The sequence below is a fragment of the Carettochelys insculpta genome, chromosome 1 (assembly GCF_033958435.1).
Source record: "Carettochelys insculpta isolate YL-2023 chromosome 1, ASM3395843v1, whole genome shotgun sequence".
Classification (NCBI taxonomy): Eukaryota; Metazoa; Chordata; order Testudines; family Carettochelyidae; genus Carettochelys; species Carettochelys insculpta.
Window position 1 is genome coordinate 275,951,976 of NC_134137.1, and position 544,288 is coordinate 276,496,263.

The following is a 544,288-nucleotide window of genomic DNA, read 5'->3' on the forward strand; positions in this document are numbered from 1 at the left end:
CCTGTTTTGCTATTAGGCAGGATCAAAGTACCCGAAAGACATATGGGCCAATTCTAAGGCAGCGTTCCTGGCATACTTGAGGAATACTTGTCACTGAGCTTTGTACTGCAGCCACGGGGAACTCCAGCCATGTTTTCTCTCAGAACTGCAGTAATTAGGAACCAGGTCAGATGCCCATTTTGAGATGCAGTTCTCTTGGAGGCAGGGGGAGGGGTAGATTTTGGCAGTTCTCAATAGATATGTTGCTATATAACAGATATAGTAGGTGGCACTGGTGGTGCTGCTTATTAAAGTTGCCCAGTATTTATTATTCTAGGACACTGTTTTCAATTGCTTATAATTTTGCTGCACCCCAAACCTTTTGAGTTAAAATGTTCCATGCTAAGTCTCTGCCTCAGGCTAAACTGTGTTTGTTTCAAACCTGCTTTTTCTACAGCTTTTATACCAGTAGATGGTGCACTAAGCGTTGAATTACTATGTTTTCCTGAGTATCACTGCATAGCTGCCACATAATGGCTAAAAGCATTTGCAAGCAAAATAGGGAAAAGAGATTCACCAAATGCATCATCTTACAAACATAGCGTTCCATTCTCATGCGCCAGCTCATTGTGAGACTGATAGACAACACTATCCTATCTGTAGGGAGAGATTGTATTCACTGCAAATAGCCACTGAAAAGAGCATGCAAAATGCTACCTCCGTCTGTAATGGAAATTAAGTATAAGATTGCCATTGAGTGAAACCTTTATTTATGAGAACAATGACTCACAGGCCATCAGGATCCCTTGCTCAGAGTTGGGAGAAAGAATGGGCATGGAAAAAAATCTGGTTATGCACTACAATCTCAAAAACAGATATTGTGCATTTTAAAATCAGCCTTCCACTGTTGGTCCCGTCACATTCTGAGGGAGTTACCCTGAAGCCAACAACCTGTGACAGTCAGGTCCATTGTCCTTGCAACTGACACAGGCAAAAGGTTTTCTATCATTGAGGCAAAAAATGACCAATGAAACCCTGCAAAAGGGTCAATTAGAATGTTTCATGTTGATGACATATGTAAAACTGGTACCTAAAACATTCAAACATTGTGAAAAACAGCTAATGCCGTCCTCCTCACCCAGCAGTTGAAAAGTCTGAACATAGATAATTGTGCTGGCCAGGAAATGGTGACAATAAGGTTGAGGACCATACATTTTTGTTCTCATGCCATCTCAATGGATTACTCCAGCGAGGGCTACCCATTACACTTTCACCCTGTTCCCAGTGGGCATTGTAGGGCTGCTGGGTGATTAATAAGTGATTTAACATGATTCCTTGCCAGCTATATCTTCACAATGTATGGTCCCTCCATCACTAAAGCCAATGGTGCAGCTGCAGATAATTTCTGCTAACAACTATAATCAAGTCCTTAATGAAATTCTGTGAAGGGATGTCTTCATGATTCTGGGTGACTTTAATGTGCAGGTGGGAAAAGATAATGACAACAGAGCACGTACTCTCAGGAAGGTTGGTATGGGGCAGAAAAATAGGAACAGGCAGCAGTGGCTGGAATTTGCAGCTGACAGTGACACAGTGATCACTGATTCTTCTTCGAGTGTTCCCCGTGGGTGCTCCACAATAGGTGTCGGGCTCGCCCGGCACCGCAGATCGGAAATCTTCCAGCAGTTTCTCCTGGATTGCGCATGCGCTGGCGCGCGCCGCCCCACCATGCACCCCCGGCCCTGTGCGCGATCCGGTCCCCACCAGTTCCTTCTCAACCGCCATCGGCTGCAGACGGAATCCACTCAGGCTAAGGCCAGAGTCAGATTACTTAGTGTTTTTTTTCCACGTGTAATTTGTTGTTTCGGTTATGAAACAAAAAAAAGAGAGAGAAAGCAAAGACAAAGAATATCAGCAAAAAAAAAAGGAAAAAGAGAGGAGCGGAGAAGAGAAGAGCAGACGTGAAGGCCATTTAGGCCACCCGCTGCCCCGCAGGCCGGTGATCACTATTTGGGGTGGAAAGGCACAAATTAAGTGCTAAGTACCCTATTAACAATAAAGGACTCACCGCAATGGCCTCTTCAGGTTTTAAAAAGCGGGAGTCATGCCATGAAGCTATGCTGGCCTCCGTGGGGCATAGCGAAGGCATCCGACACCTGGGGGAATTACGGCTACCCAGACGCGTTCTCACTGTGTTAAGCTCACAGCCAGGGCCAGGAAGGACAGAGCGATGAGGCGTAAAATGCTCTTGTTGATAAGGCTCTCCAGCCGGACTTGCCGGAGAAGCCTCACCCAGAAGGGCCCTCTGGGTTGCATAAGAGGAGGGTAGTTTTTCTCTCTCACCCCCTCAGCGCAGAAACAAAGGAGGAAACTCTCCCTGGCTTGATCCTTGCCATGCGTTTGCAGCGAGCAGGACGAGCAGAGCACACAGCCACCAGCCGCATACTCAGGCAAGCGGCAGCACACATGGCAGAGGCTGAGCCTCCGATTATTCAACAGCCGGCACGCGCAGCGCCTAGAGCGTGAGCCAAGCAAGCGCCGGAACCGGTGGCACAGACCCCCGCAGCACCAGCGGTTCAGGGCTGCCAGGCACGGAGCCTGCAGGCACCGGAGGGGGATACCCACACGGCACCGACAGCGGGGCCAAGATCCCCGGCACGGAAGGGGGCGGTGCCGGCCCCACCGCGGAGGGGCAAGGCAACATCAAAAACCCAGCACCTCAGTCCATCTCTGGACAGGGCTGTGCTGCTGTTAGCACCAAGCCCTCCCCCTGTGATACACACGCCGCACCGAAGGCCTGTGTCTCCACCGGCCCACCCGAAAAAAAAAAAACAAAAAACTCCTCCTCCGTTCCTCCAACCATGTCACCATGGCTTGGGCCACCTTTACCATTTCTGGGATTGGATCCCCTGGCGTACTATCACAAGCCAGTTTCATGTCTATCTGTGTCGTCGCGGAGGTCTCGCTCTCCCAGACATCAGGGGTACACACCCCGCGAGTGGTCTAGGTCTCCATCCCCGGACCCTTGCCTGTGCTGCCATGGTCGTCCTTATCAGGCTGGACACAGACAAACCACAGGCGTACACCCAGGGGCAGGTCCCCCCCCCAGCCGCTCAATACCCCCGTGGGCACTCCCGATCGGAGACGGAAACACAGTTGTCTAAAGGGGAGTTAATTTTAGAACCCCGAGACTTTCCTTCACAATCCTCCAGCGAGCAAGTGTATCATCGACCGCAGGAACCCGAGGGTTCAAGGGAGGTTTACCTTAGTGGTTCCTCCTCATCCTCCCCAGATGAGGCCGTGGCCCCCGGGGATGTCTCTCCCCTGGATGACTTTAAACAGTTTCAGGAGCTATTTAGAAGGGTGGCTTTCACGCAAGACATTCAAACGGCAGAGGTGCAGGAGAAAGATCACAAACTCCTGAAAAATTTGAGACCCCCGGCTTCATCCAAAATTGCTATTCCGCTGGACGAAGCCATTCTGGAGTCAGCCACTTACTACATGGCAGACTCCGGCCTCTGTTCTGCCTGCGAACAAGAGAGCAGATAAGAAATACTTCGTCCCGGCAAAGGGCATGGAGTTCCTCTTCAGTCACCCACAACCAAATTCTTTGGTGGTCGGGTCGTCCCAGCAGAGGTCAAAGGCTTCTCAGTACAAATCGGGGGATCGGACAAAGATGCTAAGAAGCTAGAGCTGTTTGGCAAGAAGGTATATTCCTCTCCTATTCTGCTATTGAGAATGGCAAATTATGGGCACACCTAGCAAACCATAATTTTGATAATTACTCCGGGCTTACTCCCCTCATGGATTCACTTCCGGAACATAAAAAGCCGGTGTTAAAGGTGATGGTTCAAGAGGGCTACGCAGCATCGTGGACGGGAGTCCAGATTGCCTTGGACGTGGCGGACACGGCGGCACGTTCAACGGCTACAGCAGCGGTCATGCGTAGAGAATCCTGGCCCCAGATGTCGGGTATCTCGAGGGACCTACAGGCAAAGATCATGGACCTTCCCTTTGATACACAAAAGCTGTTTGCGGACTCAACCGACTCGGTCCCTCACCCCAGTAAGGAGTCGAGAGCTACACTTAGAACCTCGGGCATTTATACTCCCCCATACAGGAGGGAAAACTTTTACCCTCAGCAAAGATGCTATGCTTACAACCACAGCATGCTCAATATCAATGGAGCTACGACCAAGGGCGCTATCAATAGCGGCAACAGTATAGAACTCCTAGGCGACGTTCTTAACAAAGCCGTACACCCTCGGGTCTGGCCTAAAGGCAACAAGTTTGATGGGTAGGTCGGGGACTGCACTATCAATACCCTCGCTCAATGCCACTCTCATTTCATGTTCCATCATTGCCTCAGACCGTTCCACTCCCAATGGCAAAAGATCACCACAGACATATGGGTGCTGGAGATCATAGCCATGGGTTACACGATCCCCTCCCAGTCGCTTCCACCGACGAAGCCTCCCACCAGGCCTCACCTCAGGGATGCTGCCACGAGGCGAGGCTCAAGCAGAAGGTGACTCACCTTATGTTCATAAGGGCGGTGGAAAGAGTGCCGGAATAATTCCAGGGGAAGATTTTTATTCACACTACTTCCTACCAGAGAACAAAACAGGACACTGGAGGCCATCTTAGATCTTCGGGGCCTCAACAGTTACTTGCGTAAGCAACAGTTTCGGATGACCACAGTTGCCTTGATACTCACGGCACTGGACGATGGAGACTGGGTTGCAGCACTCGACTTACGAGATGCTTACTTTCATATAACAATCCACCCGGCACACAGACACTTCCTCCGCTTCATGGTCGGCCAGGAGCACTTCCAGCACAGGGTTCTTCCGTTTGGCCTCTCCTCAGCCCCCAGAGTCTTTACCAAAACCCTGGCAGTGGTGTCAGCCTACCTGCACAGACAGGGGGTGTTTATTTTTCCCATATCTGGGCGACTGCCTGCTAAAAGGGACCTCGAGGGCAGAGGTCTCACGCATGATACGCGTCACAGCGGACACGTTTCTTCGCTGGGCCTAGTCATCAACCTCGCAAAGTCAAAGTCCGAACCCACACAACATATAGAGTTCATAGGGGCACGCATAAACTCTATCACAGCAAGGGTGTACCTACCCGACGCCCGCTTCCACGCAATCAGTTCGTTGGTGCAAGTCATTACATACAGCCCCACGGTGCCGGTCTTAACGTGCCTACAGCTGCTGGGCCAAACGGGGGCAGCGACATTTGTGGTACAGAATGCCAGGTTGCACATGTCAAGCCTGTAGCATTGGCTGGTGAGCGTTTACAAACCGGCATCCCACACTGTCCACAGGGTGGTGTCGCCCACAACAGAGGTGCGCAGATCCCTGGCGTGGTGGGAAAACCCCGAGAATCTGCTAGTGGGGGTGCCTTTTCACCAACCACAAATTTCTATTTTTTTCTTACTACCGACGCCTCCCACATAGGATGGGGAGCACACATCGGCAACAAGGTAATGCAAGGGCTATGGTCCCCTGCAGAACAGACACTGCACATAACTATGCCTGAGCTCAGAGCAGTGTTCAACGCCTGCAAACATTTTCCAGATTACCTACGTGGCAAAGTAGTCGGGATTCAATACCGACAATACCTCCACTATGTTTTACATCAATCGACAAGGAGGAGCACGATCCCGTGCCCTATGTGTGGAAGCAGTCCTGTTGTAGAATTGGTGCATCGCCAACAACATAACGTTGAAAGCCTCGTACTTGCCGGGCGCTCACACCGTGAAAGCAGATCAGCTGAGCAGGCGCTTTGCAATCACGCATGAATGGCAGATCCGCTCCGATCTGCTACGGCGCATTTTTCATACATGGGGGTTTCCCCAGATCGATCTGTTTGCCACAAGGTCTTGCACAAAGCCAGAAGGGAGAGAGCTCGCATGATACTCATAGTCCCGCTTGGGATCAGCAGCAATGGCTTCCCTTGCTTTTGCGCATGTCGGACCGCCCACCGCTCCCTCTACCGGTGGCACCGGACTTACTCACACAGGCTCGGGGATCCTTAGTGCACCCGCACCCTCAGGGTCTGCACCTACAAGCATGGCTTATCCCTGGCTCAGCTCTTTAAAGAGCACGTGTACGGAGGGAGTACAACAAGTCCTGGAATGTAGCCGAAGGACCTCCACCAGGAGGACTTACAAGCAGAAATGGACTCGATTCACAGCCTGGTGTTCTGCCAAGCAGTTAGCTCCCCTTGACATTCCTATACCTGTAATACTAGAATACTTATTGGACCTCAAGAGAGGCGTGTTTTCTCTATCCTCGCTAAAGGTCCACCTCGCCGCTATATCAGCCTTTCGGCATACAGAGGAAGGGCCCATGGTATTCGCCCATCCTGTTGTTACCAGGTTCTAGAAGGGGCTGGTAAACCTGTACCCCCCTCGGAAACCACTTCCACCATCGTGGAATTTGGACTTGGTGCTCAGCACGCTATCGGGTCCACCTTTTGAACCATTAGCCACAGTTCCTATATGTCTCCTTATGGAAAAAAAAAAACCAACAACCTTCCTCCTTGCTACTATGTCAGCCCGCAGGGTGAGTGAGCTCGCGGCAGTGATGGCAACGCCGCACTGCACAGTATTCTCGAAGGAGGCGGTAACCTTAAGGCTGCACCCAGCCTTTGTTCCAAAAGTCTCTCCAGAGTCCAATCTTAACGAGCCAATAGTTTTACCCTCGTTTTACCCGAAGCCTCACAGCTCTGGCATGGAGGCACGCCTACATCTCCTGGATGTGAGGAGGGCGTTGGCCTTCTACATAGACAGAACTAAGTCCTTCCGGAAAACAGACAGGCTCCTAGTCTCTCTCTCTCTCCCAGGTCAAAAGGAGAAGGTCTCTCTTCACACAGAATCTCTAAGCACATTGTGTCCTGTATAAAAATGTGTTACGAGCTTCAAACTGCTCCTTTGCTGGCCCCGCCCAGGGCTCACTCCACCAGGGCAGTGGCGGCGTCAACAGCCTTCTTCAAGGACATCGCGTTGAAAGACATCTGTAGAGCAGCGAACTGGTCTTCCTACGACACCTTCGCCGAGCATTATGCCCTGCCTCGGGTATTCAAAGAGGATGCCCGTCTGACAGCAGTCCTCTCGGGGGCAAGCTGCACATCAACCGATTACCCACCTCCTTACTTGGGTTACTGCTGGGTAGTCACCTATTGTGGAGCACCCACGGGGACCACTCGAAAAAGAAAGAGAAGTTACTCACCTGTAGGAACGATGGTTCTTTGAGACGTGTCCCCGTGGGTGCTCCACCACCCGCCCACCCTCCCCGTTTCGGATCTCTGTCTAGTGTTTTTCAGGAGCATCCGAGGCGGTTGGTCAAGGAACTGGCGGGGACCGGATTGCGCGCATGGCTGGGGGTGTGCAGGGGGGGCGGCGCGCGCCAGCGCATGCGCGATCCAGGAGAAACTGCTGGAAGATTTCCAATCTGCGGCGCCGGGCGAGCCCGACACCTATTGTGGAGCACCCACAGCGACACATCTCGAAGAACCATTGTTACTACAGGTGAGTAACTTCTCTTTCTGCTGTCATCCAAAGATTCACAAGCAGACCTGGTCCACCCCAGATGATTGCACAGAGACTTACAGATCATGCCCTTTTTAACAGTCATTGGGGATCAACCGTTAGGGATGTTAGTGTACAGGGATGCTAATCTTGCCATTGGTCATATGCTTCTGCTGTCAAAAGTGTGTGTCTGACTTGGAAGACAGCCAGTTAATGGGCCAAAATTAATGTGATTCAACCACAGGTGGTTCTTATTACAACAGGTGAATTTCTGTTCTGAACTGCTTCAGGCCGTCAAAGCATAGAGATTAAAGTCACTCCCTGTATCATCTGCTGAAGAATAGTGGTATTTCAAGTTAATGGGGCTGACAGTTGCCCGCTCAGTGTTCAGGCCTCACCCCTTCAAATGTCATCCATGATTCAGTGAAGAGGTGTTCACAACAGTGGGATCTAACAAAAATCAGCCTACAATTAGCGTCTTCAAAGACACATTTGTCCAGAGCAAAAGCAAAGGCTGAATGGGTTTGACTTCAGAATTTCATCGTCATTGTGTAAATAAGACAAGAAATTCTGGTGGCCAACATAGGCAGCTAATTTACACTTAGTTTCCACCCATCATAATCTCCTGCCCTTTATTCAGATTGGCTGTGTTTGTAGGGGCAAGTGGTTGTGTCAATGGGAATATAATTTTAAGGCACTTCTGAATTGTCTCTTGCCTGCTGTTGTTCTTCCATTTGAAAGTGTTGATTGGTAAGTGGAAAAGCTCAAGGCACCAGCTCTTGATGATCAGCTGAACTCCATTCTGCTTCAAGATCTTGAATAGGCCAAAGGTATTGTCTCAGTTGAGTGAATAGCTGCAGGCAGTGGCTGATCTGGTTAGGCAAGAAGTTGTGCACCTTGGTCTGTGTATTAGTGTGGCTAAAATTATGTCCTTGGCCACTGCCTTAAAGCAGGTTCCAGTTCCAGATTCCAGCACACTCGGTATTAACCTGTCTGGATGGAACATTGAGCAGCTGGCAGCTGTCAAATATTTGGGCAGCAACATAGACAGTGCAGGAAGATGCTAGAAAGATATATTTCTTCTTCAAGTGGTCCCCGTGGGTGCTCCACAGTAGGTGTCAGGCTCGCCCTGGCGCCGCAGATCGGAAAATTTTTAGCAGTCTCCATTGGGTCACACATGCGCCGATGGGCGCCGGTCCTTCGCACGCCTTCGGTCACATGTGCGATCTGGTCCCCGCCAGTTCCTTCTCAACCGCCAATGGCTGCGGACAGATTCCACTCCGGCTCCAACGCCTGAGAAAGACAAAACTATCTTTTATTTTGTTAATCTTGTGAATAGTTATTAGTTTAATAGCTTAGTTAGAATTGTTAAAGCTGTTCCATTAAATGTAAATATAGTTTAAAAAAAAAAAAAAAAAGGAGAGAGAGAAGAATGGAGGCGGCCACCTGAAGCGGTCTGCTATCCTAAAAGCTGCGAACGTTACCTTTTTTCCAGAACTGATTAGCTGTTAAGTGCCCTATTAACATTCAAAGACTTAAATGCCTGGGCCGAGATGTCCTCGCCGGGGTTTAAGAAATGTGCGTCATGCCGCGAGGCCATGCCTGCCTCAGATGGGCGTAGCGAGTGCATTCGTTGCCTTGGGGAGACCCACGTTCCACAAAAGTGTCCTCACTGCTCCAAGCTCACGGCCAGAGCCAGAAAGGACAGGGAGATGAGGCTGAAAATGATTTTATTTGATAAGGCCCTCCAACCTGAACCATCGGAGAAGCCCCATAAAGAGGGGCCCTCAGGGTCGCACCAGAGGAAGGCGGCTTCCCTAACCTCCTCTGTACAAAAGAAAAGGAAGCTTTCTCTGGCTTGATCCTTGCCGGTAACACCTGCGAGCAGGACAAGTGGAGCACAGGCCTCTGACCCGCGGGCTGCTCAAAGAGGGATTACTGTAGCGCACACAGCTGCGCTGGGGCCTCCGACCATTAAGCAGTTGGCACCAGGGGCGCCACAGGCGCTGGAATCGGCGTCACTGACTCCCACGGCACCGAGCCCTGTGGCACTGACGGCACCGGAGCAGGGGTACCCGGCACGGGGCCCAATGGTGCTGGAGGAAGCTACCCGCACGGCGCCGTGCACAGGGGCACCAAGCGCGGCACCCACAACGGCGCCGAGGTCCCTGGCACAGGAGGGGGCGGTGACTGTTTCGCAGGGACGGGGAAAAGTAAAAGCCAAAACCCAGCACTGCAGCCCATCCCCGGAGGCCACCACGTTGCTGTTATTGCCTAGCTCTCCCCCAGAAATATATCGGGCAGCAACTCCAATGGCCTGATTCAGGCCTCCATCCCTGTTCCTTCAACCACCACCCCCCTGGCTCAGACAACCTTCACCAATCTCCAGTAGGGACCCCGATGAATACTATCACAGAGCATCTCCACCACTCTCAGCGTCATCACAGAGGTCACGCTCGTCTAGACCCCATGCGTACGTTTTCCGATCGTGGTCCAGATCCCCATCACCGGGCCCTTGCCCCTGCTGTTATGGCCATCCCTACCATACTGAACACCGGCACAGGGGGTCCAGGTCCAGGGGTAGATCCCCACCCCCACCTCGCCAACACCCCTTCACACAGTCTCACTCGTGAGAAAAACACAGCCTTCCCAGGCGGACGTTGGTTCACAGACCCTGGACCTCCCCTCTGAATCCTCAAAAGGGCAAGCATATGAACAAATCCAGGAATCAGAGGAATTAGGGGAGGTGTATCATAGTGATGCCTCTTCGTCCTCCCCAGATGAGGGGATTGTCTCCAGGGATATTTCCCCCCCCCTCCCCCGGACGACCTTAGGCAATTCCAAGAACTATTCAAGAGAGTAGCACAAACACAGGACATTCACATAGCGGAGGTGCAGGAGAAACATCATAAACTCCTGAAAAATTTAAGACCCCCGGCTTCATCTAACATTGCTGTCCCACTAGATGAAGCGATTATGGAATCAGCCACCAACATATGGCAGACCCCAGCCTCCACTCCTCCCACAAATAAGAGGACGGATAAGAAATACTTTGTTCCAGCTAAGGGCATGGAATTCCTGTTTAGCCACCCCCAACCAAATTCCCTGGTAGTCAAATCATCACAGAAGAGATCCAAGACACCTCAATATAAATCAGGAGGGTCAGAAAAAGACGTGAGGAAATTAGACATATTCAGTAGGAAGGTCCATTCCTCCTCTACCTTACTACTCAGAATGGCAAACTATGCAGCACACCTGTCAAACCACAACTTCGACAATTATTCCAGACTTACTTCCCTCATGGAGTTCCTCCCAGAGGATAAGAAACCGGTGCTGAAAGCGATTGTCCAAGAGGGCTACGTGGCCTCACGAACAGGAGTCCAGATTGCCCTGGACGTGGCAGACACGGCAGCACGCTCCACAGCCACAGCAGTGGTAATGCATAGGGAATCGTGGCTCCAGACGTCTGGCATTCCCAGAGATCTGCAAACAAAAATCATAGACCTTCCATTTGATAAACAGAAGTTATTCGCAGATTCGACTGACTCAGTCCTACACTCCAGCAAGGACTCAAGAACCATGCTTAGGACCTTGGGCATATATACCCCTCCGTACAGGAGGAAGAAGTTTTACCCCCAGCAAAGGTGCTACGCTTATCAACCTCAGCGTACGCAATACCAACAGAGCTATGACCAAGGGCACCACCACCAGCAGCAACAGTATAGGGCCCCCAGACGGCGCCCCCAGCAGGGTCGCGCACCCTTGGGGCAAGCCCTGAGACAGCAAGTTTGACGGGTATGTCGAGGACTGCAATATCAACACCATCCCTCCATGCCAATCCCAGCACATGTTCCATCATCGGCTCAAACCGTTTTACTGTCAATGGCAAAACATTGCCACAGACAAATGGGTACTGGAGATTATAGCCACGGGATACACGATCCCCTTCCAATCACTACCTCCACCGAAACCGCCCACCCAGCCCTTCTTCAAGGACCCCTGCCACGAGACAAGGTTAAAACAGGAGGTAGACCATCTCATGTTCATAGGGGCAGTGGAGAGAGTTCCGGAACAATTCCAAGGGAAAGGGTTCTACTCACGGTACTTCCTAACAGAGAAGAAGACAGGAGGCTGGAGGCCAATCCTTGACCTACAGGCCCTCAACCAGCATCTGCGCAAACAGCGTTTCAGGATGATTACAATTGCCTCTATACTTACGGCATTGGACAATGGAGACTGGTTTGCAGCCCTCGACTTGCAGGACGCGTATTTTCATATAACCATTCACCCAGCACACAGACGTTTCCTCCGCTTCACAGTAGCCAGGGAGCACTTCCAATACAGAGTTCTTCTGTTCAGCCTCTCTTCGGCGCCCAGAGTGTTCACCAAAACACTGGCGGTAGTATCAGCTTACCTACACAGACAGGGTGTGTTCATTTTTCCATACCTGGACGACTGCCTACTGAAAGGGGCCTCAAAGGCAGAGGTCCTACGCTTGATGCACATCACTATGAACACATTCGATTCGTTGGGCCTAGTTATCAACCTCTCGAAATCAAAGACCGAGCCTACGCAGAATATAGAGTTCATAGGGGCACGCATAGACTCTACTACATTAAGAGTATACTTGCCCGAGGCCTGTTTCTGCACTATCAGATCCCTGGTACAAGTGATGACGTACAGCCCCACAGTGCCAATCCTAACATGTCTACAACTGTTGGGGCACATGGTGACCACCACGTTCATGGTACAGAATGCCAGGCTGCATATGCGGGGCCTGCAGCATTGGCTGGCGAGCATTTACAAACCAATAGTCCATACCATCCACAGGGCAGTATCGCCCACAGCGGAGGTGCGCAGGTCACTGGCATGGTGGGCAGATCCCAAGAACTTACTAGTGGGGGTACCTTTCCACCAACCACAAATCGCAATTTTTCTTATGACAGACGCATCCCACATAGGATGGGGAGCACACATTGGCAACAAAGTAACTCAGGGGCTATGGTCCCCCGTGGAAAAGACATTGCACGTAAACATACTAGAACTCAGAGCAGTGTTCAATGCGTGCAGATGTTTTCGGAAATACCTGCACGGCAAAGTAGTCGGGATGAATACCGACAACACCACCACCATGTTTTATATCAACCGGCGAGGAGGGGTTAGATCCCGTGCCCTATGCGCGGAGGCAGTCTGGTTGTGGAACTGGTGCACTGTCAACAAAATAATGCTGAAAGCCTCATACCTACCCGGTGTCCACAACGTGAAGGCGGACCAGCTAAGCAGGCGATTTGTGCTCATGCACGAGTGGCAGATCCATGCCGATCTGCTCCGACAAGTTTTTCACGAATGGGGGGTTCCCCAAATCGATCTGTTTGCCACTTACAACAACAAACAGTGCCCTCAGTACTGCTCCAGAGCAGGCATAGGACAGGGATCCTTGGGGGATGCCTTCACGGTGCCATGGAAGGGCCCTCTACTCTATGCGTTCCTTCCCAGGACACTCATTCACAAGGTTCTAGAGAAAGCCAGAAGGGAGAGAGCATGCATAATACTGATAGTCCCAACCTGGGACCGACAGCAATGGTTTCCTCTGCTTCTGCGCATGTCACGCCGCCCGCCACTCCCCCTATCGGTAGTGCCAGACCTTCTCACGCAGGCTCAGGGGTCCATAGGGCACCCACACCCTCAAAGACTCTGCCTACAGGTGTGGCTAAGCCATGGCTCAGCGCCTTAGAGAGCACATGTTCAGAGGGAGTGAAACACGTCTTGGAGTCCAGTCGAAGGACTTCCACCTGAAGGACTTACATGCAGAAATGGAAACAATTCATCTCCTGGTGCTCTTCCAAGCAGTTGGCCCCCCAGGGCGTCCCTATAACTGCAATTCTAGACTACCTGCTGCAGCTAAAACAAGACGGACTCTCCCTATCCTCTCTAAAGGTCCATCTTGCAGCTATATCAGCGTTTCAACATAAAGAGGAAGGGCCAACCATATTCGCCCATCCTATGGTCACACGGTTCTTAAAGGGTCTGGTAAACCTGTACCCCCCTCGGAAACCGCTATCGCCGTCATAGAGTTTGGACTTGGTCCTCCACACGCTGTTGGAACCACCCTTTGAACCATTGGGCACGGTACCCCTCCGGCTACTTACCCTGAAAACAACCTTTCTTCTCGCCTTCACGTCAGCCCGCAGGGTGAGCGAACTCACAGCAATAATGGCAATGCCACCCTGCACAGTATTCTCAAAAGAAGCGGTGATCTTACGATTACACCTGGCTTTCCTTCCAAAGATTAACTCAGAGTTCCACATGAACAAACCAATAGTATTACCCTCATTTTATCCTAAGTCTCACAACTCTAGCAAAGAGGCGTGGCTGCACCTGCTAGACGTAAGGAGGGCGTTGGCCTTTTACATAGACAGAACTAAGCCCTTCCGGAAGACGGACAGACTCCTGGTGTCTCTCGCACCCAGGTCGAAAGGGGAAGGCCTATCCTCACAAAGAATTTCAAATCACATCATATCCTGCATAAGACTGTGTTATGAGCTGAGTAAGACCCCTCTGCTAGTTCTGGCCAGGGCTCACTCCACCAGAGCGATGGCAGCGTCGACGACCTTCTTCAAAGGCATCGCATTAAAAGACATCACAGAACGGCGACTTGGTCATCTTACGACACCTTTGCCAAGCATTATGCCATGCACCGGGTGTTCGATGAGGATACACGCCTGTCAACAGCAGTCCTATCAAGGGCAAGCTGCACATAAGCGGACACCCACCTCCTTAATTGGGGTCACTGCTGGGTAGTCACCTACTGCGGAGCACCCACGGGGACCACTCGAAGAAGAAAGAGAAGTTACTCACCTGTGTAGTAACGATGGTTCTTCGAGATGTGTCCCTGTGGGTGCTCCACTACCCGCCCATCCTCCCCGCTTTGGAGCTCTGTTTTTTGTGTTTTTCTGAAGCATCTGGGGCGGTTGGTCAAGGAACTGGTGGGGACCGGATCGCGCATGTGACCGAAGGCACACAAAGGGCCGGCACACAAAGGGCCGGCGCACATCGGCGCATGCACGACTCGATGGAGACTGCTAAAAATTTTCCAATCTGCGGCGCCAGGGCGAACCCGACTCCTACTGTGGAGCACCCATGGGGACACATCTCGAAGAACCATCGTTATTACACAGGTGAGTAACTTCTCTTTACAGGAATACCAATAGCTGCTGCCATGTTTCAGGCCCTTCAGCAGCCTCCGTGAGGGTGGTATGATATCAAGCTTGCTCCTAAAATGTGGCTCTAGAGAACCACAGTTAAACCAACTATCATATGGCAGTGAGGTGGGGAATGCTGAGGAACACTAGACTGACATTTTCAGTTCTTGCCATCTTTGCCAGCTGCTTCATGTGAAATGACTGGACGAGACCAGAAATGAGGCTGTTTTGAAGCTACTGGTAGGATCTCTGTGGGGTGCAGCCTGGGACTGTGGGATTCCTGTGCCTCCTGAATTCTCTCTAGCCTGGGCTGTCTTTCACAATTCCTTGCTAGTGACCAGCAGCAACCCTCTGGGTGCTATCATCACACAGCCCAACCATATATGGAGACCCTACACCCAGCTAAAAATGCTCTCAGAGCCTCTCGTGGTCCCCCGTGCTTACTGGCAGGAGGTGGAATGATGCCACAGGGGTTGGGGGGCACCACTTCCCATAGTCACTGCTGGTGAGTGGGGGGGGTAGGGGTGACCCCTGCTGCCAGTGCCAATGTCTCAGTAGTACTCCAGGCCATGTTGCTTGGGAAAGATGACTTGGAGTCAGAGCAGGGGCAGGTCATGATTGTGGGCAGGAAGAGCTGGGGGGACCTGAGCTGGAGGCGGGTTTGTCCTGCCCCAGCAGGCCTAGGGGAGGCATGAGGAGGAGTCATGTGGCTCATGTTTCCCCTCCACGTCCCTTCTGAGCAGTCGCCCCTGTTCATAGTGCGCAGATTTCACCCTCATTTGGAATCTTCAGTCCTGTCAGTGCCCTGGTCGCTTGCAGTGGTAGGTAGGGGTAGGAGAAAGACCAAACCGGGTTCCTTGTGTTTGGATTTTACAGTCTTAGCCCATATGCTTAGAGAACATAAGTCCAGGTGTATCTGGTGAGCATTGCTGGGTCCTCAGGCAAGGCTGAACAACTCCCCTGATGAAGCCTCATGCAAGTGCGTTATGGCATTGTGGCTCCATTGCTGGACAATAGCTGGTGGCGTTTGCTCAACAGCACCCACGCAGATGTTGCACAGCTCCCATCTTTAACTTTGTAGAGCTAGTATCTGGGCAGCTCTTCCCTGACACCTCACATGGCATGCTTTATATGTAGTACCACAATTGTATACAGATAAGGAATATGGGAGTTACAGAGCGCTGCCCTGAGGGATAGAGGTGTCACAAAGCTCCATTGGCACTCACTCAATTTCTGTGATCTTCTCATGGAGGATGTACTAACCAACTGGAAGGCCGATGGATTCCAAAACATGTTTCTCAAGGAATAACTCCACATAGCTGGTGATCAGGTAGACGTTAAAAGCTTCGGTGATGCTACAAGATTACCAGGTTTGGATGTAAACTCTTTTTATTCCAGCTGAAACAAAATTAATTTTTTAGTAATTTCTACATTTTTAATTTCAGCTAGTTTGCAAAATAAATATTTTTAAAAATACCCCAGTGAGTATTTTTGGAGAAAGTTTTCAGCTCAATCAAAAAAGCATTTTCTGTTGGAAAAAATGTTGATCACCTCTATAAATTAGTTAATGTCCATGAAAATGATCTAAATGCAGTCATTCTAGATATATTTTTATATGGAATTTCCTATTTTTGAAAAAAATGTGGAAAAGAAAACTGTCCAGGACTTTCATGCTTTCTCACCCTTGGTCAGTCTTGTCTGTTTAGGCTGTAAGCTGTTTGAGGCAGGAACTCTCTCTTTCTGGCTATGTCTATACTAGGCAAAGTAAGTCAGCTGCAGATATGCAATTCTAGCTATGGCAATTACATAGCTAAAATCGACATATCTGCACTCAGCTTGCTGGCTGTCCTTATTGATGAAGGTCAACAGGAGAGTTTCTCCAGTCAATTTCCCTTAGTGGAGTACAAGGATTGACCACAACCCCTGAGAGGTCGATTTCAGGTGTCCCTACCAGATGCACAAAATTGAACCCTGGAAGATGGACCCTGAGCGGGTCGATCTTCTGGGCTCATGTGGACATAGCCTGTGTGTGACCATTTGTATATGTCTGTGCCTTCCTCAGTGCACTCTGAGTTTGGTTTTTGCTTCTAGTACTGCTTTACTACAAAATTAATAACAATGACATGTGCTGAACTTCCTCTGGCATGCATCCTATCACAGAATCCTGGCTGCAAGCTGAAAAGCTCTTCAGAACAGAGGGATGCCTTGTATTTGTGTTGCATGTGGTGTCAAACAGATTGGTGCTAAACATGGAGTAATAACACTTGATTTTAGATACTAACCAAATATTTACCATATTTTACATATTAAAGTTTAAAAATAAGCGTAGGCCTTTGTTTTACAGGTTGGAGTTCTGTTTAAATATGTAGGAAATAATCTCACAGTTTAGGCAGAGAAATTACCTATGTATTTATTTCTTCAAAGATATTGTCTCAAAGATTTATTACAGCTTTGTTTCCATGCTATAAAGCAGTGTCTAAAGTAATTAAACCCGTAGATAGAATTTTTTTATTGAAGCATTATCTTTATTGCCTTATATCATTTATATTATGAGAAGTTTTGTGGTGTGCAATCAGTCCTTGGCAAGTATGTATTTTTACATTCAGATAAGACAATACATCTTTCTTAAATAGGCCAGTAGTACCTCTCAATGATCACTTATTTTAGGCTCAAATTTCCGTCTTCTTCTGGAAAATGACTGATTCATTTTCTCCTGGAAAACTACATGTAACTCCCTTTCAATATCAGTAGATGTTAAGAGCATCTATGGAGTCATAAATCAGAAGCTACCCTATTTTTAACCCTCTCTTATTAACATATGTGAAAATTCATGAGAATGGAGCAGTAGAAAATGTTAAATATCATAAAGCAGGGGCTCTGAGCCAGGGGTCTCTATACACATGGGGGATACTCAGAGGTCTTCCAGGGAGCACATCAACTCATCTAGATATTTGCCTAGTTTTGTAACAGGCTACATGAAAAGCTCTAGCCAAGTCAGTACATACTAAAATTTCATATAGACAATGACTTGTGTATGTTTCTCTATATACTATGCACTGAAATGTAAGTACTATATTTCTATGCCAATTGATTTTATAACTATATGGTAAAACTGAGAAAGTGAGCAATTCTTCAGTGATAGCGTGCTGTGGCACTTCTGTATTCTTATGTTTGATTTTGTAAGCAAGTTGTACTTAAGTGAAGTGTAACTTCTGGGCATGCAAGACAAATCGGACACCTGTGAGGCATATAGGCATCGAGAAAGCTTGAGAGCCACTGTGCTGAAGAATATGGGATGGGTCTACTGGCCAAGCTTTTCAAAACTGGGTGCCTAATCACAGTCTCTGAATCCATATTTAGGTATCTAAACAAGTGGATTGATTTTCAAAAGTGCTGAGTATTCCAAAGCTCTCAATGGCGTCAGCAGGAACAGTTGGAGGGACGGTACATTTGCAGGTCACAGTAAGCAGATGTCCTCACCAGCAGTTGAAACGTCATACACAGACATGAATTCTGTCTCCAGACCACTCTCTGGGCTCCCACCACTGTACAGCTTTCCCTTATCTGGGTCTCAGCCACCATCCTTCTAGACAATAATTTATTCTTGTATGCCCTAAATCAACTCCCCCAGCCAAGCAAACAGGACTTGGATTCTTTCCATTTGCTTGAATAGACATTAGATACGGCCTGTACAAGAGCGTCTCGAAGTTGCTGTTGGATATTTTTGTTTGAATTACGTGGACCTTAGGGCAGGGGTCAGCAACCTTTCTGCAGTGGAGCACTGATATTTGACCTTTTGACCTCTCTATACAGTCCAAGTGCCCGTGATATTTTAAAGTCACTAACCGTCCTACTTACAACAGCTTTATTAATAAATAAATGAAGATGCAGAGCTTTACTGTTTATGGGGGGGTTGGTAGCATTAGCTGGTCTTTTGTTAATCCAGAGGTGGCCTGGCTCTGAGCAAGCTCCTGGCTGCATGGGGGAGGAGGGGTAGGACTGAGCTCCCACCTTGCATGCTGATGAAAATCGGTTCATGTGCCACTCCTGGCACCCATGCTGGGGGGTTGCTGATCCCTGCCCAAGGGATTTTGATAGAACTAGTTAATACACAGAGGTCAAATCATGAAGTCCTTACTTAGGGCCACTTTGTGCCATGGACTTTTGAGCACAAGGAGAAGTTCCACTTAAAAAACAATATATTGAGCCTCAGATTTTACCATGTCATTTCTTAGCTGAAACTCACTAACTTCAACAGGAATTTTGCCTGAGTAAGGACTTGGAGGCTGGTTTTGCTTCCACTGATAACCACAGCAAAACTCTTTGGCCGTTTCTACACAGGCCACTTTGTGGCCTGGTAATACACGGCCCGAAATATGCTAATGAGGTGTGGATGCAAATTCCCCGTGCCTCATTAACATACGGTCACGTGGTTTGGAGTCTGGAAGACTGTTCTTCCGGACTCCAAAAAGCCGTGTAGAAGCGTGGCCCCCGGGAGAGCTTCCGGCAGGAAGTCCTTCTTCCGGAGGCCCCTTCTTCCCGAAAATTTTTGGGAAGAAGGGGCCTCCAGAAGAAGGACTTCCTTTTGGAAGACCCCCCCGGGGGCTGCGCTTCTACACAGCGTTTTGGAGTCTGGAAGAACGGTCTTCCATACTCCAAATCATGTGACCGTATGCTAATGAGGCATGGGGAATTTGCATCCATGCCTCATTAGCATATTTTGGTCCATGTATTACCATGTATTACCAAAGTATTACTTTTGAAGAAAGTGGCCTGTGTAGAAACGGGCTTTGACTTCAGCAGAAGTATAATCAGGCCCCAATTATAGGTTTCTTCCCATTTACCTGAGTTTGCCAGCTTTACACCCATGGGCTGTGTCTATACTAGCAATGAACTTCAAAGTTTATTTCTGAGTGTGGAACATCTACACGTTTTGTGTTACTTCTAAGTTAACTTGAAAGAAGGGGGCCCAACTTCGAAGTCCTTACTCCATTCTCAGAAATGGAGTAGCACCCTATTTTGAAGTTAAACTTCGAAATAGGATGTGTGTGGGTGCCCCAAAACCGCTATTTTGAAATAATGGGTCCGCCAGGGTGGTGGCCTCACAGGATTCTGGAGATGCTCTGGCTAGTTCAGGCTGGGCTCTGTGGTCACTGCTGGCTTCATGTCAGGAAGCTGAGAGCATAGCAGAAGCAAGGGGACAACGAGCTCCCTGCTGCTATGGCCCCCTCTCACTGCTGGAGCTGTGCCACACACACCCCAAGCTGGCAATAACATCCAGCCAGGAGCCCCATGACCCCCCAGAACCCACCAGTGAGTTTAGCGAGGGCTCCCAGCAGCTGGGCAAGCAACAGCAAAGGAGAGAGACCCTCCCACCCCCCGACTGAGGCCAAACTGCAGAACCTCCTTGGTCTGTGGGGGGACAAGGTGGTCCTGCTTCAGACAGGGGTATGGCGCCGTAATGCAGAGGTGTTTGAGTGGCTGACCAAGGGGCTCACCATCTAGGGTCACCCTGTCCAGACTGTGGAGAGCATCTGCACAAAAGAAAAACTGCAGCAGGCATACAGGTGAGCGAGGGACACTGCAGCCACTCAGGAGCACGGCCCACCCCTGGCCCCCATTATGAGGAGCTGCATCGCCTCCCGGGGCCGAAGAGGTCCCCCTGCCACATTAGCTTGCAGACACAAAGGAGGAGCTGGGTCTGTCGGGTGCCACCAGCCCCCCACCAAGGAATCAGGGCATCAAGACCGAGGGCCATGATGAGGGGTCCAGTGATGGGCCCCTCATCATTGCCCTCCCCTCTGGGACAGCCAGCTGGACCTCCTTGAGCCCTGTGTCACCTGAAGTCCTGGAAGCAGCAGCCAGTAGATGCGGGGTGTTTGGGATGCCACAGGGCCTGGGGATGGGGACTTCCCCACCGGAATAGCCTCACAGTCCACATGCCCAGGGTAGGAGTGGGGGACACCGAACCCGGCCCAACCCTCACTAGGCAGGAACACCCTTGCACCTGGGATTCCAAGGGGCCATTGGACAGCAGGGAAGATGGGTGGGGGCCAGCACAGCGGGGACCTTAGCCCCCATATTGGGACACAGGACTCATGGGCCATCCCACTGTTGCCTTCTGTCTCCACAGGTCCGCGATCCAGGAGCCACTCCAGCCCTGTCTGGGACCAGCCCACAGCTGTGGAGGACCAGGGGTCTGCCTCCCCATCCCAGTCCACATCCCCACGGGGCTGCCGCCGGGCTGGATGCCGCTGATGATGGAGGGACAAAGAGGTGGCCGCCAACCAGGCAGTCAAGTGGGAGATAACTGCTGTGCTCTAGGGCTCTGCTGATGGAGCTGGAGGTGTGGGTGCGGGTAGCTGACAGCCTCAAAACCCTGACCCAGGCTGTGGCCACCCACCTCACCCAATCTCCTGCTCACCAGCCTGCCCTGCATCAAGCTGGCCCAGTGGCTCATGGCCACTGCAGGCACCCCAGCAGTGGCCCCTGCAGTCCTCCCACTGCACACCCTGGAGAGGCCGAGCCTGCAGTGCCCCCACCTCACCCCTAACCCCCTGGGGTCCTGGCCCTGTCACAGCCCAGCAGTGGGCCCCAATACTGGGGCAATAGAATCACCCATGCCTGCCACGGCTCCCGGCCCACCACCCCAGTGGATGAATGAGTCCTTACCTGCCCCAGCCCCCTCCTCCAAGTTTGATTCCCCCCCCGGCCCCATGCATCCCTCCTGTACATAGCGTCCTCCTTGTAAATAGGTTTAGGTATTGTTTAGTTGTTTTGAAAAAACATGTTTATTATGATAAACCCCAGTAAAAGTTAATGGTCCAACCCTAATCCCAAGTCCCTAGTGTGTGGTGGGGAGGGGGAGTTGTGAGGGGTGGGGGAATTGGGGGGGGTATGATAGGGAGGGTGGCTGGGAGAGTCACTGTGGGCCCTGAGCAGAGGCCTCATGCGGGGCCTCCCGGCCCCTCATCCCATCCCTTCAGGCCTGGCGGCACAGGGCAGCAAGCAGCTGCTCATACCTGGCCCCCGGATCTGCAGCCCAGGCCTGCATAAAGGACTCCTGTCTGCTGTCCACCATATTGAGAGCACAGCAGGCAGCAACCACCATGGGCATGTTTGGGAGGCTCACTTCCAGCCTCCTGAGGAGGCAGCGAAACCACCCCTTTAACTTCCCAAACGACCACTCAACATTGCCTCTGGCGTGGTTGAGGTGGCTGTTATAAAGCTCGTGGGATGGGGTGGTGCATCCCATGTAAGGCCACATGAACCATGGGTGCAGCGGGTATGTGGCATCAGCCACGATACGGGGGGGCATCCTGATGTCCCCCAGTGGGAGCTCCTGCGGGGGGGACATAGGTGCGCTCTTCTCTTGGTGTCCCAGCAATGAGTTGCGAAACACCCAGGTGTCATGGGCCTTGCCCGACCACCCCACACACGCATCCATAAAGTGGCCCCTTGCATTGACCAGGGTCTGGAGAACCACAGAGTGGTACACCTGCCTGTTCACATAGGTGTCCACGCTGTGGTCCAGGGCCCAGATCGCAATGTGTGTTCCGTCCATCATGCCAAAACAGTTTGGGAACCCCAGCTCCACAAACCTAGTGGTGTTGCTGACGCGGTGAAGGAGCACGTTATTTATTGCTCAGACAACCTACGTGGGGTGGAAGAAAGACACATCCACGAATGCTGGGCTGGGTGGTTCCCTCCCACCACCCGTGGCAGGGCCCCCTACCCTGCCCTGCCCGCCCCCTTGCCCAGCAGCCCTCTCCCCGTGGTGGTTCTGTGGTCTAAGCCAGGCTTACCTCAAGCAGGACTGCCCCGATGGTGGCCTTGTCCACCCCAAACTGATGACTGCCAGCCCAGTGGCTGTCTGGGGTGGCCAGCTTCCACAGTGCTATTGCCACCCTCTTCTGCACAGGGAGCGCAGGCCATGTTCCTGTGTTGTGGTGCTGGAGGACTGGAGCAAGCCAGTGGCAGAGCTCCTTGAAAGTCCGCCAGATCATGCGGAAGTTTCTCAGCCACCGCTCATCATGCCAGTCCCCCAGCACTAGCCGGTCCCACCATTCAGTGCTGGTAGGGAAGGCCCATTGGCTCCAGATTGCTGGGGGCAATGCAGCAGGGGCCAGCCCAAAGCCTGCAGGATGGGGGCTGATGTGACGGGCCCTTCTGTGCTTCTGGAGCACAACAGCAAGCACCGGCGGAGAGAAGATCCCCCTAGGGGAGCAACTGGCAAGCCATCTAGTTCTGCTCCCTAGTACATGGACTGCCCTGCTGTGTGCAGTCTGTCAGCCCTGAGCATGTGCAGGGTGGGGATGTTGAGAGGGGCCCTTTAAGGGAGCGTCTGGCTGTGAGCCTGGAAGGCCTTGTTGGCCATGCAACCTCTGTCCGTGTCATTTCCTGGCCTCTTATTTCAAAACAGGGGCTATTGGTGTGTAAATGCTTCCTTTCGAAGTACCAGGATGCTATTCTGAAATAAGGGCTGGAGGGCTTTGTGTGTGTAGACGTGCAACTTCAGAGTCTGTTATTTCAAAGTTGGACTTTGAACTAAGCAACTTTGAAGTTACTGTGTAGTGTAGACAAGGCCATGGAGTAATGCCTTATTTTTCATAAGGCTCATTGATAACAAGATCCCAGCCCATTTTGCATTTGGGAACTTGTTCTTTGGGAAAATTTAGACAGAGCCAAAGTTTAATAGAAGCTCCAGTCAAGCTGTAGCTTTCTGCTTATATGAACTTGCTTATTTAATAATAATGTCACAAAAGGAGTGAAAGTGATAGTGTGGGTTATATGGAGTAGGTGAAATGCCTGCCTGGAGTAATTACATCTAGAGTATTGTGAAGTGCTCATACCCTTTAGATTAGATTGCAAGATCTTTGAGTCAGTGACTGTGTCCTGTTTATGTGTCGTGAACTGTGGTGCATCTGTGACACAATGATGCTAACTGCCTGAGGCTTCACTGTTCTTTACAAACTTTTGTCTCAGACCCAACAAATTCACTACACATAGCTCACCACTTTCATTCCACCTAACATGCCATATATCCATAAAAAGTGGCTTGTGAGATCTCTATCGAAAGCTTGTAACTTACTGATAATCATAACTATATTTAAGTGTGTGTGTTTGGGTAATATTTAAGGAATAACTGTGGAAAATTGTGCCCTCATGGTCAGCCTTGGAATACAAAGTGAGTTACTAGGGAAGCCTAGAGCTCTGTGATGTTGCTTTCATGCAGGAGGGTGTTGTCACCCCTTTCTGGTGAGCCAGTCTCTGGCTAGTGATGATGTATTGATCAGTTGTGTATCTTTACACTAATTCAGAAAAATTAAAGGCAAGCACATCAAACTGTAAACATGAAAGCCACTTGAAAGTGAAAAGGATGACAGGACAGCTAAACAATTGCCCTGCCTGTGAACAAAGACAACTGACTCACGTTATCTGTGTGGTCAAAGACACTTTGTGTCCATGATGAGTGATGTGCTTCGTGGACAAATTGGATCCTAGCTTGTTGGGGCCAGCAAGCACCACCAAAGACTGAACTTCTGGTTGGGAATCTACTTTACTAAATGGGAAGAGTAACAATAAGTGTAGGCCCTAGTTTGTGATTTATTTGTAATTGTTCATGTCCACGACTCACGCTTGTTTCTATTTGAATATTTGTTGTAAAATACATTTCCTCTTGTTTCACAGTAACAGAACTCAAGTGCTGTATGTGACATGGGAGTCACGGATTAAGCAGTCCTCTTTTGGGACTGGATGATCGGGGATTCAAAGGGTATTCAGAGATCAGGGGCTGGATACAACAGGAGGCTATTTTTAAAGGCACTTAGAAGACTGGGGTTCAACTACTGTCAACCTGCAAGACAAAAGCCCAAGGAAAGTTTTTGGGGAGTTGTGTAAAGGAGTAACCCCCTGCTGACACAGACAAGGCACCCTCACACTGGAGTCACAGTGACAGGTGGGTCACAGCCCTGGGTATCTCTAGAAGCATCAGCACATCTCTCATGCTTTGGGGTGCTGTTCCAAGATGTTGAACACCTACACCTCTGAGTAAAGGCAGGGTTGCTCAATGCCTTTGAACAGTCAGCTAATAATAATGTTGATGCTTTTGTTTTGAAGGAAACAATTTCACTTATGTGGCAGACAAATATCATGATTCACTAGATTGTTTTGATATTGTGTTTGCTAACACAACATCTGACAGTGATGTGTGTTGCCAAAATATGCCCAGCTCCTCACTACAGAGCATTTCATCGTGTAAGATATACTTTTATTAGCTAAAACAGCAGCTTAGTAAACAGACAAGGAGAAAGCCTGATCAGACAGAACCAGTGTGGTAAACTGGAACCCAAGGACACAGAAGTAATCACAGAATCACAGAATCCTAGGGCTCGAAGGGACCTCAGGAGGTCATCTAGTCCAGCCCCCTGCTTCAAGCAGGATCAACCCCTACTAAGTCATCCCAGCCAGGGCCTTGTCCAGCCGGGACTTAAAAACCTCAAGGGATGAAGAATCCACCACCTCTCTAGGCAATGCATTCCAATGCTTCACCACTCACCTGGTGAAGAAGTTTTTCCTAATATCTAACCTACACCTTTTCCTCTTCAACTTCTGACCATTGCTCCTTGTTCTGCCATCTGACACCACTGAGAACAGTTTCTCACCCTCCTCTTTAGAGCTCCCCTTCAGGAAGCTGAAGGCTGCTATTAAATCACCTCTAAGTCTTCTCTTCTGTAAACTCAACAAGCCCAAATCCCTCCACCTCTCCTCATAGGTCTTGTGCTCCAGTGCCTTAATCATTTTTGTTGCCCTTAGCTGAACCTGCTCTAGCAAATCCACATCCTTTTTATACTGGGGGGCCCAAAACTGGACACAATATTCCAGATGTGGCTTCACCAGTGCCGAATAAAGAGGAATAACTACTTCCCTAGAGCTGCTCGAAATGCTCCTCCTAATGCACCCCAGTATGCTGTTAGCTTTCTTGGCTACAAGGGCACACTGTTTACTCATATCCAGCCTTTCATCCACCATAACCCCTAGGTCCTTTTCCGTTGTAATGAGATCAATATTAATTCAAATGACTATTGGAATAGTAATCATTGGACTTGGTGCTGTACAGAGCATGATAAAAAGTACAGGTACTCCAGGGACTTTATAATGGACTGACCTGGTCCAAAGAAGCCAATGGGAATCGTTCTACTCATTTAAATGGCATTTGAATCTCCAGGCTCCCATTTCTCCACACTTGCACACACACTTAACTTTATGCCCATGGCCATGTCTACACTAGCCCCAAAGTTCGAAATGGCTGTGCAAATGGCCATTTCGAAGTTTACTAATGAAGTGTTGAAATACATATTCAGCACTTCATTAGCATGCGAGCAGCCGCGGCACTTCGAAATTGACGTGGCTCATGCAGACGGGGCTCCTTTTCGAAAGGACCCCGCCTACTTCCAAGTCCCCTTATTCCCATCTGCTCTTCGGAATAAGGGGACTTGGAAGTAGGTGGGGTCCTTTCGAAAAGGAGCCCCGTTGGGACGAGCTGCGCGGCAGAGAGCCACGTCAATTTCGAAGTGCCGCAGCCGCCCGCATGCTAATAAGGCGCTGAATAAGTATTTCAGCACTTCATTAGTAAACTTCGAAATGACCATTTGCATGGCACTCTCGACGTTTGAGGCTAGTGTAGACACAGCCCATGAGTGGTTGCAGAGGCACAGCCCTCATGCATGATGTTAGGCACATGCATAAATGTTTCGGGCTTGGGGTCGAAGGGAGAGGATCAAAGAACCTGATTTTACACCACTAAAGTCAAGGGGCATATACCATTGAGTTCTATGGGTGCAGAATATGGCCCAAATTTACAAGCTTATTACATGGTTCAGTGGATGCTATTTTTAGTTGGCATAATTTATGTTTAGCACTCCTGTAAAGAATGGCATTATCCCGTGAAGTCCACTTAAAATCGAAAGAAATCTCCTCAAGTTTCAGGGAGGTGGTGATATATTCCATCCATTATTAACTTACTTTAGTGAATGAGGGATTATAGCACATTTTACATCTATGGTAGGTTTGTGCTTTTGCAGCCATCATGATGTGATGCTTTTATCTGGCAACGGGTAGGGTCCTTAACGTGACTCTTCATTTCAGCCTACTGCTTCTGATAATCTTTACAAGTACGATCCTTAAGTTTCTTTCATCCTACAGTGTCCAGACAGCAAAACCAAAATGATTTTTTTATTTTTAAATAAAAATCTTATTTATATGCAATAAGACTAGCTTCCAACATGCACTCTTATTACATGACCAAAGGATATGCGAGACCCTTTTTCTCTACGATTGTGGCAGCACTTTAGCAGTTGTGGTGGCTTTATTAGTTACCAAATGTTGGGAAGTAGCGGGTAACTATTTTTCCATTGGAATTCCTTCCAAACTGGAATGCCTGTTGTGATGTGAACAGTTTGGCCTCTGCTCCCCCATCATCTGTTTTAATTTCTATTTGTAGTTCTTGTCCCAGTGTATGCATAATATAGAGCAGTGTTTCTTAAACTTTTTGAGACCACAGAATACCAAACAATAATATTTTTATATGGAACACCTATGAAAAATTTTCTTCAAAAAACATTGTCAGACCATACAGCAACACATACAGCAAAAACAAAATAACAGAAAATATAGACCAGCAGTGTACAGTATCAAAAAAGTGTCAGATACTTGCGGCACACTTGTAAGGTGTTCGTGGAACACCAGTGTTCCATGGAACGTAGTTTAAGAAACACTGCTCTAGAGTGTGCTTTGCTTTTTCTAATTAAGAATAAAGCTTTGGGATATTTCTTGTATTCTTGACTTTTTTGTACCCTTAGAAAACATCCTACAGATTTAGAGGGAGCTGTCTTGGGGTCTTCAACTGTTTGTGCAAAAATAGGCAATGTACAGTTTGCAAATATTTATAAAATTCTGGTCTTGGCAATTGAAACTGCTGATAATTGCTCATGATTTCAGTCCAGGCAGCTGGTTTGTTTTTCTGCAGAGTTCCCACAGGTTGGGAGGTTTTACTCAGTGCCTCAAACCCCAACGGACTTGCTGTTTTGCATTGCTTATTGTGTATATGCCACATTTCTAAAAATCCTTGACTGAGTAATGAAGGAGGCCGTGGTTTGTTCCTTGTGTTAGAAAGGGGAGCAGCAGGTATCTGAAGTATCCTAAGTCTTTGACTTTGAGAATTTACCAGAGGATGTCGGCATGGGGCATTGCATGGAGCTTGAATAAGAAAAGGAAGGAAGCAGGTGGACCTGCATGAGCTCAGTCTTATGCTAAGTAACCTGGAAGTTGTAACCCGAAGGGTGAATGTTATGAAGAATCTTCAACAGTGATCGGTGTTTAACTGAATTTCAAATTACAATTAGTCCAAGTCTCAAAATGACAAACCATGTTACATTGTTGCAAAGCAAATTTTGGCAAATGGAAATGTGTGGGATGGACACAGAAAGGGAAAAGACAGGGAATCGGGCAAAAATTCCTCCTAGGATAAAAATCATAGAAGAGAAAAAGAATGAGTGTGGGCAATCAGGAAAATTACAAGGATCTACCATCTTGAAGGAGAGAGCATATTGGATCGGTATCAATCAACAGGGGAATCTAAAGGAGTTATAGGCATGTAAGATGTGAAGGAAAACAGCAAAGGTCAAACAAAAAAGATTCTATAGAAACATTAAAAGGAGACGGGAGGTCAGTAAGAAATTATGGGGCCCTTGAGGTGGCTTTAATGACAATTTGATAAGGCAAATGCTGCTGAGAACAAACTGATTAATTAAGGAGCATGAAGGAAAAAGTAAGTTTCTTGAGAAGAGAAAAAGCAAAAGCAATTAAAACCAGTGGTGATGCTGGAACAGGTAAGGAGAAATTCAGTGTCTAAAATCATGACCTTCAGCTGGGCATACAAAAGTTCTGGTGAGTGGAGGGCCTCTGTAGAGTAGACCAGTAACTCTGTCCTAAGAACATGGAACAAGGTCCTCATCTGGTCATCACTGAAGTCATTGGAGCAACTCTGATTTGTACCAGCTGATGATCTGGCCTGTGAGCTATAACTAGCCTAGAGGGAAGCAAATATGTGACACTCATATTTAACGTGAAGAACTTGGAAACTATTGATCTAGTCATCTAACGTCCATACTGCAGTTTCACTTCTGATCCCCAACCCATGGTCAAGTGTTGTTGGCCAGGGCGGGGGAGCAGAACAGCAGTTGGTCAGTTTCAGATGGAAAAATTCCTTATGAATTTAAGTGGAAGGTCACCATAGCTAATTGACTGGATTGAGCTGTCTGAGACTCTCTGAAACCCAAGTAAACAGCTCATTCCTGTTCTGTCAATGACAGTGAATAGGGCTGAAGCAGTTTATCTGGGTTTAAAGTTGACTTTTGATGCAATACCATAAATGATGAAAGCATAAGCTTATCCTCACTTAGCTAAACAGGTGCCAGTGAAAAAGAAGCTGGCTGATTGGTGGGTACTAAATAGCTACAGAACAAACAGAAGGAAGATGGTCTACGGCAGGGATTAGCAATGGGCACACTCTTGCTCACTCTAAATATGAATGACAAAAGGCAAAACCATTGGAGCCTATTGAAATACAACTGAAGTCAAGGAAAAGGCTCCCATTGACTTTAATGGGCTTTGGAGCAGGGCCTGAATATGCAATCATTCAGATGACACCAAGACCCCAATATAGCAAGATTCTAAAGCACATGCCTAACTTTATGCATATTATAGAATCATAGACTCATAGGGCTGGAAGGGACCTCAGGAGTTCATCTAGTCCAGCCCCCTGCTTCAAGCAGGATCAACCCCATCTAAGTTATCCAAGCCAGGGCCTTGTCGAGCCGTGACTTAAAAACCTCTAGGGATGGAGATCCACCACCTCTAATTTAAGTAATCTCATTGGTGGCAGTTGACTACTGGATTTTTAATTAGACATGCATCTAAGTACCTAATGAGAGAGGGAAGTCAACATCAAAAGATGAGGGAGACTATAGCTAGAGAGACCTGGAAAAAACAAGGACATTGGCATATAAATGGCTTATTCTATTTATTGGAAACAAGTAGAAAATAATGAAAGAGGAATAAAAAGTCAGCCTCCCTTCCTTTTGATAGCAGGGGTAAAAACAGATTATTCAGATCATTTATATCACAGTAGGGTCTCAAGATTCGCAAAGTTAATGTTTGCGAATTCAATTATTCGCAAGTGGCCACTTCCCCCAGGGCCCCGGGCAGGGACTGCTGACAGCTGCCACTTCCCGGGGCTCTGTGGGAGGCTGCTGCTGTACCAGCAAAAGTCAACATTCCTGAGGGTTTTCAACACGGAACCCTCACGAATGTTGAGACCCTACTGCAATATCCACCTATGTTATTTTATATTTAATATGCTCAAAAATACGAGATGTTTTAGTTTAATTTTAAGAACAGCTGTGCACATCTATTGCAGCAGTCTCCAGTTATTTTAACATATTTATTTGTGCAGATTAATTTTATAGCCAGCTACTCTATTAATGTCTGTAGGGTGAGGGAGGACAGAACTCAGGGAAAAGAGGAAAATACATCGTCAGTTGTATATCTGTCATTTAATTGACTATCCCCAATCCCTACATTATCTTAAATTGTAAATGCTAGTGACTGCACATCCAGAGAAAATATCCAAGGAAACAGCGTGACCCTGATAGCCCCCTCCAGCCAAAATTAAACTCTTTGCAAGATCTCCATTAATTAAAATCTTTACAAATGGATTTCCTTAATTGTAGGAAAGGAACACAATCCTTGTAATTAACTCTTCAGTCAAAGGCTTTTTTCTTGCAACTACAGAGTGAGGAAGCCATTGTTTGGCATCTAACTGCACTCGTGGATGATGTTGCCACTTACTCTGGAGGGAATTCGGTACCAAAACATAAAAAACTTCGCACACAACATTTAAAAATTTTGCAAAATTCTGCAAATTTTATTGGTTGATAAATTTGGAGCCCCAGCGTGGCCATGGAGAGCAGAAGTCACTGACTGCAGAGAAGAGACCACCCTGCTCATCCCCCTTTTGCCTGCCCTGGCCCTGGACATGGGCTCAGTGGTAAAGCTGCATCCTGATGCAGTACTAGAACCAGGTTGGAGATCAGTGCGGTGGAGGGGGTTCCAGTTGTGGAGTGCTCAGTGGGGGCGGGGGTACGAAGGTGTCCAGGTGCTGGCTTGGTAGGGCATAGGTCTGAGCATTGGCTTGGTGGGCTGTGGATCTGTGTGTGGGGGGCTGGTCAGGTTGCTGCAGGAAATGGTGGGATGGAGTTCATTGGGCTCAAATGCAGGGAGTGGTCCAAGTGCAGGGGTGGGGTCCAGATGCAGGGAAGTGGGGCTTGGCAGGCAGGTCTGAGTGCAGGGGCCATGAGATGCAGAGAGTGAGGCTTGTTAGAGTGTGGGGCTTGGGTTCCAGGAGGCTGGTGGGAAAGGGTTCTCCCAGAGCCACGCGTGACCAATCTTGCCACTTCCCTGACAGAAAGTCATTGCAGGAGAGCATTGCCAAAGAGGTCTTCCCCCAGCCAGAGTTTGCCCTTGGGGTCACTAGGCTGCTCCAAGGCATCTAAATATTTCTATTTACCTTCCTTTAATGAACTGGAAAAAGACTTTCCCTCATCTGTTCACTTTGGTTCTTTTTCAGAAAACACCCACCAAACCGAAGGGGCTGGTTCCGTCCTGCTGCTGCTGTGTATGATCAGTTACTGGTTACTCTGTTGTGTCGCTGCATCACAGAGAAACCCCTCAGAGGAAAATGTCAGGAGGAGAGCATATGACAGCCAGGTAGGTTGTAAAATATATAGTCAAAAACTATCGAGAGGTCGTGTGAAAGAGCTTGCTTATGGTCTGCATCACACCACAGATCTTGCCAGCCAACTTGCTTGCCGCTACCACCAATGCACAAGGGGATTTTCTTGTGTGTGGAAGTGGATTGAATCAGTGGGAACCCAAGCAATAACATGGCAGCTCTGTAATGAAGACACATTATTAAAGTGAAAGCTCATTCACACTGTACCTGCAGGTCTTTGCCATTAGTGTCACACCGCTCTTAAATGTTTCACAAATATGTTATGCTGCTGGAATCGGAGTTAACAGTGAGATTCTGAAACAGCGCCATTGCTGCTCCAGTAGGTATCAGTGACCTCTGTATGCACCTGTGAGTAAACTTAACTCTTTTGGTCCCCTATGAGGAGCTAGTTGGAGGTTTCCTGGATGTCAGCATGGTGACAGTAACTTGCTCTGCATATCCGTTACTACAAATCAGTACCATAGATGTTCCTGGAGCTTTGCCTCACGTGAAAAGGAATTCTGGGGACACTGCCTGGAGAGAGCTCTCCTCTATGGATAGCTTCTCTGGCACTGAGGGCCAGGAGGTAGTGTGGGTGCCCAGGGCCTTTGCACAGATGACGACATTAATACCTAGCTCTTATGGGCTTGGTCCGCTCAGACCAAGGTGGCCTTTACCTTAAGGGAGCCACAGCTTTTGAAGAGCAAACTCTGTTCATTGCACCAAGGAACAACTACCCCTCTCCATGAGGGATGGATCCTTTGGAAAGTCCGTGTTTTGCTCCACCATGTAATAAACAAAGATTCAGACTTCTGGTCCTACCTGTCCCCTGGGGACCACTAGCACTGCAGAGTGCATGGACTTCAAATGTCCCTGACCTCCATCTGGGGGCTTATGCAGGGGAGACCATGTACATCTCCAGCGAGGTCAGTCCCAGTCTAGCCATGCTGTGTGTGTAGATATGCTAATTTCTCTCATATCCATTCCTTCCCCAACAAACCCTGTTGCACTCATGTACATAATTAATGGAATGAACTCCCTGGAACGTGGACCTGGTGAGTGGATGAGCTTCAAAAACAGCCCATTCAGAGAGAGAAATATATGCAGAGATTAGGAGACAATTAAAAATTCTTCATCTTTCTCTCACTATTGTTCTGCATTTATTTTACTGAAGAATGTGATTATTGAGAACATATAAATGATGGTTTTTTGCTTCTCACATGAGGTGCTGCAACCACGTTGTGCCGTGTAACAACGACATGTAACAGCATGGGCCTTTTCTACACACATTGGGAAATGCAGCCAACAGATACCATAATAATTGTGTATTGCTCATATCCTTCTCTCCTTGTTCAGTGAGGGCACTTTTAGGATTTCCTGTTTATAGCACTTGTTTTTTTAACTAACATTGGGGCAGTTTGTAGGCAAATTTATAGGAGTTGCAAGATTATTTTTAGTGTTTTTAAGAATAGTTTCTCTGAATTATAGCCACTGTGGTTCCTTTTGAAGTCCTTGGTTCCCAGGAAGGAACACCCAGCTATTGTGAAAAATGTCTTGGGTCCACTATCCATTCTGCAACAATTTTCAGCACCATAAGAATTGCAAATGTTGGGGATTGTAATTAAGCCTGGTGCCCCTGAGGCTACATGATGTTCTTTGGCTCTGATATGGTGCCTCATGGAGTCACTCAGTCAGGCTTGCTGTCCCCGCACTGGTCTCTGGAAAGAAGGCCCAGTGGTTAGCACATTAGCCTATGACTCAGGAAACCTGGATGCAGTTTTTGCTTGGGCCAAGTCGCTTAGGGTAAAATTTTCAAAGGCACAAGAATTCAAACACTTACTGGTGGGCCTCAGCCTCCTCCAAAGTGAGAGTTCACTTTTCCTGTCTCTTGGGAACCCGATACAGTAGCTGGCAAATTCAGCATAAGCCACCACATTGAATTTCAGGGATCTTAAATAAAAGCACTGTTTATTTGGCAGAGGGCAGAAAATAAAACACATAGAAAGGAATGTGAAGCAGAATTTAGGTCCCCATTCACCAAAGCTCTTGAGCACATGGTTTGCTGAATTGGGATGGATTTAAGTAAATGCTTCGCTGAATCAGTGCCATAAGCATCTAGAGAAATCCCAAACATAAGATCAGATAAACAAGCTGTAGCCTTAATTGCGCAGAATCTTGTATAAACAAGATTAAAACCTTTCAGATTAGAATGTCCTTGTTCTGACTCACAGCACCATGCTGTCGGTCAGCTCAGTTTTCCTGCTTCTCCTCAGATAGTTTGTCACTCAAGGTATGGCATGTCCCAGTATTTTCCACATCCATCTTGTTTTTGATCTGAAAATGAAGGGTTTACCCACCTTAACACCTTATATGTAAGAAGCCCAGTTCTCCTTTGAATCCCAGCTCAGCAAGGACCTGATCCTTCAGGCTGTAGAACATTTGTGCCCTGATCTAACAAAGGATTTAAACATTGACTTCACTGGTTCACTGGCATGTGCTTTAAACATGTGCTGGATCAGGAGCCAAACGTTCAACACCTGGCAAGGGTGAGCCCCACTGCTCTGTGTGTGTGCGCCAGGTCCCAAGTGCAGTGGGTATTTTTATACAAAATGCAAGAGTTTCTCTCATTTTTTATATTAGATTTTTGTTTCTTCTCCTGGGTCTATGTTTATAAAAATAATAATTTAAAATCCCAGAAAAGTTTTCCTCTGACAAACACGCATATGTTAGCCAAAGATATTTGATCTAAATGAGTACAACCAGCAGGTGTCTTTTGTCAGTAAATTCTCATTAACCTCATTTTGAGAGGATGTTTATAACAATATCAATTTGCATGAAACATCCCAAATGGCAACTTATTTTACACTAAAATTTTCTATAGCTCTCTCTCTCTCTCTGTATACTCATATATACACGAGTTTTATACAAGCCTTTTCTAAGTATTTTTTATTTCAAAAGCCTTTTACTGCAGTTATTTCAGTCTAAAATGTGAAACACTACTTATTTTGTCTGAGGATATGTGACATTCCCCTGGGTGTAATCTGAACTGATGAACTGCTGTGTTCCCTTAGCTCTCCAGCTTGGGATGCCTTTTACATGGCTTTGCAAACCCCTCCAGGCTCTGGTCATGCACAGCCAGCCCCCAGCATGCAAAGTCACTCTCAGCTAAATACATGAATGCTATTCCCAACCATCCATGAATTATATACAGGGTGACACCAACATATCCCTCAGAAAGCATATCCCTCAGAAAGCATGCCTTATACCATTCAGTAGACTACTGGACTGTATGAACTCCTAAGTAGTCTGTCATTCTAACAACAGGTAATGAATATGCACCAGCCCTGTTTGCCTGAGTAGGGATTCCCAAACACTTCAACTAAACACACTGGTTTAGATTAAGCAAAAAAAAAAAAGAAAAAAGAAGAAAAGCAAGAGCTAGGGGAAGCTCTTAAGTGATTATACATAAAAGGCATAAAAGTCAGAACGGGTTACAAAAGAAATAAAAAAGAAAGCCACAAGCTAATTTCTGTACTGTTTCAAGATAGAAAAGATTTGAAGCAAGCATCATTCTCATCACACCAGATGCTGCAGGCAATTCTCAGTTCATATTTCTTGGTTCACACTCTGGCTTTCCATTCAGCCTGGAACCACTGTGCTTAGTTCAGTGCTCTTCAGGTCTATATTCATGTTATGAACAGAGAGAGAAAATTTGGAGGGGAGAGGATTCTCTCCTATTTTCATCAGTCTTTTCTTTTTAAGTCCACTTCCTCTGTTTGAGGATTACCTCCCTACCAGGGTGTAGATTAACAGTTCCCTGTGCACATGAAACTCGTACTGTATCTTGGAGAATATGTAAATTTCTTGTTTATATCTCCTCATTGCCGGAGAATTTTAGTTTAAGTAACTGCTAGCCCATCTGGCTTTGCTGATACCTGTCTTGAACATGTTTCAGTAACTATCATATACCAAAATCTCATAATTTTACATGCAGTGATGTTACACACATCTTAATAGAACAATGATATTCAGCAGATTATGGGTTATCAAATGATACCTCACAAGGGCTGTGTCTACACGTGCCCCAAACTTCGAAATGGCCATGCAAATGGCCATTTCGAAGTTTACTAATGAAGCGCTGAAATGCATATTCAGCGCTTCATTAGCATGCGGGCGGCAGCGGCGCTTCGAAATTGACGAGCCTTGCCGCCGCGAGGCGCGTCCAGACGGGGCTCCTTTTCGAAAGGGCCCCGCCTACTTCGAAGTCCCCTTATTCCCATGAGCTCATGGGAATAAGGGGACTTCGAAGAAGGTGGCGTCCTTTCAAAAAGGAGCCCCGTCTGGACGCGCCGCGCGGTGGCAAGGCTCGTCAATTTCGAAGCGCCGCTGCCGCCCGCATGCTAATGAAGCGCTGAATATGCATTTCAGCGCTTCATTAGTAAACTTCGAAATGGACATTTGCATGGCCATTTCGAAGTTTGGGGCACGTGTAGACACAGCCAAGGTGTGCATTGTACCAAATATCGTGACCATAAGAGAGTGATGAGTATGGGGTATAAGGTGTCACAGGCTAGAGAATTTTTTGTTATGCATCTTAAAATACAATACACATACATATATGTTTGTTTATTTAATTATACAAGCAGTTATAAGGCAATAGTTTGCAATAGTGTTTAACAACAACAGTAAAGTCCTATTTTTCCATTAAGCATAATGGTTATTCTGTTCCCACCTTGGCCAATCCTTTCTTCATATTATTTTAGTTGATAGTGAGTTTGCCACGGATTTCAATGAAGTGGACTTCTGCCATTTACCCTTAATCTCCCAGAGACAGACCACCTATTATGAGCAGTTTGATGACTTTGAGTTTGACCCTGTTCCCTTTAAAATCAGTGACAAAACACTGATGGACTTCAGTTGGAGTACAGTTGACCACAATGGACCAATTATTGTTCCAATTATTGAAAGTCACCAGATGGCTTCTTAGAAGTAGTCTTACAAGTTCTGTTTAACTGAATATATAGGACATTCAATCTTGGAGAAATGCTTTTTGTTAGGTGTGATGCAGTTCCTTCTAAGAGCTAAGCGTAACACAAATAACCATGATTTTCACAGCTAAGTGTCTTTAACTAGAGTAATCTTGTAGGTGTAGCACAATGGGATTAAAAAAACTCCAGAATAAATGCCTGGTGTCAAAATATTCCAAATGTTAGACACCTAATTTCTTTTTACCTTTTGTAGTATTTGTGCTCTTTTAGCTGTTTGCTCAGCTTGAACAGGGAAAAGAGCCTTACTGTTTATATGCATAGCAGTGGGCCATGGAGGCTGCATCCCTATTTTAGTAGCTCCTCTGTAAACACATAACTATAAAAAAGATCCTTTTCAAAGAGGATCTAACTAGTCTGTTCTACCTGGCCATGTCTACACTACAGAGTTTTGTTGACAAAACTGGGCTTTTGCTGACAAAACAGAGGACTTTCTCCGACAGTGTTATCCCTTTCCACATTGAGGAATAATGCTTCTGTTGACAGAGTTGTGTCAACAAAAGTGCAGTGTGGACACTCTGGGACCCTTTTGTCAATAGACAGGGCTTCCGGTTCACCAGGCAGCCCTGTTTGCAGAGCTGCCAATCAGCCATTATGTTGAGGGAGGGCCGGGCAGTCTGGCTGCTCTCTGTCAACAGAGTGGATTGCTCTTTCAATTTGCTTTTATGTGTAGGTGCAACCTGTAACAGAAAGTTTGCTGGTAGATCTCTTCTGTCAGTGATTTTTGTTGACAGATTGCTGTAGTGGAGATGTAGCCCTTGTGTTTCTAGTTAGCCTCCAGCCAGTTAGATGTTTAGTTCCTATATTCTGTTCAGGTTATTGTATTGTGCATATCACCATAGGATCTCAGCACTGTTCAGTAATGTAGTGTAAAGCGTAGCTAGCGTTTGTCACGAGTCTTTCTATTTCATTTATCCTCACCCCAAGAGAAGACTAGTGTGTGCAGTGTTACATTTTTTTAGCTAGTGATTTGTTTTGAGTAATTTTTAAAAAATGTACGTAAATTCCATGCCCTAGTAGAATGCTATAATGTTACAAATACTAAAGGAAATTAATATTGTTTAAAAATTGTTTCCAATGGAATTTGTGATGTTTAAGAAACAGACACTATTTCTATTGGTCTTAGACTTAGTAAAAACTTATATTTAAAAACCTGGCATTGTGGGCCAAATGAGACTTGTCTATCTCTTTAATTGTAACGGAAACAGTGCTGTGTTGGAAGGGCATAGTCCCACAGTTAATGATAGATTGGGCCTTAGTTTATGGACCTGCCTGTCCCTTGACTTCCATAATCAAATCTGAATTGCAGAAAACCCTCCTGTGTCCTTACTGCATAATTATTTCCACTTCCCATTAGGTCATAGATATCTCCTGAAGCCCAAACGCAACAAACTATTGACCCTATGTGTCTTACTCGGGCAAAACTCTCACTGACTTCATTGACTTTGGGGTACGCCAGATTGAAGTAGGCAAAATCCTGCAACTCACTGTCTGCAGCTCCTCAGTTGCATCTGCATAGAGCCAGCTCCGCTTCAGTCCACCACCATTTTCTCACACAGTGAACTGCAGGATCAGGGCCTGAGCAAGGAAACTGATGAAACAAAGGGGACAATCCTACACTAGTGTAAACTGGAGCAATGGCAATTTACAGTTCCAAGTTCCTTACAGCTTTTTTTGGTTAAATGTCAACATAATATCTCTGCTTCTAGTGTGTTGACCACAATGCTGTATTCCACAAGAACATAAATATTCTCAAGATGTCCAGTTACAAGTGTTCTCTGGCTGTTTGTCCCCCATTCAGTTTTAAACAGTAATGGGAACAATACATTACACTCTCTGTTATTCTGAGCTTACATTCTCCCCTTTGCGTGAAACAGGCTGAACCCAATGTTGCAGCAGCCGTGTCTGTAGTTAACAACTGGAGGCAAAAGCCTTTCTGTTTCATTTACTTGAGACCCTCAGATAAATAGAAGGAGCCTTCTCTCTTTTTGACTTGCCTATGCAAAATTGTCATCAATTTTTAATCAAAGTAGACTAGATTTCATTGAAGATATGACTTCCTGCAGCAAGATGCAATCTCCTTAAATGTGAGTTTAAAGGTGCATCCTTTCTTAACATGCAGCATGTTAAAAATAGTTCTTATTAGCAGATTGAAACTGAGTTGTAAAATTGAGATTAATTTAATTGGAAAAAATGTGGTGTGTGAGTATTTTGCAGAAATATATTTAATTGCATATAGTAAGTATGCAGAACAATGTACTGCAGAAATACTGTGCAGAGACCTCTGTAGCATGCAGCAGATCCTATCTAGCTTTAGCAATTCTGTGTGGATGAAATTCTCTGCTGTGCAAAAGGCCAGTGTCACTGAAATCCAACATGAATCCTATCTGGAACCTGTCAAGGCAGTACCCCACTCTGGCACTCGAAGGCAGAAAATGAGGGCCTGTGAGAGGCTTTAAAAATACCTTGCCACTAAAAGCTTGTGTTAAAATTCCACAAGGTCACAGATCCCCTGGCCTTGGATTAGTAATGCTGCCACCACCCAAATGCAAAAACCCCTTTGAGAACCTAACAAGGGGCACTTGGGAATTCCTTCCTGTGGGGTCTCCTACACTCCCTCTTTAATCTTCTCTCCAGAAAGAATTTGAAAACTGTATTTTCTCTTACTCGTTTGGCTTTGCAGTCTTAGGCATGTGCACACAGAAACGCCTGCCTTCCAGGACACGGGAATCACATACTGCTTGTAAAAAGATCATTTTTATTTAAAACGCATTTGGTGAAACTTTACTTAGTTCCTAGGTGTTGCAGAGCAACCTGAAAAAAGGATTAAAACACAGAGAATTGCTTCTTTGGGATTGAGTTTAGAAATTACAGTGGAAGAGGAGGGGGTGTTATATGTGCTCAGCACAGAGAAGTCCAAACTCCAAAACAAAAGAAAATACAGATAGTCCCCAACTTATGAACGGGTTACCTCCGAACACCTGCTTGTAACTTGATTTAGTTGTAAGTTGGAAATACCCTTGAGGTACGTGAGGGCTGTGTTCCATGCAACCCTCACATACCTTGAATTTTGTGTAAGTTGGAGAGGGCTTGGGTTGGGGCCCTGGGACGGGGCAGGAGGGTTAAGCTTGGGGTGGGTTAGGGCTGCAGGGTTGGTGGGAGGGTGCAGTTGATCTGGGGCTTGCAGGGGATTGGGGTGAGGTTGAGCCTGGCCAGGGGGCTGGATCTGGGGCTGTGGGGGTGGTGGGTAGGGGGGTTGGAGTGGGAGCCCCACATGCTCTTGTGCTGGGGTTGGGAGCCCTGGGCACGGGTTGAAGCCGGAGCCCTGTGTGCCGGGGAGTGTGAGCTGGGGCTGTCGGGGGGGTTGGGGAGGTTGAACGGGATGAACCAGGGCAGGGGCGTTAGCTGGGCAGCAGTAGACCCTCATGCGCCTGCAGTGACAGACAGCTGGAGCCCCACATGCACTGGTGGCTGACAGCCCAGGACGTGCCTGGAAATGGGGGTTCAGCTGGAGTCGGGAAGGGTGAGCCAGGTGGAGGGGGGATTGAACGGGGGTGAATGGGGTAGGGGTGGGGTTGAGCTGGCAGGGGGGATAAAGCCCCTGCGCACACTGCCGCCGGCTGACAGCCAGAGCCCCAAGTGCAGGGGTTGGTGAGCTGGGGACGGGGGGGAAGGGTTGAGCTGAGCTGTGGGGGTTCTACCGGGGGGGCGCACTGGGGGGGGTGGTTGAGTGGAGGGGGTTGGAGCCATGCAGGGGGCTGGAGCCCCAGGCACAGGTTAAAGTTGGAGCCCCATGCATTGGGGCGGGGTGAGCTGGAGCTGCAGGGGGGTTGAGCCAGGAGGGGGTGGGGGTTGAATGGATGTGCACTAGGGTGGGGTGCTTGACCGGGGGGCAGGTTGGAGCCCCGCATGTGCTGAGCGATCTGGGTCCACAGTGTCTGGTGGGGTGGGGCCAGGTCCATGGGGGTTGGGGCCAGGTGTAGGGGGGTTGGGGCAGGGTCCTCAGGGGTTGGAGGGGAGCCCCAGGCATGTGGCTGGAGCCCCCTGCTGGGGGAGGTGAGCTGAAGGTTGGTCATAAGTGCGAATGGTCATAAGTCAATGTGTTTGCAAGTCAGGGACCGCCTGTAACCTGATTGCATTTGAGTAAACATTCCTTTTTCTACTCACGTCCCTATTGTTTCAAGATTTAGTCCTTCCTTGAGCATAGAGGTCACTGGATTCTCCATGCCAGGTTCCCTGACTTCTTTTTATGTCCATCCAAATCTGATCTGGTCACACACTAACAAGAAAAAAAAGGTCACTGCTTCCAATTAAAAAGCCCACATTCTTTTTCCATTGGCTCTCCTGGCCTCCTGCCAACTTACTTCCTGCTTCCCTAGCATTCCTGGGGAATCTCTAGGACCCCCTGTCTATGGTTTTAAACTGCACAGACAAGACAATTGGAATTAGGTCTCAAGAATGAACCACTGTGAAAACGTGTTAGTCAACTGAATGGCTGGAATGTCCAGAAAAGTGTATTACCCCTTCCATTCATCACAGAACCAGAACACTACGGAGTGTAGGGATCCTGTTGGGTCAACATTATAGAAGAGACATGAAGTTTCTTCCAAGCAGATAGCCCTGTCCTCCTATGGATCCCCCAGGATTTGCCTGGATCCACTGGGAATCCTCAGGATTTCTGGGGAGGTGCTACACAACCATCCCCTAGTGACACAGGTTCAATGAGGAATTTTGCTTGAACCAGGACTAGGCCCTATATTTACAAAAAGCATTTTCAGTAGTTATCCTACAGCTCCATTTGCTTGGTTTAAATGCATGTAAACATGTACAGTATGTTGTCTTTTGTTCTGTTCTGTCATGAACCCTGTCCTTCAAATACATTTTAATGCAATACAGCTAGCTAAAGTGTCTTGAAGATCAATTTAGATGGACAGTGAGGGCCCTGTCAGAAATGCTCGCCATGAAACACTTAGATCATTTTTTCAGCTTTGCTTTTTGAATGTGTACAGAGAATGAATAGGAAGTGAAATGCTAGACAATTATGACCTATTTAAATTATATATTGGTAGCCCAGCACACAGTGGAAAGCCAGTAAATAAATCATCATAAGAAAAACAAGTCAAAATGATCCTTTTTTATTTTTTTATTATTTGCTATACACGGTAAGGGATGGAGGTCTTTCCTGGGGAAAGAAAAAATCTATATGTAATGAATGATACATGCGAAACAATAGAATATATCATGTATCTAATGAGAGTGACATTTTAAAGCACAAGATTAAATGAATTCCCATTATGTTTCAGGAGGGGAACACTGTAGTTTTTCTTCCTTGTGTTAGGTTTTCACTTTGTGTAATTTGTGGGTTTATTTTTAGGAAAATATAGCATCAGGTTTTTAGGGAAAAAAAAATCTGTTTCTAGACAACTGCTGTCCTTGAAGTCAATTGAAATTTGACCGTTCTGAAGTCAAGGGTTCTGAGGATCAGCTCCCGGCCAGAGCTCAATCTTGTTTCCACTGAATACAAGGGCAAAATGACAATTAATTTGAATGGGAGTAGCCGTGGTCCCAGCTCTCACAATTGTATCAAGAGACACACATTTTCCTAACGCTCCAGCTCTGGGAGTCAGAGGATTATGTGAGAAATTTCAGTTTCAATTTGTGAAAGAAGTAAGTTTCTACCCTTAATGGAAGCAAGAGAGAAGCTCGAAAACGGGAACCCTAAAGTGAAAAACAAAAACCTGAAGGCAAAGGGAAGAACCCAAGGGAGACAATTTTTTCAAAATTCTCATGATTTTTAAGACAATCTGATTGTTTGTTGTAGACCTGACTAGTGATTTTTGAAAGCCTTAGGGTTGGCAACACTGGAGGTGCTGTTGGTCTCATGCAGCAAAGCATTTATGCCTGTGGCTTCAGGAGAATTAAGCATATGCTTAAAATTAAACATATGCTCAAGTGTTTTGATAAAATGAGACCTAAATTACTAGCATCTTGAGTCCCTAATTCTGTTTAGGAGCTGCTTGATAAAGCCTGCATGAATCCCAGTGCAGGATCAAGACCTGAATTATTAAAATCTACAGAACTGTAAAGACCCTAATTTGCTTTTCATTGATTAGACTATTTATTTAATTTACCTTTTTCTCAGCAGGGGCAATGAGAATAGACTAAATAATCTTCACTTTGTCTTGCAGTCAGCTTCTAGTTCAGTTTCATGGTATCATGCAATAGTGCAATATTGCCATAGCTGGGTTATGTACGAGGCATGGGAATGTTTATTTGTTTTTTAAAATCTTTAAATTTAAAAAAATAAAAAGTTTCCCACCAGCGCTCAGCTTTACAAAGGTTTGCTTTAATAAACAGGACATTTTGGGATATTTTGGGTCCCTGAATTTTTTGTGTGTTAGTTCACAATTGCAGCATTGGGTTAGTTTTTTGCATATAATTTATACTAGGCCTAATCCTGAAAAATAAGAACCCTAGTTTTTAGGGTCTGATCATTCTGCCCCTGAAATCAGTGGGTACAGGATCCAGGCCTTATCCAGAAATGTATCTTTCTCAAGAAAATAAATTTTTTAACACAAAAATTAAAGAAATGTGCTACATTTCAATATCACAAAAAATCATGGGTCAGCTTCTCGGCTGGTAAAAACAAGCCATTTACATTAACTGAGGCGCTCATCCCTGCTGAAAACCAGCAGCAAACCATCAGAATCAGTCGCTCATATATTAACACTTCATAAAAAAGAACAAACTGTTTCTCAGAAAGGAGAAAAATTGCACATCTTTGTATGAGCGAGTAATGTGTCCATTACCTATATAGAATTCCACTAGGAAGAAGATTCTAAGGGTAAAAAAGACACTAAGAAAATAAAGCCTTAAAAACTCCACCATCAGTAATAAAGGTTGAACCTTTCTAATGCAAAACTCTCTCATCCAGCAACATCTGTAATCCGGCATGATTTTTGTTAGCCAGGCGACCAGTTGTTATGGGTGGGGCCACATTTCCCGTGGTTCCATAAAGTTAGTTTACAGCCACCAGTCCTGCCTCTCAGTGTTCTGTGCTGTTATTTAGCTCTAATTTACCCCTACATGTCTCCTCAAAGCCCAGTAAGCAATGGAAGTGTTGGTAATGTGCTAGACAATATTGACCTCCCATAGGCCAGCAAATTCTCTCATCTGACACCAGTCATGTTCTGAGGGTGCCAGATGAGAGAGGTTCAGCCTATACTAGCAGTGCAGACGGTGTGTCTGAATATACTCCTACACGTAAACTTGTGGTTTTTAATGTTTCATTGAATATTGCTGCTTTGATTAGCTCAAAGAGTTGTTTACATTAGAAAATTAAATCAGCTGTTTATATAAAGGCTAATTACCTCTGCCCCCTCCAGGAATTAGTTTTGCATTGGGATGACGACTAGCTGTGATGGGGGAAAGCTTCTCTGCCACGACAGTTGTTCAGCAAGGTGACAAAAACCTTCTTATTAAAAGAATTGCACCAACTGTGCCAGAGAATGAATGTGGAGCGTCTGAAGTTTAATTGGTGCTGAAGGTCCTTTTCATCATAAGTGAGCAACACCCTCACATAGTTTTGTCAGTGCCTGAGAGAGGTTCAGATGTGGATGAAAAGTAGCTCTCTCTTTCTCAAGCTGAACTCACGTAAGATGAAGCTGATGTTAGTAGCAAGGGAGAAAACCAGTTTAATAACAACACTTATCCTCCATACAGTGCCCTTCAGCTGTGGATCTCAAAGGGCTTTGCACAGAAGGGGAAGTATTATTACTCCCATTTCCTGATGGCAAAACCAAGACATAAGGAAGTTAAATGACTTGTCCATGGTCACGGAGAATCAGTAGCAGCTGAGGCAATACAAAGGTCTCCTCATTCTCAGTTCAGTGCTCTGTCTACTGGATCCCACTGTCTTGCGGAACTATTTAGGTACTGAGTGAATGCTCGGTCAACACCCACCTCCCTCCAGTTGTTAAAGTAGCGCACAGTGTTTATTCTCAAAGTTCAGCTGGACACATCATTGCTTCCAGATACGCACAGAACAAAAGCGATATGAAATGCCTCTTCCCAGCTTTGATTTGCCAAGACACTGTGCCCATTTTTCAGACAGGGACCTAGTCACTGTAGTCCAGTCCTTTGTTGTCTCTAAGTTGGCCAGCTGTAATAGGCTGAAGGTAGAGAAACCTACCCAGGAACTCCAGGTTGTATGACAATAAAAAAGAAGTCAGCTTCCATGGCAGACCTATAAAACCTCAGCCTCGGCTACACAACAGGTCCACGGACAGCAGCTTATGTTGACCTAACCGTGTAAGTGTCTGCACTAAAATGTAGCTCCTGTTGATGTAACTTGCCTGCTACACGGTCTTCACAGTGCTTAGCTGACATAATTAGGTCGATTCAGTGCCAGCGTAAGCCTTGCTTTGCTTACATCAACTGTTGTTGCCTTTCAGAGGCCATCTCACAATGCCCCACACTGACAGTCAAATCAGTGCAACTGGACATACACCACTGACACGAGGAGAGTAGTGTGGACGTTAGGCCTGCTTTGGGTGAGGGGCACAAAAGGCAGGATGAGGTGATTTTAAAGGCCTGGGGACTCCTGGCTGCTGCTGCCAGCAGCGCAGCAGGACTCAGGTAAGTTTTCTGCCCACCCTTGCTGTGTGCTGCTCCCAGAAGTAGCAACCTAACCCTGAAGCCCAGGGGAGAAAAGGGGAGTTTCCAGGTGCTGCCAGAGCTGCTCCAATGGGAGCTGCAGGGGTGGTGCCTGTGGGTAGTGGCATACACAACTCCCCCCAGTTCTCCACCTAGAAGCTGCTGCCAGAGGAGTGTGCTGGTCACTTTTGGGAGACTCTTCCTGCACCCCAATGCTCTGCCCCAGTCTAGAGCCTGCACCCAAACTCCCTCCCATGGCCCACTCTCTGCACCCCTGCAGTACCCAAACCCCTCCCAGGGCTTGCACCAGCCCCAAATAGGCTGTAAAGGGAGACAAACCAGCCCCTCAGGAAATGTCTCCACCTCAGCAGAGCTATAGGCACGGTACTTCACAGTGCTGTCTGGCAGCCCTGGGCATTGGGGTGTTCTGTTGGTGGCAGCTGGTGTTAACAAGAGCAGCCCACGGGTCTTCTTGAACTTGTACCAAGAGCCACATCACCCTGTGGGACAGCCCAGCAGCTGGCACTGAAGTCACGTGTCCCGCTCCCTCTACGCTGCCAGGCTTCTCAGAGGCGCAGCATAGGCTTTGACCTTGTCTTTCAGTCCCAATACCGTGGGACTGCCTCATTCAATATGCACACTGCAGCAGATGGAGCCCAGAGCAAAATGAGACGGCATGCTTCCAGGGAAAGGCCACTGAATGTGGACCTCCCATTGGGAAGGAATCAGATGACTGTTCAGAGCAGGATGCAACTCGTATCTGTTTAGAGAAGACTTCCGGGAATAAAAGACTGAACCGATGGAAGGGGGAAAATACCTGAGGTAATGCTGCCTCAACATGGGCATGAGTTCAGCAGGGTCTTCTGTGCATACATCGAATGTGGCTCATAATTTCTGTATCTCGCACCTGGATACCATCTGGGTGGATCTATTTGAAATGAGGGAATGGGACATCTGAGGAAACTGCTGCCCTGAGACCCAGCCATCTTGCTCAGCTAGTCCTCTGAGTGTGTTGGAGTCGCTGACTGTAATCAAATGGGTCACTGTGTACTAGCATTGTGACCCCAATTCTGGGAGAAAGGAGGTCGAGCCCTGTCTCCTTACTGGTTCCAATTCCATAGCTGGGTATGTGTGGGCTTGTGAAGGTGTGTGCACATGAGGGGGAGGTGGACTGATTGCTGGATGTGCTTAGAGTCTCCTTGAGTACTAGAGGGGACATCCTGGCCCTGTTGAAGTCCATGGGCTTTTTCTCAGGATTTCACTCCAGATATTGAGGCACAAACCAGTTTGGTCCCATCTTACTTAAACTAAAGCAGGCTTGCACCATCAGTCAGTCACAGGCCCAAGGCAAGGGGGCACATGGGCCTGGCTTTGTGCCTCAGAAGGGGCAGGGCCAGGGGCAGTAAGCTCTCTGCATTGCCCAGACAGTGACACTGGGCCCACGCCGACTCCCTCACAGCCTCGTACAGCCGGAGCAGTGCAGCTGCAGCACTTCAAAGGGGCTTGGAATTCTGGCCGCCACCACTGCCAAAGTGGCTGCAGCAGCAGCAGCAGGAGCTCTGGGCCCCTTTGAAACGCCAGCCCCCAGGGCAACGTCCCTTTTGCCCCCCACACCCCTCCATTGGTGGGCCTGCTTATTCCCTAACTCACTCCAAATTGAATTTGGAGGTTGGCGCTTGCACAGCAAGTACAGCAGTGTGCTAAAACCGGAACCCTAGTCTGCAACCTTTGTAAAAACAGAAGTCCCCCTGAAATCAATAGGAGATGGAGCCCATAGACCTCTCAGGTTTTTTTAATGTTATCCATTAATTGGGTACATTTCACTGTTCACTTCCTATTAACTCTGGATTTTAGTCCTCTTAATGGCTAGAATGCATCTTCATTGCTTGCTTTCAAGTCCTTTTCCTATCTTTCATATTTAAAGTTAATCACATCTTATGTCCTGAGAATTTTGTGCTGCTGTGGGAGGAAAAGGGAGATGGAGAAGGCAAAGGTTCTTTAACAGTACTGGAGACCTTATAAAAATGTCTAGAAGCAAGCAAATGCCACTTTAAACAATAAAGGCGAGGGGGAAATTCATCTTTCTGAATGAGGCCTGTTCCAGATTCTGAGGATGAAATAGTTAAAATGTGCACATGCATAATTGTGTTTAGTCTTTACACTCACAAAAATTTCTGTTGTATCACCTTTATGTTACTGACTGGTTTCCATCCCTCCTCTGAGTACCTTTGAAGAGGAGAAGGAGCAGAACTGAGGCCAACGTTACTCCCGGAGAGCCATGGCATGTGAGAGTTTCTGATGTGCAAAGTGCAGAGCATGCGATTTCCCCAAGTAGGGACTATCTCCAGTCTACTACCCTGTTAAACTAGCAGTTGCTTCCTTGGATTTTGTCTCCAGTCATCAGTCTCTGTAGCTGATGTGACCATTCCTAGTTTGTCTTTGCTCTGATGGGGGAAAAAAAAATGCAGTAAATAGTCAGGTGACTCTGAGGCCTCCCATATATTTGGAGTATCTGAATTCACTAAATCAAGCAATGCCCATGGTCTCTTTTTGTTCTAATAATCAGCTGAACTCACTTAACATGGGGCTGTTGAGGTTCTCCAGAATTTAGTAGGGTGGGAGGGTAAACACAATTGTTCTACATTTTCTGAGTGCTTGTAGCTCTTACTGGACTCTCTGTTTTTGCAAACAGTGCCTTAAATCTATTTGTCACCCTGTTTTTTTCTATTATTTCTTGTGCACAGATATTTATTTTTCACTCAAGATGATCCAGTCTTTCCACGAAGATATGAGAGGAACCATCCAATATGACGGCACATTATCGGATGTTTTCAGCATCAGGAGTGGCGTCGAACAAGGATGCGTCCTTGCTCCAACATTGTTTGGGATCTTCTTCGCACTCCTCCTGAAGCATGCCTTTGGATCTTCAACAGAGGGCATCTTTTTGCACACAAGATCTGATGGGAAACTGTTTAATCTTGCAAGGCTGAAAGCTAAGTCTAAGGTGTGGGAAGTCCTCACTAGAGATATGCTGTTCACAGATGATGCTGCTGTAGTGTCACACACAGAAGACCAGCTTCAGAAACTGCTGGATCAGTTCTCCAAAGTATGCAAGGATTTCGGGCTTTCCATCAGCCTAAAGAAGACAAACGTACTTGGTCAGGATGGTGCTGAACCTCCATCAATCAGCATTGAGAACTATTCGTTAGAGGTCATCCACGAGTTCGTTTACCTTGGTTCCACCATCACTGACACCCTGTCATTGGAGACTGAGCTAAATAGGAGGATCGGAAAAGCAGCCACAACTCTGTCCAGACTCAGCAAGAGAGTGTGGAATAACATCAAGTTGTACACCCACACCAAAATGCAAGTCTACAGAGCCTGCATCCTCAGCACCCTCCTTTATGGCAGTGAGACTTGGATCCTGTACACCCGCCAGAAAAAGAGGCTGAACGTCTTCCACTTGCGCTGCCTCAGGCGCATCCTTGGAATATTGTGGAAGGACAGAGTGCCCAACACTGCCATCCTTGAGCAAGCTGGAATCCCAGCTATGCACACCCTCCTCAGGCAGTGGCAGCTCTGCTGGCTTGGCCAGGTCCACAGGATGAATGATGGAAGGATCCCAAAAGACATCCTGTATGGCGAGCTAGCCTCTGGCAAAAGACCTCCCGGATGCCCCCAGTTGCACGACAAAGATGTTTGCAAGAGGGACCTCAGGGAGGTAGACATCGAGCCGGACAGCTGGGAGGAGCTGGCAGACGATCGCAGCAGATGGAGGTTGGAGCTACCCAAGGGCCTTCAGAAGGGTGAGATGAGGATCAGACAGCTAGCAGAGGAGAAGCGAGCCCACAGAAAGCACAGTAAGGACCTGCCAGACACCCACTACACATGCAACAGATGCAGCAAGGACTGTCACTCTCATGTGGGCCTTCACAGTCATAGTCGATGCTGCAAATGATGATCCCAAATGGAACTACAAAGGGCGCGATCCATAGCCTACGTAGACTGAAGGATGCCTACTACTACAGACATTTAAGTAACAAATATTTTACTAGGTATGGACCAAATGCTTACTCAGTCAAACTCACACTTAATGGATCCTCTTGTTATGGGGAGGCTCTCTGTCCTGATCTGTGGTAGAGGCTGTGGGGGCAGGAATCATGGGTGGGAGCTGCTGTTGAGTGCATTTGGGGGTCTATGTCTTCTCCTTTTTCCACGTGCTTTGTGCCAACTTTCTTCAGTGAGTTGGCTCCCTGCTTATCTTCCAGTACATCTATCTCCATAATAACAGCAGCAAGCAAGAGAAAAGGGGAAAATATATGGGCAGAGGAAGGGATGCTAGGCCTGGAGTCCACCTTCAACCACTGCCTCCTTCTTGGGTTAATGAGGGAAGGGAAAGGTGAGGGGAACTTGAAGGGACAGCACCTCAGGTATGGGGAGGAAGCAGGATGTATCTCAGCAGGGACTCGATGGAGTGGCCCAATGAGGAGCACAGGAGGAAACAGTGGTGCTGAGAGTAGGGTGATGAAGACACTGTGGAAACTAGAGAAGGGCAAAGGAGAGGAGGGAAAGAGCAGTCAAAGACAACATAATAGGAGGGATAACAAGGATGAGCATAAGCAACTTGGAAGAGGGACCATATTTTCCCTTGTGTAGCATCAGTCTCACCGTCAGTCCTTAATAAATAATGACAACGAAGCACTGAGGTCAAGGCTACAGGAGCCAAAGGGAGAAGGGGAAGGAGATGTTTTCAAAGAGAATTCCCAACAAGAGGAGATGTAGGGAGAGAGAATAATAATGAGACCAGATGCAGCACATGGATATGAAAAAAAGAACCGAAATGGAGGTGATAGAGTAAGTCAGAGACAGGAGGAGAGAAAAAACAGGCTAAAGAAATGAAAGGTGGAATAATCTAGGTGATATTACTAAATCTGATTTAGTGAATGAGTTTATGCTTCTGTATTTGCTGCTTTTCATTCTAAGGTAGTCTGTACCAGTGTGAGCTCAGAGGGGTATAGCTATTCTGAGTACATGTGATATTAATATTGCTGCCCATGTTGGATTCTATAATTAAGTAGCAGGAGAACAAGTCAGGGAAAATAAGCTAAACTGCACCAGATTATACTCAAAACATGCTGGAATTTGGGAGACTAGCAGCTATTCAGGCCCTGGCTCACTGGGGAATGATGTCTGAAAATCCTTTCCAGAGGTTGGCAGCTATGTGCCCTGCTTCTAATGCCAGCAGATGCAATGCAATTCTCCTACCACAGAGGAGGCTTGGAGCAGCCCAAGGAGTCTCCCAGGTCTTATTAAAAGGAATCTTTTAATTTGGAGGGACACAAAAGAATTGCAGCACCCAAAGGCATCCCCTCAAAATTCCGACGCTGGCTGTGGATATCCCATGGTGCAGTGTGATGGGTCCCCCGCAGCTTGATCTGCAAAGGATAAGAGCTTGCTTCTGCTCCCATGGCTAATATTAGTCCTCATGGCTTTAGCAGCGGCTGATGGCCTGAGCTCTGTGAGCTTGTGGTTCAATTGCCGACAATGATAGGCCTCACAGAAACTCGTGCCCTCCACTCTGGAGGACCCAGGTTCAAATGCTAGTGCCAACCAAGTATACCATCTTTACGTGGGCAGTTTGGTAGTCATTAAGGACACGAGTGCACATGGATGAATAGATACAGAGGGAGAAAATCTATGCTTCTGTCCTGTAAAGCTGGCTGCATGTTAAGAAAATGGTTTGATCATGAAGGGTAAAAAATTACTAGTTAATCTCTCTCCTTTTGTTTTCTCTGGAGGAAGCGGCTATTTGTATGCCCTCATCAGGGAGGCTAGGCACAGGTGTGTACCATCTGGAGCACATCTAATTAAATTAGGCAAATACAAAATGGGCATAGAGGTTCTAAGAGAACATGAGAGTGACAGAGGAAAGGAGGTGTTACTGGGATTCATGTTTCAGTGAAGTGGTCTGCTTTGATATCATTCACTTAGAGCCAGGTGCTTAAACAGAATGCAAAGCACAGCTAAAAGGGCTTTGTGCTCAGAGGCAGGTACATGAGGTTGAGAAACACACTTTTCAGCCCCGGCGTGCAGTAGCTGGCACAGAGATGCTCCTCATTTGGCATAGCAGGCTGTGGAGAGAGGAAGTTGAGGGAGGCCACTGTTTTTCCTGTTGCTTCTCTGGCATGGGGTTTTGTGGCCAGGAACTCTGTATTTCACATAGACTTCCTGCAAACATCTCCCCCCAGTCCCTGCTTACACACATTTTCTCTCTCTTTCTCATTCACACACACACACACACACACACACACACACACTTACTTACATATGCACTGAGTCGTCTTCTTCTGAATGAAGGGTCACTGTGTGTCTGAGGCCAGGCCTTAAAGTTGATTGCAGATATGCATTTCCAGCTACAGTAATTGTGCAGCTGGAATCGACTGATCTATAGTCAACTTACCTGGCTGTTTTCACTGAGGGAGGTCAATGGGAGAGTTTCTCCCATCGACCTTCCTTACTCCTTGCTAGACTGAGGAGTACAGAGGTCAACTGCTGACCCCTGATAGTTGGATTTTGTGTGTCTGTACCAGGCACACGAAATCAAACCGTGGCAGATTGATTCTGACCAAATTGTTCTTCCAGGTAGTCAAAGAGTACACATTGCTCTCTTACAAAATCTCTTTGCTACCTTGACTGCTACCCTCCTGCCCCCTGCAACAGAAACAGACTATTTCAGTCCAGGTCTTTGTGAGTGGTCAGAGAATGAGGGGCAGTGCAGAGGGGTGGCTGGAAAAGTTCAGAGCCAGCAGACTTCTTTTTTTTTTTTTTTTGGCAAGTGGTGTGTATCTGCGCGAGAGGGATGGAAAAGAGGCCATGAAAGATTTTTTGCTACCACATCTCCTGTTACATAAATGAAAAATAATTGGGAGTGTGAGAAGGTCCCAGCTGGAGCTCTGGGCTTCTATCCACGTGAACAAGACTGCAAGTGAGCAGCAGGTTATCATGAGAGAGTCTCCCAGAGACCGAGGGAGAAGAAGATGGACATTTCGCCTTCTATGGTGTATAAAATACGCACTCACTGCTAGGATTTTCAGTGAACTTACTGAGGAGGAATGTTGTAGCTTAATTTCTAAGTCGTCACTATGGGACTGATCCTATGATGATGGGTGGTCCGTATATCTCCCATCTGCCTTCAGTAGGAGCCATAGATTCTCAGCTCTACACCAGTCCTGAACAAAGGCTTTTTGAAAACTAGCCCTAGGTTCTACCATCTCTTACCTAACATATTTTCTGTGTAAATATGTGCACTCCGAGTATTTTTTGTTTGAAAACAGCACAAGCACATATTCTCCATCCGTCAGAAACTTATCATAAGAAATACAGAAAGGCAGATATAAAACTTGCTCTGCCCCACAATTTAGTGGAGAAGACACACAATCACCCCCTGTCCACAAATCGTGTTCACAGTGTGAGCAATGGACTGTGGCTATCTGTCATTAGGTGTTGTGAGACCACAAAACAGAACATGGGGCATGTCGGGACCATGAAAAATGTCCCATCAGGCATTGCTTCATTCAGTGACTTTTGGCGTCTTTTTCAGCCTTTTTTCCAAAGCCATTTTCTGCTGTACACGCTGGTGTCTCCAGTGAGAAAGAGTGACTCCCACACTTTTGTCACATCCTCTATTAAATGTCATGAGGGCCTCATGCACAGCAGCAGAGATCAGACTGCTGACCAGAGTGGCTGACTGGGAATTGTCAATTGTGGGCCACTTCCTGGAGGCCAGACTCAGTGAAAAAAGATATGTCACACTGGTGTCACACTGCATGTTTGTAAGCAACAATGGGACGGGAAAAGAAAAAAGTCCCTCATGGAGCAGAAAGCGTTTGTTGACAAAAATGGCCATTTTTCCCAACAAAAGTCACTTTGCCATATGAACGACTAATGCCGTTTTGTCACCAAAAAGCACTTTTCCTTGACAAAACTTGACAGTGTGGACAAAGCCTGAGAAACCTTAGTGAGCAAATCATGACAACGGACTCCCTTCTCCCTCCCCACAAGGCCAGAATGGTCTTCAATTTTTACACATACAATATTTATAAATTTCACCAGACCATGAAGTTTGCCGTCTTTCCACTCTGCTTAACTCTCAGTTGTGTTCCTGGAGTGTCTGGGAGCTTAGCCATCAGTCTGAGAATTTACTGCGTTGACTTTTACAATGCATCATTTTATAGCCTCGAGATTCCAAAGGTACTTTTTTTTTTTTAAGAAGGTACTGAACCTCTTTTGAAGTACCAAGACAATAATGCAATGTTTTCAAATGCTGCTACCTCAGCAGCCCAGGCATGGGGTTTCACAACGGCGGAGAATGGTTGTAAGAGGAAGTGTCTGTGCAACAGCCCTATGATGGACATCTAGGTGGAGCGAAAAAGCAGCTGCAATACCCAAAGAGGAAGGATTCCTAGCAACCTTGTGTGGGCCAAACAAATTCTACCTATTTTAATAGGAGTTTGGCTGACAGGAGGAGCCTGGCTGCGCAGGCCCATGAATCCAAGCCTGCTGCCCTAGTCTGACGCTATGTTTTTTTAAAATTTTTAAAAAATTATGAAAATATAGAGTACAGACATAGAAGTATTTGGTATATGCCAGCAATACAAATCGCAATTCCAGGCCCATATTCAGAGGGTGCGAATGGAGCAAATGCTCCCCACCCATGTCTGGTGTCATAGAATCCTAGGGCTGGAAGGGACCTCAGGAGGTCATCTAGTCCAGCCCCCTGCTTCAAGCAGGAACAACCCCAACTAAGTCATCCCAGCCAGGACCTTGTCAAACCGGGACTTAAAAACCTCTAGGGATGGAGAATCCATCACCTGTCTAGGCAACACATTCCAGTGCTTCACCACCCTCCTGGTGAAGTAGTTTTTCCTTATATCCAACCTGCTCCTCTCCTTCTGTAACTTCAGACCATTGCTCCTTGTTCTGCCATCTGACACCACTGAGAACAGTCTCTCTCCATCCTCTTTAGAGCTCCCCTTCAGGAAGTTGAAGGCTGCTATTAAATCACCCCTCAGTCTTCTCTTCTGCAACCTAAACAAACCCATATCCCTCAGTCTCTCCTCATAGATCATGTGCTCCATTCCTCTCTGTTGTACTATGCAGGGAAGCGTGCAGAGCATGAAGGGAGAACCCAATGCACCCTGGGAGCTGTAGTTCCTTGGCCAGCTGCCTGCTGAGAGATCTGCCCCCTAGTAGGGTGACCATATCTCCGTGTCCCAAATAAGGGACATGAGGGGAGCGGTGGCTCCTCCTGCCTCCGCCAAGCCCTGGGGAGCCAGGAAGGAGGCAGCAGCCGCCAGCCCTCACCAAGCCCTGGGGAAACGGCAGCCTCTGGCACTCTCCAGGGAAGCGGTGGCTGCTGGCACACCACGAGCCCTGGGGAAGCGGCAGGGACATGGCTTCTGTCCATGCTTCCTTGAGGCTTGGGGAAGTGACTCCTGCCAGAAAAGGTCAGCAGGGGAGGGCCCAAATATGGGACAATTAGTCCCTTAAAAATAAATAAGTTGGGACGCCTTTTTGGCATCCCAAATATGGGACTGTCCCGCTTAATACAGGACAGATGTTCACCCTAACCCCCAGAGAAGGGAAGGGACTATATTTCCCAGCATGCCCTTGTCCACCAGCAACAGGAAAGGGAGGGGGATGAGGGAATATTGTTTTTCACTTAGGATATTACAGCAAGATCCCAGAAGGTAATTTCTATAAAACCTTTATTACTCTATAAATTTTTAGTATATTATATAACAAAATCATTTTACCAATCACTGTTTCCACTCATATTTTTCATTAACCTCTCTTATGCACACTTATTGCACGACTCTTTTGAACTCCTTTGTATTTAAAGAAATTGCTGTTCACACTGACAAAAACGTACCCCCCTCCAGAAATTCCTGAGTACACGCCTAAATCCCATACATTTTATTTTATTATAAAGATTCATGCACTGGTAGTTTTCAAATCTTAAAAACTGTAAATATAAGAACAACACATTGTGTTCAACTGATAGCTGTACATATATCGTGTGGCTGAGAAAACTCAAGTTCAGCGTTTCATTTTAATCATGGAAAAATGTGGATTTTTGTTTTTTATCGGAGTTTATTTTTGGGTGGTGTTGGAAATTAGGATCTCTGCTTCTATACTTGCATGGTCTGCCTTCTTAGCTGGCAAGGAGATGTACTGTAAGCATGTGAACGGGGGGCAGATTTTTAACCAGAAGAGCATTATTTGTTGGAGGAGGGAGTTGGATGCCTGAGATGAGGGCAGGGAGCAGTTTGGTCATGTGGCCATTATACCAGTTGTATGCTAGGCACGTAAGAAATCAGAATGCAAATCAATGAGTTCCTTTTTTGGAATACATTCTTTCTGGGAGCTGGTGTTTTGAAAAACATTTGGGCCTGATCCAGCAATGAGCCTCACGTCATCGACTCTTTCTGCCGCCTATCGGAACAGAGGGGCACAGCGCATCTGGTAACAGTGTCTTAGTCTGTTCCCTTGCTCCCAGCAGGCAGCCGTTGCCTCCAGAGGAAGGGAAGTTAAAAAGAAGCTCTGACCCGTCTGTGTCAAACACAACAAAAGATTCTATATGGTGAAATTACTTCAGCTTCTTCAACTTTTTCACAGCTACCTTGCCATTTACAAATAAAACAAAAAACATATTTTCACAGCTAAATTCTGTTAACCCTTAATGGAGCTTAGATCATCCTTCAATGTTTGAAGTACCTCCAGGGGCATCATAAAGGCCTCGGTAGAGATGTAGGGGAACTAAGCAGCAACAGAAAAACAAAGGGCCATTTCTGGAAACTAAAAAAGTAATGAAGTTTGGATTGAAGATAGCAGGGAGGGGGCTGTTGTTTGCCCCTTGAAGGTCATCAGTATTTGGAATTCCCTGTTCTTGGAAGTTCTGGACGGCAAGTGAGGAGAATATGGGCATTTGCTTGACTGCCAATGGTATCTCCAGTTATAAGTGAGATAAATGGAGTTTAACAGATGGCCATATTTGGGTTTGGAATGCCTTGCCTCCCTTGACGTACTGACAAGAACCTAGGAACATTTGTCCTGCTCTAGAGCAAAAAATTATTTTGTCCCAAACAGGCTTATCCTACGTTATTTGATTGTTGATGGATGTGGGATGTTCCCCATTTCTCTTTTTGCTGCAGGTTTTCTAGTCTTTCATGTGCAAGAAATGGGCTGGTTAACTCTCTGCCTTGCAATGATAAGTCAAAGTGCCTTCAAACCCTTAGTAACCAGAGGTTTGAAGGGGAAGGAAAGGAGCATGCTGCTGACCTGATTAGAGCTTCATTCTCTGTGCTCACTAGAAACTAAACCCTGGCGAGGCAGAATTTAAAGGTGCTCAGATGACCAGGGGATGCACACTCAGAGGACACATGGCAATAGGACAACATGTAGAAAGGACAGAAGGAGAGCAGCACTTCACTGATTTGCCTTCTTGACCAAGGGTTGGCTTGGGAAAGGGACTTAGATGTTAATGCCTCAGAATCAGTGCCCATCCTCTAGGAGCATGGAAAATCATGAGCACCACTGCGAGCTTCCAACCCTAAGTTAGGCACCCAGGCTCCATATGCAATCAATGGGGAGAGTCAGGTGTTTTAGAGTATGATCCACAAAAGCCAGAGTGCTAGGCAGGGAGGCATCCAAGCTGGCCAATGAGAGAAGCTGACTACAGGGTGGGCTATGCCCAGGTTGCAGGGAGGCATCTGTCTCTGCGAGTAGTCCATGGGTGGGAACCCACTGCCTGGAGTCAGACGCCTGAGATGCCTAAAGTGTTGCTTGCAAGACTGAGTTAGGTGCTTACATCTCTTCACACAAAAGGATTGGAAGAGGATCCATTGCCCCCTGCCCCCGCATTTAACTTTTATCTCTGTGGGTGAAGCATGGAAGACCCAGGATCAGTTTCCCACTTTCCTCCTGACAGCAGGAGAGGAGACTTAAACATGCGGTCGCCCACCTCTCAGAAGAGTCTTTAACCACTGAGCTATGGTATAGTTGGATGGGAGCGGGGCGGTATGTCTCCCTCAATCTCTTTTGTTGAAGCTGAAGAGCTGGGGCCAGCCAAGACATGGGACCAGAAATTGGCCAAGGCCTCAAACTTTACCACTCCTGGCCAGGAGCCAACAGGTGCCAGAAGCTCAGATAGAAGGGTAATTGAAGATCACTGGGAAAGTGGCCAGGTAGAGTTTTGTTAGTTATGCTTCTTTTGGATTTTGATATTCTGAACTTCCTCATATGGAGAGCTAAGTTACCACAGCACAGGACCATGCTGGAGGTGGCTGTTGACCACTGCTGGCTGAAGGGGAATCTGAGGGATAATGAGTTGTGAGCCTCAGAGAGACACTGAGCAGCCAACCCTACCATATTGCCATAAAGAAAAGTATAGAGGTCTGGAACCTAAGAAGGTGAATCTGAAACAATAGCTTTAATAGAACTGCAAATGTCCCTATTCTCGAGAAGGGAATGTCAATTGTGATACCTAATAAGTATGGTGTATTCTTAACTGTTTCCCAGTTGTTCATTTGGGAGAGTTTTCCTAGGGTACCACTCCATTACTTTTTCTCCATGTCCTAATGTTGTCTCAGGGCCATTGGCCATTTTTTAGTCTCTTTTCATAATTCATGGGCCAATTCTTTTTAGCCTCACTTATACAAAGTGAGGCTAGCATGAGTAATAGTAGGATAGGATGGCAGGTATGCAGATTAGTGAAGTGCTCATTAGTGAGTTTCAGCTATATTGCTTCCCCTGGGGAGTCCCTTATAAAGATTAAAATATTCTTTGAAAGGTATCAAATCAGGATGAATTCTGTCCCATTTAGTCCAAGTGTAAACTATGAAGTTTAGTGGGCATAGCTGGAATAGTTATGCGTGTTTTGATTGTTTAAGTCGCTAACCATTATAGGTACATTGACCAAAAAGAAAAATCCTGTATAGATGCAGTTTTACTAGCAAAATAGTTGGTATAACCTGCACCTCTCCTAGGCAGCTTTGCTGGCATAGCCATACCAGCAAAAACCTTTCCTGTGTACACTAAACTTTAGCTATGTTTTTGCCCGCATCTTGCTCCCAATCCAGTCAACAGCAAAAGTCCCTTGGGGCAGGAATTTGCACCCTGACTTAATAACACATGAACCTACCCAAGGAGAACAAAATGCAATCCCAGACAGCAACAGTAAGTTACACAAAGGGTGTGTGTCAGGGTGTGTGGGACGTAAGCAATAAATACTGTGTTAAATTCCTGTTTTTAATGCTCTTTGACAAGAGAGAGTAAAACACAGTACAAACCACCCCATAATGCCATTGATTTTAACAGAGTGAAACCAGAAATAATGCATGTAAAAGTCCACCCACAGTAGTCCCATGTCTTGATTTCTTGTTGAATTCCCCCTCACCACCTTTGCCCTTGGCTTTGAGGAAATCAACTTGGAAAAAGGGAAAGTGGCAGCCCAATATACACTCTCTGGGAAAGGTCACCTCCCACCATAGCGCTCCAAAGGAACAGACATGAACTGGCAGGTACAAGGCTAAGAACAGGTTTCTGAGGGCTTTTTAAAAACAGCTTCCAGACAAGTCTGATTCTATGGTGCACATCTCCCAATTTGGGGTTATGCCACTGGGGGTACAAAGTCAGACAAAAATAGAAAAAAAAAATCCCATCTTGTTTTTTTTCCAAGGCCAGATAGAACTTTCCTGATATGCTGCATATTGGCACCATTCTGCAGTCAGTTTCCAGGACAAGTATAATGCCCCATGAATGGGTCTGGCTACCAGGGGCTATAAAAAGCTGGGCAGAAGGCAGGTGGTTACAATATGTGCTGCATGTCCGTCCTATCTCTGTTTGTCAGAGTGAAGTCTGGGTCACTTTGGAGGGCACCATTCGCATGCAAATATATCTGGTGTAGATCTTGCCCTAGGGCTTCTGTCTCCCTACCTCCCCGGGCCACAGGCAGAGTGTAGCATCTTTGGAAACATCCAAATTTGAAGCTGCAGAGTCCTGCGTTCCCATGGAATCAAACTCTGGGTATGAGTGGCGCTCCCTGGCTAACAAGAATGAGCAAGTTCTGCCTGAGTCATTCTCATCAATGAAACATGCCCTACTGCCCAGTGATGTGAAGAATCAACATTGAGCATTCTCCTGAAACAATATAAACAGTGACAGAAGGGAACAGACTTGCACTGTGATTAACTGAGGGGGTATTTGCATCTGGGAAATCATAAAGAAGTGTTTACCTAAGCTTTGAGATGGGGATCTACTGACTGGGAGGGGAGCATCCCTGCTAATCCAATATTGAAATCTTAGACTGCAAAGAGAAGACATGTCTAGCGCAGGCTTTTCAGGAAAAGTTCCCATTGTCTAGTGTTTATGATCTATACCTCTTTTCCTGAACTGACAGTCACCAGACATTACAGCATCCTGTCGTACTTACTCATTCTGTACACATTCAAACTCCCTTTGACTTCAAAGGGAGCCAGAGAGAATAAATACAGAGAATAAACTGAGTTGAAACCTTAGTATTCTATGCTCTGTTATTGTGAATTTGTATCAGTGTAACTCCTTTGATTGCATAGAATATAGGGTCTGATCCAAGTCTCGCTTCAGGGGAGTCTGTGGGGCTCTTTCCCTTGACATCAGTGAGAGCTGGATCCAGCCCATAACAAACTGAATTCTGCCTTTTTTTTCCCCCTTGAGCAAAACTCGCAGTGAAATCAAGAGGGAATTTAGCTTGCATCAGAACCACAGAACTTGACACAGTGAATAACAAGCAGACTTGCATCACCTGAGAGACTAACAAATGTATTAGGTCATGAGCTTTCATGGGCAAAACCAACTTCCTCAGATGAAAAATGACCCAGTAAAGTTACTCTGTCATTGCACCAGAGCAATTGTGAACAGCATGTGGCCCACCTCCTACATCTCTGTCTCTCCAAAGACTGAGGCTTGATGCATTACATCTAGATGAAATATTTTTGGTTTTCTGCTGTTATTTATACATAGAGTAACACATGTACATTAATCATCATCAAACTGTGATGATAAAGTGCATTGTGCAGAAGAATCCCAGAGCACAGTACAATGAAACACCATAACAATACTGATAATGAAGAGCAATTAAAAGTAGCAGCTAACCTAAATTTCTTTAGCCTACTTTCGTGCAGCAACATAAACCCAGGATTTGCAAATAGTAGTTGGAAATGCATTGCACTTTCCAGGGGCATAATTACAGAAAGCTTTAGCTCCCTTCATCATATGGTTCTAATTAGCAGGACAGATTAAATAACCACTTGATACAGCTTTTAATGAATCATTCATAAGCTTATGGCTAAGATAATTACATGCAACTGGTCACACAAACTCATCCCCATAGGCCCATGCATATGCCAAACAAGTGAAATTAGCATATCTTCTCCACGTCAAACTAGGGTGAAATGTGGGGAATCGTAAGGTTGGAAGAGCCCTCAGGCGGTCAGCAAGTCCAACCCCCAGCTCAAAGCAAGACCAATCCCAGACTTCCTTGTAGACTAAATAACACACATCCAGAACCAGTGACCTAGCCCAATGAAATGGTTCATCCCTGCATGATGGTCAGGCAGGTGGGATTAACAATGAGCCCAAACAGCTGGAACAGAGGTCCAGTCTGAGAAGACAGGTGTCCCTGCCTCTGGTCACAGTGGCTGTCTTGTTTAATTTTGTAAACAAAGACAGAAGTCCTGATCCTGCTGCTTCAACATTGCTCAGGACTGGAGCAAACCCAGTTATGGATTCAAGGGCTAGCTAGGACCTTCCAGCTGCAGTAACTTACAGTCGGTCATCAACAACCCCAGGAAGCCGTTCTGGGGCTACGAATAGTCAGAGCACAGACACAGTCTAGTCATTGCCCCTTCCTCCAGCCATATGTCCTAACACAGGATGGAGGGTGGAGAGGGGTTGGAACAGAGCAACTATGCCAGCTTTATGCCAGCTGGGCATTCCTCATAGGGAGACTTCCCAGTTAGTCAGTTAAACCAGCTCACCAGCTTCTTTGGGCTCCAGAGCAGTGCGAATGAGTCAAGTTGGAAAACTTCTCTAGAGCTGCTATTTCTTAGAGCCAGCATCCCCCAAAATCTAGGCCTCTGTTTTCAGCAGCTCCCTCCTTAGCACCACTGAAGTGTATGTTTTTTTCAGCTGCCTGAGCAGAGCAGTCTAGGGTTCCAGCTGGTTGTAGTGGTACAGCTGTCCACACATATTCTTCTGTAAATCATGCATACCTAGTGTGCCTCCATCCAAGTAAACAAATATGACATAGATAACAGGGTAATAAGCACTGTGTTATTCCCTTTGCCTAGCAGTTACATCTAGCTGGCTTCTGCTCACTGCCTGATCCTTGGAAACAGGACAGTCTCAGTCCAGTCTCCTCTTTGCGGAGTCTCTCCTGGAGGAGGTCAGCCAAGGTGTACGGGTTGCCTGCTTTCAGGTCACAAGCCCGGTGCCACTTATTCCAACTGACTTAACTTTGCCCATTGTCTTGAGCCTTTCCCCAGCTATGTCTTTTATATTTACAACCCCATTTTCCTCCTTAGACACTTCATATTAAATGGAAACAGACCTCTCTTTATCTTAGGGAGCAGGGGAGCTCTGTGATTTGCCTGTGTGTCAAATCCTCTGGTTCTAGATCGGGTTACCTTGTATTTGAGCTAGCAGGGTCTTAGGTGTGGCTTTTTCACTAAGCGCTTTTGTACCCGTCATGCATTGTATTAGACACAAATAAAACAGCATCTTCTGGCAGCATGTGGGGAGGGCGGATGGACAGGGGAAGGATGTTTTTAGTCTCACAGAAAATTACTAGCTTGGCCTCATCAGGTCGTGAAACTTATAGGAGCACTGTACAAAGTTTGTATGATCATAGACAAGCAGCTTGTGACAAACAAATTGCTACAGAAGGGCTGAATAGCAAAATATCACCAAGTTACACAATGCTGTAGTCAAAGGTCTCTTAGAAACAGGGTCAAAGAACTTTCTCAGTGAGCTGGGGAGTCTGCCATTAGCAGATCTTCAGGCACCAGGCAGGCTTTCTAATATCAGACAAGTTCTGCTGATCTTGACTCAATCCTTTGCAGTGAGGACTTCTAATTTTCTTAAAATAGTCTGGCTATGTCTGTGCTACAGAACTCTTTCAAAAGAAGCCCTTCAGGGAGATCTCTTCTGAAAGAGCTCCTTTCGAAAGAGTGCATCCACATGTAAGGAATGTGCCAGCTAGAATTCAATGCTGCTGAAGGCTGGGAGGAATGCATCTCCCAGAAATCATTTGCATGAGAATGCAAAGGTGTGCGTATGTGATACCTTGCAAACAAAGCCTGATGGGTAGCAAGGAAGCAATGAGGTTTTGTGTATTGTAAACACATGGTTGTAAAATCACAGTTTATGCTAACACGCAGGATAAGAATTGTGAAATCTCACCAATGCTCCAAATCGTTGTGGGGGACAGGGCAGTCATCATAACTGCATAAGACATGGATTACACAGGGCTCCCCTGGTTTAAAGCATTGTAAAATAGAAGGGGAGGGGTATGGATTGAGTTAGCTAGTGGAGTGCCTTGGTCTAATAGCAGTAAGCCTGGTTTGACTAGTTCTCCCTACCTGCTAAAAGGTAGAGTTGGGTGCTAGTGTTTGTATCTTGTATGAAACTCTACTTTGGCAGATGCTGTGAGCTGAAATCACAGAGTTTTGCCTCAGGCCAAACTGGCAGTGGATGGTGTGGCCAGCTAGTAGGAGAAGCAGTGGATGGGTGATGTGACTGATAGATGGCTGGTGTGGCAGCTGGCAAGGAGCAAGCAGAATGTTGGACCAGCCCAAAGGTGGCATTGTCTTAGGTTCCACAGGGGAATGCATTAGTGTGAGGTGTCAGGGCCCTCATGGACTGGACCACGTTATAAGCTGGGCATTTGAATTGGGGGTACAGAGAAAGTTGAGAGTGTGGATTGGCTGTTTACAGTATTGGACTGGTGAGCCTGAGAGGACAACGACATTGCTCAAAGCATTTGAGCTGGGACAGTTACTTAGGGATTGGTTATGAACTTTAGGGCCATGTCTACACTAGCCAAAAACTTCAAAATGGCCATGCAAATGGCCGTTTTGAAGTTTACTAATGAAGCGCTGAAATACATATTCAGCACCTCATTAGCATGTGGGCACCCGCAGCACTTCGAACTTGACATGGCTCGCTGCCATGCGGCTCATCCAGATGGGGCTCCTTTTCGAAAGGACCCCACCTACTTCGAAATCCCCTTATTCCTATGAGCAGATGGGAATAAGGGGACTTGGAAGTAGGCGGGGTCCTTTCGAAAAGGACCCCCTTCTGGATGAGCCACGCGGCGGCGAGCCGCGTCAATTTTGAAGTGCCGTGGCCACCCGCATGCTAATGAGGTGCTGAATATGTATTTCAGCGCTTCATTAGTAAACTTCGAAATGGCCATTTGCGTGGGGCTAGTGTACACACGGCCTAGGGGTGCGTCTACACTTGCATTCCTCTTTTGAAAGAGGTATGCAAATGAGGTAAATCAAAAATGCAAATGAAGTATAAATTTGCATAGTTGATACCTCATTTGCATATTCTTATTTCAAAAGAGGTTCTTTCGAAAGAAGAAAGCCAGAGTAGACGCTGCTCCTTCGAAAGTAAACCCATCTTTGAAAGAATCCTTGTTCCCTTTATTTATTTATTTATTTCAAAAGAGGAATGCAAGTGTAGACGCACCCTAGGACCGTTTCTGCACATGCCACTTTCGAAAGTGGCATGCTCGTAAATGGTCCAAAATATGCTAATGACGTGTGGATGCAAATTCCCCACACCCCATTAGCATAAGGTCACATGATTTGGAGTCTGGAAGACATTCTTCAGGACTCCAAAATGCCATTTAGAAGCACGGCCCCTGAGGGGGTCTTCCGGAAGGAAGTCCTTCTTCGGGAGGCCCCCTTCTTCCCGAAAATTTTCAGGAAGAAGGGGCCTCCATGGTGCGACACTTCAAACTCTGGTGCAAGACATAAGCTCTCAGAGCCCAGTGAGTGAGTCCCATTTTCCACCAGGTTGGCCTTGGGAATAGTTTTCCTTGACTTCTTTCCTCTTCACTCCTTCAGAGCTCTGCCTGAAAAATGGGGTTGACGTGGGTAATCCCTGTCCCTAGGTATGGTCTATATCTAGTCCAGGCCATTCTGGCATTGCTAGAATACAGCTGGATGACTGACTCCACACCCGAAGGGGCCTAGGTAGATTGGATGCCCTCCTCCCTAAGTTATGTGGTACATTAGGCAGGACAGACTATTGGATATGTGTCAGAATGCTGCAGGATGGTAGCCAGATTATGGTCTATACTCTGTTTGGCTACAATACTCTGGTGGGTTCTTCATTACCACAGAATCTGTCTGCGCAACTCACAAGCTTTAAAGTAGCTGTCCTCATAACTCCCCTGTGAGGTAGGGAAGGGCTATTACCACCATCTTAGAAAGGAGCGACAAGTCCAGATCCAAAAAGATACTTATGCATTGCAACAGCAGCCCTTTGGAGTCTGTGGCCCTGAGTGAGGCATCCAGGCTCCCAATACAGTGCACTTAAGACAGGGATGCTGAGACTCCAGCAATCTGAGCATGGAGTCACCTAAGCTAGCAGGAGCGTAATGCTAAGGAGAGAGTCAGGAAAGGGGCTTAGCAGAGCAGTCCAGCTGAGCTGCTTAGGCACCTGACAGGCTGAGATTAGTGTCTTCCTCTGCTCCTGGCTGAGGATCTCTGCTGGCAGTTAGGTACCTAAACCAGGTCAGCTGCTTAGGTGGCAGCCAAAACCATCCATGTCTCTGGATATGTCCACACTGCAAAGGAAAAAACAAACCTTACGCCCTGCAGCAATGTCTGAGAGCCTATGTCTATGGACGCAGGTTTGTTGGCCTCATGCTGTGGTACTAAAACTAGCCAAGGGGAGGCTTATGAGGCGAGGCTGAGGGATTTGGACTTAGTTTGCAGAAGAGAAGCGTGAGATGTGATTTGATAGCAGCCTTCAACTTCCTGAGGTTGGGGGGGTGCGAAAGAGGATGGAGAGAGACTGTTCTCAACAGTGACCGATGACAGAACAATGAGCAATGGTCTCAAGTTGTAGTGGGGGAGGTCTAGGTGGATATTAGGAAAAACTACTTCACCAGGCAGGTGGTGAAGCTCTGGAATGTGTTGCCTAGAGAGGTGGTGGATTCTCCATCTCTTGAGGTTTTTAAGTCCCGGTTTGACAAGGTCCTAGCTGGGATGATTTAGTTGGGGTTGATCCTGCTTTGGGCAGGGGGCTGGACTAGATGACCTCCTGAGGTCCCTTCCAGCCATAGGATTCTATAAGTCTGTGATTCTAGGACTCGCTTGGCTCTCACCTGAGGCTCAGGCCCTGCAGCTTAGGGAAGGGGCTTGGGCTTCAGAGGCTGAGTGGGAACCTCTGCACAGCTACTGGTAGCATTGTAGGATGAGCTCAAGTCTGAAGACAAAGGTTCTGAGACTTGCTGAGTGCATATGTGTGTGTTGGCTGGTCATGCTTGAGACCTTTCTCACACTGGTCCTGTGTCTCTGGCTGTCTCTTGTGCAGGTGCTGTGTTGTGCTGCCCCTATGTGGTCTGCAGCTAGTCCTCCTGGCTGACATCTATTGGGTGACAGCTGAAGGGCCTCAGCCATTCTCAGAGGATACGCACATGCTTAAGCCCCACTCTCTGGTTGGAGCCTCCCAGTCCTTGAATTGAGCAAGAACTCTGAGCTGTTTACTTGTTATGGGCCATCAGGGCTTAGGTGGCTGGCTTTGCAAATATCTAATGCAAGAAAATTAGACCAAGGCAACGTCTGAGCAGCCACTGTACAGCTGTAGTGGTGCCTCAATGGTGGACTTGGGCACCTAGGCCCTGTCATCAAAGGCACTTAAATGGCATGCCCAAGGCCACGTAGGAAGTCTGTGGCAGTGCAGGAAAATTAAATGATATCTCCCAAGATCCAGCTTAATGTCCAAACCACTGGATCATCCTTCTCCATAACAGTGGTTACATTCAGGGAAGAAGCTCGGAAAGTGTCTATTCAGCTAGGAAGGAGCTAGGGATGGGGTACAATACCACCTGATGTTGGAAACGGGCTCTTTGAATTCTCAACCAGTTTACTCCTTTGGGCCAGAGTGTATACTCTTGTGATGACAAAATTGCTGCAGCGCCATGATCTCAGTGGAACACGTTTTTTTTTGTCCTGAAGAATTTCTTGTTCTACTTTCAACATTGTTTGGGCACAGATCCTTGTTTACTCAAGCTATGCAGCCAAAAATATGGTGATCTCTGGATCCTGTGAGCGTGTGGTTATACTAAATGCGTCATCACAAGTCACCAACTATACAAAATACCAAGCAATGGCAGGGATATCAGGCTATATGGCACAGAAATGAACAGAATAACAGTATTTGAAGCCAGAAACTTTTTTAGAACAATATCTTCTTTTTAAAATTCACTGGCTCAGAATGGCACTTTCTAAATTGAACCATTCCTTTCACACAGAACTGTGTTTTGATTTCTGATCTGTGTCAGGGATACATTTTCTGAGAGAAAATGGAAAGAATTACGGCAGAGACTCACAAAGCAGGTCCGGGGCCTTCACCACAAATCTTCTGTTAATTATCTCTTAGCTGCATTGGCTCTGTTGCGATAACAAACGTAGCATGTCATGGTCTTTTCTTGCTGGCACATCTTCCCCCTGTGTTATCAGCCAGCATGATATCTACTGTACAAGAAGGCCCTGTTTTAACAGTCACTTTTTGGAACGGAACTGCACTTCTGCATTGGGTTGGCTAAGTTAAACCCTGCCCATCCCTTCCCAGATATCATGAACAAGGGATGATCAAGGCCTTCTGTATACACACCTTGTTCCTGCTATTATTTGCTAATCAACAGAGCCTGCTTCAGCCATGAAGAGCTGAGAATGGATGATGTTAGTTGCGTAGCAGCTCAGCTGTATATATTTGGAATGCAGGTAATTAATGCCGATACCATCTTAATGGAAAATATTGCTTGCTTTATTGAAGTGTACATTAGACTGGGCTTCACAGCCCTCCCCCCAAAATCTTCAGTATGAAATGATGCAACTAAGGCTTGATCTATACGAGGCAGGTAAGTGGATTGCATATATGCAATTCTAGCTACAGCAATTGCATAGATAGAATCGACTTTTCTGCAGTCGGCTTACTTGGCCATCCACACAGAAGAAGATGGACAGGAGAATTTATTCTGTAGACCTCCCTTACTCCTCGCAATATTGAGGCATACAGGGGTCTTCTGTCAACCCCAGATAGTTTGATTTTGCATAAGTTTACCAGACGCGCAAAATGGAACTCCAGAAGGTCGACCCTGAACAGGTCAATCGTCCCTATACTATAGACCGGTGTTTCTCAACCTTTTTTTTTTTTTATAAATTACACCATTTTCAAAAAAAATTGTAAGTGCCCATAGACTTCTCTCATTGCACCCCAAAGGGTTTGCCTACCACTGGTTGAGAAACATGGTCTTAAAATAATCTGAGGTCTTGAAACAAGTGCCCTTCAACCTTTCCAGATCACCTTTCCAGGAGTGAGATTTGCTTTGCATACCACCAAGTTACACCTCACTTAAAAACAACTTACCTATAAAAACATGCAAAAATATCACAGAAGACTACTACTGAAAACTTGCTGCCTTTCGACCATTTTATCAAATAAATGAATTGAAATAGAAATATTGTACTTACATTTCAGTGTAAGGCACATGAAGCAGTAGAAACAAGTCACTGTGTGAATGAACTTTCAGATTGTACTGACTTTACTAGTGGTTTTATTTTTTAATATGTAGCCTGCTGTAAAACTAGGCAAATATTTAGGTGAGTTGATGTAACCCCTGGAAGATGTTGGTGTACCCCCAGGGGTACATGGATCCCCTGGTTGAGAAACACTGGTATAGACAAGGCCTAAGCTTTGTTTACACAGTGAAGCTTTTAGTGACATGGCTGTATGGACACAGCCTTGGGAGGTTGTGGAATCGCCATAACTGGAGATATTTAGGAGCAGGTTAGACAACCGCCTGTCAGGGATGATGTAGGGTGTCCCTAGCCTCTGTTTTTCAGAAGCTGGGAAGTGGTGATGGGATGGATCACTTGATTACCTGTTCTGTTGATTCCTCTGGGGCATTGGGCATTGGCCGCTGTCGGAAGACAGGATACTGGGCTAGATGGACCTCTGCTATGATCCAGTATGGCTGTTTTTATGTTCTTAGATGGTGTTTGGTCCTGCCATGAGTGCAGGGGACTGGACTCGGTGACCTTTCAAGGTCCCTTCCAGTTCTAGTGTTCTATGATTCCATGTCACTAAATGTCAGGCCGTGTGGCTGCTATTTGCCGGCACTTTTGCTGACAAAATACTTCCACCCTCCCATGAGCGGTGTTCACATTACTGGCAGGAGTGTTCTTCACACTGCCACTTGTCACAGGAAAACTTTTAGCACCCCCTCACCACCAAAATGGTGTTTTCTATTTATTTAATAATTGGAGATACACATCTCCTAGAACTGGAAGGGGCCTTGGGAGGTCATCTAGTCCAGTCACCTGCCCCCTCAGCAGGATCAAGCACCATCCCTGACATCTATTTGCCCCAATCCCTAAATAGCCTCCTCAAGGATCAAACTCACAACCCTGGGTTTAGCAGGCCAATGTTCAAACCACATGTTGTTCAATTCCCGGAGTAAACACAACAAACCAGCAGGCCTGTAGCACTTTACAGACTAACAAAATGATTTATTAGGTGATGAAGTTTCATGGGACAGACCCACTTCTTCAGATCTGATCACCTAATAAATCATTTTGTTAGTCTTTAAATTGCTGCAGGATTGCTGGTTTGTTTTGTTAGAATACAGACTACCATGGCTACCTCTCTGTTAGTATTCAGTGTAGACATAGTCTGATCTCCTAAAACTCAGTCTCGCTAGCAAATACAGAGCCCTACTATTAAAGCAGGAGGGGGAGGTAATGTTTTCTGGATAGGGCAGGGACCTAAAAGATGAGGGTATGGTTCTTGGCTCTGACACTCCTCTGCTTTACAAGCTTGGGTGGGTCTCTTCACCTCTACATCCTTCTCCGTCCCACGGTTTGTCTTGTTTGTTTAGACCATTAACTCGTTGGAAGGCAGGGACTGTCTCTGGGGGCTTGTTTGTTGCCTAGCACCGTAAATAAAGGGTGTCTGGGTATTACAGTAATTCACATAACAAATAAGAATGAGGAAGCCCCACAATCCTGCATGTGCAAGGATGGGCTTGTCATCAGGGAAAGAATGAGAAAAAAGAGGATTGGGTAGCTATGGTCCCTACCTGGGCATTGACCTCTCTTCATTTTTTTTTTTAATCCAGCCTGGTCCATAGACTCACCCAGTCCCTCCCACTGACAGCAAGTGTTGCCAGTCAGAGGAACTGCACTTTAAATGAGTAGCTGGCTGCACAGGGTGTGTGAATATAGCAGCTGTGGAGGAACAAGGAAGAGGTGAGGGGAGCCAATTGGAACAGAGGCTTCCAGTAGAAACGTACAATGTAAAAAAACACCCCCCACTCCATTGTTTAAAAGGTATCTCAACTACTCTGAAAGGTAACAGACACAGACGTGATGGTGTGGAAAATATGGAGCACTTCCCATGCCTTGGAAATCATCTTTCTGCTAAAGTCCACATTGATGCAGAAATGCATCATCGTCTGAGCAGTGCAAGCTCAGCTTTCACCTGCCTGAGATACAGCATCTTCAAGAACCAGGACATTTATCCCAAGAAAAAGCTCCTTGTATACTGTGCAGTGGTTGTTCCAATGCTACTGTACACATGTGAAACCTGGACAACATAAAAGCGTCATTTGAAGGCACTTGAACAATATCATCAATGCTGCCTCAGAAGAATCCTAAATATCTCTTGGGAGGATAGGTGCATGAACACCAGAGTCCTGGAAGAGTTGAACATGACCAGCATTGAAGCCATTAGTGTCCATCAACAACTTTGTTGGACTGGTCATGTGGTTCGGATGTCTGATCAGCACCTCCCAAAACAGATTCTGTTTTCCGAGTTGGAGGAAGGACAGAGGAGAGTTGGGGACCAGCAGAAGCAATATAAGCACATGCTGGAGGCACACATGAAAAAGTGCAGCATAGTGGTGACACTTGGGAGAACCTTGCCAAGACTGTCCCCTGTGGGGAGTGGAAATCCATGAGGGGGGCAGCACAATTTGAGAAGTCCCACCACAGTGCAGATGAGAAGAAGCTGAGAAGAAGAAAAGAGCATCAAAGATTGTCCCAAACCCCTCCAATAGCTACCAACAGTTGCCCCTACTGTGATAAGATCTGCAACTCCAGATTCACATTGATCAGCTATTAACGGACTCACAAATAGGAGGGTGACATGACATCGAGTGACCACCAAGCAGAACAAGAAGAAGGTGTGAAGCTGACACTGATAGCCTATAGCTCTCCACCGGCTGTGCTGAAGTCACTACTGGGCTACATCTACATGACAGCAATCTGTCAACTGAAGTTACTGTCGGAAGAGATCTTCCTGCAAAACTCTCTCAACAGAGCATGTCCACACACAAGCGGATTGAAAGAGCAATCCACTCTATTGACAGAATGGCCAGCCAGAAGCTCAGCAAACAGGGCTGTCCAGTGAACTGGAAGCCCTGTCTGTTGACAGAGACTCCCGGAGCACCTCCAGGCTTTTTTTGTCACAGATGCTGTTGACAATGGGGTATTCCTCATTGCAGAGAAGCACAGAATCACAGGGCTGGAAGGGACCTCAGGAGGTCATCTAGTCCAGCCCCCTGCTTCAAGCAGGATCAACCCCTACTAAGTCATCCCAGCCAGGACCTTGTCCAGCCGGGACTTAAAAACCTCAAGGGATGGAGAATCCACCACCTCTCTAGGCAACACATTCCAATGCTTCACCACCTGCCTGGTGAAGTAGTTTTTCCTAATATCTAACCTACACCTCTCCCTCTTCAACTTCAGACCATTACTCCTTGTTCTGCCATCTGACACCACTAAGAACAGTTTCTCACCCGCCTTTTGCTCCCCTTCAGGAAGTTGAAGGCTGCTATTAAATCACCTCTAAGTCTTCTCTTCTGTAAACTAAACAAGCCCATATCCCTCAGCCTATCCTCATAGGTCTTGTGCTCCAGACCCTTAATCATTTTTGTTGCCCTTCGCTGAACCTGCTCCTGCAAATCCACATCCTTTTTATACTGGGGGGCCCAAAACTGGACACAATATTCCAGATGTGGCCTCACCAGTGCGGAATAAAGAGGAACAACTACTTCTCTAGATCTGCTTGAAATGCTCCTCCTAATGCACCCTAGTATGCCGTTAGCCTTCTTGGCTACAAGGGCACACTGTTTACTCATATCCAGCCTTTCATCCACCATAACCCCTAGGTCCCTGGCCATCATACTGCTGCTGAGCCAGTCAGTCCCCAGCCTGTAACAATGCTTGGGATTCTTCCGCCCCAGGTGCAGGACTCTACACCTCTCCTTATTGAACCACATCAGATTTCTTTTGGTCCAGTCCTCCAATTTATCCAGGTCCCTCTGGATTCTCTCTCTACCCTCTAATGTATCTACCTCTTCCCCTAGTTTTGTGTCATCCGCAAACTTGCTGAGGGTGCAACCCAGTCCTTCATCCAGGTAATTAATAAAGATGTTGAATAACACCGGCCCCAGAACCGAGCCTTGTGGTATGCCGCTTGAAACAGACCACTGTCCAGATATTGAACCATTGACCACTACCCGTTGGGCCTGACCATCAAGCCAGCTTTCTATCCATCTTATAGTCCAAGATCCAATCCATATTTCCTTAACTTATGGACAAGAATGTTGTGGGAGACCATATCAAAAGCCTTGCTGAAGTCGAGGTATATCACATCCACTGACTTCCTCATGTCCACAGAGATTGTTACCTCGTCATAGAAGCTAATCAGATTGGTCAGGCAGGACTTGCCCCTGGTGAATCCATTTTGGCTACTTTTGATCACTTTCCCCTCTTCCAAGTGCTTCAAAACAGATTCCTTGAGGATTCCCTCCATTATTTTCCCAGTGATTGAGGTAAGACTGACGGGTCTATAGTTCCCTGGATTGTCCTTCTTTCCTTTTTTAAAGATGGGCACTACGTTTGCCTTCTTCCAGTCATCTGGTATCTCCCCCAGTCTCCAAGAGTCTTCAAGGATAATGACCAAAGGTTCAGCAATGACCTCTGCCAATTCCCTCAGTACACTGGGGTGCATTAAATCCAGATCCATGGACTTGTGCACATCTAGTTTTTCTAGATAGCTCAGAACTTGTTCCTTCCCCACAGATGTCTGCCCTCCACCTTCCCATACTTGTTTGTTGTCTAGGACTGTCATGTGAAAGTTGATTTTGTCTGTGTAGACTGAGGCAAAAAAAGCATTGAGTACTTCAGCTTTTTCTTCGTCATCTGTCACTAGGTTACCTCCCTCATCCAGTAATGGCTCCACACCTTCTCTGATAACCTGTTTATTGTTCACATGCCTGTAGAAACCCTTATTGTTACTCTTCACATCTGGCTACCATCCTGTAGCATTCTGACACGTATCCAATAGTCTGTCCTGCCTAATGTACCACATAACTTAGGGAGGAGGGTGTCCAGTCTATCTAGGCCCCTTCGTGTGTGGAGTCAGTCAGCCAGTTGTATTATAGCAATGCCAGAATGGCCTGGACTAGATGTAGACCACACCTAGGGACAGGGATTACCCTCTTCAGCCCCATTTTTCAGGAAGAGCTCTGAAGGTGCAAAGGGGAAAGAAGTCAAGGAAAACTATTCTGAAGGCAACCTGGTGGAAAATGGGACTCACTCACTGGGCTCTGAGAGCTTATATCTTGCACCAGAGTTTGAAGTGTCTCACCATGGGTCCATTTTCCCTTTCCTGATGGACAAAAAAATGGTGCGAAGACACTGATACGCTCCACCAGTCACTAAGCCCTGAGTCACATGTCCGTACATGCCGCAGATATCTTCACTGACAGAATGTGCTGGCCTGCTGACCCAACCCCACATTCTGCCTTAGGGATATGCCTGGAAACTAGTACACCAAGTCTGAGTCTACACTAGCAAGTTCTTTCAAAATATTTTTCCAAAGAGGTCTGTCTTTCGAAATATCCAGCACAGCATCCAGACACGAAAGGTGTGCTTTCGAAACTAAATCAAAAGAACGTGGCGCTTCTTTCAAAAGTGCTCCTCCACTCCTGTTTCAGGAGGAGCGCCCACTTTCAAAAGAAATCGTGTGTAGATGCTCCATGGTTTTCTTTTTTTTTAAAAGAGCAGTCCACATGGCACCTGATTTTTCGATCCCTGGCCCAATCTTTCAAAAGAGTGGGGCTGTGTGGACGCTCTCTTTCGAAAGAGCAGATCACTCTTTTGATCCGCTTTTTTCTGTGTGTGTCACCCTTCTGCCGGAAGGAGTTGGCAGCAACCCAGGCCGGGTTCAACATCTAGGGGTTCCTTTTCATCCATCTCACACAGAACCGGCTCTAGCCCCCACCCAGTAGGCTGGGAACATCACACACCCCGGGCACCTCAGAGAGGCCGTGCTTCCCCACTCGCAAGCACAGAGTCTGAGTGTAGAAAACTTTTAATAAAAGCGGCAGAAAGGTCAATTAGCATAAGCTTGCGAAAATACATTTGTCCCATTTGCGTGCGTTGACTTGATCGGATGACAAGAGCAAATGGGACAGATGCCCAATTTTGTCAGCAGTGGGACTGTGGGGTGGAGGAATGGCGGGGTGGGCGGCGGGAGGTGCGGCCACTCACTTCCCCTTCGGCAGCAGGGGAGGCAGAGCTGAGGAGGGGAGACGGCTTTCCAGCATGTGGGCAGGGCCACAGACCCCAGCGCTGCAAGGGTCTCAGCAACAGGCAACAGCCTTGTGAGGGGTGGGGAGGGTGGAGCAAAGTCCCAGTGTCTCTTTGGGAAATATGGTCACCCTACCTATACTCTTGGGATGCTAGGCTTGGGGGTAAAACCATCCTTCCTGCTGACCAAAGTAGCCTAGGCCGGAGTTCCCAAACTGTGGTACATGAGTCATCTTGGAGCGTGCGGGCAGTGGACAGTGTATTTTATTTGTTTCATTTTCATAATAGGCTGCTCAGCTGATGCTTTAAAACTCTGGGAATTTGTTATATCCAATGCAGTAGTTAATTTACTTCAAGATGTACCAGTGAGAACAGAGACACTGAGGTACAGAGCCTTTACCTCCGGACACTGCACAGCACAGGGTCAGTTACCCAGCAACTGTCCAATCACTGATCTAGCTTAGAACATGGGGTTTCTTCGTTGTGTATGTTGCACCGTAACTGATCTGTACAGAACAGTGAAATGTGGGCGGTTGGCTAAAACCAGGCAGTGTTAAAAACAACACACAAAAGTGTCAGTGATGGTAGGGCAGCTGGTAGACCTGGGAATTAGGAAAGTTTGGTAACCTCTGGCCAGTGGGGCTGACAGCCGCTGTGAGGCCTGGGACAAGGTAGTAGGGGGTTCAGCTTCACATGTCTGGAAGGGGCAGAACCGAAGGCAGAAGGGGGAGCCAAGGGGAGATAGGACTTAACTGAGTCCCCCTCCCCCTGCCCGGCACATTCCTTCAGAGCTGCACGGGATGGCACAGCGTCACTGCTGCAGCATTTCTAAAGGGCCTGGAGCCTGAGCTGCCACTGCTGCCCAAGCAGCAGCCGGAGTTCAGGGCCCCTTTGAAATGCTGGGCCCTGGGGCAACTGTCCCCTTTCCCTGGCCCACGTCAGCAGGCCTGCCTCTGGCCTAGCCATGGGAAATCTCAAGGTGTCTCCAACAAAGGGGTTTTAAAAACCACACAAAAAATGGTTCCAGAAAAGTGCGGCTTGTGGGCTCTTCCACCCACACCTCCTTCAAATACAGGTCGTTTTGAGAATCTTGGTGGTGCGCAGCAGAAACAACACACATGTCCTGCTCTGCAGATCTATCACTACCCATTTGCTGGGACTCGGCGTGGACCTTGTAGGCATCAGCAAGCTTAAGAAATATTTAAGTGACAAAAAATTGAAAGAGTGTATTTCTTAAAGTACATGAAATTCCCTTGCATCACCAGTTGAATCAAATGGACTGTAAGTGTAGGTTGACCAACCGTCCCGTACGAGGGATGCCGAAAAGGCATCCTGACTTATTTTTAAAAGGGACTAATTGTCCCGTATTTGGGCCCTCCACCCATGCTGTGACCTTTTCCACCAGCAGCTGCTGGTCAGAGAGCACTAGGTCACTTCTGCAAGCCTTGGGGAAGCCAGGTGGAGCATGGACGGTTGCTGCGTCCCTGCCACTTCTCTGGGCTCCCAGGGAGTGCTGGCAGCTGCCACTGCTCTGGGGTTTGGGGATGGCAAGCAGTTGCTGCTTCCCCAGAGTTCAGGGAGGGCCGGCGGCTGCCACCTCCTTCCCGGCTCTGTGGGACTTGGTGGAGCTGGGAGGAGCTGCCCCTCCCACCATATTGCCCTGTTCCATATTTGGGACAGGGAGATATGGTCGCCCTATGTAAATAGTTTGTCTACTAGTGATGGGGAGAGGATGGAGAGGGAAGAGAGGAATTTGGGAGGGTATATCAATTAAGAGGACAGCTCCCTCATAAATATCTCAGGACCAGTGTTTCCTGTTGGCTGAATGCTTTGGCATCCACCCAGCTCATTATCAGAGTGCCCACAGCACCCTCAGCTGGCGGCATTTATTGCTACCGGTGGTGCACATCTGCACATGCGTCAGTGCACACAACAAAATTTATTCTGCACATGTCAGGAGAAAATTAGTGGGCACATTGCTGAGGTCCCACTTATACATTGTCCCTTTACTGATCATCCACATGTGAGCTTGTGCAGCTAACTAACTAGCTCCTGGAAATACCTCTGGCTAACAGAAGCACAAACCCACAGCAGGGTTGCACCAAAGTTTTCTTCCTCTGAAGTGGGGTCTGCCCCTTGTCATGTGCTGTCTGTCCATCTTTGGAGTTTACAAAGCTGAACTTGAGATCCCAGGGATTAGTCTCCTATATGGAGAGCCGTGACACACTACTGCCTCACTTCTATGCATTCACTACCACTCTGGCTCATTAACCAACAAGCTACCTGTTCTGAATCAGTCTATTCAGACCCCAGCAGGTGTGCTGGAACAAGTTCCACAGCTGTGAGGAAGAACTGCAGTTCCTCCAGGGCTTGCTTTGTCGCCCTAAGAAGTGAATGGCTACGAATCCTGGCCAAGCGGAATTTTGATTCTGGAGACAGTCAGATCAAGGGTCTTGCTCCTTTGCCATCTCCCTGCTGGACCCAAAGCTGCAGTACACCTTTACCGATGATGGTATCTGTTCTGATGTAGCACTTCCCATCACTCAGCTGTCCAGCCCCTCTGCTAGATCACTGGGGATTTGGCCATACTGAGCTGCAAGGTGTAATTTCCAGCTCACAGGGACACACCACACTAAAAATGAAAGTACAGCTGCAGCAGTGTGAGCCCCAGAGGGACTAGCTGCTCAGAGTATGTACCTGTCTAAACCTCTGGGAATCTACTTAGGGCAGCTCACCCCTGCAGTAATTCATGTCACTGTGGCTACATTTCCAATTTTTAGTGTAGCTATCTTAATTAAAGCTCATACAGGAGAGTCTCCTGGAGCTGGGAATTGTACCTTTCAGCCTTAGACATAGAGCTGATATCTCAGGGTCTCTCCAGCAGAGGTGCATGGAAAACAGCATGACATGGTGTGATGGATGGGAGGCTCCTACCCTTTTCTAGACATCTCAGCAGTCAGTTAATTAATTGCGTGTAAAGGGTTAAACCCAAAAATTGTGGGTCTCCAGAAAGCATTAATGAGGAGCCAGGTGAACCAAGGGCAGGTGTCTCCAACCTGTGGCTCCAGAGCCACATGCAGCTTTTTATGGTCGTCTTTGTGGCTCCCAACTCTATAACTGCAAAGTAAAAAGAAAAAAACCCTCCTGATTATTTTTGATAAACGGTGAACATCTAAAAGTCCAACAATGAACGACTCATATCAAAATAGCAAATGATATGTGGTGTGTGATAACTCTCCTTTAATATGTATATTGTGGGATATGAGCCTGTATCTGTTTTGATCATGTTGCTAATAAATGATGCTGCAGCTCTTGAACTATTGAGGTTTTTTTTTAACCAAATTGGAAAAAAAAATCTCTTCTTGCTGTTTTGATTGTCAACCCCTGGTCAAGGGGAAGAGTGTGATTTTTAAACTGAAGCAGTGATTTGCCAGCTTCAGTCTTTTGTGTGAGCAAAGGTGAGTTGGGAGAGGTGGATTAAGCCATGAACCAAGCATAGAATTCCCATTCATAAACTTGGACAACAAATAAGTGACTGGGCAGTGGGGGGTTGTGGGGGGGGGATGTTTAGTTAGATGTGATCAGGTTTGTTTCTTTTTTTTTAAATTCTGGTTTAGTTTTTGGGACTTCTCTGGCTGATTGTTGTACCCTCTTGTACACTGTAACTTTTAAACTGAATCCCTTGAGCACAATCTCTGTTTTAATCTACCTTTCTCTGTTGCTCTGTAACACCTAGTAGCTAGGTATACTTATCAAGTATGTTGTCTTCATTTTATTAATGAAATTGCCTTTTTAAAACTATAACCGGACTCCTGTGTTCTAGAAGGCAGATGGTTCTCTGTGCATGTGCCTGTGACTGAAAGGTCAACTGTTAAGAAATTGCAGTTTGTTTTCAAGCTCTCTCCTGACAGAAGATAAAAATCTCATGGTTACCCCACAGGGATACATGCCTTGTGCCTCTTCCTGGGTTCTCCAGAGGGGTTTTTGCACATGGGTGAGGGCAGCATATCTCCTAAGGCCAGCAAATCTGTGACCTTGTGGAGGTTTTTTTCACACAGAAGCCTTTAGTGGCAACATCCTAAAAAGTTCTTGCAACCCCCCCCACCTTCTGCATAAGATCAGCCTTGACACAGGGATTTGCCATTGATGCTCAACTACATTCACTGGTCTCACTCTTGGGTTAAAAAAAAAAGAATTCTGCATGAGAACTACCTATTCTCCTATACACAGCTGTTCACTGTCATTAGTATTTCAGATGGCCTAGGCTGAGGGCCCTATGTACCTTTCTAATGTATCTGTCTCTGCAAAGGACAGTACTGAACCTATAGGTAAGTTTCCAGGGGATACTTCTAATTATTTTTCAGTCTGTTTTAGATTTATTTGCAATAATTTCAGACTGACATTTTGCTCAATAGAATAGAATGAACAGAATGTGATAATGCTCAGACTTGAGTTTTAATCAGCATTTAAGTTAGTGGCATCATCCTTGGCATAGCTGGGAGAGGGTGATGGAGGAAAAAAATACTTTATTCTTTAAATCTTGCTTTGGAACATATACGTTGATTTTTTAACAAAAAGTCTAATGAATAGAGCAAATAAAACAATAGACAGTCATTTACATTAAACTAAATTATTTGGAGTGCTTGTTTTAATGCTTCCTTCAAAAAAAGATTGCCTGTGTCAAGTCCTTTATCTGTATGTTGTTTATAAGTGCGTGCAACTGGTAAAAGCAGAATTGGCATGGAAAAAACCCTTTACTGTTTAAATAAAAAGTTAATAATTTCCCCTGCCCACTGTCCTGTGCGAATTCAGCAACACCAATAGCACGGCCTTACAGCTGTGCCAGAGGTCAGTAACCCCTCAAGACTCTCTTTTGACTGCTGACCCAAGCATAATTTAGTGAAGTGCCAAGTACTATGTGCTTGTACAAGGTGCTATACAGGAGACAAAGGGAGTAGGGCTAGAGATAGCTGAGGTCAAAACCAAATGACACAGGCACCTACTCAGTGTGTCAGAGATGGTGGCAGGAAAGGGAAGGATCATGGAAAAACGATCTTCCATTTAGATGACAATTCACTTCCCCCACCTCCCGATATACAAGTATCTTTAATGGGGAGATTTTCCAAAATCTTTTGGAAATCAGCCCCGTATGGATAGCTTGTTTTAATGGTAAGGACACAAGCAAGTGCGGCGTATGAGGGGATTTTGCAGGGGGATTTTGAGTGCATCTTCCTTTTAAAATTCTTTTTCTTAAAAATGCTCTGTCCACATCTGAAGGAGGTCCAGCTTATTTCCACCTCCGAAGTGGGAGATGTAGCCTGTCCTGCTTGCAGCAAGCTCCCTCGGGGCACCTGTCAGCCCTGGTGCTGGCCTCTGTCTGCTAATGATGCATGCTCCCCCCTGCCCCTTTCCTGAGGCCAGCATTCTGCATATGGAAAATTCCCTTTGTTCCTAAGCTGGGCCTTGGGGAGAGCAAACTATTCCAGTTTGAACGGAGCCTTATGAGCTGTTTTCCAGTTACCAGATTTTCCATTGTTTTCTCCAGGACTCTTTGTTTGACCTTGCCCATCAGATTCCTGTAATAGCTCCCTTTGATTTACCTTTTGGCTGTCAGAAAGGTTGCTATCAAAAAGGTAACCAGAGGGGCATGTGTGGGGGGCAGTGGTATATTTGTAGTGATGGTGGTAGATTTGCTTTGTTAAAAACAAAACAAAATATCCATCATTCCTTCATTTTTTTACAGACAGCAACACCCATTGCCCGGCAAGCTGCCTTTCTGGCCATTCTTGCGAGCAGTGTTCCTCAACCTTTTTTATGGCGCACCCCTTTTCCAAAAAACATGAGTGCCCCCAGACTTAGCTCACATGCCCTTACGTGTGAAAAATACGGTCCAAAGGTAATCTGAGGTCATGAAACAAGTGCCATTCAAGTACCCTTTCCAGGAGTCAGATTTGTTTTGCGTACCACCAAGTTACATCTTTCTTAAAAACTACTTACTTAAAAAGAAAATGCAAAAATATCACAAAAGACTACCACTGAAAATGTGCTGACTTTCTACCATTTTATTATCAAATAATTGAATTGGAATGGAAATACTGTACTTACATATCATTGTAAGGCATATGAAGCAGTAGAAACAAGTTATTGTCTGAATGAACTTTTAGCTTGTACTGACTTTACTAGAACTTTTTATGCAGCGTGTTGTAAAACTAGGCAAATATCTAGATGAGCTGATGTACTCCCTAGAAGACCTCAGTGTACTCCCCTTCTCCCCCCAAAGGTTCTCATATCACTGATTGAGAAACACCGCTTTATAGGTCTTCAAATCTAGTATAAATCTCATATAGGAGTGACAAGTACTACACACTTATGGTTGCACCATCAAAATGTGAGCCTCTAGCCACAGAAAACATTTTTGCCCAGAACTACATTTATTTCAGAAAACAAGAAAAATCTCCTCCTGAGGGCGCATACAGCAAGCGTGTCTCTGGCCATCTCCACTGATAGCTGAAAACAAAACAACTGCTGAACTCTGCGCATGTCATAGAAAACACAAAATAACAAGAAGTCCTGGGGCACCTTATAGACTAACAGATTTTTTTGGAGCATAAGCTTTCGTGGGCAAAGACCCACATCGTCAGATGAAGAGGGTCTTTGCCCACGAAAGCTTATGCTCCAAAATATCTGTTAGTCTATAAGGTGCCACAAGACTTCTTGTTTTTTTTGAAGATACAGACTAACTCGACTACCTGTCTGATACAAAACACAAGATATTTAATCTAAATGGCTACATAACAGCACATGCACTAACAGCCAGAAATATTACAAGAATTTACAGGATGGGTGGGGCATTCTAGGATAACTTCATTGAAATACAAAGCAACAGGAGGTTATTGCAGGGGACCACTGGGGAAAAGTGATTATTCTAAAAATGATAGAGCGCATTAAAATCCCAGTGCTTAACGTCCTTTCTAAGAAAAGGGAAGAGGGGCACCCTGCTCGTCAGTCTGTATTGTACTTCAGTTTGTATTTGGCTTGTTCTTCATCTTTACATAGTCTTCTCCTAAACAGGCCTTTACTGAGGTTTGGCTTTGTTTTAGGTGGGGTAGGGGAGCGTCCATTGACCAAACTTTCTTGCTTCCATAATGCCCCTCAGCATGAGCTGCTGTCCCAGCTCCCATAGTCCTGAGCAAAACAGAGCATTTGTGATATACTTTCAAGGCAAACTAGCAATGCCATGCTTTTCTTTTTTTTCACCAGGCCACCAGCATCACTACCCTCCTCCTGTAGGAGCTTGAGCCTATTAGGATCTGAGTAGTGGGTGGGCGCAAGCCCACCCACAGCTAAAAGATCCCCTCTATGGGGGGAAGGAGGGTGGAGATCCACTGGGTTCAAGTTGTCGTGCTTTATAGGTGGCAGGTTCACAGAAAAAGTCGACTCCTGTGTGGCACTGGAATCCCACAGGTCCTGCAGAACCTCCTGCCATAAAATGGGAGTTGGATTAAAAAAATTAAGTGTAGGGCTGTACAAGCAAGCTGTCGCCAGGTGCTAGATAGAGGAGGGCAAGCTCATCCAATCCCGATCCCAATCTCCATTAAAATCAATGGACTACTTCACTGAGCTTTGAATCAGGCCTTGGATAAGACCCAGGCGCAGTATTCTGGTGTAGTTTGGGGGTCTTTCTCCCTGCCTAACAAGCAATTTCCTTACATGATTCATCTCCTACACCTGCTGGTGTAGTTGTGCCAGGAAGCAGTCAGCTATCAGCTTTTGCTCCCCTGAACAGTGAAATGACAGCCAGTAGCCCTGCAGGGTGAAGTGCTAACTGTGATGTGAGCGCTGTTTTCCTTCCTTGCTTGGAATCACTATAGCAGAAATTTCAAATGTTGCCACAAATCAAGGCTGCTGTGCCAGGAACACTGGGCCATTGTATGTTTTGTGCATAATTTTAGAGGTAGGAAAGTGGCACTATTTGCTTGTACATATATCTTTCATGAGCGGCGAATGAGAGGTTACCTGTGTGACTTTACCGACAATAAGAACGGCTACTGATCACCTATGTCCTCCTCTGCTACTGCCAGGGCAAGATAGCATTTTAGGACTTTTCAGGGCTGCATTTGATCTGCAGACTGGATGATAGGCACCCTGGCATTCAGAGTGCACAACTGTCAGTTTCTAGGCTAAATCCTTTCCCCAGAAAGTACTAGGGCAACTCTCAAGCCATTTGCTAGCCACATGTTACTTTTCTACAGTGCATTACATGATTGTTAGCATGAACAGATTTAGGTTCAGGAGCAAGCTGGTCTATCTGCAAACAGTTCAGGGGTGTCAGGGAACCTATTGCCTAACTGGTTTTGAATCATATTAGCTACGTCTACACTGGGACGCTACATCGAAATAGCTTATTTCAATGTAGCGAAATCGAAATAAGCTATTTCGATGAATAGCGTCTACACATCCTCCAAGGCTGGTGCCGTCGACGTTGGGCAGCACCATATCGAAGTAGGCACTGCAGGGGAGCGTCTACACACCAAAGCGGCCCAAATCGAAATAAGGGTGCCAGGAACAGCTGCAGACAGGGTCATAGGGTGGACTAGCACTTCCGGGGCAACAGCCAGCCGCTCCCTTAAAGGGCCCCTCCCAGACACACTCAGCCTGCACAGCACGCGGTCTGCAGAGCCACAAGCACGCACACCCCGTGGAAGCAGCATGGACCCCCAGCAGCAGCAGCAGCAGCAGCAGCCAGAGGCCTCCACACCCCGCCCTGCAGGACAAGTGGCTGCCCTGCTCAGTGCTATGCAGGAGGCAGCTGACCATCTTTTATTTGTGGAAGAGGCACTGCCCCCAGGGGATGAGGAAGCAGCCCCAGACCTTGCTGCCCTCCCAGCCCCGCCCCTGCTGCACACGCCGCCAGCTGTGGAGATACCCCACGAGCACGGACTGGTGGGAGCAGCTGGTGCTCAGCGAGTGGGACGACGACCGCTGGCTCCGGAACTTCAGGATGAGCCGACAGACATTCCTGGAGCTCTGCCAGTGGCTCACCCCCACACTGAGGCACCAGAACACCCCCATGCGACATGCCCTGACAGTAGAGAAACGGGTCGGCATCGCTGTCTGGAAGCTGGCCACTCCAGACAGCTACCGATCTGTAGGGCAGCAGTTCGGCGTGGGGAAGGCCACCGTCAGAGCTGTCCTCATGGAGGTAAGAGGATGCGGGGGGGGGAGCCCTGTGGAGATGGGGGGAGACCTGTGGGGACGAGGGGAGCCCTGTGGGGAGGGCCAGACATACCCTGCACACCCCTCACTGGTGCTCTCTCATGTCCTTCCCCTGCAGGTCGTCCACGCAATCAATGCCCTGCTCCTCCACAGGCTCGTGCGGCTTGGGGACCCGGATGCCGCCATCGCGGGGTTTGCCAGCCTGGGATTCCCAAATTGCTTTGGGGCTCTGGATGGGACCCATATCCCCATCCGTGCCCCGGAGCACAGCGGAGGACGCCTCCTCAATAGGAAGGGATACCATTCCATGGTCCTGCAGGCCTTGGTGGACAGCTGGGGCTGCCTCTTGGACATTTAAGTCGGCTGGCCTGGCAGCACCCACGATGCCAGGTGTTCAGAAATTCGGGCCTGTGCCGCCGGCTGGAGGCAGGGACCTACATCCCCCAGTGGGAGATCCCTCTGGGGGACACACCATGCCCCTCTGCGTCATCACAGATGCAGCGTACCCCCTCCGGCCCTGGCTCATGCACCCTTACACGGGCCACGTCACAGCCAGCCAGGAGCAGTTCAACATGTGCTTGAACCATGCATGCCAGGTGGTCGAGCGGACTTTCGGCCGCCTCAAAGGGCACTGGAAGTGTCTCCTCAGCTGCCTGGATGCAGGGCTCACCAACATCCCCCCAGGTTGTGGGGGTGTGCAGCGCACTCCACAACCTGGTGGAGAGCAAGGGAGAGGCCTTCTTCCAGGGCTGGGCTGTGGAGGCCGGCAGGGCCGACGTTCAGCCACCTGCTGCCCCCAGTCACCAGGTCGACCCTGAGGGGATCCGGGTCCGGGAGGCCCTGCGGGCCCATTTTGACCAGGCTGCGGGGTGAACGCTGGCAGGGCCAGCTGCTGGTGAGCCACCCACTGCACCCTCCCATCCTCCACAACACTCCCTGCCCCCATGCCCACACCACAGAGCACCTGAGAGCACCCACCCTCCCACTTTTCTTTCAAATAAATGGAAATGTTGTTTGAAACAAAACAGTGCAACGTTATTATTAACAGAAGGAAGGGGGGAACTATGTACATGGGGGGGGGCAGAACAAAAACTATTTACAAACATGGGAGGAATATGTACAAGGGGGTGGGGGGGCAACGTCCTCGGCCCTGCACCCTATTGTCCAGCACCTGGTGTTGGAGGGGGCACAACCCACGTCTCGGCCGGAGCCCTGGTCGAGGCTGGGTGGGGGCCGGGAAAACCGGCAAATAGGTCTGTCCGGTGTCCGCAGGCCCATGGGCCCCGTTGGCGGCAGGCCCCAGGGTGACAGACGGTGGAGGGACGGAAGGTGGAGCGGTGGGTGGAGTGGCGGGAGAGCGGCAGGGGGGGCCAGGTGCTGTGCAATCTGGTGGAATGTGCGCATGAAGGCCCCCCAAGACTCCTGGCGCCAGGCCAGCGCTCGCTCCTGGAGCTCTAGCCGCTGCTCCTCCACCTGCCGGCACCGCTCCGACACCTCCAGCTGACAGCGGAGGGTCGCGAGCAGCTGGGGGTCCGTGGCCATCCGCGGGTGGCTCCTCCTCTGTCGGCTTCGTCCTGGGGCTGGTCTGTGCTCCACTGAGGGGCTGACCTGCTGGGATGGCCCCGGTGGGCTCTCCGGGACCACTGACACCTCGCCGGCTCTCTCCGGGCCCTGCGATGGTGCAGCTGCGGAAAACGGGGGGAAGAAGAGTGGAGACAGCCGTTAGTGTGGGCCCTGACCCGTGGCCCTTGTCCCCCCACCCCTCTGCTGCTGGTTCCCCATCCCCATCCCCTGGAGATGCTGCTGCTGCTGCTGGGTGTCCCCTCTGCCCCACGGGGGAACCCTAGGTTCCGTTCCCCACATCCTCAGGGATGGGGCATGGCGCTGTCCTGCTGGGGGGCAGGGGCTGATGCACTCTTCTGAGGGACTTGCCACTGCCGTCCTTGGGGCCATGGTCATCTGGGCGTGTGGAGGGCCCTGGTCATGTCTCTTGTCCCTGCCCCTTAACTCTGGGGGTGTGCACTGGTGGGGTACATACCTGACGGTCCGCTCCCACATTCGGGGGATGCCCATTGGGCGGACGCCCTGCTGGAGCTGTGGGACAGGAGGGTGATGCAGAGCCCCCCATCGCTGGAGGAGGATTCCCCCCTCCTCTTCCTCTGGCGTCCCGGGGTGGGCTCCTGGGGGGGCCCCTGGGGTGCAGGGCTTGCCTCTGGGGCAGACTCCGTCTCCGGGGCCTGCTGGGGCTCATTGGCCAAGGTGTCAAGAGTGGCCGGGGGGAGGAGGTGTGCCGGGGGCCCAGGATGGACCTGAGCTCCCTGTAAAAGGGGCAAGTGGTGGGGGTGGCCCCAGATCGGCTGGCCGCATCCTGGGCCCGGGTGTAACCCTGCCGCAGCTCCTTCACCTTACTCCTGACGTGGTCAGGAGTGCAGGCAGGCCAGGCCCTCGGCCAGCCGAGCGAACGCATCCGTGTGCCACCTCTTGCTCCCCATTACCTGGAGCATCTCCTCCTTGCCCCAGAGCCCCAGCAGGTCCCAGATCTCGGCCTCCATCCAGGAGGGGCCCCGCTGCCTCTTCCCCCTCTGGCTGGCAGTCTGGGAGCCCTGGATCCCCTTGGGGGGATTGCCCTGTGGGCGCTTGAGGGGCTGGCTGGATGCCATGAGGTGCAGGGTGCTGGATTGGGGCTGCTGAGGTCCATGCAGGCTGTGCACGTGGCAGTGCTGCTGCCTGCACGAGCTCTCAGCTTCCTGTACACGAAATAAGGGGGCGGGGAGCTTTAAGGGGCTGCTGCACGCAGCGACCATAGAGCTGAGGGGCTGGAGTGAGTGTCTCTCAACCCCTCAGCTGATAGCCGCCATGGAGGACCCCGCTATTTCGATGTTGTGGGACGTGGATCGTCTACACATGCCCTACTTCGACGTTCAATGTGGAAGTAGGGCGCTATTCCCATCTCCTGTTGTGGATAGCGACTTCGACGTCTCACTGCCTTACGTCGATTTCAACTTCAAAATAGCGCTCGGCACGTGTAGATGCGGCAGGCGCTATTTCGAAGTTGGCACGGCTACTTCGAAATAGCCGGCTAGTGTAGACACGGCTATTATGGTATATCCACTGATGTAAATTGGCACTACTTACCAATCATTGTGTGTGTCAGTTTCACTTACTCTCTTTCATAGATCAGACTTCACTAATCAGCAGCTGCTGATCAGTAATCAGCAGCTCCTTGGGGTTACTGTCATCTGAGGATACCCTATCAAGAAATTCCTGTATGAATGCTAAGCATTGTAAGAACGACTCTGATGTATATGTCTCTAAGCCAATGATGGGTTTTTGTTGTCTGGCATCCATGACTGTTTTCTTTGATCTTTTTTCATTAAGCCAATTAACGGTACCCTCTAAGGCTGTAGCTTGCAAGGTTGAGTATATATTGTTGTCACTCAAGGGATGATGCAATTTGGCATTTTGGTTTGGGTCTGATTGTTTCTGAAGCTCCCAGTTGTGGCATATAGGTACTCCACCTTGGCACAGGTTTTATTCTTCCAAATTGATCTGGTCTCCCTCTCCTTCCAAGGAAATCTGTCTGTCTGTACTTTTGTCTAGTCACACTTGCTCAGATAAAACCTGTAGCCCTTTTAGTTGTTCATGGTGTTTTCTCTGGTCCATACGCTAGCAGATCATTCATTATGTGGCAGCAAAGACACCCTATTCTTGGAGAGCATCCCTGGGGCACTAAAAGATCACAGATGCTCTTTGAAGTCTACATTACAGTGCTTTGAATTAATCAAATTAGGAGACTTCTAAAATTTGCTATGGGAATTGTACTGTGGTCACAGAGTCCATAGGGCCACACAATTTGTGCAAAATTGGGCCTTAGAATCTGGCTTTCGTGGCAAATGTAAAGCTAGAATTATAATTTTGAAAGGAAAACTCTTCAAAGGAAAACTCTTCAAATGTGAACTGTCTCTAAACCAATAGTATGGCATGTTTGAGTCTGCAGAGAGCCTGAAACAATAGTTCTGAGATATGAACTGCCCCATGTTTATTAACTCTGTAGTCTAAAGATGATTGTATTAATGTCAATATCTACTATTTTACTTCTGATCATTGTGGCATGAACTTCCAGTTAGTTTATTTAGTCCACGCTATCTCCAATGCCTTCTCGGGGTCAAAGAGCAGTTGAGTACCCAGCTTTCGTGACCTATAGTTTGCCCCGATAATGCCTAAGGGCAGTCATGTGCTGTCAATGCAAAATATTGCAGCTCTCCGAAAATTTAGGGGCAGAGTAGAACAAATTGAATCTGTTTAAAAAGAGCTCCCAAAATACTGTGCACTGTCTATGGTCATTCTTATATTGAATTCTCCCATGGAGATTTTTATTGTGTTAAAATGAAGCTGAATAAAGAATTTCTAATCTGTTTCGTTGAAGTACTGCAGACATGCAGGAGGACACCAGTATAGAATGTATGGCGTGTTTTCACTGTAGAGTTATCTAAGGTTCCTATCTGAGTTTTAGCCCAAACTTCCTGCTATCCACACAGAGAAAAACTCTGACCCACGTCTTGAGGTGTTTTAAGAGCAGGATTTCTGACCTCACTGAGGGTAAAGCCGAAATTTTAAGCTCTGCTTTAACTTGACCAGGAATGTACCCACTTCACGCTGTCAATGCCATCAAATCCAGTCAAGTGCTGATCATCCTCCAGTGCCCATCCTCCAAACCTCTCAAAAATCAGACAAGTTCTCCACAATTAACAGAGATGACAAGAAATGAATCCTGAAGTGTCTCAAGAGTAAAGACCTGTGGGTTTATGCCCAGGGTGACCACATCTCCCCCAGCCAAATATGGGACATGGGGGAATGAAGCTGTCCTGGCCAAAACAGGACGGATGGTCACTCTACTGGGATTCAGGTGGGGGATGCCCTTTGGGGCTGCCACATCACTGGTGGGTGTGGGGGGGTAGCTGAAGCTCATGGCTGCCTCATGACTTGGGGCACCAGGAACTAGGCTGCTGCCCTGCCAGCAAGGCTCCCAACTCTCGCCAGCTGGAGGAAGTGGAGCAGCAGTCGTCCTGCCACATGAATCCAGGTCCTGGCTCCCCTCCAGCCAGAGGAAGTTGGGTGGCAGTCATGCCACCAAGCGGGTCCGCCTCCCAGCTTGCCCCAGCTGGGGGGAGTCGGGCAGCAGCCATGCTGTTGTATGGGTCTGGCTCCCGGCTTCCCCCAGCTGGGAGAAGTTAGGCGGCAGCTGCGCTGCCGTACGGGTCTGGCTCCCGGCTCCCTGCAGCCAGGGGAAGTTGGGTGACAGCCACCCGCACTAGTAAAAAAGTGGAATACGGGGCAATTAGCTCCTTTGGCAAAATAAATGGGGATGCCCGGATGGCAGCTGAAATATGGGGCTGTCCCCCAGATGTCCATGAGAAGGTGCAGAAACAGTGACTTAGATGGGGCTTTGCTGTGTGGGGACATACACACCCAGGCGAGGGTGACCCAGTACTCAGACCTGGGAGCCCATCACTTGGGATAACTGTGCAATGAAGACATACACACAGATTTACCACACTGTGTGCAGACCCTTAACATTAATGTCCCTTCCTTTTTGCATGCCACAGTCTGAGGACTAACCCAGAGACTGCAGAGTGGCTTTAACCTTATCACAGAATCCTAGAACTGTAGGGTTAGAAGGGAGAACACGGGTTATTTGCCTGACCCCTGCCAAGAAGTAGGATTTCTGGTGTCTAAACCATTCAATATAGATGGCTATGCAGCTCATGAGGGCCGACTCCATCCAGGGCTGGAGCACCCATCGAAAAGACTTGCTAGGTGCCCAGCACTTACTGGAAGCCAGCTCCCCAACCCCACCACAATCAGCTGTTTCACAGTGTGCAGGAGGCTCTGGGAGGAAGGGAAAGGCGGAGGGTGGGGCACACTAAGGGGAGGGTTTGGGGGAAGAGGTGGAATGGAGGCAGGGCCTGAGGCTGAGTAGGGTGTCTAGCTTCCCCACCCAGGCCTGGAGGAAGCTGGCTTGTTACCCAGCCTCTTTCAGAAAACCTTCAACAAAGGAGCTTCTACAATTTTCTAAGGCAGCTTGTTCCATTGTCCTACTGTTCTTAGAGTTAGGAAGCTTTTCTTGAGACTGAACGTAAATCCACTCTGATGTTATGTGAACCCATTGCCTCCTGCCCTGCCCTCTGTGGCAACGGAGCAACTTTTCATCCTTTTAATGGCAGCCTTTCAAGTTTTTGAAGACCACCATTATGTCCCCCCTCAGTCTCCTCTTTTCCAAACTAAACCTGCCTCACTCCTTCAACCTGTGATCATATAGCTTCATTCCATCCTGTGGACCATCTTTGTGACTTGCCTCTGGATTCTTTCCAGTTTCCCTATATCCTTTCTACACATTGTGACTGAAATTGGACACGAGATGCCTCTTGAGGCCTAACCAACACTGTGTACAACCAGAGCCATGCTGTCTACAGGACAGTTCCAGGCAACTGCCCTGGACCCCATGTTCTGGGGAGCCCCTGCATGACCCAGGGTGTCCCAGAAGGAATAGCAGGGGGGCTGGTGACAACAGCAGGGGTTGAGCCTGCCCCCACGCTCACCAGCAGGAGCAGGAAGCAGCGTGACCCAGTCCCAGCCCATTTTGGTTCCACCTAGTCCAAGCCACATCATGTGGGGGAGGAGCCTTGGGAGAAAGGGTGGAGCCACCCTCTATACTCGCCAGCAGTAGTGGGAAGCAGAGTGAGGAGGCAGCTGGGAGCCAGAGGAGTACAGCGAACTGAGACCAGGCTGCTCTGCTTCCCACTGCTGCTGGTGGGCATGGGGGCCCCACGAATGCCCTGGGCTGTGTTGCTTGGGGGAGGATGCTCAGGAAAAGGGGTGGAATGGAGGCAGGAAGGGGCAAAGCCTGAACCCTCCAGGGAAGTCTCTGTATACTGTACACCAATATTATCACCTCCCGCAACTTGCACACTATGCCTCTGATAATGCAACACAATTGCATTTGCTTTTGTCCCCCAGTAGGATTGCATTGCTGGCTCAAGTTGAGGTCGTGATCCACCACAACTCCCAGATCCTTTTCAGCTGAGTTACTGCCAAGCTAGTTTTCCCCCATTCTGTATTTGTGCATTTGATTTTTCATCCTGCCAAGGCTGACTGGTCTATAGTTCCCCTGCTCCTCCTTTCCCCGCTTTTCCCCCTAAGTACAGTGCCTCACATTTGTCTTTGCTGAATTTCATTTTGGTGACTACAGCCCAGTTCTCCAATTTGTCAAGATCCCTTTGAATTTTAACTCCATCCACCCATGGGTTTGCAGTCCTCCCTAGCTGTGTGTCATCTGCATATCTGCTATGACTACACCCTGGTCATTAAAGAAGAGGTAGAATAACACCAGACCCAAAACAGTTCCCTGTGGAGACCCACCTGAGCTTCCTTCCACTCTGACATCATTCCGTTTATATAGGGGCACCACATTTCTCTATGGTGAATATGGAACATGCGGTAAAATTGCCCAAATTCAAGCAAGTTCAATGACAATCAATCAGAAGTATGTGCCCCCCCCACAACGGCATGTTCTATAAAAAGTACAGGGGCGAGTGGGGGAAAAAGGGGCATGGGGTTTGGCCTGAGAGGGCCTCAGGTATAGGAGTAGCATGACTTGTTTTGGGGGCAGGAGCCAGCAGTCTCAAGCTAAGTGCTTATGGCAGGACCAGGGAGGCAGTGCCACCTCCACCCTGTTTCACCCCAGCAGGCCACCCAGCCTGTGTGTGGCCGGGGAGTAGCTCAGGGTGCAGGGAAGGGGTAGTCAGAGTCTCAGTGTGGCCAGGTGGTAAGTAGAAGCTGTGTGTGGCTAGCGGGAGACCTCAGGGTGCATTGATGTAGTAATTAAGGGGGTAGCCCAGGGCTCAGGGAGTGGGGTAACTAGAGGCTTTGTGCCAGGAGGGGTCCACTGTTGTCCCTGTTCTCTGTGGGCTCTGCCAGCCATGGAGCTGGGTCCCCCACCCCTGCAGCCGTTGGCGGGTATGTGAGCAAAGCTGTTGGCAGGTATGTGGGCTGGGTGCGGAGGAACAGCTCAAACCTGTGCACCAGCAGTAGATGTGGGAGCATCACCCTGTCTGCGCAATGCCATGAGCCAGAGGATCAGCTGCCCCGTGGCACGGGCTTCTGCCTCTGACCTGGCTGGGGGCAGGGAGAAAAAGAACTGAGGAGCTTTCTAACGGGTTGCTGTGGCTGCGTTGACCATGACTGACCAATGGGGGCAGCGCCAAAGAAAAAAATCCAGGACAATTTGCCTGTTTTTTTTTTTTAAAGTTGGGACACCAGAAAGAGGGGCTTAAGTTAGGGACTGTTCCATTAAAAATGGGATGGATGGTCACCTTCCATTTATACGTACTCTTTGTTTTCAGTTGTTCAACCAGTTATGTACCTATTTAGTGATGGTTCTACTGAACCTGCATTTCTCCAGCTTGTTCATGAGACTGTCATGTGGTACTGTGTCAAAAGCCTTGCTAAAGTGCAGGTATATTATGTCCACCACGTTATGCCTATGCACGAAGCAAGTTACCCTGTCAAAGAAGGAAGTCTGGTTTGGCATGATTTGTTCTGAGTAAATACATGCTGGTTCTTAATGAACCTCCCTCAATCCTCCAGGCATTGGGAAATGAAAAGTTTTGTATGTTAGTCATTTCCCAGGTATTACAATCAGGTTGCCTGGTTGATAGTTTCCTTGCCCCTCCTTTTCCTGCTTTTTAAAGATGGGTATTGTGTTAGCCCTTCCTCTCTTCAGCATGGCAGTCACTCTAATCCAGAGCTCTCCCTTCTTATTCATTATAGCTACTATATCAATTCTGTGGCTCTTACGATGCCTTTTGAAGAACTATTCTGCCTGACATTTCCTGTTTCAAAGTTGAAAATGCTGTCTCTAGGTTATCTTCCTGTATGTTTCTTCAGTCACAATGTAAACCTTTATGGCGTTTTTAGGGATGTCATATTTACCCCAATCATCTCCTTTCATGCCTTTCCTTTAGGAAGTTTATTTTGAAGGTCTGCCAGGTTTTTGCTCCCTTGAGAGGGTAAATCTCTTACCTGACTGGCCTTGTCTGCTGAAGAATTTTGGCTGACTACACTGGCAGAAAGAAATGTCTGCTAGCTATTTATACTTAAAGGGATAGATGTCAGCTGGCATATTACGATTAAAGCAATATTTCTGCAGACGTATATGCTTAAGAGTATATTCTCAGTCTGTTGCATGGGCCCTTTGCCATGCAACTCCCATTGGCAATAACACTCAGCACATGAAGATTAATATATATTTTGTTAGGCAAAAGTAGTTCATGCACTGTGCAGGAATTTTTAGCTGTGTATGTGAAACTCTCATCCATATTAATAGGGGCCTCATTTTCAAATCCTGCCTCGTGCTTTGGGGGTTAAATTTAAGAATTTCCAAATAGTTCAAAGCCTTTTATGGTGATGAGTGCCAGAGAGGTAGCCATGTTATTCTGTATCTTCAAAAACAACCAGAAGTCCCGTGGCTCCTTGTAGACTAACAGATATTTTGGAGCATAAGCTTTTGTGGGCAAAGACCTGCTTCATTAGATCTAATAAAGCAGGTCTAATAAAGCAGGTCTTTGCCCACGGTAGCTTATGCTCCAAAATATCAGTTAGTCTTTAAGGTGCCACGGGACTTCTGGTTGTTTTCAAATAGTTCAGAGTACTTCTTTTAATTATTTGGAGATTGTTTTGTCCAGATTGAAAGTATGTTTGCTACGACTACATAGCACTTTGTTTTGTTCTAAATCAAGTTCTAGTTCTTGTGCCCAGTGGCTTTATTTTGGTTTTGCAAAATTCAGCAAAGCCACTGGCATAAAAAGAATGTGAGAGAAACAAAGGCTAGAGAATCCATTAATCTGTTTGGGGTATAATGCTAACAGGTTTAAGAGAAACTTGCTTTATACGTCCTCATGGCTACTTTTTTACCTTCAAAACACAGCATACTTGACTGATCCAAAAGACTCATGCTTACTTTAAAGTATGTGAGTAATCCTAATAGAACTACTCATGTCCTTAAAGTTAGGCAGCTGGGTTTAAAAGCTTTGTGGGACTGTGGTCTAAAACCGTTTCTTAATTTTGCAATATGCACGGTCCCTGCCCTTTGCAGAAGACCAGACAGATTCTGGACGGTTTCTAGTTGACCAGTGCTTTCTCATCTATTTAGTAACTGTACCAGACTAGGACTTAGGTTTATGTCAGCCCAACCCTGGATTTTTGACATGAATTGTGGGCTATAGGAGACCTTCTCAGAACTGCCTTCAGAATCTTAGGGTTCTTGGTATCGCCTCCACCATGGATGCTGACATTGCATGCAAGTAAGGCACAAGCCTAAGAGTGATGTTGACTAAAACTAAGAATAGAGAGGGGCATCCTGCTTGGATGGGGGCCAAACAGAATAGTCCCCATACTCAGCACTTGTCCAGATTAATTTAACTTTAAATTCCTTAATCTTAAAGAAAAAAAATGTTCTGTTGTTTTTTTTTCTTTTTAAGGATACAGGGAAAAACTTGTATGGGGCTTCTGTGATCAGCTCAGAGGAAAGTCTGAAGCTTTGTAATTTCCCACGGTAGTCAGGTATGTCTATCTCTCTGTCTCACACACAGGTACCACCCCATAATCAACTGTACAGGCTCTAACCTGTAATGCTGCTTGTGGCTCCATGTGTAATTAAATGGGAGGGAGGCAGCTCTCTGGCATAGGTGAAGCCACAAAAACCAGAAGTATCTGTGCTGGTATGCGCCCCGGTGGCAAGGAACCACTGGAGCAGAGTGTACTCTTACAAGAATTTGGTGCTGCTGGAGTTGTTTTAGGCTGGTTTCTAATTTCTACTACCTGCTGAGGACACCAGCCTGGATTTTAGGCTATTCTTAACCACACAAACCAGTGCCCCTTCCTGGAGCTTTCTCTCCTCTGTTTTGGAGAATCTACACGTACCCTGTGAGTTCTTTTGCAACAGCAAAGTTCAGCAAAAACAAATCACCCGAGAGACAGACTAAAAAAAGACACCCCTCCCCCCACCCCTTGGTAACAGGCCCAGCGCTATGAGGGCTGCCTTGGGTCTTAGGGTCTTGATTCCCCATGAATTCCACAGAGTGACTCCCCCACTTCCTGCCGCGGGGTGGGGGGGAAGGGGGCGGAGGGGGAAGAAAAGGAAAAAAGGTGGAGCTAAAATTAGCATATTGCACAGGCTATTGGCTCGTGCCCGAGCTGTTTTACATAGCACCGCCTCCCCCAACCCCTCCCCCGCACTCCCTTCCTCGCCTGGCTGGCTGGGTTTGCGCTATAGGCTCGCCTGCCGCCGCCAGTGCAGTGCGGGGAGCGGCGGGCTGGGCTGGCAGCGGCGCTGAGACGGGACCATTGAAACACTTGGATTCTTCCGGCGTCCTTCCGCCGCTCGGCCGGGAGTGCGGCTGCCAAGCCGAGGCGAGGCGGCGTGTGCCCGGGCCAGGGGCTGTGGCAGGCACCGCCAGGTAGCGGGTGGGCTCCGGCTCGGCTTCCCGTTCCCCCTCCGGTCCCCCGCGGGTGCAGCATGCAGTGCAACTATGGCAAGGCGCGGTAAGACCGTGGTGAGGACGCTGGAAGATTTAACCCTGGATTCTGGTTATGGTGGCGCGGCGGACTCCGTCCGGTCCTCCAGCTTGTCCCTGTGCTGCTCGGATTCCCACCCGGCGTACCCCTATGGAGGAAACGGCTGGCCGCGTCTAACGGGCTCCATGCACAGTAGGCACAACAGCTTTGACACTGTCAACACGGTCCTGGTGGAAGACTCCGAGGTGCTGGACTGCTCGGGGCAGCAGTGCTCCCGGCTGCTGCCTGACCTTGAGGAGGTCCCCTGGAGTCCGGAGGAGGTGGAGGCGCTGCTCCTGCCGCGGCCCCGGGAGCCCCGCGGGCCGGCGGCCGCCTCCGGCAGCCCGGCCCGAGATGCCCTGGCCAAGCTCTCCGCCTTGGTCAGCCGGGCGCTGGTGAGGCTCGCCCGGGAGGCTCAGCGGCTGAGCCTGCGCTTCGCCAAATGCACCAAGTACGAGATCCAGAGCGCCATGGAGATCGTGCTGGACTGGCCGCTGGCCGCCAGCTGCACGGCGGCCGCCCTGGGCGCCCTCTCCCTCTACAACATGAGCAGCAGCGGCGGGGACCGCTTCAGCCGGGGCAAGTCGGCCCGCTGCGGGCTCACCTTCTCGGTGGGCAAGTTCTACCGCTGGATGGTGGACAGCCGCGTGGCCGTGCGGATCCACGAGCACGCCGCCATCTACCTCACCGCCTGCCTGGAGACCCTCTTCCGAGACATCTACGGCCGGGTGCTGGCGGGGGGCAGCGCCGCGGGGCCCCATCCCCCGCCCCCGCCCCCGCCTCGGGGCTCGGGCTCGGGCTCCGCCGCGGAGAAGGACAAGGAAGGCAGCGGCGGCGCCGAGGCGCCCAAGTTCACGGTGGAGTCTCTGGAGCAGACGGTCAACAGCGACGCGGAGCTGTGGGGTTTGCTGCAGCCCTACCAGCACCTCGTCTGCGGCAAGAACGCCAGCGGTGAGTGCGCGGCCGGCCCGGGGCTCTCCTCGGGGGGGTCCCCTGCCGGTGTCCCCCGCTGGGGGGCGGCTCCTCCTGCCCGGGCGGACCCTTGGGGTGTGCGGCCTCCCCCGGTGCCCACCGGTGGGGAGGGGAGGGGAGGGGGCCGCCCCTTGTGCCCGCCCGGCGGGGGAGGGGGACCTGCTCCTCTCCGCCCCGCGTGCGGCTCGGCGAGCTGGGCTTGGGGCGGGCTGTGCTCCGCAGCCTTCCCCGGGGGCCCGCCCGCCCGCGAGGCGAAGGGGCTCTAGCCCGTGACCCCGAGGCGGGCCAGCGCGGCGGGGCGCTCCCCCCCTCCCCCGCTCGTCGCGGTGCCCCGTCCAGGCGTGGCGCGCGCTGGCCCTGCAGGGTGAAGTGCCGCCTGTCACCTCGGGCGTCCTGGCGCGCCCCCAGCCCCAGCCTGTGGCCCCGGCCTGGCGCGGTGCTCCCGGGGGGCTGCAGCTGCTCGGCCTCCCCCGGGGCTGGCTCAGGACAGGGCTGAGAATCGCCCCGCTCCACCCCGCCAGGCGCGTACAGGGGCGCGGAGTGCGGCCCGGTCTGTGCCCAGCCCCACCTGCAGCCCTGCGGGGCTCAGCGCCCCCGCCCCCACCCCGGAGCCGGCTGCGCCCTCGCGGGGTGGCAGCTGGCCCTGGTGCCGCCGGCTGCTGCCCCGTCCTCCTGCTGCAGGCGGGGCTGGAGGTGGTTCCCCCTCCGTTGCGGCCGATCCTCTCCTCAGGCACACGCGGGGTCCGGCCGGTTCGACCTTGAATCCGGAGTTGGAGGGGGACTGGAGCAGACGGTGCGCTGGGGCGAGAAAGCCTTTTGCTGCGCCCCAATTCCGGGCTCTCAGCTCCCCCTCCATCGGTACGGCGTACCAGCCCCACCCCCATTCTGCACGACGTACCAGCCCCCCCAGTCGGTACGGAGTACCGCGCTGCAAGTATCTGCGGCGGGCGTGAGTCCTCCAGGGCCGGCGGGAGAGGGGGTGTGGGTGGCAGAGGCACAGGTTCTTCTGCAGCACGGTGCTGGGGGGGGCGGGGAGGGGGAGCTGCCAGCCCGCCCCGCGCTGCTCTCGCGGGGGCTCAGCGCTACGGCGCTGGATGTGCGCGTCTCGGCCGCAGCGTGCCGCCCGCACAATGGAGAGGCGGCTGCGGGTGGGCAGAGCCTCTTGCGGGCATCTTTGGACGTTTTTTACCGGGAGAGCCGTCATGAACTTCCGAGAGAGAGAGAGAGAGTGGGGGTGTGTGTGTGTGGGGGGTGGGGGGGTGTTAGGGGCTTCTCAAAAGGGTTGGGGTTTCAGCCACCAAACACTTCAAAGCTGCCGTTTTCCCCAGGCAATGGCACCCGCGTAAGGGAAGCCGAGAAAACGAAATAAAACTTTATTTCATATGCAGCGGTTTGGCCAGAGGCTGCGTGGTTGGGGCTCAGATGCAGTCTTGCTGGGCAGATTTCATTCATGCTGCTGCTTGTTTACCGAAAGCTTGACACAGATGCAACAGAACGATGCATCAACTTCGTGGGGATTTTTTTTTCCAGGAGGTGTCCAACAGTTTTAATGGTTTAGCTCTCATTTAATAAACCCGTGGTCCGGGGAATGGAGATTTCTTCTTTTGTCCGCTAACCTAGATTCATAGCTGTAGTGAAAATGTAACAAACCTCCAGGTTTTTGTGGCCTCAAACAGAAATTGTTTTCTCTCTCTCTCTCTCTCTCTCTCTCTCTCTCTCTCTCTCTCTCTCTCTCTCTCTCTCACACACACACACACACACACACACACACACACACACACACACACACACACACACACACACACACACACACACACACACACACACACACACCTCTTATTAACCTCCAGCAACTGAGTTCAGCTTCTGTAATGTCTATGATTTAACTCTCTTGACTTACTATTTAGCCCAGCCACTGCTTTATCCAGGATAACCTGTTTTCAGACAGCCTTTCTCCCAGAAAAGGTCCAGAGGGATGCAATAAAGAGGCAAAACAAGGGGATAGATTCCCAGCTGGTGTAAATTACCATAGCTTCATCTGTGTCAGATTTCCGTTATGGAGCTCTGACCACCTCTGCCAGCTGATCTGCACCCAGAGCTTTAGTCTTACCTCAAAATCTTTGCTGCTAATGGGTTGCATCTCCTGATGATTATGCTTTCTTTTAACACAGTTTGTGCGTGCATGCATGTGTGCTCTTGAATGGTGTTACTGCTGTGTTTTTTCCCCTTTTGTCACAGTATTGTGTCTGTATGTTTCAGGTGGCACCATTTTTCATTTCTGACGTTGCAGTGCTGTCCCTACAGGCCTGTAGTGAGTCTTGCATTTTGTAACTCCAGCCCCCTTGTAGCAGCTCTGTGGATTTAAATTAACTTCGTTTTAACCCTCATTCATCTCCTTTTCAGAGACTTAATTTGTTTTTCATCTCCATTTTGTTTGTGGCTTTATCTAGCATTACCTCATGTGTGGCTGGGTCTTGAGTCCAGCAAAATTCTCTGCCGTCAGTTGGAATCTTGCTGGAGTAAAGATGCTAGGATCAGACCTTAACTAGTTAATCTTGCTTTTTCTCTTTTTCCAGAGTTCTTTATAGTCTTATTATGCCAAATTGTAAATTATATTGTATACTTAGTGGACATTTTGAATGTACAAGGAATGCAGAATCAGGCTCCATGGCACTACAAGATATCTTTTATTTTCAGAGAATCACAGAAATGTGGGGCTGGAAGAAATCTCATGGGAACTAGTCTGGTCCCCTTTGCTCAGATAGGACCAAGTAAGCTTAGACCATACATCGTGTTTGTCTGACCTGTTCTTAAATACTTTCAGTACTGGTGTTTCCATAAGCTTCCTTGGAAACGTGTTCTAGAACTTAACTATCTTTTGAGTTACCAAGTTTTTCCTAATATCTAACCTATGTCTTCCTTGCTCCATTTTAGGCCAATTATGCGTTCTGTATTCAGTGGACAGGGAGGAAGACTAATCACTGTCCTCATTATAACAGCTCTTAATGTATTTAAAGATCGTTATTAGGTCCATACTTAGTCGTCTTTTTTTCAAAAAAGCTGGGTGTGTTTAGTCTTAACCTTTCCTCAGAGGTCTGGTTTTTTAAACCTTTTATCATTTTTATGGCTCTCCCCTGGACTCTTTCCAGCTTATCCACATCTTTCCTAGTGTGGTACCCAGAAATGTACACAGGACTGTAGCTAAGGCCTCACCAGTGCCAAACAGAGCTGAGACTATAACCTCCTGTATATTGCGTACAACACTCATGTTAATACACCCCAGAATATCAGCCTTTTCCACAACTGTATCACATTAGTGACTCATATTCAATTTGTGATCCACTATAACCCCCAGAGCCTTTTCACTTGTATTAGAACCTCATTATTTATTCCCTATTTGTAGCAAAGCATATCATTTTTCCTAAGTACACAGTACTTCATTAAATTTAATCTTGCTTATTTCAGATTAATTTTCTAATTTGTCATGTCATTTTGAATTCTAATCTGTCCTCCAAGTGCTTTCAGCTCTACCAGTTTGAAAATAAGGGCAACTTTTGTAAACATACTCCTTACTCCCTTATTCACTCATTAATTAAAACATTGACTAGTACTGGATTTGATATTGGCCCTGTGGGACTCCACTAGATATACCCTCCCAGTTAGATGGTGAACCACTGGTATATACTCAGTGAGCACAGTCTTTCAGCTAGCTTTGCACCACCTTATAGTAATTTGATGCAGACCACATTTCGCTAGTTTGCTTATGAGAATGTCCTGTTGAACTGTGTCAAATGCCTTGCTAAAATAAAAATATGTCATGTCTGCTGCCTCCCCCTACCCTGTGGGCCAAGAACCCTGTCAAAGGCTATGTCTACACTAGGTAAAGTAAGTTGGCTGCAGATAAGCAATTCTAGCTACAGCAATTGCATAGCTAGAATTGATGTATCTGCGCTTGGCTTATTGACCATACTTACTGAAGAAGGTCAATGGGAGAGCTTCTCTCATTGACCTCCCTTACTCCTCGCATCTTGCCAGGAGTACAGGGGTTGACTGTGAGGTAGATTTCATGTGTCCCTACCAGACCGGTGAAATCAAAGCCCGGAAGATTGACTCTGAGCGGGTTGATCTTCCGGGCTAGACATATCCAAAGAAAGATATTAAGTTAGTTTGCATGATTTGCTTTTGACAAATCCATGATGGCTATGCCTTATAATCCTGTTATCTTTCAAATGCTTACAAATTCATTGCTCACTGATTGTTCCAGTACCCTTCCAGATATCGAAGTTAGTCTGAAGTTAGTCCTGTTTGTTCCCCCACTTTAAAGATAAATACTATGTTTGCTCTTGTCTAATCCTCTGGAACTTCACCCATCCTCCATGACTTCCCAAAGGTACTTGCTAATGGTTTTCAGATGGTTTCAGCTAATTCCTTAGATTCCCAGGCTGAATTTCATCAGGCCCTGCTGACATGAATATCTCTACCTTATCTAAATATTCTTACCCTCTTTTCTCTATTTTGGCTTGTGTTCCCTTCCTCCTCGCTGTTAATGGTAATTAACTTCTGTGGTGAGGACTGAAGCAAAATAGTTATTAATCCAGTTATTAGCCCTCATTCCTTGCTAAATATAGAACCTACGCTTTTCTACATCTTTCTTTTGCTTCTAATTCATTTAAATAATAGCTTCATCTTGCTTTGTAGCTCCTTTACTAGGTGTAACTCATTTTATGTCTTAGCTTTTCCGATTTTCTTGCTTTATGCTTATTCCATTCCTTTGTAATCATAATGATTTATTTCAAGTGCTCACTATTTGCTCTGAGCATTTTTACAGGTATTAAAGCAGATAAAAGTGATATAATAATTAAATTCTCCTCCCCCTCTGCTTCTAAAATGTTTTAGTTTATTTACTGGTAGAGCCCCATCACCATAATATCTAAGTCTGTCACAGTCATTTATGAATTTATTCTCACAACACTTCTACAAGGGAGGAAAATACGATCTCTGTTTCACAGATGTGGAGCTGAGGCACAGAGAGATTCACAGTCATTTGTCCAATGCTGTAAAGCAAGTTCATGGTTGGAGTCAAAAACTTCTGCAGCCACGTCCCTTGGACACTGTTCCGTAGCATCACCAGCAGACTGTCCTTCCTTTGTAGTCGCCACTTGAGTTACAATCAGGACGACGTTTGGATATCTCAGATGATTCTCCCCCGCCTTCCAATCTACCCACTCCAAATGCCCAGGAGATAAAGTAGCGTATATTAGGTGTTTGGATGGTTCATAAATTGGGGCTCCAATTATACTCTCAGTGGCATGTGAACAACAGATACACACCCATTGATCTGGGTGGGAGTAACAAATGCATAGAATGATTCAGCAGACCCTAATTCCAGACTGAAAGACACCTTGTAGAGAACACCTTGCCAGTAGACCAAAAATATGTGGAGTGGGGGACTTCAGACTTAGTGCCTTTGCTGATTGCAACTACAGCAGTATCACTCAAGCAAGGAAGAAGTCTCTTTGGGAGGCAGGTCTCAAATCACTTAGGGTTTACAGGTTAAAGTCAACACCTTACTTTCCCCTGGAAACTACAAAGACCAGTGGAGATCACTGAACACCAATGCTGCTTCTTGCAAGAGGCTTTTTTGGCTAGCAAAATCTGCATCTGAATATGAATCTGGTTACAAGCTGTGAGGCTGTTCTGAACTATAAGGAGAATGAAAGTGGTGGGGAATCGGCATCAGGATTGGATGCACAAAAATGACTGTCTCCTGGCATTTCCCAGTCTGTGGTGCCCAGTGTTTACTTGTCACATCTGAGGATCCAGCCCAGTATTTTGAGCCATAGTTAGGACCTGCTGGAGCTGCTGAGACTCTAACAAGGTCTGTGTTACAAAATAGCCTTGTACTAATGGTGGTCACACCCACTGAGTCAGGGTGGTTGATATGGCTCCTGCCAGTTCTACTTGCTTCTGTCAGTCGTTTCCTCCAATCTACTCATCTTATCTGGACTGAGCTCAGCCAAGTACCTTCACTCAAGCCCCGATTTTATACATTGGGTCCTTCATTGAAGTACACAGCTGGGTGAGAAATAATGGAGAGGTATGTGAAACTGTAGCCTCCTCCCTGAGCACCTAGCCACACACCTCACCTCCTCCTTGCGTCAGCACCTTTCCAATTCCTTCCACTTACACCATCACCAATACCAAGTCATATTCTCACATGCAGTCGAAGCACCACACTGAACCCAGAGCCTCACCACCAGTGCATTTCTCCACACATCGCTTTGCAGCACATCTGTGCATGCAGAAGATTGTAACCAAGTACAGAATATTAGGAAAACAATCAAAGGCAGAATTTTTTCCTTGTTTCTTTTTTTCTATTTTGTTTCTGGACAAGAGAGATTAATTTTGCCTACATGTGTAATGATCTATAAATATAACTACCATGCACCCAATAAATATTTCAAGATATTTTTAAAAAGTATAGCTGCAGTCAAATGTAAACTCAATACAGTCTGCACAGTTATCTACCTGTACTATTACTTCACCCATGATGTTCAACTGAACCATCTGAAAAAGTGTACATTCCACAGAAGTACATCAGGTGCAGCATCAAAAACTGTTTCAGTGTTGGTCTTTCATGTATTCTTTAGATGAAATATTCTTTAGCAGTGGGACATGCGTGCTTGGTTTTTGTTTCTTTTGATTTTCCATGAAAATTCACACCCCACCCCTGCAAAAAAAAAAATGGAGATCTGTCTGTGTTGTGGGCTCAGAAAAACATAATCTGGTATGTGAAACTCATATTAGAAGTAGGACATAATTGACCAAATGTATGAATCAATGAGCAGCTTGGTTTATTTTCACATGGGTAGAATAAGATGAGGTATGTGTTATTACAGCAGTTTGGAAACAAGGAGCCATTATGCATATACATCAGTTTAGCAGAATGGATATAATAACAAACACATACTGTAGTAGCTTGCTGAGGTGCTGGAGGCTTGCTTTTGGTTTATTTTAATAAACATTTCACTTTGAATTGATATGGTGTTTAATTATGTTTGAAAGTGTGTATGCACTTGGACTGAAATCCTTGAATTCTTTAGAGCAGGGAGCGGGGGGCTGTCTAGTTTTCCTTACCACAATGGCTTCTGGGTTATGACCAAGGTATGTAACATGGTCCACATTTGGTTTGTTGTTAGCATGTTTAAAGATGCTTCCTAATTCTAGCAACATCCATTTAAAGACCACTGGGGCATATTCCCTTACTCCGATCTAGTTCAGGGGGCGTAAGGGAATGTTGAAGTGGGGCGCTTATTTCAAAGCTGCCCCCATCTTCACTGTCAATCTGCAATTTGAAGTCTGTTCACGCGGCTGCCATTGTGCTAATGAAGTGCTGAATATGCACTTTAGCGCCTCATTAGCCTGCTTCAAATTGCCTCATTACCAGGGCTCCTCCGATGGGAGAATGGTAGTGTAGCAGTAGCCTCAGACATGCACATGTGGCACCCAGGGATTTCTGAAGCAGGTATAGGTGCATGTTCAAGTCCAGAATTTAAATTTCACAAATCACAGAGATGGGACTTCTCGTCACGGTCGCTAGAGTGGCATCAGTCCTGCTGCTCTTGCCAATCTTTTGAGTTTATTTTGATTCATGCACTCACTCCATACTCAGCAGCACCCTTCCGTTGCTTGAGTAGCTCCTGGACACATTGTGAAAAGTTATAATCTGGTAACACCTTCTTCGATTGATAACAAGCCTACGTTATAACCTAGCAGTTGCAAACATGCTTTAAGATCCTTACAATCTCCCACCAGAGTTCTCCCAGAACCTGGCAGCTGAGGGAAAAGAAATGAGCCTTTGCAGTATGATTTGAAAACGTATCTTTCTTTTAAAAAAGATGGGGAGGAGGCAATTTGAGATGGGAATTAGGATAAGAGCAAGTTCCAAGGCTGAGGGGCCCACAGAGAGTGCAGCTACCGCCTCCACTATCGCCGAATGGTAAAGTGCATCTTTCCGATGAGCAGGTCCTGGGATATTTAGGGCCAGGTAAGTATTACTGTGTTCATCTCATTTTAACTGAAGTGAGTTAAATCATTTTAATCTCAAGACTACCTGTTTGTTAAGCAGCCTGGGCCATTTTGGTAACACTGGTGTAAATCCATAATGACACATTGGAGCAAAATTTTGTCATTCTTAATGGACTTCAGTGGAAGTGTTATTCAATTAAGGACTGTATAATTTGACTCTGATTTCACTGGCAATAGTCCAGACTTTCCTGGATATAACTGAATTTGGAATTTTCTCTGCTCACCGATGAGTCAAGATATTTGCATTTTTTTTAAATCCTAAAATATGGAGGCAGAAGAAACAAACACTTTGACTAATTAGTGGATGAAAGCAAAATTCTGATGCAGGGTCTGTGGTGCAAGTTTTGTTTGAAGTGGAAGGGTCGGCTAGAAGCTAGTGAGTGTAACTAAGCCAGAAAGGAATGGGAATAGCTTGAGGCTGGCAATTTAGGGTCTGATCCTTTATTTGTTTAAGCATTGCCATTGGTTTTACTGGATTTATTTCTATAATAGTAAGAGGACTGGGGCCTAAGGCTGTGTCTACACAGCAGCGTTATTTTGAAATAAGCCATTCCAGAATAGCTATTCCAAAACAGCTTATTTTGAAATAACACAGCTACGCACAAGAATGCCTTTCAAAATAGCACATCCGGACACATATTGCCTATTTAGAAATAGTGCCATTAGACACCATTAGGGCTTATTTTGAAATAGTGCTATTCCGTGCCTTAACAGCGCCTATTTTGAAATAGCTGTTTTAAAATAGGTGCTATTCCTTCTGCATTGAGGTTTATGTCATTCAAAATAACGCACCTGCTATTTCAAATTTATTTCAAAATAGCATGTGCGTAGTGTAGATGTTTGCAAAGTTATTTCAAAATAGCAGATGTTATCTCAAAATAACTTTGCTGTGTGGCTGTAGCCTAAAGCTACATCTACACTACAGTCCCCTTTCGAAAGGGGAATGCAAATGAGGCTAATCAGATATGCAAATGAAGCACCGATTTACATATCTTGCACTTCATTTGCATAATCACATTTTCAAAAGAGAGTCTTCTGAAAGAAGAACAGCAGTGTAGATGGGGTTCTTTTGAAATAAAACCCTGTTTTTGAAAGCACCCTTCTTGAAAAAAATTAGGAAGAAGAATGCTTTCGAAAATGGTTTTATTTTGAAAGAACCCCATCTACATCGCTGCTTTTTTTCCTGAAAGGTTCTCCTTTGAAAATGTGATTATGCAAATGAAGTGTGAGATATGTAAATTGGCACTTCATTTGCGTTTCTGATTTGCCTCATTTGCACTCCCCTTTCAAAAGGAGACTGAAGTGTAGATGCAGCCTTAGTGAGCAGGGAAAAGGGAATTCCAGAAGAAACCAAAGAAGGGGGTTACTGGCCCCTTCCAGGGGGACAGAGAATCTGAATAAATGTCCATGAACAGAGGGGAAAGAGGCAAATAACCTTGGGATAATGTCTGAATATGCTTTTAAATGTCATTACTGTAAAATCTTGCTTACCCAGCTGTGACCGGGAAGGTGGGTTAGGTGGGATACCAGCAAGGCCTACAGGGAATAAACGTGAATGGTCACAAAGAATCCTCCAATTATTAATTCAGCAGATCTTTTCCTGGATAGCAGGGAGTGCTGGATAATCAGGCTTGAAATACGACACTTTTGATGTATTGTATTTGACCATGCTGGAGTGTGTATAGACTGTGGAACGAAGGGCCATGGACATAACTACGCCAAGGCTTGCATATAGGAACCAAGCACGGGAGTGAAGTGGAGAGATAATGAACAGGGGAGAGACCTGTTGGAAAGGAAGCAGGGACACAAAATATTGCTAGTTCTCCAGCACCTGGAAACCGAAAAGCTGGTAACAGTGAGAGTAGACTGAGCCCCTGACTGAGCAGGTATTTGCAAGTTGCTGAGAGGCTGTGTACAGCTTACAAATTCTTCAGCTAGAGGGCAATGAAACGTTCACCAAGAGAATGAAGGAGGATTAGAAGTAACTGCAATAAGCAGTTCAGAGGAAGGGAAGGTTTTACAGCATTGTATGCAACATAGTTTCCAATGTATCACAGAAATGACTAACTTTACTGAAGCATAGACTGTACATCCACCCATAGGAATTATTTTGCATCAAACCTCAAAAGAATGAACAAAAATAGTAAAAGCTAGATTTTGTTCTCAGAAAAGCAATAATTTCAATTGATGTCTATAAATTAACTGTTATGTACATCAATATTTGTTAAAAATTTCTTCAGCCTGTTGGTTTTTTCACTTCTCTAAAGTAAGATTTCCACTAAAGCTGCACATATGCTATATTCTAAATGCACTGTATATCAACTCTGTTCTCTAGTCTTACTGAGATATTTCCATTGACTTCAACGGAAATGTTGACTGTGTAAGGACAGCAGGATTTAGCACCAATTTTTGGATAATATAGTGTATAGTGGCTACATCTACACTAGCACACTATGTCGAAGTAGTCTATTTTCAAATAAGGACACCGAAATAGGCTACTTTGACGCATATTGTCTACACATCCTCCAGGGCTGGTGCCGTCGATGTTCAACGTCGAAGTAGTGATGGGGGACGTTGAAAGGAGCCGCCTTGGAAAGAAACGCGGAGCGTCCACACACAAGCGCTCCCCGTCGAAATAAGGGGCCAGGAAAGCCTGCGGACGGGGGTCACAGGCTGAACTAGCCCTTCTGGGTCAACAGCAAGCAGCTCCTTTAAAGGGCCCCTCCCAGACACACCCGGCCTGCACTGCATGAGGTCTGCAGAGCGCTAGCTACACTCTCGCAGACCGACAAACAGCAGCTATGGACTCCCAGCAGCAGCAGCAGCAGCAGCAGCAGCAGCAGCTGGAAGCCCTCCACGTAGTCACCCAGGGAGTAAGCGCCCTGCTAGGTGCTGCACAGGAGGCCGCCCAGCAGCTCTTGGCAGAGGAGCCCTCCCAGGGGGCAGACGGTGACGCCCCTGACCACTGGGCTCCCCTGTTCCTCCCCCACTGGGTGCTCTGCTGCCTCTGGAGCTACCCCACCAGCTCCGAGTGGTGGGAGCAGCTGGTCATGGGGGACTGGGATGACGACCAGTGGCTGCGGAACTTCCACATGCGCTGGCAGACCTTCCTGGAGCTCTGTCAGTGGCTCACCCCCGCACTGAGGCACCAGGACACCCGGATGCAGCGCACCCTCCCCGTCAAGAGGAGGGTCGCAATAGCCGTCTGGAACTGGCTGCTCCAGGCAGCTACCGCTCCGTGGGACACCAGTTTGGCGCAGGAAAGGCCACAGTCGAGGCCGTCATCATGGAGGTAAGGAGGCCTGGCCATGCACCCACTGGGCGGGGGTGGGGGTCTGGGTCTGGGGGCCTGGGTGTGGGGCTACGGAGGAAGGGGTGCTGGGGAGGGAGGGATGTCAGGGAGGGAGGGGCTGGGCAGGGGGGTACCTGGGGAGGTACCCAGGAGGGGGACCTCAGGGGGAGTGGCCTGGGGCACCCTGCGCACCCTCATGGGCGCTGGTGTTCCCTCCCCACAGGTGGTCTGTGCACTCGATGCCATGCTGCTCCAGAAGGTCATCCGACTTGGGGACCTGGACACAGCCGTCACCGGATTTGCCATCGGGGGTTCCCGAATTGCTTCGGGGCCCTGGATGGGACCCACATCCCCATCCGCTCCCTGGACCACAGCGGGGGAAGATACATCAACCGCAGGGGCTACCACTCCGTGGTCCTGCAGGCCATGGTGGACAGCCAGGGCCACTTCCAGGATGTCTACGTGGGCTGGACCAGCTACACACACGATGCCCGCATCTTCTGGAACTCGGGCTTGTGCCGCTGGCTGGACGAGGGGACCTACATCCCCCAGAGGGAGATCCCTCTGGGGGACACCACTGTGCCCCTCTGCTTTGTGGCAGATGTGGTCTACCCCCTCCAGTCCCGGCTCATGCACCTGTACACCAGCCACCTCAATGCCAGCCGGGAGTGGTTCAACGCCCACCTGAACCGTGCCCACCAGGTGGCGGAGAGGACCTTCGGCCGTCTGAAGGGCCGCTGGTGGTGCCTCCTTGCCCGCCTGGACATTGGCCTCCAGATCATCCCCCAGGTTGTGGGCGCGTGCTGCATGCTCCACAACATTGTCGAGAGCAAGGGGGAGGTCTTTGTCCAGGGGCGGGCAGTCGACTCCAGCATGGGCTTCCCTCAGCCGGCCACCGCACCCAGTCACCAAGCCTGCCATGAGTGGGTACGGGTTCGCGAGGCCCTGTGGGCCCATTTTGATCAGGGAGACTCCTGAGCGCCTTCCCCAGAGGCCCCCCCCACACCGCCCGCACTGCCCACACATCGCCCCCACCGCCTGCACACCATCCCCCCAACAAGCTCACGTGTCAGGTTCTTTGGACAATAAAACTGTGAATTATTGAAAACTGGTAACTGTGTTATGTGCACAACCAAAACTGCAACCTATATACAAAGGAGGACAACTATATACAAGGGGAACAACTATACACAAGGGGGACAACTATATACAAATGGGGGCCCAGCAGATGGCTTGGCTGTCAGCCCATCAGTCGGGGTGGGTATAGAGGGGCATGACCCCCAGCTGGGTATAAGTCATGACCCCCCCACTTGTCTGCGGTCCCAGCACGGCCAGGATGCCTCCACCAGCCGGTCTTTAGCCCTAGTGGGCTCCGGTCCTGGGAGGGCTGGCAGGTGGCATGGCAGGTGGGGTGCCAGGCAGCAAGGCAGGCAGCGCAGTAGGTGGGGCGGCAGGCGGCAAGGCAGGTGGGGTAGCAGGGGTGCCATTGGCTGGAGTGGCAGGGAGGGTGGCATGGGGGATGTGGGGCGGGAGCCGGGAGACAGCCTCATAGATCGACCTGGCTACCTCCCGGAACATCCCCATGAAATCCTCCCACACCGCCCACCGCCAGGTGGACTCTTCCCGGTCGAACCAGAATCTCTTCTCGGCCACCTTCATCTGCTGCCAGAGAGCCGCCAGGAGCTGGGGGTGCATAGGGGCCATCCCCTGGGTCCGGCGGTGGCATGACCATCCTGCTGGCCTTGGCGATGTCCCCGGGCACTGGCGGTGGCTGACCTCTGGCGGGCTGTCGGGGATGACAGAGGGTGCCTGGCTGCCTGGGGCCTCGGATGGTGCAGCTGCAGAGAGGGAGAGAGGGAGGGGAAGGCTGTTAGTACTGTGCCCTGGCCCATGGCCTGTCCCCCCGGCTCCCTCTTGAGTGCTGGGTCTCTGTCCCCATTGGTGGGTGTGATGTCCCTGTTGGGTGTCCCTGTTGCATGGCCCCCCACCCCCACTTGGGTGCTGGGTCTCCATCCCTGTCAGTGAGTGTGATGTCCCTGTTGAGTGTCCACATTGCATGGCCCCCCCTGCCCCTGGGGTTTGGGCACAGAGCTGTCCATGGGTGTGGGTGCTGACGGGCACTGATGGCCATGCCGCCATGCTGGGACTGTGCTGTGGCTGGGCAGTTGCGGGTCAGGGTCTGCTGGGAGTGTCTGAGGCTCCTGGTCGTGTCTGGGGCCCCCGCTTCATTGCCCAGGGGTGTGTGCCCTGTGGGGTACGTACCTGACCATCCATTGGCATGGTCGGGGGAACCCCTGTTGGCAGACACCCAGCTGGTGCTCCAGGAGGGGGGAGTCTATGAGGAGCCCCCCACCCCCCGCTTCTGGACCCCTCCTTTGCCATCCTGAGATAGGGGAGTCTTCGGGCGGTCCCTAGGGTGCGGGACTGGCCTCTGGGCCAAACTCTGGCTCCGAGGCCTGCTGGGGCTCGTTGGCTGTGGTGTGAAGGGTGGCCGGATGGGGAGGAGGTGTCCGGGGGGCCCAGGATGGCCCTGAGCTCCCTGTAATAGGAGCGGCCCCAGACCGGCTGGCTGAGTCCCGGGCCTGGTCATAACCCTGCCGCAACTCCTTCACCTTGCTCCAGACGTGATCCGAAGTGCAGGCAGGGTGACCCTGGGTAGCCAGGCCCTCAGCCAGTCGGGTGAATGTTCCTGCATTCCACCGCTTGCTCCCATCACATAGAGCACCTCCTCCTCACCCTCGAGCCCCAGCAGGTCTCAGAGCTTGGCCTCTGACCAGGAGGGGCCCTGTCTCTTTTTGGCCCCCCGTTTGGCTGCCAGGGGTGCCAGGGTCCCCTTGGGGGGAGACCTGGGGGTGCTCTGCGGGCTGGCTGGATGCCATGAGTGGTGGTTCGGGGCCTCTGGAGGGCGTGTAGAGCTAGCACGTGCATGTGCTGCTGCCTGCATGTTCTCAGCCTCCTGTCACAGGAAATCTGGGTTTGTGGTACTTTAAGGACTGCTGCACGTGGGGATCATAGAGCCCCGCAGGGGCTGGAAAGAGCGTCTCAACCCCTCAGCTGATAGCCGCCATGGAGGACCCCGCTATTTTGAAGTAGCGGGACGCGGATTGTCTACACAAACCCTACTTTGACGTTGAATGACGAAGTAGGGTGCTTTTCCCACCTTCGGATAGGAATAGCGATTTCGATGTCTCGCCGCTTAATGTCGATTTCAACATTGAAATAGCGCATGGAGTGTGTAGACGTGACTCGTGCTACTTCGACATTGTGCCAGATATTTTGAAATAGCCGGCTAGTGTAGATGCACCCAGTGAGTCGAATTTTAACCCCAAATTTAGATTTTGTAAAAACAAACTTTTATAAAACCAGAGATCAGTTAGAACAATGTGGACATGAACTTTTTTTTTTAGTTCCAACAAACAAGGTTCTTTTGCTGATCCCAAGGTTGTGCTAAAAACTGTGATGTGAAACTGACTAGAAATGGGATGCAAAGCATACTGAAACTGCCTTACCTACTTTCACTGTCCAATTTAGGAGCCATTAATGATAATCAGCACACATTTGGGGAAGTAAATTAGATTTTAGAAATTAAAGTTCTGTTTTAGTGTTCTGTCATGTTCTTAGTAAGAACAAAAGATTTTTTTAAAAATTTTGCAAGCTGGTAAGCATAGAAACAGGCTCTAATAATGTGCAGAATATTTGTATTGCTTGCAGTACCTAATCTAGATAATATTCATAGAATCATAACTATGCAGGACTGGTATGGACTCAACAGGTCATGTTGTCCAGAACCCTGTAATGATGCAGGACTATGTATTATCTAGAACAGGAGTGGCCAAACTTGCAGACCCTCTGAGCTGCATATGCCAGTCCTCAGAAGTTCAAGAGCTGGGGCACACCCTACTTAGACTTGGGGCTTCATTCTTGTGGGAGGCCACCTGATGGGACTAAGAGCTTCAGCCCCACTTCTGTAGTGCACTACAGGGCTGATGTCCTGAAACTCCTCTCCTCAATGGGTGGCAGCTCCTACCCCATCACCCAGCTGCAAGACAAGGGTTGTGAGCTTCTCCCCACCCCATCTGGTAGGTTGAAATTTTTGTGGGGAGAGAAGTGGGAGTTCCATAAGCTGCATTTTAACAATAAAAGAGCATAAGATGCAGTTTGCCCACCCGTGATCTAGACCATCCCCGATGACATGTGTTTGTCTATATTCTTAAAAATCTTGAGTGCTTAACTATCCTGACTGGAAGCTTTTCCTAATAGCTAACCTACCTCTCCCCTGCTGCAGTTTAAAGCTATTACTTCTTGTCCTTTCCTCAGTGGATAATCAGAACAGTTTATCAGTCTCCTGTTTAAAACAAACTTTTTGATCCCTGAGACTGTTATGTGCTCCCTCAGTCTTCTCTTCCCCAGACTAAAACATTCTAATTTTGTCAATCATTTTCTCATAGATAATATTTTCTATATTTCAAATTATTTTTATTGCTTTCCTCTACACTTTCTGCAGTCTTTGCTTTTATCCCAAAGTGTAATGCCCAGAACTGGACACATTATTCTAGTTGAAGCCCTCTCACTGTTGAGCAGATTAGAATGAATTTTTGCGTCTGACTTACAACACACTTGCTATTACCTCTCAGACTGATGTTTGCTCTTTTTGCAATGGTATTATATAGCTGAATTATGTTTAGTTTGTGATCCACTATAACCCCCAGATTCTCTTCTGCAGTACTACTTCCTTGTCAGTCATTTTCCATTTTGTATTTGTGCAAAGTGTAGAACTTTGCGTTTGTCCTCACTGACTGTAACCCCATTTATTTCAGGTCATTTGTCCAGTCTGTTAAAAATCATGTCTGAATTCTAATCCTGTCCTTCAAAATGCTTTAAACTACTCTCAGGTTGGTATCATCTGCAGACTTTGTCAGTGTACTCTGCGTCATTTTCCCAATCATTATTGAACAGAACTGGCCCCAGGAGAGATCCTGTAAAATCACACTCCATGTGCTCTTTCAGATGGATTATGAACGCTGATAACTTCTCCCTGGATATAGTTTTGCACCCACTTTATAGTAAGTTTGTCCAGCATATATTTCCCTTATTTGCCTAGGAGAGATGAGATGCCTCAGTCATTGCCAGCCAGACTGGTGTAATGCAGTGCATAACTACTTAAGAGTAAAGGACTAACCGGCTGAAGCCGTATCCAGAAGAAGTTTAGTTGACGGGCGGAAGAGACCGGATTACCAGGGTTAGAAGGATTTTATTGTCACCTTTCGGGTGGGAGTCCATTGGCTGCATTCATCATTGCTGCACATACTGGGTTGCTCCTGGACTTCTAGGCAGTTGCCATGTCCCAGAGCACTTTTCTTTCAACAGTGGTAGGCACGAAGGGTGGAGCCTTTTCCTTTGGGTATTGGCCTTGCCACAATTATCCACACCTTTTGTTATCTCACTATTAGGTTACTCCAATTCATTCTACCTTAGACTGTGTATAGACCGTTTGAGAACTGAATTAGAATGCAACTCCCTACTTATTAGCTGTGTGTCAGGCAGATAACAGTTTGCTCCACAGCCCCACAATCTGCACTAGCTACCAACTAGTGTCTGGCTAGAGTACAAGGTGTTGGTTTTAACCTACACAGCTGAAAGAGTATGTACATTCTGTAGTTGTGATTACATGAAGGGCTTGCACTGGAGCTGCCTCAGTTTGATTGAGTGGGGACATTACCACCTGCTCCTTCCTTTGGTCTTCTAGGCCGCATCTACGCTAGAAAGTTTCTTCGGAAAACCAGGCCCTTTTTTGAAAGAGCACACGGAACATCCACACAAAATGCTCTCTTTCCATTTGAAATCAAAAGAATGTGGCTCTTCTTCTGGAAGCCCCCCTCCACTCCCATGGCAGAAAGAGTGCTTCTGTTCAAAAGCTTCTTTCAAAAAAATAAAAAAAAAAAAGCCTGTGTAGATGTTCCGTGGGCTCTTCTTTCAAAAGACCAGTCCTCCTGGCACTGGATTTTTTTGGTCCCTGGCCTGTTCTTTTGAAAGAGTCAGAGCTGTGTGGATGCTTTCTGTCAAAAGAGCGGATCAATCTTTTGATCTGCTTTTTTGTGTGTGTGGGCACGCTCTTTCAAGAGATCTCCTGGAAGACCACCATCTGAAAGATCACTGGAGTCTTGACGTGGCCGTAGAATCTGGATTTGTGGAGCCTCTGAGAATACCGTAAACTATCTATATGTGTGGAGGGGAGGGGGCTTGCTTGGTTGAGGATATGATGGATTTGTTACTGCTGCTGGGTGGATGATCTGGCAAGGGAATTCTCTTTGGATGGTCTGATGTTGTTGACCTGAAAGGAATGTGAATATTGTTGGTTTTAAATTTAGCTATGGTTGCCGACTCTTGAGATCGCTATAAGACATCAAACCAAATAGACATATCTGGTTTGGGCATGAGAGAGGTAAGCATGATTTAGCCCCTACTGAAAAGGTACCCACAGGGTGAGTTGATATATGTGTTATGTTTTGCTTACCTTACCTTCAGGAAGGTATTTCCTGGTAGACAATGAGTAGGGCAATGAAAATATTTAGAGGTGTGATGGGGTTATTTTATATGTGATGGCAAACAACAGACTCAGTTGTATGATCTGGAAAGAAGGGTAAGAAGGGAGTTAGTTGAGTCATGCAAAGAAATGGAGGGCAAAATGGAAGCTGATCAGACACTTCCTCTCTTTGCCCAGTGTCACTAGGTGAGATCATGAAATTTAAATGGAAATGTGGTACAGCTGAGACAAACGGCAGGAGCCTCTTCTTTATGTCACATGTTGGCACGTTGTGGGTTACAGTGCTGCAAGAAGTCACTAGACAGATAGCTCAGCAGGGTTATATTGGGGGCAGGATAAGGGCATGACAACAATATTAAGATTTGCTGTATGTGAAGCAACTCATCTCCTATTCTAAGGTGCAAGCTTTATCCTCCCCAGACCTCCTAAGCACTTCACAGTATGCACGGTGGCTTCTGACCCTCTGCTGAAGCACTGCTTGGTGAGCAGTATGGGATGAGAGGGCAGTCCATTCCTGGAACCCTTAGTCACATGCATTAATCCAATTAACTTCAGTAGACCTGCTTGAATAAAGGTTGCAGGATTGAGTGATCTGTGGATCAGACCTGCTCAGGGAAGACTATTGCATAGGGCTGATTCTGCAGCTCTGATTCTGAAGAAACCAATGGAAGTGTTGCTGTGTTAAGGATTCTAACTGGGGACCCTGTGTTTTCAGCAAATCATCCAGATGTAGGTGTTTTTGCTATAAATCAGAGGTTCAATGTTTGCTAAAGGAAGTCTCTAACTTATTGCATTCTTACTTAGGCTTTCTAAAATGTTTCTTTACCTCATCTGGGCTATTTTATTTAAACAAAAATACTGACTGTAGCCAGAAGTAACATATCTAGAAGTAATGTTCAAATTACAAGATATTTGAAAAAGAAACTCCCACCATTTGCATTTGATTAGGGACAGGTGTTTAACTTTCACACAGCTGGTTTTTGTATCGTTGCTGGAATTTTTAGCCAACTAGAATAAAAGCCTCTCTAAATCTGGCATCCTTACTGTAGCATTGTAAACCTGATGTTCACAAGGGAGAAGAACGTGCAATACTGCTTCATTACTGTGGAACATTACATCAATATTGTAGTAATGTAATGGGAGGTATAATGAGTCCTAATGGTGTAACGAGTATGTTTACTGGTACTGTACTACAATTAATGGTGGCTTTCATAGAATTAAGTGATATTGAACAACTTCTATTGAAACTTAAACTTAACCTCCCCAGTGCAAAGACTTCAGTAGCCCTAGCTCATCCTCTCACAAAGGCACCAAATGTGTGATCAGTTAAGTGAGAACGATGGGTAGCTGATTGCTCTTTTGTCAGTCATGTAATCATGTGGGATGAACTGTTTAATTTAGGATGTGTTGTCTATTCTTTGATGATGCTGGGGGTGGGGAGTGGAGTTGGAAATGTCCAGAAAATATTACAAGTTGAAACCCAATTCTTTGCTGGTATAAATGTGAAAAATGCTACTCACATCTATGAAGCTGCAACAGTTTATAGTGGCAGAGACTTTGGCCCATTGCCTGGAACACTCCACCCTGCTAGGAGGTTTTGATCTTGCTGGGAAAGGCTAAATGGCTGCTGCTGACTCACTGAGGCAGGTAGCTTGTTACACCCCACCCCAATGTAGAGGAGACAGGAATAGCTCGAGAGAGAGAGTGCCTGCGTGTGTGTGTGTGTGTGTGTGTGTGTGTGTACCTAGCAGTCCTGAGGCAGCATCCTTCAGGGCAGCAAGCCTGGGTAGAAGGCACGAGCTGAACTTTATTAACAACTGCAAACAATAAAATAAAAAAGCTAAATCCCAGGGAGTTTTGAGTCTGGACTCTACACAGCACATGCATTTTGGTTTAGAGTAGATTGGAAAAGGCACAAGTCATGTTGTCAGGTGTGGCTTGTGACTGGGAATCCCTACCTCAGGACTGTCAAAAGCAGGGCAGACACCCCAAACAGGTGGTATGTTTTATAATTAGTTTATAATTAGTTCTCACCAACCCAGAACCAAATGTGAACTCCCAAAGTATGACAATAACCTTAGAATAGAGTTATGGACGGTCCCCTCAGACACTCCCGTCTGTCTTGCCACCTGGACAAACTGGCCGTCTGACAAAGTGGGTCTTTGCCCACAAAAGCTTATGTTCTAATAAATCTTTTAGTCTATCCGGTGCCACAGGACTTCTTGTTGTTTTTGCAGATACAGACTAACACAGCTACTCCTCTGATATGTGATAAATGTCACTCACAATAAATCACAAAGATTCCAGGTCACTTCCCATCCCAAGAGACAGTCACTCACCCAAGTTGTGTTGCATCCTAGGTCTTACACCAAAGACCATATTGGTAGCCCATTCTATAGTAAATGAATGAAAGGTGTCTTAGCTAAGAAAAAGAAATGAGAGCAACTGAGAGGTTAAACACACAGACAGGTGAGTCAGTCTTTAATTCCAAATGGTAGCAGAGGTGTTGTAACCTGCCAGTTTCCCAACAATCTCTCTGGGTTACTTGGAATTCTGGGAATCTTTGTCATCTTGTTCAGTTATTCTGCTCTGTTAGAATCCAAACTGTCCAGCGATGAAGGTGCTTTCCTCAAGTCCGTACTTAGGAACTTCACCTCCCAGAAACCAAGTGTACAGGGTCACCATCCACCAAGGCTTTTCCTTTGATTGTCAGAGAGAAGTGCATCTAGTCTCTGGACTCTGATCATCACACAGAGACCATTTGTCTTCAGATGTACAATAATCAGGCCTTCCATATTAATGTTCTTCATTTGCTTCTTTCTCGCTGATGGGCTATTTAGTTACAGGGGTGTATCATAGAATACTAGGACTGGAAGGGACCTTGAGAGGTCATCAAGTCCAGCCCCCTGCCCTTATGGCAGGACCAAGTATTGTCTAGACCATCCCTGATAGATATCTGTCTAACCTGTTCTTAAATATCTCCAGTGATGGAGATTCCACAACCTCCCTAGGCAATGTAAATGTCCCTTTATAACAGGGAACTGGTAAGTGAAAATGATGCAGGTAACATCCTAGTAGTTTTCATGAAGTTTAAACTTTCGTGTATATGTAACAATCACTTTGATCTGTACAAGCACACAAGGGAATTGGCCTGCCTCCCGGCTATGCATCTGTAAGTGTTCAGTGAGGCATGGGGCTCTGGCATGAGCTGGCATCTGGTCTGCCAGCATCGCAGCATGGTCTTCCTTGTGTTTGTCTGGCATGGAAAGGGGACTGTGCCCATGTCAGGCTGGATACACAGCACAGCCTTCAAGTAGCAAGGAACCAGAGGGTCTGTGGTAAAACCATCCATGTCCACTGATTCTGGAGCTGCTGTAGGATAGGCAGCCCCTCCTTGCTGATGATTAAGGTCCTCACCCCTCCGTAGCATGGCTCAGGCAGGAGCTGCATTGGCTGGTTTCCCCTATGGCTGGGCTTCACTTTGAGGCTACATCTACACTTAGGGGAAGATCAGCCTGCTGATCTTCCAGGGTTCAATTCAGTGTGCCCAGCGGGTTGCACTAAATTGAACTGTCATGGTGCTGCCGTTGACCCTGGTGCTCCTGGCAGTTGGGAGGTGTGAGAGGAGTTGATGGGCAAGTTTCTCCCTTCAAACTCCTGCTGTGTGGATGGTATCAAAAATCGATTTTTAGCTATGTCGACTCCAGTGACGCAATTCTCGTAGCTGGATTTACGTATCTAAAATTGATTTTACCTCCTAGCGTAGGCCTGGCTTGGGTGGGGAAGAAGCATAACGGGGAGAGATAACCCTGCTGGTATCAGCATTTACTTTCATGAAAAGCTTTTCCTTGGAAGTCCAGTGAGTCTGGAGGGGAGTGTTCTAGGTGGATTTCCTGCTTTCATGAGACCTGCAGAGCCCCACCATTTGCAGGGGAGCATCCCAGGCTTGGGCAGAGTTTGCAACACAAAGTTAATTCTGCTTGTGAACCCCATGTGCTTAAGGTACCTTGTAAACTTGTATGTGTGTCCCTCCACACCATGCCATGCAGAGAACATAGGGCCCTCACCTCTGAAAGAACCCGGCGTGGATGGGAGAAAGGAAGGGTTAGGTACTTCTGCTGAGTTACAATGGAATTGATGAATTGGCACATCTGACAACAAATGCTACCATTTTCCCTGGGATTTTGGAATACATGGTATTTCCTTAAATATTTCTTGGGAGCTACTTCAATTGTTTTACCTCTGTCAATATTTTGAGTGTGGTAAATAGACTTCATAGGATTCTCACAGCTAAGTCCCTAAGCATTATGGTTAAATTTACCCCTAAGGATCCAATCCTGTATTCCTTTGACAGATAAAGCTCCCACTGATTTTTATATCAATGGGACCTAAGATGTCTCTCTGATCCTTTGTTATGATCAAGCGTGGGCATACAGACAGAATAGTGGGGAATTTATTTTTAAAATGTTACTTTATAATGGACCTTTGTCCCTTCTTTGAAACTGATCTGTCAGTTTCTGAACAGGATTTAGGTGGCAGATGTCTGTTAAAGGGGTAACTTCTTCTTTTAAAAATATGAAAGGCCAGCTTGGTTTTATCTTTTAATTTGTTTCAGAAGAACTGGGCAACACATTTAGCCATTTTATGGGACAGACATTTTCTGGTATTATATTTATCATTTTTTTGCAGTGATGGGTATCTAGTTTATTGGAAACAAACATTTTCTGAGGGATGACTCTTTTTTTTGTCTACTTATGTTTACATTGTTTCAAAAGGGGCTGAGTGTACAGTATACATTTAAAAATGGGTCATTTGCTTTTTCTTTCTTTTTTTTTCCCCCCATGTGCCAGACAGGAGCATGCTGTGGTATAAAGCTGCGACCAGATCCTGCACCCAGGAAAGTCACTGGGAGATTTGCCACTGATTTAATGGGGACAGAATCTGTTCCTTCCTTACTAATGGTACTCTTTAGAATTTTGCTTTGCCCTTTCTTGTAAACTAATATTTCCCCTTATCACTTGAAGATCCTTATATTAACATATTCTATATGCCAGATCACCATTAGCCAGAAGCACAAATAACTAATGCTATAAGCTGCCTTCTTCTCTCCTGGGACCAGGGTAGTCTCTTGTCTTGTTATGGGACCATGGGGCTTTTGTTGTTCTTTCTTAAATTTTCCAAGTGAATTAGCTGCCAACTTTCTTCTCAAGAATTTATAATCACATGTAGTTTATTTGTAGAGCACTGTGAAGCCCAGTAGTGTCAGTTTTCAGGAAAATATGAAAATATTTGTGGGCTTCTTTCCCTAATCTTGCCTTTGCAATTTTTTTCTCCTGGGCTTGGATGCAAAACTCCAAATTTTATGGGGAGTTTGTAGGGAAACCCAAACCTGGTTTCATGCCTTCAAGTTTTGTTATGAGTATTTCACACACTCCTACTTACTAATCTCACCTTGGATCTTGCATTCTGTTTTTCATTGTTGCAGGCCCATCCAGTTACATGTAGGTCGCACATTATGGGCCAAATCCTCGGCTGGTGTAGGTTGGCAAAGCTCCATGAGAATTCAAGGGCACTATGCTGGTGTGCTTTGGCTGAGCGTCTGATTCTGTATCTTCGCATATTATTAAGGGTTGATCTAATAATCTTACACATGTCCTTCTGTTAATTACAGCAATTTACTGCTGGGTTTTGTGACTTCTACAGGATATTGTGAAAAGTATGTCCTGTGTCTGAGCTCTCATTCTATGCTACGCTTTTAAGCCCATTCTTAGTGACATTCTTTATGTTTTGAGTGCCACTGTGGATGGAAGCCATCCTTGGAATATGTGCATTTGACCTACCACAAAGTGAATGACTGACATCAGACATAAGTGCTTGTTATGTCAAAGCTTTGGTATGTCATTCATGTGTAATGACAATCAAACGGATGCGGTCCAAACATAGTAGATATGCCACTTTCTTTGTGAGAAATAATAGCCTGTTGCCATCAGATTGCCTGGTGCTGCTGTCAGTTGATTACTGGCAAGATATCTCTGCAAGTAGACACTGGAGAGAGTCTGAGTGCCTTAGCATACCGTAAAGGCCGCCAGTCAGTCAGGTGTATATTTTACATGCGTAACTGTGCTGGGAAAATCAGCTAACCCTGAAGACACAGGAATGAATCCCACAGTTTTGTACTGGTTGGGATCTCAAAACCCAGCCACCTTTTAGACCAAATTTTCCAATCGTTTAAGAGGACACGTCGACTTAAACGGAGAGGCACCCATATACACCATGTGAATTTGTCCCCTACGAGTTACCCAAGCATTTAACTCAGTAACTTGATTTCCCTGTTTGTGACTTTTTGTGAAGCACTTGGGGTTGAAATCTACTTACTAATCTGAGATCAATGGAATTTGTGTCACGGGGGTGTCCTAAACTGGAATCAAGTGCAGATTCCAGAAGTTAGATGTGAGAATTTCTCACCTTTATATTGCCTTTGCAAATACCTTGTGATCATAACCTCCCCAGCCTGGTGTGGTATACATCATCAATTCTTCTTTGTCTGTCAGTCAAGTCACCAAGATTGGCATTGTGCTAGGTGCTCTGCTCCAGTCCAGGGTTCCCTGCCAGGTGGAGACATATTAGGGATGTAAAACCCTGTTTAACTGGTTAAATGGTAGGTTTAACCAGTTAACCAATTAAGGGGAGAGGCAGCTGGGGAAGCTATTCCACTCCAGCCAGGTTGGAGTGGCCTCCTCAGGCCCTCCCCCCTGGTGTCCAGTCATCCCAACCCAGCCTGTGGCATACCAGGACTGGGGCTGCTCCAGCCTAGCTGGAGCTTCCCTGCCGGCGGCATCCCCTTAGGACTGGAGCAGCTCCCTGCTGCAGCTGCTCCTACCGGTTCAGTGTAGCTCGTAGAACGGTTAAACATTAACGTTCTTAAGGCAGATACAAAAATAAAGCATAAATGGTGCTTGTCTAACCCAGTCTTAGGCAGAGAAGTCCTTGGTCTCGCTCCAATTGTGAACCTAAAGGGAAAAATAGCTAAGGCAAATGAGAATTCTGCCTTCCAGATATTCTGCTTGATTGTAATTACTATTTGCAGGGAGAAGATGAAGCAATCATGTCTTCTTTCTCTGATTGAGTCAGAGGGAGGCCAGATTTCAATGCCTTAGAGGAGAGTGGATCATGGAAGCCAAGCAGAAATCTAGCTGTAAGTGCTTCAGCCATTTCAGCCTGCCTCAGACGAAAATCACAGAGTCAAAGAGCTCCCTCCATTCATGCCCAGTCTGTGCATTGTCTTCCATCTGGACAGGCCTTAGGAGCTGAAGCCAGAGCAGAGGATCACTAGAAGCCCTTCTGCGCAAGGATAGTCCTCTTCTGTAGTGCTGGTTCCCACCTGTTCGGGGAGCTGAAGTAAGACAGAAGGACCTAAAACTCCAGCTCATACATAAAGTCAGCAGACCAATAATTTCTTCAGTGACTTCTCCATGGTTAATTTTGTTCTGTTTTTTTGTTCAGCATCTAGCACAATGGGCTTCCTAGGCACTATGATAATACATATAATTTCATTATAATCTTAGTGAGGCAGCTAATCACATCCAGAAAAGAAAGTAGGAATCCCAGCTACGGGCAAGTCCCAGAGAAGGAACACTTGTCTTGATTGCACAACAATTAAACAATCAAAATTTTATGACCTGAATAAAGGATCTAAACTTGGTGGAAATCTGATACATTCTGCCAGTCACAGCCCACCTGCACTATTCTTGGAGACATTCCAAGGTTTAGGAAAACTGGCAAAGAAGATGGCATGCAGGCAAATGCTCAAAGTCTCTAAAGATTTCCAGAATGCATGTAGCATCCTGGCAGACAACAAAGAGCTTTGGATCATGGCTTCCCTCATGGACATTGGTAGTTGTGGTGGGCAGGGGGAAGTTACTTTTTTGATCATATAGTCTTGGAGGTCAGAGAGTTACTAAAATTGTTTCTTCTTCTTCTTCTTCTTCTTCTTCTTCTTCTTCTTCTTCAGGAAAAGATGAGATTCTTCTTTCTTGAAAAGAGCCTGTTTAGGAGCTGCTGGAGAAACTATACTTATATACTCCTACATTTACATACATATTGGCTGAGATATGAATGCCCAAATTTCAGTCTCTTTTTGCTTGAGTTTTATATTGAGGCAAAAGAGCTGGGAAAGAGCGTGTGTGAGAGAGAGAAACAGAAAGTGAATGCCAAGCTTGGGATAATTTGGAGAGTAAGAGGACAGGTTGAGCTTTTAACTAAATTTTGTTTTTGTTTTGCTTTTGGTTGCTCAGTGAAACAAAAGAGAAACAAGTGTATTACAGGAAACAAACGTTATCGCGTAAATTTTCAGTGTGCCTAGCAGAAGTATAGCACTGAAATGTGTGCAGTGGTTAAGTGGACAGGTTTGCCAGGTGCAGTTGAGCCACCTATATTTGAAAAACCTGGCTTTTTGTTGGCTAATGCAATTTGGAAAGTGTCATTCATCTGTGAGGCCAAATCTTACAATGTTGAATTCAGGTCACGTTTTGCTTTATATGTCTTTGTGTGCAGGATCAGGCCTATGTTGAGTATAATTGAAGCCAACTTAGGTGTAAATGGGCACAGCACATAATTAATCCAGTATAACTGTATAATTACGGTATCACATGGGGATGCAATTAAATGTTCTATTAGTAATCATAAATCTTAAATGGTTGTCAGATGTGTAGTCTATAAGAATCTCGTTCCCCATCCATTTTAAAGGGTATCCTTTCAGAAAAAGGGAATGAGTGGGAGTAAAGAATATTACTATGACAAGACAGAGGCTGACTGTGTACATGATACTGATTAAAATTAAATCCAAGTGATAATAAAGATTTATGTTCCCTATTTGAAAACAAGCAGGGTGATGTACCTGTTTTGAATGAGGATGATGCCATAATTTCCAGTCCATTAGTAACTAAGGAGGCTATTAAATAGCATCTAGAGAATAAACATTTTGAGATTAAGCCGGTTCAGAGAAGTGGCATCCAAGAGTCCCAAAAGACTTGGCTGAGGAACTCTCTGGCCCTCTGATATTCACCTTTAATGAATCGTGGAATGTTGGAGAAATTCCAGAAGACTGAAAGAGTGCTAATATTGCACCAGTGTTCAAAAAAGCAAGCAGAATGATCTGGTTATCCTGTTATCTGTCCTGGGGCAAAACAGTGGAAAAGCTGATGTGGGATTCATCTGATATGTGGTTCAGTAGTTAAAGAATTATAGGAGAGGAATGTAATTAATACCAGTCAATATAGTTTTATAGCAAATAGGTCTCTGTACTAATAAGTAATTCTTTGAGATTACAGAGTTGATTGATAAAGGTAGTAACATAGATGGAACAGACTTCTGAAATACATGATTTAGCACTACCTGACATTCTGATTAAAAACTGCACACATTAAATTGATTACGAACTGGCTAACTGGAACCTCAAAAACATGGAGACTTATCATTGAAGAGGGTCAGAGAGATAGCCGTGTTAGTCTATAGCGTCAAGAACAACAAAAAGTCTTGTGGCACCTTATAGACTAACAGATATTTTGGAGCATAAGCTTTCGTAGGCAAAGACCTGCTTCATCAGATGCATGAAGAGGGGTGTATCTAGTGGGGCTCTGTGGGGATTGACACAAGGTCCAAGGCTCAACATTTTCGTCAATGATCTGAAAGTAAATATAAAATGGCTCGGTCACTTGTAAAATTTTATCAGCAAAACTTGGAGATGTAAATGATGAAGTCAGGGAACTCATTCAGGGTGATCTGGATAGCTTGGTTAAACTGGGCCCACTCAGTCAAAATGAGTTTTAGTATCATCAAATGCAGAGTTACACATCTGGTATAAGGAGTGGAGTCCATACTTGCAGCATGGGAAGCTGTAGGCTGGAAAGAAGTACTGTGGAAAAGTAGGAGTCAGAGGAGAAGCAACTGAACAAGATCTCCCCATGTGCCATTGTGGCTTAAAGGGCTCAGGTGATTCTTGGGAGTAGCGAGTAGGAGTGATTGTTGCCTGGGTACATGGAACTGATGATACCTTCGCTGTGTTGGAGTACTGAGTGCAAATCTGGCATCAATATTTTTATATGGGTTTTGGAGAAAATGAAGAAGATGCAGAGGAGTCACAAAAATGTTTTGAGAGCTGGTGAAAATATCTTACAGTGAGAGGCTGAAAGAGCTCCAGTGAAATTTAATGGACTGTGATATATAGAAGATTAGACTAGATGATCTGATGGCCTTGAACTCTGTGAATTAAAAAATAATACAGTACAGTGTTAATAGTTTATCTCTCAATCAAACATCTGTGTGATTGGGATTTTACTTTTGTTTTTGCTTTGTTTTTTTTTTTTTTTTTGTTTTCTTGGTTTTTTTCAGTCTTGATTTCTATTGAGCATTTGTTTCTGCCTCTAGTTGCTTTTACAAGATTAAAATATAGATGGCAAAAGATAACTTGCACCATATATATTTAACAAACTACCTGAACAATAGTATACTTGCCCATAGCAAAATAAACTAATCCATTTTACAGTGCTCACACCACTCTTTTCATAAATGCATGGAGGAAGAAGGATGGCTTTTTTAAGGTGCCCAGAAAGGTTAACAAATTCATCCAAGTAACTTTACCAGCTATTGGGAACAGCTTGCCTGTTTCCCATGAATCTAGAGTACAAAAATAAACAATTGTTAGCGATAGCATTTTAAACACAATTTTCAAAGATGGAATTAACCTGCCTAACCAATATTTTTACTTTCCATGACATCAAAATAATGGAGGTGAAACTGACATGTGAAGGTGGCCTCTGAAAGAGGATAGGTGAAATTGCGACATAACGTGCTCAGGCCCAAGTTATCATAATGGGTAAATGTCGTAAAAGTTTCTGACTCAAAATAAGATACGTGGTGTCTTTCCTGAGGCACCCTGGCTGTGTCAAAGCGCTCCTCTTCCACGATATCATCTATCTGAAAAATCTTCTGTATTCTCCGTAATATTACATACATTTGAACTGAATTTCCTTAAACCATGGAACAGTCAGTGTTTTAAGCTCATTGGTACATTCTCCTAGACTGCCAGTGAGTGATTTCACCTAAGACTTTTTTTCATGTTAGGTTTTTATCTTAAATTTGAATCGTGAAGTTTGACTTAAATGCAGCAGCTGGAGGCAATGTTTGGGTTTAGTTATTTGGCTAATACACCATCCAGGTCAGCCTGTCTTATGATTGTTTGACCTTTTCCCCGAACCATCTTTTTAATAATCTGTTTAAATGAAAACCCCATGTTGTTTCAGAAAGTCTAACCCCACTCCCAGTTTTACTGTCAGGGAGTTTGCCAAACTTAGTGTCACATACCACACATTATGCAGCCTGTTACTAATTATTGCACATAGACACAAGCGACCCCATTCCATACATTCTCGTTTCCCATTTGTTATGAATTAGGAGTCTTGCTGTTGGTAGACTCTGGCGTTCTCTGCATATCACCCACAGGACAGGCGCCTGACAGAAAGAGCCATTTGCTTTGAGTTAGATCTAGGTAGCATATTTTTTCTGCTCCCCTTTCCCCCACCACAAAAATCCAGCCACAAAACAAAACCACTTCAGACTTGTGCCACTTAGACCAATTTGAAAAATTCACAAGCACCGATATGGAAAAATACTGATAGCTGCGGTCGATGTGTTTCATAACCTGATACCAAGGAAACTTGGGAACCCCAGAGTGCAAGGTACAGTCCTAGCATAGATTAAAGGATGGCTCAGAAATAGAAAGCAAGCATGGAAATAAATGGCACATTCTTAAAGCTGACCTGCAAAGTCGTTTGAAAATTGAGTTACCCTCTAGCCAATGGGGTGATTACCCCCAGATAGTGGGGTATTCAGCACATACATTTTTGAGATATACTTTTTTTTCCTTCCTTTTGATGTTTCCCAAAATTGCACCAGCAGGTACCTACAGTACTGCGATGCCCTAGAATGCTTCGTTGTGTGATGTCTCTGATACCAGGAAATCTCATGGGGCTATTGATCTACCCTAGAGAATCAACAGAGTGGCGATTTTTATACTATTTGACAGAATTTAGAAGAGACTCATCACATTTGATGTCCTTTGATATACACATTAATGAAAGTCTATAAAACTGCAGTTCTTTTGGATACAATGTCTTTGTCTCTCTTCCTGCAATCCCATTCCCTTCCTTCCACAAATAGACAAATGAGTCAGTGGGGATAATTGCTCTGGCCACATTGATAGACTACCTGGATGATGCACCAGTGTTTTGGCATTGCAGTTCCTGTGTCCCTATCAGCAATGCTTGGACAATTTGCTTTTTAAATGTTGCTGGCTCTGCAGCCTGTCCTCTGCAGTCATTAGCTCTATCTATAGTGCATTGAAACTTTTTGCTTTTGTCATTCAGGTTTTGATCACTCAGGTCATTGCCTAAGTTTCCTTCCCAGCTTTCCTGCCTTAAATTTCAACTGTGTTGAAACTTGGGTTTTGCAGAGATGATGAAAAGACCTGAGATCATTCTTACTAGTGCCCGGAAACTTGAGCTAAGTGGAGCTGTTGAGCAGCGATATTGTACAGGATGGGCTGGCTTTCACTATTTAAGGCATACAATAGTCTATTTGCTGGGGAAGCTAAAAGCGCAAAACAACACTAAAACTTCACTAAAGGTGGAATTGCAAAGCATCTAGAGTAGCTTTGTCTGTCTTTAATTGACTTTTGTGCTTCATATCCAGAGATCTGAACTTTACCATGTAATGTACTCCTTATATCTATATCTATTGCTGTGTACTTGTTTTAACATTGTGTGGTAAGCATATTTACATGCACGCACACACACACACACTGGCCACATATTGTCAAAACAAATAGTAATCCATATGGGTGCCTAATAGTGCTGCTAAAAGACAGAACCATACAACCATGAGGTTAAAATTACTAACCCCCTATTGTTAAAAATTATGTCAATGGACAAGGGAAGGGCAGCAGTAACCCTCACAGGAAAAGAAAAAAAAACAAAAAAACAAAAAGAACAACAGTAGCTAGTAAGGCTGCACAGGAATGGTGGGATCCAGGGTGCTTAGCGTCTCAGTCCCAGTTTTTGCTCCACTGCAATCCCCAAAACTCCTGTCAAATCCTGTTAGTAGGAACTAATTTGGGGCTTTAGTTTTTCAGAGCAAGAATTCTCTGAGTGCTTGTGTTTCTGCCTCTCGATGTGGAGAGTGGTGCCTTCCTCTTAGTGTTTGAATGCCTGTTTCCCACCTAAGCCCCAAAGAGATTCACAAACTGGAGAAGACAAGACATGTGGCTGCCTAGGTCATACGTGGAACCCCATCTGGCAGGCATCTAAGGAGTTACTTTCTAGATCCATTCCCTTTCGAAATCAGTGTGGCAGGGGGTGCTGCTGGTACTGCCCTGCTTCAAACCTTGCTGTTTCATAGTGGAGAAATAAACAGTCGGGACCAGAGAGACAGACTCTGTAGCATGGTAGCTAACATGGGTGGGTTACCCAGGGGCCTATCACTCTGCTCCTATCACTCTTTTACTATCTGCCCACAATGGAACAGCTTCAATAGGAGAGACTGAGTGAGCACTCACCTCAAAATATCCCATAGTTCAGTGGTCAGAGAGTCTGAGAGTGGGGCACCTATGTTCACACTCCCGCTCCTCCTCTAGCCGAGATGGGAAATTAAACTTGCTGCCTATTTTAACCACTGAGCCAAAAGTTTGAAGGTGGTCAGTGTTATCTGATGTGCCTGAGGGTACGTCTACACTACCCAGAAGATCAATCTGCTCAGGATCCATTTTCCAGAGTTTGATTTCAAAAGCCTGGTGGAGATGCATGGAATTGACCTCTCAGGAGTCAGCAGTTGACCCCTGTACTCCTCAATATCATAAGGAGTAAGGGAGATTGATGGGAGAAACTGTCCTGTCCACCTTCTTTAGTGAGGACGGCTAGGTAAGTCAATTGCAGATAAGTCGATTCTAGCTAGTGCAATTGCTGTAGTTAGAATTGTGTCTCTTCAGTCAACTTACCAGCCAAGTGTACACCAAGCCTGAGTTACCTGGCTGGAGGCAGCAAGTGCCTGTTGGTGGATTGCTAAACTAAGCTAGATGCCTCCCAGCAGCCTGGTCCTAGGTGCCTTTCTCAGAGGGGGTGGAGCTTAGCACCCTCCACTGTTCTGGGCATTTCCCATTGGCTGTCGTAGGCAGCTCACCACCCAGCATGCTGGCTTTTGCAGATCCCATGCTAAGGCTTCTATCTCTTCCCATTCATTGCCTAGGCCAAGCACCTGACTTGGCTCTGTGGTTCGCAGTGTTGTTCCTGCAACAATTTTTCCCCAGGCACCTGAAAGTGAGGCACCACAGTGCTCTGCATTACAAGGCCTTCGAGGATTCCACCTGGCTACAACATCTTCACTCGGAGTAATTCAAAAGCATCTGCCAGGCTGGAGTTGGGCTGTTCTTTTCCCTCGCTCAAAACTGGCTTTAGTGAGACCCCTGCATTCATTGCTGAAGCTGCTGAGAGATGGATGATGTGTTTAAAACTTCTGGAATACAAACCCATTAGTGTGCCCTAAAATAGCAGGTGTTTCTGATTTTCTTTTCAGTTATTGTGGGCTAAATAGAGCCAGATTCATCCAGTATAGTTTTTATATACTAATTAAATAAAATCATTTCAAGGATGCCTGAGTCTTTCTAAACTTGTTACGTGAACGTTGGTCACTGGGTGCTTCAAGGTGCATACCTGAAAACTAAGTGGCTATTGCTGGAAATCCTGACCTGTCAATTGGAAATTGCTGTTGGAGCACATATATTGTGACAATCAAAACAATTAACTTTGTTAACAAGCTACAATTTTGGCAAATCTGTGCTATTTTCTGTGGACCCTGAGCAGTGCAGGACTGTGGCTGTAGTATCACAATGATGGTTTTTTTCTTTTAGGGGCCAATCCCAGGCTCAGAACAGAAAAAAAAAAAAGATATATTCAGCTGCACTCACACGTATTACCATTTATCATTTGCCCATTTTAACACACACATCCACATGCATATACAGTACCTTTTTTGGAAAAAAAAAAAGGAGCTGGTACTCAGTCTGCTCCCTGAGATGGGACTGCTGGGGGCCCCCTGCCCCCTGGTCAGGGTTACCATGGCTGGGGCTGCTGGTGGGGCTCTGTGCCCCAGCTGGCACACAGCCATGGGGCCGGTGGGGTCCCTCTGCCACCCATCCAGGGATCCACAGTTGGGGCTGCTGAGGTGCTGGTACTGCATACTAGAACATACCAGCACAAAAAAAAGCATTATATTTATTTCTCAAATTCTTATTATAACAATATTCCCAAAAGTAAAGTCCTACAAATATTTATAGTTCATAGCACGAAATTTAAAGACATAATTCTACCAAAATCAGTTATGGCAAGTTGACCTGTAGTGGGATGCAAATCTTGTCATGTCTGTTAATTCCTTAATTTGAGGAAGGAGTAATAGACAATTTAGAAACATGGTCAGTAACGAATTTGAATCAGTGTTACCAGCAGTAGGTTTGAATATAGTACTTGCAAAAAATCCAATGGAGTTTTCATTTTTAAAAAAGTGTACAAAGAGGAAACAAAGTGTAGAAAGAGATTTAAAAGTTGATTTGTCTGTCATCATGACGTCACAGCTGCTTCCCAATCTGTATATTAGAATAATAAATCATTGTTACTTATTAATTGTTTATCAGTATACCTAGGAGCCTTAGTCACAGTCCAGGATCCCACTGGCTAAGTGCTGTGTAAACCCCAATAAGGCAAGAGATAGCATATGAATATAGGAAGCATAAGAAACAATGAGACTATGAAACAATACAGGACACCATAGGCAACACAGGTATAGCTATCTGGTTTAGCTCTGGGTTTCCATACAGAGCCTAGCCTGACAGAATCTAAGTGCCACAATATATTTAAAACCCTACAATCAGATTAAATCTTCTGTCAGAAATTAAAATATCTAAGGGAAGAGCAGGCGTGTGTGCTGCAGCAGGTAGAATCAGGTTCCTGGCTGCTTTCATCAAGTTCACATTCAAATCGAAGTACCATTGAAGGAACCTTTGTTTACACAAGGACAGTTCAGGTTGGGCAAACTGCAACCAATGAAACTTCTAAGGAATATTAGATTGTCCAGGAATTAATAAAATCTGGTAGTGAGCTGAATGATTGGATTTATTGCTGAATTGCTTCTGGACACTAGTGCTAACAGAAGAGGATCTGATTCCTCCCCAGATTTGGGAAGCAGAATCTCATTTGTCTATTGGAGAGGAACTAATCTGAAAATGTTCCTGAAGAAGATTATTTTGTAACTGTGCAATCAAAATTGAGGGTTCAAACGTGCAGAAAACCTGCTTTACTGTCACTGGGCATTTGAAAAGGACCAAACCAAAACACAAGCCTTCATCATAGTCAGCTCCATTCTCCCATGTGCGTCTCTGATGCAGAGCTTCTTCCTTCCCCCATGAAGAGTCTCCCTGATTATTTTTATCTCCTCAGCTGCAAAAAGCAGTTCAGCTCTTCCCTGCTGTAGAATTTGAGGATGGTCCTTAGCCTGTTTGGGCTAGGACTGTCTTTTTGTTCTGGTTTCATACAGTGCCTAGGCCTATGACTAAGGCTTTTAGGTGCCAGGCACATGTAACTATCCACAGGGGGACTCAAACCTGACACCTCTACAGCTTAATGCAGGCACCCAGCTTAGGCTGTAGAAGACACTTACTCTTTCTCTGTGATGTGGTGTAGGTACCCTTACATGGGATAGTTAACCACACATAGGTGTGTGGGCTACACACACACCAGCTCATAGTAACTGGTTCTCCTCTAAATTTCTTTACTTTAATTTCTAGAGACTCACTGTTTTTATGTAGTGTTTAAATTAGCAATTAGCCAATAGTTTTGTTTTCCTGAGAGAGGCTCTGCAGCAGAGCCCTCTTTCCCTGCAGCAAGCTCTGCTAGTGAGGCAAAGGTGGTGGCAAGTAAGCCTAAGTCCCTTGAAATCAGGGAGCAAATGGTGGGTATCTTGCAACAGGTCAGCCTTGAAGAACCTGGTTTGGAGGATACATGTGCGGGGGTCATTAAATCTGTGCAAAGAAGCCAGATAAAATGGTGGAAGGGAAGTTTTTAGGCAGAAACTTTGCAGTGAAATAGAGACTGAATTGCTTAAAGGATAAAAGTCTTCTGCCTTACTGTAATAAAGTTCCTCGTTCTGTGTTAAAAGGACAAGACTTTCAGTGAAACCCTTCACTGACCCATGACAGGGAGCTCTGCATATTTTGCTTGTAGAGACAGCAAGTCAGGAGCAGCCGAAAACATCCTTCTCCACTCTGACTCCAAGTCTATGGCTCCCTTTGTTAATAATGTGCAGGCTAGTTATCCCCCAGTACAGAGGACAGTCCCTGAGGAGCCCATTTGAACACAGTAGCAATGACCTACAAAGGGTTCTCTTTCACTCTCATGCGTCACCAGTCCTTCTAGGCTTGGGGCTGAGCAAGACTTCTCTTTAACACTGCTGTCACCTGCTGCATGTCAGGAACAGGCACTCTGAGGTTCTCTGCGTTAGAGTGAACAAATTTTTGACCAATAAGAACTTTTCATGCAGCTCAAAGGGCAGATTAATCTCCTCCTTTCAAAAATATCTGTGTGAAGCAAAACATGAAGAAAGCTGCATCTCACCTTTTAGGGACTTGATCTGGACAACGTTGCTCTAAGCTGTGGTGAATATTTTAGGACCCAGAAAGACTGCCCATGTTCCATCCCTGCCTTGACCAGGTGTGTTTGTGTGTGGCAGGGGTTAACATGACTGAAATTAAGATACTATTCCAAGGAACACAAATTACTGTGTTGGCTGGTCTTTGATATAGTGTTCTTGTATCAAGCCCTGCCTGACTTTTATATGATGTGACATACGCTGTAGGTGCTCAGAGCCCTGCAGAAGTAATTTCAAATGTCACGCTTTGGGGGTGCAATACACATTTCTGTTATCCATCACCTATGCTAAACATCCTGAAGATCTCCTGATATGGTAGTGGTACCCATAACATAATATATGGCGTAAGCTGTAAGAAGCAGGGGAACTGAACTCTGACTTTGCTTGGTGGCTAATCTATTTTCTCATTCCTAGTTGTGGTCCCTCTGGGATAGAGTAGAGAATATTGCACTGCAGTTTCCTGCTTTGTGGGCAAGTTGAGGATTCAATTTTCTGTGTCTGTCAATCCATCCCTCTTCCTAACCACTGCAACCCCCTAAGAGAGAAGAAGCAGGCAGAAGAAGAATCAGACACTGGCCCAGTTTCTGCTGTCACTTATGCTGGTGTAAATCCATTGTAGCCATTGAATTTATTCTATTTTTATACCAGTGTCACTGAGAACAGAATTTGTCCCACTTCTTTCCAGCATCTTTATCCTTACATCGGAAGTCATCCAAAGGAATATTTTTCTGTGGATGTCTGGACATGATATAAATAAGTAATATTAAAATGTAACTAAATTAAAGTGCCCTTTGTCCACCAAACATGCAGTTTTCTCGGGCTGAAGGTTTGTTTGTTCTAAGGTGTTTTGTGAACTTCTGCTACTCTTTGTGCTGTTCAAGATTTTTCATGTTTTATCTAATATAACATCTCACAACCCTTTCTTGTCTCTTGTGTGTGACCCCTTTTTTAATGTAATTCCTTTGTTATATGTGTTGGTTTTCCCGAAACCTCTGGTGCTTCATCAACTGTCCATGAATTCCAAGAATACTCTGATTTGGTTCTGTGGTTTCTTTAGGTCCTGTTTATGCATGTTATTCAGTCTTGTTGTGTTTTATAAATCTGGGGCTAAATTTGTAACTCCATTGATGTCAATAGAGTTTCACCAAGAAAGAATTTGGCTCACTAATTTTAAACAACTGTTCTTCACTTTTCCTTATTGATCACTTTGTCCAAACCATGAATCAGAGCTTCTTATTTTTCTATATGTTAACATATAGAAAAATAGCTGTTGAATTCTTCAGCTATTCTGGAGCCTTGTTATTTGGTCCTTTGCCTTGTATAACAATGGACCCATTCTCTCCACTGAATTTCTTTCCCTGGAAGTATTTATAAAATCTTTTTCATGTTTCCTTTTGGAGCTAAGAAGATTTAACTACTTTTCGCCTCTTTGAATTTATGTCTTATGATATTTTCCCTCCACTTTATGCTTTCACGATTTTATTATTTTGTAACTTCTCCATTTCCTGTATACTTTCTCTGCTCACTTCAACCCTAAAATGAGTTCCTGCTAAAAGCCAGCTCAGCCTTTCCTTGACCCTCTTGTTTCTCTTTATCAAAGACATTGCTTTTTCTCGTGTTACTTTTATGTAGTGCCTTTTGGGATATTCATTCATTTGTTCGTTTGTTCATTCTTTCTTTCTACAGCCAACCAGTTCTCCAAATTTTGTTTCAGTGAAGAGTTTGTTTTTCTGATTATTGATTGTGAAAGTCTTCCTTCATATTTAGTTCATGGGAAACTGGCTTAATGATCTCTCTTTCATTCCAGGTCCATAATAAACGCTTTTCTCTTGGTTGGCATCAGCTCCCATATTGCCCCACTTCTTGTTGCCTTCATGAATCTTTGAAACAAATTATTACCTGCTCAGATTCAAAAGTTCTTTAATAACCTATATTTTTCTGAATGGAATGTGATTCCCAACAGCTTCCTTGGCAATTAAAATTTCTTACTGGTGGCCAATGGTGTTGATAGGACAAGCATAGCGCTTACGTTTTTCAGAGCAATATAAAATTAACCTCAAAATACCTTTGTGAAGAAATTATTCCTCCTATTTTATATCTGGAAAAGCTAAGGCTAGCTCAGGGCCATGAAGCAAGTAGGTGTTGGCCATTGGGGTGAAGGGGTAGTATTGTGTCTTGTGACTGAGGTGTTATTGTCTGTGTCATGTTCCACTTGTTCAAGGAGGCTGCCTTCTGACACAAGATGTCTTTTGAAATCTTGCTAAATCATGTTTTAGTGCAGGTTGCACAACCTATATAGGGAAGTGGGGTGGTATTTTTTAATAAGCATGAACTTGGTCACTGTTTTAGTGCTCTCTTCTTTTTGTCATCTGTTTCTGTCTCTGCCCTTAAACCAGGTGTACAGGTTGAACCTCCCTTTTTTGGCAACCTCAAGACCTGATTGGTGCTGGCTGAGAGAATTTGCTGGATCACAGAAGGTCAATATTGTGTAGCAGCATTACCAACACTTCCACTGCTTACTGGGCTCTTAGAAGACACTTAGGGGTAAATTAGAGCTAAATAACAGCACAGAACACAGAGCCAGCACTGGTGGCTGTAAACAAACTTTATGGTACCACAGGAAACTTGGTCTCACACATGGTAAGTAGTCATCCAGCTAATTAAAATCATGCTGGATTATGGATGTTGCCAGACGAGAAAGTTTGAGATTAGAGAGGTTCAACCTGTACTCTGATTTGGCAGCTACGAATGTGTGGCTAGCTACACATGGCAAACAGGCAGATCACTCCAAAATAAGAGCAAACAGATCTGCTTTGTAGGAGCATCACAGTAATTCACCAGGCATTTATGAATGACTGTGATTTGCCCATGTTTTCTTTCAATTGACGAAGACAATGGAAGTTTAGAAGATATTGCATTATTCTCTGCCTCCATGTGCTGAAGAATAGAGATATAAGTGGTTGTGATTTTTAGTCTCAATGGCATATTCTAATTTCGAAAGAGCTTATTTCAAAAGAGCTTCTTTCGAAAGAAGAAAGCCAGTGTAGACTCTGGTCTTTCGAAAGTAAACCCATCTTCGAAAGAATCCTTCTTCCTTTTATTTAATGGGAAGAAGGATTCTTTCAAAGATGGGGTTTACTTTCGAAAGAGCAGCATCTACACTGGCTTTCTTCTTTCGAGAGAAGCACTTTTGAAATTAGAATATGCAAATAAGGTACCGAATATGCAAATTTACACCTCATTTGCATTTTCAATTTGCCTCATTTGCGTACCTCTTTCAAAAGAGGAATGCAAATGTAGATGCACTCTTAGTGACTTTGAAAAGTATCATTGGCACCTGGCCCATAAATAGATGTTACAAAGGTCAAATTTCGGCACTCTGACTCTGAAAGGTTGCTGACCCCTGGTATAGTGTATAGAGCAGCACCAACAAGTCATTGTATGACATTTTAGTTTGTACTGACTTCCATTTACATAGCCAGTTGTAAAACTAGGCAAATACCTAAATGAGTTGGTATAACCTCCTGGAAGACCTCTGTGTGTCACTCATTCCTTGGGGTACACCTAAGCCTGGTTAAAACCCCTGATCTAGACTGTGCTCAACTCACTTGACACTTGCACACTGTTTACCAGCTGTGCCTGTACATTCTTGTATGCGTTTGTTATACACTAATAGTCCTTTGAGGCTACATCTACATGGGCAGCCTCTGTCAACAGATGTCACTGTCGATAGAGAAGCCTCAGCAGTACCTGCGTCGGCAGATCGCTTCTACGCACCAAAGCAGATCAAAAGAGCAATCCGCTCTGTCGACAGAGAGCAGCCAAACTGCCTGGTCCTCTCTCGACAGAACGGCTGACCGGGAGCTCTGCAAACAGGGCTGCCTGGGGAACTGGAAGCCTTCTCTGTCGACAGAAATATCTACATGGGCACTCTGTCGACAAAATGCTGTCGACAGAGGTGCTATTCCTGATCAGGAACAGGGATGCTGCTGCTGACGGAACAGCTGAGCTTTGTTGACAAACTCTCAACAGAGTGCTTTAGCTGTGTAGACGCTTGGCAAATTTTGTCAACAAAAGGGGTGTTCTAGGTAGACGCAGCTGGGGTGTCATGGCTTTTAGGGCAGCCTTTTTGTATTCAGTGGCTTTTGAGATGTCAGTATATATGAGAGCATGTAATGCTTTGAATCAGCCATTAAGTACAGTGTTTGGTTTGTTTTCCCTGCACGCGAATGTTTTGAATTTAGGCTTTAGTTTTGGCCTTTGTAATAACAGAGCATGGAAAAGCCCAAATTGTTTCCATTGCATCTGTCTAACCTATTACACTTCTCATATCCTGCTTGTTGCTTCAGCGTTGAAGTGCTTTACAGAAACATTGCAGCATGTCCGCAAGCAGTATTATGCTTAGTTCTGTTATTGTAAATTGGTGTTCCCATTACAGCATAACTTCTGCTTTAAAGGGAATTGTTCAGAGGGGTTGAATTAAGGGATTTCTCTTGAAGATGCTTTAATGGCCAGAGCAATTTACCATGACTCATGAGGAGTATTGCATGTTGATTTTCAGAAATAAACAGTTTTCTTCATTCTGTACCTCCACTAGCATTTATAGGTACCTGAGATAAGATCTGTGAGAGCCTGACCTGAAGTCCTAGTTAGTCTTTATCCCAGAAGGCAGATGCTTTCTAAGAGACAGCAAAAGCCTTTAATGATGCAGAGTTCTCACTGCATTCTCTCATACTTCTCCCTGGCTGAAGAACTTTCCCAAAGAAAAGCTTGACAACTCTCCCAAATCAAAGAACGGCTCTGCCTAAATCTGTATGTGATAGTAGAGGGGTTGCAAATGGGAGCAGAACTGGTGTGTGACTGGTGTCTCTGTGGGGACGGGGTTTTAGCTATTTGCATTGACCTTGTCACTACAACAGTGTCTGAGAACTTTCTGAATGTTTATGGGTGTCTCCTCACAGAGCCCCGATGAGCTAGGGAAGTGTTATTATTCCCATTTTACAGATGGGGGAATTGAAGCACAGAAAGCTGCTGTGCAACTGTTGGTCACTTTAATCTGAGAGTTGGGATTCAAGTTGGACCCGCTCCCCTCTCAAGAGTTTTGCTAGATCCTGCACCTCACCCTTGCCTGTATCCCAGCCCCTGTTACCCTCTGGGCAACAGTGTGGCATCAGACTCTGGATTGGAGTTGTAGGAAGTATGGTACCTCTGCTCTGGCTAGCATGTGAGGGGAGGGCAAGTGGGTAAGTAAGGGAGCAGTGTTAGTACTGATTGTTGGTGAGCCTCACATATGAACTCAGAGCTGCAACACTTTGTCGTGAACGGGGTATTTCTGCCTCCACTTGAATTTGGAGCATGCTGTGATTCCTTCTCACTTGCCTGGTAGAACAGGCCTTGCTCCCGCCCCACTTCCCCTTTGCCGCTGTGAGTTTTGTTTGGTCTTAACCAACGGTTCCTGTTCTTGCGGGCAGGTTTTACCAAAACTACCCTTTTCCTCAGCAGGAGCCACATCCACTTACACAACCTTTTCTCAAGCATGCTGGTTTCTGGCAGTGTCAAAAGACAATGTCTGTAACATCCTGGAAGATATATGTATCTAATGTGTATAATGGGCCTTGCATGCTGTCTGGGCCTGCACCTGGAAATATCCATGTGGTGAGAGAACATTGGAGAAAAATTTATGCTGCAGAGTTTAAACTCTGACTTTAATATTTAAATTCTTCCTTTGAATTGGGAATTCTCACAGTTCTACTCACTATTAACATATAAATGTAAACCACTAATACAGCCTTGTGCAACAGTAAAAATCTGTAGCTGATGGTTAGAAACCTACATTAGTACTGTAGAGCTATGTTCATGAAAGGTTGTGAATTGAACATGCTCCTTCCTCAGGGATGGTGCTGGAATTTCGAGATGAGCCCTGGATGTGCCTCCTAGTAGTGGGGATTAGGAGGAAATCTGGAACGCCTTGTGACTGTGTTCAGCACCTCACTACAGAAGCTCTCCACTTTATTTCACTGTTTTCTTTCTTTCTCATTTACTGGCTTGTTATTTAATGAACCCCAAGATTGTTACAAGTACTTTCTTCATCTGTCTTGCTCTTGTGGTTTTTTAATGCATGTTCTGAGCACGAAAGAACTGAACGGTGCTGAAAAATGCTAGATCAGCTGATTATGCATAAGGCTATGTTTTAGTCACAGGCATTTTTAGTAAGAGTCTGGAAAGATCACAGGCATTAAACAAAAAAACCCCACACCCCATGATCTGCCCATGACTTGTACTATGTACCCTGCCTAATTCTTGGCAGCGTGGGTGGGGGAGGCTGCCTGGGATCCAGTGGTGCTGGTAGGCTCCTTATTCAGCACCTTGTGGCTCCCCAGAAGCAGTGATGTGTCCCTCCCTCAGCTTCTAGCTCTTGGTGCTGCCCCCCCCCCAAGCGTTGGCTCTGCAGCACCCACTGGCCAGGAACTGCAGGGGTGACACCTGAAGGCACAGGTAGTGTGTGGAGCTACCTAGAAGTGTGGGAGGGGACCTGTTGCCTTTCAGGGAACACTCCCAGGTAAGCACCATGCAGAGCCTTCACCCCTTCCTGTGCCCCAACTCCCAGGCCGGAGCTGTTTCCCACACACAAACTCCTGCTGAGGGTGGGGTAGCCCCAGATTGCCCCAACAGCAGCCAGTCTGGGGCTGTGCTAGCTGCTCAGACAGCTGCTTCAGCCCCTGTATCCATGGTCTCTGATACAAACATATGGTCTTAATTATGAGCCTTGAGACAACTTTGTCCAGCCCAATCAGCTGCTGGATAAGCCTCTCCTCAGCAGACTGGCCTGTGTGTGTGGGGGGGTGAGGGTCAGAATCAGTCTGGAGGCGTAGGAGGTGAAATTTACTTCAGAGTCTAGGTCAGCCAATCCTTGGCCTTGCTAGTGGTTCAGTTTCCATGCACACTCTGTCCTCCAGCTCATGACTTGTTTCCTCTTCTCACTGCAGGATGGCACAGCCTGCTGGTGATTCTGGGGATTAGTTTAGTCACACCTCTCCCTCCTACATTTCTCCTGGCCATGACCACCCCTCCTAGGAACAGCTGCTGTCCTTCCAGTGACCCAGCCTTCTGCTCATGTCACTATTGTGGTTTCCCCTGCCGGGATGGGGTAGAAGGAGGAGTGTATCTGAGCTGCATTTCCTGCTCTCCAGCAGGCTTCTGCTTCACTGCAATTTTCACAGTAGCCAGCAAGAACTCTGGCCCACCCTCTACTCCCAGTTCCTGCTCAGTGGACCATCTATCCAGCACCCAGATCTACTCTCATACCTTGCTGCCTTTCCCTGAGCCCCCTCCATTACCTCCTTGCCCTCCCTGGGGTTACCAGTCTCTTCATGCCCTTCTCCTAGGGAGTAACTGTAAGCAACTCACCTCTACAGCCTCTGAACGCTCCTTCTTTCACCTAAGGAGCTGCTGCAACCTTTCACAATAACCCTACCTGCCCACCCTCCTTCTGCTTTTCTTTTTTCCTTTCTCTTATGTAAGCCCTGCCTGTCCCTGCACAGGTGAACCTCTCTCTAATTAGCTGCCTCCAGGCTAAAGCTCTCCTGTCTCCTGCATCATGAGCTGATTGGGCCCCTGTGGTCTCAGTCAGTTCTTGTATGGCCAATTTAGGGAGCAGCACATGCCACCTCTCTGCAGAGACTGTCAGCAGGATTGTTGAGTTGTGTTGACTTTTGGGATGCAGCCCTCTGGAACCACTCACAAACTTTGCGAAAGCCACAGAACAACCATCCTGAGGAAGTGACTTCCAGTTGTGTCCGCTCCAGGATGTGTTTGAACTGTGGATGTAGAGGTGAGATTACATAGACCATAATTGGTCAGCTAATTCTCTAATGGAAGATTATGTAATAGGTTATTCAGCCATCCACTCTCTAGTAATACAGTAAGTAACCTTTAATATGGATTTCCTTTTTAAAGAAGCAACTACTTCCTTTTTATAAGAGCAACAACACATCCTCTTGAATAGATTGTTACAGGAAAGTGGCTTCAGTTGATGAGGGCTTTGTACACTTCTCTGCCGTAAAACTAAGGATCTGTGAAGCTGTAGAGTATTACTATATCCAGATACTAGAGCTAAACTAATGTGTTTGCCAGATACCAGAATCATGTAACCCAATTAGCTGAGCCTCCGTCTGAGACGCTGGGGTTGTGCATCCCCTGCTCTTTACCTCAGCTGACATGCCAATTCTTGTTATAGGAGCAGAAGTTTCATCTGCTGGGTCCTTAAATCCCTGCTTTTCATATTACTTCAGCACTTGCCCTGTCTAAATCTTTCCAGTGTGATTGACCATATGTGAGCCCAGTACCCAAGTGACAGTAATTTACAGCACATCACAACCAATGTATATGAAAAATCTGTGAAATGGTAAATGAGTTAAAATAAGGCCAGAAAAACTGCCTGACATTAGAAATGTCATTTCAGGTTTCTGTTTCTTTCTGGTTTATAAATAAGTATCCTAGGGGCTGAACTTGAGGCTAAGAAGAAGAAAGGGGTTATTCAGAGGTATGGCACACTTTCTTAAGTGTCAGTGAAAGTGCCATAGTCATATTTTTAAAATTATGTACTTGTTGCTGCTCAACTAATTTAGGAGCCTATATAATTTAAAAGAGGAATTTAGGCACTTAAGAGCCTAAATCCTACTGATAGTGAATGAGTTCTATGTACCAAGGGGTCTAAATCTCTTATGAGAATGAGTTTTAGAGGCTATTCAATCAAGTATTGCAACACTGAGCACAGCAACACTTGAACACTTTTTTAAAAATCTGGGCCTTGGCCTTCAAGGAACTATGATAGAATGAGGAAAGCAATATTACGGGCCAAAATCTTCCCTCAGATTTGCTTTCAGTACACCATCAAAGTCAGGGGCCACCTCTCAGACACATCCAAGGGCAGAACTTGGCCCTAGGAGACTATAGAGTGGCAGGTTGGTAGCATTTATTGTTGGTGCATAGACTGAGTTGTCAGGTAGTGAATATAATTTATTTGTACAGTTTAGTATTAAAATGCTTCAAGGAGTGGAAACAAGCCTTAAATCATAATCTGGGTAATAGTAGTAGGCATCCTTCGATCCCGAAGGATAATAGGTTTGCGCCCCAGTTGGACTGATTCGAGCAGCGTCTTCTGTGGCTGTGCAGTCCAATCTGGGAGTGGCACTCCTTTCCGCGCTGTGAGCAGCAGTAGGCAGATGTTGCTCTGGTATCATGGGCACGGATCTTCCTGAGGGGTGTCCTGTCTTCCTCTTCCTTCACCAAGGTAGTTTCATACATAACAAGAGCTTCCTTTACTCCCTGTTTCCAGGCATGCCTGTCTGAGGTGAGCGAATGCCAGGTGTTCACACTGATAGAGAGAGCGCTGAGGTCACGCTTGCATGTGTCCTTGTAGCGCAATTTAGGTCACCCTTTTGGCCTCTTTCCAGATGCCAGTTCGCCGAAGAGGAGGTCCTTCGGTATGCGGCCATCCGTCATGCGTGAGACATGGCCCAGCCAGCGCATACGCCTCTGTTTGAGAAGGGTGAACATGGAGATGGTGCCTGCCCTCTCAAGCACTGCGCTATTGGGGACCTTGTGCTGCCATGAGATACCAAGTATGCGCCTAAGGCAGCGCACGTGGAATGTGTTGAGCCGCTGCTCTTGTTTTGAGCGCAAAGTGCATGTTTCACTGGCGTACAGCAGTGTGCTCAAAACACAGGCTGTGAAGACCTGCACCTTGGTGTGTACAGTGAGCTTATTCTTAGCCCGTACTCTCTTCGTCAGCCTGGAGAACGTTGTGGCGGCTTTTCCAATGCGCTTGTTGATCTCGCTATCAAGTGACAAGTTGTCCAAGATCGTCGAGCCTAGGTACACGAACTCATGGATGATTTCCAGTTCGTAGTCTGGCATGTTGATAGATGGCTCATTACCCATGTTTTGGCCCATCACCTGAGTATTCTTTAAGCTGATTGTGAGGCCAAATTCCATACATGCATCCGCAAAGCGAGTTATGAGTGACTGCAGTTCCTGCTGAGTGTGAGCAGCAATAGCTACATCGTGAGCAAAAAGGAACTCCCTTAGACGCTTTGTAAGCACCCTGGTCTTCGCTCTAAGCCTCAACAGTTTGAAGAGGTTGCCGTCCATTCTCATGCGGAGAGAGATGCCCTCTGGGTAAACAACCCCACAAACACAAATTATGATTTTCTTTCATGCCAAGAATTCTATAAAACACATGATTAAATAAAATTCTCATCTAGCACTAAATGAGTTGGTTATGTAGTTTGAGCTGATATGTGCTTGAGACATGGTCCTATAGCACGAAATAACAATGAAGTTGTCTCTATGAAGTTGTCTATCCATTAACAAATGACTTGGAGGAAGTAGTAATAAATTGTGTATTAATCCAGTTGTCCGCTGAATTTAAAAAAAAAAAAAATCCAGGAGTGACTTCTGCATAGTGACAGCAGGATTGAGACTGCAGGAGGATTGTGGAAAGGGTTAAAAAGGCAAGTGATGTCGGAATTAATATATCATCATCATCATCATCAATAACCGTGGGCTCAGCATCCAGTGTTGTCTGATGCTTCTCTCACTGTTTCCTTCTGTGGAATTAATAGACACATGTAAATACCAATGTCTTTGGTATGAAGATACTATCAACCACAAACATGCAAAAAGGAAATCAGAGAGAACCCACAGATGTCAGCACATAACAGATCAAACAAGAGTGTGCAGTTTGATGCATTGCAAAACAAACAAATGCTGTTTTCCTTTCAAGACCCTGTAAGAAAATATGGCCAAGGGCAGCAGGGTCATTAACGTGTTCTTAAATGGCAGGCTGAGTATTCCTGTGAATCGAAGGTAAATAAGCTGGTTTATACAGAGGTGCACAATAGAGAATACCAAGATTCCCTTGGATTTTTGTATGGTGTTCCAAGGGTTATGCTCTCAGTCTGGAAATCACAGAGAAAATTCTTGTACATTCTTCTGTCACCTAAGCAGATGAACACTGAACCCTGGAAACTGCATGAAAAAGAGGGGGAAAAATTACAATTTTACCATTATGACTGACACTCTGAAAATGCAGCCATATGTTGACCTCCTGCTTCATGTTCATGCTAAGGCATTGCTCAGAGTGCTTGTGTGTACTTACTTTTCCTTCCAAGCCTGGACGGACAGCATGGGATATACTAGAGCTATGTCTACACTAGAGAGTTTTATTGACAAAACCTAAATTTTTTTGGGAAGAAGGGTGCTTTTGAAATAGAAGCACCCTTTTGGAAGGAACCCTAGCTCCATGGCTATTTTTAGTTTGAAATCAGCACTTTCAATGGGCCTGTGTGGCTGTTATGCAAATGGGGTGCTGAATATTCATATTGGTGCCTCAGTTGTATTTTCAAACAGCCATAATTTATGTGCCCCTTCCAACAGAGTGGGGTAGTGTAGCCATGGCCAGTGTCTCTGCTGCTGTATTTTGAAATAGGCTGTATAGTGTAGACTCTCTATTCTGGAATAAGGCTTGCTTATTCCAGGACTTCCCTGTAGTGTAGATGCATTATTCTGAAATAACAACTCTGCTGTATAAACATACTCTTTCAAACCAGCACCAGGTTCACCTCAGCTCACAGGTATGTTATATATATATAAAATATGTATGTGTGTGTGTGTGTGTGTATATATATACACACACACTTATCTTATACAACTGGAAGGGATCTTGAGAATTCATCAAGTCCAATCCCAGTACTCACAGCAGGACCTATCACCATCTTTGGTAGTATTTTTTTTGTTTTAAGTTGTTTGTCCCAGACCCCTAAATGGCCCCCTGAGGGCTTGACCTCACAATGCTGGGTTTAATCAGGCTAATACTCAAACCTCTGAGCTATCCTCAGATGAAGGTTTAGTCAACATCACTCCTTCACTCATCCCTGTGTGGCCACCTTTCTTAAGGCTCACATCTTGTGGTTTGTGTCCTTAAGGGAGGGTCCGTGAGAGTAACTAACTAGTGAGTCATTCTAGTCCAAGTTAAATAACTAGCTCTGGTTACTCAGTTACAGGTGTGCTGGCTCCTGTCTTAATTAATTCCAATATCACTTGCCTTTCTACCTTTTTTTTTTTTTTTTTTTTTTAAAAAAACCCTTTCACAATCTTCCTGCAGTTTCAATTCTGCTGCCACTATGCAGAAGTCACTCCTGGATTTTTTTTTTTAATTTCAGCAGACAACTGGATTAATATACAATTTACTACTACTTCCTCCAAGTCATTTGTTAATGGATAGACAGCTTGTACTGAAAATGATTTTTTTAGCAGAACCTGGCCCAACTTCTGAGAAGTGAACATTAATGCAGTATGACTTCTTGTTTTTCCTGTGTTGTTAAATGTTTTATGCATATGCCAATAATTAGGAATATTAGGAAAATTTATGTGCCAATCTTTTGTTGTGGGCACAACAATTTGTTTGGCAGCTCTCCTTATTGCTTTTGTGAAAGGGGGCCTAGAAGAGCAGAAAAGAGTCTTGACTCAACAATGTGTTAAAGACAAAAATAAAGTAGTAAGCGAACAATGGCCAATGCCTTTGGCCCTCTCCTCAACCCCTTCTTTGATGTCAGCACATCCATTCAAAATCATCTTCTAGCAAGCGAGCAACAAGGATGGCCACCTGAAAGGAAAACGCCCCCGCCATTACCAAGATTTAGCACTCCTGTTACCAATTATGGAGCTGAAAACAAATCCCATAAACACCTGTGTTCAAAAACAGTCCCTTCCTATGGGCCCTATGTACTCCTTCAAGAAAAGAAAGGAAGACTAAGAAAAAGCAGTTTTTAAACTTATGCTGTCCCCTGCATTCCAGAAACCTTTTAAAAGACACAGTTATCTCTACTTGCCAGGGGTGTATTGATACAAATGGTGGGTTATTGGTTTGGTTTGATCAGTGATTCCCAAACAGTGGTCCAAGGAACTCTTGCTGGCTGGCCTGCAGTGCTGATTCTGCTTGCTTCCAGCTGCTATGCCACATAAAATATATATAAACTGCCTGAGAGATTTGGACACCCTGGTAGAATTGTAGCTACCTGTTTTCCTGTTACAGTATTGTGTTGCTCTGCTGGCCACAGGGCGGCTGTTTGATCACTGCAGGAACAGGAGGTGTCTGTGCAATCATGACTAGAAGGGGAAGTGCATTGTGTGTTTGTGATTGGAATGGGAGGACAATTATTCCTCTAAGGTGACAGAGAGATAGTGGTGTTAGTCTGTATTCCATCAAAACAAAAAACTTGTCATGTAGCACTTCAACTTAGTTTGTTAGTCTTTATTAACTGATGAGGTTTTGTGGGACAGAAAGACCCACTTCTTCAGATCATAGCCTTAAGAACTGGGTCTGTCCCATGAAAGCTCATAGCTAATGAATTATTTTGTTAGTTCTTAAAGTGCTACATGACTGCTTTTTAAAAAAATTCTTCTAAGGTGTCTGCATTAGGGAAAAGTCCACCAAGCCCTGCTGCCCTGGCATAAATGCCCTGAAAGTTAACTCTCATCCCTCCTTTTGTACTACCTAGCAAGGTATGAGGGATGCATCATTGTTTTCTTTGCAACTTTTTTTAAAAGCCTTTTATTTTATGCTATGATTGTAAATACAAACTACAGCATAGACTTTTCTGCCAAGTAACTGGTTTTGTCCTAGCCTCAAAACACCAGGAAGCTGGCTTGAGACCTATGTCTGTACTTCTCAAAGCCGAATTTTCTGTCCCTGGTCTCAGCACCCTTTCATCCCACAGGCTGTAAACTGTGTTATGCCTTCTAGTTGCTCTGCATATTTCTGCAAGTCTTCATTGTTGCTAGTTCTTAGTGCAACCTGGCACACCCCAGCATGTACTACACCAGGCTACCTCCATGCTTATGGCTAATGTTTCCCCACAGTAACATCAGTTTTCTGGCAAATAGGCTGGGTCCATGGTGCAGGATTTGCTTTGGGGCAATGCTGGCACTAACACTGAGATGGGGTGGTGCATGTCCTGACAGAAAGGCATGGAACATGACAATCACGGAAAGGTAGTTTTTCTTGCAATCATGCCCCTAACAGTGTTTGTTTTTTCTTAAAACAGAATAATGGGATTATCCCTATATTTGGGGAGCTGGGTTTCCCCCCATTGATTTAAGCTGTGTAATCAGATGCTAGAGTGATGGAGGCCATCAAAATGTTATAGTGAATGAATAAATAATCATACACGTCCTTACAGGACATAAATACTATTTACCTACTTTGGGAAGGATTTGGACAGACCCCAGGAAGTTGGCTGGATCTCTTTTGAAAGGACCCACATTGTGTAATGCCATTTGCAGTCTATTCAGATTGCTGTGTCTCTGAACATGTTGGCTGTATCTTGATGTGCAGTTAGGATAGCTCCTTGCACATGGATCAGACTGTATCCCAGAAGGAAATCACTTTTCAAGGAATGAAGTTAGAGAGGTCTACTACATTGCTTTATATTCGGAAAGAATCATATTCTCTGCAGTTAGTGTAGTCTTCTAAGATGAGTCTGGGTTATAATTTACTTTGTCCCAGCAGTGTGGCAGATGTGTCTCCGACAGCTTATGTCTGTAATATTACACAGCACCATTTTATGATGCTATCAGATGGAATTTGATTGACAAATGCCAACTCTTTCAAAATAATAGAGAAGAACTTTATAATTTCCATACAGAGGAAAACCTTGTTTCTCTCTCTCTCTCTCTCTCTTTCTCAGCAAAGATTTACTAGGAGAACCTGTAGTGAGAGTAAGAATTCTTTATTTTTACAAAATATGCCACACGAAATTTGCCAGCACTTTGTCATAAATAATTGAAACTAAGCTGCTGGTGCCAAAATAAATAAAGCATATTTTTACAGTGCTTTGTTATTGTGTGTAACTCTTCTGCCAGATGGAGTCAGCTATAACAAGGGCCAGGTTCAATATTTGGGAATTTGGTATTTGGGAAAGTCTCAATGAATTAATTTTCCTTAAACACTTCACTCTCTTCCCAGTTCTTCTCTGCTGCTTTTGGCCACTGCTACCACCACTTCTCTGCTACCCCTAGCTGCTGCTGCTTCCACCATATAAGTTGAACCTCTCTAGTCTGGCACTCTCATCTGACAACATCTGTGGTCCTGCATGATTTTAGTTAGCCAGATGTTCACTTATCATGGCTTTGGCCAAGTTTCTCATAGTCCTATAGAGTTTGCTTACAGCCACCAGATGTGGCTCTCAGTGTTCTGTGCTGTAATTTACTCCTAAATGTCTTCTAAGAACCCAGTAAGCAGTGGGAGTGTTAGTAATGTGCTAGATGATATTGATCTTCTGTTGTCCAGCAAATTCTCTTGTTCGGCACCAGTCAGGTCCCCAGAGTTCTGGACTAGAGAGGTTCAACATGCACCATATTCTGAGGCTCTGTTACTTAACCCTGTGGTTTCAGCTGGCAGTGACCTCAGCAGGTAGTGGGCAAACTCCCAGTCAGTGCAGTCTCTGTGTTGCCTTTCGCTGTCCTCACACACAATCTAAAGCTTAGCACTTAGATCTGCTCAGTTGTGATGTCAGTGCTGGGAATCACCAACTGGAAACAAGAACTCTCAAGCAAGTCTACTCAACTCTGTCATTAAATGCAGGAGTGGGGCGGGTCAAGTGGTATCATGAACTCTTTGGGCAGGAGTTCACACCACCAAAGAGAAACATCTTTCCCCACCTTCTCTCCTCTTCGCTGAGGTTTGGCATCCCTATCCCCCTCTGTAAGGCATGCTGAGCGCAGTTCTGCTGCCCTTTATATACAATTAGGATAATAAAATTTAAGAGCCTCAGCTGCTTATTATACCCACTGCCCCTGGGTCCAGTAGTGCAAGATGCTGGAGTGCCTTTTACATACAGGGGAGAATGGGACCCAAAGTGCTTTATAAGCATTAATTCATTCAACCTGATGTCTAGATTCATGCAGCCCATACAGGCCTCTTGGTGGCAGGCAGGACTTTTGTCCCAGCAGAGGACTAAGGGCAGGGGAACATTCCTTCTGCCGTAGCAACAGGTTCATGAAAGCAAGGGAGGGTTAGTGTTTTTATGGCAGGTCTCATTCCCATTCTCCATACAAAGGCATGTGGTGGGGTGTTAACTTTACCTGAGTGTATCAGTGGCTGTGGCAGGAGCGGGGGGCATTTGCTTGCTGCTGCTGCTTTGGCGTGAGGATCAAAGTGATGCTTTTGCACTGCAGGATCTTATAGCAGTGGGAGATTGTTCTTGCACCATTCTGGGATTGGCCAGTCCCCTTTCTGGGATCTTGAGGGGACGTCAATTAGTGCTGTAAATCATTCCCTTCCCCTTTATTATGAGAACTAACAGCCCATACCCCTTCTCCTCCTCCCCCAGCTTAAAAATAGGGCTGCAAGAGAGGACAGTCCAGCAATAAGCTGAAGGAGGTTACTTAGGTGGGAGTCGGGGAGGAACCAGGAACAAGGTCTGAACACTTTAAAGCTGTGCACGCTGCATCAGCCCAAGCAGTGCAAACATTTGTTGAACTGAGCTAGTAGTGGGTGAGTCCAGCTAGACCCCAATGCACCATAATTCCGGATGGGTTCTTACTTCTCTTCTGATAAACCTATTCCCAAAACTCCTAATTACAAAGAAGTTACTAAGGGGGAGGGGGCAGAGAAGTAAGCTGAGAAACCCAGGGCTTGTCTACACTAGCCCCTCCTTTGAAGAGGGCATGTAAACGAACCTGAGCAGTGAATAGCAATGAGGTGCCGCTCTGCATATTCAGCACCTCATTAGCATAATTCTCACCATGGGAACTTTGAAGCACCAGCAAGCCGTGTAGCCCCGTGGACTTCGAAGTACTTGCGCAACTTCAAAGTGCCAGGAAGCTGTGTAGCATTTTGGGAGTAAGGGCACTTTGAAGTTCCCACAGCTAGAATTATGCTAACAAGGCACTGCATATGCAGTTCAGCACCTCATTGCTATTCGCCGCTTGGGCTCATTTACATGCCCCCTTTGAAAGGGGGCTAATATAGACAAGCCCCTACACTAAGTGAGTTGCTGATAGAATTCCTGAGTTCACTTACTGTGCACTCTGTCTTCAAGGTTAGTGCTCCAACCACTGGAGAATTCTTCCTTTCTACATAACTAAGTCCAGATGGTAAATTAGAAGTTACTGGAGCATTTCCAAAAGGCTCTCCTTTTGGGAGTGGAGCACAGGTCATCTACAAGTCTCCTCCACTTCACTCTGTCTCAAGACAAAACTTCTAGCTGACTCCAGGAGTACCCCAGTTGTTGTCCTTCAGTCTCAGGAGATCTTTTCCACATTGTCTGAGGTCTTCCTCTCTTGCATTTTCCTTGTGAATTCTATGTGAGAGCTTGACAGATTATGCTGGATGACGGTTTTCTGAGAGTGTGACCTAGGCATCCCCACTTTCTTCTCTTGATTTGAATGTCAGATGGTTCTTGTCCTGCTCTGTCCCAAAGCTCCTCATTTGTCACATTGTCTTGCTATTTGATGCAAAGTATGTACCTCATGCATCTGTTTATGAATGTCTTTAGCTTGTGATTTGAAAACCTTTTAGTACACCATATAAGAGCACACTTTTCACATTTGTATTGAAGATCCACTGTTTCTTCTTCAGATACAATTTGTGAACTCCATATTTCTACATAGAAACAAAAAAGCAGTAAAGTAGCACTTTAAAGACTAACAAAATAGTTTATTAGGTGAGCTTTTGTGGGACAGACCCACTTCTTCACACCATAGCCATACCAGAACAGACTCAATATTTAAGGCACAGAGAACCAAAAATAGTAATCAAGGTTGACAAATCAGAAAAAAATTATCAAGGTGAGCAAATCAGAGAGCAGAGGGGTTGGGGGGGAGGTCAAGAATTAGGTTAAGCCAAGTATGCAAAAGAGCCACTATAGTGTCCCAGAAAATTTGCATCCCGGTTCAAACCACGTGTTAATGTGTCGAATTTGAATATGAGAGTTCAGCAGTCTCTCCTTTCAAAGCAGAGTGTAAAGTCTTCTTCAATAACACGCAAACTCTTAATGCCACATGCTCTCTAAGAAACTGAGGAACCACTTGATCAAAATTCTTTATAATAAACAAAAGATGATTAAAATGAACTCTCTCTTTCTCTGTTACTATATTTCTACATAATTATATTTCAGGCATAGCATATGGATACAAACACATTCATGTATTATGCTTGAAATATAATTATGTAGAATGCTTGGTTCTGAAAGATGAGTATGTAACTATGTGATTTCCCCATCTTACCCACAGTAACATGGATTTTCATGTTACCATCTGAAGGGTAGGTAGTGGGGTAGAAGGAGTATTGTGAGAATTATTGCCATCCTGTGTAAGGCTGTGTCTACACTAGCCCCCCCGCCCCCCCCGAAAGGGGGATGCTGATGAGACACTGCACTGAATATGCAGTGCCTCGTTAGCATAAGGGAAGCCACGGCACTTCAAAAGTGCCACTTTCAATTGTGCATGGCTCATCTACACAGGGTCACGCTTCGAAATCCCCTTATTCCTTTTTGGTTATAGGAATAAGGGGATTTTGAAGTGTGCAGGGTCCTTTCGAAAGGGACCCTGTGTAGGCAAGCCACGGGTGATCGAAAGTGCCGCAGACACCATTATGCTAGTGAGGTGCTGCAATGAATATCCTGAAGTGTCTCATTAGCATGCCCCTTTCGGAAGGCGTGGGCTAGTGTAGACATAGCCTAAGTGTGGCAACAGTTGTAACTTAAAACAAAATGCTTCCTGAAGGAATAATTGCCCGTTTCCAATAGTTTATTTTGAACATGCAGGGTTATTTTAACAGACTACGCTGCATGCTCTTGAAACCCAAATCCAGTATTTACACACACTGCTCATGCTAGAAATGAGATAACCCTATTTCAAAGCAATTTAGTCATCACTGTCCGTCCTGGCACACAGAGATGGGAACATGCAAACACAAATCAAAAGAAGCTGGGCTCCAGTGAGATTTAAGATTTTTTACAGAGGCCCGGAAGGCACTGGCAGTCATCTTTAATGTGGAAAGCTTACACACAGACCATAAATATGCTGAGTGTTGTGCTTTGTGTGGCCCTAAGCAGAGCACATCAATTTTAGAAAAATGTAGCTATTTATGTATATTTGTGCAGCATTTGATATTATCATGACCTGTCTGCAGCTTTCTTTTGCCCCCATTCTGAGGCATAGATAGGAAATCTCTTCTCACCCCAGATTGCTGTGTCTTACTCTTGAATGCCACTGTATCACAGTACCAGAAAAATGGATACCTCAATTAAATGTTTGGGGTTATTTTTTTTTTGTTAGAAATACTATTATCATTCTGAAACTTGCAAGATTTATTCGGATAAACTTTCTTCCAGAAACATTGTTTCACCACCTACAGATCTCTTTCTGCTTTAGCTGGATCAGTATTGCTCAGTATTGATGGAAAATCATTACACCTCTCTGAAGTAATCGTAAATGATTCTTTGTTCTCCCCTGCTCTTGTCCAGCCAGGCACCCCCAAGACAAACTGCCCTATGTAGTTTTTGTATTCTAATCTTCTACTGTTTTCAGTTAGGTGGAATTGGAATTGCCCTGGTTTTCTTAAAGTTACTTTGTTCCTTATAGTTGTTACTATGCCCTCTAATTAACTAGTGCAGGGGTGCATGACAAGTAATCGGCCAGAATGTTTTCCCCAACATGTAATACCACAGAGTTTATAGTCCCCTTGGTGGCTAGGGCTTCTTTGTCTGTAGTTCAGTCATGGTCTCCTTGGGAAACAGCTTTTGACTCAGTTACAACAGGGGAAATTCCTCTCTGGCATCTCCTTGTGACACTGTGACCCTGCTCCCTACCTCTGAAGCAGGATGAAGAGTTTCTGGAAGTCAGGCTGGACCAAGACCAGTTCCTGGGTCAACCATTCTTAATGCCTGAAAGGCCACCTGGCACTCCCTAGACCACTGCAGTTTCCTTCTCAAGTCAGGTGACGAGACCACAAAAGTCATGCAATGTGGTACAAAATCGTGGTCCTATCTGGATAGGCAGAGGAATTGCTGCACCTTTCTCTTTGTTGTCAATATGAGCCAATCCTGCAGCACTTGTACTTTGACAACTAAGGGTCATAGCTCTCCGTTCCCAACAGTGTAACTGAGGTATGTTACTTCACTCTGCTGGAGATGACTTCTTGTTGTATTTGTGGGGTCTAGCTTCTCCTAGCACATGTACGACCTTAGAGAGTTGTTGAATGTGGGCTTTCTAGTCAGCGCTATGCACAATGTCATCAGTGGAAGTGTAGCATGCGGCACGGGGTTTTAGTATCCAATCCATGATTTGCAGGAAGGTGACCAGTGCCTCATGTATCTCAGATGACATGGTTACATATTGGCACAGGCCATAAGGGAAGGCAGTCTTTGAGTATGAAGTCATTTAGAGGGACTTGCCAATACCCCTTGGTGAGATCTAAAGTCAATAGGCACTAGCTCCCCCTAAACTCTTGAGGAGTTTGTTGACCCACAGCATCGGGTAGACATCCAACCTGAATATATCATTCACCTTTAAGTCAGTACAAAGCCATTTGATTTTGTAACTAGGACTATTGGGCTTTACCACTTACTGTAAGATTCTTCTATCATGCCCAAGCCCAGCATAAACTCCAGTTCCTTACACACTTCCACATATTGGGCATACTTTCCGTCCTGGTACAGTTGGCAGTTTGATGGCTTGTAACAGTTGTCTCATCTGGTAGGATTTCTGGAGTCTTTTGAAATTGCTCCCTCTGGCTCTGGTTGAGTCCTGTTCCTATCACCACTTGCCTGACCTCAAAGGGCTCGTCAGCCATGAATCCTAATTCTAGTTTTGGAGGTGTAACAGTAAAGTCTCCCTGCACCCCCAGGCATTTAAGTAAATTAACGTGATACATTCATGTCTCACTGTGCCAGCCTGGTAGCTAAACCTCATAATCCACTGGCCCAATCCACTGTGTGACTTCAAAGGGGCCTTGCCATTTAGCCAAGAATTTGGATTCAGTTGAGGTCAACAGGATTAGGATCTGGTCTGTGGGTTCAAAACTCCATAGTTTGGCTGCCTGATTATGTTCTTGTCTGTATCTGCTGTTCCCACCTTGGATTTTCTCTGGTAAAGGTCCCTAACACCTGGAGTCTCTCATAGTTGTAGCACACAATGAACAACCTCCCTTGCCTGTGTCTCTTGTCTTTCCCAACCTCCTTTAGAAGGTCAAGATGCCATAGGTTGTCTCCCATACAGGACCTTGAAAGGGGGGAACCCCACTTATGCTTGGGGTAATCTCCAGTATGGCAAATAAGGCTGGGAGCAGTGTATTCCAATGTCAGAGGTCCTCTTCCACAAATTTGCATCACATGCTCTTCAGGGTTGTGTTAGGACACTCCTCTAATCTGTCTGGGGATGGAATAGGGAAGTTCTGTGGTCTTGTTTTAGTTAAGAGATGGCAGAAGTCAGACATCAACTGGAAGGTCATACTTGTCCCTTTGTCCATTAAGATTTCTCCGTGCACCTGTTTGGTACTGTTTCTGGGTACTAGGACACTATAATCCACTCTCACGAGGATATGCCAATGTCTGTAGTTTCTATTTTCTAGATGGCTCACTGTAACAAGTCCTATCGAAACAAAAGAGCAGTCATGTAGCACTTTTAAAGACTAACAAATTATTTTGTTAGTCTTTAAAAGTGCTACATGACTGCTTTTTTGTTTTGATAGAATACAGACTAACACAGCTATCTCTGTCACATATCAAGCCCTGTTCGCTCAAAGGGGATCCCAGCCATGGGGAGGGAAGTGAGGAGTGCTTTCAGCACGCCATTCAGGCCTGTGCATTGGCATTCTGGGCATACAACACAATAATTCTTCACCTCCTGGTGGATACCTGGCCAGGAGAACGACCACACGACCCTTGGGAGAGTCGTTTCTCTTTCGAAGTGCGCTGCCCAAGGCACTGAATGAGCAAGGTGTGCCCCTCCAGCAGCTGATGGAGTAGTTGTGGAGTCTGTGGGTCTTCCATCAGTCAATAGAGGTGGTCCTGACATATATCAAAACATGGGTCTTAGTGTTTTGGGGGAACATCCCATCCCCCTTGATCTGTAGTAGTGGTCTGCTCCTAGGCGTGACCAGGTATAGGGTTCTTTCATTGTTCCTGGATAGTCGTCATTGCATTTGAGCTTTGGTGGATTCAGAGGACCCTTCTCCTGGGTCATCATTCTGGTCCTTCCCTAATAGTGTACTGGGGTGAACTCATGCAGCAGTTGTAAGAATCAGGGCCGTTTCCACCCCAGAATCACCAGATAGGCTAGCCAGGGGTCACACCAATGAGAGGGCCACAAGTCAGTGATATGTCTCCAGCCTCACCCATGAAATAGGGTGCATATAGGTCTCCATGGATGCATTGTCCATGGATGCATTTGTCTTGAGGTTTGCTATCAGCTCACTTTGGTTGAGGGTTTGGTATAGCCAGAGTCAGTCAGTTCCAAGGTAGGAATCCCTTCCATGTGCACTGGGACACCCAGCTTCTCTGGGTCCCTCATCTGAGCACAGGGGCTGGCTTCCCAGAGTTGCCCATAATCACAATCCACATAGAGGCAATCCCATGGGAAATGTCCCTCTTGAGCACATTCATAACAGCCTGGGCATATCTGCTATCTCTGGGTCTTCTGGTCTGGGCTGCCACTAGCACATCAGAACCCTGCAGGGCCTCTATGGGTAGCCCGATGACTGCCTGAGTTGCAGCATCTCTGGCTCCCATGGCCTTGGACTTAAGATGATCTTTGGCTGGAGCTGACAGCATGTATTCTTCCTCTCCAGCAGTCATCCCCAACTGAGCTGAGCTTCTCCCTTCTCTACTAGTGCATTTGGAGCATGCCCACTAGAGGTGAGAGATGTGACTTCCTCAGTCCACCAGGTAGGGTACACTCTTCCTTGCCTAGTGAGGGGCAAGTACACCCTGTCACACTCTCATATCTGGTTTTAACTCTTAACATTTGAGTGGCAGTCTTAGCTTTCTATACTTAGATGTGCTCTGAGACCCTAGTGCTTCTTAATTGTCCATTCTGAAAGCTTTCATTTAAGTCAGCCTGCTCCACCACCATACTTGATCATGAATATTTTTCGTGGTGCCACTCAGGCTATATAATGTCATGTCTGGCCAATGACTTTAAAACTTAAATATTTATTTAGCTTGGCCTTTAGTTAACAAAAGCGGATTTTGCTTTTTGTAAATAAAATTGAGGAGCCTGCACGTAAAGTTTAACCCCGTGGGCTAAATCTTGCCCTCTGTTACAGTCATGTTATCCCCATAAAGTTTGGGAAAGCACAGGCGTGACTGAGTGCAGAATTTGGTACTGAATTGGGTTTTCTTTGTAACTTTCATATTCTACTGCAGTCTGTTTAGGAAAACTATTCTTCCCTCTCATTTACCTTGGTGAGCTGCCACAACAGCAGCATGGGCCCACGCTGTTTAAAAAAAAATTTGCATTCATAAACCAAAAAAATTGTAGTGTGTTTAAAATACTAAGCAATTGTGCTATGCAAAGCTGTAATTCTACTAAGGGTTCTGGTGACCCCATAAACCACATGAGCAGAGTCAGAGTAGTTTGTTGCCGATCCTTATGATTACAAATCTATCTACACTGCAGGGTAAGCCTGGGCTCAGACTCAGGGTCAAACCTAATGCCCCTTTTATCCACACACAAGCCACCTTATCTCAGGGCTGGGACTGCAGATCCCAGACCTTCCTGGGTTGCAAGGTCTGGGTGCAGGTCAAGCTTTAACCCAGGGTTCCTGACCTATAGCTTTGCAGCCTCTCTTGACTCAGGTCCTGAGAGTCCTCCAAAATTGTCCCACAGTCCCATGGGCCAATTTCCTTTGTCTTGTTTAAGGGGCTGACTGATGGCTGTGGCACCTCCTGATGACCATTTTGGGAATTATCTCTTGATTCACCAGTGCCATCCTCATCTAGTGGCATCTTGCCCATCACCAGTCTTGTCTCTGCTTCTAGGACCTCCGTCATTCCTATAACCATGGCGTTTCCTTCTGGACACTGGCCTAGGACTGTGCCCCATTTGGTTGTCCCCTTTCCGGACGGCTCCACAGTCTTCAGTCCAGCCACTTGCCTTGGTGATAAACTGCAATCCATGCACTGGCCCCTCCTCTCAGTGGCAAGTGTGAGCAAGAGGGGCGAGGGAGGGAAGCTGAGCTTGCCTGCTACTCCGCATCCTATTCCTGGGATTCTATATTCCCCCATTCCTCCAACTCCACTGTGTCACTTCCCTGCAGGCCTAGCACCTCCTCTGTCCATCGGGGCCTCAGTCTGAAGTATCCTCAGACTCTACTGATCCTGCCCAGCTCTGCTCTGTCCATGGTACTCCAGCTTGCTATGCGGCCAATCCTCCTCCCTTGTGCTCCAGGGAGTGACTCCTTCTCTGCTCAGCAGCTCCAGCCTGGCCCTAATGGGCTCCTCCAATGAACCTTCCCCTAACTGGATGGTGCTGAAAGCCTTTTCCTTATTGGCTGCTTCCCCACAGTTGCTTTGGCCCTTAATATGCCAGTGGGGCGGCAGGGTGGCAGCTGTGCCTTCACATGTCTCTATCCTACGAATCTTTTAATCGACTTCTGAAAAAGGAAGCAACTGCCCTTGAGTACTACACCAACTCAGAGAGTCATTGTTAACTCTTCCATTGCCTTCTCACCACTGACCTGCAAACATGCCATCTGAGAGCCATCTGTGTTTGCAATGGGGACTGACCAGAAGAAGCCTTTTGCAACATGCAGACCATTCCAAGAGAGATCTTCTGTGGTGAATTTTTGGTTGAGGTTCTGGACAGGGCCAGTAAACGCTTCCTGTACCAAAGACTTATGGCTAGAGAGGAGGCATGCAGAGAGGCAAGAAGAAAGGCCCATGCTGGCTGCATAGTTTGAGGACAAGGCTTCAGAGCAGATGCAGGGACTTGATTTGCCATTCCTTTAACTGGATTATTAGCTAAGGGAAGAGAATGCAGTTCAACAGAAATAGCTGCTTGAGGGGCTTCTGCCACTACTGACTGCAAGTTTATTGGCTCCTGCTGCATTACCCACCCTTTGGCCTGAGTCTCCTGCATGCTCCTCTGTGCTACAGTTTAGGAGCAGCTTGGAAGATTGCATGGGTGTGTGTCACATGCAACTGGGCTCCATGAGTGACTGGACCAGGCAACCTTGCCCCATGCAGCTCTCCATATTGAGTTTCTCCCCTGTGGATGATGCTTCCTCCTCCCTCCTACAGCACCATGTGTATAGCAAACAGGGATGGAAGGCAAAAGGTATCAGGGGGCCATGGCAGATGGGTCCTATCTTTAACATAGTTTCTCTGTTCACACTTGATCCTGCACTTTGGGTTTTTTGGGGGTTTTGCCTGTAAGGCTCTGTGTTGGGCTTTTGGTTTGGTGATGGCAGCTGGTCTGCTTGGCAATAAGGTGAATGTTATACTCTTCTAATACATGTTTATAAATAAAGACTTATTTCATCAAGAAAGTTCATTTCTGTCACTGTTTCATACCATGTAAAATGCACATTCAAAACAGTAGTGGGGAACATATGATCAGAGATGATTAGGATTTAGTTTGCAAAGACGATCTCTCAGTATGGTTCTCTCTATCAAGTCATACTTCACTCAACTTCCTTACATCAAGCCATACTAGGGGTCCAAAAGGTATTGCAGGAGCTCTGTGTGTGAGGGGAAAGATAAATAAAAATGGTCATAGAAAATAAGTTTCAAAAGAATTGCAAAGTTTCAATCCATTATTTTTAATTTAAATCTCTTCCAATAATGTTATTAATTGCTGTCTGGAAATTTTTGTTGTGGTTTCCTTTTTCATTAAATGAGGTGCATGTAGGGGCTAAAATTTGCTTTGATGGGGGAGGGGTCTGTGAATAGTTTTTGTGGGGAGGTGATTGGAGGACCTTGTGACTGAAAAGGTTAGGAGTACTCCTGTGACTAACCACCCTCCCCACATGTCATAAGAGATCTGTCATTCATATGCACATTATATGGCACCAAAATTCCACACCCCTCCCCACAACCACTGGGCTGCCATACCGCCACTATCGCTCCCCCAAATATATTCCCTTTTTCCATGGGGCCATGCAACTCCAGTGGCAGGTGCATGTCTTGGCTGGGTATACTGATTCAGCAGCCCTTCGCTGTCATAGGCTCATCTCTGGCTTCAGGAACACACAACTATTATTTTAAATCTCCATTGTATGATGGGAAACGGTGACAGAAATAAACTTGATGAAATGAAAGCCAAGCAAGTCACAGTAATGAAGACTGCATTGATGACACTGGCATCCAGAAGGGTCTGTAGACGTCTCTGATGGGATTTCAATCTGCCAAAAGTGCATTCAGCAACCATTCTTCACTCACTGATAGTGTGATTAAAACACCTTTTGCTTGTGTCTCTGAAATCAGGGTATGCTTTCGTAAACCAAGGCACAAAGAGTTATGTAGGGTCCCCCAGAACAGCACAGGGGACAGCAACTTCATTTATGACCAGGTTATTGGATGGGAATAGCGTCCCAGTGTACTCATGGATGTAGGCACCTGGTTGGTGGAAACCCTGGCATCACGAACTTTTCCAGTGAAACTCATGCGGATGTTCATAAATTGCCTTCTGTGGTGCACAAGGGTCTGTGTAGCAACAGAGTTGTGCCCTTTATGGTCTGTGCTTCTGGGAAAGGCCGAACTATGAACACTTGAGTTCACTCAATGGCCTCTGGCCCCTTGAGCTAAACCACACAGCTTTGTCTCAGAAACCTTTTTACCCAGGGCTGACTTTTAAAGACCATATTGGTTTACAGTGGACCTGTAGCAGACTGGGGCAATCAGTTTTCTGATGGCCATAGTGGCCCATTTCTGGACTGGCAGGAGTGGCCTCGTGTGTGTCTTTACACTGGAAGCTCAGGACAAGCCGTTCTCATCACTCCAGAAATGTACTGTCTTCATGCAAAAGTTTTTGCCCCAGGGCTATGTGATCCCACCAGTCAGTACTTGTGGGCTTGCTTCAGAAATGTCAGTGTCCACAGGGGGTCTCTGAGGCTGTACTGAGAGGGAACAGCCTGTTTGTCTGCCATGCCTGGGTACTCCTTCTCTGCTGCCTTCCTCCTCCTGATACATCATAAACTGTGTCAGGTGCCCTTGGCAGCCCTGAAAATGCTACCAAAATATTCCACCAGAGATTCACAGAACTTCTGCCTATTTTTTGCCATAGCAGTGGAAGCACAAGTAAGAGGAGTTTTTTCAAAATGTGCTTCCTCTACGTTGCTGGCTCTGATAGTGGGGCGCACATGGATGAAAATGCCAGCTCAGCAGAATATGTCAGCAGGCTCTTCAAACTTCTTGTAATGTGCAGGCTGGACATTTAAATCTTCCCACAGTGCACCATGGTCAAATGGCTAGAGCAGCCCAGATTCAGGTGAGCATCAGGGGCTCTGGCGTATGATTGGCTTGCAAAGCTGAGTCAAATCAGAGTGTGGATGCCACAGCCCTAGGCTGTAGTTCAGGTCCGAACATTCTTAACCTCAGGTTACCTGTCGGTGTAGGTGCCCAAGCCCTGAGTACTCTAACACAGGGTCAGCTGGCTCGAATTCTGTTAGTCCTGGTCTGCCTTTGCAGTATAGATGCAGCTTACAGGTTTATGTTTAAAAACTAAACCAGTTGTATTTACCCCACTTCCAGCTCACCTTTCACATTCAGAGCAACTTTATTACTAAACAATTCTTTCATCCTTCCCTCTCCCCACCTACTTGTCTATTAACACTTCCAATATGTGTGGTGCTTTTAGAATCAGGATGCAAATTTGCAGGGTTTCAGTCCCTCACAGTTGCACTCCCTTGACTTCTATATCACCCACAGTGCTCACTCCTACTCTGGGGACATGATCCTGTCCTACTCCTGCTGGGGCTCTTGATCACATCTTCAGACCGCTCCTGCCTTCTTCCCATTAACAACAGTCTCCTCCTTCCCTTGCTGCCCTGAGCAGTTGCTCTTTTGTTTTGATTGAAGTCTGCCTTTGTGCACAGCCCTGTTAGGTAAGGGTGCCAGACATATGAGCAACGCCATGGACTTACTATTGATGCTTGTGGTACCGCTGACATGATGCCAGAGCCTGCAGAGAACAGAGTGAGCTGCAGTGAGAGGAGGAGTTGGGGCAGTGCTGTGAGTGGTTGCTGGATCCCTAAATCTCCTGAGCTCTGTTACGTGAGCTGCGCAAGCAGAAGTTGCTTATGTCTTTGCCTAGGTTCTGCCAAGAAGCTCCACTTAAAGAAGTCGGGAGGGTAGACTTGAAGAAAGACTGGAGAAGTCAGGATAAGACTCAGGTGTGAACTGTGCACAACCACTTGCAAAACCAAAGTAATCACTCCTTCCCCAGAAAGCAATAGATGGTTTCTATAGTGTTGTATGTCTGCACAGTATTTTACACCCACATTTCAAAACAAAAGCCGCCAGGGCCATACAACCTAAAAGCCAGATTTGGATCTCGGTTACCCTAGTACAAACCCAGAGCAATTTGTCTGACCAGAAAGGATTGATTCTGGGTTGTAATTGACAGAACCAACATCAGAATCTCATCCCAGATTAAGCTCTGAGCTGCATTCACTTGCAACCCACAAAAATCTGCCCTTTTGTGTGCTAAACACAGGCCCAGTGACTATTCTAAACTGATGGAGTCAGCGTCATCTGGTACAGGCTCTCGCCTGTTTTCCTACCAACCCCTAATCCTCCAGTGACTTCTTTGGCCCAGGCCTAGACAAGGGACCTATGGAATCCCATTCCTGAGCCAGTGCCACATCTTTGTAGCCTTAGACCTTATCTATCTACACAAAGTGCTCTGCTTTACCTGCACTTGTATAATTAAAGTGACACAGCACCCCATAGTGTGTAGGTAGTTATGTTGGTATAAAAATGTTTATAGCTACTCCGAGGCTTGATATACTTAAAATGTGTACCAGCTTAACTATGTAGATGAGGGCTGTGGGGAAAAAACCACCCCTGATTTTCACAGCTATGCCAACAAAGCCTCCTGTGTAGATACAGCTGTTGTGGTGGGAGAAGGCTTCTGTCAACATAGTGAATAGTGTTCTGGGAAGGGGAGTTTTTACACCAGCAGAAAAACTCCTATTACTGTAGGGTGAATGTACACCAAGCGCTGTGCAGGCATAGGTCCGTATGGGAAGGGGAATAAGCTATGCCTTTATAGTGATGTAACTGCATCTGCAGTAGGGTTTGTAGCGATATACATGGTGCTTTTTTTCTCTAGGAAAAATGGTGTCAGATATCAAGCCTGATGATTCCTCATAGGGGTTGGGGTGTTGAGTTTGAATGCTACAGTCCCCGTGCTGCTGTGGGACTGGTGGGGAGTCCTGCCACAGTCCCTGTGCTGCTGCAGAACCAGCAGTGAAAATTTTTCTGATGTTCGAGTGGGAAAAAAGGTGCTGGAACTCCGTTCCGGTGTGTTCCACCAGGGAAAAAAAAAACAACACAGGATATAAATATAGTGAAAACAAACAAACATAACTGAAATATGCGTGTACAAAATCTGGGTGTAGACCAGACCTTGGGAGTGGTGTGGAAGCAACCTCTGTGTAAATATACAGTTGCATAATATTCCTCTGATGTTAGGACATCAGTGACTCTCTGAGCCATGAACCTCAGAGTAATGTGCAGTGAGCTATGCCCCTGTGTTCCAAGGAGTAACCTGCTTTGTGTTCCTCTGTTTTGTTCTGAAGGCTAAGAGCTAAACTAGTGTTGTACTGCAGCCTTCCAACAAGACTGTGTATGAATATATCTACAGCTTTCCATTGTCATCAGTAGGTGGCGTGTGTAATTTCCATTGAGGTCAGTCCTTGCCACAAGCGTATGCAGAAATTCCGTTGAGGCCAATAGGGTGTTCGTGTATGTGTGTATGTGGGTGTGCAATTTCCACTGTGTGCAATAGATGGTGTGTGTGGAAAGTCCATCGAGGCCAAGAGGAGGTGTGTGCATATGACCTGGTCTGTACATAGAATTGCACTGGTTTAACTGAAAGTATGATGTCAGTCCAGGTTAATTGAATACGTGCAGCTTTGTGTGTGACCATTCTTAAACCCATGGAAGAATCATCACAATGGGGACTTCCACCAATTAACTATGCCCAATATAATTCAATTGGTGCACCTGGTAAGTGGAAGCCCTGTGATAGGGGAATTTTAGAACCTCGGTCTCTAGCCTGCCTTCCTAAGGCTTCTGTTGATATTATTGGAGCAGGCCCTTAGTGCGGTATTTACGGTACCTAACACTGCACTAGTTGTTCTTCCCTGGGCTGACCTATAGTGTGACTGTACACTAGTGGGATCGCTCACCAGTCCAGAAAGAATTCCACACCCACCCCAAGTCTCATTCAGGCTTTACCCTTAGGGTGCTGTTTATTCATTCAATACAGAAACTCACAATGTAAAACTATTTCCCAAACAACACAGCCTGTAAACACCCAGTGGCCTTTCCTTTTGTCCGTCCATCCATTCATCCATCTCTCTCTCTCTCTGCTTGGAGAAAAGGGACATACCTCTTCCTGTACAGCTTTGCTGAATCATGTGAGAGGCAGGCAGTGCTTAACCATTTCTGACTGTCCCATCCTGTCACAGCAACCCTATAAGGGGTACTGTAACTGTCTAGGGATGATATAAACAGCTTTGCACCATAGACACCACGTTAGAAGCATTTTGCCACATACTTTCTGCATTTTCCATTTGACACTTCACACACAGTTTGGATTGTTTCCAAGTCTCTTGACATTTTATTATGCTTTTGGGTATCCTTGTGGTTTGAAGGCATCTTCAGAAGAATAATGAATAACTTGCATCATACTAAAGTGATTATTGCATTGGACTTTGGAATGCTATTTAACTATACAGAAATATATGCCAAATACATACTGGGATGTACGCCAGATTCTCGTCATCCTACAGCCTGATGGTCAGGGAAAATCACTGGTAAGCAGATGCCTGCCATTCTTGACTACACCAGCTGTTTTGCAAGCTGACAGTTGGAGATACTTTTGTGTCTTTCACAGGGAGAATTGCACATTTAGGAAACAATTGATTATGTAAATAATTAATGTAAAGATGAAATAATTTAGTCTGAGGATCTCAATGTGCTTTTATAAACAAGTAGGTGCATATAATTATTGCTTTGTCATTTGGGTAAAATGAGGCTTGGTGAACTTGTAACAAGCCCAAGGCCCCCAAAATGAGCCAGTGGCAAAGTAGAAAGTAGCTCTCTGAAGTTCTGACACTCGGTATTCATCTGCTGTCACCGCTGGCTACCACTCCTGCAATGTACATGCAAGCAAAGGCTGAAAGAACTCTCTGCTGACAGGTAGTTGGGGACAGGGAGAGACTTCAGGAGCAGGCTGTATTTACATGAACACACCCACTCTGCCAAGATGTCCAGCAGCTAGAGCTGTGTTGCTCAAATCAGTGTTTCTTAAACTCTTTGAGACCACGCAAAACCAAACAGTGGTTTTTTTTATGTAGAACACCTATGAAAATTTTCTTAAAAAATTGTGAGGTCTTAAAAAAACAAATCAAAACACCATCTCTCCAAAAAAAAAACAACAAACAGTAACATGCATAGCAAAAACAAAATGAAGTAATATAATCAGGTATTAAAGCAATGAAGGAGTAATGTTATATCTGGTTTTAATAACAGAAAGTAGTAATATTTTCACTCCTAGCTTTTTAAAAAGGAAGTGTAACTTACTCTCTTTATTTCATATCGGTGGAAATAATAAAGTCAATAAGTCATCACATGACACACACGGATTGGCTGACATCAAGCAGCTGGCTGACAGGGTAGCTGCCACGCTGGCATGGTGCATACACCATACATTGTTGCTGGTTGCTACGCCGCTGTATAGATAGGAAAGGATGGTTACAGGAGAGGGGAAGCTAGCACAATGTTAGTCAGCCTTGCTGTTGCAAGGTGTAGGAATAGCATTGTTTCAGTATTTTCCATTATCGTTATCGTTGTAACATGGGTTGTTTGTTGTAGAAGTCTGAATTATTTTTTTAAACGCTCGCAGCATGCCTGCAAGTTGTTCACAGAACACCAGTGTTCTGCAGAACATAGTTTAAGAAACACTGCTCTAAGTGGTCAGCTTTGGCTGGTGTTGGTTTACAAATCACTTTAGTACTTAAACAACAAGAAGTCCTGTGGCACCTTATAGGCTAACAGATATGTTGGAGCATAAGCTTTCGTGGGCAAAGACCCACTTCGTCTTTGCCACCGGGCTTCTTATTGTTTTCGAAGATACAGACTAACACAGCTACCTCTCTGATACTTTAGTAGTGAACGCAGGGTAGCGAAACCTTGTTATCCATGTTTTTGTCTTTATGGTATGAATAAATGGGAGCAAATGTGCCCCAGATGAGGGGTTCACCCTCAGCTGAAAGGACCAAGGGCTCGAATGCCAGATGCCCTGTACAATTAAGATGGTTGGGGACAGGTGTCTCATGCAGGAGGTGGTGTTCTCCTAAGGTCTGTAGTAACTCGTTCCTCCCCATGGTTCAAAGATAGAGCTGAATAGGTTTCATTTGGACCCTGTTGTTGTTTCAAACGTTGAGCAGGGGCTTGAGCTGATTCTGTGTTGTACTGTGCAAAAGGAACCACTAGATATCGGATCTCTGGTTGCTGCTAGCTCTACCTGACAGACAGGTTACACATATGTTCCTACTTACTATAATTTCAGTTTTATTTATTTGTAGTACAGTAACCAACAAAAATCAGAGTTTGATTATGCCAGGCGTTATTCTACAAGAAGAATGTATATTATCTCAGCCACAAGTTATTTGTAATTGGAAGCCCTAGTCCAACAATTAGACAAGTGCCTAATTATATGAAGCTTCATAGTCCCATTGAGTTTAGTGGTAGTATTTCCTGGAGTAAAATTATGCTCAGACAGGCCATTGTGAGGAACTGAGGTACAGAGATTAAGTGATTTGCTTAAGATCACTCAGGAATTCTGTGGCAGAGCTGAGAATTGAGCCCATATCTCCAGTCCTTTTCCTTAACCACAAGGCCAAGGTTGCTTTGTGGACTCTGTGCGATAGTCATTGAAACTCAGGTGCTGTTATACATAATCTGGTAGTTTGTGACAAGTTGTCAGTTGTTAACTTGTGTGTAGAGCACCTGGTATATTTCATGAACAGAGCACTAATGAATAGTTGGATTTGCTGTCTGGGCAGAAGAGTTGAGATTCTAAACATTTTGTGCTGCTTTTTTTCCTTCCTTTTCACAGATGGATGCAGCTGACTGCTTTTGCCATTAATGAAAATGCTGCATCAGAGGACAGTATCTCTCTATTAACCCTTGCTTCATGAAAAAAGATAGTTGCTCTGTCCTTGACCAAAAGGTATAATTTAGCTATGAAATCAGATGTGACCCAAGAAAAGAACATTTTGTTGGGGGAGCCAGTCAGCAATGGCCTATAATACAGTTTGTCTGAGGCACTTGCTGAATGACGCAAAGCAACCAAATCCTCCCCTGAGGCCTCGTCTCAAACCAAGCAGTGATCCTCCCCAGTGTTACAGCGCCATAGAAGACCCAGGCAGCATACTAATGACAACAGAGACCTACATAAACTGAGCTCTCCTTCAATAAAACTGTGCACTGCCACCCTGAAATTGTTCCACAGAAGTTGACTTGGCAAAGTTAATAATTTACAGTTGTAGCTGATACCATCACATACAATAGCAATGTGTTCAAAAGCCCTTGGTTATCAAATATGCATAGGCTCACTGGGTGCAATTTCAGGATAATTAGCATGTGAAGGAAGGAACTGGTGCTATCTCTTATAGAATTATACCAAAAGACTGCAGTAGTTCCTATGTGTTCACATTTTAGAAGTTGGTAATTGTTCCACATCATCTAAATTTAACTATGTCAGTTTAAGGGGTGACTTCCTGTACTGTTTGCTGCATGAGGAGGCAGATGCTGTAAATTATTTAAAATGTCAGTGGGCAAAAGAGTCTGTGGAAACATTAAGCTACCATAATACAAGAAGGTACTTGTTGCAATTAATTTCCCACTATCATGTGAGTTGAATTCTTTTGTGATTGCAGCACTGATGGATGCTGCAGGATGGAGAGGTTAGACTGAACAAGAACATTTATCTGTGTAGCCTTTTTCCCTGTCTGGGCATTTATATCATGTTCAGCACAGCAGTTTCTGAACATGACGGGCAGAAGGTTAAGTGTTTCTAGAAGCACTGTAAACAGAAATAAAATAAAATAAATACTTGCCTATGCCGTGGCATGCGCTGTCAGAAGTAATGCCTATATCCTAGCATGATATCAGTCAGCAGAACTACTTTAATTTATAGACCCATGTACAAATATCTACACTTGATCTCGTATACGGCCAGATCCTCAGCTGGTGGGGAGTGATGCCTGTTGGCCCCAGTGGAAGCTCTGGCCCACAGTGTTTTACTGACCATTCAAAATTCTCTCTGCTTTGCATTGCTTTCTTATCTTTCTCCTCTTCCTCTTCTGGTTCCTTCCTCCCTCCTGCTGTGCTCCTCTGCTCCCCAGTTTGGCAGTTCCCTTGTGGCTTGTGGTTTCATTGCTTTGCTTTGCTTTGCCTTAAAAGTGACCTGCACCAGTAGTGTTTTATTTCATTATTTTAATAAATGCAAATTTTCTTGGACACTATAGGGGCTCTTTTTTGCATACTTGGCTTAATCTAATTCTTGACTCCCTTCCCCCCCACCCCTCTGCTCTCTGATTCGCTCACCTTGATAATTTTTTTCTGATTTTTCAACCTTGATTACTGTTTTTGGTTCTCTGTACCTTAAATATTGAGTCTGTTCTGGTCTGGCTATGGTCTGAAGAAGTGGGTCTGTCCCACAAAAACTCACCTAATAAATTATTTTGTTAGTCTTTAAAGTGCTACTTTACTGCTTTTTTGTTTTAATAAATGGGTCAGCTCAACAGGGGTGAAATGAAATGCTGCAAAGGGGTGTGAACGTTGTAGAGGGGACCTGCATAGTTCCAGGCCTGTAGTCCTCCACCTGGCTCTTCTCTTGGGTCGAGACACTCATCTCTCCCTTCTGAGTAGGGATGGTAACATTTAATTGTTTAATCACTTAAGGCCTGGTCCAAAGCCCACTGAAGTCAGTGGAAAGACTCCGGGGCATGGAGTACATACCAGCTATCGAAGAAGCTTATGACCTGAATGCAGTGTCTTACTCAGGCATGCTGACATTCCCGCAGTGCAGTCTGAAAGTGCTATTACCTTATACCAGGAAGAGGACACTCTCCCAACGCTCTGTAGTAGTTCCCCCTGCCGCCCCCAATTTACCCAAGCTCCAATGGACCATTTCCCCTCTACTGCAGGACTGAGTGATAGGTTTGACTTTGTGTGATGATGCCTAGCAGCAGAGTTGCTACTGGCCAGGACATGGTTATGTGCTATAACTTATTCCAAACCTGTATGTTTTTGTGTGGACTATTCTATTGCCTCTTGCTGTTTGGGACATTCAGCACATCACTGTAGGATTAACTTGTGGGTGATGGGGAGGGAATTTCAAGCATTCCAGATTAATTTCAAAAAGTGATGTCTGAAGTAATACTTATCAGAGAGGTAGCCGTGTTAGTCTATAGCTTCAAGAACAACAAAAAGTCTGTGGCACCTTATAGACAGATATTTTCGTCCCAGGTGTGTTTGGAATGCTTAGCAGAAGGAAGGAATCTGTTTTAAGATGGAGTGTTCAGTGCTCACAGTGCTGGCACTATTATACTGTTCAGGACCTAATTCAACAGCCCAGTGCCCCTTTATGTGTACACATCCTCTGTACACACGTGCATTTAGAGCCACTTTTGTAAGTGCTCAGCACCCCCAATTGGGCCCAAATTTTCAAGAGCTTAGCTCCCATTTAGGCACCTGAGTAAAGTCCACTTTTTTTCAGAAGTACTCAGCGCTGAGCTGCTCCTTTAACCTATGTCTACACTAGGCAAAGTAAGTCGACAGCAGATACACAATTTTAGCTACAGCAATTGCATAGCTAGAATCAACATAGCTGCACTCGGCTTACTTGGCTGTCCTTTGCTGAAGAAGGTCGGTGGGAGAGTTTCTCCCGGTGAGCTCCCTTCTTGCCAGAAGTACAGGGGTTGACTGCAACCCCTGAGAGGCCAATTTCACGTGTCCCTACCAGATGTGCAAAATTGAGCCCCAGAAGATTGACTCTAAGCAGGATGAGCTCTCTAGCTGGTATAGACATCGCCTTAGTCACCATGGGCAGTGGGTGAAGGCAAGCCCCAGCACCACTCCTTCCTACTTTTATGAACAATTGATTCAGCTGAAGAAAGTGGGTATGCTGTGGAATCATTTGTCTCATTGAAGTGTGCCATGTTACTCAAAAGGTTGGGTACTACTACCCCAGACTATTGCATCCCCCACAGCACTGGACAGCCACAGCCCTGCTTCTTTCCAGCTCCCAGAGAGGGGCAGCCCTAGATTTCCCTTGCCCCAGCCTAGTGACCCTGACCCTGGCATCAGCCCTGGGAGCAGCCAGGCAGCCTTGGCCCTCATCTCAGGAGCATCTGGAGAGCCATGTGGCCCTGACCCTGGAAACAGCTGGGCAGCTGCAGTACAGCCTCAGGCTTTACAGGTGGCCAGAGCAGTGATTGGTGAGGCAGTCAGCACTCTGGCCTTCCCAGCTGGCTGGAGTGTGGTGGGCAGGGCCCCCCAGGTCTTTTTGGAAGGCACTGTCTTCCCTTGCCTCTGTTATCCACCACCAATGTCGCACACAGGACCAGATTTTTAAAGAAGTCTAGCATCCAACTTGCTGAACCTGAAAATCTGGTCACTTACTTGGGAGCATAATTGGGAGTTGTGCTCTTTTGAAAATGTTTTCCCCATGTGTGGGTGTTGCGCTCTTTTAAAAATCTGGTTCAGAACGAGAGAGAATGTCATAGAATCATAGAACAATAGAGCTGGAAGAGATCTGAAAAAGCCATCAAGTTGAGCTCCCTCCCCTAGGCAGGACCAAACCCATCAGATCAGCCCAGCCAGGGCTTTGTCGAGGGGAGACTTAAACACCTCCACGGATGCAGACTCCACTACTTCCCTGGGCAGACCATTCCAGTGCTTCACCACCCTCCTAGTGAAGAAGTTTTTCCTAATGTTCAACCTGGACCTTCCCAACCTCAGCTTGAGACCATTGTTCCGTGTTCTGCCATCTGTTACCACTGTGAACAGCCTCTCTCCAGCCTTTCTGCAACCTCCCTTCAGTAAGTTGAAGGCTGTTATCAAGTCTCCCCTCAGTGTTCTCTTCTGCAGACTAAACAGTCCCAATTCTCTCAACCTGTCTGATTGCTCATGCATGCATACGCACGCACAGAATTTTAAATGGTTTTTCGACATATAGTGATTACTTAGGAGAATGAATCTGATGGATTGGATAACTTCAAATATAGTTCACTTGCTGCAGAATAAACTACTGGCCTTACTAACACCTAGCTCTAAAGGGAATAGTAGATATGATGGGGCTGTGTGGGAAGACTGGCTAAACAAATGTGGACGACAGAATGGATTAAGAGATTTATGGTTTATAGCAGTGGCTCCCAACCCGAGGTCCATGAGGGTATTACGGGGGGCCAATGGGGCAGGGGGAAGATAAATAAAAATGATCATAGAAAATGTTTGAAATAAATTGAAAAGTTACAATTTATTATTTTTAATAGAAATCTTTTCCAACAATGTTATTAATTACTGTCCAAAATCTATGCTGTGGTTTCCTTTTTTATTTAATGACGTGTATGTAGTGGTTAGAATTGACTTTGATGGGGGTCCACAAATGGTTTGGAGAGTGATTGGGGATCCACACTAGTGAAAAGGTTGGGAACCATGAGTTTATAGCATTTCACATTTGGTCTTGAGCCCCACAACATAACCACAGCATAGTAATACCCTAGCATAATGCATGCTACCTGCCTGTTTTACTGTACCAGTCACCATGATATACAGGTATAACCATCCACTTACTGTTAAATATCTACCAAAAAGAAGTTTCAGAATATTTCTTTTTTTCAATTCAAGACCCATTCCTAGAACTTTGAAAACAGTGTGGTAAAGTTAGTCTCAACAACATCAGCAGTTCCTCTTTCAGCAAAACTGACGTGATTTTTAGTGTGATGCTCTTGCGCTTGATTCTGAGCTGTCTCAAACACCAGATAAAGAAGTGCCTATATCTCTGCTCAGCATAAAGGCACCACAACACACAATGTACATACAGCATTTGGCCATTTTGGGTGTCCTGATCTGGCTGTAGCTGGAATTTCTGTATTCTTGCTTGTTGCTAAAATGTGGGCAGTTTGTAACGCACATCCACTTGTATGAGTACGTCTGGATTTCTACTTATATAGTTTTATAGATCATGTGCTTTATTGTGTTTATCGAGTCCAGACCAGACTTGCTAGCTATTTTTCCCTCCCAAGCATCAAGGAAACAAATGGTGAAGTAGTCTAAGTGCAAGACAGGTTGCCAGGAACTCCAGCATTATAAACCTCTTTATGACACTGACTCCTTTTTGCATCCTGGAGAAATTCACTAAAGCTGGGATTTTTCAAAAGAGCTGAGGGAGTTAAATACTCAGACTGCATGAAAGCCATGTGGGATTCAGGCATTTAACTGTCTGTAGCCACCTTGAGAAGCCACACCTTAAACACTCAAATCTCACTTTTACCATTGGTAAAACAAGGATGGTAACAGGTGCCTACATCTCAGAAGTGTTGTGAAGATTAATTAGTGAATGGTTGTGAAGTGCTTTGAAGATGAAAAGTTCTAAGTATTGTGGCTGCTATTAGCATAATAACTGTGATTAGCATTACAAGAAAAAGCTCATGCATCTGACAAAGCAGGTCTTTACCCATGAGAGCTTATGCTCCAAAATGTCTGTTAGTCTATAAGGTGCCACAAGACTTCTTGTTGTTCTCGAAGATACAGACTTACACGGCTACCTCTCTGATACTTGTCAGGAAAAAATAAACTCTCTTTGCCAGAAATTGGCTGATAATACAACAAGAGCAGTTCAAAAGAGGCCCAAGGAAGAAGGAAAGGAAGGGAAGGCATGATGAAGTGAGGAAGGAAAGCAAGTGGAATTTAAGAACCAAGAATCAAATACAGCATGGCTAGCTTATGGAATGAATAGTAACAGAGCGGTAGCCGTGTTACTGAAGAAGTGGGTCTGTCCCAGAAAAGCTCATCACTGAATAAATCATTGTTAGCCTTTAAAGTGCTACATTTCTGCTGCTTTGTTTTATAGAATGAATGTTCAATATAAATTTCAGGCTTGCTGGTTGTAGTCACTGACACTCAAATATGAGGTGGAGAGGCAGAGGTGAAGTCATGGCCTAACTAGAAGAAATAGGAGGAGGATTTGAAAGCCTGCTAGAGAAAAGGAGGCGTTTATTTATTTATTTATTTATTAAAAACCTTTCTCTCTCGTTAACATTCCTGAACTTTCTGTACTCATTTTAAAATAAACCTTATTCATAACCTCTATTTGTTAATTTTAAAAGACCCATTTGTGTTTGGTCAAGCTCTCTTTTCAGTATCTGGGTATGGATTGTCCAAATTCAAAAAATGGTAACCATGCATTTTAAAACCTGTCTGGTCCTGGCGGTTTGTCTTTTTGTTGCTATTGAAAGGATTTCCTATGCTTTATTGTTCCATGCTAGTAATGTGGAGGGAAAATCTGTCCTTCTCCAAAAATTAGTGTCACACATTTGCCTACTAGTCCTAATTTTGGATATGATGACTTAAGAGTTCTATACCTGTGGTTGGCCTATGTCAGCTGACTCAGGCTGAGGGGCTGTTAAATTGCAGAGTAGGTATACAGGCCAGGGCCAGGGCCTGAGTACAGCAACCCTGCTTCCACGCGGTACAGCCCTGCAGCCTGAGTCAGCTAACACGGGCCCGCTGTGGGTATTTACATGCTGTATAGACATACCCATGTTACTGAATTGAGAAGCAACTCACTGATCATCTTTACACTGTAACCTAACAGAATCACTGTGGGCTTTGTGAATAGCCTAACTTTTTTCCTAAGCATTCCTTTAGAACTTCCGCCAAAAGCTATTTTAAGGCATTCCTACATGTGTGCAAAAATGTTTGTTAAAATCAAGATGTCTTATATTAAGTAATGAGAATCTGATGAACACTGAATGGACAGAGCATCTAAAATTTAGTTGATTATTGCATAAAGCTCCTTTTTCATGTTCCTAGAGAGATTCACAAACTTGTACAGGTGAGAACTGGGACAAGCTGTTGAAACCTGGTGCCCAGAAGAGGGCAAGCAGTTAACTTTTGTGACATTATGCAGCTTTGAAGCAGAAACATGGAGCATGTGACTAGTACAAGTCCTTGCAACATTTGGGCTGGAAGATTAGTCATTAATGACAAAAGTGTCTGCTTAAAACGGAATGAGAATTCTCCAGCATGTTACTAAGAGTATTAATTATTGCACGTTAGAAAATTCTTTATAGAGGGTTATACCAAAACAGAATGAATGTGTGGTGAGGAATGGATGATTGCGTTAGACGCAAAGGTATATTAGTACTATGGTTTGCATAAACATCAGTAAAGAGAGAGAATTTTGCAATCCTGTTCTATACAGCTGTACATATTCAGCAGTGCTAAAATGAATGATGGATGCTGAATCGCATCTCTTCCAGGAATCTTCAGCAAAGGAAGTGTGCAAATCTATTTCCCACTTCATTTTAAGCCAAAGGGCTGTAGCGGATCTATGAATATGATGGCTTTCCCTTGTTTTAAGCAAGGTATCTATAATGTTTAAATGCTTTCCTAAAAAGGTTGCACAGTTTCCAGTGGTGAGCGTCCATCAGATTAGTACATAGGAGCTATTAATTTAGTAATATAGCTCCTAATTTAGTGTCCTCTTTTATAGTTGTGTAGAAGGGATTCCCCACACAGCCACCCGTTTTGTTGTTGTTGCTGCTAGAAGCTCAGCTGGGTCCCATTTTAATAATCAACAAATATTAGCTCTTCCTCCACCCAGAGCAGGGTGATTTTATCACTTAACTAAAGCTGTAAATCTGCATTCTCCTGGATAGTCTAAGGCTATGGTTACACTACAGCAATCTCTTGACAGAAGTCACTGTCAGAAGAGAGTTCCCAACAAAACTTCCAGCGATAGAGTGCAGCCGCACACAAAAGCCAATTGGAAGAGCCTGGCCGCTCTCTTGACAAAACAAGCACCTGGAAGCACAGCACACAGGGCTGCCCATTGTCCTGAGTGCCCTGTCTGTTGAGAGAAGGCCCCCCGCCAGAGTATCCACACAGCTTTTTTGTTGACAAATCCTGTAGACAAAAGGTACTCTTCTTCATCTTGGAGAGGCAGAAGGTTGTCAACAGAAGTGCCAACTTTTGTTGACATACTGTCAACAAACACATTTTGTGCGTGGACATTCCACCAGTTTTGTCAACACAAATGAGGGTTTGTCAGCAAAATTCACTAGTGTGGCCATGCCCTAAGTGTTTAGATTTACAAAATCTTGACTGCTTATTGCCATTTCCTTCCAAAGCCAAGGGATTGATTAACCAATGATCCTTGAAAAGGACTTTGAGATCTCTAAGTGAGACGATCATGACAACATATGTGGATGAATACAAACCTGTTCCGGTTTAAGTCAACAGAAGCAATATTTGGCATAGAACCAGTTTGCCATACAATGTAAATTAAAAGTCCAGCTGAGACACTTTAGATAGGGGGATTGAATCCTGCCTTCCTTTCGTGCTGGAGCCAGATATGACGTTGACAGGCAACTATTAGCATTGAACATTCAGCTATTCTCCTTTTTTGACATGCACTTCATAGCAGTGGAGATCAACATTAAGCTGTGGTTATGGATTTGAGTGATAAGCAAGTGGCTTACTGGATGTGAATAGGGTTTTATAGCTGTTCTGTCCTGCTATTCTTTGCGAAAACATTTTAAATTATATATAATAACTCTAGAAATGGACCTGAAACAAAACCCCAGATTCAAATTTCCAAGTAAACTGGGGAAGCTTGAGTCAGGTCTAAAACTATAACTAGCTCCTTTCTCTGTGAAGGACCAAACCCATGATTTGAACACCCTCAAACTCAACAATAGTTTCAATCCAGATCTAAACTTTATGGCCAAGAGTAGATACAGTTAACATCAATTTCCCTGTCTGCTGTACAAATCAAGCAACTGGCTGGACCACAGAAATGAATAGTTTCCTGCTGGTCCATTGTGCTTCTAACCAATGTAGGAATTGTATGCTGTATAGACATTGTATGCAATAGCATAGAGTATTGGGATTTGTGTTGACTGAATACATAATTTTGGGTCAACCTCTTGCTTTGTACAAACTTTCAAAAATCCTTTTGATCTGTGACACATGAAGGCCACATGCTGTTTTGCCTTTCACATACTGTAACACACACACTTCCAGATCACGTGCTCTATGATGGAGGGTTTGTTTTGTATTGTTTGCATCTTGTATAGCATAGTGTCCATCTATGAAACTGTAAACATAATAATTAAGAGAGACAGATCCCAGTTGAAAAGTTCAGCTCCAAACACCCAAATTTAAAGGGAGCTGGAAGTGGGGTTTTGATTTAGGTCTATCCATCACCCAGATTCAGACACCCTTACTCATTTGGAATAGTAAGCAGTGTTGCCAACTCTTGGAATTTCATTGCAAAGTTTTGTAATATTTGGTGTATTTTTAAGTCCCACCTTCTCTAATAAGACAAATTCAAGAGAATTTGAGCTTACTTTTTTTAAAAAAAGTAATTTTCTAGCCTTCATTAGAATTTCAGAAACCTGAAGCAAGTGCATCCTAAAGACAGGCACACACGCACGCACACGCAAAGGCCATGTCTACACTTACAAAAAACTTTGAAATGGCCATGCTAATGGCCAAATCAAAGAATACTAATGAGGCACTGAAATGATTATTCAGCGCCTCATTAGCACGCTGCTGGCCGCAGCACTTTGAAAGTGCCGCGGTTCACTCACCCATGACTCGTCTACACGGGGGTCCTTTTTGAAAGGACTCCGCCAACATAGAAATCCCCTTATTCCTATTGGCTGATAGGAATATGGGGATTTCCATGTTGGCGGGGTCCTTTTGAAAAAGACCCCCATGTAGACAAGCTGCAGGCGAGAGAACCGCAGCACTTTCGAAGTGCTGTGGCTGGTGGCATGCTAATGAGGCTCTGAATATTCATTTCAGTGCCTCATAAGTATTCTTCGATTTGGCCATTACCATGGCCATTTTGAAGTGTATTGTAAGTGTAGACACGGCCTGTGTTTCAAAACCTTGGCTAACATGTTCTTAAACACAATGTTACAGCTAGTGCAGAGACAGTTTAACCTTTAAAAAACCTATTAGCTGGTCATGATGAAGGCTGTGATTTAGTCATGGATGCTTTCAGTAAACAAAAGTTCATGGCCAGAGTTCCCTCTACTTCTTTATGTTCAGGTGCAGAATACATTTTCTTAGGTACACCAATATGGAGGAGATCTGTGACCATACTGGTGCACAGAATAAAATGTGTTCCATACATGACTGGTGTGTGGTGAGGGTGGTCTGAAGGGTTTGGTGTGTGGGAGGGGCTTAGGGCTCTGGCTGGGGTGTAGGCTCTGGGGTGGGGCTGAGACTAAGGGGTTTGAGGCTATGAGGGGAGGCTTAGGACTAGGGCAGAGGATTGGGCTACAGGGGAGTGAGGGCTCTGGCTGGGGGTGCGGGCTCTGGAGTCAGGCCAGGGATGAGGGGTTTTGGGTGTGAGAGAGGACTGCCCCCAGTCTTCTCTCACTGCAGCAGCTTGGGGCCAGGTGAGAGGCATCTCGCCATTGAGAGTGGCAGCTCTAGCAGGGCAAGGTCAAGGGAAGTGGCGCCTGTCCCCTGGATTTAGCGAGTCCAGGACAGGGCCATGCTGTGGCCGGCAGCGAGAGGCATTTCGACTTGGCACAGCAGCTCTGGGAATGGAGAGAGGCATCTCACCCTGCTGCCGCCCAGAGCCCCTGCATGGGCCTCAGTAGGCAGCTGCACAGCAGCTCAGAGGGAAGTCAGCCCTTGACCTGTCTACGACTTGTACTTTAAGTACCCCCGAGTAAATCGTAGCTGGGGAAACTGCTTGGGCCACCTTCTGCTGCTCCAGTACCATTGTCAGAGGTGGCTGAGCTGCTGCTCAGGCTGCCTGGGGTGAGACTGGCTGCAGGGCCAGCCAAACAGTGGCCTGCATGACTGTCTCTGCGGGTGCCTGGCTTGTGTTGGGGGTCAGCCACACTGGCTGCTGCAGAAGTCACAGCCATTGAGAAAAATCACAGCATCTCTGACAGACAGGCACGGAGCCATAGTCATGGTCAGCCTTAAGGCTGCACATCACAACATTACCATAGCAATTGGCATTAACAGGCAATCTAGGTCATGGACCGCACAAGCCGGGGTACAGAAAATCTTTACTCAGCCAAGTGGTCCTACAATGTTGAGGTATATTGACGCAAATGTCAGCATCCCACTACTCATACTGTAATTGTGCTTTAGATTTTAGGCCTGTGCCCATCCTGAAATAAATGGGAGCTTTTTCTATTGACTTAAATGGGTGAAGGATTAACTTCCATACAGAGGGCTTCTGTTTTCAGGGAACCTGAAGATATTGTATTTTCTGTAAGTACTAAATGCACTAGGGGTGAATTTTTTTGTCTTTGTGCAGAGGGCTAACATAAATCTTACATACCATTTAAGTCCCACTTAAATTCTCAAATTAGGGGTTATGTAGGTCTTTTACCTGGTGCATTAGGTGAATTTCACCATAGGAGGTCTTCATTCCTAAACACACAGAAATATGAAAGCAGTAATAACTACAGTCCAAAGGTTAAGTAATATCTGTATTATATAAAGACAGTGGCCTGCCCTTAAAACAAATTGAGGAATCATATATAGAGCTAGAAATACTGTACTATACATTAATGGAATATTTTAATGTCATGAGGACTGTACTTACAACAAATGAAACTATCATTCATAAAAAGGATGGAGTTGAGCTTATCAGATGTGTTAAATGTCTCCTATGTTGTGCTTTCCACAATAAAACCTTGAGTTGAATGCTAAAACAATGCGAGAAACTTTTATAGGAGAAAAGTATCTATGTAATAACGATTTTCCTGAAAATTGCTGTTTAACTGCAATGCATATTAAATTGAGAGGATTCAGGGAGTAATCTGGAAGATGTACACAATAAAAACACTTGAAACTTTTGGGCTGCAGTTCCTTTTAACTATCTTGCTTATTCATGGCAAATATTTACATTTTCCATTTGAAGGTTTAAGGATCATTATGGAATGGCTTTAGCATTCTGGACACAATATTTTGATGGTGTTTAGTGATGTCACCCCCCTTGTCTACAATGTTCAGATCAGACTGTTCTCCTTATTTTTATGTCTAAATGTAATTTCATAATGGCATTATGATGCTATTGGTAATAAGTGCTGATGCGTTAGAACTCCACCTGAAACACATTAGGGTTATCCAGTAAAAAATTTGCTTGTTGGGTGTTATTACTTAATTGAATGTTTCAGAACTTGGTCCATATTCATCCCACATAGATAGAAGGGCATTGCTTTGGGGAAAGAAACAACACCTTTAGTTTTCCTAACATGATTTTTTAGGTAAGACTTTTATGTCACTCGCGGTTGTGGAAAATTTTCTTAGCTAGTTATATTAAGCCTAGCTGTATACAGTGCTATGCTCACCAGAGGGCTTTTCCTGTCAACAGAGCTACTGCTTCTCTGAGAGAGATAGTAGTGTCTTCAATAAGTTCTCCAGCTGCTCTGCTGCAGTGTTGTAAACATAGAGAAACGTTGTGTGTAGTATCATAAAACAAGGGAGCCTATGTCTCATTATAGTGTGAGGGTGATCTCGAATACTGCTATGATCCCATATTGTGTGCAGCAGTGATTATACTCCTGACTGGAGCAACAGAAGTGTTCTATAAAATACGCAGCTTCTATAAAATCATATTTGGTGGAATAACCTTCAGCGTGCTTGCATGTTTTTTTTTTCTTTCTCAGCAAAGTAAAGTAAACATTCTCCAGAGATTAGTCTGCCATTCTGGAAATCTGTTTGTGATTCTTATCTTTTGCCTTTTGAGGATATCTGATTGGAAGAACTGAAAGATCAGCTAAGGGTATCCCTTCGCCTCATCATTAGACATTTTATTCATTAGTTTTACTGTGCTAGGTTTTGTCTATACAAGGAAATTTGGACATGTACAACTACTAAGTTTGCATCAGTGTAACTACTATAAATGTAGCTACCCTAGTGAAAAATCCAAACATAGATGCCATGCACTGGCACAAATTGACTGTTACACCAGCACAGATCAATCCAATAACATTAAAATAATTTGTACAGATTGAAAACTCTCTAATATGGAGCTCTGTTGTCTGGCAACAGCCATAATCTGCATGATTTTAGTTAGCTGACAGACCACTTATCATGGCCAAGCTTCCTGTGGTTCCAATAAGTTTGTTTACAGCCACCAGTCCTGGCTCTCAGTGTTCTGTGCTGTTATTCAGCTGTAATTGAGCCCTAAATGTCTTTTGAGAGCCCAGTAAGCAGTGGAAGTGTTGGTAATGTGCTAGAAAATAATGACCTCCTATCGTCCGGCAAATTCTCTCATCTGGCACCAGTCAGGTCCCAAGGGTCCCAGACAAGAAAGGTTCAATGTGTATTTACACTGATGTAGTGATGCTGGTGTATATTTACTGAAAGTAGACAGGGCTTTAGTAGCTTTTGGATTTACATTTGGGAGCTTTGTTAAGAAAGCAGAAGGTATCAATATTGAATCTATTTAACCTGGTGACTTTGGACTTCACATGCTGTACCTCAGATAAATCCATGAGCTACTGGAAGAATTCTTCAGTAGTAAGCGTCAAAGCTCATCTCATTGTGAATAATTCAGTCTACAAATTAGAAAATATACTGGAAAATCAGGAACACCACCCCCTCCATTAGAATAAGAAAGTGTTAAATGGGTTTGTCATGACTAAAATCAGAGTCTGGATACACACATAGAAGGTATGTTTGAAAATTCTTTCCAAGGCTGTGCTTCAGAACCCCATCTGTATTCAGCAGAGACCTTAAGTACAGACTAAACTTCAGGCACACATGTCCCTTGCTCCAAGGAGTAAAGGAATTTGAGTGTATACCAGACATACATCTACCACCTGAGTGATCTTGGCAAGATTATAAATAGGAAGGGAAAGATTGTGCTTCGGAAAGTGTCATAGGGGAAGGGTGTGTTCTATCTCCTCCCAGCAGGCTAATGGTAGAAGGATCTCCAAAGCTATGTCTACACTAGCCCTGGGTTTGATTTCATGCATCTGGTATGGACACATGAAATTGACCTCTCAGAGGTCACAATCAACCTCTGTCCTCGTGAGATGCGAGGAGTAAGGGAGGTCGATAGGAGAAACTCTCTTGTCAACCTTCTTTGCTAAGGATGGCCAAGTAAGCCGAGCTGAAATAGGTCAAGTCTAGCTACGCAATTGCTGTAGCTAGAATTACATGTCTACAGTCGACTTACTTTTCCTAGTTTAGACATAGCCTGATAGTTTTGACACAGTAGTTGGTGCTGGTTTGTTCTGGATTGGTTTTGGAAATAAAGCTAGTTCCAAGGAAAGAGATGTGATATGATCAGTAGTTGGGGCTTCTATTTTCCCTTCCACAGCCAATGCACAGTGCCTTGCAGCCATTGACCTCAACAGGAGTTACGCACGTGGTTGGACTAAGAATGTGTGCAAATGCATATTGAAATAAGTATTTTTATATGTGCTTAAATGCATACTTATTTTAATATGCATGTAAGCTCATATAAAATGCGTTACTGAATTGTGGCTTATAATTTATTTCTGGAGGTAGTTTTCTTCAGTGATGGGTTATGCCATTTAATTCAAGGACACTGGACTTTATTTTCTATTTTTCACAAAGTCCATGAGTTTGGTTATATGAAAATAAACATATGGTAACCTGGAATGTGTGTCTGATCCAACTCTAGAAGACTAAAATCCCATTCTTGATTTTTCTTTGGGACACATCAAAGTGCTGTATGTCTTTATAGTGAGTCAGGAGTATTCTGACAGTGCACGCTCTGTGAAATGTGTAACTCACAGTTGCACCATCAGTGCTGGAGGGTATTACACTACCAACATGGGTTTATAAGTTTAAAAAATATATATATTTTAAATTGAGTGATCTTCATAAGTTGGAGAAATGCCTCAAAACTAAGACATTGCAAATTAGTAAATATGAATATGTGATTCATGCAGAAAACAATAATTGAGAGCACAACTATGGAATAAGAGATTATTAAGTAGAAAATGAGCAGCACTGGGAAGGCTCTGAGGCCTAGAATGAATAAAATGCATGTTTCACACAAAAGGCAGACACCACATTGATCCTGAAAATTCTCTTACGAGTAGTCCATTTGCTGTTATGGGCCAGGATTTTTAAAAATCAGCTGTTGATTTTGGGTACCTCATCTGAGTGGAAGATAGTTTTCAGACTGCTAGTGCTTAGAAAATTTTGAAAATCAAGTCCTTGAAAGATGTCTCTGGTTTGTCACCTGGGATCACTCATCTTTGTTAAAAAGTAATAGGCTCTAGTAATAGGAATATTACAGGTAAAACACGTATCTTACTGGGCATTATTAGTGTTATTCTTTTGAAGCACCATGTTCACTGCTAGGTACTAGTGTTTATAGAAATGGGAGTATCAGAGAATGGATAGAAGAGCTCAGCATGGGGAATAAATGGTTTGAAAAAATAAGACTTATTGGGAAAGGTTAAGAAATAGCCACATTTAGAGAAAGGCGTGACTTAATGGAACATAAAAACATAATTGAACCCTGGCCTCTTATCATTTATTTGCAGTCAGTTAAGGCATTAATAATGACAGTATTAAACTGCAGCAAGAATAATCTAAGAGCTAATAAGGAAAGGGAGAAAAAAAAAACCAAGATGTTTTCAGGAAATGAACAAGCTGCCAAAGAAAGTCTTAGTATAACTTTGGTTGTATGATGTCTGGGGCAAAGACTATCTTTGCCACTCTGTTTGTACAGTGTCTAGCACAACAAGGCACTGATCCTGAGTGGTGGCTCCATAAACTCGCATAACACAAGAATAAATAATAATATGCAAGACTATACTGACACCTTTCTCTCCAGAAAGGCTTAGAAACAGTAAAGGAATTGATTCTGTGGTGACCCTTGGGTTAGGGACTGCGTGATCCACCAGAAATTACTTCCTGCCCAAGGCCCAGATTCAGGAAAACATTCTAAGCACATGCTTAGCTTTACATTTGTGCTTTGGTCTGATTTGCCTTCAGTGGGAATTAAACATGTTTTCCTCAATCAGCGTACATGTGACTATTTTTTTAAAGAAGATAATTATGCAGATTTTGCAAGATTCTGTTGTTCTACAATAAATAAAAAAAGGAATCCAAAGCACTGGAGGATCCCCTGGGGCACTAAGGGAATTTCTTCACAGCAGGCTGGAGACTATAGTACAAACATGATAAATTGACCACCAAGCACACTCCCATCGACTCCACTACTTCACCAGAATGAGAAGAATAAGCACAGTCAATGGGAGAGCATCAGCTGTTGACTTACCACAGTGAAGACAGTGCTGTAAGCAGACTGAAATATGTTAACTTCAACTACATTATTCATATTGCTGAAGTTGCATAATTCAGGTGATGTCTCACGGTGGTGTAGACAAGGCCTAAGGCTCTAGTGTCATCAAAAGCCAGTACTTGAGGTTAAGTTTCAGCCCCAGCATCTATGCCTTTGAAGATCCCATGGTAGGGGACCAACACTCAGCTGAGGGAAAAAAAATGAACTATTTTATAAATAGTTCCCAAATCCACCTATAGACTCCAAGAGAGCAGGGGACTGGAATTGATGACCTCCTGAGGTCCCTTCCAGTTCTGTCCGATTTGTAAAAGCATAAGAATACATATGTAAGTCCTACTGACTTCAGTGCATCTTAAAGATAAGCATACAGTAGAGTGAATTGATTTATCATAAAAACATAACTGGTCATGCTGGGTCAGATCAGTGGTCCATCTGGCTCAGAATCCTGTCTTCCAGCATTGGCTAGCGCCAAATGTTTCAGAGGCAATTAGCAAGAAAGCAGGACAATTAGTAAGTGCTCTATCCTCTGTTGTCCACTGCTAGCTTCTGGCAGTCAACGGTTTAGGGGCACCAGAGTATGAGGTTGTGTACCTGATTATCTTGGTTAATAGCTATTGAGGGACCTATCTTCCATGAACTTACTAATTCCATTTTGAACCCAGTTATTGTTTTGGCCTTCATATCTGGCAGTGAGTTCCACAAGGTGACTGTGAGTTGTGTGAAGATGTTCGTTCCTTATGTTTGTCTTAAAACTGCTACCTATTAATGTCATTCCATGACCCTGGGTTCTTGTGTTCTGTCCCTAGTCGTTTTCTGTGCACCATTAATGATTTTATAGACCTCTATAGTATTCCCACTTGTTTTGTTTTTTCTAAGATAAACAGTCTTTTTTAAACCTCTTTATACAGAAGTTGCTCTTTATCACTGATAATTTTTGTTGCCCTTCTGTGTACCTTTTTCAATTCTAATGTATCTTTCTTTGAGACCGGGTGACCAGAATGTGAAATATTCAAGGTGCAGGCATACCATGGGTGCCTGTAGTGACATTATGATATTTTCCCTTATCATATGCCTCCTTCCTAGTGGTTCCTAATATTATCTTTGACTCCTGCCGCTCATTGAACAGTTTTTCTTTTTCTGAGAACTATCCACAATGATGCCAAGATTTCTTTCTGCAGTGGTAACAAATAATTTAGATCCCAGCATTTTGTATGGATAGCTGGGATTATGATTTCCAATGTGCAATACTTTGCACTTATCAACATGGAATTTCATCTGCCATTTTGTTGCTCAGTTACCCGGTTTAGTGTGAGCCTGTTGCAACTTCACAGTCAGTTTTGGACTTCATAACCATCTTATGCAATTTTATATCCTATAATTATATGTTATATATAATTTTGCTATATCACTGTTCATTATTTATGAATATCATTTATCATCTATGATAATTTATGAATTACTGGTCCAATGCAGGTCTTTGGGGGACCTGCTATTTAACTCTCTCCATTCTAAAAACTGACCATTTATTCTTAGCTTTTGTATTTTCTATCTTTGAACCAGTCACTGTCCATGAGAGAGGACTGTCCATCTTATCCTAGATCTGCTTACTTTGCCTAAGAGCCTTTGGTATGATCTCTTATCAAAGGCTTTCCAAAACTTCAATACGTTGTATCAACTGGATCACCTTCTCCACATACTTGTTGAAACCTTCAAAGAATTTTAACGGATAGGTGAGGCATGATTTCTCTTTACAAAAGATGTGTTGACTCTCTCCTAAGAAACCATGTTCATTTATCTGTCTGATAAATTTGTTCTTTCCTATCATTTGAACCAGTTTGCCTGATACTGGAGTGGGACTTACTGCACCTATAACTGCCAGGTTAGCTTCTGGAGCCTTTTTTGTTAACAAAAATCACTATTTAATTAGCTGCCACCCAGTCATGTGGTGCAAAGTCTGTTTTAAGCAATAAGGTTATATTGCACAGGAAAACAAGAGAACACCACTGGCCATCGATACAGCCCACAGCTAAAGCCTCTCCAGTGCATCAGCTGTGATCTACAACCCATCCTGGGCAACAATCGTTCACTCTCACAGATGTTGGGAGGAGGCCTGTCCTCGCCTACAGACAGCCCGCCAACCTTAAACAAATTCTTACCAGCAACTATAAACCACAACACAATAGCTCTAAACCTGGAACCAATCCTTGCAACAAACCTTGCTGCCATCTCTGCTCGCACATCTACATCAGCGATATCATCACAGGACCTAACATCAATCACACCATCGGGGCTCTTTCACCTGCACATCACCTAATATATTATATGCCATCATGTGCCAGCAATGCCCCACTGCAATTTACATGGGCCAAACTGGACAGTCTCTACGTGAAAGAATAAATGGACATAAATCAGACATCAGGAATGGTAACATATAAAAACCTGTAGCAGAACACTTCAATCTCCCTGGACACTCAGTAACAGATTTAAAAGTAGCAGTCCTACAACAAAAACATTTCAAAAATAAACTGCAAAGAGAAATTTCAGAGCTGGAATAAATTTGCCAATTTGACTCCATCAACCAAGAATTGAACAGAGACCGGGAGCGGTTGGCCCATTGCAAAAGCAGTTTCTCCGCTCTTGATGTTCAAACCTCCACATTAGCATCTGATTATGGGCCACATCCCCTCTGACTGAACTGACTTGATTTCTCCTCTCTTGATGTTCACACCTCCACATTAACTGCCAATAATGGGCCACATCCACCCTGACTGAATAGACCTTGTCATCTCTGGCCCTCCCCTTGACTGAGACTCCCTGTTTAAATCCTCCTCTGAAACCACTCCACCCGTGCATCTGATGAAGGGGGTCTTTGCCCATGAAAGCTTATGCTTCAAAATGTCTGTTAATCTATATGGTGCCATAGGACTTCTTGTTGTTTTTGAAGATACAGACTAACTTGGCGACCTCTCTGAAAATTGCACAGTTAGTAGTTTTGCAATTTCATAATTGAGTTATTTCAGAATTCTGGGGTGACTACTATCTGGCTCTGGTCAAAGCTATTTTAATAATAGTGCAAATCAATAGCCAGGAAAACTTTATTTAGATCCTCTATTTTAGTTGTGTTTTGGATTTATACATTTTAGTTAATTTTAATTTCCTAAACAAAGGTTAATTCTGGTAGGTTGATAACCATTTGATTTGCAAGTAAATATAGCCTTTACACTAAAGTTCATACTTGTTTTTGCTACCCAGGAAGATGCTTAAATGTGTACTTAGTGTAAATATATCAAGTAACTTTTTTAATTTTCACATTTTGTATTATTTTCGGAAGTAGGGAAACACAGTTCTTAATTACTGGATTTTTTTTTATCTGAGATTTGTGTCAAGCTCATTTTCGATGGAAATTCAGATAAAATGCACAATATTAGCATTTTTATTAAATAAAGCTACCTTTATTGTTCTGGAAAAAGTAAAAAGTAAAACAGCTTATCAAAACGTATTTTTCATTTTAAATTGATTCATTAAATAAAAGTAGTTTAATTAGTGAGTTGAACTGAGTATTTCTGCTCACTGTGTGTGCTTCAAGATTTTAGAACTAATAGATGTCATTGTTTTTTTTCAGATAGTATTTATTCATAGATTAGAAGAGGAAAACAACCTTTCCTGCCATTTCAACTCCCAATTGGTTTCTCAGCTTAGAATGAACAAGTCATTGAACTGAACTAGCTAAATAAGCCAACATGAAGAAAATGTTCTCTTTGCACCTGCAGAATAGACTGTTGCTGTCAAAAGCTGGTTTAGCACTTTAACACGCTGTCTGGTTCCAGGTGGTTAGCCAGTGACTTCAATCAGTACTGTACTTCGACTTTCTTCAAAACTTGCTTGCATATATATACTATTTCATTTTATTCTCTATACTTAATTTAAATGACCGTAATAGTAAGTGTAGTCCTTAACATAGGTTGTCAATTTCAAATTTAATTCTAAATAGGGTTTTTTATTTTTAAAACAGTAAAACTGCACTTAATTTTAATTAAAAAATGTGATTTAAATAAAAAACTCACTCAAATATTTGAAAAAATTATTTATTTTGACGGACTTCAGTGTTTGTGTGCACATATACATTGGAAAACTTAGTCCTTGCCCCCAAAATATAAAGCCTAAGAAAATGTAAATTTTAACATTCAGACTAGATTATACTCTTTTGTTCTATATGTAGTCAATTTTTACTGAAATAGGGCAGATTTCAGCCCATAAAATATGCTTTTAGTTTTCTCTCTTTGTGAAATGATGTCAATTTTGAAATACTATCAGATGAAAATTAAGTATCCTTTTATTTATGGATTTTTATTTTGACACTTCTGGCTCTGAAGTCAGACATAGAATGATTTTCAGGAAGGTACAAATGTTGCGGGAGGCTTCCTGATTTAAGACCTCAATTTAGCAAAAAACTAAAAGTCTGTGCTACTTGCAGTGCTGAACTAAGGCCTGAAATAGAGAGCGGGTAGAAAAGCAGAAGAGGCTCAGACATCAAAAACAAAAAGGCTATGTCTACACTCGCCTCCCCTTTTGAAAGGGGGATGATAATGAGACACTTCAGGATATGCTAATGAGGCACTGCAATGAATATGCAGCACCTCATTAGCATAATGGCATCCATAACACTTTGAAAATGCTGCTTTTGATCGTGCGTGGCTTGTCTACTGAGGGGTCCTTTCGAAAAGGACCCCTCACACCTTGAAATCCCCTTATTCCTATAATACGAATTCCTATTATAGAAATAAGGGGATTTCAAGGTGTGAGGGGTCCTCTTGAAAAGGACCCCATGTAGATGAGCCACACCCGATCCACATGGCACTTTCAAAATGCCACGGCTGCCATTATGATAATGCGATGCTGCATATTAATTATAGCACCTCATTAGCATGTCCTAAAGTGTTGTATTAGCATCCCAGTTTCGAAAGGTGGAGGCTAGTGTAGACATAGCCACAGTATCTTCACAGTTGAAATGTTAAATAGTACGCTACTGAGAAAAACAAGTATAAAAGACATCTTAAAATGGACCATTTGGATTTGGAAATGAATTAAAATGACCAGGTGATTACACTTCTCAAAAGAAAATTGAAAATGAAATGATACTGTTACATTTGAGATCAAAACCAAAAATGGGGGTTCGTGACCTGCGCAGAACAGTGATTCCCAACATGCGGGGTGTGCCTGCCTAGAGGGATGCTGAGCAACATTTGGGGAGTTGGTGAGCGGGGCCTGGCTAGCCCCCCATGGAGGGTCAGAAGGGAATACCCCACAGCCGAGCTCTGGCCCTTGTCACATTTCCATTTCACCCCGAGCCCAGCCTTGCCCTTGTTACCTCTCCATCCCCAGGCTAGCTCTGCCTCTCACCACAGCTCCTCCCACAGGGAAAATTGACACCCTGTAGAAAAGGAATTCCCAGCCTGTGGGTTGGGACCCCAACATGGGTCACCATTAGATTTTTCTAAGGGTCACCGGCTGGGTGGCTCTGAGCCACAGGTGGCTCTTTAAGGAGCCATTTACTGCTCCCTCTGTTGCCGCTCGTTACTCTTCCGGCTCCCAGTCCCTGCCCTGCTGTGCTGAAATGGAACTCAATTTAATTGGTTTAACAGCTGGCAGGAGGGCTTCGGCCATTAAACCGATTAAACTGAGTCCCATTTCAGCGTGGCAGGGCAGGGAGCTGCTCGTGCTGCAGGTGGGGGAAGGGAGCAGGAGGGCTGAGGGAGCCATGTGGCAGTGGCAGCCCAGAAAAGGAGCAGCACTCAGATGGGGGGCGCATTTTGGGGCTGCAAGGGGTTTAAGCTGGGGGGAGGGAAGAGGAAGGGCAAATCAAGATTTATTAAAAAAAATACTCCCGGGGACAAATATGCCCCTCCCCCATTTTGAATTGTCTTAGGTCACAAAGTCTTACTGAATTGTCAAAATGGGTCACCATCTTGAAAAGGTGGGGAACCGCTGCTCTAGAACAAAAGACCATAATCTAGTCTGTGGAGGCTGAATAGGATGGGGCAGAGGGACAGCAGGAGCCCTGGGGAGCAAGTAGGAGAGGAACAAAGGAGGGGAGCCGGGGAGGGAGGAGGAGAGGGAGAGGTGCAGGAGCTGAGGTAGTAGGGGAGAGGTGGAACCAGGGAGGACAGGACAGTAGGAGCTGGTGGAGGGGACAGGCAGGAGCAGGGTAGATCGCTGAAGAGAGGGGACAGGGCAGATAGTGGACATAGGATATATTTTATCTTTGGTTTTTCTTTGGAGGTTCTTCACACCTGGAACAGTACATAGCCCCTATATCCTTCCTTTGTAACAGCTTGTTAGATGATTTTAACTCATGGTGTAGTGTGATACCGGTTTATATGGTGGGTTTTTGGTGACAAAACATGTTATACATGGATTCAGACTAGCAAACACTGTACTTCCACTCTTAGAGGTGTAAGGAACTAACCTACTTGAGATCCCATCATGGCGAGGGTTGCCACCTTTTTCCTTGATGGTAACTGGATCCCCAAGCCCTCTTCCAGCCCTGCCTCTTTCCCCAAGGCCCCACCCCTTCTCCCAGGCCACACCCCTTTGCTGGCTCTTTCTCCTCCTCTATTTCTTGCTGGATCATCTTCACCACCCCACCTCCACCTCAGCTGTACTCCCTTTGCTCCAGGGCTGGGACCGGATCTGCTGCAGCCTGACAAGGAGCCTGCCAGCAGCTAGGCAGCCCTGGCTGAGTGTGGACTGCTGCAGGATAACGACTTGGTGCCTCCCCTTGCCTCTCAGCAACCAAACTCTTGGTGTCTGCTCCATACATCTGACTGGGTACTGCCAGATCCCCTTACAACTGTACTTTCCTGTTGAAAATTGGGCACCTAGCAACAAGGGTGACTGGTGCAAAAGAACTTGGGGGGGGCACTGGACTGCCCCCTCACGTTACTCCTTCCTGTGCCACCTGGAGGAGGGCTGACCTGAGTCCTTGCCTCTTCCCCACCTCTTCCCTCAGGCCCCTTCCAGCAGCAGTGCAGCCCAGGGGAGAAGTAGGGGGTCTGGCGCCCCCAGCAGGGGTCTGTTCCTCCCTCCCCGCTGCCCTCACTAGGGCTGTGGCCACACTACCAAGTGATGTCAAAAGGGGTAATCCCGATCCGTCACTTTGAAGTGAGTCGAAATGAAGTGACTACACACAAAATGCCAATTGACCTTGTGATCCCCAACATTGAAGAGGACCCCCTGTCCTTTCGAAAGGGAGAGGCTACGTGGCCCAGAGCCCCCTTTTGAAATAACGGGTCAGGAAATTGCAAGGGAAGGGTCAAATGCTGGCAAGCTCTTCCTGGATTACGGCCCAGCTGCCCCCTTAAGGGGCCCATCCCAAACACCTCCCCTCAGTCCCGTGTACATGCTGAGGGCTCAGGCTGCTTGCAGCATGCAACCTCCAGCTCGGCACCGGCAGAGTCTTGCTCAGCCCCAACACCGCAGCCCAGCATGGACCTGCAGCGCTTAATGGATGGGAACATCCTGGACCTCATGGCCAGCCTGATGGCCATCCTGGCAGCATGTGGCTGGCCTCCTGCAGGCTCCCCCCACGGTACATCCGGAGCACCCCCTTCCCCGGGCTCACTGTCGCCTCTCGCAGTACCTCATCAGCGGGTAATGGTGGGATAACATTGTTCTGGAGGACTGAGACAACGAGCGGTGGCTCCACAATTTTTGGATGACCCAGGTCACCGTCATGGAGCTGAGCCAGTGGCTGGCACCGGCACTTCACCATCAGGATGCCCGCATGTGACCTGCGCTGCTCCTAGAGAAAAGGGTAGCCATCGCCTTGTGGAAGCTGGCCACTCCGGACAGCAACTGCTCAGCTGGCCACTAATTTGGAGTGGGGGAAGGCCACTGTTGGGGTTGTCCTTCTAGAGATAATGCAGATGGGTTCATGCAACCATGGCAGGGCCTGGGGAGGGGGTGCCAGGTAGGGGGTCCCCCTGCATGGCATGGGCATGGACAGGGGCCATGGGAAAGGCCATCTATGGAGTGGGCGGCTGGGCCAGGTGGTAGGCGATAGCCTGGGTTAGGGTGTCAAGGTACCCCCAAGACCCAGTTCCAGGTTGCCCGTTCCAGGGAGAGACATTCCTGCAGCAAGCAGTTTTGCTCCCACCACCCGGCCGTGTGGGCTGCTGCCAAGTCATCGGCCCAGCTGTGGTGGTGGGCCCACCTGGCACGGCGCCCGGTCCTGGGGGGGTGTCGCTCCTTTCCTCTTGCTGGCTGCTGCAGGGCTCCCTGGCATGTCAAGGGGGCTGGGGTGGCCCACAGACGTCGAGTCTGTGAAGACATAAGGGGAGAGGGTGGTGCCCTGTCAGTCATGCAACTGGGTACTGTGGGTCGGTGGCCATGTCCCTGTCCCTCCCTGCTCATGGTGGGGGTGGGTCCTGGGGCAGCCAGGCTACTGTGGGGTCCATCCACACTGGGCTGTTGGTGGGGCTGGTTTGGCCCCCACCTCCACCTTCCCCAGGCATGTGCCCCATGTGGCTGTCCATGGCCCCATGCGGGGACCCCTCCCTGACGGTGACCATGGCTGTCCCTGGGCTGATGCAGGGAGGGATCGCTCAGTGGTTTGAGCATTGGCCTGCTAAACCCAGGGTTGTGAGTTCAGTCCTTGAGGGGCCATGTAGGAGTCTGGGGCAAATAGAAGGGGTGGGGGAAGTGCTTGGTCCTGCTAAAAGGGCAGGGGATGGGACTTGCTCTCCATCTCTGGAGATATTTAAGAACAGGTTAGATAAATGTCTGTCAGGGATGGTTTAGACAGTACTTGGTCCTGCCATGAGGGCAGGGGGCAGGGGCTGGACTCGATGACCTCTCAAGGTCCCTTCCAGTCCTAGTATTCTATGATTCTATGCCTGGGGTGCCACACACCTGGTCCTACCTGAGAGGGGGCTGGGGGAGGGCTGGGCAGAGGTGGCCCAGCTCATGCCCTCTGATGGCACAGCAATGTACAGGGTCCCCTTGCTCCCACCATCGCTGTCCCCATTGTTGGCCGGTGGCTCTGGGCCTGGGGTCGGTGGTGCTGTGGAGGGTGACAGCGCTGGGTTCTCACCATGCCCCTCTGGCTTGGCTGTATCAAGGGTCTCCTCTGGCAGTCCAGCCTCCCTGGGGCTGAGGAGCTGGAGCAGGCCTTTGTAGTAGGGGCAGGTGGCAGGTGCTGCCCCCGCCTGCCTGGCTGAGTCCCTCACCTTTGTATACCCATGGCGCAGCTACTTGACTTTCAACCACACCTGGTTGGGAGTCGGGCGGGGTGGGGGTTGTCCCTTGCAGCCAGGGTCTCGGCCAGCTGGGCAAAGGCGGCTGCGTTCCACTTCTGCTCCTCCATCCTCAGCAGGACGCCCTCGTCCCCACAAATGGCCAGCAGGTCCTGGACCTCAGCCTCCAGCCACAGGGTGCCCCTCCTCTTCGGGGGCTTCCTGGGGTCCTGGGAGCCCTGCCTCCCGGTGTCTTGGGGTCCCTGGGGGTCCTTCCTGCCGCCCATGGCTCCAGCCGTCTGCGTTTTCACCATTCTGGCGGGTGCTGGAGAGTGCTCTGTGGGGAGCACGTGCTCCTGTGGCTGCCAGCATGTTCTCAGCTTCCTGCACAGGGTTTCTGTGTCCCTGCAGCTTTAAGGCAGCCAGAGCTGACAGCCATAGAGCCCTGGGTGCTGGCCAGGGCGTGTCTGTGATCTGGCGTGGGGCCGGCTCCATGGAGGACTTGTGATTTTGAAATGGCAGCCAGGGAGCAGCTACACACATTTCATTTAGAAATTGATGTCAAAATGAGGCATTGTTCCCCAGACGGGAGTGGAACAACGCCTTCGAAATGACCATCTTTTTATCCCGATGTTGATTTGGAAACAAGCTATTTGTGTGTAGTTGCTCCGCTGCTCGTTTCGAAATCAAAATCTCTTTTGAAATTACTTGCTAGTGTGGCCGCAGCCAAGGAGAGGTCGGGGGGAACTGGAGCTACATGGCTCCACTCGCCAGCTGCCAGCTGCTCTACTTCCCACCGGTGAGTGTGGGAGGCGGTCCTGTCCCTCCCTTGAGTGGTGCTGCCAGTTCCTGGCAATCCTAATCATGGCCTCAGCTTTGCTGAATCGTTTATTACATTCAGGAGAGGTTTTTGGTAAGCGTCTGCTGCTATTCATTCCATGGGCCTTGTCTCTTGTGCGGGTGTTCAGCAGAGCCTGTTCTGTGCATCCGTAGGCTTTCAACAGCTAAGCGATAGTTTGCATTTCCTCCGCAGTAAATTTAGTTTGCAATGTGCTGGCCTACTTACATAAGTGATCTGAATTCCTCTGCATCTCTCTTGTGGTTGCTTTATGTTTACTACTCCCTTCAGTTTTATGTCATCAGCATTTTAGCAATTTTACAGCTAGTTTCTCCACGTACGTTACAGAAATTACAGTGAGAAAGATACTAAAAATTTGGTGTGCAGCTCCCACTGGTCCAAAGTGAGCTGCTTCTACAGGGGAAAAAGGTAGCGCAGGGAAACAATGGCAAATGTCTCATGCAGGCAGTTTGGGCACTGATGACAGTGAGACAATCTGGGCACATAGATGTCCAACTTCCAAGTAGCAGATCCTAAAAACTATATTCCTACTTAGATATAAGCTGGTGTAGCCACATTAACAGCAGGCCGTGCTGTCAGAATCACCAAAAGGATGTCTGCAGTGAGACACAAGCTTAATTTCCTCCCCTGTGGGACTTTGGGTATTTCTTCAAGTGGCTCTGTTAAAGTAGAGGTGTATTTGGGGCAAGGACGCTAAGCTTGTCTCCCTCCAGAGAAATGAAGTCTGAGGGTAGATCCTGCACAGAGACTTTCTACTGGCTGGTAACTGGATGCTTGAGCCCTCTTCCAGCCCCACCTGTGTCAGCCCGGAGAGCTGAGGTGTGAAAAAAAGAAATGGACAGAGGTCCTTACAGAGCCCCTGAATTTGCCATACATCTCCGGGTTTGGCTACACTTGAAATGGTACAGCACTGCTGGTGCAGCAGAGCATCAGCATAGATAGTACGTACGCTGCCTGGAGGAGTTCTCCTGCTGGCAAAGGACGTCCACTTCCCCAACAGGCAGCTGTTGGGTCAATGGACGATTTTGCACCCCCACAATTTGTCATACCCTGAGCAGAGTAGTTAAACCAACTTCATTTTCAAACATCAACCGAGCCTCAGACATTCCCTCAGCAGCGATGCTTACAGGGAGCCACAGCTCAATAAACAGCGTTTGCTCTTTCATGTGATGGCCTGAGTGCTACCTAATGGCAAGGATAGGATTCGGAACGAGCTCCCCGAGCAATGGACATGTAGGTCTAGCTGCAGTCTCTTACAAGAGCTTTGTCTGGAGTTTGAGAAGACCACTGAGAGGAGGCCCTAGTGTCTATAACCCTTTTACTATTGAAACACCATGTGAGCATGGCCTAACCTCTCTGTGCCTCACTTTTTAATAAATGGGGTTTGTAAGGCTTGGTAATGTGCAGGTATTGTGAGTTATTTTGCGATGTGAGAGCCTCATCTGAAAGGTGCTATAGTTGTGTGAAGTATTCACTAAAACACTCTTATTCTGTATGGAAAATAAGTGACCCCCGCGGCCTGTTCAGAGCACACAAATAATCAAAGGAAATGTGGGGAGGGTGGGGGAAGAGGGAAGTGTTGTGATGTTTTTGGCTTCACTGTGATATTCAAAGAGATTCTCATTTACTTGTTGGGCTGCCGCTTACGTTTCACCTTAGAAATATCGAGCTTCGTTGTTTTTCGTTGGCGGAGTCTTTGTTGGCGTGAAGAATGGCAGCGGTATGGAACCTGACAGATGGTAGAGAGCTGAAGGCGGGGTTTGTCCAATCCGCAGTGGAATGGCGAAGGGAATGCTCACTCTTGCACAGTGGGAGGCTGATATTTCTAAGGGTTTGAAAGGTAAAATTCTTTTTAAAGAGTTCAGACTTTTTAATAAGGTAAGAATAAGAGAAAACAAAGGAAAGAAAATAAACATTTCTCCATTGCTGTAAGACAGTGGCTCCCTCATTTTTTATCTTATGCCCCCCCGCACTTCCCTCCCAGAGCTTGGGCTGGCATTAGGAAGTGCTAAGGTGGACAGGGATAGGGGACCAAGTCTGGGGCCACAGCTGAGGGCAGGCATGGGGCCAGTAGTCAGGGCTATGGGCATAGGGCTGGCAGCTAGGGCCAGCAGTTGGGGTTGGGAACAGAAGAAAAGCTGGGTGGTGCTCCCTTTCCACCACTGCCCATGAGGGCTGGGCATGGGAGTAACCAGGCCCCCTGAATGGTTCTCTGCGCCTCCCAGAGCGCACACCCCACAGATTAGGGGCCTCTGGTTGCATAGGACATGAATATAGACATTGTCATTTTGACAGTTATAAAAATACTGTCACCTTAACAACCTTACAAATAATACAAAAAAGCAAATATTAAGTGCACAGTTTCTTAAAACACATAAATGCCATTTCGAAGTTTGGGGCACGTGTAGACATGGATTAGCATATACAGTCCCCACCTCTCGTAGGTTTTTTTTTAGTATTACATGACTTCAGGGAAGCTGAAAGCAAACAGGGCAGACCTGCTATGGGTCAAAGGAACAAGCCAATCAAGAAGGCAAAATTTTCCCAGGAGGACATTGACTTGCTTGGTGGCTGGGATAATGAAAGTGCTAGGGAAAATGTCAGCTTAAATAGATGGGTACGTCTACACATGAAGCCTACATCGAAATAGCTTATTGCAATGTAGCAACATCGAAATAGGCTATTTCGATGAATAACGTCTACACGTCCTCCAGGGCTGTCAACGTCGATGTTCAACTTTGACGTTGCGCAGCACCACATCGAAATAGGCGCTGCGAGAGAATGTCTACACGCCAAAGTAGCACACATCGAAATAAGGGTGCCAGGCACAGCTGCAGACAGGGTCACAGGGCGGACTCAACAGCAAGCCGCTCCCTTAAAGGGCCCCTCCCAGACACAGTTGCACTAAACAACACAAGATCCACAGAGCTGACAACTGGCTGCAGACCCTGTGCCTGCAGCATGGATCCCCAGCTGCGGCAGCAGCAGCCAGAAGCCCTGGGCTAAGGGCTGCTGCCCACGGTGACCATAGAGCCCCGCAGGGGTTCGAGAGAGAGCATCTCTCAACCCACCAGCTGATGGCCACCATGGTGGACCCCGCTATTTCGAAGTTGCGGGACGCGCAATGACTACACGGTCCCTACTTCGACGTTGAACGTCGAAGTAGGGCGCTATCCCCATCTCCTGATGAGGATAGCGACTTCGACGTCTTGCCGCCTAACGTTGAAGTTAACTTCGAAATAGCGCCCGACGCATGTAGCCGTGACGGGTGCTATTTCGAAGTTAGTGCCGCTACTTTGAAGTAGCGTGCATGTGTAGACACGGCTGATACGTGCAACCAGCCAGCAATTGCAGAGCTACTGGTGGGCCGAGTTGTTCTTTCAGAACAACTTTTCACTATGCTTCTCAAAAGCAGTCTGTTTGCTAAAAAGGTTAATTGTTCTAACAGAGGCTACTTGGCAAAACACGTCATTGGAGGACAAAATTTACAGGCCTGTAACCATACAGGGATTCAGGGTTCATGAAGAGGAGGTAGGATTTGCCCAGAACAGAGGAACTGAGCAGCATAGATGAGGTACATGAGAAAATAGTTAATGGATGATCCTAGAGGCCCCTCACTGGAATCCACATATTTCTCTGCTGGGGGTGGGGGGTGAAGCGCAACTAGAGGCTTAACTTAAACAGCTCATTGTGGAGCGACTAAGTTAAACAGCATCATTTCTCTGCTGTCTCCTCAGTGGTGCTCTTAGCTCCTGAGTTTGGGTGCACATATTCATTATTTAGGGCTTTAAGCTCAGCCTGTCGCATGGAATGACATATGCTATACCAATACAGGAGAGGCAGTAGGAAGGGGATGTGCTTCCAGCAGGCACTGTTCTTCCTCTGACTCTCCACCTATGCTCCTGAGTAAGGGAGAGTAACTCCCACTCTTTCTAAGGGTGGAGCTTACTTCCCCCGTGGGCTTGGCCAGTTACTCCCGCAGGCAAGTGGTGAGGTTAGGGACAGAGTTAGGGTGCCCCCTCCTTTTTGCTCCCTCAGCATCAACGTGCTTGCAGGGGAGGGTCTGGTGAGGAGCTTTTCCTTCCTCTGCCAGAGCTGCAGTCTGAGTAGCCCTTGCTTAGCCAAGCGGAGGCATAAACTGGGATTTTAGTCCACTTTACCCTCCTGCAAGGCTGAGGAAGAGCTAGGGATAATACTAGATCTCAGTGGAAAGCTGTGCAAGTTGTCTGCTTACGGTAGCCACTCGGGCCGAGGGTGATTAAATGAAGAGAAATTTCAAAGAAGCATTCACGTACTTTCCACTATTAATTCTCCTCAGGGAAGAATTTTAAGATCTCAAGTCCAAGCTATACAGCTCCGGGCTCTTGCAAGGGTCTCTCAGCAATGAAGTTGTGGAGGTACAAGTAGAGCTTGTTGGAATATTTTTGATTGTGTGTATTTTCATCAAAATATGTATGTTGTTAATCAAAGCCAAAACATTTTGTGGAGATGTGTAGATTTAGATGAATTTTTCTAAAAGCTTGAGATCCACGTTGGGCTTGTTGGTCAAGGGGAGAGAGAGAGAGAGAGAGAGAGACAGAGAGAAACATGAATCAAACAGCTGACCTTTTAGATTCATTAGTTCTTTGTCAGTTGTCAAGTGTCTTTTTTAATAATTGTGTCAAGGAAACTGCTAACTGTGGGTGCATACAAAAATCCCAAGAAAATAGATTTCGTTTAATTCTCAGACATTCAAAGATGTGGGTGGGGGGGACCCCTAATCATCAGCAGTTGTCATTTAGTGTCTTGTCCTGGAGAAAAATGCAGCAGCCTGAATATCCAGGAAGTCAATGAAAATTTCCACTCTGTACCAGCTACATGAATGTCTTTTCCCATATTTGCCGATTGGTTCCCAGGATGGGAAGACCTGACATGCTAATATCCCACATTCATCTAAGAGACATCTATTTTGTAGAATGCAGCTTTCAACAAAATAACTTGGGACTTTGAGGGAGCTTTAGATAGATGTATTGCCAGATCTATAGAAACATCTATAACACGTAGTTAAAATAACAAATACCAGCTTTATGGGCGATCTAGTGATCTTAAAATACTGCTAGTCTTTTAAACTTGCAGCCTCTGAAGATTTAGAATGTGTGTTTTATAAAGCAAGACTTCAGAGGTTATCCAGTGAGAATAAAAACTGGGCTGCTCTCTGTCCTCGTGGGAGATCCTACATCTTCAGCTGAAAGATGACACAAGGGAATTTTGTTTCTTACGTCTGACCACCTGCCAAGGTGTTTGCCTGCCTCAGAGAAACTGGTGGCAGACTGAGGAATGTGTATGCTTCTGGGGACTTGGGTATTACATCCCAGTCTCTGGCATTTGGTATTGTGCTGCTGCATCTGGAAAGGCTATGGCATGATGCTGTCCTGTGCAGGAACTCAGAGTAAAATGTGTGTGCAACTGGTAACGCTCCCCGGACAGTTGGGAACTGGGCGTGGTTACAGAAGTTGCGCATTGTTTGCTGCTGGTTCTGTGTTCATATGAAAAATTTAAAATATTGGTTATTTATACTGTCCTGAAGGAATCTACAGTTTATGATGATCTGGTTAGTAGATCAGTGGCTAATGACTTGTAGGGGATCTGAAAAGCCCCAAAGCACAAGAAGTCAAAGGCTGCTGCTATCACATCTATTATATGCAAGGTGTCGTCTTCCCCTACCCCCTCACTCTGGCTATGACTGAGTATTTTGCTAAATGTTGGTAATGTGCCACAAGTCTTTGTAATGGGATATGTTTTATAGACTAAGACATTAAATTAAATGAATAAACTTCCCTTGTAAGAGCTTGCAGATATCAACAGCCTATTTACCAAATCTGCACCACTTCTCCATGGACCTTGAGGAAATGATGGTCTTGGGGTGTTATCGCTTTTTCCAGGCCCCCTGTTGCTTCCATCAGAGCCAGAATAGCACTGTGCTTCTTTTGGGGATCAGCAAACACATTAGTCACTGCTTGAGCATGGATTTCTAAAGGCAAGACAGCTGCTTAGTCATCCCTTTCAACTGAAAGTCCACTTGGAATTTTAGGATTAGCTACAGAGATTTTTTGCAGGGGTGGGGAGAGTTAATTTGATTTGAGTGACTACTTTATCAACATCCCCACTCCCTGATGTCTTTCATGCATGTTGGACTCGGACACAAAATGGAATGCAAGGAATTGTGGACTTAAACATTCTTCACTTGGCTAACATGCCATGTCCCTTGGAACAAGAATCTAGGTTTCTAAAACCTCCATCTTCTGGTGGTTAAATCCTGTGCAGCATTTCAGATATCTATGCTTAAGGCTTGAGATGTTATCCCAGGGTATGGTTCTGCTGAACTCCAGTCAGCTGGCTCTGTTGTTTTTTCTCAAGTGCTCTCATTTTTATATTTACACCAGTCAGTTCTCAGTCATTCCTCAGCTGGTGTCAACTGATGCTGCTTTTTAGAGTCAATGGATTTATTTTTATTAATTAGATGCTCTCATGCCTTGTGACGCATGAGGCAAGCCAGTCTGCATTATGCCACATTTCTTAATCCTTTATAGTCTGTTTCTATGACAGTCCCATCCACAATGTTTTTTTTTATACATTAGAATCATAGAATCATAGAACACTAGGACCGGAAGGGGGCTCGAGAGGCCATCGAGTCCAGTCCCCTGCCCCGACGGCAGGACCGACCACTATTAATACGTGTTGTCCTCTTTGCCGTCTTCCACCAGCTGGTATCCTGTCATGGGCTTGTCTAGGAATACAGTGTTTATTTTTTAATACCTGTAGAACATGACCATACTACTTCAGCCTTCTTTCTCGAATCATTGCCTTCACCGTCTGCTGGCCAATCCTTTTTAACATCTAAGTGACAGCTACTTTCTTTCACCATTAGACACCAAGTATTATTTGTAAATATCTCTGATGGAGTGCATTATGCTTCCTGTTGTGGGTTTCTAGTATTTGCCACATTTTAGAAGCATACAACAATACTGGTATCACACTGGCATAGCATAACTTTATCTTCCCTGTCCAGTGATGTGTTAACAATTGACCAGGAAGGAAAGGACAGAGGGAGGAAGTCCTTACCTGCAAAGACTGGGGAATTTGTGCTCTCTAGTTAATTACTGACGGAGTTTAGTTTATACTATGCTGGCAAGTTGTCATATTAGAAGAATCTTTTTTTCTCACTTTGGTCAGGAGGCACGGGTGAAATTCTGAATATGTGAGGGAGCAGAATTTATCAGATTGTTGACACCTGTGGCCTATGTATTTAAATCTGACTACAGGTTGAATCTATCTGGGCTGGCACACTTGGAACCTGACCAGTGCTTGGAACCTGACCAGTGGTGGATGAGAGAACTTGCTGGACCAGAGGAGGCCAATATAGTCTAGCACTGGGGTCTGCAACTGGAATCGTGAGAAGAGCCACTTTTTTCAAATTCAGTTACAAAAATCCGTCCTTCAGGCGCCACAACGCACACGTACACAAGTCAGTCCTTAGTAAATAACATCAAACCATGCTTTTTAATTGGCCTTATTTTAAAAGCAGCACACAATGATTTGTGCCAGTTAGAAAGTTGTTACCCCCATCTCCAGGCTTTACACGCCTCAGCCACACAGTTCGCCTCCTCACGCCAAGCTTTACCCCCCTCCATCCCGCAAACCTGCTCTCCATCCCCAGGCTTCTGCCCCCTGAGCCCCAACCTCCCCCTCACCCGTAGGCTTAACTCACCTCAGTGCACACCGATCTGCAGCGGCTACAGCCACCGCTTCTCCCCCTGCTGTTCCCCACTGTCTCCTCCTCCTCCTTGGCGTGGCTGAGACAGGCTCAGCCGCCCTCCCTCCAGCTCTCCTGATGGCTTAGACTTCCACCCGCGTGGGGCGGCTCCCTGCCTGTGGCTTTCTCTTCTGCGCTCCCTGCTGCAGCTGTCTGCTCAGTGACTCCAGCTGCTGCTGCTTAAACAAAGAAACTAAATTCAATTGGTTTAATGGTGGGAAACTGAATTTAGATTTTTTTGTTTAAGCGGTGGCAGTGCTCAGAGCCGCAAGTGACTCCTTAAAGAGCTGAATGCAGCTCTGGAGCTGCAGCTTGCCAACCCCTGTGCTAGCAGCATAACCAACACTTCCACTGCTTACTAGGCTTTTAGAAGACCTTAGGGGTCAACTACAGCTAAATAACAACACAGAACACTGAGAGCCAGGACTGGTGGTAAACAAACTTTATGGGACCACGGGAAACTTGGCTACGCCCCTGATAAGTGGTCATCCAGCTAACTAAAATCATGCTGGATTATGGATGTTGCCAGATGAGAGAGTGCTGGACTAGAAAGCTTCAGCCTGTGATGGTTTTAGCCGCCTCAAACTTTGAAAATCACATCGTTAGGCACCCAAGATCATTTATCACTTTTGAAAATTTAGACCTTGGGTCTTTTTTCTATGTTAGTGACTTGTATTTTGCAATACACGCACATTTACTTAATGTAATTAATTTTGTACAAATGTATCTAATCTGTACTATCCTTTTGCTTTGTTTCCAAGAGATGGGGAGTTGAAATTCCTGCTGAAAAGGTTTATTTTTCAACTAATAATATTCAGCATTGGTGGTAAGGGACACACAAAAAGAATAAAACACTTAGAAACCTCTTTTTGGATAACACTAGTTCATTGAAAACCCAGGAGTCCTATTAAACAAGCAGCATAACTGGATGGCGTAGCTTGTTTGCGAGTCTTGGAAAATTTTCTTCTGTAGATGTGGTAAATTTAGTTCCGTGCAAAATAGTTATCTTACTGACTCCTTATTTTCATGTCCCCACTAGAATTCCGGCGATTCAAAAATAAAGTGTTTGGTCTCACACCCTTTAAGAATACTGATGACAAATAGGTGGGCTTTTTTCCTAAGAGAAATACTCTGTTTTCTCTCCAATTGTAAATGACAACAGACTGTCAGCAAGAACAGACAGAAACAAAAATTATATTTACAAAACATGTGTCTTAAACAACCATATAGTTCAATGAGCTCTGATATGTACCTTAAACTCCCCATTTTCAATTTTTTTCAGTGCAAAGCAGACCTCTGTTTCTTGTCAGCTCTGAGCACAGTACTTATAATGAGACTCGAAAGAGCCCCATCTTTTCATCTCTTACATAACTACCTATATCCAACCAATCCCCCGTAGTCTGTAGGGCTAGTGCTACACTCACCCCTAGTGCCAGCAGCTTGATGCAAATGAGCAGTCTTGAAAATGCAAAATGGCCAGTCATTTGCATATCTGAGTGGCTCATTTGCATATTCACAGCAGAAAACAAGCAATGAAGATGTGATTCTGCCAGCAAAAAACCCCTTTGTCGGCAGCCCCTTATCCCTGATTTTTTTCCATCATGGAAACCTTTAAATAGAATATCGGAGGGGTAGCCAAGTTAGTTTGTTCAGTAAACCCTCAAAATGTGTGGCTTCAAGTTGCACGTAACTTGCTTTAGTGTGAGTTAAGCACAACTTTGAAACTTCTCAGTGGCCCCTTCCTCCTGCCTTCACCAGCTGCATGGCTGGAGGAAAGCAGTGGGAGGGCTTTTAGCTTGCTCAGCTGCCCACAGTTTCAAGCAGCTAGGCATGCTAAAAGCCCCTCCCCCTGCCTTCCTATAGCTGGCTGGTCAGTTTCCTGGTCCCACAAGTGGAGGGGAGCTGGGAACCAAGTGGCAGCCTGGTTCCCTCTCCCCTCTGACTTGTGCGAAAATTTGAGTTATTCTGGGATTGCAAGAACAGAACCCCTGCATAACTTGAGGGTTTACTGTGTCTTCAAAAACAAGAAGTCCTGTGGCATCTTATGAACTAACAGATATTTTGGAGCATAAGCTTTTGTGGGCAAAGACCCGCTTCGTCAGATGCATGATGTCAGATGTCACTCATGCAGCTGATGAAGTGGGTCTTTGCCCACAAAATCTTATGCTCCAAAGTGTGTGTTAGTCTATAAGGTGCCTCAAACTTTAAATAGCGTGGTTGTCATTAAGTAGTCAGCATTTGTGAACAGCTTCTACAAAATTAAAAGTGCTATTTCTTTTCCTAAGTCTAGAACGGAAACTGCTGAACTTCAGGTGGGTCTGTGGGCAAATGCTGCTTTTTACTGTCGAATAATAGTTACATAAATATTATGGTGTCATCTTTTAATATGCCTGTCTGACTTTATTAACTTTTTTATAGCATAGGAACAAACAAGAACATGCAGAAAGATAACTTCGGAGAGGGTTTTTTTTTTTTTTTGTCTGTAAGACATTCACCTGTAAGTTGAAGCTGAAATACATCAGTAATCTTTTTGTGCTCTTTTTCATCTTTACATTTTCTGGGCTTGTGACAATGTCTTCTATACAGTTTTTTTTTTTGTTTCGGGAATTAAAGATACCGTACCAATAACTCATTTCTTAATAGATGGTTTCACAGGCTTCTATAAATTCCCTGCCTGTTGGCATTGCAGACTTGAAGAAAGATTGAACATGAAGTTTTATTAACTGTAGCTGTAGCAATTTCAAAGACACAGGTTACACTGGAAGCTTTTTTGACACTTCTTTTTCGTAATGGCCTGAGTGTGCCCAAAGGAGTGTGATCTATAGCTTTTAATTAGCTAATGAATTGAATTTCTCACTAAAACTTACTGCATTTAATTTTGTAAGAGCAGAAAGGCTTTTGCTCACTCAAAACAGCATAAGTTCTGGATCAAAGCAACAAAGTCACTCTGGGTTGATGAGTGATAAAGCAACTTAATACAGAATAAAAGGTTTCATTTGGATCAACTTCTTGTGATACTTACCCTATGCCTAGTGATGCTTAATGTCCATGATTTTATTTTGGAGTTGGTTTTGTCAGGCTACAGCTAAGGTACCCAAGTGCAGAGAGATTTTCCCCATGATTCTTAAGGGTGGAATTCTGTTAGCTACATAATTTGGCTTTCACCTCTGGAGACCCAAATTCAAATATGCAAGATAAAGCAGAAGTGTAACACGTTAACTTGGCTTTTAGCTACATCTTAGTGGTCAGCTTGACAGAGTCACTATTTAGTGTGTCCACTGTATTGTACCTGATCTCTCTGTCAGACGGAGAACAGACTGAAACCCTGGGACAGCTGGAGAAGCAGGATAGGACTGACACGCACAAAGAACAGAATATCCTATCTTTGAGTTCAGATGCTCTTGGTAGGGCAGAGATGGAATTACGCAATGTAACTATAAAGGGCGCGATCCATAGTCTATGCAGACTGAAGGATGCCTACTGAATATTCCACAAGGCATTCTAGGGTGGAACAACTACAGAAAGTGTGAAGCTTCAAATGAGTTTTGTGGGGGTTCCAGTGTCAGGATTGTTTCGTCATGTCTAGTAGGTCTATATGGTAATGAACAGAAGATCCACATTTCCATATTAGTTCAGCCATTAGCTATTTTCTTTACTCTTTTACTCCACACAGCCAAAATTGTGTTTTCAAACCAATCAAACTAGACGGACTCAAATTCCAGGAAATAACTATTATTATGCAATTTCGAGTTTGTTCCACACCAAATACCATTGCAGTCATTGCATTAAAGGTGGTCTGCAAGTTCTAAATTAGTCAAGTATTTCTTGTGCTTTATGGTCCAAATGCTATTGCTAAGTGAGGCGTTCACCACCAGAGTTCCCTGTAAGCTGCACACTTGTGCAGCCGCTCAGGAGAGAGTCAGATGCTGATCAGCAGATTGCCAACAGGTAGGTTCTGTGTGTTTACTGGTGGTGCACATTCACACATGCCTCAGTGCACGTAGAATTTATTCTGCACTTATATGGAAAAAATCTGCAAGAGGGTGGAAAAGATTAGTGGGAACATTGTTCACCGCATACATTAATATATTAAAACAAGCCTTTTTTAAAGGTCTTGTACGTAAGACTGGTTGGCTCCCACTTTCTGTGGCGCCCTAACATTTTCTGTGTAACAGACAGTCATGCTCATCCTATTGTAGACTGAAACTGGCCAATAGGGCAAGATAGTGCCTCTTGCCTAAACCATTCTGGGTTTTGAAAATATTAAATGTCCTTACATAAATCTGTGAATAAGTGTTACTTTTAAGTCTGCCATGTTATTTAAAAAGAGGCATTTTTGTTCCCTTAGAGTGGGGTTCTGCGGTGGGTAAATTATCCAAATAGAGGTGCTTATTCTGCTCACAATTCCCATTGACTTTATCAGGATTGGTGTATGCTCCACATCTCTGAGGCCAACATTGCAGGTGGAGGCGTCCTGTTCCAAGGCAGTCAACATCCCTTCTGCCCTCACGGGGTGGATAACTTCTGTACACCACACTTCAAACTGGCATGTTCCATTATCACCCGCAGCCAGGCAGGGAGCAGGAAAGGGGCTGTCTATGGAAGGTGCAAAAGAGCAGGTCAAGGTTTCTGTCACCTCCCTGCAGTGTGGGGTAGCAGTAGCAGAGGACAATGGCCACTTGACAGTGACTGAGAAAGCAGGGAGAGGGGGGAGGGGAGCAAGTGGCCAAAAATGACTGAGTTTTAGTCTGTATCTGCAAAAACAATAAGAGGTCCTGTGGCACCTTATAGACTAAGAGACGCTTATAGACTGAAGACAACTGAGGCAGCTTAAGCACAAAGAAGGCTATTACCAGCTCTTTATAGGAAGTGGAAGGAACTGCTGCTTATCTCACCAACTCTTGCATAAGAGATACTGTTCTCGCCTATTAGATTTTATTTCCTCTGGTATATGTCCTGTCCTCTTTATCACCTCATACACCATCCCTGATTCACATCCTGTCCCCTTCCCATTCCTCTACAAGTTTCACACTAGCCTCTGAGTAAGCAACTGGTTGCTTTGAGCTGTTATTTCAGATACAGCGTTGTCTGACAGCTCTCTTCAGGTCATAAGCCTTAGAAATTGAGTCCTTAACTCTAAGACTGGAAGAGAAAAGGGAGTCCATGCAGCCACAGATTTTAACCTCTCGCATGACACAATACTGACAAATACTTCCCCTTATTAATAAGTCAAGGACTGTACGAAAAACAGGGTGGCAGCAGCGAACACTAAGACAGTAAAGGAAACCAAAACCTGAACTGCACTGCATGTGAGTTTATCCTGCTCTAGTTTCTCAGTGCCCAAAAGGGCCATTCGAACTGTAGATTTTTAAACAGAACAGCATTTACATACACATTCTAACATTTCATATTAAGGTGCCTGCCTTAAGCAGCTAGTGAGGAGGGACATAAAGGGGACACCACCTCCACGCCCCACGTAACTCCTTCCTGAGCCCAGGGCCCCTGTGTGGTCCCTGTCCCACTCTGCCTGGGGTGGGGAGGTGTCTGTTCCTGCTGTGCTGTGCTAGGCCACTAGCAACGTTGCAGGCACTGCTGCCGATTGAGGCTGCCTGGGAGTGTGCAGCCATCCCACTCCTTCCCCTCCCTGTGCTGGAACTCAGGAGAGTGCTGCTGCGCTGCCCCATGTCTTCATCTTTCCTTCCCACCCCTCCCCTCTCCTCCCCACCACCTTACCTGGCTGGGGGTATGAGGAGCTCTGTCTCTGTACCAGGGCAGGCAGTGTCTCTTCTCCTAGGCAGTGTGCTTGGATTCTGCCCAGGAGAATGCAGCAGCTGGATAGCATGTTCAGAAGAGTGCCTGCCTCCCACGGGATTTGGGGGGCACGCACCCACCCGTCACCCCGGCATCCGTTAAAACTGTGACTCTTTAAAGCATCGATAGCCTCAATTCTGTAATATAAATTGGAAAAGGAACTATGTCCCTGAGAACACTGCTGCATTTATGCTGGCCTGCGTGTGACCCGTCCCACCAAACCTACTGGTGGCAGGAGGGAGGGTGGAAGGACTGTGGTGGTTCTGCAGAGGCTACGTGGCCTATGTTGCTATCCACTTTATGGACACACCACGCAAACCACACTCCCTGGCCCAGCTAATTCCTGGCCCAGTGTATGGTTTATACTAGAGTTACATACACACAGGAGGTGAAATTCATCTTAGTGGCAGGGGGCCTGCACTTTGGTTCGGCAGTGAGGCTGTTCAGGAGGAAGGATTTCTAGATGTGGCAGAGAAGCTTCTGCCTGACAACTACTGCAGAGCGTCATCTGTGGTTGGTGTTATTTAGTGTTTGTGGTTGTTACTTTTGCGCCGCAGGCGCTAAGTGTTTTGCATGTGGTGGGAGTTAATGGTTCAGCAAAGGTGGGAAACAGAAAAGGTGAAAGACAGTGTTGTCTCGTTCCATACTGTGTTCAAAACAGTTCAGTGCGTGTCCTTCTTACTGTTGATCATTTGTATTACAGTGGAGCCTAGAGGCCTCAGTTAAGACCAGGACCCTGTTAAGTTAGGTGCTGTGCATGCACATGTCAAGTGGAATAGTGACAGAGAGATAGCTATGCTAGTCTATATGCTATCAGAACAAAAAAGCAGTCCAGTAGCACTTTAAAGACTAACAAAATTATTTATTAAGTGATGAGCTTTCGTGGGACAGACCCACTTCTTCAGACCATAGCCATCCCAGAACAGACTCAATACTTAAGCCACAGAGAACCAAACATAGTAATCGAGGTTGACATATCAGAAAAATATAATCCAGATGAGCAAATCAAAGAGCAGAGGGGCGGGAGGGGGTGTCAAGAATTAGATAAAGCCAAATATGCAAAAGAGCCCCTATAATGAGCTAGAAAATACCCATCCCGGTTCAAACCATGTGTTAATGTGTTGAACTTGAATATAAAAGAGAGTTCAGCAGTCTCTCTTTCCAAACTGCTGTGAAAATTCTTCTTCAGTAAAACGGAGACTTTCAGGTCATTAACAGAATGGCCCACTCCATTAAAGTGCTGGCTGATTCACATACCTGTCAGGAGTGTTTTTATGTCTGTTTTATGCCCATTAATTCTTTGTCTAAGAGAGTCTGTCCAATATACAAAGCATCTGGGCATTGTTGGCACATGATGGCGTATATGATGTTAGTTGAGGAACACGAGAATGTGCCCGTGATTCTGTGAATAATCTGGTTAGGTCCAGTGATGGTATCTCCAGAATAGATATGTGGACAAAGTTGGCAACGGGCCTTGTTGAAAGGAAAAGTTCCAGGATTGGTGTTCCTGCGGTATAGACTGTGATTTTTGGTGAGAATCCTCATAAGGTTGGGAGGTTGTTTGTAGGAGAGAACAGGCCTGTCACCTAGGGCCTTCTGGAGTGTGGCATCCTGATTAAGGATAGGTTGTAGGTCTTTAATAATGCGTTGCAGTGGTTTGAGTTGGGGGCTGTAGGTAATGACCAGTGGTGTTCTGTTCTTGGTTTTTTTGGGCCTGTCTTGGAATAGCTGGTCTCTGGGTATTATCTGGCCCTGTCAATTTGCTTTTTTATTTCTCCTGGTGGGTAATTCAGGTTTATGCATGTTTGGTAGAGATCTTTTAGTTTTCGGTCTCTGTCATTATTATGTCTCTGTCATATTAAGGACAAGACGATAGCCTTTGAAGAGCTTTGTTAGACTTTGCTCTTGGACTGATTGGCTTCATTATGTGTACCAAAACTGTGTATTTTATGTGCAATGAATTTGAGATCCTAGAATATAGAAATGTAGGGCTGGATGGGAACTCGACCAGCCATCAAATTCAGCATCCTGCACTGTGGCAGGGTCAAGTAAATCTAGACCACTCATGACAGGTGGTCTATGCCTAAAAGCCTGCTGTGGTGGAAATTTCGCAGCTTTCCATGGAAATCTATTCCAAAGTTTAACTACCCTTAAAGTTAATTTTTCCCTAATATCTAACCTATGAAGATTAATAAGACATTACCAACCTTTAGTGGTCTTGGAGAACAACCGATTACTATCCTCTTTACAACAGCCATTAGCATATACGAAAAAGTTTACAGAGTTCCCCATCAGTCTTCTTTTCTCAAGACTAAACATGCCTTTTATTTATTTATTTTTTTCATCTGAGGAAGTGCTTTTTGCCCATGGAAGCTTGTTACCTAATAAATTTGTTAGTCCATAAGGTGACACAGGACTGCTTGTTATTAGTAAGCATGCCTGTTCTTTTAACCTTTCCCCATAGATCAGGCTTTCTAAACCTTGTACTATTTGCGTTGCTCTACTCTAGACTCTCTCCAGTGTGCTGCTACCTTCTAAAGTTTGATACCCAGAATTAGATGCAGTAATCCAGCTGAGGCTTCACCAATGCCAAACAGAACAGGACAATTATCACCCAGGTCGTACATATGACGCTATACCCTAAAATTGTATTAGCCTTTTTTACAGCTGCATCGTGTTATTGACTCAGATTCAATTTGTGATCCACTATCCTGTTCAGCAGTATTACCAACTCACCAGTTATTCCTCATGTTGTAGTTGGGCAATTTCATCTTATTATATTCAAATCAATTCTCCAATTTGTCAAGATCACTTTTTAATTCTAATACTATCTTCCAGAGTGTTTGCAACCTCTTCTTGCTTGGCATCATCTGCAGATTTTGTAAGCATACTCTGTTCTCCATTATCCAAACAATAATGAAATCCTGGCCCCAGGGCTGATCCTGTGGCACCCCACTAAGTACACCCTCACTGTTTGCCAGTGAACCTCTGATGACAACTGTCTGAACAGTGTCTTTCAGCTTATTGTGCACCCACTTTATTGTGTTTTAATCTAATCTGTATTTCCCTACTTTGCTTATGAGAATGTCACGTGAGACTGTCTGAATCCTTACTAAAATCAAGATATGTCACATCTACTGCTTGCCTCCTAGCCAGCAGGCCAGTAACCATGTCAAAAAAGGAAAATTAGGTTGGTTTGGCACGATTTGTTCTTGAGAAAGCAGGGCTGTCTTATAACCCTATTATTCTCTAAGGGTTTACAAATTGATTGCTCAATAATTTGTTTACAATATCCTTCCAGATGTCAACATTAGTCTTTGTAATCTGTAATTCCCTGGGTCCTCTTTGTGCCCCCTTTTAAAGATCAGCACTGTGTTTGACCTCCAGTCTTCTGGGATGTCACCCGTCTGGCAGGAGTTCTCAAAAGATAATTCCTCACTGTTCCAAGATTGCTTCAGTTAGTTGCCTAAGTACTCCAGGGTGAATTTCCTCAGGCCCTGCCAACTTGAATACATTTACCTTATCTAAAGAGTCTTTAACCTGTTCTTTCCCTGTCTTGGCCTGGATTCCCTTCCCCCTTGTTGTGGATAATAACTGTGTTGTGTATCTGGTTACCATTAACCTTTTCAGTGAAGACTGAAGCAAAACAGGCATTACATGTGTCAGCTTCCCAGGTGTCATTAATTATTAGGTCTCCTTCCCTGCTAAAGAGAAGACTTTTTTCTTTTGTCTTTGTCTTACTCCTAATACATTTAAAGAGCCTTTTCCTGTTGCCGTTTATGTCCTTTGTTACATCTAACTCATTTTGTGCTTGTCTCTCTGGTTTTGTTCTTACACACTTGTCCTGTTCTTTGTTTTCTTCGTCAGCAATTTGTCCTTGTTTCCAGCTGGGGATTCCTTTTTGATTTTCAAACTGTTAAAGACCTCCTGATGGAGCCACTTTGGCCTTTGACTGTTCTTCCTATCACTCCTTCAGATTGGGGTAACTTGCAGTTTTGTCTTAAATATTTTCTCCCTGAAAAACTGCTAACCCCTCTTAAGCACCCTTTCCCCTTGAATTTTCGTCCCAGATCATGGGACCTTACTTACCAGTTTTGAGTTTGTTAATGTATTTTGGGTAGGTGTCATTGGACGGGGTTTCTGGGCACAGCTAGAGAAATCAAGCCGGGGTACTGTTGCTTAAAATCCAGGCTACTTACAGCCCTAGACTGGGATATCCTTCTCACTATGGCAAATCCTACCAGCCACAACAGCACCTCTGCCAGCCCCACTGGCCAGCCAGAAGCCACACAAGCAAACCCACAGACTTCTCAGCTGATGTACCAGCCCAGATCAACAACCTCCAACTTAAGGTGAGAGGCTTTTAAGCCTGTTTCACCCAACACCATACAGATTCTTCCAGACCCCAAAGGACCCAGCCACAGACCTTGGTCAATATATACTTGGATCTTACCCAAACAACATGCTGTCCAATTATTTAGTTCTAATATCTAAAGATTTATTAACAAAAAAGAAAGAACAGGGCTAGAGAGAAGAACTGTTAAAGCAATAGTTTACATACAGCAATTACAGCTATTCATGCAGGCCAGCAATGTTATTTGCTGATTCTTAAAAGTCTTTGCAAGCATCCTTTCGAGAGAGGGGCCCCTAGTCCAGACAGGCTTAACTCGTGAGGACTGAAGAGCAAAGAGGGTCCCTGCCAGGGCCCATCTTATAGTTCCCTCTATGCGGAGGGAAAGTTCTGTTTGTCTGCCATAGGGCTTGGCTGACCACCTGACCCGATGGATCACTGTGCTGTGTTGCCATTCGATACAGCCCCCCAGGGAAAATCCCACCTTTGCAAAATGTCTATTGGCATCTGGACCTCTGTTCAGCTTATTGTTCTGGCGGGTGTGGAAACCTGCCTCCCATTGTGAACCTCAGCCCTGTAACATTTCTAATACAACTTCAGAGCTAACACCTATAACTTTACATGCAAATATGGCACAGACATATAAATAGCACACACAGATTCAGGGCATTATTATCTTTCGTTAGATACCTCACATGGCCCCCTGGCACAATAATTGGTGCCAACAGACACAATGGATACATAAAATGGTTTCCAAATCCATATCAAATCCTGTCATGTCACAGTAGACCACTAGTTTCATTCTGCTCCTCTCACTAGTTCCTTTCCTTAAAATCATAAAATGTATCATTTCATGATCACTTTCACCCAAACTGACTTCCAGCTTCAGATTTGCTACCAATGCCTCCCTGTTGGTCAGAATCAAATAGATACTGGCTCGTCCCCTGGTAACATCTTCCACTTTCTGGAACAAAGAGTTATGTCCAACCCATCACATGAACTTATTGGAAAATCAAAACAGAAAAGCAGTCAAGTAGCATTTTAAAGACTAACAAAATAATTTATTAGGTGAGCTTTCATGGGTCTGTCCCACGAAAGCTCACCGAATAAATTATTTTGTTAGTCTTTAAAGTGTTACTTGACTGCTTTTTTGTTTTGATAGTATATAGACTAGCATGGCTCCCTCTCTGTTATTATTGGAAAAGGTGTGTTTTGCTGTGCTACTTTTTCAGCAGCTGTGTGGGTAGTTAGGGTTACCATGTTTGAACTTTCAAAAAAGAGGGAGGGAGAGGCAGGGTATCTGTATCAGTGTCTACCAATGTGTTAATGCAATGTGAATTGGTAGATACTGATACAAATACCCTCCCTCTTAGAGGTGTCCTCTCTTTTGAAAGTTCAAGCATGGTAACCCTAGAAGTTCTCAGGTCTTTTGTACCAGATCTTTTGTTTGGGATCTTTTGTGACACTGTGAGAACTATACCATTTGTATTTTGTGTGTGTGTGTGTTGTATCAATATATGGTGCTGGGTTTTTGTATCCTTCTGAGATATTGCAGCTGTTGTCACAAAATATACACCCTGAGTGGTGCAGAATGCAAGCACGGCTGAACTAATAGTTCTGTGGGAAGATGATTTATTAGGTGATGAGCTTTTGTGGGACAGACCCACTTCTTCAGATCTTCTTCAGACAGTGGCCCTGTCCCATGAAAGCTGTATCATAAATAAATAGGTAATAAATTATTCTGTTAGTCTTTAAAGTGCTGCTGGACTGCTGCTTTGTTTTGTTGCAGTACAGACTAACAGGGCTCCTTCTCCGTTACTCTTCTGCAGGAAGGTTAATTTTTTCCATTTTCTGATTTGCATTTTAAGTGTGCAAACCTATGTCTGGATTTCACAGGCTCTCTGTGGGTGTGACTGTGATCTGGGCAACAGCAGTCAGTCGACACTCAGAACACTGCAACGCCAGTTTATTGTCCTAAGCACGTCTGACAATGGGAGCTGTGCCCAGATGGTAGATTGGGATGGGCTGGAGAGAATTAAAAGTCTAATTAACTCATTAGTGTGGAGCGTACAAACGGCACAGGAAGGAAGTACTTGGGGGGGATGAAGTGTCATGAGAGAGCTCTCTCTTCCCTGTGCTACCGTTGTAGGAGGTGGCGTAATCTATAAAGACAGAAAAGAACAGTATATAAATTGCATGAAGTGTTTTACCTGAAGGTCTCCGAATTCTTTATGAGTCTAGAAAGTAGGTAGGAGCAAGTCTGCCTTGTAGGTCCGCAAACGGAGAGGGCCATTAACAACCTTTGCTTCTTCCCTTCCCTCTTGTACCCCTGTACAAGGGCTGGGTGCAATCTGTGCCCGTGCACAGACTGAGTAAAAGGACCAGAAGCCTCTAGCATTGCTGCCGCCACTAGCCTCCTTGATGCTAGCCAGCAGCATTAGTGCAGCGCTAAGAGAGCCATACCATGTGCTCTACCTGGGAGAAAGAACCCTTTGTGATGGTGTTCAGGGGTCCCCCTGCACTGCACCCTGTCTGCTGGCAGGAGTGACTCTCACTCAGCAGGTACAACAGGAGGTTTATTAGGCAACAGATGCCCAGTTTCTCACAGAAGCGTCAGTACAGCAGTCAGAGACAGTCCTTCCAACCCGTCCTGGGGAGAAGACCCCGAGGGATGCCCCTCTGGGGTGTAGCTTTCCCCCTCCTCAGGCTGGCTGCCTTCCAGCTCTCTCTTCCCCTAGCCTCTAACAGCCGCCCCCGATTCAAACCCAGCTCGGCTCCTCCCTCCTTTTTGTTCAGGGCAGAGGTGTAACCTGCCAGTTGTAGCCCCAGGGTCATCCTTAGCCACTGGGAGCTGCTCTGCTTGCCTCTCACATCCAGCCTGACTTACACATGCACTCCCCGCACTCCATCACACCCTTGGGCAAAGGTTCTCAACCCTCCTTCAGGGAGCCTTCAACTGAAGCTCTGCTGCTCAGGGCTGAAGTCCTTGGGCTTCTCTTCTGGCACTGGGCAATGGGTCTAAGACTTGAGCACCTGGCCCCAGCAAGTCTAAGCCAGCCCTGGTGACTCCATTCAAATGGAGTTTTAATTGACAGCTTGATAATGGCTAGGCAAGTGGCTAGGGCACAGCACTTAGCTACTTGAGACCTGGGTTCAGGTTCTGGGTTGGTCACTGGTGCTTCCTTTGTGTAAATCACTTACTTTACCATTCTGTGCCTGTCTGATGCCAACACTTCACTATCTCAGAGGGCTGATCTTGAAGATAAAGCTATTGAGGGTAAGGGAGGCCTGAATAAGTATGTAAATAGATGAAAAGGGGCCAAAGGTGTGTGGTGTTTGTGCTCCTGGAAACTGGTGCATTGTACTTTCCCTCATGATGCCTACCAGAGCCAGTGCACCTCGACAGCAGTGGCTTAAATCTGAACGCACCCAATTAGCCTGAAGATGAAAGTCCAGCAGCTTTGTGCATTTTATATGAACAAACCCATTAAAAGAACACACTTATAGTGCACCAGCCTTTCCAGCTGCTATATTTACTCTATCACACATTATTATAAACATTTGGCGAATGAAAGTGTCTGTTTTACATTAATTAATTGGGCACTTCTTTCTTGTTTTGAATTAAGCAATATCGTGAATCCCTTCCCCCGCAAGCTTTTTCATGTGAATCCTCTCCATATTTCTTGTATTTACCAGCCAGGAAGTCAATCTCCAGATAAACAGGGCACCATGTTGTGCTGAACTCAAATGGCACCGAGGCCTGCCAGAAAGATACCCATAGCACAGTCTGAGTACGACAGATGTGCTCCCAGCCTTTTGACAGTATGGGAGAAAAAGGCTCCATCACAGTAAACAGGCAAGAAGATATCATCTTGCCAGTTACTGAGGAGTGTGTATGTGGGGGTAGGAAAGGGGGAATGCAAAGCTGTGCTTCAGGCTGTTTACAATGCAAGCACTGGCTCCTTAAGTTTATCTAAAACACCATACACTTGCCAACTGAGTAAATCCCAGAACTAATTGTTGTCAGAGGGAGGCACAATAAAACATATAAAGTAAAGAAATAAGATTGGCATCAGCACAGCAAATATCTGAAAAGCAGGCCTTCTACGGCAGAGCTGTAGACTTTTTGCCATGTGTTTGTCTTTCATCTTCATGCTACAGGCAGATTGACAATGTACTGTAAGTCATGAAGTGTAGCACTTCCCTCTCTCCTTTTACACACCATCCACAAGAGATCATACCGGCAACCAGATAAGTCTTGAATAGTTGTTGTTTGAAGGGGATTGTTATGTGCACTTCAGCTGGCTTATTCTGTTAACCATAAAAGTTCCACTAGTGGAAATTCCAGTTGATTCTAATAGTGTATTTCAGCTAGTCTTTACTCGTTTCTGATGGGCTCGTTTACTTTTCTTTGGAGGTCCACTAGCCGCAAGAGATGGTAAATCAGTGGACCTGTTGGTCAGTTCTGAAATGTAGGTGGTCAAGTAGAATTAGCAAATCAGGGAGTTCTACAAAGGTACGGAGGGCCTGGTATTATATCGTGTGCCATTCAGTAGAATGTAGCCAGAGCCTTCTGAGCTGTGCAGGCATGGAAAGGCCGTAGCACTTGGCTTCACTTTTGGCTGTTCTATCCAGCCTGCTGTGCAAGCCTCACAAATAACTGAATGAAAAGCACCATCATGGTGAGCTGTAGAGCTCTCCTAGAAGAGCAAGAATGTATGTGAATTGGATCCTTGCCTTCCACATACCAAAGGTGCTACTTCCCAGCCAGTTCATCCGGTCTTCCACAGGCACTATGCAGCCACCCTTGAGATACTCCAGTGCAAAAAGGTTGTGGGTATTGCCTCCCATGTGGCTTGTGGGGCCAAGATTTCCCTGTTTTCTTCTGTCGCCCAGAAACTCCCTTGAGAGCTTGCTCTGTCCGTCATCAAGCTGCATGGGGGAGGAGAGGCTTTTCTTCCCTTGCCTATTTACGGAGGGTAGGGACCTGCCCATTGTTGACTGATCTTGTGAGTAGACACCTCTGCTTCCACAACAGCAATGGCTTCTTCTGGTGAGCACTTGGGCTAATCTTTAGGGCAAATGGATCTTTCAGTCATTGTTGCCCTATAAGACTTCAGATATGGAGATGCCAGCCAGGAGGTGCTTGAGAGCTGTATCCAAAGCCTCTTAACATTCTTCTCCAAGTAGTAGGGTAGACAGGACGGTCTAGTTGGATAAGACCCTGAACTAGGGACTCAAGAGACACGGGTTAATTTTTGGCTCAGCCACAAGCTTCTTGGGTGGCCTTGGGCATACAGTTGCTACAGTGGTGAGAGCCAGGTAAGTAGATAGAACACAGACCTACCTTTGTATTAGGCTCTCTGACAGCAAGGTGTGGAGGGGAAGACTCACTGAGCACAGAAGGGAATCCTCCTCACATTCATGACATTTGCTCCTGTGAGCCAGATTGCCCTTTGTGGCATGGGGCCCGTGGCAGGTGATAATGGGATCTGAAGGGCACTGCTTTAAATGGGGCTTTTTTACCTCAGATCGCCAAGAATTCTCTGTAACTGCTGCATCACCTAGGAAGTCTGCAGACTCCCTGTGGGCCAGTATCCTGAGATGTGCTCTGTAGGCTGGATGGGCTCTGTAGCTGTGTGTTCTTTTAGCATGCCCTCCCAAGTAATACAGGCAGAAAGCTTTAGAGGCTGGCACAGGGAGGAGGAGCAATTATATTAAGTATGTTTAATCTTTCTTTAATTAGAAGACACGCTAAATTAAAAGGCCCAAGTGCGATCCTACAGATGTTGGCTTACTGTACGACATCAATTGATTATGACAATCTAATGTTTTGCTTAAATATATTTGCATACCATTGTTATGTCTTTACAGACTGTATTAAAACTGAAACAAACTTGAACTATGCATAGATATACAGATCCATAGATCAGAAGCAGTGTGAACCTTCAGAGGTAGTATTGTTGAACAAGGCATCGAAAAAAAAATCTCCGTCACAATCTTGCTGAAAGTACTCTTTCAAGAGCAAGTCCCTTTACTGCTGCAACCTTGTGTTCACATGATAACTTTCCATGTCAAAACCACAGGGTAAATTTTCACAAAGATGCGGCTGAGCTATGCAAAATAGGAACCTGCTTATAGAAAACATCCAGTCCTTTGCTTTGAAGAGGCAGCCCCTGTCACATGCATCCGCAAGAGAAACACCATGACTGTTTTCAGTGTTATCGGTGATAATCTGATGTGTGAATTTCAAGGCCCCAGCATGAACTGAGTTTGATTTTTCTTGACTTTGTTCCAAGTTGTCTCAGAAAAACCACGACGAATGTGGTGTTGCTGGCAGTCTGCTAGACTGAGGTCCAAGATAATAGTAATGTGCAGACTGAAACAGCCTTGTGCTTTACTGGAAGGTTACCTTTCCCAGGCAGATGAGGGGTGGGAAAGGAAGAGAGAAACTATATATGTCTACTGTACTTTGCATATGGTTACAAATTACTCCCATATGTCCCCTGTTGGGATTTTTCCCCTGTGAGCAGAACCATTAAGTAACTGAAGGCAAATGTAAAAACCACTGGGCAATATATTGACCTCAGTGTGAACATATTCATAACTCCCACCAGTATCAGTCAGAGTTCCGCTGTGGATGAGGGGCTGCATGTAAACGGGTGGGTGCTGTCATCTTATGGTTGCAGTCAATTCTTCATAGCCAGAGGCTCAGCATCTTTGAAAATCAGGCACCTTTTTTTTAAGTGCCTAAACAAAATTTGATGTTAGGCACCTCATGCCTGAAAAAAAGGTCACTGCACCATCTGTGCCAAAACTTTCCACTTCTGGCAGATGGGTGGTGAGGAAATGTCATTTTCTCTTTCTCTGGTCTCCCTGCTGAAGGTTGGGTTGAAGTCCACATTCCTAGTTTGTTTCTATCACTCACAGGTTAAAAGGAGGGAAGATATTTCACTAACTACTTCTCTTACGTTCCTGCCGAGATGACTCTTCCTTGCCGTCTCATCCCCTTCCTTAGCGTTCAGCATTGTACTTTAAACCCAGACAGGGAGGACTGAGTAACATCTACGGGTGCACTTCTTACTGATCCAAGCACAACAGGGTATACTTCTGTTGGAGCACCAGCAGCATTATAGACCGAGATCTAGTCTGGAAAGGTGAACAACCACGCATGCAGCCTGTGGTCCTATGCTTATGATTTATCATCCATATGCAAGAATGGGTGTGTATACCTTGTTTCACGAATTCCTGTGGACTTGTACTAAGTCTTGTAACTATTAGACCTATCAGGTAACATTTTTATCGCTAAGCTTTATTATTTCAGAAATAAGTTCACACTCTTATGCAAAAAGACCCCTTGCTTGTCCTGCTGTATCTGCCCCTGCAGACAAGTAAGAGAAACATTACTTTCCTCTTACCTTAGACCATGAGGATAAATTAACAGGGGAGGGGAGATGCGACGGAGAGAAAAAGAGAGGAGGAAGGAAACAAGAATTTAATTTGAAACCTAGTTATCAAAGTTGTGAGGATGTTATAATCAACAATTAGATTTGCCGGGATGTTCTAAATCAAAAATATTGATAAAGCATTGGAACTGGTACAAGAAGGATATTATATCTTGTATATTTTAATGGTGCAGAAGGTTGCTTTGTAATTGGACCTTAACTGATCAGAGTGCAAATCACCATGCCTTATGATCCATGGCAAATCAGGAGTACTAGAAAAATTAAATGTGCTGAGGAAAAATCTATTGATGGAGATACAATTATGAGGAAATAAATGAATAAATATAATATGCTGCATTTTAAGATAATAAGACAGTTAACCTGTTTTTCCCTGACTTACACCAGTCCTACACTGTTAATAACACCATTGATGTGAAGTGGAACAATTATTCCCAATTTAAACTGGTGTAAGTGAGAGGAGAATCAGGTCTGGTGTGTTTAGTTCAAAATTCAGGCATTATCTGCAAGGCAAAGTGGGATGCCCACTGCCAACTAAACGGAAACCTTCCTTGTACTGCAAGGGTTGGGTGGTTTTCTGTTTCTTGCTCTGTGTTGTGGTTTTGGACTCATTTGGTGTAACCGTTGAAACAGACAGCAAACTTCCCCACCCTCTCAGATAAGATTTTCAAAGCTCTTTGTTCTGTAGCTGCTCCTCCAGCAGTCAGTGCGGTGATGCAGGCGGGACTGGCTGAACTTTTGTAAGCATTAGTGTCTGTGCAATGCACATAGGTCATCATTCTTGAAAACCCTTTGACATATTGTCCTATGAAATCAACATCTTTGATTTATAGCCCATAAATGATGGTTAGAAATGTAAGCTAAAGCACACTGTTTACAAAGGTCCTGAAGGGGGAAGGTGGTATTAAAGGGCCACAGGCTAATGAATAGCATTTCATTCACTAACAGTGATGTGTGATGGGGGAGCAGGTGCTGTCCTTCTCCTGTCCAGCTCTGAAATGTTGGGTGAGTTCCAGGAGATGGTGATTTTGTGGCAGGCCCAAGCTTTACAGGAATACTCTGACCCATCAACCCCATTCAAGAATTTGGAAATATTGTCTGTGCCGCATCTTCCAAAGCTTATCCGCTTGCAAATATACAAATCCTGTAGCAATAAACCAAAATTTCCTTGAGTATCTTTCAAGGACTTATTGCCATCACTTCCTTTCTAAAGCTACTCCCAATGTTCCTTCTGAATCACAGCAGCACACTTAGGGTCAACATGTTAAGCGAAACTAGAATACAGTAGACCCCAAGATAAGCACACTCAAGTTGCACATATCTCAGGTTAAGGTGGCTCAGAGGAGTGGGGAAACTGACCAGCGCTGCTACCCTGGTCAGTTTCCACACTCCTGTCAGTGGCAGCAGCTGAGAGCTGAAAACCTGACTCTCGGCTGCCACTGAGAGGAACGGGGAAACTCACCACCACAGCAGCAGTGTCAGTTTCCTGTCTCCTGTGAGTGACAAGCAGCCCAGAGCCAGGCTCTCAGCTGCCCGCCACTCACAGGAGATAGGAAACCGACAGCGCTGCTGCAGTAGTCAGTTTCTTGGCTCCCTGAGTTGCGCAAAGTTTGACTTAAGGGGGGTTGCACAAGAATGCTGTCCCTGCATAAGTGGGGGATCTATTGTGTAACCACTCTACATACGTAGTTGTCCTTCTCTAACATCTGTTTCTATGCATATCACATCTTCATACGGCTGAAGGGTTCTTTCTGTTTTGGTACCTATGGTTGGCTCAGATATGCCGTCAGATATATGCAATGAGATCAAGACCCTGCTTCATCAAAGCACTTAAGCACGTACTTTACCTTAAGCAGGTAAATAACCCCATTGCCTTTAACAGACTATTCACCATCTTCAAGTTAAGTATGCACTGAAGAGTGTTGCTGAACCAGTGACTGAATATGCAAATATAGATGAGAGGGGCTACGTCTACACGTGAAGCCAACATCGAAATAGCTTAGGCTATTTCGATGAGTAACGTCTACACGTCCTCCAGGGCTGGCAACGTCGATGTTCAACTTCGACGTTGCGCGGCACCACATCGAAATAGGCGCTGCGAGGGAACGTCTACATGCCAAAGTAGCACACATCGAAATAAGGGTGCCAGGCACAGCTGCAGACAGGGTCACAGGGCAGACTCAACAGCAAGCCGCTCCCTTAAAGGGCCCCTCCCAGACACAGTTGCACTAAACAACACAAGATCCACAGAGCCGACAACTGGTTGCAGACCCTGTGCCTGCAGCATGGATCCCCAGCTGCCGCAGAAGCAGCCAGAAGCCCTGGGCTAAGGGCTGCTGCCCACGGTGACCATAGAGCCCCGCAGGGGCTGGAGAGAGAGCATCTCTCAACCCCCCAGCTGATGGCCGCCATGGAGGACCCGGCAATTTCGAAGCTGCGGGACGCGCAACAACTACATGGTCCCTACTTCGACGTTGAACGTCGAAGTAGGGCGCTATTCCTATCCCCTCATGGGGTTAGCGACTTCGATGTCTCGCTGCCTAACGTCGAAGTTAACTTCGAAATAGCGCCCGACGCATGTAGCTGTGACGGGCGCTATTTCGAAGTTAGTGCCGCTACTTCAAAGTAGCGTGCACGTGTAGACACGGCTAGGGAGGAAGAAATCCTGGCTCGGGAGTAAATAGCACAGAGAAAGAGGATATGCTGTTGTAGTATGGTAGTGTTTGAGTGCTGTTAAAATGCTTGGCCCTGATTCTTTACAGACTGATGTAAATGTTACTCCTGATCAACATTAGTGGAGTTGCTTCTGATTTACACCACTGCAACTGAAAGGAAAATGAACCCCTCGTGCATGCTGGCCTGATGACAGCCTGTTTCCCTGTCAGGTGATGTGGGGTGGAGAGGGGTTTCAAATTGCTCCATTAGGCAGTGGGGATCAAACACATCACTGGGGGATACAGTGTGCTCCATGAGGGACATTTTCTGTGCTTTGGAAAATGGTGTGATTTTCTAAGGGTGGAAAGGTTACAATGAAACACCTTGTTTTACAGGGTGACTGTTGTGGTTCATTCTTTAACCATTTTTCCCTGCAGCTACATACAGGCTAATACATGTTAAGGCCATTTTTTTTTCCTCAGAACCAGAGCAAACCCCTCTGAAAAACATGAATGGCTCTATTTTCTTGAAAAGCTGTACATGAAACTGTTAGTAGCAGTAACTGCACGGTCGTTTAGAACAAATATTGCATTCAACCTGTGTCTATGGCACAATCCCATCTCACATCTGGAAGACACTTGGTTCTTTTCTTTAAGATAAAGGAAGTGTTTTTAGATGTGGTAGTTAAGTAAGAAAACCACACAAATTTCCTCTTCTTTGATACGACATATCTAAAACATGATTTCTGTAAATACTTAGTCTTGCTATATAAGCTATTCTACAAATAACCCTAAATGTGTATGTATAATGTGTGTATATATGGGTCTGCATGTACCTGATATGCATCCTTCAGTCTGCATAGACTATGGATCACGCCCTTTAAAGTTTCAATTGAGGACTTCATTTACAGCGTCTATTGTGACTATAAAGACCCACACGAGAGAGACAGTCCTTGCTGCATCTCTTGCAGATGTAGTGGGTGTCTGGCAAGTCCTTATTGTGCTTTCTGTGCGCTCGTTTCTCCTCTGCTAGCTGTCTGATCTTCAACTCGCCCTTCTGAAGGCCCTTGTGTAACCCCTGCCTCCATCTGCTGCGGTCGTCTGCTAGTTCTTCCCAGTTGTCCAGCTCGACGTCTACCTCTCTGAGATCTCTCTTGTCCACCAAAAAAGCACTACATTGGATAAGAAAGTTGCTCAAGTACAACAATCACTAATCCAAACTGTAAAAAATTAGGAAATCCAGTTACACCAAATAACAGCATCAAATGTAGATTACATGCTGATAAGCTAAGACTCCCCTAAAACAACCTTAACTCTTCCCCTTTATTGGTGCCAGCCTGCAATTTTAATATTTTTGTTCCATTTTTACCTGAAGTCTTTTTAAAATTATCCTAATTAAGAACTTGGCTCTGATTTTAATGATATTCAGACATGGATGCTCTCAGCATTGCAATGCCTAACTGATTTAAGAAGTTAAACCTTATTTCCAAGTTATTCAAACTCTTAAAAGCCTAAATCCCATTGATAGGTGATGGGATTTAGGCTCTTAAGAACATAAACCAATTTTGAAAATGATATTTAGCCTCCTAAATCAGTTAAGTATTGCAATGCTGCATGCAGGAATGCCTGATTACCTGTAAAATCTGGGGCTTTATGTTTATGTCTCTGCTTTGAAATATGTATTATATTTGGATCTGGTAATTTGTCTGGGGGGATAAAGACCATATGTGAAGTCACCATAATATTTTTAAATCAATGCACTGGTAAAGAGAGCATATAACTGGCATACTCCCATCTTTCCTTTGACATCTTTATTCATGAGGGCTTTATGTATTCTGTAACCTGTGGAAGTGCTAATATTAAAATATGAAATGACATTTTTCAGAAGACTTTGGTCTTTTAATGTAATTCCATTTTTTAATCTCTTTGTAAGTGTTTTGTAAGTGAATTGGTGTTGCCTGGAATGTTTATCTGGTGGCACAAGGTTTGATAATGAATACTGGTGAATGGTGGCTTTTAGCCCATTCATAAAGTTGTGAAGTATGCCTTTCTGTGAATTGGGAGGTGGCCAGAATTTGTAAAATCATGAATAAAGTATTCTAGTGTGTGTGGTCACTGGTGATTTCAAACTCTGTCATAGATAGATAAGATCTCTTTCTCCCACCCCCACATATTTGCATTGCCATGGGGCAGAGTTACAGTTTTTGAGAGGAGTACTTGCTCTTCATTGTTAATACATGTAGCTCTAAATTTGTCCATGGATAAAAAAGTTGGTTCAGCCAGTAGAACCCAACTAAGGGTCTTGTTGGCTTAGCAGACATAGGTCAGAGTGGGCTAGCTTCTTCTGGGAGCCTTGCACTTTAGTCAGGCCTGCTGCCTGTTCCATCTGCTGGCTGTCAAAGAGGAAGTTCAGAGGAAAACATAAAAAAAAATCTGGTGAAATGCAGACCCACATTCTGCTCTCCTTGATATAGCAGGATACACGTCTACTGTGGCCTGGGCCTACAGCAAAGTACCTGGTCTGTGACCCAGCTAGGAATCCCTGAACTGGGATTGCTGTGGAACAATGTCATTGGGTCATATTTCATTCGACTGTAGTCTGCTCAAAGTGGAAACGCCATGCCCATCATCATGGACCCTGGGTGCCTTTCAGTTATTCATTAAGCAGTGTGGTTAACAGCTGTCCCATATAGTTCCTCCTTCAGCCCTTTCCCTAGGGAGAACTTTTGCCTGTGTGGGGCTTTTATTTTCTCTCTCTTTCTCTCTCTCTCTCTCTCTCTGTGTGTGCGCGCAAGAGAGAGAGAGAGAGAGAGAGAGAGAGAGAGAAAGGGCCATGGTAAGGTGCTGCACTCTGCCCCAGCCTAAATACTGAAGCACACGAGTAATCTCATTGAAGTCCATGGGACGACTCGTGTTTAAGCACTTTGCTTTGGGTGGCCAGCTGGCCAGTTTTTGAGCTGAAAGGTCTGTCAAGAAGGGGACCAGACAGTCGCCAATCAGCTCTACTGACTGGACACCCTAAGTATGGTTATCACCCCTGGCAGCCCCTACTCAGCTGGGGCTGCCTCCTGCCTGTACTGGGTGGCTGCAGTTTCCAGCACCGACTCTGCAGATGAGTCCCTCTGACCCAGATGGAGCAGCATGGAAAAGCACTGATGATGGTGGGAGGGGGAAGGAGCAAAGAGAGTGGGGGTGGGGGAGAGACGCAGGGCAGGGGTGGGACCTTGGGAAAGAGGCAGGGCAGGAGAGGTGTCAGCACTTCAGCTGGGTCCTATGTTCCCTCTAAGCCGTGCAGCTGCCTAATACTCCCTCATTGGGGCTCTGGGCTGCAATGGGGAAAGATGCTGGTCCCCATGTCCCAGACCTGCTGTGGCAGGGGGAGCACCTCTCCCCTCTGGCCCCAGCTAGGACCTGCCTTGGACTTCCCATGGACAGGGGAGAGGCATCCTCCCCAGCCCAGCCCTTGCACAGACCTGCCACAGCCAGGGGAGGGGTGCCTGTTACCTGGACCCCAGTTGCTGCAGTGAGATAGGGTTGGAGGTAGTCCTCTCTCCTTGCCACAGCCTACATCCCAAGCCCCTCACACCTATCCTGGCCCCAGAGCCCACACCCCCCGCCAGAGCCTGCACCCTCTGCACCCCTTCCTGTACCCCAAACACCTCACCCTGGCCTGACCCCAGAGCCCAAATCACCAGCCAGAGCCTGCACCCAGGCCTGCACCCCCTCCTGAACCCCAAACCCCTCACCCCTGGCCTGACCCCAGAGCCCACACCCCTGCACCTCAGCCGTGTGCTCTCTCTCTGCACTGCCTCCTGCACCCTGAGTGCTTCATCCCTAGCCCCACCCCAGAGCCAGCAACCCCAGCCAGGGCCCTCCTTCCCCCCACACTCCCAATCCTCCGCCCAGTCCTGAGCCTCCTCCCACACTCCAGACCCCTTGCCCCAGTCGTGCTACACACCAACCATGTGTGGAATGAATTTTGTTGTGTGCACCCATAGGACATGATGGGTCACCACCATAATGGTGCACATAATATAATTCATTCCACAGATGGACCTAGCAAATTAGAGGGAACGGTAGCTGGAGTGTCTGTCTGGCTTTTAAATATTGCAAAGTTGCTTTTGCTGGATCGGGGCAGAGTGCTCACTAATATGCAGGACTGAGTCCTTGGAACTGAAGAGGTCGAGTTTGTGGCGACTGAAATGAACTGAATTTCTCTGGATTTGTACCAACAATCCTGAGCAGAAATGACACATGAGGGGCTGCACAGGGAATCAAATGCACCCTCACCCATCATCCACTGCTTCCAAGGAGTGCAGGGCCTCTCCTGGAGGAGACGCTGACGCCCTCTGCTCCTCCAGAACCTGTCTCACCAATTGCCACTGAGGCTGAGAGCAGAATTTGATCCTAGTCTTTTTTTCTATTTGTTTGAAAACAGAATGAAGGGCTGAAGACGTACAGACATGTGGTTGATTTAGATATAACTTTCTACAGGCCTTTCTTGCAAATATTTGCTTCCATGGGGAGACCAGGAGAGTCAGTGGGGCTGCCAACAGTAAGAAAGCACAACTGCTCAGTAGTAAACATTTGCAGTATCAAGTATATTCCCATTCTGCATGCGAAGCACAAAGCAATAGGAATTGTTTGGGTTGAAGTGTTGCCATTTACACTTTGCATTTGTTAGGACATTGACACAAATTGTGCGTGTTGCCAAGTTGCAGTTTGTCCTTGGGATTCTGCTGACATAACTATTCAGGTGGAGAAAGCCTTGGCTCTGGTGCCGCTAGCAGGCTCTGCTGTGCTTTAGTGATGACGTGTTAACCTCCAAGTTCTCCGTAGAGAATGGAAGTGAATTCCTTGTGATGCTGTGAAAGTTAAGCTAACACTGCTAGTTACCACACCTTCAGAGGGTTAGTGGAGGTCTCTGTGATACACTGCAGCACACTAACACTCGTGCCAGGCTGCATAAGGTAACAACAGTTCATATATGCAAATACCTCCATACATTGTCCTAGAGCAGTGCTCACCTACCAGTAGATCCGGAGCAAATGGCAGATTCTGGGTCCTCTGACAGGTTATCCTGACTGGTTTGGTCTGGAGGCAATCGAGTGCTGGCACTTCAGCTGCCCCTCCCTCCACTGCCATGCTGCTCTTGCCCTCTGCCTTGATGCTGTCTGCTGGGAGCCTCTGCTTGCTGGGCTGGGTGCGCAGAGGAGGAGGGCCTTGATGTCAGGGTGTCTCCTTCCCCCAGTCCCATCTCCACAGAGCAGGGAGGCATGACAGTGTTCAGGATGGGAGGAGCTTTCTGGGAGCTGGCCCATGTCTGAATGTGCTCAGCATATTTAAAGGGGCAATAACACATCTCTCTCACACACATTGTGAGTCTCTGACCTTCTCTCATGTATTGTGTGTCTTTCACACACACAAACACACTTTATCTTTCACACTCGCCTCCCTACCCCACACACACTCGTGCTGTTGTTACTACTTTCCAAGGGTGTTATATTTGGTTTCTGACCAGTCTGTGCATTTCATAATTTTCATTTCCCTCTTATGCTTCAATTTAATTCTTTGGGCTTGTCTACCCTAGCCCCCTTCTTCGAAGGGGGGGCATGGTAATCAGCCCGAGGGGGGAATAGCAATGAGGTGCTGTGAAGAATATGCAGCACCTCATTAGGCTAATTCTCACCGTGGCAACATCAAAGTTGCAAACTTCGAAGTGCCAGCGTGCGTGTAGCCACAGGCACTTCAAAGTACCCGCGCAAGTATCCAAACATTTCTGGGAGTCAGGGCACTTTGAAGATGCACGGGTACTTTGAAGTGCCTTCGGCTACACGCACGCTGGCACTTCGAAGTTTGCAACTTCGATGTTGCCATGGTAAGAATTAGCCTAATGAGGTGCTGCATATTCATCACAGCACCTCATTGCTATTCCCCCCTCGGGCTGATTACCATGCCCTCTTCAAAGAAGGGAGTTAGTGTAGACACAGTCTTTGAGTAGTGAGCCCTAAAATGCTGGCCTGTTGTGGCCAGAGTCATTATTCCCTATGGTAATTTTTTTTTTTTTTAAGTATAGATCTTGGATTTCTTGGAAATCTAAAGATTTCTCCTGGTGAGGCACATCCACTCATTACCTCAGTAATGAAATGCGTAACAAAATCCATTCCAACACATGGGTGGAGAAAAATTAGAGGGAACACCACCAGGGCATCTGCTGGAATGGGGTTCAATCTCCTGGTGGCTCCTGCAGCCAAACTGGGGGATTGGCTGTGGTTTCCCATTCCTGGCCAATGAAAGCTGGGCGGGGGGGGGGGGGGCTTGCAGGGAAGAGTAGCACTTAGAGGCCCCCTGTACCACTTCCACCAAGGGCTGCAACACGTTGGACACTTCCAGGAGCAGCTCAGGGCCATGGCATGGGGGTGCCTGCCTTAGCCCCACAGAGATGCTGAATTTTTAGCTGCCAATGTGAACTGCAGGGGTGGTGCCTGTTGATGGGAGGGGGCAGCATGTGGTACCTGCCCCTTTTTCCCCTCATCCCCCCTCCTCTGATGCCACTGCTGGGCATGCCAGTTGCTTTTAGGAGTGGTGCAGGGCCAGGGGAGGGATGAGCCAACCTTAGCACCACTGTGCCACTGCCCAACCACCATCTGAGATAAGTGTTGGCCAGCCAGAGCCTATATCCAAACTCTTGTCCCCTTCATAAACCCCCTCTTGCACCCCAGCCCTATGCCCGAGCCGTGTGCCCCCTGCACATGCATCCAAGTTCCTTCCCAGAGCCTGCACCCAGAACCCCCTCTTGCCCCCCAACCTCCTGCCCCAGACACAGCCCAGAGCCTTTCCCATACTCTAAATTTTTGGTCCCAGACTAGAGGCTGTACCCAACCCTCCTGCTGCAGCTTGCTGAAAGTGAGTGAGGATGAGAGATGGAGGGAGGATGGCATGAGCAGGGTAGGGTACTGGAGAAGAGGCAGCAAAGGCAGTGAGGCAAAGACAGATAGATCCAGGATTACACTTTAATTCAAAAAGCGATGTTGAGTTTAAAAAGGTTGGAGACCACTGTCCTAGGGCTTCTTTTAGCACTTGTACCCTTTAACTCCACTGCCAGTTAATGGCACTGGAGGCGTGGCGCCTGAAAACAAGAGAGATATTTTCGATCATCTTTTTGTTAATTCCTGGTAGACTGCTACAAAATTAAAACACTTCTTTAGTTGCAGAGATCAGTTAATCCAGGAGTGGTTTGGGCTTGGCAAAATTGAATCACAGCCACACATGGCTTGAGTCCAAGGCTCATTTTATCTGAATCCCCCAATATGCAGGGGAATTTGGATAAACTCTTCAGGTTTTGATTAATATCTATCTAATAACAATGAAAATGGCTCCCTTATCTTACCAAATCAGAGTGCTATTACTACCATAATTGGTATTTATTTTAATAGTACCTACAGGCATCTGTCAAGATCGGGAGTCTGCTGTGCTACGCAATTTCCACCCAGCTAGCAAGAAAGAGATCCTTCCCCAGAAAGCTTGCAATCTGAAAAGCAGAAGAATAGAAAGAATGGTGCTATTCCTATATTATAGCCAAAGAACTCCAGGAGAGTAGTTGATGGGCTCCTGGTGTCACAGGAAATCTAGGGTAGACCAGGGAATTGAATCCAGAACTCCTGAGTACCCATCCAGTACCTTACCAACCAGAGTGATCTTTCTTGATTTTAATACATAATGGACATGTCTGCACTAGCCCAAAACTTCGAAATGGCCATGCATATGGCCATTCCGAAGTTTACTAATGAAGCGCTGAAATACATATTCAGCGCCTCATTAGCATTACAGCAGCTGCGGCACTTCGAAACTGCCGCGGCTCACCAAACGGGGGTTCTTTTTGAAAGGACTGTGGCAGCTTCGAAATCCCTTTATTTCTAATCGCAGATAGTAATAAGGGGATTTTGAAGTTGCCAGGGTCCTTTCGAAAAGGACCCCCCATCTGGACGAGCTGCGGCAATTTTGAAGTGTGTGGCCATCCACATGCTAATGAGGTGCTGAATATGTATTTGCATAGCCATTTCGAAGTTTTGGGCTAGTGTTGACATAGCCAATGGGCGTGTCTATACAAGGATCTAAGTTCGAAGTTAGGTGCTACTTTGAAGTAGCCAGCAGAGTGTCGACACACATTTTCCCTTACTTCAAAGTTAACTTTGAAGTAAGGGAGGCCAACTTCAAAGTCCTTACTCCATTCCTGGGAAAGGTGTAGTGACCTACTTCAAAGTTCAGCTTCGAAGTAGGGTATTTGTAGACACTCAACTTCAAAGTCTTCAAAGAGGTAAGCAACTCCAAAGTTATTTTTGTAGTGTAGACACAGCCAATAAGTATTATAATCTTCTCATTCAAAGTGACGAACTGTAACTCAATCAAATATTATATCCGTAACATTGGCAGATGTAATGTAGTGGTTCTTATTATGTAATGTCTGTCAGTATAAACTATACTTGCCCTAACATAAAGAACCTCAGAATGTTTATTAATAAGATTAATATTGTAGAATCATTCTGTTAACAAGCAAAAAATGTATAGATTGCTGCTTGCAAATTGTTCTAGATTATAGACAACCTATTATATCCCATTTGGGTTTGGTACCATAATTGCGGTATTTAGTAATATGTTTCTGAATCTCTGAATCCTTTCTGGCAAGAAACAAATAAGGAAATTCAGTCAAGATCGCACAAACCTTTACATCGGTGGGGCTGGTTGGCAGGAATCACATATAAGTGCAGTGCATCGGTCTCTGCGTTATCAGGGATGCTAACAGCACTGGAGAGAAAAAGTGTTTGGGAGGTGCTGTGGCAGAAAAGTGACTGAAGATAGGGGAAAAAGTGTGTGGGTTTTTTCCCTCTTTCTTGGGAAGAAGGGCTGGAATGTGGAGTGTTTCTCCACCATTCTCGGGGCTTCAGTTGTAAGCACTCCCTCTCTGGCTGAGGAGGGCTGGACTTAGTTCCTTCATGAGGTCAACAGCCTTGTCTAAGTAGCAGACTGCAAAGCCTGCACCCATCTTTCCAGCACTTGAGCATGCTACTTCTACAGCACTCAACCCTCTTGCAGGCCTGGGAAAAGAAGTATTGAGCTCACATCTGAAATTGTGATCCTCCAGCCTAAAAGTCTGATACACTGCCTGTGAACCACCAAGTTTATCCATTTCCTGCCATTTATTTTCTGGTGGTAGCTCCCCAGACTTGTAAACACAGATAAAACATTTTGTTCGTTTCCTGACCAGTAAGGTGGAAATGCATTGTCCTTTGAAGACTGACATTACTGCTGCTCGGCTAATAGTTTAGTGATACCTGTATATGGATCTTCTGCCTGGTCTCCACTGGCCCCCTTGGTAATTCATGAGTCTATTCCCATCCTTTCATGTTATACAAACCTAAAATATAGATATTACAGTGACTAACCCAACCTTGGCTAATATGCTGCCATAGAACTTATGTTAACAGATTAAATGATTCCAGGGTTAAGTTTTAGCAAGTTTTAAGAGATTTAAAACCAAGTCAATGGCAGCGCTTTGGGAGAGCGTTTACAAAATGGCATATAGTTTACTTGGCACAGAATAGATGTGAATCATATGGAGTCCAGATGTTCCTTGTGCCTTCTGAAAGGTAACAAATCCAGAGTCACAGAAGGAGGGATTTCAGACTAAACAAACCAGAAAAATGTGTTGCTGAACACAATAGAACTTTTCAGAATGATGATCTTTATTTCCTCATGTTCCCCTTGTCTAGAACTCCCCTCTCAAAGCCCTCTGTGGGAAATTTTGAATTAAAACAAACAAACAAAATCAAGATTTGATAGGCAGACTAGTGTCTTCGTTGTTTCATCCAGGTCTGTCTTGGCACGTGTATGATTTTGCAGTTGGCAGCAAGAGACAAGATGTCCTATTTTGAAGGAGCAATAAGGGATAATAAAGATAAACCCGCTTTAAAGACATAATTTTTAAGACAGGCTCAAAATAACCAGTGTGCTCTTCAATGTACATCTCTCTCTCTCTGTTTTCCCATTCTTCTCACGTAACAGCCTCAAGAATTCTTCTTCTCTTCCAAGATCAATGCTAATTGTTTCTTTAATAATAATAAATTCTTACACTTAAATGCACTTAAACAGCATTTTTCAGAGGAAATCAAAGCCTCTTGCAGAGGTGAATAAGCATCATAATTTGCCTTTTACTAATGGAACAACTCAGGCCCAGAGAAACTGAAGTCCTGACCCTGCAAACGTTTACACACATATAACTTTACATTACTTACAATGGTGACGTAACCTGCAGAAGAATGTGCAGGACTGGGAGCTTTGTGAAGTGCTCTTAGTCATTCGCAAGGGCTTTGTCTATGTGTTGCCAACAAAACGCACTGGCAGAGTGGGATTTGAGAGGTACTCCAGCTGCCCAGTGGAGACCCTGCTGGCATGCTCTAAAGGGTACTTAGTCCTGTTTCAAACAGAACTATGTTGACATGGAGGCAGGCAGAGCATGCCGGCTGCATCTGCACAGGGCAGCTAGAGCAGGGCATGATAAACCACTTCACAGATCACATGCTGTGCTTTGCCATCTAGACAGCCCCAAGTCAAGAGCAGAGTCAGCCTGGGAGTAGAATCCAGGTCTCCTGGTTACCAGGTTGTTGCCAAAGCCACTCATTGTGACTAGCTACCCTACCTTAGGTGCTCCATAAAAGAAGCTTCACTGTAAATCAGAATTGCTTCTATGTATATTGTCAAAGAGACAATAGAGATAAACACAACCACTTGCCAGTTGAGTTGGGTGCTTACAGTCCGAGGCTTGTTCGTGTACTTTTTAGACAATCCGTCATTTTTATGCTGTTAAGCACCACCTGCAGAGAATCTTAATAGTGCTTAAGACTAATACCAAAGAACCCAGTGTGCTACAAAAAGGAAACTCAAAAGTGGTAGATCCAGCCAGTTTGGGAATTCCCTCAGCGTGGGGAAGCCCCAGCATAACACATAACCCGCGTCTATATTACCTCTTCTGCCTCTTCCCTGGCCAGGGGATGTGGCTACAGTGCATCACCATTTGAGCAATCCTACTGGAGCTGTAGCCAGCTGGCATACTTTAGAGCAGCACTTGGGTTGCTTTAAACTAAGCTCAGCAGCTCACTAGGTGTGGAACTGGCCCCAGAATGGGAAGCTGTGAAGAGTTTCTGTTGCATCATGTCCAAGAAAGGCCCAAGCAATCAACTGACAATCAAGTGCTTAGCCTCTGGGGCTATGTCTTTACTAGACTAAGAAAGACACCGGAGATACTCAGTTCTAGATAGACCACTCTCAAAGCTAAAATCAACATATCTGCATTGGCTAACTTGTCTGTCTATACAGGGGAAGGTCAATGGGAGAGCTTCTCCCTTCAACCTTCCTTAGTCCTCACATCTTGTGAGGAGTACAGAGGTCAACTGCGACCCCTGAGAGCTTGATTTCACACATCCATACTAGATGTGAAATCAAATCCTGGATGATCAGTCCTGAGTGGGTTGATCTTCCCTGGTAGTGTAGATGTAGCCTGAGCGTTAATTTGAAAATCACAGTAAGAATCAAGTAGTCCCATTATTACTCTGTCCAAGGAAAGAGAGGGAGGGAAAGAAGTGTTACAGATCTATTCCCTTATCAAAGTGTTTCATCAAAGTGAGTATTATTCCAATTTAGCAGGCTCTTCCTCCTTCCTCCTCCTCTTTCCATGAGTGCCTTGATTGACCTTTAGAACACCATCCTGAAGCCCTCAGTGCTCAGTTAAATATTCCTGGATCGGACCTCTGGCTACTCACTGCTGTATTGGGTCTCTTTAGAAAAGTCAAACCCAGAATGCAGAGGATCTAGCCTTCATCTGCCCCTGAATTTGGACAGGAAAGTAAGTCTCTCTTTGATGCATCCAAGGAGGTTGGGATCACCTTGCCCAAATTAAGTGAGGAAATTGGTTTCATTGGTACAGACTCTACATTTGCCCTCATTAAGACAAACTGCTAATGTAAGTATTCAGAGGTATCTTTGCCTCTTTGGAGATTAGAAGGCTAATGAGTAAAGAGTAGAACTAATGAACATATTCGTAATCTTCTGCTAATGGAGAAAAACACCACTTAACTCTTTTAATGACGTGGTCTTTACAGGAGACATTCATGCCTTTGGTTAGTTCTTGTGGTGTATGTTAATGATGCATACACTCAGTAGGCCAGATTGGCCCCCGGTGTAATGGCCCTGAAGCCAGTACAGGTATACAACACCAACGAATTTGGGCAGCTGTGATTTCCTTTCTCTTTTGGGCAAAAGAATCAGGCCATTTCTTTGAGGCCCTGTCTACACTTACCTTTGCCATCAGTCTACTTCAGCAATGCAAATTCTGTAGCTGAGGTCAACATAACTACCCTGGTGTCTTCCATGTGGTTAAGGTCAGAGGGGGCTGCTCACCTGTCAACACTGACTACTCTTTTGTTTTGCTGGCATCCACAGGAATATGTTCAGAGATCGATATGTTGTGTCTTAAGTGACGTGATAAATCAATGCCCAGTGGATTGATCCCTGCTGGGTCGATCCCTGGTGCAGTGAAGACGTGCCTCCATGAATAATTTTTTCTTTACTGGAGCACTTTTTGCCATTGCCCAGGCCCTAGGGAGAGATTGTCAAGTGGTAGTTAAGCACTTAACTTTCTTTGAAAATCAATTTAAATTGGGTGCTTTGTTTCCAATTGTGCCTTTGAAAATGTCTCCTTAGGCTCATTCATTATGAGGAGGGGCATGGGGGGAGTTTGTGCGTGACGTGTTGACACAGTTTAAAAGGCCAGGTTTTAAGGTGATAGTTAACTGATTGGTGGTGAGCAGGTAATGAAATACGGGGAAAGCATATACTCTTCCATTTACAGTCCAGAGCCTCTGGCTCACAGCTCTGAATTTCTTTGGGGGGAGTCAGTAATTAGGCAATCCCCTTCCTTGTTTTGAAGATCTTCATGGCCTGGCTCCTAGTTATTGTTTTGCTGTGCTCTCCCCTGCCCCCCCCTTGCTGCTCACCCCTTGATAGCCTTCTCCCTCTTCCTTTACTTTTTCACCTGTGTGCGAGTGGCATAACTCCTCCAGTAGTGGAGTCTGGTTTCCTTTTTGTTTCTTTTTCTTTCTGACCACCCACTTCTGATAAAGCATATTCACGCACCAGGGCTTCCCGGGTAGTGACTTTGCAGAGACTTGAAAAGCAAAATGCAGAGCTTCCAAGGAAAGGTTTATTGGTGGGGACGCCTCTAGGAGCAGCTGTTCTGGAGCTAACAGCAGCAGCAGAGCACCCAGTGTCAAGGGAAGATGGAAGGAAAAAACGGAAGCTATCTTAGCTGGACGTGAAGCTCAGAAAGGTGGGGGGATTTCAATTAGTTTCTGTTTTCTTGGCCATAGATCAAGGAAGCTGCTTTACCTCAGTACTGGAGATCAGATCATTTGTTCATTGCCGTGAATGACCTTCCTAGGCAGCTAACCCTTATGTAGCAATTTTAAATTTTAAAAGTAAACACCATCAGCCACCTACTTGGGTGGCAGTGAGATTTCTGGGGACACATTAGGTCAAACTGTGTCTCCACTCACCTCCTGCCCAGCCCTACTGGAGTGGAAAGGATAGGATTGGTGTCACGGGTGAAATTTGACCTGTGATGCCTGCTTAGCGAAACAGAGTAAGATTTAGTTTTAGATGAGGTGTAATACAGATGTAACAGGATATTTTAATTATCCCAAAGTACTACACAGTATAAATGTGTGAGCTGCTGTTAGCACACTGAGTACATAGGCAGATATGATAGTCACTGTGTACTCTAAAATTCACCCAAAACCTGGGGCCTTCAGACCTGTTTGAGGTGAGGCATGTACAGGACACTGGGATTATTCACGTGATCATCTGTTATATAAAAGCTAGAAGTCTAATAATACAGTTAGTTAAAGGGAATGGAAGCCATCTGGAGCATTGTCTTTTGTCCACTGTTAAAGATAGTATTGCTTCTATGGTGCAAAAAGACCTGTGAAATACGTAACTCTTTCCAGTTCTGTGCTGCTGTGTTCCTTGTGTTCATTCAGCACTTTGAAATAGGAAATGAATGTAAGGTAAGAGATGAAATAAGTTATATTTCAAAGGGATACAACCATGGTTTAAATGACAGTAAAACCCTGATTGTACCACATAAACTGGGCCAATGGTTGGTTGGATAATCAGAAATGTAGGATACTGTGGGAGGCTGGCTGCTGTGAGGCCAGCTACTTGGTGTTACCTGCCATCTGCCATGGGGCCAGCTGCCCGCTGCCTGAGGTAGGCTTTTGGTTGGCTCTCCAGGGCCAGCTGCTGGCTTTTGCAGAGACGGCTCCCCAGGGCTGGTTGCTCCGGGTAGACTGGCAGCTGCTGCTGGGCCAGCTCCCTGGGGCTAGCTGCCTGGGGTGGACTGCCAGCCTCCGGGGCTGTGAGACTGAATAGCTCCCCCTCCACCCAGGTTATCCAACATTTCGTTTTATCCCACACTGCCCTGCTCATCCAACCAAGCAGCAATCTACCTGCTGGGCTGGTGGAGTGGAGCAATGTTGGATAAAATGGAATTCTGGATAACTGGGGGGGAGGGGGCAGATAATTGGGGTTCTACCACATTTTTGAATTCATGTTAAGATTCCTTTTAAAACTTAAGACATAAGTTTTTGGAATTCAGATTAATTTTCCATTTGGGCAGCATATTGTTGTGTTACTTGCTTTGGAGCATTAAGGCATTAATTGTGTTCATATCTTGATTCAAGTACACCTACAGGTGGTGGCATCCTGCTTGTGCCCCGTCTGGAAGACTGTGTGCACCCTTTTTGCATTTTATGCTGTAAATTAACAAGTATTTCTGACATCTTCCATGTATTACAGTAGCAACCAGAGTGGGTCCGTTGTGCTAAGAGCTGTGCAAACATATATGGTGCTTATTGTAAAGAGCTTCCTTCCAGTCTTAATGTGACTCAAACTATTTGTCTAAATTTTCAACCAATGTATCTTAAGCATTCTGTAAGGTGTAGTGAAGCTTGTAGTTACATGTACAAATAAACATCTCAGAAATGCAGTGTTAGTGTCTGTTTGACATCGAGTGCTCTGATGTTATTATCTACACTAACTGGAGGGTCATGGGCGTGACATTCAAGAGCAGACATGATTGTGTGGTTTTCCTTTCTCCTTTTGCATATACTTTGTTCATTTGTTAATCCAATGAGGTGAGGCTTGTTGTGCAGATTTATTTAAATGGCCCAGAGGGGAATCAAGAGTTTCCCATAGTATTTGCCAGTCTAGTGTTTGCAGGACTGCATTCTGGGGTGTCAGGAGTTGTGAGAATGTGAGGAATGTATATAGGGCCAAATTCTCAGCTGCTGTAACTCGGTGCAGCTCCATTAAAGTCAATGGCGCATTATCAGTTTGCATGGGCTGGGACTCTAGCCCCTGAAACATATGCTCTGTGTGGCATATGGAACCTCTGATAGATAGCTGGACCTAATAGAAAAATGTTACCTGACTTGAAAGAAGATTGAAATAATGCCCTGGAAACCTTCATCAGTAGAGTTAGGGAATTGATCTGGAAAATAGAAGTTCTAGTAGCCAGGAAGCGTTAATGATTGTGATAATGAAAGACTAAGTCTTCCCATTTGAGCATTAACGATATGGAGAACAAACTGAAGGCTTATAACCTTCAAACTGCCAGGGTCCTTAAGAGAGTTCAAGTAAATCTCTACTGAGTGCAACAATTTAAAAAAAAACCTTTTGGACTTCAACACTCTCCAAGTTCTCTGCGATTTTGTGCTGCCCGTTGAAGCAGGGAACCTCTAAATTGACCCAGAACTGTGTTACTTAATGAGATAACCTCTCATTAGAGGCATACAATGTTAAAAGCCAGGAGAGTGAAGGAAGAAATCCAATTTTAGAACATTCCTGTTTGGTTTTCACCAGGTTATTCAGCTGTTTTAGTTTAGGAAGGAAAGCTTTTTTGCCGATGAGAAGAATAGTTCACCAAAAAGCAGGGTTGTGTTCTGATTTCATATCTCCTGCAATACTACACCTGGTGTTTGAGGAATATATTTATCAGAGGAACTGCACTGCTTCCTAGATAACCAGACAGATAAATCAGATAAAGAGATGGTTAGCCACAAAATAAAAAACAAAGGTGTAACTTGAGATGGATCTACTTGGGAAGAAGTGGGGGCACAATGCCACATGTACTGGCCTGAAAGTCAGGAAGGTTGGCTTCTATTCCATTCCGTACCATGAACCTTCTGCGGGACCATGGACAAGTCTCTGCGCTTTCGTTTCACCTCCCACCTTTCATCTACCTTGCTTATTTAGAATGAAGCAGGGGCCTATGGAATGTAGTAGGTCATCATGATACAGCTACTCAGGAGTAAAAAAGGAAGGTTATGCATGTAAATTTAATCTGGTGTTTCCTGAATTGATTACTTGGTTTTGCAAACTGATTGTTACTTTAATGAAGTTTTGTGGATGTAATTAATGTGTAAAGTGTTCAAGAGAAATTCTGGCATCTTGTCTTATTTACATCATGTGGGAATATGTTGTAACTCGAGAATTTTTATACCAAGTTATCCAAAGTAGTCAGGCATCTCCTCTTTATAGATGGGTAAAATCGCTTTCTTGTGTATGAGGTTTTTCTTTTTTTTGTGTCAGTACATGTAATGACAATATGTGATATCATAGGGATTTAGAAATAGGCAAATTTAGCATCGGTTTAATGTTGGATCGTGTTGTTTAGTCTTAATCCAGGGTGCACTCTCCATAGGAATTAAAATGTTAGCGGATTAACCATGAATAAGGCTTATAAATTATATTACATTATATAGGATTTACATTGTGGTGTTGGTAGAAATTGTTTTGTAATTTTTGTATTTAATTAGTTTTGAATCTTTTGAATCTTTTGAATTTTGTAGCTGGCTTTTACTTTCTGTGATAGGATTTTTTTTTAAAACTTCATACAAGCTTGTTACAAAGAAAGATAAAATACTTTCTCTCCCCCAGAAAAAGCTTTCAAAATCTTTTAAGCTCTCTGATATTTTTATTTTTATTTATTTGAATTAGAGAACAAAGCAAACAATGTTTCAAATAAAATGAAACCTTCTTAAGGGTCCAGTGGTCGACCCCTTTCTTAGACAATTACTTTGAAATATCCTCAAGTTTCCAGTACAGTTTTATGTATTTGGTTCAGTGAAGAACAGCCTACATAAGGCAATGTACTTTTGCTGCTCACTTGCATGCTCACAGCAGGTTTCACTGTAAATTGTAATTACTTATACATGCAAATACATATCCTAGGCTTGTCTCTTTGGAAGTCAGTAGCAAGACTTTTCTCAATTTCAGCTGGTGAACGACTTGGTCCATAATATCTGGGATATGAAGTGTCTAATTAAATCAAAGATGTACATCCATGTATATAGGTAGTCCTGCTTCCAGGACTTCCCACTTATTTCTGTGATCATATTTAGGCATTCATTGCTTTTATGATCTTAAGCATCACCTGTTCAGTGCTGATGGGATCTGTCTATGCCACAACAAGAAATGGGGTTAAAAACATGAAACCCTATTTTTGCAAAAATAAATTAGGAGCATTGCCATTATTTGAATTTTGAGTCATTCAAATTAGACGTTCTTTTAAAAAAGTTTCACTTTTTTATTTAACCCCAAAAGCATTAATGAAAACATTATTGAAATAATTGACCTGGGTTTTGATTTTTTTTTATATCTGTTATGAAAAATGTTGGCAATACCCATTTTGAATTCTTATGCATTCTGGTACAGTTCCAAATATTGCTTCATGCAAGGACCTATAGAACCTCGGACTAGATATGCATTGATTACCGCTAAATGTTTGTTGTCAACCTGTGTTATCAGCTGGTATGGTTAGAGAAAAGTGTGCAGAGATAAGCATATTCTTTTTGAAGAATAAGAGATTGTATTTTCTTTGAGTTTTCTGCCTTTCAACCAAATCTAGGTCTTGGATTCTACCTTTGGTTTGCGAGTAATCTCTTAATAAACAGCTGTGCTTTCCAGTAGATATGCCAGAAAAAGGCTCATTGTTCTTTCTCACTAACTTTATAAAAATACAGTCTCTATGAATGATTCTGGATTTACACCAGTGTGACTGAGAAGGCCCAGTATCTTTTAGGTGGTGTTTAAAAAAAATCAGCTTTTGTCTAACTCCCCTCATGGTGAGGTCAGTGTGAGCTTTATGCTTTTATGGCTCTGAATTCATCCCTTGTGTTTCAGCCTAAGGAGAAACATCTATCTGGCAATTTTTTTGCACCATATCCCAAGGCCAAATCTGTAGACCTTGGACCTGAAACTCACTGTCACAGATATATTTTGCAAGGCAGACATACTTTTATTGCCTAGGTAGGGTGACCTGCTAGCAAGGGTGAAATATTAGGAGATGGAGGCGGGAAGAGGGGGCATAATGGGCAGGTGTATAAGGCAAAGTCCCAAATATCTAGACTGTCTCTATAAAAGTGGGATCTCTGGTTGCCCAAGGGTGAAGAAATATCTTATACTGAACCATTCTCCGGTGGAAAAAGAGACAAGCTTTTGATTTACCCAGATCTAAAGAACAGCTCTGAGTATCTCAAAGGTTCATCTTTCACCAGTAGCACATGATCTGGAAAAAGATATTACCTCTCTTACTTTGTCTCGCTAGGTCTTCTAGGAGGCATCCTATTAAACTAATTGATGATTTTAAATCATTCAGTTTTATAGTTTATTGTGAAGAAGAAATTTAATGAAACTATTAATGTTTCATTTTTGACTGTAAAAGAGCAGATGAAGCTTGGAGTTTTCTTTCAAAGGCAAATTCAATCATTTTGAAAAAAATGAAATTTTGAATTTTTTTGTAAAATAAAATTTCCAAAAACGTTTTCTTTGTGTGAAATGAAAATGTTCTGTTTTTGACATTTTAAATTACAGTTTAATATTTACATTTATACCAGTATAGAATAATTGGTTATGAGTATTGGTAACTTATACTGTAATTGGTAATTGGTACAGTAATAGTTATTGTGATTGACACGTTGATAACTATTGTGTAGAATACAGAGAGGTAGCTGAGTTAGTCTGTATCTTCAAAAACAAGAAGTCCTGTGGCACCTTCTAGACTAACAGATAATTTGGAGCATAAGCGGGTCTTTGCCCACGAAAGCTTACGCTCAAAATTATGTTAGTCTATAAGGTGCCATGGGACTACTACTTGTTTTTACATGATAACTGAAACTCTTCTAACTGATCATTGATAACTAGTATTCTATTTGGTCATTGGTATTTATACTGTGACTGATTGGAAAGTGTTGAAATAGTTAAAATGGTATTCTAACTGGTTTGATAATTAGCACTTGGTTTGTTCATCGATAACTGAAATAGACAATAAACACTTGTAACTGATATTCTAGTAGGTAGTATAATTAGTAGTTGGTATTGTAATTGGAAATAAACTGAAATTAAAAGAGATTTCAAAACAACCCTATCCTCCAAATGTTTATTTTAACCTTTTCAGTGTGCTTTCTTTGAATACTTACTTAAATGAAATTTTGTCAGGATAGATGCATTACTGTAGAATATTTCAGTTTTGATGAATCACCATTTTCTGTTGGAAAGACATTCTGTCAGAAGATTTTTGTCTGGCTGTAGTCATGTTCATCTACAAGGGATACAGCATAGCAGTGTGAACCAAGAGTATAATGTCTCTGCACCTGGCCCTTGAGCCTCTAAAGACTTTTCTAGAATCCAATAATCCATCTTTCACAAGGTAGAATAGAGAAGGGTCCATTTGACACTATAACCTTCTACAGCTATTCAGGGTATGTCTCCACCACAATTAGAAACCTGCAGCTGGCCCATGCCAGCTGGCTTGGGCATGTGTGGCTTCGGCCAAGGGACTGTTTAACTGTGGTGTCATCATGTGGGACTGGGGTGGACAGTGGGCTCTAGGACCCTATGAGATGGGAACATTCCAGAGCTGGGGCTGCAACCCAAGCCTGACCATCTGTACTGCAGTCAAACGTCCCTTTCGTCCAAGCCCCATGCACCTCAGTCGACTGGCACAGGCCAGCTGTGGTTTCTAACTGCAGTAGAGGCATGCCCAGCGTTGTCGTGGTAATCACATAATTCTGCACACACTGGACTTCACTGTTTTGCCTTTCTGCAAGACCCTCTGTTTCATAAAATCTCTTGACCTGAAGGAAATTCCATTAGCTGTAGTAGTAGTAGGTTTCCTATTGTATGTATTCTACAGCACTCAGAGAGGAGCATGATCACATACAGTTGTCTGATATTTTATCCAAGAGCAAGCAGAAGTGTTCCTCCGCAGTGGCCAGTAGACTATATGCTCTGTATTGTATTCATTGCACCAGATGCTAAGCTGATGGAACTCAGAATAGCTCCATGGACTTCAGTGCAGCTATGCCAATTAACACTAGCTCAGGTCTGGGGGGGTGTTTGGTGTGTTTGAGTCACAGGATGGTCCAGGCACTGCTCTTTCAATAGTAGGAAAACCCTAGATGGCTAGAATCATTGAAAATTAAAAGAAACTGATATATATTTTAGAGAGTTTGTGTGTTTGTGAGCCCATCCATCTCCGGGACTCTTTGTTCAAGGACTCCTCCTAAACAGTCTAGGACCACCAAATGTGGTATGCAGCTTCCTCTTATCATAACTTAAAGCAGGGTCAGGGTTTGGTTGTGTCAGGACAATGGGCTGTCTCTGGAATTTGATTGTTTTGCATAGCACAGGATGGGAGGGGGCCAAGAGCAGGGACAGTGATGCTCCCTAATGACCACTGGAGGCAGCAAGTGTGGGGGACAGTCATACTGCTGAGTGACCACAGTGGGGCAGCTGCACCAGAGAGAGAGTGACCAGCTGGGGCCAGGGCTCTCCTCTCTCCCCCAACTACCTCCCCCACAGCCCTCGGCCACAGCACCACAAGGGAGTGGAGGGGTGGGGAAGCCCTGCCAGCCAGCAGCCGGCCACTCGTGAGGAGCTACTGGTAGGCCCACCCCCATCACATGAGGAGCTGCCGGACTGGGGGCTAGGCAATCCAGCTCTGCCCCCACTGCAAGAAATCATGGCAGCAGGCTTAGCCGCCCAGCCTGGCCCTGCCCCATGAGGAGCCATCAGCCAGGGGGCCAGGCAGTCCCCCCAGAGAGGAGGTACCAGGGCAGTGCGGCCCTGTCCTACCCGAGGAGGAGCTACTGTTGGAGCAGCACCACCCTCACCAGCACAGGTGGCCCCAGTAATCCCCTCCCCTGACCTCCCAGCCCTCTGCCCTGAGAGCCCCACATACCCTGATACCTGCAACCTCTGTCCTGCAGCCCCCACTTCTCTCTCCCTCCCCTGAGTCCCCCCACCCTCTGCCTTGACTCCTGCACCTCCTCCCTCTGCCTTCAGCACTCCACACCTCCCATGCCTCAGCCCTGACTTCTGTACCAAGCTGTGACCTGAACCCCCCAACTCCGCTACTGCCTCCTGCACCCCCCCACATGTGCAGCCCCCTGCCTTGGAGGACCCAAGCAATGCCAGGTAAATCTTCTAGTAAGTAAAAAGGAGATCTTAAAGAATTTTTTTTCTTGTTTTAAGGTATCCTTTGCCATATTAACAGAATAACTAAAGCTTTGTAACTTTTCACTCTGAATATTTGCACTATAATAGTCAAACTCCGGCTTTATGATTTTTTCTTTCTTTTTTAATTGGTTTTCTTCAGGTAGCCCAGTCCATACTATGAGTTCTTCAACAAATCACTTTCCCATTGATCTAAAAATGTATTTTCATTTTACACGTTTCTTCTCATGAATATTTTATTATTTTAAAATACTTTTTGTACCCAAGGCACAGATGGAGGAAATGAAATATTTGACATCTGTACTTACTAAGGTCTTTGGTGTTGGGAAGAAGGGATATTTTGTAAGAGTTGTTTACTCTCGCCTCTGTTGAGTAGAGCTGCCTTTTGAAAAGTACCCAGTAGGGGAGCATGCCTTTCTGTAGAGGCCCGTGCAGATACAAAATTTGTATCTGCATCCATGTGTGTATTTGCAAAAATGACCTGTGAATATTCATATTGAAATCCATGGATTTGGATACTGCAGATATAAAGCAGATGTCTGCAAGTATGCAGAGTTCCAGATACAAAATTTGTATCAACATCCACAACCACAGCTGCAAAAATGAGCTGTGGATATAAAGCGGATACCTGCCGATTTGCAGGGCTCTACCTGCCTTTTACCTGGGCCACGTCACCTGCTTGTGTTTAAGTACGTCAACCTCAAGCTAAGACCTTTCACCCCGAGAGTTAGTTTACTGCTACTGCTGGGGTGCTGTTCATGCTGTGTAACACTTTTCACCCGAGAACAACAAGAAATCATGTGGCACCTTATAGACTAACAGATATTTTGGAGCATAAACTTTCGTGGGCAAAGATCTGCTTCATCAGATGCATGAGTGGGGGGTGGTGGTTTCAGCGGAGTATTTAAAGAGGCTACGTCTACACGTGCACCCAACTTCGAAATAGCTTATTTCGATGTAGCGACATCGAAATAGTCTATTTCGATGAATAACGTCTACACGTCCTCCAGGGCTGGCAACGTCGATGTTCAACTTCGACGTTGCTCAGCCCAACATCGAAATAGGCACAGCGAGGGAACGTCTACACGCCAAAGTAGCACACATCGAAATAAGGGAGCCAGGCACAGCTGCAGACAGGGTCACGGGGCGGACTCAACAGCAAGTCGCTCCCTTAAAGGGCCCCTCCCAGACACACTTTCATTAAACAGTGCAAGATACACAGAGCCAACAACTAGTTGCAGACCCTGTATATGCAGCACGGACCCCCAGCTGCAGCAGCAGCAGCCAGAAGCCCTGGGCTAAGGGCTGCTGCCCACGGTGACCACAGAGCCCCGCAAGGGCTGGAGAGAGAGTATCTCTCAACCCCCCAGCTGATGGCCGCCATGGAGGACCCCGCTATTTCGATGTTGCGGGACGCGGATCGTCTACACGTCCCTACTTCGATGTTGAACGTCGAAGTAGGGCGCTATTCCCATCCCCTCATGGGGTTAGCGACTTCGACGTCTCGCCGCCTAACGTCGATTTCAACTTCGAAATAGCGCCCAACACGTGTAGACGTGACGGGCGCTATTTCGAAGTTACTGCCGCTACTTCGAAGTAGCGTGCACGTGTAGACGCAGCTAGAGTGGGGTCCCAGTAAGAGGGAGGGCCAGAGCTGACAAGGTCTATTCAACAAGGTGGAAATGGCCCATGAAAGCTTGTGCTCCAAAATATCTGTTAGTCTATAAGGTGCCACAAGACTTCTTGTTCTCGAAGCTACAGACTAACGGCTACCTCTCTGACACTTTTTATCCGAGGCTTTCAAGGTATTTTTCCAAATTCTAGTGAAGTAAGCCACACAACATCCTTATCTTTCATATGAGGTACTCAGAGGTTAAATGACTTTCTTGAAGAATTTATTGGCTGAACTGGGAACAGAAGCTGACAGCTCTGTCTCTAGTTTCTTGCTCTAACTATTCAGCTGTGTTTCCTCCTGCTTTATAAAAAAAAAAAAAGAATCCATAATTACCATATAAAAGAAAATGACTGTACCTAGACAAGGAGCATAGTTTCTAAACTGGATCAGAAGAAAAAAAAACAGTTATTTCTACACTACTTATTCCTTTCAATTTCTTGTTTTCCCTATTACCTACTGGCTTTTTTAGGTCAAGGCCTGAGTTCAATCTTACATTGGTGAAAATCATCCGTAATTCCACTGACATCATTTCAGTCACACAGTTTTAAAACCTCTTTATGTGGGATCAGAATCAAACCTCAGTTCTTTCACTAACTCACACTTAATCTGTGCTTTAAAATGTGCATTGTCTATGTGTCTTTTTAAGGTTTAGTATTTCAGCATTTTATGCTTTTAATTTCCTCTGCTCTTTGTTGATCTTCCAAAGAGTTCAGGATCCCACTTTGTATTGCCAATTCCTTTGCTCACATGGTGGCGAAAGAGGTATGATTTAGTGCTCGAAAGCTGGGACTAGGAGCAGGGAGTCCTGATTTCCTGTGTTGATATGGGATCCCTCTCTTGTTCAAGGCCAACGATACTTAGCTTTCTGTTTTAGCTCCCCAGGCTCTAAGCATGGGGCATTTACTACATAGCCACATCACAGGGATACTGTGGAGATTAATTACTTAATATTTGTTAATTGTTTTGAAGATATATAGTACTATGTGAGTCCTACATATTATTGTGAGGTTGTTTCCTGTATTAGGATAATGCATCTCATTTTATGGCAGTAATCTGCAGTAACGTTTTAGTCCCTTTTCAATAAAACAAACCCACCAATGCACTTAACAAACCGCTGCAAACAATGTAGCCATTTAACTTAACAAGCTATCAAAACCAAAGTACTGTCACCAAAACACACAGCTGCCCTCACCAGCACAATGTACAGAGGAACCTAAATGAACAGGCTTAGTTGTTACAAGGGACTTTGGCTACCACAAACTACAAACCCCAGCATATAATACTGCCCAAGAACCACACACATTCCCCTGCCCCCTACTATAGTGCAAAAGCTTAGACATGAGTTAGGCCTGCTCTCAGCCATCCAAAGCCCTACATAATTAAAGAGCTGTCCTGTAAATCGGAAACACTGACTAGTTATTTTGGGCTCCCAGGAGCACTGGTTCCCCATATCGCCCAGTCCTTTCAGGGACACCTTGGAGTGCCAGCTCTGCATCCTCCAGTTCTCTTGACCAGGGTAAAATACATCTGATTACAGAACAACTCCCATGATGGTTTGATTTGAAACCAAACTAAACCAGCAGAAGCAACTAAAAGTGCATAAAAATAGTGGAAGACATACAAGGACACAGACAGGAAACTGTCTCTGAACCATTGACTCCGGAGGCAGCCATCTCGTCAGGACAGTCAACAAGCCAGTTCCAGACATCAAGCACTTTCATTTGTGCTGTAACATCCATTCCCAGGCAGCAAGGACTTGATCCTGTACCATTCAAAGTAATGGTAAAATTGCCATTTACTTCAATGGTTCAGGATTATGGGCTTTATGACTTTCTGAAGCGTTTGAAGGCCAGATCTTTAGCTTGCCTTAAAGTTAATGGAGCTACACTGATTTTCCACCTCCTGGAAATCTGAACCTAGGCGTGGCTATCTGTCTCCGTATTCTTTATTTTAACCTGGTTTTCTGAGCTTGGTTTGCAGAACCTCTTGTTAGTTCCTCCATCCTATTACAAAAAGAGGAATTATCCTCTAGAAGTTCTTATACAGCTCTGTCATCATCACCATGGTATCTGGACCTCTTCCAGCAGCACATTAAGCAACATAGCTAACAGCTGCTATGTGTTTCTTCTCTCGTCCTTTCTCAAGGAGAGAAAAGTGGTGCAGTGGAGTATCTTGTTTTGGCAGGAACTTTTGTTTGTTTAAATATAAACCTCTTGTATGTGTATGTTGGAGAAGGAAAGGTCAAAGACTGTGCCTCACATGTGGAATGGAAAGTGGTGATGGTTGTGGCGGTTCATAGTTCTGGGGGCAATTCATTCCAGAATCTCAGACTGGCTCCTGAGAAAGTTCCCTCTCAGACAGAGACAAGCTTTGCTCTTATGGTCATGAGTTCCATTGTGCCAAAGGAGGGTGGCTGACAAATATGCCATAGGACATCTTTTTAGATCTCTTGGGGCCAGTCCATGGAGTACTTTAAATATAAGGGCAGAGAATTTGGACTTGATTCAATAGTCTGTGGGAAGCCAGAGTAGAGGACAGACTCAATTAACTGGTAGTCACCTCTGTTGCTGAGCAGATGCTCTGTAGAGTTCTGTACTATTTGGAATTTCCTAAGCATTGAAGGATTCATGCCCCAAGTATATTGAAGTGCTGGAAGTCCCACTGAGAGGTGACAAAAATATTCATAACTTCACTTAGTCTAAACACTTCTCTGACCATGTGCTTCGTGTTTTAGGGATTCTTCTACAATCTTTTCATAATTAAGGTTGCCTCTTTTATAACTTATGTATATTATATTCTGGCATTCTTAATGTCTGTCCCATAAATACTCCATTTTTTGCTGCTCCAGTACTGGGTGCGCTAAAAGTCCCCCACCCTCTGGGGTTCCATATTTATTTGTTTATCTTTAATAGTGCAGAGCTTAATTCAAGGCTCTGTATGTAATTGAAACCCGAATTATTTGCATATTGAACTGTTACAGTCTTCTGGCAAAAGTGTCCATATGTGACACTGCGACACAAACCCACCAAACACAAATAATGACAAGAAGACCACGTTAGCCCCAATGCATTCTCACTCACAATTCCATTTCTTCCCTAAATGTGCACAAGATGGGTGTGTCAGAAGAATATTCCCCCTCCTTCATCTTACCCCTAATGTTTTCATTATTTCCTCTGTCTACATCTGCTTGCAGTAATTGCGTACATACTTTTGATAGAAAGCAGTAGGCCACCTCCTTATCTTTCCTTTCTAAATCATTTTGCTCCCTATGCTGGCTCTTCCGTTATGTGCCTCACTATTACCATTTAAGTCATAATTGCACTCATGCATGAAAGCCTTTAGTTGATCCTGATATACTTGCTGTGTTCTAAAAATATTCCGTAATGTTTTGTACACATTTCTCCTTTGATCTTTACGCATTACTTCAATCAGACACATTTTCCCTTTACTTTTCCCCCATAATTTATGCAGTCTGGAATTTTGTTCCTGTGCAAATGACTTGGAAGATCAAATATTCGAATGTATGTGAAGGACATGCTTATGTGCTAACCCATGTGGACCTTGAAAAATGAGTTCTTTCTGCCAGGTGCTGCACAAAGTTGGCTTTGCAGGCTCAATTGGTAGCATTCTCTTTTCTGAATCACTGCAGAATATAACCCTCAGTGTATCGTTAGGGACACTGTGCTGCATGAGCTGCCATCTCTCAGGTAAACCACAAAACTGATAATCCCCCACAGCACATTTTTTGTAATCCATTTTCACTACCCCTCGAACTCAGTTATATGCAGTATTACCCCATTGCAAGCAAGGCCAGTATTCAACGTGCCTCCTTAGCCTCACATTGAAGGATAAAACAAGATTCTTTCCTATTTCTAGTTGTCCTTATGGTAGCACCATGGAACAGAGTTCAGATGATGTGGGGGTACATTAAATGAAGATTTTTATAACTTATGAGCCGTGTCTACACGTGCACGCTACTTCAAAGTAGCGGCACTAACTTCGAAATAGCACCTGTCACGGCTACACGTGTTGGGCGCTATTTCGATGTTAACATCAACGTTAGGCGGCGAGACGTCAAAGCCGCTAACCCCATGAGGGGATGGGAATAGCACCCTACTTCGAAGTTGAACGTCGAAGTAGGGCACGTGTAGACGATCTGCGTCCTGCAACATCGAAATAGCGGGGTCCGCCATGGTGGCCATCAGCTGAGGGGTTGAGAGACGCGCTCTCTCCAGCCCCTGCGGGGCTCTATGGTCACCGTGTGCAGCAGCCCTTAGCCCAGGGCTTCTGGCTGCTGCTGCGGCAGCTGGGGATCCATGCTGCATGCACAGGGTCTGCAACCAGTTGTCAGCTCTGTGGATCTCGTGTTGTTTAGTGCAACTGTGTCTGGGAGGGAACCTTTAAGGGAGCGGCTTGCTGTTGAGTCCGCCCTGTGACCCTGTCTGCAGCTGTGCCTGGCACCCTTATTTCAATGTGTGCTACTTTGGCGTGTAGACGTTCCCTCGCAGCGCCTATTTCGATGTGGTGCTGCGCAACGTCGATGTTGAACGTCGACGTTGCCAGCCCTGGAGGACGTGTAGATGTTATTCATCGAAATAGCCTATTTCAATGTCGCTACATCGAAATAAGCTACTTCGATGTAGGCTTCACATGTAGATGTAGCTATAATGTTTTATTGGGGCATAAAGTTAAATCCTTAATCTTCATTTTTGTGTTTGTGAGAAAATCGCAATGTTCTCAGGGTTTCGGGGGGCAGTTGTTTGTTTGTTTGCTTGTTTGTTTTTTGCGGGGAGGGGGTTTTGGCAAAAGTCTGTCTAACTCCAGATTAAATGGGCCCCCTTATCCTCCAGGATTTTTATATAATATCCCTTTGAATCACATGAGATGAATGTGCTATACATTATTTGTTTGCTCCAGCCTCTGGTGCTAGCCTCAGTCTCTGATGTAATCATCCCTAATGCAGAGCTGGAAGGAGCAGTATATGGTCACATTTTTATGTCAGTACCAAAGCCCGAGGGGAAACATTGTAGGTGAGATTCTCCATAAACTAAATATAAATTATTAGGAATTAGACTTAAGTCCAGGAGCCATATAAGCTCTCTCTGAAATGCTCCAGTAGGTGAACAAAATATAAAGCAAGTAAGTGAAAGCCAGATGAAATATGTCAGTCCCCAGATGCTCAGGGAGCATCTAAAAATTACAATGAATAACATCACCTTTGGCAATAATTTTTGGATAAGAATGAAAAGAACCAGAAGACACTACTAGCCATATCCAGTAATAAGTCTGAGAGATTCAGCCTTTAGCTATGATTCAGTAATACTTGAACTATCAGTTCCCAGGTCCCATCTAAGCTCAGTTCACTCTATTAAGCACAGACTCCCAGTTGTCACACTGGGGTTATGGGATGTGCATTTTTATTTGGATTATAGTATCCATCCTAATATGATCCAGTGCCTTGACAGAACCATGAAAGCAGAAGAAAGCACCTTTCCAAAGCAGCATTTCAGCAAACCATTTAAGCACGTTCTTGTATCCCTACATATCAGCAAAGTACATCATTACCATTATTAAATTGGCTATTTTGCTATCTCACGCAAACCTTACAGCACAGAGGCTGGTCCAGAAACAAAGTGGAATTATATTATCTCTGTTTTACTTTTATAATGATATAGGAGAAGATTCCATTGGTCCATGTGCCAGTGAGCAGTTTATCTCTTCTCACTACTTACACCTCAGTCAGAGCAGAAGTATATGTCTGTCCCTGAATATGCTGACATTAAGTCTGAAAAATAAAATCAAGGGGATTGTATTGATTTACTTGATATTCAGTTAGTCATTAATGTATCTGGTACTGTACAATTGTACTGTGGTGCGTTCAGAGGCCTGTCAATCGAGCATGTCAATCAAATATGTTCCCAGACCACTGTGGCACTTCTTAGCTCAGTGTAAATGAACATCTGAATGGAAGGCACATAAACAGTAGTATGTCTGTTGCTCGGGGAGCCTTGAGGTTACAACTAACTAATTGAATAAATAAGAGGGGGAGTCACATTGTAATCTGTTCTTTTTGTGATTCTAAGGGGCAACCACCATTATATTTTGTTGGTTGTGTACTGTATGTCATTGTCATGCCCTGCAGGATGCTGTGTTAAGTGCATTGTGATGCTGCAGGCATCCATCATCTGTGTTGCCATCAGCCACAAATCATGTGAATCCAATCCTTGTTATGTAACACAATCCAGATTCAGTGTTTCTTGGCAAATGTTAAAAATTAAAGGAAAGTTACAAAGGCACACATGGGAGAAAGCTGAGCAGAAATAAAAATAGTTTAATTTCAGATTAATTCCAAATACAGGAAAGTGTATTTTGGAACAATTTTAATGGGTTAATTTGTTAATTAAGATAAAAAATAATTGCTGGCCTGTTTATAATGCTTTTTTCTCCAAGGTCAAAAGAAGTGTAACTTCCAGGCTGAAGTCCATGAATTTGCAGACTTGATTTAAATTGTGGAGCTCTGGATTTTCACAGAAAAAAATTCATAATAATTACTAAAGGACTTTAATTTTATTTTAGAAGTCAAAATGAGCCCCATAATTGATTCATTTTCCCCCTCACTTTCATGTAACGATTAAAACTCGCTCAGAATTCCTATCACTCCTGTCTGTTATGCAATGCTAAGATTTCTGCAGGTGTTCAACTGTTACATTTTCACACTGAGAGAAAATTAATCCTTTTGGAACACTTCTCTAAATGCTCCAACTTTCATACTCTGATAGGTTTAATAGTTCCCTATCAAAACAAAAAGCAGTCAAGTAGCACTTTAAAGACTAGCAAAATAGTTTATTAGGTGAGCTTTTGTGGGACAGACCCACTTCTTCAGACCATAGCCAGACCAGAACAGACTCAATATTTAAGGCACAGAGAACCAAAAACAGTAAGCAAGGAGGACAAATCAGAAAAAGATAATCAAGGTGAGCAAATCAGAGAGTGGAGGGGTAGGGGGGAAGGTCAAGATTAGATTGAGCCAAGTATGCAGACAAGCCCTAAAGTGACTCAGAAAGTTCCCATCACGATTTAAACCATGTGTTAATGTGCCGAATTTGAATATAAAAGCCAGTTCGGCTGCTTCTCTTTCGAGAACGGTGCGATAATTCCTTTTCAGTAACACACATACCTTTAGGTCATTGACAGAATGCCCCATTCCATTAAAATGTTGACTAACTGGTTTGTGGATCTGGAGTGTTTTGATGTCTGTTTTGTGCCCATTGACCCTTTGTCTAAGGGAGTTAGAAGTCTGTCCAATATACAAAGCATCTGGGCCAGACTTCTAACTCCCTTAGACAAAGGGTCAATGGGCACAAAACAGACATCAAAACACTCCAGATCCACAAACCAGTTAGTCAACATTTTAATGGAATGGGGCATTCTGTCAATGACCTAAAGGTATGTGTGTTACTGAAAAGGAATTATCGCACCGTTCTCGAAAGAGAAGCAGCCGAACTGGCTTTTATATTCAAATTCGGCACATTAACACATGGTTTAAATCGTGATGGGAACTTTCTGAGTCACTTTAGGGCTTGTCTGCATACTTGGCTCAATCTAATCTTGACCTTCCCCCCTACCCCTCCACTCTCTGATTTGCTCACCTTGATTATCTTTTTCTGATTTGTCCTCCTTGCTTACTGTTTTTGGTTCTCTGTGCCTTAAATATTGAGTCTGTTCTGGTCTGGCTATGGTCTGAAGAAGTGGGTCTGTCCCACAAAAGCTCACCTAATAAACTATTTTGCTAGTCTTTAAAGTGCTACTTGACTGCTTTTTGTTTTGATAGTGTATAGACTAGCATGGCTTCCTCTCTGTTAATAGTTCCCTACGTTTTAGAAACAACAAGCAGTCCTATGGCAGCTTTTGCGGGTAAAACCGAAGGTGGTTCTTGAAGTTACAAGCTACTATGGTTACCTCCTGACACTTATTACTTTGCTTTAGAGTCATTGCCACTAAGAAATGTAGGATATGTAACAATTCCTTACACCCATCACAAAGCATATAACTGGAATAAGTAAAGGTTTAATTCATTATAGAAATAGCTTTAATGGCCTACAGCAGAGAGGGAGACAGAGAGAGAGAGAGCTCAAGGCCAAGTCTTAGGCTTGGTTAGCTTCGGGCTGCAGGCATAAGATTTTGTTCAGACCAAAAAGTTTGCCATGTATCCATGATGGTAATAGAGGAAGTGCCATTGAACAATGAGATAGGTGAACTTCTCAAATTCCTGAGATCAAATACCCCTCACGAGTGAGACTGAGAACAAAGTGATATCTTGAAAGTTGAGGCAACTTTTGCTTTGAGAAGTTCTAGCACGTCCCCCTCCCCTCATGCCTCCTAGCTCTGGTGGGGGGGTGGCCTTTGGCTGTTCCTGTGAAAATCCACCCACATTTGTCCTCTCTATGTCTTTGACACATTGCAGTTTGCAACACTCAGCAGAGACTTCTGAGGGCTTAGTAAGGAAAATGCCTGAAGATTTTGTGCGTACTGAACATGCTCCATCCCCTCACAACTCCTGTGTCTGATTCCAATGTGCATAAGGCAGGAGTGGGCAAGATACAGCTCGTGTGCAGGATCCAGCCCTCCACGTCTTGTAACCTGGCCCGCCCCTGCAGCAGGGAGCAGCACCTCTCAAAGTGGCTAGCTGCTCCCTGTAGCTCTCTGTGGTGTGGAGGGTGGGGCAGTGGGAGAGAGGAGAGAGGCTTCGAGTGCTGCCTCACCACCACCAAAATAGGAGCCGAAAGATTTTGCTAGGGGCGGGGAAAGTCTGGCACAATTTCTTAGCTCCCATTGGCTGGTTTCCAGCCGGTAGGAGTTGAGAGATTGTGCTGGGGGTGGGAACAGCCTGCGAAGACACCCTGACAGCACAGAGAGCCATGTGGAGTGGTCTAGGGCTGCTAGCAAGCCTGGAAGCTTGCCTGAGAGAGCTGTTGGCCAGGAGCTACTAGGTAAGTGCCTCCGGGGCACAGCCTGCCTCTATCATACCTCCTGTATCCCTAACCCCCTTCTAGACTTTGCATCCCCCTCGTATGCACCTCTTCCAGGTCAGAATCCTCTCCTGCACCCATACCCCATCTTGGACCCTCCACCAATATTCTCCCCCAGTCACAACCTCTTCCTTCACCCAAACTCCCTTTTCAGAAACCCCCACCCCTCCCCATCAAAAAGTATGGCCCTTGACCACTTACCAAAATCTTGGAATGGTCCCCCCCGTATTGCCTACCCCTGTCATAAATCATCCCTAAAGAGCAACTGAGCATGTTCTAGCCCAGGGCTGCAGAGACAAAGCTGGACTTCCCCTGCAATGTCTACTCTAGGCCATGCTGGGCGTCCAGCCCTGAACAGGGAGCTTTTGCTGAACCTCCCTCCTGGCTACAGGCAGCCTAGGGGAGGAAGCCATCAGACTAGAATGCAGCGGAGACGAGGCCCAGACAGAGGGAGGAGGAAGAGTACATCATGACTTCATCCTGCTAGAAGCAGGGTCTGGACTAGATGACCTCCTGAGGTCCCTTCCAGCCCTGCGATTCTGTGATTCAGTGGGATAAGGAGCCTGATGAGAGTGGGACTGAAGTAGGAGAGTGAGGAAATGGGACTGAAACTTGAGACAGGAGCAGCTGGAGACTGAGACTGGGAACAAGTGGAGGGGAGCAAAGGCTGTAAGGAAGGGAAGACAGAGCTGATGAGGAGCCAGGATGTGGGAGCGGGAGGGGAATCTCAGATTGGCTGAACAACGGGACTGCGACAAGGAGCCAAGGAGGGTGTGGAACAGAGTGGAGATTGTTTGGATGAGGATCCAAGAGAGGAAGGCTGGGACTGGGAGCCAGGGGAGGGGAGGAAGGGGACAGGGCGTAGGAATGACTGGATGCTGGAAGAAAGGGCAGAGACATCATATTAAGGGCCCCTGAGTTAGCTCTGGCTGGGTAAGGAGACTGGGAAAAGAACCTTAGGAGTGGAGGCTGGTGAATATAGCAGAGGTGGTTTGCCAGGAGCTACCTCTGGCGATTCACCACTTATTACCCACCCCTTCTTTAGAGTATGGTTTGAACATTGTAGTAAATAAAGCTTGAGGGCCATCCAGTGAAGCATGAGGGGGAAATGTATAACTGAATAACTGTTCTTTATTTAAGAACCAGCTGTGCACTGAATGAGACAGGGTTCTGGGTTAAAAGTAGCTTGTGATCATCTAATTAAAGACTGTGGTACCTTATAGACTAACAGATTTATTGGTGCCCAGGAAGGCTTATGCTCCAGTAAATCTGTTAGTCTATAAGGTGCCACAAGATTTCTTGTTATTTTTGCGGATACAGACTAACACGGCTACCTTCTGATAATTAAAGACTGTATCACAATACATACGTAGAAGAAGGTTGAATTAATAATGCACAGGCAACCTTAACTCTGACATTTCCTTACTTTTGAGTATTTGGCTTTGAAATCTTAATGCTCTTTGGACATAAACTTTTTTGGTTTTTGTTTGAGTGTAACACGTATAGAGAGATGAGTGTAAAAAGGTCAATCTGTCTTTATCAATATAGGATAAAAGGTCAAACCTGATTATATATTTGTGTAGAAGCAGATTTAACCTCTTACTTTTGCAAAAGTGACTCTATGGCTATGTCTACACTAGCCCCAAACTTCGAAATGGCCACGCAAATGGCCATTTCGAAGTTTACTAATGAAGCGCTGAAATGCATATTCAGCGCTTCATTAGCATGCGGGCAGCCGCGGCACTTCGAAATTGACGCTCCTCACCACCACATGTCTCGTCCCGATGGGGCTCCTTTTCGAAAGGACCCCGCCTACTTTGAAGTCCCCTTATTCCCATGATGGTTCTTTTCCCAGTCTCCTTACCCAGCCAGAGCTAACTCAGGGGCCCTTAATTTGATGTCTCTGCCCTTTCTTCCAGCATCCAGTCATTCCCACGGCCTGTCCCCTTCCTCCCCTCCCCTGGCTCCTAGTCCCGGCCTTCCTCTCTTGGATCCTCATCCAAACAATCTCCACTCTGTTCCGCACCCTCCTTGGCTCCTTGTCGCAGTCCCTTTGTTGAGCCAATCTGAGATTCCCCTCCCACTCCCACATCCTGGCTCCTTATCAGCTCTGTCTTCCCTTCCTTACAGCCATGATGGGAATAAGGGGACTTCGAAGTAGGTGGGGTCCTTTTGAAAAGGAGCCCCGTTGGGATGAGCCGCGCGGCGGCGAGGCGCGTCAATTTCGAAGTGCTGCGGCTGCCCGCATGCTAATGAAGCGCTGAATATGCATTTCAGCGCTTCATTAGTAAACTTCAAAATGGCCATTTGCGTGGCCATTTCGAAGTTTGGGGCTAGTGTAGACACAGCCTATAAGTGCAATTTACTGACTTAAAAAAATTGCTGGGATAATTTTCAGAAAATAAATTAGTTTTTTTGAAGAATAAAATTGCATCTCTGTGGCTACGTCTACACGTGAAGCCTACATCGAAGTAGCCTATTTCGATGTAGCAACATCAGAATAGGCTATTTCGATGAATAACATCTACACGTCCTCCAGGGCTGGCAACGTCGATGTTCAACTTCGACGTTGCGCAGCACCACATCGAAATAGGTGCTGCGAGGGAACGTCTACATGCCAAAGTAGCACACATCGAAATAAGGGTGCCAGGCACAGCTGCAGACAGGGTCACAGGGCGGACTCAACAGCAAGCCGCTCCATTAAAGGGTCCCTCCCAGACACAGTTGCACTAAACAACACAAGATCCACAGAGCCGACAACTGGTTGCAGACCCTGTGCCTTCAGCATGGATCCCCAGCTGCAGCAGCAGCAGCCAGAAGCCCTGGGCTAAGGGCTGCTGCCCACGGTGACCATAGAGCCCCGCAGGGGCTGGAGAGAGAGAGTCTCTCAAGCCCTCAGCTGATGGCCGCCATGGCGGACCCCACTATTTCGAAGTTGCGGGACGCACAATGACTACACGGTCCCTACTTCGACGTTGAATGTCGAAGTAGGGCGCTATCCCCATCTCCTGATGAGGATAGCGACTTCGACGTCTCGCCACCTAACGTCGAAGTTAACTTCGAAATAGCGCCCGATGCGTGTAGCCGTGACGGGCGCTATTTCAAAGTTAGTGCCGCTACTTTGAAGTAGCGTGCACGTGTAGACACAGCTTGTATGTTGTAAATCCAGAATTTAGAAATGTGAACTTTGCAAGGAAACTCTGTAAGGATCAAAGAGAACAACTTAAATGTCTTTTTAAAAAAGACCCCTTTGATCTATTACATTAGGTTAGCAAATATATAGCATAGTAATGTTTTGTTATGCTGTTGCACTTTCTTAAGATTATTTTAATCAACTCTGCTGCATTTAAATCATTTTGTAAAAATGAGGTTTTGGTTAACCACTTTTTGACACCCGGGTCTGATTATACTTCTAGAGATACTACGAAACTCCCTTTTTTATACATTTTTATACAGTGGTTGCATAAGATTCTTGACTCTCTGGCTCACATGCTGAGGGTGCATAACTGATCACTTTGGGAATTTTTCCCCAGGTCGGATATGGGAGGGTGTGGGGGGGTCACTTACTATATATTGCTGGTGGCCTGTGATACACAGGTCAGACTAGATGATCTGGTGGTTCTGGCTGTAACTCTGTGACTCTTAGATATAATGATTCTACCAGCCATGTGCTGACACTTACTGTTAAGCAGCAGCGCTGACAGCTGCCTGGGCCGAGGGGCAAGATGGGAGGGGAGCCTGGCTGCCTGCCCCCAGAAAGAGCAGGACCAAGGATGGAAGGGGCATGGCTTAGGGCAGTTAGCCCTAGGCCTCCCAGCCCCACTGCTGATAGAGTGGCAGCACGGTGCTCTGCAGCGTTTCAAAGGGACCTGGAGCTCCTGAGGGGGAAACTGCCCCCTTGACCCTACCTGTCAGCCAGCCTGCTGGTAGGAACAGAACTGATTCATTTTAGCTATCCCTATTGGAGGTCCTGGACCAACAAATCCATAATATTAACGAGCAATTTCTGCTTAAACCAATCAGCATTTTTAACTGTGTTTAGGGAGATTAGGATCTTTTCTAAGAAGGAGCTAAACACATGCTTAAAGATGAGTATATGCTCAAGTAGTTGGATGAATCAGACTCCACGTACAGCATACCCATACTCAGAGCAACCATTATGACCCGAGCTAAGTCATTTACAAATAGAAATGCTCATTATGCACCCTGTGAACGCTGTGGACTGTGTGGTCTAGACTCGTAGTTTTAGATAATTGATGCGTGACCCCGGATGTAGTGTCTTTCCTTTACACCTGTGCAGGTCTTGTATTTCAAACATTAACCTTAATATACTGTTAAATGTGCTTTCCAAGTCATGCTTAATCAATTGCTACTTAAACAGCAGCAAACCAGACTTTTTATATTTGCTTGTTTAGAAACATGCCTCATCAGCATAGTTGTTTTTCTGCTTCACACAGATCACAGTAACTGGACAGAAAATCCTCTGAGGAAGTGGGTTTTGCCCTCAAAAGCTCATGATTTAATAAATGTGTTAGTCTCTAAGGTGCCACAGGACTGCTTGTTATTTGTCAAGATCAGTCATTGCAGGAGATCGATGGTAATGACAATGAATGGAAGTATACATTTTAAAAACCTATTACAGTAGAAGCTTGATTATCTGGCATCCCTGAGAACCAGCTGACCCTGGCATGGGGTCCAGCCCCACTCCTGAGGGCTGAGGGGGGCGCCATCCCACTTCCACCAGCTCCAGCAGTGCAGCTAGCCCTGCTCTGCTGCCCAGCCAGGCAGCCTAGGGTAAGCAGAAGTCCCGCAATCTGTAGGACAGTCCCAAATTTCCATGACACGTCTTGCATCCTGCATTTAAGAAAAAACTGTCATGGAAATTCCCCGCCTCCGGGGATCCCACAGCTGGGGCTGTCTGGGCCCACAAAGCCTCCCTGAAAATCTGGCAAACCTCATGGGGGTGGCCCCATGGTCAGCCAGCATGGTAGGGCAGCCGGCCTGGGGCAACTGCCCTGAGTGCTGGTTAACAGAATGTGCCACTTCAGGGATGCACACATACCTTCACACAGTCCCAAGAGCTCAGGGTGTAATTCCCTGTGGACATGCAGGATCTGTGCCACTGAAAAGACCTTACACAGTAATATTCTTATTCTCTCTTTATTTACAATTACAAAGAAAGCAGAATGCATGTTAAGCACACAGTATCATGCTCACCAATCCTGATAAAGGCAGGCAGACTTCCCCTGTTGGGACAGACAAAGCTACTCTCTGGGTGCTGGTTGCTACACCTCAGGGCCTGGCAGTGCTGGTCTTGCAGGTGGGTCACCTCAGTTTTTCCCTTCTTCCTCTTCCATCCTTCTTCTTCCTGCTTTCCTTTCCTGCTGTTTTCCTTCTGGGATCCAGTTTAAGTAGCAAAACTTGAGTCTTGCTTAGCTATACTTTGACTAATTATTTTAGTATAATTTTACTAACCAACCATAACCTACTGTAACAGAACTACCTAACCAATCAAAACCTACCACCTTAACTGATTTATACCTAGCAAAATTAATTATACAGCAGACAGGAACAATTACAAACCAGACAGAGGTCAGACAGAAAACAGTAGAAAAGTGAAGACAATCACCATAGAATGGGGATTCCACAGCCTCAGCTATTGATAAGTCATTTCTGCCAGGTGAATTGATAGTTACTAAGTTTTCTGTACCCATCTTGAGATCTGCTTTCTTTACCTGGAGACAGTGGGTAGCACTTCAGGATGGGGCGTCCCTCTTAACAGCCTGATGTGACACTATTCTAATGATATTTTAAATGGAATGTAAGTATGTGACTTGTAGCTCTACAATTAATGGCTCTTGCTCCTCGTTCTGGCTGTAGAGGAAGGCCTTTCAGTATGGCTATAAGAAAACCATACTGCTTATGATGTTACACTGCCAGCTGTGGGCACTCTGCTAATCAGCTGGGCAGCACTGGAATCTTTCCTGAGCAGCTGTCCAAACACACAGTTTACAGGGAACACTGACTCCAGTCCCCTGTTTAAACTCAGACCCTGTGCCCAGCACCCAAACTCTCTCCCAGAGTTGTACCCCAAACCCACTCCTGCATCCAAACTCCCTCCCAGAGTCTGCACCTGGTACCCTTCTCCCCCGTACTCCAATCCCATGCCCCAGCTCAGATCCTACACCCAGCACTCAAACGCCATCCCAGAGCCTTAGACAGGTGTGGGGGAGGGAATTGGCACAGGAAAGGGTGTGGGTTGTGGGTACCACCAATATTCTACAAATGTGCTGCCCCTGTCTGTGAGAAGGACGTGGGTATGGCTTCCCCATTTTCCAAAGCATCACAGCTCAGGACATACACATTGTTTTCACTCTCAGCAGTGGCTGCATAAAATTTCTCCTCTGAATGTCTGTGGTGCAGCCCCAAAGGACTGTTCTCTTGGGAAGCATATTGGAGCGTACAGCAGTTGCTCTGCTCTTTCCACCCTCCATTGCTCTCCCTCTACTGCCTGTTTGGTGAGTCCCCAGGTGCAGGGAGTTATCATCCAGTCCATATGCTGCCCACTGTGGTCATTTTCAGTTTCTAAAATAGCAGTGCAAATATTAAGTACCTGGCTGTGGCTTATCTTGGCTCATGTCAACCAAAGCAGAGTATTCTGGCACTGTATGTCTTCTAATTTGCTACATCTTTTCAGCAACAATACATTTTGCTTTTCTATCCATCCAAAAATCTCCAAACGTTTTCCTAGCATTAATAAATTAGACCAAATAATGAATAAGAATTTTACACAGAATTTGTGGCAGAGAGGGGTTAAATGAGTTGACCAAGGTCACAAAGCAGGCGAGACACAGAGTTGAGAATAAAATCACTGTTTCCTGGTCTTTTCCTGTATTTGCTCTACAACACTTCCTTGTAAATATAATACAACTGTAAAACCCATTTCAGTGTTCTTTGCATAGCTAATTTAAACCAACATCTCTTCCCCCACCTAAATTTAATAGATCTATATTTTCACTGAGGAAAACGTCAGTTTATGACATTACTTTCTCTTTAAGGCCATTTATAATATTATGATACATTACTTAATTTGACAGATTTTTGAAGATGCCACAAGATTTGTTCACACTCAAATTTGTTTCCTCTAATTAGTATTTTCAAAAGCGAATAGACTGTATTATCCTTTAATTACGGATGTTATACACTTTTTTTTAAAAAGGCAGGATTTTTTCCAAAATTTGCTTTTATAATTATGTACACTTCCATTAAGATTGCAGAGTATTGTCTCAATAAATGGGAAGCATTTACTAGTGAGAAGACTTTTTAAATGTGCAGACAGTTCTGCATATTAAAAAGCAAAGCAAAAGGCAAAGCTGTACTTCTCAAAGCCTTCTGCATCTACAGAATATAAATATTAGTTAGTACATCTAGTATTTAAGTAAGACAATCACAAAAGGATTTGGGCTAATTTAAAGTCCTCTTACCTAGGTTCCTCTCTCCCAGAATCCAATACACTGGTTCATTCCCCAGGTGTTCAAGGAGATTCTATACTCTCATCTTTCTTTCCACAAAAGAAGACTCATGTGATATGAACCTGATACATGATATATCCCCTCCTTGATCTGGGATTTTAGAACCACTCTACAGCAGGTCTTTTTAATCAGCGTCACCAATTCCCAGCTGTGAGGCGAGGAGTGTGAGAAAAATCCAAGAGAATTTTGAACAAGCAAGGCACTTACAAAGCTTCACTGTTCAATTGCACTGCATTTCTTGCCTCCTTTCCTCCTCTTTCTGGTGTCGTTGGATGGAAAGCTCTTTGGTGTGGAGACAGTTTCCTAGTTTTCCTTGGTAAAGCATCTAGTCCACTGCTGAAGCTATTTAAATCATCATCATCATCCACCTATTCCTCCAACTCTCTAAATCACTATCATAAACAGTGAAGATCTCAAAGGGAAAGTGGGGAAAAGATTTAGAGGGCATAGTGAATATTAAATACTTTCTAAACATACTGTAAGATGTTGCAAACGTAACCAGAGACATTCACTGGCCACGTGTCTTGTATGGAGGACTCTCATATAGAACTAGGAAAGAAAGTAACTGCTATACACAGTCTCATTGCAGCCACTTTTTGGCAGATTCAGCACCATTCTGGAGTCCCCTGTAAAACAATACTAGAGTAGATGGATTATTGGTGGGAACTGAAGTACTATCACTGTAGCAGGCATTCAAAAAGAGGTTAGATAAGACTCTTGTGGGAGTGAAGTAGGGAAAAGTTCTGCATGATGTGTAGTGTCTGGCTACTTGATGAGTCTTTCTCATCTCTTAATTTCATGATTCTGTGTCATACCAGTTTAGCAGAAATCCCACCACTCCTTTTTCACTGTAAGCTTCATTTTATTTTCTGACTAGACTTAAAAACAGAGGCTTGGCCTTTAACAACCCATGATTCTTTTCATCAAAGTACTGATTTTGTTCTGAAATGACCCCTCTCCAAACAGCTCAGCAGCATACTGTGTGTTATTTGTGGTCACTCTCCACTGCACAGGTGGCTGCATTTCAATGAAGCTAGCTGTAGTCTCTGATGTACTTTCAGCCCCTTGGGATTAACAGTGCTGTACAAATGTTAGACTCTATAATATCAGTGTGAAACAGTAACAAATTCAGTTAACTTTTGCTGAGCTCAAAAAGACTGGTTGTCTTCTGTGTTTAGTTATAATTAGGTGTTTATTAACATCACAGTATTGTGAAGGGTGTGGCTAGAATGATGGTACATATTAAAAACAAGCAGTCCTGTAGCACCTTAAAGGCTAACAGTTTTATTTATTATATAATGAGCTGTTGTGGTAAGACACACTTCATCAGGTTCTTACCTATGAAACCTCATCACCTAATAAATAAAATTGTTAGTCTGTAAGGTACTACATGACTGCTTGGTTTTTTGTTTTTGTTTTTTGTGAAGCTACAGACTAACACAGCTACACCTCTGGGTACATATTAAACACCTTTATATCAGATTTTCCCTAGCTCAAGCAGATGGGGTTTGTTTTGGTTTGTTTTGTTTGTTTGTTTGTAGGATATTTTTCATAGTCTTTCCATTCTAGGTCACTGGCTTAACTCCTACTCAGGTCAGCAATAGCTAGAAGTCATTATCCTTGGATGGCTCTTTGGTAGCCTTTGTGAAATGTTTGTTCATTAAAGATTCCTGGAGGTAGCCACTTACAAATATCTCCTCAGTTGAGGTTCCTGGGCTAGATTAGTGGCATTCACATCAGAGAGAGGTTAAGTCCCAGAAGTGATAGGGAAACTGAATTATTCGCTTTTGCTCAAGAAAAGCTTTGAGGTGCATTGGTGGGCTAGTGAGGGAAGGGTTGTGTTTGTTCCATATGCATTTTGTAATGTCTGTTTGGGCCATAGTGTTGTCAGTCCCATATCTCTCACTGACACTTAAAACCTCCAAAACAAGCCCACATTTCTGTTCATATTTTTTTGAATTTGCCTCTTTACCACACAGCATCAGAGCTTTGCAAATGCACAGGCAGATATAGGGCCACTTTTATCCTTGCCATGAGTAAGTGCAACTACACTGACTTCAGTGACTTTAGCTGAGGTGACTTTCATGGAGCTCCATCTGCTTATGCCAAGTGAATTTGCCTCACGTAGGCTGCGTCTACACGTGCACGCTACTTCAAAGTAGCGGCACCAACTTCGAAATAGCGCCCGTCACGTCTACACGCGTCGGGCGCTATTTCGAAGTTAACTTCGACGTTAGGCGGCGAGACGTCGAAGTCGCTAACCTCATGAGGAGATAGGAATAGCGCCCTACTTCGACGTTCAACGTCGAAGTAGGGACAGTGTAGACGATCCGCGTCCCGCAACATCGAAATTGCCGGGTCCTCCATGGCGGCCATCAGCTGGGGGGTTGAGAGACGCTCTCTCCAGCCCCTCAGCTCACTGGTGGCCGCGTGGAGCGGCCCCTTAAAGGTCCCCTCCCCCGCCCTGACTGCAGGAGGCTGAGGCAACGTGCAGGCTCCTGCCTGCACCCGCGGCGAGCCTGCACAGCCCTCAGCCCCTGACACCGGCCATGCTGCCCAGCAGCCCCCCCAGCCCCCCCAGGGGACCCCCCCCAAGGGCAGCCAGAGCAGCCAGGGCAGCCAGAGGGCCACGCAGTCTGGGAAGCGGCAGCGGGGCCCCTCTTGGACGGAGGCCGAGATGCAGGACCTGCTGGGGCTCTGGAGCGAGGAGGAGGTGCTCCAGGTAATGGGGAGCAAGAGGCGGAACGCAGATGCGTTCGCTCGGCTGGCCGACGGCCTGGCTGCCCGGGGTCACCCTGCCCGCACTCCTGACCACGTCCGCAGTAAGGTCAAGGAGCTGCGGCAGGGTTATGCCCAGGCCCGGGATGCGGCCAGCCGATCTGGGGCCGCCCCCGTCACTTGCCCCTTTTACAGGGAGCTCAGGGACATCCTGGGCTCCCGGCACACCTCCTCCCCTCCGGCTACCCTTGACACCTTGGCTGACGAGCCCCAGCAGGCCCTGCAGCCAGACTCCGCCCCGGAGGCAAGCCCCGCACCCCGGGGGCCCCCCCCGGAGGCCATCCCCGGGACATCGCGGCAGGAGGAGGAGGAGGAGGAGGAGGGGGGCTCCTCCTCCGCAGAATCCAGCCTGCAGATCCTCCTCCTGCCATCCCGGAGCAGCAGCAGGGCCTCCGACCCCCGGGGATCTCCGGACCGTGGGAGCGGACCCACAGGTAGGTACCCTTCTCTGGTGGACACCCCGGGGCTGGAGGGGCGGGGGGAACAGAGATGTGTCCAGGGCCCCCCACACGCTCACATGGCCATGGCCCCAAGGACACTAGGGCCATGGCCCTCACAGCACTGCAGCCATCAGCCCCTGCCCCCCACCACCCTGCATGACAGTGCCATGCCCCATCCCCGGGCCAGGGGGGAGCGGAACCTCGAGGGGCCCCCGGGCGGAGGGGGTGGGACACCCCGCAGCAGCAGCATGTGATGGAGTGGGGGGAGTGCCAAAGGGAGACTCAGGCTACATATGAGCCACCAGAGCCGAGGAGCTCCCAGGGCCAAAGGAGGATCCTGGCGCTACAGCTGGCAGGTGACACCTCTGCCCTGAGCAAACAGGAGGGAGGAGCCGAGCTGGCTTGGAATTGGGGGGCGAGGGCGGGGGCCACAGGTAGAGGCTAGGGGAAGGGAGAGCTGGTAGGCAGCCAGCCAGAGGAGGGGGAAAGCTGCATCCCAGAGGGGCCCCACTTGGGGTCTTCTCCCCACGACGGGTTGGAAGGACTGTCTCTTCCGACAGCTGGTGCTGTCACTCCTGCCAGAAACTGGCCATCTGTGGCCTAAGAAAGCTCTCCTGCTCTCAGACCCTGTGGGGTGAAGTGAGAGTCGCTCCCACCAGGGGACGGGGTGCAGGGCAGGGGGACCCCTGAACCCCATCCATCACAGCAGCATCTCCCGGGGACGGGGATGGGGAACCTGCAGCACAGGGCGGGGGGGACAAAGGCCACGGCTCGGGGCCCACACTAACGCCTGTCTCCATTCTTCTTTCCCCCCTCCTCTCCTGTGTCCTGCACCTGCACCTGCACCATCCGAAGGACCGGAAGAGAGCACCGGCGAGGCCTCGGTTGTCCCGGAGAGCCCTCCGGGACCCTCGCTCCAGGGCAGCCCCTCGGCCGAGGAACGACCGGCCCCGCGGAGGGCCAGATGGCGGACCCCGCGCCTGCTACCGGTGTCGGCCACGGACCCCCAGCTGCTGGCCATCCTCCGCCGGCAGCTGGAGGTGTCGGAGCAGCACCTCCGGCTGCAGGAGCAGGTGCTGGCCTGGCGCAGGGAGGCATGGGGGGCCTATATGGAGACCATCAACCAGCTGGTTGACTACCTGGCCCCCCATGCCGCGCCGGCCGAGCCACCGCCCGCCATGCCCGCTCCTGCAGCCCCACCACCAGCTGCTCCAGCCGTCGCCGGGCCGTCCGCCGTCGCCCCACCACCTCCCCGCGAGAGCCACCGCGCCGAGGGACCCCTGGAGCCACCCGAGACTCGCCGGCGCCGCTACCTTCCGGTGGAGCCCGCTCCCACCCAGCTGCGGACCAGACTGCAGGCCCGGCGGAGCTCCCGGCCGGGCACGCCCAGTGCTGGGCTGTAGGGGCGAGGGGCCCGGGACGTGGCCCCCCCCTTGTTGGACAGACTTTTGTTGGACTGCTTTATTTTGGTGCCCCTGTTTGCCCCGTCCCCCCTCTGTAAATAGTTCGCCCCGTTCTCCTCCCTGCTTTTCTTTTTTGTTGATGGCGCACAGTTCTCTGCTTTGTTGTTGTATATTGTTTTATTTGTGCACATCTTGCTTTTGTTGAACGTTTGTCCCTCCTTTTTGGTTTCTGTTTCACATATTTATTTATTTACCAAAAAAAATAAAATTCGTTAAGACAAAAAAAACATTTACGTTCACCCACAAGTTCGTGCTGTCATTTCTCCTGGACAAGTGCGGGGGGGCGGTGGGGTGCTCCATGGTGTGGGCGTTGGGGCAGGAGTGTGGGGGAGGAAGGGGCGGGCAGTAGGGGGCCTGGCCAGAGTTCACCCCACGGCCTGTTGCTCGAAGTGGGCCCGCAGGGCCTCCCGGACCCGGGTCCCCTCTGGGTCCACCTGCCGACTGGGGGCAGCAGGTGGCTGCACGTGTGCCCTGGCGGCCTCCGCGGCCCAGCCCTGAAGAAAGCTCTCCCCCTTGCTCTCCACGAGGTTGTGCAGGGCGCAGCAGGCACCCACAATCTGGGGGATGTTGTTGGGGCTGGCATCCAGGCGGGTCAGGAGACATCGCCAGCGTCCCTTGAGGCGGCCAAATGAGCGCTCCACCACCTGGCGCGCACGGTTCAGGCGCTCGTTGAAGCGCTCCTGGCTGGCGGAGAGGTGGCCCGTGTAGGGGCGCATGAGCCACGGCCGGAGGGGGTAGGCCGCATCCGCGAGGATGCAGAAGGGCATGGTGGTGTCCCCCAGAGGGATCTCCCGCTGGGGGATGTAGGTCCCCGCCTCTAGCCAGCGGCACAGGCCCGAGTTGCGGAAAACCCGGGTGTCGTGGGTGCTGCCAGGCCAGCCCACGTAAATGTCCTGGAACCGTCCCCGGCTGTCCACCAAGGCCTGCAGGACGACTGAATGGTAGCCCTTCCGATTGAGGTATCGGCCGCCACTGTGGTCCGGGGCGCGGATGGGGATGTGAGTCCCATCCAGAGCCCCGAAGCAGTTGGGGAAGCCCAGGGTGGCAAAGGCGGCGACAGTGGCCTGTGGGTCCCCCAGCCTCACGAGCCTGTGCAGGAGCATGGAGTTGATGGCACGCACGACCTGCAGAGAAAGCACATGGGACAGCCCCAATGAGGGGTGAGCAGGGTGTGCGTGGCCCTGCCCTGCCCAGGCCCCCCTGCCCTGCCCTGCCCTGGCCCCCCTGCCCTACCCTGCCCTGCCCTGCTCTGCCCTGCCCTGCCCTGCTCTGGCCCCCCTGCCCTGCCCTGCCCTGGCCCCCCTGCCCTGCCCTGCTCTGCCCTGCCCTGCCCTGCTCTGGCCCCCCTGCCCTGCCCTGCCCTGGCCCCCCTGCCCTACCCTGCCCTGCCCTGCCCTGCCCTGCTCTGGCCCCCCTGCCCTGCCCTGCTCTGGCCCCCCTGCCCTACCCTGCCCTGCCCTGCCCTGCCCTGGCCTGGCCTCCCCCTGTGGGTTCTCTTACCTCCATGAAGACAGCCCCAACGGTGGCCTTTCCGACACCAAACTGCTGCCCCACGGATCGGTAGCTGTCCAGGGTGGCCAGCTTCCAGACAGCGATGCCGACCCGTTTCTCCACAGGGAGGGCACGCCGCATGGCAGTGTCCCGGTGCCTGAGTGCGGGGGTGAGCCACTGGCAGACCTCCAGGAATGTCTGGCGGGTCATCCTGAAGTTCCGGAGCCAGTGGTCGTCGTCCCACTCCCCAAGCACCAGCCGCTCCCACCAGTCGGTGCTGGTGGGGTAGCTCCACAGCCGCCGGCGTGTGAGGCGGGGGGTGGAGCGGGGTGCTGCAGGGGTAGGGGCTGAGCCCTGCTGCCCTGGGGGCATCTCCTCCCCTGGGGCAAGAAGGTGCTCAGCTGCCCCCAACATGGCATGAGCCAGGGCAAGCCCTGCTCCTGCCGGGAGGGCTGGGTGGTCCTCTAGCTGCTGCTGCTGCTGCTGCTGCTGCTGCTGGGGGTCCATGACTGCGGCGCTCAGGGTCTGTGTGCCTATATGGCTCCTCAGACCGCGTGCTGTGCAGGCTGAGTGTATGTGGGAGGGGCCCTTTAAGGGAGCGGCTAGCTGTTGCCCTGGAAGCGCTAGTCCGCCCATTGACCCTGTCTGCAGCTGTGCCTGGCATCCCTATTTCGATGTGTGCTACTTTGACGTGTAGACGTTCCCTCGCTGCGCCTATTTCGATGTTGGGCTGAGCAACGTCGAAGCTGAACATCGACGTTGCTGGCCCTGGAGGACGTGTAGACGTTATTCATCGAAATAGCCTATTTCGATGTTGGCTGCACGTGTAGACGTAGCCATAATGTGATATTGTTGACAATATGGCCTTGGTTCACCATTTACATCCCGCGAAAAAGGGAGAATTGCTTCGGTCTTAAACACACTTGGCTGCCACTACTGCCTATGGTTAGAGAGTGGGTGTTAGGGCTTTTTAATAAGTTCTAGTCTGTCGTCTGAAAATGATTTTCAAAGTACTATTTGTTTCTTATATGTATTTAAGTGATTAGATATGCTCTCAGAAGCTGCGTCTACACGTGCACGCTACTTCGAAGTAGCGGCACCAACTTCGAAATAGCGCCCGTCGCGGCTACACGCGTCGGGCGCTATTTCAAAGTTAACTTCGACGTTAGGCGGCGAGACGTCGAAGTCGCTAACCTCATGAGGAGATAGGAATAGCGCCCTACTTCGACATTCAACGTCGAAGTAGGGACCGTGTAGACGATCCGCGTCCCGCAACGTCAAAATTGCTGGGTCCTCCATGGCGGCCATCAGCTGGGGGGTTGAGAGATGCTCTCTCTCCAGCCCCTGTGGGGCTCTATGGTCACCGTGGGCAGCAGCCCTTAGCCCAGGGCTTCTGGCTGCTTCTGTGGCAGCTGGGGATCTATGCTGCAGGCACAGGGTCTGCAACCAGTTGTCAGCTCTGTGTATCTTGTGTTGTTTAGTGCAACTGTGTCTGGGAGGGGCCCTTTAAGGGAGCGGCTGGCTGTTGAGTCCGCCCTGTGACCCTGTCTGCAGCTGTGCCTGGCATCCCTATTTCGATGTGTGCTACTTTGACGTGTAGACGTTCCCTCGCTGCGCCTATTTCGATGTTGGGCTGAGCAACGTCGAAGTTGAACATCGACGTTGCCGGCCCTGGAGGACGTGTAGACGTTATTCATCGAAATAGACTATTTTGATGTCGCAACATCGAAATAAGCTATTTCGATGTTGGCTGCACGTGTAGACGTAGCCAGAATGGTCCTGTTGTGTCTGAATGAATATATACCTGAGGTAGTCCACTTGGTAGGACAGAACAGTGGCTTTATTCACACCAGAGAAAGTGCATTAGTTAAAGTAGATCCTGCTCTTCTTCTGCAGTATGGGCAGATGTTCAAAGCCTAAAACAGTTCAACAGCCAGGAGTTATATTTGCAGAACAAATGCAGTAAGTTTCGAGATGTCACTGCAGACATCTTGGACTGTCCATTGTTTTGACAATTAGAAATGGAATTTTCCTTATGGAAAGTCCTATAATATTTATTAGTGAATAGCCTTTCTATGTCCAGGCTTTTAAACTAATCTACAGAATTCTTTAGATAGACTTGTATATTGAATTTTGTTGTGTTAGAGTAATTTCTAAAGACCCCGCTCAAATTCTCTGGAATGCTGTTGACTTCATCTTTATACAATTCTACATAGTTTCCTATGATAGCGATCCCCAGAATGGACAATGAGAGCATGGAATTCATAATGATAGTCTGAAGAGTTAATGAGAGTCATTTTTGAGTATCTGATTCATTTGCAATGTTGTGTTATATTTATTATTATATATGTTTGTTTTTATCAAAAACAGTAGCTATCTTTGGAGCTCCAAACACATGGACTATGTCTTGCAACGTACGCCTCAAGGAATGACTGTGACAGCAAGCTGTCCATGGTGACGAAAATGACAATGATCTTTTCTTTTCTCTTTCTTTTATTAACTCCAGGTGTTCTCTGCCTGCCAGACAGTCTCAACCTTCACAAAGACCAGCAAAGGTCAAATAAGCCCGGAGAAGTACAGATGTTTAGCCAATCTGAGTTAAGGACCATAGAGCAATCCTTGCTCGCTACACGGGTGGGAAGCATTGCTGAACTCAGTAAGTGCAACATCATTTATGTTCTTTTTTTATCCTTACAGTAATACAAAAATCCCTCGTGTTGCATGTTTCTATAAAACACAGGCTGGACCCTAGGAGTGCTGTCAAGGAAGATTTCTTAAACAGTGGGAAGGAGGGTCTTACTTGCTGCACAGCAACCCCACTCACTGGCCACTTTAGAAGCTGATGACTGGTACAAGGCCTAGGAAGAAAAGTGGGTGAAGTGTGTAGCTAATACTTACAAACATACAAATAATGCCATTTAGAATTTCAGAAGATCATTCATCCCCATGCCCCTTCTTTCCCTTCCAGGGGAGAATAAATAAAATAAAACCTAGGGAACAAAATTTAGCTGCCTGGAAAATAAATGATTTGTTATTAATCATAACACTTTTGGGACAATGCAATGAGCTGCTCTACCTGTCACTATTCTAAAGCTTTTATTTCAGTATAAATAAATTCTGTGCAATTTCCTGAACACCGCAGATGTGTTTGGTTCGTAAGAAGCAAATGCTCTGTGAATCCTAATGCAATACACAAATTCAGGGGTTTATGGTGTGGGTTTTTTTCATGGGGATTCCTTGAAGGCAGAAACCTGGTATCATATGTTTACCCTGCGGTCTCAAAAACTCAGCTGTTTAGCTGATTTGGTAGCATTATGTGTAATTGTATGAGCGCAACTGTGCACTGAAGAGTTGTAGCAGCACATTCCAAGATAGTATGTGTGGTGGGTCGATTAGATGGTGGCTCAGAACACAGGCAAATTATTTTTCAGGGATGTATCTGGGAAGAGGTGCCCCCAAGCAGGATGGATTAATTTAAATCATAAGTTAAACCACCAAGTGGAACACCTCAGTTTAAATCATCCATTTTAACCAACGCTTCTGTTGTAGGTCAGTTATTTTCTAATAGAAGCATGCAGTCTCGTTGTTTGGTATAACAGTTCAACATGCTGATTTGCAATGGAATAGAGCTATTACATAGATCTGATACTTCTTTCTACTACCTAGGAGAATATCTGATACCTACGTACACTTGTAAGTAGAAGCGTGCACTATAACTGCCTACATTTATGTAATCTACTATATATTTTAATATTTTCAGGTTTTTGATGGTATATTTTAGTATAGATATGGAGATATGTACATCTCATAAAACTGGAAGGAACTTTCAGAGGTCCTGGAGTCCACTCCCCTCCCCTCTCGGCAGGACCACGCATCATCCCTGACAGATTTTTTTTGTTAATCTATTTTCCCCAGACTCCTAAACGGCCTCGTCAAGGATTGAGTTCACAACCCTGCGTGTATAAGTATGTTAGAAAATGGTCACTGATATATTGCTTATTTACTAAATAAGTAACTTTTTGGTCATGATTTGTGTCAAGCTGTATTAGAATAGTAACCAGAATTTAATTAAATCCAAAAAGCAGCATATCAAATTTATTTTTATAAAAACAAACCGTTAATTTTTTGGATGCATAAACTTCTCTTATCAAAACATGTCTTAACATTTACAACTATAAGGCGTATTAAGCATAGGGATTAACTGTAGTCAGAATATTAAACTGATTATTTCATGTCAGCCTAAGAAAAATTTTCAAACACACATAAGTGAAAGGGACTTAAGTTCTTTTTTTTTTTTTTTTTAAGTCTCTTTAAAATGAGATCTGCTCCTTAGGTACTTTGGCTAACTCGTTGGATGTGTCTACACTAGCCCCAGACTTTGAAATGGCCACGCAAATGGCCATGTCGAAGTTTACTAATGAAGCGCTGAAATACATATTCAGTGCTTCATTAGCATGCGGGCGGCCGCGGCACTTCGAAATTGACGCGCCTCGCCGCCGCGCGGCTCATCCTGACGGGGCGGCGAGGCGCGTCAATTTCAAAGTGCCGCGGCTGCCCACATGCTAATGAAGCGCTGAATATGTATTTCAGCGCTTCATTAGTAAACTTCGACATGGCCATTTGCGTGGCCATTTCGAAGTTTGGGGCTAGTGTAGACACAGCCATTGTGCCATATTTACAAAGTCTGACCTCAAAAGTTAAATGATTCTTTCACAGAATCTCTTTCACAGAGGTTTATGGAGTCAGCATGTTTATATATTATTTAAATATTTTAAGAAAGTATAAGAAATTTAGGCCTCAACATATTAGCCGTATCTACATTGGGCCAAAATTTCAAAAGTGCTGCATTTTGACCGTGCGCAACGCATCTACACAGGGCCTTTTCAAAAGGACCCTGCAAATGTCAAAATCCCCTTATTCCTATCAGCTGATTCTGACGTTTGTGGGGTCCTTTCGAAAAGGGCCCTGTGTAGATGAGCCGCACATGATCACAACGCAGCACTTTTGAAGTGCCACTGCTGGCAGTATGCTAATGAGGCGCTGAATATTTGTTTCAGTGCCTCATTAGCATTCTCTGATTTGACCATTAGCATGGCCCCTTTGAAATTTTGGGCAAGTGTAGACACAGCCATTTTGTGTTAAATTCATATCTCTTTGTAAGCAGGGTTATTTTAAAAAAGAAAAAAACAAATGATTTAAATAACAAACCCAAAAAATTGATTTAAATGAAAAAAACCATATTTTAAAATAATTTTTTTTTATCCAGGCTGCCCTTAGGTCAATGAGAATTGTGTAAGGATATATGAAGACAGAATCTGGAGCCTCAAGCATATTGATAGAAATCAAAGAGATTTTCTAAGCCAGTGCATCCCCATACTTCAATGTGCACACATGCTATAGAACATGGTTTCCCAAACTGAGGGGGTCATGAAGAAATTCCGGGCAGGCCTCGGGGCAACCCTGCCCCCTCCTGTCATTCCCCCCACCCAAAGAAAAATCTGGCCTTTGCTTCTGGCTCTCAGCCCCTGACATTTTACATGGGTGACCCAGCGCAGCCGCTGTGAAAAGCAGGCAGCCGGCGAAGACCCACATGGAGCTATCTGCCTCCTGCAAAGGGGAGTGGGTGTGGGTTGGGGAGGGGAGAGGGAGGAGAAGAAGGATGAGGTTAGATGGGGGCTGGGGTGCCTGGCTTGTGGGAAGGGGATAGAGTGAGTAGGGGACTGGGGGTGCCTGGCTTTGGGGGAGGGGAGGGGAGAACATAAGAACATAAGAACATAAGAATGGCCATACTGGGTCAGACCAAAGGTCCATCAAGCCCAGCATCCCATCTGCCGACGGTGGCCAATGCCAGGCGCCCCAGAGAAGGAGAACAGAAGACAAGTGATTTATCTCCTGCCATCCATCTCCTGCCCTTGTTATGAAGGCTAGGGCACCATACTTTATCCCTGGCTAATAGCCATTTATGGACCTGACCTGCAAAAATTTATCAAGCTCTTTTTTAAACCCTAAGGTTTAAACCCTAAGGAGGGGCTTGGGCAGTGGGGCTTGCAGGGCTTGGGTGGCCGGCTTGGGTGGCCAACTTGTGGGGCTTGAGCAGTTGGCCCTGGTATTGCAGAGCTTGGGTGGCTCAGGCTGGCGGGTGGGTGGCTGGCCCTGGCAGTGCGGGGCTCTGTCAGCTTGGATGGGTGCCTCTGGCAGCACAGGGCTCAGGCGGGTGGGCAGGTGGCGCGGGCAGCTCTGGCGGCTGGCACGGGGCTCAGGCAGCTGGGGCTGCACCAGGCACCCACAAGGGAATAAGAAAAACTATTTGTGCTTATTTTTAATTTCAAATAACATTTTTGTATCAAGTTTGTGTTTATTTTAAATTACAAATTGAATTTTTTGTTGAAGGGGGGTTGGATGATGGTAAAGAAGAGGTGGAGGAGATGAGGGTTTCTCAAAAATCAAAATGGGGGGTGTGATGCTAAAAAGTTTGGGAACCACTGATATAGAAGAAGACTTAGTAGTAATGGTAAGGACAGAGAGAGAGAGGGAATATTAGTAAGTAAATACCATACAGATTACAACAAGAAGTGCTGTGGCACTTTATAGACTAACAGATATTTTGGAGCATAAGCTTTCGTGGGCAAAGACCCTCTTCATCAGATGCATGAATGTGGGGGGGTGCATCTGATGAAGAGGGTCTTTGCCCACCAAAGCTTATGCTCCAAAATATCTGTTAGTCTATAAGGTGCCACAGGACTTGTTGCTCTCGAAGATACAGACTGACATGGCTATCTCTGAAATACAGGTTATGGTACCCTAGGAGCCACACCCTAGATTTTGTGACAACCTTAAATACACGTAGAATGAGAAGAGGGTGGAAGAATTTCTCAAAATCAAGGAAAGTGATTTTTTTTTAAAACAAAGTAGCTGGCAGCCAAGAAAATGAACATGATTTTTCAGAGTTTATTTACCTTCATCATTAATGTAAGTATCCAGAATAGCTAGCATGCCAAAATACACAGCTGCCAAGGAAGGATGCCTCTTTGTTCTCATCTTTTCTGTCTGGAATCAGGATGCCGTGCTGAGTGAGCAACTGTTGGGTTGCTAATGTCTTTGGGGATAGGAAGAGCAATCTATCTCCCTGCAGGATGATGCTGGTAGACTGAGCCCAGTTGCTGCCCTCTCTTTGTTTCCCTCATCGAGTCACTTTAACATTTGTATTTTTTTTAAGCTTTGCCTCTGTCCCAGATAAAATTTCTCCTCGCCTGAATGTATCACATCTCTTTTGTTATCTAGTCTTAACATTTTTCCATTCCTTTATTCCCTCTTCCTGTTTTTTCCACCTCCCTTTTTATGTTCTCTCTCTTTTATCCAGTTATTTTCTTTTTGGTCTCTCTCTCGTATATATTTTTTCTTCTCGTTCAGTTTCTATGAAACATATTTTGTGTCTAGCCCACTCCCCCTTGGCCTATTTTTATTTCCTTTTTACTTTCCTCCCACTCTGCTCTCCCTCTCTCCTTCCTCATCCCTCTCCTTTACGTTGTTCTGCTCTCAATATTCCTGTTCTGTCTAGCACCCCTTCCACCACCCTTGCTGTACCCTCATGTGTTGTTCAATCCCACATGGCTTTTTAGAATTTAGTTAGAACATAAGAACGGATATCTTACCTCATACCAAAAGTCCATCTAGCCCAGTATCCTGTCTTCTGACATTGACCAATGTCCTATGCCCCAGAGGGAGTGACCGGAACAGATAATCATCCAGGCCACACCTACACGAGCGGCTTTTCCCAGCACAACCAAGCTTTGGCCGCAAAAAAATATGGAGTGTCCTTATCGCAAATGCGCTTTGTCGACAGTTCATCGACAAAACTTGGCATATCCGCTGGCAGCGTTATACGTCTCTGCGTTCAGGTGTAAGGCCTCTCTTGACAGTGTTCTGTCAACAAAGCAGCTGTGTAGGTGCTCCAGTGTCCTTTTGTTGAGAGACAGGGCTTCCGGTTCACTGGGCAGCCCTTTGTGCAGAGCTTCCAGTCAGCTGTTCCATTGAGCGAGGGTCAGACAGACTGGCTGCTCTCTGTTGACAGAGCATGATCTGCTTTCATGTGTAGACATGATCTGTCAAGAGAAGTTTTGCTAGCAAATCCCAACAGTAACTTTTGTTAACAACGTCTTGTCGTGTAGACGTGGCCCAAGTAATCCCTCTCTTGCCACCCATTTCCAGTCTCTGACAGAGGATAGGGACCTTTCCTGGCTCCTAATTATCTCACATTGGGTGTGGAAGGGGTTGTGAGGAAGTTTGCTCTCTTTCTTCATGCCATATCCATTGTGTGGATAAACAGAAGATCTCAATCTCCACAGCTATCAGTCCAGACACCCGTCCTCTGGTACGTGTGTGTGGGGGGGAGGCTTTTTTTTCCTGACGGTCCGAAGCCCACCACTTCCAGGAATTCACATAGGCCAGAGGTGATGGATCTTCCTTCTGGTGGGCTCACGTCTCTCTTGCCAGGAATTCTATAGGCCAGCAGCTGCTCCTTCATTTGAGGGCACGTCTCTACTTACAGGTGTATCAACACTCCAGGGGTCAATCTTCCAGGGTTCAATTTAGAGTGTCTAGTAGGGATGCGCTAAATCGAATGTTCAGAGCATCCCTGTCCATCTGTGGAGTAAAGGAAGCTGGTGGGAGTGTTTCTCTCATCAACCTCCCCCTGTGGGAACGGCGCCAAAATTTAAATCCAGGTATGTCGACTCCAGCTACACAATTACCGTAGCTGGAGGTGCTCTAAGATTACCTAGGGATTATAGGAGCACAGGGTGTTCCCGCTATGTCTCCTTGTACTGTGGAATGCTGCCCTGATGTTCCCTAATTCTTGATGAGGGGACGGGAAACAGTGGGCTAGAGCCAGCCTGCCAGGCTAGGAAAATCCATCTCACGTTGGGGAAATTCTTGACTGCTACACTAAGGCAGGTGTCTGGCCCTTTAACAGTATCAAAGCACCACAAAGAGGCTACATGCAGGGTTGCCAAGTGCTGAAAATGATTTATGGACATTACAGGAAAAAATTACGGACAGCCAAACTTTGTTACATACAGACACGTTCTTACATCACATAAACATGGTTCAAAAGTGAACAAATGTTCAACGGCTTTACTCATATGTCACAATAACAATGTTATAAATAAAGCCTACTTACTAGCCACATCAGCATTCTCTGAGTTCTCCACTTTCTGATCATACATTACAGCAGCCACACTATCAACTGTTGCTTTAATAATTTTTCCAGGTCCCTTTTTGATAGTCAGTAATCCTTCCAGCACAGGACTGGCCAGTTGATTTATTCTATTGAAGTGACCTCTCTGCTATGACTTACTGGCAGGGAGCCTGTGCTCGGCCAGGACCCATGGTTCATTATGCCCCACCCCCACCCAGCCGTGGAGATCCTGGCGGAGGTGTAAGTGGCACGCACGCATGCACGCATGCTAAAAGTTGCTGCTGAGCTGACACTAATGGTGCCAAAGAAGAGTTCAAAGGTGGAGAAAAGCAGCATCCACCAGCCAACAAGTCAGAGGGAGCCCCCTCCAGGAGTATTCCCTTCTCTGCCCCAGCCCTGGGACTTGTAGACTCCCTGGAGCCGCCCCACAGCCTGGAGCTTGCCCTGGGGCCAAGGAAGAGGGACTCCTTAGCTCCACTGCAGAGCTCTTTTTTTTTTCCTGACAGTTAAATGTTTTTACCAATTTTATAGAAAGGCCCAATTTTAGCTCTTTTTTACTCACTGTCCGTGAATTTACTGGCAGTTGTCAACTCTCACTAAGTGAGGGCCAGGGTCTAGCCCTAAAAGTTTTCTTCTCTTCAGATTTAGAGCAGAAAGCTGCTTCTGGCTTATTCTGAGTCAAGAGATGGCCAGTTTACATTAATTTCCCAGGAGGGGAAATTGTTCCGTGCAGGGCTACTTGGCATACCAAGCTGTGTACGTGGAGTTTTTTATTATTATTCAGGGTGTTAACCACAAGCAGTTGAAGCTTTTATTTCAGGCTGGGATTTTTTGAAAATGTGGCTGTGAATCAATAGCACTAGAAAGCGAAGATGGAGCTTTTTAGCCTTGAATAATACTTGATTTTCTGTGGCAGACATATACATGTACAGGAGCATTTCCACTCCTCTTCAGTCTTGAGAAAAGCTTTTCTTTTTACCCTACGAAGATTCCCTACCCCACCCCTTTGGTTTGTTCATTTTACTTTTTCTGTCCTGAACCTATATGCTTCTGAAATAACAAATCCCCAGGAGAATCTGCCGCCTGGTTAAGGATGAAAGGCAAGGGAACCACTCAAGTGTAAATAAGAGCTTTGCCGTATATGCCAATGTTGTGTTTCATTTCCTCTCACCGTGACAGCCAAACAAATGATGAAAGTCGGCATCCTTGCCCATGCCTTTTAATCTAGTCTCCGTGCCTTTGCAATCCGGGGTGGGAGAAGCCGTGTGGAAGCAGTGCTACAAAGTGTAACTGTAAACAAGAGGTCAAACCCAAACGTGGAAACAAAAGCTAGATGAAAGGTGTTTGCATGGGGGTTAAAGCAGTTACAGTGGTTAAAGTAAAGTAAATTTCTTACTGGTACTGTTATATTGCTACCACTCCCTCCTGGGTGGGACTCAAGACAGGGGCTGGGGGGTGCGATAGGAAAGTAGCTGTAAGAAATTTAGGTGTGGGGTGGAGAGCCGGGGCTCAGGGTAGGGGGGAATGTGTGTATAGCGGTGCAGGAAATGGGGCTGGGGCATTCAGAGCAGGGGTTGGGGTGGGAGGTACAGGAATCAGAGTTGGGAGTGTGAGAATAGGCTGAGGGCAGCAGGCTGGTGTGTGTGTGGAGGGGTGTAGGAATCGGGGCTGGAGGGCACACAAGAGAGGGCTGGGATATGCATGGGGCCAATGGCACACACTGCGGGGGGAGGCTAACCCTCCACGATTCCTACCCAAGCTGCTTGTTACTTGCTCTTCCCCTTCCGTCACTGCCGGGGAGTGAGAGGAAAGCTCACAGTGTGGTTCGACACTCCTCTGCCCCCTGCCTGCACCAGCCAGCAGGGAAACGAAGGCAGGTGAGCTGTGTACTTTCCTCTCACTTTCTGGCAGTGACGGAAGGGGAAGACTAAGCAAGAAGCAGCACCAGTAGGAACAGGAGGGACTTCACCTCCCCCTGCCTTCCCTAAAAGGTGCCCAGCAAGAGAGGCTTGGCGGGGGGGCTGTTCTGAACTGGTGGGGGCTTTCCCCACCCAGCCCCTTTCGCCTGCCTCCTACTTAGCATGGTAGCCAACAGGAAAACGCTGGGAACCCCGCTGGGAGCATGTCCCACCTCCTTCTGCAGCCAAGCACTCCAGCCAGCTCATACCAGTGCAGTGCACCAGGACTCAATCATCTTACTTTTGCTTTCGGGTGACTGACTCTCTGGTGTTCACTTTTACCTGCGTCGTACATGTTGTGTGTATTTAGTGTCAGCATGATGGTAACATTTGTCAGGTGTTTAATCAAACTTTAAAAACCCACGTATCACAGTGTTCCCTCAGTATTTCAGCTTCTTTCCCTGCTTCTTTTCCTTCTTTCCTCTTTGCCATGTTCACATTTTATCCTCCCTGTGTAAAAAATAAGTCAAAGAAGCTGGTGACATTAATGGGGTGTTTTTATTTCGCTACACATTGGTTGAGAAAACTAAGAAGGACAGTGTCCTGGTTACAGAATTAAATGCACTGCTGTGCCTGAGGGAGATACTCAGAAAGACCATGAAGGCGTTCGACCTCATGCCCTTACCTGTTATAGCCAACTGACCAAACACAAATTGGATGGATCATCAGCCTGCTTACCTGGGAGGCTCTGGCTTATGTATTTCCACTCCTGGAAAATGTCACCCCCACCTCTGGGACCATATGAGGACTTGGTTCAAGCTATGGCAGTGATCTTCCATGATTCAGGTTGTGAGGGTACTGTCACTTCTGCACTTGGGGAGTTGCAGGGATGCCAGCCATTTGCTTACTGTGCAGTGGCGTCCTAGTACTTGGTTGTAGGCACTGAATGGAATGAGGCCATGTGACTCCATCATTTCTGGTTTGTCCTAAAGAAAGATATGAAAGATGAAGTGGCATGGGTGAAATCCCCACTTTGGCCTGAGCATTTTCCTTGACCTATACACCAAGCTTTACAGCTTCCTGACTAAACACTGCCAAGCAAAAAAGATAGTCCTCCTGACTGCAGCAAACCCTGCTGGCTCCAGCCCTCCACTTCCTTCAGCAGCCCAGACCAAAGCTTGTTTGTTGGTATTTTGGTGATGGGCAGTCAGTGTCTAACTTACCTCCAACTCTCTTTCCAGCACCCTCCCTGAAATCAACCTACAGGTGCTGGCAAATTTGGGTGCCTCAGGCAATTTAATGGATCTGAAGTTTGCCTGAGCAAACAAAATCCCCACTTGGTGCAAGGACTCCCCCAAGTTAGTGCAGCCCATAGACAGCTCATACCATTTGTTGAGAATGGTTATCCACCAGCTGGCATTCTTACAGGAAACTACCCTTCTAGGACACCAAGAAATCCTTCAGTGTGGATTAATGTGTGCACTGCATTCATCAGTTGTCTTTGGCATTCCCTGTTTTATCACCCATGTCCCTCACTTCCATGGTAGTCAGGCATGGTACAGTTTGCCTCCCTCTTTTGCCAACAGTCCTGTTTCCTGAGAGCTGACCCGAGATCAGCAAACCTTTGAAGCTTGCTTGATCTTCCAAAGAATTCGCAGATATGAAGAGAAGATCCAAATCGACGCTGGCAACCCCCACGACCCACACAACAGCTCTATGGATTCCTGTTAATATCCACGCTATGTTAATGTGTTTGACAAAAAACAACTCAACAACATACTGCCCTGTCACAGCTAGGGCTGCTCCATTGACTTGCAGTCAGGAACCGAGGTGCCATTTGAGTGCATTTTTGCCTTCTGTGTCCTTGAACTACAGGCATTCTAGAGAGTTCCCAAAGAAGACCTGCAGAAGGGTTTCATTTTGCCCTTCCATGTCATCAGTGGGGTCCCCAGTCTTCTTTGTGGCAAAGAAAAATGGCTTCCTCTCACCCTGTGTGGACTACCAACACCAAAAAAGATAGAACTATGAAACCATCAAGGTATTCACAGAGTTGGACCTCTGTACAGATTATAACCTGGTGAGGTTCCAAGGAAGGAGACAAAAGCAAAGACTGCCTTCACACTGTTTGGATTCTGCCACACCCCTGAGACCTTGCAGCATTTCATAAATTACCTCTGTACGGACATGCTGGAGCAATTTGTTATACTTTACCGGGCAACATCCTGATTGCCTATGAAAATCATCTCACCTGAAGGACTTACCATGGAGCCATGCAAGGGACAGCAATATCCAACTGGGCTGCACACAAGAATTTATATAGGGTTTATGGATACCTGTGGCTTGCCGGTTTCTACGGGTGATTTATTAAATGATTCTCTAGTTTAGTTGCACTCATAATGGCACATCTGCAAAAGAGACCTGGGTTCACCTCAGCCACAGAGGCTCAATCAGCCTGTAGGCGACAGGAGCCGTGCAAGGGACAGCAATATCCAACTGGGCTGCACACAAGAATTTATATAGGGTTTATGGATACCTGTGGCTTGCCGGTTTCTACAGGTGATTTATTAAATGATTCTCTAGTTTAGTTGCACTCATAATGGCACATCTGCAAAAGAGACCTGGGTTCACCTCAGCCACAGAGGCTCAATCAGCCTGTAGGCGACAGGAGAGGACGTTCACCTCAGCATCCATCATGATTTACTCAGGTCCCACTGCACCATTTTTGATGGAGACCAACACCCCAAATTTTGCCATAGGTGCCATATTATGTCAGCATGTGGGCCTCCATAATCCTATGCCTTGTAGTTTCAAAAGCTACCCCAGCATAAAAATTATGACATATAGGACAGGGAGCTACTGGCTATCAAGGCAGATTTTGTTGAGTGGTGCCATCTCTTAGAAGTAATCAGATTCTTGGCTCAAGACCTGATGGATTGTAAGAACCTGCAGTACTTATGGATTGCTAGACACCTTTACAAATGCCACATCCTCTGATTCCTGTTCTTTGCACAATTCAAATGTGTGGTAATTTGTTGCCCAGGCACAAAAACCAGAAGGGTGAATGTCATAACCCAGAGATAAATATCTCATACCCAGTAAGGAGCCCTTGCCCACCATACTCCAGGGGTCTAACTTTATCAACAGGACAATAGACAGCCATCTGACAGCCTCTGTCCACCCCCTGCTCCCCAATGACTTGTTCACAACCCAGATTACCAGACTCTGAACAACTGGGGTACATGACCAACTCAGTGTTCCTATTTCAATTGGCCTTCTCCTTCTCAGGGACTCTGTTTATTTTCCAGAGGGACAACCTAAACTTCAGGTTTCTGAAATATGCCAAAAATTGCCTGTTGCTGGAACTGGAATTGAGGAGTTTATTGTGGCTAGATGTCTGAGCTTCTATCATGACATTCAGTGCCCTCTGCACTAACACCTAAACCCCCATGATGAAAACACGTCTCCTCCAGCTTCTGTCCAGATCTCCACAGTGTTGGTCTGTCAATGAATTTCACTTTAGAACTGCCATGGTCTCAGGGATACAGAGTAATTGTGGTTGCTGTTGACCTCCCTACAAAGACAGTGCACTTCATCCTGTGCTGTGCCATTTCTACTGCTGGGGAGATGGCTCAGCTCTTCCTGGGAAATGTCTTCTGCTACCATGGCCCTGCCAGAGTTGATGCTGGTGAGATCAGATTTTGCAGAATTTATTTCATTTTTTTTTAAATGGCAGTTAATGGGTTGTGAAGAAAACCTGACTAAAGTGTGCCTGAGTCTGAAGAGTAACTTTTAACTGTTTCATGGACCCTTGCAAAATGTGCTAACACTTCTGCTAAACCAATTTGTTCCACCTCTTATTTAGCAGTGACACCCCACTGTCTCTCCTGGACCGGAAGAAGATCATTCTATAGCTCAAAAGCTCGTTTCCCTTACCAGTCGAAGTTGTTCCAATAAAGATATACCCACCTTGTCTCTCTGGTTTCTAGTATCTTTAATGTGGCTACAACAATACTGCATGAATGTTTCATAGTTTGTCATTTTCCAACAAACACACAGCTACTCTGAAATTGGAGGCGAGCTTGGGAGGGTGGGTTCAACTTGGAACCTTTGAATCTTCAGGCATGAGCCATAGCAAGAAAGCTGGAGCTGTGAAAGACCTCGGGCAGTAGAGGCTCATGGTTTAAGATCTAGAGGGGAGAGCACAGCTAAGGCACTTCACACTTCAGCTACTCTGAGCTGTATGGAAGCATTATAAGCTGGAGTAAGCCCGTGGCAGGGGTGACAGTGTGGGGTGAGGTGCGATGGGGACCTGGTCCCATCACTTTTTACTGGCTATAAGGGCAAGTGATGAGGAGTGGGAAATGGAGAGGAGCAAACCGGCTGTGGGGGGCAGCTTATGGGTCGGGTGACCATCAGTCCCGTATTAGGTGTGGGACGGTCCTGCATTTGGGACACCAAAAAGGCATCACTACTTATTTTTTAAAGTGACTAATGGTCCCGTATTTTGGCCCTCCCGCCACTGACCTCTTCCGCAGAGCCTGTAGGTCACTTCCCTGAGCCTTGGGGAAGCTGGGGGAGCGTGGGCGGCTGCTACGTCCCTGCTGCTTCCCCAGGGCTCCAGGAGAGCGCCAGTGGCTGCCACTTCTTCAGGGCTTGGGGAAAGCCAGTAGCTGCCACCTCCTTCCTGGCTCCCTGGGGCTTGATGGAGCTGGGGGGGGGCTCCCCTTCCCCCCATATCTCCCTGTCCCATACTTACTTATGGGCCCAGGAGAAGAGGAGACACAGAGGCCCAGAATCCCAAAGGTACAAAGTCCTTCCTTCTTGTGCAGAGCCTCCCAACAGCACAGCACAGAATCTGACAGCCACGCCCCCCTGACCCCAGTGATTGTGGGAAAAACAGACTCTCTCGCTCGCTCTCTCTCATACCTCGACTGTAGCAGAAACATTTTTCAGAATTTGGCTTTGGCTTTTCAAACTTGTTTGTTTTCAATTTGACCACAATTTTTTAAAATTTTTTTATGAAAACTCGAAAACAAAAGAAATAACACTCTCCGTTTGAAAAAACCTAGGGAGGGGCAGGTGTTGTGTGTAGGGGGTACTTTTCATTTTGACCACCAAACTGAAAAATCTGTCATTTGCACCACGGTAACTGTACCCACAACAATGGAGATCCAGGTTGTAACTGGGCCCCTTCTCTCATTCACACATAGTCTTGAAAATAAATGACTTGGGTTCTGCCATAATGGGATCACAAGGTACAGAGCTGGTGTCTTGTCACTCACTGGCTCAAATATCCTCATGAGCCGTAGAAATCTTCATGGTAAGACCTCTGCCTGCCCATTCATCGCAGTGCTCTGGTCTGCGTTGTGTTCTGGGGACAGTGATTCCTGATTATCTGGTGGATAAAAGGCGGAGTGGGGATAGAAGCACTTGCTTTGGCTCATGCCCTTGCTAAATGCACGTGAAGTGTTCTGGTGGTTTAATTAAAGCCCTGGAGCGTCTCTTTCACAGCTTTATTCAGATGTGTTACCCAGACCCCTTGGGTTATTTGTAACGGTATAATTCATACTTGTTCCCTGTTTATTGTATATGCAAATATATCCAATATATTTCAGTGTGTTTCTATGTTTCTTCCCCCATGTGGGCTATTAGAAAAGGTTTCCATAAACTGTGCATCACCAGCTAAGTAAGTAAAGTAAGTAAGTAAAGGAAGGAAGTAAAGGAAGGAAGGAAGGAAGGAAGAAAGATGGCTTAAGCAGGATTTAAAGCATTAACTTGTGCTGAGGATGGTAAAGTACCTAACAGAGCAGCTTAAGGTGCTCACCTGCCTTCCCTATGCTCCTATGGATGTAGTGCAGGGATGGGCAACTGCCAAGAGTGAATGGGCTGCATGAGTGGCCCTCCTTCATCTCAATGGGCTGCAGCAGCCCTGTATATCCCTCTCTTTCCCACACCTCTCTTGCACCAGGGCACTGGACCCCTGTGTTTCCCTGCTCCTCCCCATCCCTCCCCAAGCTGGAATGCCATGAATGGCTGATCCGCAACATTCCAGCTTTGGAAGGGAGGGGGGAGTGGAAATGGAGTGGGAGTCAAACAATTTGTGCCCTCTGAAGGTGCTGGGAGGGAGGGGAACGAGCAAGGATGTGCAGGGCCCCAGCGCGTGAGAGGTGCATGGGGGAGGGGAGGAGCTAGGGGTTCTGCGGGCTGCAGGTGGAGCTGCAATGAGCTATAGGTGGAGTCCTAACGGGCCACAAGTGGAGCCCCAGTGGGCCACACGCAACCCACGGGCCACAGGTTGCCCACCCTGATGTAGAGTGACATGGGACTAGGATTTCAACTGCGCTGTAGGGTTGCAGGGCCAGCCCCAAGCAAAGCAATGGGGGGGCCTTATTTTTCTGGGTGCTCTGCAGGTGACAGGCCAGTTGTATCAGTGGGGTCAGGAGACAGGAAATAACCTACTGAAACACCAACACCCTCCTGGCAGCAAGAACCCAAGAAGGGGTAAGAGGTATCTCATGGCCTGATTTGCATCCACATTTTTAATCTGGTAATGTAGGGATCGTGTTGTCTTTGGTCCCCGTGATTTCTATGGTTGGTTGTCCTAAAGATAAGTCCAGTGGAAAGAGAGTAGCTGGGGATGGCAGTGATATAAAGAGCAAGGTGGAAGCAGGAACTAACAGCTGAAGTGGCAACGGGTGTACTGAGAAACAAATGGTGCTCACAAAAGGGATGATTATATACTGGATAGGATGAGAGTACTGAGAGGCAGGAGGTGCAAGAAAAATACACCTGGGACTCAGGATGGCTGTTGAATTTATTATATGACTAGAGTGTACAGAATCTAAGTACTTCCTCTAATGGCTTCTGTTACATTTTTGGTTATTTTTCTTCCTTAAAAGACAGGTAAGAATGCTCTCAATTATAAACAGGAATCTCCTTCCTCCTGCAGAGTACTTGCCAGGCATCCTATTGTTGTTGTTTCCTTTTCTTTTAAAGCACTTCATAGTTTTAAATTCCTTTTTACTTTTCACTGTTTGAAATATCAACTGAACACTTCGTATAAACGTTCCCCCTTCCAATCAGGTGGGGGGTTTTTTGTGCATGAGAAATGACACCTCATCCATATCCCCCTGTTCTGCTCTTCCTCAAAATGGATGCTTCTTCCAATACTTCCAGCAGGTCTGAAGCCAAGCTGACCACAATGGGGCAGGAGACTGGGTTGGGAGAGGGAGAGAGGAGGGTCTGGAAGAACGGGAGAGGAAGCTGTCCCCGGGTCTCCATGGGCCACAACTGAGCATACCAAATTCAGGACAAGGTGCCGAGAGAACAGGCAGGCAAACCCCAAGGGGGTCTTTCGTGAAATATACCAAACTAGCAACAAAAGTAAACATCTCTCTCTCCATACTCTCTACACTGGCTAACGAGAAATCGGAAATGCAGCCTTAGGTAGTCCAGTCCTAGATTCAACACCAAGACACTAGACTTAGTGATGAGTGGCTATTTAAAACCAATATCATTTTAAAAAGGGTTCTTCTGATCCCAAAGGACCCATCACCTACTGAGGTCAATATGTAACTCAGGTCCTGACCAATAATTATGCTGTTGCCAATTCTTAGTATTTGACATCTAAAGGTTTATAAAAAAAGAAAGAATTAAAAGTGAGAGTTACAATTGGCAAAAGGAAACAAATATATGCAGTAACTGTAAACTTCTTGGTTCATGCCTGTAGCAATGATGGAATAAACTGCTGGCTGGTTAAGTTTCTGATTGCTTCCAAATCATTGGAAGGTTCTCAGTCCCTTGGTTAGAATTCTCCCATTAGCAAAATGTCATAGTCCAGAGGTCTGAGCAGGAAAGAACCACAATGCCCTTTATAACTTCTGCCAAGTGAAGGGAAACCCATTGTTCTAGTTTGTGGAAAACTACAGGTAACAAGATGGGGTTTGGAGTCACACGGGTAAGTCACATGTACATGTGTGCTTCACGTAGTCACAGCAGAGGCCGTTCCCCATACCCTATTTAGAACGGTCACATGATAGTCCAGCCGGTGTCGATAGGCACCTTCCACAGTTCTTTGTGTGTTGAGTGTATCTTGATGGACCATTTAACTTGAATAGTCTCTTCATGATATGCTGGTTAAATTCCTTGTGGGTGTTACCACATGAGCACACATTTGAAATACAATATTATTCATCATTTCAAATACAAAAATGGTACATGCATACAAATAGCATTATTGTGTTCAGCAAACCGTAACTTTTCTATTAACGTCTTACTTCATACGCTTTGTACAAGGTTTGTTGTGATTATCTAACGGTGGTAGCAACAATGACGAACGTGGTCATATTTTAATCAGATAATGTCACAGGGGCACGATAATGATAGGGGAGGGAGATGGAAAGGGTTCCTGGACCTCCTGAGTTAGGGAAGGGGGTAAATGGAGTCTTGCTTTCTGAGCGTTAAGGAGCAGGTTGGCATTTCTGTGTGTACATGTATGCAGGGCTGTCCCTAAAGGGCTTCAGAGCATGGAAGGCCTAGTGCAGTCCCTTTTCCAAGTTCCCCAGGGGCAGGGCCTGGCCCAGGGCAACTCCCATCCACAGGCGCCAGCCCCCTCCTCTGTTCCACCCTCCCCTTACCTCTCCATCACTTCCCCAAAGCTTTGCCCTGCTCTGCCTCACTCCTTCCTGCCTCTGCTCTGCACTCTCACCTTCTCCTCTGAGCACTGCAACCTGGGAGTTCCTGGTGCAAGGTGGCAGCAGGGGTAAGTCCCCCCTCCTTTACTCTCTGTGGCAGCAGGAGCCAGAGTGGTCTAGCGGCCTGCTCCGCTCCATCCCGCCACCCCCTCTCAGCCTACACCGCTCCGCTTCACCGTCCCCTTACCACATCCCCTTTAGGGCCAAGGCCCAGAGGTGGATGAAAAGCCAAAGATTCCTGGCTGAAGACCAGGAATAGGCACTTGAGCTGCACTGAGAGCTAAGGTGGGTGGGAATCAGGGGCACTAACTCCTGGGCTGTGTGGTCCTCCAAGCCTGGAAGGGGTGTTGGAGGCCGAAGGGAATAAAGCCTGGGAATGGGGTTCCACAAAATTCTGTTGCATTTAAAAGGATTCTGTGACCAAATAAATTTGGAAAATACTAGTTTATGGGGATTAAGGAGATCTGCTTTTCTTTTTCCTCTTTCTTTTTTTTGTTTTCCTCTTTCTCGCTCCCTCTTCCATTACTATCTTTGCCAAGTGTAAAATATTTATATTTGAGATATAAAATAAACTTTGCTAAGAAAGAAAGAAAGAAAGAAGGAAGGAAAGAGAGGAGCTTTACCTGAGAGCTTCATAGATAGCTCACAGAAGTGAGTCTGTGCTCACGAAAGCTCATGCTCAGAACTTTTCTGTTAGTCTATCAGGTGCCACAGGACCCTTCGTTGATGCTCCAGCTGTGTTTGCTACTGTATTATGCAACATCTTTAATTTATACATGGAAGCTGCTTTACTCTTCCTGACTCATCAGATCTCTGGAATAAAGTTAGTGATGATGTTCCTTAAATATTCTACATTGCCTTAAAGCAGGACTGTGTCCTATCATGTGATGGTACATAATCTATTTTCATTTTTAAATTGTGTATGTTTGAATCTAGAGCTCATAAAAAGGGCCAGATGGACAACCCTGAAAACTGAAGCCTGCTTTAGCCATAGAGGGTTTGTCTATGCTGTGGCTGGGAGCAAGCCTCCCAGCCAAGGTAGTCTGCTCCAAGTTAGTTGGCTTTGAGCTAAAGTATTGAAAATAATGGTGTGAACATGATAGCTGGTATAGCAGCTTGGGCTCTCAAGCGTACCTGATCTCTTGGACCTGAGCTCGGGTGGTTAGCCTGAGTCCACACTGGTGCAGGACAGCTAGATGATGTTTCTAGTGTATATCTTTCATGATGCCATCTACCTGGGCTGGGCAGACCACTGATAGCTGCAAGACAAACTCCATCACACTACAGTATGCCTTTCCCTCGCACAGATGGTACTGCCAATGCCAAGTGTTCAGACCATGAGTCAGGCCCCTAACAATCATGAGATTGGCTTAAAATCTGTGATTTCTTGGTTATACCTGGGTCGTGTTTTTCCAGCCTTTCTCAACGATTATAAGAGTGGAAACTTATTTATTTTGCTAAATGGAACCTGAGATACTCAAACAACCATTGTTTGCAAGTGAAAGAGATGGAGCTGTCAGCATGAGAAGGATAAAATTGTAAAAGCTGGTGCCACTCTGACAGTGAAGAATCTGCATTCCAAATCATTACTGTGGTTGACACAGCTGTGAAGAATGAAGACCACTGTCACGGTCATGCATGTGATTTGCCCTGGTCTACTCTTAACTGTAAAGCCAGGGTAGCCATCATGTTAGCTAGATCAATTCTGCACAACCATGTTCAACTACAATATAATTTGTACTGTAGAGCAGCCCCCACAAAGAGCACGTTGAGGAGTAGAAAGTGTTTCTCACTCTGTGCCTCATGGAATCCTGGACTGCTCTGCTGAGACTTCAAGGTTGCCAAGTAAGCCAGTTGTGATAGTGGCATGTGAGCTTGTCCACTGGGAACAGAATGACAGGTCCCATCCTGCAACTGGCTTTGTGTGGACAGACATCTGTGCCGGCAGGGACTGCTCGGGACTTCAGGGAAAGCTAGTGGGCTTGTTTGTGCATAGCAAGTGGCCACGACCCTGGCCTAAAATTACTGAACTCTTATATTTTATGTATTAATCTTTTTCTGGAAGAAAAACATGAAGAGGAAGAAAACATAGTGGCGCCGAAAGCGGCACTCTAAGGGCTATATAGAATGCCAATAAATTGTTACTTCTTATTTATTGCCCTTATAATAAAGCAGTAATAGTAGTATGTTCCAACCAGGATTGGGGCCCTGTTGTGCTAGGTGATAGACATGCACATGGTAATCAGCAGTCTCCTCTCTGCAGAATTTGTAACCTAAGTAGATGTGATTGGGTAGGAAAGCAGTGGCACAGAGAAGTGATGTGACTCAGCCTTATTCATACAAAGGGTGTGGCAGAGCCAGGCATAGAACCCTTTGCTTCAGACTCTTGGGGAACTGCGCGAGCCACTGGGCAGCACTGCATCTTGCTAAACTTTTTTATTTACTTATTGCCTTCCATTTGAAGAGCTCAGTGCTTTACATGCGACAGTCAATTAAGTTGCACAATAGACAGATCGGTATCTTAATTATTAATGTGCTCAAATATATATCAGATAGGAAAGGAAAGAACAAGTTCTAGTCCAGTATGCACTTGATATAATTGAATTATAATTAAATGCACAACACTACATTAATTCAGCATCAAAGTTGTGATTTTATATGTTGTATAAAATGGAAGTTAGGAACTGCCAAAGCCTAAGGGCTAAATCCTGGTCCCATTGAAATCAGTAGGAGTTTTGCCACTGACTTCAGTAGACCCAGAATTTCACCTAAAGTTACTAAAGTTACCTAAAGTAACGTGAACGTGCCTGTGTTGTACCTTTGTTGTACCTTCTAATTTGTTTTTTCCCCTCATTCAATATGCAGCATATTCTGGTGCTGACCATGTCATAAAATACATACAGCCTTTAAGTACAGGTTGTGCAACTCAGATGAATTGCTGTTGCTGTGTGTATCTTCAGCCAGCTTCTATCCTGCTTTATTTATCATTCCACCTGTTCAAAGTTAGCGAAGTTGCAAGATATATAAGGCCCTGATCCATTTTAATAGGACTAATTAAATCCTTAAGGACATGCTTTTCGTGCTTTGCTGGTTTGGGACCTACACAAGGGCAGAATATGGCTTAAACACTTTTTTTCTGATGTTGTTCTGAATTTAATTCTTAAACCTGAATGCTGCCTTGCTTTCACCCGGGTTTTTGCTTGGTTTTGCTTTTGCTTTTAATGCTTTGAAGAGGAAAAAGAAATAGACACCTGATAACATTGTTGACATTTAAAATGACCTCCCACTTTGAAGCTTTTCCTGTAGATGAAGGAGATGAGGGTGGGGTGAATTCCCAACTTTACTGCTGTTGCTCTTTGCCTGCAGATAAATTTTGTGCAAGGCTGGATAATCCATTCAGAAGCACATCTCTTTTCACTATCAAAACAAAAAAGCAGTCCAGTAGCACTTTAAAGACTAGCTACTGGACTGCTTTTTTGTTTTGATAGTATATATATTAGCAGGGCTTTCTCTCTCTTACTATCTCTTTCCACTGTCGACCTGATGCTGCAGATCTGTCACATGTACAATATCTCTTGGCATTAGTGGGACCCATGAGCATGTAAATGCTCCAGCATTAGTCCCTATCATGACAATTTTGTAACAGTGGGAAAAGACATAATCTATTTTTTAAATGAAAGCTTTGAATCAGAGGAATATTGCAGAGTGCAGCAAAAATTGTCAAAACCCTAAAATCATGGACTCTGCAACTTTTTTGTGCCAGCAGTTTTCTTCTGTTTCTGGTTTTAAGACTGTGTTTTTTGGAGGATTGCACTGTGCATTTTCAGCGAAACATTTATATCCTCCTTTGTGCAAATTATCTCAGCCACAGCAGCAGTATGTATACCAGTCAGGCTGTACAGAGGTGGTGTTGTAATGTCATAAGAAAGGGCAAAACTTCACTGGGTATTGCAAAAATCTTAATAGATTCCTCCCTGAACATGTTCAAAAAGGATCTTTTTTTAATTTGCCTGTAAACTTTGTATCCATTTTTTCCCCCACACTTGATCATATTCTCACATCTCAGTGAGTATTTCTTTACAAGTTTCAATGTCCAGCAATTATTCGACTCTCCTGTATGGGGGAAAGAGTATGGCAATAATTTCTAAACTGGCTTTTGACCTCTCTGCTACAGAGCTTGAAACCAACAGAAGAAATTTTGCTCAGACTTTTATTTAAAGAAAACAAACTCTTGAACAGAGATCAATTTTTCAAACTTTTCATTCCAAAAGAAGACTTTCCAGAATAATCTGAGCGTATGAAAACATAGGTGCAGGCAGAGCTGTTTTGTTGCCTTCAATTCAGTGGTCACTACTCAAAAACACAATAAAATCTACATACCTCACAGGGGAGTTGTGAAACTTAATTAACATCATTCCAGTGTTTTAAGAGATACTTCATATTTTTTTCAAGACACTTAAATTGCGCGAATGATTCTACTCCACTATATTCTATTTTGCTAACATATTTTAAAGCGTAGTCCTGGTGTACACGTTATATTTCTGTTAAATATTTCTGATGAGAGTTTAACCGTTGCCAGTCAGAGCCTTGGGGTCCAACTCTGCCTTGTTACACAGACACAACTCCCACTGAAGTTCATGGGGGTTACCCCTCGGGAACTGAGAGTGCAATTTGTCTGTAAAAAGAAAAACAAACATTGTGCACTGGAACGTATTGTTTGCCAACAGCAGCATGTTGGAATGCATCTGGTTCCTTTGCATGATACCAAAATAGGCCATCTGATTCAGAATCTGTGTTTTCTATTAGGGTGTGACATAAGCTGTGTGTATAATATTATCATTTTTAGTAACAGTAGCAATAACAGCTTTCAAATTGTTGAGGACACCTGTCCCTGAATTTTTAATATACACTGAATGGGGCTCCATAGTCTCTGTAGGAGAGTGAATGTTTAAAAATGTTTTTGATGAAGTACATGCCATATAGCAATAAAGTCGATGCTCATGGTCAGGGAGGGTGGTTTACCCAGAATGAGGTGATCAAATGCTGGTTTTAAAATATGTGAATCTAAAATTGCCTGGGAGTCTGGGAGGTTGTTTTTCTGGGTTTTGTTTTGCTTTTGCAGTGATGGTGGGAAACCTGTTTTAAAGATGACGTGGTGTGTTTGCAAAGCAGGACTTTTTGCTCTTGTGTCTGTGGCCAGAATTTCCCTGAACATACACACTCATGCTGTTCCGAGTCCCTTTTGGTTGCTACTTTCCACTGAAAATAGTGACCACTGAATCCACTCAACAATGTCTGGATTTCAGTGTTACTCTGTGGCTATGTCTACACTACAGCAATCTGTCAACAGGAGTTACTGTCAGAAGAGATCTTCCAACAAAACCTCTGTCAACGGATCGCATCCACACACAAAAGCAGTGATCCGCTCTGTTGACAGAGAGCGGCCAGACTGCCTGGCTGCTCTCTCAACAGAATGGCCAACTGGAAGCTCAGCCAACAGGGCTGCCCAAAGTGTCTACATGGACTTTTTTGTCGACAAGGTGTTATTCCTCATCGCGGAGAGGCAGAACGCTGTCAGTAGAAGTGCTGAGTTTTGTCAAACGAATGTCAACAAGACACATTTTGGCAGCGTCTTCACTTACAGAAAACTTCAAAATAGCCATGCTAATGGCTATTTCGAAGAATACTAATGAAGCACTGAAATGCATAGTCAGTGCCTCATTAGCATGCCGCCAGCTGCAGCACTTCAAAATTGCTGCTTTTTGCTCCCGTGCGGCTCGTCCAGATGGGGGTCCTTTTCAAAATTTTGAAGTGCCGTAGCTAGTGGCATGCTAATGAAGTGCTGAATATGCATTTCAGTGCCTCATTAGTATTCTTCGAAATGGCCATTAGCATGGCTATTCCAAAGTTTTCTCTAAGTGTAGACGTAGCCTTTGTGTGTAGCCACTTTGTGAGTTTTGTCAACAAAACCCTCGTTTCATCAACAAAACTCTCTAGTGTAGACGTTGCCTGTGTGTAGCTAATGAAGGCACAGCCCTTGGCTGTGGGGACAAAGGTAGGTTTAAACTGATCTTTGTGCCATTGGAATTGTGCCGTGCTTTGGGGACCTAAAAGCCCCCATAATAATTTACACAGCCCTGGGATTATGGCAGGTTCCAGGTTTGCCTTTGACTGCCCTGAGCCAGGTGCTCAGCACCAGGACATGTAAAGGGATCGGTATAGGGTTGGTTATGATAACTGAAGTGCCTTCCCCAGAAGAATTCTCCCCAGGCCCTTGTGGACTTGGCTGCAGCCCATATACATCACCACGCTATGTAAACTTCCATAGCAGATAAAATACGATAATGTCCAACTAACAAGATGTTGAAAATGAGTAACGAATACGAGCCTGTTCTATCGCTCTCTGTTCATGTATGATAATATAACTGGAAGTCAAAAAGAGTTTGCCATATCATTCTGTTTGCAAGTAACCTGGGGAAGAGTAAACTGAGTGAGAAGAGGAGAAATAAAAAGTACAGTTTTAGTAGTCATCAAAATTTTCCTTTACAGGCGATCTGGTGTCTCGAGCGATGCATCACCTCCAGCCACTCAACTCAAAGCAACATGCCAACGGCACTCCAATGCACAACAAGCAGGGATCATTATACTGGGAACCCGAGGCTTTGTACACTCTCTGTTATTTTATGCATTGTCCACAGATGGAATGGGAAAACCCTAACGTGGAGCCTTCAAAAGTCACTCTGCAGATTGAAAGGTAAGGTCTGATTTACAGTATTTAATACACTGGTAAGAGTGTTTTATTATACATCAGTATTGCTGGCTAATTGATAATTACAGGCTATGCAAAATATATTTCACTGTAGTCTAGTCTGGTTAGGCTCACCTTGAAATTAATTTTTTCTGCAATGAAGTGCTCCACGGCTGGCCCAGTATATATCAAAAGTGACACCCAGTGGCTACATACAGCAGATTGACTCCAGATGTGTGTTTTGTAGAGATTTCCTTTTTCTTTCTTTGTCTCTTGGCTGCTCTGTGTTTTGGAAAGGAAAATTAGAGGTTCTATTTCTAACCTAACAGGTTTGGGTTTAAATGTGTTTGTCTACAAATTAATGGGATTCGACAACTGTAATTTGGAAGCTGGAGAGTGAACAGAATATTGCATGTAAAGAACAGGCTGTTAAATGTATTTTGCAACTGCTATACTGATTGCACAGGCATGACTCATACTTACATTCAGGAGTAACCTTGGGGCTTCCATTCTCCAAGCTGGTACGTGATGTATGATTTTTGGGAGGATGGAGATGTTGGCCATATTGCTTTTTAAGATACCTGTTGATGCTAACTAGAAAAAATAAAAGTAGAAAGAGAATGACGGGGTGAATGTCAGCTCAGTGTCCTAAGAAGGTGGAGGGAAGGAAATACATTTTTAAACTCTAGCTCAGAAATGAAGAAAAATAAAAATTATCTGTTGCGAAGGAACCAGGAAGTCCTGAGTTGTAAGTCCCAGCTCTGATTCCTTTTGTGGCTTTAGGCAAATGATGAAACTGCCTCGCCTTAGTTTTCTGATCTATGCCTACCTCATAAGGGTCACTTGAGGATTAACTAATGTTTGTAAAGTGCCTGAAGGTGTAAAGTAGTAACATCTTCTTAACCTCTGTTGTGCTCGTCATCATGTCAGTTAAGCAAAGTTTTGAGCTGGCCTCCACAATTGCATTCTACAGTATGTATGGGTGAAACTCTGGTTTGCATACACACATAGCCACTTGCACAACTGCTTACTTGATTTGGACATCAAATATGGAGTTTGCATACTGGAGACAAAATTTGAAAATGTGACCAAAAAGAAGAAAGAATGTGATACACTGGCCTGATAAACTGTTTTGTATTCATTTATAGAAAATCGTATAAGGTGAAATTCTGACCCTACTGATGTCTATGGGAGTTCTCCCACTGATTTTAGCAGAACCGTCATTTCACCCACACTTTCTTGGCTAAACTGTGGGGTGGAGTGAGAAATCCTAGGTCATTCTTCTTGACTATGCAAAAAATTTAAACAAGGACCAGTGTTGCCAACTTTTGGTTTGTTATTATGAGCCTTGAGATATTTGGTGTTTTTCTTACATCCGCAGCTCCTGACATGAATGACAATCTAAACTTTCTTTTCCAGTACATGTTGAACCTCTCTTATCTGGAATTCTCTCGTCCATGAACATCCTTAATCTGGCATGATTTAATTAGTTGAAATTAGTTAAATAATTTAATTAGTTTAATTAGACCAGCTATCATGGGTTTGGCCAAATTTCCTGTGGTCTCATAAAGTTTGTTTACAGCCATCAGTCCTAGCTCTCAGTGTTGTTACTTAGTTGTAATGTCTTCCAAGAGCCCAGTAAGTAATGGAAGTGTTGGTAATGGTGCTAGACAATATTGATCTCCCATGGTCTGACATATTCTCTCATTCCACACCGGTCAGGTCCCAGGGTTGCCGGATGAGAGAGGTTCTACCTGTACCAAGAAAAAGTAAAATTCTAAGAATCATTGTTGTAGAGAAGAGATGGAAGACATGAACCCAGGTTCTCAAAAATCAAAAGTGAATTAAAAAGAACTCCATTCTTATTACTTTTGAAATCTCAGGATTTTTCAGCCAGTCTTGCGATTCTGGGGGTTTGGGAGGATAGGGCGCTATCATGCATTTTGAATGGGGAGGGTTATCAATTATTTATGGAAAGCTATTATAACAAGCAAAGTTAAAGAATCTCCCTGCCACTAAAAAAAAGGCCTGAATCAGTAGCCCTTACTGAAAGGAGGAATACCATTGACTTCCATGGCACTACTCACACGAGTGAGAACTACAGGATCAGGCCCCAGTTTTTCAGGATTTTCAGGATTTTCTAAGGACTTCTCAATGTTAAGTGTAAAGAAGTATTTGCAATTTTTTCTCTTTTAAAATGTGTTTTCATGTTTTCTTTCCCTTTTAAGATGGTCTGTTTTGTATATTAAATTTGTAGCAGCTCAAATATGTATTATGTAAAACCCAAAGCAATCTTGTTTTTTTAATACTCTGGCAAACTATCTTTCTTTGTAAGTCCTGTTCAGCAGCTGTGGTTAGAGCCCAAGTAAGTACTCTGTGTTGTTGCCAGGAGCTCATGGTTAATTTTGGAAAGAGCAGGGATTTCTTCTATTGCCTAATCACATGTGTTTTACTAGTTAGTACCAGAAAATGCAAGTGGAAGTGAGACAGAGTAAAACATATGCCTAAATATTTTGCACTGAAGAGTGTTCTGTCCATATAATGTACCAGATGTATATAAGCATTTTGTGAAGAGATTGGTTAAGCTGACTTCTATTTAGTGCTTTGAAAAGCTTCCCTTTTGATGTCCCACTGAAGAATGCAAGTAGTATTCCTTATTGTAGAGTCACTCTTTATGGCTGGTAACTTATCTCCAGAATGTTCAGTTTTCGTTATGTGTTTTTATGACTTCTGAGGGAAAGGGATTGTTACAACATGAGATTTTTATATTTAACATTTCTGAACCTCATGCTTGCATTTATCTGGGTTCCAAATTTTCTCTTCTTCTAATGCTGTTCAATTGATTTTATGGAGGCAAACAAAAAAAGAAGAAAATGGAGGGCTATATTTTCTAAGCCCTTCTCTGGCCCCTTTGTTGCCACTCTGGTTGTACAAAGGAGCCAGAAGCTGAGTACATCTGGGCATAGGAAAATTTCCCTGGCATGGTGGAGTTTTTGGGTGTCACAAAGCCATCAGATGCATTGCAAAGTCAGATGCATCTGGCAGAGCTGGTCTTTGCCCACAAAAGCTTATGCTCCAATGCATCTGTTAGTCTATAAGGTGCCACAGGACTTCTCATAGTCTGTATATGCAAAAACAAACATGGCTACCCCTCTGATACTTGTCACAGAGTCAGTGCCACTCTCTATCCCAACAGAAGAATCAGGCTGAGTGCAGAGAGGCATTGGAAGATGATGTGGCCAGGGTGCATTGTGCTGTAGCCATGCTCAGCTTATGACTGGCCTCTTGGAAGCTGGTTGATTGCTCGGTTTAGAGACGCTACTGGGCATCTCTACACAAGCATTGGCACTGACCCAGCACTGCTAGGAGCTCAGGGAGCTGCAGCCAATTTCCTGATGGCTCTTTCTGCTCCCCTGCTGCAGAAGCTGCATGCAGCCAAGAATCTGGCTTGTAGTCTTTATTGCTTATTATTAAGTAAGTAACACCAGCCCTATTGTGCAAAGTGCTGCACAAATACATACCAAAAGGATGGTGCCTTCCCCAAAGAGCTTTCAGTCTAGATATGCAGGATCAGATTTTACCTTTGAATAAATCTGGCACGTTGTATCTATGTAGTATTTCTCTGTACTCAACCGATGTTTTGTTATTTTTTAATGACATAAATGAAGATGAGTGCTATATATTTATCTTAGTAAGTTATAATAACTAAAGGAGCAAGAATGGTGCCAACTTTCACAATTTCATTAGGAGTCTCTTGATATTTGGTGGGTTTCTTCGTAAAGCCCCACTTTTAGAGTTGGGATTATATCTGAGCATCTTAGCACTTATTAATTTTTTCAAAAAAGCAAGTATCTAGTATTTGTGTTTGCAGAATAAAACTGGAAAATGAGATTCAAGTGTGTCCTGCGAGCTGAAAACCCAGATGATAAATAAATGGACACCCACATTTATTATCTTTCAGCCTTACAAAAGTCAACTCCATGATTTCTTGAATGTTTTAAAGGAATTGGCAACACTTGGTCAATTATTCAGCTGCTTGGTTGGTTGGTACTACCAACAATTTGTCATCATGGTCTTGATGCAAAAAAAAAACAAAAGAAAGAAAGAAAAATGCTATGCAGAGTGGTTCATTTGCCCAGTTATGCATTCTGCTTAAATATGTATTACTGGAATTGTCTTTATTATACCTTTAGTGTGAATGCAATGCAAATGCTTTATAGAAGTTTCTACTCTACACAATTCTCCCCCTCCCTCCACCTTCGCTCTTAGGTCATCCTATTCTCTCTAGTGATGCCTAGGCTCTTGACAATTTACATCTCCTCTCTAAGTGCCCCTTATGGCTTCCCATTCTCAGTTGCACCTTTTTTCATGTTAAGCCTATATCTGTTATGGTGCGCCCTGGACACAATTCTACCCTCTCCTGAGGCACCCAGGGTCAATTTGAAGGCAAAGGAAGTCAGTTCATTTAGAATCAAATTAACCACACCCAGAGAGTCTCTAGCGACCCAATAAACTGCCCATGTCCTACTCTGAGCATGGGCTGAAGTGGGACTTGACTAGTGCATAGGGGTTCATACAGGCAGTTCCCTCCTAGAAGTAAGTCTCTTTTGAAAGGCCTTCAAACGACAGAAAGTCATGTATTTAATTTATGTGTAATTATAATCATCATCATGTATGTTGTCTATAATAAGGGAAAGCAATGGGTGGCTATTCTGCTCCTTTCCTTATGCATCTGTCCATTCTAGCTGTGTTTATTTAGGAATAGATCATGCCTGGTCCTACATGGCCATCCTGGAGAGAGAGGATGTCTGTGCCCTCTGCATGGAAGGAGTGGACTTGCCTGGGTCATTGGGGAGAGCAGGCTTTTCATGTCAAGCAAGTGGACAGAGGCTGGGCAGTGCTATGACTCTGCCTGTGACCTTTTGTTCTGTCACTCTTCTACCAGGTCGTAAGGGGGATTTAAAATGTGCAAAGGGCTTAGGCAAGATTCTCTGGTCCAGTAAGGCAACTTTGTGCTGAACCTCTGTAATAAGGGAGAGAAGGGGTGTGACTCGGGGCATTCTGGGGTGTGACTTGGATGGTACGGGAAAGGGAAAGGAGGAGGCCTGCTGGAATGGTGCTCCGCTATGCCCAGTCCTACACTGGTGTAGATTGGGAGTGTTGCTCTGCAGTCCTAACTTGAGCTGACTCTGGGGGTGTCTGAATCAGGGAGCCCCAGTCATCTGTGTGCAGCTCCCACTCAGCTCAAACCAATCAGAGCTTGGACAGACTGGAGATTCAGACCCTTTTGCTGACGCTCTGCACGTGAGAGCAAGGACACCAGTGGCAGAATGATGATGGCAGAATCTATCCCTTTGTAATTTAATCACATTTGTGTTGGTGTGAGTTGGCCTTTATAAAACCTCTGCTGTTTTGTTGTTCCTCCCATAGGTGCTTTCTGATTATTTTGGCCGAATTGTACCATTACTTTGTTCCAGGGATTAAAGATAGACAACCGAAAGATGGTTCTCATCATAATTATTGGGTCTTTCTTTCTTTCTTTCTTTCTTTCTCTCTCAGAAAGAGATCTGTACAACATTTGTGTTTTACTTCTTCCTAAATTATTGCTAGTGACTCGTTTCCTAAATAGTTCATTACCCATTTTTTATCCACAGCTGTATTGACAAGGTCCTCGTTCCTTCCTAACTCTGTCTATAGAATTTCTTTCCTCATTAACAACTCATTGAAAATGGCAGATCAGTAGCTCAGACATTTTAGAAACGTCATTTAATTTTATTCACCAGCTTATAGTGCTTCCTGTCTAGTATGTCTTCTGTCCATGTTCTGTGGGCAAGCATTAACTCGTTGTACTGTTTGACTGTCTTTGCCTTTTCCTCGCTAGTCTTAATTGACTTGCTGGATCCTTGTTTGGTTCCAGTCCTGTAATCTGGCTTGACTCACTGTCATGGCACCTCCTGCTGGTCACTCGAGGAGTTAGCTCTTCCAGCCTCTTGAAGGCCCTCTTCTGGCTGGTGTCTTGCCTGCAATTACCTCCTCCTCCTCATCATCATCATCAATAACCGTGGCCTCAGTGCCCGTTGGTGTCTGATGCCTCTCTTGCTATTTCCTTCCATCTTTCCCTGTCCAGTGCGAAGTGGCTTAGTTTCTGTAGACTAGCTCTGCACCAATCTACTATATCATCCATCCATTCTCCTTGCGGTCTGCCTCTCCTATTCGAACTGTCCATTATGCCGAATACCGGGTCTTGATTTTTCGTTTGTTGCTCATTCTGCAGATATGCCCAAACAGTAGTAGCTTCCGATTTATAACCTTCTGCAACAGGTTCTCTTTCGGCTGTATCTTTCTATATAATTCCTCACTGGTGACCTTCTGCATCCATCCAGTTCTCAGAATCTTTCTATAACAACTCCTTTTGAACCCAATATTCTTCTTTTTGAATCTTTCGTTATCACCCATGTCTCACATCTGTACAACAGGCTGCTGAATACACACGTTTTCAAGATGCCCAGCTTTGTTCTTAAGCTAATTGCTTTGCTTTTCCAGATCTTATCCATCGCCTTCAAATTTGCTCTTGCTATTCTAGTCGCTATTTCCTTCTTATAGTCTAGATCATATGTTATGTTGCTCCCCAGATATGTGAACTTCTCTACATTTTCTAGTTCAATACCATTGACACTGATTTTCCTTCCTGTATCCTTATCTCCAAATACCATTGTTTTTGTTTTATCGATGTTCATAATCAGTCTGTACTGCTTCCCTTCTGCGTTTAACACCTGCACCATTTTCGCTAGCTTCTCCTCATCTTCCTCAATGATAACTATATCATCCGTGAACCTCAAGTTGTTAATTCTTTTCCCGTGCACAGATATCCCTTCTACCTCTTCCTTGATCTTGTCCATCGCTCTCTCCAGATGTGCGATGAAGATACTTGGCGATATTGGATCTTCTTGTCTTTTACCTCTACTTGTTTTAAACCAACTTCCCAACTCCCCGCATGTTCTGACTGCTGCCTCTGCATAATCATTGATATCCTTCAACAATTATATCAGTCTGCTATCCACTCCGTATGACTCCAACACTGCCCAAGTCACTTTCTGATCTATACTGTCAAATGCCTTTTGAAAATCGATGAAGCAAGCGTATACGTTCTTGTTCTTTCATCAAGCTTTCTCCGCTATCAGTCTTAGTACCAATATCTGCTGTATGGTACTTTTATCTTTTCTGAACCCCGCTTGCTCATCTGCTATATGTTCTTTTACCTGCGATCTTAGTCTCTCAGTCAGTATCATCATCAGCACCTTGCCTAGATGACTTGTTAGGGTAATCATTCTGTAGTTCTTGCATTCCAATGTACTTCCTTTCCATGCTATATTATATAGTTGGTGTATTTCCTGAATCATGCTTTCTCTACCATATTTGGTCATCTCTCCTGTGATCTTCTCATTTACAGGGCTCTTGTTGTTCTTTAGTCATCTCACTGCTTTTTCTGCTTCCTCCTTCAAAATATCAGTCTCACTCTCGATGCTCGGTGGAGATATCTCTTTCAGTTCTTCAGTCAGTCTCTCTGAGACACTTGGGTCCAACTGTGCTTTGTATACATCGGTGTAATATCTCATCCATCGCTGCACAATCTTCTCCCTGTTCATGAACACCTCCTTGTTCTCATCTTTGATCGCCATCTGCTTTGGTTGCCTTTTCCTATTAATAGTCCTCATTGTCTTATACACCTCCCTGGTCTTACATTCCCAAGGCATTCTGTCGACACTAAATCGACAGAACGAGGTGTTTTTGTCAGCAGTGTTCTGCTGCTCCCCATGAGGAGGAACGTCTCTGTCGACAGAGTAACAGAGAGATAGCTGTGCTAGTCTATATACTATGAAAACAAAAAAGCAGTCCAGTAGCACTTTAAAGACTAACAAAATAATTTATTAGGTGATGAGCTTTTGTGGGACAGACCCACTTCTGTCAACAGAAAAAGAGAAGTTACTCACCGTAGTAACGATGGTTCTTCGAGATGTGTCCCCATGGGTGCTCCACGATAGGTGTTGGGCTCGCCCCGGCACCGCAGGTCGGATCTTTCCAGCAGTTTCTGCCGGACCGCGCATGCACCAGTGCGCGCCGCTCCCTTGCGTGCTCCCGGCCATGTGCGCGATCCGGTCCCCGCCAGTTCCTTGACCAACCGCCTCGGATGCTCCTGAAAAATACTAAACAGAGATCCGAAGCGGGGAGGATGGGCAGGTGGTGGAGCACCCATGGGGACACATCTCAAAGAACCATCGTTACTACGGTGAGTAACTTCTCTTTCTTCCTTGAGTGTCCCCGTGGGTGCTCCACGATAGGTGACTACCCAGCAGTAACCCAAGATAGGTGGGTAATCGGTTTATGTGCAGCTTGTCCCCGAGAGGACCGCTGTCGAGAGACGGGTATCCTCTTGGAATACCCTGTGAAGGGCATAATGCTTGGCGAAGGTGTCATAGGATGACCAGGTCGCCGCTCTGCAAATGTCTTTTAGTGCAATGCCCTTGAAAAAGGCTGTTGATGCCGCCACCGCCCTAGTGGAGTGAGCCCTAGGCAGGGCCAGTAAAGGAGTCTTTCTAAGTTCGTAGCACATTTTTATGCAGGATATGATGTGCTTCGAGATTCTCTGCGAAGAGAGACCTTCTCCTTTTGATTTGGGAGCGAGAGAGACTAGGAGTCTATCTGTTTTCCAGAAGGACTTAGTCCTGTCTATATAGAAAGCCAGCGCCCTCCTCACGTCCAGGAGGTGTAGGCACGCCTCTTTGTTGGAGTTATGAGGCTTTGGATAAACGAGGGTAAAACTATAGGTTTATTAATATGAAACTCTGAAGAAACTTTGGGAACAAAGGCTGGATGCAGCCATAAGGTTACCGCCTCCTTGGAAATTACTGTGCAGGGTGGTGTTGCCATAACTGCCGCAAGCTCGCTCACCCTGCGAGCTGATGTGATTGCAAGAAGGAAGGTCATCTTTATCATAAGGAGACGGAGGGAAACCGTGGCTAAGGGTTCAGATGGTGGTCCCGTTAGCGCATTAAGCACCAGGTCCAAGCTCCACGAAGGTGGAAGTGGTTTCCAAGGGGGGTATAGGTTTACCAGCCCTTTGAGGAACCTGGTAACCATGGGATGGGCAAACACCGTGTGCCCTTCCTCTTCATGTCTGAAAGCCGATATAGCGGCAAGGTGGACCTTCAACGAGGATAGGGAGAGTCCGCCTCTCTTGAGGTCCAGTAAATACTCTAATATTACAGGTATAGGCGCAGCAAGGGGGGCTAATTGCTTGGTAGAACACCATGCAGTGAATCGAGTCCATTTTTGCTTATAGGGCTTCCTGGTGGAAGCCCTCCTGCTACTTTCTAGGACTTGTTGCACTCCCTCCGTACACGTGCTCTCTAGGGAGCTGAGCCATGGATTAACCATGCTTGCAGTCGCAGGCCTCGGGGGGTGGATGCACTATGGACCCCTGGGCTTGCGTGAGCAGATTCGGCGCCACCAGGAGGGGCATCGGTGGACGGTCCGACATGCGCAGGAGTAAGGGGAACCATTGCTGTTGATCCCACGTTGGGACTACTAGGATCATTCGGGCTTTCTCTCTCCTGGCTTTGTGCAAGACTTTGTGGATAAGCACTGTGGGAGTAAAGGCGTAGAGCAGGGGGCCCGTCCACGAGATTGCGAATGCGTCCCCCAGGGACCCCCGTCCCAGTCCTGCCCTGGAGCAGTATTATGGGTACTTCTTGTTGTGTTGAGTGGCAAACAGGTCTATCTGGGGAAATCCCCATGTGTGAAAAATCGGTCGTAGCAGATCAGAACGGATCTGCCACTCGTGTGTGAGTACAAAGTGCCTGCTCAGCTGGTCTGCCTTCACATTGTGAGCGCCTGGTAAATACGAGGCTTTCAAGGTTATATTGTTGGCGATGCACCAGTTCCACAATCGGACTGCTTCCGCACATAAGGCACGGGACCGAGCTCCTCCTTGCCGATTTATATAAAACATGGTGGAGGTATTGTCTGTACTGATCCCGACTACTTGCCTTGTATATGGTCTCGAAAGTGTTTGCAGGCATTGAACACTGCTCTGAGCTCCAGTATATTTATGTGCAGTGACTATTCCGTGGAGGACCACATTCCTTGCGTCACCTTTTCGCCCATGTGTGCTCCCCACCCTATGTGGGAGGCGTCAGTAGTGAGAAAAAACAGATATTTGTGGTTGGTGAAAGGGCACCCCTGTTAGCATGTTCTTGGGGTTCACCCACCATTGCAGGGATCTGCACGTCTCTGTCGTGGGCGACACCACCCTGTGGACGGTGTGTGCTGCCGGTCTGTAGACGCTCGCCAGCCAGTGCTGCATGCTGCGCATATGCAATCGGGCATTCTGTACCACAAACGTTGCTGCTGCCATGTGGCCCAGCAGCTGTAAGCATGTCAGAACCGGCACCGTAGGGCTGAAGGTGATGACTTGCACGAGGGAACCAATGGTGCGAAAACGGGCATCTGGTAGATAAACCCTTGCTGTGATGGAATTTATACGTGCCCCTATGAACTCTATGTCCTGTGCGGGGTCTATCTTTGATTTTGCCAGATTGATGACCAGGCCCAGCGAAGAGAACGTGTCTGCTGTGACGCGTATCATGCGAAGTACCTCCTCCTTCAAGGCCCCTTTCAGTAGGCAGTCATTTTTTTCCAGATATGGGAATATAAACACCCCCTGTCTGTGCAGGTAGGCTGACACCACTGCCAAGGTCTTGGTGAAGACTCTGGGGGCCGAGGAGAGGCCGAACAGCAGAACCTTGTACTGAAAATGTTCTTTGCCTACCATAAACCAGAGAAAACGCCTGTGAGCCAGGTGAATAGTTATGTGGAAATACGCGTCTTGTAAGTAGAAGGCTGCAAACCAATCTCCATCGTCCAGTGTGCCGTAAGTGTAGAGGTGACTGTGATCATCCGAAAGCGTTGCTTGCGGAAGTATCGGTTGAGGCCTCGAAGATCTAGGCTGGGCCTCCAGCCTCCTGTCTTTTTCTCTGTGAGGAAGTATCTTGAGTAGAACCCTTTCCCTCGGAGTTGCTCCGGCACTCTTTCCACTGCCCCTATAAGCATAAGATGGTCTACCTCCTGCTTGAGTCTCGCTTTGTGGGAGGCGTCCTTTAGGTGGGGTCTGGGTGGAGGTCGTGGCGGTGGGAGCGACTGGAAGGGAATCGCGTAACCCGTGGCTATGATCTCCAGTACCCATTTGTCTGTGGTGATCTTTTGCCACTGGTCGTAGAATGGTCGGAGGCGATGGTGGAATAGTAGCTTCGGATGACATTGCACGATGGTAGTGATAGTGCAGCCCTCGATCTGTGTGTCAAACTTGTGGCCTTTGGCCCTGCCCCGAGGACACACGGCTCTGTTGAGAACGTCGCCTGGGAGTTCTGTACTGTTGGTGCTGTTGATGTCGCCCTTGCTTGTAGCCCCTGTGGTACTGGGGACTCTGTGGTTGATACTGCAAACAGCTTCTGCGTGTCAAAGGGGAGATCAACGATCTTTGCCTGCAGATCCCTCGGGATACCCGATGTCTGGAGCCAGGACTCCCTGCGCATGACCACTGCCGTAGCTGTTGAGCATGCTGCCATATCCGCTACGTCTAGGGCGATCTGAACTCCTGTCCTCGAGGCTGCGTAGCCTTCCTGCACGATGGCCTTGAGCACCGGCTTCGTGTCCTCTGGAAGCGAGTCCATGAGGGAAGTCAGCCTGGAGTAGTTGTCGAAATTATGGTTCGCTAGATGTGCTGCGTAATTTGCCATTCTTAACAGTAGGGTAGAGGAGGAGTAGACCTTTCTGCCGAACAACTCTAGTTTCTTGGCATCTTGTCCGTTCCCCCTGTCTTGTACTGAGAAGTTTTCAACCTCTGTTGAGACGATTCCACCACCAGAGAATTTGGTTGCAGGTGGCTGAACAGGAACTCCATGCCCTTCGTCGGGACGAAGTACTTCTTATCCACTCTCTTGTTTATGGGTGGAGTGGACGCAGGGGTCTGCCATATTGTGGTGGTGGACTCCATGATTGCTTCATCAGCGGAATAGCTATTTTGGAAGAGGCCGGAGGTCTCAGGTTTTTAAGGAGCTTATGTTGTTTCTCCTGCACCTCTGCTGTTTGGATGCCTTGCGTGAAGGCCACCCTTTTAAACAGCTCTTGGAACTGTTTGAGATCATCTGGAGGATGGATGTCCCCTGGAGCTGTGGTCTTGTCAGGGGAAGACAGTGAGGAACCGCTAGGGTAAGCCTCTCTGGACCCCCTGTTGACGGTGATACATCCTCTCGCTAGATACTTGCGAGGGAAAATCTCGGGGTTCCAGAATCAGCTCCCCCTGAGATATCTGCGTTTCCGTCCCCGTCCGCGATTGCCCTCAGGGATATTGAACCGTCTGGGGGGATCTGTCCCTGGGAGTATGCCTATGGTGTCTATGCCCCGCATGATAGGGGTGACCATGGCAACACGGGCACTGTTCCGGAGATGGAGACCTGGACCACTCTGGAGGCGCATACCCCCTGCGTCTGGGGGAGCGAGATCGTCTGGGTGATTGAGATAATGGAGAGACTGATTTGTGGCAGTACTCCAGGGGTTCAAAGCCCAGGAAGGGCGATGGTGGTCCGAGCCATGGTGATGCTGGCTGTAGGAACGGGGATGGGGGCTCAGGGTATACTGGAGGTGACCCCTGCCGCCTCGTTGGAGTCCGCAGCATAAGTGGAGGGCTTAGAGCGAGTAGCCCTGCAGCCCTGTCTGGAGAAGGGCTGCGGTGCCGGGTTTTCTGTACTGCCTTTCCCCTCCCCTGTGGGGCTGGCTCCGCCCCGTTCCATGTCGGGGATCTCGGCCCCGCTGTCTGCGCTGCGCTCAGCACGCTCCACTGCGGTGCCGCGCGGGTGGTCTCCCCCGGTGCCTGCAGGCCATGTGCCTGCGACCTCTGCACCGCCGGTTCCCCGGGGGTCGGTGCCACTAGCTGCGGTGCTGCTGGTTCCGGCGCTTGCCTGGCCACCGCCCTGCCCGCGGTGCGGGGCGGCTGTTTGATTATCGGAGGCTCAGCCTCTGCCACGTGCATCTCCGCGCCGCTGCCGCTCAGCTGTGACTGCGGCTGGGGGCTATGCACTCCACCCGTCCCGCTTGCTGTGGCTGCCAGCAGGGATCGGGTTGGTGAAAGCTTCCTCCATTTTTGCGCTGATGGGGTTAGGGAAGCAGCTTTCCTTTTATGGGCCCCTGCGGGTCCCTCCTGCTGAGGCCGCTCCGGCACGTCTGGCTGGAGGGCCTTGTCAAAGAGCAGCATTTTCAGCCGCATCTCTCTGTCCTTCCTTGCTCTGGCTGTGAGCTTTGCGCAGAAGGAGCATTTCTGTGCCCATCGGAGGCCGGCATCGCTTTGCGGCATGACTCATACTTTTTGAATCCTGAAGAGGACATTGTGGTGAGTCTTTGAGTTGTTAATAGGGTACTTAGCACCTTCTCTGTGCCTGTTCCCCTCTTGGACTCAGCCTGCCGCGGCAGGAGGCCTAATGGCTTTACGTCCCTGGGCCTCCGCTGCTCCACTCGCTACTAAGGCTGTAAAACTTTACTTTTTACTCTCTTTTCTTTTTTTTTTTTTTTTGAAAACAATAACAAGCTAACTTTAGCTAAAGACTGAAAAAGAAGCTCTAAACACTTTAAAAACATTAAATACGCTAACTCTGGCCGTAGCCTGAGCAGATTCCGTCTGCAGCCGATGGCGGTTAAGGAGGAACTGGCGGGGACTGGATCGCGCACGTGGCCGGGAGCGCGCAAGGGAGCGGCGCGCGCCGGCGCATGCGCGGTCCGGCAGAAACTGCTGAAAAGATCCGACCTGCAGCGCCGGGGCGAGCCCGACACCTATCGTGGAGCACCCACGGGGACACTCGAGGAAGAACCAGTTTGTACCTTCCAGGTGGCCCTCTGTCGACAGACGGGGCTTCTAGGACATTGAGAAGCCCTGTTTTTTGTGTCTCCAGTTGTCCATTTTGCTGATAGAGCGGCCGGGCTAGCCGGCCACTCTCTGTCGACAGAGCGGATCGTGCTTTCAATCCGCTTTGTAGTCTGGCCGCAATCTATCGACAGAAGTTTTGTCAGATGATGTCTTTCAACAGTAATGCCTGTCAACAGATTGCTCTAGCATAGTCATAGCCATTTATACAGCCCTCATCTGGATCCTGATTGATTGATAGGTGCCACAGCTGTAGGCTCCACAGCCTCAGCCCTCTCCCAGGGCTAGGTTTAATCCTTGCAAGGCCAGTGTGGGACAAGCACCCTGTCACAAGTCCCCTTTTCAGATTTCAGTACAAATTCCTATTTTTGTCCTTGAATATTGAGGAGTCCCTTACAAAGCCTTATGGGTCACTTTGCCTTTCTACCTTCCTTCCATACATGCTGGAATTGTAGTTTGTGGTGCATTAATTTTGATGTATGCTGCCCAAACCATTTTCAATCTTAATAATATCCCAAGCCTGGTCTACACAAAAAAGTTGCACTGCTTTAAGATATACTGGTATAATCCCTCAGCTAGTATGGAATAAGGTTGAAATGGACAGGTGTTAGACACCTTTATGTTGGTATAATTGCATCCACAGTAGTAGTTGTGCAGATATAACTATTTTGATTAAAAATAAAAGTCATGCCCCAACAAGTGTTGTGATTCTGGTCCAAAATCTTTGGGTAGACCAAGCATGAGAAAAATCCAAGAATAGCGGAACAAATTATCAGGCACGTAGATGAAAAACAAATTTCTCATAGTTTAACTGAAAAAAAGTCAGATGGTGAAATCCTGGCGCTACTGAAGTCAGTGGTAAAACTCCAGTTGACTTCACTGGAACTAGGATTTCATCCAGGAACTGGAAAAAGAAAGTCCTAAATCCAGCGTTTATGTCTCTTTTGATCCTTTCATCCTAAACACCAAGCTTCTATTTTTTAAAAATCTCTTCAGAAATAATGGTATTGGCAGCTGCCTACAGTATGCTAGATTGCACATGTTGCAGAAAATATCTTAGGCAGTATTTGTAGCTCAGCTGTCAGATAGTATATCCTTGCTGAGCTTGTGCTGTACACTAAATCTAATTTATCAAGCTAGACTTAAGCTGTCCTTGTGATTGCTCTATTTTTTAAAATGACAGAATTCTTTTTATGCACTATTAACAGACATAGCACATAATGCAGAACATTTGAAGTTGTGCTCCCTAAAGCAATTGTAATTCTGGTTTCTTTCAGTGTATTTAGATGTCTGTATAGTGCCAATTTTTATGCCAAAATATCTGTGCAATGTATCAGAGTTATAATTCCCATAAGAACAATTTATTTGACATTTTTGCTTTTAAAATCTCAATAATTAATTGCATTAAAGTAGGCTTTTACAGTTGCCTGTGTATTTTTAAAACAAGCAGGTAAAAGAAGGATTGCATATTCAAATATTGACATATGCCCCATAGAGCTGGGTAGATAAATGTAAGTCACATTCTCTCCTCAGACAATTCCAGCTCTGGTCTGTTCAGTGAAACTGGCCTACGTAAGTGAGAGGAGGATTTATCCTTTAATTTAAATAAAAAATACCATGCGGTGAGTACACATTATGTGATTTTCAAACATTTTAATGCAGATCATTCTTAACCAGGGCTCTGATTACTAGAATCCACCATTAGCATGGACCTGTGTGCCAATGGAGGCCCATGCACTATTAACCTTATTGATAAAGGATCCATATGATTGGATCCCAGCCTGGAATCAGGACCCACATGTCAGAAGTACTGTGCTTACTGAAGACAAGGGCCATTGTAACCAAAGATATAAATACGAAACATTTTGAACATAAAAAAGAACCTGAAAAATGTATTAATCATTGGGAGAACATTTTTCCATGCTCTGGTAACTTTAACAATGGCCCATTAGCATATTATCAAATTTTCTAAATTAAAATGAATGTTTGGAATTGAGAACAATGTGAAAGATTTCAATTAAAAGGACACTTTGAAAAGAAATAAAGAAACCTTATCCCCCTAATAATCAAGGCTTAAAATGAAAGAGGATTTTCATTTATAACTTTAAAGTTATTAGCTCAAGACTGTAATCGAAAATAACTTTTATTTTAACAGCATAGGTAGAAAATTTCTTCCTTAATTATGGTCGTCATCGTCTCAATTCCTAGTTAACTATTTTGATCACTTAGTTCTTTAATGCAGTAAGAGGACTAAGATTCTGCCGCCTGTACCCCCATTAACCAATAGCATATGCTGCAAGTGTTCCTCTTTGCAAAAACCAGTCACACATTTGCTGAATGCAGACCGTCATCTAATTAAACCTCAGGATAGCCCTGGAAAATAAATATATATTACTATCCTATTGTACAGTTTGTGACTCTAAGGCAGGTATGGCAGTCATATCTGAACTGAGATTAAAATTTGTGAATTTCTCATTCTGAGCCTTGTACTCAAACCACCCTGTCTCCAATAATTCATCTAATAATAACCTGTACATACATGTAATCATGCTGTAGCTGGGTATAAAAAGGACAGTAGCTTTTAAATACAATCTTGTCAATACAAAGACAGAAAGATACTTGTAGCTTCAATTTTTCTTTACAAACTGAAGTTTAGACCCATATAAAATAATTGAAGTATCGTATTACGCATTAGAATGCACATTTTTCGTTCTTCTCTAGCTATCCATTTTGTCTGTTTTTATGTCATTTATACCACCACTGCTAACATTAAACACAGAAGAAAGCCTGAGATGTCATACAAGTGAGAAGGGAGTTTTAAATCTCTGAGTATGCTAAGAAATGAGGCAAGAACACCATGTATTTTGATAGCCTATTAGTTTTCAGGAGCGTTTTCAAGGCAAACTACATATTGCAAGGAAAAAGGGATTTGTTCCAACACCTTATAGAGCAAACATAAGATTACTGTGAATAATTAATAGAGCCTGTGTTACATCCAGAACCAATTTCAGCATTTGTCTTAGAGAGCTACTGTTTGATAATTCAGTCCATTGCATAGTATTACTCTGGAACATCAGAGCCCTCAGAAATAAGAAACACGCTTGTTATATGGGAGCACTGGTAGAGGAGTTGTGTTCCGCTCTATCTCTGCTCTGAACAAAGTGCGTGTCAGGGGAGAGAAATGGGTGGGGCCGGTATATCATTGCCAGAGCTGAGGGAGATTTGGGGGGACGGTGTGACACTGAACAGGAGAGCAGACTAGCAAGTTGCCTGGTGAAGAGGAGGGAGTTGCTGCCCCGCTAATCCCCGCAGATATCTGGAAAGCAGAGAGATAGCGGCCCACTGAGTTTTCCCAGAGGATAAAGAGAAATTTTAGAGTTGCAATTTGTTTACAAATTTGACTCCATCAGCCAAGGACTGAACAGAGACTGGGAGTGGTTGGCCCATTACAAAAGCAGTTTCTCCTGTCTTGATGTTCACACCTCCACATTAGCTACAGATAATGGGCCACATCCCCCCTGACTGAGCTGACTTGAGTTCTTCTCTGTTGATGTTCACACCTCCACATTAACTGCCGATAATGGGCCACATCCACCCTGACTGAATAGACCTTGTCATCTCTGGCCCTCCCCTTGACTGAGACTCCCTCTTTAAATCCTTTTCTGAGCCCACCCACCAGCCCCAATGCATCTGATGAAGCAGGTCTTTACCCATGAAAGCTTATGCTCCAAAATATCTGTTAGTCTATAAGGTGTTACAGGACTTCTTGTTCTTTTTGAAGATACAGACTAACATGGCTACTTCTGTGATGTAAGAAGTGGGGACTATTGAGCAGACCTATGGAAATAGCAGGGTTTTGGTTGCGTGGCCCAACTGAAAAATGCAATGGAAATGATTTTGTAACAATTCAGAACAAAATTTTTGAAAAAAATTCTGCGTGCAGAGAAAGTAACGTACTTTTTTAATCAAACAAAATATTGTGTTCAACACTAAACCAAATGTCCTGTTTAGTCTTTGGAATTTTTCCATCTGTAACAACAGGGCGAATTTCCCATGAATTCATTAAGTGTTTCTGTCAGCCTGAATCTACATTTTTGGTGGTTTGTTTATTTATTTATTTGTTGCTGTTTTCTTGTCCTGAATCTCTATAGGAGGACAAGAAGGGTTAACACATGAATGTTCCAGACTGGCCTAGCTCTGACGCCCAATTTGAGGGTGAATCTTGGCTGTAGACCACTTGCAGAACTCTAGTGAACAGATAAGATGATGCCTTGCAATCTGATCTGACTGGGTTAGCTCGTTTCATTTCAGTGGGATAACACAGGGTGTCAATGGGCATGGGCAGGGCATTGACTCACCACTTGCCAAGCTGATATGCACCAATAGATCCTCTTACCAAGTTGTTTCCCAGTTGTTCTGGTGGGGGACATGGGTGGGCCAGTTATTTGCAGAGCATCCCAGCCTGGATTATGTTTCTTAGCCAATCTCTGCTAGGTCAGAGGGTAATGAAGTTTGTCCATGTTGGCCTCCCCTTGCCCAGTGGAAGACTGAGCACTGTCCACACCTTGTAAAGGAATGGGGGCAGTGAGCCAGAGATTCTTGATCCAATCCAGATTGAAGCCAATGATGTTACTTTAGGTATATCCCACTGTGTAACCAGAATCTGGCCCAGAATATGCATGCTTCTGCTATAATAGTAATAATAATAATAATCAAAATAATAATATATACTTCAAAGAGAGTAACTCAGGTGACTACTGAGATACCTGCCTGCTCTGGAATAGAAAGACAAAATATTGTAGCAGTCAAATTGTCTTCTTCATAGTTTTCTTTGGCAAAGTGAAGATACACCAGTTAGGTGCACTTAACAGTGCAATACCAGAGCATAATTGTATTTTTCATGGTGTGATGAGTAAATGCCATGTTATCTTGTATACTGCAGCTTCCCTATAAGTTTGTGTTTTTCATTGTCCCTCAGTATATAGTTTTGAAAGAAAACTTCACATGCAGCATACACCCTGGTAGCCTGTTTGAATGGACCATATAGGATTTTCTCCTCCAAAAAACAGATCCTAGTGTCTGATAACATATGCCATGTTGCGTGAAAAATAACAGGTAAATTCCTCACTTCTGTATGTGTAGTGGAACTGCCCTTTAAACAAAATCTTCTGCCAACTTCCGTAAAACACTGCTTCTGCTCTCTTTAGGCTTTTACTATATCAAATAGCCAGTGCTCATTTTAGTTTTATTTCTTTATAAAAAATTCAAAATATAAGAACAAGAAAGAATATAAAATATCATAGTATTATGGCTTAAACTCCTGCAAACCCTGGTGCCTGTTCATAAATATAATGGCTCATGTTTTTTGATGGCTGCCACATTTTTGAGTTGCAGCAGAGAGGGGAAGTAAGGAAGTCAATTTCACCTCCCTGACTGCATGAAAAACTGGGTTGCAATTTGAGTAAGTTTATGATGCATTTCAGACAGTACTGCCCTGCTCTCTTTGACTACACCTACATGGGAAGCCTCTGTCAACAGAGATCACTGTCAACAGAGAAACCTTGGCATTACCTCTGTCGACAGATCGCGCCTACACATAAAAGTGGCTCAAAAGCTAACCGGATGCTCTGCAAACAGGGCTGCCCAGGGAACTGGAAGCCCTCTCTGTTGACAGTAGTGTCTACACGGGCACTCTGTTGACAAAACACTGTCAACAGAGGCATTATACCTGGTCAGGCAGAGGTACAACACTGCCAGCTGAACAGCTGAGTTTTGTTGACAAACTCTCCACGGAGCGCTTTAACCATACAGACGCTCAATGGATTTTGTTGACTGAGGCTGCCCTTGTAGACATAGCCTTTATGTCTTGTGATTCGAACTGGAAGAGTAGGTAAATGCAAATGTCCATTTCTGTGACTCAGCTTATTTCTTCCCATCTGGCTTGTGGCCTACAATTTACAGTTTCCTATTAATTATTTTCTTTTTGCAGAATGTTTTGGGTATACACAACCCATATGAGTATTTGTACGCACCCATTGCAATGTGCAAGCTTCCGATGCTATGAACCCGTAACCGTAGCTCTTGTTTTTGATAAACTGGCCTTCCTTTATCCTTTTTCTTTGATGACACAATCTCTTTGCTCTCAATGGTGCTGTGGGTCGTATCTGGAGATGCCCTTTGCCTCCTTTAGACAAGATGTTACTGGCCACCTCCACCCGATAACCACGGAGCTGGAGCTGCTAATCAGAGGTTCTTCTGCCTTCCTTATGTAATCCCTCCTGTTCTCTAGCCCAGTGTGAAGTTAATCAGCATAGGGGAAGCCTTGCAATTTCTTACTTAACTTGGGAGACTAGGCCTGAGGTTCCTTGGTGTGCTCTGCATTGTGTATTAATGTGGGTGTACCTCCGACCAGACCCACTCAGGCTTTATTCAGAGAAAAACACAGAACAGGATCACAGTTCAGCAGCCCCGCTCCTCTGTGTGCAGCCTGCATGCTGCTTCAGCTCAGTCTCTGCTGAGACCCTGTTGGGGGCAGGGTGCACATCCTGGCAGGAACTAGGGAGTTCTCCCTGCATGCTGCAGTTAGCAGTCCACAACTTGTAGCGCCCAGGGCTGGGGCAGAAATGCAGTGCTCCCTGGGCTACACTTATATGTTCTGTTCAGCCCCAAATATATCTGTCTCATGCGGATAATCTAGTTTAGCTAATGCTTGAACCCTCAGTGCCTAATTTATAATGCAATAAACTGGGAGTCCTTTATGCTGCCTGAATGTTACTGGCTTGCTGTCTCAAAGGCCATATTGGACTAAGCCACCTTGATCCTAAATCATTGTTTGGTAACTTTATCTATGTCCTTTTCACTTGAGCTGTTTTAACCAGCTTTAAACAAAACGTCAAGGCTCTGGTGCTTTTCAGCTTTCTTTTCATCACGTGAACTACCCCTGAGGTTACCTAGTCCAGTTCCTTGCTCTCTCTGCTCCCTCAGCTGTCGTTTGTTAACTTGCTGGATTGGGCGGTTTAAAGTCAAACCTCAGCCCCTTTCTATGTGCAGCCACAAGCACACAAGCTAATCAGTGCACTTGCAGTACAGCCAAATGTTTTTTTTTTAAAGCAGCCAACAGTTGTAGTCACTCAGGCACTCTCCCAGCTCTGACCACCATTACTACTGTCATTACAAATTAGGTGGTTCATGGAACAATCTTCTCATGGGAGCCTGGGAGGATGCATTCCTTTCTCCTCAGCTACTCCAGGGTTTAGTGACAAGGTCTCAAGGATGTAAAGGCCCCCAAAACAAATAGGCTGTAGTCTGGAGGGTGACATATTTTTAAGTTGAAGTGTCAAGTCAGCAAATAGCTAAATAATGTAGGAGGAGTCGTCCAAAGGTCGGAAGGGTTTGGGTGCATGTGCCCCATTGAAAATCACTGGCACCTGGACTCTTAAGTCTGTTAGGCACTTTTTAATAATCTCTTCCTTAAAAATACTAATGCCAGAGTTGTACAAATCAAAGCTTCAAAAGAAGATAAATGGAATAATATTACTTAAAGCTACGAAGGGGAAAAAATGTCCCCAAGGCTAAACATCTTATTAAATCTGGTGTCCCAGTGTGGGTACTTCATGAGTAAGGTTGTGTATGTAAAATGTAAAGCATTTGCCCAGTGGGCATCTAACTCAGTCATATGGGCTTTTTTAACTCTGTGAAAAAGGAATGCAGAGGGAAGTATAAGCAAGGAAAAAGAACACCAAATTAAAAGGGGGAAGAAAGGAAAGAAAAAAAAAGGAAGTCATGCAGTTCTTGATTAATTCCTCAACCTGCTTGTACATTGCTGGCTGCAGGAGTCTTGTCACAGTGCTGGTTTGGTTAGATCAATCAACAAATGTCTTTCGTGTGCAAGGTGACTTATTCATTCTTTCAGAAGTACAGGCACAACAAGACAGCTCTCAAAATCCATTCCTTTACAAGGGCCAGTTCACATGGTATATAACTATATAGTTGCAATTGGACTGGTGTCATTGTCTTATAAGGCTGTGTTTACTACTGGGTTCAGATTGGGTTCAGATTTGGAATCTGAAGTGGGTCTTACCCATGAAAGCTAATCACCTAATAAATAAATTTGTTAGTCTTTAGTGTGCTGAATATATTTTCTGGGAACTGGAGTTGCACATGTTTTGGCCCTATCTACTCTAATGGTCAAATCATGTTCAAATATGGCTGGCGGTGAGTAGTCAGGGGGTTACTGTTTTTGACACCAGCTGTTAACTATTCCTAACATGCACACAGCCTTGTTAAGTCAATATACTAGTTTTATAATAATAAAAAGAAACTCCCCGTCATCATTGATGCTAGACCCAGTTTAGACTGTAGTGTGCCTATGGCTTTAGTAGAGGCAGTGAGCAACTGAAGATCTGAATTAAAATAGTCTCAGAGGGGTAGCTGTGTTAGTCTGTAGCTTCACAAATAACAAGCAGACCTGTGGCACCTGAGAGACTAACAAATTTATGAGCTTCTGTGAGTAAAACCCACTTCCTCTGATGAAAAAAATACAGAGGAAAAACAAAATTAAGGGTTAATAAAGTGGAAGAAGAAGAAGGGAGGAAGGGGAAAAAAGGTTACTTGTCATTAGTAGGACCAGTTAATGAAACCAATTAAGTAGGATGTGTCCCATTCCTGCAAATAGCAAAAAAGGTGAGGAAATTGCCCTCATAATGCACATGATAGTTGGGATCTCTGTTCAGGCCATCAAATGCATTTACAAGCACAATTTCCCCAGCTTTGATATTTGACAGAATGGGACACACACTGCTTAATTTGCTTCATTAAGTGGTCCTACTAGTGACAGGTAACTCTTTTTTTTCTTTTCCCTTCCTCATCACTATATCAGCCTTGGATTCTGCACTCTATTTTTCCTCTCCAGTTTCTCCATCTGAGGAAGTGGGTTTTACCCACAAAAGCTCATGACCTCATGAATGTAAATGTGCTACAGGAGGGGTTTCAGCAAAATGACAACTAACTTCTGAGCATATGATTGTAGGGGGAAAAAATATGACACAGCAACAAGTAATTTCCACCCCCGCTCCTGGCCCAATTTTCATGCCCTGTATTTAGATCAGTTTTAATATGAACAGACTTTCATAAACTATAATCTATGAAGCAACCCTCAGATACCTCAAAAATACAGTGGGGTCAGGGATACTCAGCCTTCAGTAGTTTACGAGTCATTTGACCATTGAGCTGCAGAACCACAAAATAATAATCTGGTGATTCTGACATTGTCTCAGGGTGATGTAATGTGGCATTTGGAAACTTCCTCACGTAACTTCTACCTTCTCTCCCTGGACTACTGGGTTCTCTCCCTCCCCTCCTCTCACCCTGGGAGTGGCAGGGTGGGACAGAAGTTCTGACTGACACACAGGTATCAGCTAGATGTGTTCCTGTGAGAGAGGCTCTGCTTGCTTTTTCTGAAACCCAGTTTGAAGCATGTGGGTCCCCAGGCACATACGTGGACCTTAATGCAATCACTTGTTGGCCCATATAGATAAGCAATTCCCAAACTTTAGTTTGCGTTTCATGGGCAATATACTCACCCCGCCTGTACTGGAAATGGTGCAAGCCAGCTGCTTGAGTTAGACCTGCCTGCAGTTTGCTGAGCTAATTTGATCGCTTGCTGATTTTGATATTCAAAGATGGATGGCTCTAGCTGTCATGTTTTGCTCTTTCTAGGCCATTCATAGTGCTGCCACCCCTGATGCACTGGATAAGGGTAGCTCTGGCTCACGCAGGGCACCGTCGCAGTTTCTCTGTGGACAGTGATGATGTACGGCAAGCAGCGAGGCTTTTACTGCCCGGAGTTGACTGTGAACCTCGACAGTTAAAGTAAGTCCATGCTTCTTTGAAAAACCTGTCGCTCTTTCGTGGTGAGAGTGATTTAACTGGCAGAGTAAGGGCTTTGTTATGTCCTCGGCTGTGCAGAGTGCTCATTCTGATCGCAGTGTGTCTTGTACAATAAGCTGCTGTGTTTGTTCACATGCCTGTGGGAGCCAGTTTCACGGGCTGCATGGTAATGTGTCTACTTACCAAACAACTGGATCAAGCTCTAAATCTGCTCATAAAATCCTGATTTGTCTTTTGCTGCAAGTTCTGCTTTAGAATGAGAGGCTGAAATTTTCAGCTATTTATGTCTGCTTCACTCTGTTCCTGTTGCAAAATACCGAACTGCCAGATGTAGGGCTGTTGATACTATGTTGTCTTCTTTTCTGCAACAGGGGTTTATAAGCATATTTACAGATTAAATCACTTTTTGCAGTAACATTGCATTTTTTGATCCTGAAATCAATTTCATTCAAAGATGTTGCAAATCTGAATAATTTGATTCTGGTTTTCAAATATGAGAGATGTAACTGTCTTAATGAGGCTCTATACTATATGTTTTCAATATATGTTTTTAATGTGCTGCCTTATCTTACTCATATGCACATGTATAGAACACCATCCCGGTGCATACTTGATTCTGGGTTATATTTGTTGTAGATGTTTATATGAAGAGATCTTATTATTTGGTCAAAAGCAGAATTATTCCTCAAAGTTGCTTAATAACATCAACACACAGTGTAGCTTCCAGTTGTCAGACACTCCCCTTTTAGAGACTAGTGAATGCAAACTCAAGCTCATATTTTTTCCAAACTTTGTCACTCATATTCATTTTCAGGTGATATATGAACACAGACTTATGGAAATTATGTTCTTGATTAGGTATCATAGCTGATGCACTTTGTTGGCTCTGGGTTACACTTTCACACAATATTATATTTTATTTATAATATTTTATTTTGAGATTGGAATAATGTTTTCTTGGATGGCAGCAACTGAATATATTATGAAATAATTGAGTTGAATTTAAAAGCCAAATCTTGAGGTTTGTATTTCAAATATTAACTAAAACTGTTTCATATGACAGTAAATATCCTGGACATGATTGTCAGGGGTACTGAGCATTTCACTAGTTTAGCTGACGTCTGTGTGGTCTGCAGGTGTTTTGCATCTGCGACCATCAAGCTCTTAATTTTAAAAAGGTACCACTAAAAACAGTTTCTGATTGAACTAGTAGATACCACTATAGACAAGTCAATATTATTTCTTCAAGAACCTTGAAAAATAAAATAAGCCTGTGAAAAAACAAAAATTATGTTTTTGTGTGATAAGAATAGACAGTTCTTTTAAAGTTACCATGTGTATAGAAGAGCACTGACTGTTTTACCCACTGTTATGCCATTTAAAGCAAAGTTAAAGTTTCAAAAAGGTTGTGTTAGTGATTTGTAGTTATGTCCCAGAAGACTGATTATTGAGAAGAGATAGGTGCTGAATTAAAGCAGCCATCCAGAATTCAGTTTGTAATAAAAAATAATCGAGCCACATTTCAGTTGTTGTACAGTCTAGAATGAGAGTGAAAAAGCATGATCTAGAACTAATGAGGGTAAAAAAAAAAGTAGTTCTGAGAAAAGAGTTGGGATTTGCCCTCAATTTGCTGTTGTATATTTCATTTGAAACTGGGCTTGATTTCCATTCCCATTTCCCAAAACTAAGGTCACTTTATACTGCCCAGCCAAGGTAAATAGACCTGCAAGTGAGCGTGAATATGATATTTAAAGGCCTCTTCACACTGCCAAAGTGGTGCAGATATGCTTGGTGTGCCTGACAATCAGGCACAGAGTGTCGCTAATATTAAGATCAAAGAAAGGCTGCTGCTTACTGGAAAGATATCCCAGAAAAAACATCATGACATTAATTTGAAATATTGCTCCTTGTAATGTTTTATTTGTGCTCGGTACAGGCCTTCATCACTTCTCATTTCCACCCAGTTCAAGGCCCCACCTCTTATTTTTCCCCTTTGAGCAGCAACAGTCTTGCATCTCTGCAGTCCTCGTCAAGCATCAATGCTATAGTTGCTGAGGCTTTGAAATTTTTTTTCAAGGGGTAATTATTTAAATAAGCTGAAGGACTGCAGACAGCTGGAGAAATTTGTATGTAGCCTAATATATTTTGGATTATTTTTAAATATCCTAACACCTGGGCACCTGAAACCTGAACATGCTTTTTTCTTAAGGATCTTTTCTTTTACTGGTCCAGAAGGCAAAAACAAGCCCTTTTACACAAAACAAAAAGAACTAGGATTAAATAATTCACCATATGCTATATTCACTGGCCTGGCTCTACCATTGTGATACTGCACCATTCCTCTATGTTGATTCATGGCCTAGTATTATAAAGGTGCGAGACAAAATTGGCTTCCACATTGCAATACATATTTTAGAAAAGACGTTTGGAAGAATCTCAAACACCTTGGAGTCCAGGATCAGTTCAGATAAAATCAGCTCTTCCTAGCTGAACCTCAAGTACAGAAGTCTCCTGACAGATTCTTGCAACAATTCACAGCTCACTCACACACTCCTATGTTCAATCATCTGGTATGCAGGTTTGCAGTTCATCTCTGCTGTTTTCCTCTTCTTCAGGCTCCCAACATTTCCCTTCCTTCCTCCTCTCACTGTCCCCCTTTTAGTTTCTCTCCTTGGTCTGCTGTGTTCTTCTGTGCAGAGCAGGGAAACAAACAAGGAGGCAATAAAATCTGTTGAGGACTGAGTAAGACAGCTGCCTGCCTGGTAGGTAAGAGAGAAATCTGCAGCCAACTCTATGATTTCGGTGGTCAGGGGAAAATCCTGCTGCTCTGTGGGACAAAGGGAAAAAGTTAGGGTCTGTTTCAACACATAAGAATTGTTGGTAGTTATTATCCCACCCCACACAGTGTGATGCTCTCCTTCACCGACCCAAATTCCATTATCTCCAGCAACATCTGATTCTTCTCCTCAGCATTTTCGGATGTCCCCCACCTGCAAAGCCATTTTTATCCATACAACCTGGCCTGTCCGGTGATCACTCAACAAATCACATGCCCAGTCTGTAATACTGGGTTTAAAACCATTATTTCCCCTGCCTCAATAAGAGCTGTGGAAAAAGTGGATGGAAAAGCAGCCAGGACACATGGAGGGGCACAGTTCTGCTGACCTACTCTCGGAAATTATCTGGGTAGATGATCTGGGTCAGAGAGCTGTGAAAACCCAAGGACCTAGTCTGCTGAGAGATAAAGGATAATGTGATATACCAGTTTATTCACCTCATATACCTTCCAGGCAGTGATGGCAAGTGTCATAGTCTCATCAAATATTGTCTGCAGCTTCCCATACAGAGACCTGAAAGGATCAGTTTTCTCACTTCCCAAACTGCATGTGAAGGCAGTCAAAGAATTAATATAACGTGTTCTGAAGATTCAGTGTTCTGATTATATCAAGGTCTATACTCTGGTCTTTTCCTACCAAAGCAATTTTCCTTGATATTTTCTCCCTGTTTGGGGGCCAGATTCATTCTTGGGGTTCTGTTAGCTTAGTGGCTCCCAACCTTTCCCTTCCAGGAGTCTGATTTGTGTTGTGTATTCCCAAGTTTCACCTCACTTAAAAATGACTTGCTTACAAAATCAGACTTGAATTTCAAGTGTCACAGGACACTGTTACTGAAAAATAGCTCACTTTCTCATTTTTACCATAGGATTGTAAAACAAATCAATTAGAATGCAAATATTGTACTTACACTTCAGCGTGTGCTGTATAGGGTGGTATAAATAAGTCATTGTACGACATTTCAGTTTGTACTGACTTCCCTAGTGGGTGGTTGTGTTTTTATGTAGCTTGTTGTAAAACTAGGTGAACATCTAGATGTGCTCCCTGGAAGACCTGTATGTACCCCCAGTGGTATATATACCCCTACTTGAGAACCAATGTACTAGCTGATCTTAGGTTTCAGGTTCCTGGTAGTAATATGTTTGCGTGGAGCCAGATAATGGCAGCACAAGTCCACTGCAACCCAGTTCCAAAGCAGATCCTAGAGCAGGCCACTGTAGCCCACATTATAAGAGGGACTGGCCAGCAGAAGCACTGATTCAGCAGTCTGGTGACCAGCAGCAGCAGGGCTACTGTGCAGCTGCCATCATAAAATAAAACTGCTTCCCACTATGAGGGAAAGGAGAGCTGTAGTATTTCTGCCTGCCCTCCTCTGCGGATCAATGCCTCAGCCAGCACAGATGTGCTTGCAAGTCCAAGGGGGGGTGTCCACCCCTCCTCAAGTGGATGAATCTGCCCCTGGCTGCGATACAGCTGGGTGAAACTCAACACAGATAAGTCCAAGGTATTACTGGAAGGGGAGTATAGATTTAGGCAGTTGTCTGTCTCTCTGTCCTTCATAAGATAGTCTGAAGGCTGGATTCTCGGGCCCTCCAGGCAGGTTCATGATGTGTCACCTGAAGCAGCCAGAGATGACCCGTCAAAACCTCCCCTGTACAAAGGAGCTCTGCAGACATAAATGTTGGAAGGCATCTCCATAGCCCACTGCACTGGCTGCTCTTCCCACCCATCATTAAGGGAAGGAGGGAGGTGTGCAGCCCTGCCCTGCACCAGGCCTGGATGGTTCTGAGTCAGGGAGCTGCTGCAAACGTCTCCCTCTGGCTGCCCCTCTCTGCTACGGCTAGGTCCACGTTGGGAATCGGAATGGATGCCTGGCAGATTTCTGAAACAGATTTTTGAATGTCTCTTACATCCATACATATGCACACCCCCCTCTCAGCTCCACTGCCCAGTTTGGATTCCCTGGCTGCACCCCAAACCCCCCATCCCTGACCCCACCCCAGAGCTTACACCCTCAGTGGGACCCCTCACCTTCTCCTACACCGTAGCCCCCTGAGACTGCCCAGTGAGAAGAGGGAAGTGAGTGAGGGTGGGGAAAGCAAGTGACAGAGGGAGGGGGAGAATGGAGTGAGTGGGTGGAGCCCTCAAAGGTGAGGCCTCAGAAGGGGGTGGGGCTTCAGAAGAGGGGCAAGGCAGGAGTGGGGCAAGGGTGTTGGGTTTTGTGCAAGTATAAAGTTGGCAGCCCTAACAGGAGGCAGTAATTAGCAAAATCGGTTCCCTCAGAGAGGGTCCCTTAAATACTGACCAGAATTAAGTAGTGTTTGGTGGTGACACATTCTCTATCCAGGTCAACAAAGCTCTGAAAGGAGGAATCATTTCTGAACATGGTTGATGATGGTCCTGAGCGGGTTCTCTCACATCTGAGAGCCAATATTTGTGATTTGTTCTCCTAGAGGCAGACCTTGCCACAGTGGTCCATGCCTACTAGGTGATATTTGGTTACTGTGGGGTGGAGGGCTTAAAGGGGGCGATTGCCCAGGGGCACAGGTGATTTAAATGACCTTGGATGCTCTGACCACTGCCACAGAGAACCCCAGCCAGTCAGGCCCTTTTAAATCTCCCAAGCAGGCCGCAGGTGTGGGTAGGTGGGTGCAGCCCCCTTGTAGCCCCCACCTCCTTCCACCAGCACTCTCCCCTTCCACCCCACTTGGCTGGAGTCATGAGAACACCCCTATGCCTCTCCTTCAGCCAGAGCCACAAGCTTCCTGCCGCTCCTGAAGAGCCCTAAGCAGGCAACCCCCACATCAGAGGGGCCCTGGGCCAGCTGCCTCCTACTTTCCCTTCTCCAGACCCAACTTGCTTCAGGGAGAAGCATCTGTTCAAATACACTTTTAATATGCCTGATGCAGATTCCAGAGCAGCTGAATAGCAAATACCACAAGGTTGGGTGTGGGGAAAGGGAGAGGGGAGGCGTGGCTGCAGCTGGCCACCAGGGGCTCACTCCTGGGGTTTCTCTGGTTGGAAGGCTTTGGCTCTGCCTGAGGGAGTGGGGCAGGGGCCCACTGCTCTGTCCTGGAGTCTGGAATTGCTGTTGGCAGGCCTGTCTGATCAGGGTTATTGTAATGTGCTTCATTGGCAGCTGTTTTTGGAACCCACTCACACATCGCAGCTATGGCAGACTGCTTGGGAATTTGTTTTTGTCCCAAGGACATATGAGAACCTACCTCCACTGTCTGCTTTCTATCCAGCAAGCATTGCTGCCGAGATTGTACCACTCCTTGTGTGAGATGAGAGCTAACGAGCCCTCTCATGGACATTACTGATTGTCTCATGGTGTAATCTCAAGAGGATGAGCGAGAGGGCCCACCATATCCAGGACCCATGGCTCTGCAGTCTTTCTAACTCCCATGATTTTACCACAAGTCTTGCAATAAGTAGTGTTATTGTTAAAACGCCAGTTCCACAAGTCTTGTGATTATATGAGAATCTCTGCCATGGTTGTGGAATAAAGCTGACCCTCATGGCTCAAAAATCAGAAAGAAAAGTTAAAGGATCCCATTTATTTTAAACTCTCATCCTTTTCAAGCCAATTTCATGATTTTTGGAGAGCTAACTCACTTTTGTCAGCGATGCTGACTCTGTAATGTGCCCACGCTCTAAGGAGCACGTTTGTCATGCTGGCAAAGTCCTGGACATTTTGTGTGCGTGTTGTTTTGTTTTGTTTTTTTTTTAACTGTTGCATTCCTAGGGAAGCTTGGTTTATTTTAGTAACACCTAGTTCCACTTTTCATTTAAAGTCCTCAAGTGGTAATTAATATGACAGTACTTAACGTGGGAAGCACAACATATCAAAGATAGAAGTACCATACAGCAGATATCAGCGCTAAGATTTTTAGCTGAGAAAGCTCGATGAAAGAACATCTACTATTGCTTCATCGATTTTCAGAAGGCATTTGACAATATAGATCAGAAAGTGACTTGGGCAGTGTTGGAGTTGTACGGAGTGGATAGCAGAGTTGTTGAAGGATATTGACAGCAATATGGAAGCAGTGGTGAGAACGTGCGGAGAGTTGGGAAGTTGGCTTAGAATGAGTGGAGGGACAAGAAAAGGAGATCCGATATCATCAAATATCTTCATCGTGCACCTAGAGAGAGTGATGAACAAGATCATGGAAGGGACAGCAGAGATATCTGCGCACAGGATGAGAATCAACAACTTGAGGTTCGTGGATTGTATAGTTATCAAGGAGGATGAAGACAAGGTAGTGAGAACTGTGCAGGTGCTAAATGACGAAGGGAAGATGATGGTTTCTGGAGATATGGAAGCAGGGAGGAAGATCAGCGTAGACAGGATCAGACTAGAGAATGTAGGGAAGTCACGTATCTGCAACATAACGTATGATTTAGACTATAAAAAGAAATAGTGACTAGAACAGCAAAAGCAAGCGTGAGTTTGAAGGCAATGGATAAGAGCTGGAAAGGCAAAGTGATTAGCTTAGGAACAAAGCTGAGTATCTTAAAAACGTGTATTCAGCAGCATGTTGTACAGATGTGATAACGAAAGATTTAAAGAAGAGGATATTGGCATTCCAGAGAATTTGTTATAGAAAGATCCTGAGAATAGGATGGATGCAGAAGATCACCAGTGAGGAATTATATAGGAAGATATAGCCAAAAGAGAACATACTGCACAAGGTTGTACTATGGAAGTTACAGTTATTTGAGCATATCTGCAGAATGAACAACAAACGGAAAATCAAGACCCTGGTATTCGGCATAATGGACAGTTCGAATAGCAGAGGCAGACCCCGCAGAAAATGGGTAGATGATATAGTAGATTGGTGCGGAGCTAGTCTACAGAAACTAAGCCACTCTGCACTGGACAGGGAAACATGGAAGGAAATAGTGAGGGAGGCATTGGTCACCAATGAGCGCTGAGCCCATGGTTGTTGATGATGACAATGGTGATGATGAAAGTGATGCACCTCTTAAAATGACAGCCCAGTCATAGACTTGGGCCAGATTACACATTGCTCAGGTGGGGATGGAATGGGGTTGGTGAATTTGCACTGAGTTCTTTGGCACACTAACTGGTACATATTAAATAGCAGGCAGTAACTGCATGCAGGCTGTCAGCTGGTTTCAGGTTCAGCAGCAGTAACTTGGTGCACAGTAAGCATGCAGCATTCTGGACAGTTACCCCACAGAGCTCTGGCAGAACTCCGTTGGAGTCCAGGGGGTTGCCCGGGTGTAAACATAGCCACCAAGTTGTGAGGCTCCAGATGAGCCATTTCTCTGCCTGTGCTGGTGAGGTTAAGTGTGCGTGAATGAGTCCAATCCCTCCTCTCCTACATAGGAATGATAGGGGGAGACGAGCCAAAGATAGCTGGGGGCAGGGAGTGGGTAGAGGGAGCCAGGAACAGCATGGAAACCAGAATATGGAAAGAGTCAGTGGCAGCCTGCTGGAAAGAGACAGTTGGTGGAGGGAGGGTTATGTGGAGCAGGTTGGATAATTCTGTAGTCTGTACCCTTTGACCTGTCCATACCCGCTAAAATTTGAAAGCTATAAAGCTCCAGTGATTTGGAACAGAAACAGTGTTATCATCCCTGGCTACAGTAGATTAAAATACCAGCATGAGTCAGTCATCCCAACACCTGGCTGAGATCAGCGTACACACAAAGAAGTGTTAGCAAAAGCTGACTCCTAGCAAGGTGGAAATTACACCTGTGAGCAGCAGGAAATGATTCAGAGAATCAGGCACCACAGTACAGCTCCTGCCAATGGAGGATGCATACCCACAGATCATCAAGACAGTCAGCAGTCTGGGAGTTTGTCTGGATTTCTTGCTGATGCTATGCTCACTTACTGCAACAGCCACACGAAACATCTTCTGCAATCTATGACTCCCTGGGAGAGCAGGGCCCAGCTTTGCTGCTGATGAACTGGCCAGGAAAACGGTGTATCACTGCCTTGCTGGATTACAGCAATGCATTCAATTCGCGGGTCAAAATGTCAACCTTTAGAAGACCGCAGCAGGTGCACAACGCAGCCGCACGCCTCATCAGCACCACAGATTACCAAGAGCACCTCATCTCTGTGCTCTGCTGATTACGTTATCCTCTCTTTCTCCCACCCACACTAGGGAGTTGAGTTGAAAGATCTCAGTCCTTCTGTTCAAAGTGGCCCGGGCTTGGATTACCTAAAAGACTGTCTTGTCCTCTGTGACCATCCATCACTATTGTTAATGGCTCTTTTCCTCAGGAGTAATAGGACTGTCCAACTCAGGGTTCAAACTCATCTGGACAGAAGACATGAGACTTTCCTTGGGCGTGACCCTACACTGTGGCACTCTTTCATGGGAAATAAGCACTGCATAAACCTATATGCTAGTCCAAATGCGAGAGGTGCCACTTTGATCTTGTTTTCCTTAATAGAAACAGCATATTGTGTAGCTTGCCTCTCTCACCAGCAGAAGTTAGTCTCTGGTAAAATGTATTGCCTTCCCCAACTTGCCTCTCTAACGTAGTGTGGCATGTTAATTTACTCCACACCACCCATGCGTGCACACACACAATTTCTCCCTAGAGACAAATGAAGAGCAACTGCATTTGGTAGACATTAGTCTCCTTATTTAATTTTCTAATTCTGGAACCCACTCAGATCCCATAGGGAAAGCACAGCATAACAATCTGAGGAGATTGTAATAAATGGAAGATGGGGATAGGGGGTGAAAAATATTGTCCTTGTTTTTACTCCTTAATATACATCGGCTGAAGGAGCTCTTTGGAGAGAGCAAGTTGGAAAATAAGATTTTTTTCTACCTAATTAGCAATGGTCCCTCTTAAATCAGGAGAGTAGGTTTTTATGGCTCTCTCCTTGAGTGTCCTTGTTCTTCCCACAAATTTTGACTAAGCCCTTAATGCCCAGCGGTGGCTGCTGCAATAATTAGGCACAAAAATGCCAACCCCGGAGGTGGCTGCAAACAAACTCCTTGACAAAATCCAGCAGTGCTTTGGTGCAGATTAGGCCAGAAGACGAAGGGAGTTTGAATACTTAAAAGGCAGTGGGTGGGTTTCCTGGTGTGAGGCTCAACCTATTTTGCCTACTTGATATCTGAGGCCAGTAATAATAAAGAGTTATTTAAGTGTAGGCCTTTTTCAGTGTCAGGGCCAGAAGAAGCTTTGATTTTACTTGATGCAATATTCCATGTGCTTGAGTTCTGTAATGAAATAGTTGTTACAAGACAGACGGCATATAGTATGATAATGGTTATGAAGGCTTTGAGTCAACTGTTCTTCACAGAGATGAACCTGAAACAAAAATCCCCTCCGTAAACTTTGGGATTATCCAAATTTTGCAAACGTCCACTGCCTTCATAAACAGGGTAGAATACTAAAAGTATTTTGAAATTTCAATCTGGAAACAAATTGTGTCATTTCACACATCTTTAGTAGGTTTGTCAGTATCTGTAACTCATTTATCCTCCTTGTTTCCCGAACAAGAATGACACATATATTGACATATGTCCAGAATACAATAATTAGAAAAGATTTTATTTTTCAAATTTAAAAAATGAAGCTACTTCTCCACCCTTAGCAATAATTAAACTCAGTCTTCACCTAGTGGTTGTTGCTGGACTAATTTAACCATCCCCTTTAGTGAAAACACAATAATTTTTGGCAAGCATTTACATAGTGAACTCATTACATTTATCAGTATAATACTTCCACTCAACAAACACCGGAGAAAAGGAGTGTCAACAAAGTTAATTATTAGTATTATTTGCTTTATGGTAACACCTGTGAAATCCATTTATGGCTCAGGACTCCAGTGAGCTAGGTTCTGTACAAACACAGAACATGAAAGATGATTTTTTGCTTCAAAGAGCTTAAACATACCAGTTAGTCCTTATAAGGAATTAAAATATTAAGATGCAATCATTATGGAATCTACCACAAGCTTTGTGATGTTATAATCAAGCAGAAAAACTCCATAGACTTGTTACTCCCATTTTGCATTTTAGACGAAGGACATGGTGAGCAGTCTCAAAGAGTCAAAGCACCCAGATAACTTATTTGATAAAGAAGAGTTTGAATCTTACATCTCAGTTTGGGAAGTAAGGCTATGTCTATACTACAGCCCTATATTGAAATAAGATATTTCAAAATATTTTATTTCGAAATAACACAACTACACATAAAGGCCACGTCTACGCTAGCAATGAACTTCAAAATCAATTTTGAAATTAGGGCTTACTTCAAAATTAAGTGTGGAGTGTCTACACACGTTATACATTACTTTGAAATAGCGATCAAAGTAAGGTGGCCCAACTTCAAAGTCCTTATTCCATTCTTGGGATGGGAATAGCACCCTATTTCAAAGTATAATTTCAAAATAGGACATGTGTAGAAATTCTGCATCCCCTGACTTCTAAGTAGTGGGTCCACCATGGTGGCGGCCCATAGGAGCCCAGAGACGCTCTGGCCAGCCCAGATGGGGCTCGCTGGTCACTGCCGGTGGTATGTAAAGACATAGCTACACAGCAGCTCCAGGCAGGAAGCTGAGAGCAGGCTACAAGCAGGGGGAGCACAAGCTCCCTGCTGCAAGACTGCTCCCCGAAGACACTGGGGTGACAGCCATGGCCATCCAGGAGCCCCATGATGCCCCCCACGGGGCCCATTGTTGAGCCCAACCATGGGTCCCAGCAGACTGACCAGTGCAAGTACAAAAGGGGCCCCTCCTGGATGGGAGGAGGAAGTCCAGGACCTCCTCATGCTGTGGGGGGAGGAGGAGGTCTTGCTTAAAGGCTGGTGTGCGATGACAGAACACTGACGCATATGACTGGCTGGCCAGGGGCCTCACTGGCTGGGGGTACCCCATCAGGAGCAGGGAGCATGTCAGAACAAAGGTGAAGGAGCTCCAGCAGGCCTACTGCCAAGCCCAGGATGTCGCCAGCATGTTGGGGGCACGGTCCACCTGGTGCCCCCATTATGAGAAGCTCCACCTCCTCCTGAGGCTGAAGGAGGTGCAACCACTGGAGCACCTCCTGGACACTGTCACCCTCCCAACAGAGACCAAGGAGGAGCTGGAGGTGGCCACCGAGGACCCTCAGGTGCCACCATCACTTGCCCGGGGAACCAGGGGACAGAGCTGGGAGCGAGGATGAGGGTTCAAGTAATGGGACCCTCATCATCACCATCCCCTCTGGGACATTGAGCCAGGACCACAGAGCAGTGCCCCTTTCTGCTCACAAAAGTGCCCAAGCTGTGGTCCAGGGCCTGGATGGCAATGGCCATGCCATCTAGCATGCCAAAACAGTTCAGGAAGCCCAGGTCTGTGAAGCCAGAGGGGGCGATGTCCAGGTTCCTGACGGTGACCACCCAGCAGAGGAGAAGAGTGTTTATTGCCCGGATGACCTGCATGGGGTGCAAGACAGATGCGTCCATGAGTGTGTGGCCGGGTGGTACCTGTCCCCATGCAGGGCTCCCCTCCCCGGCCCTGTGCAGGGTCACCCCTTGTCAGGTGCCACCCCCCCATAGTGGGTACATGGCCCTGGCCTGGCTTACTTCAATCAGGACTGCCACTACTGTGGCCTTGCCCACCCCAAACTGATGTCCGACGGAGCAGTGGCTGTCCGGGGTGGCCAGCTTCCAGAGGGCAATGGTTACCCTCGTGTGCAGGGGGATTGTGGGCCACATCCTAGTGTCCCAGTGCTGGAGGGCTGGGTGAGCCAGTGGCAGAGCTCCTCAAAGGTCTGCCTGGTCATCCAGAAGTTGTGCAGCTTCCGGTCATCATCCCAGTCCCCCAGCACAAGGTGGTCCCACCAGTCAGTGCTGGTGAGAAAGTCCCAGCATCACTGGATCACTGGGATGGGGTGCAGCCACTGCCCCTGGCAGAGGGCCTGCAGGAAGGGGCCTATGCAGCTGGCCCTGTGGTGCTGCTGGAGGATGGCCACTGGCAGCACTGCCTGCAGACTGGCCATGGCCTGGAGGAAATCCTCCCTGGGGAGCTGCTGAGGATCCACAAGGGTCTCCGCAGTGGCTCTGCTGTGTGCAAAGGGTGTGCTGTGCTGTGTACAGCCTGGCAGCCCTGAGCACGTGCAGGGTGTGCGTGCTGAGAGGGGCCCTTTAAAGGAGCATCTGGCTGTGGGCCCCAGAAGGGCTTGTCAGCCATGCAACCTCCACTCACAGCGTTTCCTGGCCTCTTACTTTGAAGTAGGGGCCATGGGTGTGTAGACGCTTCCCTTCGAAGTGCTGGGCCACTACACAGAAATAGTGGATGTTGAATTCAATTCGCTTTCTGTGTGTGGATGTACATTTTTGAAATTTGTTACTTCGAACTTGAACTTCTAAACAAGCCCTTTTGAAATTGTAGTGTAGACCTGACTAAAATGTATTTCAAAATAGCACCCAGCTATAAGCCCATTATGGCTTATTTTGAAATAGTGCTGTTTCGTATCTTAATAGCGCCTATTTTGAAATAGCAATTTCAAAATAACTCTCAATGCAGGAGTAAGGCTGACCAGTTTGAAATAGGCACTGGTAAGACACAAAATAGCACCATTTCAAAGTAAGCCGTACTGGGCTTCAGTGGCACTATTTATTTCGAAATAGCGTGTGTGTAGTATAGATGCTAGCAAAGCTATTTCGAAATATCTCTGTAGTGTAGACATAGCCTAAGGCTTTACCTGAATGTAGAATGCAACGTACAGACTCACTCACAGTCTAATTTTTACATTCTCTTCTATTTACTTTCTGCGCTGCCTCCACGTAGTGTCTTGCTCTGTTAAACTTCTGCTTCTATAACTTAATATTGACCTTAGTCCTGCTGCATTTATGTGTGTGACTAGTCCCATTGATTTCAATGGAACCATAGAACGACTTGTAGAGCAGGAATGGGTTTGATACTGTTTGTGCTTCTGGGTTGTTTTGTTTGCTTTTGGTTGTGTTTTGGTTTGTTTTTTGTTTTTTCTAAAATATTACACTTCTCCTTCTAATTTCTGTCTTCTTTACTACCCATGGATCGTTTTTCTGCAGTTTTACCTTTGAACCAACACTCTCCCCTTCTGTGTCTGTGTTGCCCAATTATTGCTCAGTGTCTAAGACTATTTGTATTTATTCTTGTTAAATTTCTTTTTCCCAGCCTACTTATTACTCGAACTCTTCAAGACTCATTACATTTTCTCCTCAGAAGAATTTACGCTTCCTCACATCCTGCTTCAAAAAAAAAACAAACCAAAACCAAAAACTACTCCTCAGTTTGACCATTTATCTGTATTTTCATCCTGGCCATGAATCATGATATTAAATACAGTTGGACCCAGCAATGATAGCTGTGGGATTCTAGCAGATATTTCTCTCTCCTACAGCAGCTGGAACGAGAATTAAATAACCATTAGCCATTGATGCTGCAGTCCACTAGTGATGAATACTCTCTAGGACATCACAAGGCATTGAATGATCAATAGTCACACTGAACTTTTTCTTTCTTTCTCTCTAATCAACTTTATACTCACCATATGGAAGTTCTGCCAGTTGGTATTTCTGTACAGGTTGAACCTTTCTAATCTGGAACTCTCTCATCCGGCAAACTCTGTAATACAGCATGATTTTAGTTAGCCAGACGACCACTTACGATGGATGTGGCCAAGTTTCCTGTGGTTCCATAAAGTTTGTTTCCAGCCGCCAGTCCTGGCTTTCAGTGTTTGTGCTGTTACTTAACTGTCATTTACCCCTCTATGTCTTCTAAGAGCCCAGCAAGCGGTGGAAGTGTTGGTAATGCTGTTGGGCAATGTTGACTTCCCGTGGTTTGGAAAATTCTCTCGTCCAGCACTGGGCAGGTCCTGAGGGTGCCAGACAAGAGAGGTTCAATCTGTACTTTTCCTTCAGGTATATTTTATCACCATGTCATGGGAACTGGTAGAGCTTTAGATTTTGGTGAAACCACAAGCAAAGAATGCTGTGTAACATGGGCCACCCAGGTGTAGCCCCCAGAGCCATTGTGATGTAGATGCATGCTCAGAGTGGCTATTATTATGAATAATTTTATTATATATATATTCTATATCTATATCTGTAGATATACGGATATAGATATATAGCTCACTGTAGTACAAAAAATTCCTATTAATGGCAGAGACCCCATTCTTTCCTGGCTGCCTCCTTGTTTTAGAGGAGTGAGGGTCTGGTGATGGCCTACCTATGTCAACAGTAACAGTAACCTCTGGCTCCAGTGCACTGGCCAGCTGTCAGGGAGATGGACCCCAAGTTCCAGCTTCCTACTCTGGAGAGGAAAAACTAATTCCCACTCCTCCATCCTCTAGGTTTTCTAACCCACATAGGCCGTGTCTACACGAGCCCCAGACTTCGAAATGGCCACGCAAATGGCCATTTCGAAGTTTACTAATGAAGCGCTGAAATGCATATTCAGCGCTTCATTAGCATGCGGGCACCCGCGGCACTTCGAAATTGATGCGCCTCGCCGCCGCGTGTCTCGTCCCCACTGGGCTCCTTTTCGAAAGGACCCCGCCTACTTCGAAGCTGATGGGAATAAGGGGACTTCAAAGTAGGCAGGGTCCTTTCGAAAAGGAGCCCTGTCTGGACGAGCTGCGCGGCGGCGAGGCGCGTCAATTTCGAAGTGCCGCAGCCGCCCGCATGCTAATGAAGCGCTGAATATGCATTTCAGCGCTTCATTAGTAAACTTTGAAATGGCCATTTGCGTGGCCATTTCGAAGTTTGGGGCTTGTGTAGACGTAGCCATAGGGATGCAAGAGAAGCTTATACTCCTCCTTACTGCTTTGTGTGAGTGTTTAGTGCAATTCAAACCTGCTGTCTACTGGGAATCCTGCATGCACCAAACTAACCCGACTTCAGTGGAGCTGTGCCTGAGAAGGCTAGGTTTGAATTTGGCCTGCTGTCTGTTTCCTTTGCCTGCTATATGTACATATGTGTAATAGGTGATGTAACGTTTTAATGTAAGCAGTAATTCGTGGTGGCAGATGCTTTTGGAGTTTTCAAATAGATATTAAAAATTTTTCACTATCTCTTTGTTAGTCATTTCGACCATTTTCTGTTAGGCTTGACAAATTAAGAAATGCTCTGCTAAAATTGAGATATTGACTCACCTTTAAATATGTTGAAAACATAAACTGTGGGAGCCCTGGCCGTGGTGGGAGGACTGGTACAGAGATGCCAGTACGCAGTACTGGAACGTACCACCACAAAAATAGCCCTGGATAAAAGTAATCATTTCTGTTGTTGTTGTAGCTTTTCTTTGTAAACATTGATTTAATTTTAGGGGAACGGGTGGTGGTGTTTATCAGCTAACACCTAAAGTTAAAAACTCTTAAACATATATTATGCAGAGGTACACCATTTCTATTATATTATTCTATATTCCATATGATGAAAATTGTTATATAGATGCCAAAGATCTATTATCACTTTTATTTTATATGTATTAAGTAATTTATTAGAAAAAAATATTCCTTTATCTACATCTGGCATTTTCCCTTCTGATCCTCAGTTAGACTCTTCATTCCTGTCTGCACCATTCCTTGTTGACATGCTGAAACTTTAGAACTGAAATGGTGCTGCCTCTTACAACTGTCCAGCAGAATATAAACCAAAGAATGCTGAGGGGTTTGACTCCACAACCCGCCGCTTCCCAAATACATAGCAGCATGAGAGGAAAATACATCCTTTCCTTAAAGAGAGGAGGCTGAGTTGTGTAAGAATCAGATTTGAAATGCCTGTCCTCTCTGGATATGCAGCTTCAAATCCTAATTGGATAGACCTAGCCATTCATCCATCTGAGGTAGATACACTGAGCTTCCCTCAGTTTGCTGCCTGAGGATCTTTTGAATCACACCTGAGAAGCTGATATCTTAACTACTCAATATGAATATTGAAGATTCCATGTCACTGCTTGTAAAGGGGGAGGCTTTTGTTCTGGTTACCTGGACAAAATTGCTGTTTTCCACTTCTGTTGCGCACTGGTTGTCATCAGGGTTGCTACCTTCTGCCCTGGGGAGTGGTTCTATTTAGCAGAGCTGGATTCATATCATTTGTGAAGCCATTGGAATGATGCTTCATGCTTTTTGTTTAAGAATCTATGATTAAAGTCCATCTCCACCCAGAGCCAGACTCCAAATGGGAATTTTGTAGGGATCAGCAAAGTTTGGACCATTTGCTCTGTGAAGAGAACTAACTTGCAGTGAGAACAATATACCTCGTTTCTCCTAACACACATAAGTAGGAGAAAATAGAAAAGATGAACTAAAAGCTACTTTTCTCCACTGACTTAAACAACGTAAACAATGCAAGATAAGTCAAGGGCAATGCCATTAACTTGCATTAGCAATTCACATCCTGCACTTCAGTGCTGCAGCGGGTTCAGAGGCACATCAAGAGGGTGACTGTGTAAGTGGGAGAAGGGGTGGAGGGAGGGGCTGCATCATTCAAAAGTAACGGAAATAGTGATGTCATAAATGATGAAGTCTGTCCTCCGATTGTCCTCTGATGTAGCTATTTCTCACCATTTACAGAATCGACGACTGCTTCTGCGCTTCTCGAAAGCTGGATGCAGTAGCCACAGAAGCTAAATTCAAGCAGGATCTGGGATTCCGAATGCTGAACTGTGGCCGAACAGATCTGGTTAAACAGGCCATATCTTTGCTGGGGCCGGATGGAATTAACAGCATGAGTGAACAGGTACACAATTTAACTTTAAAAGCTAAGAAATTTGACTGTTTATTAAAGAAAACAATCTTCTAGCTGTCTAACTCCATAAACAGATGGCTTTTAACTTCATCCTTTTTTCCTGTTGCTTGATATTGAAATAAGACTCCATCAGGTAAATTCAGGTTAAGGCTAAGGTTAATTATGGACTCTCTTCTATCGTGTTGAGGGAGCAATAGCACCTGAGTTAGTTTAAACTCTGTTAACTAAATTCATTAGAAACCATGGAAAGGTCAAAGGAATGCCTGGAGTTGATCTGAATCCCTAGTTTGCCCTGGCTGGTGAATAATACTGCGAATTAAGATGCTAATTTTTGTGATGTGGACATCTTTCCAATAAAGACTGGTTTGAGGTTCACAACGCATTTCACATAGCCCACCAAACCCGTCACATGGGTGTTAATGATATTCATTCACTAATTTAATACACCCCAATTTGAACTGACCATCTGGAAACAGAAATCTCCATACTTCATTTTTCTTTAGTCATCTTATCTTTTGAGTGGTGACTTACAGATAAAATGGGAAATACTAAGCATTACTAAAACAAAAGGGAAGTCTCTGTGAGGTGTATGGCTTTGTCCAGAAGTAAATTTGCCTCCATGACTGCCCACCAGTGGAAACTTTGGACTGTGATGCTCATGAGGCTGTTCCCTGTTCTAAAGCAGGAAATATTGACAGTTTAGCAGCCATAGACAATGTTTTGTCCTTTTGAAGTAGAGTTCCATGCAGTTTACTGTGGGTGGATCTTTATTATAAGACCTTAAAATCGATGTTCCCATTTGCTCTGCAAAAGTGTTAAGGATCCTGGTGTCCTTAGCCAGAAGTTACTATTTTCCTTCCAGTTCTGCAAGGGGCTGCTTGGCAGGGGTGAGCCAGCTTTCACCCCAGAGATGATTGCATTTCACTTGTGCTGAATGTAATTGTAAAGTGCCTTCAAATCCTACATAAACATAAAATAATAGAACCAGAAACCCATAAGGCTAGAAGGGGCCTAAAAACATCTAGTCCACCACCCCATGCTGAAGCAGGAATAAGTATATTAGACAGTTCTAATATGGGTTACAGTTCTAATGGCTTTAGTTTCATAGAACACTGTTCAAAATATCAACTAGTTAATGTTGATAAAGAACTTTAGAAGTATGAAGTGCTCAGCAAGTACTAATATTACTGTTATTTTAACATCATGAAGTTCGTTCCATGGTTAGCATGATATGTTATTTTTAAATAATTATTCTTTTAAATAATTCGACACCTTTAAACTTTTCCGAACAAAATTGCTGTGATCCAAAGACCCAGTCCTGCAAAGTGCTGCTCCACATGGGCTGATCTACCAAAGCACTTAATCATGCACTTAACTTTAAAGTCGTGCTTACGTCCTGTTTGGTTTAAACGTGCTGCAGTGCATTGCCAGATCGTACCAAGTGAGTCTGCTTCTTGCAGCACTGAGTCGCCAGTGATTTGAATATTAAAAGAACAACTTTTTCATGTTGCCAAAAACATATCCCCTCTGTGGTAATTGCATGTGTCATTTGTTATTTATTATTTGTTGAGCGCTAATTATGTGCTCATTAAAAATCCATTCCTCCTGCAAGCAAAGTGAGACATCTCATGCAACAATGCAGAGCAAGCCTGAGCTACAAAGCAAATGTAAAAACAGTAGTAAGGGAGGCCACAGAATGGGGCTGATCTCATATGAACTTTTAGGGCTTACTCCCCATCCTGCAAGGCGTAGGGTGAAATCTTGTCCCCATTTTAATCAGTGGCACAATGCCATTTGGCTTCAGTGGGTCCAGATTTCACTTGTAGTGTGCAGGCAGATTGTTATGTTCGTACTGAGCCCAATAGCGGTGCATCACTCTGTACATATGTTTTACAGGATTGGGTCCGCAATTGTTTTGTTAATTCTTTTCTGTCAAACTGTAGCTTTAAACTTGATTTGATTATTCTGTCGGGTATTATTTTATGTAATGTTTTAAAAATTCTACCCCGATTACCAAAATTTAAGGCCCATATACACAGTTTTTGTGAGACATAGGGCCCAATCCTGTAGAGCTTACTAGGAGCCTGTCCATGGGATCATGAATGCCCAAGGGGACTTTTAGGAGTGACTGCAATAGGACTAAGATCAAGTCCCATTTGAGAGTGATTTATATTCACCCAGGTACTCTTGTTGACTTTAGTGGGGCTGCCAGGCAGAGTCAGGATTGTTCACATGGGTAATGGGATCAGGACCCAGATTTATTTATTTATTTATTTACTTATTTATTAAAGGACAACAGTAGATTGAGGACTTAATTCTGCCAAGTGCCCGTGATTGTAATGGGCTTTGAGGATGCTTATCACCTGATAGCCTCAAGCATTAGTATCAGGCCATTTCGGTTTACTAAAATATACCTGCCCCAAAAACTAACAATCCACCAAACCTCTGCCTGAAAGAAGAGCCTCTCTTCCCTGCCCTCTAAGGAAAATGTAAAAAGATTTGAATTCAGCCAAAAATGCTGGTGCTCAGATGTTGCTAAAGAAAACAGGGCAGGAGTTCAGCATCTGGCCATTGTGACCACCTTGTTTGTCTCTGTAAAGAATTTTACTTTACGATAAGGGACAGGTTAAGCAGAAAGCGTGTGATCATCTGACAGGAAGTTTGCTATAGGACTATATGACAGACAATAAAATGTCATTGGTAAACTTACCATGGAACAAACAAGCACACTCTTGATTGACCCTTCCTGCTTTTATTTAATAAATAGCTTTTTGTGTTTTAGTTCAGGTAGATTTAATGATTCCTTTATGATTTCAGCTAGACTTGTTTCCATTGCCAGAATAACATAAGCTTAAGGGAAGTGTTGATCAGCTGCAGTGGGTATTCCAAACTAGTACAAATTGAAGTCTGATGTTTCTGTAGTAGAGGGTCAGCTAATCTAGTTTTCATCAACGCAGGGTAGCATATCCCAAGAGCTAGCAACTTGCAGCAATGCTGCCAAGAATTTCATTTAAAATTAAGTCATTGTTTAGGACTATGTAGAAAGCTACTTGACGCCCCACTGCTAACAATACTGACAGTGTATAGACAGGGCTCAAGTCTAACTTATCTGATGGGAGTCCATTGTGTTGTTAAAGAGATGCTGTCAAGAAATATAAACTCAACTTTTAGGTTTTATAAAACAAGAATTACTAAAACCTTAATGTGAATGGAAATGCTTTCATTTGTTGTTTTCAACTGTGTTGCAAATCTTATTGCTTTGGATTTAAGCATTCCACTACTCTTGAGAGCCCAAAGACAACATTTATCTTTATTTTAGTATAGGAGAACTAGGGAATGAAACTGACAAATCTGATTTCATTGTGCTGAGTAAAACACAGAAAGGAAACAACATAAATGATGACAGTAATTTAGCTTTTTAAAATGTTCAGCTTTTAATAATATGAAAGGGTTATTTATTTATTGTTAAATGTTTAATGTTTATTTTGACAATATACATTTAAAGCACTAATTTTTTAAAAAAATAAATCTATTGTAAATGTGTCTATTTCTTTCTTTGCTTTTAAATTCCAAACAATGACTAGGGCATGACTCCACTGATGTATGCTTGTGTCAGGGGTGATGAGGCTATGGTGCAGATGCTACTAGATGCTGGAGCAGACTTGAATGTTGAGGTGAGGCCATTTTATTACGATAACAACTTTGATTTCTTTATTTGTTTCTATCTCAGACTGCTATTGCAATTATAGCAGAGGAGGAAAACCCCTTGGCATTTAAAAACAAAATCTATTCCCAAAGCTATTAGCATTTGCAATTGATATTGAAATAATCATAGGTCTTGCCAGAGCAACTCAATATTGGGATGCATTGCACATAAGAAGTCAGTTTGTCAGTGATTTATACCAGTGTAAAAGTACTAATTTTGCTAGGAGTGAGCAAAGTCAGTTCACATAGAATGTCGCACTGGCTATACCTACACTAGCCTGGAAGATTGACCCACTCAGTCTGGTGTGGACGCATGAAATCGACCTCTGAGGGGTCGTAGTCGACCCCTATACTCCTCACGAGATGTAAGAAGTACGGGAGGTCACTGGGAGAAACTCTCCCATCAGCCTTGTTCAGTAAGGACGGCCAAGTAAGCCAAGCGCAGGTAGGTCGATTCTACCTGTGCAGTTGCTGTGGCTAGAATTTCGTATCTGTGGTCAATTTACTTTGCCGAGTATAGACATAGCCACTAGAAGTTTAAATGGGAGGTGCTAGTTCAGAAATCCGAGTTCTAATGAAAAGGACTGGACTTCCTGACTTGTAAATGACTTGAAATGGAAAGGTCAAGAAGGCAAACTGTTCAAATGCCTCTGCCCAAGTTTGAGAACATTTACACATTGAGATATCATCTACTGCTCAACAGCACACGTGTAGTATAAGGTGCATTGTAGTGTTTTATAAAGTGGCTTTGATAAAAGCTAGTGCACAAAGGGGGCTTCCAACATGTAAATCTCTCTTGATGAATTCACATAACAAATGGATTGTTATGCCGCTCCACGCAACAGCGGTATATAAGATTTTAAAGAGGCACTGAAAATACATGAAAAATTATTTTTTATGTTTGTAAATACTTATCATTTCAGTCTGTTGAGGTCATGAATAAATTAAACTGTCTGACTCACTTTTCTGTCTTCCATCCATTCTGTTTGGATTTAAGAAAGCTATCATTAAAGTGTAATTGCTGTTTTCAGTGAGGCATTTTACTTTTTTGTTTTGTTGTAGTGTAATTGAAAAAAGGACAATGGACAGTTTGGGTCATTGGGGCAGGATACAATTTTTCACCTGTAAATCACCACTTTAAATGTACTCAGATTGATGGTGACTGACAGTCATTACTTTCTGATTGCTGTTCGGTGGCTTATGTGAAATCAATTGTTGATTTCAGCTCAGTTCAGTTTCTATTGCAGGGGTCAGCAACCCCTGGCACAGGTGCCAGCAACCCCCGGCACAGGTGCCAGCAACCCCCGGCACAGGTGCAAGAGTGGCATATGAGCCAGTTTTCATTGGCACACAAGGCATGAGCTCAGTCCCACCCATCTTCCCCCATGGAGCCGGGAGCTTGCCCAAAGCCATGCTGTCTGTGGATTAATGAAAGACCAGCTAATGCTACCAACCACCACCTAAATGATAAAGCTCTGCATCTTCATGTATTTATTAGGGAAGCTGTTGTAAGTGGGACTATTGTTGACTTTAAAAAGTATCACCAGCACTCGGACTGTACATAGAGGTCAAAAGGTCAATTTTCGACACTCCGCCTCAGAATGGTTGCTGACCCCTGTGCTAGTGGAAGCAAAACCAAACAGACAAAAAAGTCAAACATCAGTTGGCAAAAATCATCTGCCCTGACAGCAAGTACAAATGAGAGGCCAAAAATTTGACAGGTGTGGATACTAACTGCCCTGCAACTCACACCTGGCCTACTGAGTTGATCTCTTATTTTGTGGACCCTGTTAACAATTTCAGATTTTGCAGAACGTGAGCTTTCATTGGAAATAGAAAGGGAGTCTTTGTAGTCAGTCTTTGTAGTTGTGTGAACAGATGTAAATTTAAGCACTGTTGTGTTCCTGAGTCCAAAGACAACCTGTATCAATAGCTTTCAGAGGGATATGAACCTCCCTGGTTGATCTCAAAGGAAAGTTCACAGTAAAATCAAATTATGACACTTGTATAGCATAATATTCAAATAATTAAGGTTCATGGTAAAACTAATTTGTATAGACAGTTACTGTAATAGTGTATTCAAACTGGGCAATTATATAGGCTAATATGCAAAGGGAGAAATAAATGTTCTTCAGATTGCACTGTATAATTTTTCCCCACCCTGCTTTGCTAAATAAAAACTTTGGTCCAAATGTGCAGAAGTGACCTCTAATTCTGCATGCCTCTGCTTTCAAATGCCCAATTTTAGATTCCACGGATTGATTCCCAGATATGCTGAATACTTAAAACTCACACTGAAGTCAGTGAGAGGTGAGACTGTGTTTACCAAAAGGCCATGCCAGGCCTTAAAGGAGCACTTAACATTACCCTAACTCTACTCCCATTGCAGTAGGAGGTAAAACTCCCATTGACTTCAGGGAAAGCAGTTAACCCAATGGTAAGTGCTTTTGAAAACCCCAGCCTAGGTATCTTCAACAAGAAAAATGTACCCAAATGGAAAGGATGTTCTTAAATCTCTGTCTTTCATGTCCACATAAGGGCATATTCTACTCTTACGGTGAGTGTGAACTCTGCTGTGGACGAAGGGTAACACAACTCTAAATTTGTAGCCATGGCTGACAGACCATAATAGAAGATTTAATTTGGCTCTATCCACAGAATGTGTTTGACTCCCCTGCTTTAGTCACCAGATGGGTTTTTGTTTGTGCTGTACTTGCTTTTCAGAAAATTAAAGAATTTAGTCTCCAGGGTTGTCAGTCCCACTCTATTCAGAAGCACTAAATTCACTACAAAGCATTAAAATTTAAAAAATGGAATAAAATGTTAATTCTTGCATTTCCTCAGCATATGCCACAGGAAAATCCCTGAGCTCTACTGTGCCAATACCAGTCCATGTGAGATGGGGCGTAATTTACTGGTTACATGGTTACATTTAGGAACGAGTTTGTCCTGAACCAAGGCTATGTCTACGCTTGCCCCCAACTTCGAAGGGGGCGTGGTAATAAGGGTGGTGGGAGATTACTAATGAAGTGGTGCGGTGCATATTTGCATATTAGGCAAATTCTCCCCTGTGGCAACTTCAGTGTGTCAAACTCTGAAGTGCCAGCGTGCCGTGTAGCCGCGGGCACTTAGAAGTGCCAAAATTTTGGGGAGCAAAGGCACTTTGAAGCCCACAGCTGCACGGCATGCTGGTACTTTGAAGTTTGACACTTCAAAGTTGCCGTGGGGGAGAGTTTGCCTAATGAAGTGCTGCACATGCACTGCAGCACTTCATTAGTAATCTCCCATCACCCTGATCACCATGCCCTCTTCAAAGAAGGGGGCAAGTGTTAACATAGCCCAAGTGAATACAAAGCTCCATGTGTTTCACTGGATGGTCTGCCACTGCTTTATTTAAGCCAGCTTTAGTTCTGCTACCATGGCTATCTTCCCATGCATTAATAATAATAATTAATAATAATAAATTATAATAAATACTTTGCACTTCAATATCATGCTCCATCCAAAGATCTCAAAAATGCTTTATGAACTTTCATTACATGTCACCATCCTCGTGAGTTGCATCATAAAGAGGGCAAACAGAGGCACAGAGAAATTACATAAGTTGCACAATGTCAAGATTAGAGGCCTTAGCTACGGATGCTTAGTGGGAGGAAGGACTGATGTGTTTAAAGAAAACAGACAGTAGTTCTTGGGGGCCCATTATACCTTTAGATTTAACTGGAATGGGAGAAACTATTACTTTTTTAAAAAATATCTTCAAAATGGTGCTAGGCTCCATCCATTTTAAACAGTCTTCTGCCTCCATTTAAGGAGCAGTAACACTGGCTTCATTTCTTTAAACTTGAGGCAAGGGGTGAAATCCTGGCCCCATTGATGTCAGTGACCAAACTCCTACTGACTTCAGTAGAGTCAGGCTTTCAGTCCAGGAATTTTCAGAAATTGAGAATGTTGTAAAATCATGTTGTTCAACCAGTTCTGAAGCAGTAGTCACTAGAGACAACTAGCCACTATAGAGAAATAGCCACATATTTTGAAATATGTTTATAGTTCAAGCCAGTTAGCAACACTCAACCAACCAAATAGCCATATGTGACTAGTGGCTGGCATGTTGGACACCACAGTAAGTAAAGCAATCCCAAGAGCAGGGAAGAATGAATGGACATGATACTAAGCACACTGAAGTGTCCCTAAATGTAACCATCTTGACAGAGCCCTCTTCCTATCTCCACCTCCTCAGTGAGTGTGGCTATAAGCACTAATGGAAAAATTTGACTCTGCAAAAGTAGCTGGGGACTAGAGATTTAGCGGGAGCAACAGCAGTGGAAAAGAGACTTTATTTGGCATGAGCTGTAATCAGAATCTCAGTAAACAGCATGAAAAACTCTAGTGGAAGTCCATTCTTGATAAGTAAAAACTTCTGTAAAAAATATATAGAACCAACCATTTTATCTAGAGTTCTTACTAAGTTTTTTTTGTCTTTCTATCATTTATGCCCATATGCCCAGCTTTCAGTCCGGTAGAGTTTTATTATTTATAGCTCTTTGAAGGCCATTTTAAAAGAAAATAACTTTAATTTGTTTATAGGTTGTCAGTACTGCTCATAAATATCCATCCGTCCACCCCGAGACCCGCCATTGGACAGCTCTGACATTTGCTGTGTTGCATGGACATATTCCTGTAGTTCAGGTATTACTGTATTTCCCTACCTGCATCTCATTCACTTTTTATTTATCTAGTTGGGTTATAATCTGCATCCATCTCAAGACTGACACCCCCATCATATTCATATTGGTTACTTCTTTATCATTTGCTGATATTATATAGTGCATCCAAAGCTTAACCAATATGAGGTTTAAATAGGACAATTTTAAATTATACTTGCACCAAAGAAAGTCTTTCAACTCCTTGTGTTCCTTCCTGGCCATTCGTTGTATGTGTTTGTTCTTCATTCATTCCGTTTTCTTATCACATGTGTTATAATACTCTAATAAATGCAAATGCTGTTATTTCTGAAAAAAAAGCTCTGATCTGTTCAGGCCCGGCCTTAAGGCAAGGTGAGCAAGGTGATTGTCTTGGGCCACATGCCTCCAAGGCACCGCACTCCCACCAGCTGAGCCCTGCTGTTGGTCTGCTGCCTTGGTTTCTGCCCAGTGGCTAGATCCCGCTGTCAGCAGACCACTTTGAACCCCGCAAACTCTTTGGCCAGGCTTTGATCTGTTCCATAGTCAGAGGAGTGCTCATTCACCATATCCAGGCAGGACTAATGTGAATATGTTGGCTCTGTGGTATGACATATCAACGGTTGAGATGGCTTATTCTTCAAAGTAATTGTGTTGACATGATACAATGAAGATCTAAGGTAGGGATGGCCACGGGCAGGATGAACGTATCCCCTGGATTCTGTAGTGCTTTCCTTGGCCACCTTCATCTTTAATAATAATGAAATAGAAAAGTACCCCAGGGACTGCAGGTAATACAGCTTGTGTCTAAAACCCTCTTGTCTCTGCTGGAAATATCTCTCTATCAAAGATAGGAACAACTGGAATCTCAACCATTTTATAAAAAGTACATGTCTTTGTGGGGCTCCAGGCGAGTTGTCAGTGAGGCCAGCATTTGGGCCAAGTATGAATGCCTCAATCTAGTGCATTGCTTCACACTACTGATCTTATGCCCAGGTCAGGCACACTGGGTAATACTTGAGAGGAAGCCGTGCTAGTCTATACACTATCAAAACAAAAAGCAGTCAAGTAGCACTTTAAAGACTAGCAAAATAGTTTATGTTCTGAAGTTCTGAAGAAGTGGGTCTGTCCCACAAAAGCTCACCTAATAAACTATTTTGCTAGTCTTTAAAGTGCTACTTGACTGCTTTTTGTTTGGGTAATACTTGTTGGCTTTGGAATATTCACCAACACTCCAGCAATCAGACAGTGTACCATGAGCGGGAAAAAAAAAAGTAATTGAGTAATAGAAGCAAAATTTGCATGTCGTTGCATCTGATATGTGGATAATGAAAAGCATTAGATTCCAGTTCCTCACTATTCATAAACTCTGATGTTGCCAACAATTCTAAGTGGTAAATTTTCTTTGTAGCTGTTGCTTGATGCTGGAGCAAAGGTTGAAGGTTCCTTAGAGCATGGAGAGGAAAATTACTCAGAAACTCCTTTGCAACTGGCAGCAGCTGCTGGTAAGGACTCTCCTCCTGCTGGAATAAACTCTTCAAGTGGGAAATGTGACTTAGTTGCATAAATATTGGACTTTTTATAAAACAAAACTCTCTCTTGGCGTGCAGGAAATTTTGAGCTGGTGAGTTTGCTGTTGGAGAGAGGTGCTGATCCCATGATAGGAACAATGTACAGAAACGGAATTTCCATGACTCCACAAGGTGACATGAACTCTTTCAGTCAGGCTGCTGCACACGGACACAGGTAGAGTGGGGATGGGACTAGCTGCATGGATCAAGTGATTACAGTTTGCCTGGGAGACTGGCATGGGTGGACTGATGTACGATCTTCTGTGTGAAAAGTAGAATCCTGCTGCACACATGTGGACTGAGTAACAATCTGATGTGCCCCTTTTTTGGTTCAAAAGACTGAAACTGGATCTAGGGATTTGCGTTAGCATGTGAGTGTGGTCCGTTTGAAGGTGCTGTGTTGTTGGGATGTGGAAACAGAAGTGAATGGCTTCTGAAGGGTTGCTGTTTGCTGTTTATGAAGTTGTAGTCAATGTTCAAGTGCCAGAGAGTGCAGGAGACTTTGCCCTGAATTTATGTCTGTAATAGCAGATTGACCTAGCGGTATTTAAGTGAAGTAAGTTTTCTTTTTTCTCGTCACCTGACCCTGCTCCTGTTGGGCTGGGGAAAAAAGCTACAGTCATGGCCCTGCCACTGGGTTTTTTCCCTGGCTCAGTGCAAGCTGGGGCAGGGCAGGGTTGGGGCCAGGGACATGGCTGTTTTCCATGGCCCCGGGCCAGCAGCAGTGGGGGGGGCTGGATCCAGGGCCACAACCTTTTTCTCTGGCCTAGGAGCTGGTGGGGGCAGCCCAGAGCTGGGGCTTGGGCTGGGGCTTTTTCCCCAGCCCTGGGGAAAGCAGCTGGGTGGGGGAGCTGACCTGGGTTGGGGGCTGTTTTCCTGACCTCAGCAAGAGCTTGTGGAGGCAGGGCCAGGGTTCGTGGCCACAGTGTCTCAGGGGGCAGCTAACTGTGTGGTGGAGTTGTAGGGGACAGTGGGGCTCCCCCATTGCAGATCTGTGACCAAGCAGCAGGGGGTTGTGGGGTAGGGAAGAGAAGCACTTACCTCTCCTGCCAGGATGGAGAGCCATGTCTCCAAGTGGCCACTATCTTCTTGCTGTGACTGCCAGTGGTGAGTCTGAAGTATTTAGTCCCTGCTGTCAGTGCCCCCCCTTCCATGTTCTGGGAAATCCTGGGATTTCAGGCAGTTCCCACTTTCCAGGCACAACCAAATCCTGACCCTGGTTTGAGCTTGGATGAGAGGAAGCTGCATACCAAATTTTGTGGTTGTAGCTCTTACAGTTTAAGAGGTGTTCTTGAACAAACGTAGCACAGGTAGACGGACCCGCTCTATAACATGTAGTAAATTTCTAAAGGTTTTGGTTATGGTGTGTGTTTCCTGCTAGAGTCATAACTGTGATTAAACTTAAGTTTTTTGTAGTTAGTGTTAGTATGCTGATATTTTCGTTTGTGTTAATGTTATGTGTGCATCCAGAGGCAGCCAGTGTGTTGGGGGCATGTTATAAATTAAAAAAATGAATAACTGATATGTATGAGCAGTTATTTGTGCAAAATCTAGGTACTAATTACAATGTTATCGATTAGTATTAGGACCTTCACATTCATCCTTTTCTACTTGTAGCCTTCCAGAGGAACGTAGATGCAGGTTAGAGACAGTATCTACATTATATTTGCTTAGAGAAAAGAGCTAGCAGTCTAATGATATGCTACATAGCTATCCGGGCTGGTTCAGACAATGCTGCCCATCTGCGGCCACAGAGCAGCTCCCTGCAGGAGTGGGGTGGGGAGGGGATGTTTGTTAAAATGCCCATGCCGTGCCTAATGGTGTGGAGTAGGATATGCTTTGTGGTGTCACAGAGCACTGCAGAGCAGCATCCCTTGTGGAAATCGAGGCTTTTCCCTCGTTATTATGGCACCATCTGAGCCACATCGCAATTTACACTCTCCCCACATCCCAGCAAGTTTTACAGGAAACCTCCCTCCACTGTTGTTCTGCCCACACATTTTTCTAGGACCCCCCGCTCAGTGATCCAGGACACATTGCTTATTCTCCCTCCCTGCCCCACATTGCCACCTACACCTACCCAGTGCTTAATCTGTGTCAGGGCCGAGCCTCTAGGCCTCTCAGTTCATAGCCCCAGCACCTCTGGGCTTGCTCTACCAGTTGTGAACATAAAAAGGTGCTTGAACCTCAGCACCTCTTTCATTACAAATTAAGCACTGTCCACACCCTGATTCTCCTCTCACCATACCACTAACCTGGAGATAGTTGCTCCACTGAAATCCATGGAGTGAAACTGGTCTAAACCTGGTAAGAGTGGAATATCTAGTCTATTGCTGAGTTTTGGGCTTAGTGGCTCAGGGAAATGGCTTTGCGGTTGGGGTCCCAGCTTTGCTTGAACCAGCCCTTCCAGTGTAGTTGAATGGTTAGTAGCTCCAGCTTTACTGAGACAGCTGTGACTGTTAATTGAGAGTGATGGTGTTCTCAGTGGTTTTAGACAGCTCCCTCTTCAAGTTTCATCTCTATCAATTATTTGCTGCTAACTGCATCCTTTCTGAAAGGCACTAAAGAGTGTCTAAAGACAACTCCATTTCCCCGTTGCATGGGATAGAGTCTACCAAGGTTTTCCACACAGGCTGTGTATCATTTAACAGTCACTGCTACGTTTCTGTTTTAAGTGTCTGCACGGTGCTCCTGCCAGTCGTTAGAACAATGGAACGAGTCCTGCAGCCACGATACAGGCACAACTCCTGAACGGATAGGAGTATTGCCTGCATAAGGACTGCAGGCACCAAACACAATATTTGAATTAACATATCTTAAAATAATTCCTGATTGGCCCTCGGTATTGGTTTCCAAACCTGCCATGCTACAGAAAATATCCCAGGCAGAAGGAAAACACAGTAGCTAACTCTGGTTTTCTCTCTTTCTCTCTCTCTCTTTTGCATTGTGCCTGACAGGAATGTGTTTCGTAAGCTGCTTGCTCAGCCAGAGAAAGAGAAGAGTGATATTCTATCCCTGGAGGAAATACTGGCTGAAGGAACTGACTTGGCAGATGCTGCACCAGCTCCTTTGTGCGCCAGCCGCAACAGCAAGGCCAAACTGAAAGCACTGAAAGAAGCCATGTACCACAGTGCTGAGCATGGATACGTGGATGTCACTATTGACATAAGGAGCATCGGTTAGTCTTGATGTCCTCTGGCATTTACCTCCCAACTGTCATGTACATTTTAGTGGGTGTGTTGCCTGTCACTTACAATGACCACCTTTGAATATTCCTGAGTTTTTATGAAAGTGTTAAATTCGGTGGGGGTGGGAGGGAATTTTCAAATGTGTGAGGGAATGAAGAATAGGCGAGCTGAGTGAGGCAGTGCAAACTGAGTGCAAAGCTGTGATACTTGGAGGGACTGTTGAGTCATTTTGTCTTAATGATGAGGAGCCACAGCTGCTTGAGGTAATCTTCCTGGCATGGTGGGTGCATCACTTTTTTTGCCACACGTCACAAAATGTGGCAGCTCTCCTACAGGCAGGTTTCTTTCTGTACTGTGCCCTCAGGAATGGCATCAAAGTATCAGCCACCCGCTTCAATTTGTTGTACTCTAACAACGTTTTTCAGATGCACATCAGGCAGTTCGGTGAAAGTCACATGGTGTGATTCACATGCAGCTGTAGTCACCCTTCACACGGAGGTGCTGGAGAGCTGATACACCAGGCCTTTTCAGCCCCCAGGCTTGGTAGAATGCCAGGCATGACTCATTTGTTAAAAAAATGTTTCGGTTGCTTGGCTTTGTAGGCTCTGGCAGTTGGTGGGGCCCAAAAAGTGCTCTGATGCCTGGCTCAAAAGAGAGGATGATTTACTAGGGCCATCTCCCACCAGCTGGCTTTTTCACCTCTGTTTAGCTAGGTGTCCAACGAAACCATCAGCTCTGGGCAGCTATGCCAGCTCTTCATGCACCATCTGTCAAACCACCCAGCTGCTTCCAAACACCACACTCTTCCCAGCACCCAGAGGAACCAACCTCCCAGCTGCCACAGAACCTTCCTCTTTTTGCTGCTTGTAAACCCCTCCCATCCCCCCTGAGGGAAAAGGGTAATGAATTTGCTTAGCGCATTAACGGCATAGCTCTGTAACCATTTCAAACACCTTCTCCAGGGCTAGTCTGTTAGTGGTCATGGAAACCATTTCGTTCCCATTGTGGACTCTTGTACCGTATCTGCTGATCATTTTCTCAGTGAGGCTATGGCTGCACTATCCAGTTATTTCAAAATAACAGCTGTTATTTCAAAATAATTGAGCTGTCGTCTAGACTACGCACACGCAATTTCAAAATAGTGGGTGCATTACTTTGAAATCAGCGACCCTCAAAGGCTGTGGCCACACAGCCCCTCCCTTTCAGAAGGGGCGTGTAAATTACGGCTGTTCGAAAATGCTAATGAGACGCTGCCATGCATATGCTGCGCCTCATTAGCATAATGGCAGCCACGCCAATTTCAAAGCTGCTAACTCTGAAGTGCTGACTGGCAGTCTAGCTGTGGGCACTTCGACATACGTGCCTGACTTCGAAATTCCCTTATTCCCAAAACGAATTGGGAGCTGGATGCTATTTCAAAATGCATTTTGTGTGTGGTTGTGTTATTTCAAAATAAGATATTTTGAAATAGCTGTTTCTAAATACCTTATTTCAAAGTAGTACTGCAGTGTAGCCATAGCCTGGGAGACCAAAAGCCTGTTGCTGCCAAACCTGCTTCTGTGCACCTTATTCAAGAACGCTGAGTCCTGGAATCTTGTCCTATGGAGTGTGATTTTCACGCTGAGTCCAATCTATAAGAGGTTTGCATAAACTCCAGCCACAAAGGTTGTGCAAGTCGTCCAGCAAAGTACCTCCTGCTAAGTGAATGTGCAACATACTCATAGCAGGGAGAGTAGGGAGGACTGGACTGAACGTCATGCCTACCTGTTGGGGTAGAGGGAAGCAGCAAACATACAGCAGCTCTGAGGAACCAAAGTCAGTGATGTGGACATGAGAGAGGAGGATATATTTCTTCTCACGTTCTTCTGCAAGTGTAAGCCACTGGTGCGTGTGTGTTACAGGTCTCATGGTGTGCCAGTCTGCAGTGGATATGAGTTGTTAAAGCTCCCAGTTACAGCAGCATGACTATTTAGTACAAGCTGTAGCAGTTTATCCTTTTAATTCTGGAGGTCACCAGGTTAATCCCTGTTGTGTCAGCCTAGATAACGGTCATTATGAAGCCACATAAGCTGCATCACAATCCATCCCTTGATTACTGTGATTTGGGCTAATTTATTTGTCTTCTGCTACTGCATGTTTTATTATTTAGTGTGTGGTAGCAATTCCTTTTACATGCTTAAAGTGCAGTTGTGTACTGAAAAATGAAAACAGGCCCTTCTTATGCACCTGGTGCTGTACCAGGGGTCTGCAACGTGCAGCTCTGGGGCTGAATGCAGCTCTTTAAGGACTTCTTTGTGGCTCCCAGTGCTATAGTTGCAAATTAAAAAACAAAAAAAAAACCAACCCACTATTTATTTTCGATAAGTAGTGAACATCTAAAAGCCCAAAAATGAACAACTTATGATATGTGATCTCGAAATACTGGATAACTCCTCCTTAAAATGTACAGTGCGTTGTGGGATATGATGCTGTATCTGTGTTTTGATCGTGTGGCTAATAAAGCCTTGATTTTGAAAAGGAAATGGAAGCTAGCAGCATTCCTGCTGCGAAGGGCAACACAGGTTCTGAGAAAATTGAAATTAAAGGGTTACAAAAATTATGGTTTGACTTTATTAAGGACTGTCTCATATTCACATGCACTGTGCCTCTTGAATGATAGTGTTCTTTGCTGAATTAAAAAAAAAAAAAAGTATCTTCTTGCTATTTTGGTTGCCAGCCTATATGCTATACCAACATATGTGGAATTGCCTGGCTTGGAGGAGTGGTGTTGGGGTCTAAGAACATTTTCCTCTTCAGGTCACTGGTTCAAATCCAGTCAAAGTTGGCAGTGATTAATGTTGTTATGCTGTGACAGCTCTTTAGTTGCCCACTGCAAATGAGTGCAGTGGCATAAATCTAATTCCCGATGAGGCCAGTATCACAAATCGCCAGCGCAGTGAACACTAATTGGTTCAGAACACTAACTGGTTCAGCAGAAAGGCTAAATAACATTAATTAGCTCTTATATGGCACTTTTGATCAATAGCACAGTTCGTTGAGGACTCCGAGGATGCTACAGGGTTCAAGCAAGCACCCACTGAAAAAGAAATTGGGGATGCTCAGCACCCATGAGTAGGTGGCTGAAAAACTTACATGGTGCACATTGAAACTAGAAGGTACTAACCACTCACTGGCAAGAAGAGAAGTCAGTGCCTTTGATTAGTAGGTCTCAGAGTATTTCACACTCTGTAATAAATACATCCTTATAACCCCCTCTGTGAGGTGGAGAAGTACCTTTATCCCCCTTTTGTAAATGAGGAACTGAGGCACACAGGGAATATGTAACTTGCCTGAGGTCACCCAGGAAATCTGTAGCAAAGCAGGGAACTGAACCTGGGATTGAATTGCCTCCTTATAGCTGGAGGCATGTCACTGCAGTTTAGGATTGAGACATATTGATGAACATTACTTGTGGGAAAACTAGGCTAATTTTTAGGGCTTTTCAACTTTCACAAGCCCTAAAGTGACACAATCAAGGAAAAATTTAGCTATGCCTTATTGTATGATCAGCTGGAATATACACACACCTTTAGAATGAATGTTTTTTCTACAGGGGTTCCCTGGACGCTACACACATGGTTGGAGTCTTTGCGAACTTCCTTTCAGCAGCACAGAAGACCTCTCATCCAGTGTTTGTTGAAGGAATTTAAATCCATTCAGGAGGAAGAGTACACTGAGGAGCTCATCACACAAGGGTTGCCTTTGATGTTTGAGATACTGAAAGCAAGCAAGGTATGAGAAATTGTGGATCTTGAAGGAATTAACAGAACCCTGACATGCCCCCAGAGCCTGCAGTATCGCATGGATCTCTTGAAACTCATTACACTGTGTGAGATTTTCTGTATTTGCTTCTGGGTTTTCTAGTGCAGACACATGGGTTTAAAAAAATAACAGCTATGTACATCTGCTGCTAGGACAGCTTAATACCGACATGAACAGTGAGCTGGAGAGACACCAGAAACTAAAGCCTAGTGGTAAAATTAAAGTCATAAGGGTCAGTGTGGTACAGCGAGAAATATTGATAGCTGAGTCAGCCAAGGTTACTATATCTCTCTAGTTTGCCTTCTAGAGCCGTATGGCAAGGTTAATATTTTTATTTGCTTTGGATTTCTTGAGCTGGTTTTAGGATCCAAATATTATCCTCTCAGAAGCCTTTTTATACCTAGTATGGAAGCTTTTGTGGGAGCTTATATAACTCCATTAGCCCACCAAAGTCACAGAATATCTACTTCTTTCCCTTTAAAAACCAACTGAAAACATTGCCAGTATCTTGGAGGCCTAATGTCCAGGCAACGACAATTTAAAAAACACATCCATATGCCAGAATTCATGCTTCCCCCCATACCATTCCTTCAGTCTGACCTTTTCTGACTCAGACAACCAAGCTTGCATGAGGTACATACAAGCATGCAGCTACATAGAGCAGGGCAGGTGTCTGGAGAAAGTGGAAATATGTTCCTCCCATGAAGGCTGGAGACTTTCTTTTCAAACTTGATTCAGCCAAAATTAACTTTTGTGCTGCTTGCATTGACTTCAAAACACAACCAGCTTCTTGCCCAGAAAGCCCCAATCAAGCTCAATCTACTACTGCCCAGAAGCAAGTATTTTAGTGGACAAACTGAGAAGCAGCAGGAGTCTGATATCAAAAATATGTGCTTACTAGCCCATGTACCCAGATTTACTCGGGTCCTTAACTCAAGTTATTTTGTTCTGATCCTGGCCTGGCCCCAGGGAAGCGGGCGTAGCAGGTCAGGTTGCTGATCACAGCCCCCCAGACCTATCCTCACAGGGAGGGGGCAGTTTGGGATGTGGCTTCCAGCTCCTCTGCCTGTCCCTGGGTTGGGGGACAACTTTGGGCTGCAGTTCCTAGGCCCCTCACCTGTCCTTGTACGGGGAGGGGTCTGTTTTGGGCTTTAGCTTCCAGCCCTCCAACCTGTCCTGGATGGAGGGTCCAAGTCAGGCCCAGGTTACTGGTCCTGGCCCTGACCTGAGATCTTGGAGGGTTGGGGGAGATGGGCCATAGGACCCCGGCATGAGCTAGGGGGTGGGGCTGGGCTGCTTTCCCGAGACCCTCTGTGAGCTTTGCAGTGGCTGGGCCTGGGCCATGGCACTGGGCCCAGCCTGAGTTCTAGGACATGGGGGTAAACGGGGGGCTATGGGGACTGGCGTCATGCCACAGCGCTGTGCCCGGCCCTGGCCTGAGCTGTGGGGTGATCCAGAGATGGGCTAGGTCAGGCCATGGCCTGAGCTCCCAGCTGAGCTAAAGTTAAAAGGAAGAAGTTTTGACCTACTCGCTGAATACCAAAAGATTTTGGAACTAGCAGTTAGTAGAAAGGCTAGACACAGATGTTTCTTACAGTGCACTCCAAGAGTGGCCAGGGCTTGGGCTCAAATATATATTCCTGTAGGAGTAAATCCCAGGGCAGGGTCTTTTACGGAAATCATCCTGCCCTTCACTCCTATGAATTTCAGCTTTGATTTTGTTTACGCTGGATTGGAATCTGTGGAGGACTCTGGAGATAGCACTGAGGAAACTATTTTAAATCCTGGAGCATGTGGGCCCCTCAATAGGCCTAATTCACATTTATGCAACACCTGATTGCAAGTTGCTATTCTGTTTGAAGGCTGGGATAAAACAATTTGGATTGAAATGGGGATTATTTAGGAACTATAACCTGGAGTGAGGGATACAGTAAATCATTGCTTTCTTGGGTGACTGCAACAAAAGCCTGTGGTTTTCACATGATCAGAGCTTTAAAATAATGTATGTAGACAGAACTATGCCACCCGACATGTCTGAACAGGTCTTTGGGAATATCTGTCTTGTAGAAGGCATTGTAACAAAGCTGAGCCAGCTTGTTCTGTGTTGGGTTCCCTTTAAGGCCAAAAAGATAGTGGTAAAAGAGGTGAAACAGCAGAAAAAGCCAGTAAGATAGAAATCGCATGCCATCCAGCTTGGCTCCACACTGTATACACACATATCATTTCATGTTCTTAGCTGTACAGTGAGTCGTTGTGTGGCAGTGTAAAGACCTACAAGATGTCTGGCAATGGCAAGAATTATTGCCATTCTCTTGTCCAGATAGGCTTTTGTAACAGCCCTGCACAGGAGGAAGGATGGGCTATGTACCATATGTCTGAGGCCCTTTGTTTTCAGTTCTTATTATGTTTAACATTTCTTGGGAATTTCTCAGAGTGTATTCCTTTTTAAGCTTTTAAAAAAATCAGTGAAAATTGGTGTAAAAACAAAGTATTTGGAGTTTTCCAGAAAAAAAAATCAGAGTAGCCGTCACACTCTTCTGCTTTTGTTTCTTTGTAAGCTTTCAGGGAAGCTCCTCTTGTTCTGAACTGCAGTCAGATACCAGTTTTTGCTTTCAACCCACTTTAGCTAGAAAAGTAGTTCGCTAGCTTTGATTTGCCTTGAATGCTGACAGCTGTCTGTAAAACTAGTAACGTATACGTGGTGGGCCTGGGACTGACCCCATCATGTAATTCCTTCCACCATGTTTGCCACTGCTCCCCACCAGGCCCACTGGTGGGGGTCAGGGGACGGTAAGGAGGCAGTTGCCCTGGGGCCATTTCAAAGGGGGCTGGAACTCCAGCCTCCAGCACTGCTGAAATAGCTCTGAGGGAGCATAGGAAGAAGGGGCTCTGGGCTCAGTGCCCTAAGCCCTGCCCCTTCTGCTTTTGGCCCCGCCCCTTCTGGGGCAGAGAGCTGGGCCCCCTCCCACCTTGCCCTGGGGCCAGCAGTGGCTGTCAGCCCCACTGCTCTCCACTCCAGAAGGAGAGATGGGAGGTCCAGGTTACTGAGCCGCCATTTCTGGAGATTTCTGTCATTCTGGAATTTGGGTGAAAGTGAGTAACTGAGCAATGGGCTTTCGTAATACACTGACAGTTGTTGGTAAAACTGAAAGTGAAGGAACTTGGGAATATTAGCAGGGCACAGACACTGATTTTCAATAGTGGTAGCAGGGGCTCAACCCCCACCTGTGCTCCTGGCCCTACCCCCACTTCACCCTTTTCACCAAAGCCCCATCCCACACTGCTTCTTCCCACCCCCCGCAAAATCTCTCCGTTCCTATTGGCCAGAAACCGGACACTGGGAGCTGGGGAGAGGGCAGGAACAGTGCGGCACAATTCCTCAGCTCCCATTGGCTGGTTTCTGGGCAGTAGGAGCTGAGAGATTTTGCTGCGGGCAGGGCAATGTGTGAAGGCCCCTGCACCAGCACAGAGGGCACGCAAGCCATGTGGAACAGCCAGTGTGCAGGGGCTGCTTGCAAGCAGGGAAGCTTGCCTGAGAGTGCTGTCGTACAGGAGTTGCTTAGGTAAACACCTCCCAGCACGGCCCGCCTCTGGCACGGGAACACAACTCCCTTCTTGACCCGGCTCTCACTTCTACACCCCTTCCCTCCTGCACCCATACCCTCTCCCAGACCCTGCACCCCAATACCCTGCCACAGGTCACCACCCAAACCCTCTGCACCGTCTTTCTCCCGCCCTCAGGTCACAGCTCCCTCTCAGACCCTGCACCTGCTCCTACATCCCTCCCCCAGGCCAGAACCTTCTCCTGCACCCCTACTCCTTCCTGGATCCTGCAGCCAGTACCCTGTCCTACGTCACAACCCTCACCTCAAACTCCCTCTGAGACTCCACAGTCTGTCCTGTGCCCCAGTTCCCTACCCCTAGCTCTCTTCTGCACCCAACTTCCGTCCCAGACCTTGTACCCCCTCTATAAAATGGTGCCTCCCTTGACCACTTACCAAATTCTTGGGTGCCCTCCCCCACATCCAAAATTATTGTCCACCCCTGATTGATGGCCATTTATTAAAAAGTGACTCTTTTGGAATCACACAGAAAGCTTGGGGTAGAACCATAATAAACCCCATTTTGGTTACTCCCATTCTTGTATTTTAGCCGCAAGACCTTCCTTTTGCTCACTCAAACTGAGCATGAGGAAACTTTCCTGGAAGTTCCCAGCACACCCAGAGTACATCTGAAACTGGGTTTGTGAACTGGGTGTTTCCAAACCTGTGCTTAACTGTCCACACAGCATTGCAAATCTGGATTTACAGTTGCTAGGCCAAGTTCTCACAGCTGTGCGAACTTATCCACACTGCACTATGCAGATCTTCTGACTCCGGTCTATGGCTTGACTTGCATCCACCCTGCAGAATGACAGAACTTTGACATGAGTTCATTGTGGCTCTGGCCTACCTCCCTAGCAGTATCCAGATTTTAGCCTCCAGATGCAAACATTCCCATGGAAAGTTTGCAGCCAGGCAGAACTGCTCTCAGAGTTTGGCTGGCTGGCTGGTTGCAGTTGGCATTCTCTGTTCCCCTTTACATGCTGAAATGCTGATGATGAATACAGGAAATAAAAACATATTTTTGGAAACTCCAGCTTTGGAACAAAGCATGGAAACAAAAACTAGCAAATCAGACAAGATGGATGTGCACGGCTGAGCCGAAGTCCTAGATAATGTTACCTTTCAGAAAGTGAAATCATAGGGGAAGAACAGTCAGTAAATTTTTACAAATGTACTGAGACAATTGGGCAGGATTTCCAAGGCACAAAGGGAAGTTAGACACACAAGTCCCATGGATCTTTAACTGGGAGTTGATCTCCTAATTTCCCTTTCTGGATCTAAGTATCTCCCCCTTACCAAATACATAATACAGAGGTGTTTTCATTCTGTAGAGACAGAAATATCAGAGTGCCCAGAGCATTCCTGTGTCCAGCTCCCAGGAAGAATAACGGTAGCCAACATGAACCCTTCAGCAGGTCAAGAACCAGATGTATTAGGCTACGTCTACACGAGCCCCAAACTTCGAAATGGCCACGCAAATGGCCATTTCGAAGTTTACTAATGAAGCGCTGAAATGCATATTCAGCGCTTCATTAGCATGCGGGCGGCAGGGGCACTTCGAAATTGACGCGGCTTGCCGCCGCGCGTCTCATCCAGACGGGGCTCCTTTTCGAAAGGACCCCGCCTACTTCGAAGTCCCCTTATTCCCATGAGCTCATGGGACTTCGAAGTAGGCGGGGTCCTTTCGAAAAGGAGCCCCGTCTGGACGAGACGTGCGGCGGCAAGCCGCGTCAATTTCGAAGTGCCCCTGCCGCCCGCATGCTAATGAAGCGCTGAATATGCATTTCAGCGCTTCATTAGTAAACTTCGAAATGGCCATTTGCGTGGCCATTTCGAAGTTTGGGGCTCGTGTAGACACGGCCTTAGAGTGTGAAGAGTCCCTATGACGCTAAGGAGAGCTTGGAGAGAATAACCCAGTTTAAAGGACAATTTGTCAGAGAGCCACTGTAACCAGCACAGCTTCCAACACTAAGCCCATCAGCAAACTAGTGGCCAGTCAGGCTACGTCTATACAGCAAAGTTATTCCAAAATAACAGCAACCAGGGGAGCCTGACCTGTAGAGGAAAATGGGAACATGAAACACTGCAGTGGGAGTTCCATATCAGAATGTTTAGGTTTTCAAATTTTTACTGAAAAATGGAAATTTTTTGTGGGGGGAGAGAAGGGACAACATTTACACTCATCTCTTGTTTAACGAGTACTCACTGAAATGAGGGACACGTACTTACAATTGTTCACTATGCAAGTGAATTTCCCTGCTTATATCAGCCTGCCCCTGGGTCTCTGGCCGGGGCGCAGGGAGACGCACAGCCCTGCAGCTGGAGCTGAGCCGGCCGCAGGGCCCCTGGCCAGGTGTGGGCAAACCCATAGCCCCATGGCTGGAGCTGAGCCGGCCTCAGGGTCCCTGGCCAGGGTGCAGGGTGATCCACAGGGCTCACTCCCAACACCCACCCTGTGGCAACTCCCTGTGCACAACCCCTGCCCAGTCCCAACATTCCCCAAGCCCACAGGTTCCCATGCAACCCACCCCATTCCATTCTGAACTGCCCCCCGTTCCCCTGCACCCCCCCCACGTATCTCTGCTGCAGCCAGGAGGAGCAAGCCCTCACCTCCTCCACCTGAGCCACCTGCAGATTTTAACCCTCCCTCCCACTCATGGCCCCAAACTGCCCCCAGCCTTTAACCCTCTCCAACCCCACGTTCACTTACCTTTCAAAAGCAGCGCCACATGCTGCCATTCCAAGCACTTGGAACCAATCAGAGACTTTTATGCATATTGTAATAGGAATTTAGTGTCCCTCTTACAAGTTTTTGCCTACAAGCAAAAAGTTAGGACCCAAGTGTGCTTGTACAGCGAGGGATGAGTGTACTAACCATCCTTTCCCCTCTTTGGAGAGATTAGCCCCACTGGAGGTCTTAGCCTGAAACTATCTTTGTGCTTGGGACAGTGCAAGGACTCCATCTTGTAGTTGGTCCTAAATAACGATGTGGTGCAGGAATACTGTTTTCTTCCCCAGTGCCCTTGTGCACCCATTCAAAGTGCCCTTCATCTCTTAGCAGTGCCTGGCCACATGCTGTTATGTCCCAGGAGCAGACACATACTTAATGATGGACTCTTTCTGCCAGAAGTACAGGGCTGGAGAATATTAAAATTTTTAGTTTATTTTTTGTATTACAAAAGCATGTACTATTCAGCTCGAAGGAAAATACAGCACAGCCTGCTCTAAGGACCACCTGTAAGTGATCCAGGGCCATCAACAGTGACCATTTTAGAAAATCTCCCAGCTGACCAGGGCAATTTTGTCTGGATAAGTCATTGATGGATCTTCTTCTGAGCCCTTGGATGCGCTCTCAGTCCAGGTTTCACCACACTGGGGTAATTGCCATGTTCTGCACTGGTGCCTGTGATCATCATTTTCAGTATAGGCTGGAGTCCTCTCATCCAGACTTCCATAGTCCAGCAGCATGTGTGGTCTGGGATACCTGTGAGCACTTGCAGTCTCCACTTGAGAAGTGAACATCAGGTGCACAAGGGGTTGCTAATTTGGGGGAAGGATAGCCCAGTGGTTTGTGCAATAGCCTGCTAAACCCAGGGTTGTGAGCCCAGTCCTTGAGGGGGGACCCATTAGGGATCCACGGGGGAAAAAAGTGGGATGGTGCTTGGTCTTGCCGAAAGGGCAGGGGATTGGAGTCAATGACCTCCCACGGTCCCCTCCAGCTCTATGGGATGTATATCTCTCTATATAGAATAACAGTTCATTAACGCAGTGTCTGCTTGGTTTCGTAGCATAGATTCATATTCATACTAACACAGATTTGATTTGGGCACCTTCCATTCACGTACTTTACCCAAAGGACATTTGAGCAGAAGTTTCATAGTTAAAAAAATGCTGTGCCTGCAACACCTGTATTGTCAGAGACTGAATGCACTGTTTCTATGGTATGCCTGCCCTCTTCTGGTTTATCACCCAGGAATTAGACTCAACTCCTGATGTGTCTGTACGCAGTACGTGGCTGTGATGTGAAGAACCTCCTGAGACAAATCTTGGCAGATTTTCTAGCATTACCAGTGGTTAATTCCATTTTGCTGTAGAAGGGCCTGCATATGGTGCTAATAAAGCCTATTTTGTTATGTCTACCTGTACACTCAACCTCTACAGCTTCCCTCCATTAACATTGTTGACTAATACTAATTATTCTCAGAGGGGTACTCATGTTAGTCTGTAGCTTCACAAATAACAAAAAGTCCTGTAGCATCTTAGAGACTAATCATATTATTAGGTCACGAGCTTTCATGGGTGTAGAAGCTTATGACCTAATAAATCTGGTAGTCTTTAAGGTGCTACAGTACTGCTTGTAATACCAGTTGTGAGTATGCTACTTAATCATCTCAGAGCGGTCCTCTAAAGTGACATTTAACCAGTCTTGATGCAGTTAATAAAAGTGACTTTTACTGCAGAACCAGGACAGAAATACCTAGAGAAAGATGAAAAGGTTCACAGAGGTGGCAAAGAAAATCTCTTACTAAAGTTGGGACACTTTTCATGAACTCGTTTCTCATCAGATTGGTACACCTCCCTGATCTCCTGCTGCTGGAATTGTCCACTGGCGCTATGAGAAAACAGCATAGTATAGAGCAGCCATGTTTTTTCAGGGGTGGCCCGGCTCCTAGCAGTCCCAGGATCTAAGAAAGCAAGTGGCTTAAAGGTACTTTTTTATACACCCTTATTCTCCTGAGCTGTACCATGTCTCCCTCTGAAGAGGATCCCAACTAAAAGGCAGAGACTCAGAGGCCCAGAAGAACAGTTTACCTTATGATGTTACTTTTCTGTTTAGAAGGTCTCTGACTACTGTAAGTTAATGTTTGGGGCTTGGTGGCAATAATGGATCTTTTGGAGGTATTTGAGGGTCTAGTAGCTTGGGTTTAGCCGGAAACAGCGGCAGGAGAAGAAAACCAGGATGATGGGGAGGCTGGCATAGGTAGGACTTGAGGCAGGGAAATGTGATTAAACACCAGATTTGGACTAAAGTCTGGGATAGAGATATTCAGTTCTTGAAAGGAAGCATAATTTGTTAGAGACACAATGGAGGTAGTTGTAGGAGTGACGTGGTCTAATCACTCCTTAACAGCTGCATTCTGAATAGTCTGGAGAAAAGCACTATGGGAATGAAAGAGGGTGTAAGAAGATCAGGGCATAGCAAATGTCTTAGAAGTCAGAGAGTAGAGTTGAATTTTAAGCTAACTGGACAGAACAGAGCATTTTTGTTCCTATAATGGTTCTCTCATGGGCCATGATCCGATGTGGGGGAATTAAATGCCCTCAGTAGCTATCAGAAGTGGCAGGTGTTCAGTATCTCCAGAATTGTGTTCAGCACCTTGCATGATTGGGCCATAAAATGGGACAGGTTGAGGCAGGGAACTCTAAGGAGCAAATTGTTTGGAGTAGACTTTTTTCTGAGCACTGCCACAGGCCGTCAGCAAAGGAGGTTTAGTAAAACCATCCTCGCCTACTGCCAGCTGGCTGGTTCTATTATCCCTCTTCTTCTCCAGAACACTGAGCAAAGGGAAAAGGCTTCAGCTTTGCCTAGACAGAGAAACTATTCCTCCCTTCAACCACAAAATGCATCAAATTGCTTTCACTCTCTTATGAAGAATGCTGTGAAGTCAAGAACTGTCTTCTCTCCTTACAAAGAAAAGTTTCTTACTCCTGCCCTATCAGAAATATCATCTCCACTAACTGGACAAGCTGTTGTCCCTTCTTGCCTTTGTGTAAATTACCTCTCTGCTGGGCAATATCCTCATCATATCCAATGGCAAACTGTATTCCCTCTCATGCCATATAGAAACACATCCAACTCTGCTCCCAGTGACTGAATGCTCACGTGTGAAAGGAAGTTGGCTTCAGTCCAGCTCAACATCACACATGCTGGCAAAAATCTTACCAACATCAGACTGCAGCAAAAAGACAAATTTTTCCTTCCTTCAATTTCAATATCACCCCAGACAAAAGGAACTCATGAAGTCTTTACTGCCTAATCAAGTGGTGGAATGATGAGGATAAGGTGATCGGGTGGTATAAAGAAGAATTTCCTCCCAGACTAATATGCAGGTGTTTCACAAGGGGGCTAGTTACCATGGCAGTCACTGAACTGTATGCAATAAGGCGATTGTCTGAAGGAACGTTGGAATTACTGGACTGTTTCTCAGCTCCAGTATGGCAGTTTTAGTGGGCCACGGTCTGTTCTGAGTTGCTTGTGCTTGGTTCCTGATTAGTTCAGTGGGACTCCCCACACACAGCCAAGAGCAGAATTTGGCCTGAAGTTTCCCTGTGAAAGCTATTTCTTACTCAGCAGACCAGGATCATAGGCTTCCATCACTGACACAGGCTTCCTTTTATCTGCCCTCTCTGCTGCTTCTTCCTGCCAGCTTTATTGTTAAAATCTGCAGGCTTCAGAGATCATATCCAGTGTCGACATCCTTTAAAGGCCAGCACGTGTCCGAGTCTGAGCCGGCTGGTGATAATGATTTTCCTCTTTCTCCTCCATGTCCTTGGTACAGATATATTATTTGGGAACCATGAATCTGAACTAGCAGTTAGTTGCCCTCCCGTCGTCTTTTCAGCACAGCAATTTTTTGGCCTTTCAGTTGTGTCTATCGATCTTGTGATTCTCCTGACTGTCTCAACTTCAACCATATATCTGAACTGCCCCCCAAATGAAAACTACTGGCAGGACTACAAATACGAAAGTTCTATACTGTGTAAAATAGAATGAGCCTTTTGGTCTTTGCTTTCTCTTGTAGTCTGTGTTATGGTGTAGTCATCAGACACAGTAACTGAATGCCTTCCCGCAGTGCATTAAGCAATGTGACTTGCATCTGTCATGTGTTGTTTGTTCTCTTATCTTCCCCTAGAGGGACGCATGGGTGCAGTGGAGTGCCCTGTGTTGACACCATGTTGGTTTATTAATACACACACCTGTTACTCCCTATTTATGTAAGAGAAGGCCAGGACAAAAGAAATTCACCTTGCACTTGGTGTGGAAAATGGTGAGGTTTCTGAAGGTCCTTGTTTCCTTGGAGACCTCAGTCCATAGTCTCAGACCCCTTCTGGAGAAAGTTGTCTTCTGCACAGACAGGCTTTAGTCTTCTGTTGCAAGCTCCGTTGTGCCAAATGTGTGTAATTGTCAACCATGGTGTTTGTCCCAGAGCTTTAGGTGATCTCTGAGAGATTTTGGGCCTGGGACTTAGAGAGCTTTGATGCTGAAGACTGCAACCTTGAATGTAGTACGATATTCTAGGGGAGGCCAGTGCAGAGAGCAGAAGACAAGTCTGATTTGCTTACAGTAGCCTGGGTTACTGAGGAGGTGGTCTGCAGCGTTCTGAACTAGCTGGAGTTTCCTGAGTGCTGAAGGCTCCATGCCCCGGTGTACGGCATTGCTGTAGTTCGGCTGTGAGGTGGTGAAGGCATCAATAACTGAGACCAGGTCTTCATCCACCAGATAAGCTGGGGTTTTCAATTGTACAGTTTCTTTCCTATATAAATCCATGTTCCCAGGAAAGATCAGAAACTCCCAATTCAGGCAAATTAGCACCTGAGTGATGTGTTTCCTATATACATCCCACTATGGCACTTATTTGAGGAGCTGTGTGACTGACTTGTGTGACCTGTATCACCACGTGCCATTCTTCGTCACAGTAGCCTGAGCTGCGCAACCCCATGTGCCTACCTCTGTCCTGTATACCCTTTCATTCCCTGCCCTTTTCTGCTTTTCTTCATTGGTGCATAATGCATAGCTCTGTTGCACAGCCAGATAGTATAACTTAGGCCCTGTCTACACTACAGCTTTTAGCCATGTGTAGTCAGTGACATGACTCCCTCAGGATGAGGTATGTCTGCATACCATAGGGTTATTGTCTTGTGAATAACATGTGGTGGCTCACAGTGCTTTGCCCAGGTCAGTGGCCTAAGCTGGCACATGGCTATCTTCCTACAACCAGTTTGCCCTGCCATGTTTTGAAGTATAAATGCACTACCTCCACCATCTCCCGCACTTCCCCCTTCCCCCTTCCGATGCCTCTGTAGCTGAGTTGGCTCTTCTCCTTCCCAGTTCTCTGGGCAGTAGGACATCCTTGAAAACAATGGTCCACACGCCGCTGGCACTACTGCTGTGCATGTACTCCCAACACACGATGCCCTGGTGAGGCATGAGGGGATAGCTGCCCAGATTTCTCCATATGGCACTGTTACAAATGCCTTTTGACAGCATGGTAGATGTGGGTGCTTAATCTTTGTTGACTCATAGGAGCACTGGAAAAAACCTCAATCCTACTCTGGGGATGCAGCTCAACCTTATGGGTCAGTGCATGTCAGGAACTATAGGTTGCACCTCCCAAAAAAGGATTCTCTGGTCCAGGAAGATCTTGGATGTTACTAGACCAAAGAGCCTGGGCCGGGAGGCTATTTGGAGGAGAGTTAGTGGCTCGAAGCCCTGCCAGGCAGGAGCCCAGCAATATGGGGACCAGCGGCCCTGAGCAGGTGAGCTCGGAAGGGCTTGTGTCCCTGAGGCCAGTGCCTGGGGAGCTAGGGCCGGGGCTTCATCTGGAGCTGGAGCTGGTGCTACCAGGGCCTCATCTGGCAGCCTGGCCATCGCTGGAGCTGGCCTGCACAGGGCCATCAGCTGGGGCCATGTCTGGAAGCTCAGTCACATCCAAGGTCAGCGCCGGAGTCCGGAGCCAGGCTGGCAGTAAGGAGGCTGGTGGAGCTGGAGGTTGCAGGGGCCAGCAGGGAAGAAGTGAAGTCAATGGCAAAGAGGGACAGCAGGTTGAGGGGCCAGAGGCAGGGAAACTCCCTTCGTCTGACAAATTCCCTCCAGTCAGGACTGGTCAGGTTCCCAGGGTGCCAGACAAGGGAGGTGCAACTTCTACTTACAAAGCCATGGCTGTACCAGTAGCACAGCAGAACACCCAGTCACTTTCCTCTTTAAATCTGACCTTAAATCTTCCTTTTCTCTGAGGCATCTGGTTCACTTTCTTTATAAAGTGCCTTGATGTTACAAGGATGGAATGAAAAACACTAAATACAAATATGCCGTTGGTGTATAATGTCCTCCTTGTCACCAATTTCTTTAAGCACAACAGCACTGTTTTCCCTCTCTGTGGGGCTGTATTCCCCGACTCCTGCTCAGGTTTTCAGTGAAGAACATATTTCACCCTGACTGGCAATCTAAGTTGTTTGTCTCTGTATTACACAGGGAGCACTGCAATCTGCTTCTGGGTATTCCTCTTAGCAATAAGCGTGAAATAACAGGAGATTATTGTGTTATTTTGCATTCTGTCCTTGGGGTCATGTTCAATCTGAGGGCACAGATAGACCCTGGATATTTTTCTTGCATTAATCGATACTTTAGAACAGTTATTCCAATATCTTTTTCCACATCACCTAATATTTTATGTAAATTAAGGAATGAGTGAATATTTCCAGAGCTCAATTAAATGTTCTTGCAAATGAAAGCATCACTTTCTGTTCTGTGCTTTCTGCAGTTGTTTTAAATATACAATTTAAACAACTCACATTTGTATGGTTATGTTTATTTTTATCTATATAACTATTCTTGCGCCCCCCCCGCATTGCTGTAGTATCTGAGTTCCTCTCAATCTATAGTGTGTTTATTCTTGCAACACTCCTGGGAGGCAAGGAAACACTTTTATCCCCATTCTACCAGTAGGAGCTGAGGCCTAGGGAGATTAAGGGCCACGTTCTCTGCTTGTGTTAATTGGCCTATTAGCCAATTTAGTGAAGTTACCCCAATTTTCACCAGCAGAAATCTGATATTTTCAGAAGTACATGGTCCCATTTTCAAAAGTAATGTAGGCACTCATGAGTCAAATTCCTATTGATTTTCATTGAGATTTAGGCTCCTCAGGGTCAAAGGACCAGATCTTTAAAGGTATTTAGATACCTGAAGATGCCTAGTGGGATTTTCCACAGCAACTAACTCATAATCTAACCTAGGTTAGTCACCTAGACACTTCTGAAAATCCCACTATGTGCATCTTTAATCATGTAACTTCCTTTGAAAATAGGGCTTAAACTCCTAAAGCACATGGTCGTTTTTGAAAATTTACCTGTAAATTACCACCCAAGATCACACAGGAAACGAGCCAAGAACTGAACCCAACTACAAGGCTTGGGTTAGTGGCTGAACCACTAGATGGTCCTTCCTCGTTTAGAGAAGCTAGAGTAACATCAGCAGGGTAAATTCCAGAGAAAAAAGATAAAAAATTCCATCAGACTCATAAATAGAATTAAAGTAAGAGATTATATTATAAGATATAAAATAGTTATCATAAAAAGCCGGGTCTATTTTCAGGAGCATTCACACATTGTAGATATGTTTATTTAGTAACTTTTGTTCTACTAAAGAAAAAAAAGAAAATAAACCATTTCAGAAAGCCAGCTCAGTTGTTTTACAGTAAAAATTAATTTTACTAATATAATTAAATCCATATTTCAGTAGAACCCTGCTTATCTGAAGGGAGTAGTTGATATGGAATTTATTTGGGAGAAGAAGGCTTCTGATAGAGTCATTTTTCATTTAAGTGATGCATATTGGGAGGGAGAAACAATAAAAAAGGATAGTGGGGGATTGAATAAGAAGAATTAATAATTGTAAATCAAAATTTTTGATAGTGCTTTTGGTGACCACAAGTTTTTCACCTTAGAATTATGTACTTTCCAGGGAGTTCCCAGGCATTATTTGAGATTGTACTTGTTAATCCACAAACTTATACTTCTATTTATTTCTTTGGTTTAGAATGAAGTGATAAGTCAGCAACTGTCTGTCATTTTCACTCATTGCTATGGACCCTATCCTATTCCAAAGCTTGTGGAAATCAAACGAAAGCAGACCTCTCGTTTAGGTAAGTACCAGGCAAAGTGCAGGTCACGGTGTTTACAGAATGCTGGCCTAGGATTTGGAGCGAGCAACAGAAAGGAAAAAGGGCAAATGTTCATGAAAATGATTGAAATAAAGTCAGTATTTGGGTTTCTGCATTGCTGCAAGAACTCTGACATCAGAAATGTGATTTCAGTTTCAGTGCTCTGGAGCTAGATACCATGAAGTTGTTGGCCAGAACACAGAGCACGCTCAACTGTAAAATGCAGAATTGGAAAATAAGAAGATTAGTCTAGGGGCCTGATCCTGCATTTCTTACTCCTCTAAAATTGCTATTGAAATTGACAGGTGTCTTGGTTGCCCAAGATTGGGCTTGTAGTTTTGCAAGTTACTTTCAGGTCTGTTTGCTTTAAAATAAGGCCACACAACCAGAGTGATATAAAAGGACTTTAGTGTATGTGAGAATCAGTGTCTCTTGTGTCTGCTTAGGTTCAGAGATGAATAAGTGCAGAAGGAGAACAGGACTGGAGAGGTGCTCATTGTGTATGTGGGGGTGAACTCTGAACAGCATGTGATGGAGGGTTGTTATTATTATGAGATAAAACTGACTTTGGGAGCTGTGGAATTGACTTTGTATAGATTCTATTAGAATATTGACATATCTTCCACCTCAAACTATTCAAACCACCTTCACGGGTTTTTCTTATTTAGAAACATGTCCCCTTAAGCTGTTGTCATTTTTCACCAAAACAGGAAAATGCTGTCTATGCTTTTAAACTGTTCCCCAACTAAAGTTTTTCTTTTCCTTTTGTGATTCTAGATCCCCATTTTCTTAACAATAAAGAGATGTCAGATGTTACATTTCTGGTGGAAGGAAGACCATTTTACGCACATCGAGTGTTACTATTTACTGCATCCCCAAGGTAAATCCACATCTTTATAAAAAAATGCAAATAAACTGAGCTTTTCTGTAGTTGAGATTTATTGGCACTAATGATTCAGGTATTAGACTTCTGTCTTTGGGTTTGTTTAGAAAATAATTTCTTGGCAGTGTGGTTTTGATTGGTTGTAGGATATTTAACACATGATGGGCTGTAGGTCCTAATCTTTTTAATATGCCCATGCTTGCAGCAAACCCTTGCACCTGTGCAGAAGTCAATGGGGATCCGTATGAGCACAGAGGTACACTTGCATGGAGCTCATTGTAGGATCCAGGCCCTAGTAGTGAAAGAGTCAGACTCCTTCTATGCTCATTTGTCATATATATTGAATTGCCGGACCCTGCTTTGTGCCACTCCAGTGGGCATTTTATTTATAAAAACAAGTGTCCCTCACACAACCCACCGGGAGAATTTACATTTTTTAAAATGGAATTCAAGGTACAGAAACATACTGAGTAACTTCCAGTGGCAGCATTTATTGTCAGTGCTCTACTGCAAAGATTAGAACTTGCAATACCAGCTCCAATCCAACTTCAAGCAGGGTTTCTTTCAGCTCAAAATCACAGGCCTAGTTTGCAAACAAACTTGCATCCATTTAACTAATGGTACTTTGTAGCTAGCCCAGTGTAAATTTTGTGCAGATGCTCTTATCTTGGTTTGCGTGACTAATTTTCATTTAACGTGTTCATAAATATACAAGTGCAATCTAATCAGTATTGCCAGTTTTAAGGAGCTTTCAATGTATCCATAAACCAGCTGAAATAAGTTGGTTTCTCAATCTATTTTAGTTACACTGATGTAAATAGGCCACACACCAGCAAATACTTGTCTTAACAGATAAGCTGGGCTTGCACTGCATCCAGGTCTAATAAACTCCCACGAAGAAGAAATTGCAGAGTAAATGTTTCTGACAATGCCCTGCCTACTTTCACCTGTGTTCAAATCTGAAGATTGCTGGGAGAAGCTCCTCACTGTTTCAGGATGGTGTAGATGAAGGGAAGGCTGTTTATTAGGTAGCCGAGACCCTGACCCATGTGTCTGGCATTGCAAGTAATCTCATCAAGAGCTGCGTGGTGAACAGGAAGAAGCGGAAGCAATGAATAGTTACGAAATAAGATAAATTAACCAAACCCCCTCTCTCCCAACCCTGAAGAAGGAAAGCAGGAAGGGCGGCAACCAGCAAGATCAAATAGCTCAACTGCCCAGTCCTGCAGCCACTGCATAGTCAAAACTTACACTGAAATAAATAGGAATTTTGTCTGAGTGAACACTGCAGAGCAGGGATCTCTCGGTGAATGACAAATGCCAAGTACTTCCTGAATAATTAGATGCCTAGAAATTAAAATTAGAAAGTAGGTAAAGACTAGCTCTCGTGACAACTGTGTAACATCTGCAAATAAAGAAAATAAGCCCTTGCCATTTGCTGTGTATAGTGGCACCTTTCAGTACTGCTGTCTTTATGAACTGTCACTTTTCTGTGGACTTGGAAATTCTGTAATTACTCCCTGAAATGTTTGCTCTTGATTTATGTTAAGGATGTAACAACTAGCAATGCTATTTGTTCATTAACCCTTAGGATGGTTGGCATTCCAGAGGCACCTACAGTAGACAGTATTGTGGTAGACACATTTGAAATATATTGACAAGCACATATGTTTTAAGCTTTCAGGAATGTCAATGATTTATAAGTTTGAGGCAGCCTGTGGATGGAGGGAGGATCTCTGGGCAGGGGAAGAAGTTCCAGATTATAATTCCTGCATGGAACCACTGCTATCATATAGAATCATAGGGTTGGAAGAGACCTCAGGAGCTCATCAAGTCCAATCCCCTGCTGAAAGCAGGATCAACCCCAACTAAATCATCTCTGCCAGGCTTTGTCAAGCCATGACTTAAAGATCTTTAGGGGAGTAGATTCTACCACCTCCAAGGTAACCCATTCCAGGTCTTCACCACTCTCTGAGACTACAGCTACACTTACTAGAGAAGATCGACTACTCTGGTTTGATCTTCGGGGGTGCAGTTTTGTGTATATGCTAAATGGCACATTCCAGGGTCATCATCAACCCCGGAACTCCTCCTGAGCCACGTGGTAGTAAGGAAGGTTGATGGGAGGAGCATTCCCATCAGCCTTCTGCTGGGAAGACAGTCACAGAAGTTGACAGCTGGTAAGTCGATTTTTGGTACACAACTGGAGTACCAAAAATTGTGTAACAGCCGTTGACCTTCAAGGTAAGTCTAGACACAGCCCTAGTCAAATAGGCTTTCCTAATATCCAACCTAGCCCTCCCCCTTCACAACTTGGGACCATTGCTCCTCATTATATCATCTGTCACCACTGAGAACAGCCTATCTCCATCCCCTTTGGAACCCCCTTCAGCTGGTTGAAGGCTGCTATCAAATTCCCTCTCGCCCTCACTCCCATCTTCTCTTCTTTAAACTATTAAGCCCAAATCCCTCAGCTTCTTTTTATAAGTCCTGTGCTCCAGCCCCCTAATCATTTTTGTAACCCTCCGCTGGGGTCTTTCCAGTTTGTCCACGTAATTTCTGTAATGGGAGGAATAAAATTGGATGCAGTACTCCAGACGTGGCTTCACCAGTGCTGAATAAAGGGGAAAAATAACTTCCCTAGATCTTCTGGCGATGCTCCTACTTATGCATCATGGTATGCTGTTAGCCTCCTAGGCTAGAAGAGCACACTGTTGGCTCATACCCACCTGCTCATCCACAGTAATCCCCAGGTCCTTTTCTGCAGAACTGCTGCTTGGGCAGTTGGTTCTCAGCCTGCAGCAGTGCTTGGGATTCCTCCAACCTAAGTGCAGGTCTCTGCCCCATCCTTGTTAAGCCTCATCAGATTTCTTTTGGTCCAATCCTTCAATTTGTCTAGGTCTCCCTGGACAATATCACTAACCTCCAGCGTATCAACCTCTCCCCGTAGTTTAGTGTCATCCACAAATTTGCTGAAGGTGCAATCCATCCCCTCATCCAGGTCATTAATAGGGATGCTGAATAAAACTGGCCCCATAACTGAAAGTTGGGGTACTTTGCTTGCTACCAGCTGCCAACCACATATAGAACTGTTGATCTCTACCCATTCAGCCTAATGATCTGGCCAGGATACTGTGGGAGACAATATCAAAAGCTTTGCTAAAGTCAAGATATATTATGTATACCACCTTTCCCATATCCACAGGCAGTTACTTTGTCACAGAAAGCAATCAGATTGGTCAGGCATGACTTGCCCTTGGCAAATCCATGTTGACTATTCCTGATCACTTTCCTCTCCTCCAAGTGATTCAAAATGGATTCCTTGAGGAACCCCTCCATGAGTTTTCCAAGGACTGAGTTGAGGCTGACAGGTCTGTAGTTCCTCAGATTTTCCTTCTTTCCTTTTTTAAAGGCACTACATTTGCCTTTTTCCAATCATCTAGGATCTCTCCTGACCACCACAAGTTTTCAAAGATAATGGCCAATTGTTTGCAATCACATCCGTCAACAGCCTCAGCACCCTTGCTGTCTGTTGACTGCTTGTGAATAAAGTCATGGTCTCAAACTAATTTAAAATGGAGATATCTCCCCGATAACAAAAAGTGTCAGCCCAAGCCACCTGACCTAGGAAATGTATGCTGAAAATGCCTCCCACATCTGGAATTCTCCTTCTTCTATTGCTTGCATAGTTGGCTCACCTTCTTACACACTTGAGAAAAGCTAGCATAGCGTCTGTAGCAGTTCCATGCCGAAAAGGCTGTCTGACAGGGAGATAAGTCAGGTGACTATCAGGAGACTGAACAGCCACATGCAGAGGTTTGGAGTTCTTGCATGGACACTGGAGGAGCAAGAAAGAGCAAGTGGGAGAAGGTCTCTTTTGAGAAGAGGAAAGGCAATTCTATGGGTTAACTTCTGAAAAATACTAGGAGTGAAATTCTGATCCTGGTGAAGATATTAGTAAAACTCCCAGGGGCTTCGGTGAGGCAGGATTTCATCCCTAGTATCTTTAAGAAATCCAGCCCATTATCCTAACAGTGCCTTGAGTGGAAGGTTTGGGTTACAGCTTCAGAGAGTGGGAAAATCTCTTTCTTGTCGATCGTACTTGACAGCTCCTGAGAGAAAAAATAGTGGCACATGCAGTCCAAACATAAAAGTCCCCTTGGAGCACAGGCAGGAGCTCCTCTTCCCATCCCCCCAAATACTCAATTATTAAGCTGGGAAACGACTATCTAGAAAACACACCTCCAAATGTGGATACCTAAAACAAGGGTAAGGAACCTGGTACACTTTCCTGGAGCTGGATTTACAAAGAAAATATAACTGAAACAGTATTTGTGTCAAGTATCAGAGGGGTAGCCGTGTAAGTCTGTATCCTCAAAAACAATGAGAAGTCCTGTGGCACCTTATAGACTAACAGATTTTTTGGAGCATAAGCTTTCGTGGGCAAAGACCCACTTCGTCAGATCTATTTGTGTGTTTTACGTTTCTCAGACAAAATTTTGCAAACTGTCGTTTCATGATTCTCAGCTTTCTATTGTTGTATGCAGTAGGAAACAATTATTTGGCTTCCAACACCGTATTAACAAACTATATTTACACACACATGCACACAGCTATACCAGCACTGATACAACAATCAATAAAGGAACTGCATTGTCTGCCATTCACTGAGAAGGATGATAGGCGTATAAAAGAAGACAAGAAATCAAAAGTCAAGAGTTAAAAGGATGTCCTTAATATCTTAATATGCTGAGATGCATCAAAAGCATAAAGCATAGTAAACAAAGGCACTCAGTGTCACGGGGAACTGGTAATGCAGTCTAGGGCCTTTCAGCTCTAAGGTACTGGTTTGAATGCAGCCTGTGCTGGTTTTGAATGAAATCATTTGCTATGTGTTGTGAATAAAATAATGGTCTCAGATTAGTTTCAAGTAGTGATATGGCCATGATAACAAAAAGCACCAGCCCAAGCTGCCAAATCTAGCAGAAATATATTGAAAAGACACTCCTTCAAATACAAAGATATGATGCATTGGGAACATTGCACATTTGCTGTCCTTGCTTGGCTATCCTATGCATGAAGGTACATCTGGGCCCTGACTGAATAAAGCATTTAGTCCCTTGCTTAAATCTGTCCCATCCCCTGTCCCCTCTTGAGCTGTCCTGAACAGAAATATTTTCTTGAATCAGGGCCAAAAAGAGGTCATCAGTTTCTAAGGGAGTCAGTCCCAATCTAGTCACTTAAATATTTATAAAAGCTAAAAGGGGAATCCTAGATTTATAGGTACAGATCTGTATAAATATCACATACAATTATTATGAACTTAAATGAATTCTACTCAGCTATGATGTCCAAATCTGTGGTTGAAATGAAAATTCTAACTTTCTGAGAACACTGATATACCCAGTTCTTTCTCTCCTCATCTCCAAACAATTGTATTAAACCTACATTAAAGTATTAAACTTCTTTGTGTAGAACCTTCCATATTTTGTCCTGACCGTCTTGCAAGCCAGAACAGTGGAGATGTGAGAAGGCAAAAAATCATCAAATATTTAAAACGCAAGTTTATTTCAATTCAAAAATAAATTTTGAATTACTCAGAGTTGCAAGTTTTACTCAAAAATGGCCTTATTTCAAGCAGAAAAGCATTCAGTCCCTGATCCGGTAGTATGTTTCAAATGGGAGCATCTGTACTTTCTTTTTTTTTTCACAAAATTAGATAAGTTTTTCCAGAAGCTCAGAATGAAATGTCCTAATCAATGAGGTGTCCTAATTTCATGGGGGTCTGCGCTGCCACGTCTTCACTGCTATTTTGAGGGTTGTGCTAACTAGATTAAAGCTATCATGGGCATACTCTGCTTCAATGCTGTGTGCTGAGCTGCAATCATGCTTCCAATTACAGTACAGACATACCCTCCACTACAGTATAAATGGTCATATATTTCAGGATATAAATTCCCCTAAGCTTCTCTGCATTCTAACATCCTGGTTTCACAATAATTGATGGTTGCTTCCCTTCCACTTTGTTATATTGCAGCAGAAAGGTAATTGTAGCAGTATTTCAATCCTGCTCATTTTTATTTAGGTTTAAAGCACTGCTATCTAGCAAACCTGCAGCTGAGAGCACTTGTATTGAGATCAGCTACGTGAAGTACCCCATATTTCAGGTAAGGACTGTGCCCACACGCCATCTGAATGGAATGTGTGCCATTAATAATTGTATGTACTCTGCACAAATTAATGTAATTACATTTAGTAAATGAGTCAAATACATTGGAATAGTGGTTTCAGAAGCAAAGGCCTCAACTACCTTGATACAGTAACCTGCATTATAATGTTCATTGCAGTCAATGTATTTCACTTCTTCAGTCTTTGAAGACGGAGCAGTGCATTTCAGTGGAACATGTGCATAGAGTTCTGGGGCCTTTTTTCTCAGGTTTGGTATTTTTGCACTTGCACGTACAAGCTTTGAGGATGTTGAAGCTTTTCTTTTCCTAGCAATATTCTTTACTCAAATTTTGTAATTCCTTCTGTGAAAATGTAGAGCCAGACTTATCTGTCTCACATGTTCGGCTAGAGGCAGCATATTCAAGAACTTGCATGTCTAAGAAAAGTCTGTTTTACCCAGAGCAATGACAATTCTGTTTAGCGATTATTAGGGCTGAAGATATTTTTCAGTGTAGCTTACAGCTGTCCGCAATCATATTTAAACTTAATCTCAGTTCCCCCAGGAGAAATGTGACTTGGCCCATATTACAATGCAAAGCCCCAGTGGAAATGGTCTCACCAGCCATTTGTCTACAGATGTGTGGAAAAGCTTCCCACAAAGGGATGGAATCAGGAAACAGCCACTATCTGTGGCATGTTTTTGCTGAGTAAATGGTGTAAAAATGGTTTCAGAAAATGAATGAGCCAGGATCACCTTGTCCTGTGAGCTACCTGGATGTCTTTGGAGAGTCCCAGCACGGTGGCTTATAAGGGTTGGGAGAAAAACCATGCTATCCATGAAGAGAAGCCCAGACATGTGCAGAGAAAGAGAAGGTGTGGCTTGACACCTGCAGGTTTGACTGGTTTTACTGAGAAATCCTTAGCCCTTCATGTTGTTTGGTAGCCCAATGTGCTCCCTCTCCCTGCCAACACACTCCTGTTCCAGGATGTGAAGTTAAAGAGGCTACTCACAAATAGCTTTTCCAAAGCTGCCTATTTTTCACTGTCACCTCTTCACTTTCATGTGTTTTATTCAAGTGGGAATGATATGGCTCTAGGTGCCTCCTTTTGTTACACTAATGACAATGACTGCTGAAGCTAAGGGAGCCAGGATGGTGAAAGGCAGACATATGTAATGAATATGTGTTGTCTGGGATTGCTTTTCCTAAACAGACTGTCTCTTTTTCCTGTTTCAGCTGGTTATGCAGTATCTTTACTATGGTGGTGCAGAATCACTCCTGATTAAGAATAATGAAATAATGGAGGTAAGAAGTGTTTTACTTCATTCAGATGGGACTTACAATTCGTGATCTCTCCAGTGTTCATATTGTTGCCCATGGAAATGCTCTCCACCAAGTGTTGGAAAAGAGCAAAGAACTCTTCACCAGGTCATTTAGTTTTTCCTCGTGTCTTCACTGGCCTCTCTCTGCGCATCTGGGGGAAAGAAATCCAAGCCTGCTTTCATTTCTTCCTCTAGTCTCAGACTCTGTCCATCACTTCTTTCTGCTTCCTTGAGTTCAGAGCTGATCCTCTCTGAGGTGTCACAACTATGAATTCCCAGCTTGAAGCTTCTACTTCCAACTCACATAAATAAAAGTAGGTTTTATTGGACATAGGACAGAAAAGCGTGGAAAATCACAAAGCAAAAAATAATTTGAACTAAAATATCTGGCCAGACACTTTGAGCAGCTATTCTAATTGAGCAAAAAGCTTGGGTTACAAAATATGGAAATATTCCCTTCAATGTTGTACCACGGCCTCATCCTTTTAGTCTTGCTAGGATGTGTCTTGCCTTTAAGTCAGTCTGTTCCCTTTTCTGTGCTGTCTCTCTGGGGTGTTAGCTAGGAGTCAAATGTCCAGAAAAGTGGAAGCATCTCATGTGTAGTTCCTCATTCAGGAAGAAAGATATGAAAGTGTGTGCCTAACTTTAACCATGTGAAAACAGGTTCAACCTCCCTGGTCCAGCACCCTTGGGACCTGAGCAGTCCCATACCAGGAATTTTGCTGGACCAGGGGAAGTCAACTCTGCCCCCCTGTTGGCCTCCAGCCACTGCTCCTGGGCTCTTCTCCCTGCTATTGTAGCTCCCTGCATCTTCTTCCCCAGCTCCCCAGTCCCAGCTTCCGGCCCAGCTCCTGCCGTGGCTTCCTGCCCACCCCCCGGCTTCCCAGGGTGGTGGCTTCCTGCCTGAACCCAGGGATGAGCTCTGTGAGCCACTGCTCCCAGCCTGGGGCTTTCTGTCCAACTACAGCTTCCCCAGGCTGCAGCGTCCTGCCCAGCCAGCCCTGGCCACTGCTCCCAGCCTGCAATGAGGGTCTTTCACTGCAGTGCCAGGGCCCAGACTCCCTGGCTGCTGCTGCTCCCTGCCCTCCTGCATCCTCCACCAGATCAGCCATGGGCTTCTGCCACTGGCTGGCTGGCCCCTCCTCCTTCCAGCCCTGGGACTCTCTGGTCCTAGAAGATCCATGGTCCTGCTGGATGACGGGTATTGCCGGATGAGAGAATGCTGGATTTCGGAATTTCAACCTGTAGTTCCATAGAAGTTTAGCTTCAAGTAGGAATCTGCTTAATGTGTTGCTGAATTGGAAACCTAAAATGCCTCCTGAGATGGATCATTTTTTTGAAGTCCAAAAGTTTATCCTCTTATCCAAGGAGTACAGATACACTGTGTCTTCTTTCCCTTCCATCCTCCTCCTCCTCCCGCTTCCTGCAAGATTGAATCTGATTCATCCTCACCCACTTCCAAATGTGCATAACCTGTATGGATTTTAACTGATCTCCTTCCAAAATTCTTTGCATTTTTATCAGCTATTGTTCAAACAAGTGGCTCCCAATAAAACACAAGCTGACATGCTTGGGCAGCTTCTTCACCAGTCTGAGCTGGTAGCTTTCATATCAACAGCATTTAGGTTCTGTCAGGTAAAAGTAATGGAGGACACTAAATATTAAAATACCTGATATTTCTACAGCTGATAAAAATCACAGCGCACAGACTATACAGAGTCTGCCAGTATGCTGTTGTGCAGTGTGTGAGTCGCCCAAGCAAGGGTGAGTTTTGACAGAGATTGAGCAACCAGCAACTGGCAGCAATTGAGTATGATTGGCTAGTGAGATTTTGGTGGGTATCATAACTCTTATAGCAAACTTCTGAGGAAGTATTGAAGTAGGGAGTGTTTGCGTAAGTAAACAAAACTGGAATTTTTAGTCTCTAATTTACTGGTGCAGTCTTAACTCTAAAGCTGAGATGAATTAACTTCCTTTATCTTACTAAAACCAGCTGATGTTTTTCTAACTCATCCCCACAACTTTGCAAAGAGACCTCGATCCTTTCTGCGAAAAGTGTCCTCAAACTAGGTAGTACAACAGCTTTATAGGTACAGATTTATATACATAATCAACCAGATAATTAGCAAGATGCCTGCTAGAACTCTTCTGGTCACACAGTTTTGTCCCCTACTCCTCAAAAACAGCAGCATCTGGATCTGAATGATCTGTTTTCCACTAGTCAACTACCAGCAGCTGCTCATCATAGTATGAGCTCTTATCATAGAATCATAGAATCATAGAACATCATATGTTACTTCCCTTTGTAAGACTAAAAAGGGTAAAATCAGCAAAAAAAACCTACTTATTGAGGTGGTTAAATGACTGACAATAGTTAATTAAATTAAACTGAATTAATTATAAGTCTGTGAATAAATGTAATAAAATAGCATGGAAATGACTGCAGATGATGTGGTTTAATACTGCCCTATGTAGCACTTCTAACGTTTTTTTTAATCTGCTCTTTAGCTTCTCTCCGCTGCTAAATTTTTCCAGCTTGAAGCTTTGCAACGACACTGTGAGATCATCTGTGCAAAAAGCATAAACACAGAAAACTCTGTGGATATTTACAATCATGCCAAGGTAAAAACAGTTGGTGTGTATGTGTGCATGCATGTCTCTATACCCGGAGTGTGAAGTTCATAGCCATGTGATAGGCTGTAATAACTGTATCATACACTTGTGCAATTTGTCATATACCTGTGACCTCATCACATGCCCCAACAGGCCATCTCTTCGGGACTTACCCTAACATTCCATACCTCTGAGCCATTTCAGTTACCGTTATAAAATATCAACTTGCCTTCCATCATCTGGCAAATGGGGTTATTCTCACAAACGTTACCTTCACTGCAGAGTTAGAATGAGTGATACCTTAGTACTGAATGGTTTTTCTGGATCTGAAAATGACACATTGTCAGTCTAATGTCTTAAAACTCAGCCAGAGAACACCATTGCAGAGGAGAAATTCACAGCTACCCAATAGAATCCAGTACTCCACCGTACTCCCAGAGTAACAGAGAGGAAGCTGTGTTAGTCTATACACTGTCAAAACAAAAAGCAGTCAAGTAGCACTTTAAAGACTAGCAAAATAATTTATTAGGTGAGCTTTCATGGGACAGACCCACTTCTTCAGACCAGAACAGACTCAATATTTAAGGCACAGAGAACCAAAAACAGTAAGCAAGGAGGACAAATCAGAAAAAGATAATCAAGGTGAGCAAATCAGAGAGTGGAGGGGTCGGGGGGAAGGTCAAGAATTAGACTGAGCCAAGTATGCAGACGAGCCCCTATAGTGACTCAGAAAGTTCCCATCACGATTTAAACCATGTGTTAATGTGCCGAATTTGAATATAAAAGCCAGCTCGGCTGCTTCTCTTTCCAGAATGGTGCTATAATTCTTCTTCAGTAACACACATACCTTTAGGTCATTGACAGAATGCCCCATTCCATTAAAATGTTGACTAACTGGTTTGTGGATCTGGAGTGTTTTGATGTCTGTTTTGTGCCCGTTGACCCTTTGTCTAAGGGAGTTAGAAGTCTGTCCAATATATAAAGCATCTGGGCAGTGTTGGCACATGATGGCATATATGATGTTAGTAGAGGAGCATGAGAAAGTGCCCGTTATTCTGTGAGTAACCTGGTTAGGTCCAGTGATGGTACTTCCAGAGAAGATATGTGGACAAAGCTGGCAGCGGGCTTTGTTGCAGGGAAAGGTTCCAGGACTGGTGTTCCTGGGGTATAGACTGTGGCTGTTAGTAAGGATCCTCATGAGGCTGGGAGGTTGTCTGTAGGAGTCTCCACATTATCCACATGGTTTAAATCCACATGGTTTAAATCGTGATGGGAACTTTCTGAGTCACTATAGGGGCTCGTCTGCATACTTGGCTCAATCTAATTCTTGACCTTCCCCCCCACCCCTCCACTCTCTGATTTACTCACCTTGATTATCTTTTTCTGATTTGTCCTCCTTGCTTACTGTTTTTGGTTTTCTGTGTCTTAAATATTGAGTCTGTTCTGGTCTGGCTATGGTCTGAAGAAGTGGGTCTGTCCCACGAAAACTCACCTAATAAACTATTTTGCTAGTCTTTAAAGTGCTACTTGACTGCTTTTTGTTTTGATACTTCCAGAGGTCTGAGTTATAGGACATATTAAACCATGGCATTTTTAGACTTAGAAAAATGACTTTAGGTCAGTTTTAGAGAGTGTTTTACATTTCTTAGTTTTATTTTTCCTCTCCTTTTGAATATTGTATATCTGAACTCACATCAACTAAGGCTTTGCAGGTTGAGGGATACAAAAATAGTCCCAATAAAATATGTTATAAGCATCCCTAGAATTATTTTTCTGTAACATCTGGAAAATACAAAAGATACAGCTGTGTGGGATGGCATGGCGCAGGGATTTGGTCGGCACTCGTTTAGGTAATCTGCAGGTCATTTCTAACTCCTGTGGCTCAAATCTTTATTTCCCACAGTCATGTATCCCCTGTACATAATGGTAGGCATTGGTGTGGATAAGTATGCAATCAGCATTTGAAGTAGGAAAACATTTCACACCTGAAAATGAATTACATCTGAAGTGTATCTAGAACAGGAGAATTCTCTACTTTGAAAGGCACCTGATTTGTATCCCAGATTGCTGGACAATTTCTGGATTTACTAGGAGGGTTTTAATCCTAGGCAGAATGAATCATTTCAGTTTCGATTTCAGCTCTTGGGCCTCTTATCAAAAGAAAAAAGCAACATAAGCTACACTGGACCTTTTGTCTGACCCAGTTCAGCAATGCTTTTAAGCATGTGAGTAGCCTCTTTGAAGGCAAGGATAGGCACGTGCTGACTCTGGGTCCTCGTACATTTCTGTGGGCCAGATCCAGCAAGTGCTGGCTGCATGGAGCTGCCACTGAATTCTGACAGTGGAAGGTGTGTCCACATAGCAAACTTGTGAGACCAAGATCCTTCACTTCAGACTTGATGATCTGCAAATTGTTCAATTGCTGACATTGCTTTCTATTCAGTTCTTCTCACCCTGCTCAGAATGCAGGTTTTACAACATGCTGCTTGTTTTCTGCTGGCATATGGTATATCCCCACATCACAGTGCATTAGTTAACTCTGTGGCATGGGATAGTATTATATTCTGAATAGTTATTTTCTTTAGATGTTTGCTGAGGACTTTCCATTCCTGGGATTGTGAAGGGCTCTTGGAAGAAATTATCATTTTGTCAGCATAGCTTTTGCGTTTTCATTTTTACTCACATTCTCTTGACTGGATGTTCTCTTCAGATAAAAGCCATGTGAGTTGTCAAATTACATTGGTGACACTGGTTGATTTATTTCTACAAGGTACCAGTCATGCTTTCCATGCATGCCCCTAACTTCCAGTGATGTCACTAGGCATTTAGGGAGTACGCATAATAATACTCAGCACGTCCCCAGCATGCCAGCTGGGGTTTGGATTAACAATAAGAAAGAAAAGAAAAATACATGATTTCCACTCTGCAATATAATGTATGTTGAAATAGCCTGTAAAGGGAATGGAAAGAGGAGTAAAGAAGAATGGAGGGAAATCTTAAAAGAACAATATAAATCCTACAAAGAAAACTAATCCAGTCTCTGATTCAGATCCTCAGATGGTATAAATTAACACATTTCCCTTATTTCAATGGAACTACTTCATTTTACACCAGCTGAGTTATCTGACCTTCCAGTTCCAAAATAATTCTCCCCTTTACAAAGTTCCTAATCTGCCCTGAGCTGTCTAGAATTCTGTCCCATTTGTGTCATCTGCAGATTATGGCTACATCTACACTAGCCCCAAACTTCGAAGTTTACTAATGAAGTGCTGAAATGCATATTCAGCGCTTCATTAGCATGCGGGCGGCCGCGGCACTTCGAAATTGACGCGCCTCGCCGCCGCGTGTCTCGTCCCAACGGGGCTGCTTTTCGAAAGGACCCTGCCTACTTCAAAGTCCCCTTATTCCCATGAGCAGGTAGGAATAAGAGGACTTCGAAGTAGGCGGGGTCATTTCAAAAAGGAGCCTTGAGTGTAAAGGGATGTAGTAGTCCGAGAAAAACTTACTTCACATGCTATGCATATAGCAACCATTTTACAACTGAAGCTATTCACTCCTGGCCCACAGTACATGTCTTCATGCAGTTACTTCTGATGTTGGTGTCAGTCGAGTATATTGTGCTTGGCAGGAATGTTGGGAGGAGACAGTGTTGACAGATCTGGCCTCTAGTAGATCTCCCCAAATCATGGTATTAGTGGTGGAAACGTGGAAGCAAAATCCTGTCCCCAGTGAGACACATGACAAAATCCAATTGCTTTATGTGCAGCCTGAATTTCACCCTTGGAATTTTGTCTCCAAGATAACCTTACCAGATTGACATAGTCTTGAAGTCCAGAATTTGTCATTTGAAGCAAACAATGTGAAATATTATTTAAAATACATATGGATGCCAATGTCAGTGTTCCCATCTGAAAAATTTAGCTTGAAAAGTGCGTGCAGTTTGTAAACTTCACTTCTCATGACCAATATTGATTGACCTATACCTATTAGAGCTGTTACCTTTCTTTAATCCCCACCTTTTGTAGTTTCTCGGAGTCACAGAACTATCCTCCTACTGTGAAGGCTACTTTCTAAAAAATATGATGGTCCTCATTGAAAATGAAGCTTTCAAACAGCTGTTGTATGACAAGAATGGAGACACATCTGGTCAGAATGTACTACAAGACTTACAGAGGACGTTGGCAACACGGATTCAGTCAATTCATTTGTCTTCTTCAAAGGGCTCTGTTGTATAAAGTTAAGGAAGGAGATCACGCTCAGAAAAGACCTTCAGAGTTAAGGCTCCTGTTGCAGTTGCTTAAATGAACACGCAAAAGTCTACTTCACATTGGAATATTTTTGTAGTTGTTGGCCAAAGATGCTGCTTTCAGGCTGCATCTTCACTTGGAGGACAGAACACTGTACATATGGCTCCTGCTCATTTTTGAGAAGGAAGGGTCTAGAGCACTATTCTGTGAATTACTGTTCTATTCAGTTCTGAATGCAAAAGTGCAGTCATGGAGATAATGCCAACAAAAGCCAGAACTCACCAATGAACAGTAGAAGCCTCTGCCTGAACGAAGCTGCCATGGACCACATAAACTGACAAATGGGTTATTTAAGGTTATTTCGCTCCACCATGTTATACATTCAAAAACTGTACTGTACCTGTTCCATAGACCATTCCATTGTGCATTTAAGAAATGTAAGATTTATTAGTTACTGTTTCACAAGGGTCAACTGTGTAAGAGAGTTGGTAAGACTGTTATGAAAGAGGAAATATATTGGCAAATTTTTAGGGGTGGGAACTTTTTAAAACTGTTCATAAAAATGGGGTGGCCTTGTAGTTCAAAATATATTTCTTAAGGTTAAATTCATTTTTGACAGAGCTGTGTTTGAGAATCTACGTGACATGTTTTGTTTTTTAAAGGTACACTGTGTAAATACTGTACACATATGATCAGGTTTTGCTTGTATTCTTTCCTGGGGTGGTATAACCTTGCCTAAATGGCTATGGTTACACCAAAGAGGTACATTACCAAGACAATATCTAACACAGTAGGTGGGGAATAAAAACCTGCATGCTAATTGTGATTTGGGATTAAAACTCATAACAGATTCAACATGCATTTGCATGGTAACTGTACCTGTGAAATGTTATGTTTGTGCTTTGTTTTGCCAAGACAAATGTGATGTTACTTCTTGTCAAACTCCATTTGTGAAATTAACATGTTTACTTTTTTTCTCAGTGCAAATGGTAGTGAGATGATTCCACAGAGACTTTTTGGAGGGTGCTGATTTCTGTTGGTTCCCTAGAAGAGTAAATATCAGCATTTATTCTAGTAATTTGTCAAAACTTTGCTACTGGCCAGAGATTGTGTCTATGTTAGACTTTTTAAAAATTATTATTAAATATATACTATAGAATTTCTTATTGTATCCCAAGAATGTATAGGTTATCTACAATGGAGGTATTCAGTGCCAGAGCTCAGTTTATTTTGCAGAATACAGTTAGCAAAAGTGATTTGTTAAGTGCCACAATTTTCTTGACACCTTGTATTTGATGATACCTTTCATGAATCAATTGATTTAAAACACAGGTAAGACCTCGGTAAAGAGGAGGAGACAGATGCTACCTTTTCAGTGGCAAAATTACATGTCTTTCTTTTCTAGCATGCTTTTTGAAACTGTGCCCAGTTCACAGTTTTGTAGAAGCTTTAATTTGACAGTGCATGGTAACTTCTTGGTCTTTTGTTAGAGTATTTATGTCAGGTGCTATTTCATGTTTATAGCTTTTGGAATGCTCAGAAAACACAGTCTTTGCATTAGTTATGAACATGCTAGGAAGCTGTTTTATTGTTCTGATCTGTAAATCCTCCTGTATGCTTGATCATTTTAAAGCCTATACAATATCTGCAACAAATTACAAAATTGTCTGAACTACCATTAATGTCTCAGAGACACAGCATGCCAGCCTAACAATGAATTATCAGACAATTTGTTTCTGCATATGATATGCCATGTAAGATGTTGTCTAGAACATTTAGCTATTGGCAACTTTTCTGTGAATATTGCAATGCTAGAGAAACAAGAACCTGATACAAGCAATTGCAGCTCTTGGGGGTGCTTGTATTATCGTTTGGTGTGCTTCCCCACTCATTGAAACCTACTCTTCCATATTGGTAACAATTTACTTAATAAAAACAAATCTCATCCAGCAGCTTATTGTCACCTTCTCTGAATATAAAATCAGAGTGCTCCAGATTTTCATCCAGTAATCAAGTGCGCCAAACTTCTACTCTCAGGTACACAGCGCTCCCACTAAAGTCATCAGGCTTTGCAGACACGTATCCACAAGCAGAACTTTTCTCTATGGAAAGTAAAAGCATGGGTGTAAATTCAGCAAGGCAATCTGGTGTCTAACAGGGTAAGATGATGACTACTGCTTATGTAGCAAAGACTTCAGTGCAGACATTAATAGTGACCCAGGGCATTGGTGATGGATTATATCCCTGTGTTGCTCACTGGAATGTCAATGTGTGATATGCTGTTGTCATCAGCATAGAAATCCACCACAGTGGGTGTAACTTCCTTTGGCAGAATCAGCAACAAAAAAATAAAATAAAAAACAAAACTGGGTGGGGAAGCCTTCACTCCTGTCTCATCCTGAGAATTGATTGCCGTAGGCTGGGACCAAGTCATATAAGATGGTAATCTTCAAGTGTCACTGACTTTGTAGTATCTGATCTGCTGCTATCCAGTGGAATTCACTTGCTTGTCTATCTCTAATACATCTTCTGTCAGTATTACATTCACTGGAAGTGTTCTGTTGGGAACAAGGGAACAAATTCTGCTCTTCAGTCTGTGTGCAGGGGCTACCATGAACTAAAAAGGAATTCTGAGAGCATCCAAGGCAAAATTGAACCCCAAACTAGTAGCCACTTAGCATATCTGCCTCTCAACACACAGTACAAACCTCCCTCAGCATAATGTCATTCCCTTTCCTTCTTCAGGGGCTCATTAATTTGGAACATGGAGCACAGTCTAATACTTGGTCTTCCAGTACATAAGCCTTCAGATTTAACTTACTGCTACCATGGGTTTTGCTTTGCTGGTCTCAGCTAAGCATGAACAGGAGAACAAACCTATGGGATCAAAATGCCCCTGAAAGTGGATTCTGGCTGTTGATTGATGTAGCAGTGTCTGTTGCTATTACAGATATTGTTAACGGATATGTTAGAGGGCATTGCACGATTATTGGTTTGCATACACTTGTGGAAAACTTCCTGAGAGGGCTAACTATGGCAGCAAAAATGGAATGGTTTTCATCATGAAGTTTGCACAGGGGGCAGAGTTCCCAGACAAAAAAAAATCAGGAAGTACAGACCTGGGGTCCCACTGAGCTTCCAAATGCACCGATTCCAGAGTCTCTTTGAGTTCCTGTTCTGCACCCAACCGGACCAGAACTGCTATCGTTCCATTTCAGCTGAGGCCTCTCTGGTGGTGATTTCATCCAAAACCTCTCAGAATATAAACACAATCCCTACAGGACATGGCCTTCCCATATAGCGAGCGTTGTAGTGGTGCACATCTGTCTTTTAGAAACAGTGCGGTTGTTTCAGAAAACAAAATCTCTGTACCAGTCACAATAATTAATCTGTTTGGGGGAAGAATTCCCTCTAACCTTCCCCCAGGGAATTTCAGATGGCTGGGTGAATTGGGACTTCCTTTAAAAACTCTTGAGAAAAGTGTATATGTGTATATTTTTTCTCAGTCAGCACCTGCATTCCCCTTCCCTCTGCATGACTACCTAAGACTTCCCCCCACACCATCTAGGCTTTTATAAGGTTGCCTGTCACCATGGTATTTGGTCACCTACATGCATTTTGATCCTTCACAGCAGCAAATCCTGCTCCTCTTTCTCTAGAAGAGACCCAGTCTCCACATAGCTGCTGTAATTACCCCACAGTTCGCAGGACAAACCCACATTGCCTAAGCTGTTGGCAGCTCAGCTCCTGCATCCTCCTTATCTACCTACCTGTTCTAGAACCATGCTGGTTCCCTCTCTGAGCCTGGCAGATACTAGCTCAAGTAACCCCGCTCTCCCCAATGGTTCATTGCCCAGTGGTCAGCTTGAGAACTGGCAGAGGAGGGTAGCTGGGAGGACACATATGATAGGGAAGTGTTTGCGTACCAGGGAGTGAGGTTAGTACACATTTCAGGGAGAACTCCAAAACCACCTCCCTGTTACACAGACTGGAGGCCATTCATCGCCCTTTAGAAACAGATGGTTGCCAAATGTTTTCTGTTCTAGATAATGGCCAGTTCCCTAAAGGAGCCTGGCTTCAGGCCAAAACTTCGCATGCAAAGTCCTGGCTCAGAAGTGAACTGATAGTGCAAAGTATAGCAATGTATGTACTAAAAACAGTACATGCGGAATTAGTGACACACCTTCCTCTGGCACTGCCAAGAGCTGCTCTGCTAAGATTCCTTACCCCTGTCTACCTGGGAGGTGCACGATTTGAAAGCGGCGCTTTCAAATCACCGTGGCCGCCATTATGTTAATGAGGCATTGCATATTCATGGCAGTGCCTCATTAGCATATCCCGAAGTGTTGTATTAGCATCCCCCTTTCGAAAGGCCAGAGCTAGTGTAGACACAGCCTAATATGTCACTTTTTAAACTCATAACTCTTTGTGTGGAAGATCCACTGATCATACTGAAAATTATCCCCGTCCCTTTTGGATACAGCGTGCTGTGTGATAGGGAGTCTTTCAGGGACCCCCCCAGTTCTGTGCCAAAATGCACTGTTGTCTGATGATTGACGGTGGTTTATTTATGTATTTTGTTCCATGATCTCAGCTGCCACTACAACGAGCCACACTTAAATGGTGCAGTAGTGAAAGAGACAGCTGGGTTTTTAAAGAGTTTTTAAAGGAATCAGATTATAGGCCCAGTCCTGCACATAACAAGCAAAGTCAATTGGGACCCCTCTGTTAATTTGTTATTGATATATGTACAGCTGTCATTAATGCTAACACATCTAAATTTATATATAATATTGAGGCTCCAGCCAAACTAGAAGCAAAAGAAAAAAAAAAAAGCCATTTCCCTATTTGGTTGACCACAGGCCAAACACTGAAGTAGGCACAATACCTGCAGCTTCCACTGAAATCAGTACAAGTTGCAGGTGCTCAGACTCCCTCAGGAGTCAGCTCTAGATTAATACTAATACTTTCATCAGACCAGATACTGAAGTCTGGATTCGTCAAAGGTTGAATCGATCCCTCTTCTGCATGAATAAGGGTGCAGTAAAAGCTGACTAAGGACTGTGGGGTTTGGCTGCTCATGTCTTTCAGCTGCAAATCTCCAAATGCTTTATAAATATTGCAAGCCTGATGTTGTTGCTCTTATTCTGCTTAATACCTTAGCCCCAAAATAGTCCCATTGAAATTAACAGGACTAAGGATGGAGTGAGGTATTAAGCAAAGAGAGGGAGGGTGTCTGAATCTAGCCTTTAATAAACATCCCAATATCTCTGTGAGGCAGTATTATTATATCCATCTGAGCAGGCTCACTGATGAGTGCAGGGTGCAAAAGGGGCAGTTGCCTCCAAGTCCAACGTTTCAAAGGGGCCCAGAGCGTCACCCACTGCTGCTGAAATAGCAGCAGCAGCTGCCAGAGCTCCAGGCCCCTTTGAAATGCCACGGCAGTGCTGTGCCGCCGCTCTGTGTGCATCTCTGGGGGTGCCCAAGGGGTGGGGTGAGGGCTACCTGCCCAAAGCCCTGCTCCCTTTGCCCTTGGCTCTGCCCCTTCTTTTGAGATCCTTCAGAATGAACGGTGTCACACCTCAGCAGCACTGGCAGAGATGGCTTAGTGAGCTAAGGTTCAAAATAGCTCGAGTCCTTCAAGTCATGGATAAATCCAATACCAGGTAGTTTACTGTTGGGGGGAGGATAGGTGTCATTCAGCACATATGTAACCTACACATCTTCTGGGTGTGGTGTACTGTCCCATCTAGTGGCACTAAGACCACGTGTAGAGAGAATAAGGAGTCTGCTCTCCAGCTGTAGCTAACAGTTACCTGGCTTTTAGCTCATGCAGTAGAGCCTCTTACACTAAACTCCTGAGGTCCCAAGCTCAATTCCTCCTGCTGGTATGTGGGGATTTGGCTTGTTATCTTTGATTGAAAGTTGCCCTTTCCCGCATTGATGTGCAGTGTCCTTTGTATGCCAGTTGGATGCAGCCCTGGGTTCCAGTCGTTCTGGATTTGAATGGTGCAGTAGGGCTCTAATTCATGAAGCACTTTGAGATCCTTCAGACTGAACGGTGTTAGACTAAAGTACAATAATTCAGTTTATCAGAGAGGCCAAGCTAAGTAAGGTCAAGGCTGGCTAGTTCTTCAATGAACTTGTGCTTCAGAAGGCACAGCTCATGGGTCAGAAGGTGGCTTTTCCCCTCTGAGTCGCTGAACCAATGCCCTATTTGTGGGCACTATGCTGTGGGTGGTGACATTTTTCAGATGAGACATAAAGCTGAGATGCTGACCCCTTATGCTCATTAAAGAACTGTTGGCACATTACACAAGAGTTGTCAGCCTAAGAGTCTTGGCCAAACTCCAGTTTAGTAATTACATTGTAGCTATCAAAATTCCTCCAGTATATTTCAAGTAGGTATGCTATTCACGTTTTTGTCCTAAATTTCTGTGTACCATTGCAGTGTGCTGTTGTTAAGCATCTGCCTTTCACCCTAGCATTCACTTGCGTGTTATTTGTCGATGAAGAAATTTGTGTGAGACAGAGAATTATACATCTAATCAATAACTTAAACTCCAACCTTACGTTGCATGGGTGGAACTACACAACAGCAAAGTATGACACTCCTCTCTGGCTCTTTTCAGCACTGTGTGGAGGCCTAGCTCCTGACACCTTACCGTCCCAAGATGGTGGAATCAGGACTCCATGATTCCCTGTATACAGTGTCCTGAATCACACAGTACAGGGGGCTGGATCCTGCTCATTTTAGAGCAACATTATGGTGTGCTGAAAAGAGGTCCCTCAGCCTCTTTGCACAAACGGAATGGCTACAGGACTGTCTTTGTCAAGCTCATCTGCAAGCCTTCTTCCTGTAATACCACCTGCACACAATGAGCCTACTCAGGGCAAGATTTTGATCTTTTAAGCATTTTAGAACCCTCTGGGACAGATGATTCTTCATAAATATCAGCTATTCTGTATCTGAACAGTTCATGTTCTGCTTCTATTCTTTCATGTGCAAAATGATTTGGCTTTTTACTTTTGTTTGTGTGTGTGTGTGTGTGAGAGAGAGAGAGCACGCCATGGATGGTAAATGAATCTACACTAGAGCTTATGAGATGAGAAATCATGTATGTAATGAAATCTCTTGTTAATGTCAGTCATCCCTGATGCTAAGGGTTCAGCAATATGCATTAGTGATTGATTTGCTAAACTTCCCGCTCCACTTGCCCCAGAGGCAGAGATGGAAGTAAGCAGTGCACCCTGGTACACAGCTCTGGCAAGAACTGGCTGAGCTGCAGCAAAAGCCAGCAGGTAGCTATTTAAAGAGCTGGCAGGGCCCTGGGTTACCTTTGAATATAGGTCAGGATTTTTTAATGTTTGATATAAGATCATTGGCAGTAGTTTGTAAGTTACATGAGGGAGAAATGGGCATTCTAGAAAAAATATTGATTCAAATTATACCATGGGGCTGTTCATAAAACAAAGCAAAAGGCTTGGTGCGGTACGCTCTGAAGTCCAGTAGATTAGGCCCCAGTCAGACAGTAAACAGTTTGCTATCAATCTAAAGTGTGAATCATTTTGCACCTAAGCAGAAAAGCAAATATGTAATTGGGGACCAGAATCTATGTGCTTAAGTAGGAAAAGATACCTTCCCATCTCCGTCTTGGAAGCCCTGTCTTTGTGGTCTTATATTTACCTCAGCAAATAACAGCTGAAAGAATCCCACTGCCAAAGCTTTAGAGACACAGAAGAGCTAACACGGTATAGGAGACTCACTAGCTTGCTTGATTTTTTCACCCTTGCCCAGGTCTGTCAGCTGCCTCTTTCAGTTTTCAGTAAAAGTTACATTTACAAAGTTATTAGAGAAAAACTAAAACCAGAAAGAATGACATGATTTGACAAAATTTCTTCCCAGAACAAAACACAACTGTACCATGCTGACTTCTGATTGCTGCAGATTTTGTAAACCCTTCCTGCAGAAAAAAGACAGCTTTTGCTTTTATCTTGTAATACTAATAACTCTTGGATTACTTGTTGGCACTTCAATTAATTTATTATTCTTGCTATTTTTAACTAATATGGTCGCTCTATCCAGCACAGGAAGGTTTCATATGCCATATCTCAACAAGGTTTCTATGGAAAAGTTTTCTTTATTGGGGAGCAAACTAAGAACTGCACAATCGGATGATACTAGCCAGAGCACAAAGAGGTGATGTCCTACTTTATGCAGCCATCATTTAACTACTGACTTTTGGGTTTATATAAGTGTTCTACTTATTTTAAATGAACAGTGCAACTGGGAGATTTGTTTGCCCTTCTCATTGGCCATTTAAGTGTGTACAAACTGCACAATAGTAAAAGCCATTGGATAGAAAGTAGGGTAATTATAGATGATTTCAAGAGTTAAGCTCAATGGGTACTTTTTTGAAAGGATCTTGGTGATTTAGGAGTCTAACAGACTTAGGAGCCTAAAGCTTATTGAAAGTCTTTAACAGAGCTCAAAAAAGAGCTAGATAAATCCACAGGTAATAGGTGCATTAATGGCTATTAGCCAGTATGGGTAGGAATGGTGTCCCTAGCCTCTCTTTGTCAGAAGCTGGGAATAGGTGGCAGGGATCACTTGATGATTTTGTTCATTCTTCTGGGGCACCTGGCATTGGTCACTGTCAGAAGACAGGATACTGGGCTAGATGGAACTTTAGGCTTTGTCTAGATTACAGGGATTAATTGACAGAAGTATTTGTTGGAAGATGTCTTCCAACAATATTTCTGTCAACAGATTGCAGCCAAACTACCAAGCAGATCGCAAGAGCGTTCTGCTCTATTGACGGAGAATGGCCAGACTGCCCAGCCACTCCATTGGCAAAATGGCCAACTGGAAGCACAGCAGCACTGGCTGCCCAGTGTCCCGGAATCCCAATCTGTCAAAAGAGGACACCCAAAATGTCCAGACCAACTTTCTGTCGACAGATGACCCCTCGTGGCAAGCGGGTTCAGCTGTCGACAAAAGTGCTGCATTCTGTTGACTTCCAATTGACAGAATGCCTTTGGGATCTGGACAAAAGCAGGTTTTGTCAGCACAATGGCCATTTTTCTGACAAAACTGTCTAGTTTAGACATTGCCTTAGTGTGACCCAGTATGTCCATTTTTATGTTCTTTGGGGTATATGTTCTTATGTTCTTTGGGATGTTGAACAATCTTGCCCAGTATCAAAACAGTTTAGATGTTAAAGATATGGATCAAGCTGTCTGCAGAAGAAGAATCTACCCTTGATTCATGTCATTACATAAAAAGCACAAGGGAGCATATTAAATAAGAGATACCAGTCTTAATTTTAAATGTAGCAGCTTTTATCTAAATGTATTGTAATCTGAATGTGTCTTTAAAATATTTATTTAATTATTTTGTTTTCTATTTTTTAAAAAAGCTTAAAAAGAAGGTTTTTCTTGCAGACTCATGTATTCAGTCTGATGGGTCTTCATGTGTCCAATAGTATAATGAAATCTTTAGTGCATTCTCATTGCTAAAATGTCTTAGGAAACTTTCTGAAAACATACTCACTTAGTGCACCTTAGACTCTTTTAATCTTGATCTCTGGTCCAGTGAGATTAAGTTTTATGCCTTGCCAAATGTCGTTTTGTAAATCCAGTGTGTGCATTGTACAAATGCAGACCAGTATTTGAAATCAGACAGGATTTCTTTCTTTAGTCTGGCTATCCAGATCTTTGTACATAATTTAAAATAATTTGAGTTTGAGACGATGTGTGCAAAGCTTTCTGAGTGAGTTGTTGTAACCAAGTTAAGAAATGGGGGCAGCTGGGTTTATAGAGAAAGTTATCTGCAGTAGAGCAAAAGGCACACTTATTTTAGTGCCTGAGCAAACTCTGACTTACATCAGTGGGAATCCTTCCTTTCACATTGGTGGGAGTAGGGTCAGGCCTACAACTTCACAGTGTGTTAAGCAGTGTTTGTTAACCTTTTTGGAGACAAGGAACTGGAGGAAGCTAAACTGTGTCAGGGAGATCTCAGGGAGCAGTGCTGGCCCATGGACTGGGCACTGAGAAACACTGCATTAGGAATATATTCTCCCTTCTCTCCATATGTAAAATTATGGTTATCAATGAGAGGTTCCCATAAGCACTGAAGGGAGAATATGCCCTGAAGACACAATCCTACCTGTCTTTGTGCATATTGGGCCTAATTCATCAAAGCACTTAATAAAGAGTGTGTTAAAAGTATGTGACTTTAAGCATTCTTCTCCAGCAGAAAACTTAAGCATGTGCTTCAGAGCCATTGGTTTCAGTCATACTTAAGCATGTGTTTGAAATTAAAATTCAGCAGGTATTTAAGTGTTTTTTTCTGGAAAGTGGCAGGATTACTAAAGTACTTCAGTTCTCTGGTGAATCTGAGCCTTCACGTTTCCAGTGATTTTGGAAATATCACACATTTACAAGCTGCAGAATGACGCCCAAATGTAAGTGTGAAGCATTTTCATGAATTGACGCTGCCTGAGAAAACACTGGCAATTGGAGTTTCAGGAGGGAGCCATTTGATACACATCTGTTTAGCTGGTCAGACTAATATGTAGTATTTAATATAATTACATTTTATTTTTTAAAATCCCTTTCTTTGAGGCAGCACCTGAAGCCAGTGAGTATGAAATAACGCCAAAGACTTTAAAAACTTTCACATTGGGCCAAACTCTACTTACTTGCCCAAACAGGGCTAGTCCCAGCAAAATTAAGGAGAACAGGATTTGGCCCATGGACTGTACAGACTCACTGATATATGAACTCAGTGAGACTGATTCCTTCCTGGAAAAAAACCAGATCCTGCCGATTCACCGTGGTTGCAAATACACTGAAGTCAAAGGAGTTATAGCAGAGATGAATTTAGTTTGCTGGTTCCAGTCCAATATGTAAGCAAAACTTGCAGGGAAGTCAACCAGCATTTTCTGTGAAGGGAGTATATAACTGAGTCCACATAATGAAGTATATTTGTCAGACAGACCATTCTTTCGTAAACTCTGTTGGTAGCTTTGTGTGAAGGCCAAAAACCCTGAAACCAAACAAACTTTATGGGAACACACCAGAGAATAATAAACTTGCACCGCGATAGAATAGCATTATTTGTGTATATTGTATGTAAATTTCAAACCAGAGGATACGTGTCATTCACTGTACAGATCTGGTCACTTAAGCTGCGTCTACACGTGCACGCTACTTCGAAGTAGCGGCACCAACTTCGAAATAGCGCCCGTCGCGTCTACACGCGTCGGGCGCTATTTCGAAGTTAACTTCGACGTTAGGCGGCGAGACGTCGAAATTGCTAACCTCATGAGGAGATAGGAATAGCGCCCTACTTCGACGTTGAACGTCGAAGTAGGGACTGTGTAGACGATCCGCGTCCCGCAATGTCGAAATTGCTGGGTCCTCCATGGCGGCCATCAGCTGGGGGGTTGAGAGATGCTCTCTCTCCAGCCCCTGCGGGGCTCTATGGTCACCGTGGGCAGCAGCCCTTAGCCCAGGGCTTCTGGCTGCTTCTGCGGCAGCTGGGGATCTATGCTGCAGGCACAGGGTCTGCAACCAGTTGTCGGCTCTGTGTATCTTGTGTTGTTTAGTGCAACTGTGTCTGGGAGGGGCCCTTTAAGGGAGCGGCTTGCTGTTGAGTCCGCCCTGTGACCCTGTCTGCAGCTGTGCCTGGCATCCCTATTTCGATGTGTGCTACTTTGACGTGTAGACGTTCCCTCGCTGCGCCTATTTCGATGTTGGGCTGAGCAACGTCGAAGTTGAACATCGACGTTGCTGGCCCTGGAGGACGTGTAGACGTTATTCATCGAAATAGACTATTTCGATGTCGCAACATCGAAATAAGCTATTTCGATATTGGCTGCACGTGTAGACGTAGCCTTAGGTAGCAGTGCTGTACTATGCACTGCTCTTCAGGAGATCCAGATTCTTCACTCTTAGGTTTCCAACTTTAAAGGTCCTGGAGACTAAGCAAGTCATCCTTGGGGACAGTCACAGACAGAAGGGATGGAGCGACAGCCACCCACTACACATGTGGTTAAGACTATGACTCAGGACTGAGGTTGGCTTTGGAGGAGGTGGCTTGCCCTCACACGTGGCCAATGGATAAGTGCCTTCTTTATAGTCATCTACAGTAGATGGGAAGTGGTTGAGTTTCTGGCGGTCCAAGTGGGTGGAAAATACACAAAATGCTATTTGGACCAGTCTTTAATAGGGATCTGTTGTGGTAAGAAGGAATCCATAATTTAATGTAACACAGATAATAAAATAAAATACAAAATGTGCATATACCTAACGTCTCTGTATTGAATGGGTCTGATAATTTGTTTAAAAAAAAACAACAAAATTTTTCATGTTGTGTTATTACTCTCAATTTATTTGCATGAACTCTGGCTTATAATTCTTTTAAGAAAAATATATCTATGCTAGCCTGCAATATATTCTTGTTGGACAGCCATGTTTTGTGCAAATTGTATATTACGTGAACAATATTGAAATATGAACTTTTATTAGTTGGCGGCATAAAAATATGTTTTTATTGATAGTATATTTGTCATATTATTTCTGGGTGTGTGTAATATGGGATTTCATATTCAGGCGTGAGCACAACTACCGAAAGGGTCATTTTTCAGTTTGGTGAAACTATAACCAACTTTCACTAAGCAGGCAGGTATGCAAATCATTTTAATGCGTGTTACCTTATTTATTCACACCAGATAAGTGGCCTATACCTTTTTTAGGCATGCTATATAGCAATGCTTGACTTCATCTTTCAGAAGATGATACTATTAGTCCTTTTTTATAATGGAACTAAGGGCCCAATCCAGCAAAATGTTTGCTTAATTTTAAGCATGTGAGTAGCCTCAGTGAGACCACTTGCATGTGTAAAGTTAAGGATGCGCTTAAATGCTTCACTGGATCAGGCTCTAAAAAATTCCAGTTTTCTCTTGCCTCTGGATAGTAAAGGTTTTATTTTCAGCTTTCCATGCTTCACATTTTTCATTGTAGGAGCCTGTTGAAAGTGAAATATTAATATAGCTTTATGGAGAGCTAAGGTAACCATCTAGTCATTTGGCACTTGATGTTTATAACTTTTAGGTGGCTTGTAAACACCATAAATAGCTGTTTGCTTTATGTTTACCTCTGGGAAATGTGTTCTATTGATTTAAAATGTTTAAAGTTAATACATTGGCTACCTTTTTTGCACATTTGTTAACTCAAAGGCTTAATTTAAGTTATAACAATGGTGGTGTATTTTCATACTTCAAATAATAGCTTATCATTCTGTATTTGTGAGGCAAAGTTATTAATAAACATAGCAGAACCATATTTTAATCTTATTTCATACTGCTCCCTCCAAAGTTTATTAGATTGAAAGGAATATTCCTGAACAGAATGTGGAGCTCTTTTGAGTGTGTTTATGAGCCATCTCTGTTCAATAAAAATTGTAGTTTGGAGCCTAGGAAATGGCTGCTGTGAGTGTTTTTTGTTTTTCCTTCCCAAAATATTTCAGATATTTCTCTGTTTAATTCAAATAGCGACAAAATTGGGATTCTTCCAGTAACAGGTGACCAGGAATCTTATGACGATATGGATTTTACAGCTGGAAATGCTGATAGTTTTCAATTCAGCACTTACAATGATTATTTTTATTGTACAGGACGTGGAAAAGACATGGTGCCTGCTCCAAGAAGTGTTCAATCTTCCACACAATTTGCTTCAGTGAGGTCGTTGTGCTTAGAACTAAGCAGATGCATGATAAGTCTTTGTACGATCTGGGCATAACTAGACAATTTGAAGACATAAAGACCTGGGTGATCAGACATTGCAGAGTCATCATATAATGCAGCAGCAAGTGTATAAACAAGGTGGCAATTAAATACTAATAAGTGTCACAGAAGAAATAGGCTTTAAGAGCTATTTAAAAGGATAAGAGCATCATCATGGAATTCAAAGCAGGTGTTTAAAATCTTTTCATTTCAGGTTTATTGATTCAGCAGGTTGATTTTATACTAATTTTAATTGCTAAAAATCTCGTCTGGTTTGGGGGATTTAGAGTCAAATATAGTCCTTGTATTCTTGCTTGCAACTCCCTTCAGTCAGCGTAATGAAACCGTATGCATATGTGAAGGCCTGACTCATTCCTTCCACTGTATCATGTTTATTGTACAACAGAGTGAAGGAAAAAGGCGGTGCAAGTTGAAACTCTAATCCAGAATTCTCACATCTGGCAACTTCTGTAATCCAGCACAATTTTAGTTAGCTGTTCAACCACTTATCATGGGTATGGCTGAGTTTTCCATGGTCCTCTGAAGTTTGTTTACAGCCACCAGTCCTGGCTCTCAGCAGCCAATGCTGTTGTTTGGCTCTAATTTGCCCCTAAATGTCTTCTAAGAGTCCAGTAAGCAGTGGTAACGCTGCTAGACAGTATTGACTTTATGTGGTCCACCAAATTCTCTTTCAGCACTCATCCCGAGGGTGCCAGATTAGAGAGGTTCAACCTGTAGAATCATAGAACACTAGGACTGGAAGGGGCCTCAAGAGGCCATCGAGTCCAGTCCCCTGCCCCGACGGCAGGACCGACCACTATCTAAACCATCCCTGATAGACATCTATCTAATCTGGTCTTAAATATCTCCAGCGAGGGAGATTCCACAACCTCCCTTGGCAACTTATTCCAGTACTTGACCACCCTGACAGTTAGGAACTTTTTCCTAATGTCCAACCTAAACTTCCCTTGCTGCAGCTTAAGTCCATTGCCTCTTGTTCTCTCCTCAGAGGCTAAGAAGAACAAGTTTTCTCCCTCCTCCTTATGACACCCTTTAAGATATCTGAAAACCGCTATCATGTCCCCTCTCAATCTTCTCTTTTCCAAGCTAAACAAGCCCAATTCTTTCAGCCTTTCTTCATAAGTCATGTTCTCCAGACCTTTTATCATTCTAGTTGCTCTTCTCTGGACCTTCTCTAATTTCTCCACATCTTTTTTGAATTGGGGTGCCCAGAACTGGACACAATATTCCAGCTGAGGCCTAACCAGCGCAGAGTAGAGTGGAAGAATGATTTCTCATGTCGTGTTCACAACACACCTGCTAATGTATCCCAGAATCATGTTTGCTTTTTTTGCAACAGCATCACACTGTTGACTCATATTTAACTTGAGTTAACTGTAGTACATTGCCATGCGATCCCCACAACATAAGATGATGCTCACAGTTGATTGTGCAGATATATAAAATACTATCATGTGTTAGGCTCCAGTGGGCTCCCTGAGCAAATTTCATCTTGATGAGCTTGAATGTGCCCATAAGGTCGGCTAAGAACCTTGAAATTGTCTCCTTTGTGACTATGAGAGATACCACTACATCCCCTTGCGGTACCACTCGCTCCTGTCCCCACATTAAATTATTCAGCTCTTTGACCCTCCTGTAAAGCATCATCATTACAGCTGCACAGCAGCATGCCAGGTCAGCATCACAAGCGTAGGCTTGCCCCTAATGTAGTCGCACTTATTCCATTATGAGTGTCCCTTTTCAATTTAGTTGATGGAGAATGGGTTATGCTAAATTGCAAAAAGCCCCTCACATACCAGAATAAGGGCAAGCCTATGCTACAAAATTCAAGTAAGCTAAGTTACATTGACTTAATGCCATGACAGTCACTAAACTGCTTTTGCATGTCCACACTATGCTCCTTGTGTCTTTGGTGCACATCCTCACTGGGAGCATTAGCACCAACTTGTCATGGTAGGGCACTGCAGGATGGCTTCTGAAAGGCAGCAACAATCAATGGAATCAATGCAGTGTCTACACCAAAGCTGCATCAAGCTACATACATGTACGTAAGTGCTCCACCTCTCACAGGAGCAATTACATCAGCGGCAGCAGTTAGGATTGGGGCCTCATTATGTTATCCATTTACAAATACAAGACAGGATACAAAAAATGGATGAAGAAAACAGGGCATGAGAAATGCCATAAGCTCATTATAAACATTGTATTTTGATAGATATTACTTCCCCCTCACTCAAGCACTACAGGAAGCTGACAATAAAATAGGGAAACTGCCCTACAGTGCCGTCTGCTTGCCACATGGCTAAAATACTGTACTCATGCTGGCTGCCAAGTTTAAATTTTGCTGTCAAAACTTGTATTTTATTATGTGAAATATACCATACCTTAACCTCATTTAAACTTTCCCACACTTGTAGTTCCCAGTTAACCTCTGAAACAAAAGTTTAGGCATGTAAATAGCAATGATTTCTGCCTACTTGCTTCAGTGGACATTTCCCCATCCTATGATAGTTTAATTAGATACAGTGTGTAGAATCACAGCATTTGGAAGGGAAAAGGATAATCAAAATGTCTTAGGTATACAACTATGGAATATTATTTCCTGTACTTTCACCAAAGCATCTGATACAGGCATCTGCACAGATCCAGGGTGTTAAGTGAATTTTGTTCCTATGGAAGTGTTTTTAGAGAGGAAATACCTTGGGGACACCCTTATTATTTACTGAGCATAACGTAATGTACTCAGTGATGTTCAGAGAAAGAAGATTTTACATGAGACCTTCCCAAACAGTTGTTAATCTAAATCAAACACAGGTCCTATAGTGCAGACATAAACAATAATACATAGGCTGATGTTCTTTTTTGAAGCAGCGCTAGGTTGTTATTTTTGTTTTTTATCTTGGTTTATTCCCCAGTTTTGGTGGATTAGCATTGAAATGCTCCAGAAGAAAAATGTGAGCAGTCCATAGACATGGGGAGGCCAGAGCGATGACCCTTCTAGGGACAGGGAGCTGTAACTCAGTACAGAAGGTAAAGGATTTGAGGAGGCGAGTGACCTGGTCAGAGTGACTAGTGCAGGAGATTATTTTAAAAACAGTATTTGTGCTGGTAGTTGGGAGCAGGCTGAGCTGAGATCCCAGGAGATCTAGAAGAAGTCATCTGTTAAGCTGGAAGATGATATACGAATCACCAACTGTGGTTCTGGCCTATAGACAATAGGAGACTTGGTTAAAGCTGAGAGATTTTAAGCATGCTTCATACAGGGCAAGTGGAAGCAGCAATTACAAGAATGAGACAGCCAGAGATGATAGAAGCCACTACGAAAAAAAACCCAAAAAAACCATATAGCAAAGCCTGATCATCAGCTAAATCAAATGGGCGTTCTCTGATTGCAAACCCTGACGCTCGGTGGCAGTTTGTCAAGCTGTGTTTGCTATGAGAAGCAAACTGACAAACACATAGTTTGTGTGTGACCTTGAAAGAACAGAGGGAAAGAACACCTAGGGGCACAGGCCAGACTTCTCCAGGCCCTAAGCAATGGGGTGAGGAGGGCCTTGGCTCCAGGCTGCTAGGGCTCCAGCATCACTTTAAAGGGTCAGGTGCACCAGCTGCTGCCACAGGAGCAGCCTGGAGCTCTTTTAATGTCTGCCACAGCTTGTGCCTACTGCATTCAGAGATACAGGACTACCCAGACACAGAAATCTCAAACTTGTGCCAGACACAAAAGTCGGTCCTGCAGCAGCACCTTAACAACTAACTATTTGTTAGGTAATGAGCTAATAAATAAATTGTTAATAGCTAAGATGCTCCAGGATTGCTTTTTTTCGGTGAAGTAGGATTGTCAGATGTCCCGCAACACGTGGGACAGTCCTGAATTACCACTACAAGTCCCATGTCCTGCTGGACATTTTTGCATAAATGGGAGACACGCAACGTGTCATATCTTAACATCTAGGGCTGCCAGCCGCCAACTGGGCTCAGTGCCCCAGCCACAGGGTGGCAGGGAACCCCTAGCCCCCTGGCTGCAGTTTCTGCAGCTGGGGCTGCTGGCTGGGCTCAGCGCCCCAGCCGTGGAATGGCAGGCAACCTCCCCATCAGATGCAGTTCCCGTGGCTAAGATTGCCAGCTTCACTTGGTACCCCAGCAGCTTCCAAGCCCTGACCCTGCCAGCTGCAGTTCCCATAGCTTAGGCTGCTGGCTGGGCTCAGCACCCCAGTCAGTTTCTAGCTTCGGGGTGGCAGGGGGATCCCCAACCCTCCCAGCTGCAGTTCCCACAGTGAGGCTGCCAGCTGGGTTCAGCGCCCCAGTTGCTTCCCAGTCCCGGGGCAATTAATCCAATTTTTGAACATTCTACCTATGCCCTTGACTCCTGTTTTTCACCCCGCTATTCCAAACGTCAGGTGCCTCCCTGACACTCTGCTAGTTTCTAACCTGCACTATCTTTCCACTGACTGGGTTCTCCTTGTTTCAAAAGACATAACTGAATTTCTAATGAGACCGTTTGGTCTTCCCAGCTGCCCTGGGTGAGTGCATTTCAAGATGGCATGACTGTAGATAGAATTCCTCTGACTTCCTTAAAAGGACCAAAGTTAAGGAAAAAATAAAGTTTATTATTCCATGAGGCGCAGAATAAAACCTTCCCCAGGAACATTTTGTCAGGTAGACAAGGCCCTAGAGCAGGGGTGGCCATGGCCAACCCCCAGCCATCTCAAACCACATATGTCTCTTTGTCCAATTAAATGCAGCTCCTGCTCAGAGCTGCTCTGGGCATGCATCTTAGTGCTTGTTGAAGGAGAAGTGTGTGATCGTAGATGGCAGCAGTGGTACTAGTAGCAGCAGCTCAGTGAGACCCCGCACCCTCCAGGCTCAGGGTGGCATTGAGTTACTGGGGTGTGCCTATCTCTAGGGGAGTGTATTGGGTTAAAGCAAGGAAGCTGGGTGTACCTGGCTCTGAGGGAGGGGGACTGGGGTTAAAGAGGGGGTGCCTGGCTCTGGGGGAAGATAGGGGGCTTGGGTTTGTGCCTATTACTGCGGGAGGGCAATAGGTTAAATCAGGGCAGCTGGGTGTATCTGACTCTGGGGAAGGGGGACTGGGGTTAGAGTAGGGGGTGTCCGGCTCTGGGAGAAGGTGGAAAGGGGACTGGGTTAGAGCAGGGGCTGGGTCTGCAGGAGAGCTAATCGGTGAGGGATGGGGCCTATGGGTGCATGTCTCTGCGGGAGGGGAAGAGGATTAGGTTAGAGTGGGTATAGGCTGGGGGTGCCTGGTTCTGGGGGGACGGGAAGGGGACTGGACTAGAGGGGGAGTGGGCTGGGGGTGCCTGGCTCTGGGGGAGGGGTACTGGGGGCGGGGCGGGGCGGGGCGCGGCAGGGGGTGCTTGGCTCCGGGGGAGAGGTACTGGAGGCGGGGTGGGAGGGGAGACATTGCGCCTCCTGGAAATCTGACAACCCTACTCCAGCCTAACACGGCTACCCCTCTGGGACTCTTGAGCCAGGCATTTCACCTCCCCCCGGAAAACACCGGGCAACACCAGCTAACATGCAGGCCAAAAAGCAACAGCTGTGAGCCTGGTGCTCTCCCCAGTCACCATGACCCCACCCAGCTCACCCTCGGCGCAGCAAAGAGAATAAGTACGGCTCCCTCCCCGTACCCAGACAGCCCCGCCTTCCACCCCAGTCCTGCTTCCAGCCCTTGGACACGCCCACTGGCTCCCGGACACCTCCCTTCGGCCACGCCCCATCCCTGCCATTGGCTGAGTTCGCTCCCCTCTGGTTAAGGAGGGGTCTTAGCCGCCGACACGTCACTGTCTTCCCAGTCCTGGCCTAGACGCATGATGATGACCTTACTCTGCTCTTCTCCGCCTGCCCCTCCTTGCGGGCCAGTTGCTCGGTCAGTTTCCAGCTACGTCATCAGGCACGCGACTATTTGTGTGGGCGGGTAGCACGAGCGTGCGCGTCGGAGTTGCCGGCACGTGCTGTGTTCGGAGATATGAGCGGTCCCGTGACTTGCGCCACCTGGGTGTGTCGGGAGGTCGCCAGGGAAACACCCGACAAGGTGAGAGGCCCTCATGCGGGGAACGCACCTCTTCTCTCCGGGGACGGTGCACGGGATCTGCGGCCCCGTCCGGGCACGCGGGGGCCGGCACTGGCTGTTCGATCTCAGCCTGTTTTCCCCACCAGGTGCAGCTCAGCGCCGAGGAGCTGAAGCGGCTCGTCGGCGAGGCTGCGGAGACGCTGAGGTGGGTAGCCGGATCGCTGATGGGGGAGAGCCCCGCCCCAGGGCAGCAGCGACGGGTGCCCGGGGTATGCCTGTCCCTCGGCCCACGGTGCTGTGGGCCCCTCCCCGCCGCCGCCCGCACTGAGCATGTCCCGGCATGGATGGGAACGGGGGTTGGCGTCCAGGATCTGTACTAACTGGGGCTGGACGTTGCCCTCCTGCCAGCGAGGATTCAGGGAAAACCCAGAGTCCTGGCAGTCTTCCAGCATCCTCCCATTTCACCTGGAGATTTATCTATCTCGTGGAACTGTAAGGGACGTTGGGAGGTCATCGAGTCCAGTCCCCTGCACTCGCAGGGGAACCTATCACCATCCCTGATGGTTTTTTTTTTTTTTTTTAAAAAAAACTATTTACCCCAATACCTAAATGGTCCCTTCAAGAATTGAACTCACAACCCTGGGTTTAGCAGGCCAATGCTTAAACCACTGAGATATCCTTCACCTTGTGTTCCTCTCTGTGAGTGACAAATTCTGTCTCTCTCTTCATTGGGAAAGTATCTCAGAGTCTCAGCACAACAGCAGCAACAGAATGTGACTCTGAGAAATACATGAGTGAGATCCAGGTGTCAGACCCCAGATTAACTGTGCCACCTAGGCAGGGCTTTGGGCAAGCTGTATGTGAGTTATGAAACTGGGAAATGGGGCAATTGGTCATCTATATTTGACACACTGGTGAGGAATGTTGTTTGCTTCTGCAATTAGGCAAGATTCTCAACTTCCATGTAAAAAAGAGTGAGTTTCAATCCTGCTGGTTGTGGAGCAAAGCTTGGAAAGGTGACCACTTAAAGGGTTCAAAAACAGAAGACAAAGATTCTCATGCTTATTTTTAATGTCATGGCCTTAAATAAGTTGCCTAATCTTTGGAACCTTGATTTATGATTTTTGAATGTTTGGAATTGCTTCTGTAGATTGAACCATTCTAGTCTGGCATCCTCAATACATGGCCAGTGCCAAATGAGAGAATTTACTGGGCCATGGGAGGTCAGTATTGTTGAGCAGCTTAACCAACACTTCCACTGCTTTCTGGGCCGCTAGAAGACCTTTAGGGGTAAATTACAGCTAAATAACAGCACAGAACATTGAGAGCCAGGACTGGTAACTGTAAACAAACTTGATGGAACCACAGGAGGCTTGGCCACGCCCATGATAAGTGGTCATCCAGCTAACTAAAATCACATCGGACTACAGATGTTGCAAGACAGCAGAGTGCCAGACTAAAGAAGTTCAGTTTATACTGGATACATAAATAAAGCCCTGTGTGGGTACAAACTTTGTCTGCATCCATAGTCACAAAAATGAACTGCCAATGGAGATACCCATATATAAATGTAAAATTTATAGATACAAAATGTGTATCTTTTTTCATATCCACAATAATGAGACATTGATATCAATATTGGTAGATGTGAATACGTGTGGATATAATAAACAGTATATGCAGATTTGCAGAGCTCTAGATATGGAAAAACTCTTGATCTCAAATAAAAATACCTGTTTTTTTTTTTCCAGGGAAAATATATAGCATATCTCTCATTTTACCTGAGTGTAAGGTAACCATATTTATTCATTAGAAATGGTTTTTCAGGTCCCCATCCCAATGGGGTTCCGCATTGGTGTGGTGGTCTGTTAGTCAGGGCCCAAGTACCTTGAATTCCATGTGAATATTGTCAGCTTCTGTTCATCTAACCTCAGTTTTCATTTGTTTTTAAATCTGCCCGTTTTCTTACAAAGAGAATGTTTCAAAATAAACAGTTGCCATACTCTGTAAGTCTCTGGCTGTCCTTAAAACAAAAACAAACCCCTTACAAATGTTATTTCTGAATTTAGGATACTTTGTAAGATTTTTAGAACCTTAATTTAAGGGTTCCTTTTTTTTCCCTGTTCGTTGACTTTATAATTCTACTGTTACCAGTAGCTTTGCACATGTAACTTTAAACCGCTTGCCGCCTTTTCTTGTGGATTTTCTTCCATTATTTGAAAAGTATGCAATGCAAGTTTTGAGGAACCTTTTTGTCTGTAACTATTGAATTCTTTCAAATTCAGTGTGGAAGCTTAGAAAATCATCTCTAATAACTAAAAATGTTGTGACCTCTCTATAACATCTCATACTTTGTGGAACTCATTAGTACTCTAGTTATTTTATTTCTGTACAAAGATCACAAGTCAGATTTAAATTTAGAATGTTTAATTATCCCACAGTCTGCTTTTACTCTTCTTGGCTGTGTCTACACTTGCCCCCAACTTCAAAGGGTTTGACACTTCAAAGTTGCCGTGGGGGAAAATTAGCCTAATGAAGTGCTGTGTATTCACTGCAGCACTTCATTAGTAATCTCCTGTGGCCCTGATGACCATGCCCCCTTCAAAGTTGGGGACAGGTGTAGACATAGCCCTTATGTGATAAATGTCATATGAAGGGGAGGTGTTGTTTTATAAAGCAAATGACACGAATAGTTCTTCAGCAAGTTTTTTCAAAACTGAAAGACCTTCACATTTGATGCAGTTTTCTTACAGGAACAAGATGGTATTCTACCCTTGATCTTCGTGCATTGGTGTCAGTGAGGGTTTTGAATGCGGGGTAGTAGAATATGCCTACTAGAGAGAAGCCTCTTGGGAGTTCTCTCCTGTGGTAGCATTTGAGGGTCACCTTGCAAGGTTTTGTATGAAAAGCAAAAATGTAACAATTATTGCATTATTCACATGCTCCTCTTCGGACCTTAGCATTTTATATGTTGGAAGAATCTGAATTATTGCCTTAGAGAAGGAAGCTTTGTGGAGGTTGAGAGTATCTGGGATAGCCTTTTTTTCCCCCCTGTAGTGAATCTGGTGTGAAGCAGATAAGTCTGCTACTTACACTTAATTTAGGAAGTGTGTGCATTTGTTGGAAGGAAGTAAAACTTCTGGAGTTTTATAGCAGTCTTTCAAAGTGTGGGAAGAGACTTTTTTTAAGGAAGAGATTTTTAGCAGCTGCATTTTGTGTAGATGAACAGTGAGGGTGTTGACTTTGGTGTTGGGGATGCCAGAGATGTTACTGTATTGAAGACTGGTAATGATGAATACATAAATGAGAATTTCTGCTTCTGGGGTATAATGGAAAGATCAGATCTTCAAATGGGGTGGAAGAAAGAGCCAGGTACAATCTGGGACTGTGAAGAACGAAAAGGAGTAATTTATCAAAGATCAGATATGTTTGTATTTTTTTCTTTAAAAAAAAAAATAGCGTGCTCCTAGTAATGGAAAGGGTAAAGGGAAAGGAGTTGGACTGGGCCCTTTTAGCCATTTAAAACTAAGTTGTAGTCTTTCAGGAAGACATACTTGAGAAAATATTGGTGGGCTCAAATGCTAGAAAGAGACAGAAAAGTAGTGAAAATATAGATTTGAGAGCAGTTGGCATAGAGATAGTACTTGAAATTATGAGAGCAGGTAAGTAATGTCCCAGTGGCTGATTACCAGTCCTCTGGCAAACAAGTGAAAATATCCCAAATTTTTAACCAACTCTCACATTGGTAATACAGTGAATGTTTTCTGCTTATGCAGAGAAGCAGATGATAGTGATGAAGAAGAACATGGACAGGCTGCAGAAGACAGCATGGATGTGGCTAGTGGTGAGGCAGTTAAGCCTACGCAAACAAATGAGGACCAGGTGGAAGATGGTGAAAAGCCAAATGACAATGAGCTTGCAGAATATGATTTAGATAAATATGATGAAGAGGAAAATACAGGTAAGGTAAACCTGTTTTCTCCTGTTAAAAGCACAGTGTAAATGAAGAATGATGTGTGGTTTTTTTTCTTTTAGGTTGATTGATGCTCTTATCATGAGTGTCCTATAGCATTAGATGTTTTTCAACAAGTGTCTTGACTTTGCAAGTTTGAAAGGCCCAAATGCCCAGATTCAGGTACAGGTTGGGCCTCTCTAATCCAGACTTCCCTTGTTCCACAGCATCTGTGGCTCACCACCTGTGGGTTCTCCGGGGCTGGAGCACTCACAGGTAAAACCCGGGGGCCTGTGCTTCACAACTTCTCCTGTGCCCTCGCAGAGCTTCTGGAGAGCTGCAAAATAGCTCATTCAAGATCAGGGAGGAGTAAGGATGAGCAATCAAGAGAAGAAGCATGGTGGCTGGAGGGTCACAGGGCAGGGAGCAGGGCCATGGGGCTCTGCAACTGCCCTATCTCTTCCCTTGAGCAAGCCCTTCTTTTCCCCATCCTTATCCCAACTCCATCAATGCCAGCCCCTGGGCTGCGTCTGTACTGATAAACTGCCTGGTTTGGGACCAGTTGGGTTCTGAAGATGCTGGACGGGGGAGGTTCAACCTAGAGAAATTTTGAAGTAAGCTGCGTGGATCTAAGGAATGGAGTAGCTGGAGCTATTGGCCCCTTCCATCTGGGAGGGGAACAACCTGTGTTGGTAAAGCTATAGCTCTCTTAGAAAGTACCTCAGATTTATTGAGCTTGACACTTTCGCATTAGATTTTTATAAAGCTGAAGGCGCGTGTCTCCGCTAAGCACATTTGGTCGATGGATCCACTAAGCACATTTGGTCGATGGAATGTGTAGTGCGCTGTGTAACCATCCCACAGTACTTGCTGCCCATTTGAATTGTGAATTAGGCTTCCAAAGCAGATTGGTCAAAAACCTTGTCTCATATTTCTGGGCATGTGTCATTGGCCTCCCATGATGCACTTCTCTCCTTGCCGCCTTGAAAACAGCAAACAATCACTGCACCCTTTTTCCACTGATTAGCCAGGCGGAAACCATAGCGCAGCAAGCATGGACCCCACTCAGCTGCACACTGCTGTTGCAAGCATTGCCAATGCCTCACAGGTATCCTGCGGCTTGTTTAGAACCAAGCCAGACACTAGCTGCATGAGGCAGTGTGGAGGAGGCCATGTATAGAGATTTGTAGGAACCCACTGAATGAAGCGATTGGTATAAGCTGGTGGTAGTCGGGCATGTTGATACACTGCAATAGCAATTCTGGTCTTGGGAAACGAGCACCTCAGGGTGGGACTGTACAGATATGTAGTTGTGCAATAATGACTGGTGGCTGCAAAACTCTTGCATTTGTAAGGCCACTTTCCTGAAACTTTGCAAATTACTTTCCACTCCTCTGAAGCATAGCAATGCCAGATGAGACCAACTCTGACAGTTTAGAAGTGAGTTGCTACAGCCCTGTGGAAGTTTGCAGTGTCAAACTGGTAGTAGTCAATTGTGAGTCAATTCAGAGTGGATAAATCAACAGTCCTATCTTCTGAGATCCAAGCAGCCAGGGCCATCAATACTCTTTCTGCTAGGAAGGATAGTGATTCTGGGAAAGTGCAAGACAGTGCAGGGGTCAGCAAACTTTTTGCATGGGGCCCCACTCCTTGCCCCTGCAGTTAGCAGAGCCCCTCATGGCCGTGGAAGTGAGTGGTGGTTTGAAAGTGATGCGCTGTACTCCCTTAGCCAATGCGGTGGCAGAGGCTGAGGTGGGGAGGTAGCAGATAAATCAGCTTTCCAAATGCCACTTTGTCTGTTGAAAAGCATGGCTTTTATTTTCAGCTCGTTCAAGGAAGAGAGACCCGCCCAAAAAAAAAGGGGAGGGGGGGGAAAGCATACGGTTTCTTTTGATTGATTCAACCCACAGGCTAATTTCTCTGACCCTGGCACTAAACAGTAAGAGGTTGATAGCAATTGTGCTAGTTTTGTAACTTACACTGCTCCTTACTGAAGGGATTTTCAACAGCAATGAAACTTTAAACAAAATACGTTCCTCTCTCTTTTACTCACAGAAGCACTAGCTTCAAGGAATTAAGTGTGAACGTAACTTGTGAAATAGAATTAGCATTTGTAAAGCAAAGCCCTTGGGGGAGCTTGAGCCCAGAACCAGCCAAGGGAGATCTCAGCACTCTGCTGAACAGGGACTTGCTTTTCCTGGTAGCCTGGTGGGACCAAGGATTGAGCAGCTGGTCAGTGCTGATCCGGTCTGGCCTGGGAGCTGTCTAGTCTACATAGAGTCTGAAGCCTTCCTGCTTCTGTAACTACATTATCCCCCCAGCCACTCCTGCTGGCAGCTGCAAGCAGAGCCTTTGGTAAGGCATGGAGCAGGCTGTGTGAAGTGGGGGGCTTGGCTGGAGTCCACCTGAAGGCTGCATCTACACTACGAGAAATTCGAATTTAATTCAGTTAGCTCGATATTACCACTTGACTATCTTTACTGAAAATAACACTAGCTCGATTTTTAGGGTGGATTACAAAATCGCAGCAGCCTGACAGGTACAGTGTCAAACTCGAATTCAGAAACTTGATTAAGGCCAGTGTGGAACTGCCACATACTAAAATCAAATTTATTAGCCTCCAGAAGCGTCCCCTGTCTACCCCACAAAACTATGCGTGCTGCATCTGGCTCCCAGCTCCCTGTAAGTAGTGGGAGCTGGGAATCTGACCAGACTGCTGCACTCCTGTGGCCGGGGCCAGGCAACCCGCAGCTGGAGCCGCGCATGGGGCCACGCAACCCCAGCCGGCGGGCTCCAGCTGGAGCCAGTGAGTGGCAGTGGTTTGTGGGGTGTCTTTTTTTTGGGGGAGGGAGGGTGTTTGGGGAGCTGTTTTTGGTGGCAATGGGGGAGTTGAGGGGGGACTGGGGTGGGGGAGCCTGTGGGGAGGGGGAGTAAACCCTCATATTTAAGGGACTATGGGGGAGAATGAACAGCCCTATTGGCTCATTAAAGGGAGGGTTTACTGTACTAGTGGGGTCTGGGGAACTGACCAGGGCTGCTGTGCTGCCAGTTTCCCAGGTCCCCCCAAGCTGCTGGACCCAGGAAACTGACAGTGCTGCTGCTCCTGGCTCAGCATGTGGTTCTGAGGGAACTGTGGAATAGATTCCCACAATGCAGTGCTGCATCAGGTGATGTTTGGTGATTTCGGTGTGGAAGCAATGTGTGGAATTTATTGGGAGCCCTGGGGGAAGTGAGGATACTCCAAATCAAGTTTAGAAAAACTGGCATTAGTAAAATCAATTTTATAAATTCAAATTTATCTCAATGTAGATGTAGCCAAACACATGGCTGCTGCTCACCTCCCCCGCAGCAGGGTCATTAGCGAAGCTGCTGTGCTGCAGCAAGGCCACAGCCTCCTCCCAGCAGAGGCACAGGGAGTTGCTGCCTCAAGAGGGGAAGACCAGACAACAGCTCCCAGCAGAGATCAGCAAAACATGTGGCTCCAGTGGGGAAGACAGGCTGTGGAGGAGGGAGAGTGATCAAGCTGCTCCCCCCTACAAAATTTTGTGCCCTCTGACATAGTGGATGGCTTTGCTGTGCTTGGGTTCCTGAACTGTGGTTTGGTGATAGGCAAAATGCATTTTGCCTAATCTTGGCATCAGCTTACCTCGCCAAAAGTACATAAACCACAAGGGGTGCTTCTTAATGGTGTTGCGAGCACTGGTGGATCACATGGCTCGGTTCACTGAGCTCAACATGGGATGGCCGGGAAATGTGTGTGCTGCATGCATCTTCAGGAGCTTGTCTCTTCAGCAAGATGCGAAACAGAACATTCTTCCCAGAAAATTACCACTCGTCATCAACAACCACCATGGGCTCAGCACCTATTGGTGTCTGATGCCTCTCACTATTTCCTTCCATCTTTCCTGTCCAGCGTGGAGTAGTTTAGCTTCTGTAGACAAGCTCTGCACCAGTCTATATCTTTTACCTCTTCTCTGTGGGGTCTGCCTCTCCTATTCCAAGCCACTATTTGTACTTGGAAACCCAAGCCTAGGCCTTGCTCCCTTGGCTCGTGAGGCCGTATGTAGGCAGCTGGGACAGCAGCAAAGAACAGCTCAACTATAGGCTGAGTAAGTGCAGAATGGTGGTAGAATGCCCCTTTGCCATTTAAAGGGGTATTGACACAGTTTATTAACTAGGTTAGACCTCAGCAAAAACAATATTCCCCTTGTTGCTGCTACTTGCTGTGTGTGGCGTAACATCTGGGAAAGTAAGTGGGAAAAGTTTCTGGCAGGATATGGGTTGAGGCAGACTGAAATATGAGCAGCCAGATACTGAGGCAATAAAAAGAGCACATCAAGGTGTGTTATACATCAGAGAGTTGTTTATAAAAAAAAAAAAAAAAGCAAGTTTCCACAATCATGAGACGATGTGGTGGTTGTGAGGTGCTCACTACCAACCGACACCCTGTTGTGTGTTTGCTGCCCTGTTCTTCACCACTGCCACTATCCCCCTAAGTTGCCCCAGTGTCTAAAGATGCTGTTTTAAAATCATGCATTTTTATTTGGGCACCACTGAACAGAAAGAGTTGCGGGTGTAACAAGGATCAGGTAACATGGGGCCAGGGGACACGTGGCTTATTAAAAGCACCCTATATAGCAGTGGTGTCCAAAAGCAAGACAGCCGATTGCCCCATGCCCCCTGCAGTCAGGCACCTGAACCAACCTGACCCCCCCCCCCCACCGCCTTGCCACTAGACACCCTACCTCCCTGCCCCCCAGTGACTTGCCAGAGCTGCGCCACTGGAGCTGCCCACCCCAAAGCTGCACACGCTGGAGAGCTGCGTGGTGTGGTGCCTGAGCTCACGAGCCAGCTGCGCAGTGCCCAGGGAACTGCTGCACTACTGTGCAGTCCCCAAGCCAGCCACATGGCTCCTAAGCCACTGCAGTGCCCGAGGAACCACACCAGCCCACTCAGCCGCATTCCCCACAGTACATTTCCCTGTTTGCCACATGTGGCGGTTGGGGAGTGTATAGGACACCGTGGCTATAGAGGAATCAAAGCTGTGAGACTGACAGCACTCTATTCCATGAGCCATCTGCTTATGGATGGCATCCTAGTATTTCCCCTGACACCCTTCCCCCCCCCCCCCCCCGCGTGTGCACACATTCTGGGATGTTTGAGAAGGGATGATATGGAATTTGTTGAGGAGGGCAGGTGGCTTATCAATAGGTACAAGGGGGGACTCTGTGGTCTAGCTGCTTTTCCTGAACCTCTACGAGACACCTCATCAGGGCTGTTTGTTCCCTCATGAGCCTCAGCATCTCATCCTGCACGTTTCCTGTCCTGTTCCATGCAAATAACCTCTAGCAGCATGTGCCTCCATGCATTGAATTGTGACCTATCGATGCAGGCAGATTGCGTGAGCTCGTTAAACATTGCATTCCATGTATGTCTTTTTTGCTGTCTAATCTGCAGGGGGCGGATGCCACAAACAAGTCACATGCTGCATTAGGGGAAAAAAAGGGTAGACTTCACAGACGATACATTGTAGAAAAACAAAAGGTTAACTCTTACAGTGAATGGAGAACTTTATAGCACAAAGCACGTTACATATATGACCAGATGTTTCATTTTAAATGAGCACCTACCAGTAAGCTTTAACACACGACAGAGCACTGAGCCGCAGAACTTGGTTTGCAAGCTGTCATACTAAGCAGTTCATTAGGTGTCTTTAACTTCTGCTTTGAAAACATGGGAAAAGGTGCTTGCAAACTATAGCCCTAATTAGTGTGTTTGTGTTTCTGAAACTGGGGCAGTCCAGGTTCGGAGTGAAGAGGCCTAGATGCGCAGTCAGCATAGGGTCCCCCTCCTCCTGCCCAGCATGGTTGTTCTCTGGGATGATCCCTACGAGCCCATCACAAACCAGACAGCACATCTGGGGTCATAATTTGTTGGGGGTGAGCAAATAGAGTGGGGAGGGTCTCCTCGCCACTGTCAGTTACAAAACTTCCCCCATTTCACCTCGGTCTTGCCTGAGCTCCTTTATTTTTGTGTGGCACTGCTGGGTATCCCTGCTGCATCCTTTGTACACATTGCTCTTTGTGATTCTTAGCATATCTATCGGAGCTGCTTCTGCTGGTTCAGAGTTCTGCCTGTGCAGACTTTCTCCCCACGCAGCAACTGGATCCAAGTTCTCCTGCATGTTCCATGCTTGAGCTTGATTGCGACTCTGGGCATTTGTGGGTGGGGGTGCTGCTGCGCTTGCTGCGCTGACCAAACAGGAAATGAAGTTCAGAAGTTCCTGGACTTTTCCTACGTACCTGAGAGTGCTGCAGAGTGAAAAGGGCTGGTCAGAGCGCTCACAGTGGGGCACTGCGAGACACCTCCCAGAGTCCAAGAACATCGGCTTGAACAGGGCTGTATCTGTGCTACCGCGAATTTGACCCTGGAAAGTCAAATTTAGCTTTACTACTTGTCAAGGTGGAGTATAGAAGTTGATTATAAAAGCTCTTAAGGTCGACAGAGGGGGTTTGGTGGTATAGATAAATTTTTATTATAAAATGGACTTAACATGACTAAAGTAGTGTAGCTTAGGCTTTAGGATTTATTTTACATAACCCATGGTAGCAAGCACCCCAGCACTGGTCAACAGAGACAAGCCACTAAAGTTCACGATACCTCTTTTAAAATGGCCATGTAAACAGTGCTTTGAAATCATGGCTCTAGTTGGCGCTCAGGCTCTGACGGGAGCAGGGTGGATTTTAGGGCTCAAGCCACAACTTCAAAGCACTCTCTCTGCACTATTTTACATTGCAAGTGTGAGCCTCACTACTCTGTCAGTTGACCGAGGCTGGGAAGGAGCTCACCGCTGCAGGCTTACCCTGATTTGGAATAGCAGCTCCCTTTACTGCAGTTCTAGTGCAGAGCAGCAGCTTTGTCTGCAAACAGTGGAGGTTTGCTAGGGAGCTTGTTTGGATTTGGAATATGTATTTCTGTCTTAATTCATTCTTCAGTTTTTGAAATAACGGTCAGCTGTGATACTGAAAGACATTTTTCATTTTAGCCACAGGTGCAGAGGTTTCTAGTTTGATAGATCTATTGAAAGCAAGGGTTGTGTTAGCTTGTTCATTTTTTCTTAAAGAAAACCACTCTTGTGCTAATAACTGGTATGTTTGGTCAAATATTTTTGTTTCCTTATTGGCTTAAAAAGCAAAATGGCTGCCATTTTAGTGTTTTCTACATAAAAGGCACACGGAGAAATAGTCGTATGATAAATTCTCCTTCTCCCCAGTCACTTGCCAAAAGTTTACAACTGTGCAGTTTTTATTTATTTATTTTGACATGTAGTGTCCTTTGAATTTTTCATTGTAATGCATTGAAATTCTTATCACAGATACTGTTAGCCTTGGAGACACCTTTGCTGGTCTTTCAGTGTATGGAAGTAATGAACATGACCCTTACATCACTATTAAAGACACCGTAAGTATATATTTTTTCAAAAGCTTGCCCTGTCCTTCAATATTTAGGCATCTTAAACAGCATAAACTATTACGTACAATTTTCAACAGTGCTTATGGGGGTCTTAGAAGTGCTCCTGGATGTCTGAAGTGTGATATTGCTTATGACTTTGTGCTCACTGCAAGATCTGCTTGCGTTGGTATTGTGCTTATTCAACAGGAATGCTTGCGTACTGTGCTTTGCAATCCTAGTGTGCTGCATGCTGCTGTCTGATACAATGCCCTTGGGAAAGTATTTCCAGTGAAGTGAAATAATTTGCCCAGAGATCTCGGAGAACATGGGCTCGTGCAGATGAGCAGTAGAATAACTTTGGTGGCTTTATGTCAATATGTGACTTTCTCCATCCACATACCTTCATTTTTTTACCTCTTGTGAAAACTTCCACAAACCCACATAACATTTTTTGCTGCCTGTCATTTCAGACAGGAGCAATAAGCCTGCGCAGCTCTGCACTCATCTCACGAACGTGGCAAATATCGGATGCACAGTCCTCCAGTATTTGTAGACCCGTAGGCCAAACCATAGTGCGGGGAGATGAGATGATTTCTTTGAGGACATACTGTTAAGGATGTAGCAACAAACACTCAAGGTTGTTCATGCTGTTCATGGGACAGCAGCAGATCTTGAAGATCAGTGCCTGAGAAACAAGCTGGAATTACATCATAATGCTGGTTTAGGATGATGAGCAGAACTTTTGGATATGAAAGGAAATGTTCCTGGCTCTGTGGGCCAGACTCTTTCCCCCGCATCACTCCGGCTGTGGACACAAAAATGAGAGCTGCACTGATAGTTGAGAAGCAAGTGGGTGATTGCAGTCGTGAAGCTTGCAGTGCTAAATTGCTACCCGTTAATGGGAAATCATTTTGGGGTTGGAACATTCATGGTCGGGGACATTATCATGCAAGTGTGTAGGACTGTTAATCATCTGTTGCTACTTAAGACTGTGATTCTTAGTTTCAAAATTCTGTTCCCTTATTGTAATAGGGCAGGACTCCCATAGTACCACCTGCTGGGAATTGGCTGTCGTTCAACAGTGCACCCTCAGGACAGTGTCTTGCTGCCACCACCACGTCCTCTCTTGGACCTACTTCACTCCCCATTATCTTCTTGAAAATATGATACTGTGCATCTTTCTGCCGCCCGCCCCCCCCCCCCCCCCCCCCCCCCCCCCACACACACACACACACACACACACACTCTTTCTTCCCTCTTCCCAGGGACTTATCTTGGACAAACTATGGTCTGGATACTGATCACTTCAAATGGGGTACAAAGGGAGGGGACCTGAGCCCACTCACCACTCTAGGTCCCAACTCAGGGGCCCTATAGCCTGTGGCCACCTACTGCTCCTCTTCCCACCTGCTGCCTGTTTCCCCAGTCCTCTTCATTTGTAGCCATAGCATCCTCTCAGCCCTTGTAGCAGGGCCCCAGCCTGGCAGTGGTCAGTCAACAGCTCACCCTCATGCTCTGCCATCCTTGCCTAGTACTGCTCCATTTATGGCAATTCCCTGACAGACCGTCCTTTTGTCTCGCACTCCAGGGAGAGCATCTCCTCTGCTCTGCTGAGCAGTCCTTTATATGTGGCTCTCATGGCCCTGATTGGCTGCTTCAGCAAGCCTTTGCCTATTGGTGGATTAAGTAAGCCCTTTCTTGATTAGTGGGTTCTGCACAACTTCCCTGGTGCTGCTTTGAACCCTTTATTTTGACTTTGTGGAGCAGATGTCCCACCAGATTTAGTTTCATAAAACTTCTTAATAAGTGATCCTTCAGCTTTGGCACATCTCTGCCAGCACTGTCCTCTAGCCCCAGGTATGGTGCATACGGCCTGCCTGGAGCAAGGATGGGAAAGAAGGAGGGCACTAAGATGTTTGGGTTGCATGCAACAATGTTTTGGTGCTTATTTCCATGAAGATAGGGTAGTGGCACTGAAGATGAAAAGTGCTTTTCGCAGGCAGTAGTGATTTCAGTTGATAGCTTTGTCCTGAGGCTAACAAAGGCACAGAGTACAGATGCTGCTGGCACTCTGAAGCTGACTGAGCTCATATGCCATTAGTCTGTTGCCTGTGATGGTGCCAGGCGAGCCCATCACAAAATAGTGTGGGTAAGAGTCCAACCAGAGAGGGCAAAATAAATCTGCCATTTTTGAAACCTTCAGGAGAGGATTGCAGAGGACCTCCATACAGTTTCACTGAAATTTTTCAAGGGACATTCCTATAAGCATAAACAAACTTATCTGCGTGCCCTCCCCTCACCAAACCCTACAAGGTAATGAAAAACCGATAGCAACTCTGCTGTTTTACAGCTTCCTCTTTTTAGTCTGAGTAAAACAATGGAAAGTCTAAACCTACATTTTGAGAATATGGGGAAGGACCAAGTGTCGTCATATTTACATTTAAACGTGGTAAAGGAAAATGTGTGACGGCACCTACCCAAGGGTCCTCACCTCATCTGTGCTCAACTGCAGTGGCGTCTCAAACAAGTCTTGACTTGGGCCATAGTGGGATACCTCCTCCCTCTCGTTTTCCTCCTTTTGTCTGTTCACAGCAGAGGTCTCTGTCTTGGGCTCTTCTAAGGTCCCCACAGTGCACAGAGTAGGGCGTGCACCTTGTAAAAGCTTCTGGCCTGTAGCTCAGACTGATTGTTGGCCTCACTCTCCTGGTGGTATGTTTACTGCCAATTCTTCGCTTTCACATGACACTGCTGATCCCTGTCATACCCCTTCGCCTAAAACCCCTTTGCAGTCATTCAGTACACATTCATGTTTCTACCACGGGTCCACAACGGTGTTTGCGTAACCTCTTCTCACACAGGAGAGCCAATAGCTCCTACCTACTCCTGATAGTCCTATGCCTAGGTCGGAGCACCTAGATGGCATGGTCAGTTTGAAAGCAAGGGTGTGCTTCTAAGTGTTGTTGTCAAGATGCACAGTCAGGAAAAGGCATTTAAAAATGTGGAGTGTTTTGAGGAGGGGATTGCACTCTTGTCTCCATAACCTCTGCAGACTAGATTGTGACCAGCGTGGTTGCTGTTGGGCATGGTAGGACAGCTGCTGGAGGACTGCTGTCACACGGCATCTGCACTTGTTCTGTAGGTCAATGCCATCCAGGGAGGTGGTTCTGTTACATCGCCTTAAGGGGCGCTTATGTCGTCTGGGGACAATTTAAGCCTCGATGTGCACACACATAGGTTGGCACAAGGTGAAGTACAATGACCTAACTCTGCAGTGTTTGAAAATAGGACTTAGAGACCTAAATCATTAAGGCTCTTCTGAAAAGTTGTCTGTGATCAAACTGATCACTCCTACTGCACTTGTTTAAATATTTTTCTCCATAGTTCCCAAAATTTAGCTGTTACAATTAGTCAAATAATTTTAGTTGAAAATATGCAGGATGACTTAATTTTTTTAATATAGGACTGAAAGATATATGGCTGATCTGGGTCTTTTGTACATTGGCATGCTCGGAGCTCTTCTATATGAATGATGCAAGTTGACTTAAGTTACATTGCTTAAGTAAGCTACATAGTTGAAGTCAACGTAACTTAGGTTGACCTACAGCCGTGTCTCTGCCATGCTACGTCAATGGGAGATGCCCCTCTACCCCGACATCAGTTTCATCTCTCAACAAAGCTAAGTACATCCGTAGACAGGAAAACACTCTCCCATTGACTTGGCATGTCTTCACCAGACCTGCTAAACTGTCACTGCTATAGTGCCAATTTAGCTGGTAGTGAAGACACAGCCTCAGGAACTCAAGTTGAATTAAGTCAAGGTGCGACGTGGGAGCACGTTAAATGCCATTAAACCTTTGTGTGTATGCTCTTGTTCAGAAGTAAAGTGGTTATAACTTGCTAAATCCCAAAGAGATTTAACTAATGTTTTTATTTCACACCTGCAGTTATTTCAGCTTAGCTTTCTTCTGAGTGTTCTGTGTAGCATGCCCCCTTAGAAATCATGTCTGAATGTTTCTCAGCCACCATTGTTTAAAGTAACAGTGAATGCATGCTTTCATCAAGTCAAAGTGGCTTCCAAAATTTTGGTGAAGCAGTTAACGGTGTGCTAATATATACGGCTGGCTTGTTAAACTATATAGACGTTCACGATTTGTCAGTCATGTAGAAAATGATATGGGGAGGCAGGGCAGAATGGGAAATGAAGATCTTGTGGGAGCCTTGGGCAGTAGGTTGTATTTTTGTGAGGAGTATTTGTCAGGAGGTTTCGTTTTCGGTGCTGACACACTCGACCTAATCCATATAGTCCTAGTAAACATTCTCTCAAGTCATGTGATTATCTAGTCTCACAGTTGTGGCATTTCCCTCTCCCCTTTAGCTGAGAGAGAGGCCTCAAGCATTTGGCCACCTGTCCTTTTTCAGTCAGTGTTATGTTTTTCTCCCTCCTTCGGCCCATAGGAGCAATATGAAGAGGAAGATTTTTTGATCAAGCCCAGTGACAACCTGATTATTTGTGGACGTGTTGATAAGGACCATTGCAGTTTAGAAGTTCACAGTGAGTAACCTGTATTGGCTCATAAAAGCGGAGCTGGAAAATACTGTCTAGTCTGATCCCTGTGGCTTTGCAGGACTGTTGTTCTCCATTTATCCTGGCTTTTGAATAGATGGTGGCATCTGGCACAACTGTGTTTCTTGAGCTGTTACTTCTGTCAAAAAAAAAAAAAAATCCTGATTCACAATTGCTAAGGAGGCTGACCTGTGTAAATTTATTGGGTACCTGTACAATGAAATGTCAGCCAGTCAATGATACTCTTTACTTCTTATTTTATAAATACACATGAGCTGCAAGGGTCTCTTATCTATTACACCTTTCAAAGTAGGCTCACATCCATAAAGGAAAATGATGTAGGACATAAACTTGACTCGGTCTGTATTTGATGTGGATGAGTACATCATTCTTCTGTCTGTTGAATCTGTCACTTCAAGAAAATAATTTATGGTGCCTAACATTACATAGGGAGGCTTTGGCTCTGTACTAGAGGCTGACAGCATCACAAATACAGCTTCCAGACATTCTCCACGTTGGAAAAATTAATATTTGCTCTAGCTCACTGTGTGAGAATGTGTTATGTAGAGTGGCTAATTTTTCTCTCCAGTGACGTAATTAATGTAGGTTTCAAATTCTTTCAGTTTATAATCATGAAGAGGATTCATTTTATGTACACCATGATATCATCTTACCTGCATACCCTCTCAGTGTGGAGTGGCTTAATTTTGATCCTAATCCCGATGAATCGCCAGGTAAATAAATGTCTTTAGGGTGCCAAAAGAAATCATAGCTGTCTAACAAAAGCAGTTTTTGAATATGAACTGTATGAGTGATGTAAAATGCTGTGACTAAATAATGGTGTCCTGTAGCAATATTAACAAGATGGAAAGCCAAGACATGGGAGGAAAAATTAAACATGATGGTGAATGTAACCGAGCACCCATCTCCAAATGTGGTTCTACAATCTCTTGCTTGCAGTACTTATGATTTGCTGACTTTGCTCAGTCCTTCAGCCAAATCACACAGGGTAGTGAACAGGTCACCAAACTGTCTGCCCTCAGCAGGGTCTTCAGCCCAGTTTCTGGACCCTTGCAATGTAGCCCTCTGCTCGGGCTTATGGAGAAGACTTGTTCCCCTGTTGGGTTTAGGCCACATGGGAAACCTGGGACTTCCCACAGGTCTGGGGTCCAGCACAGAAATCCTATAAACAGCAGCCACATACTGCTTCCTTCACTTAATTGCTGCTGTGTTCCCCAAACTTTGTTCATTACCTTAGGATTAAAGTTCTCTGGTCTTTTCTGTCTCCCAGGTCCCATTGAGCTCCTTTCTCCAGAGAGGAGTTCCTCAGCTTTCTGCTCCCAGACAGGAAGTGACTTGTTAAGACCCTGCATCTCCTTTTAACTGAGCCTGCTGGGCTTTGATTGGCTGCTTTCTAGCTTTTTTTAGGTAGGCCAGGAGAGCTGACTTTATTGTTCCTTCCTACAACAGGGTGTTGTAGAACCTCAGGACCTCCAGCAGGAGGCCACAAAAGGCTAGGTATACCATATCATAGTGAACAATATTTTTTTAGAGCGGTAATTACTTACATAGGTAACTGCACAATTCTTTTAGTGATGTCATTATATCAAATAACTGAAACACCAATACTAATACCAACAGAAAACCAGATCTATTAGGCAGACAAAAGGAAAATTTTTCTTTAGACTTGTTTGCAACTCTTTTTGGTTTTATACAGGGAAGTCGTGGCCAACAGAGTCGAATTTTTTTTAAAACACGCTAAAATTATATATTAATATTTAGTGGGTTTAATGTACTTGTTTTTTGCATTTTTCTCATTAATTGTGCTTAAGGGAGGATACATACATAGAAAGTTGGCTGTGAGTGCGATTGTTTGGCAGGATTCCTTGTGATGGTAGGGGTCAGGGCTCAGTGGTCTTAAGGCTCACTTTTGGTTTATGTATTGTGTTCGTAAAGCTCATGCTTCGGGGTTTCAGCCAACCACTGCTCATGGCAGGGTTGTGAAGACATTTCCCATGGAAGCCCCCTTCCCACCCAATGTATTCTGGACATTTCTTTTCAAAATAGTTTTGTCAGGCATGAGGGATGAGCATGTCTAGAAGGGGGCATTGCATGGGCTGGGGCTTGGAGTTGCCACTGAGTATTCTCTCTCTCCCTGTCTCTCATTTGTTTGGCTGGCTAGTTCTTGCTGACAAGCTCAGGATCTAGATGACTGGTGTAGATAAGGGCTCAGCATGGAATTTTCTCCTAGGTCACATTAGCCGTCATTGTGCTGGGAGATTTTTCACATTCCCTTGCAGTGCATGGATGCAGATCATTTGCCAGGATTATCTAGGTATATCTCACGGAACACCCCTGCAATGGCAGGGAAATGATTGCACTGGTGCAGGTTGGGCTGTCCTATTCTGTGCCTATGACACAAGTCTAATCTCCATGGGCAGTAATACTTTTGTCTCACTTGCGTTGTTGGGTTTAGTGTGTGGATGCTGCGGAGTGGTGCTGGTCAGTTACACAGAAGTCAGACAGTGAAATAGTGGTCCTTTCTGGCCTTAACCTTTGTAACTTGAGTAAGATGTAGGTTTTTGCAGGCAGTTTCTATTGATGTAACTTTAACTGGACACTAACCATGTCCAGCTGGTAAAAATATACCCTTGAAGAGCTCTGGGTGCACAGGCATTAATTACCTACTATATATTTGAGTGAGTCTGTTTGGGTAAGAAATCTTCCTGAATGGTAAGTGCTAAGACCGCCACATTTGTTATACAGCTTCCTCTTATCATAACTTAAAGCAAGGTAAGGCTTTGGTTGTGCCAGGAAAATGACATGTTGGTGCAATGAGGTTGCTCCTCATAAAACTATACAGAAAGGTTAGAGAATCACCAGGCAGGTGAAGGGGACTTATGGGGGGTATGCACCCTTCCCCTAATTGTGTCCCCTGGAGCTGCAGTGGCCATGGATAGATGCTTCTCACCTGGACCCAAACTGCTGTAGTAAGAGGGGGCTGCCATAGTCTTCTCTCCCCATGGCAGTCGGCATACTGAACCCCTCCTCTCCATACGTACCCTACAGCAATGATTTAAATGAAGAAAAACAAAAATTGAGTCAAGCACTCAAACGATACAGGGTAAATCTTCTAGTTGAAAATAAGTAGTGAAATAGTTTGGTTGTAGTATTCTGCACTCTTTGTGTATCGTAATCTAAATAAACCTTATAGCTGGCATTTGCTTTTGTTTCTGCAGGAAATTACATTGCAGTGGGTAACATGACTCCTGTTATTAATATCTGGGACCTGGATATAGTGGATTCTCTAGAGCCAGTTTTTTCCCTTGGAAGCAAAAAAGGAAAAAAGAAGAAAAAGGGAAAGAAGGTGAACAAAGTCCATTTACTGATCTGTTTAGATGGGCAGATCTGTAGGTAGAGACCAGGTCTTTGTCTTTGGTGTGTATGGTTATGTGCCTAGTAATGCACACAGATATTTTTATTTATCTGCCAGAGACTCTGCATCCACAAGATGGGATTTTTGTGCAGCTCACCAAAACTATAGGTATGACTCTGTCCAGTAGTCTACATATCATCTACTTCGAGTCCACACCTTTATGTAATTGAGAAGAGGATTTACTTTAACTCCTTCCTCCTTTAGGTTGCAAAGAACCATCTGAAGAAGGGTGATCATTCTTATTGCTGAAAAGTCTGGGCATATGAGGAGTATTTATAGTAGTATTTCATTAATTAAAATTAGCAGAGCTCCCTCACAGAGGGGTAACTGGGTTGCCGATGGAAAATTAGGAGGAGAAAGGATCCTGAATGACTTCCATCTACCCATACATCTAGTAAACATGACCTGTGGGATTGAAAGAACTAGGTTGATTTAATCTGGTAAAGAGAAGACAGCGGGGACATAACAGCTTTCAGCTACCTAAAAGGTTGTTATAGGCAAGAGGGGGAAAAAACTGGTCTTTTTAGCCTCTGATGGTAAGACAAGAAGCAACGAGAGTTAGTTACAGCAAGGGTAGTGTAGATTGGACATCAGGGAAAACTTCTGTCAGGGCGATGAAGCATTGGACTAAATTGCCTAGGGAGGTTGTGGAATCTCCATTTTTGGAGATTTTTTTTAAGAACAGGCTAGACAAGCACTTTTCAAGGATGATCTAGAAGGCACTTGATCCTGGTTATGAGTGCATGGGACTGGACTCTATCTTTCAGGTTCCTCCCATTTGTAGTATTACATGATTTAATATAAAGCAATGTTCTTTGTAACTTAACTTTAAAAAGCTGGGCATTAGAAGATGGTGAATTAGTGGGAACTGAGGAGAAAGGGACTGGGTGGTATAGGGTGGAAACCACAACAGTGGAGGTGAGCAGGGAGAAGTGGGGAGGACCCAAAGAAGCTCCATGCTGATTGCCAGCTCACAGGTTAAATATTTACCAAAGGGAGTAGCTGCTGCTGCATGCTGGCCAGATAAGGGAAGAGAGGCAAGCTGAGAGGGAGTGCTTCCATGCCTAACTCTTTTTGGAAAGAACATAGAAATGGTTTCCGCTGGTGGAAATACATTGTATTATCATGCTGTTCCTAATTTGTCTCTATAAGGGTATGTTAAGGAATAATAAAGATGTGTTTTTTTTCCTGGAAGCTATAACATTTTAAAGCTACTTTAAAATATATGTGTATACAGAGTTCATCTACACAGGGGGATAAAGATGGACATACTGATGCAGTTCTTGACTTGTCCTGGAATAAGCAAAACAGGTAAAGAACGTTTGAATGATTACAGACAGATAACTGTAAATTAACATTCGTATGTTTGTGTGAAATATTTATATAGACCTGTTACTTTCTTGCTTAAAGATCAACAGTGTAATGCCACACAAATGAAAATTGAGATAATCTCCCAATTTTTAAAAAAAAAATGTTTTTGTAATTTAGCATTTTTCAAATTTGTATAGGAAGCAAAGGTGGCCAGTTTGGTGGTCCTGCTGTCCTGGCATGGCTTAGTCCAGGCGTGTCCAACCTGTGGCCCACGGGCCGCATGTGGCCCTGGACAGCTAGTAATGCGGCTCCACAAGATCGTAAACTTTTAACATTATTAAGTGATTTATATACATTAACTATATTATATATTTTGTACGCGGCCCAAGAGCATCTTCACTCAATGTGGCCCAGGCAAGCCGAAAGGTTGGACACCCATGGTTTAGTCCATGGGACAAATCAGTATTGTTGACAGGCAACTCTGATTTGTGCCAGATTCCAGTGAATGGGATGGCTGATGTGCCATAGATGCACCTTCATCGCCTCTCCCTGCTTTCTGACTGGCAGGAAAAGAGGATTTCTAGCACAAGTATAGAACTGTCTCCATCTCCCCAGGATAACTCTAGGCAGGTAGAGTTCTCTGTTTCTTGGTTACAGTTCACGTCCTACTGCCAGAGCACACAGAGTTACCCTGCCAAAGGGCAAGCGATCAGGCTTGTATGCTGAAGTTAAGTGAAAAAGAAGGTGTAGTTGCTCTTCGAGTACTTCCCTTTGGGAGCTCCATTTCAGGTGCGCATGCACCTCTTCAGCCTTTCGTCGGAGATAAGGCTTACATCTTCCTGACTGAGCTAACCTTGTTATCCCCAGCCTTGCTCTGGCACATTTATACCTGGCCCTGCAGATTTCCATGACCAGCATCTGATGAATTGAGTCTGTGCTCACAAAAGCTCATGCTCAAAACTTTTCTGTTAGTCTATAAGGTGCCACAGGACCCTTCGTTGCTGCTTTTTTACTATTTCTCTAGTGACTGAATGAGCTTTTTATAGTTTAGTTATTTAGCTAAGCAGTGAAAGGATTCTTTCACTACTTCTCTCTCCCTTTCAGGGGACTTTCTTGTTTCCTGCCTAGCAGGGCATGCCTGGCTCACTAGGTTTCAAATGTTGAGTGGCTACGCCTGTAGGTGACAGCTGCTGTAGGTGTCACTTGCTTGGGAAAGTCTTACTTCTCTCAGAAGTGCAGTGTCTGCTTGGCCCTTAAATTCAGGATTAGGAACAACAAACTGTCAGGATGGCTGTCTGGGTGTATTATGGTTGTCTGGATATATGGTGCAGCACACTTTCATTCCCACCAAAAAGGGCGATAGTGTGTTCAACCAGATCACAGGCACTGTCAGTTGCATTACTGAAGATTGTGCCAGTATCTGAAATAGGAAGAGCTGCTACACCGACTTCAGTGTATATGTTTTTGTAACATTACAGCCTTGATTCATGCTGTCAGATTGAATGCAGCACTTGGTTCTGCCTCTTTTTCTGCGCGGCGGGGTTCACTTGTGAAGCTCCCGCTTCCATGTAGAGAAACCGCTTGGAAGTGGAGCACCTACCTAGACACTAGTGGAAGAAGAAGATGAGTGTGCTCTCTTTGTGCGGTAACAGCTCCTCTTCAAGATGTGTATCCCCATTCGTGCCCTGCTGCCCATCCTTCTCTTTTGCTTCAGACTGTTCCACAGGGGGCATTTGGGTGGAGAAGGAGGGCAGTTTGCCTGCACACCCTATATAGTATCCAGCACAAGGAGACATAGGGCATGTACTTAAGCTGACCAGACACTGCTAACTGAAAAACTGTGCTCAAGAGCTGAGGAACAGGGTGACCATCTGTCCCGTATTGGGCGGGATGGTCCCAAATTTGGGATGCCTTTTTGGCATCCCAACATATTTTTAAAAAGAGACTCATTGTCTCATATTTGCACACACACACACCCTCCCCACCCCCCACACTTTCTGCCAGCAGCTGCATGGGCCTCACTTCCCTCTGCTTCGAGCAAGTGTGGGCAGCTGTCACTTCCCCGGGGCTTGGGGAGCGCTGGAGGCTGCTCCTTCCCCAGGGCTCCCGGGAAGCGCTGGCACCTGCTGCCTCCTTCCCAGCTCCCTGGGGCTTGGAGGAGCCGCTCCTCCCCAACATATCTCAGGGAGATATGGTTGCCATACTTAGGAAGCACATGCACGCCTGAAGTGGCGTACTCCTAGGCTCCCATATCTCTGAGAACCACAGTTATGGTACGTGGTGAACAAGTTCTTCTTTCTATCCCCTGAGCTGTTTTTTAGTACCAGAGTTAAAACCGCATTCTCCTATGGCTCTTGTAAATGGCTTTTTCAATTAGATACAGTCTGATCTTTTCCTGCTGCTGCTAACTGTCTCTGAGGATACACTTGTCAGTTCTGCACACTCATTTGCAGCAGCATTCTTCTCAGAAAACTGGTTTCATCTGGATATTACAGAGAGGGGAAAAAAATCTCTTGGAGGTATTCACTGAGCATACCAAAAAATATTAGATTTTAATTGGCCAGATGTCTACCTTTGAAAAGTATGACTCGCATGACTAAGGTGAATGTGAGAAGTATTTGATGGTTTGGTCAGTGGTACTCATTTGCATGCAATATTTCATCTTTTAACACCAGCAGCTTGTAACTGGAAAGTCAACTTCATGGTGACTAAAAGCAGCTGATCTTTGTAGGAGTAATTTTGAATGACCTTATATAATATTAAGCCCCTGTATACTACTGAATAAGTGACTGGCATTCCTGGTTCTATGGAGTACTGAGTAATAACCTTCTTGACACCAGTGGATTTTGCAAAAAAAGCTAATTCTGACATGCAAAAGTTGGGTGCAACTCAAAGAGCAGTGTCAGTGCAGAGTTTTTAATTGAACTTTAGAAAGTAAGACAAGTTGTGACAGCTGCCTATAATTCACCTTCTGGCTGAAGGACCTTTCTGGAATTATTTGTAAAATGTCCTTGTGATCCACGCTGCACCTTTGTGTAAATTTCCATTCCATGGCACCTTTTGGGGAGACACAGTGTTGTAAAGGAATGTCAAATATTCTTCAGACAAGAACTTCCTCCTTCTATGGAAAAGGGAAAAGGGGAAAAAGCTTTAGCATGTTAAATTATAAGAGCTAACACATTTAGACTATAGTGATGGTTTTTGTTGTGCATTTAATAAATTTCTGACACTGCTGCTTGAGCTTTGTTTGATTAAAGTTCTTATCTCCATATTTAGGGCCCTTACCACCATTAGTTTAAAAATATGACTCAAGGGCCCCCCCATTTAAAGACCTATGCAAATGTGACTTCAACAGTATGACTTGTCTGCAGAAGATACTAAATAAGAGGGGTATTAATTATGTAGTTAGTGGAGATGAGGAAAATACTTGCCAAAATACAAATCCAAAATGGCTTTGTTTGTCTCTTAGCTATGTTAATACAATATTCAAATCTATACTGTATATCTCTAATTTTAAAATCTTGTCTTAAAATGTACAGGAAAGGAATAACTCCTCAAAGTTGCTTCTAGTTATGTCATGGGTACCATAGAGTTGACTGGAGAGTATTTTTAGGTATGGTGGAGAGAAACACACAACTGCATGAGAAGTGTTCTGAAAGTACATCTCTTCAGTACTATACTGGATTTTCTGTTCATAAATATGTAATTTATTATAATTAAATACCAACTTATTTTCTTCTGCCAAATTATCTTTTGTGTAGACCTGAGCTTAACAGAGACCAGAATCAGGCTGTGTATTTATGAAGTAGGGCCACTGTTTGTTCACATGCGTGCAAATGTCTGAAGCTTTTGCTTTTGTATGTTAGAAATGTGTTAGCAAGTGCCTCAGCTGACAGCTCTGTAATTCTGTGGGACATGTCTGTGGGCAAGCCAGCAGCGAATCTTACTTTACATACAGACAAGGTACGTAGATATTGTTATACTGCTTCGGTTGTAAAACATAGGAAAAAAATAAACTGCAACGTCTTACCTCAGAAGCTTAGCACCAAGCTCTAATTTTGCAAAACTGCCTTGGTTATAAGTGCTCTGTCAAATGTTTATAATTTTCTGAGGGAATCACTTTTGTGGATTACACTATAGTATTTTGGTTTGTGTCATTTTGTTTTATTCTTTGGAAAGTTTGAGGGCAAAATTAACTCCAGATTTTTAGGTAACCCCATGTCAATGTGACCCCCATGATTGTTTTAAGGAGGGGAAGCTGCGTGTTGCCATAAGTGACAGAAGACTAGATTGTCAGTAATTCTTTTATGGACAATGAGAAATGGTAACAATGTTTCTGGCACAGGTACATTTTAATGTATGGCACCTACCTATTATGATGACAGATGGTTTAGATATGCTTTGTTCTTTTTGTAATTAAAATGAAGATTCTGACTGTAATCTCAGTTATTTTGTTGATGTAGTTCACTGCTCTTGACAAACTTCTGACGTCCTCTTTTTGTTTACATGTGCATACATAGTTATACAGTTGCTTTGTCCAACTGGGAGCAGATTTATTTTACCCTTTAGAGCAGGGGTGGCCAGCGCGTGGTTCTTGAGCCACATGTGGCTCTTTGAGCCATTGAATGTGGCTCCTTCTCACCACACGCCGGGCGTGGTGTTGGCTGCTCTGCGCATGTGTCCCACCGCTTGGTGGGAGAAGGGCGTGAGTTGCTGGCATCATTAGAGGTGGAGGGGATTGAGCGGCCTGCGGGAGGAGGGGAGTATTGAGTTAGAGTAGGGGGGAAACAGGGAGTGGGGGTGCCTGGCTCTGGGGGAGGGGGATGGAAGTGGGTTAGAGCTGGGGGGAGGGCTGAGAGTGCCTGGCTCTGGGGGGAGGGGTGGAGTATGGGGTTAGAGTGGGAGGCTGGAGGTGACTGGCTGAGGGGGAGGGCATTGAACCATGTATTATAGATAGATAAATATATAATAAAAATCTCTGTGCACTCTATCCACGGCTCTTTGTCGCTAACTGGTTGGCCACCCTTGCTTTAAAACTTACTTTGTGAAGACTTTTTGGCATGAGGCATCATGTATTTGTAGTTTCACCTCTGCTGAGATCATCCTGGAAATCCTAAAATATACAAATATGCTTTATTTTATGAGAAGGTCCTAAGTACCAACAAGTGAAACAGGAGTTGTATGGAATAGTGTTGTACTTTATGCCACGTGACACAGACAGAAACAGATGTTAAACCCCAGTGTTTGTTACTAAAACTTTTCAGTATCTTTATTAGGTCCAGACCCTGCAGTTTCATCCTTTTGAAACACAGACCCTTGTTTCTGGATCGTACGATAAGTAAGTAAGGAAATGTTTTCTTTTTGCACTCGTATAAGAGGGTCTGGTGGCATCAGCCTGTTGTTGTTCCAATTGCTGGACACTTCCTATTATATGACTGTATTCAGTGGCTTGCCTTAGCTTTGCCAAATTTTGACTGTTTGGAATGAACCTTTTCCAAGCCTGGTGTCTGCATCATGCTTTTTAATTTATTCTGCCAGAATTGTTCAGCTGCTTCCAAAAATGAGGATAGGAAAAATGCTTCACCTTAAATAGATAAATAAATAACTCTGGCTATGTTTTCTTTGAAAAGCTCTAGCACTTCGGTGCTTTGGAGCAGGGACTTGAAATTTGGCAGCAGGGTATGTGGCCTTTGTCTCAGGAAGGTGCCTGCATTTGGTCGTTACAAGCTTTTGAAAAAATTCATGTTCACAAACGCTCAGTACAGGCTTATTGTACTCAATGTTACGCCCTCCCACTTAGCCTCGATGAGGGAGTAGATTCAGTGGACTCCAGAAAGGACATGTACCAGACCTGTTGGAGGTGTAGATTAGAGTGAGACCTGTGGGAAGGTGCAGGGGTGGGGAGAGAGCTGAGCATCGGCACTCTGTGAGCAAGTGAACTTGGAGGGAAGGTGTTATGCAGGGAAAGAGAACCAGGGTGCAGAGTGAAGACTGGGAATGGCTGGAAAGAGACTAGACCAGGTAGCCAGTGGAAGGATATTAGGAGTAGCAGACAATGGGAGAAGAGACAAGAGCTGAAGGCATATGTGAGTTACAGATTATACAAGAAGCTGAGAGGGAGTGGAACTGGGAACATCTGTGGACAGTGTCTGAGTTGTGGTATGTAGAACCCTGAGGCTAGGACTTGATAGGCAAAGTGATTGGGACTAGGATGAGAAGCCTGAGGACTGGACTCGTACAAAGGAACAGAACTGGAACAGGGACAGGTTGGAGAGAGTGGGACAAAAAGGGTCATGTCTGGGAGAAATGGATAGAAATCTGTGTCCCCTGGAAGAAATGTCTGTTCTAGAGTTTGGAGTGGAACCCAGGATTCCTGAGTGTCAACATTCAGGCATCTGATGAAGCGGGTCTTGCCCACGAACGCTTATGCTCCAAAATATCTGTTAGTCTATAAGGTGCCTTGACTACTTGTTCTCAAAACATTCCTGGCAGTCAGCAAAGATACTAATCTCTGGCAAAGTGTGTTGTTCCCCCATCCAGTGCTGATACAAATAGACAAGAGGGTGATAACCTACTGCTAGCCATTACTGTTATCTCAAACAGCAGATGTGCCTTCAATAAGGTAACGAAGGTTCCAACCCTGCTGGTGTGCGGTGTCTGTCAGTGCCATGCCGCACGATGGGATTTGAGGGTTTAGTTTGCTTTTTTGGAAGCAGGAAAATATACAGAACTGCATGGAAAGACCTTTTATTAAAGCTGGAAAGTCAAACTCTCAAAAGCTCCAAAATACCAGAAAAAGGGATTTCCTATGCAGCATGAGTTTGGCTCCCCTGTGTGTCTGCATTATGATACAGTCTTAAGTTATGTAATCACTACTGTTTTTTCCACAGGATGCCTGCCTGACTTGCTATATGGGGTGGGTCTGATCTGGGAATTACTGAAGATTTTGTAGTGAAAGAACCTGTTGCCTGTAGGATGCCTGTTTTTGTTTCTAGCAGAATTTGGGAGGTATGCAGTGAGTTTAGCAGAGAACTGCAGAAAGAGGAAAAGATGGTCTCAGGATTCATGCAGCCCTGGAGAATAGAATGCTGTCCCTGGCTCTCAAGTCTCTGTGTGACCTGTCATCTTGGGCAAATCATTCAAGCCAAAATTTTCACGGATGGGCACTAACTGTGTATTCTTTGGTTTATATGCCCAACTAGAGACCCTGGTGTCTGATTTGCAGAAGTGCTGAGCGCTGACAATTGCAATTGTAGACAATTGGAGCTGTGCTTTGTGTTCTATAATGCTAACTATGCTGATAGATAAGGTTCTGTATGTCTCAAATCGTATAAATAAAATTAATAGATACTTTTGACATTAATTTCTCTGTTTTCTACCTGTAAAACTGGGATAATGTCCCCTCATAGAGGTGTTGTGAAGATAAATTTGTTTGTGAGTCGCAATAGAAAAGCCAATAAGGAGATTGTGTCTTTGGAGCAGGAGTTGAATAACGTGTAGTAAATAACACCTGGGGTCACATGCTGCACAGTGCAAAGACAATATTGAGTAGCTGCTCATCCATCTTGCACACTAAATAACGCACAAGAGTCCTGTGCAAAAAATAGTATGTGATCGTGTAATTAAAGACTGTATCGAGATGCATGCTCCCGAGAGGACTGAATTAAGGTTGCATGCACATTCTGACGTTTTCTTATTTCCTAACTTTTGAGTGCTTGACTTCGTAACCTTAATAATGTTCTCTGAATTTTGCTTTTCATGTGTAACGTATTAGACAGAAGTGTTCATAGGGGAGTACAGAGGTTCCAACTTCGATATAAGCACTTTAGTGTTTCTTAGCTGTACTTCCTGCATGTATGCGCTGTGCTAAAGCACCACTCCTGCTGTTTTGTTTTATTTAGCTATTCTCTTAGCAGATCTTTGTTTCCGTTTGTTGCATCTGATTACTTCAAAGGATATAACTTGTTCTCATTTTTGCTGAGAGGGGAGTAGTTTGATCTGATTTATGATAGCCACTGTAATTTCATTCTATAATCGTGGTTTCCTATCTTATTTGTGGTCTAGTTTTTAATGCTTTGCCTTTACATTAATACCTTTAAACACTTTGTCAAAATCAGTCACACATTATCTTTGCTGTATTTGACTATTTCAGAAGTCTGGTATAGTCTTTTAAAAGTAGATGGCCTCTAGGATGGTTGTGAGCCTACTCCTATGCCCACTGTCCCCTTGTTTACTGAAGTTATCTGCTGGTCCTCCAAGACCATAAGCACCCATAAACTATTGCCGATTTCTTTAAAGTGTACTATGAGCTAGAAGCAGCTGAAGGCTTCTGGAGAGTGTCCTGAGAAAGAAACATTTGTCGGAATGTACTTTCATGACATAAGTCAAGGAAAGCTATTAAAAGCAGCTGTGCTGTAGCTAAACTTGTGCTGTTCTACTATATGATGGAAGATGTGATGTTTTCAGCTCAATGTTTGGGGGGTTTGTTTGCTTGAAGTTACAGGATAGTGTAGGAGCAGGTTACATTGTGGCTGCTATCTGCATTGAAGAATAGGTTTCTAAAGCTACAGTATCTGTCTTCCTTTCATTAACATCCCGGCCCACCAACGGGGGCTGGGAGTGGGGAAGCATTGCCTCCGGTTCCAACATTTCAAAGAGACCCAGAGCTCCAGCTGCCGCCGCAGTAACAGCAATGGCGGCCGGAGCTCTAGGCCCCTTTGAAATACCATGGGGCATACTGACACTGTCGTTAAGTCCTGTCTCTTCCAACTGTGGCAGGGCAGGGAGCCAGGCCCCCCTTCCTCCTTGCCCCCAAGGCTTCAGAGGCTATCAGATTGGCTGTTACCATCAAACATTTTGTGCATGAGGGTCGCCACGGAGAGTTTCTGCCCTCTTGGACTCAACACAAAAATTTTCAGTCCCTCGTGAGCCACTTCTTCTCCTCGGCTCTCACTCCTTCTAAGTGCACAATCTCCCCAGCCACTTCTAAAGTGTAATTTCCTGTTTAAAACATATTTGAAAATATACACAAGATGCATTTTTTTATAAATTGATTTCCTGAGTAGTAATTTACTTTCTACCAACTGCTTAATTGAAACTAGTAAAAGGAAATCATATGTGTTCATATTGAAGTTCTATGTTGGTGTATAAATGTAGCAGCCAGTGACATAGAATTTCCGGCGTATTGATTGTATCCGCATTTATCTGCCTCTTTTAGTCTCAACAGAATGGCTCTTGTATCCTCAAGAAACACCTTGGTCCATAATATAAATTCTTTCTTCAGCTTTAATATATTAATTTGCTTTTTCAAAGGTGAATGAGAGAACCCAATTTATATTTTCTGTGTATTGAAGCAGCGGTCCATTAAAATTCCTGAATAAACTGGGGAGGTCATTGCTAGGTGATGGTGATAAACCAAACTTCATGAAGTGTTCTGATGTGATTTCTCCTAGGTCTGCTGTCTTATATGACTGCAGAAGTCCACAGGATAACCATCGAATCTGGCGATTTAGTGGACAGGTTGAGAGAGTGATTTGGAATCATTTTTCACCTTGCAACTTCCTAGTGAGTATATAAGATATACTCTTTCACCACACACATATAGCTCTCATTGTGGCATTTTATCTGGTAGTTCAAAGCAGTTCATGAAATAGCGGTGACAGCAGCTGCTATTTCCTGGACTGAGTTGAGTTACCAGCATTTTCCATCTTAGTTGTAGAGCACTTGATGGATAGCCCCCTGACATGAAGTTGATATCTCTTTCACATGAAAGCAGCTCTACCACCACCACATTAATCTGTGCTGTTTCCTTATCATGCTAGTGCCTTATTTCTTAGCCAAGTTCCATTAATTTCTGGTGGTTGACATAGACTTTCTGTTGCAGTCCTGTTATGTTTCACCGATAACCTTCAACTGAGATGTTACTTGCTCAGGTTTTTATTTTAAACAAGTGTAGATGAGACCAATTTATTATAATTCCTTACTTAAGCACTAGATGTTGCTGTGTTACCAATGTAGCTGGTCAAAAAGCACTGGCATTTTAATGAAAGGGCAGGGTGAGATGAGGGTTTAGTTTCCACATCCATTTGCTTTTTTGATCAGTTACCAAAAGTGACTTGCGCTTCATTGCATTTGTGAAGCAGCCACCTTTTTTCTAAAACCACCAACTCACTGTGTGTGGACCAGACATCAGATAATGTCTCAGTCACTTCTGAATCAGCAACCAATGGGTGAAATGCTCCATGTCCTATGACATACTGGGAAACAATCAAGACCAGTGATGGACCTCGTCACTCCTGCCTTCTGACTTGTGGTGCCTGTCGCATCCCATCTGGACTGCTCACAGATGGCCTTCCAGTATGCACGTTGCTCCCAGATGTTTGTGTAACTACAGCCTGCCACTTGCACCCAGGGTCTTGCCAGCCCTAGTTATACTGCAGTGACCCCAACAGATTTTTCCGCCTGAAATATATCTCTTACGTTGCCAACACGTCTCCTGGACAGTCCAACTATGTTAAGTCTGTTGTTTCTTAAACAGTTATTCAGTACTCTAGAAAAAACAATAACCTAAATTTATTAACTAGAAGGAAATAGATGTGAAGTAATGCAAATAATCAGAAATGGATGTTAGAAAGTGAATTTTTTCCCCCTTATAACTAGTTTGACAGATTGAAGCAGAATTTCTCACCACATGCTTCTAGCAGCATTCTTGACCGAATTTGTCAGTTCAAAACCTCTCCCCTAGAATGCTTGAGCTTTTTCCTTTTGTATTAAGTGCAGAGAATGAGGTGGGCAGAGAGGGGTGTGTTGGGGTCTTTGCCCCTCCTTTTTATAGTTCCTCTTTGAAACATATTTCCGGCTGAGAACCAGGAGAGACAATCTTTTGGAAGAAGGAAACTCCATGCTGTTTCTTTGTTACGATGCAGAGCTTTGTCTAGGAAACAGATGTCAGTCATGATTTTATCTTACATTCAGAACTTTGCATATAATTATGCTGTATAAATTTTCCCTGGATATTACTGATCAGCAAGTTGAGTATTTAAATGCTACCTCACAAGGTGCAGGTTGTACAAAGATTATTATAGTAGTTCATAGGGTGTGAATGCAGGTGTGTTCCGTCACATGTCCCATTACCTAGTGTATGAGTCCTCTGACACATCGGCTTGTAAGCTCTTGATGTGCAAGTTTAAGCTTAATTTCTTGTTTAAGAAATGTTTGTTCATCTTGTTCAGGATACTGTAATATAAAGTCTGATTTTGATGGATTTTATAAACTTTAGATAAAATAGGTAATTCTTAAGCTGTTTCTAGTGAATCGATATCGCAGTTTCTTTCATGATGTAATGTTTTTTCCCTAGGCTAGCACAGAAGATGGTTTTGTCTACTGCCTAGATGCTCGTTCTGATAAGCCACTTTTTACTCTGAAGGCTCATAATGAGGAAGTATCTGGTAAATGCTATATCTTTGTATGTAAAACATACCCATTAAACGTGTAATGGAATAAGTCCTTTAAATAGTTTAAGTACAATTTTTTTGAGAGAGGCAGTCTGTTTTTTTTGTTTAGCATGTACCTTAAGTAGTACACCTATCCCTCATTTAATGAGTACTTTACTTATGAGTACTTGCTAAAACGAGGAGCATATATACCTACCATTATTCACTATATGAGTGAACTTTCCCCGCTTATATGAGTAGGGTCCCTGGTCGGGGGGGGCGTGGGGAGACTTGTGGCTGGCTCAGCTCCAGCCATGGGGTCCCTGGTTGGGGGGCGGGGAGACCTGCAGCCAGAGCCTTCTCCCTCCCTTCCCTCAGCCATGCAGCTGTCTGCCAGCCCTGTGGCTGGGGGAGGAGAGGGAGAAGTCTCTTAGCTTGGTTTCAAGTTCCTGCTATTGCAGGGGAGGAAACTGACCAGCTATGAGCTGATCAGTTTCCCTGCCCCCGCAAATCATGGGAAAACTGGGACCAGCATGCCCCTGGTTCCCAGCTCCTGCCACTCTGACCAGCTGTGGTGGTTCCTGGTTCCACTCCCCTTGCAGGAAAACTTGAATTATGCAGGGGTTGCAGGAACGACCCCTGGGTAACTCCAGGGTTTACCCCATCGCCTGCCCTGCAGACCTCACCCTCAGCCAGATTTTAACTGCCCCCACAGTCTCAAATTGCCGCCAGCCTTAAACCCGCCCAGCAGCCCTAAACCTCCTCCAGCCTTAGACCCTGCCCTCTGGCAGCCACAAACCACCCCCAGCCCCAACTTGCCCCAGGGCTTACACATCCCCAGCATTAGACTCTCCCTGCAGCCCCAAACTTCCCCCAGTCTTAGAGCCCCCCCCACCCCCACATCCCCCAACAGGCCCAGCCTTAGATGCTCCTCCTCCTCCCGCAGTCTGTTCACCGGGGCTGCTAGGCTGGGTGGCTCCCCCAGCCCTCCTGCTCCCAGCAATTAACTCAAGTGTTAAGGTTTCACCACCTAGGCATAACATAATTGCTATCCCTAGTGATACAGATAGCTGCCATCTCCAACTATTATTTCTATTGATAGATATTTGACTGAGGCAGCAGTGTTAAGAAACTGCAAATGGCTTCTTTAACAGTGGCATGCAGGTGGAAACTGCCCAGCTGGCGACCTTAAGCAAATCTAATGGGACCCATGTTTGGGTCCTGACACGTAGGTAGAAATCCCTGCTCTACATATGTACACTACGTCCTATTTCTGGTGCCAAACTATTCAAATACATCAGAAGAGTACCTAAACTCAGCTGGTTTGTCATGTGACAAGCCCTTGGAATGAATTGGAGACTTTTACATGTATTTTAATGGGAATTTAGTGTCGGTCTTACGAGTTTTTGCCTATGAGCAGAAATTTGGGAACCAGTTGTGCTCGTATCATGAGGGGTCAGTGTAATCATGGTGGTTGGTCATTTAAATGACCTTTTGGTTCACTTGTATTTTAAGGGATGACTATAATGGTGTCGGTTACATTTTTGAATGAAGTACTTTGTGCACAAATATTCCTGCATGAAGCAGACCCAGCAGGGAAAAAAATAGAAACACCACTGATTTCCATCCCCAGTCCCTATTTTTTTTTATTCTTTCTATTAATAATCTCTCACTCTGCAGCTGACTCCACTATGAGTGCATAATCTGGGAAAACAAAAAGAGGCCTCGCTCTGATTTTTGAAAGGTGAGGCCATGAGGCTGGACAGCTGTCAGAGAAGTCGTGAATTATGGAGTTAGCAATTAGGAGGTCCTGGTTACTGCCAGAGGAGGAAGGGGCCATTGTAGGTTTTTCACCCACAGAAGAATCTGTGCTTCTCCCTTTAAGTGGGGAGGTGGAGTATCCCTGCTTCCTTTTAAGGCTCATTGAGATTCAGTCATTTTGACTTCCCTTTAAAATATTACACAGTGAAGACAAGTATGCAGCAGTTAAATGGTGGTTTTGTTTTTTTTTAAAAAACTGATTAGTTCTAACTTTTCAGGACTCCAGTTAAGTAGTCAGATCAAAGGGTGCCTTGTGACATCATCTGCTGACAAATATGTAAAAATTTGGGATATTCTGGGAGACAAACCAAGTCTGATCCATTCCAGGGACATGAAAATGGTAAGTAACTATGCATCATTCTGAGAAGGTTTATATGTACATTGGGACAGAGCTCACTTCTGATTTTAACCAGCTTCCTTATCTTCTCCTCCTTAACACTTCAGCCCCTAGTAAATATCACAAATAAGAATGAATGAATGAATTGAGCATCTTGTCCTTGGTATTGTTAGTTCACCCTACAGTTCAACACAGTTGGCAGCCTCTGCTTTAAAGCCTTGGACCGGAGAGAGTATCAAATTATTTTTACAAAATCATTCAAGAGCAGTTTTAGGGAAATATTAGGATGGCCTCACATTTGTTTAACTTGTTTTGTAAAGGTATGCTCAGATGACTTTTTTTTTTATTTTTAACACAATATTTTTTCCCCAAGGGCGTTCTCTTCTGTGCATCTTGTTGCCCTGATTTGCCATTTGTGTATGCCTTTGGAGGAGAGAGAGAAGGCCTTCGAGTATGGGATATTAGCAGTATTTCTGCAGGTAACAAATTCTCAGTAATCAGATTTTCAGGGTGCCACTTTTTTTCCCCCCCAGTATGCTGCATATTCATTGGTATAACAAATAAGGCAACAAGGGGGTTGTGAGAGAACTGCAAGCCTCTGGTAGATAAGGAGGAGTGTCCAGTCTCCTGCTGTCTTGTTCTGCTGCTAGCAGTGTGCCAGGCACTTTGGGGAGGGTAGTCCCTGCCCTGGTGAGGTTTCAGTCTAAGTAGAATAGATACCTTGACATCAGGCTTTGACATGAGGCATTGTACCCTCACAATGGAAGTTTTTGAACCCTGCTTTTTAAAAAATTAAATGTGTATTTTCAAATTCTTGACCAAAATGATTTTAAGTGATGCTTCCAGTGACTTATTTTCTTGCAAGTTGTATGCTTTTACAAAGATGATTTTGGTAGAGCCTATTCTTCTTGTTTCAATATGATGTACTGTTTTTTAGCTTTGGCTCCATGGCTGATCTTCACAATTACTTTTTACATGTTGTCTTTTATAACCCACAACCTTTTGATATACAAAAACACTTTGTTGTGGATTGCAACAGTTGGAACTGGTTTTGGCCACAAACCTAATTATATTGTTTTGTCATGTGTAATAAACAGTAGTGATGTTGGAGCTACTTTTTGAAAGGTATGTGGCAGTCAAATGCAAATCTAACCCCTAAAACCAGAATTAAATTTTAAACATCTCTTATGCAAAACTTGGCTTATCTTCAAGTGTAAAATAAATGCATACTATTTGAGTATATGGGAAATCAGCATGAGAAAGGCAGGTTATCTTCAGATAAAACAACTATAGATCATTTGCAGCATGACCACAAAACAGCAGCCAGCCGTTCTATTGGGGAAAAATACTATGCCTTCGTCTTAATGCCTTCAGTTCACACCATTCCTTTGTTTTGAAATATACATCTTAAACCTTCTGGGTTAGCAAAGAGCTTTCTCCACTGCTCAGCTAATTTTAAGATTCCCATTTCAATATTGTAAACCATATGGTAGTGATTGTCTCCAGCATTTATATATCTTGTCTTACAGTGAATGATGTTTTTGGAAGTAGAGAGAGGCTGGTCGCTACCAGTACAAAGTCTGCAACTAGCAGCTCCTTGGCCAGTAATAGCAGCAGAAGTCCAGAAGCAGCAATGGAATCATGATGACTCAAACCTTGGACAGATGGTATATAAGTGCAAAACACAAAACCAGAGTATACATTGGGACTAAGATTTAATATGTACTCAGCGCCCACTGTGTTGGAAAATGTTCATCGAACTGTATCAGGTTTCATGCAATCTGCAGCTTTTTTTCACCTTTATGGGAGGAGAATATGGTCTTGTGGTTAAGGCAAGAGAGTCAGAAGTTACGGGTTTCTGTCTGTTACCGACTTGAAGTCAGGTGACATACCTGCACCTTTATTTAGATTGAAAAGGGAATGGAACATCACATATGGGCTTGTCAATATCACTTTACAAGTGAAGTTTGCAAACACAAAAGATATATTTGGCAGGACAGCACTGTGCTGCTGCTCCTGAGTGTATATAAAGTATTGTAATGGAAGATGGGTTTTCTTTTTAGTTATGTAATGAAAAATTATTTCAAGTGATACCTTATTACTTGAGCTCTTTTAGTGCAAATGTCAAATAATGCTCCCCCAGAGTAATCCTGAGTGTGGACTGCTTAAACAAATTTTCAGTACAGTTTTTAAAAGATTAATTTCTTAGAACTGTGTGTTTTCAAGTGGTAGGTGGCAACTGCCAAGGGGAGGGAGGTGAAACTGAGGGCCATGAACCATTATAAAACTACCCATACAAAATCTAACCTCCCTTATACCCTTCAAGGTCAGCTATCCTGTCAGCCTCTCAAAACACAATTGACACAGATTTACTGTTGCAATATTAGTACATTTTCCCCCTCTTTCTCGTGGCAAATGGAGGTAGTTGTAGAAATCTTTGGCCTTGAATAATAGGTCCTAAACCTGAAAATAGTCTTAGAATATGAAATAGGGCAGAGGTGCAATTTATAACCAGCCATGGGCTTTGGTTATGGATGTTCTAAGAGACTTAGACATGCAGATATCCCACATCCTGATTAAACTGGAGGGAACAGAGAGCTTTTAAATGCTAATTAGGTTTACTGAATAATGGCATGTGATAGGACAGCAGTAGCTAATGGATGTGAAATGTGCATTGTGGGAAGTACTACCTGGTGTGTACTTATACCACAGTGCTTCGGTGCATCCCATTTTAAAATAAAAAAGACACATCACAGTTAATACTGCCAGGATAAAAATAAAAACTGTAGTTTGTACTTACCCTTGTGCTGGCTGCCTAGTATAGAATCGCTGTCCTGCCCCAAACTCGAGCTTGTTAATTAAAGCAGGAACTTTGAAAATATTTCATGTTTGTCTGCTCCTTCCATAGCTTGCTCCCTGGCCTTGAACCACTGATCACTGGACTTTTCCTCCCACATAGCCTACTCCAAACCCATGGTCATGATATTCAATCTTGTTTGGCCTTGACTCCAGCTTTCTGTCATCTGAGTTTGGCTAGATAATGTGATTCTTGGTTACCAATATCTCTCAGTAGAGTTTCAGCTTGTAGGATGGTCTGTGGGAAATGCAGTTTCTAGTTCCTTTTTTAGACTCATCTGTCTGGTATGTTGTTTTTGGCAATATACTGAGTTACACCAGTATAAGCCCTAGTGTGGTTAAAGGTGCCACACAGCTCATTTTCCCTTCCAATATGAGACTATCTCTGCACATGCTAAGGCAGTTGTACTGCTTTAGTTGCATCAGCATAGATGGCTTTTTTTTTAAATAACAAATTATATTCCTTGTCGTGACTCACTGGTGCCTTTTAAAATTGCCAGGGTATATTTGAGTCCCCTGGTGTCATGAAAGTGTTGTCAGTTAATCCTATCACCTCTGACAGAGAAACTGCAACAGTACCTCTGTCGGTAGGTCATGTCCACACATAAAAGTGGCTCGAAAGAGCAAGCCATTCTGGCAACAGAGAGCAGCCAGACTGCCTGACCCTCTCCACAGAATGGCTGACCAGAAGCTCTGCAAACAGGGCTGGGGGAGGGGGTTTGCAAGCCCTATGTGGACAGAAGTGTCTGCACAGGCACTCAGACAAATGCTGTCAACAGAGGCACTATACCTGATTGGGGAGTGGTATAACACAGCCAGCTGAACAGCTGAGTCTTTTTCAGAAACTCTCAATAGAATGTTTTAACATGCATGGCTGTGTAGACATAGTCATCATGGTTTTTTTTGCCGTTCATGGTATGAAATGTAGAAGTAGCTGTGAAGTGCCTGTTTCAAAAGCTTTCTGTTTATTCATAGTCCGTTTCACATAATAGGGAGTTTGCTAATCCTATGCTAGATGCTATGTGTGCTGCACTTAAATGTTTTAATTTAGTTTCCAGGTGTTTGTGCAAGTAAGCCCCTTAGTTTGTTTACACAGCTGGCAACATGCTCGAGCCCTGGTTCACTCATTGAGTTAGGCACCTAAGTGAGGGCTGCAGGGAAATGCCTTGCTTTGGTTATGATTTGCAGAGTTGACTTCTTTTCCCAGAGCTAGGGAATGTTCATACCTCAGGCATTTCTTGCAAAAATGAGCTATGTTGGTACTTAACTTCCCTCCCAGAACAGCCTGGGGATGGCTCAGCTGCCTTAGTACCTGACACTTGCATTAGCAGGCTGGGTATAGGATACCCTGGTTCTAGCTGCACTCATGCCCAGTGAGCTGGAATTTCAACAGGACTCTCAGCAATGCAGTGGTAGATTCCTGCTCCCCTCCTCTCTTACAGGAGGGTTCCTACATCTTCAATGAGTATCCAAAGCCCTGGGCTGTAAGTTATAGACAATTCCTTCCTCAATCTCTGGCCCACTCTGGGTGGGCTGGGCCTGCCTGGAGCACACACCTACTCCCTCAGGACCCCAATTCTGCTATGAGAGGAAGGGCTGACTTCCTGGTTTGATGATCCTGCCTGGGTATGTGTAAAAAACATCCATCTGCCTGCTCACAGGCAGAAATGTACGTTGTCAAGGCAAACTTGAAAGTATAGCTTAGGGTGTCCAGCAAATCTAGATGGAGGGTGAATGGGCAGTTGCAGTGAAGACTGAAGCATCTACCTGCCTTTGTAGGTCTCACTAAATTATGGAGATTTACTACTGCTGTGGCTGTTCATCTCTCTCGTGCCTATTACCTGCAGTCAGAGTACAAGGTCCACATGCATGCACACAACACACGCCGGCCATACCTGTGTGTGCCAGTCTGAATATATATAGTCTGTAATCCCTCTACCACACACACACACCTGTGATCAGTTCATCTGCTACTCTGTGTTTTCACCATGATCTGTAACAAAGTCCAAGTTTGGAGGCTGATCAGCAAAGTTGCTGTTCACACTACGTCACCCTAGTCTTCAACTGTAGTGTATCTGCTACCAATACAGAGCTTCAAACGGTCGTCTGCCCCCCCGCCCCCAGAGGAAGCTTTATAATTTGGTTAAACAGTCTCTTGTTTACTTGCAAAGAGCTCCCTTCACTATGCTTTGTTAAATTTAGCCTGGCTGATAACCCTCAGCAACTTTTTTTTTTTTTAAATACACTGGCTATGAAAGGACAGCTTTTCAACATGTTTGTGTAGGCTGTTTAACTGCATGGGGCTAATACAGCTGAGGGCAAGTGCTCCTACCATCAAGACCTACAAAGTCAGAATGGGGCTAGGTGTATGGCAGCTGTTTACCTTCTTCTGTTGTGGCCTGGAAAAGGATAACAAGAAACTTTTTCAAACAAGACTTGAAATTAGGCGAGCGTGTTAGAAAAGAGACATTTTTAATTTTTCCAAAAGGAAAACACTTGAATGAAAAACATTTCCATTCCATAAATACATTAGCAGCAAACCCTCCCATTCTCAACAAGCACCGTAGGTGGCTAAGGTTTACAGCAAGTAATATATACTGAAGATGCCATCTGGACAATTCCAAGCCAATCCATCAAAACTGAGACCATATAGTATTTATTGGGATCACTACATGTCATCTCCTATTGAACTGGACATTGAGGTAACACTTACCTGAAAGCCAAATGTGGGCCTCATACAATGTTTTGGTGTGAGGTAATTGTTTTCAGGGCTGATCTTTTTGGGCTTTAAGTTTTAAAAGCATTTAATTGGTACTTGTAGCAGGAAAGCCAAGCATTTGAATTCTCTGTCCTATGCTGTGTGTCAAAGCACACTTTTTTTTTTTTAAATCCTAAATATACTTCCATGAATTTGGCAGTTCAAGACTGGCTGACAGTTTCCTATGGTAACAATCACTTATTGTTTCATGATTCTTTCATCCAAAGACTGCAACAAGGTGACTTATCTTGTCAGTGTTTATGAACAAAATATATGGAAAACTAAGTCAGCGTGTGCAATTATTTTCTTCTTGCAAGAAGCTGTTCTTGTCAAAAAAGAAGTGCATCATCCATTCTCAGAATTTTAGCCATAGTTTATTAAATAGGGAGATAATGTTCACTAATAAAAACATGATGTTTGGGGAAAGGGGAGTGACTTTTTCTCCCCAAGTTTACATATGAAGTTTTCCTCCCTCTTTCATCACTTATGTCCAGAGAGAGAGTCAGCTGCTGAATACACTCCACTGTTAATCCTACAGTCGTCAGTCCTTACTGACTCTATTAATTCTTCCTCCTCTGAATCCTCCTCTTCCTCCTCTTCTTGGGCTGAGAGACTGGATGTGGGACCTTTACAGATCTTTAGGTGGCGAGTGAGGTGGTATTTGGTTAGATAAGCCTTGGAGCATTTTTCACACACATAGTCCCGCTTTCCTTCATGGGAGTTGAGATGTTTCTTCAGGTGATTTGTTCTCAAGAACAGCTTGTCACACCTGGGACACTTGATCTGCCTTTCTCTGTAAGGGATTGAAAAAAAAAATCAGGTTTTCCACATGATGTACAGCAGTTACACACTGATAGGTCGTTTAAATGATTAGAGGAGGTTGGGGTAACTTTAATCACTGTTACAGCTGCTTCCTGTTTTAAAGGAAAGTATTTGTAAATAATTTCACATACAGGTGTGACACAGCTGTACAGGGTTTAAAAGCCACTGGGTGCACACCAAGGCTCCATATTTACAGTGTAGGTTGCTTTGTCACACTAGCAATAAATCACTATAGCCACTGATAGCCTGATTTTATAAATCAGCCTAAAGCCCATCTGTAGCAGACTGTATTGACCCAGAACAGTTTGATCAACCAAGAGGCTGTACTCTGGAGTAAAGGAGTTTGGCAGAATGTCCGCTGTTCCCAGGAAGACCTGTCCACATTTGGCAAAATTATTTCTTTGAAGAAAAAGAAACAGAAAAAGAAACCTCTGTGCAGTAGACACACATGAAGAGCTGGAAGCCAAATTCTCTAAAGCAGGGTTTCCCAACCTATAGGTCAGGACCCAAACATGGTCAGGATTACATTTCAAAAGGGTCAAGGGCTGGGCTGGGCAGCTCCATAGGTGGCTATTAAGTTGAAAACCACTTCAGGAGTGTGAATGGCTCCTTAACGGGATCGACAGCAGCAGCCAAAACAAAACAGCAGAACTGTAGCACTCTGAAGATGATGATAAAATGATTTATTTGGTGATGAGCTTTCCTGGGTAAGACCCACTTCCTCAGGCAACTAAGCCAATCAATTACATAGAGAACCATTTCAGCTGCAGGGCAGAGAAGTGCAGACCTAAGGAGCAGCGCCCAGCTTAGGTTAGGTGGGGGCCTTGAGTCTGAGGTTGGGAGAGAGGGCAGAGCTGATCAACTCCCTGGCTTCCAGCCTCTGAAGGAGATGGGAGTCCCTGCAGACCCCAACAGGGTTCCCACAGCTGGAGCTGCTGTCCAGGGCTGTGCTCCCCAGCCTACTTCCAGCTGTGGAGGTCCCTGTGCCTCCCTTAGCCCCCTCCAGCCCAAGTGACTCCTAACCTCTGAGCGTGACACCCCTCGCTCCCTCCAGCCGCTGAGTGACTCCACTCACCCCCTCCAGCCAAAGTGACTCCCCTAGCCCCTGAGAGTGCCTCCTCTAGCCTCCTTCTGCCCATGTGACTTCCTAGACCCCCTCCAGCCCATGTGACTCCCCTGGCCCTCTGCAGCCCAAGTGTGACTCCCTAAGCCCAACTGTGGGGTTTAAGCCAGTGGGAGCAGTTTGGGGATTAGTGTCTTTCCACCACCACAACTCTAACTATAGTAAATGTAGTGTTATTTTAAGATATTTCCCCTTTTCTATGAAGTAACTTATGAATATATAAACATGAGGGGAAAATTTTATATTGCCTCAGGTGCAAAATTAGCCAGTTATGACTGTATTCCCCCATTTTTGACTTGCCTTAGGTCACCAGGTCTTCCTTAATTGTCAAAATGGGCCCCTGTCTGGAAGAGGCTGGGAACCACTGCTCTAATGAGTCTGTCTGCACTGTTCCCTGCCAGGGGCCTGAACAGGATTGTCCTGTAACTGGGGCTCATGGCTAGCTGCTGTGACCCTGGATGCCAGACCTGGGAGCAGGGAACTACCTGTCCCTGTGCTGTCAAATGCTCCCCATCCATCTCGGACACCATGGAGAATAAATCAGCCTGACAAATGCAGAGAGGGAAGAACCAGGCGAGTAGATTCAGACAAAGGAGAAGGGCGATTGGATGAGAATTCCAGGGTGGAGACTGGTGTTGCTTGGACAAAGATTAGGGGGAGGAGCTGATATGTGAGACTGCTAGCAAAAAACTGTGGCATGGTTTCTGATTCTGCAAGGCCATCATGGAAGTTAGTTTTCAGCCCATAATTAGGGACAAAAAAAAAAAAAAAATCAATGGATTATCTTCAGTCCCAAAACTGGGCACTGAGAATGCTTTTACACAATGCAAGCACAATGATATGGGTTTTCTCTGTAGCAAGAAAAACAACGTTTGCATAAGCCTTGGAAGTTTCCACAGTGCTGTTCCTGGGCAGAACAGTCCATCCTTAACAGAAAGCCAGTACCACAGCTCTCCGAGAGCTGATTAAGGTGCACATAACCTACAGCGCTACATTTAATTTTCTCTTGAATCCCATCTTCTTAACATGTTCACAGCATATTCTTGATTGTCCAGATCTGTTGTTTGCTCTGTAGGCCTGCACTAGACTTTCTGGTGGCAGCTACCATACATAAGATCACTTACTGTGTGTGGGTGAGTACATGCTGCTTGAGGTCCTGCCTCCGCATGAACAGCTTGTCACAGTAATCACACTTCAGGTTCTTCTCCCCAGTGTGAATGACCATGTGTGATTCTAGGTGAGCCTTTTGGGTGAATGACTTGTCACAGAGGGCACAGCGATAATTTTTCTGACCTAGAATTGCACACACACAGTGATAATGAAATCTGGAAAAAACCCATTACAGAAAAATCTTTCTGGAAACATTAAGAATTCTTATAACTATATTTCTAACCAAGAATGATGATCTATTAAAACACCAGGCTTGGTTAGCCGTGTAAGGGCAACTCTACACTACAGGGAATGGTCAAAATAAGGTATGCAATTTCAGCTACATTAATTATGTAGCTAAAGTTGATGCACCTTATGTCAGGCTTCCGTACCATCTCCATTAAGGGAGGTAATAAACTCCTCCGTCACTGGTATAAAGCTGCCAGCATTGGGTGAGTTACTACCAGACAGTTTATGTGGAAATGAGATGGTTTTAGTTTAGTTCCTGGTGGATAGGTGTCCACATCACCAAATCCCCAACACAACTGGCACTCTCATAATAGCAGTCTCAGCACATAAGGTCAAGGACTGAAGGGCCCTGAGAGACTGTCACTCTAGAGACAGTCCCCAGGTACCAAGGTGCTGGAGGTCCTTCAAGGACTAGGCACACAGAAGCAGCAGCTGGGATAAGTTTGCACTGCAGTTGTATGTATGGGGCCTATTTTGTGATTATACAAAGGATTTCAGTCTCCTGGGCTGAGAATATGGCACTTTTGCCAGCAGTAAGTTTACTTTGATTAATTGAGTGAAATGGCACCTTAAAGTGCAGCTCAGTCCCTCTGCCTTACCTGTGTGTATCTTGAGGTGAGTCCGGAGGTTGCTGGGATCGCTGAAAGCTTTGCTACAGAAATCACACTTGTGTGGCTTCATGCCCATGTGTCCCATGAAATGGACATGAAGTTTGGAAGGAGAAATGAACGCTTGGGGGCACATGGAACACTTCCACTTCCTTTCTTTACTGTGGCCTGGTCCATGGCTACTGCTGTGCCCCTGGCTGGGGAGGTGGTTATGGATGTGGCTGCTCAGATGGGCCTTGAACTCTGTATAGGATGTGCATTCCTTTCCACAATGACAGACGTGTACATCTGGGTGTTCAGGGACACCTATAACCCAAAAGTATTTCTTTTGATTAGACACACCATTTCTTCACACACAAATATTCGCTAGTCCACTTCATAGCATGGCTGCATACACTTTCCCCAGTTTCTCTGACGTGACGTATAATCAAGTGACATGGAATTTCTGCAGTTTGTTAAATGGAGTCTTATGTATGTTTCAAAGGATATCAACAGACTATACAGTGGGTTATGGCCCTACCAAATTAATGATCCATTCTGGTCAGTTTCAAAGCCAGAGGGATTTAAAATGGATCAATTTAATTATTTCAGGTGTTTATATCTGAAATTTCAAGGTGTGGTAACCAGGAAGGTTCAGGGATTTCAAGTTGTAGAGGGGTCCCAAGATTTCCGCCCTCATTTCCGTGCTGCCTTCAGACCTAGGCTCTGAAAGCAGCAACCTCCCTGCTTCCTGTGGTTAAAGGAGGGTTCCAGAGGTGGAGATGGGTAGGATATCTCTCCTGTGCTGCCTCAGCCAGGCATTCCTAGTAGTTAGTCCAGGAACAGATTAAGGCAGGGGCCCCTACCAGTTTGCGGGGCCCCCACAAATATAAGTGCCCAACCCCAGAAGAAGTCTCAGGGCAGAAGTTCCTTCTAGGCCACCCAGAGCCACATAAGCAGCCCCAGCTGGAGAGAGCTTGGGAGAGGTGGATAGAAGCCCCATGCCTGGGCTATCATAGCTGGTACAGATGCAGGAGTGGAAACCACTAGCCTGGGCTGTCCTGCAAGTGGGGGGCTGGAGTTGGGAAAAGGACAGAAGACTCAAGCCCACCCTAATAAGCTCAACAGGCAAAGGTCTGGGAAATCAGAATTCGTTCATTGACTCAGACACCCACTGCACTACCTTGAATAAGTGTGTGCCTTAGTTTCTCCATATGCAAAGGGATGATACTGATATTTATTCCCCTTTGTACAGTGCTGGGAATCCTTGGGTGAAAGGTGTTATGTAAGTACAATATATTAATAGTAACAACAGAGAAGTTCTGGCAGATCTTATTCAGTTCTTAACTTCTGTGAGAGTTTTGCCTCAAAGATTAAATATACCTGGGCAAAGGCTTTAGATTTTGGTCATAGTCTAACAGAAGTATGGGCAGGAGCAACATTTTCCAAACCCTGAAGTGCAATGAACAAGCAACAGCCATTTTAAATTCTTTCTCCTCCTTTGTGCCTGGTTTTTCCTTATTGAAAACTAAAAGTGAATCCAGAATCCCCTTCTTGTTTATCAGTGGTGGCATCTACATAGCTCCCAAGTAGGCCATGCAGCTGAAGGGAAGCTTACACAGCATTTGACTCTATACAGTAGTTTGTCTCAGTGCCATGATCCTCCTGCAAGCATGAAGTTCACCAACATTTGCTTTATGGAAATTCACCACTGGAAATCTTGAGAATCCTGCACATTCTAGCATTGCCACACCTAGGTTATGGATGACAGAGAGAGAACTCTGTTCTGTTGGAATGTTAATGCTTTTTATTCCGATCAGAGAGAAGTTAAAGGGCCACTATAGCAATAGGGGAGAAATTGGAATTTAAGAGTACAATACCAATCACTACCAAGTGCTGACAAACGTAAGGAAAACCCAGCTGTCAGTAACCTGGGGGCCACACATAAAAGGAAGCTCACATTTGATTTTGTCTGTAAAAACAAATAAATGTGCTTGTCTTCTTACCAATCTGTCGAGCATAATCCCGACTGTAATAAAAGAGAAGCTCTTGTTCAGGAGGGATGTCTCGTGAGGTGCAGAAATACATTTTTCCATCATGGGGATGAGCTACCAGATTCTGCTCTTCCCGGTTCCTACATCAACAAAAGGAGCATTTAAACAGCTATCAAAATCATCAGCTTGAGAACAAAAGCAAAGCTGTCAGTAGTACTAAAGGACAAAGGAACCTCCTTAAAAAACTCTCAGCATCTTGTGGGGAATTTTTACTTCAGAAACAGTTCTTCTCAGCCACCACTTTCCTCATTCTTTATTACTAGGGATGATGACATGAAACTCATTTATTTCTATTTCTTATTCCGCTATAAAGTCATCCAGCACTTGTGACATCAGAAGGGTTGCTGTGGAAATAACTGACATCACTGACGGCAAACGAAATGGGGCAAGATGACCTTTTAAGAGAACAAAGAACCTTTTTCATGCTAATGCCCATATTAAAAAAGAAATACAAAATGAGTCACATAAGCAGAATTAGTTTCTTTTAAACCACTTGGCAAAGAGTGCCAGGAAGCAATAGTTCCTTGCAGATCAACAGTGGGAGCCTGTAGCACTGCACTATTTGGCTAGAACCAAGACCAGAAGCAGCTTTTTGATTCTGCTCACTAGCCTACTCGTCTACTGTGTCTCATGGAGTACTAGGGAAATAAAATATCCCTCCTACTGACCCTCTCATGAGGCAATATTAACATCAGTTTGCATGGCTCTCCTTGCAGACTCCCAGGCAGAGAATGGCACAGCTCAGTAACAATAGGGATTAGAGAAAGGCAACGAACCCTAGAACAAAAAGTTCATCTTGGCCCCCCACTGCAATCCCAGGAAGCATTTTATCAGTAGGGGTAGAAAGCAAACAAATGCCATCTTAACAGATATATCTGAAAAGATGTGAGGAAGAGAAGAGACAACAATAAGCCATTTTCACAAAAGAAGCAGTTTTAAGGCTTAAAAGGACAAATGGCTAGATTCAATTCAGATTTGGAGTGATGCTTTCCCATCTAATTAGCCCCACCCCCAGCCTCTTGCTGCTTTACCAATTTTCTCCTAGCAATAATCCCGTCTTCACAGAAATCCCTCAAAGGCTCACTCAGCACCACCCTTTAATTATCAAGTGGGACAGCCACTGCAGTGGGCTGCCCATTCATTCATCAAAATTTCCCTAGCCCATGGGCAGACTTCAGAGTCACCTGGAGTCAAGGAGACTAGTTGTTTGCACCAGCGTTCCCTCTTTGTCAGTGTCTTTTCACTTCAGCTTCATGGCATGCCTACCGTCTCCCCTGCACTCCTCACCCTTCCTCTTCCCTCCATTTAGTTGATCTTCTTGTAAATAACCCCTTCCATATAAACATATAGTGGAACCAACATGACAGTTGCCACCAACATATTTGTTCTACTTGTGTTCTACTCTATCTCCCACACCCCCACTGATCCCCAAGTTTGCCTGGTCTGTTTAGACAATATTTCATTGTTTGCACATGCCACACAGAGTCCCTCTGTCTTTATCCATCTGTTGTCTCTTGTCTTAGCTTTAGCTTTTGGAAGCAGGGGCTTTTTGTTCTGTGTTTGTACAGTGCCTGGGACAATGGAATTCTGAACCATGACTGTGGCTCCTATGCACTATAGTACTATACTTTTTTAATGTATATTTTAAAGACCACCACCAGAGGGCCCAAATCTGCTCAATCTGGGTAAACACAGCTCTTACCGGGCTCTGCGTACAAACATCATCCAGTTACACTGGTTTTCATCATTCGTAATGATGTAGAACTCCAGGATGCCATTGTGGTACATCTGAGAGAAAAGGAGAAAACAGCGTCAGGATCATACCAATGACTCTCATCAAAAATCATCACTTTCTTTAGGAGAGGAGTTGCTTAAGAGACTTCCACACTCTCATACAACTACAATCTCACTTCACTGTGTCTTGCCCGTGCTGCTCTTAAAGGTGAACCAAGCCAGAAAAATATAGGAGCACCTACGCTACAGGACATGGTTTAAATGTCCATTCTTCTCTGAGCTTGCCTTCAAACACAGACAGTAACACTGCATCCTTCACCAAAGTCCTCTGATCCCTCCATCTAACAGGCCATGCAATAAGCACACACCCTTTGTATAGACAGACAAGAATCATACACCATTCAGACCTCAGATTCCTAATGGAAGCCATCAATCACCAAAACAGCACAAATCCCTCCCCCACCCCCACTGACACAAAAAGCCTCCTGCCACAGGGATCAGGCTAGAGACAGACACATGGTGATGCCTGATATGCAATCACTAGGCTCAAATCTGCTCACATCTTTGCATAATTTTATCCTGCCACCCCCATAGCTTTTGACAGAAATATTTTCATCTGCTGTGGTGGTATCTTGTGTCTGTTTCCAGCTACTTGCTCCATAAACCTCAAATATTAACCACTGTCCTTTTAAATTCTTTGTAAAATGACCATCAGTAACTGCAGTTAACAAATGTTTATCTGATAAACATTGACGCATGAATGCAATTCATTTTTCATCCCATCTAACAACATTAGAATAAGAAAAAAGATTGCAGAGAAGCAAGTGAGAGTTTGTGTGTAAGACAGAATGAAGGTTAAAATGATTTGTTGGCCTGAATCAACTGTTTAGTCTTCAAGAGTGTTACCTTTGTACAGGCACCCTGGTAGGACTGGTGCCTCCTGGCATCAAGCTATGGAAAATTTTTACAATCGTGTTGATTGGGACCATTCACCTTCCCTCCCTATCATGGAGGGTTTCCAGGGTTTAAAAGTGGTTTGTGGCCCCATCTGTCACCCTGTGAAGGTGGATGAAGAATGACTATGCAGAACAGATACTCTTGAACAACAATTGCTAGCAAGTAACCTCTGGTTCCTTTGAGTGGCATCTGCATACTACAGCATGTGGAGATTAGCAAGCAGTACAAATATGCCAGAAAAGTAAGCTGAGGAGTTCTAGGTAAACTAGGAACAGAAAACTGCTAAAATTACATGGTGGATCAAGAGAAGTTAGAGGATTTCACTCTTATAATTCACAGCTCCATAAGAGTAAATTTTTTTTTGCTTCAAGCACCTGCAGTTTTGGGTTACAACTTTGCGAAGTCTATGAAAAAAGCATTAAGGCTCAGTGGACGCTGCTTGTGGATCAGCTGAATACATTTGATGTTACCAGAAGAACATGTGCAAGTCCTACCCAGGGTATCAAGGAGACTTGATGAAATACTGACAAGTTAACAGCCAGTATGAAATGAGGTAACTTGAGATTGGAAATTGGGCTAAGGACACTAATAAAATCATGTTTCCCATGTGGACTACAGTTTCTAGGCCATCTGAGTAATTCTGCTTTCACAGATACACTGTACAAATGATACTCTAACCAATAACAAATCAAAGATTCTTAGGGCTTTGTGAAATACCACTCCAACCCCAAAGCCAAAACAATATATGTACTGGATGGAACATTCCTGGGGTCATTATGGGTATGTCTATACTGCAGTGCAATTAGACACCCAGTGCTGGCCCATGCCAGTTGGCTCAGGCTGTAGGCCATTTAATCACAGTGGGGACTTCTGGACTCAGACTGGAACCTGGGCTCTAGGGCCCTATGAAATTATGAGGGAAATAAGGAAGCAGTATTTACTCCTTTGCATAACAGAACTACTAGGGGTCACTAAAAGAAATTAATAGGCCACAGGTTTGAAAAAAAACAAAAGGAAGTATTTTTTCCAGGGCGGATAAAAATCCGTGATTTTAAAAAAAAATTGGACATTTTTTGTTTAAAGCAATTTTTTCAAGTCATCAATAAAACAACAGTTACACTCATCCCTTGTTTAACGAGTACTCTACTTACAGGTACTCGCTAAAACAAGGGACACATATCCTTACCATTGTTCACTATGTGAGTGAACTTCCCCCTTATATGAGCCGGCCGTGTGGTCCCCAGCTGCGGAGCACGGAGACCCACAGCCTGGCAGCTGGAGCCGAGCCAGCTGCGGGGTTCCTCTCCAGGTGCAGGCTGACCCACAGCCCCGCAGCTGGAGCCGAGCCAACCGCGGGTCCCTGGCCGGGGTCAGGGAGATGCGCAGCCCCACAGCTAGAGCCAAGCCGACCGTGGGGTCCCTGGCCAGGGCGCGGGCTGACCCACAGCTAGAGCTGAGCTGACTGTGGGGTTCCTGGCCAAGGGCTGGGGAGACCTACAGGGCCCGCTCCCAACACTCCCCCTGTGGCAACTCCCCACACACACACCCCACCCACCTGGCTGCCCAGTCCCAACATTCCCCCAGCCCACAGCTCCCCACATAACCCCCCACCCCCCCCAGCCTGCTCCCAACACCCACCACAGCCCATTCTGACCCCCCCCACCCCCTGCACCCCCCCACGTACCTCTGCTGCAGCCCGGAGGAACAAGCCCACACCTCCTTCACCTGAGCCGCCTGCAGATTTGAACCCTCCCTCCCACTCATGGCCCCAAACTGCCCCCAGCCTTTAACCCTGTCCAACCCCACATTCACTTACCTTTCAAAAGCAGCACCACATGCTGCCACTCCAAGCACTTGGTACCAATCAGTGACTTTTACATGTATTTTTAATAGGAATTTAGTATCCCTCTTACGAATTTTGGCCTACGAGCAAAAAGTTAGGAACCAATTGTGCTTGTATAGCGAGGGATGAGTGTACAATCAAGTATCACAAACATGCTACACGCACACGCACACACACACACACACACACACACAGAGCGCATAGAACACTAGAACTGGAAGGCCGTGTCTACACTAGCCCCAAACTTCAAAATGGCCACACAAATGGTGATCTGCTCATGGGAATAAGGGGACTTCGAAGTAGGTGGGGTCCTTTCAAAAAGGAGCCCCGTCGGGACGAGCCGTGTCAATTTCGAAGCTCCGCAGCCGCCCGCATGCTAATGAAGCACTGAATATGCATTTCAGCGCTTCATTAATAAACTTCAAAATGGCCATTTGAATGGCCAATTCGAAGTTTGGGGCTAGTGTAGACGTAGCCAAAGGGACCTCAAGAGATCATCAAGTCTAGTTCCATAAAAATTAATTAAAAGTCCTAGTCTGTCCATAGCTACTAGCTCTTGCTTCTTCAAAGATATGGGCTCTAAATTTCTGTTTCTCAGCAAACTAAAAAGTAAAATGTGCAAAGACAGACAATCTGGATAGGACTGATTTTGTTCTGTGCTCATGTGGTGGTGGACCTTGGCCAAGCACAGCAGAGGAGTTAGTTAAGACATTGTCCTAAAGACAGAGAGACAATATATAGTAAAGGATGGAGACAGCATACAAAGAAACAGTAGAGTGAACTAGAAAGACAAAGGACGACATTATTCAGCACATGCACAGCTTTCTATATTCCTCTCCTCCCCATCTTTCCCTCTCACTTTTGCGCAGAAAAACTGTCATGGAGTCTGGGTATAAGAGAGACACCCTACCTGGGCATATTTTGGAGAAATTCATTCCCTAGGTAAAAAGAAAAATGTGTCACGTGATCAGTTCCAGAATTTGATGTAGGGCGTAGCTGCAAGAATGAAACACCATAAGGAAAAATGCTTATTGGAAGAAAATGATGTGGATGAAGATGCGGATATGGCTGAACAGATCAACTGATTAGTAATTTAAATAATTCACTCTGCAAAGCATCACTCTTTCAGTACAAGTTTGACCTGACAGGTAAATTCTCAAGCTGTTTGATGTATTGGATGTTGCTAGAAAAAAAGGTTTAGTTTAGCTACTCCTTATGGTTTAATTAATTAACTAGGTTTAGAAACTATCATTCAAGTATACAATACAAAAAGCTGCAGAAAGCGAAATCTAGAGTTGCCAAGTCTCAATGTACTTATATTACATAATACAAGCCCCTTATTTTCGAACATTGTGGTCACAGACTGTAATGGTGATGCCATAAGTCTACTCCCTATTTTATTTCTGCATAATTCAGCTTTTCCAAGGGACCTCCATTCTGTACTTGTTTTCTCAAAAAAAACAGACGTGCCAATGAGTTTAAACGGCTTACTCCAAAATTAAGTGCAATTAGGTGGGTATCGTAAGGAAATGAAGAAACACATTCACAGAGCCAAACGTGTACCCAGAAGCCACCTGCTACAAGACAGCCCCAACAAGGGCCGTTTCTACACATGCCTCTGTGGCATGCTACTAAACAGCCCAAATATGCTAATGAGGTGCTGGGATGGCCTTATTAGCATAAGGTTACATGATCTGGAGTCCGGAAGAAGCTCTTCCGGACTCCAAAACAGCATGTAGAAGTGCGGCCCCGGGGGATCTTTTCCTCCTGAAAATTTTCAGGAAGAAGCAGCCTCCAGTATATTTCGGGCCGTTTATTAGCATGCCACTTTCAGAAATGGCCAAGGAGAACAACAGAACACCACTGGCCATCACATACAGCCCCCAGCTAAAACCTCTCCAGCACATCATCAGTGATCTACATCCCATCCTGAACAATGATCCTTCACTCTCACAGACTTTAGGAGGCAGGCCAGTCCTCGCCCACAGACAGCCCGCCAACCTGAAAAAAATTCTCTCCAGCAACTATAAATCACACCACAGTAACTCTAAACCTGGAACCAATCCCTGCAACAAATCTCAGCACCAACTCTGCTCACATATCTACATCAATGATATCATCATAGGACCTAACCACATCAACCACGCCATCAGGGGCTCTCTCACCTGCACATCTACTAATATAATATATGCCACCATGTGCCAGCAATGCCCCACTGCAACGTTCATTGGCCAAACTGGACAGTCAGTCTCTATGTTAAAGAATAAATGGACACAAATCAGATAGCAGGAATGGTAACATACAAAACCCTGTCGGAGAACATTTCACTCTTCCTGGACACTCAGTAACAAATTTCAAAGTAACAAGAAGTCCTATGGCACCTTACAGACTAACAGATATTTTGGAGCATAAGCTCTGTGGGCAAAGACCTGCTTCATCAGATGCATGAGTGGGGTGCTCCAGAGAAGGGTTTCAATACATGGGCTTATGAAAACGATGGAACACCAGTCAAGAGGAGGGCCAGAGTTGACAAGGTCTGTTCAGTCAGGGAGGATATGGCTCATTATCATATCTTCCCTGATTAGTTGTAGCTAAATTAGCCCCCATCATCCTGTATGTACAGTAGAGGTTATTTTTTCCAATGTGCATTACTTTACATTTATCCACATTAAATTTCATTTGCCATTTCATTTTACTCAGTTTTGCAAAATGTTTTTGAAGTTCTTCAGTCTGCTTTGGTCATTTCAAGAAACCCAGATCTGGGAGTGATGACTCAGTATACACTAAAGGATCAAGGACGACAGTGTCATCTTTTAACATGAAATCAGTAGTACTGGGATTTCAGCATCAGACTTGGTCATTCTAGATAGAACTGCTGACCTCTAAGCTACTTAAACTGGGCAGAGAATCTCACTGCATTTGTTTCTTCTGGACTTGCACTGCTGAACCCTCAGCATTTGACTATCATGCATAGAGCTGATGGTACTAGAAAGTCAAGGGTGTCAGAACCATTTGAACTTTTACCCAAAAGCGAAAACAAAAGCTTTTTCAGTAGCTTTCTTACAGCAAATGACCTACTGCTTTGGTAGGGATGCTACAGTCTGCAACGTAAACAAATAAACCAGTACTGATTTCAGGAGTACAAATGAGAACTCAGTGGGTAACACTACAGAAATAGTGGTCATCACAAGTGACCCACTACAGGATTTGGCCCTAGACTACAGAATGTTCCAAGTCCAACTGTCAGTGTACTTGGTACATCAGTTATCACTAGCAGCCTTGTAAAGACATATGCATAACTGTTATCATATACATATCCCCACTTCCCAACCTCTTCCACAAGAACAGCCCTGATTTTAGGTTGAGGGAGTGAGAAGAGAGCATTCAAGTAGCAATTAAAACTACCACACTGGCAGTTTTGACACTGACATGGGATTTAGGAGACTTGACATATGCTGACCTTCCAAATGTGATTGGTTGCTTTGTCTGTCCAATCTGCTACTTCCAAAGAGTGACTCTGTTGCCCAATCAGAGGTCCAAAGCAAGTCCTCACCGGAATTGTCTCCCGTGTCCACACACCTATCAACAGAAAGGTACTAACTGCAGAATCAATTATTTAAGCAACAAGTCAACCACAGCCAAAAGATGGCATATGTTTGTGAGATAATGTTCTGAAAGTTGTAGCTGGGCATCACACAATAAAACCTTGTGTTCCATAAATAGGATACAGTTATCATAGAAACAAGGGACACCATCATCATATAACAGCCTTGGAAGCCATTTTGCTCTAATCACAATATTTACTTTTTGTTTTCTAAAGCAAGTCAGACAAGCTGTAAAACTAAGGCCTGACCATTTATGCCTATTAAAAGATTTCCTGGCACTTGCTGAAGTACCAGAAAAATCATCACTGCAGTACCTAATTCCAATGAATTTACACTACCAAATCTCTACAAATTGCCAAATTGTTGCTGGGTGTTGTTTAATACCTTCTGCATTTCTTACCAGAGGCAAATATATTTCTGTGATGGGCAGACAAAATCACGTATCCATATTTTTATTATTGTTGTTATTATTATTATTACACACATTTATATTTGTAGCCCCACGCCAATACATTTGATAGCTTGCAGGAACAAAGTAGAATTTACTGAAACTCAGCACGTGGATAATCTGTTCCCAGTAAGAAGCACCACTAAGCAAACCAGCTTCTCTAGCTGAAGTTTCCCACTAGTCTTCAGACCCTTGGATATGCAACCAATGATCCAATCTTAAGGTCCACATCTAATAGGAAGGTCACAATCTACCTGCCAAGTGCAGTTGGAAAAGGCAGCACCTGAAAAATTTTACTACCAGAATACCCAGAAGTAGATTGCAAATCTGAAGGTATAGTCACTCTAAATGGCTGCTGCTGTGCCTCTGTAGTGCTTTTTCTGTAGACCCTATCTATGCTAACAGGAGAGGGTCTCTCATCAACATAGGTAATCCAACTCCCCAACAGGTGGTAGCTATGATGGCAGAAAAATCCTTCAACTGACCTTGCACTGTCTACACTGAAAGTTAGGCTGGCATAGCTATGTCTCCCTGGTGTGGGTTTTTCACATCTCCGAGACACAGCTATGCCAATATAAGTTCTCAATGCAGACCAGCCCTAATTGAAGAACAGTGGTCAGGTATCACTTCTGCATTTTTTGTGGTTGTTTCCCCAAACTACAATCAGTTTCTCTATCTAAATTGAACCTCAAGCAGCTACTCTCATCAAGCTCCAATTTCAGCCAGACACTGGGAAAGTTACTTAACTACACTGTCTGGATTTGATAACATGGAGTGCTAAATCTGGCTACCACGCACCTGCTGAAGATAACAGAGGCAGTCTGCTTCACTGACTCCCTCAACTACCTAATAAAAATGAAGGATAACTAATAAAAGAGACATTTTAAAGCAAATGAGCAATTACCCAATACTATCTCTTCCCACTTCTCCCCACCCTGAGTCCAAAGCAGCTTCCCAAAAAATAAAAACAGATTGCAGAGACTCAAAAGCAAGTCAGTCAATCTAGCGAGGGTCTGCTGGCACATCATGCTAGCCAGTCTAGCATATCACTGGAAACTTGATCTTTATCCATGCCAAAGGATAATCCTCCAACACAATTGGTAAACCTCTACCCATATTCGGATCTGAAACCAAATTTACCTAACACTGCGATAGGTGTTAGGTAAATTAGGACGTGTGATTGCTAGAGCTGCATTACTGCAACCTCGCCGATGATCTTTCTCAAAAAAGAAGACTCTGTAGGGTGAGGATGGGCAACACTGACCACGTCAAAAGCGAATAAGTCAGATCTTCAGCGAGCATAAGTCAGTCTAGTTTCTTTGACTTCAGTGGAGCTATGGAGATTCACACCACCTGGATCATGTTCATTCTGAATTGGGGCCTTCTTTCAGAAATACTGGCTATTTACTCATACACGTATCAACAATCTCTTCCAAAAGAAAATAACTCCTTGAATGAAATGTGCAAGTCTCAAGTTACATTTTACCAGTATACTTTACTTACTGTGCAACATTTCCAACATTGAAAACAGAATATATTTTGGCTAGACAGATGTACTGCAGGACCTATTTATTGCTGAATGGTTACAAAAGAGATATAAACAGATCTCATTTGCTAACATTTTGGATAGAACAGACATTAACAGCATGTCAGATCACAGAAGCAAACACATCTGAAAAGTTTAGTGCACACAAGGCAGACTTGAACATCTGCTATGAAGATGAGCTGGAGCTTAAGCTTTGCTCCAGCCTTTGATTCAACCAGTTTAGCGCATCATAAAACACACATTGCCTTATCTATGCAGGACTATCCAGTGTGTTAGCTAACACATTTAATAACCCATGATAAAACCCCAGTCTAGGCAAAGTCCAAAAACATGGCCACAGACCAAGACCCTTTTGCACACTATAAGCAATTATGGTGGCTGCCTGAAGTGACCTCTGGCGTCACTTTCTTAATGTATAGACCTTTTTTTATTAGCATTCCATAAGCATGTTAATATCACTGGGGTTTGTTTTACTGCTCTGTAGAGAAATACGAGAAATAGATCTTCCTTACCTAGTTCTGCTCCCATGATAGACTGCCGGAGAACAAGCTGTTTTGGGAGAGAAAGTCTGGCTCGGCTCTCTATTGGGGTGTCAGGAATGAAAGTTACAGGCCCATGGTCTGGGCAATCTGATGGATAGGCCTTGTCACACAGCGTACACCCTGCGGGTAGAAAAAACACCACCACAAATCAGTGAGGTAATATTTATTATTTGTATTACAGTTAACGCCTGAAGGCCCAACTGAGAGAAAGCTGTACTATAATCAGCCCTCTACAAGCACCCAACAAGAGAGTCCCTGCCAAAGAGCTTATACTCCATTTAGACAAGAGAAAAAGAGTGGGAGGAAATACTATTATATATACTCCTTTTAAAGGTGGTGAATGGAAAAGCAAAAGAAATTAGGGCCTTGCCAAATAAGAAATCTATGACACAACTGGGAATGGAAAAATCCAAAAAGGAGCAGACAAATTCCTTCTGACTGGATTTTAACCAAAAATCAGATTAATTTGTTGTTTTAGTCAGAAGAACTGTGTAAAAATGGCCCCTGCTTACCTACACTGATTTGTTTTGTGATGCTTCTGTCTACTTTACTGACTTTAACAAGGTTTTCTCACCTTATCCCTGTATATTTAGTATACTAATGAAAAAGATAAACTATGCTTCTGTATGCATCAGCAACAAAACAAGCAGTTCTTATTGCAGCTGATCGAAGTAGGAAAAAAAACAGCTTTCCTTGAGATCACAGGGGGAGTAACATTCTTAGAAAAGCGATCTTTCTGACTTGCATATTTAGCACACTACACAAGTAACATGGAGACTGCTCATATATGTAGAGCTATATAGTGAAGGGAAGCTAAGGCTTCAGGGTTCTTCCATTTCACCACCATACTAGAGGATTTTTAGCTTCCTGTCCAGTGTCTTACAACACAAACACCTTCACTCCAGCAGAAACTGAAGCCCCTGTGGAGAGACTTAGTAGTATATATTTTTATTGTGTGAAGTCTATCATTAAAATTGAATTTATAGAATGCCAGTGAAAGGAATGGAAATTTGTTCCCAAGAGCACTCAGAGGAGTAATTTTCTGTAGCTGTCACTAAGCATAAATCTTTATAGAACACTTCAAACTTATTTCCATCCTAAATATAATCGGAAAAAGTATTTTATACTATGTCTCACTGTCACTTAAAAAGCTTGCAGCTCAACTTCACTGTGAATAGAGCTGACAATTCTCATCCCTCCATAATACCTCATCTCTTCACATGGAAAGATATTATGAAAAATTAACTAAATAGCAGATTTTTGTGTGCATCCTAGAATTAATGTGTGATGGGTCAAATTGCAATACCCTTACTTAAAGTGAGTAATACCTCCAACAAATGATCTCACCAACTCCAGTAGTACAGAAGAGCATCTTTGCAGGCAGGTTGCAAACCCAGTGAGGAGGGCTTTAAAAACTAGGTTTGCTGAGGAGACAGTGACACAAGCCCTGAGGTAAGTGGGGAAGGAGTAGGGTACAACGCAGCAGGATTCTTGGGTGAAGAGGAGGCAGTGGGCCAATCAGCCACTTCTCTAAGGTGCTTGTACACAATGCAAGAAGCCTGGGAAACAAACAGGAGGAACCAGAGGCCCTGGCACAGTCTAAGAAGTATGAAGTGATTGGAATAATGGAGACTTGGTGGGATGATTCACATAACTGGAGCACATTCACAGAAGGGTACAAACTGTTTAGGAAGGACAGACAAACAGACAGGGCAGAAAAGGAGGAGGAGTTGCACTCTGTGGGAGGGAGCATTATGATTACTCAGAACTCCAGTATAAAGGAGGGAGAAAAGCCAGTTGATTGTCTTTGGGTTAAACTTAGAGAAGGAAGCAATAGAGGTGATGTTGTATTTGGTGTCTGCTATAGACCACCAGATCAGGGAGAGGAGAATTTCTTCGGACAGCTAAGAGAAGCTTCCAAATCACAGGCCCTGGTTCTCATGGAAGACATTAACTATCCAGACATTTGTTGGGAGACCAATACAGCAGCACACAGACAATCCAGAAAGTTTTTGGAGAATGCTGGGGATAATGTCCTCGTACAAGTGCTGATGGAACTGACCAGGGGCCATGCACAACTTGACTTGCTGCTCACAAACAGGGAAGAACTAGTAGGAGAAACAGAAGTGTGTGGCAACCTGGGCTGCAGTGATCACGAGATGGTAGATTTCAGGATCCTTATAAAAGGAAGAAAGGTGAGCAGTAATATACAGACCCTTGATTTCATAAGAGCAGACTGACTCCATGAGAGAACTGATTGGCAGGATCCCGTGTGAAACAAAGATAAAGGGAAAAAGAGTGCATGAGAACTGACAATATTTTAAAGAAGTCTTACTGAAGGCACAGGAACAAATAATCCTGCTGCATAGTAAGAAACACAAATATGGTAGGCAAAAAGCTTGGCTTAACAGGGAAATCCTTGGTGAGCTTAAACTCAAAAAGGATGTGTATAAGAAGTGGAAACTCAGACAGATGACTAAGAAGGAGTATAAATATATGGCTAGAAAATGCCAGGCAGTAATCAGGACAGCAAAGACACAACTGGAACTGCAGCTGGCAAGGGATATGAAGGGTAACAAGAAGGGTATGTACAGACAGGTTAAGAATAAGAGGGTTATCAGGGAAGGTGTGGGGCCATTACTGGATGAGAGAGAGAACCTAGTGACAGATGACGTAAGAAAAGCTGAAGCACTCAATGATTTTTTTGCCTGTCTTCACAGACAAGGAGAGCTCCCACACTATGGTGCTAGACAGTACAATATGGGAAGGTGGAAAGCAGCCCTCAGTGGGGAAGGAATGAGTTAAGAACTACTTAGAAAAACTAGATGCACTCAAATCCATGGGTCTGGATTTAATGCACCCAAGGGTATGGAGGGAAATGGCAGATGTCATTGCCGAGCCTTTGGCCATTATCTTTGAAGACTCTTGGAGACTGGGAGAGATTCCGGATGACTGGAAAAAGGCAAATGTAGTGCCTGTCTTTAAAAAAGGAAAGAAGGACAATCCAGGGAACTTTAGACCACTCAGCCTTACCTGAGCACCTGGGAAAATAATGGAAGGGATCCTCAAGGAATCCATTTTGGAGCACTTGGAAGAGGGGAAAGTAATCAAAAGTCATCAACATGGATTCACCAAGGGCAAGTCCTGCCTGACCAATCTGATCAGCTTCTATGATGAGGTAACAAGCTCTGTGGACATGGGCAAGTCAGTGTATGTGATATACCTTGACTTCAGTAAAGCTTTTGATACTGTCTCCCACAACATTCTTGCCCATAAGTTAAGGAATTGGACACCTGGACTATAAAATGGACAGAAAGCTGGCTTGACATTGAGGCCAACCGGTAGTGGTCAATGGCTTAGTATCTAGATGACGGTGGGTTTCAAGTGGAGTGCCCCAAGGCTTGGTTCTGGGGCCAGTGCCGTTCAACATCTTTATTGATGACCTAGATGAGGGACTGGATCGCACCCTCAGCAAGTTTGCGGTTGACATCGAGCTAGGGAGAGAGGTAGATACATTGGAGGCTAGAGATAGGATCCAGAGTGACCTAGATAAATTGGAGGACTGGGGCAAAAGAAATCTGGTGCGGTTCAAGGAGGAGAAGTGTACAGTCCTGCACTTGGGGCGGAAGAATCCCAAGCACTGTTATAGGCTGGGGACCAACTGGCTAAGCAGCAGTTCAGTGGAAAGGGACCTAGGGATTATAGTGGATGAAAGGCTGGATATGAGTAAACAGCATGCCCTTGTAGACAAGAAGGCTAATGGCATGTTGGGGTGCATTAGGAGGAGCATTTCGAGCAGATCTAGAGAGGTGGTTGTTCCCCTCTATTTGACACTGGTGAGGCCACATCTGAAGTACTGCATCCAGTTTTGGGCCCCCCAGTATAGAAAGGATGTGGATGTGCAGGAGCATGTTCAACAGGGGGCAACGAAAATGATTAAGGGGCTGGAGCACATGACCTATGAGGATAGGCTGAGGGATTTGGGCTTACTGAGTTTGCAGAAGAGAAGACTGAGGGGTGATTTAATAGCAGCCTTCAGCTTTCTGTAGGGCTGCTCTAAAAAGGATGGAGAGAAACTGTTCTCAGTGGTAACAGATAGCAGAACAAGGAATTTGGTCTGAAGTCACAGAAGGAAAGGAATAGGTTGGATACTTTGAAAAACCTCTTCACTAGGAGGGTGGTGAAGCACTGGAATACGCTGCCTAGAGAACTGGTGGAATCTCCATCCCTACAGGTTAAGTCCCGGCTTAACACAGTTGTGGCTGGGATGACTTAGTTGGAGCTGCTCCTGCTTGGGGCAGGTGGCTGGACTCAATGACCTCTTGAGGTCCCTTCCAGCTCTGTGAATCTATGATTCTATGACACTAATTATGGTATTTGGTACCATTCAATGTGGCAGATGGTCCGCTAGTATAAACTTTCACAGCTCCCGTGAGGTCTATAGAGCTTGGACAATTTATATGTGCTGATGCTCTGCCCCCAAAATGAATAATGGTATTGTAATGTGATCCTATGTGAAGTACAAATTGAATGACTATATGATCACAACCGCATCTGTTAGATGGATGACTGCATACAGCTGACATTAGAAAGCCTTAAGGTGTAAGGAGGGTAAGCATATTTAGAGAACTGCAGTAAGAGGAACTGATAATGTGAAATAACCCCTAGTTCAACAACTGAAACACAGCATGGAAACACAAATATGAAGTAGAACACTGAAAATGACATCCACTTTTTTAAAAAAGTAAATGATATCTACATCTAGTAGTGGAATGGATGAAAAAATTCACTGCCCATAATTTATCTGAATGTTAGTATTTTAGTTTTCCATACTAGAGAACCTGAAATTATTTTACAAATAATGATTTTAGCCTCAAAATGTATGTGTAGTTGTTAACCGGTCTACGTGCTTTGTATTTTTCCCATTTGTAAAATGGAGATACTGAAGAGAGACACCCATCTCCCACAGTAACCACTGAAAAGACATTATGCTTGAAGTACCTGGAAAAAAAAATCTTTTATCATTATTTTCATGCATCTGGCCACAAACTCACTTTATTCAAAAGTAAAATGAAAAACTAAAATGAAAGATTTTATCTGGAAAAGATATTCTTTACAAGGAAACATGAGACGTGTCTTCCCTGACAAAAACGGTGTGTTCTTAATCTGGGTTGGCTAAACTACCTTAGTCTAACTGGTTGAAACAACACTTTAAGACTTAGTAACTCTGCTTTTGACTGGGATTAGAGCTCAAGTCAAAGCCAACAAGCTGCTACCCCAAACTGAAAATAGAGTTGCTGTGTATTGTTTCAATAAATTAGCTAATGCAGATTAGTTAACCCAAAATAAGAGCATACCTTTTATGGGCAATGTAAACACACAAGGATAGCGCTCAGCAATGCCATCAGTTCATGCTTTGTCAAGTCCTCTCAACCATCTGATGTCGGGAATCTGATTAAAAAACTACACAATTCCTAAAATCATGCAAAAAATGGAGATTTTTGAACTCAATATATTTCTTCTTCAAATGTATGACTAGTCAATCAGGGATTTGGAGGGGGTGCTGTAGGACAGAGAAAGGAGAAAAACGGATAATGACAATTGTATTGAAATTTAAAGGCTTCCATGTTAAAATGCAGCCTCATAGTTAAATGGCAGCATGCCAGACAGACAGGTCGTAGAAACACTAGAAAGACACAGATCTCAGCTGCAGGAAAACTGATTTAGTGGGAATCTCAAGAACTACCCTCCAGGTAGTCCAGGAGGGATGACCAACTCTAGAGCAAGTCACGAACTCCTCCTCTTGAAAAATCAGCTAGCCTCAAAACACAAAAAACATGTTATAGGGGTCGCTGGAAAAAAGTCAGCAGAATGCCACATCCCCTCCTTTCTGGATTTTTGTTGAGTGCCTCATTTCTAATGGCTCTTCACAACTCTTTCTATGTGATAATCATGGACAGACAGATGATGTAATTAAAACTTGTCAAACTAAAACATTCATCCAATAAAATTCCTTCTTGAGGGACACTAACAGACAAGAAATCCACGAAACACAAAAAGTTCACAGGGTAATGATTAAGGTTCCAACCTCCAGGCAAAGTGAGAAGACAGATACAAAAGAACTGTATTAAAATGGAGACCCATTATGCCTAATTGTTGGAAGTGTAATCCTCAACTTCAAATCTTCCAGCCTCTTGGAGGGTGGAGGGGGGGATGTTGTTTAATAATCTTAACAGGTTTCCCACCACTACAAGGCTCAATACAATAGTTTTAATATTCTCACCCCTTACAACTGATACACATCAAATGCTACCCAGAGGCAGAAGCAAGCACGCTGGCACACTTACATATGGTAAACAAGGTAGCCATATTTTCCTTGTTTGAATTGGAATCTTCCATTTGCAGAGATGATGGTACAAAGGCAAGATTGTCTGAAGACACATCCACATGGCCTGGCCCCATGGTTACTTCCTGGTTTATGGAAGACACAGACACAGGCTCGAGACTCAGACCCACTTCATGCAAGGAGACAGATTCCAGGGAAGTTAGGTTGTGTGAGGTAGAGAGCGCCACGCTCACAGAGTTGGTGCTCATGGCCACGGTATGTATGGAGTCATTTAGTGTGCTGTCCGATATACCGCTGACCCGGCCTGCAATGTGGTCAGGCTCCATGACAACAGGAAGCTCCAAAGTATTACCATGAATGGGTATGACTCCACTATGACCCACTGCATCTGAAGGCAAATTACTGCCAACTGTGTCCACAGCTAACGATTCATGATTCCGGGAGCCATTTGGGATTTGTGAATGCTCCCCAGCTACATCATCCATTGTAAGCTCCTCAGTCATCCCATCAGTCGATATTGGACTGGTTACTCTTGAAACACTCTCCATAGTGATTGTGGTATCCAGTGCTACCTCATGGCTGTCACTCGGATGCAGGCTTTGAGCACCATGTGTGTTCACTGCACGAGAGTCCATGGAGACAATCCCTGATTCCAGTCCCACAGTTCCACTGGTCTGGAAGGGATCTAGGGCTGAAGGGTTATTGGAGACAGATAAAGCTGGATTGCTATCAACATTTATAGTGTTGGGGTGGATGTATTGAGGCGGAGGTCTGTCAGCTAAATAAGATAAAATACCTAATGAAAGGGGACAAAAGAAGAATAAAAAAGAAAGGGTGAGTATCAACTGTCAAACAGCCCAACGGGGCTCCTTTTCGAAAGGACCCCGCCTACTTCGAAGTCCCCTTATTCCCATCAGCTCATGGGAATAAGGGGACTTCGAAGTAGGCGGGGTCCTTTCGAAAAGGAGCCCCATCGGGATGAGCCACGCAGCGGCGCGCCGTGTCAATTTCGAAGTGCCGCGGCTGCCCGCATGCTTATGAAGCGCTGAATATGCATATCAGCGCTTCATTAGTAAACTTCGAAATGGCCATTTGCGTGGCCATTTCGAAGTTTGGGGCTAGTGTAGACGTAGCCTATGAGTCAAACTGAGATTTCTTTTACCATGCTCCTGATTTACAATTAAGTTAAGACAAGATTCAGGTAAGTCCTCCAAATACAAACTCTTGGCAAGTCTAAATAAAACATCCAAATCACAAAGAAACATGCAACTACCATACACTTTTACCACTGGCAATATAAGTGCATTTTAAATTTATAAAATTATGATGAGTCACCTCTGAGAGTTTCCATCTACTGAAACATTCCATCTACTGAAATACTGAAATGCTCTATTAATTTGATAAATTTAGGACAGCTGTTAACACCTGACCCAGACTTCATAGTGTAAGGACACAGAAAGCGGTCATATAGCAGTTTGGGTAGAAGTATGCTTTCCTTTCTTACAAAAGAGAACGTTTCAACAAATGCTCCAAAAGATATCCAGTGGAACTGAACATTTCATACCCAGTGATGATGCTCATCTTTCTGTTAAGACTAAAGAAAATGGAGAAAATCCTTGAGCATTTATCCATTTACTTTAAAATATGTATTTTATACACTTGTTTGAATCATTTGTATTCTGGATACAGATTTTCTTCCAGAACCCATCAATTCAACTCCTGGATCAGCTGGGAGAGCATCATTCAAGAGTAACATGAGGATTTGCTCTTCCTCCCTAAGGGCTCAGTCACCACCTATTCTTCAGCAAGCCTGTGCATTTTTGTGCTAGGGACTGACAACTCAATATAAGGACCTGAATCCTAGTGGACCTGCCAGTCAGCACCAGCCACACAGCATCCTTCTAAATAGCCTCAGGAGAGAGGCATACTATGTCCTATATGGACAGGCAACCAGAACTTGCACTGACCAGGGCAAGCCAGCTTTATGTGGAGTACATGATAACCATGCTAAGGCCTGTGAGGATCTCAGAAGCCTCAGCAAAAGAGAAGCACAACCCTTCAGTAGACTAGTAAGGGGAAGGAGGTGGGGTACAGCTTTGAGAACTGAGGCAATAGCCCACTGCCCCATGCCTTCCCCATATCCCATGCAGAAGATAGGACAGAAAACAACTCAGGCAACCTCCTCAACCCCACCACTTCCCCAATGGAAAGGCAACTACAATACCGATATACAACATATTAAACTTCAGCGGGAGAACCAGGGGAATTTTTCATGAGGAATACCATGCAGAGTATTCTTTCACTGTCTTAGGTAGGCATGGAAAAGAAAAAAAATTGTATGCAGTTCTTCAAATGTACTGTAACAACACCCTATCTCAACTTCAATCTTCAGAACTATACTACTCACCAGGTAGAATGTGCCTGAAGTAGCTGCTCTCCAAGTGAGGATAAGGTGGTGGAGGTAGGGTGTAGTTTCTCTCTGGTATACCACACATCACTCCTCGATCGCCAATACCCATTGGGAGCATCAGAGATAGGGCAGAGGGCAAGGAACTCAAGGAGGGGGCCAAGTTTGGAATAGCAACAGGCAAGCCTGTAAGAATAAAATGTTGATTAAAATTCAGTGGAATTATGTAAGTTTAGTAAATATGTAACCAAGACAAATGTTTACTTAAATCATAGGGGCTAGTGCAATGCAGGAATATAGGCAAAATTCCTATTACCATTAATCAGGGAACAAGTATTTCATAATGGGCTCTTCAATCTAGCTGACAAAAATATAACTTGACCCAATGGCTGGAAGCTAAGCCAGACATATTCAGAATGGAAATAAGCCATACATTTTTAACAGTGAAGGTAATTAACCACCGGAACAATTTACTAAGGATCATGGAGACATCAATAGCAATTTTAAAATCAAGACTGAATGTGTTTGGTAGAAGATATGCTTTAGGACTTGTTTTGGGGAAGTTCTATGGCTGGAGTTAGACAGGTCAAACTGGATTATCACAATGGTCCCCTCTGTACTTGGAATCTGAGCTCTGCAGCCAAAACCACACCAAGAACTGCTCTTTGCTACATGAATTTATAACTTAGCCAAGATAGGGGTTTCCCTTAGTTACTATGATTAAAGAACTCAGTTTTCATGTGCATATTTAGAATATCACCAGCAGCAATCTAAGGGATAAACCGAACTCAGTGTTTCCTAAAGCATGTTCTACGTCTGCCTTTTCCCTGCAACACCAGATTTTTTTTCTTCTGGTGAACTCCCAACAGGTAATTTTTACTTACCTATTAAAATGCCAGTATACGCAAGTATTAACAATTGTATTTATTGTTAGTAGTTAGAGGTCTTTTATTTAACATTTTTGAAAGTATGAAAGTGTTAAAATACTTTTTCATTTCAAGGTTCTTTAAATTATGTATCATTTTCTTTAGTACAGAACTTGGGGGGTTATTATTGGGCTTGGTCAGGTTAAAAGGGACTAATGAATAAAGTAAATAGAAAAGGAGAAGGTAAAAAAGAAGGAAAGGGAAGAGAGAGAAGGAAGAACGTGCAGGAGTACAGAAGGCATGGAAAATAAGACTGAAAACGGAGGGATTGTGAGGATTCTGTGGCAAACAAATGATCAGCTGACAAACTGTCCAGGGTTCAAATTGTAAAAAGCAGTCCACTGACACTGTAGAGGTCATGGGACTGTGCAGATACTGAGATCAGGGAGTCCTGGCTGGGTTCTTAGTGCCTTGTTTCTGCTCCAAAGGGGCTACTTCTACCGTAGGAAGTCATGCTCCATTTCCAAAGTGGCTGAGGAAAGTGGGGTATCTCCAGAAGAAAGATCAACCATTCATATTTCAAGGGATTCAAACACCAAAGTGATCAATGCAGTACAAAAGGAGAGACAAGAGGTAGCTCATTAATACCCCAATAAAGCAAAAATGAAGCTTCTTAGAGGCAGGAATTGTGTGGGAAACATCCAGTCTTGCCACAGAAAGGCTGGTCTTGCCTCATCTACACAAGCAGCACATTTTAGGCATCTCTTCATGCCACAGTGTGGTTTAAAATGTCAGATCTGCTCAAGTGTGTGATCATATCATCCCCTAAGGACTCCAGCCTTCAGAGGACAAACCTAGATGCCACTATCTGGGTGTGAACGCTTCACGCATTATGCTACTTTTCTTTTCAGCTGTCAAGCAGAATGCAAACACATAGCTAGAAAGAAGTATCAGCCTGTCCTGCAACACTCCAAGTTACCTGGTGCTGGTATGGCATTGTGAGTGGGTGATGCAGTCAATCCCAAGTGACTTCCTGATACAGGCAGGGCATTGCTCACAGAGGATGAGGTCAGCTGATCCATCCCTACCGAGCTCAAGTTCATTTCATTCATCCTACAAAAAACAAAACAGATGATCATTCTTAGATTGTTCAGTCCTAGAGAAATAAGTTTTATGTACAATATATATCCACTGACCAAAATGTGCACTTCACTAATTTCAGCAGACAATATAGTTTTCACTCATTATCAAATGACAGTTTTATAGAAAGCATAGATCTAATATTGATCAAATTATTTATTAAAAAGCAAAAATCAATACTAATGGACAAAAATCAGATTAAAACTCACTCCCTATTGCCCAAGTATCAAACAACATTGCTGAATGAAAAATAATTGTAAATATTCTTATGCTGTAATATCCAGTCCCTACAATACAAAACAAAGGAAATAATCTTTAAGTCTCTGCTTTTAGGATTTGTCAGATTGTTGTCTTTTGAGAGCAGTTATTTAATTTCATTTTTTCTTTTAAAATAAACCACAAGCTAGAATAAATCTCTCAAATATCAGCAACTTCACTGTGATGATCTAGATCAGGCGTCTGCAACCTGCAGCTCTCTAAGGACGTCTTTGTGGCTCCCAACACTATAACTGCAAAATAAAAAAAATCCTCCTGATTATTTTTGATAAACAGTGAATGTCTAAAAGCCCAAAAATGAACACCTCATATCTTAATAGCAAACAATATGTGATCTTGAAACACTGGATAATGCCCCCCCCAGCATCCTCAAGAGAGAGAGAAGGTTCTGGAGTAAGAGCCAGGAAGACAGTGGTACAAACACAAAAGCAAAGTGTGAGGAAAGAGAATATGTAAAAAGTTTGTGAACATCCTGCGGTAAACATGTATCCCATTACAAATGATTGTGTGCGCACTATTCTTAAAATAGGGCATACAAAAAAGTATTGTTTGATGCTATTTATTCAGGACCGTCTCATATTCATACGCACTGAGGCTCTTGAATTACTGTTTTTTTAACAAATTGGAAAAAACATGGCTCTTCTTGCTATTCTGATTCCTCACCCCGATCTAGATTCTGCAAACATGTATTTACAAGACTATCACAACAATTGCAATGAACTATACTAGTTCCTTCTGGACTAGAGGTGGTCAAAAAACGGCCCACTGGCTGGATGTTGTTCATCAGGGTTAGCCCCTGGTGGGCTACCTGCTTCCTACAGCTCCCATTGGTCTGGAAGAGTGAACCGCCACCAACAGGAGCTGCATATGGCTGTATCCATGGACACAGAGATACATAAAAGCATCTGGAAGCCTGCTAGGAGCTTATCTGGGAAAACTGCATTAGGTCTATGGGCTGTTTATTGCCCAGCCCTGTGTTATACTGTCAGTAGCTGGACTATTTATATTAGAAGCTGAACAACAGCACATTGGCATTTTGATTTTCAAGGTTTATGGGTTTAAAACTACTTTTTTAAGACAGACTCAACTAAATATTTCTGGGGTGAAACAGATGACATAACCAATAATAGTTGTTTGACCTGCTGTAGCTATGTTGGTCCCAGGTTATTAGAGAGACAAGCTGGGTGAGGTAATATCTTTTCTTGGACCGTAAGTGAAAGTCACAAGCTTTTGAGATACACAGAGGTCTTCCTCAGGTCCTGACAAACAGTTCTGTATAGCTTGATAGTCTGGCTCTTTTACCAACAGAAGCTGGTCCAACAAATTATATTATCTCACTCGCCTTGTCTCTGGACTGGTACTAGGTACAGATGTTTAAATCACTAAGCCAATTATGACCCTGGAAAGCAGTGACAAAGTCACTTCCACAAGATGGCTGTTCTACAGGTAATTAATGGGTATTTAAGCTAGTACTTCACTGACATTTGTACACATCATACATGAAAAAGCCCTTATCAACCTACACCCTATTTGACAGCCTCAGCAAAAGTCAAGGATTGGTTCATGCAAAGATACTAAACTCTTTCTCCTCCATTAAGAAGGCCTGGCCAAAACAAAGTGGACACATACTTGGCAGAATCAAGAACACCAACTTGAACTGTCACGGTCCATTTTCCTTTCTTTTGTTCATAAATCCAGCTCAAGACTTTAAATCCACCACCTACTACTAGTAATTAATACACTTAGAAAATCAGAAGGAAAAATAATTTGCAAAAGTAGCACACAAACATTCAAACCCAGGTCATCTAACACATTTCCCTTGTCATTTAAATTTCAGGTCCACACATAACCCTGGCCAAATTTTCAGTTTGGGGCTTCAAGTTGTGAGCCTGACACAATACATGTGTGTGCTTCCCCTTCCCACTAGCATCCAGGGACCAGGGCTCTTGTCTTGCTTAGATGGTGCTGGGGAAGTCTGCCCAGGGATGATCCTATCCTGGGAGATCCGGTCACCGGTCACCCCCGCCGGCTCCCCCTAGGTCAAGCGGCTGCCAAAAGCCCCCGGCAGGGGAGGGCTCAGGCCACCACCGAGGGAGGGCTACAGTCTAGCTCCGAGCAAGCTACAGCTCAAACACGGCGAGATTTACAGGGGACTCGCGATGCCCTGGCCCCGTCTGGTATTTCCCGGCCGGGCTTCCCCAGCCGCCCGCGGCTTTCACCCCGCACCGGCCCGGGAACAGGGCCGGAGGAACTGACCGCCGGCGGCTGCGGAGCCGGAGCGGCGCTGGGCTGCAGGGCTGGCCGCAGACTGGACGAGAGCGGCGGCGCCCGGCCCCGATCCCGCGGGACAAGGGGCAACGCGGAGCCCGGCCAGGATCGGGACTCAGGCCCGGCGGTCAGGGGCCGGGGCTGAGGGCTGCGCCGCTGCCAAGCCACGCTCACGCTCACGCTCCCCACGCCGCCGCTCACCTGGGCCTGGGGCCGCGCCGGGCGTCTCCCGCGGGCAGCAGCAGCATCGGGCCCCTCAGCCCCCGCTCTCCCGCCGGGAGCCGCTCCGTGGTCGGGCATCCGCCCGCCGGCTCCCGGGCCTGGGGGAGCCACCGCCCCTGGCAGCGAGCGGCAGCCCAGCGCCGGCCAGAGCCGCAGCGGCCTCATGGGCCGGGCGGACGGACAGCGGGCCGCCGAGCGGCGCGAGCCCCGACGGGGGGAGGGGGCCTGTCGCCGGCACAGCCCGAGAACCCGCCGGCGCCGGCCTCGGCCTCGTCCGGCAGCAGCATCTAGGAAGCGATCCGCTGCCGCGCTTGGCTCTTCCCGCCGGGTACCCACCTCCCGCCGCGTCGCAAGCGCAGCTCTTCGCGCGGCGCAGCCACCTCCCCCGGCGACCCAGCCGTCGCTCTCCCCGCCCCATCGCTCCCTTCCCCCCGCTGGGCCGCGTGCCAACCGCCGCTCTTCCCGCAGCTCGGTCACCTCCCCTCCGCGCCCTGACTGTCCCGGTTCCAACACTGCGCTCCCTCCCGCCGCTGTTACCGGGGCCCAGCGCCAGCGGCTCTGCCTGAGGGCCGGGCGGGGGCGGGGCAGAGAGCTCTGGGCACCGTTCCCGCCTTGAAGCACGGGTGTGCCCCGGCACCCCCGCTGCGGCCATCCCTGCTTAGTTCCACTGACCACCCTGCACCCTGTATGAAGCGCCGTTTGTCAGCACCTGCCCTCCGCACCCCACATACCTCCCCCATCTCCCTCACTCAGCCACCCCGCTCCAGGCAGCCCGACCACCCCGCGCACCAGCCTGACCCGGCTGTAGCCTGAGCCCCCTGCCCCCCACATGCCCTGCGCCACCCCACACAAACTGGCTTCTGTGCCCCGTCCAGCCTCTGCTCTGCGGTCGGCATTAGCAAACCCTCTGCGGCAACCTGGCCCCTGCACCATGCACCACCTGCCAGATGCATCTTGCAACTCACCTGAGCTCTGAGCCACACCATGCCCCACTTGTCCTCCCCGCTGCACCTCATTATGCCCCACTTGGATGCACTCTTGACACCTGCACACCCCCATGCATCCTGACCAACTGTTCACCCACAGCCTGCTACACCCTGGCATGCCCTGCAGGACCTCCCTGCTGTTCTCTGTACCACCTATCCTCCCCGCCCCATCACATTCCACACAGCTTCCCTGCCAACTTCCTTGCCACATCTTGTGCTTCCTGGCCTTTCTACCACACTCCACAGACCCTGACTTTGCTGCACCTCTTAACATCTCTGCTGCACCCCACAAGACCTAAGCTCCCTGCCAAGCTCTATGATGCCTCATCTCTTCCTCACTCTCTGCAGAACCTGACTTCACTATACTCTGCAAGACCCAAGCTCCCTGCCAAGCCCTGTTCTGCCTTATCTCTTTTCTGCACTGCACATGATTTGACCTCCATCCTGCACCACGTCATGCAACCACTCCATCAGGGCCCACAACTCCTGACTTGTGAAGTCTCATTCCACATATCACAAGGCCTCCCTCTGCAACACCCTGCACCTTGCAAATGTCCCCTTGCAATGCTCCATGCCACCCAGCCTCCTCCCTTTAGTGCCTCACACCACCTAACCTCCCCTCCCACATCCTCTGTCTTCCGCCTGATCTACTCACTGCATCCTGTGATATCAATCTCTCCTTCATGCCACGTCCTTCCCAAACTCCCTTCTGCACCCTGACTTCCCTGCCAGTAAAATTGCATGAGCTGGCATAACTGGTGCCACCTCAGTGGTGGAATGCATGATGCAGACATATGAAATCACATGTGTAACACTGTGATAGCATCACAGAAATTGGAGATAAAATTATTAGATCTCTAATTTCTTGACTGTGCATGGCTGTTCCCTATGGTACTGTTTTAAAAAGTCAGCAAATCAATACTTTCATGTTGGGGTCCTGGTATCAAAATTTGTCTCTAACATCTGACAAGAGGCTCTTCAGGGAAGGGCCCATCTCTTTACCAGCACTGTAAGGCACTTTTCAGCACTGTACAATAGTAATTACTCCTTCTTACAATTTTAGCTATCACTCACAGTTGCCTACATTTGTTCCCTATATAATTAAAAAATGTAGCAAAATTACAACAATCAATCTACTATAGTTTGACTGCAGTCACCAGAAGGTTATACTTCACAGCTATGCTATCACAGGTCTGTGTTTTTCTAGTTATGCTTTTGAGATATGGTATTGTTCAAATATAAGAAACATTACGCAGGGCAACACTGATCAAGTCTATCCATGTATTATTCAAGTAATGTATATGAATAGTCTTGTAGCTCACAATCACCTCTGACTCATGTATATAAAACACACAGGCTGCTCAACCCAACCCACAAGCTTCCCTTGGTACTGTGGTTAACAGTTAGCAGTTCTCTGAAACATAGTCATGCACATCTGTAATCTGATCATGTCTGACTCTTAAATGAGGCATCATTAAATGTTCAAAAGAAATGTTTGGAAGTCTGTGCTGGAAGAACCTTGATGGTGTCTGGCTGTCTGCACTCCTACCTTTTGATCTCAAAAAATCAGTACTTAGGTGAAGCTAAAATATCCTCATGATTTGGAGGAGTCATTCATTACTAATCCATCAGTTCTTTTTAATAGAGGATATAATCCCTCAGCATCATTCCAAGATGAAAGAATGACATCATCCAGTTGTTCTATATTTTCCAGGGACTGTCATTCTTTATTGAATAGCTAACTCTTCTTTACAATAGAGTACTAGAAGAGTTAGCAGCTGTTGCGTGGGTCCTTATGGAGAGGCTTAGGGCAGGGGCTTGAGGGTTTGGGGGGTGAGGAGGAGCTCAGGGGTGATGTGGGGGTGCAGGAATCAGGGTGTGAGGGTGAGGAGACACTTAGGACACAGGGTTGGTGAGTGCAGGGGGTTCTAGAATCAGAGATTGGGGTGAGAAGGGGTTCAGGACATGGGGTTGGTGTGGGGGATTGAAGTGAGGGTTTGGGGATGAGAAGGGGCTCAGCACAGGGGGTTGGGAGTGTGGGGGGTGGAGGAGTATGTGGGCCACACTTCCTGTATGGAGGGTTCTCCAGCGGACTCTGTCGGGGGCTGCACTTCCCAGGCGGCAGCTCCCTGTGGCAGGAACCATGCTTACCAGCCGTGGCTCTCCACGGCTGGCTGTAGCGTGAGCTGTGCTTCCCAGGCAGCTGCTCTCCAGCGGTGGCTGTGGTGAGGGTTGCACTGAGCAGAGGGTAGCCCCATGGGCTTGCAAGGGTGGCTCTCCAGGGTTGTCCACAGCAGTGCTGAGCAGGGGATGGCTATCTGTGGCAGGGACCTTGTTTCTCTGGGCAACAAAGAGGAAGTTTACATGACCCCCTGCTGTCCCAATGGCATGATTGCTGTCCCAGTCTGCATCTCTGACCCTTTGCTCCCCCTGTGGCCATGATATTATAGCTGTGCCTCCTAGATGCCCCCTCCCTTTCTGTGTTATGGGAAACAATCCCATTCTAGGTACATCCCATTTTCCTGGAGAAACAAAACTTTGACTTTTCTTTAAATTAGGATAAGAGGAACCTGCATACCAAATCTGGTGATCCTAGCTCTTGGAGTTCTTGAGCAAATAGGCTCACCGACAGGCAGATGTGCATTTCAAAATGTATAGACATCTGTAGTGCTGAACAGACTTAGGCAGCAGACCAGCGTAAGAACCTTTGAGGGACAGAAAAACCTAGTGATAACTATTTGAGATTCTGTATGTCATTCTTTTATTTGTTTTGCTGTGTAATGGTTCACCTGGTCATCTCTTCTACTTTCTACCTCCTCAGAAGAAACTCAGCTGCACAATTACAAGCATGGAAGTGTTCCAATAAAGCAGGTAATGCCAGTTTCAAATGAAGTCTCAAAGAACCTCTTTCTATATTGTTCTTCCCTGTACATGGAAAATGTAAGGCAACTTCCAAGATTTCAATCCTCTTTCTCCTCCCCGCTACTTTGGAATATGTCTTTGTTATAGTATCCCCAGGGTACAACCTCAGACTGTAGGTCTGCTGATAAGAATAAGGGGGTTTCGAAGTTGGTGGGGTCCTTTTGAAAAGGACCCCCATCTGGCCGAGTCACATGGGAGAGAAATGTGGCAATTTCAAAGAGCCGCAGCCGATGGCATGGTAATGAGGCGCTGAATATGCATTTCAGCGCCTCATTAATAATCTTCAAAATGGCCATTTGCAAGGCCATTTCAAAGTTTTGTGCCAGTGTCGGCACAGCCTAGGCAACCTATTCCAGTGCTTCACCACCTTCTTGGTGAAATAGTTTTTCCTAACATCCAACCTAGACTTCTCCCACTGTAACTTTAGTCCATTGCTCCTCGTTCTGTCATCACTCACCACTGAAAGTAGCCTCTCTTCATCCTCTTTGTAATCCCCTTTCAGGTATCTGAAGACTGCTATTTAATCTGCCCCCCACCGTGCCCAAAGACACACACACACTCTACTGTCGACTAAATAAGCTTAAATCCCTCAGCCTCTCCTCAAAAGTCACATGCTCCAGCCCCCTATTCATTTTTTGTTACTCTCTGATGGACTTTCTCCAATTTGTCCTCATCCTTTCTGTAAAGTGGGGCCCAGAATTGGATGCAATATTCCCAATGTGGCCTCAGCAGTGTCAAATAAAGGGGAATTATTACTTCGCTAGATCTGCTGGCAGTATGCAACTGAGTATGCTGTTAGCCTTCTTGGCTACAAAGGCACATTGTTGACTCATGTCCAACTTCTCATCCATTGTAATTCCCAGGTCCTTTTCTGCAGAAGTGCTGCTTAGCCAGGTGGTCCCCAGCCTGTGGCAGTGTTTGAGATTCTTATGTCCTAAGTGCAGGACTCTGCACTTGTCCTTATTAAACCTTATCAGATTTCTCTTGGCCCAATCTTCAATTTGTCTAGGTCACTCTGGACCTTATCCCTACCCTCTAGCGTATCTAGCTCTCCCCCTGGCTTAGCATCATCCATGAATTTGCTGAGAGTGCAATATATCTCCTTGTCCTGTCCTTGTCCTAGTCATTGATATTGAACAAAGCTGGCCCCAGGACCAACCCTTGGTGGACTCTGTGTGATACCCATCACCAACCAGATGGTGCACTATTGATCACAACCCCTTGAGCCCAATAATCTAACCATCTTTCTGTCCACCATACAGTCCATATATCTAATCCATACTTCTTTAACTTGCTGGCAAGAATACTGTGAGAGACTGTATCAAAAGTTTTGCGGAAGTCCGAGTATATAGTAAGAGGACATACAACAGCCTTTGTAACCTTAGCAGATTTACCAAGCATGTCAATAAAACTGACTAGTAAGGATGAACATTTGAATAGGTTTAGTGATTACAAAAGCGAGGTTTAAAATTATTGTAAGTGATAAGAAAAAAGAGTAGCTACCAAAATAAACTAAAAGATAAACACAAACTCATAAATTCTTCACCTTATTAAACTAGACAATATCTGGTCTAAGCAGCTTTTCTTACCCCACTGGATACTGCAGGTTGGGTACAGTCTTTCATATTCAGGTTCTCCCTGCTAGCCTGCAGATCAGTCTCCTCAGCTCTAGCATTCTTGTTGTTAAGTGCAGTGGGTGAAAGAAGACAAACAATGTGGCCTCTGGCCCCCATTTTATATCCCTCAGCCCATGTGGTTGGATAACACAAGTCCAGGCATGTCTGGTGGGCATTGCTGAATCACCTGGTTGACCAATTTCACTGTTGTGGCCCAGTGCAAGGGGGTCATTGAATTGTAACTCTCTTGCTGGACAATGGCTGTTCATGGTTTTCTGACACCTATGTGGATATTGTTTACTTACATTGTTGTCTCTGGGGAGCTAATATCTGGTCAGTTCCTCAACTTACAGCATCTTTTAGTGACGACCATGTAACTTCACATTCACTGTGTTTACAGCAATGGCTTTCAGTACATCATACCCTGTGCTAACATGACATGCTCAATACGAAATATCACTATTATATACAAATGACAAATATGGGAGTTACAAGGCAATCCCCCTAAGTAGAGTGTGACAGTCTCAAGTGCACACTGCAGCATTATCTGTCATATTAATTCTGAAACCTTGTCATATGGACAGACCAATAGGTTTGCTGAACTAATGCCATTTACAGTAGTGATGTAAGACCAGTTCCTACTAGAGACGTATTTGTGTCACTAATACCAACACCTTGTTTTGCACAGGCCATCAAACAGTGACCATACCTTGTTGTCCTTTGATTGCTATCAGCCTGAGCTGTCCTGGAACCAGTCAGAAATAAGAGGACCTTTATCTCACAACAGCTACATCTACACGTGAACGCTACATCGAAGTAGCTTATTTCGATGTAGCGACATCGAAATAGGCTATTTCGATGAATAACGTCTACACGTCCTCCAGGGCTGGTGCCGTCGACGTTCAACGTCGACGTTGCGCAGCACCACATCGAAATAGGCGCTGTGAGGGAACGTCTACACGCCAAAGTAGCACACATCGAAATAAGGGTGCCAGGAACAGCTGCAGACAGGGTCACAGGGTGGACTAGTGCTTCCGGGGCAACAGCTAGCTGCTCCCTTAAAGGGCCCCTCCCAGACACATGCAGCCTGCACAGCACGCGGTCTGCAGAGCCATAGGCACACACACCTCGAGCAACACAGTCATGGACCCCCAGCAGCAGCAGCAGTAGCAACAGCAGCCAGAGGTCCATACAGCCGCCCCTGCAGGAGCAGTGCTCGCCCTGCTCCATGCCATGCAGGAGGCAGCTGAGCACCTCCTTGCCACAGAGGAGGAGCGGCCTGCAGGGAGGAGGACGCAACCCCCAACCCTGCAGCACCCTGCCCCCCCCCCCCCGCCGCACACACCGCCGGCTGTGGAGCTACCCCACGAGCACCGACTGGTGGGAGCGGCTGGTGCTTGAGGAGTGGGACGACGACCGCTGGCTCCAGAACTTTCGGATGAGCCAGCAGACATTTCCGGAGCTATGCCAGTGGCTCACCCCCGCACTGAGGCACCAGGACACCGCCATGCGGCGTGCCCTCAGCGTAGAGAAACGGGTCGGCATCGCTGTCTGGAAGCTGGCCACTCCAGACAGCTACCGATCCGTGGGCCAGCAGTTTGGCGTCGGCAAGGCCACCGTCGGGGCTGTCCTCATGGAGGTAAGAGGACCCACGGGGGGAGGGGGAGGCAGCCCTGGCGGGGGGCGGGCCCTGGCAGGGCAGGGGAGGGGAGGGGAGGGGAGGGGGGCCCTGGCAGGGGAGGGCCACACACACCCTGCACACCCCTCATTGGTGCTCTCCCATGTGCTTCCCCTGCAGGTCGTCCGTACCATCAACGCCCTGCTCCTCCACAGGCTCATGAGGCTTGGGGACCCGGATGCCGCCATCGCGGGCTTTGCCACCCTGGGCTTCCCCAGTTGCTTCAGGGCTCTGGATGGGACTCACATCCCCATCCACGCCCCGGAACACAGTGGAGGACGCTACATAAACAGGAAGGGCTACCACTCAGTGGTCCTCCGGGCCTTGGTGGACAGCCGGGGCCGTTTCCTGGACATTTATGTGGGCTGGCCTGGCAGCACCCACAACGCCCGGGTATTCCGGAACTCAGGCCTGTGCCGCTGGCTGGAGGCGGGGACCTACATCCCCCAGCGGGAGATCCCTGTGGGGGACACCACCATGCCCCTCTGCATCATCACAGATGCGGCATACCCCCTCCGGCCCTGGCTCATGTACCCGTACACGGGCCATCTGTCTGCCACCCAGGATCGCTTCAACCAGCACCTGGACCACATGCGCCAGGTGGTGGAGCACACATTTGGGTGCCTCAAAGGGCGCTGGAGGTGTCTCCTCACCCGCCTCGATGCGGGCCCCACCAACATCCCCCAGATTGTGGGTGTGTGCAGCGCCCTACACAACCTCATCAAGAGCAAGAGGGAGGCCTTCTTTCTGGTCTGGGCTGTGGAGGCCGGCAGGGCCGATGTGCAGCCACCCGCTGCCCCCAGTTGCCAGGTGGACCCCAAAGGGACCCGGGTCCGGGAGGCCCTGCGGGCCCAGTTCGACAAGGCCGCGGGGTGAACGCTGGCAGGCCCCCCACTGCTCCCCCCATCATCCACAACACTCCCTGCCCCTATGCCCACACCACAGAGCACCCAAGAGCACCCCCCTCCCACTTTTCTTGTAAAAATAAAAGCAGACAGTTGTTCGTCAACTCAAATATCTTTAGAACTCTTATTATTATTATCAACAAGACTAACTATTTACAGGGAAAATCTAACTTATATATATATATATTATAAAAATAGGGATAACATGAAAGGGGAAGACAAGGAAGGGGAGAACTATTTACATGGGGGGGTAAGGATCAGCATTGTAACAGGGGTCAAATATACAAACTATTTATAGCAAACTAACTTAAAAACTTGGGGGAATATATTCAAAGGGGGGGGGGCAAGTCCTGGGCCCCACACCCCTAAAGTCCAGTGCTGGGAGTGGGCGGCCGGGATCCCTACCTTGGCCTCAGCCGTGGCCGGGGCTGGCTGGGGGCCAGGCGGCCTGGGAGATACGGCCGGCGAGTGTCAGCTGGCCCCAGGCCCCCCTCGGCGGAAGGGCCCTCGGTGGCGGGTGGCAGTGCGACGGCGGACGGCGCAGTGGCTGGAGCAGTGGGTGGAGCAGCAGGTGGAGCAGGCAGGGCAGGTGCTGCGGCAGCTGGCGCGGCATGGGGGGCCAGGTAGTCCGCGATACAGTTGAAGGTCTGCATGTAGGCCTCCCATGCCTCCTGGCGCCAGGCCAGCGCCTGCTCCTGCAGCTGGAGGCGGCGCTCCTCCACCCGCAGCCGCTGCTCGGCGACCTCCAGCTGCCGACAGTGGAGGGCCAGCAGCTGGGGATCCGTTGCCATCGGCTGGTGGTGCTGGGTCCGCCATCTTCCCTGCCATGGGGCTGGTCGGTCCTCCGCCGAGGGGCTGGCCTGGAGTGATGGCCCCGGAGGGCTGTCCAGGACCACTGACGCCTCGCTGGCGCTCTCCGGTCCTTCCGATGGTGCAGCTGCGGAACACCGGAGTGGGGGAAGAAGAGTGGAGACAGCCGTTAGTGTGGGCCCCGAGCCGTGGCCCTTGTCTCCCCACCCCTCTGCTGCAGGTTCCCCATCCCCGTCCCCGGGAGATGCTGCTGTGATGGGGTTCAGGGGTCCCCCTACACTGCATCCCGTCTGCTGGCAGGAGTGACTCTCTCTCAGCAGGTACAACAGGAGGTTTATTAGGCAACAGATGCCCAGTTTCTCACAGAAGCGACAGTACAGCAGTCAGAGACAGTCCTTCCAACCCGTCCTGGAGAGAAGACCCCGAGGGGTACCCCTCTGGGGTGTAGCTTTCCCCCCCCTCAGGCTGGCTGCCTTCTAGCTCTCCCTTCCCCTAGCCTCTACCTGTGGCCCCCGCCCTCGGCCCCCGATTCAAACCCAGCTCGGCTCCTCCCTCCTCTTTGTTCAGGGCAGAGGTGTAACCTGCCAGTTGTAGCCCCAGGATCATCCTTAGCCACTGGGAGCTATTCAGTTTGTTTCTCATATCTAGCCTGAGTCTCGCATTTGCACTCCCCCCACTCCATCACATGCTGCTGCTGCTGCTGCTGCTGGGTGTCCCACCCCCTCCCCCTGGGGGACCCTAGAGGTTCCGCTCCCCCCAGCCCCGGGGATGGGGCATGGCACTGTCATGCTGGCGGGGGCAGGGGCTGATGCACTCTTCTGAGGGACATGCCACTGCTGTCCTTGGGGCCATGGTCATCTGGGCATGTGGAGGGCCCTGGTCATATCTATTACCCCCGCCCCTCAACCCTGGGGGTGTGCACCGGGGGGGTACATACCTGATGGTCCACTCCCACGGTCGGGGGACACCCGGGGGGCGGACGCCCGGCTGGAGCTCCTGGATGGGAGGATGATCTGGAGGCCGGCGTCACTCGAGGAGGACTCCCCCTCCTCCTCCTCCTCCTCCGGTGCCCCGGGGGTGGGCTCCTGGGGGGGCCCCCGGGGTGCGGGGCTTGCCTCTGGGGTGGACTCCGCCTCCGGGGCCTGCTGGGGCTCCTCGGCCGAGGTATCAAGAGTGGCCGGAGGGGAGGAGGTGTGCTGGGGGCCCAGGATGTCCCTGAGCTCCCTGTAAAAGGGGCAAGTGACGGGGGAGGCCCCAGATCGACCGGCCGCATCCCGGGCCTGGGCGTAACCCTGCCGCAGCTCTTTGACTTTACTCCGGACATGGTCCGGAGTGCAGGTAGGGTGACCCTGGGCGGCCAGGCCCTCAGCCAGCCGAGCGAACGCATCCGCGTTCCGCATCTTGCTCCCCATTACCTGGAGCACCTCCTCCTCGCTCCAGAGCCCCAGCAGGTCCTGAAGCTCGGCCTCCATCCAGGAGGGGCCCCGCTGCCGCTTCCCCACCTGGCTGCCAGCCTGCGAGCCCTGGTTCCCCTTGGGGGGGGGGTCCCCTGGGGGCACTTGGGGGGCTGGTGTGCGGCCATCGCAGCTGGGGGGGGCGTGTCTGGGGTGGCTGAGGGACGTGCAGGCTGGCCGCGTGTCTGGGCTGCCGCCTGCACGTTCTCTCAGCTTCCTGCACAGGAAGGGAGGGGGCGGGGAGCTTTAAGGGGCCGCTCCACGCGGCCACCATCGAGCTCAGGGGCTGGAGAGAGCGTCTCTCAACCCCTCAGCTGATGGCCGCCATGGAGGACCCCGCAATTTCGATGTTGCGGGATGCGCAACGACTACACGTTCCCTACTTCGACCTTGAACGTCGAAGTAGGGCGCTATTCCCATCCCCTCATGGGGTTAGCGGCTTCAACGTCTCGCCGCCTAACGTCGATGTTAACTTCGAAATAGCGCCCAACACGTGTAGCCGTGACGGGCGCTATTTCGAAGTTGGCGCCTCTACTTCGCGGTAGCGTGCACGTGTAGACGCAGCTAACCTACTCTTTGAGACAACCAGTCCTCCACAGGCCTGCTGAAGTGGGGATGAAAGTGGAGGGGGCAAAGGGGCAACTGCCCTACAGCCAAGCAATTCAAAAATGTCCAGGGTTCCCAGCCACTGCAGTCCAGTGCAGCAAACGCTGGGCAGACCTGAGAGCTGCCTGGGTGAGGCACAGCATGCTCCAGAGGCTAGCTCCAGCCCTGTCCTTACCACCCCAGGCCCCGTCCCTTTCACCTGAGGCCCTGATCCTTCTGGGGGTACAGAACCAGCCTCCCTTGCCTTACCCAGGAGCCCAGCACATCTGTTAGCCGCATTGGGTCTTCACCTTATATTGTGGTCACATAACATTACCCCTGTAGCAAACAAATATCTAAAGACCAGTTCAAACCATATAGTAATGTTTAGGTAGGTCAGTGATAATATTAAATGCAATTGCCTGAGAAATTCACTAGTATCTGCAGAGATATGTGTACTGAATGTCTGAAGTCCTGTAGTACACATTCAGAAAAATTTTGTGACAACCCATGAACAATGGATACAGCTTCTAAAAACATTTCTTCTAAAAGATGAGACATTATTTCTATGTGGAGAGCATTTATTATTTCTAAATATGTTACTAAGGTACCTGGCCTGAATCCTCTGTAAGCTTATGGACGATCGTGCAGTGCATTTAGGAACAATGGCAGAGCTCCCATCTTCAGGTTACTAGTAGCTAGTGGAGACATCATAAAATCAAATGATGACTTCCAGTTTCAGGGAGAAAGAGGTGCATTGAACGTGGCATTTCAGCACTTCTTAATGGAAATGTCTATGGGATCCAGACAGACTTCTCATCATATTTAGTTAAGTTTCACTAATTTTGATCTGCAGCTATTGTAAATTGTAAATCGCTCAGAAATGCCAAGAAGCATGAGGAGACCTCTGAACTTACTCTACAGATTTGAGCCCAGTTTTCTATCACAGAAAAATTGATTTTCCCTCTATTTCATGTCTGACTCATTATGGGGGATGGATATGGTAAAAGAAGGTACATTAAATCCGGTTCTTATTTTCGTCTGTCAAATTGGGGCATATGGCACATTCTGAAGAGGAGACAACAACCTTATAAGTATACAAAATCATAAATGTTCTGAACTGTAGCAAATTTTGGATTGCTCAGTTGCTCTATAAATGCAAAAGATTTTATATTATTATTATTTTATTGCAGTGTGCTGTTAACATAAAAAGTTGGCAATGTATGAACTTTGTTTTGTATCAGATAAATTGCAATGAAGAAAACAAACCAAAAAGAGCAACAAAGGCATGAAAACATAGAACAGTCAGTTTTTTTCTACTTCCTGGGTGTTAGTTTTAGTCATAAAATCATTTTAACATTACCAGTCAGGAAACAGGTGCACTTACATGCAACCAGCTGGTCCTTGTGATTTTGCCAGAGCATTTTAATCAATGTGAGCTTAATCTCAGACAAGATCCACAGGGAATACTTGTCACCGGGAAGCTGTTACAGAAAATATGACACTGGCTTCAAGGCTTCCCACACTAATAATACAAGTGATGTACATGATTCCAGTTAATGTTAGTGATATCAACAGCAAGATGAAAAACTCAGTAAAAATATTTGCTATTGGGATTTTCTGGTTGCTATTATAGGTTCAACCTCTCTAATCCAGAATTCTGTTGTCTGACTACATCCGTAATCTGGAATGATTTTAGTTAGCTGAATGTCCTTTTATCATGGTTGTGGCCAAATTTCCTGTGGTCCCATAACATTTGTTTACAGCCACCAGTCCTGGCTCTCAGTGTATTCTGATGTTATTTAGCTCTAATTTACCCCTAAATGTCTTCTAAAAATCCAGTGAACAGTGGAGGTGTTGGTAATGTGCTGGACAATATTGACCTTCTGGAGTCCAGCAAATTCTCTTGTCTGGCACTGGTCAGGTCCAGAGGGTGCCAGATTAGAGAAGTTCAACCTGTACACCGTGAAAAGTACATTGTTTTGAATGTACATTTCATACTGTGAGGTGTGCAATCAAAACCATGACTAAACTGTATCTGGAGGGAATGTTTATTTAAATTTTATTTTCATATATGTAGGAAATATTTTCTAGTAGTGTCAAGTAGGTAATTAAGAATAAATGTTAAAGTACAAGATGTGAATGAAGAAAACAAACTATAACACCAGGGGATATGGAGAGTTTATGGACTATCCCAATTTACACTTTTATATTTTTTAAAAAGAGATTTAAACAGAGGCAGATTAAGGGAATCTGTAAAACTTTGAGATCTTGCTTCAGAAGTCATAGGCCATGGCTACATTAGCCTCCTCCTTTTGGAAGGGGCATAGTAATGAGGCACTTCAGCAGATGCTAATGAGTTGCTAACATGAATATGCAGCACCTCATTAGCATAATGGCAGCTGTGCACGTTCTGAAAGTGCTGCTTTCAAAGTGCACACTGCCCATGTAGACAGGGGCTTTAGAAAGGACCCCTCCCCCTCCCCTGGACTTCGAAAGCCCCTTCTTCTCAAAACCAAATGGGAATCAACAAAATGAGAATCACAAAAATTAGGAGCATATTTTCACTTTTCTTATGTCACTGAAGCAAATCATTCAGTGCCCTTGTGGACTCTGACAGGCACCTGGCTTTGCTGATCATTCAGATTAATTTTTAGGTTCTTCTATGATCAATTTGTATTTTTAAAGAATTAAGAAAATGGTTTTACTTTGGGAAAATCACGTATCCCTTTAACAGAGGAGGTCTTTGAGTGCTCTGAGAAATTGCAGGTGAACAGTGTTTACAATAAACACTGAAACAGAAGCCTGATGGAACAGAACAGTGTTTGTGTTACTGAACTGAGACATAATTCTGCCTTTTGAACATGGCTAGACACTAGGAATGGTTTTAGAGAATACAACTCTCATTCAGGATTTTAAACAGCAGCAAAGAGTTCTTCTGGGCATAGGTGCACTCTGTATTTAAAAATCACATCGCTTAAAAAAGTTAGTGTCAGCCCCATGTTGCAAAGGACACATTAGACTATTTGAAATGGAAGAATTATACAAATCTAATTTATTTTCATTTAAGATGTTTGACTGCTTTTTGAACTGGGCAATGACAACAGACAGATTAGCGTCCCATCTGTTTCTAAACAATGTTAGTCCCTAATCTAACACAATGCTGTAGTGCTTGAGCTGCAAAAACTGCAGGAAAAGGTTTTTAAAAAATCACTATTTTCATTTGTTAAATTAAAAACAAATCAAGAAATCAGGGCTATGCTCATGTTTCCTGAGAGCAAAAGCTGTACTTAAAGTTATGGTGAGAGTTGTGTGTTTTCACAGATTTCATGGCCTGAAGGGACCACTATGATCATCTAATCTGACATCTTGCATAAACATCAATGGTAGAATGTCTCCCAGTTCATTCATGCAGCATTCCTATAACTTTTGTCTGAACTTTAGCTTATCTTTTAGAAAGACATCAAGACATGATAGAAAATGGAAACCCTTATGAAAAGTACACAATTCTGATGGATCACTTTAATGATCACCTATCTGTTCATTCCCTCTGAAGCACCTGGCATTGACTGTTATCAGGATCTGTAGTCTGACCTAGTACGGCCATTCTTTTGTTCTAATGTTCCATAGTAATGGTACAAACCAGTATGGCCCCAGTCCTTGGGATGGTTGAGCTGTGCTCAGGGTAGGACCTAAAGGTGGAGGAGTGGCTATGTATTGTCTTTGTGCATCCTCAATTTCTGAGACTTCTTGGGGCTGATTCTGCACCTGCCTGAAGTCAGGGCAGCCGCAGGACTGTTTGCAGTGGTCTGCAAGTCACGCATACTCTGCAAATTAAAAAAACAGGCCACTATTTTGGCAATGCTTTTTAGGATTGCAAAATAATCCCATACAAACATCAAAGCATATTTTTTAAAAAGTGCATACTGACATTGCTACTGCCAGCTTCCAACTCTGCAGCACTATGTGCATATTTCTTCATGTGGGGAATTTTGTTCAGTTATTAAGGCCCAGATCCTCAAAGGTGCCTAGGAAAGTAACTCTTGCTGCTTCAATGGGCCGGAGTATAGACAAACATCTAGCAATGGCAGCACTGCTATTTGGGGGGCTATTCAAGTTTTTTAAGGCAGCTCGTCCTCACCTGAGACGATCAGACCATTTTCCATCAGACCAGAATTACAAACAAAAGAATCATGAACAATTTCACTTAAAAGATATATTGAATTTTTGAAGCCAGTTCTCTTCAGGACTTGATAGAAGAGCTTTCTTTTCAGATTAAGAAAACACAAATTTCCTTTCTTGGAGCTGTTTAATATTGATGTGAGATGATTTGCAACCACAAGAGAGCACTCTTTCCCTTAATGATCTCAGGCTCCCGAGAGCTAGAGACATACCATATCAGTTTTGCATGCTGCTGGGAGTACTGCTACAGTTAGTTTGGAGCAGCAGGAACAATAAAGGCTACAGAGGCATTTTGGATTTCAGTCTGAAAAGCCTTTGGCTAGTTTTTCAGCTGACGGGGGCAGATCTTTGGTTCCTCAGTGGGAGGAGTTGTGCCAAAACTTTGGAGATCTCTGTAAACTTTGGAAATTACCCATCTTTTGGAGACAAACGTATCAAAAGACACTATGGATTACAAATCATGCTCAAAACTTTTCTGTTAGTCTATAAGGTGCCACAGGACCCTTCGTTGCTGTTACAGATCCAGACTAACACGGCTACCCCTCTGATACTTAGCACAACAAAAGTGTTTAGAGCCTGGAAGACTGTTTCTGTTTGGTGTTAACTCTACGGAAGCCCTTTCAAGCTAGAAGAAAAGGAATAAAGGAACCCTCTTATTATCTTTTGAAAGATGAAGATCAGAGGAAATGCTGGGTGGGTTTAATGTATGGAGAGATGATCCTAAAAGTTGCTTCATAAACTACATGGCATCCTACCACTATATAAGATTGGGAAGAGGAGCTGATTTTCAGTCATATGGTGGACTTCATGAATTGTCACTTTTGCCTTTAAATCTGGACATACTTCTCATGCACAAGAACGGAGCAGACTGTGGGGCAGAGGATCCAATACAAATGTTTCCTCCATGCGTGGATTAATGCAAGATTGGGAAGCCAAATTTGAAACTAAAATTGCTCTAGTAAACAATGGATAGTAATAAGGATGGTGGACTACTAAATGGGATGTTATTCTCAGGAGCTATGTCCATGGGTAATAACCATGTGAATCCTCATGGGTTACCACTAAGAAAGCCCTTTGGTGTTCCCTCACATTTCAATCCAACTTATTGGGACCAAGCCCACCAGGGTTATTCAGGTAGATTTTCCTACATACCTTTCTCTGGCTATGTAGGAATCTATGACTGTTCTTTTGAGCCTGCCTTCATTCGAAAGAGAAATGAGAGAGAAAGGCAAAGAGTGCGTTGTGTGAATGAGGGGTACGCACGCCTCCGAGAACATCTTCCTGAGGAGTTTGCAGACAAACGCCTCAGCAAAGTGGAGACCCTAAGAGCTGCAATAAATTACATTAAACAACTTCAAAGTTTGCTGGACTGTCAGCCATTAGGGTCCAGCACTAAGGAAACAATATCTGCTAAGGAGGTGACAGATGCTTCCAGTCCTGATCCAAGAAGGGAATGCAACAGTGATGGAGAGTCTAAAACTTCTTTATCTTCATCTCCATACAGTGAATTTGAGGAGACTTGCATCTAAGAAACATTATCTTCTGAAACAGGTGCCTCCAAGACCAATCAAAGACTCTGCTATGGCATCAAATTCCACACACTTTTCTACAAGTCAATATGTATCTAGGAAAGAGCCAGGGAACATAAAGGTATCTCCAGTCTCTGAGAGGACTTTGTCACTGTTGTTGCTTGCATGTAGCCTAAAGATAGTTTATAAGGATATACAAATTCCTCTCAAATTTCCTCAGTTGTGCTTACTAATTGTGGGTTTGGATTATTAAATCTGAAAGTTTTAATTTTTTTTTAAATCAACATAACTCTTCACCTTTTACACTATTTGGCTGCTTTTTGCATTTCACTCAGTGGGACAATGAAAATAGATTAGGATAATCAGGTTTGGAGTTTTTCCCTAGTCAGGTTAATTTTCTAGTTTCCAGACACTGATACAATGATGCAATGTTTGGTTTGCAAATTTTGTGAGTGTGGAGTCATGGGGGAGAGAGAAGGTGTAAAAATTAGATCTCATATGTTTCAACAACATTTTTAAAAACTCATTACGCTATTTCTATTACTATTAGTTTTGAAAAAACAGTTTAAACAAATAAAATGTACATTTGGGGTTGAACCTATTTGGCAATGTCCTTTTTAACGCAAGCTGATGGTCCATAATTAGAATACTCTGTAGGTCTGAGAATGTGAAGAAACCTTGGGATTTATTTTAAAGAATTACTCTTAGCAAATGACAGACTGAAATTTCCATCCTAACCAATACTAATAAATGTGCTAAACATAGTTCTGTAAAACCTCCATCAGGCAAAGTCATAGTGATAAAATTGTGATGAAAACATCCACCTTTTCCCTTGCAACTTCATTTTTACAAATTTTATTTACAGACAAAATGATATTGATCATGATATCTGTTTGATGGTCAGAGGTAAAATACATGGAAACACATCCCTATAGTGGCCACGTACTAGTGTCCACAGAAAGGCTAAAATATATTAAGCTACAGTCATATGAAAATGTGGGCATTTTTCCTTACATTTAAAGTATTATAATAGTTCTTAAAGCAGACTTTTATAAAATACATACCTCAAGCTCTACACTAGATATTTAATTTGAACTGTTGCTCCAAAGTCAACTGAAATTTTTCTCCAAATCTCTGAGTTCTTTTTTGTTTCATTTTCTACTTTCCAAAGCTCCAATTCAGCAAAGAACTTGTGTGTGTTTCAAGTTATACACATGCTCAAGTGTGCTGAAACAGGAGCCGTAATGTATTCTCTCTTCTTCCTCCAAATGATCTACCCTCATAACTTTAAAATAATACCAAATAACATTTAGCCTCCCTTCCACGCCCAGCAATTCCAAACTTCTACTTTTTGACTTCCCTCTGATTTGGTGGTTTTTCAATCTTTATCTTTTTTCCAGATACCTTGACTGAAATTTTCAAAATATTCATGTGCAAATATAAATGAACATTGGTGCTGGTGAGAGACTTCAAAACATGTTCATGAGTATTCACTGAAATAAAAAAAATGGAATTAACCCTGACTATTTATTTTCACTTTTCATGAATATTAGTGAGTGAGAAATGTTCCCAGAAACTGAATTTTGCAGAACTCAATCTGTTAAGCTTAACAAAAAGAAGGTTAAATGGTTACCAGATTGCAGTCTGTAAGTACCTACAATGGGAACAGAAATATAATAACAGAAGGTTCAGAGCCAACATATAACAAAATCAGATGGCTGGAAGTTGAAATTAGACAAACTGAGACTAGGATTAAGGTGCACATTTTTAATAGCAAAGGTAATTAATCATTGGAACAACTTACTAAGGTTGCTGGGATAGTCTCCATCAGTGAATTTTTTTTCAATTAAAATTGGAAGGTTTTCTAAATTACAGGTAGTCGGTTCTATCAGGGGTAAACTCAGGAAAGTTCTATGATCTGTGTTATACAGGATGTCAGGTTAGATAATTGCAATGGGACTTCTGGCCTTAAGTCTATGACTCTATGACAAATAACAGAAGGTAAATAGTACACTCAGAAATGTGAACATTTGCAATGTAAACCTGTTAAGAGTTCTCTTCATCCAATTCAGGAACAAAAAGACTGATGTGACATATGCATCCATTCAGAACTAACCAACTAACCATCCATTCAGAACTAACCACTCCCATTTCAAAGTGAGTATTTTCCATATTGATTTTAAATAATGAGCTGCTCACTAGCTCTTTAAAGGCCAATATTATTCAGCAAGTAATTTTATACAAGGAAAAGATTTGGAGTAATAATCATCTGCTCATGGACAATTCACAAACTATAAGAAGCTAAATTTGTTGTGTGAGTTATTTGCTATGAATTATTCACTAAGCTGTCATGGTACTAAAAAACACTGGTAAAATGATGATGACTCACAGAGGCCTAGTCACTTGTTTTTTATATACTAGCATTGTTCCTTTAACAGAAAAAAAGGGCTGTTGCCAAGTCACTGACAGTACACCTAGTGCTCCAAGGGCAGTTGTCTCGAGGGATATGGATGATGTTTCGAGAGTTGGAATACTTCTTTTCAGGTGGATATGTTTTCAAGTTTCTCTGGGGGTAGGGAGTAAAGCAATGTGAGAACTGGGTCTGAATTCGAGACTTCCCTGGCTTCTACTCCTGGCTGTGATACTAAGACCATAGCTGTACTACAGCAGCACAGCTCCGGGGCTGTGGCTGTGGTACCGTAACACTGCAGTGTAGGTACTTTCCACATCATAGATTCACTATAGATTCTGAGACCAGATGGAATAATTATGAGTATCTAGTCTGAGCTTCTTTGTCTGCATGATAGCAGCTTTCAAATACCGAAAAGATTGTTACAAAGAAGATGGAGAAAAATTATTCCCCTTAACCTCTGAGGATAAGACAAGAAGCAGAAAGGAAGGTTTAGGTGGCACTTCAGGAAAAGCTTCCTGTCAGGGTGGTTAAGCAATGGAATAATTTATCTAGGGATGTTGTAGAATTCCCATCATTGTAGATATGTAAGAGCAGGTGAGACAATCACCTCTCAGGTATGGTCTAGCTGGTGTTCAGTCCTGCTATGAGTGCAGGGGACTGGACTCAATGCCCTCTCAAGGTCCCTTCTAGTTCTGGGATTCTATGATTCAATGATTCTGTGATAACACAGGGCATGGGATTTCCCCACACTAGAACTTATATTTTAGAAAAAAAAATCTAATCTTGATTTTAAAATCACCCATGGTGGATAATCTACCATGACACCTGGTTAATTACTCTCACTATTAAAATTTTGTATCTGACAGCCACTCAGAATTGGTCTAGCATAAATTTCCAGCCATTGGATCATGTTATACCTGTCTCTGATAGACTGAAGACCCCATTATTAAATATTTGTTGCCCTATAAGTAAAGGCACTTATAGACTGTAATCAAGTCACTTCTTAACCTTCTTCTTGTTAAGATGAATATATAGACTGTAATCAAGTCACTTCTTAACCTTCTTCTTGTTAAGATGAATAGCTTGATCACCTTGAGTCTATCACTAAATGTCATGTTCTCTGTTTTTTTAAACATTTTTGTGGCTCTTCTTTGAATTCTCCTGCTGATGCACGTAATCCCACATCTTCAAGAAGCAGGAGTAAGGTCTATAGAAGAATTCTTCCATCAACCTACCTACATCAATGGGGAGAGTGGGGATTAGGTCAATCTAACTACATTGGCCAGGGCACAAAATCTTTCACATCCCTGAAGGATGTAACTAGGTTGATCCAGTTTTTAGATGTGGACCAGTCCTGACTCTCTTTGGGGCCTCAGACAAGAGGCTTTAAGGGTGTGTCTACACTTACGTTCCTCTTTCGAAAGAGTCATGCAAATGAGGCAAATCAAAATGCAAATGAGGCATAAATTTGCATATTCAGCGCCTCATTTGCATATTATAATTTCGAAAGAGCTTCTTTCAAAAGAAGAAAGCCGGTGTAGATGATGCTCTTTCGAAAGTAAACCCATCTTTGAAAGAATCCTTCTTCCCATTAAAGAAAGGGAAGAAGGATTCTTTCAAAGATGGGGTTTACTTTCGAAAGAGCATCGTCTACACTGGCTTTCTTCTTTTGAAAGAAGCGCTTTCGAAATTAGAATATGCAAATGAGATGATGAACATGCAAATTTATGCCTCAATTGCATTTTGATTTACCTCATTTGCATGCCTCTTTCGAAAGAGGAATGCAAGTGTAGACACACCCTAACCCTTTGTCCTCATTTTCCCAATCCATACAATGGGGTTTGTGATTATGAAGGGGCTGGTTGTTACTCTATAGTTAAGAGAGTTGTGTTTTTCATGTCAAGTTTTGGTGTCTGAGAAGAATGCCCATTCACATACAGTGCCTCACGTGGAAGCTATGAGTCTTAATTATTGCAAAGTGCTTTGAAGATGAAAAGCATTGTTTATATATATGCATAAATATCTTCAATAGTAAAATCAGTCCAAATCAATAAACATATATATGGGTATAATGACCACGTTACTTCCTGGGCAGAAGTTATTGGATAGAATTCCAGAGTTTTTCAAATCACGTAGTGCCTCAAAGGCCCTAGCCCGTATCGGGGACACTACAGAGCCAACCCCAAGCCCTTTACCCCTATGCCCCGCTCTGTTTCTCTGACATATAAACACAGTGTTTCATGTCTTCCCCGTGTGGCCAGCTAGCTCTGCTGGGCAGAGAAGGGGGTGGTGCCATGTTTCTTCCCTCTTCCAGCTCCTTTCAGGTGGCTAGTGATCCAGGACATGCTCACAGAGAGTAGCACTTACACTCAGGAGACCACAGGGACTGCACAAGAGCCTGGAGAGCTCCTAGAATCACCCCTCTATATACGCTCCCTCCCCCCCCGCACGCACGCACGCACACACGCACGCACCTCATTAGCTAGACACGGACTGGCACTTCACAGTTTTATAATAAGAAGTCTTGTGGAACCTTATAGACTAACAGATATTTTGGAGCATAAGCTTTCGTGGGCAAAGACCCGCTTTGCCCACGAAAGCTTATGCTCCAAAATATCGGTTAGTCTATAAGGTGCCACAAGACTTCTTGTTGTTCTCGAAGCTACAGACTAACACGGCTACCTCTCTGATACTGCTCACATTTTTATGTGTCTCCATTTTGTTACATATCAGAGGGGTAGCCGTGTTAGTCTGGATCTGTAACAGCAATGAAGGGTCCTGTGGCACCTTGTAGACTAACAGAAAAGTTTTGAGCATGAGTTTTCGTGAGCAAAGATTCACTTCATCAGATGCTGGTCATGGAAATGACCAGTGAGTCTGTGCTCACGAAAGCTCATGCTCAAAACTTTTCTGTTAGTCTACAAGGTGCCACAGGACCCTTCATTGCTGTTACATTTTGTTACATGTAAATCTTTGGTGTTCTGCCCTCAGAAATAAACCCCATTTGTATAAAATAGTACTGAGAAAAGAAAAAGAAACTCTAGAATTCGAATGAAGTGAACTCATTACAGAAGAGAAAAAAACATTTCAATAAGTTTGTGGTCATAGTTCTTGCTCCTTTAACAATTGGGAAGACTTCTAATAATACTGACCAGACACAAAAGGTTAGAGAATTAAAAGGTAATAGCCATTGAATTATTATTTATGAAGTCTGGAATGAACTACTAGCTGGGAATGAAACTCCTTTCATGGAAACACTGCACAGGGAAAATAAGTATCCCTCTAGAAAAGAAAGCTCCATATTTTGTCTTCTGACAGTCCCTGTTCTCAGTGCTTTGTTTTAGCATGAGGCAGCATGAGACTGCTGAAAAATTTCCTAATAGAGATCAGTAGTTCCTATATGTAACAAAAGGCAACAAAAATTTCAAGTTAATGCTACAGTTCAAAAGCTTTCCTAAACTGCATTTGTCTAGACAAAAGGTTTCCTTCAAAGCTTTTAAAGTGTATCATTAGCAGACTTTGAAAACACAGGATGAGCCAGCTTGTCACCCTGCGAACTAGTGTTTTAACAAAAAAGTTGAATACAAAAATTCCCTCCATTTGGCGCAATTACTGTTTACAAGAAAGACCAAGTGCTCCTACCCTTAAGAAAATGCTCAACAACTTTATCAAGCATCTGCACTCGTGCACCCACTGTAATCTTTCTATCAAACACCAAAGAAGAATGTCTGAAGGCCCCCTCCTCCTCCTGCTCCCCCCCATTAAATTACAACTCCATTTGTTCCTTGAGATTAGCACAATTTTAAGGATGTATAATCCTGGCTAAGGGATTGTTTTTAATCCCCAAATAGCTACCTAGCTGATTCCCTCAGTCAAATTCCATCTATACTGCTTTAATTCAATATTATTCTGTGTCAGTGAATGGCCAAAGAAAAAGACAAGGTACTATAGGAAAATACACTTCAGACAGTAATGTACTCAAAGTACCTCATTGGAATAAGTAAACAGGGAACATATGCTCTAAAAAGAACTCTTCTTTCCTTCTGTCACTGTTGACAGTGTGCCTACACTATAAGATTAGGCTGACTTTATTAAAGTCAACTTATTTAGCACCTGATGTTGTAAAGTGCATAACTTCACTCTGCATGATGTCAATGGAGTGTGTCCACAGTAGCATGGCTACCTTTCACTTTGCCTCCAATGCACCGTGGGTAGCTATTCCATAGTTCCTGATGCCCCTTTGCATTCTGGGTTAGGCTGCCATTACATGATAGGTCAAAGACATTGCAGTGGACGGTTGTGGGTATATGTCATCAGTGTACCATGCTGCACTCATCTCCTCCCTAACCCTTCTGCTTGAAAGCAACAGCAAGCAATTTTTTCACTCTTCTTTTCCCTTGTTATCAGTGCAGATGCTGTAGCCAGGCAAGCATGGACTCTGCTCAGCTTCAAACTGCTGTGGCAAGTGTAACCCTTCTGCTGCAAGGAATTGGCAGCAATCAGGGCTGGCTTCAACATCTAGGGGTTCCTTTTCATCCATCTCACACAGAACTGGCTTGAGCCCCCACCCAGTAGCCTGGGAACATCACACACCCCTGGGCACCTCGGAGTGGCCATGCTTCCCCACTCGCAAGCACAGTGCCTGAGTGTACAAAAGGACTTTTAATAAAAGAGGCAAAAAAGTCAATTAGCATAAGCTTGGGAAAATTATCACACCCAGAGTTCATAACCAGTTCTCAAGTAACTGTCCCAGCTCAAATGCATTGAGCAATGTCCTTGGCCTCTCAGACTCACCAGTCCAATACTGTAAACAGCCAATCCACACACCCAACTTTCTCTGCACCCCCCAATTCAAATGCTCCACTTACAACTCGGTCCAGTCCATGTGGGCACTGACACCTCACGCTGATGCATTCCCTCTTGGAACCTGAGACAATGTCACCTTTGCGCTGGTCCGGCATTCTGCTTGCTCCTACCAGCTGCCCACCGTTCATCCGCTACTCTTCCTACCGGCCGCCCGCTGGTCACGCCATCCATCTGTCCACTGCTTCTCCTACCGGCCACACCGGCCGTCGCTCCTCCTACCAGCCACCTGCCAGTCATGCAGTCTGCTGCTCCTCCTAACAGCCGCCCACCAGTCGCACCATTGCTGCTCCTCCTGCTGGTAACACTGTCCACTGCTGTGGGTCTGGCCTGAGGCAAAACCCTGTGATTTCAGCTCTTGGTGGCCTCAGCTGCCACCCTGTGATTTCAGCTCTTTGGTATCCACCAAAGTGGAGTCTCATAAAACCACTAATATCAGCTCTATCTTTTAACAGGTGGGGAGGGCTAGTCAAACCAGGCTGATAGCTATATGGCCAAGGCACTCAACTAGCTGGTTCAACCCATATCCCTCCCACCTCTACTTTACAATGCTTTCAAACAGGGAGCCCTGTGTAATCCATGTCTTATGCAGTTATTTCGACTGCCCTGTCCCCCACAATGACTTGGAGCATTGGTGAGATTTCACAATTCTTATACTGAGTGTTAGCATAAATTGTGATTTTACAACAATGTGTTTACAACAGACAAAATCTTATTGCTTCCTTGCTACCCATCAGTCTTTGTTTGCAAGGTATCCCATGTGCACACCTTTTGCTTTCTCATGCAAATGATCTCTGGGAGACACATTCCTCCCAGCCTTCAGCAGCAGTGAGTTCCTGCTGGCACACTCCTTACACAAGTATTGCAAACACCTCATGTATTGTGCTTCAGTTTGTCTAGTCTGACCAGGAGCTGCTGGAGCGAGGAAGACTGTTTGGAGGCCACAAACACAGACATGCATATGCTGTTAGCAGTCAATCCTTTTGACACAGTGGAATGCCATTTCTGGTCCATGAGACAAGAACAGACAGGTGGGATCACATAGTTATGCAGCTATAGGACAATGACCAGTGGCTGCAAAATTTTAACAGGCATAAGGCCACTTTCACTGCACTTTGTAAACTGCTTTCCTCTATCCTGAAATGCAACAATATCAGAATGAGACCTGCCCTGGCAGCTGAGAAATGAGCGGCAATAGCTGTACGGAAGCTTGCAAAACCAGACTGCGACTGAGTCAATTGAGAGTAGGTAAATCTACAGTGGGGGGCTGCTGTGATTGAAGTAGCCAAGACAATCAAGACCCTGTTGCTAGAAAAGACTTTGGAAAATGTGCAGGACATAGTGGGTAGTTTTGCCATGATGGAATTCCCTAACTGTGGTGGGGCAATAGACAGAACATATATCCTACCTTGGCACCAAATCATCTTACCAAAGAGCACATAAACCACAAGGGATACTTTGTGAGGGTGTTGCAGAAGCTGGTGGATCACAAGGGGTATTTCACCGACTTCAATATTGGATGACCATCTTCAAGAACTCCAGTTTCTTCAGAAAGCTTCAAAATGGAACTTTCTTCCCAGACTGGAAAATTACCATCGGAGATTTTGAAATGCCAGTCCGTGGAGATCCTGCCCATTCCTTGATCTGCAGCTCATGACGCTGTACACATGCAGCCTGGACAGCAGTAAGGAGCAGTTCAGCTACAGACTAAGCAAGTGCAGAATAGTGGTAGAATGTGTCAGTCATTTAAAGGCAAGGTTTTGCAATTTACTCCTAGTTGAAACCTCAGTGAAAGCAACATTTCCATTGTCATGGCTGCTTGCTGTGTGCTCCCTAATATCTGTGAAATTAAGGGGCAAAAGTTTCTGGTGGGGGGGGAAGGGTCGAGTCAGATCACCTCGCTGATAATTATGAGCAGCCAGGCAGAGGGGCAATAAGCAGAGCTTATCAAGGGGCAATAATCAGACAGGCTTTGAAAACCAGTTTCATGAATGATCAGACAGTAGTAGTAGTAGCTTCCTTCAGTCTACGTAGACTATGGATCGTGCCCTTCGTAGTTCCGTTTGGCATCCTCATTTGCAGCGTCGGCTGTGACTGCGAAGACCCACATGAGAGTGACAGTCCTTGCTGCATCTGTTGCATATGTAATGGGTATCTGGGAGGTCCTTGCTGTGCTTTCTGTGCGCTCGCTTCTCCTTTGCTAGCTGTGTGATCCTCAACTCACCCTTCTGAAGTCCCTTGTATAGTTCCTGCCTCCATCTGCTGCAGTCGTCTGCCAGCTCCTCCCAGCTGTCTGGCTTGATGTCTACTTCCCTGAGGTCTCTCTTGCAAACATCTTTGAAGTGCAGCTGGGGGCATCCGGGAGGTCTTTTGCCAGAGGCTGGCTCACCATACAGGATGTCTTTTGGGATCCTTCAATCATTCATCCTGCGGATGTGGCCAAGCCAGCAGAGCCGCCGCTGCCTGAGGAGGGTGTGCATAGTTGGGATTCCAGCTTGCTCGAGGACGGCTATGTTGGACACTCTGTCCTTCCACGATATTCCAAGGATGCGCCTGAGGCAGCGTAAGTGGAAGACGTTCAGCCTCTTTTCCTGGCGGGTGTACAGGGTCCAAGTCTCGCTGCCGTAAAGGAGGGTGCTGAGGATGCAGGCTCTGTAGACTTGCATTTTGGTGTGAGTGTACAGCTTGTTGTTATTCCACACTCTCTCGTTGAGTCTGGACAGAGTTGTGGCTGCTTTACCGATCCTCCTATTTAGCTCAGTCTCCAAGGACAGGGTGTCAGTGATGGTGGACCCGAGGTAAACGAACTTGTGGACGACCTCTAACATATAGTTGTCAATGCTGATTGATGGAGAAACAGCAACGTCCTGAGCAAGTACATTTGTCTTCTTTAGGCTGATGGAGAGCCCAAAGTCCTTGCATGCTTTGGAGAGCCGATCCAGTAGCTTTTGAAGCTGGTCTTCTGTGTGTGACACGACAGCAGCATCATCTGCGAACAGGACCTCTCTAATGAGGACTTCCCGCAGCTTAGATTTAGCTTTCAGCCTTGCAAGATTAAACAGTTTCCCATCAGATCTTGTGTGCACAAAGATGCCCTCTGTTGAAGGTCCAAAGGCGTGTTTAAGGAGGAGTGCGAAGAAGATCCCGAACAGTGTTGGAGCAAGGACGCATCCGTGTTTGGCGCTGCTCCTGATGCTGAAAGCATCTGATAATGTGCCATCATGTTGGACGGTTCCTCTCATGTCTTCGTGAAAAGACTGGATCATCTTGAGTAACCGTGGTGGACATCCTATCTTGTGGAGCAGTTTGAACAGTCCATCCCTGCCGACCAAGTCGAAGGCCTTGGTTAGGTCAATGAAGGCAATATAGAGTGGCTTCCTCTGCTCCCTGCATTTCTCCTGCAGCTGCCTCAGAGAGAAGACCATGTTGACGGTAGATCTCTCTGCATGGAATCTGCACTGTGACTCAGGATACACCCTCTCAGCAATCTTCTGAAGTCTGCCGAGGATGACGCGATCGAACGGTTTACCAGTGATGCTTAGGAGGGAGATTCCACGGTAATTGTTGCAGTTGCTTCTGTCTCCTTTGTTCTTATACAAGGTTATGATGTTAGCATTGCACATGTCCTGTGGAACCTCTCCCTCTCTCCAGCAAAGGCACAGTAGCTCATGTAGGGGTTCCAGGAGAGTGTCTGTGGCACACTTGGGCTGCGTCTACACGTGCACGCTACTTCGAAGTAGCGGCAGTAACTTCGAAATAGCGCCCGTCACGTCTACACGTGTTGGGCGCTATTTCGAAGTTGAAATCGACGTTAGGCGGCGAGACGTCGAAGTCGCTAACCCCATGAGCGGATGGGAATAGCGCCCTACTTCGACGTTCAACATCGAAGTAGGGACGTGTAGACGATCCGCGTCCCGCAACATCGAAATAGCGGGGTCCTCCATGGCGGCCATCAGCTGGGGGGTTGAGAGATACTCTCTCTCCAGCCCTTGTGGGGCTCTGTGGTCACCGTGGGCAGCAGCCCTTAGCCCAGGGCTTCTGGCTGCTGCTGCTGCAGCTGGGGGTCCGTGCTGCATATACAGGGTCTGCAACTAGTTGTTGGCTCTGTGTATCTTGCACTGTTTAATGAAAGTGTGTCTGGGAGGGGCCCTTTAAGGGAGCGGCTTGCTGTTGAGTCCGCCCCGTGACCCTGTCTGCAGCTGTGCCTGGCTCCCTTATTTCGATGTGTGCTACTTTGCCGTGTAGACGTTCCCTCGTTGTGCCTATTTCGATGTTGGGCTGAGCAACGTCGAAGTTGAACATCGACGTTGCCAGCCCTGGAGGACGTGTAGACGTTATTCATCGAAATAGCCTATTTCGATGTCGCAACATCGAAATAAGCTATTTCGAAGTTGGGTGCACGTGTAGACGTAGCCTTGATTACCTCTGGTGGTATACCATCCTGGCCCGGGGCCTTTCCTACTGCAATGTTGTCGATGGCTTTCTTCAGTTCATCCACAGTTGGCTCCTGGTCCAGTTCGTCCATTACTGGTAAGAGTTTGATGGCATCAAGGGCTCAGTCAACCACAATGTTCTTGCGTGAATACAGCTCGGAGTAGTGCTCGACCCAGCGCTCTATCTGTTTGGCTTAAGAACCCAGGGAGCATGGTGTTGGCTTCGCCATCAGAAACACCCTTCTACAAATGGTGGAATTAATCGTGGGTGGATCAGAAAGACTCCTTCAGGTCATACTTCAAACTCGCGCCGGTCCTGTCCACCTGATCAGCGCTTACGCCCCAACCCTGTACGCCACACCGGAAGTAAAAGACAAGTTTTATGACATGCTTAGTGCTGCCATAGTGCAAATACTTGCTCGCAAACAACTATACATTTTGGGTGACTTCAATGTGAGAGTTGGAGCCGATCGTGACTCGTGGCCTTCCTGCTTAGGCCACTTTGGTGTGGGAAAATGAATGAAAATGGTCAGCGTCTTCTCGAACTTTGCACGTACCACAATCTGTGCATCACAAACACATTTTTCCAAACCAAGCTACAGCACAGAGTGTCATGGAGACACCCACGCTCAAAACACTGGCATCAACTAGGCGTGGTCATCGCTAGATGTGATAACCTCAAAAACGTCCTTCTGACACGCAGCTATTATAGTGCTGACTGCGATACAGATCACTCGCTAGTTTGCTCCAAACTCAAGGTGAGACCCAAGAAGCTGTACAACTCTAAACCAACTGGAAGGCCCTGCATTGATGCCAGAAAGATGGCTAACTCAGAGAGAGCTGAAAAGTTCAGAGCGACCCTGGAGGAGAATCTGTGCAGCAACCCTGGGGGTGCCGATGTGACATCCAGATGGCAGCATCTGAGGGATACAATGTACAACACGGCCTTGTCGGTGTTTGGAAGAAGAGCTAGAAACACAAATGACTGGTTCGAAGCTAACTCCGATGAGATGATCCCAGCCATCGAAAAAAAGCGCGCTGCGCTCCTGGAGTACAAACGTTCGCCAAGCCAGAATACCCTGCAAGCGCTCAGAGAAGCCAGAAAAACAGTACAGCAGACGGCCAGGCGCTGTGCCAACAACTAATGGCTCGAGCTATGCAGCAGCATCCAGACCAGTGCTGACTTTGGTAACCTCAGGGGAATGTACAAGAGCATCAAGAAGGCATTAAGACCCACCCAGCACAAGATGGCACCTCTGAAATCCAAATCTGGTGAAGTCACTGACATCACTGATCAGACAGTGATGTGATAGTAATGTATGTTGCTTTTGGCGAAGTGCCCCAGGCATTATGCGTATTGGTCTGTAAACTACCCACCTCTCCCACATGGTTGACACAAGCAATAAAGATCCTTTTGTTCTGAAATCATGATTTTTTATTTAGAAAACACAGGGAACAGAGACAAAAAACTATGTTGAGGGCATGAGCCCTTAGGGGCAAGGTTGAGGGCCCAAGAGCAAATGGTGTATAACAACTGTCCCTGTTCAGCAATCACAATCTTTTGCTTCAGCTTTGAAAGGAAGTGCAACAAAGTGCTTGCAAAATATGTACCTCATAGCTACCTAGGCATCTGCATTTCCAAAAGCAGACTGCATATGCAAGAGCAGGAATCAGCAATAATTGTTGATGGGGAGGGCCACTCCAAGATTTTGATAAGTGGTCAAGGGCCACACCTTTGTATGGAGGGGGTGTAGGGTCTGGGATGGAGGTTGTGTGCAGCAGCAGGGACCTCAAGGTGGGGCACCGGAGTGCAGGCAGCCCCAGTGACAGCGGGACAAGGGAGGCAATTGCACCAGGACCTGGCATTTCAAAGGAGTCCAGAGCTTCCAGCTGTTGATGCTGCTACTGTGGCAGTGGTGGTGGCTGGAGCCCTGGGCCCCTTCAAAATACCACAGAAGTGCCACTTCACATACCTCTGCGGGCAGAAGCGGGAGGAACCAGTGTCCTGCTCAAGGCAACACTAGGAGCTGACTGCCCTAAGACTCTGCCCCTTCTGCCAGAGGCTCCATCCCTTCTGGGGACAAGGGCAGGGGCCTCCCCAGACCTTGCCCCTGGGGCTGTGAGAGCTGTCAACCACACTGGGTACAAGTTAGAGTGTGGGGTCTAAGAGGGAGTTTGGTTGACGGAGGGGGTTATCACCTGGGGGGATGGTATTGGGGTGAAGGGTTCAGCAGCGAGTATGGGTGCAGCAGCAGATTCTGGCCTGGAGGAGGGACGTAGGAGTGGGTGCAGGGTTGGAAAGGGAGGTGTGACAGGAAAGAAGGGTGCAGAGTGTTTGCGGGGTGATCTGGGGCCCAGGATGGGGGTGCAGTGTCTAGGAGGGTGTATGAGTGCAAAGGAGGATTCTGGCCCTGGGGGAGAGGGGTAGAAGTGAGTGCAGGGTCTGGGAGGGAGTTGGGTTTTGGTGTCAGAGGCAGGCTGTGGCTAGGAGGTACTTACCCAACCACCAGGGAGACTTCCCTCCTTTCCAGCAGCCCCAGTCCACTGGCTGTTCTGTGTTGCTGTCTGTGCTGTGCAGTGTGGAGGAAATTGTGCACTGCCCCCACCAGTGCCTTTTTTTTTTTTTTGTAAGAAAAGAGGTGCTGGTACACAGTCAGCTCCCCGCTCCCTCACCCCCAGCCAATCCCATGGCAAGTACTGGCACAAAAAAAGCGCTGGCCCCTGCTCCTGCTCCAAGTAAAACCTCTCAGTTCCTATTGGCCAGAAACCAGCCAGTGGGAGCTGAGAAATTGTGCAGCACTGCCCTCATCCCCAGCACAATCTCTTAGCTCTCATTGGCTACGTCTACACGTGAAGCCTACATCGAAGTAGCCTATTTCGATGTGGCGACATCGAAATAGGCTATTTCGATGAATAACGTCTACACGTCCTCCAGGGCCGGCAACGTCGATGTTCAACTTCGACGTTGCTCAGCCCAACATCGAAATAGGCGCAGCGAGGGAACGTCTACACGTCAAAGTAGCACACATCGAAATAAGGGTGCCAGGCACAGCTGCAGACAGGGTCACAGGGCGGACTCAACAGCCAGCCGCTCCCTTAAAGGGCCCCTCCCAGACACACTTGCACTAAACAACACAAGATACACAGAGCTGACAACTGGTTGCAGACCCTGTGCCTGCAGCATAGATCCCCAGCTGCCGCAGAAGCAGCCAGAAGCCCTGGGCTAAGGGCTGCTGCACACGGTGACCATAGAGCCCCACAGGGGCTGGAGAGAGAGCATCTCTCAACCCCCCAGCTGATGGCCGCAATGGAGGACCCAGCAATTTCGACGTTGCGGGACGCGGATCGTCTACACGGTCCATACTTCGACGTTGAACGTCGAAGTAGGGCGCTATTCCTATCTCCTCATGAGGTTAGCGACTTCGACGTCTCGCCGCCTAACGTTGAAGTTAACTTCAAAATAGCGCCCGACGCGTGTAGACGCGACGGGCGCTATTTCGAAGTTGGTGCCGCTACTTCGAAGTAGCGTGCATGTGTAGACGCAGCTCATGAGTGATATCAGTCTTTTCCGAATCACGGAACATTGTAGGGAGCAGATGGTGACTGAATGTAGCCAGAAATCTGGACCTTATGCTGCAATGCTTTGTGCTCCAATGACACCAGATCACTTGCTGCTGGCTTGGCTTGGCTTGGAAAGATGTCCTACCATAGAGGATAGAATAAGGCAGGCCTCCCTGGAAACCTTCAGTGAAGAATGAAAGACTAGCTCGTGAGAGCTTTGTAAAGGTGTGCAGGGAAGACTCCCACTCCATCACCAGACATGTTAACAAACTGTTCTGGTGAGCCCCAGCTGGACAATTTTAGGACACTGGTCAAGTCCTCCCTAGAATCCCGTGCAGCTGATTATAGAAGTGGCAGGTTTGCAGCTCTAACCCAGACTGTCCATGTGCCTCCTATGTCTTCTGGCATGCTTGCCTGAGCTCCTTTATTTTCATGTGGCACTGCTGGGTGTCCTTGTTGTATCCTTTTCCACCACACTCCATGCAGTATTGACATAGATATCAGTGTTTCTTCTGCTGCTTCGGAGTTCTGCCAGCACACATTTCTGTCCCCACACAGCAAACAGATCCAGGATTTCTTGAATGCTCCATGCAGGAGTTTGTTTGTGACCCTGGGCATTCATGGTCGGGGGGCTGCTGAGGTGTGCTACTGTTCTCGTCATGCTGGCCAGACAGGAAGTGAAATTCAGATTTTCCCAGGCCTTCTCCTGTGTACCTGGAGAGCAGTAGAGTTGGAAGTGCTGGCCAAAGCATTCACATTGGGACACTATGGCTGTGTCTATACTAGCCCCAAACTTCGAAATGGCCATTTACATGGCCATTTCGAAGTTTACTAATGAAGCGCTGAAATACATATTCAGCACCTCATTAGCATGCGGGCGGCCGCGGCACTTCGAAATTGACGCTGCTCGCCACCGCACGGCTCATCCAGACGGGGCTCCTTTTCGAAAGGCCCCCGGCTACTTCGAAGTCCCCTTATTCCTATGAGCAGATGGGAAAAAGGGGACTTCAAAGTAGGCGGGGTCCTTTCAAAAAGGAGCCTCGTTTGGACGAGCTGTGTGGCGGTGAGCCGTGTCAATTTCGAAGTGCTGTGGCCGCCCGCATGCTAATGAGGTGCTGAATATGTATTTCATCGCTTCATTAGTAAACTTTGAAATGGCCATTTGAATGGCCATTTCGAAGTTTGGGGCTAGTGTAGACACGGCCTATGGGACGTATCCCAGAGTTCAAAACCATTGAATTTCACAGTACTGTACTGTGTCTGTACTACCACAAAGTTGACCATGCAGGATCAAAGTTAGCATTGCTCTTCTTCAGAGATGACTTGTGGGAATTTTAGGGGGGGCATGCGCTAGGAGCCCCTGCCCTGCCCCAACCACTTCCCACCTCTGCTCCACTGATGCCCCACCCTTTCTCTGCCCATGCCTCTCCCCCACCTGCTTTATCCATGACCCACCCTCCCCAGACCCCTGCTTCCAGTGCACATGAGGCAGTCACCTACTCCCCTGAAGCATTTTACAAAGCAAAGTAAACATAACATTCTGCAATTAACAGAGGCCTTGGCAAGAGGAGAAAGCCAATGAATATATAAGCCATACATTTCTGCTACATATAATTCATTCTCTTGGACCACATATGTGTCCAGGGCTGGCCCATTCAACCAGAAAAGTCAGAGATGGAAAAATAGTTGTTAGTTCAGCAAGCCCATCTCCCTGGAAGGGCAGACTAGGGGGATCTATGATATTAAGCTGCCACCACATTTGAATCATCTTCATGTACTAGGCTCCCATTGAAGTCCACAGAATGTCAAGTATGGAGAGGTCACAGGTGTGGGCCTTTGGCTGTTGTAAAATTAGCCTAGATTGCCAACAATACTTGTAATTTGCAGGCACTGGGGGATGCTGGCATTGCTCTGAAGAGGCCCCGAGCTAGGTGTAAGCAGGAAAACCAAAATGTGTTTCATGCAGCAGAAAACACACCCCTTCTAAATACAAGTGACCTACAGACTGATCCAAAGTTCAGTAAAGTCAATGGGAGTTTTTGCATTGACACAGTGGCATTTGATTCGAGCTCTTGGCTCTTAAGGAATGACAGGATCATAGTACAGCACCTGAGCCTTTTCTTTGAAGAAGACAAGTCAAGAACTGGGACAGAGGAGAGGAATTATGAAGTGCTAATTACTGCATAGGATTAAGTTTCATGGGCTTAATCCTGCAGTCTTGATGCATACAAACCTCCCATTGAAATGACCTCAGTTTTGCTTGCATGGAGACTGCAGGAAAGTGCCCTAGTCCAAAACCATTGTGGTGCACTCATAACATGACTAAGGCCAATGAGGCGTGGTTGCCATACTCTGCACCACCATGGCTGGCCCAGACAAGGCAATTCCTTCCCATAACACCTATGAGAACTGGAAAGTCAAATTGCTCCCCAGAAACACACATGTTGTCAGGCAGGGATTCCCAACCTATGGGTCAGGACCCAAACATGAGTCACAATTAGATTTGTTCAGGGTGGCCAGGAGCTCAGAGCTGCATGTGGTTCTCAAAGAAGCCATTTGCAGCTCCTCAACACTGCCACATCCAGCAGCTCTCTCTATCAATAGAGAAGCAATCACATATTACAAAGACAGCTTCTCCATCTTTGATATTCACAGCCATCCCTGGCAAGCCACTTCATAGAGGACTGCAGTAAGTAATTTTCCCCCACTCCTGCCTCCCTACCTTTTACCCCTCCCCTCTGTTCTAGGGAGCTGATTTGTCAGTTTTCATTTTTTTTGTTTTTATCTCCCTGCAGCCCCTGAGTGTGACTCACCCAGCCCAAGTGTGACTCCCCCTGGCTCCTGAGTATGACTCCCAGCCCCTGAGTGTGACTCACCCAGCTCCTCCAAGCGCTGTGTGACCTTCCCAAGCCCCCAACCCAAGTGTGACTCCACCAGGGTCTGAGCGTGACTCCCAGCCCAGCCCCTCAACCACTCCAGCCCCTGAATGTGACTCACCCAGCCCCTGAGTGTGATTCCCAGCTCTCCAGCTCCTGAGTGTGACCCCCCACCTGAGTGTCTCCCCTCGAGGCTCTGAGTGTGACCCCCCAGCCTCCGAGAGTGACTCCCCCCAACAACTCACAGCCCCTGACTGTGAGTCTTCCAGCCCCTCCAGGCTCTGAGATGGGATTTAAGCAGAGGGAGCTGGGAGGGGAGTGGTTTGGGGATGACGGTCTTTCTCACTACAACTCAGATCAACTATAATAATAAAATAATAGCTATAGTAAACATAGTGCTATTATTCTATTATTAATGTATTTTCCCCATCCTATGAAATAACTACTATGATTATACAAACATGAGGGGACGCAATTTTATAATCTTGCTTCAGGTGCAAAATTAGCTAGTTACAGCACTTCTTCCCCCGGTTTTGAATTAACTTGGGTCACCAAGTATTCCTGAATGGTCAAAATGGGTCCCCATCTGGAAAAGGTGGGGAACTGCTGTAAATCTAAGGGCTTGCTTCAAAGTCTGGCCTAAGGGTTGGGCTGAAGGTTTCGGTAACTAGTTTGTCAGTGAGGTAAGTTGTAGGCCTAGAAATCGCCACCCAAAACTTTATGAGGATGGGAAGGCTGCAGGAAAACAAACCTCACATGCTCTGGGAGTACATGAGTGGGTAGGGTTTATTGGATTGACTTCAAAGGAAAAGCAGAGACCAATTCAGCTATTTCTTTTAAAGCTAGAAAAGTCAGCGTCATTTCGCTTCCCTTTATTTGTTGCTGCTTATGACATACAGATTTCACTGGCAGAAATGCACTCTCGGTGCCCCTGAAATGGTGGAGCTTTGCAAGCCTCATGTTAAGAAAGCCAATCTTTGAGGCCTGGAAAGTCTTCCATTTCTAAACACGTCTCTAGGTCCTTTTCTTGCAAAGACAGTCTGTGTAACATAAGCCTAGGTAATCAAATGCCATCCAGTCGCCAGAGACCTACCTCTGAGGGGGTTTGCCACAATGGTGTAATGATACTGAGTAGCTGCCTAAGTGCATCAGTTTAGAGGTTCTGCATCAGTGTAATATTGATCTTACACCAGTGCAGCATGTTTGCACTAGGGAGGAGGTACACTGATGTAGCCACAGCAGTAAAGTCATATTGGTGAAAAATCTAGTCAAGTCAAGCCTTACAGCCAAAATGGGGAAGGGGTAGCTCAGTGGTTTGAGTGTTGGTGCCCTAAACCCAGGGCTGTAAGATCAATCTTTGAGGAGGCCGTTTAGAGAGCTGGGGTCAATAGATATTTTAAAAAAAAAAAAAAAAAAAAAAAGGTGCTGGGCCCTGCTAAGAGGGCAGGGGACTGGAGTTCAAAAAAATTTCAGGAGGAGGGATAGCTCAGTGGTTTGAGCATTGGCCTGCTAAACCTAGGCTTGCAAGTTCAAGCCTTGAGGAGCCCATTTAGGGATTGAGGCAAATAGATGTCAGGGACAATGCTTGGTCCTGCCAAGAGGGCAGGGGATGGGACTAGATGACCTCCCTAGGTCCCTTCCAGTTCTAGGAGATGCGTATCTCCAATTATTTCTAAACAAAAGGGGAAAATATGCAGCTGACCTACAGTTCCTGTAGCAAGAAACCATAGATTTCTTCCCGCCATACATGGAAAGAACATTTACAAGCAGATCTGCATCCCTCAAAAATGTAGTAGTATAGGACTGGTGGAATTCTCTTAAGGAGGCAGAATATGATACAGATGGATGTTTCAAAGGGTGTGGAGGGGGAATTTTACACAAGGAATTCCACCCATTTCATCAGATGAAATATCACATTTTTGAGCCAATCTCTTCAGAAAACTGGGGATTGGGAATAGCAAACTTTTCCAGAAGCTGGGAATGGGTGACTGGGGAATGGGAGAGAGGGATGACTTGATTGCCTGTTCTGTTCATTCCCTCTGGGACATAGCCACTGTCAGGAGACAGGATACTGGTGATGTAATAAAGAGGCTGAGAAATGTATCAAGGGAAATCCTGCTGAGAGGGGAAAGCAATGACCCTTGTGCCAGGTTAATTAGTGAGTGATGCAGTATTACACCTCAGGGGACCAGTATGTCAGAATTTGGCACTCTGCCCGCCCCAAGGCTCCCTGCTCCTCAGCAGTCACCTCTCTTGGGTGGAGGCACATGTTTCTCTCCCTCTCTCTCTCCCTCCCTCCTGACCTGGGTACTTCCATGCTGCACAGATCCCAGCTTAAACTGCAAGGTGCCAGCAAGCCAGACTGTTTAAACAGCCTACCTCTGGGCTTTGCTTTCCCTCCACATGCTATAACCAGTGTAATTGCCAGTAGTTTCAAATTATTATACAGGATCTTATCCACAAATGATCATTATCTAATAAATAAATTTGTTAGTCTTTAAGGTACTACAGGATTGCTTGTTTTTTGCAAAGTCACAGACGAACACAAGTACACTTCTGAGACTTTCTAAGCAAGCGCGTTCATTCTTAAGGTGAAATCATTACAGAGAAAAACATAATAAATAAAAAAACCTATAAACAACTAAAAACAACAAATGAGTATAACCCTGCTTACCAGAGATCAACCCCAACTCCATGAAGGCCTCTGGTAGGAGACAGTCCTTCAATCCCAACCCTCCTCCTTTCCCCCCAGCTTTTTTCTGTGGTTACAAGTTTACAAAGGCTGTTAGCTCCTTAGATAACAGGTGATCAGCAGACAAAGGTCCCCCTCCTCAGGGCAAAGCTTCAAAAGGCTGAGTTCTTACATAACTGGTGGGGTTACATTTGCACACACCCCTCCTCTGAGAGATTTCCTACGAAACCCACTTTGTTAGAAAAGTTCATTCTTGTCTGGCGTGTTGTTTCATATAATCCTTTGAAGGGAGTACTCTTTCCAGAGTTTTCATTAATTATCTTTTCCCCCAGAGAAATAATAACGCATAAGCAATTCCACAATAATACAGACTTTGCATTTTTAAAACAATGGACTTCGAAGCTACTCAGTGTAATTCTGCAAGGTTTTTCAAGCTTACCTCAGGAAATTGCCATATTGTCACCATAGGGTCATATCTCTGGTGATGAGTAAAATGAATTTGGGGGACTCAACCTGGTCCCCTCATAGGCCTTGATCACCTTGTAGACTCTTCACAAAGTTTGTCCTAACATGGCAAGAGGTAACCTCTGTCAAGGAGAAGACCCAGGCTGGAATAAAAGGCAGTTCAGTGGACAGGAGCACATTTGGAATTGTGCATGTATGCCAGAAAGGAAATACTAGAGTGCCAATAGGTCAGAGTGGAGTGAAGGAGAAGTAGAATGGTTTGGAGGCTGGAGTCATGGCTATTGGAGATGTCTGTACGGCACTAGGTGTGCTAACCACTTTTCTGGCAGCACCTCTGTCACCCCACCCCCTGCCCCTCTCCCTTGCAAAAAGCATTCCGGCAATGCAGAAGCAATCATATCATCGTTTATATTATTCTTGCTCCAAGCAAGGCTGATCACCATGTGGTTCCCCACCTGTCAATTCCCCTGAAGACAGTGCCAATATACCTGGGTATTGCTGATGCAACAGTTCCTCAGTGGTTCTCCCACTACCATTCCGTGGTGCTTAGGAACCATTTCTAGTCTCCTTTTTGCACTTCACAGGGTAAGGATCAAGCTTGCTCCCAAATAACTTACCCGTCCAGATAGCCCAGCTGTCCACATCATGGGCTATTTTCCCAGGGTCAGCTTCCCCATCAGAGAGCAGCTCCATTCTGCATGTGTGGCTCCAGATACACAATGAGCACCTGAGGCCAGCTTGTGGGTACCGACAGTTTGCTGGGGAGAAGAGCAGACAAGAGGGTGGGTTGAACTCCACCAAAAGGGGCACTGTGGTCTATGAGATGGTATGTGAGGAGTTATTGCTGAAATGGAAATCACTGGGAGTAGTGAGAACTGCAGGGAGAAAAAAGACCCAGAAGTTACATTTCACTACAACAAAGCCTGGGACAATAATAGAAGGCCAAGGCCAGGACAGAAGACGTGTCTATTATTGATGAGCTCTGCTGAATCCTTGCCCTCCACCCTTCTCAGCAGACCAGTGTGCTGCTGGAAAGCCTGGGGTCTGTAATGCAGAGGTGAGGAAAACACTGGCTCCATGAACCAAGAAAGCCAGCAGGGTGAGGGACTGTCTGACTGCTAGAGCCGTTGCTGTGATCTCAGGGGAGGGTGTAGAAGGGAGTGGAGATGACAGCCAACCTAGTTCAGAAGGAAGAGAAATCAAAGGACAAGGAGCCTTCCCCACAAAACTTGCTGTGTTTTGTTGCTATGTGTGTGGTGGGTAGGACTGCCAGCTCAGGGTAGGAGAAGAGATTTTCATCACCGTTAATGTTGTTGAAAAGGTAAATATAGAGTAGAGACATCCACTTTCCCCCCCGCCCTACCAGTCCCCACCCACCTTTTCCACACCTCCCCCACCTACTTCCACAGTAAGAGCTCCCAATCCCTTTCCCAACCACATTGTGCAGTTCTGAACAAATTCCCTTATGTTTATCTCCTGCCCGATCAATGCTCTTCCCTGCCCCACCTTTGACTTTGCTCCAGAATCCTAGAGATTTGTAAGAACATAAGAACATAAGAATGGCCATACTGGGAAACTTAGATAAATATACCCCCTGTCTCAGCTGTTGTTCCCAGTTAGTGAGGAAGTGCTCTATTTTGTGCGCACAGCAGTTGGTCATGCCCGACCATGTGGCATGGGCTCAGACTGGCAGCCAGAGATTTCATTTAAAAAGTGTGTGTGTGTGTGTGTGTGTGTGTGTGTGTGTGTGTGATCCAAAAAGAAGGAAATCTCCCTGCCAGCAACTGCATATTGGGTGCTGTGAGTCAAGCATTTACGTGACAGTGAATTCATCTTCCTATATGTCAGCCAATGGCCCCAAGTTCACACACTGATCTCATCTGCCTGCAATCTCATCTAATTCAGCCTCTCTGTTCAAATCATGCAAAACTATGGTAGCATATTTGTTAGCAAAGCTAAATGCAATTAACCTGGGGCCTGGAAAGTTGGGGTCGGGGAGTTAACTACAGAGCATATCCTTTCTACTGCCATACACCAAATGCATGCTGGGTGGCCAAGTGGAGAATCCTCTTAATCTTAACTCATATTTGACCCCAGCCCTCAGCTATTATGTCGACCTTGTTACACACACATACACACATGCACACACAGAGAAATATTAGATAGAAATTTGAATGTTTTGTCTGGAAAGTTACAATATAATGTTACTTCTTAGAATTCAGAGTACATAAGAATCTCCAAACAGAAATACACAGAAGGCTACTTGTTCTAAAACAAATCATCTGTAGGGTGTTCATGCTTGCACAGGACTGCTGCTAGGCCCAGTTCAGACACTTCCCTATAGAGTCCCTTTAGCCTGCAAGTTGAAGCAGATAATGTCCTGAAATTTAACATGACAGCTTATAATTTTAATAACAGTCTGTTAGTCTATAAGGTGCCACACGACTTCTTGTTGTTCTCGAAGATACAGACTAACACAGCTACCTCTCTGATACAATTTTAATAGCGTTTTCAATACAACCCACACTCATCTTGGGTCTGGTGTTGACTGGGCAATGGGATGGGATGGACCACATGATAAACTGCCCTGTTCTACTCATTCTCTTTGAAGTCTCTAGCAGATAGAGCCACTATGAGGAGGCTGTGGTGTTCCCGCCTATGCAGGTAGGGGGCAGGGCCTAGGCTGAGGCCGCCAGGAGGGGTAAGTCATCTTCCACAGGACAGCTTTCCATCGTCTCCAAGTGCCTCAGAAATGCTGTACTCACATGAAGCTCGCAGACAAGCACAGGTTGCCACACTCCTGCCTGAACAATGCCCTGTAATTGCCCATACAGGCACAGGTGTGAGCTTTACTGTTACGTTATTACATTAATGCTGCTTCATAATAGCTCTCAGACACCCCAAGGTGTGCTTCTCCAGGCAATTATTACCTTTCTCAGGTGGAGGCAGTCAGTTATCCCTGGGCAGGACACCTTCCCTTTCAACATCCATTGACCCTGGAGAAGTAACCTGAGTGTCGTGTCCAGCTGTCTAACGGCTCCATCTGAACAGGACACGGCTTTTAACGCTGTCACTTTGTGGGAAGCCAGAGTCCTCGCATATTCGTTTTCCAAAGGAAGTGCTGAAAGACAGAGCTGCCTTTTCTCCAGTAGCTGGCTGTGGAGATGACAAGTGCAATCACTCACACTCGCTGAGGGACTTTGATGCAGGCACTGTCTTAGACTGTGACCTTGTCAAGTTTCATTGCCACCTAAGAAGGGTCAGTGCTTGGCTGGCAGACCTCCTAAGCAGAGGCAACGGAGGGCGGCTGGGGCAGGCACAGGTAAGAGGCATACAGGGTCACATGACCTTCCAGGTTTGCTGTTTGGCATGCACTGAGCATGGTCACACAAACTGAGCATGCTCAGTAACACTGCTGAAGCCCACTTCCCTCACTCTGCCCTCCCCTCCCATATTGGCAGGCATGAACTGGCTCTGCTGCTAGGGTAGCCCAGGGCACCAGCTACATGAGTACTAATGACTGCACCCTCTGAGGATGAAAGCCCTGTGTAGAAGGCCAGCACAAGACCTATGCACCACCTAAGTCTTACTTAAATCTTAGGGACCCTGTGCTGTCACTCTGCACCAGGGTTCATTTACCCCTGTGTCAGTCACAAATCAACAACCCACACTGTGTTAAGCGGCACTGTGCTGCTATAAGTACCAGCTTTAGGGCCAGCAGCATGGTACTGTGGTTAGGACCCTGGACTGAGAATCAAGAGACCTGCATTTTATTGCCAGCTCTGCAACCAACTTCCTATGTGACCTTGGGCTGGTCATGGCCCTACCCTGTGCCTTCATTTCCCTTCCTAATCTTTGTTCTTCTTGTCTATTTAGCTGATAAGAACTTAGGGGGAAGAGCTGTCTTTCACCAAGGCAACAGGGCCCAAATAAATACGTGATTATTACTAAATCATTATACTAACCTCCCAACTCCAGTAAAACTGGTTGAGGCCATTAAAATTCCCATAACATTTAGTCATGTGAATTTGGATTGCCAGATGTGCTGGCCAAGTTGTAGGTTGCATGAATAATTTTGCCCACCTACATTCCTCCCTTGTGGTATGAGTTGACAGGATTTTGTTCCCCATTGATTTGTGTCATAAACTGTTGAGTAATGTGGTTGCTTGCTATTACAGTGGTGTTCTCAGTGGTGTACCATTTGAAGGGTGTGAGGCTGGCAGATCAGATGCCAGCTCATACCAAGCCTCCTAGGCCTCTCTGAACACTGACAGATGCATAGCTCAGAGGCAGATGGCTCCAGCCTGCCAAACCTTTGAATCTGGCCCACAGTGTGACCTGCCAGGACCCTCAGTCAGGGTGCAGTTCCAAGCCACTCGTAGCACATATGGCCTAGAGAAGCACATGGAACAGCCAGCCATTTTGAGAAGTCTGAGACTGAGGCAGGCAGGGAGCCTATCTGAGGGTACCATTGGGGTGCTGGCCAGGAGTTGCCTAGGTAAGTTCCTCCTAGCCAGAGCCTACCTCTGGCACCCCATCCCCTTCTGCATCTCAACCCCCTGCCCCAGGTCACCACTCAAACCCTCTGAACCCCCTCCTCCCATGCTTGGGGTAACAACTCCCTCCCAGACCCTGCACCCATCTTACACCTCTCCCCCAGGCCAAAATCCTCTCATACCCCCTCCCAGACTGCGCATCCCCGCTGCACCCCAATCCTCTCCTTCAGGTCATAACCCCCTCCTTCATCCAAACTTCTGCTCAGACCCCACACCCCCTCCTGTACCCCAATGCCTACCAACCTCCCTCCTGCACCCAAACTCTGTCCCAGACCCTGCAAGCCCACCATAGAAAAGTCCGGCCCTTGACTACTTACCAAAATATTGGTGTGATCCCCCATCAAAAATTATTGTTCACCCTGGATACCAGTCTTGCTCACTGGTATGCTAGCAATGATTTATATTGGTGTTTAATACTTGGCCTTTAAAATGCTTGTGAGTTGTTGCACGCATTAATCTCACTTATAACAGCTGTCTCTCATGTTATAGATGTGACAAACTGTGCAACACTGTCATATAATTATGATATGTTTTGTACAAAGTATGTACCAGGACTCTCCCAGGGACCATATATAAGGGACACTTGTCAGAGACAGTGGAGACTGCTTGACTGATGTTATATCCAGCAATCTGGAAGAAACTATGAAAGAGGAGGTGTGACATCTGTACCTCACTTCTCTCCCTCCGCACAACTCAGCACCTGGAAACAAGTCTGAGGTGCAAAGACTGAACTAGGAAGGTGGTCCTAGCCCAAAGGAAAGTTCTTCCCTGATTATGGAAGATCTGTAACCTGCTAGGATTATCTGTCATGGAGACAAATCCTCTCTAGTTTATATAACTCAGGGTGTGTCTACACAGCACAGTTATTTCAAAATAACAGCTCTTATTTTGAAATAACTTTGCAAATGTCTACACAGTGCAACCACCATTTTGAAATCATTTCGAAACAGCGGTTGGCTTATTTTGGAATTGATAAACCTCATTGTACAAGGAAGAGCGCCTATTTCAAAGTAGCTATTGCCTGAACATTTCCTGATTCCAGGCCCACTGGGTGGGAGGGGTAAGGGAACAGTTGCCCCAAGGTCTGGCAATTCAAAAGGGCCCAGGTCTCCTGGCAGCTGCCACCACTATTGCAGGAGAAATGGTGGCTGGAGCCCGAGGCCCTTTAAATTGCCACCAGAGCACTGCGCAGCACATTCTCGATGGCACTGAGGGTTGGTTACCCCCAACTCTGCCCCTTCCTCCCAGGGTCCTGCCCCTTCCAGGAGTGCAGAGCTGCTCCCCACAACACACAGCTTGCTCAGGGGTCTGTCAAGTCTGTCATTCCCCTGTTTACATCTGATACTAAGTTGATAAAATCTCATTACAGAACACACAACCAATGTAGGGTTTGTGTGCTGGTTTGTAACTGTCTGCCTGGAAGCTGGCACCCACCTTTGTAGCCTCTCCAGACAGCTTGAAACAAGGAAAAAGAGCTGTGATGCTGAAAACCTAATAATGTCCCCTAAAAAAGGTGGCCATTTTTATCAATGTTGCTACTATGATCATATAGGTTGAACCTCCCTACTCCAGCATTCTTTGTCTGACAAGATCGGTAATCCAGAACGATATTAGTCAGATAGATAGCCATTTATCATGGGTATGGCCAAGTTTTCCACAGTTACATAAAGTTTGTTTACAGCCACCCATGTTGGCTCTCAGTGTTCTGTGCTGTTATTTAGCTCTAATTTACCTCATATATCTTCTAAGAGGCCAGTAAGCAGTGGAAAGGTTGGTAATGCTGCTAGATAATACGACCTTCTCTCGTTTGGCACCAGTCAGGTCCTGAGGGTGCTGGACCAGAATAGTTCAACCTGTACAACACATTTTGTACAATGTACAATCTTCCCCCTGTCTTACGAGGGTAATTTGTTCCTGAAAAACCCCCTCTTAGGGCGAATTCTCATGTTGAAAATGTAATTACCATTAATTTCAATGGGAAAAATGTTATGCGTTCCTGAGCCCCAAAATGTACACCCATTTATGCTAAAACAACACCAAATCCCATTTAAATCGGTGCAAGGGGGTGGGCAGGGCAGAGCAGGGCATGGGGAGGCAGCCCAGCCTGAGCACAGCTGAGGTTAAGTGTGGAAGGGGAGCTGCCAGGGGCTGGCCATGTGGGGAGCTAGGCAGGCACAGAGGTTCCCCACTGGCGCAAGGTGATGCCTCTTCAGCAAGATCAATGCAGCCGACTCCTTCCCCTTGGTGCTTGCCTACCAGAGCTGCCAGCCTCCAAATTGGTCCTCGCAAATGCGAAGAAATGCCTCATAAGCTGAAATAGGAGTATTAAATGAAACTCCTCGTAAAGTTGAATCCTCGTAACTCAACTGGGTGTATCTTGGGGTATGACTGTAATCTACCAAGTTTGATTATCCTGGTTAAATCCTCATATCCTTTTTGCATTTGATGTTATGAATATTGCTTTTGTACTTATATCTTATACCCACATTATACTCATAGGTGACACTCACCAGAGGGGTTAGACAGCTATGTAGTGATAGGCCACCAATGACACTCAGCTCTCACAATGGGCCATAGAAAAGGATCATCCTGCCCAAGAGGGCATTAACTCCTTACCACAATACGGTTGGTTGTCTGGATGGGAGCCAAGGGTTGGAATGCCTAAAGTGGTCTGTGTTGGGGTTCTGGATAACCAGTGGGGGTGCTGCAGAACCAGTTTTCTTTCTGGCTTTGTGAATCTAGTTATAAAGGTGTAGGGAATGTGGCAGAAGGAAGGCAATGCTGCTGAAGGCTGGGAGGAATGTGTCTCCCAGAGGTCATCTGCATGAGAACGCAAAAGGCTGCAGGTGTGATACTGAGGCTGGGAGGAATGTGTCTCCCAGAGATCATTTGCATGAGAATGCAAAGGTGTGCATGTGTGATACCTTTTCAGGCAAAGCCTAATGGGTAGCAAGTAAGCCATGAGATTTGGTCTATTGTAAACATGTAGTTGTAAAATCACAATTTAAGCTGACAGTGCGGGAGTTGTGAGATCTCACCAATGCTCTGGGTTGTTGTGGGGGACAGGGCAGTCGCCATAGCTGTGTAAGACATTGATTACACAGGGCTCCCTGGTTTAAAGCATTGTAAAGGGGGAGGGGGGTTACTGGTTGAGTTAGGTTGCTGAGTGTCTTGGCCCTGCTTATGCCTTGGCCATATAGGTATAAGACTGGATTGACTAATTCTCCCCACTTGTTGAAAGATAGAGCTGGATGCTAGGGTGTTTGTGAAACCCCACACTAGAGATATCAAGAGCTGCAATCACAGAGTGGCAGTTGGGGCTATGTGGAGCTGAAATCACAGAGTGGCAGCTGAGGCCATGCAGAGCTGAAATCACAGGGTTCTGCCTCAGGGTGATCCCAAGCAGTGGGGTTGGGAGCGGTAACTGGCAGGCAGCTGGTAGGAGCGGTGGTGGACGATGGTGGGTGGCTGGTAGGAGCGGTGGTGGACCGGTAGGCGGCCAGTAGGATGAGTGGCGGAGGATGATGACTGGCGGGCGGCTGGTAGGAGGGGCGGCGGACGATGGCGACCGGCAGGCGGCTGGTAGGAAGAGTGGCGGACGACGGCGGGCAGCCGGTGGCAGCAAGGGGAGGCTGCAGACACGTGGACAGCTAGTACTGCCCTGGTGATGTATCTGTGGGCTTTGGGTTTGGGACTGCACCGCAGAAGGTACACCCCGTAACTGTGTGTGGGGTAAAGGGCCAAGAGCCCCAGCAAGAGACTTGGTTCTACTGCATATGGGGTTGTTATCTTGGTAAAGGGGTTTGTCTCTTCTTTGCTTAGATATACTGCATCTGTCAGTGTAACCTTGGGGTAGGTTATGGTCATTAAACAAGCCATTTCTGTCTCAGACTCTGTGCTTGCAAGGGGGGGAGAACCACCTTACAGGCACCCAGCATGGGGGTGAAATTGTCCTGGCCACTGGGTGGGGGCTCGAGCCGGTTGCTTGTATCCTTGACAGGAAAACCCCACAGGAGTTGAACCCGGCCCTTCTGGCAGGCATCTGGCATTAATAGAAGGGTTACAAAGAAAACAACCAATTATTGGGGATAGCCTGCTCTATTGTTTGCCATCTGCCCTGAATGAGGTATCTGCAGTGTGGGCCCTCCAGGCACCCAGTAACACAAACACAACGTTGCCTATGGTAACCTACTTGAGAAGCTGAGTCAGACCCAAACTGGGTCATTTTTCAGTTTTGAAAAATTGCTTTAAATAATTTCCCCATATTTCAACCCACTCAACTATTTAACAGCAGCCACATACAGAGGATAACTATCGCTGCAGCATTTGCCACAGGAGGCCTGGTCAAAATAGTCATTAGCCTCCTTAAAAGCAAAGGAGGAGGGTGCCTTTAACTTGCTTGCTTTGCTTCACAACTCCATTGGCACAGAGTTTTATACATTTTTATTTTTTAAAATCATGTTTGAAGCCTTCAGTAGAGAATTTTCTGACAAGTGACTTTAGGTTTTGAATAATCAGCTTTATACATTGTCAAAAGTATCTGATTTTCAGAAGGTGCTGAGCACCTGCTCTATGACAAATGGATCTTTTTAAGGTGTCTCATTTGGAGAATAAGGGAGCAACCCCAACAGAATAGCCCCCCTGCCTTGAAGGAGAATTCAAGAGAATACAAGGCTATGAGAGCAAACTCAGACAGAAAGTATGGATTGGAGCCCCAAAGGCTGTCAGGTGTTAACATTTTAGTATCTTTCTGGAAAGTTCTGAAGTGGATTGGGTACCAAATGTATTGGTTCTTCCTCTTGGGATTTTGCTGGTGTGATGGATGGGAGAGGCGGGGTGTGATGGATGGGAGAGCTACTACAGTTTGCTAGACATCCCAAACTTGCTGACAATGAGCCGGACATCAGATTCCTTGTGTACCATAAGTGCACAGCTGTCAGCAAAAAGGGCTTCAAGGATGAGCCTCTCAAGCATCTTGGTTTTAGCATTCAGACGACGAAGGTTGAGAAGTGACCCATCAAGTCTGTATTTTAAGTAGACTCCATGGTCCAGGTCCCTAACTGCATGGCTGAGGACACACGTGAAAAAGAGGTTGAATAACACCAGGGCCAGCACACACACTTGCTTCACACCATTGGATATCTCAAATGGATCTGAGGACTCGCCATTTGAAAGAACAAAGCCAGTCATGTCATCGTGGAACCGGTATATGAAGTTAACAGGTATATGAATCTTCTCGGGCAACAAAGTTTTGACAGGATAATCCACAGGGCTTCTCTGTTGATGGTGTCAAACGCCTTGGTCAGGTCTGTAAAGAGAGCATACAGATCCAAGTTCTGCTCTATGCACTTTTCCTGAACCTGACTTGAATGCTGAAACCAAGACGCTTGAGAGGCTCATCCTTGAAGCCCTTTTTGCTGACGACTGTGCATGTATGGCACACAAGGAATCTGATCTCCAGCTCATCGTCAACAAGTTTGCTGATGCCACTCACCTCTTTGGTTTGACCATCAGCCTAGGACAGACCGAGGTGCTGTTTCAACCTGCTCCAGGATCTGCTGCTCTCCCCACTTCAATCTTTACTGAAGGAACAGAGTTAAAAACAGTAGAGGAGTTTGAGTACCTTGGCAGTGTGATAGCCAATGAGGGCTCCCTTGACAAAGAAATCAAAGCCAGAATCTGCCAGGCCAGCTGGGCACTAGGATGTCTGAGAGTACGAGTGTTGAATCAGCACAATATCCGACAGTCCACTAAACTGAAAGTCTACAAGCCTGTAGTCCTGACCAGTCTCCTGTATGGCTGTGAAACCTGGACCTTGTACAGAAAACATATAAAACTGCTGGAGCGCTTCCACACATGCAGCCTGAGGTCAATACTGCACATTTGATGGCAGGACAGAGTTATGAACCTGGAAGTCCTGGACAGAGCAGGACCCATGAGCATCACGGCCATGAATCTGAAAGCCCAGCTTCACTGGACAGGGCATGTCATACGAATAGAGCAGTTGAGAATCCCTAAGCAACTCCTCTATGGTGAACTCTCCCAGGGCAAAAGGAATGAAGGCAGGCCTCGCAAGAGATATAAAGACTGTGTGAAGGCCAACATTGCTCATGCTGGTTTAAAACCAGATCAGCTAGAGCAGCATGCAAAAGACTGAACAGGCCAGCATGCTCTTGTACGACATGCGTATGACAACTTTGAAGAGCAGCGACACACACTCCTCATTGATGCTCATGAGAGGAAGAAAGCAACAGCAGCAGCCGCACCAACAGAACCAGGACATTTCTCTTGCCCCCCACTGTGAACGCCCATGCCGTTCAAAGCTTGGACTCCTCAGCCATATGAGAGTCCACAACCAATGATCCTGTGAAAGCTCAAGATGTCATCGTAGGACACGGTGGACAACCTACTGTACTGCAGACATCCCACCGTTCAATTAACTAAATTACCAGCAAAGAGTTAAACCCAGAGAATATCCAGACAATAAACCTTGAAAATACCTTGAAAATATCCACAAAGTGTTGGCAAGGAGCCAGGTGAGCCTATGGGATGAGAGAGTGATTTTTGAATTGAAGCAGAGATTTGCTTGCTGCAGTCCTTTAGGCAGCCAGAGGAGAGATACAGAGATGAAATAAGCCAGGAGCCAGATATAAAATTTAAAAAGGGAATGTTTAGTCAGACGTGACCAGGTTATTATTTTTTTAATTTTGGGTTTGGTTTGTGGGACTTCTCAGGCTGATTGTTTTTTACGCCTCTGTACTTTGTAACTGAATCCCAGTGAAGCAATTCTCTGTGTTTTAATCTACCTTTTTCAGTTGCTCTGTAACACCCAACAACCAAGTATGTCTTCTTTGTTTTGTTAATAAAATCACCTCAAGATTGTGACCTGATTCCTGTGTCTTAGAAGGCAGGCAGTTCTGTGTGCATGTACCTGTAACTGAAAGGTCAACTATTAACAAACTGCAGTTTGTTTTCAAGCCCTCTCCTGAGGGAGGGCAAAGAGCTTGGCGTTACTCCGCAGAGAGACATCCCATTCCCAAGTGTGTCTGCCTGGGGTTATCAAAAGGGGTGGGGTTGTTTTTTTTTTTTTGGACTTGAATGGTGACAGCTTATCTCCCCAGGTCAGGGAAGCTATGATCATGTGGAGGTTTCTTTTAAATGTTTTTTTTTTTAAGCAGCAGAAGCCTTGGTGGCAGGGTACTTTTAAGTTTTGCAGGTCCCCACCTTCTGCACTCAAAGTGGCGGAATTGGGAACAGCCTTGACATGGGGGTTCTGGTGCATGGGCAACTCAGGACTCCATATCATCCGCCCAGGCTTGTTCTCTGGAGAGATACTCCAGCTTTGCTTCAAGTGTTAATGTGACATAGGAGGCAGCAGTCTGCGGTTCTAAGCTATTACTCAATTGGCATAGAATCAAACATGCTGGGACAGATCATTGTATCTCACTGGACGATGACTGCCTGCCATGAAACTGGGCAGTCCCAAGACAATCAAGTGTTGTCCTGCCACAATCTGCCTTCTTCAACTGCTGCTTGGAGCTTTAAGTTTTATACCTTGACAAGTGGACTGTAACAAATGCACCAGACAACTCAAGTGAAAGAAAGAAAACATCCTTAGAGACAGGTACTGAAACATTCACAGCCTGGCAACTGGGTTATCTGAGGATTTTCAACAGACCAGTGATGCACATAAAACTGATGAGCTGACACAACTCAGTGTGGATATTGCATCTCTCCAAGAAACACGGCTACCATCAAGTAGATCTCTTGACTGCTTTTTGTTTTGATAGGCTACCATCAAGTAGATCTCTAAGAGAAAAAGACTATGCATTTTTCTAGCAGTGAAAAGTGAAGAATAAACCCAAGAACATGAAGTGGGATTTGACATCAAGAACTCCTGGGGTTGACTGAGTCACCACCAAAAGATCAGAGAGAATTTTGACACTACACTTGTTTACATCTGAGGGTCCAATCAACTTGTGAGTGGTTATGTCCCAACATTAACCTGGTCTTTGGACATCAAGGACCAGTTCTACGACCAGTTGATCACCACTGTCAGCAAGACTCTGAAATATGAATAAGTGTTCCTGCTACGGGACTTCAACACAAGGGTGGGAGCTGATCATGAAGCATGGACCAATTTTCTTGGTCAACGCAGAACTAGTAAGATGAATGGAAGCAGTCAAAGACTGCTAAAATTGACCTCTGTATAACAATCTCATTCTTCCAGAGAAAACAGCACCACAAAGGGCTTGTCTACACTACCTTCCTACTTCGAAGGCAGGATGGTAAGTAGGGTGTTGGGAGTTTATTAACAAAGTGCTGTGCTGCATATGTAACACTTCATTAAGCAAATTCCCTGCCCCCTCCCCCCCCCGTGGCAGCTTCTAAGTGTTAAACTTCAAAGTGCTGGCTCGCGTCTAGTTGTGGCTCACCTGCTGGTACTTTGAAGTGCCTGGGCAACTTTGAAGTCCCTTTACTCCTAAAAATTTTGAGGAGTAAAAGGACTTCAATGTTGCCCAAACACTTTGAAGTACCGGTGGGCTAGCTGCGGCTAGCCGCAAGCTGGCACTTCAAAGTTTAACACTTCGACGTTGCCACTAGGGGTGGGGGGGATCTTTGCTTAATGAAGTGCTGCGTATGCAGCACAGCACTTCATTAATAAACTCCCAACACCCTAGTTACCATTCTCCCTTCGAAGTAGGGAGGTAATGTAGACACAGGCAAAGTGTCTTGGAAACATCCCACTTCTGGCTACTGGCACCGCTTGGAGGAATCTTATGATTAGAAGGAGTATCAACCTTAACCTCATCTTCATTACCTGCAGTTATCAAAGTGCTGATTGTAACACAGGCCACTCTCTATTATGCAGCAAGGTCAGACTTAAACCAAGGGAATTACCAGATATAAAGTAAAAGAATGTCCTCCTATTAACATCAGTGCCATAGAAGACCAAGGAAAATGACAGCAGTACAAGGACTTACTATAACAAGTCCTCAACATGGTGTTTGTGCCACAAGTACCCAGGTGGACTGGGAACAATTGAAGAACACAATCTATGATGCAGCTGTGTCAATCTTTGGGTAGAAAGAAAACACAACCAGTGACCATATTCCAGTATGTTGACACCAGTCATAGAAGCCAAATGCACAGCCCAACTCACTACAAGAGAGACCCAAATGGAAAAACAAACAAACAAAAAACCCCCAACCTTTAATGAACATTGAGAGTGATGAGAATCAGCATACAACAAATTGTTCAATGCTGCGCCAATTACTATTGGCTACACATGCAAAAACACTGAAGTAGTGGCTGACGTAGGCAACAGCAGAAAGATATATGATGGGATCAAGAATATCTCAGGTCCAACTTCAAAGAAAACAGACACAGGCTGCGTCTACACGTGCATGCTACTTCGAAGTAGCGGTGCCAACTTCGAAATAGCGCCCGTCACGGCTACACGTGTTGGGCGCTATTTCGAAGTTGAAATCGACATAAGGTGGCGAGACGTCGAAGTCGCTAACCCCATGAGGGGATGGGAATAGCGCCCTACTTCGAAGCTGAACATCGAAGTAGGGCACGTGTAGATGATCTGCGTCCCGCAACATCGAAATAGTGGGGTCCGCCATGGTGGCCATCAGCTGAGGGGTTGAGAGACGCTCTCTCTCCAGCCCCTGCGGGGCTCTATGGTCATCGTGTGCAGCAGCCCTTAGCCCAGGGCTTCTGGCTGCTGCTGCCGCAGCTGGGGATCCATGCTGCATGCACAGGGTCTGCAACCAGTTGTCGGCTCTGTGGATCTTGTGTTGTTTAGTGCAACTGTGTCTGGGAGGGGCCCTTTAAGGGAGCAGCTTGCTGTTGAGTCCGCCCTGTGACCCTGTCTGCAGCTGTGCCTGGCACCCTTATTTCGATGTGTGCTACTTTGACGTGTAGACGTTCCCTTGCAGCGCCTATTTTGATGTGGTGCTGCCCAACGTCAAAGTTGAATGTCGACGTTGCCAGCCCTGGAGGACGTGTAGACGTTATTCATCGAAATAGACTATTTCGATGTTGCTACATCGAAATAAGCTATTTCGATGTAGCGTGCACGCGTAGACGTAGCCACAGTGAAATCACCAATGGGAAACAATCAGTGACCACACACAACAGACGCATTGATGGGTAGAACACAGTGACTGGGTCTACATTGAGCTGCTCTCATGGCAGCTCCATGCTAATGAGCAGCCTCACAACTTCAAATGGCTGGTCATTAGCATATTCCCATGGCTCATTAGCATAGCCATGTGACATCTTGCTCTCGGCAGAGGGGGAGTGCTGGCAGTAAAGAGGCTGTGTGGATGTGCCTCTGGCAGGAAAAGCCCCCTCTGTCACCAACCCCTTATGCTAATGAGTCACACGAATATGCTAATGAGCATCCATTTGCAATTGTGAAACTGCTCATTAGCATGGAGCTGCTGGGAGAACATCTCCATGTAGACCCAGCCTCTGAGCTTTATTCTCATGAAAATATTGCTATCGATGCAAACGCCATTGAAAGCCTGCTTGCTATAAACCAACTTGATAATGAACCAACTGTCGAGGAGCTTAGCCTTACCATAGATGACCTCCCCAGTGGAAAAACCCTTAGAAAAGACTGCATACTGTCAGAGGTCATAAAATAGGGAAAACCTATTCCACTGCAACATCTCATGAGTTGCTCTGCTTTAGCTGGAAAGAAGGTGAAGTACCACAGGAAATGAGAGATGCCAACATCATCATTCTCAATAAAAATATAGGTGATGGTAACAACTATCACAGCATTTCCCTTCTCAGAATTATGGGAAAAGCCTTCATCAAATCTTTGTAATCTTCTGGAGGGCAGAGTCATCAATACTGAAAGGGCTAGCATACCCAGCACACAAACACTCTTCAGAGGTGCCTCCACAGACTTGGCATGAGTACCAAATGACTGATGAGTGTATATCCCAAAGAACATCCTCTACAGTGAATTGGCACCTGGAAAAGGACCCAAAGGATTCCCAAAACTGCATTTCAAGTGAGACCTGACAGGCATGGACAGACAAGTGGACTACTGGGAAGATCACACTCACAAGTGCAGCCTTTGGAAACACAAGACTAACAAACAGCAACGAAGGGTCCAGATTAACAGATCCAGACTAACACGGCTACCCCTCTGATACTTGAAGCCTAACAAAGAGAGAGATACATGTATGATCTCAGACTGGATTCTCTGGGGATCAACAGACACTGAAAGTGGTTTTGGATAAATAGCTTCATTTTAAACTGGCTCAGGACCTTCACAATGATGCAGCTAACAGATGGGTCCCATGGTCTGTGAAAGACTCCAGTCCTTGGGGAAGCATTTGAAGGACTCGGCCTACTGAGGCTCCATCAGACTGAAGGCTTGTTCTGAGCTGAAGATGGGCTAAACTTGTAACCATAAGGAATTCTTTGAGACTGGGGGTTTGGAGGCCTCCTCCAGCCAGAGCCTGTGTTAGAATTTGTGGATCTCTGGTAAGTTTATTAATCAGCTTGCTTAGAAAGAGGTGTGTGGTGTCTATAAATGTGTGCAGTCACACTGCTTCCTGACTTTGAGGCAAGAAGCAAGCAGGTCTACTTCTGCAGCTTGCATGTGTGCTAGGAATAATGCAGTGAAGGCCAGGAGCTTATGCAACTTGGAAATACCCCATTCAGAGGGGAGGGAGATGAAAGCTGGAAAGGTGATGGCTAGGGGAGCCAAAATCCTGTTAATGGATGTCCCACTAGAGGAACGTATAGGCAGAGTTGCACTGGTGTAAAAAGTGACTTGCAGCTTACCTTGGTCTGAAAACATAGCACAGATAACACTTGAAACAGATGCAAATAAAAATATTTGGACTGCAAATCAGTGGGGCCAGTTTAAGGAGAAATGACCATTGGGGTACGTGAACCTTCAAAACTTCAGAAGTTCAGAGACATCCCCAAAAGCACAGATCCTTTCTGGAATCTCTTTGGGATAGAACTCCTTGGAAAATGGGCTTTCAGGAGAAATTTCCAGTCTGTCTTGTTTCAGCCAGGTCATAAATACCAAAAGAATTAGTACACAGGCACTTCAAAAGGGAGAAACATTATCTATAGGAAAACACTGGTACTACATATTTCCTGGCATACTATATATGTGAGGCAACACCCTCATGATTAAATTAAACCCTTCTTTAAAAAAAAATCCCAGACCCACTGGGAGAGATTCCTTCACTCATGAAAGACCTGGCAGTTCACTTCAAGTTCTGAACCTTATCCAAATGATAATTATATCCATTTGAAATCCTATGAGCTGAAGAAGTTGCCTCCAGCAATTCAACAAAGGCTTCTCCATACTCCTTGGAGATGTCACCAGCACTTTCCATCTTTCTGTCTGCATCCTGCTGAAGTGCATTCTCAGGGTTTCCCCAAGACCTAACATCTTCTTGAGCACTACCCCTGCCACATGCAAAGGAACACCCCACGGGAACAGGGAGCACAGCTGAACCTTAATACCCTCCCTTCTGCACAGTTGTAAATGTATAACTAATATTAGCTCCGCTTTACATGTTTGATCTGTCTCTTTTAGACATTAGGCTTTAGATGTTTTTGAAGGAAAAGGGAGAGCCTGTGATTTGATCTGGAGGACCTGGGACATGTCTAGTGCTTTTACAGGCAAATCCTCCTCTCAGCCTACACTTGAAGCTGGCTTGGGTGCTGGAGGAGTGCAGGGGATAATGGTGGGTGGGGAATATTCTCCACAGAACCACTTCATCCAGGCTGCCTCAGTTCAACGGCTGACGTGACCTGTGAGGTGCCATTGGCACTCCTCTGCTACACTATACTAAGCCAACCAGGAAAACCATTTTAGAGGTGCCACAAGATGGAGGCTGAGTGCTTAGTGAAGAATAATTCACATCCCATGTAACTCAATGGGATGGGAGTGGGGTCTTTACGTTGAGTTGAATGGAAGTTGATGGAGGTTTTATTAACTGGGCAGGGGCCATTCAGGCATCTCTTGATGGCATGTAAAATAGCGCACAATCCCTATCACTCCATACCATGGAAAATCCCTCTTCAAAGCCCTCACTTTGTACAAGCTTCCTGCAATGCCCTCCGAAAGGTGTCTTCCGTCATGGCAAATCTGTTCCCACACCTGATGTATTGCATGTCTCAAGGTCTTTATCTCTGTTCTTCAGGGATTAACGTGAAGGACAAGGCAGGGGAATGTCACTCCCTCTCCTCTGAGTTCCTCTTTCTCTCCCTTTCTTGGCCTCCCCCAGAGATCCCTTTGCCCTGCCTAATCAGTAGTTACTGAAATGGGGACTCATTGGTAGAGTGACCATCCATCTCACTTTGGCTGGAACAGCCCCATATTTTGGGCTCCAGGATGGTGTCCTGCTTTATTTTAACAAAGAGGCTAATTGCCCCATATTCAGACTCCCTGGGCAGGTGCAGCTGCTGGCTGGAGAGCACCTACTCACGTGCCCTCTGGCCATGTGGGAGAGGGAGCCAGCAGGAGACCCTGCCACGGGGGTGTGGCTGCTGCCTGGTTCCCAGCTCCCTGCAGCTCAGGGGGAGCCACTAGGAGCACCAGAGTGGCTGCCACCCCATTACCAGCACCCCGAGGTGGGAGGAGCCAGGGAGGGACCCCACAGAGGTGGCAGCCCCATTCCCAGTGCCACCAGGCATGGGGCAGAGGGAGGACCCCTGCCAGGGAAGCAGCCCAGTTCCCTGAGGCATGGGGCAGCTAGGGAGCCACCTTCTCTCCGGTGTCCCATACTTGGGCTCAGGAAACATGATCACCCAACTCATTGGGCAGGGAATATGCAGTGGAAGTGGTAAGTGACTGGGAGTTTATGAGCCTCCAAACTGCCTGAGAGTAGGTGGAACAGCACTAGCACATGCTGGAAGGAAAAAAGAGGCAGAAGAATAGCCAATTTACTCCTGGGGAAGGACACCCTAAAGACTGGGAGAAACTTGCTATTTCAGCCTTCCTTCAGTCTCCATTCTCTCACTGCATGTGGTCATTTTCCATCGCTGCTTCTCACAATGTGACTAGCCAACTGCCACTTGAACCCTGTCAGGATGGCAGTGCACTTTGACTCCATTCCTGCCTCCCTGCCTCTCCGCGTTCCCCTCCACACACTCCAAAGCTACATTTACTCTAGAAAGTTTTGTCGACAAAACTCGCGGACCATCCACACAAAGTCCACGTACCATTGACAACATGTGGCACTTCTGTCGACAGCCTTCTTCCCCTCCCCCAGGAGGCAGAATGCCTTTCCCGACAGAATCTGTCAACAAAAAAAGAACATGTGGATGCTCCGGGGTGGGGAGGGGTTCTCTGTTGACAGATGGGGCTTGTGTGTCACTGGGCAGCCCTGTCTGCTGTGCTTCCGGTTGGCCGTTCTGCCTGCACTATCCAGCCGCTCTCTGTCGACAGAGCGATCCGTTTTTATGTGTGGCCGCAATCTGTCAAAAGATACCTTCCAACAATAACTTCTGTCGACAGTTCACTGCAGTGTAGATATAGCCCATCTGCCCTGTTAATGAAACTCACTTCCACCCTGAATTTACCCCATGTTGTTCCAGTCTCAGGTTCCCACACTTTTCTACAGGTGCACCTTCATCCTGGTTCTAGTTTAACCCAGGCTTTGGCCTGCCAACCACAAAATAGAGATGTAGGACTGGAAAGGATCTCAATGGCTACGTCTACACATGAAGCCAACATCGAAATAGGCTATTTCGATGAATAACGTCTACACGTCCTCCAGGGCTGGCAACGTCGATGTTCAACTTCGACGTTGCGCGGCACCACATCGAAATAGGCGCTGCGAGGGTACGTCTACACGCCAAAGTAGCACACATCGAAATAAGGGTGCCAGGCACAGCTGCAGACAGGGTCACAGGGTGGACTCAACAGCAAGCCGCTCCCTTAAAGGGCCCCTCCCAGACACAGATGCACTAAACAACACAAGGTACACAGAGCCGACAACTGGTTGCAGACCCTGTGCCTGCAGCATGGATCCCCAGCTGCGGCAGCAGCAGCCAGAAGCCCTGGGCTAAGGGCTGCTGCCCACGGTGACCATAGAGCCCCGCAGGGGCTGGAGAGAGAGCATCTCTCAACCCCCCAGCTGATGGCCACCATGGAGGACCCGGCAATTTCGACGTTGCGGGACGCGGATCGTCTACACGGTCCCTACTTCGACGTTGAACGTCGAAGTAGGGCGCTATTCCGATCCCCTCATGAGGTTAGCGACTTCGACGTCTCGCCGCCTAACATCGAAGTTAACTTCGAAATAGCGCCCGACGCGTGTAGCCGCGACGGGCGCTATTTCGAAGTTAGTGCCACTACTTCGCAGTAGCGTGCACGTGTAGACACAGCTAATATGTCATCTAGTTCAGTCCCTTGCTCCAAGGCAGGACTCAGTGTTATCTATTCTAGACCATCCCTGACAGGTGTTTGTCTAAACCAGTGTTTCTTAAACTATATTCTGTGGAACACTGATGTCCTGTGAACAACTTGCAGGTGTGCCGCAAGCATCTGACACGTTTTTGCTATGCCCTGATGGGTTATATTTTCTGTTATTAAAACCAGACCCAATGTTACTTCTTCACTGCTATGACACCTGATTAATTATTTCATTTTGGTTTTGATGTATATGTTGCTGTTTGGTGTTTTATTTTTTTTTGTTTTGGTTTTTGAAAAAAAAGATTTCATAGGTGTTCCACACAGTCCTATTATCATTTAGTGTTCCATGGTCTTAAAAGGTTGAAGAAACACTGCTCTGAACTGTTCTTAAAAAAACCTACTGTGAATGAGATTCCAAAACCTCCCTAGGTAATTTGTCCCAGTGCCTCACTACTCTTAGCTTACATCTACACTAGGATGCTCCGTTGAAGTAGCCTATTTTGAAGTAACAACATCGAAATAGGCTACTTCGACACGTATCGTCCACACATTCTCCGGGGCTGGTGCTGTTGATGTTCAATGTCAAAGTAGTGATGGGGAACGTCAAAAGGGACCACCCTGGAGGGAAAAGCAGAGTGTCTACACACACAAGTGCCCCCTTTCGAAATAAGGGGCCAGGAAAGCCTGCAGATGGAGTCACAGGGTGGACTAGCCCTTCCGGGTCGACAGCAAGCTGCTCCTTTAAAGGGCCCCTCCCAGACACACTCGACCTGCACTGCACGAGGTCTACAGAGCGCTAGCCACACTCTCGCAGACCGATGCACAGCAGCTATGCACCCTCAGTAGCAGCAGAAGCAGCAGCACCTGGAAGTCTTCCAGGTTGTCACCTGGGGAGCAAGCGCCCTGCTAGGTGCTGCATGGGAGGCCACCCAGCAGCTCTTGGAAGGGGGCCCTCCCCGGGGGCAGAAGGGGACGCCCCTGACCACTCCCCTTTTCCTCCCCCTCTGGGTGCTCCACCAACTCTGGAGCTACCCCATGAGCTCTGAGTGCTGGAAGCAGCTGGTCATGGGGGAGTGGGACAACGACCAGTGGCTGTGGAACTGCCGCATGCGCCGGCAGACCTTCCTGGAGCTCTGCCAGTGGCTCACCCCTGCACTGAGGCACCAGGACACACGGATGCAGCGCGCTCTCCCTGTCGAGAGGAGGGTCACAATAGCCATCTGGAACTGGCTGCTCCAGGCAGCTACCGCTCCGTGGGACACCAGTTTGGAGTGGGAAAGGCCACGGTTGGGTCTGTTGTCATAGAGGTAAGGAGGCCTGGGCACGCACCCACTGATGTGGGAAGGGCCAGGGAGAGAGGCCTGGGTGTGGGGCTGAGGAGGCAGGGGGCCAGGTGGAGGCCTGGGGAGGGCAGGGCTGGGGAGGGGTGGGGCTGGGTGGAGGCTTGGAGAAGGAGGGGGCCGGATGGAGGCCAGGGGAAGGAGGGGCACTGGGAAGGGAGGGGCTGGGCACGGGGGTGCCCAGGAGGGGGATGCCTGGGAGGGCTGGGGGCACCCTGAGCACCCTCATGGGTGCTCATGTCCCCTCCCCACAGGTGGTCTGTCTGCTCAATGCCATGTTGCTCCAGAGGATCAGGGATTTGGACGTGGCCGTCGCAGGATTCGCTGCCATGGGGTTCCCGAACTGCTTCAGGGCCCTGGATGGGACCCACATCCCCATCCATGCCCTGGGCCACAGTGGGGGACGATACATAAACCAGAGGGGCTACCACTCAGTGGTCCTGCAGGCCATGGTGGACAGCTGGGGCCTCTCCCAGGATGTCTACGTGGGCTGGCCCAGCTGTACACACGAAGCCCGTGTGTTCCAGAATTTGGGCCTGTGCCACCAGCTGGAGGTGGGGACCTACACCTCCCAGAGGGAGGATCCCTTTGGGGGACACCACCATGTCCCTCTGCCTTGTGGCAGATGCAGCCTACCCTCTCCAGCCCTGGCATATGTACCCGCACACCAGCCACCTCAGCACCAGCCAGGAACAGTTCAACAGTTGCCTGAACCATGCCCGCCAGGTGGTGGAGAGGACCTTTGGCTGCTTGAAGGGCCGGTGGTGGTGCCTCTTCGTCTGGCTGGATGTCGGCGTCCAGAATACTCCCCAGGCTGTGGGCACGTGCTGCACGCTCCTCAACATCATAGAAAGCAAGGGAGAGGCCTTCATCCAGGGGTGGGCGGTCGATGCCAGCATGGGCTTCCCCCAGCTGGCCACTGCACTCAGTCACCAGGCCCACCAGGGAAGGGGTATGGGTCCAAGAGGCCCTGTGGGCCCATTTTGATTAGGGGGCTCCCTGAGCACCTCCCTGGCCTTCTCCAGTGGGCCTCCTGCACACTGCCCCCACCACCCACACACCACCTGCACACCATCTCCACAACAAACACACGTCTCACAGGGTTCTTTGAAAAATAAAACTGTGAATTATTGAATAACTGCTAAAACTGTCTATGGTACGTGCACAACAAACTGGAACTAATATACAAATGAGGGGACAACTATGTACAAATGGGGGTCCAGTGGATGGATCGGCTGTTGGCCCATCACTCTGGGGTGGGAGTGCAGAGGCATGACCTTGACGGGTTCAGGTCGTGCCCCCCCGCTTTGTCCACGGTCCCCAGCACGGCAGGCTGGGAGCCAGAAGGACTGGCAGGTAGAGCCGGGATGCCTCCCCCAGCCGGTCTTCAGCCCCAGTGGGCTCCAGTCCTGGTGGGCTGGCAGGTGGGGTGGCAGGCGGGGCAGCAGGGGGAGACAGCAGGGGGTACAATGACCCCCGCTATGTCTCGGAACACGTCCATGACCTCCTGCCATGCTGCCCGGCACCAGGTGGACTCCTCCCGGTCATACAGGCGCCTCTCTTCAGCCACCTTCATCTGCTGCCGGAGAGTCGCCAGAAGCTGGAGGTCGACAGCAGCTGTCCCCTGGGTCCGGCGGGGGTGTGCCTGTCCTGGTGCTGGCGATGCCCCTGGGCGCTGGCAGTCCCTGGCTTCCTGCAGGGTCTCCAGGATGACTGATGCTGCCTGGTTGTCCGGGGCTTCTGATGGTGCAAGCTGTGGAAATGGGGAGGGGGAGAGAAGGAGGTCATTAGTACTGGCCCGTGGCCTGCACCCCCCTGCCCTCCCTTGGGTGCTGGGTCCCTGTCCCCTGTGCTCATCCGTGGGCATGGTGTCCCTGTGGGTGGCCCCATTGCGTGGTTGCCCCCCACCGCCAGGCTTAGGGCACAGCGCTGTCCGTGGGGGCGGGTGCTGATGGATGCTGATGGTCGTGCCACTGTCCCAGGCCGTGCTGTGTCTGAGCTATTGCGGGCTGGGGTCTGCTGGGAGTGTGGGGGAGCCCCCGGTCACGTCTAGTGCCCCCACCCCATGGTCCGGGGGTGTGTACCCTGTGGCGTACGTACCTAATGGTCCACTGCTGCAGTCAGGGGATGCCCATCAGCTGGACGCCCGGCTGGAGCTCTGGGAGGGGAGGTCAATGAGAAGCCCCCTTTCCTCACTGCTGGACCCCTCCTCGGTGGTGTGGAGGGCTGGGGTGCGGTGCTAGCCTCTGGGCCGGACTCTGGCTCCGAGGCCTGCTGGGGCTCCTCAGATGTGGTGTCCAGTACGGCTGTGGGGGAGGAGGTGTTCTGGGGGCCCAGGATGTCTCTAAGCTCCCTGTAATAGGGACAAGCGGCAGAGGATGCCCCAGACCAGCTGGCTGAATCCTGGGCCCGGGCATAACTCTGCTGCAACTCCTTAACCTTGCTCCGGACGTGATCTGGAGTGCGGGCAGGGAGGCGCCAGGCAGCCAGGCCCTTACCCACCTGGGCGAATACCTCTGCATTCTGCCGCTTGCGCCCCACTACTTGGAGCACCTCCTCCTCACCCCAGAGCCCCAGGAGCTCTTGGAGCTCAGCCTCCATCCAAGAGGGGCCCTGCGGCTTCTTGAACCCTCATCTGGCTGCCTGGGGGCCCTGGGTCCCCTTGGGGGGGATCCCTGTGGACGCTCTGGGGGCTGGCAGGCTGCTATGGATATTGGGTGGGTGGATCGGGGTCTCTAAAGGGTATATAGGGCTGCCTGCACGCTCTCAGCTTCCTGCCACAGGATCTGGATCTGTGGTGCTTTAAGGGCTGCTGCACACAGTGATCACAGAGCCCCCACAGGGACTGGGCAGCATGTCTCAACCTCACAGCTGATTGCCGCCATGAAGGACCCCACTGTTTCGAAGCAGCAGAATGCAGAGTGTCTACACATGCCTTACTTTGACGTTTAATGTTGAAGTAGGGCGCTATTCCCATCTTCTGGTAGGGATAGCGATTTCAACGTCTCACCGCCTAACGTTGATTTCAACTTGAAAGTAGTGGGTGGCATTTGTAGACGCGATGCATGCTCTTTCAAAGTTGTGCCGGCTACTTCAAAGTAGCTGGCTAGTGTAGATGTGGACTTCGAGTCAGGAAGTTTTTGCTAATGTCCACCTAAATCTAATTTAAAGCCATTATTTCTTGGTCTGTCCCAGCGGTTAAGAAGAACGATTTAGCACCCTCCTCTTTACGTAACCTTTTATCTACTTGAAAACCATTATTGCTTCCCACCTCCATCTTCTCTTCTCCAGACTAAACAAACTCCATTTTGTCAATCTTTCCTCATAGGTCATGTTTTCCAGACATTTAATCATTTTGTTGCTCTCCTCTGGACTTTCTCCCATGTGTCAACATCTTTTCCAGAACGTGCCACCCTGAATTGGACACAGTACTTCACCTGAGGACTTAGCAGTGCTGAGAAGAGTGGAAGAATGACTTTTTGTGACCTGCTTACAAAACTCCTGCTGATACATCCCAGAATGATGTTCTTTTTTTTTTTTTTTTTTGGTAATAGTATTCTATTGCTGGCTCATATTTAGCTAGTGAACCACTATCCCCACCCTTGCCCCTAAGCTTTTTACAGCACTCCTTCTTAAGCAGTAATTCTCCATTGCATAGTAACAGAGAGGGAGCTGTGCTAGTCCGTATACTATCAAAACAAAAAAAGCAGTCCAGTAGCACTTTAAAGACTAACAAAATAATTTATTAGGTGATGAGCTTTCATGGGACAGACCCACTTCTTCAGACCATAGTAATACCAGAACAGACTCAATATTTAAGGCACAGAGAACCAAAAACAGTAATCAAGGTGGACAAATCAGAAAAAAATGATCAAGATGAGCAAATCGGAGAGTAGAAGGGTAGAAGCAGGGGAGGGGACCCTTCTACCCCTCCACTCTCTGATTTGCTCACCTTGATTATCTTTTTCTGATTTGTCCTCCTTGCTTACTGTTTTTGGTTCTCTATGCCTTAAATATTGAGTCTATTCTGGTCTGGCTATGGTCTGAAGAACTGGGTCTGTCCCATGAAAGCTCACCTAATAAACTATTTTGCTAGTCTTTAAAGTGCTACTTGACTGCTTTTTGTTTTGATAGTGTATAGACTAGCACGGCTTCCTCTCTGTTACTATTGACAAAATACTGCAGGGGGAGCTGGGAGTGGATTAGCACTGGGGCACTGGCATCTGTAGGAGAACATGAGGGTCAGTCACACTAATTTCTGCTTCTTGCCAAGTCTCTCAGATCCCCTATAGAAATAAGCAGCAGGAGATAATTCACTGTCAAAGGAAAACCCAAAATTGCAGATACTTAACCAGCCAAAAGGAACAAAGACGAAAATGGACTCACTTCAAAAAGGGAAATTTCCATTTGAAGAGAATTCAAAGCCAAGTTCAAGTAACATTTTCCCCCAGAGCAGCATTCTCCTCCTCAGGAGAGCATATCAGTTTTTTTCTAACAGAAGTTTCGTGGCTGCAGGATAAATAAACCCAATTGGCATTATATTTTACAGCCCCAGACAGAGCAAGGAGATTAAACCACTTTGAATGAGTCACCAAAGGGGAAGTGGGAGTGGGGGTGTGGGGCACTGAAAAGAGAGTGGTGTGAAACAAGGCCTGAACACAAAACAAACAGAATTGAGCCTTTCATCCAGAACTCCCTAGAGCTGGGAATTTCCCTACTGATAGGAGAGGAGGAAAGTGCATAGCCTAAGGTGGAAGGGTGGGGAGTAGAGGGGGAGAAGGAGACATACTCAAGGGGCCCGGGAGCCCCCAGACGTGCTAGAGACACACTCAGTACACCTGGGGAGGGAAGATAGCCCCACACTGAAGGCTATCCCACTCCAATCTTGGAGGCACCTGGGGCCCTGGCCAGCCTCTGACACAAACCAGGAAAGTGTCCAGGCTGCTCTCACTTGTGCTGATGGAGTTGTCTGGCAAGAGGCAGGTCCCTGCCTCCTCCAAGCTGACGGTGGCCCCAGCCTGTCCCGGAACATTGTGCTGGGAGCAGGGCTAGGGGCCACTGTTTTAGGGCTGGCTATGCCAACATTATGCCAACTGAGCAGTCCTGTTCACTGAGGTAAACCCTCAAGTGCCACCTCAAGGCAGCTGTAAAACCTTCTTCTGCTGGTGGAGCAGGGCAAAGGGGACATGGAAAGGGTGAGGGTCCACTTCCAGCTGAGTGTTTTGGGAGATAATATTTGTGTTTTTATTTGATTGTGTTCTCATTGCAATGTTTAACACTTCCCACACTGCAGTGTTATGATGAGGAAGGATAATGGCTCCCACTGAGCAGCCACTATGGACTCTGTGCTGTCGTGGAGGCCACGAAGACACAGCAGTATCAGAGAGGTGGCCATGTTAGTCTGTATCTTTGAGAACAACAAAAAGTCCTGTGGCATCTTATAGACTAACAGATATTTCGGAGCATAAGCTTCCATGGGCAAAGACCTGCTTCATCAGATGCATGAGAGCAGCCTCCTACTTATCCCACGCTTACAGCCCCGTGGGGGCTTGCCTTTGTTAGCCTGGTGACCAGCTCACACACTAGACTAAGTTCGCATACTTGGCTTAATCTAATTCTTGACTCCCCCCGATTTCTGCCCCTCTGCTCTCTGATTTGCTCAGCTTGATAATATTTTTCTGATTTGTCAACCTTGATTACTATTTTTGGTTCTCTGTGCCTTAAATATTGAGTCTGTTCTGGTATTACCACGGTCTGAAGAAGTGGGTCTGTCCCACAAAACTCATCACCTAATAAAGTATTTTGTTAGTCTTTAAAGTGCTACTGGACTGCTCTTTGTTTTGACTAGATGAAGCAATCCTTTGCCTTGTAATCCTTTGGCTACTGTAAGCTGTAATGTGGGAGGAGAGCACAGAGCTAGGCACCCAGGCCGGCTAATCAGATGTTCTGCACTTAATCTAAACCACGCCACATATTGGAATAAAATGACTGGCCTCCATTTTAACATTTGTATGACAGCCCAGTTCCATGGAAATCCTATGTTCCCAAAAAGGGGGCACAAAGAGAAGGACCAAACATATTCAAATTAGAGACAGTACCGCCTTGTACTCAGCAATGGTGCTTTTGATAGTACACTTATTATAGTAGCAGGTAGCCTGTAGAGATGCCCACGAAGACGGGGTCCCTGTTATGTTAGGTGGTGTGCACACACACACTAAGAGACAGCCCCTGACCCGCATCTTACAGTCTAAACGGGTAGGACAGACACAAAAGGGAATGGGCAGAAGGGAAGTATTATCTCCATTTCACAGCCAGGGTATTGAGGCACAGAGGGTACATCTACGCAGTAAAGACAAGCATACATCTGACCCATGTCAGCCAGTTTGAGCTGCAGAGCTGTTTGACTGCTACGTAGACTTCGGGGCTTTGGCTGCAGACTGGGCTCTAGGACCCTGCAGGGCAGGACGGTCCCAGAATTCAGGCTTGAGCCTAAACATCTAAACAGCCATGCAATCGTCCTGCAGCCCAAGCCCCGCCAGCCTAAGTCAGCTGGCATGGGCCGGCCACAGGTTTTTCTGTGTGTGTAGACTTACCCAGAGAGATGAATTGACTTGCCACTGGTCAGACAAGAAATTCAGGGCAGAGCTTTTAAGGCAGTGTTCAATGCCTTGGCCTCCAGACCCAGTTTCCTCTCAAGGATATTTCCTTTGATCAAGGACACCAGTCCTACCAGACAAAAACTTAGGGGCAAAGCGATGTTGACGGTGTTTTTGGCTGCTCTCGACAGCTATCGGATAACTTGAATTCCTGCTGGGAAAACAATAAGGCACATGTTTTTCTGCACAAACAAGGCTGCATATTTCTTGATCAACATCTTATCTGATGAACATTAATGGAGAAGCTGGGGGATCTGGCATGCAGAGTCCACAGAAGCACATCTGGTTTCCAAACAAAAATGCTTTGTAGGGGGGAAGGTTCTGGTTCAGCTTGTTTGAAGTTTAGGAAACAAAACAAAGCAACAATCATTCTAGCCCTGTAACATGATCATGGTGCACAATGATTGTGATCAGAGGTCTGCTTCCCAGAGGGGAAAGGCTCACTAGGATCAAGGGTTCTCCCCTCCACTAGGCCCTCACAGGAGCACTCACTTATCTGACCCTCACTGCATGAAGAATGATATTCAGGCTGTTGCTCCCACATTGGTCACAAACCCCAGTCTTTCTCCCTTCTCCAAAGCCCTCCTGGAAAGAGCGAGCCAATCTGAAAGCAAAAATCACAGGCCTCCACTAAAGGCTGTGCCACTACTGCTAATTTGGTTGGCTGGCAGGAGGAGCTGGACCGCTACATGTGGCCCTGGTTAATAACCATTCATGAATGGTGGACAGGTAAGAAATGGATATATAGAGAAGATGGACCCCTCCCCACCCATTACAGGAATGTCATGACCCTGATAAGCCTGCCAAAGGTTCTACTGGAAGCCCAGCTTTTGCTGAATGGGCTTTCTGTACACTCCAATTAGCTCCATACAACTGGGTTTATTTTCCTGTGATCCCAGCTGTGGGGTCATGGCTTTATGACGGGCAGTCGTGCTAGGGTGGGGTCAGCCTGCTTGTCTGTAAGCTGTGACAGCCCTCCTCTCTCTTCTGTGCTCTGTGTGGGGTTTGTAAACCCCATTACAAAGCCTAAACCCTTCCTGTCCTTATTCCCTCTTGTGATCCTCCCTTGGCCACTCCCTACACTCTTTCCTTACGCTCTCCTCTAAAGCAACCAGGAGTCCCTTTCTTCCTGGGAGGAAAGCCCCCAGAGCTACCTGCTTTGCCTGGAATTCCTAAGCCATTGGCTGAGAAGTATCAGCACCTCCCACCAGCACTGAACAGCAGTAGTTAAAAAAAGGTGAGATGAGTTAAAATGGCGGGTGGGGCCCATCTTACAGGTGGGCACCATGCATGACCGCCCGAGGTGCAGCAGTCAGGTATCACCCAAGTACCCTACAAGCTAGTGCTCCTGGCCTGGCGAGCAGCGATACGTGTGGATGAGCCTGGGGCTGGAGCCAGCTGGGGGAGGAGATGGTGCCACCCAGAGCTGCCATCCTGGCCAGGAAATGCAGGCGGCCAGGCTCTCCACTGTGGTGCCGGCAGGCCAGTCCCTACCTCCCCCTGTATGCCTGCTATCCTCCTGCTAGGTGGTTAGGGGGGCATGTGGGCAGGGGTGTCCCTGGGCTCAGAAACTCCTCCCTGTGCAGCACAGACTGGCTTTGGGGCCAGGAGCTCATTCTCACCCCCTGTGCCTCAATCCACCGCTCTCAAACTCAAAGGGCACTAAAATACAAGTTCACTCAGGGCACCATTTTCCCCAAGTTCAGCCCTGAGGGAGTGGGAAGAGAAAGTGTTCAAGATATTTGAATTTTTCAAAGACGCCTGTTTCCAAAAGCTAGACTGTATCTACTGTAACCAAACGATAACTAACACAACAACATGTTTTCCTAGCCAGGTAAGTGGAGAGTAAATTGCAAAAACATAAAACATTATTGAATTATATCACCTTATAATAATATGAGGTGTGTAATCAAAATAGGTGTATTTAAATATTTGCTAGAAAGCTAATTTTCCAAAGGGTGGTCTTCCCCCCCACTTCAATAAAGGGCTAACTAATGTGAGTGTGTGTCCGTGTGTAGCTAGAATCATACACAAGAGCGATCTCTTTACAAGACCCAGTTGTACAGCCCAAAGTGGCAAGACAATGCTTGTAACATCCCTTTTTTGATAGTTTACTTACAGTACCCCCTTCATAATAAATGAATCAAGAAAACTCATACAAGCAATATAAGGTACTTGCCTTCTAGCAAAAATCCCATTATGCTTTCTTCCCATGCAGAAAGTGGCTAAGTCTAGTTGAGCCAAACATTGATGAACAGTTGGTAAAACTGTTCTGTATCAGATTTTAGTATTATATGAGCAAAGTTGTCAGTAATGCCTATGACTGACTGTACACTTGCATTCCTCTTTCGAAAAAGGCATGCAAATGAGAGAAATCAAAAATGCAAAGGAGGGGTAGATTTACATATCTGGTGTCTCATTTGCATATTCTTCTTTTGAAAGGGCTTCCTTCGAAAGAAGAGAAGCAGTGTAGATGCTGCTCGTTTAAAAGTAAACCCCCATTTTTGAAAGAACCTTTCTTCCCATTTTTTATGGGAAGAAGGTTTCTTTTGAAGATGGATTTTAATTTAGAAAGAGCCGTGTCTACACTGCTTTTCTTCTTTTGAAAGACGAATATGCAAATGAAGTGTCTGATATGTAAATCTGAACCTCATTTGCATTTCGATTTCCCTCATTTGCATGCCTTTGTCAAAAGAGGAATGCAAGTGTAGACATAGCCTACAAGTGGTAAAACTAGGGGTGCTGTAGCACGCCCTGGCTTGAAGGGGTTTCCTTCATATACAGGGTTCAGAGTTTGGTTCATTGGCTTTCAGCAACCTCACTATAAAAATGGTTCCTGCATCCCTGGGAATGCCACAAAATTGTTACATAACTTGCTTCACAAGGAAAAATGACCATTAACTGGAAGCATGCAAGTCCTTGTAAGAACAAAACAAAGTGTTGTGTTTTTTTTTAAAGTAATTTTTGTTCTAAGGAAACAAGTAACTATCTACCAACAAATCCTTTCATTCTAATTGTTACTTACCTGTATTTTTTAAAATGTCATCAGGTATGATAAGTAATGGTACCTAGTGATGCTACAGGAAACCTATCAGAGAAGTAGTTGTGTTAGTCTGTATCTCGGAGAACAACAAGAAGTCCTGTGGCACCTTATAGACTAAGCGATATTTTGGAGCATAAGCTTTTGTGGCAAAGACCCACTTCATCAGCTGGATGTGTGGTGGTGGGGTTTACTACCCCTCTGAAACCCCACCACCGCTCATGCATCTGATGAAGCGGGTCTTTGCCCACAAAATCTTATGCTCCAAAATATCTGTTAGTCTTTTAGGTGCCACAGGACTTCTTGCTCTACATGAACCCTTTAACCTTGGGATTGAATTCAAATCCGCATCTGGATTTCTGCATGAACTGAATTTGGTGGCCTCAGTCCAGTTCTTGACTGGATACAATTGTGCAGATTCTCAGGTGACCACAGCATAAAATACAGCATCAGATCCAATGCTAACTGGAACTTTGTTCACAGCCTCAGGAAAGAGGGCAAGGATTGAATGGGCCTAGAGTAAACATGCTCTTTTTTAACCTTGAGGGTGTTGCTTTAGAGCAGAGTTGAGGCACATTGGCTTGTGTTGGTGTGTGACTGTAGAGGATGTCTGCTCTGCTTCTGCCTTTCCTGCAGATAAAGAGAGGATTTTGTCTGTTGAGGCTGCTAACTTTCACTACTTCTAAATTCAGTGAAAGATTACGTTGAAATAAGAATAGACATGGATATTTTCCATTGCTGTTTGCTGTAGCTATATTGGTCCCAGGATCAGGAGAATAGATGTCTTTCTCCAGCAGAAGTTGATCCAGCAACAGATATTACCTCACCCACCTTTGGGTCTCTAAAGCTCTGTCTAGACTAGAGGGATACATCAGCAAAACGCCCGTTTTGTTGACAAAACTGGTAGATCATCCAGATTCCCAAAGGCATTCTGTCTGCACTAAGCCTGCAGAATGCAGTGGTTTTGTTGACAGCTGTACCCCACTTGCCACAAGGAAGAATACCTCTGTTGACAGAGATCTAGAGACAAAAAGCTGGTCTGGACATTCCAGGAGGCCTTCAGTCAACAAACAGAGCTTCTGGGACACCGGGCAACCCTGTACGCAGTTCTTTCAGTTGGCTGTTTTGTCAATACAGCTACTAGGCAGCCCAGCTGCTCTCTGTCATCAGAGCAGATCACTCGTTTGATCCACCCTCCAGGCTGGCCATGATCTGTCAACAGAAGTTTTGTCAGAAGATATCTTCTGACAAAAACTTCTGCCGACAAATCCCTCTAGTCTAGACATAACCTACGGGTATGTCTACACAACAAAGTTCTTCCGAAATGGCATCTGTTTATTTTGAAATAACTTTCCTAGCATCTACCCAATGCACTTCAAAATAGCGGTTGACTTATTTTGAAATAGATAAGTCCGATTGCACGAGGAATGACCTCTATTTTGAAATTGCTATTTCAAAACAGGGGCTGTGTCGACAGTGAATAAAGCCTAGTTTGAAATAAGCCATAATGGGTCCACTGGCTCTATTTTGAAACAGGCTCTTTGTGTGTAGATGCTGTATTGCAAAATAGCTGAGTGCTAGACTGAAATACATTTTGTGCGTAGCAGCGTTATTGCAGAATAACTCTGCTGTGTAGACATACCCTATACAGAAACAGAATAACCCTGGGTCAGCCCTATGGTCTGTTTGTAGCACTGTCGCAGGGTGGAGGTGGGGATCCAAGCACAGCTCTTGGTAGTTTCTGGATCTCCAAGCATGGCATTTGCTGGAAGAGTACCAGAGAGTGAGCCATTTCCCACCAACTGTTTTAGAGATAATACTCTGCTATCTGAATACACTTTCAGGGACAGCAGTTTATTGTACAAACTCTAATTTTCCAAGTATTCAGTCCTCAGTCGTAACTCTTTTGATCAGATGAGCATCTTTATCAGCGTGAGCTGTGCCATGTCCTTCTGTTCCTTCCTCCCTCAGACTGAGTCCAGACATGCAGTGCAAGAGAACAGGTTCTCCCAGAGTTCACTGCAAAAGGAGAATAGATAGATGTCCTGCTACCTGCTCTGTAGACTGAGGAACGGGAGCAGGAACCGGAACTCCAGAGTTCTAAACCTCACCCTGCTAGTGACAAAAGGTTGTCCCCACATAGATCAGAACTTACTGCTGCCACAGCTTCCCCAGCTATAAAACAGCAGTGATACGTGTGCCTCTCCCTTGTACATTATGAGGATGAAGTACTTAAAGTGTATCAAATCTGAAGTGTAAAAATGAGCCCCATTTGTTGAAGTTTTATGTTTATGCCCTGAGCCCTGCCCCTTTCAGGTGCCTGGAGCAGGGGCCTGGCAGAGCTGTCACAACCCTTGCGCCCGGTGTTGCTTTTTCTGAAAGGCCCAGCTCCAGGAGGCACTCGAGCAGAAGACAAATTCAGCTTTTTTTTTTTTTATGCGAGTTCCTACAGGGAAAAGTGGGGCAAATGTGATCAAAGAGCACCTCAAAGAACAGTAAAATTACTCAATACTTATTTAAAAACCAACCTCATGATTATTTGGAGCCTGATTATTGATTTCCAAATGCCTGGGGCCAACAATACTGTTGTTCCCACTGCTCGTGCAGTCAGGTGGCTGGAAGTGTACACTTCAGCACGGGTATTTTTAGTAGTGTCACAGCAGGCTGCTTAGGGGTGAGGCACCTATGTCTTTTCTGCCTTAGAAATGCCACTGATCTGTGCCCTGGCAGAGCTGCATGGCAGCTAGACCAGGGGTGAGCAAAGAGCAAATTGAGACACAGCTTCGATAAGAAAAAGCAAGCACCAGCTGCAGCAGGGCCCTCTGAGTGATTCAGCTCTTCCTTCTGAAAGCAAGAGTACGTGTTGGCACATGCTCCGGGGGGGACAGTTTGTTGTTGGATTGCTTTGAAGAAGGGGGTGAAGGGATAGTCTGGTTAAGCATGTTTATGTTTGAGAGGAACAAAGGAGTGTGGAGGAGAGGCCTGTGTGTCTGTGCCAGAGATGTCAGATCACATATTCCTTCCGGGCCAGAAATGGAGGCGTGGGACCACCAGCAGAGTCAGAAGCAGTGCATGTTAGGATAGGAGCACCCTGAGAACAGAGAGTAGACACACTGGAAAATAAAAGGACAGTTTTGCTCGGCTGCTAAGCAGAGTATAAATGAACATCCTAAATGAACCTAGTGAAGACATTACTCACGCTGGCAGGAGAGCTTCTTCCAGCAGTACAGGCAATCCACCTCCTGAGAGGCAACCGCATGTTGAGGGAAGGACTTCTGCCAAACATCAGTTTACATCGAGAGCTAGGTCACTGTATCTGCATCACTCAGGAGTGTGGATTTTGTACCCCTGAGCAACTTTTATTTACTACGCTTTTTAGAATGTCTGATCAAGAGCCCCTCTTAACCCAGGGGTGGCCAACCAGCTGGAGATGAAGAGCCAAAATAGCAGTGGATAGAGCTCAAAGGGCCACATATTAGATATTCATATATTGATATATAAAAGATACAATACATAGCTCAATGTTCTCCCTTTCCCCCACAGCCAGGCTCCCACAGCTCCACCTCCCTCTCAGCCCTCTGTTCTAATGCCATGCCAGCAACTCACTGGAGTCATCACACACTTCTCCCACCAAGCGGTGGGGCACATGCATGGAGCATGTGGGTGGCACTCTGGTGAGCTGCATTTAAATGTTCAAAGAGCCACATGCAGCTCATGAGCCATGGGCTGACCACCTCTGTCCTAAACAGTATGAGCTAGGACCACCACATTCAGTATATAGCTTCCTCCTCATAATTTCAAGCAATAAAAAGGGTTTGGTTGTGGCAGAACAGGATGTGCCTGTTTCTCATAAGACCTAACAAAGAATTGCCAAATTGACTATAGTCCTCAAAACTGACATAATGGAGTGAAAGTTGAAAGACACTGAATCCCAAGCCAGAAAACTAGGATGAAACTGGACTAGGGTTGTTTCTCAGTAAGCATTACAGAAGAAGAGATTAAATGGAGAAAATTGGAGATGTGCTCTGTTTTGGCACCACTTTAAAAACACAACAAAAAACAATGCTTAAGGAAAACTAGAAGAAAATACTATTGGAAATCAAATTGAATATAGCCCTTTTTTGTTAAAGCTTAGGAAATGATGAGAGTTTTAGGGATGAAGAAAGAAAATACTGAGTGAATTCCTGTTTTTAAAAAAAGTTAAACGGAAAAAATGTAATCCCGTTAGGAAATCCATAATAAAAAGTTACCTTCATAACAAAATTAAGCAAAGACATTTTCCTTTTATTTAAAAATACTTAAATGAGCTAAAGACCTCTGTAACAGTGGGTAAATCTGCTAGTATATGCATAAATTTGTAGAACTGACCAGGGCTAAATAGTGCACCTATTAGTGTTAATAGTCCAGTAGTTCTCATTCATTAGTGCTTGTGCACAAAAATTAACTTTAAGGAAAAGGTCAAATACAGTCACATAAAAGCCTTAATTTATTTGCCATACATAAAAGTTCTGCCTGTTTTAATGTATGCTGATGGTTTAAAAAAAAGCTACCATTAATTTCAATTTCTGTTGCAACACAGGAAAGTGGAAGTTAGAAAAATATATTTGGACCATGATGGTTTTACAACTAATGGAACACACAGAAATATTTTGAGAGCTCTATTTTATATCAGTTATCTGCAAAACATACTGCATGGAGCTCACACTACAGTAGGGTGTTGGGGGGGCAGCACAACTTAAGTTGGGGCTACTGATTGTGGGGTCTAATTCTGCCCACAAAACACATACTCAATTAAATGAGCTGAATTCTGATCGTATGCAGGGGAGAATGGAGTGATTCCACTTGACACAGCAGAGGTAAGTGACATCAGAATAAGGACTGACAAGAGTCATACCAACATCTCTAAGCATAGGCTAATTTGTAAAAAACTTTTCAAGATTCTAATAAAACTTAATATTTTGGTTATTAATTCAAATTAAGTTCCATTCCATACTTAACCTTCATATTAAGTTCCTGCTTTGAATTCATATAG

The 544,288-nt window shown here is 45.4% G+C and overlaps 4 protein-coding genes across 6 annotated transcripts; 3 read left to right on the top strand and 1 right to left on the bottom strand.

Moving 5' to 3' along the window:
- The first annotated feature begins 94,731 nt into the window (after positions 1 to 94,731).
- On the top strand, positions 94,732 to 382,522 carry ABTB3 (ankyrin repeat and BTB domain containing 3). Its single transcript, XM_075008047.1, has 17 exons — positions 94,732 to 95,966; positions 268,170 to 268,319; positions 292,000 to 292,204; positions 315,888 to 316,040; positions 333,439 to 333,604; positions 337,198 to 337,287; positions 341,906 to 342,007; positions 343,412 to 343,505; positions 343,611 to 343,746; positions 346,529 to 346,749; positions 350,352 to 350,530; positions 364,982 to 365,087; positions 365,883 to 365,985; positions 372,074 to 372,155; positions 373,392 to 373,460; positions 375,986 to 376,099; positions 380,116 to 382,522. Exons 1-17 carry the CDS (start codon positions 94,991 to 94,993, stop codon positions 380,323 to 380,325), a joined length of 3,156 nt encoding a protein of 1,051 aa, XP_074864148.1. The 5' UTR covers positions 94,732 to 94,990; the 3' UTR covers positions 380,326 to 382,522.
- A 17,569-nt stretch (positions 382,523 to 400,091) lies between these two features.
- Positions 400,092 to 457,089, top strand: PWP1 (PWP1 homolog, endonuclein). Of its 3 annotated transcripts, XR_012647368.1 has the most exons (17): positions 400,092 to 400,200; positions 400,326 to 400,384; positions 403,956 to 404,140; positions 411,507 to 411,592; positions 416,039 to 416,135; positions 416,771 to 416,881; positions 419,387 to 419,514; positions 420,821 to 420,894; positions 424,761 to 424,857; positions 426,171 to 426,232; positions 430,347 to 430,458; positions 432,251 to 432,341; positions 434,366 to 434,487; positions 434,858 to 434,963; positions 436,014 to 436,151; positions 449,145 to 449,326; positions 456,939 to 457,089. XR_012647368.1 is itself a non-coding variant. In XM_075008073.1 (16 exons), exons 1-15 carry the CDS (start codon positions 400,135 to 400,137, stop codon positions 436,127 to 436,129), a joined length of 1,512 nt encoding a protein of 503 aa, XP_074864174.1. In that variant the 5' UTR covers positions 400,092 to 400,134; the 3' UTR covers positions 436,130 to 436,151; positions 449,145 to 450,243. The 3 variants fall into 3 exon arrangements, 2 of the variants coding, with proteins under 2 accessions (XP_074864174.1, XP_074864167.1); XM_075008073.1 differs by lacking the exon at positions 456,939 to 457,089 and having other exon boundaries at positions 449,145 to 450,243; XM_075008066.1 differs by lacking the exons at positions 449,145 to 449,326; positions 456,939 to 457,089 and having other exon boundaries at positions 436,014 to 440,060.
- Positions 440,204 to 470,452, bottom strand: PRDM4 (PR/SET domain 4). Its single transcript, XM_075008058.1, has 11 exons — positions 470,262 to 470,452; positions 467,356 to 467,489; positions 465,511 to 465,696; positions 463,105 to 463,899; positions 456,728 to 456,877; positions 454,077 to 454,195; positions 447,785 to 447,870; positions 446,035 to 446,162; positions 444,041 to 444,355; positions 443,168 to 443,336; positions 440,204 to 440,891 (listed from the first exon to the last, which is right to left on the bottom strand). Exons 1-11 carry the CDS (start codon positions 470,306 to 470,308, stop codon positions 440,579 to 440,581), a joined length of 2,442 nt encoding a protein of 813 aa, XP_074864159.1. The 5' UTR covers positions 470,309 to 470,452; the 3' UTR covers positions 440,204 to 440,578.
- Positions 470,453 to 486,385: 15,933 nt separating this feature from the next.
- On the top strand, positions 486,386 to 486,949 carry ASCL4 (achaete-scute family bHLH transcription factor 4). Its single transcript, XM_074983845.1, has one exon. It carries the CDS (start codon positions 486,386 to 486,388, stop codon positions 486,947 to 486,949), a length of 564 nt encoding a protein of 187 aa, XP_074839946.1.
- Positions 486,950 to 544,288: the final 57,339 nt, after the last annotated feature.

Bases quoted from the DNA above. Each gene is read 5' to 3' on its own strand.
- ABTB3 (XM_075008047.1), top strand. From the start codon at position 94,991: ATGGCAAGGCGCGGTAAGACCGTGGTGAGGACGCTGGAAGATTTAACC. The intron at 337,288-341,905 runs GTGAGGCCATTT...ATTTGTTTATAG, and splicing joins GAGCAGACTTGAATGTTGAG to GTTGTCAGTACTGCTCATAA. The intron at 346,750-350,351 runs GTTAGTCTTGAT...TTTTTTCTACAG, and splicing joins TATTGACATAAGGAGCATCG to GGGTTCCCTGGACGCTACAC.
- PWP1 (XM_075008073.1), top strand. From the start codon at position 400,135: ATGAGCGGTCCCGTGACTTGCGCCACCTGGGTGTGTCGGGAGGTCGCC. The intron at 400,201-400,325 runs GTGAGAGGCCCT...TTTCCCCACCAG, and splicing joins CCAGGGAAACACCCGACAAG to GTGCAGCTCAGCGCCGAGGA. The intron at 430,459-432,250 runs GTGAGTATATAA...TTTTTTCCCTAG, and splicing joins TTTCACCTTGCAACTTCCTA to GCTAGCACAGAAGATGGTTT.
- PRDM4 (XM_075008058.1), bottom strand. From the start codon at position 470,308: ATGCTGCTGCTGCCCGCGGGAGACGCCCGGCGCGGCCCCAGGCCCAG. The intron at 456,878-463,104 runs GTAAGTGTGCCA...TTCTACCCGCAG, and splicing joins GGCTACCTTGTTTACCATAT to GGTGTACGCTGTGTGACAAG. The intron at 447,871-454,076 runs GTCAGCATATGT...CTTTTCTCTCAG, and splicing joins CAACCAATCACATTTGGAAG to ATGTACCACAATGGCATCCT.
- ASCL4 (XM_074983845.1), top strand. From the start codon at position 486,386: ATGGATAGTAATAAGGATGGTGGACTACTAAATGGGATGTTATTCTCA.